The 479312-nt window shown below is 38.5% G+C and overlaps 1 protein-coding gene across 19 annotated transcripts; it reads right to left on the minus strand.

Moving 5' to 3' along the window:
• Window positions 1-10105: 10105 nt before the first annotated feature.
• Dgki (diacylglycerol kinase iota) lies at window positions 10106-470635 on the minus strand. 19 transcript variants are annotated; one of them, XR_015449207.1, is made up of 36 exons: window positions 470498-470635; window positions 311519-311627; window positions 296802-296897; window positions 277465-277539; window positions 276085-276141; window positions 264082-264147; window positions 247246-247317; window positions 243689-243805; window positions 230889-231011; window positions 230555-230629; window positions 229925-230023; window positions 220594-220676; window positions 218477-218537; window positions 183450-183563; window positions 181974-182111; window positions 178504-178582; window positions 165391-165446; window positions 164401-164463; window positions 162154-162227; window positions 160527-160638; window positions 145775-145974; window positions 140346-140408; window positions 118068-118168; window positions 96642-96721; window positions 94483-94527; window positions 79780-79849; window positions 77295-77335; window positions 76713-76876; window positions 76035-76162; window positions 73808-73930; window positions 53182-53207; window positions 29934-29971; window positions 26410-26530; window positions 17427-17463; window positions 15790-15889; window positions 10106-11778 (listed from the first exon to the last, which is right to left on the minus strand). XR_015449207.1 is itself a non-coding variant. In XM_087206294.1 (35 exons), the coding sequence occupies exons 3-35, from the start codon at window positions 296886-296888 to the stop codon at window positions 11662-11664; spliced, it is 2838 nt and encodes a 945-aa protein (XP_087062420.1). In that variant the 5' UTR covers window positions 296889-296897; window positions 311519-311627; window positions 470498-470634; the 3' UTR covers window positions 10106-11661. The 19 variants fall into 19 exon arrangements, 14 of the variants coding, with proteins under 14 accessions (XP_087062420.1, XP_087062419.1, XP_087062422.1 ...); XM_087206294.1 differs by lacking the exon at window positions 76713-76876 and having other exon boundaries at window positions 229925-230020; window positions 470498-470634; XM_087206293.1 differs by lacking the exon at window positions 76713-76876 and having other exon boundaries at window positions 470498-470634.
• Window positions 470636-479312: the final 8677 nt, after the last annotated feature.

A 479312-nucleotide genomic window follows, 5' to 3' on the forward strand; every position in this document is an offset into this window, starting at 1 on the left:
CTTTCCCTGTTGCTCTTTTCCTCCTTCTGAGACTCCCATAGCATAAGTTTTTGGTATGTTGGATGGTGTCTCACAGGCACTTAAGGTCCTTCTTCATTTTTCTTCTTTTTTCCTTTTTGTTCTTCAAACTGGGTAGTTATTTCATGCTCAATTTTGCTGATTTTTTTCCTCTGTGTGCTCAAATCTACCATTGCCTTTCTCTAGTGAATTTTTCATTTCAGCTACTCTACTTTTCTGTCCAAAATTTCCACTTCCACTTTAGAATTGCTTTCTCTTTTGTTTTTTTGACATTTCCTAATTGTTCATATGCTGTTTTCCAGATTTTCTTGAGTTCTCATTGAACATACATAAGATAATAGAGTTAATAGTGTTAGCTAGGAAATTTTAATTCTAAAGCCTGAGATTCTTCAGACGAGAACTGGCACGTTCAGGGTGGTATGGCCGAAGATGCCTGGGATTCTTCAGAGATAGCTTTGGTCGAATTCTTTTTTGCCCCCTGTGAATGAGTCATTTTTAAAATGCTTACAATTTTGTTGTTGAGAACTGGACATTTTTAGTTATATAATATGGTAACTCTGGAAATCAGATTTTCTCAGGGACTACTTTTGTTGTAGTAGTCTTTTTAATGGTGAATTTGCCAAACTAACTTTGTAGTCTGTATCCCTTGTATGTGGTCACTTACAATTCACTGCCCATTACTCCTGAAGGTCACTGTCCTGTGACCCAACAGAGATTCCTACCAATGCCAAAGTTCAGTAGCATCTCCCTTCACCAAACACTCCCTTGGTTTCTGTGTCTGATTAGGTTGCAGAGTTCTGAAGTAGTTGATTCAGGTCATTTTTTTCCTTACAGGCTAATTATTGTTTTAGCAGAGGGACCAAATTCCAACCTTAGAACTCCTTCCTCTACCATCTTCAATGAAGACACCTGGCAGCAGTCAGTGTTTTGTTTTGTCTGTCTCAGCACTCACTGAATGCTGTGGCTGAATTATGTTGGGAGCCGGTTTTTAAATAATGGCACCTCCTGGCCTTTCCATCTGTCAGTTATATAGCACCATGCCAACTCATGGACAGCATAAGAATCTTACAGTTACATACTTCCATTTCTCCCTTTAATACTTTTAAGCTATTGTTATCATTTACTTGTAAATTCCACAAAATATTGTCTATTTTTTGTTTAGTCATTTATCTTTTATGTATATTTCACTGCTAAGAAAATATCATATATATTGACCCAAATACAAGTCCAGTCTCCTCATTCATGTGTATAGACAGAGATCTTCATCTGAAGGAATTCCTTTAACATTTTTTATAGTGCAGATTAGTTGTTAATTTTTCTAGCTTTTATATCAGTAAAATTGTTCATTTTGCATTTAATTTTCTAGATATTTCTGCTACTAAAGAATTGTAATTTAATAGTTATTTTATTCTCTCAGCACCTTAAAGATATTGCTCCCTTATCTTCTTGCTTGTATTATTTCTCGATCAGCTCTGTCTCTTCAACTAAGAATATCTGCCAGGACCTGTCTGAATTAGTCCTGCTGGAATTACTGTCTGAGAAGTCAGAAATCTGTAAAATGGGGGTAATTATAGGGTTTATCTCATTTGATCCTCATTTATTAGGGATCAGTGTCTTCTAGATAGATAGCAGAGATAGACAGATAGATACATACATAGGTACATACATAGACATAGATACATACATAGATACATGGACAGACAGACAGACAGACAGATAGGGAGGGGCAGGAGGATAAATCTTACGTCATTAGTCCACTTTGGAAACAGAAGTTTATCTAAAATATTTCTGCTTTATTGGAGACCTTGTTTAGTCCCTGTCGGCCCTAATAGCGAACTCTCTTTGCTCCTATTTTGAATAGCTAATGTAACTATAGTTAAGGATAGTATTCACATCCATATCTAGCAGACACAGAAGAATAAAAACAAATTAATTATATTTCATTTTATTCTGTACATTTCCACACAATTCACAATACAGAAAAAGTGTCCAAAAAGTAACTGTAACTAGTCAATTTTCAGAGATTAGCTCAGTCTCCCAAATTAGTTCCATTGAAAATCTGTATAGAGCAACACAGTGATCAAGATTCTTTATATAAATAGGAAATGCAAGAAAACTAGGGAAAAATACTTTATGACTTTGTTACAAAAAACTTCATTCTTCCCTTTCCCTTCCCACCCTTCCCACCCACCCTCCCTCCACTTCATATTATCTGGATCCCATTTTACCTGGAAATAAAACTTCCTCTCTCTACTGTCACGGCTGCTACTGTTTTAGAGATTCCACCTGCCAGTTGGCAGCTTTGCAAAAGCATATGGCTCTGGAATGTGATAGGGCAGACTCAGAATCAGGAAAAAGCCCTTTATAATGGCACTGCAACTCTCTTTTCAGATGTGGGCTTTGTAAGTGACCTCTCCACAGCAAACTGTACTCTGGATGTCTAGGAGCTTTTTCCCACTCAGGAAGCACATACATCATTCTGATGGAAGTGAGATTTCCCTACAGTCCTCACAGAAATGGGTTTTTCTCACTTTCAATCAGCTGTGGTGCATATAATATATTCATGGTTGCCCAATCAACCATTGACAATTTTCAAAAACAGCCAAACTAACACTTATAGATGCTAACTTGAAGCTTACTTCTCAATGATGCTTTACAGAATATTCTACTGCATCAGAATATTTTGACTGTGAAAGTTCTGTCTCATTTGTCAGGGCAGTAAGAACCTCCCTTTTCCCAACCCACAATCAGGATGTTAGCAGGCATCCAAATTTTACTTGCACTGGAAATGATGTATGCATGTGGTTAGTGCCTCAATCCAACCATGGAGGGGCGGAGACAGTGGCAAATGAAAAGTGTTATTGTTAATTAAACCCAAAAGGCCAGGAACCATCTGAATTCATACACAATGAGCAAAAAGTATCAAGGCTGGAAGGCATCTCAGATGTGATAAGTCTCTACAATGTTTCTGTGAATTACTTATAAAATCTGAAACAAAAAGTAGAGTAAACTGACTTAGGGCTGTTATTTTTGTTGTTGTTCTTGTTTTTTACAAGACCATTTGCAAGCATCTCTTATGTCTCTGTAATTTTTTTTTAAATCATTATATTTCAACTCCAAAATAACAAAGTCATGATCTCTGAATTTTAAATAAGAAAATATATTTAGAGTTGTGGGAAAACTCCTTATATTGTCCTTATTCTTCTCAAATTTTATCTTGGACCAGCACAAGTTTGTGGACAGGTCTAACCTGCTCTGAGTTATTGGGGAAACTCTCAAAACACAGCTCAGTTCTTGAGAAGCCTTGTTAGAAAGTTTCTCCATTTGCTGATTCTGCTCCCTGTAGTTCCACACAAAATCTCATTTTTTCTAAGTTGCACAAATTAAAATTTTTCAACTAATGCTCTTTAAAGCCACGCTCAGTAAGTTTATTTGCTTTCTATGAATTTGATTTTCATGGGAACCAATGTTTACTTAGGATATATATCATTTGTGAGTTGCCAGGTGAAACTGTGTTAATACTGGAGTAATATTATTGTATTTATCTTGAGAATATTTTCTCTTTCCCTCATAACTCCTTTTCTTTCCTAAGCCAGAAGCAAGAAATGAGGTGAGGGAGAAGGGGAAGTGAAGTGGGACACGTTCTCTGAGTAGGAATCTCGAGATGGAACCATTATCTAGAGTAACTTCTCCATCCATTCAACTCAAAACCGAGGAATGAGGATAAGCAATTCAAACTGTAATCCTCTTACAAAGAAATATTATGCAAATGTCAGCTTAGTCATATGAACCGAAGTCTTATTTAATGATGAAAAGATGTAGAAAGTGTCTTCCTGCCTCTTTATTACCAGAACATAGAGAAATCCTCAGTCCTTTCTTCTGCTCCCAATCATAACTTTAGACCCCAACCAAGTGGACTCTAAGTAGAGAAGGGAACACCAGATGCTTTGTTTTCACCTTACTTACTGACTTTTTACATTTTTTGCCTCAGTAGAAACATACCTTTTTCAGATTTGAGGACAGGCTAGCAATTGGCAAAATGTGCATGTGTGCACATGTGTGTCTGTGTGTGTGTGTGCAAGTGTGTGTTTGTATAAACAAAGAAAATTTTAAGATCATGATCCCTGCCTTTAAATAATCCAGGTTATATTTCCAATGACTGTTTCTATAAAATGCTTTCATTGCCATCTGTTTGGCAGGAACCTGGGAGCAAACGGGATCTGAGGTCAGCTTTAGTTGAAGAGCACAAAAATAAACCTGGGATATTATAGAATGTTTTTAGTCCAAAATCCTTCACAATTAAAGATTTGCTTTTACATGTTCCTTGAGTTGGCTATTCAATAATTACTTAACTAGTAGAAAAAACTAGCAGTGGTAAACTTACCCTTTTTGAGGAAGGCCAATAAATTTTTCTTGATGCAATCTTTAGGAAAAAATAAATTCTTATGTAATAATGTAGATTCTCTTACCTACTTTTCATGTCTGTTCTTCTTTTCTGTCATTTTGTTTTGTTTTTTTGGTACCAGGGATCAAACTCAGGTCCTTGTGCTTGCGCAGCAGGCAGCAAAACCACTGAGCTAAATCCCCTGCCCTATTTTCTGTCATTTTTAATTGCACAAATCATCTGCCCTATATAACTTGAATCTAACAGTGCTATTTAATCTGCCTTCTCCAGTCTTACAAAGTTGTCTTTTTTCCACATCAAACACCTCTTCTACATGTTCACCAATCTACCATAGAAAACCTGATAAAATATGAGATATAGATTGGGAGAATATTGTTCTTTTAACCTCAAATGCAACATCATTTCCCATAGGTGATTTAGAGCTATATGTATGTAACTGTATGATACACTTCCCTTGTGTATCCAGCCAGGGACAGTAATACTGTGGAATGGCAGGATCTCCTCAACATCTTCTGGTGCAACATTCTGAAATAGCATCATTCCAATATTTTTCCAAGGAGGGAAAACAGTACTCATACTTTTTAAATGTTGAGAGTGACAAATTATGCAGAAGAGACACTAAAACCTTTGTTAATTTCTTCTCATGAAATCCACAATGGTGTCCAAACCCTTGGCCTTTCTGCCCTTGAAGTATATCTAAGTTGGTAAGCTTCTCTCTGAAAATAAAAACTCCAGGTTTTTTTTTTTAATTTCATGTTCACCCTCAGTTCTAAACAAATATTGCTGTGGGCTGATATTTCTTTTCATGGGGAAATCATTTTATTATGGAAATCTGAACCAGTGATGTAAAATATCATTAAAAGCAATGGTGGAAAATTATTTACCTAGAATACATCTATTTTATGCATTTTGGTCTGTAATTTCTTTTTTTTTTTTTTGTACCGGGGATTGAACTTGGGACCTTGTGCTCGCAAGGCAGGCGGCAGAACCACTGAGCTAAATCCCTGGCCCTGGTCTGTAATTTCTAACAACCTCAGTTTTAGCTGCAGTCTTATCCCCTGCTATGTGACTCTGTGCAAGTTGAATTCAGGGCTCTGAGATTCAGTTAATTCATTTAGAAGGCATTATCTGCAGTATGCACTTTATGAGGTTGTATCAAAGCTCAAAAATGTAAAAAATGCCTTGAAATACCAATTAAAATTATAGAGATTGTTAATAAACAGCATAGATTTTAGTTGCTTAAGCTATTTTATATTGAAAGCTATATGCATGTTTCACCAACGGACTGAGAAACAAGATAGTTTCTATAGTTGCTGCTACCAAAGGCTTCCATTTCAGATGTCATTTAGCTCTAGATGTTGGAACTTTTGAAGCTGGGAGAAAGACTGATACAGCATTTTGCTACTTCCATGGTTAGGTATTTCCTTGTATTACCACGCTGGTAGCAGAAGCCAGAGCATTTGCCATGATTGCTCTTCATGTACATAGCTTGGTTTCTAAAGATCTTTATCTTTTATGCAGAAATTTCTTCTGTGATTATATTAGACTATACAGAACTCTAGTAAATAGCAAATCATAGCACTTTTTCATATTGGACAGATTTCTAATAGGATTTTACTTGAGAATGCCTATGAACATTCATCAAAATCCATAATGCTTCCAGAAGTATTTTGAATTAAGTTAACCTTCTAGTATGTTTTCTTTTTGCTACCTTCTCAATTCATGCTTAGGTGGTTTTAAAATTATTAAATGATAAGCAAAGGCATTTTCCTCTAAGATTTTACAGCTTCTCATGTATAAAATAATGTTCTAAAGATTTTTTTTAAATCAAAATTTTTATGAATTTCTAAAATGAAATCCTGCAATTCAACAAAGGAATTTTAAAAATAAACTTTACAGGAAATAACATCTAATTTCAGCCCCCTGAGATCACAGGTCCGTACAATAAAAGCACACTAAAAATGGTCTCATATCCTCTGCTTACATGCCCCCATGAGCTCAAAATTATGACACTGTAAGGAGGCCCACTGCACTCTTTGACAATTTATACTTCATTTTTATATTTAATCCAAACCCACTGCAAATTCTGCTTATTATTCCTAGTTTTGTCCTTGAGATCTGTGATAAATGAGTCTTAGAACTTACTCTAGCAGTGCTTCAAAGTCTCATCTTAAAGTCTTAGTTTCAAATACATTCTTAAGGACATTACCAATACTAACAAAACCTAAATGCAAAATATTGTTGTTTCTTGACATGTTGAAATTGTTTTCATAGAACTAAAATACTGTTGACCAATGAGTGACAAATACAACAACACCTTAGTTGTACTTCCAGTGGATGTTGAAGTTCTCATGCACAGACCTTGTCTCACTGGAATTCGACATGCTTCCTTGATGGCTACTTTGGTGAAATCAAGAATTTTATCTATTGCATTCATTGTTATATCCTTAGCATACTCTGTATCAGAGTAATAAATATTTTATTAAAAATGATTAAATACATGCAAATATGATCAATTCATGAACATATGATTGCATGCACAATGACTGCAGGCATGTATAAAAAGACTCTGAAATTTATCAAGACATCTCCCAATTTAAAATTTCTAGTATAAAATATCTGTTTTCATAACCTAATAATTATATTTTTCTGCTTTCTTTTTGGGACCACTTTAACGAATCTCAATGTCATGGGAGAGTAAGTTGTCCAGGTTACTACTAGTCCTTGCATCTTTTTTGTTGTTGTCATTTCTCATTAAACTGTGGAGAGATGGTCTAAAATTCACAGAAGCCCCCAGGGTATAGCACATATAGAAGCAGTCCTCCAGGTAATGTCAAGAGGGCATACTGCTTATTTACCTGATGTGGAAACATCAGCCATGATGGTGACCTCTCATGTGACTAGAACAGAAATGTGCTAACCCTCCTAGATTACTTCTCAGAATCAAGCTTGTCCTTAACCCATAAGATGACCAAATCAGTGGCTAAGCACTTGCCTTTTGGGCAACATGGACACTTGCTCCAGGGAGAAATGTCATTGTGATTCATTTTGATTATAATATCCAAGGGAGATCTTGGCAGTTGTAAGACACAATTACTAACAGTATTAGCAGGATTCATCCAGGAACAAGACTGTCACTGTGACTAGAAAAGTGCAACAAGAGATGAGTAATGGCTACCCAGACTCCAGACCCTATCCATGTGACACCCCTTCCCTACAGTAGCTTGTCCTCATCAGTTATCATTAGACAAACTACTGAGTGTGGTCTGAGAGTCACAGAGGAAAGAACTCTCCTTTCTCTACTCATCCAAAAGCAGGATGGGCCAGTCTTACAGCAAAGGTAGGTTTCATGCTTCATGGAAAGGAACATACACAACATGAACTCTTGGTCATGGATTTTATGACACAGGCTATAACAAATGTGCAATGGCATCAATGCAGAGATAAAATGAAATTCAGTGATGGTGGGATCAAAAATCAAATGAAAATTCTGTTACCTTACCTAGTTTTGCTGGTGTTACTATACATACATAGATGATTAGCATGCTTTTAAAAGTTTTACTCTTTTTTAAACCTATGCAGAATGTATGTAGTATATATACACATATATGTATACAAATAAACATGTTTCTATATATGAATGTGTGTGAACATGTATGTATACATCTACATGCACATATGTGTATGAATGGTGTATTTCTAACACAACTTACAAACAACCATGTTTATCTGTGTTAATAGCATTTATCTCTAGGGACTGCGAAAAGACACCAGACCAAAGAGATGCCATGCTGTCGCATGTGGTACTCATCTGTGGTATTAGAACCTTTTGTAAAAGGCCTGTGCTTGTTTCATAACTAAAAAAAGTCTAAATATTGTTAGTAAATTGACAACATAAAGAAATGAAATGGCTGCCCCACATTTTCTAAGGTAATGAAGACTCTAGCAAATAAGGAGATTCTTCAGGGGAAAGGTCTATTTCTATGGCCAGATGAAAATGAAGTACCTGTTGAATATCACATAACACAGACAGATCTGCACAAGAGCCACTGGGGACAGAGGTGGAGCAGCAGAGCATCTCAGGTTTTTCAGCAGTTGTTACAGATTCCATAGCTTGCTTTTGTCAGCCTCAATCTGTTTCAGAACTTGTCCTGGTTTTCGGTCATCATCTCTATAAAGGTAACCAGAAGTCTCAAAGTAAAATTCCCAGTCATGTTTAGTTCCTTCTTGGCTTATTAATCTTCTCCTGTTCTTTATTGAGTCCTGAAATGCGATAAATCCACAGTGATTGTCTTCTATTTCATTAATGGTGTAATAGCAGAATATAAGCTTGCAAATATAGAAAGTTATCTTTTAATAACTCTTCAGCTTCCATCCCTGTATTAGCCTGATCCAAAAGTGGAATCTCCAAAGCAGGCAGTGCTACAGCAGGAAGGACCATGCACAGGCAGGAGTACCAGCAAGGCTGCTGCTTCCGGCTGCACTGTCCCAGCTGGCTTTGTAAAAATGACTTTTCTACAGGTACGTATGTCTGTGCCTGTTAAAGTTATGTGAGTTTTTGACCAGGACCAGATCATTGGCTTCTATACCTCTTGATAGCCTACCAAAGGGGATACAATCTACCTAAACTGAAATGGAAACTCCTGGACCTATGATCTTGGCTCTTTCTAAAGCCCAGTACTGTCACACATAGCAACCAATTAAAAATGCTACAGGAGGTGGATTTAATGCTGAGGACATTAAATGTGAGGCTGCTCTGTGCTCTTTCCTTCCTTCCTTCCTTCCTTCCTTTCTTCCTTCCATTCTGGAAAGCCTAAATCCTGCAGGTGCTTGCTATTCCAAGGAGATAGATCATGTGTTGTTTTCCATGAATAATCCAGAGGCTCTAATTCCTCTATTCCCTTTTCTTGAACCATTTTCAGATGCACCAGGACTGTTTCAGTAGTTATACACTGGCACACATGCACCTCTCCTCTAAAATTTCCCTCCGGTTACCATGAAGCATTCAGAGAGAAATGCGACATGGTCATTAGTGAAACCAGAGTCCCTTGTCCCAGCAGTGGGAATGAGTAACTGGCTGCTAAGCCAAATGTTTGGCTCAATCCAGAGGCTAAGAGGCACCATTCAAAGCCAGATTCCAGTCTGCTCTAAGGATTATATTACATTCCTGTCATCACAATATTTCCTTGACAGTTCCACCAACTAAAAAACTCCTAGCAGAATCCCAGTGATTAAATTTTCCTGGACTATATATTCTCTCAGCTTCTGGAAACAATCTACTGTAGTCCCTCATTCCCCCACTGTAAAATCTAAAAAAGAGTTCCAGTCCTGTAACTGATATATGGCAACAGATGACTCATAACCAGCTCCTTCTCCCACAGCTGGAAATGATGCCAACAATTTGGGTTTGAAGTGACTATGGAGAGACTGTCGTAATAAAACCCCAACCCCTGAAAGGCTGTTCTGACTTAACATAGTGTATCATATCTGCACTTTCAAAATGATGATGTACTGCCGACATGTGATTCAGATAAACAATGTGTCACTACTGGGCCTTTAAAATAAATGTAGAGAAATTATCATTTATGATCACATGCAGAAAAAATAAGGAAATGATTTTGCTGTGTCCAAGAGCAAAATGGAAGGAAGCTCAGGAGACATCAGATTTAGCCAAAAAACAAAACCCTTGAAAACTCACTTTTATTTTTGTTTTATACTGAATCAACATTTGGACAAAAAGAATATTTTTCCTCTTGATATTTTAGTTATCACCAAGTCCCATCTGATCCATGGCATGATTAGACAGGGCAATTCCACTACCAGACAAGAGATTGCTGGTTAGACTTTTATAGTGGTTTGTAGTAAGAAATTTCTGATCGGGAAAAACAAAGTCAAGAAAGGAATATATTAGACTAGCCCATATATGGAAAATGGAATTATCAGACATGACCCCAGAAACTGAAAAGCAATAGGTACAGCATTCATTAGAAAGATCCAGGCATCCTGCAAATCTGGCAGTAGGATTCATTAAATGAGACTTGGTCCTCGGGGCAAACAATCTTTGAAATAATGAAAAACCAAAAATCTGAACGAAGACCCACAATGAGACCCTCTCTGCATGATAACCAAGAGACTATGGTTATTAACCTCTGTGTAAAATTCCAGTGACTGCTTCTTGCACAAGTGTATTATCTTAACATATGCTGTTACTTTTGCTTTTGCTTTTATTTTTTTTCCAAGTTGATCAGGTTTCTTTCTATTATAATTCAACAAGACTAGATGTAAACCTCATCAGATTGCTTCACTTCCTGTATCCACAGTTCCCAGACAAGCTTCTGTCCTATAATTTAAACAAGACTTAAAATTGAGTGGACTAGCTATGGGCTTTTGTCTAATCCTTTGCTCATCTCTATTGCACCAAAAGGCAAAGATGGCTACACATAGGCAGTACGGAGCTGTACAAACAGCCCAAGCTGAACCGGACCTGCATGGCTCGCGGCAATGGCCCAGGCAGCCGAGGGGTAACCCGACCTTGGGTAACCTCTCTGAGGTACCTCCAAGTACAGACAGCTCCCATGCCACCTCGCATGACCTCAGAGATAGAACGCACAAGTTGACATTAGCCATGAGGCACTTCCCAGCTCTTCCATAATGAAACGGGGTGGGTGGGGGGGGACAGGACATGCGAAGAGTCACTGAGTGGTCTTGGTCTATTTAGTCTTGGAAATGGTTTTACAGTTGTATTTCTGCAGGACATCCAGAGGGTTTTAAAAGACTGTCAGACAATCTTGTGGTCTTCAAAGACTGAATGTAAAGAGAAGAGATAATATAATAAATTTTAGGCTGATGAGTAATTACAGTAGAATTGTGTGATAAAGGAGAAAGATGGATGTGTAGGGGGAGGGGGGAACAGTGTCATTTATACAAACATCCTTTGAATCTTTAAAATAAATTATACCGGAGAACACAAAAGTTCATGCTACTTGCTGGAAGCAATAAGGATCAAATTTTGTGGAACTCGTACTCCACAAATCTCCAGGTAGCCTGCCTCCTTCTCAATGAGCTATCATGTTCTGTTGTACATCCTGGTAGCCCTTAAAAACTGGTGGCATGGTCTCAGAGATTCTTGCAGGAGAGAGACATATGGATTCCATCAGCTTCATCCTCGAGAGCTGCCCAGTGGCCGGGAGGACGCAGGTCATATGCTTGCTCACGTTTGCTCTGATCATCTACCATGGTCACACAGCAGTCTCCAGGTCCTCATGGCCGATGACCTTATAGTTCTGGCGGCTTTCTAGGTAAGCAGCCAAATCTGGGTCCCCAGCCTGCTGTGCTCTGTCTTGCGGTGTCTTACCCTGATTGTAACAGTGACAAGGAAAGAAACACACATATTTGGAGTGAGATATTATACATGCAACTCCTATTCTCACAAAAACAGAGGTACCCAAAGACTCTCACTAATAAGGGTCCCCCACATTTGATGTCCTAGAATTTACAAGATATTTTCAAATCTATTTTATTTTTATAATAAGCATTATAGCAAACATATAAGATTGGTGAGTTAAAGAGTATCATGGGGTTTACATCTCTTGAAACAGAAGTGCACAGAATCTCAAATGTGGCACCGAGTTTTAGAACCCAGATCCTTTTTAGAAGAAAGGGAGAGAGAAAAGAACGGATTAAAAAACAGGGATACAGGCATTCAGATTTCTAGGTTAGGATTCTATCATACTAAACTCTGAGAAACGATCAGCAGAAAGTGAGGAAGGGTTAGTCACGAGTAATCTGAAAAGTTTCCTTTGCTGGTTTCAAAGTCTTCTATTATATTCTCCCCAATTTATCACTAACTACATGAATCTTTAAAAACTGAATTTTTAAATACAATGTAATGGATATTGATTAAGGAAATCTTAGGAAAGCAGAAAACCACAAACAAGAAAATAAAAATCGCCAATCATCCCAGTAAACTATGAAAACCACCATTAACCTTCCACTTAGTAACTATTTTTATATTTTTATCTCTATAGATAATTATTTTTGTAAAATGAAACCGTACCTTGTTTACATATTGTTATATGACCTTCTCCACTTAATATATTATAATTTTGTCATTAAATTGTGTACATCAACATTTTATATTATTATATAATTTCTTATAGCCTACTATAATTCCTTTTGCACATTTGTACCTACAAACACACATACATCTTTAATATACATTTAATATGTTCAAAATGAGACCAGTGAATAGAATTCAGCAGTAATGGAAGGGAGAATGTGTATTCTTATTTATTTTTCTTTTTTAAATTTTATTTTAGCTCATCCCCCACCCTGCAATCCCCCTCCCCCACCATGTACAAAAGCTTTGTTTCCATTGAGAATGTCTATTCTTTTAAATGCTTGCAGGTATTACTTAACATCCCTTGAAACTTTCAATTTGTATTCAGAGATAGAGTTTCATATATATTACATATATTATGTTCTAAGGTATGATCATTATACCAAACGAACAGCCTCATGTACACATGGGTTTTACAAAAATTATCAGTGACTTCCTAGTTCCTTTCTCGGGTATCCCAGTGGATGCTGTTGACCTCAAATGTTCAACCATCTCCAAGAAGCCTACTCGGTATCTGAGGTGGAGGGAAAAAGGAAAGTAACAATGGCTCTGGACTATTCCTAAATTTTGACTTATGTAGTCAGGACTTAAAATTTAACCACTGGCTTAAAGCTCCTACAATAATTTTTATCTAACTTTTTTACAGTTTTGATAGTCTCTTGTCTTTACTGCAATGATAATGAGGCTAATAGTCCTAGCTTCAAACTATTCAGAGAGGTAGTCTTCGGTGGGCCTGAGTTAATTTTTAAGAAATTCTTCTCTAATAAGAGAAATTTCCTAAGATATTGCTTCTATCCAAAAAAATTCCAAGAGAGAATCTAGGAGTAAGTATTACGTTCACCTTTAGCTTAGCATTAAGTTACAGAATGGTAACATTAAAGGACCTTTAAACAAAAATGAGGCATAGCTATATTACTTCATATGGAAAGATTTTTAGAACATCATACTGATTGAAAACTTATGTTATAAATAGCATATAAACTACAACTTCACCTGGTTTTTCAAAAATAGAAATCTCTACATGTGAAGCATGATCATTAAAAAAATGTTTAATAGTATTTAGGTCTAGACTGTAAGATTTCCAGATGTTTTTGCTTTTTGGTGTGTGTTTTTCTATATTGCTGGCTTTTTCTGTGAGAATACATTACATGCGTAGCCACAAAATAATAAAGTAATTTGGAATTTGAAAAAAGTACACACATACGAGAAACAAAATAGAAATCTCAAAGAACCTTGAGTCCATTTATTTGATTCTATTTGATTCAGAGACCAAGAAGAAGAGGTGAATTGCTCACCAGCCACTTTATCGCTCCTTCCACTGCCTGTGTTCCTTTCCTTTCTCCTCACTGTCTGAGCTGAATGGTGGAACAGCCTTTGGTGGGAATAGGGCAGCTGTTGTGCTGTGCACTCAGCAGCTCCAGCCAGGCCCCACCTGCCCACCATGGTCTGGACTGATCCTGCCTACGACATGTGTGCTTCTCAATTATGTTCAACAACCAAGTGTCTGAATGCAGTAACATACCTAGCTAGCTAGCCAGGAGAGTGGCAGACCAGGACACAGCTCAAATGTGTCTGACAGGCCTAGGAAGGAATAGTAGCTTCCAGAGAGCAGAGAACTCCTGCATTACAACTGGCTCTGGAAGGACAGAAAGGTCTCCTTTACAATGTGTGCTACAAGTTCAAGAGTTTCAATGTACAAAACTGCACACAGGCAGAGACTTGTCACTTAAATAAGTCTAATGGAACTTAAGTCATTGATTAGGCTTCTAAGTTATATGCTGATGGGTCATGGCCACAGCCATTGGTTCTAAACCTGTTACTCAGAGCCTGTTTCATGACAGATCCATCTACACATTAAAATTCTTCTCTGCAAGTCTCTATGGCTGAGCAAGTGGTTGGCTCTTGAAGCCTACCCAGGGTGCTTTAAAATTTTTAGAGCTTATCAAATCCTCTAAAGGGTTGATCATCTGTATAAAATCCCCATCTTCTGTCTGCCTGTCTTTCTGTCTGTCTGCCTGCCTCTCTCTCTCACTCTCAAGAGCTCAGTCCTAGGTCAACTCTACTACACTCCAGCTCCTGCTTTATTTGTCAACCCTTTCTCTTGGGTGTTCTCTGTAAATTGAACTAACCCCCTATGTAGCCCAATCCCAGCTCTCCTTACACTATTCAGTTGATGCCATACCTCTACCAATGGGTACTTTCTGGTCAAGACTGGCATGTGTGTCACACTAACATCTTCTGTCCTCACTACCCTCTTAAGACATCCACATAATAGGGGCCGGGGATTTAGCTCAGTGGTTCTGCCCACTGCCCCACAAGGACCCGAGTTTGATCCCCGGTACCAAAAAAAAAAAAAGACATCCACATACTTTGGATCCTGATTTATGTAACTTTTGCTGTAAAGAAAGTCACCACATTTCAAGCCACAGGCCCTAAGTATCACTGTGTGGCAACAAAACCCATTATGCAAACCACACATGAAAACCAACTTGTTTCTTTGTTGTCACAATATACCCTACTGGGGCAATGGGGGATTCTGTCATCAAAGGAGACCAGTCACTCTGCTCTACTGGGCTGAATGTTAAAAGAGCAAGGCCTAGTGCAAATTCAACCTTCTTCAGGTTTCAGTTCTTGCCTAGTCAGTGACAGTAATTCCCATCCTGTGGGATTTCTAGGGTTAATTTTTCACAACTAATTCAAGAAAAAAAATGGGGGGAAAAACCTTTTAAAAATAAAAGATAAATACAGACCTATGTAACTACAGCAAATTTAAGATCACAACCATCTTGAAGTCAAGGCCCACCATTTGAGAAGTGAAATTACTCTGGCATTTGTATATGGAGCCTCATTAAACTATAGATTTCTAAAGCACACTGGATTCAGGACTGAAAGAGGAATCCCAAAGGGACTTCTCAGTCACAAGCCAATGTCGTTCAACATGGTTCAGGCACCTCTCGAGGGCTCCGGATCTCACATCCACATGCATCAGACAACCCCGAGGTCCCAAGGCCCCAAGTGCAGGACTTTATAAAGTGCCATAGGCAAGTGCTCTATGTGCTTCCCTTTGTGCTTACACGTTTAAATTGCAGTTTCTCTAAATGAAGCACCCTATTTTTTCCTCCTTTTTCCAGGGCCCCAGGCACTTCCATGAGCACAGAAAGGACGCCTGTGCTGTGGGCACAAGCGAAGGCAGTGGGGCCTGCAATCTTGCCTGGGGGAGGATGCTTGTGCTCGCCCAGCCAGTTACCTTGGAGTCTGTCTTTCTCAGAGATGCTCCCGCATCCACCAGAAGCTGGCACACGGCCCGGTTCCGCTGGCAGGCAGCCTTGTGCAGCGCCGTCTCACCCCTAAATCAAAGACGAGATGAGAAACCATTCATAGAGGGTATGGGGACGGGCGTGGGGGTGGAAGCAGCAGGGGCGGCGAGGGGACCCATCCTGCCCTGCTTCAAGCTGGGTGCTCAGCCACTTCAGCTGGAGGCAGCTGAGGCCAAGGCTGCAGGGAACATTCTGGGGAGACTGGCAAGGGAGATTCCAAAAATACTTTCAGTTATTCATCAACAAACCAGCCTCAGTATAGGTTGACTAAGCCTAAAGATGTTTCTTTTAAACTACTATTGTTTAAATTAGGATAAACTGAAGGGTGCCATGGAACAGCAATCACATCAAACACTGAAGTGATTCTCTTCGTGCATCACTTTGTGCAAAGCATGAAGACCACTCAGCATAGTCCATAGGTCCACTGCCCCCTCACACACCTCACAGTACCCGGTGGACACCACCTGGCTTTCAGAGGAATTTCTGCTGGGAACCTAACTGCAAAGAAGGAGGCCAACACTCTCTGAGGAGTCTAGGAGGGGGCGCCCACAGGAAACTGGGGGCTCAGGGAGACTCTTCCAGAGCTCAGGGCACGCGTCCACCCAGTGGGCAGCAGGACAGAGGCCAGCCCCTCCCAGTGGGAAGGAGGTGAGGGGGAATATGTGTTTCCCTCTCTCTGACAAGCAGTCTACTGAGGGGAATATTCCCATTCCCAAAGTAAAAATAAATGTAACATTAAAGTGTTTCATGAAAAATCAAATGTAACCCTTGAAGGGGAACTGGGTAAGTGATGAAACTACTTGCACCTGTGGAAGATTCTCTATGTGGAACAGCTCTACAGAGTGAGCGAAGGCCAGTGTGCCCGCGGGTCCTCTGTCCTGCCTATTCCTCCTTCTGCTCACTGCCTATTAGCTGTTCATCAGCTTATTCCTCTGAGCCCCAAGTATTGTTTTACCCCTTTTTGACTTTCCTTGAAATTCTCTAGTGGTTCCTACATGGCTGTCAGGGTTAATTGTTTGACCTTCCCTTGTTTCTGCTGGTGGTGAGGTAGCTATGTGGTTGACAGAGGAATAAGAAAGTTAAAATTGAACATCATCAACTTAGGGACCATCCCAGGGCTGAAGACCCTTTGAGCACCATGTTGTCCAGTGGTGACATATACAGTATCTCCTCCGTTTCTGAGTGACACACAAGCTGTGCCACTAAGAGCAAAGGATGCCTCAACCCCAGATGAGAAAGAATAAATGTGGTGGGTATACGTAAAGGGAAATGTATTTCTTTAAAATTCTCAGCAGTCCAAGATGCACCTGTGTAAAAAGATCTTGCTGACAGGAAGTCTAAATCATAACTACCATTGACCATACATAAAATCATTGTGAGACTTGTCATCAGTCTTTATCATGCAATTTGTCATTCAGCAGATTAGGCCTGCAGAGCTATAAATACAGTTGAAAGTGGACTTTTTAATCAATAATATTACAATTACTTGATAAGCTGTGTAGACTAGATCCTTCTTGAATGTTCTGAGGGAAATATTCTAGGCTATGTAATGAAAGGCAACACTCACGTTTCGCTGTCTGCCATATCCAATAACTCAGAAGGTCCTAAGCAAGAAAAAAGTAAGATACCCATCAAAAATAAGCTCCAAAATGAACCATTAACAGAAAATCTACAGTCACAGAATTAATATACCTTAGTTTTAAAAGAGTATCTTGTGATAGGGATAATAAGACAAAAAGAAAATAAAAAAGGATTCCTCGGGCCGGGGATTTAGCTCAGTGGTTTCACCGCCTGCTACGAAGGCGCAAAGACCCGAGTTCGATCCCCGGTACCAAAAAAAACAAAAAACAAAAAAGGATTCCTCTACCTATGGATCACCTATTGTCCAATCTCTATGAGGCAGTATATACAGAATGGGAGATCCAAAAGGCGATCTGTTCTCTGCTGTTAAGAAGCTTTCAATCACTGAAGAAATAAACTTAATTTGGATGGAATAATTGAAAAATAATTAAATGGCTTACTAGAGAGACCAAAGCCAAGTGGATGGGATTCAGGAGCCATTTCTTATTCTTCAGCTGCTTGTTGTAGGGTTGGGATTTTCTACAGCATAATGGGAGAACCACAGAGCACAGGACATGTCACCCTGTTCCGTACTTTATTTCATAAGTAAGGCTGGGGATTTAGCTCAGTGGTGCCACCACTTGCCTCACAAGGTGCTAAATTCAATCCCCGGTACCAAAAGAAAAAAGAATAGCTATTTTGTAAGTACAGTTAAGTTAAAATTTCCCTTCTAATACCAGGAAGAAATGTTATGTAACAACATAGTTTTCCCCTTCTTGATGTTTTGTTTACTAATTCATTCATTCATTCTGGAAACACTGCATAGAATGTCCTCTTCCACCTTCAGACCACTGTTCCCTCCCTTCCCTGTAAGTTCTTACCTCTTTCAGGCTGAGACCATTTCCCCCCACAAAGTCTCCTATGGCCCTACTCTGGATTTTGCATTAAACACCCTGCCTGCATGACTTTTTATGTACTGACTCTATTTTTCATCCCTGAATGGGTTATATAATTATCTAAATTGGTACCATCCAGATTACTAAACATGACACTTCTCAAACTATTTTAAAAGTACCTGTTGACTTCTTTATCTCTACATCTAGATACTAGTAAACCTCTGGATGTTTTGGTTTTTGCTCTGCCCCACTTTTTTTCCCTGGCACCTAGCATAGAGCCTGGTGCCAGGCAAGTGCTTTACTATTTGGTTAAATGAATGAAAGAATAAATGTGCGTGGAAGTGCCAGATTTGATTGTAGGCAATAAGCATCTTTGTCTTTAGAAATATGATCTTTAAGATTTGCTGTCTGTATTAGTGGAGATCATTACTACTGAAAATTAACTTACTGTGCATAATGCAAGAAGAAGGCAAAGAAACTCTCTAACCACAAATGTCATTGCCTAAGGAGATGAGTGTGATGTTACGAGACCTTCAACCTCCTCCTGGTCATCCAGAAGCTAAACTGTCTTCCCTTGCTGTCTTCGCCTTGTTTTCACATCTACTGTTCATTTGGGCCAGAAGAATCTTCTCTTGCAATACCATCCCCTCTGTCTCTATCTCTGTCTCTGACTCTGTCTCCCTCCTTCCCCCCTTCTCTCATTATCACTCTCAATCTATCCTCCTATTTGACAAATAGAATTCCTAATCAGCCTCTGCCTGGAATGTTGTTAGCACACAGAAACTGTTCCTAAGAAAATGTCTTACATTGCCTAGATTTCCAAGTTTCCATATCCCATTTCTGCTGCTTATTCCCAAGTATCTAATGAAGTTCCCAGTCTTTCCCTTGGAACTATCCTTCCTTTGTTGCCAAGATTCCATTTCATTTCTTCACATACCTAAAGTGGTAACAATTTATCAGGTATTTTTCAGTCTTCCTCAGCTCTAAGAGTTTGGTCTCCGACTCCCAGAACAACCTTCACTTTCCTAAGCACACACTTAAATCCATTCTTCAAAGACCAGATGATGACAATGTCATTTGAAAAGATCATCTTTGACAGAAGGAATTGATCCCTTTTCAGAACTCCTATGATGTTTGGTTCTACCCTGAATTATGGATTTGCTTTTCAAGCATATCTCATCTCCTTAAATTACTGTAAACCTCTTGAGCATCCTTTAACATATATCTTCTAGTAAAGATTTAACTTGGTCTTGTTCCTCAGTTCTGTGACCCTAAACACAAATTACCATCCTCTTCCCACCATGTGCACACACAACACCAAAGTACACAGCAGCATGTGGCAGTAGTTCAGAGTGAGGTTTATGGAGATGAGCCCCACTGAGCCCCATTGAGTTCAAAATCCTAGTTCTACCACTTGTTGGATCTTGGGCAAGTTCATTTCATTGCTCAGACCCCTGGTTGTTTTATTGTAAAGTTGGATTAGTAATATTTATTTCACAGGGTTGTTGTGTTGTTTTAATAGACAATACCTATAATGTGGTCACAGCAGTGTCTACATCCTATAAGCACTGCTTCAAGTTTGGAGAGGAATGGTGTATTATTATCTGCACAATTCAGCCACTCACACTAAGTCAGAACCCTGTAGTCAGTTAGTGAAGGACAAGGATGTAGAAGGGCCACTGTAGTCCACCTACACTGGAAGCTGCCTCAGGTGCACTCAATTGCTGCCTCAGGTGCGCGTCCTGAGACCAAGCACTCCAGGCCTGCCCACTTGCTGACAGAGCACCCTCAGCAGGATCAGCAGCAGAAGGCTCACAGTGCCTACTGGTCCTTCTGAAGAGCTCTTGTCACTGTCAGTGAACATGTAAGCTATTCATGTTGGAAGAGATTCCATGGACAGGAGAGCCAAGCCTTGCGGCAGCTGTGCCCAGATCATGGCTGGTGACCACACAGCTAGGCAGACATCAGAGACTTTGTTTCAACCTTTTCTTTATTCCAAACTGTCACTGGGTGCTCTCTGAGCTGCCTCCTTGGTGGGTCCATTGACCTCTGGGGTTCATGCTTCTATGCACTTCAGGGGCCCTGGCATTTTAACTGAGTTAAAAGAGCAATAGCTTCATGGTTTGGGAACAGGAACAAGGAAAAGAAAGCACCTTGTTCCTCACAGTGTCTGATCAGAATTATGACAACTGCAGCCACCTCAGAGTCAGTATGATCTGGGCACACTTGTGCCACCCACAGTTCCCCCTACTCTCCCCTCATCCTCTGCAGCTGGCAGAGCTAAGAGGAGCAGGCAGTGACACTAGAGCAAGATACTGTGCTCTAATAGCTACAGAAGTTCCACTTAAGGGCTTGGGGAATGTCTGGGACTACTGATTTGATTAATCCCAACATTGCTTTTCCTCTCATCAGCACAGACAATCTGGAAATAGAACAGTGTGAGCAGGGGCGAGGCAAGGGTCAAAGAAGAGAGAAAGGTGGTGGACGGCATAGTCCAGATAGGAGTGGGGGGCTGCTCCTGACAGCACAGGCATATTTCTCATTGTTTTAAAAGCTTGCTTCCAAAGGCCCGCGCTTGTATCATGGTAGTCAGATGGGGGTTGTAGCAGAAGGCACAGGGGAAGTGGATGCTGGTGTGTCCTAGTACAATGCTGTGGGTCCTTCCTGCATTCCTCTGCACTGCTCTGCCCAGAGCTGGGCTTCAGCAGCAGCCTGGGCTAATTAGTGAGCTTGCCATAAGATCTGGGGGTGGTGGAACATGTCCAGGGAGACAAAAATTACTGACAAAGGCTATAAAAGTTCTCTAGAACATAAAATGTATAAAAAATAGCACCTGATACTTTTAGAAAGTTAATTTGAGTCTCACCTATAACGGAAAGGAGAATAAAGAAGAAATACAAGAAAAAAATAAAGAAGACCGAATTCTTCAATGGATATCAACAGGTACTACTTTGGTTTGTATTTTACATATACCTATATTCTAATTGTGGATATTATGCCATCTTCTCTAAGGAACTTGGAGGAATATCATTGAATTGCTGGCAGAGAACCACGTTTGTTGCCTGATTATACAAGGAAATCTTGGCTCTCTGTCTCCAAGGGTTTGCTAAAATGTTCACATTCCATCCCACAGGTGCCTGCAACTGACCTATGCCAGGAAACAACTGTAAAAATCTCCATCAGGGCTGTGGGGACAACTTTCCCCTTGAAATTCTCAGTGTTCTTGCAGAACCCTGCCAGGTGTCCCCAGATCCTAGCATTGACACAGGTAGATATACTTTGCCTTGTGGTTAGTTTTCCATGTTACAATTAGGAACATGAAGAGCAGAATCTGTATCATATCTATATGTAGGAGTTTGGGCAAGTAATCAAATTTTACCATCTGTCCAATGTAAATAAGAGAATTTACAGTGCAGAGTTTGTAAAAACTAAACGTGCTAATATACTTAACATCTAGAGTAACAAATGTTAGCTGTAATGATTTCTGTAACTTGTTTTTCTTGATATTGCCTAGAATAGAATGACATTTTTAAAATGAATTAACAAGAGTGACATTTTAAAAAACATTTTGGATCACGGCCAAATCATATTTTTCTTAGAGCAATATCCATAATTGAAAGACATGGATTCAAAGGACTCGAATACCAGAAATGGTCTGAAAATCAAGGGAAAGAAAAGTGTATTAAGTGACATATGCATCAGTATTCAGGCGAAGTCCAGGGAACCTGGGAGACAAATCTCACAGATCGTACAAAATGAGAGCATGAACACTGCAGTAGGACTCAAGCTTTAGAAAGTGCAGGTCTGGGCCCAGGCCTTAGCCCACAGACTCTTCCCTCAGCTCCCTCAGCCCTTGCAGATACAGCCTCATCGTCCACACTGTATTCTTACTGCCTGTGATCTGTGTAACATGCATCCTGTAATGTGCTCCTCACGCCAGTGTGTCCAAGGCTTCTTTGCTGTTCACTTTACCTCCCCATGGCCTCTCACTCTGGGACCTCATTTCCCATTAGTCTCCCTGACGCTGCCAACAGACCATTCCAAATCCTCCTCTGCTGCAAGACAAAGGCGGCACAGATGTGGGGAGAGCTGGCACTGGGAATCCTAATGGCACTGTCATCCTGTCCCAGCGGGACAACAGCAGTCAGTTCTCTCTGGGACTGCAGGCAGCAAGGGGGGAGGTGTTAAAAAAAAAAAGAAAAGAAAGGCTGAAGACAAAAAAAAATAGAGGGCAGGCAAAATAACCTATTGAAATCCAAAAGGAAATGCATGAGTGAGATTTCTATCTGGAAAACCAGTAGGGGGCAATGGGGTAGGCCTGGGGAGAATAAAAACAAAAGAGCAAAATGTGCAGGGTGGTGAAGGAACAAAACAACACAAAAGTCTCTCAGAGGGGTAAACTAGTGGGGGGGGGGTAAAAATGATGGTTGAAAGGAGCTGAAAAGCAGGAGCCACTGTGGGGGAGTCTCAGCTGGAATTCTCTGCATCCTCAGCCTCTGCCCGGTCTCTGGAATTGTTCCCTCTCTTCCTCTGTCTTTCTCTTTTCAGCCTTCTAAAGGCCCAGATTCCAGGGTTTCACAAAGGAGAGCAGCATGCTGTATGTATGAGAGAAGCAGTCCCCAGGGCGGCTTTCAGGGCTTTTCAGAACACACTGCACACCTCTCATCCCCAGCCCACTGCTGGCTTCAAGGAGCCCTCAGAGGCAAAACACACTGCTCATCACTGTCTGGAGGATGACTCAGGGTCGCTCTTCTTCCTCTTGATTGTGGTCCACACTCCTCACCCTAGTCAGGAAAAGGCCTAGAAGCCAGGGCAGAGGCACTCAGAGGAGAAATGGTGCAGAGTGCATATACCCGCTGAAGGCCACACAGAACATCAGGTATGCATCCAGAAAGAAGCCACTGGTTCCTCAGCGTCACTGTTGTTAAAGCCGTCTTTATAATGAGGTGTTTGAGCAGCTTTCGGGATGTATGGTATCTGAACCCATGGGAAAGATGTGAACCAAATTGTAAAATTAGAAAAAGAGAGATTTGCAGCACTCAATGATTAGGAGGAGTACATTCTTGCTTTTTTGAATAGCATAAAACATCATTGATTTAGTCTTTTGTTTATATGAATTCAAGCTGATCAGACTTTCCTACTTTAAATCTGATGCTTATTTATAACCATATCACCATAATCTGGTTTACCTCCCTTGATCCCAGCCATCCTGAGGCCTCTCTGGAAAGGACACGTATCTGTTGGTGGTTGTTCAGCACGTGGAACTTCCAGAGTTGACTGAGCACTGTCACTGAGTGCTAAGTTAGGAAAGACTGTTCCAATCAGCAGAGACCACGTTATGAGGGTGATTACAAAGAAGAGAAAGGGTAATTTTTTCCATTTACTTGTTCCTGACTTCAAAAACACTAATTTAAGGAGGTTCTATAATTTAAAGGTGGTGAATGGTTCTGCAAAGATAATTTTCAGTTTCAAAAGGCACAGGTTAATATAAATTGCACCACCAACTAAGATATTAAAAGCAAACAAACAGTTGAGCTGAGGTGCTCAGCTCTTCAAGTGAGTTTGGCTGTGTGGAAAGATTTTGCATCCGCATTCCTGAATAAGCAAAAATGATGAGATGGATGATAAAAATAAAATTGACAATGCCTATAAAAACTAATTTCAGTAAAGATTGACTGTATTGTAGCTTCCATTATTCCATTGTGGTAGTAAAAGTTAAAAATTGCCACCCATCAAAAAATGCTCTGATCTCGAGGCTGTGGACCATGATAAGATTTTATTTTCAATCAGAAGAAATGGATTAATCTCACTGTTCTCACAATCTTTCTCTCAGACATCTACTGGCCAAGTAGAGATTCTGATGAGACAGTGACAGTTAAGGACATTTTGTGAGACTTTGGGAACCATGTGCCAGTGTGTTAAGTGACAGTAACTGGGGATCTACAGCATTTTCTTATGAGTATAAATATCAAACCAATGAATTTACAAAATCTAACAAAAACACTGGAAAGATACACACCTTCCTGAAAAAAGGAAAGGATTCCTTTGTGTCCTATGGTTTTGGCAGAGAGAGATGAATTATGATTCACCCTTTGCAAAAACAAAAACCAAACTCTGCAGATCAATAAAAAAAAGCTCATCTCCTATTGGAATGGCAGGCTTTGATCAAAGCTCTTGACTAACATGCCAGATGGATTCGATGCAAGACAAATTATGTGTGTACTGATCTACATTTGGGGTGAGACATTCCAAGCTCTGTGAGTTTAGATTAAACGCACTTCTAGAATCCTTACTACTTGAGGCAGAGAACAAAAAAGCAATAAGGAAAGTGATAAGCCCTGGTGTTTTAGGAATATTATCCCAGACATCATCATTCAAATCCCTTGGGAAACTCAGCCAAGGAAGTGTTCTGCTTTTGCTTTTGTTTTTAGTATAAGTATGTCTCAAACATTGGACATGATATCCTTGTGCTTAAAGAATATTTTTTCTCTTTTACTTTATTTGCTAAATCTGGAAACCCCTGGAAAGGCAGAACGCCAAGGCACTCTACGTAAGTCAGACGATCCAGACACTGAGGGTCAGGAATAGAGAGTAAGAGAGAGGAGAGATTATGCATAACTGCAAATTATGTGGCAGTCTTTCCATCAAGTGGAGGAGTCTACCTCCCAATCACTTCAGTCTGGGTTGGCCTTGTGACTTGTTTTAGCCAACAGAACGCAGTGAAGATGATGCATAGCTTTCCTGGACAGCTTTGGTATATGTGGCGACTTCCGTTCTCAGCCCTCCACACACACACACACACACACACACACACACACACACACACACACAACAACAACAACAACAACAACAACAACAAACCCTAAATAACCATTCTATGAAGATGCCTGAGATAAAAAACCAAATATAGAGAAAGGTGCAGGTGTCCTGATCCTTCCAATAACCAGCTGAGAACCCCAAAGTGTTTGAGAGAATCAATCTTAAATACATACATCTTGGTCAAAACAGAGACAAACTGAAGTGTCATGGCTACTACAGAAAAGATCCTAGAACTGCAGGTGAAATTTCGCTTATTCGAAAAAAGTAAAGAGCAAGGAAAACCGATGCCTGGGTTATGTTGTCACTCAAATAGATAGCAAGGATATCACCTTACTCCAGAAAGGGCACTAAATGACTTACAGTTTGTGAATAAACATTTGCTCTCATTGGGTAACTGGCAAACTAATGAGGACTGAAAGTGACCAAGAAGATGGCAATAGAAGAACTAATGTGCTTACAATCTGCAGAGTGAAGTTGGGTTCAGCGTGAACAGACTCAAGTCTCCCAGGAGCTCCATGTCTGGGTCCAGCAGATACACCCTTCTGCTCTTCTGCCCTTAAAACAGCGAAGGCAGCAGACACCACTGACCCCTTCGCCTGTTTTTTACTCCTAGAAACACTCTAAACTTGAGAATCCAAAGGTAATATGGAAGATTTGGTCTCTGTCACATTGCTTGCGGTGCTAATGGACTTTTAGAAGCAGATGCTATAGCACTTGTGTGCTTGCTACATCCAAACAAATGATCTAACCTTAAATGAGAAAGGAAGTTAGGGAACATTCTGGGAGGTGAGTGTGGCCTCTTACACAAGACAAAATAGCACCAGACATTTTCACAGAGAATCAAGTATGACTTGAGTGGAACAGATGAATGACAATCAAACAGCAAAACAAAGATAAGAAAGATGGAGGGAAAAACATACTCATATATCCTCAAAATGATCAACTATGAATATGGAATACATATACCAAAAAAAAACTACAAAAATAAAGCACATTTTTAAGGCTGAATTTGATTTTGTTTTATGTTTTAAATTAATTAACCCCCAATTGCCTGTATGAAGCAGATCATAAACATGTGTTCTATTAACTGCTTGGGTAAGATGTCACACTGTCAATGGTCTGCAAACCCAGCTGCTTCAAATAACCAGGGGGTGTAAGCTAAAAATAAGTGAGTATTCCTGCCATTCTGAAGAGAGCCTGCATGCATGTCAACTTGGACAATGTCATTTATTTCATGAATAAGTGGCCATGGGTAAGTCCACTGTGCCTACTCACCGTGGTCAAGGATATATTTCACAATCTCCCCGTTGCCGGTTTTAGCTGCGTAGTGAAGGAGTGAACAGTGGTCTGGTCCCTGAATTAGCAGACTGCCGCCATTTTTATAGCTTTCTATTAGCTGAAAGAGACACATACAGAAAGATGTTCAGGCAGAATCCAGAACAAAGGTTACAGCTACTGGGTCATAAAATAAGAGTAATGTAACAAACCACAAATGTTTCCATCCTGGAGGACAGGGACACAAGTCAAAGAGATGAAGTACCATTCCTGAACCGCACTATAACTCACAGAGATGGTCAGTGTCCCACCTAGCTCCGGAGAGGGTTTGTGGGTAGTAAATGGCCTGAGGAACTTGGAAACATGCTGGATTGCTTTTTTTTTTTCTCTCTGAGCACTGGTCTCTACCCCAAGGGACAGAGAGGCAGAGAAGGGAACAAAGAACTTTCCTAGGTTGGCTCTGGACTCTCCAATGAGGGAATAATTATGGCTGTGGGCAGGAAGACTTTGTCTGGTGGCTAAGCTGCTTTCCTGGGTTCTTTAGTTGTTCTTTGATCTCTAACGAACCTAACTACCAAATTTAAGAGCTGTTTCTCATTTTTCTGCACACAAGAATGTACACACGCACACAGCCCATTCTTCATCCATCCATTTCTATATCCTGGCCTGATGTCTTCCATAAATCATCCGAACACTCCCAACTAAGCTAGAGATGATGTGCAGGATGGGAAACAACATGATAGAGAGAATGTAGTTGTTCTGTTTGAGAAAAAAGAGAGGGGAAAAGAGCAGAAGTTGGCAGCTTGAGAGCAAGGTGGCTAAATGAGGATGCAGCCTGGAGCTCATGAAATACTAAACACTGTAGAAAGTGTAAAAGGGTCCCCATTCTTTATACTGTGGTATATTAAGACAAGAAAAGGCTTCGTGAAGCTTCTAAATGGTAGTGCAAGGACAAATAAAAGTCAAATAACATAGCAGGCCGTACGCAAAAGTAATGCAGAAATAGAGATAGATATGGCTCGATCTCAGTCACAGGCTCAAAGCCTCCTAGTCAGCAGGGAAGAAGAGGTGTATGCAATCACGGTCATACACAGGGGCGCTGTGAGGTTATCAGAGGGGCGCAAGGCAGGCAGGAAGCCAGCCATGGAAAGACATGGAAGACTGCCTGGAGATAGATCAAGAAGAGGAGCTGAATGGAGGTGAGGAGCTTGTGAGGATTTTTATTCCTAAGCTGTGGGCAAGATGACAGGAAGAAGTAGCTAACAGTCTTTCACAAAGATACAAAGGAGAATCCTGTACCGTTCAAGTGCATGGTCCGGCCTGATTCTCTTTCTCTAAGGGCAGGTCCATGAAGGATGGGAGCACAGACCAAGACAGGCCCAGTCAGGGTCAGCTGCCTTGGCCCTGGCTTTCTGTGGGGTTTTCAGCTGCTGTGAATACGAAGTTAGTCCATGGCGCCTATGCAGCTAGGCAGCCCACCTGCACAGGGCCGGGCGTTGTGCCAGCCGCACAGTGGGTGGTCCCAGGGTCTGATCTTCTCTCGTCTCTGGTTCTATGCATTCCCTCACTCTGTCTCTGTCTCTGTCTCTTTCTGTCTCGCTCTCTCTCCTCCCTCCCCCTTTCTCTCTCTCTCTTTCTCTCTCCCTATCACACACACAATCTCTTTAACACTTACTGTACTATGCTTCATACACAGGAGAGAAATGAAAGAAGATAGAAAAGATGAGAAGGGGGTAAAGATACTTAGGAAAAGACAAACAAATGGAAGAAAGGGAAGAGTCTGAAAAAGAAAAACTCTCCCCCCTATATTTCATCTCTCAGTAAATAAAGAGTTACTAAGTCGCTTCTTAGACATTTAAGACATAATTATAGGATAGAATGTAATAAAACAACCAGCTGGATATAATAACTTCCCATATTTCAAATAACTGTATGTTAAGTGTAAGAAAAGTATGGTGACACAGTCATGGACCCTGCAGACTGGCTGCCTACATTAAAGAGAGATAGGAAATAAAATCCAAAGGTTTCAAGTGGCCAGTGCTTTGCAGCATTTTCTGTCTTTACTGTTCTCAAGGGGCAGTGGTGAGCCTTGCCCATGTCTGTACTTCCATAGCCCCAACTCAAGCCTTTCAGAACAGCACGGTGTTGCTCCTCACTGCTGGGAAACAGCAGAGCTGAGGGAACGCTTTCCTGTTCTGGATGACAGTTCTCAGTGACACCGATGCAAGCTGATCAGCATGTTTGCCACCTTCTCCATATCTACTTTCCACCCATTTAAAATATAGCACAAGGGCCAGGGATTTAGTTCAGTGGTTTTGCCGCCTGCTGCACAAGTGCAAGGACCCAAGTTCGATCTCCGGTACCAAAACCAAAACAAAAACAACAAAAAAAGAAACAGTCACGTAAAATACAGCCCAGGTACTCCCTGTTTTATCCAAGTTATGAGCTTTAAAAAAGATGATGGTATTTCTTGGCTTTCTTCTAAGGCTTTTGGTGTTTCAGTCTGTATCGTTACCTCGTTGCATATGCTGATGGGTAACACACACCCTGAGGGACCTACCTGCCACTATCAAAGGGCAGATGGAGGCCACTAAGGTCATAAGGTCACTAAGGACAGATGGAGTCTTGAGATCCCATGCCTGAAAATGATATGGGCTCAGGCAGACATTTTGGAAGACTCAGACTATTTTATAGACACATATTCTTACCCCAACCATGTTTAGTTATAATACATAGATTAACACTGTAATATAATAGCCAACGTTTTAAGCCTCTTCCATGTATTGAAACAATTTTGACAGCTTTAATGTATGATTACACTAAAACCTTATGACAAATCAGAGAAAAGAGGTAATATTATTATTAATATCCCCTTTTAGAGATGAAGAAACTGAGGCACAGAGAGAATTCACTAATTAGATGAAATCGTACATAGCATGAATGGCAGAGCCAAGATCTGAATCAGGCAGTCTGATTTCAGAATTTACATTCACTCTCAAGACAATCATGAGCATCTCCCTCAACTAAATTAACCAGAAAATATAAGCAAAAATTTAAATGTTCCAAGTGAACCAAATAGTCTTCTTTTGGATTACAACACTTAAATAACGGAAGTTGTGAGCTCTGGCCTGGAGTATGGATTTCTGGGTATGGGTCAGGTAACTCTTACAGGTGCATTCATTCCAATACCTGTCAAAAAATCTTTAAATTCTTTAGGTATCAGCTCCTAGACAGCAGGAATTCTGGGCACTGGGAATCCTGGGAATATGTGCTCCATTTTAACCAAGCCAGGCAAATCCAGAGCATTCTTCCACAAGCCCTCTGCTGTTAGGAAATGCAGAGATGCTATGAGAGCTCCCCTTACTCCCTCTAATCACTTCTCATAACAGCATCCTTCCTCCTACTCAGCCAGTGCAGAAGGGGAAAAGATAAGTGATATATGGGATCTTGAACATTTGGTGAGGCGTGATGTTGATTTAAAGTTCCTAAAGAATCACCAAAGTTTTGGTAGGAGAATATCTTACCTTCATAAGATCACCAGCTATTACTGCCTGCAAAATTGCTGTGAAAGACAAAAGAGAGATGTCCCATTAGTAGAAGACCCTCTCATTATAATGTTACAAAAGGCTGGATCCAAATTTTGCAGTTGTAGTCTATGTTTACGAAAGAAGGGGAGGGGAGGCATGCTAAAGGTTGAATCTTGGTTAAACAGACGAAAGTCCCTCTTTAGTCATTCTCTACCCAGACACCAACCCAGTAAATCATGCTAAGCCTTTCTGAGATCAATACATCCCCGCCCCTCAGCCTGGTACAGGAAAGGTAACAGGAAATTTTGAGTCACACAAATTAGATTCAATTCTTAGCTCTGACACTTAAAAGCTATGGAACATTAGGTAAATCATCTGACTCCTTGAGCCTCAGTTTCCAAAACTGTAAAACAGAAAGTCTAAACCTTATAGAGTGGCCAATAGTATTCTTGAACTACAATGAATGTCCCTAAGCCAGCCGCTGATGCAACATGATGGTGGCTGCTCTTTTCTTTCCAGTTCCTTCTACTTTCTTGGCGTTTAAGAAATCACCACTCTTTTTTACTGTGTTTTGCAATGATAAATAAATAACCACTGCTATGGATATTAAAAGGACTAGAGACAACAAAGAGGAAATAAGTCTATTTTAATTGTGTTCTAGAGAGAATAACCATGTGTTTCGTATTCAGTTCATAGATAACTGCTACTGAAGGACGCCTGAATGCCTTAGATATCTTAAACTATGTGTGATATGTTCCCTTGTGGGGACAGAAGTGTCTAATGACTTATGCAAGTCATATGGGTGTAGAAGAAAAATAAGAAAATATGACTGACAAAGGGGACAAGTGTATGCATGACTGATGATGATTATGGATGCTAAAGAGAACTATCTATCAGAGTGAAAGTGGTTCTTTTAGAAAAATAAGTGTCTCAATTTTGAAACTACTCATGAATGGGTTTTCAGGTTTTAAATACACACAATTTTAGAAGAAAAATAATGTAAATGTATTTCACAAAGTGAAATTTTATTCTTCTTGTTTGGATCACTTCTCATGTAGAGTTACCCTAAAGCATAGCAGCACGTATCAAAGTACACAGAATCCCCAGCTGTTACTGAACACAGTCCTGAGGCTTTTCTCTTGAACACTAGAGTTCTACATAAGCACATGCAAAGGGTGATGGCTGGGTAAATTGCTCAGAGGCACAGGACTGAGCCCTCAGACAAAGCAGGCACTCTGAGAAGCTATGGTGATTAGGAAGGCTACCTGAATATGGAAGAGAGGAGGATGCAGGAAGAAGAACAGATAAAAATGGAGAACAGGAAAGGGAGGAGGAAAGGTTCCTCTCCACAGGAAGATATAAGGATTACAGTGTTCATTCTTTTCATCTCCCTGTGAATCCTAGTACAGTGTTTTGGATAGTGCAAAAGCAAACCAAGGAGTTGTAGAGTTGGCTGAAAAGAAAGAAAAGAGAAAAGAAACTAGAAGGGAAAATGGATGTGAATAACAGAAAGGGAATTAATAAGATGTTATGCATCAAAAGAACCTGAGAAAATACTGTGTTTCAGTCTTTGTTTTGCATGCAAAGATCCTGAGTTTAGAGTGAAGTGACTCTCCCAGAGGACAGAGCCAGCAGTGGCCCTGTCACACTGCAAAGCAGGTCCCTGTGTCTAGCCCAGCTTTGTCCAGTGCTGCCACGTGTCCAGTGTGCAGAGTTTCACTAGGCTTGGTGAGGCCTGCAGAAAGTGGCAGACAACACTGTTGTCAGGTTTGCAATGCAATAAAAGTGATATACGGGGGTCTAATTCTAACTCTGTAATTTATTGGGCAAATAACTTAAGAAGTTACTTCGTGTTTTTAGTCAGTTTCTCACTAGCAAATGAGAATAACTGCCTTACTGCTTATCTCTGTAGTGAGGATCAAAGATTAAAAAGTGCTTTATAAATGAATACATTCCAGAAACAGAAAGAATAGTTTTCAGTACCACCACGACTACATATAAGTACATGAAAAAGGCATATGGATGCTTCAGAAAGACCAAGAAGGGTGAACTTGGCATCTGAAGTTGGATAGATGTATCTCTGTTAACTTAGATCCTATTCGATGGAAGCCACAGCCAAAGGAGCCCAGGGATGATGTTTAACTTCATGACATACATACTACATGAGAGCACAGGGAAGGAAAGCCTGGGGAAAGCATTAGCAACCATAGATCCAGGGGAATACATTAGCTTGTTTTCTGATACTACAGGGCTTTCTCTTGCTTCAGTAGAATAGCCAGATTATGAAAGAAATAAGGTTAGGAAATTTGCATCTGAGAACATTTAATGCAAAGCCTGCAACTCATATCTAGAAATTCAAAACCATACCATAGCCTGCTTTCAAGACCATACTGAAACTCTTCTCCGAATTTAAAAGCTCAAATTAAAGAGGGAGCAAGAGAGAAGGAAATGAGAGGGAAAAGAAAAGAAAAAATGAATGAATGAATTTAAAGTACTTGTGTAATAAACTTTGGTGCATATAAACAATGAATCAAGAGGATGAAAGAATTTTCCAGGATGAAGTCTACTAAGAATCTCAATCCATCAGTCAATAAGAGAGGCTGAGTTACAACTTAATGGCTAGAGATGCAATTCAGAGAAGGCTTCTTAGAGGAGGTGAAGTTGAAGCCAGCATATTCATGAGAAATGAAATTAATTGGCAGAACAGCTTTGGAAATCCTTACAAGATGAAGGAAATCTTTGAACAAAGAAAGGGAAGTGAAAAGTCATTGTGCCTGTGAGAGCCTGCAAAAAGCTCTATATTGTCACATCACGTGGCAGGTGGAGAGCAGTCGAGGTGGAAGCCACTGAGGATGTAAAAGCAGATCACAGGAGCACGTAAGTGTCCTTCTACAGGCCAGTTCTCTTCTGCTCCTCCCCTTCTGAAAATACATTAATGACCTGGGGGTTTCTTGCCCCCAGACTGCCCACAGTAGAGACTCTTTCAATTTCTGTATCATTCACAAGCATTGTTATTTATCTTTGTTGGTTTCCAAGGGCCTCCCAGCTTAAAGTCCCCATGAATAGGTAGAGGATCATATAACAGAATCATAACCACAAATAATTTCCATTGCACTGAATATGAAAAGCATGAATATTTATTTTTAAGTCAAGCAATACACCCAAGGGTAGCTATTATGCAAACATTATTAGGAACAAAGCTTACTTCTTTCTCTTGATTAATGCCCTTCTCTATGAACACCGTTGCTTAAGATTTCTTCTGCATAAAGAAAGCCTGAATTTATTAGTATACAACTTCAGATAATAACCTTAGGAAAGATCAAGTTTTAAAACAAAAATAATGAGATGTTATGATTATAGTGTTATTCTTTATTTCTTGATCTTGGAGTGTTCCTATTTGTCTTTTTCAAAACTCTTTCACAGTAACAAAAATATCCTTCGAAATTCCAGAATCAAGGGAAGTAAAATGTCAATGGGACATAAAGGTTACTGAGTGGATGAATAAATTTCCTAGAAAATTATCTCACATAAACATATTCAGTAGAACAGGAATATTACAGGGGTAGAGAACTAAGAAAATAATCAATTTTTAGACATTAGGAGTTGAATGATTAGCTCACATGAAATTATTTTTCCTTCAGGGCTATTTCTGCAACTAAACTGGTGTCCAGTGCACATCCCAAGACAGAAGGCTGGAACTGGTAGGAAGAAATTCCTTGTCTTCCTTCTCAAAGTCCTTCCTAGTTTGGCCTGGATACGTAAAAGTTTCAATGTGCTCAGACCTCGAGCATGGAAGGAACTGATGGCTTCTACCATTCAGAATCAGGAAGGGGCAAAGACTGGCTATATTTGAATGTGTGGTTCCCTCAAAAATTCTTGCTGGAAATAAATCCCCTTTGTATGGGTGCTATTGGAGGTGGAGGCTTTGGGGATGAGATTAAGTTATGAGAGATCCACCCTGGTGAAAGAGATTAATGCCCTTTAATATGGCACTATATCTTACTTTCTTCATTTTAAAGTCATAAGCAATGCTTCTATGGCATTAAAACTGTCTCTGAAAAATGGAAAGAGTGCGGGGTTATCAATATAACTGAAAATGTTTCCTTGGTATGACACATGTATTTTTGTAATTGGTTTGCCTTAGTGTGCTTTACTTCAATAAAATATCAGTATAATAAATTAAAATAAATAAACAGATAAACATTTAAAAGATGAAAGAGGTCCCAGAGACCTGCTGGGCCCTTCCATCCTTTCCAGCACATGAGATCCCAGCACTTCTCTCTCTTTCCTTTCCACCCTGGGAGAATACAGTGAGACGGTGCCAACGTGGAAGAAAAGAGCACAACTTTCCTAGATGCTGAATCTGCTGGCATTTTAACCTTAAACTTCCCAACATTCATACAAGGTATGATCTATGGTATTTTGTAAGAGAAGCAGAAACAAACCAACAGCTCTACTTGTTCCCCTCAGTTCAAGCCCTGCTCAAGGTAGTAGTACTACAGCAGTGTACAGAACACATTTTATTCTCTCTTAGAGCCTACATTTTAGTAAAAAAGTACAAAACATGATATGACATAACCAAGAAAAGACATACTGTAATTGAGTTGGCATTCAGATTGCCTAGGTTTATGTCCTTAGAACATCATTAGCTAGCTAACACTCTGGGCAAGTTAGTTTACCAAGCTTCAGTTCTCTTTGGAAAGATGAAGAGTAAAAAACTGTGCTTCTGAGGACTTGCTTTATAAAGTCAAAAAACAAAGTACTCGATCACTACTGTGGTCATCCGTGTGGAGCACCATGTACACCATGTAATACTGATGACTTTAATCCAGTAGACAGAAAAACAACTATATTAGACTAAGGACAGTTAGAGAGCTAGAATTTGACTACTTCTGAAGGGAGAGTTTAAGGTTGTGATCCTTGGTTTGCAGAGTACAATATTTAATAATGAAAAGTACACAGAATTTAGCAAAGCTACATATATACCCTCTTTGCGATTCTCATCAAATCAACTGAAATAAGTACATTATGATATATAAATTAGACTCAAACCCCTCGGTACTTACATCAATTTTTAAAAGTAATCATTTGTGCATAGTTATTTAGCAGTTTTGAAATTATATACTTTTACTAAATTAATTGTTACTTGCCCTTTGATAGCAGTCTTTAAAAGCTTTTTAAAAACTGTACAAAAAAAATTGAAAGCAAAAACAAAACTACCAGCCACACAATGGCTTGGGGACGACTAGTTAACAAATTAGTTGATTTATTGAGAATCATAAACATATTTGGGTTTGGAAATTTTTGCATACTTTTACTCAATATTTTTGCATGGAGGCTAAAAATCACAACTTTAAACTATCTACTTAGTAGTAGTTATAGTCTACAATCTAGACCTATCTTTCGCCTGAGTCTAACTCTCTCATTTCATTGATGTGAAAATGGGGTCTTGGGATATGAATTGATTTTGCCAAGGTCACAGAGGTATTTAAGCAATGAACTGAAGAGAGACATAAGACTTTTGTTTCCTTTATTTACCATTCTCCACTCCAAAGGTCAAGTTCCTTCCACCATGACATGCTCTTTATCCTTTAGTTTGCTTGAAGCAGTTCAGCCACAAATTAAAACAATTCCACAAAAGAGTTACTTGAGAGAACAACATGCAAGGTCAAGTCAACTTATGGCTTTAAGTATCAATTCTGTTTAAGCCAGTGGGGACCTTGGCTAATCAGCACATGCACAGCAATGCTATGCCCACAGTTCACTTCAGTTGAGCATCACCAGGTTCCACAGATTTTCCTTTCATTCCATCAAGCTTACTCCTGGCTTGGACACCAAACAGCTTGTACCATCATCCGCCTGAAAGCCCACTTCTCTGAGATTCATTTTTCTGTATAGCTTTTCCTGTATTTACCTTATCAGAAACACTCTGTCCAATTTTTCTATTTTGTGAGCATCCAGCCATGGTACAAGAGCAACAAACTGTGAAGGCTTACCTCACAAAAATGGAATTTAGTATAATTGTCAAACATAGGGAAGGTAATCTAACACTAATTTAATGGTATGGATAGCCACTGTGAAGTATGCTAATAAGGTATAAATGGGAAGAAGCAGCTCAAGGAAATGACTGTAATTAATATTATTTTACACAGACATGCTGAACAAGTCCAAGATGAGGTGAGAAAAAAGGAGAAATTAGATACTTCTAAAGACCTCTGCATTTTAATCTAGGCCTAGAGGAGTTTTTGACAATCAGGGATAAGATATGTGACAAGTTATTTCTTATAATAACAGCTAAAATGCTGAGCATTTTTAGAAATAATCTAGTGGAACAGATTCATGACTTTTCTTTTGACATGCAAGTCTATCATTTTTCTATTATTGCATAGCAACCCATCTCAAAACATAGTGGCTTAAAATATGACATTTATTTATTTTGTGCAAACATCTTCATTTTGGGCAGGGTTCTGAGTGACCGTCAGCTCCACTGAGAGCTGAAAGACCTACTTTCAGTGTGACCAAATGCAGGGCTGGTAAATGGGTACAGCTGGGATTCTGAGTTCTCCCATGAGCTGCTCTGGCTTCTTCCATCTGGAAACTGGTGAGTTCCTAAAGGAGCCATCCCAGGAGAGCCTGTTGAGGTCCCTGAAAATCACAAAGTGTCCTTTGTGCTGAAGTCCCAGGTTTGTCCATATTCAGGACAATGACTCCATATCTCAATAGGAAGAGTGTCAAGTTCTCACCTTAAGACTATCAGGTAGGAAAGAGATACTGCATGACTGTTTCTGCAAACTACAAACTGTCACATCATACTTGAGTTGTGAAGTGCTGTGAGTCAGAGGATCAGGGCTGATTTTCAGGTGATGTTGGGAAATTCCCCAACCAACAGCCTTTGTTAGCTGCATCAGTTATGGGAATGCATTATACATACCATGTCATTTGTTTTGTGACATGTTTATCTCTGCAGAAAAATAAAAGAGACTGAGAACTGCTTATTTGAAGGAATAATTTTTTGGAGCCAAAAGAAGAAAGGCAGGTATATAATGTGACAGTTTGTACTTTTCAAAAATAATCAATGTCTCCCTTCCTACACATTCTTACAGTGTGACTTTGTCCAGTAAGGTGTGTCCTGTCTCCTGAATATGGGCAAAACTGGGACTTCAGGAGGAAGGGCATTTTGTGATTTTCATGGCAAGTGAGAGACTTCCACAGGGAATTCCAGCTGTACCCATTTACCAGCTCTGCGTTTGGTCACACTGAAAGTGGGTCTTTCAGCTCTCAGTGGACTTAACAGAGTTACTCAGGACCCTGCCCAAAATGAAGATGTTTGAGCAAAATAAATAAATGACATGTTTTAAGGCACTGTGTTTTGGCTTCAAAACACAGAGCTTGATATGCAATAATAGAAAAATGACAGATTTGTGTGTTATGATAAGAGTAATCATGAATTTGCTCTATTAGATTATTTTTTAAATCCTCAGCATTTTAGCTGTTATTATAAGAAATAATTTATTATGTATCTTATCCCTGATTGTCAAAAACTCCTCCAGGCCTAGATTAAAATGCAGAGGTCTTTACAAGTATCTAATTTCTCCCTTTTCTCACCTCATCTTGGGCTTGTTCAGCATGTCTGTGTAAAATAATATTAATTAGTCATTTCTTTGAGCTGCTTCTTCCCATTTATGCCTGATTAGCATACTTCACAGTGGCTATCCATACCATTAAATTAGTGTTAGATTACCTTCCCTATGTTTGACAATTATACTAAATTCCATTTTTGTGAGGTAAGCCTTCACAGTTTGTTGCTCTTGTACCATGGCTGGATGCTCACAAAATAGAAAAATTGGACAGAGTGTTTCTGATAAGGTAAATACAGGAAAAGCTATACAGAAAAATGAATCTCAGAGAAGTGGGCTTTCAGGCGGATGATGGTACAAGCTGTTTGGTGTCCAAGCCAGGAGTAAGCTTGATGGAATGAAAGGAAAATCTGTGGAACCTGGTGATGCTCAACTGAAGTGAACTGTGGGCGTAGCATTGCTGTGCATGTGCTGATTAGCCAAGCTGGCACAAAAAGAATTTGGACTCAAAATCAGATATAAACTTTTGCCTCTTTGTGTGCGTCATTTAGTCACCAAACTCTCTGGGGAGATTATTTGTTAGAATTTGTAGAATTCTATTGGTAGAATTGAAACTCGTAATTAAGGTGAATTCTGACCTCAGTCTTTTCTTAGTAATCAGACACAAAAGTAAAGATTCACATGACTCCCTCCCTACTTTCCTCTTTCAACAAAAATACCACTCTTTGAACTTTAGGCCTGTGCTCTTCATGTGCCACCCATCACCCTCTGCTCCACGCAGAACAATGGAGTGCAAGGAGCAGAGCATACATCTTCCACTGTGGATCATCTATCAGTGCTGGGACTGGTCCATATGTGGCATCCAAAAGTCACTAAATATTACAATGGTCTTATGTTCAGACAACACCTGTGCCAAATCCATTTTAGAGTGTGCAATTGTACATGGGAGATAAAAATAGGTTTGTTTTTCTCGAAAGACAGAGTTAACCCCCAAATTCAATTAGTTTCTGCTAATTGCATGCATGAATGTAGATGGGTTCTTTCCATCTGCTGTAGCAATCCTTTTGAAGCTCCTATTAGCATGGAAGAGGTTTTTCTGTTTGGATAAAAAACAAACAGCCCCTCTCTAGTGTTGCTTCCTGGCAGAAAACCTCCCCCTTACTGCCAGAGGACCAGAAAGTGGGCCCTTCAGGAGCAGTTGGTTCCACTTCTTTTATTCACCACTGGAATTGGTAATAAACACTACAGGGACCAGATGTCTCTCCAAGGCATTCCATTAATTTATTTGTTGTTTTGAGATTGTTAGTTGTTTCACATGTCCAAGTTGTATCTCTATAATTAAACCACAAGCATGGGTACCATGTTGACTTTTTGTTAAATTTCTTTTTTCTTATTTTACAAATTCTAATGTTTCTTTGAAAACTTATGATGCAGAAAATTAATAAGGACCAAATAAAGACTTGGTCTTATTCCCTGGTGAGTGACCTAGTTATTTCAATAGTCCTCAAACTTGAGATTGAGGAGACATTGTAGAGGGTAAAAACAATCACTTTACTGATACCTGCTACGTCAATTTCTGGAGTTTCCAATATTTTCAAATCTCTTTGGAAACCCAATAGTATCTATTAGTTACAGCAAAATACCACTACAAGACCATGAACATTTATATTTTGAGCCAGACCAGATCCTTGTATTAAGTAATGATCCACGCCACTTCCTTAGAGCACTAGAGGTAAGCCCTGCACCAGGGCAATTAATTTGCTTTGAGTGCTGGATTAGCAAAAGGAAGTTCACAGGTTAAGGGGGAATGGGCCCCATCATTCAATATTACTTCCAGCTACCTGTGTAATGAAAGTATATGCCAACTGTCGCAGAGTTATCAGCAGAGGTTCTTGAAAATATCTTCTTGGCAAATTCTACAAGTCAGTATGAATGATTTTGCCAATAAAAAAAAATTAATATCATTTTCTCTAAATGTAGTGAGCAACACATTATGTACATAGCACTATCATCTAAGGTAATATCCAACTGTTCCTTTAAAACTAGGAAAAGCAAATTCATTTCTACCATCAATATTACAGAGTCCCATTATTTTTGTTCAGTAAATATTAAGCTCACACAAACAGGGAGGATTTTTCTTATTGGTAAAAGTTGTTAATCTGATTACACCTTACAAAATCCAGGAACCCAAAGTACACAATACCACTTCTTTCCCTTCTTAACATCCGAATGAAATAATGCATATTAAAATGCTTTGCATATTGCAAACTGATTTACAAATGTGAGAGATTAAAAAAGAATTCTAGCAATCCCTCACTTTATACCCAAAATGTTGAGAAAATTAAACATAGATTGACTAACTTGGTTTATTTTTGCTTTCTTAGCATTTAGATGATAAAGCTAAGAACCTGAGAGGGTAAGAGAAGTGAAAGGACTGTAAGTAAGGTGCTTAGTAGCCTCACAGATGACAGGAGAGTGTCATGTAGAGGAGGAGGAGCTGATGGCCTGTAGCTCCTGCCAACTTTTACAAATAAAATAACTAAGAGATACCATCAGGGCTTCGGCTCCATCCCTTCACTCAACATCATACTGGTATTTCTCCTGTGATCAGTCTCCTTGAATTCACTTGATGTATTTTAGCAGTGTCCTTCAGGACCTCTAAAGAAGAGCTCAAGTTGAAAAAGTGGACACATAATTCATCCAGTAATAGCTGTAAGCAGATCTGATGTGGCCTGAAAGTGATGGATGGCTACTGGCTTTAAGCAAACTTCAAGGCTGAGTGAAAAACATGTTTAAGGCCAGAATGCAAGTACAGAAGACTGTATTCTAGAGCTCAAGAAGATTATAGGTTTATGGGTCATCTGGTCATGGGGGTGCACTTTAAGTACCTTATCAGTGCCCAACAGAAACCAATCACTCTAATGTAGGGTCTCTTTAACCAAGAAGAATAAAGTTAGTTAAAATATCCCTCATTGGAAAAGAGGTAAACCCAACAAGGAATACCTATAGCAAAGGTCACTGTCAAGGACACAACCCAGCAAAATACTGTACACATATAGCAAAAATATTCAATTATAAAAAAGAATTTTTAGAGTGTACCCTCACTTATGTAGCATATTTATTTGAAATTTTTATTTGAAAAATGAGAAAAATAAGCCAACATCATGCTAAGTTGATTAACCAGCATCATGGCTTAGAAGCAAGAATGATAATGTGAATGGTCAGTTCTGAGCATGTTCAATAGATAAAATACTAAATAGATTGGCTTTAGTGAGTCAATAAGTCTTTAATGATACTTATGAGAGATCCAATTTTACTATCCAACTGCTATGAAAATGAATGAAGACTAAAGCTTCACTCTTCGTATAAATTCATACACTCTAAGAAGGAAAAGAATAACTAGAAAGCTAACACCTATGTACCTGCATAACCAAATGTAGCAATAGAAATAGAGGGTGATATACAGAATGGTTTCCTGGGAAAATTGTAATAAGAAATTGTCCAAAAAGGGAAGATCTACACTGGCAGAAAAGCTGGGAGGGTTTTTCTGGAGAGATGAGCAATCAGCCTCAAAGTCTGGAGGAAGAACTGAAACACAGCTTTACTTGAAAATCCAGATGCCTGAGATGAGAGGAGGGAGGAAGAGATGAACCAGGAACAGAATGACCACCACCTTCTAAGATTCACTGAATGATAGCAGGCCAGAGATTGTCCTACCACCTAACATCAATGAAAAGTACTCCAAGACTTCATTTTTCAGAATATATTCTTGGCCAAGGCTCCACCCTACCTTCAAAGACAAAATAATTAAGTATATAGCAGGGAGATTGCTGGCAAATCAGATGCTAAAGAAGAGCATGATTTGATAGGCCATGCTTTCTGAGAATGAGAAGACACTGACAGGGTAGGTTAAGGAAGTTACAATGTCTGGACAGCTAGAGAGGCACACAGTCAGTGAAAGAAACAAACAGTTCACAGAGACAGTAATAATTTAATTGACTTTGGTTTGGTCTTGTAAAATATCACCCTACTTTAAAAAAAAGGTTGAAATAACTGCCTTCATCTGCTAGGATGATAGAGGGAATGGAACTTTCATCAGACGACAAAAACTGAGTGGATTCTGGGTGATTATAGATTCCCTTTTTAATAAGCAGCAGGGCCCTGCTTTGTCAGGAGAAAAGCTGAAAGCTACATAATTAAATTGCACTGTGTTTTGTTACCTTGTTAAGGACGGCTACCAGTGTGGAAGCCACCTGCAGCACTTACATACTGACAAAGTTGATCTCTCTTCTCAGAAAGAAGATCCATGGCAAGGTGGGGTGATGGCAGCACCATTTGTCATCACAAGTGGGAACAATGGGCTGGCACTGTTATGCAGAAATCCCCCCTCAGAGTGCAGTGCACAGGTGTCTCCAAGATACTTCTTCAAAATCTCAGGTGACATTTTTGGTTTTCCCTCATGTGTTTCACTGCTTGATATGGTTTTTTGGCTCAAAGGCCCAGAAGTCTACAGAGCTTATGAGGACCTCAAGTGCAGCCTGTTCCACAGAGAAGCCAAGGAAGCTACCCAGCCTGTAGGGAGCAGAGCCAGATGGGGAGCTGGTTCTTTCTTGTCCAAATCACTGCTCTTGTCAAGGCCAGCCCTGCCACCCATGCTCAAGTAACAGACCTTTGCTCAGAATGACAGAAGTTGTCTTTTGCCTAATGGACCGTCACCGGAATGCAATATCTAGTCCTGGTAAACCTAGAAAACAATAGGCTTTACTAATCTCAAAAGCCCATGTAAACAGGTTATATGAGCTCTGTTTGAAGAAAAGCATATTCCAATTTGGCTATTCGATATTGATGGTTTCTCTGGCTCTTTCTTTGCACCTTTCTTTTGATAATGTTTGCAAGCATTCTGTGTGGTAGGAAGGAACCACATGCTTTACCTACATTACCTAACTTACTCCTCATGATAAGCCTGCTGAATACATATTATTATTGTCATCACCATTTCCAAAATGAAGAAAGTCACATAGCTAACATGGGAGAAAGTCATGGGAGATAATTACTAAGAAGCTTGTGTCTCTAGTGGAACACTAAACCGCCTCCCTTGCTGGCTATAGTGAGTGTCAGACAGTGCTGTGTATGTGGTGACTCCAGGTCCTTCTGTCCCAACATTTCCCTGGTCTGCCCAGAGGGATGCAGTTTTAGTGGTCTCCATAAACTATTGTTTTCTGGCTCTGATAATCAAAGGCATAAAAAATCAAATTGCCCATCTGGGGAAAGCACAGGCCATACTAGAAGTTATGCTGGGGAAGGGAGGTCACATGATGCTAAAAAAAAGTCACAACCTAAAATTTAGGGCACCCAAATGGACCCAGAAAATGAAGACTGACACAAGAAGGCCAATGGAATGATTTTGTAGGAAGGGGATTCTGATGTATGTTTGCACAGCTCTAGCCAGGACAGCCCCGGGCTAAGTAGCTGTGAGAGATAGCCTAGGCAAAAACCACAACGAAACCAACCCAAACCACCGAAGGAATGCTTCCAAGAACATACAGGTTTAAGCAACATATCTATGACAAACCTGGAAATCATGTAAGCTCATCATTTAAGAAAACCAGCCACCAGCCAGTTGTTTTTTTTTTTTTTTGCAAGTAGAAGCTAACAAAGTAAAAAATAAGCTGTAGGTAGAGTAGTCTGAGAAAAAATTTTTCTGAATAATAGGATTTTAGTCAAATAAAAAACAGGTAAATGTAATAATAATTATCCTCTTATGAAGGTCAGATTACAGTAACTCTGTACCCACCAAGCCTCTTGTTACTCTGGGTGTTGATATAATCCAAGTCATATACTTTGATGCAGCAGAAATCTTAAAATAAGCACAGTAACCTTTAAAAGGTAACTACAATTAGAGTCTTCACTTCTTCTGTCATAAGTGAGTACACAGAGACAAATAGGGATTTCTCATTTGCTTTTTAGACACTTATCGTTAACACTGCATTGCCTTATCTTTGGGAATAAAATCTGCGATGGCTTTGTCTGTTGCCAGACACATATCCTTTTGTGATACACTCTGATATTTCCATTTAAATATAAACCAGAAGGTTAACTTTCTTCTTTCAAAATTCTCTCCTATTTTACTGTTACTTTCTTATTTTTCAATACTTTCACTACCTTCATTTAAATATTCTCTAAGCCCAAAGGAAATCTAAAGCAATGCGGTGGGTAAATCTTAGTAAAGAGTATTCTCCTCCCACAGCCACACTTAATCAGCTTTTGAAAGATAATTAGATAATTGTTACCAACAAACCCTTCCAAGGAAACTAAAAGGATCAAAAGGACTATATGATTACAGTCCATAATGAGAGAGGAGTTAAGGTCAGGATACATATAAAATAATATAAATAGGTTTTGGAATGCCTAGTGGGGGGTTCTATTGTTTTGTTCACTTGTTTTATATTTTAATCATTAGTAGATAATCTATTTTGTTAGGATTTGTCAAAGAAGACAAAGCAAAGACAAACATGCTGTTTTTTAAAATTCCTTTTCATTCATACATTCAGTCAGACAGAAGCAATCAGTAAAAGGCCATCTTTTCAGCACACTAGTAACCGAATCCTTTGGAAAAAGACCAGGGCTGACCTATCTTCTACTGCAAGGAACGTTAATGAGGTGCATTTGGATCCAGTGGTGTGCACTGGAAGCTTCTGTTTGCCAACACCACATAGCATAGCAGATTCAGCAGTGAAACTTGCATAGAGAGGATCAGTTCTGTGCCAGGGCATAGCATAGAGTAGGGCAATGTCTCTATTCATTGGATTTATAGTCAAATAGGGAGGGCAATACCACCCAGAAGAAAATAATAGAGTTGTCAGGAAAATTCATCATTGTTTGTCCTTAAACTCTACAGAGGTGGTTCCAAGACACTGGAATGAATGAGCACAGAGGATGGGCCTGAATAAAGGACAATGAAGACAGTCTCTCAGAGGATGGTAGGAGGTGATATAAATGGTGCAGCTGAGTGAATATGGGGAGATGGAGTTTGGAGAGGGGCCTGTAAGAAGGAAAGTCAAAATAAGTCACTAAAGCAACACAAACTAAATGACAGTGTGGATAATCCTCAAAAGCAAGCACTAAAAAGTCTGAATCTGAGGCCGGGAAATTAGCTCAGCAGTTTCACCACCTGCCTTGCAAACACAAGGTCCTGAATTAGATTCCCCGTACCAAAAGAAAAAAAAAAGTTTGAATCTAATTAGAAAGCCAACGGCTGATGTCATGTAAGGAACTAGATATGGGGCAAAAAATAAATACTCCAGTAACTTCACATTAGATGGCCCACCGTCATAGCAAAGCAACACACTGTGATTTCTTCCCAGCAAAGCAATGAAAGATTCACAAATGTTTCCATCTGCATTACCAGCCAGGCTTACTCATCACATTTTGCATATGAACAGCCCATAGGAAAAGGAGAAACAACTTTCTCAGTCTACTTCACCTTTCTGATTGTAGGAATTGTCTCCCTAGTAGTGATATTTCCTTAAGGAAATGACTCCCTTTCAATAACTCTAGTTTTTAAAGAAAGAGAGATAGTGGAAGAAAATGAGATCCCTGTTTCCTTGATTAGGAAGTATGGGGGTAGGAGAAGTGAATTAGAAATCTATCTTTGGATTATTCTTCAGTGTCAAGGGTACTATTCACTTATATGAAAAAATTCGTATCTTTAATGATCAATTTTACCCAATAAAAATTCATATAATTATCTACTCAATGAACAGAATCATATTTACATGAGCTCAAAGCTGAAGCGGTGCTACTGAGAAAATACAGAGAATGATTCAGAATGGAATCTGAATCCAGATCACCAGAGTTTGCACCCTTATTCTAACCCTTACAAACTATGCATGTGGTTTGGAAAAAATCACTCGGTAGGGTTGTGCCTTAGTTTCCTCATCTCCAAAACAGGGAAAATAGCTGGATTTAGCTGGATTGTGGATTCGATTAGCCTGAAACACGTTCCCGGGTGTACTTCGGTAGGTCACAGAGGTGTGATCTTGGCACTGAATCTGATCCCTGGCCCCTTTCTCTCCAGGCACTTTTCCTCTGCTCTGCTTCCAGCTGCCATGTGGTGAGTGCCCTTCCTCCGCCTCACCCCTCCACCACGGGGTTCCTGTCTTGGAGTCAGTTAATCATGGACTGAGCTTTCTGAAACCATGAGCCAAAATAAGCCTCTACTCCTTTGAATTACAGGTGTTAGGCATTTTGTCCCAGTAACAGGAAAGTTGACTAATACAGTAGTACATACAAGATATTTCAGAAAGAGTTAACTGGAGTGTTGTACAAAGCCTCCTAGAGACTAGACAAAGAGGAAACTTCCCAATTCATTTAATGAAGCTAAAAATATTACACATGCTCTCTAAAAGAGAAAAGAAAAATAAAGGCCAGCCACATTCATATAAACATGTAAACAAAATATTAGCAAACTAAATCTGTATAAGTATTTAAACAAAATATTAGTAAACTAAATCTATCACTACATAAAAGAAGTTAAAAAAAGAACCAACTTGAATTCAATTCATGAATGTGATGGTGGTTTCCATTAGAAAATTGATTAATAAAATGTATTATATTCACAGATGAAAAAGAAAAAACAAGTTGTCACCCCAAAAGATAAAGAAAAGGATACTCAATAAAATTTGACATTTGTCACATTTAATGGATTTGAATGAAGGGAAAGATACTTTTAAAACATCTACAAATATCCTACCAGTACCAGCACCAAGACCACCCAGCAGTGAACTTCAATTTAATGGTGACTCATGAATGACATTCATTATGGATCAGGAGTACATCAGTGACGCTGTCTACATTTACTTCTATTCACCACTGAACTGTAGGTTCTACCAGCACAGTAAGGACAAGAAAAATATGTATCAAGTACGATGACTGGAGAGATAAATAAACCAAAATTATCTGTATTGGTAGATAATATTGCCTATATAGAATTTCTACAAAAAGAGCTTTCAGATAAAATTTATGCATTTAAAGGTTAGTAGGAATCATGATACAGAAAAAAGTTTTTAAAAGTCAATTACAGGGCTGGGGATCTAGCTCAGTGGCCCTGCGACTCTCGCAGGCACAAGGTCCTGAGTTCGATCCCTGGTACAAAAAAAAAAGTCAATTACATTGCAACATGTCAGCAAAGATCACTTATAAAATGTAATTTTTAAAATACAACATATGAAATGTCACTAAAAATATACACTCTCTAGGAATTCAACAAAAGGTGATCAATCTGTTCAAGAAGAAAATTATAAAATTCTATCGATAACATTATAAAAAAGACTATTAAATATAAAGACATAATTGGTAATAGAGTCATCAGAAAAATATTAATTCTTTTTATGGAGATTTATAAACTAAGCAATTTCCACAAAAATTTAACACAACTTAATAAGCTGAATCTAAAACATATCAAATTTTATTTTACTTTATTTATTTTATTTTATTTATTTATTTATTTTTGGTACCGGGGATTGAACTCAGGACCTTCCACTTCCAAGACAGGCAGCAGAACCACTGAGCTAAATCCCTGGCCCTAAAACATATCAAATTTTAAAAGCTCAAGTATTACCAAGACTCTCATAAAGATTAGATTTCAGAATATATCTCTATTTAAGATAATCAGGATTTATGTGAAAGAGTCATTAAATACTGTGTTATTGGCACAAAAATAGACATATGAATTAATAAACAGAAGAGAACCTAGACTCACATATATGGAAATACAGAATGGTCTTTGAGATTTAGTGAAAGAAACAAATGATAATGAGATAGGTATTTATGTATTTGAAAAAAAAAATTGGACCATCACTTCTCCCCAAGTCACAAAATCAATTCTAATATACTAAATAAGAAAAGCAAGTCTAAGCCAGGCATGGCGGCACACACCTGCAAGCCCAACACTCTGGGATGCTAAGGCAGCAGGACAGCAGGTTTGAGCCCAGCCTCGGCAAATTAGCAACTTAACGTGATCTTGCTTCAAAATAAAAAATAAAGGACTGGGGGTGTAGGTGTAGCTCATTGTGGAGGTCCTTGGCTCAGTCCCCAGCACTGCTGCTGCGAAAAACACAGCTATAAAAGTTTTAGAATATAATGTAGGGTAATATTTGTATGCATTTCTTACAAAAAGATTTCTTTTAAAATGTACCAAAGGTATAAACAATAAAAACATCAATAATATTATTACACTGGTATAAAGAATACCTGTTCATCAGACTAAAAACTAAAAGGAGCTGAAAAATTAAGTCGTAAACTGGAGAAAATTTGCAATACATAGTGCCACAAAAAAAAAACTTGTAACACATTAAAAATATGTTTATGGGATCATTAGGAAAAAGACAACTCCAAGGGAGACAATGGGAAAAATGAATAAAGAAGTATCTCATAGGTGAGTCAACAGAAATGGTCTATAAATGCATGAAAAGATGCTTCATCCAGTGTACAAACATAGAATGCAAGTTAAAATCACAATGAGATACCACTCACATTCCCACAAGACTGGCAGGCACTTTTACATTTTTTTAATAGTAAATTTTACATTTTTTAATAGCAATTAACACTTTTACATTGTTTAGCAAGGCTAAAATATGAATCAACAGGAACCCGTACTCACTCTAGTTGGGAATATATGTTAGAACGACCACTTTGGAAAAACATTTTATCATTACCTGATAAATTGAATATATGTCTAATCTACCATCTAAGTCACTCCCAGGTTTAAACACCAGAGGAATCTTGCACAAGGACACCAAGAGAATCTCCATAGTGGTATTATTTGCAACAGCCAAAAAACAAAAAGAAACTTTTAAAAACACATAGTTTATATAAACATTCAATGGCAGCAGATTAAATATGTGAACTGCTATGTATTCATACAGTGGAATATTATAAAACATAAATTAATAAAATAGACATTCATCAAGGATGAATAATAAAAGGGATTATTTTGAATAAGAGAAACGAATCAAAGAAGAATATACAACCTGATTTAGTCTGTAAAAGTTTGAACTACGCAGAACTCATACACACAGTCCATATACCCACACAGATGTATATATGTGTATGCATCTGTAATCACATATAGATTCAAATGTGGAGTATGCATACTGGTAGTAAAATGATACAAAGAAGGACATGAGCAATGTGAACACAGGACAGAAATGGTTTCTGAAGGAAAGGGAAGAGAAAAGCACTCAGAAAAACAAACATGAAGCTCCCGAGGTATTGCAAATGGTTTTTTTTCTTAGTCCAGGGAACAGATTACAATCATTCCTTTTGGGTTTCAAACTGAGCAGATACATTTTATACATTTTGTGAATACTACTTATTTCAGTAAATATAAATATTTACATGAGAGATAAATGAACCCACAAGAGACACTGTTTGATGCCTCTAAGATTTGTGGGCCACCCCAAGATGTGCTCCATCACACAGCCTCCTGCCAAGTACAGCCTCCTCTGTTCCTGAACACAGTCTCATCCTTGCTTGCACACTTGACGCTTGTGATTGCAGGTTATTTCCAAACGCTCACATGGCCATTCTTGTCTGTTACATGACTGCTACAGCAAGTAGCCTACCACAGAGTGCGACGGACGGCTGTGATGGTCTAGAAGGAAGGAGAGGAGAGGGCTGCCTGCCTCAGATGTTCTGGGGGAATCTAGCAGATTGGTGGCACTTCCTTTCAAGAGTGGATTACCCCTTTCATTTTGTAAGGGAGCAGACATTAGCTGGAAGATGACCTTCCCTCAGTGTGCTGGCCTAGCTGGCAGCTGCAAAAATGGTATTCTAAGAGGCCCATGAAATAAGCAGGCTAACACGACAAGCTGAGAACTCAGTGCAGGAGAAGCCACTGGGCATAGGAGGTGGCTCCAGGAGCAATTTAAATGATGAAGTGGTAGACACTAAGTGCAGAAGAAACTCAGAGGATGGAGCAATCAATCACTGCCAAGCTTATCTTCTGCCAAGACTGGAACTCCAGCTTCCAGATGTACCATTAAAATGTAACGTTCCCACTGGGGCTGAGCATGGCAGGTTTCCCTAAGCTTCAGTTTCACTCAGTTAACTAATTATGAGAAAATGTGACACTGGTATTTACTTTTTCTAAGGGGACAGATCATTCCCAGCAGGAGGGAGACATTGTAATTTTTTTTCTGTTTTGTTTTGTCATTAAAAAGAAATTATACAGCAGTAAATAAACTCTTGTTAGGGGGAAGAAACACTTTTTTCCTTGATAATTCTATCAAAATTCACCTGAATGCTGACAATCATTTCTTTGGTTTCCGAGGGACAAGGTGGGCAAAAGAACAAGTATTTGGATGCTAGAGCTAGGCTTGAAAATTAACTGAACCACTTACTAGCTATGTGACCCTGGCAAGTTATTTAAGTCCTATGAGCTTGTTTTCCCAGCTGTAGAATTGAGGATGATACATCTCTTGTACAATGTAGTTGGTTAAAGATGAAATGAAGTAATACAGTTGATACACTTTAGCACAGTGTCTCTATAAGTACTCAATAAATTCTAGGTATTATTCTCAATGACCCTGATACTCTAGTCTATAAAAAGAAACAGTTTATACAGGCCATTTATACATTGGATCACCAATTCCATGTGACCATGCATCCAATCATGAATTGGACCTTTACTTTGGCACTACAAACCCAACTGTGTACTACACATTCTACTCCTGCTCACTCCAGTGAGAAGTTAATATTTAATGAGAAGGCAAAAGAAAACAGCTCTCCCCTGGACATTCCCCATTTTTTTAGCTTTTCAAATAAAATATACAATGTTGAGCAAAAGTTATCAGTAAATCTATGCTTCTCCCACTGCCTGGATGTAAAAGAGTGATAACATTATGTCTGAAGTGTGCTGAGCAATTTAGAAGGTAATTTCACGGATGATTTCCTATTTGTACACATAACAATCTATGTGGATGCAGAGCAGATATGATTAGCCCCATTTTACAGATAAAGGAAAAAAAATCAAGAACAAGAGAGGGTGAATGACAGAGCCACTGTATTCTATGAAGAGCATCTGTTAAGAATGAAAAAATGACATGGTTATTGGACTTTTCAAAATTAGATTTTTCCCAAGAATGAATTCTGTTTCACAGATGGCCAAAGGGACTAGTCATTAAAGAGAGAAGCAGGATTGTTGGTGGAAAGTGAACAAAACAGAAAACCAAGAGGCATAGGGTTTTATGTTCCAATTTCACAATCCATTTGTCCAATGTGCCTCAAAGTTTTTACAATAAATATGAAGAATTTGATTTGCCTTTCTTACAAGAGTATTGGAATGTGTACAAATGTGCAAAAGTGTGCGAGATTGATGGTATGACACTGAAGAGGTCTTCTACAAGACATAGTAAATAAAAGCTCCCAAAATGTGTAAACATAAGGAAATATATATTGAGTGCTAGAGACAAAATCTCTGTTATAAGGGCTGGGGATTTAGCTCAGTGGTTTTGCTGCCTGCTGCGCAAGCGCAAGGACCTGAGTTCAATCCCCGGTACCAAAAAAAAAAAAGTCAAAATCTCTGTTATAAAAGAAAGGATAAGAATGTTTTTCTAAGGACATATGGGATAGAAGATTATAAACAATTAGGTTACGTTACATAAATCTATATTACACATTTGAACTATATTTTGAAATTGCAGAAGCAACCTAAGAGTCACAGACATATAATACTTTCTCTGAAGTCACAAAAATATAGTGGCCTTCTAATTTGGGTACTATTTCTTCAACTAACCACAAATAAGAGCTGTTAAAATAATCAATTCTTAAGTGCTCTTACTGATAAGCAAGTCTTTCTGGTAGTAGTCACCTTCCAACCCTCCAAAGACCCTGACATATGTTCAATAGTATCTCATAACCACTAAACAAGCCCTAGTGGACTAGAGAATTGAAATTAAGAATTTCCTTCTCCTCCTTTTTTGAGTGGACCATAAGTTCTTACAGATAGGAGGACAAAAGCAATCAAAGGTCACTAAAGGCAAAACTAGTTTAAAATAAAATCACAAGTTTCTAGTTTATCGCTTTGGAAACGGAAGCCCAAGAACCTATAAATATGCAATCAAAAACCTATTCATACCAGCCACAATCAGAAAAATAACAACGCATGATAATGGGCTACCATTAGGTGGTTGATTACCTAATTCTGACTTAATGGGCCTGAACATCATTTTCCTGTGATTCTTCATAAAGCATAATGCAACTTCATTATACTATCGGGACAGATTTCATGATGTGGCAGCAAGAGAGGTGCCTCAAACTCCTGGCACATTTCCTTAATTAATTCATATCATAAATATTTTTGAATGTTTGCTAAGTGTTAACTATATTAAAGAACTCATAATCTAATAGGGGCGCTAGCTAAACAAAGCATCAAATTTGAGTGCTAAACCCTGGATTGGAGAAACATATCTGGCACAATAAGTGGATCAGAAAATGTTCACAGAGTAAGTATGAGGGAAGGTAGGCAGAAATTGTCTATACGGCAAAAGCAGTTTCTTGCCAGAGAGACAGTATGGACAAAACAGGGTAACACAAGAAATATGGTGAGTTCCTGAAATTAGATGTCATCTCATATGGCTGGTGTATGGATCAATCAAAGAAGAGTAAACAACGGCAAAAGAAAAAATGAGCAGTAGAGGAAGACAAATATTCCATCATTTAGGGCACACTAGTCCACATTAAAACACAATATGGAGGGCCGGGAATTTAGCTCAGTGGTGTCGTCGCCTGCCTTGCAAGTGCAAGGACCTGAGTTTGATGCCTGGTACCAAAAAAAAACAAAACAAAACACAATATGGAAAAGCTGACCGATTACCAGTCTGTTGGAAAGATTTCATCCCCTGGGCAATGGGAGCATCTACTATGATCATTTAGTGCTGTGTACAGTGGACTAGAAGAAGGAGACCTACAAGGATGGATACCAGTTTTGAGACAAGGAAATGCACAAGAAAGACATAAAGAAGCCCCCAAATAAAGCTACATATACTGTAGATATTTGTAAAACATAATTACCTAACATAATTGGCCATTGTAGCCACTTGATAAACATTTTGATTGACTGACTGAATAAGTGAATAATTCTAAAGCTTAGAAGAAATGCAGTTCAATACTTTATCCTTTGAGTGACATAGCCATCTCTTAAAATACAAACAGTTCACCTCAACTAGGTAACTGCTCTTGTTAACTTACTAATTAGCTTCATTTCAGACTTTGCAAATGGCTGCACTAAGACAGAGTCCCAATGTCCAATATAGAAGGGACTTTTGTCTACTATAAACCTCCATTTAAACGATATAAATACGACACAGAGATGATGAATGACTAGCTCAAATCACAAGAAGTTCTGGTGATGGGACAGAAATCAGGCAGACTACGTTAAACCTCACAGTAATTGCCAACCAAGTGGTTTTAACAGATTTGAAAATATCCAAGATAGCAAATTCAGCTAGAGTGGATTAAGTCTTTAAATGTGTTTGATATTTCACACTAAAAAAAAATTACAAGGCCTACATCTTAGAGACACTTTCTTAAATAATACTTCACTCTGACAATGAAATGCAAGGAACAGGGCTCAATTTTTAATTAGTATAAATAAGGTAGATTCTTACCATGATCTTCTGAAGAGACTGGTGACCTAAAAAAAGAAAATAAGCATGATAAATACTTTGTATATGATAACAAAATAACCACAAATAATTTCATAAAAATTATATTCACAAAATTCACTTAAATAGAAACAATATAGTAGGCAGTGTAATTAGTGCATACACTAGTTATCTGGTATATTCCAATCAGTAACTTCCAAATCTTACCTGGATTGTTTGGGTATTGAGTATTGGGTAAATGTCACGTCCATGTGTGGTGTCACAGAACTGCAGTAAACTTAGTTAAGTCTAAACTTATCACAGAAAAAGATAACTCATAGAAATACAGTAATGGGTGAAATCCCGTGATTTTTGCCTGAGACCTCCCGAGTGAGACCTCCCGAGAAAAATATCAAGGGCATAAATAGCTATGGACACTAGCTTGAATGTTTATAGATAAAAAGAGATCTGTTTGAACAGTAAAACACTTGATAGAAATAAAGAAATGGCATACAATTTGATGTTTAAGTGAGGTTGAGCTTAACCCTCTGTGTGCCAGCCTTCCGGTCTCTAAACCTATGAGCACCAGGATGAGGCAAGAGAACAACTATTATTAGGATCTCACAAACCTTCATTAAGCCAATAATTTTTGCATAGCCTTTGTGGGTCCAGATCTTATTATGGTAGTCAGATACAAAGCGAAGCATTACGTCAAACAGAAAAACCTTTCTTTCCCCTAGTTGACTCAAAATTGAGATCCACTGGGCAACGCAGATGAATTGACCTCTTGTCTGAATTGAGAGGCTTTTTTGGTGAGTAAACACTAAAGTATAAAGACATAGTAGAAATGGAAAGAAAATCTTAAACCTTCATTAGTGACAAAGTATGAATCATTTCAACCTCATGGGTCTCTTCAAGTAGACTTTTGCATGTGAAAACTACAGAGGGTCTCAAAACATGGTGGAATGAAAATTGGCATTTGGGTGATGGGAAATGGTGAGCACGAACCTGCCGCAATCACTACATCATGGCTGCCTGAGAAAAACTACTTGGCCTCCCCAAGTAGAGCTGGCAAATGCAGCCCTTTGAGTTCCCTTATTCTGTATTGTTTGCACATTGGTCTTACTAGGGTGTAACCCCTTGTAACATGGAACAGTGTTTTTTTAGAATAAGTAGGCCTTTAATTTAAGCTTATCGAATGCATCTAATTTTAGCACCACCATGCTAATATTCAGATTTAGACACATTCTAGAGCTCCTCAAAAAGTCATCATGTTACCTTCCAATGAGCAAGACAGTTTTGCAGCTCCTAGGTCAGCTGTGAGCAAAAGGATGTCAAAAAGGAGGCTGAAGCTCCACTAGCTCTAATGTGGGGAATCTCAATGTCGAAGGGCCTCACCGTAACACTCCACAACAGAGACACATATAATCTATTTCAATGACTTAGAAAAATAAAGTGTGTTGAATGGAAGATGAGATGGGAGTATATGGTGAATCTAAAAGAAACATATTTAAAATAAGATGAATTAACATCTTAAGCTTCCTAGGGCCTAAAAGTATCAGCAATGGAAAATCACCATTCTGGGCATTTTCAAAGAAGTAAGCAAAAATGTGTCATGGATTATTTACAAATAACTTCTCACAGAGCTAGCTAGAGGAACAAAAAAATCTCCATGCCAATGGACAAATAAATGTGTCAGGCAGAGAGCTTGTGAAGCAGGGTCTTTCCTGTCTTTCTGAAAAAGCAAAGAACTAATATTAAACCTGAAAAAATCCAGATGGCTCCATTAAAGTCTCAAGGGGACGCATTCTGTACTGTGTCCAGGCAGCAGGGAAGAACTATCAATTTCAGAATGTTTTGTAAGGATTAGTCTTGTTGAGTTTCTGTGCTGAGTGTCTCCTACATGCCTGGACTTGTGGAATTCTAAGACATATGGAGTATTTCAATCCTCACCCAGTATTTCATCTTTCACTGCAACAAGTCACTAAATTACACCACTGAGACATGCACATCATCCATTACTGCTGGAAATGAGCAGAAAAAGTTTTATAGAACTTAGCTCAGGAGAGGAAATATCCTGAAATCAGCAGTATAAGTAGTTATTTTTAAAACACAGGTCAAATCTCAGGAACAGATCACCATCCTCAACCTGACATTGGGGCATGCAGAAAAGCTCACTGAGAAGGCGGGGGGTGGGGGGGGACAAGAAAAGAAGGGATTAAAAAAAAGCTTTTGTAAATAAGGGGGGTGGAGGGATTGAAGGAATGGGGGAATGGGAGGGGATTGGGAGAAAAAGAGGACTCAAGATATAACATATACAAGTATTAATCTCTTTGATGCATGTGATTGTTATGTGTATTTAAATTGTACCAATAAAATTTATTTTTTAAGAAGAAAAGCTCACTGCCTATTCTTCCCACTATACCTGAAAAACACATGGTTTTGTCTCAGATTAGGGATTTTTGTTCCATGTATACTTTATCTTGAAGTTAATATCTGCCCTCACAATGTAAACTAGTGCTAGCATTCAGATAACTCCATAACCTACATCTCTACTGTTTGCTTCTTTCCTGCTTACTAGTCCTTTATTATGATCTATTAAATATTAGTGCTTTTGCTGTTTCATTTCTTTTGGTATTTTTTTTACAATTTTACTTCACTCAGACTCAATAAAAGAAAAAAATTCAGGCCTTGCATTTAAAATCTTTCTTCTACTTTATTAAACCTAAATAATTATTATTCATGTATGAATGTTTTATTTCCTACTGATTCAGTTAATTACTTGAGATTCTTAAGTGCTAAGCCCTATGCCAAGGGAAGAAGATATGAAGTACAAGTTCAAAGAACTCATAATGTAGTAAAGAAAAATAACTAATCAAATGGTTGTAATATAGTAAGGAAATACAATGATCAAAATATTTATGAGGAATTAGCACAAAGGAGAGAAAGATCAATTCTGTTTCAAAGAGTGGTGGAAGAAGTCAAAAAGCAAGATTCACATGAACTGGGCTTTAAAGAATAAATAGAAGCTTATTAGGTAGGTAAGAGAAGAGTCCTAGGCAGAATCAACAGCCACATGAAAAGGAGTACAGATATGAAATCTCACAATATGTTATCAGATTGACAAGAAAGCTGGTATTCTTAACATGTAAAGGAATAATAAAACTGAAAAGAAAGGTATAGAGGCCATCTCATATGGGGCTTGTGAGACCTTTTTGAGATGACTGTAATTTACTATCTAAGCTAAATGGAACATGCATTTGAAAGTTACATATTCTGGTTTGTACTTTTGAATGAGCAGGCTGCAGGAAATGAACATCAAAAGACAAATTGAAAGGTAGAAGACAAGTTAAAGACTATTATTGCACAGCTTCTATGTTAATAAGGCAGAATAAAAATTTCTCTGCTCTTCGATTCTCTTTGAAACCGATGAAAAATAACAGGGAGGATGAAAACCAGTGAAGGAAACACCATTTGACTAAACTAGATGTTTCTGAACTTAAACCATTACCTATGAATAAGAGCTACCAAGTACAAAATTTGGTACAAAAAATTGGACCAAGTTTCAGGGGAACAGGAAGTTTCAAACTTACTTGGCTAAAGAGACATGGGCTACATCATATGCCACAGAACTATGGCAGAAAGCCCTCTACTGTGAAACAGAATATCCTGTTAGAGAAAAGTCGGATCAAACCCCAGTGGAGAGTACTGTTAAGAGAGGTTAAGGGGGCCGGGGATTTAGCTCAGTGGTTCCGCTGCCTGCCTGGTAGGCGCAAGGTCCTGAGTTTGATCCCCAGTACCAAAAAAAAAAAAAAAGAAAGAAAAAGAAAGAGGTTAAGGACGATCAGCCCAAAGTCAAACTTGCAGCGACTCACCAACCCACTAACCCCAATTATCCATCCCAAACTGAAGCTCCAGAAAGAACTCACCCAAGGAAAATATGAATACCTGAAAAGAACCATCATAATATATAGCAAAAGTGCTACAAGAAGAAAGCCAAAATGTAAGCATAACACAGTAAAAAGATGATAGTATGAAGAGGATAAGAACTGTTAATAAATCTCCATGAAATTTAGAAATTGAGAAAGGAAAGGAAAGGAGGACAGAAGAGGAAAGGAAATAGAACTTTTGTGAACCACAAACTTGAAGAAGAAATGCAATGATCAAGAAATAATTATAACACTACAGGAACTGAGGAGAGCACAGTGTGTCCAGTCATGGAACTAGAATGTTACAGAAAAGTTTTGAGAATTTTCCCCACTCTATCATTGTGTGCGTAGAAAAGAAGATTAAGTGGAAATAAGTAGCTACAAATATATCTGGATGAAAATGCTCATGAAAGAAATAAAAGAAGACACAATAAATAGAAAAACACCTTATGTTCATGAATTTAAAGAATCAATTTTATTAAAATGTCCACACTCTCTAAAATGATCTAATGATTCAAAATAGCAAGGAGACTCTTCATAGAAACAGGTAAAACAATCCTAAAATTCATAGAGAAACACAAAAGATCTCACACAGCCAAGGTAGTCTTCAGCAAAATGAATAAAGCTTCAGAAGCATCATATTACTTGACTTCAAAATACACTACAAAGTGCAAGTAAGCAAAAGTGCATGGTAGTGGTATAAAAATAGAAACAAACTCAGAAGTGGAACAGAATAAAGAATACAGAAATAAATCTACAGTTTCAGCTCACTAATTTTCAGTAAAGGTACTGAGAACACACAATGGGAAAGGATACTCTTCAATAAGTGGTGCATATGAAAGGATGAAATAGGAATTTTATCTGACATCATGTTCAACCTTAGGACATCATGATCCACCTTAGGATCCCATAAAAGTGTACAATTTCTATGGGTCAAATAAACATTTTAAAAGTCAACTAAAATGGATCAAATACCTGAAAACTAGGAAAGTAGTAGAAGAAAGTATTGCTGAAAAGCTCCATGACATTGTTCTGAGCAATTATTTTTTGATATTACCTCAAAAGCACAGGCAACAAATGCAAAAATAGACAAATGTGATTATATTAAACTAAAAAGTTTCTGCACTACAAGGATAACAGTAATCAGAGTGAAGAGACAACATACAGAATAGGAGGAAAAATTTACAAACTACTATCTGAGAAGGAGTTAATATTCAAATAAAAAAAAGGACTTTATTAGCAAAAATCCAATCACCTGACTAAAAAAATAGGTAAAAATCTGAATGCACATTTTCCAAAAGAAGACATACAAATTACCAACAAGCACATGAAGAAATGCTTAGCATCATCAATCCATAGGGAAACCTAAAAAAATTCACACTAGACTAGCACTTCAGTTCTGTTAGAATAGCTATTACCAAAACACAAATGAGAACAAACATTGGAAAGGATGTGGAGAAAAGTGATCTTTTACATATTGTTGGTTCAAATGTAAATTAGTATAGTCAGTATGGAGATGCTTCAAATATTAAAAATGAAACTAATACACTATCCAGCAATTCCACTACAGTATTGGGTATTTATCCAGTAGTGTTGGGTTTTGCTTTTTTTTGTACGGGGATCGAACTCAGGAACTTGCACTTGGGAGGCAGGCGGTGGCACCACTGAGCTAAATCCCTGGAATCCAGTAGTGTTGGAATCATTATGTCAAAGAGACATCTTCATTTCCATTTTTGCTATAGCACTACTTACAATAGCCAAGATATAGAATCAATCTAAGTATCCATCAGTAGAGAAATGGATAAAGAAAATGTATATACACTATTCAGTCATAAAAAGAAAGAAATCCTGCCATTTGTGACAATATGGATTAACCTGGAGGACATTATGTTATTTGAAATAAGCCAAGAACAGAAAGACAAACATCCTATGATCTCACTCATATGTGAATTCTACAAAAGTTGATCACATGAAAACAGACAGCAGAATGGAAATTATCAGAGGCTTGGATGGTTGAGGGAGAAGGGAGGTTGGAGAAATGTTGGTCAAAGAATACAAAATTATAATTAAATAAAAATAAGTTCACGAGATCCATTGTATAGCATGGTAAATGTAGTTAATGACAAAATACTGTTTTCTTGAAATATGCTAAGAGTGTACATATTGTGTTCTCACATAAAAAAAAAGATAACTATGTAGAGTAATGCATAAGTAATTCACTAGATTTAACCATTCATGTTATATAATTGAAGACATCATGTTGTATATGATAAATTTTACTTAAAAATTGACTTTAAAAATTAAGTTAATAAAAATAGTTGACCAAGAAATAACTCATTCATTTATACATCTATTCAGTTATGTGCTTTGAGAACATCTTTTTGCTTTTTCTACTTTGGATTACTCCTGTGTGAGTCTGGGTTGGAAGATTTGCTGATGAAAGCTCCCTTCCCACTGATAACCCTGCTTTGTGGAATATCTATATGTTTCTCTCCTTTTAAGTGAAGACAACACTTCTCAAACTGAAGTACCCACAGAAACTTGGACAGAAGACAATCTCTGGGAAAACAAAACATTATTTTACATAGCATCATATAATTAAACTAGTAAAAATTAAATTTATTTATATTGAAACTAGCATAATATTACAGATTAAAGAGGAAATACCACCTAAATTCTTAAAATAATTAACTTCAAATTTTAAAAAAATTCTGCTTTTGAAGTTGTTAGTTTCAGGGAGTATCTCTATGTGCCTAAGGGAGTGAGTTTGTTCTCAGGAATAGAGTTTCCATGAAAAAGTGTCATCATATGAAATTATTCAAGTAAATACAGTTATAACATCTTGGAATGAATCATTGCATTAAATTAACATGTGCAGATATCATCAGTCTGAGAGACTGAGACACAGACACAGGTTAGCTAGTAGCTTCTCCATTAGATGGGGCTCTATTTCACTCTAACATCACTAAGACCCAAGAAGCTCACAGATAATTCTTTAGATTGTCTTCCACCTACGAATTTCCATTCAAAGCCTCTTACCTTTCAAGTTGACTAGCTACAATGCCAAAAACACTGAAAATATTGCTCAGTTTTCTGCCAGTAAAGCAGCAATACATAAAGAGGAAAAGAGCATTGTATTTGTGAAGGCAAAAATCTTCAAAAACTATTGCAAATCTTGTGATGTTTCATTGTTTTTTTCAATAAAGTTGGAACTGAAATAATAGGCATTATGACAATTTAAGCCTTTACAATGTGGTATAATGTTTTGCAGTAAGTTTTGGATACATGCATTTCTGATAAACTGGTGAAATGTTCTACATTTGTAAGTTTGTATAATGCAACATTTTTTCTATTTGAATAATATTGGCCTAAATCTGCTTTTTTGAGAAAAAAAGCTCTATACATTATTTTGCTTTTCTTTTCATTTCATGTCTTTAATTCAATAGCATACATATTCATGGCAATCTATTTGGTCCTTCCTTAAAATGTCTACATCATTTTCTTTCTTGGAGATGGATAGGATTATCCATGGATTATCCATTTTAAAGTCTTTCCTAAAGACATAGGATATATTGGCTGAATATTAGGGACCCATCCACAGTGCATATTACTTTTTGAAGAGAATCATCCACAAGCAAATGTCTACCTCCTTTCCCAATATTCCCAACATATATACCCTCTACTGAGCAAGTGCCATCCCCTGGTGGGGAATCAGCCAAGGGTTGGGGTCATCACATGGGAGTGAGTTTAAAATAAACATGCAGGATGGGTATTAAGGACAGAGAGTGAGAGACAAGAATGGAAATTCATATTCTGAAAATACTCAACAGAAGACCCCAGGGAACTCTTAGAGTGTGGTCTAGAGGCGTGCTCTATTCAACAATGGACTATTTCTCTCTGACAACAGATTGTGGATGGGGTAGGAGAATTGAGATACTCGTACTAATTCACAGACATGACCAGAAGAATAAGGCTCCTTTATTCCTGGTTACCATCATGGAATTCTAACAGAATACTAAAGAGGGATGCTAGGATGAGCCACAGGCTGTGCTACCTCTATCTGTTACACCCAGTGAGACAGAACCAACCAGAAACCGATATTAAATCCACACAGGAGTTTATTACCGGCGGGGACCGGAGCAGAGCATCGCACTCAAGCCCCGACTCGGGGGGAGACAAACATATCTTATACACCTTTGAGGCCAACAGTTTCTAGGCCGCCCTATGGAATAGAACTAGTAAAGCAATCAAAAGGTACAGAAGCAGGACGTCCTGCTGTTAGAACGTTTGTAAAACAATAGTTGATTGATTGACTTTCTAAGGGGAGGAGGCTTTTAAACTTCCTCCTTCTGAGTTCAACTAAAGGACAGGCAGGTGGGTCAAGCAGCAATATGGAGTCTGTCTTGCTAACTAGGGTCCTTCACTATCCTCCGCTCATCACACTAAAAGTAAACAATTACATTTACTGTTTTCATCCTAAAATCTAGAAAGTAAAGAGGAAAGGTAGATAACATAAAAAAGAAAATGAATGAAATACAAACCCTCACAGTGAAACCAATCCTGTGCGTGTTTTTTGTTAATTTTCCTCTTTTATGCCAGTCTTTCCTCTTTACCTCTCAGATTTTGTGGTGAGCACCACAGAAACATGGCACTTTCTATTAGCACACAGTGACCGCCCATCCTATTCAAGAGCAGAACCCACTGGGATCTGGCTTTATATCAACTGTGAATGTTCTTTCTCTCTCCCTTCTGCCATTTTTATTTTATATATTTTTCCCTCTCTAAACCACACCTCTGAGAGTTCCCTGGGGTCTTCTAATCTAGAGTTTTCACACTCTGGTGAATTCCAGGCTTCTCATAGTAAAACAACTGCCCCTTCACGTGCTAACACTCTTGCTTCTTATGGTGAACACCCAGGAACACTCAGGCCTGGTCACCCTGCTTCTAGCCTAGGACTTTCTGTTGGTTCCCTGTGAACTCCCTGAGAAGTCCCAAGTGAAAATCTATTTCCCAGTGGGCACTCCTTCCAAACACATTTCCAGAATCCTAATTACTGCTATAGAAATACTTATTTTTCTTTTGTTCTACCCTGAAGGAGTAACGCTCCACAAATTCAGTCTGGGCCCAGAAACTTCTGAGGGACAAGATTCTTCATTGAAATCAAGTAAGTCCTGGGCGATTTACTGTGCTTGGGAAGCAAGAATGTAGATGTGATCTACACAAGCTTTCCTTGCTCTCGCTTCACTCAAGGGTGTGCACTATTTACCCCTAGGCCTCTGCGTCATTCTGAGAGCTGGAAGGAGAAATTGCAAGACCTTGGATCTAAGTGACATCCTGGCCACCTTCACTCTGATCCTAAACCATATCTAATTAGATAAAACAGAACCAGAATTCCCTTGGCACTGAGACTCTGCATCCACTAAATAATCCCCTCTTTCTTTGTTTTTGTTGCCTCTAATTGTGAATATTTCTCTTAAGACAATGAACAAAGCACCTACAGTGAAAGAGCAGGGGAGAAAGAGTGAGCGAGATGAAAGTTACACCAGCCACACAGAGTGGCATTGAAATGAGAGAAAGACAAACACGCTCTCTATTCACGTGGTCGCCAATCCATTCAGGCCTGGCCAAACAGCCTCAAAGGTAACATTCACCACCAATAGCAGGGAGAGGAGGGGCAGGGGTGAGCTGGAAGGAAAGAGGCAGAGATGGGCATTTGGGAGGAGGTAGGGAAATAAATGTCAGGATATATATAAGAAGGGCTGCTTGGTGAGCCCTTCATTTGAGAGCAATTTCTATTGATTCGCTTCCTTCTCATTTTTTTCTAGTCTTTAAGACTCCCCTGACTAAATGCATACACTAATAACCCTCATGTGAGTTGTGCTTGAAATATATTATTTTTTAAACAGACTCTTGTATTTAGGTATATTTGGCTTTCAGATCATAGCACTGCTTTATCACTAGCTTGTACAATCTGATTTCTCACAAATACTCTTCTTATTCAGCTTGCTGAGAGGCCCCTAAAAGTTTCTTTGAGTTTGGAACTTTACTGCCACCTACTGTTAATTCCGACACACTCCAACAAAATGAGGAGAAAGGAATTTCTTTGAAATCTCATGAGATGAAGAGGAATGGGAAAAAGTGAGCAGTGGACACAGAAATGAAATAGACAAAAGAAAGAGACGGAGTTGAAGAAACTAATACTTAACCAGCTTATTCAATATGAAAATCTGGCTCAATGATGCCACACATTAGTATTTTGAAGATGGAATAAAAGAAGCTTTCAGCATAGCGCAGTTACAGCTAATAAAAGATGTTAGGCTCCACTTTGGAAATCAGCCTTTGCAATATATTTGCCAGTCTGCTTTCTAAAGGGGGACTAAAGGAAGAGAAAAGGCATATTCTTCTAAAATCTCACCGCAGTGGGATTTTCCCACAGTGGGAACACCTTTTGAAAAACTGAGTGCCTGGCTTTACCCTAGGGACTTGGGGTGATCTGACCAAAAGCTCCCACTGATATATAATCCATTTAAATTTTATGAATGCACATTCTTTTCTAAGCAAGAAGCTCTGGATGGTGAAGAAAAGTCGTTTGAGTGCAGCATGCAGGGATAGCATGTGAAGCTTCTAAGAAAGCCCATCTCACATAGGACCCAGGACACACAGTATGTGCTTTGGGGTGCCATGGTAATTGAGAAAGGGCTCACTCACACTGGATTATTTTCTGAAATCCAAATAAGAAAGCAGAATCCAGTTTTAGAAAATGAAAGAAAAACTACGGAGAACTGAATGGTGCTTGGGCTTTCCTCCTAAACATAACTGCAATGTTGCAGAAGTTTTCTTGTTGGCATCTCCTCTCTCCTTGTCCACTTCTCAGGAGAGAGCACTCATGTTCAAGGCACTGGGGAGAGAAACAAGATCTAAAAAGTCTCCATCTTCTCTCAGCTTTTCTGTGTTCAAGGGAAGGAGAGCTTCTCGGTAATATATCACAACCTATCATAAACAGTGAAGTAAGTCTGTGAGAAAAGAAGGAAATGAACACACACACACACACACACACACACAAATCACAGTGGCATTGAGGACAAGCAATAAAAGTATTTTCACAAATGCCATCTCTGAGATGAACTCCACTAATTTAGTGTTTGAATATTAAGCACTGCTGTGAGCTTAACTCTATTTGGCAGATGTAGGAGACATTTAACTTATCACCCCCCTTTTTGGGGAATTTTAAGGTAGTTACAGAGTGACACTGACATCAAACAGAGAACTAGAAAAAACTAAGACAGTGTTATTGTTGCTGTTATGTGCAGCGATTAGCACAAGATCCACAAAAGTTAGAAAAAAGAAAATTGTGGTTTTCATCTTCCCGGTTTGTAAATAAGTAGTTTCTGCATATTGTAGAGACATAGTTTGTCCTTGCCTCCTCAGAGATGTGGGTTTAGGGGTCCTAGAGGTACTTCAAAAGAAGTTCCACACTATACAGCCCCTCTACCTCCACTTACAGTGGCAGTTTGGGCTCACAGCCTCAACCCCATGCCTGTATGTTCTAGGTGATGACTGGGCCAAGGTCTCTGATTGTCAGAATCAAAACCAAATCCTTATCACCAACCCTGTAGGCGTGGCCTACATGTCTTCCTGTTGCCCGCACCTCTATAGAGGCTCAGAGACTTGACAGTGCTCTGAGGAAGAACAAGCTGATGGTTGACTTCACCTTGGCTATTTGCCCCCTTTATAAAAGGAGGAAACATCATTGTTAGAAGCCTTGGAAAATGTGCCCACTTTTCTGATAGCATGGGCATTTCCCCAGAATGCTCTTGCAATTATTACTCTGACTAAATTTTAACCTCTGCTTAGAGGGAGGTCCTAGAGGAGAAGAGCACCATCATGTTATAGAGCTAATATCCCTTGCATCGATGCCCACTTGTTATAGCTTGGATATCATCCATCCTCCCCTGTATCCCAAGTCATTTATCAAACTGATGAGAGTCAGTACCAAACTGTAACCAGTACAGCCTTCAGGAAGAACTAGTGATTGCATTAGGGAAAGGGGGACCAACTGAACAAAAGTGGATGACATAGGGACTCTGTCAGCAGCACAGAGCTGCCCACAGGACATGAGACAGGCTGTGCGCACTGTCACCACTTCCAGCACAGCCTCTGCACACAGCCACTTTCATACTGGCCTATCAGCACTCTGACTTCAAAGTGCAGAGGGACATGGAGTCATCATGTTCCCAGTTTTAGATGATGCTGAAGTGGCTTTGTCATGAAAAGCTCTGTTACCTTCTTACAAGCTTTCTTTCCTTAATGCCCTAAACAAAATGTGTTGTTAGAAGGAGAAAGAAATCTTTGTTTTGCTTTTAAAGGAAATTCTGTTCATTCCCTGAGAATCTCTGTATTCCCAGCTGGCTTGGTAACCCAAGGAGAGGCAAGTTTTCTGAACATTTTCACCCTGTTTTTCCTTTTGTTCTGGCTCTGCCTTGGCCCCCTTTGTTGGAAATCCCTGGGAAGTTCCAAATTCTATGCCATGTAGAAATTTTTGATAGTTTATGATTTGCCCCATGCCAAATCATCTCCTTGTCCATTAAAGAACATCCAAACCCCTCCAACTGCACTGAGGCAACTAAAAGGATCGAGGGGTGCCACATGGAAGCACTGCACAGCACAGGCTTCTTGACAGGACCCTTCCTGGCCTCCCTACCTGACCACAGAGCTCAGCAATGGTGCCTGAAACGTTCTGTACCCACCAGAATTACTGTCTACTTCCACACTTATGAAATACCAGCATTTCCTCAAATCAAGGATTCAAGTGCCTCTTTATTATCACAACATATGATCTCGTTGAGTCAAATACATCATACTAAAGAATGAAATATAAAAATGAATACCACAACCTAACAAAAATACTGAACATTTTACATATTGCTATATGATTAGTACCGAGTTCACTGTAGCAATATAAATAGACACCTATCTATTATGGTTTGGTAGAGAAGCTTTTTACCAATAGCCAACATTCATCTAATCATCCAGAAAGCTTAGAGTGCCAGTTCTAGCAAGAGCAGTGCACTGTGCTGTAGGGACAGAGTGAGCAGTGTGGTTTGGCTATGCCAGGAGCTCACATACTTTAAAGAAGGTTCAACCAATTTTCCTTCACTATCCCAATATCCCTCATGTGCAAGTAGATAAGTTGCCAAGTTTTATATAAAAAAGAGGCACTAATCAGTAATAATATTTCCTGGTGTTGTAATCATTGGTAAAACTTGGAACTCATAAAAATAGAAGGCCAGAATTTGCTGGCATCATTTTAAATAAAATGCATGTTTAATATTAAAGTGTATTAATCCTAGCAAGTATTTTTTTTTCTTTCAATGTCAGTCAAAATAAGATCTGATGCATAGGGAATTATATTCTGCCTGTTCCACTAACTGATCTTGGAAATGAAAATGTGAATACACTTTCCCAAGTGGCTCAGGGTCTCCATATTCATGACTGTCTGAAGAGCAATTACAAAAAGCACAGAGCAAGATATTTTACTGTTTTTGCACAGAGACAGAGAATTATTGTGTGATTGGCTAAATAGAAGGAGTAACAACTTGAGGTAAGAAAAAGAAAAGAAGTAGAAAAAGGAAGATGTATGTTGGCTATCCTGCATTTTTTTCATCTGGACTGATATCCAGGGTGAGCAAGATTTAGACCAGTCAAAGGTAAGCAGGGATGGGACCCAACTATCTTGGTGAAACAGATGCCGGGGGACTATCTCTGTTCTGATAGCACTGATTTCATCTCTAAGACATACGCCAGCAAAAACTGCATCCCACTAAGAAGATTAATTCTGTCTCTCTTATCTGATTGTGATGCTCAGAGGGTACTTCCACAACCCAAAGCATCACCCAATCATCTGTCTTCCTGTGGAGAACATGGAGCTTTGACAATAAGCACAATTACCCTTTTTATTAGGGTCAGGTCATAACCTAATGTTCCCAGAAGAAATTAGGAAAGGAAAACAGTTGAGGACTGGAGGGGAATGAAGCTATTTCTACACACTCAGCCAGAGTTTTCAGAAAAGGGGGTTTTGCAAGGCTGCCTTCTTGATCCAGTGATGAAGAATTGTAGACTGCTTTAAAAAGACCAAGTTTTCAATTTAAAGTATTATTAAGAGTTTTAGATATCCCCAAACAATTTGTCAGTCATACGCATTTTGTTAAGCACACTTCAGGTAGAGTGATACTAAATGACCATTCAGTATTTTCAACTGTCTGAGGGATAGTTCTGGTTATATAATGAGGAAACTAGATACTTCTTTGCTCCTATATTATTTAATAAAATACGCATAGAACCCTTAAAAAGCCTGTTTTTTTTTCTTTGAGGCCATTTTCATTAATTCTTTAAATACTCATCCTTTTCATATAAAAATTAAAAAGTGAATTCTAAAGAAAATAGTAACTTCTATTTTCTTTTGTTTCCAGAATACTCTTTGCATATATCCATTATAGCACTTATCAGTGGGAACTTCAATAATTAGTTTACATAAAATTTTTTCTTTCAATGAGCTCTTCTGCAGAGGACCATAATATTAATTATGCCCAAAGCAGGCTGTGAGAAATTAACCTCACAATTGGTTTGTTGAGGTCAGAGTAACTTGCACCCACATTCCGTTCCCACAACTAAAACCTTACTATAAGGACAGTGTTCTAATTACAACCTATATTTTGTCTACCTAATTTGAGAATGCTTTGTCTTGTCCTTTACCAGTCTTGTTTACATTAATTTCCACAGAAACTGCACGTAGCTTGCCTTTAACCAATTGATTACCAATAAAAGTCAGTACCTGGGACTGGGCAGCACCTTTGTTGCTTGTACTGGCATTGGTGGTCGTGGCACTCCACTTTCACGCTCCTAGTTCTGTCACTTAGTGTATTTATTTCTCAGGCCTGCGTTGTGTACTGGGCAGGGTACTGGAACCTAACTGCAGGGGTTTCTGGTACTCTTCAAGGGCCACAAATGATTTATTTAAATTTATATCTTCAGTAACTAGCTATAGACGCTGAGATGCCCAATACTAATTTGGTCAGTGAATGATTGAATAAACTGACTAGTTGATTTTGTTTTTTAAATTCAAATAAACACATAAATCAGACTTAATTCATGATCATTCAATCTTGGCAAATATTATCTATTGTTTGAGAAAGAAAGACTCTACCAATCATAAGAAGCCAATAGCCCTGCTCAGCTGGCCAGATAACAGACACCTGCATAGTAACAGATGACTGGATTGAATGTCTAACCGAGGTCTTTCACTACACATGTCCCCAGTGTCTTAGTCCAGTGGCAAAATATTCCATTGTCACTTATGTGATAATCCTTCATTTTAGTTCTTTCAGGCTTAGGACTTAAGGTGACTGAGAAAAACTGTGCCTCTTTCCATTAATAAACCACAATTGGAATATGCCAACAAGAATTGGAATACCTTCCAGTCCCTTTACCTGTCTGCCCTTGACTCATCTGACTCACAGGTGAGTGTCCCTTTTCTTTTCTTTCTTTTTTTTTTTTTTTTTTTTTTGGTACTGGGGATCGAACTCTGGACCTTGTGCTTTCCAGGCAGGCAGCGGAACCACTGAGCTAAATCCCCAGCCCCTGTGCCCCTTTCTTAAAGAGCATTAGGAATACAGCACAGCTTTCATGCAGTGCTTATTTTCTTATCTCATAGCCCTAAAGTTACAAAAGACCATAACGTTCTTCCCTGGGACACAAACAGATTCTGTCTGCTATAATTTGGGTTCCCTCCTTGTCAGTTATCTGCCAAAATGAAATGCAATCCTGTCACAAATAGTGTTGGTGCAGTTAATATAAGAACATGTTTCCAGAATCATAGTATTTTAAAAAGAATTTTATTAGATACTGAACACATTTTTAAAAATTTAAATTCATTATGGTCCAGTAAAATGACAGTCAACCATCTCTCATTAATTCATTTCAAAGCTAGTTCTTAAAAGATTGTCCTAAACTGGGCAAGATAGTGCATACCTGAAATGCTACCACTCTGGGAGACTTAGGCAGGAGGACTGAAAGTTTGAGCCCGGCCTGGGCATTTAGTGAGACTCCATCGTAAAATAAAAAATAAAAAAGGGCTGAGGATAGAGCTTAGTGTGAAGGCCTCGGGCTCGATCCCCAGTACAGACGAAAAAGTCCTTTACTAAATTCCCAGGGTCTGAAGATGCTAGATGTGCTTTACAACAGTCTTTGATCATAGTCCCTCCTGGAGGACCTGTGCGTAACTGGATATGTACCTACCTTCCTTTAAAATTATAATGGTTCTAAATAGACACGACAGAAATGCAATTAGTACAGTAATGACAGAAATATAGTTCATCCACATTACTCATCCTGTTGGTTCCTTCTTTCTCACTCAGGGTTGGGTGCATTTAAGAAACCAACTGTTAAAACTAGGAGAAGCCCTAGGAGGGAGGCCCAGGGGATTGGGTTTGTCAGCACATGGACAGCAAAGGGCCTTAGAGTGGCTGCTGTTCCCTAGAGGAAGAACGGAACAGGAAAAGGACTGTGTCTTCCTTGCTGCTTTCCATGCTATGTTGAAAAAAATAAGTCTTGGACTTTTATTCCCTTATTTATCTTTCAAAAGAATCATATTTTTTAAATTCCTGGTTATTTATTTTGTTTTCCTCTTTGACATTGATTTCACTCTATTATTTTCCCTCATTTCTTTATTCTTTACTCTGAGACTTCTCTATCAAACTGAATGCTTTGCTTACTTGCATACAATAAATTTTCCTTGATGAGTGAACGTAGACTCATAAATTGTTCTATGAATGATATTTTAACCATATCCTGAAAACTCCAATAATACTTTCAGTTCTAAGATTTTTAAAGTTTCCCTTTTGATTTCTTCTTAGTAGGTTAATTAGTACTGCCAGCAAGATGTTGCAATTAAATCTTTCCTATCTCATAGTTCATTGAGGTTTTAAAGCTGAAAGTAACAAATGCCAATTGTGTTTAATAATTCTTCAGGCTCTTTTCATGTACTGATTCTTTTTTTCTTAATTTGGTTTTTGAGACAGGGTTTTGCTATGTAGCTGAGGTTGACTACATAGCCCCAGCAGGCCTCAAACAAGCAGTAATCTTCCTGCCTCAGCCTTCCAATCACAGGTACACTGTGATAACAGGTGAGTGCTACCACACCTACTGCTCATGTGTTGATTGGTAAATATTCCTGCTCGAAAAACTTCTACACCAAATAAAATTATTCAAAGCCTGCATATATCAATATGAATGCATTTTAAGAAATATAATACCAAATGAAATGCCAATCTCCTATATATATAGAGTGACTCAAGTGATGAAAAAGTCATACAGAGTAAATCATAAAACAATACTACATATTTTTATACCACTCTCTATTGTTTATGGTTTGAAAGAGTGACTTAATCCAAGTAGAGCGAAATAATAACATAAATCTGAGTGGTTGATATATGAGTGTCTCCTGCATAATTTTTGTACTTATTTAGATTAGAACATATTTAATATATATTTAATAATTATAAAATAGAAGTCTAACATTATTTTGTGTTTCAATGTCTCTTCTTCAATTTCTTTTCTTTTTTTTTTTATATTTTTGGTACGGGGGAGCGACTCAGGACCCCGCGCTTGCAAGGCAGGCTGCGGAACTACTGAGCTAAATCCCTGGCCCTCAATTTCTTTTTAAAAGTGAAACAATTTCTTTAAGATTAGTTCTCCAGGGCCAGGGATTTAGCTCAGTGGCACCGTGCCTGCCTTGCAAGCTCAAGGTCCTGAATTCAATCCCGGGTACCGCAAAAAAAAAAAAAAAAAAAAAAAAAAAGAGTAGTTCTCCATTATCATTTGAGCAAGTTCACAACTGCATACTTAAGGTACATATACAGTAGTACTTCCATAGTACTGAAATTTGCACTTTACAAATCTCAAAAGGATGCCGGGGATTTAGCTCAGTGGTTTTGCTGCCTGCTGTGCAAGCACAAGGACCGGAGTTCGATCCTCAGTTCAAAAAACAAACAAAAAAAAAACAATGTCGAAACGAAACAAAAACCAAAACGAGTCTTCCAGGGGCTCTGGGAATCTGGCGCTCCGGGAGTGCTGACTTTGCCTGTTCCCTTGGGGAAGACAGCACAGCACGCTGGCAGAGGATAAAGTCATCCTTCGAGCTGACTTCAGCTCCAAGCACACCTGCTATCCAGTCATCTAAATAAACACTTCACTCTCTGTTAAGAAATGATTAACTTTAAAAGCTGTTGAGGGCCGGGGATTTGGCTCAGTGGTTTCGCCGCCTGCTGCGCAAGCGCAAGCACTTGAGTTCCCTCCCGGGTACCGAAAAAAAAAAAAAAGCTGTTGAAAGAACTAAAGATAATTCATTAAGGTTCAAAGAAAGTCGGAATTGTTCCACCAAGAGTAGCTACATTAGGTATTTCCAGAACTCCAACTGTACCTATTTGTGGCAGAGATGACCTCTGGATGAAATAAAAAGATGCTCCTCCTAAGGAATTAAGGAAAGTTGTAGTAGTAGTAGTAGTAGTAATAATAATAATAACAACAGCAATAACCAACCCTAAGTTCAGGTAAGGCACTTAATTTAGTTTTTGCACATCTTTTTTTTGTTGTTTTTAAAGTGACTTAAAGCAATCTTTTCTTTGTGCAAGAGCCTTCAGGGAGTCAAGGCTGAGACAGAGCCTAGTGGGGTGACTTGTCTCTGTTCTCAAGAGTCTGAGGTTCAGCCAGAAGACTCAAAGGCTGAGGGAGGGGTTCAAGAGTCAAATATTTTAGTGTATTTTATCCAGAAAAACTGATAGCTACCAACTGAAGATCAATCAAAATTAGGAGGAATCCCTAAAAGAACAACACAGTGGACTCTCTGTATCCAGAGATCCATGGACTCAACCAAGTGAAGATCAAAGATATTCTTGAAAAATGTGTCTGTACTGAGTGTATGCAGATCTTTTTGTCAGTATTCCCTAAACAATGTAGTACAATAAATGTATATAGTATTTACATTGCATTAGGTAATGTAAGTGATCTGTGCAAATACTGAACCATTTGATATGAGGAATCTGAATATCCACAGATTTTGGTATTTGCAGTGGGCCCTGGAATCACAATTCCCACAGATACTGAGGGATGATCTCATAACCTAAATAAAAATAAGAGTTGATTTAGACCCTGGGTTTTAAGAACTTGGCTATTATATAAAATGTACATTTATTTGTGATTCTTGAGAAGAATATTTACCACCCTACAATCACTTTATATATCATGACATACATCAATATGTTTTATGCAGAAAAACCAGTGCATAGAAAACTTAATTGCAACAAAATTCCACTTTTTGAAAACTGCCTGTATACTAAATCACTCAGCTGGTCTGTGTAGGCTTAATTTCTATTTCTGCAGCTAATTAAAACTCTAATTTTCCAATAAGTCTGGCCACAGATAGATGACCACTTTTTTAGCCATTCATGGGTGGCTGACTCATCTGGTTTACAAGCTCAAATTCTGTATAAAAAGGAAATGGAAAAGCACTCTGAATTGCAAGCAATCAAAACACTACCAGAAACTAACACAGTTTAATTAAAAAAGAAAATCCATCATAATTCATTTCTTTCCGTTCCCCTCTTCACATAAAAAATTAAGAGGTAAGACAGAGAAGTAATTAAAATGAAGTCTCCTTTTGCCCTCAAAGAACCTTTGCCAACGAAATGATTAGCTTCAAATTTCTCATGTCTCTCCCTTTGTTGTAACAGATTGCTTCCGGTCTTCCTTTAGAAACAATGCACTATTTTGCTTATTCAGTTAACTCTGGGCTTCCAAGCATTTCAATAATCTTGCTACTCTGTCCAAAGGTAAGACTGTGTGTTATCAGACCATTGTCACTATTTCGTTGCAACCCTGGATAGGACTGGAAACTAGCCTAATTTCATGAACTGCAGTGAATATATGTAACTTCTGAGATAGGGTGATTGGCTGATATTAAAAAGGGGTGCAAAGGAGCACGTCTGTGACCACTGGCTGCACCCTAGAGCGTGCTCTCACAATGAGGGATGGCAGAGGAGGGATTCATGGCAAACAAGGTACCAATGATGTTCCAAATCTCCACCCTGCATCCTACTTTCCAACCACGATCACACCTAAGAAGAAAATACCTCCATTATTCTGACCTATGAGCCAATTCTATATTGGTTTATTCATAGAGATTGCAACCACACACAAGCAGAACTTATTTTGACCAAAAAGCTGCTCGGTAATATTACACAGAACACATATACAGAAGCTCAGGACTGGATACAAGGGAAATAGCAAGTCAAAATGGCCATACAATTGAAAACCTGTATCACTTCCAAAATTCTCATAATTATTCTCATGCATGTCTTCTTGACATAACAAGCAAGGACATCTGATAAATATGGAACTCTAGTAAAAAAAAAAAGAGTATTGCTGAAGTTCAAACTATTTATAGATTCATGTGCAAAGTCTCAAGGTAGCTCAGGGGACGATGAAGCTGCATCAGGAACCTGGGGCAGATAAAAGTGAGCAAGGAGAACAGAATGTCAAACCAGAGTGACACAAACATGAGACAACCTGAGGACCCTGAAGAGAGTCTTTCCTGTCAGTGAACAGCTCATGGTACAAATCCTCCCCCAGCAATCACAATGGCACAGAGGAAATAGCCAGAGACTCACTGTAGCACACGGGAATGGCTGAGATCTTTCCTATCTTCGTCATCATAGTGGGGAGTTATCATTCCCAGGCCACTATCACTCAGCATGCGTTTCCGCAGGGCAGGATTCCACCAGTCTGACAGCCTGAAAGAAGGAAGGCCGCAGACAGTTAAGTGTTCATAGCAGGCACATGATGAGTCCTGTTCTTCCTCAGCTTGAGCCTTTTCTCTAGATGTGAGAAGTGAAATTCATCTTCACTGGGGATTGACTTCACATTTACTATGTCATTAAATTTTCTCAAAGTCATGATCTAAGTGTATGATTTTTCCCTTTTCACAGATGGGGAAACTGAATGACATGAACAAGAAGCAATGAACTCAGGTACAGAAATGAAGATTAGAAAACAGTTTTTATGCTTCCCTGTTCTCAATTTATTTCCAATGGGAGCAAGTAATGAGGAAAAAGAAAGGGCCGGTTTCACATTCCAGTGGAGCTTGGAGCTACTTTACGTTTGGAGTGAGCTGGGCTATCATAGGTCTAACCAAGGACAAAGCCGTGTCTTTGTTTCATCATTTGGTGTGGAGAAAATGAGAGTGCAGAGCCCAAGGCCACCTTAACAGGATGGCTTCACTCTTCATCAGGACTAGGGTGAGAATCCAGTTTGGAACCCAGTGGACACCTGAATGCCAGCACCTGTCACTTCCGCAGCAGGATGCAGTGCTGCACCAGCCTCCCCACAGCTGAGGAGGTTGAGGCAAAGCCAAGGTCTGTTAAAGTGGACTGGGACTCCCGAAGTTCTTATGCCCGTCAGCCTTTCTCTCACACCACACAGTTCTGATGTCACTGGTTTCCCAGACACAGCTCTGTATGTCTCCCACGCTGCCTCTTCTGCCAGCTCTGACTTTCCCATCCACTCAGCACATAACCTAGATATAAGGCTGCCTGGCTGGAGTGGGAGATACTCAAAAATAGCAGCAATGGACAAACACTGAAAAGTGAATGACATGAAGGGGGCAAACAGGGATAAGGTTTAACTCAGGTGAACATGCCTGCTTATCCTGTGTGAGTCCACGATCCGCGCGTGCTGGGTGGGTGTCTGTGTGCCCTTTCTAGGGCAATTCTTACTTCACTATTCACCCCTCATATTTCAGGAAAGCCTTTGAAATTCATCAGACTTCACGAAGGCAGAGATTTTTGTCTGTTTTTATTTTTTATTTTATTTTATTATTATTTTTTTTTTTTTGGTACCGGGGATTGAACTCAGGACCTTGTGCTTGCAAGGCAGGCACCTGAACCACTAAGCTAAATCCCCGGCCCTTGTCTGTTTTTATTTTTGCACTGTTGTTTTTCCAATACACAAAAACTCTAAATACATTTTTGAATTTTCAAGCAATTCTGCAAGAATCTAGAAATACTAATAATATTTCAGTGGTACAGGATGGTGGGTAAATGCCTGGGCTCTGGCATCAGAAATATCATGTTTTTTCATTTATTTCTATGCAATATTAGGCAAGTCATGTAACATTTGAAGCCTCAATGTTCTTACCTGTGGATTTAAAATAATTGTAGAACAAAATTTCCAAGGTAACTGTGAAATGACTACGACAATGAATTTAATAACGTACTACTTAAGTGTCCACCAAGCACCAGAAACTATTTTAGGTGCTTCACCTATAACAAACAATTCATTGCCTCTTCAAACAATTCTCTGAGTATTATTATTATTGTATTTCTCAGGTGAAAAACCAAGCCCAGAACACTTAAAATAATTAAATCTATGAAGTGGCAAAAGGAATACAAGAGTGGCCTGTACATGGCTCTTAATAAGAGCTTGACATGGTGTAGTTGCTGCTGTACGCTCTGTCCGGCTCAGGCACTGTGCAATACTGAGGAGGAAGAGAAGGCGGGAGAGAGTAACTGTCAAACCGCCTGTGTCCATTCCGCATTTGGATAACAGATAAGACAATATGTATGCACAAAAGCAAATACTCATTTTGGGGGTTTGGTAGGAAATGTTGGTGTAGTGGGTAAAAGAAGGTCAAACATGATACCAGTCTGATTTGGAATGAGCTTTTCTATACATAGCCACTCACAGGCAACCTAACAACAGATCTAGCTGTACCTCAGTTGAAAGAGCCACAAGAAACACTTTGCTGCTATTAGAATGTCAAAGCCAAAGCCAAAGCAGATGCAGAGGTCACCTGTGGCCAGCCTGCTGCCAGTACCAACCAAAGAGAAGCACACTCACCCAGAGGCCTGCTCCACCACCAGGTCAGGCATGCCTGGAGGTGTCCCTGCCTGCTGCGACACCACCATATCTGGGTCGAGAATAAAAATCTCATCTTGGGAAATCTCCATCACAAAGTGCAAATGTTCCTGAGGAAGAAAAGTGAGTCTGTCAGATGACTGACAGGATGCTCAAATCCATCATCCAAAGGATAAATAAACAGAGCATTCTTGGTCTTGAAGTACAGTGAAATTCTGTGACATATCACAGGGTCACACTGTTTTCTTTGAAGCCTGAGCAGTTGATATCCCACCCTGAAGCAACACTGCAGAGCAATGGGGAGAGTTGGATTTTCTTCAGGATTTCCACTTGATTGGAATTCTGTTAGGAGTAACTGGAAATGATCTCACCTCTTCCTCTTCCCAAACACTATCCAAAGAAGTGACTCCCAGCCAGGGATGATGGCATGTGCCTGTAATCCTAGCACGCTGGGAAGCTGAGACAGGAGGATCACAAGTTTGAGCCCAGCCTGGGCAGCTTAGTGACTTCAGAAGACTCTGCTTTAAAAACTAAAAATGGTTGGGAATGTAGTTCAGTGTGAAGGTCCTGGGTTAAAATACCAAGTACCACAGGACAAAGGAAGGAGGAGGAGAAGGAAGAGGAGCAACAGGAGAAGGAGAGGAGAAGGAGACAACTCACCTGCCTCTAGGTCCAGTGTGAGTGTATGGCAGCTTGGACTTGAGCACTCTAAGTAGATGCTCAAAGCTGAGTGGCTTGGTGGATGATTGATTTTTTTCGTTGGGTTTAATACTGTATTTTACCACTTTTCCCAGAAGAATTTCCAAGTGGGAAAACTTGTTAACCTTGAGCAAAAGCATTTTGTTTCTCATTACTGAAGTCTAGGGTTGATGAACTGAAACTAAAAAACCTACATAAATACCTAGGGGGTCTCAAACTAGCTATCCAGAAATGAGCTTAAAAGATGGAAAATTTGGTGTGGCAGAAGTAAAAGTACACACGTGTATGAAATATGAAGTGCTGGCTAGTGGTTGTGTTTACAAGTCAAGGTATTACCTGTAATCATTTGCAAAGTCAAGCCCTGCCATTAAGTCCACAGACCATAAAGCACAGGAAGATACAAAGGTTCATGGCTTGGATTATGAATGCCGTTCCAAAATGTGTTAAGTGTTTTTGTGAGAAAAATGTATGAAATTAGCTATTAAATACAGTAATTTGACCTAGGAATTTTTCACTTTCCTAAGCAGGCTGAAGAAAACTTACCTGAGATCTGTCTATTCGATAAAAGCGATCTGCAGAAGTTGCTAGGGGAAAAAAAAATGCACGTGGTGTTTAGAGTCCTCTGTGATCTGTCACAAGTTTACAGCCCCCCCTTCCACTATGCCAATAAAACCCACATATTCTGGTCATACAAGACAACCAGCTAGTTCCTGAATCTACTGAGAGAAACTTGGTACTTCCGTGCAGCTATCCTAATGTGTAGGAAGGCCACCACATCTGTTGACTGGATTTTACTAGGCTTTTAAGAACCAATTCAAATGCTTCCACCTCTGTGCTAATCCCCTCCCCCAGAACGTATTCCTCCTACTTCCATGCAAATTTATATTTTGTTTAAACTTCTTTCAGAGACTGTCTTCACAGAAAACGAGACAGAGCTCTGACTCATTAGAGAAGAGTCATTAAAGGACTGACTCTTTAAAAGACTGATTCTTTTTTTTTTTTTTTTTTACATCACCAGGAATTTTTAAGACCTAAACAGAATTGGCACTCAATATTTTATTAAGTTAAGAAAGGTATGGAAAAAACCTGTAGTTAAACCGACTTCCAGGGAAATGACTTTCATTTTGCAAAACAGCTCGAAGCTATAGGCCAGGGGCCAAATCTGGACTTAAAGGATCATTTCACTTTCATACTGCATCCCTAGATGCATGTCTGAGGGAATCCAAAATATAAAAGAAAAAAAATATTATATAAGCATTCCCTAAAAGAGATTAGAGTTGCATCTGTGGTTTGAAAATAAATTCTGAAGTACAAATTTTAGGTGTCCAGAAATTGTTATTATTTATAATATAAAAAAGAATTATGTTGCTCACAACTTAAATCGCACAGAGCCCAAATATAACAGGTAGAATTTTTATCAAAAAATAGCACAAGAGAGAAAAACTCAAAATGCAAATTATCCTTTAAAAATCATAAATGCTTAAAGAGTGGCTTTTCTCCAAAGAAAACCCAGCCAAGAAACAACATAGTGAGAGTCCTTGCTTCTTAAAACGTATGACTAAAGTAAAATCTGTCCCAGAAGGACTTTGTACTTTGTTCTTTTCAACCATGACTTTAGCCAAGATTTTGTGGATTAACCATTAAAAGGTATTTAGTGAAGCCTTCCATAGAGTTATGGTTTATATCCAGATGTTCTATGAGAACGTTATGCTCTCATAGGTGATGCCTTTGGAAGGTGATTGTTTTCTGAAGGCATAATAGCTGAAGTTAAGAGGTGGAGGCTGGTAGGAAGAGGAGGGTCTGGAGGCATGGCTTGGAAGGGTTATTGTCCTCTTAGGCGCCTGCCTTCAAGCCCTCTGCTTTCTGTCTATCAGTCCCCTCTGCCATGCCATTGTGCCTTGGAGCATGCTGACCATCCAAGGACTGAAACTTCTAAAATGTTGAGTTGAAATAAACTGTTTCTCTTTCTACTTGTGGGTGTCAGGGACTGTGTCTCCCAATGAGAAAGTGACTAAAACATAATGAAGGCCATTATCCATAGTAGTAGTTTTATCCAAGACCACATATAGAGGATAATAACATATAAATATTTTCATAATTTTCTTAAATAGATGATTTTCCTTTGTGCACTCAAGAATAAGAAATCATTGTGATCCTCTTTGCTGTGCAGGAAGGAAATCTTCAAAGCAGTTGCTGAGCCAATAATGAAAACTTGTATTCTGATATTTGTGGGATACAAAAATCTTTTATCATGGATATACAAGTGCTCATCTTTATAACCATCTGCAACTCACATGAGCTATGATACTTATGCCCACACATATCTCCTCTCAGATATACATACACATAAACAAAACAGCTCTACAATGAAAACCATGTTTGCACACAGACAACATAGAGATCGGGTGGAGTCGATACACTAGGTGGTATGTGAGCAAGAATGCATAGAGATGAGAATGTGCTATGGTATGGATACAGTAATTAGATAGAAAATCAGGAGTAGGCAGCATCCAGGAGTGTGAAGAGATGCTTGAGATGGCAAATGGACTCATTAAGCAATCATAAAATAACTAACTCATTATGTATGCAATACTTTATGTTCTGTAGAGCAGATTTGAATGCAACTGAAATTTTTTATCCTTTTTACAAAAATGTATACATTATACTGAAATGACAGTCTCACAAAAATAAAGTTCCATGACATGCAAATAACACAGGAATTAGTACCCATTTGTGCTTATAGACTTTCTCTACTTGCACTTGACAGATTGAGAAAAAGGAGAATGATGAAAGGAAAACATCAGTGTGAGCAGTTTGAATTGAGTTCAGGCAGAGTTAACCAACGTGCTTTGAGGGAAAGGACTTCAAGAACGGTAACTGCAACATCAGCAAGTCTACATGCCTTGAGATGCAAATTCTGATCAGGTGTTGTTACAGGAAGGCTTTGGGAATAGTAGACACACTCTACTGATCCATCCCATACCCCGATACTTCCCAGCCTTCCTCTTGGAAATACAGAAACACTCACCATCTAGGAAGCACCATCGGGGAGACAGCCTCTGAGCTGAGAGAGCCCTGGGGAAGGAGGTTTCATGGTCCTGGAAAGAGACAGGCACATGTTCTTGAGTCTCCATGTGAATGGCCCATGGGGTTTCCCTCCCTCCTGTCTTCCACACCGACTTCTAAGAGTAAGCATCTTTGCCTGAACAAAGAACTGGTGAAAAGACCACAGCACAATGCTCCTTCTCTTATTTGACCACAAGGCCACTTGATATAAGCAACATCATTCTTTGTGGTAGGCTTAGGCAAAAATAATTCTGTCCTCTCCAAAGCTAATCATATTATTTAGTCCAGAGATGAGCCTCCTTCTTTCTAACTTTATTTCTGTAGTGTTACTGAAAGCTATTCCTCAACTTTTAAACTCTCTTTGACTGCTTCCATCTCTCTAAAAGATAAATTACCTTTGACTTATCCTATTACATCTCCAGATAATTTCCTTAATCTCTCCTTCATTGTTCAGCCAAAGTCTTGGAGCATGCACTCATCTCCAGCTTCTAGGTACCCACTTCACAGCCTCTACTTCTAGAAAACTGGCTTCTACAAATCTTTCAAGAGATCACCAGAACAAGCTTCTTTCCCTGACTTCATCTTACTCTCACTCCCCAAATTTACATGGTGTCTTTGAAGTTTTTACTTCTTATAAGAATGAAGGCTATACAGGCATAAGAACAGATAAGGAACTAGCAGGCTGAAAATTTAAGGATTATATCCCTGTGGTTTCGAGGTTTCAAAAGCTGAAAACTTCTACTAAGTGAGCTCACCAATAATAACTGGTGGAGGAAAGTGCTTCTGAGTTTATGACACATGATCTGGAGGGTTTCAGACCTGCTCATAGTAAAACTAAAATAACCATAACCAACAGAAATAGTCTAAGAGAGGGTGTCCAGGTCTCTGGAGGAGGGTACTGGGAGCCTGAACCTTATCCAAGACTTCAGACATTGAGATATAAGGAAAATCCTGGAGAGCAGCTATGCTGCCAGCAAGATGGATGCAGGAGCAGCTGATCCTCAAGCCTATGCTCATCTCAGTAGTTCTCCAAGGGTGCATCCTGAACAGCAGCATCAACTAGGAACTTGTTGGAAATACAAGTTCCCAGGCTCAGCCTTAGGTCTACAGAAACCCTGGGATGGAGCCCACAAATCTGGTTTAACAAGCATTTCAGATGAATCTGATGGCTAAAAAACCATGGGCTTAAAATTATAAAGACAAAAGGAATATATCTTATTAGGAATATTGGGTATGACAAGTTTTTAATATAAATGGGTTCTGCGCATTAAACAACTGAGAGGAAAAACTGGCCTCACTCAGGCCTGACACCAAAATTTGTATTTATGGATATGTAATTGAGATAGCTAAGGATACAGAAGTAGATGTTCTTCTCTTTTGGCTGTGTCAAACTGCTGGTAGAGCTAATAAAATCTTGACATGTGCCTAATGTTTATGAGAATTCTGTTTAACATTTTGAGAATTCTGTTTTGACACATGTGATATCTTGTTTTAAGAGAATTTAAGGTTCTTAATGCAGTTTTATAAAATGTGTGAAGCTACTAACATCTCTGAGTTTGGTGAGAAATGTAATTATGGACCAGTAAATATGAAATTGATCTGAAATGTTTAGTGGCAAATGTTAAAGCTAAATAAAGATATTAAATAAATTTGTAAATAAAGATATTAAACAGTAACATAATTGTCTTTTCAAACAGTAAAGATGCTTAAATACCAAGGACACTTTCTGAATTTTGATGTGGAAAATCAGAAACACCATGAAGTCATACCCTAATTTCTCTAAGTAAAAATTAACTGAAATTATACACAAACATTTGATTTATCACTTTCAAAATGTAAGACTATATAATGTTATCACTAGGATATTCAAGTTAAATAAAATTGGATATTATTTAATCTAATTTAATAAAAAGTAGATTGATATACTGCCTCATCTACATGACTAGTATAATTCTGTATCTTTTTAGGTGCAGGTTCTGAATGACTGCTGAGTTTTATGCATGTGCCTGACTTCATTTATTTTGCTTATTTTGTTCACTTAATTATTCTATTTAATTCCAGATAAAAATTTTCTTTATCCATTCATGTTTCCTTTGGGTATTACTGCACTGAACATGAGTAATTTTAAGGTGGTCATGGATGTAGTCTATGGTTTAGAAAGACATTTTTCTTCTTTTTTTTTGGTACCGGGGATCGAACTTGGGTCCTTGCGCTTGTGTAGCAGGCAGTGAAACCACTGACCTAAATCCCCGGTCCGAGATTTTTCTTTAAGTGTCCTCTAAAAGTTTTTTCTTTAAGCATGGTTTCTTGACATTCATCTGTTTAGCAGAAAAGGATGGCCCGTGTCTGCATCCCACTATCGTACTATTCAACAGTTGCTCGTCAATTAGTGTTTTAAAATTAAGAATTAAGATCTTTTCTCCATTTACACTGGTTAGGAAGCAGAGAGTTTTAAGAAATCCTCAAAATGAAGATCAACTGAAAATAGGGGAATGGGGAAAAAAATAACCAAGATATATTGTGTACAGGTACAAATTCCCAATGATAAATGTGATCATATGGTATATCTAAAATGTACCAATAAACTTAATAAATAAAAAGATAATGTATTAAATATAGCAAGTAACATTCCAAGAAATCTAGGGCTATTAGAATCAAAGAATTACTCAAAATTCCAATAGTATTTATATGCTGATACACAAAGTATTTGATACAATACAGCTCCATGTCCTTCAAGAGATTTTGTCTGAAGAGAATGGTATCACTTTACTTGAAGAAAACACATTGGTTGCCATACAGATCTTCCAAATACTTTCATGGGTCTTTGAATAGGTTTAACAGTCCTTGAATCCTGAAATTTTATGCTAAATAGTTGTCTATATGTACATGCATTTTCCAGGAACCCTGCTTTCTGTAGATTATTCAAGTGATCTGAAAGTCACAATAAAAGGTTAAAAAGCTACTAATTTAAATAATCCAAAGTTTAGGTCAAAAGAAATTCAACAAAATAAGAAAATTAAGATCAGTAAAATGCCTTAACAATATCTGAGGACTCACAAGAATAGGAATCACTGTTTCAAAGCAGCTGGTGATTGCAATACCAGATAGAAGCTTTTGGGCTTGTGCCATTCTTTTGGAAATGGGGCAAGTGAGTCAATTTCTGCATTATAAGGACTTAATAAACTTTTTGTTTATTTCCATCTAGATCCCTCCCAAACAATTGTTTTCAGAACCTTATGTTCCACTTATGTTCATTTTCTTTAACAGACAAAAGAAGGTATTCTTGTTGATCACTAGATGTTCTTACTACTTGAAATTATACAGCATTTCATTAATTAAAAGTGCCAAAATATAATTTAAAAAGTCAATTTTACTGAAAATAAAACTGGATTCCTTTCTGGTCAACTGAAGATTAAACTTTAATTTTGGAGGTTGTTAGAGAAGCACAAGTAGAGATTTAACTTCTCTGAAATACTACCCTGAAATAGGTTTGTGTCCTTTCCCCCTTTCTTGAAGCTCTTTCTATCCTGTTTGTTCAGAAAACATGAGCTCCTAGGAGGACAGATATTAACATAATGAGGTCTTATGTTAAAATTTATTTGAATTCCAAAGAAAAATGTAATATCTGGGTAGATTCATAATGCAATTAAATTGCTTATTTAAAAATTTTACATATGTAAAAGGTTACATAAAGCCATTGAAGTCTCAATAAAATTTTGTCCTTGGATCTAATTTATACTCACATATGCAGATGAAAATACCTCACCTGTGTTGGGACAACAAAAAGTTGGAGATTTTCATGAAATCAGTGTGAAAATGATGTTCCAGCGTAGTAAATTGACAAAATGTAAAACATACCCACAAAATACACTAATCAATCTATATGACAAAATGAAACAATAAGGAAATCCAGCGACTCTACACATCTGTGTGCCAGGTCTAAATGACCGGAAGGAGAAGAGGAAAGGAGGAGCAAGAAGCAAGAGGTGGAGCATCTGGTGGTGGCTGAAGTGGTTGTTGTTATGATTATTGGATTTCATTTGAGTTGAAAAAACTGAGAAAAACTTAGAGTGAAGAAGTCTGCTTTGGAAAACTAAAATTTTTGTAGGATGGGATCAACATCATCATACAGAATTAGGGTGACAAAAAATATTTCCATTTTGGGGGTGTTGAAATATCCTAAGGAAGACAGACTCATCAATAAGGGAGAGATTTTATATGATCCAGCCTCAATTAAGGAGCAAGGCCAGAAGCAATGAAATATAATCTCTAAGAGAACCAGCTTGGATGGTCATGACAATCTTATCCCATTTCACCAGCAGTAGCTGTGAGGATTCAGGGAAGTTTCTTGTCTAATCTCACACTCTGAAAGCTTCATTTGTAAAATGCCTGTAACACTATCTACTGTGAAGGGTTCTTTTGAGAGATAAATAAAATGGCATCTAAAATGCTTAATTTATCGGCTTTTACTTGCAAATATAGATATTCTAGACAAGTAATGATGGGGTAGCTGAAATGAAATTATGTTACCTAAAACAATCTGACTCTTAGTCACATGAGCAGCTCATGGGACACAGGCCACATTCCAGACCAGATCCTAGTTTAGATGGTGCACCCGGCACAGCAGTTTTATCCACAACCACACTGGACTCAGATTCTGGGTTTCAGAGAAAAGAAAAAAAAAAAAAAAAAAAAAAGGCCAAATTTGTATGAGTGGACACAAAAAAAGAATGACATTAAACAAAGGCTGAAATCATGACATTTTTCAGTTTGGTGCTTCTAGGGCTTGTCTTAATCAGCAACCCAATGGTTCTTTTCACAATATTAGAAGATATATAATTGTCATCAATTCAGAGTATTGTCTTCAAGGCTGAATATCTTCTAACATCAACAGTAGTATTTTTCAGAACAGTTTCTTTTCCTGCTCTCTCTAGTCCCCATTCAATAGTAATTGTGCTTACTTGGTATTTTCTTAGTTTCACCAAAATTAACTTTTTCACATGCTGATCTACCTGTTCAGTTATAAATTCTACAAAGCAATAAACTTTTGATTCCTGTGTTATAACTGTGATCCTTTTCTCCAATGCATGTAATGAAGCTTAGAGCATGTGGTTTAACGATTACAAAGAATGAAGCTTGGAAGTTGGTGGTCCCTGCACCAAGAACCAGCCCGCTGTTCTCTACTGTCCTTTCTGGAACCAGTTTGGGAGTTACTGGATGCCTAATTTACCAAATTCCAACTCCTTTTCTCAAGGGATGGCTGTTTTAATTATGGCTTTATTTTATTTCTGGCTATTGTTAAAGGTCACTCATTTGGAGGGAAGGATTTTGAGTTAGCTGCCAAAAGAATCAGAGTCTGAAAATGAAGACACCAGAAGAGAACAGAGACACTAATTATTTCAAAGCACAAGGACAGTTCAGTTCACATCCAAGAAAGCCTTTTCCTATTGAAATCTGAAGCTATGACCTCTGGCCTGGGGGAACATATTCCAAGCAGATGGTTCCCACGTGCCAACAGGTACCACCCTGAATCTTCCAGGCCAGTTACGCAGAGGCCAGCTGCCATGATGTCAAGTAAAGCAATAGCTGTTGACTTGATCTTCTTCGCTTCTTCCTTCTCCTCTTATCTTCCATCTACAGCTTCTACCATGACTGATATCCATTGTTTGGCATTGAAAAATATGAAATAACCTAGAAAAATAATCACAGTGACTGGTGTAAATTTTCTCCCTGTTCCTCCTTTTACAGCATGCTCATTTTTCTCTTGGAGGATGCTGCATAAACATGGCTCTCCTGGTTCCATCGTGGTTATACACTAAATAAAATTTAGTCTATTTTTTTACATTATTTCATCTAATAAACACTTTATTTTGGGGAAAATTTTCTTTAGTAATATATGTTACTATCAGAATTCGCAATTTGAATATTTAAGTCTCACCATACCATCTCACCTACATTTAGGGTTCTAGACAAATTTCTAGACTCAGCTCAAGCAAAAGTAGGAAGAAAGCAAAAGCTAAACCAATCTGATGGCTGTGAAGACTTTTCTACTGTAGTGTCGGGAGCAATGCTACATAATTTTAGGGTAAAATCATTTGGTTAGCCTAGTTCTCCTGCCTACAGCCCAGCTATGGAATTCCTAGACATAACTCCATTTTGGCCTCTGCTCACAACTGAGACCTCAATGATCCAGTGACGCTGTGATTCTCCAGGACAAGAAACATCCTGGGAGCTGAAAACATCCTGGGAGGAACACACATCTACTCAGTTCCTCCTTGTTCTTGGATTGTTACATCTTGTTTAGGAGGATGTACTGAACTCTCTGCAAGTCATGTGTTACATTTGTTTCTCCCCACACACTGAATAAAAGGTGTGGTAAACTGGGAGCTTTCGTCTTTGCCGCCCAGAGCAGCACTGATCAGACCCAAAGCTCAGCTTCTTCTCAGTGTCATTTTTCTACCTTTCCTGCAATTCGCCTTGTGCTGCCTTGGCTCACAGGAGACTAGGACTTACTGCAGAGGTTCTAGTAATGTCCCCTTTCCCTGTTCCCTACACTGTAGTATTCAAGGACATTCCATATTTCAACTTTCACTAGCTACCAAACTAATCTTCCTGTTTCTTATGAGACAGTTCATTCCCAGTAACTATGTTTCTTCACCTTCAAATTCTGCAACCATGCTGTCTACTCACCTCCTACCCTCATGTACTATGCTGATTGAGAATCCCAAAGAAATACAGTAATCTATGGGAACAGTAGGGAACCATGCCCAGAGAACTGAAATTAAATGTATTGAAAAAATTCTAATTTTGGGATTTAGATAAGTGTGTTACATGTGCTATGATCACAACTCTAATCTCTTTACAAACACGGCCAATCTTAAAAGGTATTTAGCATGAGACATGGTTATAATCACTGTTACAATTTTACTTTAAAGTCTGCATTTTGATGTTTATTGCAATATTTTGTAAAAAAAAAAAAAAACCAATGTCAAAATATGTGTATAATCTAATTGCCTATCCCGAGAAATACGGTAAAATGTAATCACGAAATTAAATGGCAGTCTTTAAACGATTGAGTTAATTTCACTTTTTAGTAAAGCATAATGTCCATGGTATATTACTGTAATATATATGTATACACTCAAGTATATAAAAATATAGATTTTATTTTTTAAAAACTTCATATGTGTATTCATGTGTGTGTGTGTGTGTGTGTGTGTGTAGAAAGGTACGAAAGGTGCCACCTCAAGGTCTATATAGGATGAGAAATTAAAAACCAAGAAGCTAGCATTTGTACAATTTGAAAACTAAGGCAAGCTAAGATATAAAACCTGGCAGACTTCACAGGACATATCACTTAAGAAAGCTAAAATAAATCTCATTGATATCAAAAGCACATTGAATGAGCTGAAAATGGAGCAGAAATGAGAGAAGTGGACTGTAATGAAGGAACTGACTATTGAAAACCATGGTCCTGAACTTTTTTTATATTGGATGTTCTTAACTAATGATGACCACATTAGGGGCCTACACTTGGTATACAGTATCCAAGTAATTTCTGCATCCTGTCTAGCTATACTCATTTCTCTTCTATTAAAAAAAGAGAGAGAGAAGCACCATGTAAGTGAGTGGGTGATGTTAGTGGAGAGGTAATACTGAATTGCTGCAATTTTTGTCTAAAACAACCCTCCACTATTAGCCCACTGTGGGTGGTTCACCTCCATCCGGTAAATTTCACTGTGACCTCACTGACAGGTAGAGTAGGTGGTCCTGGCATTAAGGAACCCTTGATTTAGGAGCATCCTGCAAGAGGGTAATCAGTAATGCAATATGGATCATAAATGAGACCTGAGAGACAAAAAAAGAAGCAAGAGAAACAAAAACACAAAAGCTCTTCCCAGGGGATGAGCATCACTTCCCAGGGCAGATTTAATTTACAGAAGGTTGAGTTCTGCAGTGTTTTCATCACTAAATGAGAACACAAATGAAAGGTCAAAAATATGCTGAATTTGTGAATTCTGTACATTAAAATAAATGTACAGTGACCTATATTCTGATAGAGCCAAAATTACAAGCTTAAAAGCATCTGGCTGTAGATAAGAAATGTGATTGTGTGGATGCAGTGATATTACAGAAGATGCTCACATAATTATCTGAGCGATGCCTCTAACCATCACATCCACAGCTTTCAGTAATTTAGGGCCTCCAGTCCCTCAGTCCTTCCAAATTGCATAATCAAATCAAAGATTCATCAAAGGGATAAGAGACTTGACTTCTTCATCTTTTTCCTTTTCTTCATGTAAATGGTCTGATTTTCATGACTGCAAATGACATTGCTCTATAATGTAGGTCAAATGACAGAACCTTAGATCTGCCATGCTCCTATTCTAAATATAGTAATCTTCTACAATTAATGTTCTTTAAATGTGTGATATTAACAAAAACTGGTCATTTCAAAACTCCCTGATATGTGAATTTTCGCATTTGATGTATGCTAATGGAAAATCTCTTTCTCACACTAAAAATATGGCTATGTGCACAAAAGCAAATCTGATATTTTTAATATATAGGCACTGTATAGTTATACATATATATGCAAACCTGATAGTTCTTATGTCTATGTATGCTAGTTCACACATATATTGTATATTTCTCATGTGTATGAATATATATAGTTCTCATATATATTTTTTTCTAAAAGCCATTGGCAAGAATTATAAATAAGGCAATCATTCTGAACCACTATTTGGCATGTATATGGTGAATTTGTCTTTAATTTACATTGAATTACTCATGGCTGATGCACACATAATTTGATGAAGGCACAGCAACCTCATAACATACTCTAGTAGGTTATCCAATTAAGCAATATTCACCTAGCATTTAACTATTCCTTCAATGTGAACTTCTTTTTCTTTCATAAAATTTGGAAAATATATAAGCAAAGGCAAAATGAAGCTATTTGGGCTGGGTATCTCTGCATAATTTAGTAACATCCACTTACCTTTTAAATTCCTCTCTTGATTATCCATCCAAATTTCTCATCTGTCTACCTCAACATCTCTGACACCTACCAATGTATTCATTCATTTTTTTTATCACTAAGTTGCTAACAAATATGTGCTCATGTGTCTCTCTCCAACCACAGCCCCAAATAATACCATCTTTATTGTGATTTCTAAACCCTTTCGCTTCAAACCTATGTTACTATGCACAACTCTACAGTAGTAAGAGACAGACATGGGACAGCCACTCTTAGAGCCAGCTCTGAAAGATAAAGAAATGGCAATGGTGGTAGAAGATGGAAATGGGAGACATTCTGAGAAAAGTTCTTTTAAGAGTTCTTTTAGTGGGGAAAGTCCTCCATTAACAACAACTCTGTGTGTACTCTCTGCGTGCACCTGTGTGCATGTGTCCACATTCATGTACATTAATAGTATAATTAAAAGGAGTTGTCTTTACTTGAAACTCTCGAAAGACTTGGCCTTGCAAAGCTCTTACTTTGTCCTCATTTGACCTCTGCTAACTTCAAACCAATCCAAAGGAAAAATATTATCCAAGTTCCTGTTTGGCCCCCTGCTTTTCTCTAGGCTGAAGTAATTTCCAGGAATACTCATTCAAACTAGTTTTACCTTATCAATTGAAGGATTATTCTATAACCCAAAAAGCAAATGAAGAGGAGAGAGATGAATAAGGACAAACAGCATCAAGAGAAGAGAAGCAAATCCACTATTTGTAGGAAAATGCTATTTGCCTAGAACTAAACAGTGTTAATGGAATACAACACAGAGTACTCACTCTTTCATCTTTGCCATTATGGTTCAGATCTAGAATTTCTTCTGTGTGTTCAGAGTGTGGCTTTTGGAAGGTCACTGGATTATGGGGGTGCTGTACTCATCAGTAGATTGATCCAGGGATGAGTTCAGAGCTAAATGTACTGTTAAGAGGTGGGGGCTGATTGGAGGTGGATCACTAGGGATATGGCCTGGAAGGGTATATTTTCCTCCCTGGCCCCTCCCTTCTCTCTTTGTTTCCTGGATGCCACAAAGTGGGCAGCTTTCCCCCACAGCAAGTCCTTTTACCATGCTGTTACTGCAATTGAGACTTCTAACCATGGACTGAAACTTTGGAAAATATAAGCCAAAATAAACCACTTTTACTTTATTATGAGTGTCAGGTATTGTGTGTCAGCAACAAGAAAAGTGACTAAGACATGAACAAATGGAGAAACTTAAGGTGTCTACAAAAAACCCCCACAAAACACTAATTGCTCCTGGCTCTCTTTTTCTACCCTATCACAACCACAGATGCTTCTTTCTGTTTTCCTTCACTACTCTTCCTCTTCCCTCTTCTTCCATTTTCTTCTTATAGGGCTGTGGTGACAAACCTATGGTACACGTATCATTTGTTTTTCTTTTAAGACAAAAGATACTCATGTATGAGTTTTTTTTACAAACTAAAACCTTGGCATTCAGGTTTAATTGCAGCGTCAACACTTTGTGATGAATAAGTGAGTTAGGGTTTGCAATTTGTGCACTCATCTATAAAAGGTTTGCCATCACTGATCTGGGGCTTATGTTTGTCTATGGAGTACAGTTTTATATTGAACACTATCAGAGTGACTCAGTGTTTCTCCAGCAATATAATTGACATTCGGGTTGACAACAACAACTCTTTGTTGTGGGTCCACCCTACACATGGAATGATATACAGCAGCATCATTGGCATCTGGTCCAGATTCCAAGAAGTGTCTCCAGACATTGCCAAACGTTCCCTATAGGGAGCAAACACACTGGAATGGTTGAATTTGTCTCTATTCCCTAAGTAATGTATGTCTTGAGGTTAAGAAGATAGATGATTTCTAGAGAGAGAGCGGAGTAAGAATTCTCTCATGGTAGATGTCTCAGGAAGCATTTTTATCAAATAGGTGCAATCAATTCTATTATGAATTCCAATTTTTGGCAACCTCAAGAATACCCTAAATCTTTACACAATATATTTTTCTTGATATTATATTGGTTATAGATTGCATAGATGATATTGAGATGGAGGGGCCTTTGTATTTTGACCTAAGAAATGGTATAGGAAGAAACTGTCAGCAGGCCTCAAATACCCTACACATTCTTGCTATAACACATACTGCATTATTAGGCTAATCCCAAGTGTCATCTTTGAGCCTCAGTGCTTTGTTAGCAGCTCACTATTAATTTGGAAAAAAAAAAAAACTAAAACAAGGAAATGTGTAACTGGTGAGCGACTGCCATGTTGCCCACTAATAAGGTGTCTTGGGCACGTGCATACCGATATAATTGCTGTTTTTCTCTTGAGTTTTTCCTAGTCTTAGAAAACAGTCCGCTAAAATTCCAGGTGCAGATTACTGACCTGACAAGAATTTCTCAGATTTTTAAATATACTGGTACTTATTCATGCTTTACACAGTTAATTCTCCAAGAATTTTTAATATTATCTCATGCATAAATTCGTTAATAAACATAAAAGGCATTTTTGTCCTTGCTTCTTAAAGGTGTTTCTTCTACATTGCCTCTAACCTACCCTAAGACTGTTAGAGTCTGGCACTAACAGGTTCTACATTAAAAAACAAAAAATATGGTGTAAAGTTTCTTGCCAGTTGGTCTAACTACTCTTTATGTAAAAATTAATGGCACCGTGTATTTGCATCTGCATCTTTAGAAAAAAATTCTAGAAAACATTCCCATCAGGTCAGCCGCTCCACAGCATTTGGTACAAATATTGCTCCTTGTTTTATCAGGAATTTTACTCTTGCTGGCAGGATGCCACCTTCTCTTTGGTCTCTGACTTTGCCACTGCTTGTCTTACCTTCCTTGGGTCTTGACCTCCTGAACCTATACTCTTCATGACTGCTGAATATGTACAGATACGATAACACTGTTCTTCCTCTTCATCTACACTCTCTCTCTCAAGTCATCGCTTCTAGGCTCTTCCTTCTGAGCACTATCCATTTGCTCATGACTCTCACGTTTCTATCTCTGGACCTGAGCTTTAATATCTTTTCCCGGAGCTTTAATATTCATGTATCCAACTTTCTACTCACCAGCCCCTTGGATCTAAAAGGTGTATCAAAATTAGTGTGGCTGAGAACAGAAGTCTTTATTCACCATTTCTCTGACTCATTCCTCCCTTAGGATCTCAATCAAATGTGAAAGCTTCCCTCCCCCAGCTCCTTGCCTCCACCATCTCTCCTTTGTTGCACTCAGAAAGCTCCTCAACATGCTGTCCCTGAACTTCGGCCATGTTAATTCTAACATAATCTCTCTTCTGGTTAAACTTCCTGTCTAAGGAGCAAATCCTGGGCTTCTTGATGCTTTGGCATCTCTTGATACAGAAACGTCCTGCTTTCAAGAGCTCTACTTCCCCCTCTCATCATCGTGTGGAGGGTGGAGAGAGTGACATTTCTGGTACTCCTCCTTGATCACTACTTCAGTTATCCTTCGTGCTTAGTGCACAGAGCTTTTTAATGTGACATTCACAACACAGCAGTCTTGTCACTAGGGTTTGACTTGACTGCAAGAAAAAAAAAATGAAGCAAGATAGTGATATAGTCAGAAAAATATCATTAATTCTTCTGCATGTTTATATTACCAAACAATAAATGAAACAAATGTTCGTGTCACATTCTAGAGTCTCATTCATCTCCCAATCTCAGTGGGTATTTATGAACGTGGCAATAAAAATACAGTAAAAGCATCCAGGATTAAAATTCAAACACCAAAACAACATTATAGCAGACAGTAAATGAATGTATGAGCATCACAAAAATAGTTAGGGCAAATGCTTAAAATACTGTGGTGGAGCTGTAAATGTTCAAAATGTACACGAATAGAAAGTACAAACCTTTAAAAAAAAAACCATAAAATCTTATAAGTGGCAGTGCCACATGTTAGATAGCAGTTCCAGCCGTAAAAAGCATTATGCCTTTTAAAAAGCAATTACACCTACACAATGGCTCTAGGTAAATATACTAATAAATAATCCAAGGAATGATGTGTTCTATCTGAAGAATAAGGTATAAATTTGCCTTTTAATGGTTGATGAAGTAAACTCTCCAGAAGTTTTTTTTAATCAAAATAAAATTACACTAAGTTATTTCGCATTCTTTCAAAACCATCCAAATGAAAAAAAAAAGCATTCTAGAACTGTGGGATATACTGTTTAAGAAGTAAACACACACAAATGTGAGAAGGCCAAGGTCATTTCTGTCATTGAGCCTCCATTTAAATGAGCTATGGTGGATGAGGGTACAGGGTGTCTATTGGCAAGGAATGAATTTGGATGAGGGTAGAGGGTGTCTAATGGCAGGGAATGAATCTACCTGGATAGCTACATAAAATTTCCCTTCTTTAAACTGTTGCTGTTGTTGCTGTTTTTAAAGAAGAAAGATAAAGTAGAAATTTCAGGTATCAGAAAAACAGATACCAAAACCCAAAGTGAGGAGCTAAACCAGGACATAAAGGTTCATTGATAAAGACAGTCACATGCCACATAATGATAATCAACAAGGGCCAACGTATAAGAGAGTGGTCCCAAGGACTGTGTCTCCTAGTGATACTAACATCATAGCCCTTTTAGTCTGTGTAAGTACACTCTACGACGTTCACACCACAACTAAATTGCCTAATGATGTATATCTCAGAATACATCCTGGTTGGTAAGTGACCTGTAATTGTATGGAAATTGCTCTCCCATACAAAGGTATAAAATGACCAAGAAAGATTTTTTTGTAGAAATTGTTGGCACGCGGCTTTTCTAAAAGGGAAGGATCAGCGGCCACTCAGAGAAAAGGACTTGCATGTAGAGGTCCTTTGCTCTTTGGGGTGACACTGTGCACTGTGTCTGGATCGTGCCTGAGGAATCTAATGCATAAGAGGCTGGCTTTAGGGTCTGTCCAGCACAGGAGGGACAGGGAAGCTGGGGTTAAATTGCATTTCAAAGTTGGTTTGGGCAAAAGACAATTGGATTTTCTGAAAGATTTGATGTGGGTCAGATAAAAGAGAGAGGCAGACTGGGTTTATTAGCCCCCACCCAAAAGGCCAGCCAGGGCCAATCTGATTGCATGTTAAAACTTTTGCTGACTATGGAAAACAGAGAATTCTCTCCTGGATAAGAAGAGAAGTCATCTTGGACCATGAAAACATCTAGTCCAGAGGTGAAATTGACAGAAAAAGGAAACAAAGCCAAAAGATCAGCAGAAAAATGGAGCATGAACCATGATTACATGGTACATGAAATCCACTCTTGATCTGCACTTTCTGTGTATGGGCCCCGAGAAATCATTTCTCTGCTAAGCTAGCTTGAGTGGAGCTTTCTGGTATTTGTCGCTGAAATAACTTTTTCATATGATCTGAGGGAAAATTTGTAGTTCAAATTTGTGCTAGATTAAGATGGCCCAAGAAAAGGAAAAAGAATAAGAGTAACAAATATTATTTCTCCCAGATCATTTGAAAAGGATTATAAAATGAAGTGCTTTCAGTGACAAACACCAGAAAACTTCACAACTTTACTAGGTTCTTAGAGTAAAGCCATTCCTAGAGAAGATACAGACTCTAAATAAAAATGAGACATAAATGGAAAGATGGAGTTCTCTTGGCTGGAAGGTAAGAAAGAAGGAGAGTCAATTATATGTTACCTGGTAATGAACTCTCTGGGAACCAGAAGAAACTGACTGCAAGTCCTAATAAAAAAATGAAAAAAAAATCCAAACCTTAAAATTAGTTTGAACAAACTGCCCAACAATTTAATGAACGGATTTAATGTCACTGTGCTCATCTCCAAAGTGCCTAAGCCACCCAAATTTATCAAGGTTAAACAAGGAATGTAATACAATAAATAATAAAAATATATCAAGTTGAATCGAAGAGAGACTAGAGGTAAGTGAGGTATTAGAATTTCAAGGGTAGAGTAGGCCAAAGGCAAAGGGCAGATAATTTTGTTATAATAAATGAGGACCATATATAATTTGTATCTCTCTTTTTTTTTTTGGCTTATAAAGAAGTCTTCTGAAATCCCTTTAAAACTCTGGGGAAAGCTTCTTTATTTGTCATGGTATTTCTCTTTATACTGATAAGTTGCTTGGCACACTTGGATTTCCATAAACCTCAAAGAGAAAATCGCTGACCTCCTCCATAACATTATCACAACGTGCAAATTAACAGGCTTGAAATGAGTAAGGCTTTACTGGCAGATTCTGAAAGCCTGGCTTCTTTTATAAAGTTTCTTTGTAACTGGGTTGTTACCACTGCCATGTCCCCAGGCTTCCTTGCTAATGAGTGTAGTGCTTCTACTTACAGATGTCAACGATTCTGTGTATCTCTGTCCTCATGCTTGCTTCCCACAGCACTTCATCATTTCACCCTCTCTGCCCAAGGCAGTTTTAAAACTTTTCCTCTTTATTTGTTGAGTTCGCTTTTTTTTCCCCTTTTTCTTTTTTGGAGAATTTTACTTGTAGTTGACTACTATCAACTCACTTATCACGTATTTTACTATTGAGAAGTCTTGTTAACAAAGTTGTTTGAGGGTTAAATTTTATAGCAAGAAAAGTAAGGCTTGGTACCAATCATAAGTCATTTTTCTATTGCAGGTTTCACTGAGTGACATTCCACAATAAAATATGAACATTACTTTGAAAATTGAGATGTCATCAATTCTGGGAATATAAATTTGGACATGAATCACAGGCTAAAAATTTTACAAATTTTAACTGGTTTATGTGGTCACACTTGGTCAAAATTGCTAAATGAACCAGCAGCAATATAAAATTTGTTGTCTCCGGCTCTCATCCACATCAGTATTTAAAATTTTTCATCTCTCCCTAAATTTCTGCATTCATAATTCCACCTCTACCTTTATCATTGATAAAGAGAAAAATTAATAATTTTTACATGACTATATTCTTCCCATCTGAATTTATTTCCACCAAGAGAAATAAAATCTAATATCCACAAGCAAGTGGCTTACAACTTGGAGGAGTTTTAAATATTACATATATACTTTATTACACTTATTTGTGTATAATGGGGCAAAGCCACTTATCTAGGGGCATCCATCAGAATCACCCAACTGTTTGAAGATAAATATGTTCCAGCCCCACCTGAGAAAGGTGACTGTCATAAATGTCTTTCATAAAGAAATAATAATAAAAAAATAGCTATTTATGGTTTTGCTGTTTACAGAATGACAACAGTAAATTCTCCACCTCAAAACATTTCAAAAACAATCAATGATGATTTTAATGATGAATTTTGGTCTCCTAGATTTGCTGGTGCACATTAGATACATGGGAATGTAATATATAGGATCTCTTCCTTTCTATTTTCATATGGCAAGACAAGATTGGATCAGGAAAAAAAAACAATGGATTATTCTCTTGTGTTCTGACAAATTTTCATGAAATATAAAAGACTCTCCTATAGAAGTTTCATTTTTAAAAACATCTAGCTGTTTCTGACTGACATCTGTGCCAGGTATAAACTTAAAGTAACTGCAAATGTCTGTTTTCTTTCATTATTTATCAGTACTGTTTGAAATTCTGTATAGCTCAAAAAGTAAAGGTATGTAACCTGGCAAGAAGACAGAAGTTCTAAGCTGTAGTTACAATCCTTTCCCATTTCACCCACTGAGGAAGGAAAAGCAGAGGTGAGGGAGACAGGCAGTGTATGCTTTGAGGACAAGGCTGCCACATTTCCATTTCCTTCCCAACTGTGTCATTCCTGAAATATACATATGGCTAGTAATTGTTCATATAAATGGAAAGCAGAGAAAAATAAACAATGGGCTAAGTAAACTCACCTCCTGTAGGCGGTCTATGTACATACGGCAAGTCTCCAAATCACAGTCTCCACGGACAACTAGAATACCCAGAGGAATGGCTAAGGGTGAAGGAAAAAAGAAAAATCTAACATAACATATTTGATTTTTCTAGATTGGCATAAATGTGTTTCTCATGGTTAAAAAAATAAAGAGTATAAATATTACAGGATTTGGAGATGTTTCCATACCTAAGCATAAGTACCAGCTCCCTACACCGGCCTTTATGATTTCTTCTTGTTTGCAGTGGTCATGAAGTTCCTTCTCAGGATCCATGTTGTCCCTTACTGTCTGGCCTACATCTCATTTTATCTCTGTGGCTCTGCTATGAAGTGTAATACCACACTAACAATGGATTGGCCAAACCACAAGGCTGCTTACTTCCAGCTGAAAATATATGCCTGCATTTGCAATATACAACATAAGGACACAGCCCCAGAGAGAAATTAAACATTCATGATTCTGGACATTCACCCCTTTCCCTGCTGAATGAACAGGGCTTAATCTTCTGTCAGTTTGGAACAATTCCCTATTTATGAGCTATTTAAGGCACTGTTGCTACCTGGTGGCCAACAACCAGAATTAAATGCACAAAATCTGAAGGAAAAGAAGGAGAAAGAGAAGTAGAGGCAAAAAAGAAAAATAAGAAGAAAAAGGATAAGAAGGAGGAAGGGAAGGAGAACTCTATTGGCACAAGATGTAATAGCAAGAATCAATAAATGAGATCAAATCACAATAAAAAGTTTTTGCGTAGCAAAGGGAACCACTAAGAGAATGATGAGATAGGCCACAGAATAGGTGAAAGTCTCTGTGAACTTCCAATAGGCCTTCCGACCACTGAAGCTAGACAATGACCAGAGGTTAATTTCCACTCTCTTGTAAGCCTTCATCCAAAAGTGAATGCATCATCTGGGGTTTTTTCACACAGAGAGGTTTAGATTTGCAACTCAGTTTTTCCAAATGACCCAATCTTTGGTTTAGAGATGTATACACTAATAGTAAATATATAACTGTCAAGCAAATAGCAAACACCTAAAGTAGTATAGTAGTATAGTAAAGTAGTATAGTAGAAGACTGAAGGGAGGCATTTGTTCTGTGTCTTATTCTAAGTGACAGGTACATGCATGTCTGTTTTACTATTTTAAACCTATGGATTTTATATACACATTGTGGTGGTTAATTATACATATCAATGTAATTGGCCAAAGGATGCCCAGATAGGTGGCAGCAAATTATTTCTGGTTGTGAGGGTGTTTGGAAAAAAGATGTATCAGTGGGCTGCCTAAACATGATCCACCCTTGCCAATGCAGGCAGGTAGCATCCAATCCACTGAGGACCTGGACAGAAGAAAAGGAGGGGAGGATATTCTCTCCTCCAGCTGAGACCTCCATCTTGTCTTGCTTTTGGGTATCTCAGCTCTTGCTTTTCTGGCCTGTGGACTCTAGAATTTAAATCAGTGACAACCCTGACCCTAACCTGTTCTCAAACCCTCAGCCTCAGACTAGAATAGTTTATAGGTCTTGGACCTGGCCTGATGGACACTGCAGGTTCCTCAGCTTGCAGATAATGTATTGTTGAAGTTAGGTTCCATAACACATAAACCCATCCCTGCACCAGATCTCCTCTATGTATCTGCATGTTCTAATAGTTCTGTTTCTCCAGTGAACTTTGATTCATATAACATACGCCAGGACCTGGGAAGAAGGCAATCATCTGAAAACCCTCAAGTGAACCATCAAGAAGATGATGAAGATTTGACAAATTCAGGTACAGAAATAGGAGATAAGTTATAGTATTAGGTGGTGATTCTCTGTCCTGAAGAAATTATACTACCAATTACTTATTTCCAGCCAACACATGAGTCCTGCCCTGGCTCTCCTCTAAGGCTTCACCTTGATCTCTGTTAACTCCTTTCCCTTATTTCTGTTTGTTTAAATGTGTTATAATCCAGAATGTGATTAATGGATTGAGAAATCCATTATACATTTCACATGGGCGTGCTCTGAATTTTATGTTTGAAATAAAATGCCAACAGGTCAGGCTAATTGTGTATTCTATCCTGGAATGTATGCTTGAATCATTATGCAAATTTACACCAAATAGCACATAAATTAAAGATAGTCATCTTCAGCAAATTGAAAACCTTCTAACAGCCAACCCACAGTTAATAGTTTTTTCTTTGGAAGAAATTTTTAGAGTGTATATGTACTAAAAGAAAAACACATCAAAGTATGATTTAAAATATATATATTTTACTAAAAACCTAAGCAGAATCAGGGAACAGACCACGTTTAGGTACCCTACTTGTAGAACCAAATTGCTTAAAACATTAAAAACCAAAATTGTTAAAGTCTGTCATGCAAGATATCTATAGTTTTAAGAAAATATAAAAAATATTTTTTAAAGATCAAGAAGTAGGATGCAAAAGAAAGTCAAATAGTTTCCTCAAGTGATTCAGTCATTCAAATTAGGAAAGACAAAAGACCACTGTGGGTCACCTTGGAAGGTAGATTTTCATCAGGCACAAGTTAGCTGAAGTGCAGTGAGGCCAGTAAAAATCTACAGTGACTTTGATCCCAGTATCCAAAAAAAAAAAAAAAAAAAAAAAAACACGCTACAGTGGGTGAGGACCTGAGGTTAATGCTCATGTAAACTTGTGAGTCACCACATGCTGGGCTAACCTAGGAGCACAGCTGCTCTGAGCACAGGCCTGGGGTTCAGAGCAGTACCACCAAGAGGAGAAGTAATTTATTTCCTTATATGTGGAAATCATAGTCCACCCACGGAAGAGCCGGTCAGATTTTCTCTATATATGTGCCTGGGAACAAGAGCTGATCCATGCAACAGTAAAGATATGTACTCTTGAGTCTGTGTAACACGATATAATGTGACTTACATGAATTCAGGCAAGGATGGAATAACCAGGAAAATGATTATATGATATGAAGAAAGAAGAGAAGAAAGAAGAATAAGAGAAACAAGAAAAAGGGGGAGAAGGAAGAAGCGCAGTGGGGAGAAGTAGAAAGGAGGGCAAGGAGGAAGGGAAAGAGAAGAACATCACTTACACTAACAGGAAAACAGTGCCAGTTTTATTGTTATTTAATCTTTAACACATCCTGAGAGATAGATGTCATTATTTCTATTTTTAGAATGAGGAAACTGAGTCTCAGAAAATTTAGATGACCTGCTTTGAATCTTGCAACTAAAAATAGAACAACTAGGTTTCCATTCTAGATTGCTCTTACTCAAAACCCCTATCCTGAACTATCCCATTGTCCATTGACTTGAGCCTCACAGAAGGACAGAGTCCTTACAGCTTTTGACACTGAGCTCAAAAAAATGAAAGCAGAAATAGCTAACAGGCTGGACAAAGAGAGGATGGACTCACAAGTCTCACACGCAGAGCCTTACAAGAGAAAGGCTGTTAACAAGTGGAAAGCAGGGCCAAGCTCCACCATCCCAAGCCTGGACCAAGGAGCAGGACATGGCACACAGCAATTATGAGAAAACGATATATTTTCATGAACAGATACGACAGGAATGGGGTTGATTTCAAAGGCTCCCCTCTCTCTTCTTTCCAATAGGCCAGCATCTAGGCAGTCACAGACCATAAGCCAAGCTTTTTGAACAGTAGCGTGACTTGCTATGTAACATTTGCTGCAATTTAGGGGTCACAGAATTGAAGTGAATGCTCCTCACTTCATAAAGAAATGCACCTGTAATTTGTGAGCAGATGTTAATCATTTTGGGGATTGTGGAGAGGACAAGAGTACATCAAACTTTAATCAAAATTGTGATGGAAAATCACATGCCCTGTTTTGAAAATAAAATACTTATAGTAGAATTTCCAATATTGAGCTAAACAGTTGATTGACAGTTGACATAAACCAAATAAAAAACAAGCCCAACACCCTCCTTAGAGATGTGACAAGTATATTCTGACAGATGAGCAAGACAGTTAATAGGGTTTTTTGATAGAATGTTTACTAAACATTAGTTTCCAGTCTGTCTAGTATTTGACATTATCAATTAGGTAGCATTGCTACAATAGGTATCCTCATACCATTTATTTTAACGTTTAATTATCCTTGGTAACAGTATTCAGAAAAATCTTAAGTATAAATACTTTTCTATTATCATTTTTTATACTTAAATTCTTTTATTGGTACATTTTAGGTAAACAACACATTTACATTTCTCATTGGGAATTGTACCTTTACGTGATACATCTTGGTTCTTATTTTTTCCCCATTCCCTGTTCTCCCTTCATCCCCTCCACCCTTCCCTATTTACAAAGACTTTGTTTCCATTTTTTCCATTTCTTATCATTTTTCCTTTCCCTTCTTTCCTTTCCCCTGCCCCTCCCACTACCCCTACCCCTTTGGACCTTTTCTTCCTATTTTACATTATCGATTATTCATTCTAATCACTGGTACATTTTAGGTATACAATATAATGACATTTATCATTGGAAATTTGCACCTTTCCATAATCTCCCTTGGTTCTTATTTTTCACCCTTGCCCAGCCCTCCCTTCAACCCCTCCATTCCTCCCTATTTACAAAGATTTTGTTCCTATTTTTCCATTTTCTCATATTAATCCCATTCCCTTCTATCCTTTCCCCTACCCCTCCCACTTCCTTCCCCTTTGCCCCTTTTCTTCCTATTTCACATTATCTATTATACCTTTTAGTCCTTATTTACACTTTCAGTTTCTCACACCAGAGAAACTATTTAGTATTTATACATGTGTGTCCTATTTATTTCACTTAAGATTACCGAATCAATGTGCATCCATTTAGCTATAAATGTCTCTAATGTCTCATTTTTCATGGCTGAGTAGTACTCCATTTTATTTAAAAAAATCACATTTTCTTTATCCAATCTCCAGTTGATGGGCATTTGGGCTGTTTCCAAGTTGTAGCTATTACAACTTGCTGCTATGAACATGGGTGCACATATATCACTGTGGTATGATTCTTTTAATACTTTGGGGAAGATCCCCAGCAGGAGAATAGCAGGGTCAAATGGGACTTCCAGTCCTAGTTCTTTGAGGTATCTCCATACTGATTTCCACAGTGGTTGTACCAGTCTACACTCCCACCAGCAGTGGAGCAGGGTTCCTCTTTCCACACAGCCCCTCCAGCATTTGTTATTGGTTGATTTCATGATAGCAGCCATTCTTTCTGGAATGAGGTGGAATTTCAGCATTGTTTTCATTTGCATCTCTCGAATGATCAGTGATTTTGAACATTTTTTCATGTATTTATTTGCTAATTTGGGAGGTCTGATCTTTTTAAGTTCTTTATAGATTCGAGATAGTAGACCTTTGTCTGAGGAAAAGCAAGTGAAGATTTTTTCCCACATTGTGGGTTGTCTCTTCACACTGCTGGTTTTGATTGCTCGATGAGCAGTGTAGCATGAAGGGTATACATGTTGAGAGACATCACAGAATCATTGTCAAAACTAAGTTAATGCCTGTAAAGCACATACTAAAAGTAAATCCACTGTATGGTCACTCATCTTAGCCTTATTAAACTCATTACTTTTCCCCTATAAATTCTATTATCAACATGTACTGGCCATTCATAAACCCTCATTCTTGCTGACCATATGCAAGAACTTTTACAGAAGATAAAATGTTGTGCCAAAGCCTCAAAAGCCCAAATCCTAAACTAAAGCCAGTAAGAGAATCCAGTAAACTTTCAAGGACAGGAGGGGTATCACAGATCACAGCCAGCTGCTCAGCAAAGGCCCTCAGAGCCCAAGCAAGAAAGAGCTGCTGTTGACACCAAGCCCACATGAAATGGATAATGGGATTTATAAAAGGGAGAAAACTCCCAGCAGTTAATTCATTCTCAGCAAGGTACTGCAATACATTCAACATGGTACCACTATGGAAACAAAGGGCTGAGAGCTCAGCATGTTAAAAAAAAAAAAAGGAAAGGATTTAACTGTGTGATACTTTTGCTATTACAGTGCAATTTCTGTTAAAAAAAAAGGATTGCAGCTAAATGGAGCCATCCACTTATTCAAAGTACAAACAAAACTATCTTCAATGGGATCATTAAAAAAAAGGTGTGATACCTCAAGAAAAGCTTCTCAGAAACTTCATGGGTTTGCAAATATTAGGTTTAAGGTCTAAATATACAGATAAAAATATTAGATTTGCAGAAATTTTGTCAAGGCTTAAAAAGGTTTTGCTTTCTGAAGAGAACAATAAATATAATCACAGATAAAAAATAAAATAGGAAAGGACATTGAATAATATTTAAGACATCAATAATATAGACAATAATCTTAGAATCAATGTATTTTATGTTAGCACTATGCAGATATACATGTTTTAAAACTTGACATTTCCTTAAGGAACAATTTTAGATTTACTGACCGAGTTTGTGTTACATGCTTGTCATCTTTTTAACAACCTACATGGAATATTAAGAAATGAATGGTGGGTCAGGATGATGACAATTCCCTACAAAATAACATATGTGAAAATCTAGGTAACTTGGGTTTGATGATGACATTTTAGCTACAACACCAAAAGCATGATCCATGAAAGAAGAAAATGATCAATAAAACTCCATTAAAATTAAAACATCTGCTCTGCAAAAGACACCAGTAGGAAAACAGACAAGACACAGATTGGGAGAAATTCTTTAGACAATATGAAAAAGGAGTAGAATCCAAAGAATAAATAGCATTCTTAAAACTCAGGAATAAGAGAGCCAATTTAAAGCAGGCAAAAGATATCAATAATCGTGTGATCAAAAAAGATACATAAGAAAGATAACAAAAAGGGTCCTCCTCATATTTTCATTAGAGAACTGAAAATTTAAATAACAATAACATGACACTACACACATATATGAATGGCTAAAGTCACAAAACTAACAGCACCAAGTGCTGGTGAGGATATGAAGTGACTGGAGTGCTTATTCATTACCGGTGGGAATACAAAAGCAGACAGTCACTTTAGAAGGCAGCATGGCACTTTCTTCCAAAACTAAATATACTTTCACCACACAATGAAGCATCACATTCCTTGGTATTTCCCAGCTGAATTGAGAGTTGTGCTCATACAAAAATCTGCACATGAATATTTATAAAATCTTTTTTTAATTAATTGCCAAAACTTGAGTGCAACTAAAGATATCCTTTCCTATGTGAGTGGATAAATAAGCAGCGATGCATTCATATAATGGAAGAGTACTGCATAAGGGAAGAATAGGCAGATGGGGGCTGACATTTTTAATCTCTAGTTTTCAAGGCTGATTATTTTCCAACTAGGTCATATTTTTTGCAAAACATGGTAAAAAGAAATGAGCTATCAAGCAACAAAAAGACATGCTAGAAGTTTAAATGCATATTACTAAGTAAAAGACACCAGTCTGAAAAGGGTACATACTGTAGGCTTTGATTCCAACTATATAACATTCTAGAAAAAGCAAAAATATGGTAACAATACAGATAGTTGCCAGGGACTGGAGAGAAAGAGATAAAAAGGTACAGCACAGCATATTTTTAGAGCCGTGAAACTATTCTGTTTGATGAATTATACATATATACTATAAAACACAAGAGTGAATCCTGATGTATACTACGGAATTTAGTTAATAGGTAATGTATTAATATTGACTCATCAGTTATAACAAATGTATCACGTTTACAAAAAATGTTAACAATAGGGGAATTCTGAATGCATGGGGTTGGGGTGAAGGGATACATGGAACTCTCTGCACTTTTCATTTTTTTATGTAAACTTAAACTACTCTAAAAAATAAGATGTGTGAATTATTTAAAAGACCAGAAAAATCACGCGAAAGAAAAAAATGTTCTGAATCTGCTATAGGCAGATACTTTGGTAATAGCAGACAATACTGACAGGTAGCTTTCACTCTACTGAAGAAGTCAACAGGAGAGGCAAATAAGGAACTAAAAGTAAAAATCAAGGAAGGAGGTGAGACTAGAGGAGGGAAAGAAAGCCCTAAAAGAGGAAGAAGGACAGAGAGCTAGTGGAATCTTTCTATTTTGAAATGAGCCAAGTTATGAGGGATAAAATTCTTACTGAGTGGCTGATAATAATTAGAATCAGTCGGCAACATTTCAGTTCACTTTTCCCACCCATGGGCCACAGGTACATTTTACAACTTGTCATCATTAACTGCCCACTGCTCAACTAAGCCAGCAAGGAGCAGCTATTAAGCAGATTAGCATACAAAAGGAGACACAATACATACCCACGTTACAACTTTATGCCTTGCCTTGCCATGCCTGAGGTCTCGCAAACATTTTATAGCCCCTGAGTCTTGCCTTTAAAGACAATTCTAGAGTTTAGATTTCCTAGCTTGTGCTAAACCAGCTTTTGTGCATACTTAATTAAAATGTCACCCACAAAATAAAACGAAACTGTGTAATTTTCATTGCATTCTACTAGAAGATTTCTGAGATGTGCTTTCTAGAAATGAGGCGGTCCTCTGAAAATAGGGGTTTCAAATTATATAAAATTCTTTTTACTACAATAGTTTAGTCCCGAGAAAGTAAACCAAGAAACATACAATTCACTTTGCTTTTATCCTCTTAACACTTATTGCAGTTATGATCTTGAATAACAACCCATTTTTCATTTTCATTTAATTTGGCAAATATGTACACAAGAGGTTGAATAAAAATATTTTTCAAGTCTATAATTAATCACTTTAGCAAACAGGTTTTAAGGACCTTCTGGTTCCAAGATCAAGTCTAGTGCAGGAGGTGGATACATAATACAGAGTAGGACACAGCCGCTGAGGACAGGAGAGTGCCTAAACATCCTATTAATGGTATTTTTGCCACAGTGATCCTGGATGAATGTTGGATGAACAAGTACTAAGTATATTCAGGATCAGAAGACCTATACACTCCCAGACAGACTTCCATGAGGAGTTGTCTCTCAAGTGACAAAATTAAGGAAGTTTGACAAGGGGAATGAGAGTGCGCAAAAGAAATTGTCTGTCTTATATCATCTTTGGATTATGAGAAACCAAGGCATGAAAAGAAGCACACATTCAGGAATCAGGAAAGCTAGATAGGTACATGGTAAAGTGGAATGTGGATGAGGCCAGAAAGTTGATTTTTTAAAATACAGTACTAAGCTGAAATGTTATTCTCAAAAAATGGAGAGATACCAAAATGTCTTCCAAGGGAGGATGAAGGTGCAGAGGTGTACTGGCCATGACAGCATTACTGTTCCCCTCAGCTAAGCTTCAGAGAGGTCCTAACTATAGGCAGGACCATTTACTTCAGCAAACTTTCAAATTCTTTCTCTGCCCCTTTGAGATGTAAATCTTTCCATGCGTCTTGCCAGCTTTGTAATCCCATCCATTAAAACTGGGCAAGATAATCTGAACATTCCTGAACACTTATGAAATGAAGACATTCCTTGAGAAATTTATAAATCATTTTGAAGTGTAAATATGATGAAAGATAGAGCCCTATCTTCCAGTCTCTGTGGTAGGGTAGGACCCTAACTAGTTACTGATAATGAGAGTCAGCTAATAACCACAGAATGCCTAATCACATCAAACACTTCCTGCTACATCCTGCAGTACTCTCCCACTAGCACCTCCTCCCAATGATTAAAACATTTTCCACCTCTGGGCCGGGGATTTAGCTCAGTGGTTCTAGCACCTGCCTTGCAAGCGCAAGGTCCTGAGTTCGATCCCCAGTACCAAAAAAAAAAAAACCTGCTATGAAAAAATTTTCCACCTCTTTCCTGACAGATTTTTAGAAAAATCATTGGTCGTAATATGAAAGACAGTTTGGCAGAAGATAAGGTGATCAGCAGGAGGATGAGTTAGGAAGCTAATGAAGTAAATAAGATGAACAATGGGGAAATCCAGACTAAAAGAATGGAAAAAAGAAGGGTAAATAGGACAGGGAGATTAAGACAGAAGAATCAATTCCTCCAGTTAAATGGTGAGAGGACAAAGGAGCCAGGCTAACTTGCAGATGTTCTGCATGGCCATGAGAGTTACATTTTTCTGGCACACTTGTATACCACCCTGGTGGGCTTGTGGCTTGCTGTGCTAGAGACAGCACAAGATAGCAGAGAGAGAAGGACCGTGAAAATAATCAAGAGTAAGTGGACACTGCAACGATGAATGACGGGGACCACTTATAAATACTTTCAAGCCCGGTTCTATAACACCTAAGGCCCTAGAAAAAGGTCCTTAAATCAGAATGTGTTACAGACGCAATTGGGGAAAAGTATTCTGATGGCTGGAGAATAAAGAGCAAAAGGAGGAGAGATGAGAACACTATACCTCCCCAGATACCTGTCTAAATCCCAGACTGCAGCACCTCAGGAGTTAGTCAGAGATAGATCTTTTTCTTTTTCTCTTTCCAAATCATGCAGCACATGATAAATGGAAAAGCAGAAATGAGAAAGAAAAGCCTAGCAGAAAGAAGACATTACAGCCTCATCTTCTGGACAAAGATGAAAGGAGTCAGCTGGAGAATCGCAAGCCAATCACGGGTAGTGTTTACAATTACATCTGTGTTACTTTTTCCTACTTCTGATGACTGTGACTCATATATTACCAGTGGTGACCTTAAAACAAAATGACTTATTCCTTAGAATTCGTACCCAGTGAAATGTGACAGGAGCTTTTCTCTGTAAGGTCCTAAAATGCATTTGACAATGGGTGTCAGAAAACTATGTAAAGTTTTCTAAGTATACTCATCAGGAAATTAGTATTTGCTAAATTCTTACATGCAGAAAAGAGCTATTATTGATATGTCCTGCCAGCCCTCAATTATTTGGGAGGGAGATGACAAATACTTAACTGTGACATCAGAATCTTGGCTGCACAGCCTGGCCACCCAAACAAATGTGAAAATAAAGATCAAATATGAAAGTCCCCAAAACAATGATTCGCAACCACATCCGAAACTTAAATATGTAAAATAATAATTACAGACACAGGAACCCAAAATTCTTTCACAATTTCAACATCACCCTGCCTATTACTGTTGGTGAGGGCCAAGGTTACCACCAAATAGATACTGGGGATATAGTCACTCAGCTCTGAATTTCTAAATTGGTTGGATGCATGTGGAGATTTAATAACAGCAAGAGTTCCTAAAGTCACCACAAGGGTTCCAAATATCTTTCTGGAAGCAAAAAAGTGAACAAATTGTACATAGGGAGCTGCCCTGTGAAGTCGTGGAATAGGGCAGTCTCAAGCAAACCCCTTCCTGTCAGCTGACATCCTAGGGAAATCTCCCATTCTGGTTCTTGGTGAACTGGGAGAGCGGCAGTAAATTCAGGGAAATCAGGAGCTACTAAGAAAGGGTGCTCCTAAGGACTGTGAACTATGAAACGGGCATGCTCTTCCTCACATACCCGGCCCACTGCACTGGAGTTCTTCCTAATCTACAAATATTTGGTTTCCAGACTAGCTCATGCTTCTGCCTTGATTCTGTTCAGTTCAATATCATTACCAATAAATTGGATAAATACAGACAAATATCCATTTTCTTGAGTACCAAACTGTGAGGTTACCTCTACTGACTACAGGTTTAGGCTAGAAATAATAGTTTGAATTTTAGATTGCTTTGCAAAGAGAAACCTAACTGGCATCTGAACTTCATCCCTGACTTGTCATCTTGGCAAGACAACAAGCAAATGGATGGCTGGATATTTACTTCAGTGCTTCTGCCACCTGCCTTGCAAGCACAAGGACCTGAGTTTGATCCCTGGTATCAAAGAAACAAAAAACAAAAAACAAGCAAATGGAATAGGTTGGTATTAAGCAGTAAGAGTTGGCCATCCTTAGCTGGCATGGCAGTGCATGCCTGTAATCTCAGCTACTGAGGTGACTGAAGCAGGAGGATTGCATGTATGAGGCCACTTTAGGCAGCCAAGTGACTTAGTGAGACCCTGTATCAAAATTAAAAATAACAGAGCCAGGGATTTAGCTCAGTCGCATTGCACCTGCCTCACAAGCTCAAGGTCCTGAGTTCAATCCCTGGTACCAAAAAAAATTAAAATAAAGATAATAAAGTAACATAGACTGGTGATGCAGCTCAGTGGTAGTGTTGTCTAGCATTGGGTACAATGCCTAGGATGGAGGGAAAAAAAAGGCTTGGCTGTTACATTACATAAGATAAATGAACAAAATGGAAAAATATCAGTTTGAGTAGAGATTTAGGGATGTACCTGCGACTGACTGCTCTCATTATCAAAGACCGTTTTAACAGTGGAGGACCAAATATCATTATCCACATTTTGGGCCCACTGCCTTCCCTGAGACTTAGCATTAGTAACTTCTTATACAACAACACAGCACGGCTCTGGAAGCATATCTTCCTTTCTTATAGAAAAAGAAAGGCTTTGGATCATAAACACAAGTAGATAACAAAGGAATTTTTATTTATAACAACACCTTTGAGGCCAATATTCCCTTGGAATCAGAGTTTTTTGAAATCAGAAAGATGGAGAGTATGTTTATTCACAAACCAAGACCTGCCACCAGGAATGGCAGGCAAGGTTCCATGTTTAGGCAAAGCCAATGAATTTGGTGATACATTTCTAAAGTGCTGGTTGTGGATTGAATTTAATGTGTCTCCCAAAGACCTGCGTTGAAGGCTAGATCCTCTATGCAGTCATGTTCAAAGGTGGGGCCTAGAGAGGTGATGGAATCATGAGGACCTCAATTCATGAATGGATAACCCATCCATGAGTTCACAACTGAGTGAGCTACTAGGAGGTGGAGCCCAGAGAAGTGATGGAATTCTGAAGACCTCTTTTCATCAATGGATAACCATTGATGAGCTCATAGCTGAGTGAGCTTCTAGGAGTCGGGGCTTAGTTGGAGGAAGTAGGTCATTGGGAATATGGCGGCTTTGAAGAGTATATCTCTTTTGGGGCTTTTTCCCTCCCACTGTGCTTCCTGGATACCATGAAATAAGCAGTTTTCCTCCACTACGCCATTCTACCGCAATGCTTCTACCTTAGAGCCAGCATACCATGAGCTGAAACCATGAACCAAAATGAAACTTCCTACTTCAAGCTGTGTGTGTCAGATATTTTGTCTTCAAATGGACTATTTCAAACTTTCTCATCTCTTCCTGAACACTGATGCCCTCCCTTCCCTACTTTCACCCAGTAGGCTTACTTCTTGTTTTACTGAAAAAATAGAAGTAGCACTCCTCCCTCTGCTATTCCTCTCTGCTCTTGGAGCACCTGCCCCATCTGTCCCCATACCCTCCACTGCTCACACATCCCATCTCCTCCCATCCAAGGGCACAGCCCCAACCACTATCCTCTTTCTCCTGAATCGTGTTCTTCCTTTCCAGTGGATTGGTCTCACCATCATTATTACCTGTTGTACTCGTTTGAAAACCATTAAAAAACCCTCCCATAACTACTTTCTTTTCTAGCTACTATCCCATTTTCTCTTCTTTTATAGCTAAATACCTCAAAAGAGCAAACTATGTTGAATTACTTCCTTTGCTTTCACTTGTACTTAAAATCACCTCTATTCACTTTCACCTTTTTCAATCCAGGACCTCTTGTGAGGTTACTAAGAACCATCCTCCCATCCAAGTCTAATTACCAGTATTTAGCATGCAATTATTCAGCCTCTCTGGAACATCTGACAGTTGTGTTCTTCCTTTCTATGAGACAGTTTTCTTCTCCTGGCTTCTCAGGAACAAGATCTCTTGCTGTCATCCCAGCTCACCAGATACCTCTTCTTGATCTCCTTGCTGGATCCTCTTTGTCTCCCCTACTTCTGCTGATCAAGTTGCTGAGGCCAGAACTTCAGAGGCAACCTTGATGCAGCTTTCATTCTCAGTACAGTTAATCTGTCATCTCATCCCACCAGCACTGGCTCCCGAGTGTATCCAGAAGTCACCTGCTTCTCTCTAACTTTACTACTTTATTTCATTCTCTTGCTCTTATTAGCTCTCACCTGAAATACCTCATCAGCCTTGTGTCTGTTGCCCTGTTTCCATTCTTACAACCTGACAGTTCTCCACTCAGCAGCAGCCAGATTTATCAGAATAAATCCAGGTGTGTTCCAATTCTTCCCTAATTGGTGGGACACCTCTGATCACACTTTCTCTACATCCTTCAAGCCTTTTCCATGTGTTGAGACTTTCCTACAAATTCAAAATTATCTCCATCATTCTCCACCCAACTAACCAGGTTCCAGCCCCATGGACTTCCTTGCTGTTCTCTAAACATACCATGAATACTTGTACCACTGAGGCGGCACCTTCCATGTCCTTTGCCTGGGATTACTCCTTCCCTGGGAACCCATCTGTACTTAGGTTCTTTGGTTTCAAGTCTCTGCTTAAATATCTCCTACTAGGAAAGGCAGTCCCTGCTCACCTTATCAAAACCAGGATACTCTGTCCTTCTGCTTTGTTTTTCTTTACATTATATTATTATAAAAGATTGCCCAATATAATACAGTATTCATTCATCATCTGTTTCTCTTATTGGACTATAAAATGTAGGAGGCTGATCACTTTTTCCACAGCCTCATCTCTTAAAATAGTACTGGAAATATGAGAACCAGCCAATAAACATATGCTGAATTTATGAACAGGAGATTTATTTGGGGATGGGAGATTCAAAAACAGAAAGTTTTCCAACAAACTAGTTTGGTAAAATAAGATAAAAGTCAGTTTAAGTGTAAAAAAACATTTGAATGGTATTGTGAATGAATGATTGACATACAAAGTTTTATTTATGTTATGATATATATTTTACACAAGAGAACAACACTACTTGGAGGAAGCAGACAGCATAGTCATTAAGTAAGTATTCAGAATGTTGGCCTCTTCAAACTTTTCTTAAATTTTCTGTGTCTCGGTCACATTATATGTGAAACACAGACAGCAATACTACACAACATACAGGGATGATGGGAGAATGAAATTACATTATACCCATAGAAAAGTAATTCAACTTTCTAGCTCATAGGAACATCATAACATGTGTTGGCTATTATTACTATTAACATTATATTAGAATGATAAAGATAGAGATAATAGACGGGAAAGGACTATGAAAGAAACTAAGCATAAAACTCTGGCTAAATATCATTTTCTAAAAACAGAAATAAATACAAACACATAGGAAAGGGCAAAAAATACATGACATACAAGGGACAAACTGGTATCATTTACCTCCACAGACAGATTTCAAATTGGAAAGCTTACCTCCTTCAAAGGGAGGCCTAAACTCTACTAAACAGCTCTGTTGTCAACTTGTTAAATGAGAGGGAAAGATTCAATTTCAGATGAAGCAATTGATAGAAAAGCAATCAGTTCTTTTAGCAAACTATTGAAACAAAATGCACTTACATGATTTTTTAATGCTCACACTAGTTAAGAGTGTACTGGAGCTTTGAAAACTTTTCTAACAAAACATGTCAGGAAAAATTTAAATCCTACATAATTTCTACAAGGTTAAATATTTATTATAATATGATATGTTTTAAAGAAATACTCAATAGCAGATAAGGAAAATGAAGCCTCCAGAGGACAAATGAACTGCTCAAGTTTGCACAGCTAGTTAGTAGGCAGACAGGCTTTCCACGTTCATGCCTGCAACTGTGCATGTATGTATGTGTATTATCTCCTCCTTGCATTATTTAAATAATGTTTGCTGAGGAATTAAGTACATGATATTTCTGTAGCTCTGTCACAGTCCTTTTTACATGAGAAAAAAAGCTCCAGAAATTTAGAAGCCAGTTCCGTGTTTTTTTTTTCTTCAACGAGCGCTTGTTTATAGTAAGAACTAAATACAGATATATGTGCTTTGAATAAATTAGATTTCACTGTAAGGTGTTCTGATTTCATTTTTCAAATCTCTAGCATCTGGCATAGCAACTGGCATTTAACTGATGCAATTGTGTAGCTGTTAAAATTAGTAACACATGATGATTGAATGGCTCCATCAGTTTTGGATATTTATTGACAACTGAAGTCAAATATGGAAACTTGGAACAGTGAAAACTCTAGTGACCTTTTCCCACTCTCTTGCTTGTTTTAGTACTAGAGTTGAACCCAGGGCCCTCACACTGAGCTATATCCTCAGCCCTTCCTTTTCTTTTTTTTTTTTTCTTTGACACAGGATCTTACTAAGTCACTGAGTTGCCTAGGGTGGACTTGAACTTGCAACCTTCCTGCTTCAATCTCCAAGAGTGCTGAGATTACATGCCACCACATCTAACTTTTCTCCCCTTTCAAAAGTGGTTTTGACTTAGTGACTTGTAAAAAATTTGAGTAGGGAAGGGAAAAATAGTAACTTAAAAAATAGTTAACTTAAGAAGTAGCAACTTTATAGTGGCAAATACCATTTTAACCAAATGATCAGGTTAACATCACCAGGGATGTCATAAATTATCAGGTGAGTCCTGATATAATGGATCAAGAAGTGTTGTCCACTTCTGCAATATTCTTTCCAAGCAGACACAATACCAACCTAATTATGAGTAGAACAACAAACAAAGCTAGATTAGATGATATTCTACCAGACAGCTGTGCAATACTCCTTAAGACCATCCACTGTCAGAGACCATAGGAGACAGGGGAGAGACAGGCCAACTTAATGGAATAGGGTGTGCGAGGCTGTATGGTGGAGTAGAAAGTCCAACAGTTTATAGTAATGTAGCAATATGTTTCCTTGACAACTGTACCACAGTAATATAAAGTCCAATCCCTGTAACATTTTTGTAACAGTTTTATAAATCTAAAATTACTGCAAAATAAAAAGTTTACATAAAAAACTCAGTGATAAGTATCAATGGATCCACTTGGAAGAATGTACCAAAAAAGGAAATTGTAAATATCTGTCCAGTTCATCAAATATGGGGACAAGTGTATATGAGTCATACATGTAAGTATCTTGTCATCACAGCAGTCTTTTATACTAGTAGACATAATAAAAGCACATTCATTACATTTCGTCCCATAATCTTTCTACGATACTATAATTCCAGATTCAAAAAAATGTGAAAGGTACACTTTTCTCTTGTCATTACTCCCTAAAAATATAGTACAGCAATTATCTACCTAATATTTACATTCTTGTATGTGTCATAAGTAATCTAGAGATTATTTAAAGAATATGGATGTACAGAGGTTATAGGCAAATACTAACCTGTTTTATATAAAACTTCAACCATCCATAAATTTTGGTATCCACAAGGGGTCCTAGAACCAACCTGCTGCAGGACGACTGTGTTTATTAGCGCTTTCAATTCTGTTTTTGCAAGTGAGAAAGTGAGTTGGAGGGTGGTGATGTGCACAGTTGGAAGGAGGTCAGCCCCTGCTCTGGACCTGGCTCTATGAACCTGCACACTGATAGGAGATGCGACAGCAGAGCTGTTTAATGGCTGCAGCCACAAAAATCATAGGTGCCACTTTTCGAGAGTGTGGCAATGAGCCAGGCTTAGCACCAGGGGTTTCATACACAAGATTACATTTAACCCTCAGCACGCTATGAGGTTGCAATTATATTCTCATTTAGAGATGAGAGATTCTATCATCAGAGAAATTAAATTACTTAATAAGATTGCAACTCATATTCAAACCAAAACTTTTCTGACTTTTTTACTAAATCACTTACCAGGGAAATTCCATTAGTGAAAATGCCTGAATGCTGTATCTAATTAGAGTATAATCCTAATGTCATGAGAATCAACCAATATATTCAGCGTGTATACCCTACATATTTCACACCTCCAGATAATATCCATTATACTGAGAGGTGTGTAAAAGTGCTGTTGAGCATTATCTTTATAGACTTACTAGATTATAACTTTTTATTTGCCTCAAAACTGATTTTAGCTGTTAAGGTTATAGACCCTAGACACTTGTGAATTGTCATAGCAATTCAAAAATACAGAGTTAGCTTACATTAAAAGTAAAGCTTCACTAGTATGCAAGGGATAGAGTTAAGTTTTGGCCAATATCAAGTTATTCTAGATATAAAACTATATATCATGTCAATGAATTTCTTTCAGAGATAGAAATATAACAGATTATCTTTGCCCAGTCTATATGACTTCGTGCATCATTAATGATCCATTTATACATCTCATTCAGTTGATGGCAGTGATTTTCTGCTGTCATTATTATAGATTGGGTTTAAAATATTTTTAATATGCTCATTTCTCTTCACATTCTCTCTTTAGTTGGATAGACATTCCTTTATTACAAACTGTAACCATTAACTTGAGGGCTGATAAATCATAAACAGTGTGTGCCTTAGTCATTTCCCATTGCTGAGACACAATACCTGACACACACAACTTAAAGCAGTACATTTGGCTCACAGTTTATTTGGTTCACAGTTTCAGTCCATGGTCAGCAGTCTCCAAGACAGAAACATGATGGCAGAGGAGCATGGCGGAGGAAAGGGTGCTCAACTCATGGTTCCCAGAAAGCAGAGACAAGGAAGGAGCCAGGGATAAGTCTTGCCCCAAGTAATCCAAATCAAATAAGGCCTCACTTCATAACAGCAAGCCAGCTAAGAACTCAACAGTGGACTAATCCACTAATGAGTACTGTACCCCCGATCCAATCACCTTCCAGACACATGTTTGGGGATATGTTTAGATCAAAACACAACAATGAGAGAGACAGCATGTTTTAAGAAAGTCTGAAATCTACCAACAAGAGTTAGGGGAGAGATTTTCAAGGACTCATTCTCCCTTTGCTGTTACTTTAGGGGGAAATGTTTTCTAAATGGAAGGGAGATGGGAAATATCTGACATAGAATAGTCATCTTCATGCTGAAATTAGCAAAGCAATTAAAGGGGCTGCCATCCTGCATTATCAGGGAGCCTTGCATTACAGATAGAAGCAGAGCTTTGGTAGACAATAAACATTCAAGCTTGTAATCTAATATGAGCAATGACCCAGACACATGGGCAAGAATCTATTAAATGCTGATAGCAAACAGCCACGTGCTGCCTGAGTAAATCATTTGCTTGTGCCATCATGAAAAGAAACTAATTTTTTAAACCTATTAACACACTACTGTTCTGGTTCACAGTTTGTTGGCTATAAATGGATTGAGAGAGCTCCTTCTCTTTCTTCTCCTGGGATGTGTTCTGAGAATTGAGTTCAATTAATGCTTCTGAAATAGCATCTATTTTGGCATACATATCACACATGAACTTGTACTTCTTTTGTTTTTGTCTTTGTATTCAGTTTGAGTTCTGTGAGCCCTCCCATGAGTTTGTAGTCAGTTGCAAGTTGGAATCATGGAAAAGAACAAAGTAAGAGTAAGCTGTAACTTCAAAGGACAAACTTTCCCAAACAACTACAAGTTAGAGGCATCACTGTCATGACTGAGGTGGCAACTCTTTCTTCCAACTCATATGTTGTCTTCTTTAAACTCAGATCTTCAGAATAACTCCTTTATTTCTCCCTTTTGAGAGTTCATTCTTTTGGACTCCAAAGACACTGCTGAATTTGTTGGACCTATGTTTATGCCAAATACTTGTGGCCAATTTAAGAAGTTTCTCCACATAGAAGTTTTATCATATAAAATATGATAAGCAAAGCACCTGCCAGGAAATGTCATCTTTCTGTAAAAGCTCAAATCACAATTACCTCTGGCAATGGTGCACAGAGAATGCCACAGAAAAGATAGAACAGATCATTGAAAGCCACAGATAAGCCACAATTCTCATTTCAGCCCCAAATTTTAAACGCATCCACAGACCCCACGGACTTTCTACAGAGTTCATGGTAAACTGCAAAATATGACTTGAGATCAATTATCTTTTATTATTTTGAAAAATTTTTACGCTACTTATTTGGAAATTTGAAATGAAGAACATAAAACATTGTTCTAATTCATAGCTTCTAAAAGTCAATTGAATGTACACTGTAGCTACACTTCTATCTCAATTATATATATGTATACATATATGTACACATACACGTCTATGTATATATACATATACATTATATATATACTCATCACTCAAATTAGATTTTGCGCTAATCTGTCACTATCTCATTTACATGGAAAATACAGTGGTGTTAACAGAAGGAAGAAATTCAGAGATTGAGCAAATTATGCCTCCTTCAGCCCCACTTTCCTACCAAAGGAAATGAGACTGAAGGACAGAAGTGAAGGCCAAGAAGAAACCAAAGGCACTGATGCTTAAAGAAAACAATCAAAAAGGTTCAGTAAGCTGAAGCAGGTGAAGAACTGAGACAGAAAAGATTTCACACAGAACTTTCTAGCAAGCTCTCTAAGTGGCCCACCACGGAAAAGGATGCTTGCTCACTCCAGACTGAGAATTCCCTGCACCCTTCCTGAGACTGTCCTAAGTTCAGGATTTCTATCCACTAAAGCCCTCTGTAGATCACAGATTCAGGAATTTGAACCCAGAAGTCACTCTCCCTGGGTCATTTCTCCTCCTCTATTCCTGCCAATTTAACTGTTGCCTCTTCTACTTTTCTACTTGTATCCACATTTGGAGACTGGTCAGAGCTCTGGTTAACAAATCTTCATTCTATACAAAACTCCTTTCTTCCAAGTGTCACCCTTGCCTTTCCTCTTGGACACTGGTCTCCCTTATCTTCTCTGGTCTTAACTGCACTTAGCTACTGGCCCTCTCAGTTAAGAAGAACCCAGAAATTTAACATCTAGAATTCCTTCTGGTCTACTTTACCCAATAACTTCATACATCATGATTTAGAAATGGATTTGAAATGGTGACCAGAATGTTTAAAATGTCTACTAAATATTGACTGATGAAGTAAACTAATAATTAGCTATGTGTTCAAAGGGATATACAGAAAATATAAGCATAAGAAGTAATTCATATGTGGACTCAACTTAAAATTTCAGAAACAGTGGTCCCTCATTTTGAATGAATCACTCTATGATCATAACATCCCATATCCTGTGGGCTTTTCTTTCACATAAGCATAACAGCATAAGAAATCAAAGTGGTAGGTATGCCTTCATGGATAACTGTGCTGCACCTACAAAAGGATGAGGGAAGTATTTGATTATGCAGGCTCTAGGAAGAGTCTTGTGTTATCTGAAAAGTTTTTGAGTCTTACCAAACCATGCAGTATCACCAACTTTTTGCTCTTCTCATTTTAGGCAAAGCTGAGACTAAAGTTGTGACTAAGCCCAGAGCTCCTTACTGGGCTCCCACAGCAGAATGATTAGACTTTGGGGCTTTCTGTTTCCAGTTATATTTTCCTCAGCCCATACATTATCACTAGGCACTCACGTTACCACGTTTCTCCTCACTTCTCCAACCATATTTTCAGAAACAAGAGCTAGTGAATCTACACATGAAACCAAGGTGAATCAAGAAGCTGAAAACAGGAGAATCACATGAAATCCATTAGACACTTGCAACTTACAAGCTTCCCGGAGTTTCTCTTTTTCATAGTGGAATCCTTCATAGTCTTGTAAACTGATTTTGTTCACGCGGATCCTCAGACGATCTGGGACAGACTGGGGACTGCAAAACAAGAACCAGTGGTCAGATACAAATGAGAGAGTAGTACTGAGGGTCATGCACCTGGAGGGAGGAGGGGCAAGGCCGTCTCTTCTGGCTTAAGAGAAGGAATTCACCTTCAAACTAGAATTGTGGGTTGTATACCAGAATACAGCAATTATCTGGAGGAAACTTCTCCAGAAAATGAATGCCTCTGGAATTTAGGTAAGAACTAAAATGCATAAATATGCATAAAGACTTTTAAAACCACTCTTATATAATATTTGCTATTAATTTATTAAAATTCTTAGCAAGATTATGTGCTTTATTACATTACTAGATACAGCTAAACTGAAACAGCAAGCAGAATGGAGCTATAAAGAGCTATAGGCAAAGAGGCCTATAAGAGTCAAACCTGTTCTACTATGACCTGACCCCCCCAAAGAGACAGAAGAACACTATTTAATAGTGCAGGGCCGGGGATTTAGCTCAGTGGTTCTGCTGCCTGCCTTGCAAGCACAAGGTCCCGAGTTCGATCCTCAGTACCAAAAAAAAAAAATACTATTTAATAGTGCAGAATAAGTGTTCACAAAGCACAGGACTAAGATTAAATAGCTCTACTGAATAGTCTCTGAAAGCACCTCGCAATCAAAGCCTGATACATTAAATACTTCCTGGGAGCATGCCTCTGAGCACCCCTAAAATAGAAAAAAGTTCCATAAGTACAGAATATTTTCATTAGGAAGAGAATAAAGTATATAACTCATTATGAAATAATTGAATCCAAACTGGTTCAGGACACATACTAAACAAAGGCAGTAGTGCCATATTTTCTGAAGCACTCTGCTCACACTCAGAATGTCCACACTAGGTTTCTTGGATTTTCCTTATGTTACATCTTCAAAGTAATTAGATCTTGGATATAAGTTGAGTAAAATAACTTGGAAAAGTTAATTTTCATCACTTCCACTCTGGAACAGCACATTTTTTAACACAGTGCTGCAGCACAATGGCCACTTATCCATGAATACCAACTTATACCAAAGTTTGACTCATTGAGATAAGTTTCTCAAACAGGGGATTACTGCTCATTCTATATAGAATGGGGATAAAAGTCACCATTTACTAAAACAGAAAGAATACCATTACTCTCCATTTCTATAAAGGGAGAAAAGGAAATGAAAGAAGAGGAGGAAAGGAGAAAAGAAAAGCAGAGAGGAGAGGAAAGATGGAAAGAAGGAAAGGAAGGAGAAAAAAGAAAAGAATGAATGGAAGGAAGAAATAATACTTTAAAAATAACCCAGGTCACTTCTCTCTGCCACCTCAAACACACACACACACACACACACACACACACACACACACACATACACAAGCTGTTTTAAAATGTACATAGAGGGCTGGGGATTTAGCTCAGTGGTTTCGCCACCTGCTGCACAAGAGCAAGGACCCGAGTTCCATCCCCGGTACCAAAAAATAAAAAAAAAAAAAAAGAAAAAGAAAATGTACATAGAAAGGGGCCAAGGATTTAGCTCAGTGGTTCAGCTGCTTGCCTTGCAAGTGCAAGGACCCGAGTTCAATCCCTAGTACGAAAAAAAAAAAAAAGTGTACGTAGAAATGCACAGATTCTAAAGAAAGGTAGTGGACACGTGAAAATGTCTGAGGGTCACTGGATAAAAACAAAGCTAATGTAGGAACCACGAAGATGGTTTCCATGGGGAAAGCTGAGGAGACAGACTCAGTAGCTGTACTGCTCCATTCTTCAGAGTGTGTGTGCTAGGTGTCTAGTTTGTACCACCATTGTGCTGGACACCAAAGAGGCAATGTGGAATAAAGCTGATATGAGCATTTAAGTGGTGGTCAGAGATCAAGTTGAACATAATAATCTTTTTTCCAGATTACTAGAACAGATCTTAAGTATCTTAAGTATGCATAAGATCTTAAATATGCATATCCACAACATCATTTTACATGTAAGTCAAGTGAGGCTCAGAAAGGTAAAGTAATTTTAAGGTCACATAGCTACTAAGTGGCAAAACTAGGAGCAAAGCTTTGTTCTCCTCAGCCATCAGTTTCATGTCCTTTCTTTTATGCAATTCTTCTAAAATAGACTCAACCACCCTTCTCAATGGATAAATACCAAGAACTCTATGGATATGATGACAAAGTCATAAAATCAGGATTAGCACAATCAGATGATCTCTATGTAGAGCTATGACTCTTTACCAATAAACAATAGGCAAGGAGCTAGTTAAGTAAACTGTGTTATATTCTAATAAAAGAACAGGTGGTAGATATTAAAGAATGGGTAGATCTATATATACTTAGAGGGAAGTCTGGCAACAACAACAAAGTGAAAAAAAGGTTCATGGAAAATTATATACATCATAAGTTCCTTCATGTAAATTGTGGAATTTAGGAGTTTATGTATTCAAAAAGAGAGTATGGAGAAATGTTCAATAAGTGGTTATCTCTACACAGTAGGATTACAAAATTGAACATCTTCATTTGTAGATAAATAACCTAGTTGCAGTATTTTAAAAGCATGTTAATCTATAAATAAATGATAAGCCCAGATAAGGGTAAAACTAAGAATTATTGCAAAGAGTGCTAGATATTAAATACAGGTAAATAGATAGAAAAGAATGTAGACTATTAACAGAGTGACCATACAATGTTCATACCAAGTACTTATCTAAAAATTAAGGGAGTCTGATCTTTTAATTTCCAAGTCCATCTAAATTATCTACAAGATTAACTACCAAATATTTTTCTACAAACATGACAGGTAAGAGAGAAACTGTAACCATACAATGTGGTGGGCTTTCCTGTTCAGTAATGGAATAAAGAGGAGTTCAGGGATTGAATGAACTTGACCTAAACAAGAGATAACAGTAACTCTAGTGTTGCCCTGTGGGATGGAAGTATCAAGACTAAGACCACACTGCAGCAGCAGTTGCCAGTGGAAAACAGCATTCAAGAAAGGACCAATGACCAGTCCCTGCTCTCTACCTCCACATCTTTGTTGAATTTGAACCAACCCATGTGAACCACCTTTCTCAAAATCCATCAGTAGCTCCTCCTGTCCAAACACTTCTCTCTGCCATGTTTTCATCTATCCCCCAGATTCCAGCCCATACAATGCTGCCTCCTCAACCACTGGCTTCCCACCAATCTCCCTGACTGTTGGGCACACACTATGGACATGTAATGGGAGTTATCATTTGAACAGAATTGTTTAGAGCCAAAATTAATTCGCATATTAATTCATTTCATCTCCAGAATGACCAGCTAGGCAAGAGAAAAGAAATACTCTTAACTAATCACCACTCAACACCTTCCTGCTTTCTGTTCCCTCTTCTCTCAATCTACAACATATCCAGCTTTCCCAACAGCAGCAGTTTTCTTAAATCCAGTCTCCCGACTCAAATTCTGAGTGTTTTGCTTCCTATCAAACTCTTCCCTAGGTGAGATTCTCCACCAAATTTTAGGGTGTCAGACCATGAAATCCATGGTGGATATCCCCTGTGAATCATTTTTGACTCTGGGGTAAACAGTAAGTATAGGAAGGAACACACCAAAGTGGTTAAGAGACCAGGCTCCAAACAGATTGAATGGATTTGAAGTAAAATTCTTCCAACTACTTGTTAATCAGAAAATTCTGTGTGGTAGTTTCCTCATAAATAAAATACAAATGATAATAGTACATATCTACTTCACAGGGATAAGTATTAAATTAATCTGTACATATCAGGTGCTTTAAAAATGAGCCTGGTACATTACTAAGTGCTCAGTAGATATTATCTAGTATCATTACAATAAGTGTTCTGAAATTTTTCTCTTGGATAATACTCTGCGTAACACTAGCATCTGCTGTTGCCAAATATTAGAAGAAGTTGAGAGCACATATGAAAATTTCCATAGGCATTTCTGACAAGGGTTTTGGGGGAAAATTGTCTAGTTTGGCTAGTGTCATGATGTTTCACACTCCCGGATCTTCTCCCATCTGGTATTTTACACAGCCAACTAACAACAAGAACACAGACAGCTAGAACACAGGGCAGAAAAAGTGCATAGAGGCTAAATGAAGGCCAAGGAATTCAATTTTGTCCCCTTATGTCAAAATATATTAGTGTCCCATTAATGGCTGACTGAAGGTAGAGGATGACAAAGCTTTTCTTTGGAGTCTGGGAAATAGCACTACCATTAGTTTTCTAAAATTACATTTTTCCAGGGAAGTTAGTAGAGCATAGAAGAGAATAACAACTTGGGTAAAAATAATATGCCTCCTTCCAACATGTACCACAAGTTACTAGCACACTGATTCAGGCACCATATCAAAGGCTCTAATCCTGACTTTCCTGGAACCACTCAAGTTTCCTACAAGGGATTCAGCAATCTGTGAACTCACTAATTTTCTCTGCAACATCAACACTGAGCTCCTTATGCATAAAGGAAGTTCACAGTTCTGGATTTCATACTCAAATGTTCCTCATAATAACTTTCTTAACAGCCTTAATAACATCCTCTCATCATATCTCTCACGTGGGCTTCCAGCTACCTCTAGACCACAGCTTTCATTACCTGCATCACACACCCCTGTTACCCTGAGATGCTGGAAGAGAAGTGGAGGGCCATCCCACTGCAAAAACTCCCTGAACACTCACTGGCATTTAATTTACACCTGATTCTTGCTACTCTTTGCTCTTCCAAAGATGTTACTCATTGTTCCTGTGTAGAATTCAATCCATCAGAATCAAATTCCTCCCTGTACTCTCAAAACTCTGCATCTTTGATGTCTGAAGAAGCACAGTTTCATTCAGCTTGGCAGAAGCATCCTCTTAACCAACGTCCTGTCCAGGTCTAATCTCCCCATGGCTGGAGCACAGGAGGTAGGTGCTTTGGTTCCCTGGGGTCACTTTCATAATACTGATACCATATGGCTACTTCTTGTCACTAAAAATATGAATCACATGGGAATGGCACCCTTTAATATCAAGGCAATACAGCACATTGAGGAAGAAAAATATAGTCAGAAGGATCTTAGTTCCAATCTATACTCTACCATTTAATTTACATTTGAAATTTAGAAAACTAAAGTCACCTTTTTAAGCCACTTTGTGATCTGAAAATGGAACATAGCACTGAGTCAGAAAATGCACATAAGGCAACACATTATCAGTAAATAGTAAGCCTTCAAGAATATATTGTGCTAAGGACTAAAATGGGGCAAAGAGGAAGGAAGTGGGAGGGATAGGGGAAAGGATAGAAGGGAATGGGATTAATATGAGAAAATGGAAAAATAGGAACAAAATCTCTGCATATAGGGAGGAATGGAGGGGTTAAAGGGAGGGCTGGGCAAGAGTGAAAAATAAGAACCAAGAGAGATTATGGAAAGGTGCAAATTTCCAATGATGAATGTCATTATATTGTATACCTAAAATGTACCAAGGATTAGAATGAATAATCGATAATGCAAAATAGGAAGAGAAGGTCCAAAGGGGTAGGGGTAGTGGGAGGGGCAGGGAAAAGGAAAGAAGGGAAAGGAAAAAATGATGAGAAATGGAAAAAATGGAAATAAAGTCTTTGTAAATAGGGAAGGGTGGAGGGGGTGAAGGGAGGGCTAGGAATGGGGAAAAAATAAGAACCAAGATGCATTATGTAAAGGTACAATTCCCAATGAGAAATGTAATTGTGTTGTATACCTACAATGTACCAATAAAAGAATTTAACAACAACAACAAAAAAGAATATATTGTGCTGCTATTATTAACACTAATACTTCTACAATTCATTTCACTTTATTTTTTGTGTATTTATTGGTCATGCAATGCCAGGGATCAAACTCAGGGTCTCAATCACATTGGGCAAGTGTTCTACCACTGGCCTACATACACAGCCTTTTAAAAAAAATTTGGTCCTAGATAATAACACCACACCTGGAGCCAGAGTTGCAACTCTGATTACTACATGTTAAACCTTTAAATGTTGAGACTGTTGAAATGGGTAAGAAGACAAGATTCAGAGTAATGTAGCCACCTTATCTGTTGAATAAGAATGCAATTGGAGATTGTGAATATCAGTGAGATATTTTACTTAAGGATATTAAGAATATAAACCCTAATTCACGTTAGGGTGAAAACTCTTAAAGTTATCTGCCTTTCATACCTTGTGAATATCCTATTTTCATTCACGTATTTGCGATGGTTCAGTGTATGTAAGACATGCCCCCTCATAATACTCATTATGTAGATGTCTTGAATTTTATGAAGAACTACTATTGAACTAGGCATTTGTTACTTATATAAATAGAGTTGGTTTTCTTTTGCAAGGCAGAAATGCCTATGCCTTTTCATCTTTAAGACTGATTTAATACCAATAAGAAACTGCCAGCAATTCCTTACATAATGCAAATGTGGTTCTACTTGAAAATAATCTAGAAATAGTAAGATATCTTTCTAACGTTTAGGAGAATTCATTTGAACTGATCTCTATGTTGTGAATGGACTGTCACTGAAATAGTGATTGCTAAGTGTGAATTGCAGCAAGAAAGTCTATCTGTTCCTCTTTGCAACTCCAGAATAGCACCTGGCCCATGTTGTTTGCAGTCAGTGGTCCTGAACAAATGAAGAAATGGGATCCATGGAGTCAGATTCCTCAGGACTGCATCTGTCTCTAAAGCTCCGGCATAGTTTGGCCTTGGTCCTTCACTGAGCTGCTTTCCAGCGGCTTTTTTCTGTGAGCCACAGACAAAAGTCTGATTTGGTGTTGAATTTCTCTTTTCTCTGTATCTGTCCATGCTGGATTACCTTCTTACTATCTTACATTTTATCTCTAGTAAAAACCACACAAAAAAGACAGTAAAAAGCACATAAATAGTAGATGCCCTTACCAAAAAGGGTAAGAATCCACTTCAGGACTACATGTTTTTCAAGGAGGCAACAATGAATTCAAAGCACCTACACCACATCTATAATTCAGCTACCAAGCTGGTTCTTATTTAAGTAGAAGTACAATCAATAGCTTTCTTCAATGACTTCTTGAAATGGCTTAAATTTACCCTGCAACGTATTTTTAACTGCCACTGTCAATAACCTGTACAAAAACACAGGTACAAATGCTCTCTTTACAATAAAACCAAACTGAAGGCTTCAGAAAGGAGATTTAAAATGAGTTTTTGACACCTGCCAAATTCAGACAGAACACTCATAACTCAGTTGTCTTCTACCTGGAGTAGAGAACAATGCCTCAGGAATCTAAAACAAATTGTATAGAGTTGGGTTTTTTTTAATCTCAGTAAGAGTAAACCAAAATCACATTAAGCAGTACCTAGTCAGGTGGTCTCACTGCCCATGTTTTCCTGGAAAAATCATTAAAGGTCATTAATTTTTTAATACAAATTGAGGAAGTTCTAAGTGTCTAAGACTAGTGTTTGTGAGATGGACACCATGCTATACTATGGCTTAAAAATTATTTCAGACAGCTATTCCTCGAAATTTTCTTGTAATATCATGGGAGCATTATGAGGTTGTGAGGGATCTTACTTCTATGTAATTCAGTATCTGCTATTCAATTTTGTTCTATATTTTCTATGATTGGATCTTCAAATGACTACACAGTCTCTGCCTGACCCTCATCTACCAGTAAAACACAAGATGGAGGTAGCCTAGTTTTTGTTCAGACTTCACCAGTATTTAAAGATTCTCACCAGAGTCTAAATCTCCCTTTCCATAGTTTCTATTATTGGCCTTCTATCACCATTTTGGCAGGTATTGGGTTTTAATAATGAGGCACACGGAATAATAGCAAAAAAGTATAAACTTTAAGTACAAAAGCCAGACACAAGTCAAATTAATATTTGCTGACTTAATGGCTAAAGGGTTAGACATAGAGCATAATTACCAAATGTGAAGGAACTTAAATGACACTAGCAGGAATGAAATTTACTCTACATTTTCAGGAGATCTTCAAATATATATTGTATTTAACAATTTCATGCTTCCATGGAAAGTTTTAGTAAATTTCTATGCTTTTGAAATGTGTGATAAGTGAATATGCTGTACAGTGAAATTACTGCATGGTTATTACAGACTGTCTTTTCTGCTCAGCATCAAGTTCCTGACATTTAAAGGGGAAGCCAAGGCCGGGCCAAGCAGTGGCTAGCCTCAGTGGCATCTCAGAGTAGCTCAATACATAGACAGGTTTCATCATTCCTACTCTGAAGGATGAGCAGTGAGACAACAACCAAGATCAGTATTTCAAATCCTCTTGACCAGCTGTTTTCCACAGCAGTGAATGTCACTGCTGTTACTGATTCAGGCAATTCTGATACATTTATGTAGAGCCACCCCCACACAGGCATGTGCCAAAGCTACTGGCTTCAAGAGTCAGATTTATTTTTAAACCACTGAACAACTGATTGCCACAGACTAAAATTTCAGTTTCCTCTCCATAGGATGACACCATATCTTCACTTCTTCCTTTTCTTTACTCGTACATATTCAGATCACTCCTCAGTTCTCACTTTAATTCCCTAAAGCAGCAGAAGCAACAGCACACAGTATGGTTAACTCTCTGCTCCCTGAAACTCTTTCCTCACAGATTTCTGTTCAAAACACTTGTTTCCCAGCTAGGGTTCCAGTAGCTCCTTACTTCCCTCTGCACTTCACCCTCCTCTAAATATCTTTTGAGTGTTTGGGCTCCCTTTCTAATTCTTCCAAAGACCAAGTGACTTTAATCCAACACCCGGACTATAGCTGCCTACATCCAGTCACACTGCACACTGTTTGCCATGTAAATGTGATCATGACAAGATGATCCCCCAAAGAAATCATGGACTCTTTGAGGACAGATGTCCAACTATACCTATGTCTGCATCTACCACAAGGTATTTTATATACAAAGCTTTCAATATGTTAATGAACTATTCACCATAAGGACTTCCTAATACTGCAGTGGAAAATTAAAGTTCTTGACAAATAACTCCATTCCTCAACAGAACTACTCATATGTGACATATAAGGTACACCCATGTCCAGAATGAGGACCACCCAACAGAATTTGGGTCATAGGAAAACTTGATTCTAATGCTAAAACCAAGAAATAATGATAATGCTCATGTGTCATATTGTTGTTGTGCTACTTTCACAGATGGAGTTGATTCTTATCTTTCCTGTTTCACACAAATGGAGAATTTCTACCTGTGATTAGATAATATCTGCATTTACTACAGATTGAATGCAGGACCTTCACACTGCGCTACATCTAATGTATCTTTACTTTTATTTTATCTTTATTTTTATCTTTATTTTATCTTTTCATCTTTATTTTCAAACAGGGTCTCAATAAGTTGCTAAACTGCTCAGGCTAGGCTCAATCTTGTGATCCTCCTGCCCCAGCCTCCCAGAGTGCTGGGATTACAGGAGTGTGTCACCACGTCCAATTATCAGTCACACAAAAATGGAGTGTCCTGCCCCTTCTGTCTTTTGAGTTAGCACCCAGAAAGGACAAACTTTTAAAAAAGTCTTTAAGTTCCCATTTGCATGCATTTTATACTCTTTCTTGATTAAAGAGCATAAAAATTGGTCAAATATCATGATGAAAGGCAAAGAAGAAGCAAATACACAGAAAATGAGGACAGATAGAAATTAGAGGATTATATAGTAGAATTCCGCAAATCCAAATTGTGGCAATAAAGAGCAGTTAAAAGTAGTTGAAATGGACACCATTCCAGCTATGTCTATTACCACATCAGGACAAAATCACTTGCACACTTAGGAATAAATATATGGCATGAAGTTTCCTCATTATTAAAAATAACTAAAGTGTCTATCATGAAATCCCAATACAAGGTGCTTTTAGACCCCAGCCTGCAGTGGCCTGAGGAATTCTTCTGCTGCTCTGATTGCAGAAAGCACTATCTCCAATGGTGTTGCAGCTTGGGCCCCTGAGACATACTAGGACAATGTGACTCTGAAGCCATAAAAGTGGTTTTTAGATCTCACATGTTCAGAAGGACATTTTTCTGCTTTGGGTTTCAATTTCTATTTATCAAAGAGACTTATTTGCTATTTAAAGTGCTGAAAATCTTCACTTGGGACAATAATCATAAACTGTTTTATTATCTTGTTCTTATTTGCAACTGAAAAATTGACTTTCATTACTAGAAAGGAGTATGGAGGAAGGACTATGATTTTTTTTTTCATTTTTCTATTAGTATATTTGTGTAGTACATAATGTTCACATTCCTTGTGCGGAGTTGGTGCAAGTATATAACACATCTTAACTCCCTTGTCATCCCCTTTCCCTCTCCTCCTGCTCTCTTTTCCTCCATCTGTTGATCCTCTTCCGTTTTGAGAAAGATCTACCTCTCTATTTCCTATTATCAATCTTTCATCCTGCTTTTTGTGTATACTTTAGGTTTCTCATATAAGAGAAAATATGCAATATTAAGTGTGTTGTCTGGTTTCTTTTGCTTAACATTATGGTCTCATGGTTCATCCGTTTTCCTACAAATGACTCAAGTTTGTCTTTCTTTATGACAAAGTAGTACTCCATTGTGTATAAATGTGACATTTTCTTTATCTGTTCATCTGTTAATGGACATATAGGCTATGTCAAGATTTAGCTATTATGAACTGTGTTGCAAAAAAAACATGGGTATGCAGAGCTCACTGTTACATGATGTCTATGATTTTTATAGTTTAAAATGTCATTTTACAGAAAACTTAAGTCTTTCGTATATCTCGAGAAGAACACTGGAATAAACTGAGAGCTACTGATGCACACATTCACCTTAATACCTGAAAGCACTTTGAGTGGTGGTATCCGAGAGTCTGGCCATGTGTCACACTGAAACAATATTTTTACCAAGGAGAAAAAAAAAAGACACAAAAAGTAATTTTTAAATTGCAGTAATTATTTCATATACAAAAGAACAGAAAAAAATGAAAAATTTAGACTTATTTTAAGTGAAAATAAACAAACCAATAGCCAAAATACATGAAGCAATAATGGAGTAGAAATACATATGTGCTTGTTATGGTTTAAATCTAGATGTCCCCTAAGCCTGGTGTGCTCACAGGTGGTGTCTTTGGAAGGTGAGCTATGGGAGCTCAGTTGCTGACTTGCTGTTAGGAGATGGGGCCTGGATAGAGGCATCTCAGCGAGGCAGGGGGTGGCCTGAGGGTTCTATCTCCTTTCCCAGTTCCCTGCTTCTTTCTCTGCTTCCTGGTCACCATGAGGTGAGCCCGTTTTCCTCCACCCGGACCCTCTGACATGGGCTCTGCATTGGAACCAGCCCTCCGTGAACTGAAACTGTGAACCAAAATAAACCTCTCCTTCTTTAAGTTACAGGTGCTGGGTGTTGTATCTCAGAGGTTAGGCAGTGACTAAGACAAAGGTTATTGCTGTGTTGTACAAGTTGTTGGCACCCTGAAGGTTTATGTATCAGTTTTGTCCTCAGCATGGCTGTATTGGGCACTGGGACTATTATGATGTGAGGCTTAGTGGGAGGTCCTTAGGTCTACAGAGGTGCTGCTCTTAGAAGGGACTCAGGACCCCAGTCACCTCAGCTTCCTGTGTGGCGATGAGAACTGTCACGCCCTCACACACTCCCACCCTGCTATGTGCCATGAGGTCATGCAGACAGGGGTGGGGAGGCTTGCCAAAGCCTATGCCTTGCTACTTGCATTTTCCAAAACTCTGAGCTAAATAAACCTGTTTTCTTTATAAAGTTAGCTTGACGCTAGAAGTTTGCTGTGGTAATGAAAACTGGATTAATACAACTATCTCAAAGGTAGGAAGTAATATAATCTAATTAGGTTGGAAAAGGATGGATGGAGTGCATGAGTAGTAATATGTCTTCCTACTGCACAGCTACTCTGCACATAGTGAGGAAGTAGATCTGTATGCCTAGGAAGCAGACTCAGTCAGAAGATTCCATGTTTTCTTCTCTTTAGTCAAAAAATAAGTACAGAGCTGACAATAAATAGAATTATGTATGAAGTATTTCCTTAAATGGTTTTAATTTTATACATAAAATATTTTATAGAAGTATTCATATGCTTTCCTAAAATCTGGATATTAGAAAAAGAATATTTGCAAAATTGCTTTTTCTTAGCTAGATGATAATGTTTCACTTTGTTTGTTTAGACTCATTTCTTTTCTCCAAGTTGACAACTGCTTTGCCAAGGTCCTGAATACACAGAAATGAGCTGCACTGAGTCTGGAGAGACAACTGGACTCAGGACGCTATTCACTGTACAGCTGGACGAATCCAAGTACCCATGAGCAGCACAGGCGTGTTCCCAACAGCCCATGTTTCCACAGCAGAAATCCAGGAAGAACGAACGACCTGGCTGTCCTTCCTGACTTAGCCAAATGAGGCACCTGGGTGGAAGGATCTCATCACCCTCTCTGATTCCTGATCATTTATAAACTTGGTTTTTGGAACCATTCTTCTTTTCCATGTAAAAGTGAACAGAATAAAGATACATTTCTACAACAGAACTTCTAAAAATCACACAGTGATTTTACAAATACAGCCACTAATTAACAAGCATACTTTCTGCAAAATGCGATAGTAAATGTGAGGAAAACAAGTTCCTTAGCATATACTTTAGGGGCTGATAATAAGTTATTGGGATGATGAAGAAGAAACAAATGCGAAATAACTAGTTAGATTATTTTGGTGCCACCAATATTAAAAAGAAAAGAATGAAAGGGGGAAAAAGAAGGATTTTACTGGTAAGGTCACAATAAAGAGTGAGGATCATTGGGGCACTTATATCTGTCTCATTTCTTTCACTTGCCACATTAAAGTAGATCAAATCTCCATCAAGGTCAGGAATCTAATGTATTCATAAGAGAAGGCCCTTTCCTGAAGGAAGCATATATAACTGATCTACTTTACCTGAACCATAAAGTACCATTAAGACAAAAGATATATTTAAGTTCCAATTAGAGGATATAAACCATCTCTTGAGAGCAGTGAAGTCTAAGTGGTGAATTTTTAACAAGTAAGCAAAACCACAGCACTCCCTAACATAAAGACTTGGCCTTTGTATTCTATTTGTAATTCTCTCAACAGCATTTCTATTTTAGTCAAATAGAATTTGCTGAATTCATTTTTAGAATTTCACTTTCTGATATAAAATTTGATGAGTTCTAGGGATTAATCAAATGTAGCATCAACAAGTCTTTTCTTTTTATGCCTTCTGAAATGTACTCTCTTTTCATTTCATGTGTCTCTAGGTGTTATGACAGACCAGGAGAACTCATGAGTCAGTATAATTAAATTGAAACTCTCCCACAAATGAAATGCACCTCGCAGTTCATTACGACCTGAGTGAAGTAATCCAATATAAACACACTCTTGAAACACTCAAAGCAAACATCTAGCTTTCTTTGTTATTGGTATGTTCTTCTCACTCTGTGTCAGAAGACAATATCAGTTATTATTACAGTACTGGAACAAAATAGAAATGTTTCTTTTCTCTTCCCAAATGCAGTAAATCTATTCGTAACAATGTGAAGCTTTTTCTCTCCTGGGTAGAGTCCACTTTTAAATAAATCTTTCATTTGAATAAAATTACTCCTGTCCTTTTCCATGTGAGGTCTGTATTATTTCTGTCCTTGCTTTTATTATGATAATGCTTTAGGAATTCAGATTTGAACTACAATTTAAATTACATATTTTTTCAACTACCTTATTTTATAGAAAACATATTTGGGGCCAGAGATGTTAGCAAGCTTACTGTACCCTAGATAAATTACTACTAGAAATATGCTATTAATAAAAGGGAAAATTTCCGGGCCAGGGATTTAGCTCAGTGGTTTCACCGCCTGCTGCGCAAACGCAAGAACCCGAGTTTGATCCCCGGTACCAAAAAAAAAGGAAAATTTCCTTCAGCTTGTTTTATGCTCTTAATAATTTTTAATAATTTCTCAATATAATAATATATACAAAGTTCATCCTTCAAATAGCTGGCGAAACACAAAAAGAAAGATAATTAAAAGTCACTTAACTTCACTTAGTATGACTCTATTATGGGTTGACTCTTATTCTCCCCAAGTTGGGACACTGAAGTCTTAACCCCAGATATTTCAGACTGACTGTGTTTGGAGAGAAGGTCTCTAACGAGGGAATTAAGTTAAAGTGAGATCAGTAGGGCGGGTCCGAATGCAGCAAGACTGCTGTCCTTATGGGTTACAGACTTGTGCCATGGGAAGACCTCATGACAATACACACAGAAGGAAGGTGCTGTCTGCCAGCCACTGAGGGAGGCTCCAGAAGCCAGTCTTGACACCTTGGCCTCAGACTGTCCCAGCCTTCAGAATGGCAAGAAAATGAACTTCTGCTGTTTAAATTCCCTGATCTGCTCTGCTTTTTTGTGGCATCCCTGGCAAACTCAGAGAGATGCTATTTAAAAGATGCACTAACAGAATGAAGTTTGTTTTAATTCTGCAATTAGTGCTTATAAAAAGATATATAATGAAAGAATGAAAGGAATCTAATTTTTCCCTGTCCAAAATTCCAAACTGCCTTAGAAATGTGTGCCAGCTTGATACTCCTGCTGTGCCTATTCAGACCTTAATTTCCACTTCTCCTTCCAAATGTCATGTTATTTAGAAAAATCTGAACAATGGCTTTTGTATTTATTGGATTCATGTTATTTCTAAGGTCACATTATTTTTATTTTTAATTTATTTTTTAAATGTATACATTTTCACCTGCTTTTTCCAGTCTACCCGGAACATGGATTAGAGTAGAATCATGAAAACTCTCTGCCTCCCCAGAGTTGGCCTCCTGCAATGGGGCCCTTATGCCCTGCCAAAATAAAAGTGTTACGTATTCACTTCGCTTTTGAAGTGACCTTTTACTCTAAGAAAAGTGCTGAATAGTAAGACTGTTTCTACACCTACGCATACATGAATAATTCAGCTCTAAAAATAAATTTTAAAAGCCACACAATATAATTTTAAGGTCTGAGGGAGTCCTTAATGTATATGCTCTTATGTAAGTGTATCAGATGCTGGGCTATGCAGACATGCTAAAGGAGCACAGGAGCTCCCCTCTGCTGTGGGTATGAGCACGACCGCCCCTTCCCACGTTCTGTGTCCAACGCAGTTACTAACAATTCTAAGAGTTTCCAAATTCTTCAACTGTGCTGGAATTTATTTTAAACTAGGTGTCATTTTGAATTTTTTCTTATAATAACATTTGTTCCACAAACCTGTAACACCAAAGATTCACACATTTGAAATGGTCAAAATTGAATTCTAAGTTATTCAAATCCATATTTTCTTTAAAAACTTAATAGTATGATTTGACTAAAATGTATAAATCGTATATATACAGACACACACTCATAGAAAAATTGTCAGAGTTTATATGGACAGTAGAGTTCAATGCTTTAAATGTTTTTTTTCAAAACAGCCCTGGATTTTAATCTTAACTTTTCCAATGTACAGCATATTAGCAAGTAAATTTCCTACTATTTCTTGTTCTCTGTTTTCTCATTTATGGATTGTTTACTAACAGATAGTATTTGTTAACTAACATACTTCTTAGGGTGTTACATTAAGCACACTCCAGATGCATAGCAGAGTCTAGGTGCGTATTATCTCTCTGATTAAACATAAAATTCACTTGGGTTCTTGCAGACAGCAGGATAAGCATGACCTACACTTTCCAAGGCAGCACACGGTCTGCCTCCTGCTCAGCACCTTGGACCAAGGATGACCCTGTCATGTCCCAAGGCAAGTCTTGCCTACTTCAACTTAGATCCCTTTGGGGCAAATTTTCATAGGATTTTAGGGTCACACCCTGAATTGCACCATAAGAGAATTTCCGAGTTGATGGGAATCCCAAGGATTGACTGCACTTTTGGAAAATACCTTTAAAACTGAAATACAAAAGTAACACATGGTCAACACAGAAGGATGCCACCATGGGGAAGGAGAGGTACAGAATAAGGAGGTGACCTTGCCAAAGACCTATGTGCCACTCCTGTTGTCCTTTGTCAATGGCACTAGACCTCTCTGTGGGATGAAGTGCAAGCAGAGCAAGTGAGCTCTTTGGGAAACTCACAGCTTACAGACAGAGGAAAGCTGTGATCTAAATTGCAGCCTGGGCTCTAGTCTGGAAACTCAGGAGAAGAAGCTCAAGCAACTTTTCATTTCTTTCCTTTGGAATTTTCCATTCAGTGTGTCCATTTGGTGGAACCACAGAGAAGAGTGACAAAAGAGGAGAACAGTGAAAGATGACATTTATGGTCTGACTCATGGTCAAGAAACTTAGCCAGTGGGAAGCAATATCACTAGGCAGATACACAGAAAGCGTGGGATCAGGAAGAAGAGTGGAAGGAAGAAGAGAAGATGGCCCGAGCAGAGCAGATGCTTTTGCTCAGGTTTAGAAAGCAAATAGCTTTGCTTTCCACAACTCTTACGCCTCACTCTCTGAGCCTGACTCAATTCTCTGACCATAGCAATTCTTTTCTGCTCTTTTAAAAATATTAACCCTTTTTGCTTTTCCCCCTTTACAGGAGTTCATTAAAATCAATCAGAAAATACAGAAAGTCGAGAAAAATATCTATAATCCTACCACTCAGAAATAATCACCCAAGGATACAATAATCATAAAAGCATGAACACCTAATGATGGTATTTTGGAGTATTTAGCCCTTCTGATACCCTCAAAATTGGTTTTTAGAACCAAAAAGTGTGACATAGAAATTGTAATCCATAAATCAGAATTTGGATGGATTTCTGCCCCTGGCATGAAGCACACTTCCAGAAGCTTAGCCAGTCAGTGAGTGCCACTCACTCTTAGATTCTGCCTCACACACCAGTAACTTGATTCACTGACTCAAACCATGCCTGGTAGGTCATCTAGGCTACTTTAGAGGTAAGCCTCATAGTTTACAAAGGCATACTTGTAAAGTATCTACTTTGACAATAGTTTTCTGTTTCCTGATAGAGTACAGGGTGTGGTAGAGTGGGGTTTATGAAAAGAAAAAAATATTCTGCATAATGCATATCAAATCCCATCTTCTAAATAAATGGACAGGATTAAACAAGATAAACAGATCTTTCATAACACGTTGCTTGAGCTTAAGAACATGTTGGAACAAAAGTTTTGATGTAACTAGTTGAAGAAAATAATTAGAGAATTTTAGAAAACACTTCGAAGGATCTACTAGTTTACTTCCTTTCCCAGAGGCAAAATCAAACCACCTATGGCCAGTTTGTTTTCTTCAGTGATGAATATTGAAGGTTCTAAGTTCTGTATTTGTGATTTTTCAAAATTAAAATTCTTAAACTCAACCCCAAACAAAAGCTTAAAAAATTGGTGTACCAAAAACATTTCCCATTCTCTTAGTAAAACTCCTTTCTTTTTGAAAAGAAAATCAATTTAATTTCAGCCTGTACCCAGAAGCTTTCATAATGCTGAATCATATGCAGCCTGTGTTCAGATATGACAGCATAAACTTTCCTCATGGGTCTGTGTCTAACCCTGCCTTCCACAAGGTAACAAGCAAACCTACACAACTTAACATTGGGATGTTTCCTGTTTATGTTTATATGGTAACAGCTGTGCAAGATGGCATATTACATTTAACATATGCTGGTGATAATTCAGAATACACTGGTATGTGCAGAGTTATTTGCTGAATTTTGCTATGGCATTCACTGAGTAGCTGCAGTGGGTAAGAATATAAAGCTGGTAAGGACATACCTACACAGAACAATGGCCCAGAAGAGTCCAAAAATGTGTCCACGTGTGTGTGTGTGTGTGTGTAACTGTGTGTGTGTGTGTGTGCGTGCGCGCACACATCCAGTTGACTTTGGACAAAGTCATAGAGGCAACTAACTCAATGGCAAAAGATAATCTTTTCAATAAATAATGTTGGAACAAATGGGCACCAATATGCAAAATATTAACCTAAACAGCATATCTTATACAAAAGTTAACTCAAAATAGATCATATACATAAATTAAAAAATGGAAAACCAAAACTAATAGGACAAAGACAGAAGAAAATATCCATGACCTGAGATTAGACAAAGAGTATCTAAACACAACTTCAAAAACAGAGTTCTATAAAGAAAAAAATGATCATTGAGATGTCAATAAAAATTTTTGCAAAGATACTGTCAAGAGAAAGAAAAGATGAGAGATATACTAAGAAGCATATTTAAAAGGACCTGAATTCAGAATATATGACATATTAAACTCAACAGGAAAACTACAAAGAGCCCAATGTAAAAATGAGACAGATGTGAACCTCTGCTTCACCAAAGACTATCTAATGAGTGCCATGTAACCACCTGAAAAAATGTTCAAAACCTCTAGCCATTGGGAAAGGCAAATGAAACCCATCATGTGATACAACTATACTCCTTTTACATGTAGCATTAAAAATGCTGAGAGTGCCAAGTGCTAACATGAATTCAGAGCAACCAGAATTAACATACATTGCTGATGGAAATGCAAAATGGTAAAACTACTCTCTGGAAAATAGTTTTTCCATTTCTTTTTAAGCAAAATATATACTTACCTGTAGACCAGCAACCACATTCCTAGCTGTTTAACCTAGAGAAATGAAAACTTCTGTTTACACAAAAACTTGTCCATCAATGTTCATAGCAGCTTTACTCACAGTCACCTCAAACTGGAAATAATCCAGATCTTTCAGCAGAATGGATAAGCACAATGACACATCCATATGCTGGAATGAGCTGGAATTCAGCTCAGCATTACAAAGCAGCACATGACTGATACTTGTATGGGTAAAAACTTGGATAAATTTTCAACCAGCTAAAATTGGTTACCATATTGTATGATTTTACTTATGAGGTATTATCAAGAATTAGAAAACTAGGGGGATTTAGCTCAGTGGTGCAGCCACCTGCCTCACAAGCACAAGGTCCTGAGTTCGATCGCCGGTACCACAAAAAAAAAAAAAAAAAAGAGAATTAGAAAACTATAGTGAGTAGTGCTTTGTAAGAAGTTAGAAGGTGAGAAGATGTGATTATAATGGGGTAGACTATAAGGCAGCATTTAGGGGTGACAGACTGATCTATACCCTGACTATGGTGGTGGTTATATGAATCTGTATGTGCCTGAAAACTCATGAAACTGTGCTAGCAGGGATGCAAAGGTAGAAAAGTCAACGCTACTGTACACTAATTTTAACTATTAATAATAAAATCAAATTTAATGGATGTACAATAAAACATCTTTCACATGGAAGTACAATGAGAATCTTTCTTTGGATGCCTGTTTTACATTGCATAATAATTATATTGTACGTGACTCAGGCCTGTTTCTGATCAGCTTAGCTTTATGATCTCTGTATCTTCAGTATCCTACGGAACATCTGGCATCTGAAGTATGCATTTAATGTTTGTTAAAAGATTTTTTAAATGAATTAAGTATAAATGGAATACATAATTTCATTCAGATGAGAAAAAAGCAGGAAGGAAATGGAATCAAATGAAAGGTGCCTACAAAAGGGCAAAACAGCTTCTTAAGAAACATTTTACAGTTTTATTCTTTTTGGCAAATAGTAATACTTTTTTGCTAAATAGTAGCTAGTATTTAGAGCATTTAATATAATTATGCATAATGTACAAAATGTAGTATGTGTCTATGTCATTTCAACCCAGAAGAGATTATTATGAAACCACTGAATTATAAAACATTTAATTTATTAACCTACATTATAGAAGATTTGGGATAAATATTCTTTTCTTAGTTTTGTCCTATTTATTAAATCAGGCTATTAAATAACTTGGGATTAAAATTCATCAATTTATAGGGAGTAATATTAAAACAAAAATTTCAGAATTGTTTTTATAAAGCATGTACACAGACATTAACATACACTGCAGTTCTTAACAAGCCAGATACTGCACTGTCACTACCTGCTTGCATCCTTCCTGCAAAAAGTTATCAAAACACTAGAGAGAAAAGATTCCTTCAAGTCTGGTACAGTGGCACACACCTATAATCCCAGCACTATAGGAGGCTGAAGCAAGAGGATCACAAGTTTGAGCCTGAGCAATTTAGGGAGACCCTGGCTCAAAATAAAAACCGTTCAGGGGATGTAGTTCAGTGCAAGGACCTTGGGCTCAATCCCCACTACAAAAAAAGGAAAAAAAAAAAGAAAAGATTACTTTGAGCTGTTTTAAAGAGGTTACATTTGCTTCTGGAACATCAGAAAGAGAAGCCTCTCTGAAAGAAGAGACCATCCATAAAAAAAAAAGTGTTGTTCTGAGCAGAGAATGGCTGATCTGAGAGCCCCCCTAACTCCCTGCAAAACACTCAGCCATCTCAGTTCATGATATTTGACTTTCACAATGACCATTACAAGGTTAACGTGAGATTTTTAATCATTTCGAAAAAGAGCAAATAGCAGTGTGAGAGTGGGTCAAAGCTAAGTTATCACTGCCATGAGATAAAAAGACAACACACATTGTTGTACTTGGCCTTTCCTCCAAGTACATATCTTGCTCTATTTGATAAGGTTCTGTTTTGCTGATTTTTAAAATAATACCTAGATTCGATAAATGTTTATTCCTTAAGGATTTTATCACTCACATATAAAGTTTGTAATATCCAATATGTAGTATGTGTCACATGTAGATATGGAATATTTTATTTTACGATTAATATTCAACTTTTGAAGTAGCCACAACTTAGTATCTGCTACACTATGGACACAAACATAAAAATTTACATTACTGTAGTACACACATCCCTCAAATAAGAAATGAACACCCCCATTTAAGATACCAAATGAAAATGTAAAAGCAAAAAGCACAAAACAGTGTTTGACACTGGGCAAGAGCACAGTAAATATTTTTACACAAATATAATTTTAACAAATGAATAAACAGATGAGTATCCATAAGACTATGGTTGAAAATAAGATTGTACAACTAAACTTTAGGAACTGTTTTGCCCTACCATTACACATTAGATAGTATATAACCATATATAGACCTGTATTTTTCTATTGATTTATTCTATCAACTGTTGTTTGGTTTCAAAACACTTTTTGAACAGGGAAAGAAAAGCAAAAATTCATAAGACAATGCCAATCATCTCAAATAGCCCAAATCAGGCGTGCGATATATACAGCTAGGGAGCAAATGTAATTAATTAACACCAAATTAAACCTTAAGAATTATAATAGATTCATGAATAGTGAACTCAAGGTAGGGTGCAATTAATTCTGATGGCAAGAATTCAAGAAATAATTCTTAGAAAAGGTAATCATGCACCTGGGCCTTGAGAAATCCTGGGCAGAGGATCCTGGTAGATGCAAGACAACATGCTATACATCATTAAGAGCTTGAATTTTGAAACCAAACAGCCTGAGTTTGAATACTGGCTTATGACTTACTAGCTATGACCTTGAGAAAGTTATTTAACCTTCTGTACATCAGCTTCTTCATATATACAATAGAGATATATTACATATGGCATATGGCATACTGTGTTAACATATGTAAAGCACCTGTAACAGCACCTGAAATATAATAAGTGATAGGTAAGTATATACTAAATGAACAAAAGAAAGGGCAAGACAGAAGGAATAGTACCCCCAAAAAATCCTTAAGTGTTCACTTAATTTCACCAGAAAGAAATAGTTGTACCCTGGAATGTTAAGCGCAAACTACCACATATGCATAAAAATACAACTTGCTAATGAGGTGGCAGTTTGGGATCATTGATCTGTTATGACATCTATGGATTCTCAACCCATAAATATGCCCAAACATACCCTCAATACTCCACATATAACTTTTGGGTCTGTCCATAAATTAAGGATTGTAGGCACTTGCTCAAACCCATCCTTGAGTCTCAGGTAATGGACTGGTCTAGTGGTATTGTCACCTTACCAACAGAAGCAATGCTTCACAAGGAATGTTATACAGCCCCATGCAATCACGGGCTCTAAAGTATCTAATTAAAAAATTAAACCCTAACTTCTAGAAGATGGAGACATGTGGAACATGAATTTCATGGCTCCCTTTCAAACTAAAGAAGGGAGCAAGAAAGCAATTGTGGTTAGGAGGCCTTCTTATCTGAGTAGCAGACCTGTGGAGGAAAGGATGCCATAGGTGTCTAACCCTGAGGAGAAGAGGTTGGGGTCAAAATGTAAAAATGGAACGGCGCTGTACTCACATGGTGAAGGAGCCGGGGGGAGCAGACACACGCCGCAGGTCCGCAGCTTGCACCTGATGGATGCTAGAGGCAGCAGGGAAATGAGCAGCGAAGACAGAGTCAGCAGGACAGCGTGGACAGACAAGGAACAGGCCGGGGAGAGAAAGAGAGACACACAAAGTTTAAACAGAAATTAAATGAGCGTGTCACCAACAGTGAATGAAAGAAAAAGGAAAATCAAGCTAGCCATGGAAATAATCCAGAAAAGCCGGTGATACGGTAGTAATGAAGCCGACAGGACACATGGAAGGAGCTGGTTCCAGGCAAGCCACGGACCACAGCACAGGGCCAGCACAGGAGGGCAGGCTGCGGCATGGAGTGATGATCATGGCACCCCTGCTTCAGGTCATCTGAGACACCATGGGGAGGAGGCACATACCCACCTCAGCAGTGCCAGTTGGCATGGTAAATTCGCCCTTGAGGACATCAGTTAGTGTGATCGGTTCAGCCGATCATGATTCCCCGCTCTGTGAGAACGCTAGCTCCCCAAAGACAAACTCTCCTTCAACGTCCTTCATTTAAACAGCACAGGCTTTTGAAGAGCTCCAGACATGGTATCAAGAAAGCCTAACTTCATCACTGTGACGCTGTAATTCCACCCACATCTGGATACAAACCTGAAACCATAGACTCCTCTCTTTTCTCCTTTCTTTGGTAAAGGAGAGTGTCTACAGTGGCTATTAGAAGAGACAAAGTATAAAATTTAAGAAACTAACCCCAAGTGCCCCTTCTACATTATCATTCTCTCTGCTTTCCTATTTAAATATTTTTAATATAGCTACAAGAGGCACAGCTCTCAGGATCTCTCTGGTCTGCTGGGCACATCCCTGCTCCTAGAAGGTCCCCCATGAGTTAACTCTAGTTCTGTCCATAGTATCTTCAAAGTAGTATTAGTTCCAACCAATAATACTTCAGCAGACCAGGATGATGGAATCCAGCTGCCCAGTTCAAGATTTGCTAACTAGAAACCTGCATTTGAATAAAATGATAATCTCTCACAATGTAGCCTTAATTACTAGTGAATTTAACAGTAGTAGCTGAAGATCTCCTTGTACACCATTAATTTTCAGCTTCTGATCCCCTTCAATGGTACCTTACAAATAGAGAATAAAAGCAAATGTATCTGGCTACCATGTTACAGGAAGATGAGTATGAATATAGGTAACTCTACTGCTTTTTTAGGGGAGGATATGTACTGCAGTTCATGCTCTGTGTAGATTCATGTCATGATAAAATGGTACACACTCCTATCAAAATGGGGGGGCGGGTAGTGAACTCAGTGGGGCCCAGTCTTTTAGTTGGCATTGTAGTATTAAGAAATGATATTATTATAAGTCAAGAAGTCTTTTTTCAGAAAAATTTTTTTTGTACAAATGAAGATCTAGTGGCATCATGAAGCCTACTATTTAACAATTTCTCATGGGAATTCCTTCCCATTTCTACACACATTATATCATAAAATTATTCACTATGTACCTGTGGCTTATAATAAAATGCAATTGAAACATTCTATATTATATTTATATTTGTGACATTTTAGGTTTCTATTGTTTTAATAATTTCTGAGAAATATAGCAGACATGGCCTCATAACTGTGATCCATCTGTGACTTTTTTTTGGTACCGGGGAGGGAACTCAGGACCTTGCCCTTAAGAAGCAGGCAGTGGCACCACTGAGCTACCTCTGCGGCCGCATGTGTGAGTGACTGACTCGATATGTAACCATGTCACAGAAACTATGACAGGCATTAGGAGCCCTAAGATGAAAACCCTTGGTCCTCCTCATAGAACAGAGGAGAGACAAGTCACCCAAAGATTACACTGTTTTAGTAACAGTGTGTTGGAAGTATCCAAGAACACCTATGAGGAGCACCAGGAAGTGCATCCAACAGGAAGGACTAGACAGCAGAGGGCACCAAGGGAAGGAGATGTTTCAGTGGAGTCCTGAACTGTGAGAGAGAGCAGTTGTAAAAGTGGCAAGGATGCCTCGGCAAGAGGAGCTGCCACAGGTAAAGCATTCTGATGTAGGGGACAGGCTACTGCTCTAGGAACGAAAATTACTCTGGGTCACAGGGAGAGGAGGACAAAGAAGGCAGTGATCAAAAAGTCTGTGAAGCTAAGGGAAATAGGATTTCCACTTTTAGAAAGACCATTCTTCTTGGTTTACTGGACAACATAGATGTTGAAAAGGACAGCAATGAGGGATGGGCAAGGAAATGAATTATGAGACTATTTTAACCATGCTACTGAGGGAACTCATGGGGCCTCTGAACTAAGTGTGTTTTACTGGCAAAGAGAACAGATGATGTGAGAGTTAAAGATCTGGGAGGTAAACAGAAGGCAGATTTTTCTTTTAAATGTAAAAGCTAGTCTGCTGGATGTGCAAAGGTGGGGTGACAAAGTGCCTCCAGGGGTCAGGGCCATGGTGAATGAGTGCATGGTAGATCTGTTCACCAAACTGAGTGGCACAGGCTTATGTGGATGAAAAAGAAGAAAGACAGCAGCAACAGAGCTAATGACCCCAGTGCTTAGCAAAAAATTTGAGGTTGCTACAAGACAGTAAAGAATCATACCAACTATGATATTCAGGTATGAGTCTTGAATTTTTAGAAAAAATCCCAGCTAAAGTCACAGATCTGAGATGCAAGTTCCAGAGACAGGGCAGATGTATGAGGAACCCCAGTGTTTAAGTGGAGGAGTTGTTTAGAAGGCCACAGCACAGAAATGTCAAGGGTTCCCAGGTAACACGCTGTGCCAGAGAAGCCTGATCCCTGAGATGAGTTCAATAGATAGCCTTTACTGGGCGTATCCACACATACAAACTTTATTTTGGATAAAATAGTAAAAATATTTTAAACCAGTTCCCTTTTCCTCTGGTAAGAATGAATTAAAACAGGCAAATGAAAAAGAATAAATGATTTTAGTAAAACAGAAAAAAAAGGAGGAAGAGAAAAAAGGGGCAGTGGGGAAAAAGTAAGAAATAGAGGAAAGTAACTAAGCAGGAGGAAAAGAGGGCACAAGAGAAAGGAATGAAATGTCTTTCTTCATCAGATGGAATAGTGAAGCTCAGAACCATGGGCAAGGGGGAGAAAAGCTTGGAGTGCCCAGGAGTAGAAGAACAGGCCTTAAAAGCAAGGTTGACTTAACCTTGAAACTCTACTTGGAAATCCAGTGGAAGAAGTTAGTTTCCAAGACAAGGACTTCTAATGAAAAGAAAACAATATAATTGCAGAGGATGAAGAAGATTAAGGTGAGACAAGTCAAGGTTTAGTGAGCAAGTGTTATATGGTAACTAGGTGTTTGCTTTCTATTGAAAATGAGCTATTTGTATTGATTTTCTTAAGATTATAGTGTTGAATAATAATTTTTCATATATAGTCATAAAATAATTTTAAATTTTAAATATATATATATTTCTTGAAGAAATGCTATTATTCTCATTTCACATTGGTCTTTCTTATGGTCTCTGGTTGCTTTGATGGAGACACCACTGCCCCTTGGTGGGAAGCACCTGCTTTTCTTGAGTTGAGGCTGCTACTTGAACATCTGCACTGCTAAGTATAATAATCTCACATGTTATATGTGCCAGAAGAACAAAAAGAAAAACACCTATATGTATTTTGAGGGGTACTGGGGATGGAATCCAGGGCCCTCATAGGCACTACAATCCCCAGCTCTTTCTTAACTTTTATTTTGTCAGGGACTTCCTAAATTATCCAGGCTGCACTTAAACTTGCAATCCTCCTGCCTCAGGTTCCCATACTGCTGGGATTACAGGCATGCACCACATACTTGGCTAATGTCTATTTATCTTTATAGGTGCCAAAGGTCCAAATGAAATCTAAACAATATGGTTACTGAGCAAATACAAATTCTTTCTTAACACAAGCGTTAGAGTTGTTCGAAAAACAATTCCATGTCTGAGACGGTTATTAGACATAAAGGCAGTACATATAAGACCGTAAGTGGTTTGTTTATAGATTTAAAAACTTCTAGCCTTGTCATAGCTTCTTAGCAGGCTACCTACAAATGAACCAAGCATATTTCTGACAAACCAGTGGTTTGTGGCTTAACTGTGACATTCCCAGGGGAAATCTGGTGAGCCATGGACAACTATTACCACATACTTTTTTAAATATAAACTCACCAGTTACATATTCTGCCTAAAAGAAGGACAAGGCAAAGACAATGGAAAGCATCAGGAACAAGCCAGAAATTTCACTGGCTGCAAAACATAAATAAAGCAAGAAATATAATTAAACAGCAGCTCTGGAAAACATTCTGGGCAATGTTGCAGAGAGAGAAGGGAAAAGGGGATCTCTCACCTCAGACTAAGATTTAGACGCAGATGCCAAAATCTGAAACACTTAGTGAGCACTGTCTGGTGCTATTCCTTAACATCTGCCACTGCTGAAGGAGGTGACAGGAGCTGGGGCACCTATGTCACTGGTTATTCTAGGAATTTCTGGAGATTGATTCCATGAACATGTGGCAAAGCATGTCCCTGCTTTAAAGGCACCAAAAAAAAAAAAAAAAAAAAAGCCAGCCATTCAATATCAATAGGTAACCATGCATCCTGGGCCACATCTTTGAGGGTCCCTCACTGTGACAGAGAATGACCCAAGGCTAATCTCTGAAATGGCCTTAGGCATATGGGCAAGATATGCAGAAGACTCAGAAAGGACACCCGAAGTTCCCTCCTTTGTCCATCCCTGTTTCCAACCCAAACAACTTAATCAGCCATTGTAGTACTAGCTTCACTGTAAAATGAATGGAAATTCTAATTTACCTAGTCATTACTGCCTTACCTCAAATCAGTTTATCAAAACATCTCACATCAGGGAGAGTCCAAGAGGGAAACCAAGTACTTAGAAACAGCTGATCGGATTAGATGTGGACAACAGAAAGGCAAAATTGAGCACAGGACTTCAAAATGCAAACAACAGGAAGGGCCACTCTCTAATGGGCCAGCTGGGCCAGGCTCCTGCTACCGGAGAAATCAATGCTTTCCAAGAGACTTCAGTAGAGATCAGGCTAACTACATACCTCCCCAAACTGAACCAAAACAGGACACATTCTGTGCATACATCGTGTGACCCTAGAATCACTCCTATAATGGTGTTTTGCTAATCTGAGTACATACAGATCAAGTGGTCAGTGAAGAATCATTCATCTCAAATAACGGTAATAATTTTTGAAAGAAAGGTCAAATGAATGTACAATAAACATAAGGAAAAGATCCCTGTTAGCATGAGAGAGACCAAGGAACTGTGGAGTTTCCTGGACTTTTTCTCCCTTCCCAACACAGTGAGGTCCCCAGACCATGCACATGCTCTGCAATCTGCTCCGCAAGGTCTTGTGTCACCCCAGGTAGGCAAGGAGCAGACTCACTCATTGAGTAAAGGCATGGACGTTCTCCTCTTGCTCTTCTGTACCATGTTGGCTTGATTCCTCAAGGAGATCCGAATCATAGCTGGGGCCAACCTACATGGCTCCCCGTCCACTTGCATGGGGATGGACTTGTAAGTCAAAAGCATGACTTCCCGACACTGGTGTAGCCTTTCTCCGTGGCCCCCAACTTGCAGAGCAGCCTGTTGAAACAAGATGAAAGGGAGCCATGAGCTAGGTATTGCTACTTAAGAATACTAGAACCCCAAGTCCGTGGTACATAGCCAAAAGGCCTTTGATACATACAGTCAAATTCATTGGGCATTAGTATAAAGAGAAACCTGGGTAAACTATTACTACAAATAAACTAAACATTCAACACTTTTGATGAGCTTTATCATGAATTCCCATAGACAGATATTTTTCATTTTATGCATTTTAAATCTAAATTTAATTCTGCTAATTTAACATGAAAATTTCCTTTTGTGTTATCTATTCCCACTAAATAATCACAGTACCACAAAAGACTAAAAGAGGATAATGCACATGGTTCCCCAATTTCTAAACTCTACTTACCTAATTTTTAGTAAGCAGTTCATCCTTGAATTTTCACCCTCAAGCACACTTACCCTTCTCACCTAAAATGTCTTCAAGCTATTTCTAACCTGTACAAACTAAATAAAATAAAAACTAATACCAACTACTCAGTTAAAATCATTCTGGGAAGTAAAATCACTTAAAGAATTAAAATCAAACACTGTGAAGGTTCAGCTCACTGTGGGAGTCACAGAATGGAGATTCAAGTCAATGTTAAAAGTCTGTTTCTAAGAACAACAAATTTATACCTTCTCCAACTTTGCAAAATAGTTCACAAAACATCATTTACATTTTTATGGATAAATGAAAGCCATACATTTTACATATATACAGGACACACTGTATTACTCAGTTTAAAGAATATTTTTATACATATGTGTGAACCTTTATACCGATCAAGCTTTAAAAAATATATAACAACCAAGAGGTTTGCACTGTCCCTCTGGAACTTATTATAGTCCTATTACCAACTGAAGGTTAACCGTTATTGACTTCTGTCACCATAGATTAATTTTACCTCCACTTGAATGTCATATAAAAGAAATCATATATGCAGAAGTACTCTTGCATCTGACATCTTTTGCTCATCATTACAGCAAATTATATTTATGCAGTCTTCACCAGTAGGTGGGTATTTTATTATTTCTGGTTTGGGGCTATTCACATAAACTTTCTTGTACACATGTGGATACATGTTTTCTTAGGTACAGACAAATGAGTAGTACTTCTATAACAGTTTATGAGTATATTTAACTATAGAAGACACTGGAATATCATTGTTCAATCTATTCATAATGAAGTAAATTTTTAAATGTAGCTAAACACTAACTAGCACAAAATTTAAACTGTTTACTCTTATGAAAGGAAAACATTATCAGCTTGTTGTCAGGTTTATTCTTTATGAATGGAGGGGAAAAATAAACCTTGTTAATTCAGATTTGTGAAGTCAATTTCCATTTATTTGGCAGCCAGATCTTTGGCTTTATCTGATGTTTTGAACTACTTTGCATTCATTTGCAAAATGGTAAATTGATTATAAATACAAAGAGAAAAGAAAAACAAAGGGACAAAAAGAAAATAAGGAAAACATAATAATTGAAACATGAAGAGTGTATTAAGCCCTTTTGATGTTATACTGTGTTGAATGATTTTGCACACTTTTATTTTTCAGTTAGTAGGAAACCCAAAAAGGAGAGAAAATGCAATGAACAGTTCCTAAAATTCTTTTTGATCCTGCATCTTATTCTCTACTATTCAGTTAAAAGCACTAAATTATTCATTTTGGTTACTCTGGATTTAAACCACTATCATCTCTAAAACTTTTCCAACATAACTCCCTTGCCCTCAATTACCTTCAAGCTCAGTATTTACAAGGGAAAAAACTGTATGCTTCATCCATTAGAGGAAACACCATTCTATTCATTTCTCCCTGTCTGGAGTAGGCCTAATGACAGATAAAATGTAAAACCTGACAGTTAAGAACTTACTACTTTTGAGTTTAACAGGACTGGCCATTGCTTAAATGTTTTCCAATTCCTTAATATCAGGAGGTTTGCACAGTACTCTAGAGTATGTATAAGCCCTCTTCTCACCTCAAAAGAAAAACAATAGCATATACAGGTTGAGTATCTCTTATACAAAATGCTTGGGCCTAGCAATGTTTGAGATATGAAAAAAAAAAATCAAACTTTAGAACATTTGGACCTATGTAATGAGATATCTTGGAAATGGGATTTAACCGTATAATGAAATTCATTTATACACCTTGTAAACATAGCTTGCAGGTTATTTTAGATGACATTTTTAATGTACCTGTGTTTTGATTGTGACCTATTACATGAGGTCAAATGTAGAAATTTGGTGCTCAAAATGTTTTGGATTTGGAAGTTTGCATTTCAAACTTCAGACTTTCAAATTAGGGATGTTCATGTGTTTTACAAACAGATGGAGCTAAACAGCCATCAGTAGCAGACCCCTGGTATTGGATAATCAATCCAAGATCATTGTGCAAGCGCAAGAGGAACTGCAATTAGCCTTTCAGAGTAAAGACATGTGTAAGATAGTCAGAACAGCTACAAAAAATCACTTTGCGGACAGGTTTAGAGTATAAGCAATTCTTAAATACTTACTAGCAATATTTATTTTTCAACCCTTAATTGATCTAGGCTTCACATCCTCTAAGGTACAGGCCCTAAGAGCTCACTCTCATGATTTTCTAGAATGAACTGTTTACCAGTAATAATACTTTGATTAAGAACAGATATTCAATTATCTATTTAACCTAATGTGTTACTCTTGCGAAAACTTCAGAAACTGCCTTTCAAATATGACTTCAGAGGAAGACTGTAGTGACAGGCCCTGAAATAAATGCATCTCTTGTCATTTTGGGCACTAGCACCATAACAACTTTGTTATGCAGGGAGTATCTGTTTTTCCACTATTGGAAATGTTTTTCTCCATCTCCCCTCAAACTTCATACTTTTTCCACTTGCTATCAGATGATAAGGATGTGCAACCTTGGTTGGGAAACAAGAGCAAATCCTCCCCCTTCCCTGCCTCCCCTGGCTGTCATCCCTCCTGCTCAGTCTCATTCCTGGACCAGAATGCCCAAGGCAGAAGCCATGCAGAGTAGAGAGAGAAGCTCAACAACATTAAGATCTGCTTGCTTTCTGAAGACCACCAGAATAAACATCTTATGAGAATAAATAACACATTTTTTTATTTTCTTTAAAATTTTATCTAAATAAGGCTATAATTTTATTGCATTAGATAAAAAACATATAATGTAAATTATATTAGTTATAATTTCATTATATCTAAGGACACACTTGCGATTATTTTCTTTATATCTAAAGATGTCATAGGGGGTTGCAAAAATCAAAAAAGAATGTTACGAAGATAATAAATTGGAAAACCTAGATAAAAAGAAATTTCTGAAAAAAATAACCTTCCAATATTTGTTATAATATAAAAATTGAATAAATTAAAACTTAAAAATTGAAATATTTCTCAAAATTTATTCCTCATTTCACAATGCCCAAACCCATGGAAATGCCAAAGAAAGATAATGTCTCATTAATATAAGGTTTTTTTTTTTAAAGAAAACATGATGCTACTGAGCTTTGTGACTGAGCTAACAAAACCAGATGTAAGCAGAAGATAAAATTTTAGCCTTAATTACATTTATAATCCTACATGCAAAACCCCTTTTGATAAAGCTAATTTCTTCCAGTGATCTATTTCATAGAAACTAAATTGTTACCTATTATGGCTAAGGATTATATATAGTTCAACACCAAATAATACATCATTTTAATTGTACCATACTAAAGGATTAAATGAGAAAAACCACATTATTATTTCAGAGATACAGAAAAAATTAAGCTCAATGTCTTTGAGGATATAAAGTTCTTAGAAAGTTAGGAATAGAAAGTATTTTCTTAAACTGAAAAGAATCATCTACCAACATAGCTGATAAAAGCATTATTCATTATAAAGGAAATTTGGAAACACAACTTTCAAGAAACAAAGTTATCCATTAGCAACAAATTATCAACACAATATTAGAGGCCTGAATAAAAAACTAAATAAAGGAAATAAATTAGATGTTAAAAGGCTAAGAAGAGAAACATTGCAAACTTGCTAATATTTCCACTGATATAATCCTATACCTGGAAATTCCAGGAAATCTCACCAGCGAAATATTAAAATTCTCCCTCCTTTCTCCTTGCCCCTCCCTCTCTCCTTATACACAGCTGTTGGTTCTGTTTCTTGGGAGAACCTTCCTTGACTAATACACTGTGAAACTAATTCTGTAATTAATTTTGAAGAATAAAGTTCCACAATAATTGAAGACAATTTGAAAGAGGAAAGGGAACATAGATAGTAAACTATCTACTTTTACATTCTAAAATTTAAAAGATTTTGAAGATACATTAATTAAAGCAGAGGTCTTTACACATTAAAAGAGAAGGCCAAAGGAAATGAAGAGAGACAAAACACAATAGACTCATATATGTGAGGGCACAAATGATGTTGATGTGGCATTATAAATTATTGAGGAAATGATAGGTAATATAGCCAATGATATTGGGACTATTTCCCACCGTGTAGAGAAAAATAAAGTCAGTATTCTCTACCATGCAATGAAAAAAGAGTAAAAGATAAAAATAGAACTATGTCCATTTCTTCATCTATAAACTGAAAATAATAGTAGCAGCTGTCCCATAGTGCCACTATGAGAATTAAATAAGTCAGTATACACAAAGCAGCCAGAACATTGGCTGCCACATAGTATGAGTCCACTGTTATCACTAGATATTCTTATGCATGCTCTCTCATTGGTGTTTTCACTGTGGTCACAGGTCTACACAATTTAAGGAACAGTTATATAAATACATACAGCTATTGCTTCCATACTTTTTTTTTATTCTTCCAATAACAAAATGAAAAATATGCAGAAAAAATTAGCATATTGAAAAAGAGACGAGAGCAAGTATTTCTTCCCATCTACGGTAGTTCAGATCCTGAGGTTCCCCAAAAGTTCATGTATTCAAGACCAAGTCTCCAGCAATGACGCTAAGGGAAGTTGGAAGGAACTTTGAAAGGTCAACCTCTTCTCACTTGGATTATTTATATACATGTATCTATTTCACATTTGTTCAATGAAGGAAAATTTTAGTCATTACCAACAAGAGTTAAAGACAGGCAACAAAAACAAAACAAAAAGCCATAAAAGAAGACTGCTCAGTAGCAGAGACATAAGTGAGCCCATTAGCCTGGTTCCATTCGGGGAAAAAATGCATCTCCACATTTTAATGCTAGTCAAACAACCATTCCTCTCAAATGTACAATATCTTGAAAGACTTAGAGTAGTGACAGAATCAAAAATATGTCCCGGAGCAAGGAGACACAATAGATGTGTACAAATCTGGGAATAAACATAACCTATTGATAATTTTTTAAAACTTTACTATTAATATTTGCCCCATATAGGGTTTTTTAAAGCAAGAAGCAGAGAACTGAATAAAATGTGATGCTAAAATACTACATATTAGGTAACAATAGAATATTTTGACTGCACTCAATGAATCATCTACACAGCACATAATCAATAGGACTAGACATACAAAGAAAAAATGTAATCCATAATATGGGCGGAAGTGAAATTATCATAAGATGGAGTTAAGAACAAATTGGACACTGTAAAGAAAAGGTCACTGATGGGGCCAGGGATTTAGCTCAGTGGTTTCGCTGCTGGCTGTGCAAGCGCAAGAACCCAAGTTTGATCCCCGGTACCAAAAAAAAAAAAAAGAAAGAAAAGGTCACTGAAGATGGAGACAGATCAATAGAAATTATTGATCTTAAAAACAGAGCCAGAAACCCCTTATTTTTATCCAGTGGTCTTTTGCTATCTAAAATCATGCAGAAAAGGAGAAAAGGAAAAGGAGAACAGAGTAGAAAATACATGGAGAAAAATATCTCAAACTTCTGATAAAAATGAACCTTCAGGGCCAAGATGAATGAGTTTAAAACATGAAAAATATAAAGAAAACTGAAGTGGAGGAGAGAATAATGGTCACCAACACAATCACCAGAAAGTGCCAAGGTTCTAATTCCGAGAAGCTAGAAGGTCTCAAAGGGCAAAGGGTCATTTCTGGTTTGTTTAAAGTAGGGGTATGGAATTAGGGAAATGATCTTGAGCTATCCAAGCAGGCCCACAATGTATTCAAGAGGGAAAGAATGAGGTAAGCGAGAGGAGAAGACAATGTGAGAAAACAGTTTAGACCAATACAGGACATACACCAAAGAATGATGCCAGTCCCTAGAAGCTGAAACAGACCAGGACATGGATTTTCCCATACAATGTCCAGAAGTAGCACAGCACTAACATCTTGTTCTAGACTTACGAACTCCCTAAATATAAAACAATAAACTTATGTTACATTTATTAAACTTCAGTTTGTGGTAATTTGCTTGCAGCAGCAATAGCAAAGAAATACTACAATCATAAAGAATTTTTTTTTAAACTAAAGCAAAAGAGAAAATTTCAAAAACAGAGAAAAATAAAGACACATTTTATCCAGGAGAATAATGGTACAAGTGACAGCTGGCTTTTCAATCCTATAATCTGGAGGTTAGAAAAAAATGAAATAATATTAAATGCTGAACCGACCTAACTAGCAAACTCATCAGTTCAGAATTCTATAGTCATGCAAATAAAATTTAAAAAACCAAGGTTAAATAAAGACATTTTGAGAAAAATAAAATTTGCAACTATTTGTTGCCAGCAAACCTTCATTGGTAAGAAATGCTAGAGGAAGATCTGGGGATTTAGCTCAGTGGCGCCATGCCTGCCTGGCAAACCCAAGGTCCTGAGTTAGATTACTGGTACTGGAAAAAAAAAAAAAAAGAAATGCTAGAGGAAACCCTTCAAACTTAAGCAAAATGATACCACATGGAAACTTGGATTAACAGAAAAGAATGAAGAATTCTGGAAATGGTGAACGCGTGCCTAACAAAGGAGTATCCATTTTTTTCATCTTTTAAGTTTTTTAAAAGACAACTTAAAAGCAAACATATTGAGTTATAGTGTTTATGTGGGTCATGTTCTATCCTTCCTCAAGTAAATAGTTCATTAGAAAGCTATGTAAATATATATAAGAAAAATAATATAAGTCCTCACAAATTCTTTCAGAAAATAAAATATCATTTCTGATAGGTCTCCCACCACCTCAGCAGCTATTATGTATGGTAGCTGCCCTCTTCCTATTGTGCCTTGTCCCCTCCCCTGTGTGACATCATGCCAAGATGGTTGCTCCCACCAAAGAACAAACCCTTCTTCCCAGCATGCCCCTGTTCCCGCCTAGAGAGTAACCTAATACTCGCTCACCTCCTACCACCTAGTGACATCACCAGCTCCTCCATTCCCTAGTCACTACCTCACTTAACCCCACCTCAGCCCCTACAAACCCCACCCCAGTCTCTATAAAAGACTCTCCCTGCCCCGGCCATATTGCTTTTGTCTCTCCTTTGTTCAGAGACAGCCCAGCAGATCTATTCCCCTAATAAAGTCTTGTTGTGGCCTGGTCTGGTCTTGGTCTTCGGCCCTTTTACCTGACAATTTCCTCTACAGAAATACTACCGAACAAAAGTGAATTTAGGAAAGTATACACACATCAGTTATTTCTCTATAGTAAGAACAATATTTAAATATGAGGTTAAATTACTAATTCAAATAGCATCAAAAAGCATAAAATACTTAGTAGAAATGAATTTAACAAAATATATAAAAAAACTGTAAAACCATACTGAAGCTACAAAACATTTTCAAGCAAAATTTAATACCAAAATAAATGGAGAAATATAACATTCATAGAATAGAATGCTCAATATTGGTAACATCTACTTCTCCCCAAATTTACCTAAAAATTCAATGCAAACCCAATTAAAATTACAACAGTTTTTTTGGTACACATTAGCAAGCATATTACAAAAATCTATATGCAAATTCAGAAGACCTAGAATAATCAAAACATTCCTAGAAAAAAATAAGCAGGGCATGGTAGTGGCAAGCCTATAATCCTGGAATTCTAACAGGCTTAGGAAGGAGGATCACAAGTACAAGCCCCACCTGGGAAACTTAGTAATTTCGTGGAGAGCCTATCTCAAAAGAAAATATAAAAAAGAGATAGGTATATAGTTCAGAGTGAAGGCCCTGTGTTGAACTCCAGTACGCCCTGCAACATGAAATGATTCATATGACCAGATTGAAGATTTACTATAAATCCACAGTAATTAGGACAATGTGGTATTGGCATGAAGATAAACCAGTGGAAGAGAAAAGTGTTCATAAAATATCTGCATGAAATCAAAGAGCAAAGTTCCAGGGCAATTCTACAGACAGGGAAAATTTATTCAATAAATAATGCTGGGAAAAACTTGGGTAAATATATTTTTAAAAAGTGAATGAGAAGCTACCTTACACAAACACAAAAATTAATTTGAGCCAAATCATGCATAAAAGCTAAAACTATAAATTCTCCAGAAAAAAACCCCACAGAATGCCTTCCCAATCTTTTTTAAGTAATCAAAGATTTCTTAAATATCCATAACACAAATTAAGTCTACTTCGTAAAACTGGAATTTATTAAAATGTATATTCATCAAAAGAAACACAAAAGGAAAGCTCAAATTGAGAGAACATATCTGCACTCAAAAAAATCTGTGAAAAGATGTGAATCCAGAATATACCTCTTGTAACTCTGTTAAAATGCAAAAAACACACAGATTCTCTTTTTAAAAGGCATAAAAGGTAACAATAAAGATAAATGTGTCCTTAGTCTCATTTTTTATGTTTTAGTAGGACATAACAATTTGTTCCAGTTTTAATGACTTTACAAAACATCCATAAATCCTTATTTCTTTCTTGGGATAAGTGTCATATGATAATAGCATTTATATCTATCCTTAACACAGTTTCGCCACCTCTAGGGTATTCAATTTAAATCACTTCTCATTCAGGTGCTCTGTACATTGCTGTTGGTAAGTAAACAGTGCAAAATTTCTAGAAAGGAGTTTTATCATTTTTATTAAGAGGTTTTAAAATGCTTATGTCATTGAATCAGTAATTTCTTTCCTGAGGATTTGTCATAAGAAAATAATTTGAGATGTGTAGAGAGGTTTAAAAACAATTATGCTAAATATAGGATTATTTATAACACTAAATATCAGAAATTTAAAAGTTTCATAAAGGAATGATTATTATATAAATGGAATATACTGATGCAGTGAAATGTTAGATAACCATTTGTAGTATGAATTTTACTTATAATATGACTTCATATATAGTTTAAAACATAAAAATAAAGCAGGTATTTATGAGTTATATGATTACAGCTGATATATTTACTTATTATACATGTATGTATCATCAAAATAAATAAACATTTAATGTTACTTTTTTCCTAAAAAGTTACAAAATTTTATATTGAGTGATAAGAATAAAACAACCCTGGGAATTTCTTCACATGTTGTAATTTTTTTCTCATTAAAGAACTTTTGTTTTGCTAATTCATAAATTTAAAAGAATTTACACATTTTAATTTCAATTAACAAAAGGATGAATGTGCTTTCTTTAAAGTTTACAAGACTGGAATCCTTGGATTTCATTCTGAATAGGAAATTAGGCTCCCACTTCCTCAATCTGAATAATGCTTTGAACTTTCTTGAAAAGTTTTAAATTACTTAGAAACAGACTCAACATGAAAGAACCTTCACAACTATAATGGCAGAAAATTGAGGCAGAAATAAATACAAATTACAGTGCCTGATTATGGCCTGTGTAAAATCCAAAAAGGTAATCAGGGCACCCCGCACACAGTGAAGAATCATCTTAATTAGGTGGAATGCATTTCAGCTGATATAATGAAGACGTCTGCTTTGAAGTTTGCAATTACAAGATAAACTGTCTAACAGAAATAGCCTTTTTTCCTATTTCAGTAATTCTATTTAAAATCCCTCTCTAAGAGCCACTATGGATTTTCTGTTCTTTGCATTTTACTTAAATTATAAGCAATGTACAAACATTTTTATTAGCTTATTCCATGAACTTAAAACTGTATAGTCTTTAATTATTTCAGACATGTCAATTTCTAAGAAAAATAATTTGTTTCTAGAAGGCTTGACCTACTACTTATGTTTTTAAATTATATGGCAGCTATTTTTAATTCAGAAAAACATACACACTCCAGTAACTATATCCTTCTGTTTAGATAATCATCTTAAGCAGATGCTTGATTTTCACATAATTTACCTTCTTAGAAACATAATAGTTTCAAGAAATGTAAAATTAAAGGAGCAAAAATAAGATTCTTTCATTCTAAAAAATGCATAGCCATACTACAATCTGAGTAAGAAAGTTAGATACATATGAAAATTTAAAAATATATACTATTATTATTTAAAGACCATAAGCTATTCAAAATTATGCAGCTTAAATTACATTGAAGTCTGATTTTCTGAGACAGGATTTTCTATCATGAAAGCAATCTGGAGTCATTAAAATTTGAGATTCTATCATACATTTAATTTTACCTCATGTGCACATGTTATATTATTCATATTATGCAAAGAGAAAAATATAATTGGTATAATTTTGGTATTCCATTTTATCACCAACTCCCATTCACTATTATTTCTCTTTTTCCTACTAATGATAGAATGAGCCAGAGAAGGATTTAATAGGCCTCTCAGAACTATCTCCCCAAACTAGATACACCTCCTGAGCTCTAAACATGTATTCAAATTCCCCATTTCTACTTTTCCTCAGATGGCTTACAGAGATATCAAGTTTAAGATACATAAAACAGAGTTCATTTCTTTGGCGCTATTATCTTTTACATTTTTTTAAATCGTTTAATGCATCCATCCCTCGCCTCCCAAGATTGTTTACTCTTCTTCTCCTTTCCCCTCACAGTGAGTAGCTATGTCCCAATATCTTTCTTGAATTCACCAGTCTCCTCCTTCTTTGAGATTCCGAGTCTTCTCATTTTTTCACGCGGACACCAGTACCATGTTGATTTGTCTAGCATCCTTCTGAGATTCTGACACAGACATGTAGGCAATCTTGCTAAACATGAGTCTGATCACAGATCCCCACCATCTGCAACCGCCTCATCAGTAGTTTTAAAGGGGTTTCTTTCTGCCTTTTCTCCACATGTGCCTTTATTCCCTGCACAAATGATCACTCAGAGCCACCACTAGCAGGTCTCCTAACAGATACACTCGAAGCCTGTTCCTCTGATGGGAATGACCACTGGGCCACTTCACTCCTCCAGACTCCTGCTTCTTCAGCAATCTTTGCTGATTGCCCATTTCATAAGCATTCTTCTGCTCTCAGTTCTCCTTCCTATTCTCACACATACCTTTGTCCTAGAATTTACTATCTCAGCTTCTTTACTGTGAGGGCCTCTTTACTTCTTGATGTCTGCCCCTCAACTCCAGGTTGGGAGCACTCTGAGAACAGGACTTTTCTTTTGGCTACTTTTTTTTTTAACCTAGAAGCATGTCATTTATGGATTCAGCAAGTATTTGTGGACTCAATAAATATTTATAACTGACAATGAATGAAAGAAAGCAGAGACATGGAAGCATTTCTTTGAATTTTCAAAATTCCTGTTCATTAGAGACCATCACTGTTGCCCAAGTTTCCCATACACTGCATGGCCTTTTATGACCTAGCCCACAGGCTCCATAGTATTACTTCCATTGATCTTGATTTTTCCAACCAGACTCAAGAAGAAGAGCCATACACCTAAATCCTTGATAAGTTTCCAATATATGAAGGCCATTTTAAAACCAGTTATCATCAAAGAATGCTAGTGAACCAACTCATTATTTTGAAAATATAAAAGAAAGTATTCCTTAAATACACACTCAAAAATATTTATGGGTAGGGCCAGGGATTTGGCTCAGTGGCACTGTGCCTGCCCCGCAAGGGCAAGGTTCTGAGTTCGATCCCCAACACCAAAAAAAAGCAAAGAAAGAAAAAAAATTTTATGAGTAAAGTAAAATAATGTTTTGGATTTGCTCCACAATGAAATAAGAAAAGATGTCACAGGTAGGGACAAATATAAGGTTTTTTTCATGAGAATCATTTTGATAGTAATGATACTTGTAGGCTCATTATACTATTTTGTCTAATTTTATATTAAAATCTCAATAAAAATATTTACTTAAGAAACATTGTGCTAACTCTTTTGTACTAAATAAAGTAAAATCTCCAGATAAATTCTACAATGCAGCCTACAGTCTGGCCCTTACCCAGTAACTCAGCACCACCTGGAACAAACCTACTTTTCACCTACATCTATCCTGCATAAAACTACACAGGACATGGTTCCCACAGAGGGCTGAGATTTCACAGAGTATTTACAAGTTGTAAGGCTCCATTTTTTCCAGAACGTCATGTCTCACTCTTCTGGCAAAATTGATTTAGTCTGTCGTATTTATGAACTGCCCACTGTACACCTCAGGCTCCCTGCTCTGTCCCAGTTGATGATGTTCACCATTTGCCATTCCCCATGGTCCTTCCAACCCTCCCTCATCCACTTTCTTCCCTACAAGGCAGACTTGCTTGGACTGCATCGGTGACTCTCGGTAAGACTTCTCCAGAGGCAGACAGCAGCAGAAGATCTGGAGGGTAAGGAGACTGTATTTATATCCTTGTTCTCGTCCTGCCTGGTTAGCATAGAATGGGAGTTTCCTCTCAGCAGATATTACTCCTACTGGATGGCACTTTCTGAGAAGTTGCCTTTCTGTTATAGGTGACCACTTCTTTGTCCTTGCATCAACAGCTCAGGAATTGCTGTTTCTTATAAACCTAGTATACCGTGTAGGAGTTCCTCCATTAAAGTCCCTTTTGTTTTCTATTCCTGTCTGCCCCCTCTGTCCTTTTCAGATATTATTTATACACTTGTTGACAAGACCACCTTAACCAAAAAAGACTAGACAACGAACTTGACCTAGATATAGACAGACCAAGAAGTCAGAGAAAATGAAAAGTTGAAAACAGAAAGCATGTGCAATGGCACTGGAGTATAAGCAAAGGATGATCAAAGCTATGCTTGATTGTGAGCTACTTGAGCAAGAAAGCAAAAATGCAAGTGGGAAAGGCTGGAGAACCAGAGAGAAATTGATTTTATAGGCCAAATAAGGATTTTGATTCTAAGAGCAAGCAAATGGCAAGTGTCTGATTTTCCCTTGGCTTCCAGTTCCACAAAAGGGATCATCATCCCTGAGACAATTCCTGACAGCCTTCTGCCACACAGCCGGGACTAGGGAGCCTTGGTAGATCATAACCACTCAAGCAATGTGTGCTGGAATAAATGCATGAATAAAACACGCAAGGACACTTTTGGGGCTTTTCTATTATATACTAGCATGGTTTTGTCAGTTTAATAATTCTTCCTTCTACACATCATTTCTGAACTTAATCCTGTTGGCTCTTTGCTGTCTTCCCTGCCATGTGCATAAAGAGCAAGAGCAGTATATGAGCTCCGACACTGAGAGCAAGTCAATTCCAGAGAGTAAGTCAATTCCAGTCTTCCACTCCCAACAACCACTTCATCCTAGGGATGGTAGTAAATTTAACAAGGAACATCACCAATTCAAGTGACAGAGATTCCTGCCACAATCATCTTGGGTTATTCTACTAAACTTTACTAATTTGAGGTGATTGGGGAAGAGTCATTTGTAATTGACCAGATGAGTAAAATGAGACCTATTTGGATTTATTTCGAATACTTTTGTTTTTGCTGTAATGCATATAGTACAAAGCAAGTGCTAACCAAGGATTACTAATAAGCTCTGTATTGATTTGCTTTACTAACTGATACTGTTACCTGATTTATATAAGATAAAATAAAAAGTATACTTTTGAATTAGTCCCCTCCTCACTTAATAATAAGTGGGAATGCATGGCTAAAACCTGCTTGAAAATACATTTATATTATAAATTTATTTTGATATAAGAAAATAAAATTAAAATACATGGTATTCCCAATACTGGTAACTAAATGTTCAGTAAGGTTACAATAATGTTTCTATATATGGATATTTTATGATAATGGATATTATCTCCATCATAAGGAAGCAAGATGAAGTTGAATGCAGTTAACCAATTTTATTTTTACCTAATTACTGCATTCAAGATCGCAGTAAACCAAAAAAGTATCAAATGCTGTTGTATCTGTGGCATCATGCTTTTTTTAAATTAGCATGAAAACTTTTTATTTTGGTAGAAAATTAATCAGGAAAATTTTCAAATGCTACTCATTTAGTTTTTTATTTTTTTAATTTTTTATTTTTTTTTTTGGTACCGGGGATCGAACTTGGGTCCTTGCACTTGTGAAGCAGGCAGCAAAACCACTGAGCTAAATCCCAGGCCCTACTCATTTATTTTTGAAGTTCAAACAAATACATCAGTTTTCACAGTGACAGGATGACTTTGTTCATGTTTTCCCACAGAAACTCTACCTGTATAAAGTTTATAAATTGATAAAGCAGGAGAAAAAACTTATACCAAAATCTGCTGGAGTAAACTCTAATTGTGACTCACATACATATTTTGTTTTTAATGAATAGTAATACTTCTTACCAGAGAGGCCATCGTGAATCCAATGACTTCAATGTAGCCATCATCATGACGCTGAGGTTCAAAGTCATGGTGATCTCCCGGGTTTCCCCATGGCATTGTGCCAGCACAATATCTGCAAGGCAAAGTTAAAAATACAAGGAAACAGACTCCATTCTTCTCATGATTATCATTAGGAATCAACTGATACTTAAGTAAATTTATATCTGTGTCAAAACCTCATATGGTATCCCATACTTACGACAGTTTTAATGATTTTATCAGCTTAAAAATAAATTTAAAGAAAAATAATTCATAGTTAGACCTGGTGTTTATTAAATACAAGAATTATTTTCTGCTTTTGATATATGCTTTTCAACAGAAAAGAAAATGAACTTTTCCTTTCCAAAATATCAACCTGTGAAAATGGGAAAACCATCCTGTGGTACCAAATTTCCCCTAATTCATTATTTGTCAATATTTTTCACTGTAGAATTCACTTATGCCTGTCTTCTATGATATAGATGGCATCAAAATTCCATCTGTAAGAAAGACACATTCATGCTAGTGTGAAAGAGATAAACCAGATGGGTAACATTTACTACCATACACACAACTAAGGCAAGTATCCATAGGACAGGTAAAAGGAAGAAGAAAGGAGTGAAGAAGGGGTGGAAAGGATAGGAAATGATAAAAGGAAGGGTATTTAATGGAAATCAGAAAAGTAGAGGGAGGAGAATACAAAAGGAAGGAGGGGGAAATAAGAAAAAGAAAAAGAAAAGGGAGAAGAGAAAGAAAAAAAAGTAAAAACCCTAAATGCCAATGTTTTGTGTGAATCTAGGCCATCCACTGAAACTAAACTGAAAATAACTCTGGAATAACACTCTAACTGACTATACTGAGCCATGCCAAGAGTACTCGGGAGGCTATGATATGTTCTCCTATACATAAATTTACACAGGACTCTTTACTTCGATGAAACTCAGTTTAAGAAGAGTTTATTTGCATATTTTGTGTCTACATTGTTTATTGGGTAAGTAACAAGGATTATATAGATCCATTCCTTCCAAAAGCTTGGCTTCCCTGTCTAGAATCTAGTTTTATGCCACCAAAGTAATATGCTTATTTTGAGAGTAGTTAATCTTAACATTCCTTTATCCTGAAAAATATAATAGTACTAAAAAGAGTTGATATCCTGGCTACAATATGCTGATCTAATTGATTCTATTTTTTTCAAAGCAATCATCTGCCAATGAGATCCAAAGGGCAAGATGGTTTTCTAACAGCTTTGGAGAAACTGCTAATAGGCATTTACTTATCCATATCTATCATTCTTGGAGGCAGAGGAGTGAGGTGAAGAAGGGCAGATATTGAGAACTAAATGAAAATATTCCTATCGAGAGAGGAGAATGGGTTTCTTAAGGCTGGGTGAGTCCACAGCATGAACTACATACCACACACAGAATTGCCGACAACAGTGAGCACTCAATAAACCAAGGAGGAGAAGAAACATTCAGAACTGAACACCTCTACCAAGCCACGAAGAGAAATGATTTTCATTGGTTACACCTGAAACATTGCTGTTTGGAAAGCAGATAAGCTCAAGTCAGAGTTCACATCAAACCACAGGAACAATATGAACAGAGCTTACCTGGGTATATTTAAAAATACTATACACTGGAACTTCAGTTCCTGAATCTTTGGGGTGAGATCTGTTCCATCACACTGCAACAATGAGAGCAGAAAGGCAGGATTTCTGAGGTAGTCACAAGTCTTAATCAGTAATCAAAGACAGCCAGGTTAGACAATAGAATACACTGTGCCCTCCTTCCATGTGCTCCTTTAATCTGCTTCGGTGAGTGCCAGTTCACATGACTGCAAGCATGCTGATACCTGAACTAGACCCAGCTCTCAATGCCTTAACTTAAACAATTTTTGCTCTGTTCTGGCAATCAAAGGAAATACTACCATTTTTTTTTTTTTTTTTTTTTTTTTTGGTACCGGGGATCGAACTCAGGTCCTTGCGCTTGTGCAGCAGGCGGCGAAACCACTGAGCTAAATCCCCAGCCCGGAAATACTATCATTTTTAACCTTGTATTATTATTAGGTATTTAGATGTATCATAGTAATACTAAAACACACTTAAAAGAATGAAGCTTCAGTAGCATTTGCCATCACAACTGTCTAATTTAAACAAGTCATGAAGTTTTCTTTGCTTCTTTGAAATAAATTTTATTTTGAAATATTAATCATAATGTTTTGAATACTTTCTAAACAGTATATGTACAGGCAGTTTTAGAAAAGGTATTTATTAGAAAATAGTATCATCTTAACAATCTTATTTTTCCCACAGAGTGATGTTGATGCTTTATACGTAAGTAGTTAATGATGTCTCATAAATGTAAAATGTGTGTGTAAGTATAGACCAAGAAAACACAAGACAACAGCAAGTGATGTGTTCTTAGAAACTTAAGCTTTTACAGACTTGGATTGGACTTCTGAGATGAAACTGTTTTCCTGGAGTTTGGACATGACCCCGGTCTGAAAGGCCCCTGCCAGTATGGGCTCAGTATCTTTGGTTGCAACTTCCTGGACCAATGAGTGCTTTCCCAACAGTGGCATCCTCTGACTCATCAAAGAAAAGCCTTCTATTCCCTTTCTCCTTTCCCACTGGCACCAAATGTCAAAAGAGGAAAACTCTAGCCAGACTATGGTCATCTCAATCTCAAAGGTACAAAGCCTGCTTTTCCATCTGCTTTCTCACACCATGGTCCCAGAAGTTCTTCGTTACTTTTCCTTTGGAAAAGGGAGTAAAACATTCCCCTAACTCCCTACAAATTTCTAAACATGTCTTTAGCTGGAGTTTCAATCTAAGTATAAATGACTGTGAAAGTTAAGGTTGTTTCTAGGTACCCCACACTCTTTTCTCAGATAATCTTAGTACAGTCTATTTTTCATGAGCATCCTCAAAAATTGTTTCCAGAAAATCTTACAGCTCTAAATAAAGTATTTTCCAATATAAGATAGAAAGGAGTCAAATTCCAGATAGTCATTGAAGGTATTTTCAGATACTATCAACTACCAAGAAAACATAAAATGTTCCAATTTATTTAAGGACTTGAAATGACTTCGTCAATGACTATACCAATGAAGCAAACATTTAGACATTTTAAATGATTAAAGTTGAGGGTTGGAAGCAACTACAATCTCAAAAAGCTAGAATATGATACAATAATTGCAAGCAATGTTGTTGCATTACAGAAAAATGCCATAATAAAAAATGACTATTTAGAATAAAATTCATTTTTTAAATTTTCTATTCTTTCCTCCTGAGAAATAAATCAGTGATTCTGGGAACTCACCAAATAATATAAAGATATGCACCTTACAATACATAGTGCTTTACAAAGTTTTTAAAAACTAATATTGCATTAAACTGCACTATTCTTTAGAGTAGCAGTTTTCAATGTTGTTCCCTTCAATCACACACAAAGTAAAACATTTGTATGCAAAACACATTCCTGTGCATAAACTCACTATTGATAAATCAAATAACAAGAAAAATACAAAGAGTAAAGCAAAGAGTACTATATGCAGGATTTTTATATTGTTTTGCATTTTCTTGGTCTAATATACACATACACACATTTTACATTTATATGACTGGACAGTGAGTTTCTTCAGCAGTAAAACTAGTCTTTCTATGTAATTTTATATACAGCCAAGACAGTGGCAACATGACAAATACTCAGGAATATTGGTTGAATGAATCATACTAAATGTCCTCTAAACCATAGGTAGCCCAGTGATTAATCTATATATATATTAGTACCTGGGAGCTTATTTTTGTGATATTAATATTTACATGCAAATGAAATGAATTATGTCCAATACTTACAACAACTTTAACATGTTTGGCTAGATCTCTAGAACTTCTCTGTAGGAAATCAGAAAAAGCTGCCTATACCACAGGAAATAAGAGAAAAGACATTCCGAATTACATGGGTTTACCAAATCCTTGCTTCCAAATTACAGCTAGTTCTAAGTTTTGTAAAAATGTACAATCAAGTGTTCCATTTTCTGAATCCAAAATAAAGCAGGGCAGTGGCTGTCAAAATGGAACTATTTCTTTGTTTTCAAATTATAATGGACAGCAAAATTTAAGATTACAGAAAAAGAGTGCAGATGTGGATAATCCCAAGGATCAGTCTGACAATTCATTCTGATGGTCACTTTCTATGCCCATTAGGTGCTAAAACAGTCCTTAACTTTCCACTAAAATTGTCCTGCTTTATGTCGTTTTATTTTTCTCCATCTAACCTTTGGCATTAATTTAAATTGTACTTTTTTTGGTACCAGGGATGGAATTAAATTATACTTTTAATCAATACTTAAAGCCTTTTTCACCCATATCTGCCAGTAGAGATGTCTCTGAGGAAGAAAAAAAGATGCTCTCTTCCATCTCATTCGTCCTTCCATGAAAAATTTCCCATGTTCTGCCAGTTTCCCATCTGAATGTCAATTTGGATATGCTCTGGTGAGAACTACATTCTAATCTAACACTGTCCATATGTTTTTTCAGTCTACCCAATGTCCCCACCCCCCACACTGGCTTTGATTTTTTTTTTCACAACATTTTTGGAATGTCATTACTCTTGTAAAACGTGGAATCTGGGCTTTAAAATTCAAAGATGATAAACATCAACTCCCTTTCTAACTACTAATTTAAAACACATTATTTTTATTCTTAAATGAAGACATTAAACAACATTTAAACATAAATATAAATGTGTGGTGTATGTTACTATTTTTATTTACAGTATCAATTACTCATGGAATTGGTACTAAATAACATATAATAATTATAAAACAAAATATATGTACTTACCCCAGCATAGAACATTTTATTTCGAAAACGACTATTGAATTTCTCTGGATTTGCTTCTGTGAAAGAGGAGAAGAAGTTTTGTTCTAGAGATGTCTTTAAAGATTAGCTCATTGTATCCCCACCCATCTACCATACAGATCTAGCAGATCCAACAGTGTTGTTATCATCTTTCCTTACACTATAGGCCAGTTGCTACCAGTACAGCTATCCAGTGCTATAACACCTCAGCTCTAAACTGCCAGAACTGGATGTAACTGGGAGCTTATTAGAAATATGAATCACTAAGCTTCACCTAAATCCACTGAACTTGAAAGCTTGAATGAGGGTCTACGAAGGGCAGTGTCATGAGCTCTCTGGGCCATTCTTATTAAAGGTCAGATTTATTGAAATTTGAGCCACTCTGGACTGTTTTTAAAACAGAGGAAAGAGTTGGAGGTGTGATTATTTCCAATGACCCTAGGGCATGCAGCTCCAAATGTAACTGGATACAGGAACTTTGGATGAAAATTAATGAAGAATTTGATTTAACATTTTGAAAAAACTCAGAGTTACCATCTGCTCTCCTGGTTATGATATGCCTTGGAAGAAATCATTTGTTTTTGTTTTGCTGGAGAAAACACACACACACACACACACACACACACACACACACAGATGGTCTGCCAAATGGACTTGGCATATTATAGGGAAGGTTGTGGCTGAAATATGATTTGATTTTCAATTTGGTCTTATTTGTTACATAAATTAAAGACCCCCCAAAATGAAATAGGAGTCTGTATCAGAGAATTTTTACATAAATTAAAGGAATTATATAATCCTTAAATGAAGTATTTCTTCACAAGTTACTTTCCAAGACATTCCAAAAGAACTTACTGTCTAAGTTTGACTTTCTGCTCTTTCATTTCATATACTCAATTCCTTCTTAGTCTAAGCCTTTCTCTCAGTCATTTCTGTACATGGTTGACTACACTGCTTACACTCATAAAGTCCAAACCCCGACTGTGAATGATAATCCCCAAAAGTTGTCTAGATGAAGAAAGGTAGCAAAGACTTCACTCAATAAGACATGGCCCAGCAAAACATACAGGACCTCAGGAAATAATCCTGGACAAATGATTACTAGATCATTTTAATGATTATTAGAGCATAATAACAACACATGACCTAGAAATTAGGTAAATATTACAAACTAAAAATAAGTAAAGGGGAAACTGGGAAGACTGGCTCTTGAGAGCTATCTTCATCTATAAATAGTTTTTATATCTCAAAGCTTTCCTCAACTCTATACTACCACAATAAGTGCTCTAACTCTAGAAACAAAATAAAATAAAAGGCTACTGTACACAGTATAGTAAACAGAAGAATGACATTAACTGCTCCTGCCCTTCTTGGCCTCAGTGCTGACCATTTTTACAATTTGGGATTTCATGAGGATGAATGTAGCTGGTAAAATGATATGCTGTTTTTCACCTTTTTAGGATCAGATTTGGCTGGGTTCCATTTTCACTTTTAGTTCCACTAACTTTCTTGCTTTAGGAACCCAGAAGTAAAACGAGAATCCTTTTTTGTTATGCAATTTATCATAAGACCACAGGCTGTAATTTAAAAATAAAAACAAGATGCTCCTGGGGCAGGGAGGGTTGGCTGGTCCCTGCACCCAGAGGGAGGCTCTCACACTGCCATCCTGGGCTCCTGGGGCAGAGAGGGTGAGCCGGTCCTAGCACCCAGAAGGAAGCTCCCCCCACTGCCATCTCACACTCCTAGGGCAAAGAGGGTGAGCAGGTCCCAGCACCTAGAGGGAAGCTCCCCTGCCGCCATCCCACACTCCTAAGGCAGAGAAGGTGAGCCACATGGGTGCCAGAAGCACCCCCCCCCCAAGGAAATGAGAAGACACGTAAACAAGCCTCAAAAACAGACTTCCAGATCACCTACAGCAACCCTACAGGGAAACGAGATGGAACACTCTGATATTTAACCACCTGGACTCTGAACTGGCAACAAAAGAGGATCTGGGAAAAATGAAATCAGAAATAATTTCTCACATAACAGCAAAGATTGTGCTCATCATGCAAGACATGATTAATAAATCTAGAGAGGACACAGATTAAAAAAATAGAGGATATGAGGAACATGATGGAATTCCAACATAGGAAACAAATGAAATCCATAAAACAGATACAAACAGATTTCCAGGAGATTAAAAACTCCACTGAAAGTCTGTGCAGCAGAATGAACCAATGTGAGGATAGAATTTCACATATAGAAGATAAGATTGCAATTAGTGAGGAGGAAAAGAAAAATTGCTTTAAAATTGTAAGGGAACATGAGAAATCAATCCAGCAGCTGCTAGATGATGCAAAGAAGAATAACATAAGGCTGATTGGAGTCAATGAAGAAACAGGAGAGAGTGCAGATGACATAAAAAACTGTTCACAGAAGTGATGGCAGAAAAATTCCCAAGGAGGGGAAAAGAATTTGACATACACATAAGTGAGGCATATAGGACTCCAACTAGCCTTGATCAAAAAAAATCTACACATAGGCATATAATAGTTAGGATTCCAGAAATCCAACAGAAGAACAAAATTCTACAAGCAGTGAGAGAAGAGAAACAAATCACATACAAAGGAAAGCCCATCAGAATCACAGCAGACTTCTCAGTGCAAACCCTCAAGGCAAGAAGAGCTTGGAGTGATGTATTTCAAGCCCTAAAGGAAAACAGCCTCCAACCCAGAAACGATCTTTCAAAATTGATGGAGAAATAAGATGCTTTCATGATAAAGAGCACCTCAGGAACTTCATGAATACCAAACTGGCAATTCCAAAATTTTTAGACAATACCCTAGGAAAAGACAGTGAGGATCACAACCCCAGGAAGCCCAGCAGAATGAATCCATTGGGCATGACAAAATAAATGCAAAGAGGGAGAATCCAACAAAAAGAAAAAGTCATGACAAATCTTTTAAAACTTTTGACTTCATCTCCCTAATGAGGTTATAACACAATCTTGTTATTGTGCTGATTAGTATTTTTTGGATTCTAGAGTTGCACACCTTTCCTTGTGCTATACTGGCTATTTATCATCTTCTCATGTCTACATTTTAATTGGGTTGTCTATTAATGAGCTCTAAGAATTCTTTATATATTCTGGTCATAGGTTATATGCATTATAAATATGGTCTGTTTAAGGACTACTTTTCATTTTAATGATGTCATTTAAAGTTCTAAATTTTGATGGAATCTCATTTATCAATTTTTTTCTTTTGTACATAATGTCTTTTGTATCCTAGGTAGTTCTTGCCCACCCTAAATTCATAAACATTTTCCCTTTTAATTTCTTCTTAAAGTTTTATACTTCTAGGCTTTCATATTTAGGTTCCTAGATCCCTTCAAGTTATTTTCATGTGTGGAAAGAAATGGTTGAGGTTAATTTTTTATATATGGATACCAGGTGTTCTAGTGCCATTTGCTGAAAACACTATCTCTTCCTCAGCTCTTGAATTGAGTTTATATTCTATAAAATGCTAATGTTAAACAATCTTTCAAAACTCAGTGGACCATATATGTGTGGTTCTCTTTCTAGATTCTGTTTTATTCCAATGATCTACATGTCTTTCCTTACACCAACACTGCCTTGATTATTGTAGCTTTAGAAGAAGTCTTAAAATTAGGTACTAAATGTCTTCCAACACTGTTTTTTTTCTTTGTCTTTTTACTTTTCTAGGTCCTTTGTACTCCTACATAACTTTTAAATTTCAATATCCAATTCTTCATTTATAGCAAGTATAATACACCTGAATTTTTATATATACCTTGTGTTTTCTAATCCTGCTAAACTCAAATATAAATTCTAGGGGTCCTAGAGATTTCTTAGTATTTTCTCTGTAAATGATCATTTCATCTACATATAAAGATTTTACTTCTACCTTGCCAATCCTATCCTAATTGTGTCATTTTATTGCCAGACTATTTTGGTGGGGCCTGGGTTTCAAAGTTTAATGGACAGATAAAGAGTAAGCCTATCTGCCCTTGTTCCCCACTTTAGGGAGAAAGCATTGTATCTTCTCCATTCATATAAGGCGTTCTCACTGGAAGTATGCAGTACATGTCTTTAATCTGTTGAGAAGGTTCTGTTCTACTTCTATCTCTTGATAGCTTTTACCACGAACAGCTGTAGAATTTAGTGCAATACTTTTTCTCCAATTAGTGACAGGACCATATGGCTTTTCCTTTCCTCTGTTAAAATGATGACTTTTGGGGGTGGATCTTCCAATGCTGAACCAACACTGCCATCCCTATAATAAAACCACTTTCTACATACTGCCAGATCTGACTTCTAATAATTTGTTTTGTTAGACAAATTTCTATCTATGTTCATACTTTTTTCTTCTATTATCTTTATCCAGTTTTAGGATTAGCACACTGTTGAGTTCCTAAAATGTGGGGAGAAGTGTTCCTTGTTTTTTCTGCTTTAATTGTTTGATATAATTTATCAGTTAAAATGTATATGAGCCTGCTGTTGTCATATAGGTAGGTTTTCAAACTAGGAATACACTTTCTTTAATAGGTGCTATTCAAATTTTATATTTCCTCCAGAGTTAGTATCATTAATTTGTCTTCCAAGGCACTTCTTAGAAGTTGTCAAATTTATTTCAAAACAGATTTTTGTAATATGCTTTCTGTATCCTTTTAGGAGCAGAGGAAGTGGGAGAGGTAGGGGAAAGGAAAAAAGGGAAAAGAAAAAATATGGGAAAAGGAAAAAAATGGAAACAAAATCTTTGCAAATAGGGAAGGGTGGAGGGGGTGAAGGGAGGGCAGGGGAAGGGGAAAAAAATAAGAGCCAAGATACTCATGTAATGGTACAAGATCCCAATGATGAATGTAACTGTATTTTATACCTAAAATGTACCAATAAACTTAATGGAAAAATAAATAAATAAATAAATAAATAAAAACAATCAGAACCAGCTATGAAGTAAGTTTTTGAGCAACGGCAAATAAAAGCCAAAATTTGGCATAGAACTTTTTCAGAGGATTTATGTCCACAATTATTAACTGAATCATAGATCAACTATTAATATTTGCATATTTTATAATTTATGATTTGGAAAACATTAACATCACTATGAAGTTTTCCTGTAAGACCTGAAAAACTGAGAACTCCGTTTAAGAAATAGTTTTTTCTCTCAAAAGAGAGTACTTCCTCTAAGATCCCTCAAAAATTAAAATAAATTTAAGAAAAAAACTGCATTTTTGGTAATTTCATTCATGCATCTGACAAAAATAGTCACCTCTGATGTCATTTACCTGAATAAATTTCAATTAAACAAGTAAACTTTTAAAAACAAATCTATCGAAACACCTTCTATTCAAAGAGATGTCAGAAAGATGTAAAAGAGGTAGGGTAGTTGCACATAAGCTTTGGCCTGAATAGAAAGACTATGAGGGAAATCCTGTTAGTTTCAGGATAAGAAACTTATCTATTATACCAATGAATCCTAGATTGATCTTGCCTTGGCAACTGGATCTTTTCTCTATTTTTATACCTATCCTATTCCAAGAACAAAATCAGAGTAAGAAAAAGTCAGCTGAACCTAAGGGAGATGTCTCTGCTCAGAGACAGAGCTTGACCATTTCATGCAGAGGCCAGGACATCAGAAAGCCAAAGGCCACCTGCATACAGCAATACCCAGTCATTCCCATTGGCTATGCAAACCAAGGGATTGGATGGTTGATTGTGCTGGTTGATTGTGCCTATGTGTATAAGAGTTAATGTGTCCTTAAGGAAGACAAGAGTGTGTAACTCAACTACACTGGGAAAGAGCAAGGACAAAGAATTTGGGAAGTCAGTGAGAGAGTTTAAAGGCTTGAACTCCTTCAAGAAGTGTGACTGTTAGTTGATATGAGGTAAACACAAATAGCCACTTTCAAAAACAGCTAAAAATATTCAACACATCAACATATCTCAAGACTTGATGATGGAAGTAGCCAAGATTTATTGTTCTTATTCCTATTCCTGGCCCATTCTCCTCATCCACAAAAGCAGAGTATGGATGGCAAGATGCACACATACGCTGTGTTTGTCTATCCCACCATTTTGCCGACAATCTGACTGGGAACCAATAATAATTTCATTAGTTTCTAATTCCTCCCATAACAAATCACTATAAACTTGCTAACTTAAAACAACACTTATTCATTTTCTTTAAGTCCTCTAGGGCAGCATACTCAACTATCTCTCCTGGGACCTCTTCTTAGGGTCTTAACAAAGCCCAAATTGTGGCACCATACTGCTGGACCCTTATGAAAGTCTCCAGGAAAGACTCACTTCCAAGCTTGTCCAGGTTGTTGGCAGATCATGTGCCCTTGAGGGTGCAGAAGTAAAGTACCCTCTCTTTGCTGGCTGTTGGCTAGGGTTCCTCATCAGTTTGTGAGGCCATCTGCATTCTTCCATCACCCAGCAAAGGCATGTCAACTCCCAGCACTCTGACAATGACTTCCCTTCTGCCTTCCACTTCTGCTTTAAAGGGCTCACCTTGGGCCTCCCAGATAGTCCAGGATTCTCTTCCTGTCTTACAATCAGCTGATATGTTAACTTTAATTACATCTACAAAGACCTTTATTACATAAGGCAACATAACCACAGGCACAATGACGTGATAATTGTTATGGCCAAAATTCTACCTGCTGCTATCTATCCTCTGGTCTCTGTGATTCATGTCACCCCCATATGAAAATATATTCACTCTGTCCATGGTCCCCAAAGGTCTCATCTCCTTATAGCATCAACTCAAAATCCAAAAATCTCATCTAAATCTCATTAGCTCAAACTTCATAAATCTTATTATCTAAATCAGCTAAATGACTTGGCTGCGGATGTAATCCACTTACTATGACAATGGAACTCTCAGTATAATCCATTCAATTGATTAAATATATTAACCCCATCCTCATTTATAGCCCAATAGCATGATACAGGTCATAAGAATGGGGATCATAGCTAGGCATGATGGTGCACATCTGTGATCTCTGCATTCTAGGAGGCTGAGGCAGAAGGACTGCAAATGCAAGCCCAGGCTTAGCAATTTAGCTACGTAGAAAGACCATATTTCAAAATAAAAAATAAAAATGGGGGTAGGGATATGGCTCAATGTGAAGGCCCTGGGTGTAATCCCCAGTACTAAAGAAAAAAAAAGAATGGATTCCTAAAACTCTGCTTTTGCCTATGAATTCTCTTGCAGATTTAGCTTTAAGTCCCTTTCAAATATTTATTTCAGCCCAGCTGTCATCCTCTAGGTCTTAGGAGGATCTAAGAAAAATGACTTATTCATTCCCTCTTCCTGTCAAACTAAGTTCTTATTCCTCTTTGCCCTTGATTGGCCTTGTTAAACGTCCCTATAGACAGTTTTATTTGAGCAAATCTTATAGCTTTCCTAACAAATATGTCTTAAAAAAAAGCAGGAAGTACAAGCTATGTAAATCACAATCATACAGTTTCTGTGTAAGCCACCAAAAGCATATTCAAAGACAATGAGCATTGCAAAAGTGTTCAAAGACTGTTTAGCTATCAACACAATTTCCCTTATGTTTCTCTACCAAGTCTGCACACCTCATCTTTTACAGTTATTCCCCTAGGAAAGAATACTTCTATGGAATCCAGGGGATCATTAGCATGCTACACTCTTGCCATAGGTCTCCACCCATCATCAAGTTTTTCAAAAGCTCAAATAATACAAGGCCAAGAAAAAGTATTCATGAATCATGTATAAGTTCATCTCCTTCAATATTTAGTATTTTATTAATTTACAATGCAATTATTATAAGTTAAGGTCAACATCTGGAAATTCTCAGTATATGAACATGTGAAGCCTAGTGATCAAAATTTATGGCTGAAATCTCTCAGGTAAAACAAAACAAAACAAAACACTGTTCCCTAGAATAACATGTATAGATGGAGGCAGAAAACATGGACATGCAGAAGCATGTCCAAATGCTGCTCTTTAGTGCTGCCCATGGAAATTCAATATTATATATATATTTTTAAAACCCAGTAAATGGAACAAAAGATAAGCAATCCTATGTTTTTCATTTTTTAAGTCAAAAATCCAAATTATATCAAAATAGAGAAGTAGCTGAAAAGTCAGCATGTTTATTTCTAATTCTGAAAATACACAATGTAAAATTATTAATAATAACAAATGAATGCTTATAACCTTAGGTTCTATTACATAAATATAAAATGTATAAGGTTGCTTTAAAATGTGTAAGGACTGGTTAAAAACTGCTGAATAGAGCCCTGTGACAAGCTTCAACTAATTGTAGCCCAAACTGCTTTTGATGAGATACTAAAAGGTAAAACTACCTCCCGGCTAAAGGTGAGTGAAAATATGACAGTGAACCCAGACAACATGATCACATACAGCATGATCGTATGTACTCCCAAGTTCTTAGAATTGATTATTCTTGTCACCTATATGCACATATTTGTCATCTATATGCTGACAAGCAAGACCCCTAACTAACAATTCACACTAGAGTATTTACACTTGCAATTGTTAAAAATATGCAAATACATACATATAAAGTCAGGATGCACAGCTCTATCACACATCCCCTTTACTCTACCTAAGGCATATTAAGGAGACATTTGCAAATCCAAGTGCAACACTATGTTTATAAAAATCAATATGCAATTTGAACCTCATTTATCTCACACATCTTCCATATTCCATCCATCGGCTACTCACTCAATTTAAGACTTCAGTTATGCATATGCTTACATTGTCACCTTCAATTCAAATTGCATATATTAAAACAATCTTTCCTTGTTTCCAACATCATCTATTTAGGACAAATTGTTTTTCCAAACACTATCATCATTTTCTAAAACCACAGCAAAATCTTTCATTGCTTATTAAGTGCTCGTCTAACCCATCCTTTGACAACTTCATTTGTCCCTCTGTACTTTTCTTTCCTATGAGAAATTTTCGTACTCATTTTACTTCTTGTCCCTACCAAACTCCTCCCTTTATCTCCCTGCCATGTTACCCCTATACTGTTGGGATATTTCCCCCAGGCTCTTTCACTGCCACCAGTCCTGCTTAACTCCGATCATTTACTGCTATGCAATTAATCTTGCCTTCACTGTACATCACCTCCTGCTGCTGTTTATCTTTGATCAGTAAGTCTACTCTGCAATTAAACTTCCACTATTGCATCAGACACTTACGGACACAGCCCTTGGGCTGGGAGCTTGTAATGTAAAAATAAATAAGACAATCTTTGGCCATCATGGACTTAACAGTGAGGGAGACAGGTTTGAAAGTGAAAAGTGAAACATCCTTGTACATACGGTATGAAAGATAGCTATAGAAGATGAAGTGCTAAAATGATCAGAACAGTGTTCTACAGGGAGCCACACCTAAATCTTGCATGACGAGTAGGTGACACACAGAAATTCAAGGTGAAAAGAAGGTTGCAGAGAACCACACACAGTGAGAATTCCTCACTTAAGCAACCTGCTTAAGCTTCAGTGCCCAGACAAGAGACTTGTAGTATGGCTGTCACAGTGATGGCAAGGATGAAATTTCGCAAACCACTGCAAATAACTTTTTAACTAAATCTGTCAGTTTTCTATGACATGAGTCATGAAACATTTATAATCATTTGAAATGTGCTGATCTGCATGTCTTTGTATATTCAGTGAAAATAGTAAATACTAAATCAAATTTAAATATTATTGCCTCCTCTGGAGCCATGATTATATTTCCTTGACCTTGTAGCATAAGGTTCAAGGGCTCTGAATAATAATTTCAATGGGTCAGTAAAATAGAGGCATTCGATCTTCGACTTAAAAATTTGATGTGTTTAATATCCATGTCCAAAAAGTGACAATCTCATTCATAGCACTGGCAAAGTGAGACCTAACGTTGTCACTGATAACCATAATCATTGTTAACAGGACTAAATGTTAATAGACTGGAATATTTTCATTATACTCCCTCAAGCCCTGTGATAATGTAAAAATACTGAAAGTACTGGGCACTATTCCATGTGACAATTAGATGACCAATCTGACTACATTTCCAAATTCTGTTTCAAATTATTGTACTTTCTCATACATAAGGATAACAATTCAATCACAGATGTTTCACCATTTTGAGAAACATAAGCATTTCTGTTTCCAACCAAGTGAAATATTCTCCCTTTCTCATCAAATATAAAAGAAACCCAAATTGTAAAATGTTTGTCTTCTTTATATATGATATATCAAACAAATTGCTACAATCGTCCTTACCTCCTGCTTGATTTTCTACTGGTAGTTTTAAAAGCATTTGCACAGTAATGGCACTAATAAGCTCTTTTGAAATAAATGCCACTTTAATTGATCTTTCTTAAGAAATACAATATAAGTTGTTAGGCAAGGAGCTGTCTATATGATGGGTATTTTCCCATCTATGCCAAAAATTCCTTCTACAGATAGTTTTTTTAAAATTTTGCCTTCATAAGATTTATGCTTATTGTCCATTACTTGTACATAGATTGGCATAATTTCAAATACTGAATTTTTTGACTAACATCTAACTCTATCCAAGCTCATATTTTCACAATGGCTATCATGAGACTTTGACTCACCCTCTAGGTATCTGATAGCAAATTATACAAGCCTTGTTAAGAAGCCTCAAATTGCAAATGACTGTGAGAGAGAAAGTTTGAAGCCTCAACTATGAGTGATCTTGGTTTCAGCACAGTCACTATCTACCAACAAAAATTAGCCTGCCCCACCTCTATTGGAAATATGGTCTTACTTATTTTTGCTTTTCTTCTCCAACTTAGCTTAAGATTTCTTGGCTGACCAGAGAAAAACATGGGGAAAATCTAAATGAACAGAAATCAGTTTTTAAAAATAGCTTGATTAATACTTTTCATGTAGAAATAATTATTTTTATTTAATATAAAAAGAATAGACAAATAGATACTGAGATGTGTACAGCCCAGTAGTATCAACAAAATTTAGTTCAAATAACTATGGATATTTTTTTCATGATCTCTAGCTCTCCTTCACGAATGAAGCTAATTACTCTCAACTAACAAAATTCTCCCTTAGCAGATACTTATGGCTGGTTTTCTTCAAAGGCTTTGGCTTACACACAGGAAAAATGTTTTCAATTGTATGTCATATCACATTAAAACACATGAAGACTCAGCATTAAACTATTCAGAGATTAATACTTGATATACTTAAATCAATTATTTTATAATCACACTCACATAAAACTGTGTACATATATAAACATACACAACAATAGTGGCATATTCTACTCTAAAATTAAGTAATATCATAGCTTAAAAGAAAAGGAAAAAGATCACTTTCCCCAAAAGAATTCCCTTCCAAACCTGGCCCACCTTGGTGTCTCTCCTTGCTTTCCGTCACTCTGATGAAATTCTATCACATACAAGGAAGCATATCATCCGGATAACTTTCAGAATAATTATTGGATGAGCTCATCGTGGGCCACTTACTCATTTAGGCTAATTTTCATGCCAGGATGCCTACTTTGGAAAACTCATGTAGTAGTGGTAATTGTGCTACTGCACAGTATTAAGGAACCTGGAGATTGTATTAAGAAGGTCAGAAAATTCAGAGTCTCTTAAATAATGTCTGGGGAAGGGGAGTCAGGAAGAGGTAAGAAAAGAAAAGAGAATCACCCATTTACTCCCCTAACTACCTATAGGAAGAACAAAGGGTCATAAATATTGGCATTAATGTAGGTCTCTTTGACTATGATCTCTAAGATTTGTCTATGACAGGCATGTGGAATGGGCATGGTGTTTCTGATTTGGGATATTTGCCAGTCTTTTATTAACCATCCATTCTGTGGTTTTCCCACTAATCAGAGAGGAAGACCAAACTATGGTTGTGTTTGGCAGAAACTGGACCTCCACAGAGACTGTCATTTCAAATCTTCACTAAAACTCAGAAGGCCAAAGTCTACCAGAATTGCTGAATTCAGGAAAGTCCTTCATACATTTGTACTTCAGTTACATTTTGTAATCTAACAGTATAACTCCTACAGTTCCTCTGGGGACTGCTAGTACATAAGAGCCACATCACAATTTTTTCTGTCGTATTACCAGAATCTGACACTTTTTCAAATTCTATATTTTAAAACAACTTGAGCTTTTCTGAACCTGTACAAAAAGAATAAGGTGCCTCCTCACTTATGATTTTCATTGCCCATGTTTCTTAATAACCTACATCCTAGCATTATTTTGATTACATATAAATACATTCACAAGGAAGTAGGTACCGAAACAGCTATAGATAACAGGAATAAACAGATATGTGGTATAGTGATACTAACAGGAAGGGTGTAAGAGAAGGAGAGACTGAGGTAAATCAAGAAACAGATTGATGGAGGCTACCAAGCCAAAATCAAAATCCTACATTTTCTCAGTTCTGAATGACATAAGAAAATTTGAAGAAAATATTTTACAACTTATTATTTCATCTGATTTCTCTTACCAAATTGTTTTGCTTCATTCAGTCCGGTCCCCATTTCTTTCTAAATTACCATTCACACCTCTGACTATTCTGGTGGGGTTCCCAGTACTTTTCTATCTAATTCAATCATCATCATACCCTTTTCTTTCATTTTAAACTATCCATAGCCCTCTGTTATTCTAACAAGCTGATTTCTTCTCTGCTCTTGCCACCATGTATGCATGGCTCTGGTTATGAAGCATTGAATTTTAACCATTGGTGGCTTGTGAAGCAATTGAGTATCCTAATGACTCTAGTGAAAGAGGTTCTTTATCTTACTGGTTCACTCCAAAAATTTCCAGTCAAACTAGAAAAGTAACAGTTCTGAGACCTGGAATATACCTCTGACCCTGTCCTTCCCTATCTGGAGATCCTGAAGAACTAGGTCTCAGGGCCCCATCTGTAGTCAGTTTCCATCTGGCCCAGCTCCTAGGGTCATGACGAAGGTAACATGGAACAAGACTGAGGCACACCACAAACACACAAGCAATATGCAAACGAAAGGGAACATGCAAAACACCTGCTGGAAACTGCCTCCCTGGGAGATGGAAATGGGACGGTGTCCTCACCTCTGGATTCATGGAACTCCAGTGTGACATGAGCATCGAATCCAAGGCTGAAGTAATTATTGAAAACATTCAGAGGGAGCTGCAATGATAAACAGAGGCAAAGGTAAAGCTGTGTGTAGCAAGGTAGGAAGAGAAAAATAAAAGCTGATGCCAGCTACCTATCTCTGGGGCGGTGCCAGAGACAGGTCAGTCACAGCTCAGAGCAGAAGGGTTTGTAAGCAGAAGGAACATGTTTCTTGAATTAATTCATCAGCAAAAGCTCAGATCAAGTAATTATTGCAAGAATTATGAAGAGTATAGGAAATAAGGTCTATAGATATAAATTAATAAATAACCACTCTTGTACATGCTGTAATAATAGAAACTTGTTATGCTGAGGAGTGTATATTTGTAATAGTGATGAGAATGATTCACTAAATGAACTTAACAAATTCAATTGTAAGAATCATGTCTAATTGACCAAAGTGGATATACTTTGTTCAAGACTTTGTTTAACAAATGAATATTATAACTCAAAATAAATAATTTTTAATTTGTTACTTATCTATTTTAAAAATTAATTATATTGGTATATTTTAGGTATACAATATAATGACATTCATCATTGGAAATTTGCACCTTTACATAATCCATCTTGGTTCTTATTTTTTCTCCATTCCCCTGTCCTCCCTTCAACCACTCCACCTCTCCTGACCTAAAAAGACTTCGTTTCCATTTTTTCATTTTCTCATATTAATTTCATTCCCTTCTTTCCTTTCCCCTACTCCTCCCACTTCCCCTTCCCCTTTGCCCCCTGTCTTCCTGTTTCACATTATCTATTATACCTTTTAGTCCTTATTTAACTTTCAGTTTCTCACACTAGATATCATCTATTTTTTAAATGAAGTTTTTGATGAAATTCAGAAAAGAAATAAGGCAGTGAGAACCATGAAGCTAATGATGATTTAGATAGAAAAGAAAATTATATATATATATATACATACATATATATATATACACACACATCAGTAGTATTCAGATTCCCATTTGTCAAAACTATATCTTTGATACTACCATAAAATCTGCAAATAGCCACAAAGATACACACAGAAGCTTAAACTATCTTTTTCGTAGTTAATTGGATCCATGGCTGTTCCTGCTATAAGATAGTAAGGGACAGAACTAGACAGCCTCAAGTCCCCCATTAAACTTGCAAAATGGACATGATTCTAAAGCTTCAGTTCTATGTCACAACAATTAGAAAAGTATGTGGAAATTCGAGGAGGGAATGGGTGGTTTCCTCACTTCTCCTTCTGCAACTCAGAGTAGAAGACAAACATCAAATAAAGAATGGTAATGTTTACAAAAAAGTACCAAGTTTATGTCCCAAACTAACTGCACCTCTATCAGAAGAGTTTGAACTTTCACAATTTCAAAAGTAAGTTTATCAGAGTTTCACATGTCCTTGATTGATAAGATTTTGCTTGACTAGAGGGAGAACGTTGTCTCATTAAGAGAAAAATGAAATAAGAACAAGAGCAACAGAAAGATCATGCAGAAGGAAAGAAACTGGCTTGCCTTGATCTCTAATAGAAGTGAGGAGAGGCCCTGTATGGAAGCCCCTCTGTCCCAGCCTGTAACGATTCAGAGGTTAAATCAGCCCTTTGAAAGGGTTTCAGCCAACTGGGGAGAAAGGGAGAGAAACTAAACATATAGAACTATGCCAAAATCACATCTGACTCTCCTGGCTTCATAGTTGAAGATCTCCAGTTCCTGCATTAAAATACCAGTCCTTAGTAAAGACAGTGGGTGATTCTGCCAAAACTACAGGCATGTTTTCTTTGTCTACCATTTACGTTCTTCTGGCTACAATTCTAACCCATGTCTTAGCATCCACTGATAGCTAAGGAAAACATCTGGTCACCATCTCTTAAATAATACCGCAATTTAGACTGTTTTCATGTTATTCGTATTTTACAGGGAAATGTAAAATTGCCTACACATCTCCCCAAAAAACCATTTCCAAAGCCCTTTAATTATCTGGATTGATAGCCCCTGGCTGCATTAAGAAGTATTTCTATTTCTTAAGCTGTTGAGAAGAGAATTAAATAAGGATTTCTATTATAGGCCAAACCAAGTTTAGTAAGAAAAGGACCCTAAAATTTCCATGTGGTACTCTTTTTTTCTACTTCAGCTGTTTTCTATCCAATTTCTACAAGTTCAACCAAACACATTAACTAAAAGTATCTCATCCTTTGTTGTTAAACAGTATTGTTACATTAAGAATTCAACTTCAACTGGACAATTGGGATACTTACTGAAAACTATTCATTTCAGGATCACAATTTAAGTGAAAAACAACAAAGACAAGATAAAAACAAATGGCTTGGCCAAGAAACTTGAGCTTCTATACAATTGGTCAGGAATAAACAGGCCTTGGTTTGGTCTAAAATAACATGGAGTTCAATCAATTTTTAGGCTGGAACATACTCTTTTTTGAGGTAGTGAAGATTGATACAGACCTTCATCCTAAGCTACATCTCCACTGCCTTTTAAATTTGTTTTTAATTTTGACAGGGTTTTGCTAGTTGCCCAGGCTGAACTGAGCTCAAAACTTGTAATTTTCCTGCCTCATCCTCCATGAAATTTTGGTCACAATCAATGGCATGGTTCAACATAGCAAAGACGTTGCTCAACATACAGACACCTGGGCCTTATTCTTGCATTTACTTAATGAGAAAGTCTGGAGAGTGAGCTTTAAATCTGCATTCTAACAAGCATATCTGTAGATTTTTATACATACAAATGTCTGAAAACATCATAGAAGAAAAGTAAACCATAATATGAAGAAAATGTACTCAGCACCCTATTAAATTTATCAGAAATTGAGGCCAGAACTTAGAATCAAATGTGCATTTACAATATGACTTTTGGTTTGGTTTGGTTTGATTTGGGGTGGAGTCGGGTGGGGTGAAATAAAAGCTCAGTCACTAGAAGGAAATACTAAAGAAAACATTTATTTAGACATCTTAGACTCTGAACCAGGTAATGAAACTGACTTGGATAAAGCCTCGTGTGCTTAAACAGTATTTGATAACAGCCCAGAAATCTCAGCATCTTTCTGCTGGATGATCATGTATCCAAATCTTCTGAGCACATATATTTTGCATTTTCTCATAGGTTCCTTACAATTAACTTGAAAAAATTTTTTAAATGGATACATACCTTTCTAATGTGGAAGCTGAAGACAGAGAACAGCTCTTTGAGTGCTAGAGCTAAGTACAAAATCTGAGTCTGTAAAAATCTATGGGGCAGGATCAATAAGTGGTGTTATTATCTCACATTCTAAGGATGGGAGGCATGAACTCAAAGAGCTTTCTCATTATCTTTTGGGGAGGAACCAGCGAGCAACTCTAGAAGCAGACATGCATTTCCTGGGGCTCAGGAAGATGCTTCAGAGCTCTATCCTTAGGAAGAAAGACCTTTCTAACCTTACATACGCCATCTTCAAGTTCTTCCGGAGGCAAATCTGGGTTTCTTTCCACATGGAGATTCCAGCGATCAAGTTGTACAATTGTCCCATCTTCTACTTGGCATAGAATCTTAGAAACAGGTTCATCAGTGTAGCCCTGGCAACAAAATCAGAAAACATACCCATTGCTGTCAGGAGTACAAAGAGTAACCAATGGTAGAAGAGCCTTTCTGTGATTAATTCTGCTTATTTTGTAATTAGAAAGGCTAGAGGGGATGAATTGCTTTTCTTGAGTCACATATTCAAAACACTAGCTCTGGGTGGTTTGAGCTGAGGGATAATTTTTGCCAGCACTGGAAAGAACCAATAACTACCAATAAGCATTGCAGGTCATGCTGGATGGCTATTTTTATTGCAGTAAAAAATGGGACTCCTCATACCTCTCACTGGAGGAATTTGAGTGATAAATGGAACACATGTATGTGGAAAATGGAAAATCAAGTGAGGCAGGATCGGATCAGCAGCTTTCTCCTATTAACATTCCATCTCACTCACTCTTCCCTAACCTTATCTTAGGACACCATCCCTCCATGACCTGAGCCAGGTCAGACTGAGGACCAGCCCTGTTAGAGAGCTACTTATTCCTTGAGGATCCACTACTGGCAGCATGATTATTAAGGTCTGTCCAGCTGTTGATCTGGAGGTGAGAAATTAGCACTGATAATACCTTAGTTATTTCACATACATATATTAGTTTATATTCTGCCTTCCTAATACAAAACAAATCAAAAACCTGTGAAAGGTGAATTCATCCAAAGGCCAGATTAATACCTACTAGATATCTGAAGAAAAGTTTCATGAGAGAGATCCCAGCCCAGGCAATGTTCTATCCTTAGCAGATAGAAAGGGGATAATTCTGTATATGTTAGTGTCTCGTACATTCTTACCATCTTAGTCCTATAAAATGAGTAAGTGAATGGCTAGTTACAGGCGAGGTGCATCTCCCACGCTTGCCTGCAGTTGGTGCCACAGTGGGAAGGACAGTCAGATACCTGAATAGCCAAAACTATGATAACACTGATCAGAAAAGCCCAACATCTCAAAAAATGTCATAATTTTCAGTTGGAAATCTAAACCAGATGGGCTATTCTGCCCAGAGATGGAGATCAGGATGAATTCACACTTGTAAGATTATTTTACATGAAGTCTTGGAACCAACCCATCCACTGTTTTCTGGTGGTTGATGCCTTGAAGTCCCAGCTCTGTGCACTAACCACATGATTTTCTTATACAAGGCTTTCTCCGTCTCCCAGTGTTTTTACTGAAAAAGCAACCCAATAAAATTAAGGTTCCTGGGCCCTTTGATTCCCATTTCTAACTTATTCCTTGGACAATGGCAGCAGACTGCTTCCATGGGGCTGTTCAGGAGCACATCCAACACCTGGACAGTGTTTGTTCCTCCATAGCAGGGCCAGCCTCTGGGAGGAGTTCTTACCCCTCCCCAGTTGAGAGTCCGAGCCAGGTCATTCCCTGTCCCCAGAGGAAGAACCCCCACAGGAGGCTGGGGGCTCAGCTGCAGTTCATCCAGGATGGAAAGAATCCAGCCCACCTATTGAAATATCAGGGACCAGAAGAGGGGAAAGAAAGAAAAATTACAAAGAAGGCAACTTGAGAGGAAGAGACTGTAATGAGATAAACAAAAATTTCATTTTTCTTTAAAGCATACATATTAATCCAATAGGTAGAAGACTGAAAGGGGAACTCTCACAGGCACTTTCAAAATGGCAAGTTTCTTATTGGGAAAAAGACCATGTTGTGCATGCTTGATCCTATAAGCAAAACTAGACCCATTTATCTGCATGTTTAGTTAGAAATATACCTTAAAGTTTAGGAGAATTTAAGATTTAAGGAGGCAATATAATAAGGGACGGGAGAGAATAAAAGACTCAGAATTAACCTGAATTTTAATTCTGGCTCATATGGGTTGCATAAACTTGATTAAATTATTTTAAATCACTAAGACTTTTTTGCCTGATTTTCAAATGGGATAATAATACCTACTTCTGGGTTTATTTACAGATCAAACTGAAATGTATATAAAATAAAGTCCTGTTAACATGGTCCATGGCCCATAAGCCTCGATTGTACCATCTTGGAAATTAGTAGTGATTTTCTGAGTATGCCTATATTCTTTTTAACGCAACATTATAAGAACATAATTATGGATGTATCTAGTATCTATGATACATTTAGGCAGAAAATACATACTTACATGGTAGAGTCAGATATCCCATTTAATTTTTTTCTAAGATAAATAATACTTTGGGCACAGTCTTATTGTAACTATATAGAAAAATTACTCAAAACCTAGAAATAGCATATTTTTACCATGTCTTCCAAGTATAGTGTTTCATAGGCCTACCTAAGAATTTTATAATTATAGGTTAATAGTAGAAATGCAAATGTCAAGAAGAAAAGATTACTCTGAAAAAAAGAGAATGAAGAAGACCTCTAAAAAAGTGGAAATATATCCTCTGTTCCTGGATAGGGACAATCAAATATTGTTACTGAGATCCCATCTTACTCCATAAAGAATGGCTATCAGCAAGAACTCAAAGAGCAACAAATGCTGGCAAGATTTGGGGGAAAAGGGAACCCTGATACATTGTTGATTGGAATGTGAACAAGTAAAAAACTATGGAAATCATTATGGAGATTCTTCAAAAAACTCAAAATAGAAGTTCGATTCAACCCAGCTATACCTCTTCCTCTTCCAGGTATTTTCCTGAAAGAATTAAAAACATCTTATTACAGTGATATATGCAAACCTATGATTATAGCAGCACAATTCACAATAGCTAAATCTTGGAAGTGGTTTATATACCCATCAACACATTTATTGATTGAGAAAATGTGCTATATATACATGATGAAGTACTGGTAAGCCATAAAGAAGGATAAGGACAATGGATACATCTTGAGACTATAATGCTAAGTGAAATAAATCAGACACAGAATATTAAATATTGCATGGTTTCTCTTATAGGAGAAACCTAAAGTATAAATAATTTTTAAAATAAGAAAAAAAGACAGATGATAAGACACAGGAAGATAGATTGTGAAGATGAAAAGAGATCTGGGGATGAAGGGACATAAGAGGGAGATTACTCTGAAAAGAAGAGATTGAAGGAGACATCTAAAAATGGAAAGATAGGAAAGTGGAAGAAGTAAAAAGGATCAAAATTTGATGTTTATATGTATGCTGTATATCACAAACACATACCAATAGAAAACAGATTACATTAAAAGTTATAATTTTAATCCTCTATTGGACATTAACCAATTTTGTCTCATGTTTATAAAAGTACTCTGATGAGAGGAGGCTTCCAGGTGGAAGTGCTTGAGCTCCCAGTGCAGTGGAGGCTTCCAGATCAACGTGCCACAGCTCCTGGTGCAGAGTAGGAGGCCTCCAGGCCAACCTACCACTACCCTCAGCACAGAGGAGGCTTCCAGGTAAATGTGCTACAGCTTCCACCGCAGAGGAGGATTCCAGGTCAATGTGCCACAGCTCCCAGAGCAGAGTAGGAGGCTTCCAGGCCAAACTACCACTGCTCCCAGCACAGAGAAGGTGAGCTGCAAGCACCCCAACCCACCCACGCTTGTCAAAATGAGAAGACACGCAAACAAGCCTCAGAACCAGACTTCCAGATCACCTACAGCAACACCAAAGGCAAACGAGATGGAACAATCTGATACTCAACCACCTGGACTCCCTGAACTAGCAACAAAAGAGGATCTGGAAAAAATGAAATCAGAAATAATTTTGCACATAACAGCAGAGATGGTGCCCATAGTGCAAGACATGATTAATAAATCTAGAGGGGACACATATAAAAAAAAATAGAGGAGCTGAGGAACATGATGGAATCTCAACATAGGAAACAAATGGAATCCATAAAACACATGCAAACTGATTTCCAGGAGATTAAAAACTCCATTGAGAATCTATGCAAGAGAATGAGGCAATGTGAGGACAGAATTTCAGATATAGAAAATTAGATTGCAATTAGTGACCAGGAAAAGAAAAATTGCTTTAAAATTGTAAGGGACCATGAAAAAATCAATCCAGCAGCTGCTAGACAATGCAAAGAAGAATAACATAAGACTGATTGGAGTCAATGAAGAAACAGGAAAGAGTGCAGATGACATAAAAAAACTGTTCACAGAAGTGATGGCAGAAAACTTCCCAAGCAGAGGAAAAGAACTTGACATACAGACAAGTGAGGCATATAGGACTCCAACTAGCCTTGATCAAAAAAAAATCTACACATAGGCATATAATTGTTAAGATTCCAGAAACCCAACAGAAGAACAAAGTTCTACAAGCAGTTAGAGAAAAGAAACAAATCACATACAAAGGAAAGTCCATCAGAATCACAGCAGACTTCTCAATGCAAACCCTCAAGGCAAGAAGAGCTTGGAGTGAAGTATTGCAAGCCCTAAAGGAAAACAGCTTCCAACCCAGATTGATGTACCCTGCAAAACTGCTTCTCGGCCTTTTGGCTAAGATCAAGTGATGTAACCTGCAAAACTATCTTTCAAAATTGATGGGGAAATACCACATACTCTCTCATAGAACATGTTTAAGAAAGTACAAAGGAAGTGAAGTTATCCCCTGTATGTTATTAGACCATAGTGCAATGAAATTGGAGATCAATAGCTAAAGAAACTGCAAAAATTTCATAAACACATGGAAATTGAACAGAACACTTCTGAATAACCAGTGGGTTACAGAGGAAATTAAAGAATAAATCAGACAGTTCCTTCAATTAAAGAACAAAGACAATGCAACATATTGGAATCTATGGGACACAATGAAAGCAATCTTATGAGGGAAATTCATAGCAGTGAATACACACATTAGGAAAACAGAGCAAGCCCAATTAAACAACCTGATGCTGAACCTCAAGCTTCTAGAAAGAGAAGGGCAGGACAAACCCAAAGCTCATACAAGGGAGGAAATTATAAAAATCAGAGGAGAAATCAATGCAATGGAGACTAAGAGAATGATACAAAAAATCAATGAAGCCAAGAGTTGGTTCTTCAAAAGAATGAACAAAATTGGCAAACCCTTAGCCAACCTTATCAGAAAAAAAGAAAGAAAAAGCCCAAATCCATGCAATTAGGAATGAAAAGATGAAATTACAATGGGCCCAGGAGAAGTCCAGAGGATCATCAATACCTCATTCGAGAAACTATACACCAAAAAGAGGGAAAACATGGAAGAAATGGACAGATTTGTAGACATCTATGAATTACCAAAGTTGAATGAAGAAGACCTAAAAAATCTAAATAACCCAATATCAATCAATGAAATTGAAAACATAATCAAAATCTTATCAACTAAGAAAAGCCTGGGTCCTGATGGCTTCACTGCCAAATTCTACAAGACATTTAGAGAGGAACTACTGCTACTACTGTTTAAACTCTTCAATGATATTGAAAGGGAAGCAATACTCCTGAATTCATTCCTGGAAGCAAGCATCACCTTGATCCCCAAAGCAGAGAAAGACCCAACTGAAAAAGAGAACTATAGGCCAATATCACTAATGAACAAAGATGCAAAAAATCCTCAATAAGATACTGGAAAATAGACTGCAAAAGATCATCAAGAAGATCATACACTCTGATCAAGTGGGATTCATCTTTGGCATGCAGGGATGGTTCAATATATGCAAATCAATCAATGTAATACACTATATCAATAAAACCAAGGACAAAAACCATGTGATCATCTCAATAGATGCAGAAAAAGCATTTGACAAAATCCAACATGCATTTATGATGAAAACCCTACAAAAAATTGGAATAGATAATCTCTACCTCAATCAGATAAAAGCCATCTATGAAAAACCAACAGCCAATATCATACTAAATGGTCAAAAACTAAAATCCTTCACACTAAAATCAGGAGCAAGACAAGAATGCCCACTATCACTACTCCTGTTCAATATTGTTCTGGAAACATTAGCCACAGCAATTAGAAAAGAGAAAGAAGTAAAAGGAATAAAGATAGAAAAGGAAGATGTTAAACTGTCATTATTTGCTGACAATATGATACTTTACATAGAAGACCCCAAAGCTCCGCCAAAAGACTTCTAGACTGAATTGACAGATTCAGTAGAGTAGCTGGATACAAGATCAACACACAAAAATCAATAGCTTTTCTGTACACGAACAACAGACTCACTGAGAGAAATAAGACAAACAATTCCTTTCACAATAGCATCCAAAAAACTGAAATACCTAGGAATCAATTTAAGGAAAGTAATCAAAGACCTCTTTTCCAAAAACTATGGCACACTGAAAAGAGAGATTGAAGATGATATCAGAAAATGGAAAGACATCCCCTGCTCCCGGATAGGAAGGATTAATATAGTGAAAATGGCCATACTTCCAAAACTGCTATAAAGATTCAGTGCAATCCCAATTGCAATCCCATCAGCATACTTCACAGATGTTGAGAAAACAATCCAAAAATGTATTTGGAACAAGAAGAGACCCAGAATAGCAAAAGCAATTCTAGGTAACAGAGACATGGCAGGGTGTATTTCAACCCGAACTTGAAACTATACTACAAAGCTACTGTGATAAAAAAAAAACCAGCATGGTACTGGCAAAGAAACAGACCTGAGGACCAGTAGAACAGATTAGAAGATGCCAAAACAACTCCAGAGACACTCAGCCACCTCATCTTTGACAAAGGAGGCAAACACCCTCACTGGAGGAAAGATAGTCTCTTTAATAAATGCTGCTGGAAAAATTGGGTTTCACCTTGCCAAAGATTAAAATTAGACCTATGTCTCTCACCATGCACTAAACTAAAATCAAAATGGATTAAAGATCTAAATATTAAAACAGAAACACTAAACCTGCTGGAAGAGAGTTTAGGAAGAACTCTTGTCTTCTTCTTGAAGACATTGGTGTAGGAAAACATTTTATGAACAAAACCTTAATTGCCCATGGACTAGCACAAACAATCAACAAGTGGGATCTCTTCTTACTAAAAACTTCTGCACAGCAAGAGACACCACCAATGGTGTGAAGAGACAACCCACAATGTGGGAAAAAGTTTTCACCAGCTGTCCCTTAGACAAAGGTTACTATTTCGAATCTATAAAGAAATTTTTAAAATCTGACCTTCCAAATTTAAAGACCCAATCCAAAAATGGGCATCTGAAATGAACAGACATTTCTCAGACAAAGAAGTACAAATAGCAAATAAACATATGAAAATATGTTCAACATCATTGGTCAATTGAGAGATGCAAATGAAAACAATGCTGAAATTACACCTCATTACAGAAAGAATGGCTGCTATCAAGAAATCAACCAATAACAAATGCTAGTGGGGCTGTGGGGAAAGAGGAACACTGCTTCACTGCTGGTGGGAGTGTAGACTGGTGCAACCACTGTGGAAATCAGTATGGAGATACCTCAAAGAACTAGGACTGGAAGTTCCACTTGACTCAGTTATTCCCTTGCTGGGTATCTTCCCCAAAGAATTAAAAGAATCATACCACAGTGATATATGTGCACCCATGTTCATGGAAGCACAATTTGTAATAGCTAAATCATGGAAACAGCCCAAATGCCCATCAACTGGAGACTGGATAAAGAAAATGTGGGGTTTTTTTTATAAAATGGAGTATTACTCAGTCATAAAAAATGAGAAATTAGAGACATTTATTGCTAAATGGATGCACATTGAAGCAATACTCTTAAGTGAAATAAATAGGACACACATGTAAATATGAATAGTTTCTCTAGTGTGAGAAACTGAAAGTGTAAATAAGGACTGAAAGATATAATAGATAATGCAAAATAGGAAGAAAAGGGGCAAAGGGTAAAGGGGAAGTGGGAGGAGTAGGAGAAAGGAAAGAAAGGAATGAAATTGATATGAGAAAATGGAAAAATGGAAACAAAGTCTTTGTAAATAGGGAAGGAGGGCAGGGGAAGGGGGGGAAAATAAGAACCAAGACGGATTATGTAAAGGTGCAAATTTCCAATGATGAATGTCATTATATTGTATACCTAAAATGTACCAATAAAATAAAAATTTAAAAAAAATACTCTGATAAAAGCTACATAAGTCTTTTTCTTCTACTTTTCTCTGAAAAAAATCATCTTTAACATCCTCCTTGTTCCCTCATTTATGATCCAAGAAAAATTTTAATTTGTATTCATTTCACATTTGTATTACAATCATGCTTTTTTAAATAATACATTACTAGCACATTTAATGAGCACTGTTACATGTAAAACACAAGACTAAGCAATTGAAATACAAATAAATGGACTAAAAATAATGTAAAATGGCTGTTCTCAAAGAGTTTACAATAATAAAAAGATGACATTCTTGATTGCTTTTTAGGCACTATGCCTGAGCAAAGTCCTTTCAATGAATTATCCAGTTAAACTTCAAAATAACTACTAGATAACTGTAATTTTTCATTTCCACTTTATAGATAAGCAAATTGAGACTTGAAAGGATAAGTGATCTCTTACCATTGCACGGTTTATCAGCAGAACTGGCATTCAAAATTATGTGTGACCAACTCTTAACCACTCCAGTGTAGGAAGCCCTTAAGTAAACACCTGAATCCAGTTCTGGATATGGCCTAATGATCCTGGAGGCAGTGATACATAATTTTGGCATCTTTGAAGCTGGAGAAATCTTAGAAGTTGCTGAATCAAATTCAGTTAGTTTACAGAGTTATTTATCCAGTTGCAGAGAGATCATGTAATTTTCTCAACTCTATTTAAGTGGCAGAGTCAAGTGGTCTCACTCCTCTGACTTCCATTAAAATATTTCCTCCTCCACAGTGACTCCCTCCTACAGCTTTCCCACCTACAAATGAAGTTTAAGGTTGTGTTCACCTTCTGATACCACACAAAATAAGGTACTCTAAAAGTCTAGATCTATAAAAATGTCAACAAGTCCACTCATTCTCCCAAACTAAGCATTTTCTCCTACAGAAAAGGTTAGATTTTGACCCAGGGCTTCTTTAGCTCTTCTTTTATACACAGCACGAATCAAGCTTGCTATTGAGGAAAAGGAAACAATGTCATATGCTAAATTAGTTCAGACAACTGTGCTAAATATTGTTTCTGTGCTGCAAGAAGTACAACCTAAACACAAGGAAAGTAGAGAGGTTTAATAAACTACAAGAAGGAATTACAGAACCTTAAAAGGATGCAAACACTCAGAAAGCCCAACAATCTAGGATCACAGATGGCAGATGCAAACATCCATGAGTAGAACCAGACTCACAAATAGGAAATTAAATTTAGCAGAAATATAATTCAACGTCCTGTCCAGAGAAGGAAAAGGGAGGCCTTCTCCTTAAAATTTCTCTGTGAGTTGATCACTCAACCTATCACTTTTGATTTGCACTCACAAGTTGTCCCATTTTACTTTAGGGAGATTTAAATTAGAAATGTTTCATTTTATATTTAGTAGAAATATGTCTCTTTCTTCGTAAAGATACCGTATTATTGTGTGTCTCCACTTTCAACACCCCATTTCACTCTAGACATAGCAATGATGAAGGACAGGGAGAGGAGGGGAGGGGATGGAGGGAAAGGGAAGGGAAGGAAAAAGAAAAAACATTTTTAAATGAAGGAGGAGAGAGAGGACATACCTTTTTGTGCCAGAAACAAAACACTAAGTGGCAAAGCTGGGATAAAGGCTTGGAGCAGCCTGGTTCCTGGTTTGGGAAGGAGCAGAGGAAGACAGGAAGTTTGGTTTCCATCTGACAGTGAGGAGTAAAAGTCCACCCTCTGCTGGCAGGAGGCTGTGCAATACAATGTCCCTCTGGACAGGAAGAAGAGATGTGGGACAGGGATGTGAATAAGTGAAGTAGGAAATGGGACATGGCTTAGGCTGGCTGGAAGAAGAGTGGGATCCCAGGGTCTATGCAGCTCTCAGGACCCCATATGCAGAATTTCTTGTGGCTTCCCACCAGATGTGGATCCCATAAAAGATGAGAACACTAGAAACACTATCCTGACTCTTTCACAGTGGCCACCCTAGGTCTTCTAGACCCGGCGTGCACTTTTATTTTTCTTATTCTCTTTCCTCTTTTCTTCAGCCCAAGTTTGTTCTGCAGAACCAGTTGCTCCCTTACTTTTCAAATAAACTCTTGGCACCGTTTTTGGCTTGTCTTGTTCAATTCTTTGATCGAGGTGAGAAGCACCTGGAATACATGTAACTGGTGAGCCATTTCTAAAGGAACTACCCAATAACATAACCACTGTCTACAGCCACAGTTCCAGGAAAGCAGAGACCTGCTATGGCTGGAAAAAAACCCAAGATAGCCTCTCTCTGGTAAATGACTTCTCACAGGATTCTCACAGGATTGAGACTGTGAAGTAAGGGCTAAAGCACAAGGCCTGAGTAAACTAAGGCAAGGTGAGATGTGCCTCGTGGGAAATTAAAGTGCAGAAGACAAAGACCTGATGGAATTTGCTGGAGGCAGGAGGAAGCCAAGCAGCAGCAGCAAACACCAACACACCTGCAGTTTTGCAGTTCTCTGCCCTTCTGTGCGCATTATACAAGCTTTTAGATTCAGGCACTTCCTTGGTGTGTCTGTCCCCTCGTCCAATGACAGCTTTCCTTGGTTCTTTGTAATAAACCACACCATGCCTGTCCCTCACTACCTACTGTTGCATCCTTCTTTGCAAGAAGGCAGAAGAACAAGAATGCAGAAGGAGAGCTGGTTAGAAGATCTGTGACCTTCCTCATTCCTCACATCTGCCCATGGTGGGAGCCTTGACCATCTACAGGAAGCCCAACTCTGATCTGAAAGTTGTAGAAACAACTCCAAACTACCAGAAAGTGGTAGTAAAACAATAGAGACAGAAAAGTAGAAGTCAAAACACTCCCTCTGAAGATGAGCCAACAAAGAAAGATTTTAAGTTCCATCAGTAACGCTAACACTAAAATAGATGGCAAAGTAAGAGGATTCATTTATGGATTATGAAACACAAATAATTTCCAAGTGACTTTGCAAAAGCACCCTGTAACTTATGCAAGTTGATGGTGTGTCTCCTGACAGTCCTCTGGTGGGTATCATTGCTCTGTCCTCATTCAGGCTCTCTGATCCTGTTTGTTTTCTCAGAGAAGGCTGTCAGGAGCTCTGGTGACACTGCACTAGGGTTCTACCAGCCCTCAGGACCTGTGGACTTCTCACCCTCTCCTCTCCTCTGACAATGCAGAACAGGGAAAAGTATAATTGACTTGAATATAAAGATGTTGCTGCTTTACAAATTGGATAAATATAGATTCTATCACCTTTTCACAGTAGCCAAGTGATCAAATAATCAATTTCTCCCTGAGTACAAGCAGATAAGCTTGTATTTCATCATAACATCATTACATCAAATGCCTCTTGTCTTTCAGAGCACAGTTGATTTAGTTTTGCTCTGTTTTCATCTTGAAATTTTCTTATGCACAACCAAAGTGAGGCAGATAGTCCTCTGGCTCAGGTGGGTCTTCATCTTTTCTTTGCCTTCTGTGAATAATTCTTCTTTTCCAATGACTACCATTCTGCAGCCAAGGTCCTCAGAAAGCCATATAATGCAGGGGTGAAGGGCCCAGAACAAGTGAGCCCACAGGGATGGAGCCTGGTGCTGCTGTATGGGTCAGCTTTCCTGCTGCTGGTATAAAATATCTTAAAGGAGGAGAGGATTATTTTTTGTTCATGGTTGCAGAGGACTCAGTCCAGGCAGGACCATCATAGTGGAGAGGCATGGGGGAACAATGGTGCTTGGCCCATCATGGCTGGGAAGCAGAGTGCGGGAGAGGAGCACCAGAGAGGAAGAGGTCAGGGACCAGTGATAGATCCCACAGTCACGCCCCCATGACTCACCCAGACACATCTAGAAGTGCGCTTCACTAATCCTCTAGGTAACTGCCAAGCCCATCACGCTGACAATTAAACCTAACTATCACACCCAGCTCTATCACACATTGACTGTGTAAGCTTAAGCGAGTCACTTAACATGTTTGTTTCTCATCTGTAACACAAAGAAGATAACAGTACTTGCATGTTAGTGTTATTTTTCCAATTAAATAATGTGTAGACATTGCTCTGCATGTATCTGATAGTAGGAAATTTTAATTAAAATCAACTACTATGATTCAACTATATTATTCTTCCTTTTTCCTCATTTCATCAATTAAGACCATCTCCTAGAAACAAAACGCCCTTTTCCCATAGCTCCATTTATAAAAAACCCTAAGTTTGCAAAGCACTCCCACCTTTGGCTGCCATCAAATGAAGAAGCCTTTCTCATGGAGACTATAAAGAACATTAAAAACCAAGTTGCCCTGTCATAAAATTAGGTTATTAAAAAAGCACAGATACAAGTACCCCTACAATAGCAAGTGAAGAAAAAGGATATTGAGTAATAACCTATATCTTTGTCCTTATAAGAACAAAATTACACAAAATATATTATGGCCCAAAGCTGTTACAGGAAGCTCTGACATTACAGCAATCAGAAGTTTGTTCAGTTGGAAGTCCTAGAACTGCAGAGCAAGTTTGTGGGCTGTATGCCAGAGCTGTACCACCCCCAAACTATCTCCACCAGCTCACCCAGCACTCTTCCAATTAAATTATTTAATTCTTTGCAACACCCAGTGCTTGGCATATTTTCCACCAGAACTGCAGAAAGTTATCCTGATTGGGCCAAATCATGTTCCAGCCTGCAGAGTTGTTTCCTTCCTTGGTTAGGAAAAGCAAGGCTGATAGATTTAGAACACCAGGGCCTCCACCTCCTCGCTGAGCAGCTATGGAGCAGCAGCAGCTGGTCAATGCTGCCACCACCTGTCCGTTGTCAGGTGTAGCTGTCACTGAATGATTTCCAGCAATGTTTTCCACTTTCAGTTACTAACAGGAGACATGGCTGAGGGACGCAGGTGACCATCACTGACATTTTTTCTAAAAGAACAAGTCCACACTGTAGAACAGTATAGGTGGCAGAAAATGTACAGAGAACTCAAAGGAGGGTGGTGACAACATTTCAACTCAAAAAAAAAACCAAAACACAGCCCTGGACCTTTTCTCATATGTACACAGTCAGCCCTCTGTATCCAGAGCTGCTGCATCAGAGGACTCTACAAACTGTGGATTAAAAAATTTGGGAAAAACAGTCGAGTCTGTACTGAACATGCACAGATTTTCTTCTTGTCATTGTTCCCTAGATAATACAACTATTTATAGAACATAGATATCAGATTAGGTATTAAATAGGTATGATAAAAATGCAGGGAATGTTAAAAATTTTTTAAATTTTATTATAATAAAAGATATACTGTTATGAACTCCTCTCAAAATACTCTCCTTCATTTCAAGCACACTTATCCTATCATTCTTGCTACTTTCTGAAGCAGTTGTGGAAGATCTCTTTCATAAATGTCTTTAGTTGTGCATTTGTGGCTGCCTCGATGTTCTGAATCAATTCAAAACATTTACATTTAATGGTTGTCTTTACTTTGGGGAAGAGCCAGAAGTTACATGGCGCCAGATCTAGGGCGTAAGGTAGATGAGGACACATTGTAATGTTTTCACCAGCCTACCTTTCCATGGGGTGACAGTAGCAACACTCCACTTCAGAAAGTGGCAGGAACAGTGGAATGAGAGTGTTTAAAGTGAGGAAGAATATTTTGATTGGGATCAATGGCAATATGTCTTTACTGTAATATTTTAAATTTAAATATTCTGCATATATTTCAGTCACACCTCATAAATAGTCTATAGATGATGTCAAGTATACAAGAGGATGTGCATTAAATTCCTTGTAAACAGTGTGCCATTTTATATGAGGAACTTGAGCATATGTGGAGTTTAGTATCCAAGGGGGGGAGGCACCTCAAAACTGAGAAAGAGGACTAAACTATCATTCTTCCTTTTGATATTTTCATTTATGAACTTAATGATTTACAAAGTTACCGTGTGTTTAACAAAATGTATTTAAAAATTAACCCACAAGAAATCAAGACAAAAGTCGAAGTATAGGCTTTTTTTCTTTTTGAAGTAGAATGTATATTTAGGACCTCCATTTGCTCATCACAGTGAGTGCCCACTGAGGGCATAACACGGGCTTTACTGGTGAGAGAGAATGGGATACAAGTAGGCTGAGCTTCAGGGAGGAAAGAGGCTTGGAAAAATCCACTTGTTCCTGTCAATTAAAAGAAAATATCAATGTCTTCCTTGCCTTGGCTGTGGCAAGTCAGGAGAGCACCTGCCGTTTAAGATGTTTCCTAACCTAGGGCAGCCAAATGAACAAGAAATAAGCATGCAGGCATGGTTAAAGTCAATTCTTTCCAGATTTTTAATATGACATTAATATGACTAAAAGTGGACTTTCTGATCCAGCCCAGTTCATCAAAGTTAGAATCCAGACAGATAGGGACCATGGATTAAACCCTAAGAACCCACAGGAGAGTATGTGGGCCTCAAGTGTCTTTATTGTCAAGCAGGGTGACAGGCATGGAGGACTGGATAGGTACAGCTAAGACCAAAAAATTGGGAAAATACAAATTAGCCTCTTGGCTAAAGAGTAACTATTTCTGCTTTATAAGCATGGAAATTTGAGATCATTTGTGGTCAGCTGAATTTTACCTTAGCCTAGTGTTCAAAAAGGGGCCCAGACCATCTGATACCTGTGACTTCAACCACCTCAGAAGTGCACAAACCCGGGACAGAGACTAGGCCTGTGTTCCCCAACAGAGCAGCTGCTGGCCAAGTGCGGAGACTGAGCCCTCGACAGTGAACAATTCAGACTGGATGTGCTGTTTAAAGATGACAGAACACAAAATATTTCACCAATCACTTTTACAGATTGCAGGATGACATGATAGTTGAGATAAGTAACAGAGTATATTTTACCTATACTCATTTTTTATTTTTTGCTTTTCTAAAGTGCCTTTTAGAATACTGAAGATTATCAGTGTGGTTCACATTGTAGTTCTCTTGAACACCACTGGTATAGGCTATTATAACTACAGCTCTGAAGAACTTTACAGACCCAAATGTATCCCTTTACAGATACAGAGAGTCACAAAAATGTCACAGAAATGGTGGCACTGCCACCTCTTCACGTCCACCTCCAAATGCATTTTTGCGAGACAGATCATTCTCCTTTCTTATATTTTTAATAACATATGGTTTAAAGTAACTAATAGGGAAGCCTAGGAACTTTGTTCCAAAATAGTACGAATTTTCAGTACATTAAATAATACTTTGTTTGCAAAATAATGCAGAAAAGGAATATTCCCTTATCCTAATCAGTCAAAAATATTACATCTGTGCTCCCTCCTTGAGTCTTGTCGCCACACTGGCAGGATGCTGACAGGTCCTACATTGATAGATGCACTCACTGACTAAAGGCTAAACACCTTATGTAAAATATATACCTGACACTCTCATGATCTATGCTCCACTTGCCTAAAGCCAGCAGTTTTTCATCATAAATCCACCAGGTTGCCTTCTTTATATAGACTCTGCCTCCACTCAGAATGAAAAGCTTCACATCCCAAACTAAAAAAATAAAAAAATACCAACCACATACCATGATAAACATTGCACAAACCCCGTATGTTTTTTTTTCACAAAACACCCTATTTTAACATGGTAAAATAAAGTAAAACCTGGGTTCCCATAAGGTACAAGATAAAGCTTTGGTTCTAGGTAACCGACCAGCAGATATTACCATTAACAAAAACCATTAGTTCAGAAGTCTGTAAATGTGCTGCTTTTTTCTTAGGCATGCCTACTGCAAGTGACTGTTAACATTCAAGTGTAAGTAACTAGTGGACTCATGAGTTACATGGGAGGATATGAAAACTGAAATTAGGAATGAGGGTAAAGTCCATGAGAAGAAAAGGCACCTACCTAGAACATCATAAAGATATTTAACTTTGGGCAATATCTATTAATTGTGCTATATTTAATAAGAAGGTGCTAGAAAAGTCTGGCTAAGAAAAGTAGGAGAACCAAAGTAGTATATGTGTTATGGAGGAGGATAACAATTTGCACATATTCAACACTGTGATTAGATCTGGCTATTAGAAGTTCATTAGGATTGCACAAAATCTCAGTCACCATTCTGGCTTTTTTCCCAGACACTCTACTGAGACTGCTTTCTTGAAAACACCAGTTACTTCCAAGTCTCCAAATGTATGTTATTTCTTCAGTCTCGCCTTAAAAATAACCACTGCCTAGCTCTTGGATCTCCTTTGTCAGTTTGTTTTCTTGACAGAAGAGACTCCTAGTTGTCCTTCTATTCCTCTATCTTTTCATTTTCTTTCAGACATGGGCACAAACTCTAATTATGTTTCATGAGTATTTGGACTTGGCTCTTTCATTTATGCTTTGAAACCCCATGTTATCAAACACATCTAATTGGAGAGATTGTCTCCACGGCACTTCCTACACTTATGTGCAAAGTAGAGGAAAGAAAAGAGCAAAAAGGCTAACAAAGGAGAGGACTAATGGGAGGGTCAGAAGAGATGAGCAGATTTGGCAGGTGAAGCACCCAAAGAAAATGATGATGTCTACAAGGTAGGGATATGTATCTGAGTTAAGAAAAAAATAACAATTATGAATTCAGGACATCCAGGAAATCCTCAGCTTGTCACTGTCACCCTTTACGTCCAATCACATTTGCATATGGCTCCCCATTCCTCAGCAAACCCAAGCATAAAAACAACTGGTTTTCTCTGAGCCTTTGGGTCATTAACCTGAACCCTGTTCTGTCACATACAACAATAAATCAGTTATGCTTTTCTCTTGTTAACTTGTCTCTTGTTGTAGGAGTGTTAGCCATGACCCACTGACGGGATGAAAGGGAGCATACCATTTCTGCACCTTCATAAGCATATGCTTTAACATAGCCACCTACAGTACTGTATGTAGCCAGCTGGAATTTAATTGGCATGGTGAGGTAAAAAGAAAATCAGTTAAACAAAGATAAATAGGTTTTTCTTCTATGAGTAAGACTTTATAATGAACATTTCATATACTATATACAGATATGTATATTCATATACTATATACACATTCATATATACATATACATATACTATATACATATAATAATTTGTATAATGAACTTCCCAGAGTAATAAACACTGTTTTCTCAACTGAAAAATGATTTTTCTCCTCAAAACTACCTTGAGAGACCACTCAATTCACTGTCCTTCATTCCAGTTGCATTTATTAGTATTTAATGTGTATATGATACTGTATTAAGTGCTTTTGTGCTAGGAGAAAAAAATTAGTGAAGATATTTTGTTGCTATCTTTGAGAAGCATTCTAATTATAGAGATTCATTTAAAAAAGTAAAGATAGGTTGTCATACAATTTTCTAGATCCCAAAAAATAAGACTCCAAATCCAGAAGAAAAAGGCATGGGACAACACATCTGTCATGATTCTCAGCTCTTTACCTTTGCTAAGTATATCAACAAATGTAGAGACCAAATGGAGAAATGACTGAGGTACAATAAATAGGTAATGTTGTGGTTTGTATCTGGATATGCCCCCAAAGCCTCATGAACTCACAGGCAAGTTTTTTGGAAGTAGCTGTGTCTAAAGTGTGTGAATATGGATTATGGGAGTGTGATAACTGGATAGTCCACTAACTGGATTAACATGGTTCTGTATGTTGCTTGATGGATTTACTGAAAACAGAAGACCCACTCTGGGCGTAAATGGCACCAACGAATAGCCTTGTAGCCTGCATGGAATATAAAGGGAAAGGGAAAGCTTGTTACTAGCTGCTTTCTCCCTATCCTCCCATGGACTATTTCTCCTCTGCCACGCCCTTCTGCCATGCTGCCCTGCCTTGAAGCCAGCTGACTACGGACTGAAACCTCTACAAAATGTGAGCTAAAATAAACCTTTCCTCCTTTAACTTGTGGGTGTTGAGTATTTTGTCCCAGCAATGAGGAAGTAACTAACAGAGAAAATGTGTACAAGATAGTTGACTTTAACCCATTTCCACATTTTCTTCAAAAATGAGTACAGATGGGACCAACTAATAACATCCAAGGCAAACAATATTGGTCAATATTTTGAATTTGATTACCACTAAAAGAATGCAATAATTCAAGTGTATCACATGTTTTTTCTTACTAAATATGACCTATTATTATGAGTAAAAGGAAAGAGAAACAGAAAGATGGAAGCTGGGTAAAATCCTCCAGCAATCATGAGTTTGAACAGCAGCTATTCATGTATCACATTACCTTCATGAGATTTAAGAATTCAGATGTGATCACAGTACCTGGTTTTAGTATAATAAAAAGAAAAAAGTATTAAAGAAGGCAGGAGGCAAAAACTTGCCTGCATCATCCCTCCCCCAACTTCAAGTACCATGGAGAGAGATGGCTCCCTCTTGGGATAAAAAGATGGAATTAAATTCTGGCCTTAGGTTTGAAACCACATGCCAGACACACCACAGTGAATCTGATGCTAGTCAGAGCCACTAGAACTGTGTCAGCCAAGTGGCCAACTCTGCTATCTAACCTCAGGTACCAGAGGGTAAAGGAGGACCTACATTCCTGCAAGGCATAAAAGCTAGTACAGGACTGTCTTGGAGCTCAGGGCTAGGCCTGCTATGGTGAGATCCAGCACCAGGCATAATCCTGTGTTATTGTAGGACAGATGTGTTTCAGCCTACATCACCACTCAATATGGTGTGGGTCTGGATCCACCCTGAGACTTGTAACTAGGAGACTTTGGCATTACCATTAGTCAAGGAAGCCAAGGTACTGCCTTCATCAACACTACCTTAATGTTGGGCAGCACAGTGTGGAACAAGAGAGGGTTTGCTGAGGATAAGAAAGGGTATTTAGGTCAGAACTTTACCTTGGAATTAATTATCAGGCTGGTAAAACTTAACACTAGGTAAATCTTAATAATCTCTATCCCTGAGACAGTGCTGGCAGACAGTCTTTGAACAGCCTTAGTGCCAACAGAGACATACAGCTCCAGTCCGTCAGACTTCTATTTAGGCCAGCATCACCCTTGGCTAGTGGCAGTGGTCTTGGACCCCAAGTCCACCTCACTAACAAGGAGTTAATACCAGTATGAGCTTTGGTGCTACCCTAGTGCTGTGTCTTCATGTACTGTGGGCTCAGGGTATGAAACACCTTTGTGGCATTAGTGGCAACAGGGACAGCATAAGAGCCTGGATCTGGGCTTTCCCAGCCATAGATCAGTGACTGTGAAAAAATGTACAAGCCTACCCATTCACCAGTGAATGAGCTGAGGAAGAGGATAGATTATGCTTTTTAGGTTGTCCCTCAATTTAAATCCAACACACCAACTGTAGGTTTAAAACAAACATGGGCTTGGACTGCCCTCCAGTGTTGAAAGAGTGACAATACACTAACAGCAGACTGGAAGTTACCTTGTACTTAGGGAACCATCTAGTACTGAAATAGCAGAAGAGATTATAGACTCAGAGAAAATAAGCAGCCTGCTTAAAATTTCTGGGAAAACAGGCAAAAATAAAGTAAGATTATTAACAGGCAAAAACAAAGATAACATGCCACAACAAGCATTAAGAGCTTGTGGGAAATGATGAACTCACCTAATAACACTCATAATAAGGCACCACAAACTGATCAGATAGTATCCAGTATGGTCAAACTTTCAGATAGAAAATTTAAAACATCTGTTTGAAGGAACCTAAAAGAGCTTCAAGAAAAGATAGAGAAACCTTTAATACTAACACAGAAAACCTAACATAAATGGGAGCAATTAAAAACTAAGCAAAAATCCTTAGACTGAAAAATTCAGATTCATCTCAACAAGCAGATTCAACTCAACCAAGTCTATCCCAAGACACATTTCAACCAAGCTGCCAAAAGTGAAAGACAAAAAGTTTCTTAAGTCAAAAAAGAGAAAAAGCGCAACATAAGGTGTGCCCCAATGCTCCTGACACACGTCTCAGCAAAAACCTTAGGCTAGAAGACAATAGCATGAGATTTTCCCAGTAGTGAAGGAACAAAAACTTTCCAGCCAAGAATATAGTACACAGCAAAGCTATCCTTTAGAAATGGAGAGAGATAAAGACATTCCCAGCCAAATAAAAGCTGAGAAGATGTATGTGCAATAGATCTGTCCTATAAGAAATGCCAAAGATAGTTCTTTAAACTGGAAGAAAATGATATTAATGAAGAAGTAGAAGAAGAAAGTATTAAAAGGAGCAGATGGTGAGGTCCTGGGCTGAGTGGAGCTGGGCTCCCTCTTGCCTGTGCCCACGTCCCACCCCTCAGTGACCAGCGAGTGCACGATGAGGACCTAGGCCATGTGGAGCCTGCTTCTTCCAGCCAGCGCCCGCACGCCACCCCCCAGCACCCAGCTTAGCCACATGGTTGCCTGCAGCAGCCCCCACACCTCACCGGTACCTGGTTCCACACTACAGAGGCACAGGGGGTCATAAAGGCCATTGTCCTGAGCTCCAGAAGATAGAGCAGAAGTGAACAACAGAAAGAGGGCCTCTCTCAGGCTCCTTGAGGAAATTTGAAGCCCACTGGAAAAGTGAAGAGAATCTCTGCAAAAAAGGCACACAAGACCACAGTGCTTGCTAAGTTGGAGGGATCATCACCTCCCATCGGAACCCAGGCTATCCTCAGGAGAGGGGCAGCTGGAACCTGCAGTAGAACCTTGCAGAGTTCAACCCTGCAGGAGGACAGGGAGCTCAACTTGGGACTTAGAGCCAGAAATCTGCCTGAATCTCACAGGTCTGCTAATGGCTTGCTAAGACTCATTGACTTACATCTGCACACTGCTGCCAATGACAGCAGAGACTTCCCTGAAGGAGGCTGTTCATTTTTATTTTTTATTTGTTATTTTCAAAATTATTACTTTTTTGCTCTTATTTTTAACTTTTAATTATTATATTTTTCTACTCTTTTCAAATTTTTCTTTTTTCTTTTTTTTCAAGTGCTTATTTATTTAGTTTTATTAACACTGGTTCTTTCCCAGATTTGAAAGAATCGTCGTCACTGAAAAATCTTCAAAACATAAATAAATTTGGGATCATGACACATCAACATGACTCACTGGATCATGTTTAGAGATTGATTGTAATTATTACAAGGTTATCCAATCATGTAGTTTAGAAACTGGATATACATGCTCCCGTAGAAGGTCTGGGAGTAATTATGTAGATACACAGTATTTTGGGAGAAGAGAAATTAGATACTAATGGCCATGAGTATATTCTTTAGTTGAACTGCTTTTTAGCTAAGTTAGGATGCTTATGCATTATTTTGTCATTTGAACAACCTTTTGAACTAGCTGCTATTACAAGATACAATCAGCAATTTTTTACACATATTTGTATGTATACAGACATTTATTCCAATGAAAAAATACTTAGATATAAAATTGTAGGATCATATTGTTGGTGTATGACTGACTTAGACATTGTTAGAATATCTTTTCTAGCAGTTGTTGGTACATTTTAGGTTAAAACACAGTTACATTCATCATTGGGATCTTGTACCATTACATGAGTATCTTGGTTCTTATTTTTTTCCCCTTCCCCTGCCCTCCCTTCACCCCTTCAATCCTTCCCTATTTGCAAAGGCTTTGTTTCCATTTTTTTTTCCTTTTCTCATATTTTTTCTTTTCACTTCTTTCCTTTCCCCTACCCCTCCCACTTCCCCTGCTCCTTTAGACCTTTTCTTCCTATTACACAATATCAATTATACATTTTTAAATTACAATATTAAGATCTAGGAGACATTACCACAGATTTTACAGAATTTAAAAGGGTATAGAAAGCATATTACAAAAATTTTTTTGAAATAAATTTGACAACTTCTAAGAAGTACCTTGGAAGAAAAATTTATGAAGCTAACTCTGGAAGAAATATAAAATTTGAATAGCATCTATTAAAGAAAGTATATTCCTAGCTAGAAAACCTACCTATACAACAACAGGCTCATGTACATTTTAACTGATAAATTATATAAAACATTTAAAGCAGAAAAAAGAAGGAACAATTCTCCCCACATTTTAGGAAATCAACATTGTGCTAATCCTAAAACTGGATAAAGATAATAGAAGAAAAAAGTATGAACATAGAAATGTATTGAACAAAACAAATTATTAGAAGTCAGATATGGCAGTATGTACAAAATGGTTTTATTATAGGGATGGCAGTGTTGGTTCAGCATTGGAAGATCCACCCCCAAAAGTCATCATTTTAACAGAGGAAAAGAAAAAGCTATATGATCCTGTCACTAGTTGGAGAAAAAGTATTGGACTAAATTCTATAGCTGTTCATGGTAAAAGCTATCAGGAGACTAGAAGTAGAACAGAACCTTCTCAACAGATTAAAGACATGTACTGCATACTTCCAGTGAGAACGCCTTATATGAATGGAGAAGATACAATGCTTTCTCCCTAAGGTGGGGAACAAGGGCAGATATGCCTACTCTTCATCTGTCCATTAAATGTTGAAACATAGGCCTAAACCAAAATAGTCTGGCAATAAAATGACACAATAAGGATAGGATTGGCAAGGTAGAAAAGCAAAATCTTTATATGTAGATGAAATGATCATCTACAGAGAAAATACTAAGAAATCTCTAGGACCCCTAGAATTTATATTTGAGTTTAGCAGGATTAGAAAACACAAGGTATATATAAAAATTCAGGTGTATTATACTTGCTATAAATGAAGAATTGGATATTGAAATTTAAAAGTTATGTAGGAGTACAAAGGACCTAGAAAAGTAAAAAGAAAAAGAAAAAAAACAGTGCTGGAAGACATTTAGTACCTAATTTTAAGACTTCTTCTAAAGCTACAGTAATCAAGGCAGTGTTGGTATAAGGAAAGACATGTAGATCATTGGAATAAAACAGAGAATCTAGAAATAGAACCACACATATATGGTCCACTGAGTTTTGAAAGATTATTTAACATTAACATTTTATAGAATATAAACTCAATTCAAGAGCAGAGGAAAAGATAGTGTTTTCAGCAAATAGCACTAGAACACCCGGTATCTGTATATAAAAAAACAACCTCAAGCATTTATTTCCATACATAAAAATAACTTGAAAGGATCTAGGAACATAAATATGAAAGACTAAAACTATAAAACTTTAAGAAGAAATTAAAAAGGAAAATGTTTATGAATTTAGGGTAGGCAAGAACTTCCCAGGATACAAAAAACATGATGTATAAATGAAAAAAATTGATAAATGAGATGCCATCAAAATTTAAAACTTTAAATGATATCGTTAAAATGAAAAGTAGTCCTTAAACAGACCATATTTCTAATGCATATAACCTATGATCAGAATATATAAAGACTCTTACAACTTAGTAATAAACAACCCAATTAAAAAGTAGACACAAGAAGATGTACAACACAAGGAAAGGTGTGCAACACTAGAATCAGAAAAATACTAATTAGTACAATAACAAGATTGATTTATACACTCATTAGAGAGATGAAGTTAAAAGTTTTAAAAGATTTGTCATGACTTTTTCTTTTTGTTGGATTCTCCCACTTAGCGTTTAATTTGTCATGCCCAACGGATTCATTCTGCTGGGCTTCCTGGGGTTATGATCCTCATTGCCTTTTCCTAAGATAGTGTCTAAATTTTTTGGAGTGCTGGTTTGGTATTCATGAAATTCCTAAGGTGCTTTTTATAATAAAAGTTTCTTATTTCTCCATCAATTTTGAAAGATAGTTTTGCAGGGTACATCAATCTGGGTTGGAGGCTGTTTTCCTTTAGGGCTTGAAATACGTCACTCCAAACTCTTCTTGCCTTGAGGGTTTGTATTGAGAAGTGTGCTGGGATTCTGATGGGCTTTCCTTTGTATGTGATTTCTTTCTTTTCTCTCACTGCTTGTAGAATTTTGTTCTTCTGTTGGGTTTCTGGAATCCTAACTACTATATGCCCATGTATAGATTTTTTTTTTTGATCAAGGCTAGTTGGAGTTCTATATTATGCCTCACTTATCTGTATGTCAAGTTGTTTTCCCCTGCTTGGGAAGTTTTCTGTCATCATTTCTGTGAACAGATTTATTTTGTCATCTACACTCTCTTCTTTTTCTTCATTGACTCCAATCAGTCTTATGTTATTCTTCTTTGCATTGTTCAGCGGCTGCTGGACTGATTTCTTGTGGTCCCTTACAATTTCAAAGCAATTTTTCTTTTCCTGGTCACTAATTGCAATCTTGTCTTCTATATCTGAAATTCTGTCTTCACATTGGCTCATTCTGCTCCATAGACTTTCAATAGAGTTTTTAATCTCCTGGAAATCTGTCTGTATCTGTTTTATGGATTCCGTTTGTTTCCTATGTTGGGATTCCATCATGTTCCTCAGATCCTCTATTTTTTTTTATCTGTGTCCTCTCTAGATTTATTAATCATGTCTTGCACTATGGGCACAATCTCTGCTGTTATTTGAGAAATTATTTTTTATTTCATTTTTTCCAGGGAGTCCAGGTGGTTGAGTATCAGATTGTTCCATCTTGTTTCCCTTTGGGATTGCTGTAGGTGATCTGGAAGTCTGTTTTGGGGGCTTGTTTACATGTCTTCTCATTTCCATGGGGTGGGGGGTGCTGCTGGCACCCGCATGGCTCACCTCCTCTGACTTGGAAGTGGTGGAATGGCAGCCCAGGAGCCTCCTCCTTGGCGCTGGGATTGGTTCACCTCCTCTGCCGTGGGAGAGGTGGAATCTTTTCTTTTTTTTCTTTTCTCTTTTCTCTTTCTCTCTCTCTCATTCTCTCCCTGCCCCACATTGTTCTTCATCACCCTTTTTGTTCCTGTTCTGGCTCTAATTCAGATTTCTTCTTTACTTTTCTTTTCTTCTCTTTTTCCTTTTCTCAATTGTCATTAGTTTTAAAGGAAAGTAAATACAGTTTGTAGCCTCCCTATTGCTGTTAGGCTGTTCTGTTCTCATCTTTGTTCTTTCATTCTGTCTTTTCCTCTTGTCTTCAACAGTGCCCTAGAGTTTGCATGATCCTCCTGTGTCCTCTGGTCTCACTGCTAACATTTCCCTATCCTTCTACCTATCTATCTCTCACTCCCCAGCTCCTTCTAACGCCCCACCCCAAAGTTGCTATATTGAAGAGTTTTTTCACTATAAATATATGTTGGGCTGGTCCTCAATTTTGATTTAATTCACATAGTTAAAGGTGACAGATTAATAGCTACTACAAATTGTCATTTTCTAAGCTGTGCTTGATGCTATGGTGTCGCTGATTTTACCACTTGGGCTAAGGTGTTGTGATTGATCTAATCATTTGTCCTTCCCAGTATAATGAAAATGAGATAGCCTCAGAATCATTAGAGACCCAAAACCTAATGACCAGAAATATCTGGAGTACACCTCTGAGAAACAATCATTCCATGAAGGTTCTAAATACAAGAAACAAAGATACTTAAAATAAGCAATTTGAAAGTATCAATCCAGGAATAAAACCAAAGACAGTACCAAAAACAAAAATGAGAAGACATTTAAGCAAGGTGCAAACCCAGACTTCTGCCCCACCAAAGGCAAATTCTGGGGGAAACAAGGTGGAAAAGTCTGATAATCAACCACCTGGCACCCTGAACTGATAGCACAGGAAGTAAGAAAACAGATGAATGAGGCTCTAGAAAAATTCAAAACAGAAATAATTTCCCAGATAACTACAGAGATGGTGAGCACAGTGAAAGACATTATTAGAGGCTCTAGAAGAGAAACAGATAAAAAAACAAAATAGATGAGCTCAGAACCATGCTGAAAGCCATGAATCTCCAGCATATGAAAGAAATGGAAACCATGATCACCCAAATTAGGAAAGAAATTGAATCCATGAAACAGATTCAAACAGATATCCAGGAGTTTAATATCTCCACTGAAAGTATTCAGAGCAGATGGAGTGAATTTGAAGATAGAATATCAGATATAGAAGACAGGATTGCAGTTAGTGACCATGGAAACAGAGATTTCTTAAAAATAATAAGGGATCCTGAGAAATCAATCCAGCAGCTGCTAGATGATGCAAAGAAGAATAACATAAGACTGATAGGAGTCCATGAAAAAGCAAGAGAAAATACAAATGACATAAAAAAACTGTCCACAGAAGTAACACTAGAAAACTTCCAAGACGGAGGTAGAGAATTGGACATACAGATCAGTGAAGCATATAGAACTCCAACTAGCCATGATCAAAAAAAAATGTACACCTAGACAAATAATAGTCAAGATCCCAGAAACCCAACAGAAGAAAAAAATCCTACAAGCAGTCAAAGAAACAAATCACATGCAAAGGAAACCCCATCAGAATCACAGTACACTTCTCAAAGCAAACCCTCAAGTCAAGAAGAGCCTGGAGTGAAGTATTTCAAGCCCTAAAAGAAAATAACTTCCAGCCTAGACTGTTGTATCCTGCAAAATTATCTTTCAAAATTGATGGGAAAATTAGATACTTCCAAGAAAAAAACACCTGAGAAATTTCATGAACATCAAACCTGCACTCCAAACAATCCTAAACAATATCCTAGAAAAAGACAATGAAGGTCACAACTCCATGAGGCCCAACAGAGTGAAGCCACCAGACAAGGCAAGGAACTAAAGGAAAAGGGGGAAAAATTAAAAATAAAAGAGCCAACAACAGTAAAACATCATGACAAGGATGAGGCAATATCTATCAATTATAACCATCAATGTTAATACTCTCAATTCACCAATCAAAAGAAACAGATTGGCAGAATGGATTAAGAACCAAAATCCAACAATATGCTGTATACAAGAAACACACCTAAATCAAAAAGAAATTCATAGACTGAAAGTAAAAGGATGCAAAACAGTTCTCTATGTGAAAGGAACCTGGAGAAAAGCAAGGTAGCAATATTATTTGCAGACAAAATAGATTTCAAACCAAAACTAATTAAGAGAGACAAAGATGGTCACTACATCCTTGTGAAGGGAACAATCCAAGAGGAAGAGATGACAATCATAAATATATATGTACCAAATACGAATGCCCCCACCTATACAAAACAAATATTAATGGACATGAAAAACCAAATAAGCACTAATACAACTGTAGTGGGGGACCTCAATACCCCACTCTCACAAATAGATCATCTAGACAAAAAATTCAACAACGAAATTCTAGAACTCAACCAAGCTATTGAACAAATGGACTTAATAGATGTTTACAGAGTGTTCCACCCCACAAAATCAGAATATACATTCTTTTCTGCTGCACACAGGTGATTCCCCAAAAGAGACCACATGCTAGCTCATAGAACATGTTTAAGTAAATGCACAAGAACTGAAGTTACCCCCTGTATATTATCAGACCATATTTCAATAAAATTGGAGATCAATTGCATAAGAAACTGCAAAACTCCCACAAACACATGGAAATTGAATAACACTCTCCTCAACAACCAATGAGTCACAGAGAAAATTAAAGAAGAAATTACACAATTTCTACAAGTAAATGATAATGAGAGTAAAACATACAGGAATTTATGGGACACAATGAAAGCACTTCCATGAGGGAAATTCATAGCAGTGAATGCCCATATTAGGAAAACCGAGAGAGCTCAAATAAACAACCTAGTGCTGAACCTCAAGCTCCTAGAAAAAGAAGAGCATGACAAACTCAAAGCTCATATAAGAGGGGAAATTATAAAGATCAGAGCAGAAAAAAAAAAAAGATCAGAGCAGAAATCAATGCAATGGAGACTAAGAGAATGATACAAAAAAATCAATGAATCAAAGAGTTGGTTTTTCAAAAGAATAAATAAAATTGATAAATCTTTAGCCAACCTTATCAAAAAGAAGGAAAGAAAAGTCTCAGATCCATGCAATTAAGAATGAAAAGTTGAAGTCACAACAGATCCAACAGAAATCCAGAGGATCATCAATACCTACTTCAAAAAACTGTACACTAATAAAATGGAAAACAGAAGAAATGGACACATTCCTAGGTACATACAAACTGCCAAAGTTAAATGAAAAAGATATAAAAATTCTAAACACCCCAATTACAATGAATGAAATTGAAAATGTAATTAAAAACTTACCAACAAAGAAAATCCCAGAACCTGATGGCTTCACTGCTGAATTCTACAAGAGATTTAGAGAAGAACTATCGACATTACTCTTTAAACTCATCAAGGAAATTGAAAGGGAAGCAATACTTCCAAATTCATTCCTGGAAGCAAGTGCTACTTTGATTCCAAAACCAGGAAAAGACCCAACCCAATAAAGAGAACTACAGGCCAATCTCCCTACTCAACAAGATACTGGCAAACGGAATACAGAGGGTCATCAAGAAGATCATGCACCCTGACCAAGTCGCATTTATCCCAGTGATGCAAGGATGGTTCCACATACGTAAATCAATAAATGCAATACACTATATTAGCAGAGCCAAGGACAAAACCATAGGATCATCTCAATAGATGCAGAAAAAGCATTCAACAAAATCCAACATGCATTCACGATAAAAACCCTACATAAAATTGGAATGGAAGGTTTTTATCTGATTAAGGCTATCTATGAAAAACCAACAGCCAACATCATACTAAATGATCAAAAACTGAAAACTTTCCTGCTAAAATCAGGAACAAGACTAGGATGCCCACTATCACCACTACTGTTCAATATAGTTCTGCAAACATTAGCCACAGCAATTAGAAAAGAGAAAGAAGTAAAAGGAATAAAGATAGAAAAGGAAGATGTTAAACTATCATTATTTGCTGACAATATGAAACTTTACATAGAAGACCCAAAAAACTTCACCAAAAGACTTCTAGACTGAATTGACAGATTCAGTAGAGTAGCTGGATACAAGGTCAACACTCAAAAAACAATAGCCTTCTTATACACAAATAACAGACTCACTGAGAGAGAAATTAGTGAAAGATTTCCTTTTACAATAGCATCCAAAAAAATTAAATATCTAGGAATCAATCTAACAAAGGAAGCAAAAGACCTCTATACTGAAAACTACAGCACTCTGAAAAAAGAGATTGAAGAGGATATAAGAAAATGGAATGACATCCATTGTTCCTGGGTAGGAAGAACGAATATAGTGAAAATGGCTATACTTCCAAAACTGCTATATAGATTTAATGCAATGCCAATTGCAATTCCAACAATATATTTCAGAGAACTAGAGAAAACAATCCAAAAATTCATTGGGAACAAGAAGAGACCTAGAATAGCAAAAGCAATTCTAGGCAAACAGAGACATGGCAGGGGGTATCACAATCCCCAACTTGAAACTATACTACAAAGCTACTGTGAAAAAAACACCATGGTACTTGCAAAGAAACAGACCCTAGAATCACTGGAATAGACTAGAAGATGCAGAAACAACTCCAGACATACTCAGCCACCTCATGTTTGACAAAGGAGCCAACCACCCTCACTGGAGGAAAGATAGCCTGTTTAATAAATGGTGTTGGGAAAACCGGAATTCAACCTGTCAGAGATTAAAAATAGACCCATATCTACCACCATGCACTAAACTAAGATCAAAGTGGATTAAAGATCTAAATATTAAAACAGAACCACTAAACTTGCTAGAAGGTAAGTTGGGTAGAACTCCTGAAGACATTGGCATAGGAAAAGACTTTATAAACAAAACCTCAGTAGCATAGGAACCAGCAAAAATAATCAACAACTGGGATCTCATCTTATTACAAGCTTCTGCACTGCAAGGGAAACCACCAACAGATCTAAGAGACAACCTACAATGTGGGAAAAAATTTTTACCAGCTGTTCCTTAGACTAAGGAGTACTATCCAGAATATATAAAGAACTTAAAAAATCACACACACCCCAAATTTAAAGACCAAATTCAAAAATGGGCATCTGAAATGAACACACATTTCTCAAAGAAGTAAAAGCAGCAAATAAACATATGAAAAAAGGTTCAACATCACTGGTCATTCGAGAGATGCAGATGAAAACAAAACTGAGATTCCACCTCACCCTAGAAAGAATAGCTGCTATCAAGAAATCAACCAATAACAAATGTTGGCAGGGTTGTGGGGAGAAAGGAACCCTCCTGAATGTTGGTGGGAGTGCAGACTGGTGCAAGCACTGTGGAAATCAGTATGGAGATGCCTCAAAGAACTAGGACTAGAGGTCCCATTTTACCCAGCTATTCCTCTGCAGGGTATCTTCCCAAAAGAATTAAAAGAATCATACCACACCGATATATGTGCACCCATGTTTACAGTGGCACAGTTCGTAATAGCTAAAGCTTGGAAACAGCCCACGTGCCCATCAACTGGAGACTGGATAAAGAAGATGTGATTTTTTTTTAATCGAATGGAGTACTACTCAGCCATAAAGAATGAGAAACTAGAGACATTTATAGCTAAATGGATGCATACTGAGGCCATACTTTTAAGTGAAATAAATAGGACGGACATGTGTAAATACTGAATAGCTTCTCTGTTGTGAGAAACTGAAAGTGTAAATAAGGATTAAAATGATTAAAATGAATAATTGATAATTTGAAATAGGAAGAAAAGGTCCAAATGGGTAGGGGAAGTGGGAGGGGAAGGAGAAGGGGAAGGAGAAAGGAAAGAAGGGAAAGGAAAAATTATGAGAAAAGGAAAAAATGGAAACAATGTCTTTGTAAATAGGAAAGGGTGGAGGGGAGTGAAGGGAGGACAGGGGATAAAAAATAAGAACCAAGACACATCATGTACAGGTACAAGCACCCAATGATGAATGTAAATGTATTGTATACCAAAAATGTACCAATAAAGGAATTTAAGGAAAAGAAAAAGAAAGTATTTAAAAACATAAAACCTCATAGATTAAAAAGTAACTATACAAACAAATTTAGAATGCTCTACTACTATGGTGAATAAACCATTTGTATCCTTATTATAGAACAATTACAAAATAATTCAAAATAATAAAAACTACATTAACATATTCAGATATAGGTAATACAGAAAGATGAAAAACAGGACACCAAAAATTCAAAATATGTGGAGTGCAACTGTGAAGATTTTTATTAGTATATTTTTCTCTGTTTCTGTTTAAGTTGTTACCATATCAAAATATCATTTTAGAACTAAAAGATATTTTTATAAGCCTCACAGTAGGCACAATATCTATACCTAGTTCACAAATATCTATAAAAATATAAGTGAGGAATCAAAATTTACTACAAGACTAAGTCATTTGGGCATAAAAGAAATACGTAAGAAAGAAAGAAATTGTAATAAAATTAGAAAACAACTTACAAAATGGTTCCCTTAAGATATACCTGTCAATAATTACTTTAAATGTAAATGAATTCAATTCTCTAATTAAAAGACATAGAGTGAGTTAACAGATGAAAAAATCGAGATCCAACTACATGTTACTTACAAGGAACTTACTCCATCTCTAAGAACATGCACAGTCTGAAAGTAAAGGAATCCAAAAGAAAGGAGTAGCTATGCTTTTGCTATAGAAAATAGTCTTTAAGTCAAAAAAAGAAACAAAATCATTGTATAGTGATATAGGCATAATTCAGCAAGAAGAAATAACAATTCTAAATATATATATACATATATATACTCAAGGTTGGAGTATCCAAATATATGAAGCAAATATTAGGAAATTGAAGGGCAAATAGAGTCCAAAATAATAATAGTAAGAAAGCTTTAACTTCATACAGTCAGGAACAGACAGACAGAAAAACAACAAAGAAAAAGAGTCAGCCAGGCATAGTGGTTCACACCTGTGACTCCAGCACTGAGGAAGGAGGATGAGGTAGGAGGGTTGTCATGAGTTTGAGGTCAGTCTGAGCTACATAGTGAATTCAAGCCCAGCCTAAAATACATAATGAGACCCTGTCTCAAAATAAAACAAAAAACACACGAACAAAGCACAGTCAAGTTGCACCCTAGAGCAAATGGACCTAACAGACATCTACAGAACATGTTATCCAAGCCTACAGAAAATGCATTCTTCTTATCAGAACGAGACATTCTCCAGGATAGAGCATATGACAGCTGAAAAACCAGTCTAAAAAAATCTTAAAGAAATGCATCATCACAAATCTCTATAGAGCATGTGACAGCCAAAAAACAAGTCTCAACAAATTTGAAAGAAATGCATCATCCGGAATCTCTTTTCTGACAATAGAGCAATAAAACTAGAAATCAAAAGTGAAATATTGTAGAATAGAAATAAACTGATTCTTAATGACCAATAAAGGAAGAAATTGAGAAGGAAATTAAAGATTTCTCCAAGTAAATAAAAACAGATACACAGCATGCCTAAACCTAGGGATACAGCAAAAGATTACTGAAGAAAATTTACAGCACTCAACATCTACATTTTTTAAAAAGCAGAAAGATCTCGATCTACTGCTGCATCTCAAGGGACTTGAAAAACAAGAGCAAAGCAAACTCAAAATTAGAAGGAAAGAAATAATGAAGATCATAGCAGAAATAAATGAGAGCAACAACAAAAAATACAAAACACCAGTGAAACAAAAAGCTTGTTTTTGAAAAGATAAACAAAATGAACAAATTGTTAGCTAGGCTATGGGGAAGAAGACTCAAGAAAATGACAGATGAAAAGGGGGATATGATAACTGACACTACAGAAATACAAAGGATCATTAATGACTATTATGAACAAATGTATACCAATAAAGTTGACAGCTTAGATAAAATGGACAAGTTCTTGGATACATACACCCTACCGAAACTGAAGAAATAGAAAAATGGATCGGATCATTAACAAGTAATGATACTGAATCAGAACTCAAAAAGTTTCCCATCAAAGAAAACCCCAGACCTGATGCTTCCACTGCTGAAGTCTATCAAAGATTTAAAGATGAAGTGACACTAATTCTTAAATCACTCCTAAAAATGGAAGAGGCCAATATCCTTCCCAGCTCAATCTATGAGGCCGGTATTAGCCCAATGCCAAAACCATACAAGGACACAACAAATAAAGAAAGCTGGAGGCCAATATTTTTGATGAACATAAATGCAAAATTACTGAGTGCAACGCTAGCCAACTGTATACAATAGCACATTAAAAGATTGTTCTCCGTGATGAAGTGGGATTCACCCAGGGATACAAGGATGTTTCAACATATCCAAATAAAAACATGTGGCATTCCACATCAACAAAATGAGGGACAAATACCACATGATCATCTCAATAAATACTGAAAAGAGATCTGATAAAATTCAACACCCCACACCTCTCTTGCAACAAGGAAGTTGTCCAAAGCAGCAAGGGTAAGAGGTGAGAAGGAAGGGAAGAAGAAATAAAAAGGATAAAGATATGCCATGTACAGGAACCTAATAACCCCAATTGATATAAACACTGTAAGCCATAATATGAGCTAAGACTAATAATATCAACAAGTATTAAAAAAGGGTTAGAGAATAAGGGAACCAGAAGAGGAAGGGTTAGGGAAGGGGAAAGAGATTTTTTAAAAAGGAAACAAGCTGTAATATGTACACGTATTCACTCCAAGATATAAACTGCATGAACTGTAAACATGTACGAATAAAATATAAATTTAGGGCCAGGGATTTAGCTCAGTGGTGCCGCCACCTGTCTCTCAAGCACAAGGTCCTGAGTTCAATCCCCGGTACCATAATTAATTAATTAATTAATTAAAATAAAAAATAAATTTTAAAAATTCAACACCCCTTCATGATAAAATGGTAAACAAATTAGATAGAGAAGAAATGTACCTAAACATAATAAGGGCTATTTATGACAAGCCAACCACTAACATTATACCAAGTAGAAAAAAGCTCAAGGCCTTCACTCTCAGATCTAGAACCAGACAAAGAAGGCCAAGTCCATTCAATATAATACTGAGAGCCATAGCCACAGCAAGTACGAAAGAGAAAGAAATGAAGGGCATCCAGTGACGAGAGAGGGAGACCTGTGGTCACTGTATGTATATGACATCATAATACATATACAAAATCCAAAAGATTCCACCAAAAATTCTTAAAACTAATAATCAAATTTAGCAAAGTTTCAGGATACAAACATTAACATACAAAAATCAGTAACATTGCTGTCTATCAATACTTAATTATCTGAAACAGAAATTAAGAAAATAATTACATGTATAATAGCTGCAAAGAAAACAAAATGCCTAAGAATAAATTCAACCAAAAAGGTGACATCTCTACAAGGAAAACTATAAAACACTGACAAAAGGAATTGAAGGGGACACAAAAATACATGGAAAGACATGTTGTTTTCATGTATTGCAAGACTCAATATTCTTAAAATAGCTGTACTACCCAAATCAATCTACAGATGCAATGCAATCTTATCAAAATCCCAATACATTCTCCACAGAACTAGAAAAAAAATCCTAAAATTTGAATGGAACCAGAAAAAAAAGTACAAATAGTCAAAGACATCTTGAGCAAAAAGAATGGTGAACCATTATATTACTTGAATCCATAATATGCTACAAATCAGTCATTATCAAAACAGCATAGTACTGGCATACAAACAGAATCATACCCCAACAGAACAGAACAGAGTCTAGACGTAAACCTACCTACACAACTATAACCAAATAATCTTCCAAAAATGTTCTAGGAACAATGCACTGGAGAAAGTATTGCCCCTTCAGTAAATGGTGCTGAGGAAACTGAGTATCCATGTACAGGAGAGTGAAAGGAGACCCCTATCTATTACAAAAATTCACCTCTAAGTGGACAAAAGACTTAAATGTAAGAATTTAAACTATGAAATTACTAGAAGAAAACATAGGGGAAAATGTTTGGGACAAGAGAAGGGTAAGGATTTTTTAGAAAAAACTCCAAAAGTACAGGAAACAAAAGTAAAAGCAGACCAACAACTCTACATAAAACCAAAAAGCTTCTGCAAAGCAATGAACCAATCATCAAAGTAAAGAGACATCCTATAGGGTAAAAGAAAATGTGTGAACTATACATCTAACCAAGGGTTACTAATCACAATATACAAGGGACTAAAAAAAATGGAATGTGAAAAGCAACCCAAATAAAAAGTGGGCAATGGGCATAAACAGAAATGTCTCAAAAGAAGGCATACAAAAGCCCACTATGTATTTTTTTTTTGTACCGGATATCGAACTCGAGACATGTGCTTGTGAGGCAGGTGGCAGAAGCACTGAGCTAAATCCCCGGCACCTACTGTGTATTTTTAAAAAATGCTCATCATAATTAATCATCAAGGACATGCAAATAAAGCCCAAAATAAGATAGCACATCACCCCAGTAAGAATGGCTATTGTCAAAAAAGACCAAAGATAACAAGGCTGCTGAGGGTGCAGAAAATAATTGTAGCATACCATTGGTTGAAATGTAAATTATTATAGCTGACAAAGAGTATAGACATTCCTCAAAAAAATTTAAAACCATTACATGATCCAGCAATCCCACTGCTAGGTATGCATTGAAAAGAAATGAAATCACCATGGCCAAGAATGCACCATCTGCATCCCTATGTTCACTGCAACACTACTCAAAATAGCCAAGAGACTGAAGCAAACAAAGTGTCCATCAACTGATGAAAGGATTAAGAAAATAAGGAAAATATACACAATGGAATACTATTTGAACATAAAAAAAAAATGTAACCGTCATTTGCAGCAACACAGATGGAACTGGAGATCATTACATTAAGTGAAATAAGCCAGGCACTTAGCAAAGTAGAAAATGATCTCACTCATAGGTGAAATCAAGTCAGTTGATTTCACAGAATCTGAAAGTAGAATAGTGACTACCAGAGACTGGGGAGAGTAGGAGAGAGAGAAGGAGAGAAGTGCGGTTGATCAATCAGTGTTAAGTTACAGTTAGATGGGAGTAAGGGGCACTTGTGGGGGCTTTACAGCAGGGAGACTATAAATAAGAAATGCTAAGCATGCAAAGATAGTGTTTATTTTAAAAAGCTACAAGAAAAAATTTTGAATGTTTTCACCATAAAGAAATGACATTTAAAGCAATAAATATGTTTAACCTGATTTCAACATTACACAATGTGTACATGCATCAAAACGCTACATGATACTCAAATACTATGCATAATTTTTATGATTTTATATATCAGTTTAAAAATAAATTTAACAAATAAATAATAAGTATTAAAAAATGGAAATGTCAGTTTACATATTTAAAAGAATTTAGCCATATATACCCTTCATTTCTATGAATACATCTCTGCCTTGTGGAACAGAAAAGGATATACTATACAGTAGTTGAAGGAGAGAAGCACATTTTAGAAAGGTCAAGTACATATACACATGGCTAATAAAGTGCCTTCTAAGCCTTAGGGGCTATGAGTCATAGAGAACAGTCATTCATTTTAGGGGAGTGGAAAGACTGAGGATGAAAAACAATACCATCACAAGAAAACAAGAAAAACAGCAGAAATCAGGGAAAGAATTGGATTCTCTTTCAAAAACCTACCGTTCCATCCCCACCACAGGCCAGAATTCTCAGGTTTGGTACTTTCCTATACAACTCAAGTCTGTAGAAGAAATAGGAGACAAAATAAACAAGAAAATATATTATTGCCTGTGGCCGAGAGATAACACAGGACAAAATGAGTGAAGTGGAATCCACTGGAGAAAAGACACAATAGTGAGGCTAATGATACCATGAAAACAAGTACCCAAGGGAGGACTGACTAACAAGTGGATTAGACCCAGGCAGAAAACTTTAATTTTAAATGGTTGATGATGGAATGATTTGGTGACATCTGAGAGTTTAATTTCTCATTTTTCCCATTATTGTGTCAATACATTTATTTTTCTTTTTACTTTGTTTTTATTTCCCTTCTTTTTCTTTTCCCATTTCCCCCTCTCCTTTCTTAAAGAAAATCATCTTTAATTAGTAATTAATAGTCCTCTTTATATCTTAGTCCTCCTCTTTATAACTTATTAGCTTTTCCTGGATCTATTTTTCAAACCTATACTTCCCACTCTTAATTCCAAGACTTTTTTTAAAAAGAAAGATGGACAGGATTCCCCGCTCTCATTATTACTACCACACCCAGAAGTCACCTTCACAGTCTTGCTTACACTGCCAGTCAAAAGTGGGAAGATTCTGTGTTTTCTTTTTTTTCTTTATCATTTTATTGGTACATTTTAGGTATACAATATAATGACATTCATCATTGGAGATATGCACCTTTACATACTCTCTTGGTTCTTATTTTTTCCCCATTCCCCTGCCCTCCCTTCTACTCCTCCAGCCTCCCTATTTACAAGGATTTTGTTTCCATTTTTTCATTTTCTCATATTAATTCCATTGCCTTCTTTCCTTTCTCCTACCGCTCCTTCTTTCCCTCTGTGTTTTCTTTTTAATTTTGAATTTGTCTACTTGTGGTTTATCATTTAATCTTTCTTCTTGGCTTTCAAGAAGATGCAGGAATGTTGCTCTTAATCTTTTACTTACGTGGAGCTGTTAATGGCTCTACTCTAAAAAAAGTTGTTAATTTAAATCTAATAACATTTCTCTGAAAATATTTCCTGGCCCACTATGCACTCTATGGTGACCTATGAAACATCTAACATCTCACTTAAGTGATGAAATCTTTGAAAAAGTTAACATTCAATAGGGCATAAGCCAGGACAGCAGGTTAACCTTAACACAAGAAAAAAATATAGAAGTTTTACAACAAACTCTGTGGCAAAAAAATTCATAGACTATGAGAACCATAGTAAATTAAACTTTCATAATTCATGTTCTTCTGTATGCTTGAAATCTATAATTCTTCATTTTATGCAGGAACACTATTTCTGAAGAAGCCACCTCCAAATTAACATTTCTTTGTCTCTGATATTGCTACTTAGCAAAAAAATAAATAAAAATAACAGGTATCCCTTATATTCTGTTTATCAAATAACATCAGAGCCACCTAAGTAGGTGGATTTAGTATAGAGATAGAGAACAGTGAAAAATGTCCTTGCTCTTCCCCACTATGTAAGGCCACCTCCATCTAGACTTAATTTTCAAAACATCTAACATAATCAGAGAACGGGATTTCTGAGAAGCTCAGAAGGACGGAGCAGGAATGAAAATGCCTCTCCCACACTAATGTGGAGTACAATAAATTAATCAATATTTCTCTCTTTCTCTCTCTCATGCATACACATACACACATGCACACACACAAATGTTCATAAATGAACATGGCTGTGGTGCTTCCCAGAGTTAGACCTACATTCCCTTCGACATTCACCTCCACAGTGGTATGTGTGCTAATAAAAAATAAAGTCTTTCTGAAGTTACAGACTCGAGGTGCATAATCTACAGGTGCACATACACAAATAGCAAACACACTACAGGTGCTCACTGAGTCAATAATTGAAAAGATAAATGTGGAAGCAAATTAATCCAATGGCCAATAAGAGGGAACATCAGATCACGTTTTAAAGGAAAGAAATTACATATCAGAGAGGAAATAAGAGATAGTCACAAAATATTTCACAAGATAATCTGATAATGGAGCTTGATCCCAAATCAGAAAGTTCTCACTTGCCTAAAAACATGTGGACTATATACGGAATTTCCAGACTTACGCATCTTTTGGCCCTTCCTGAGAAAGATCAAAGACTTGTCGTGGATTCAGGTACCACATGAACATCTGAAGGACTTTGGTTCCCTGTAAAGGAAAAATTTGACAATAATAGGAGAAATTTCCCAATATTAAAAAGTAAAACTAAATCATTTACTGTAACACAGTAGTTACAAATGATATATAAAAGTAGTTAAAATCAAGAATTAAAATCATTTTGTCTTGGCTTTACGTAGGTTGAATGTCCAGGTGGGATATTTGTGTAACCATGTAACTCTGGACAAGTTTCTCAATTTCATTAAATTCAGTATCCTTCTTTTTATTATGGAGATAAGATGCCTAGTTCACAAACATGATGTAGAGATTAAAAGTAATAATGTTTGAGGAGCACATTATAATGTTTGACATACAATATATGCTTCATGAATAGCATTTATTGATGGATTAATTTTTACCATCATTACTTAATGTATGAAAATCCATGTGGGGAAATTATTAACCTATGCACTTTAACATTAATTTTTAACTTATTGTGCAGATCATTATTGTCCCTGCCTAATATGATACATGTGCAGTATTGGCTAAGTATGATTTTGTTAAAATAATTTTTCTAACTGAAGCAAAAGTATAACTAGAGTATATAGATTTTTTTTATATTAAAGTTTTACAAGTTATATAAAATTTACCTACTTAGTAACATAAGAGTTTACTTTGACATTTTTCAGTCTCCATGTCTATGTAAGTTTAAAGCAAACCTTTCTGTCTCACATAAGCATGTTTCTGGAGTGTTTTAAGGTAACCATGACATTTATAGAGATGGACATGATGACAAACTTGATCATTCCTTAAAATATATAGAACAAAAAGAAATTATTGAAGGATCTTTTCATTAATCAGCACCAATAAAGCTTTAAAATTGAGTAAAATGCCTCAGTTTTATCAACTACGCCAAATAATATGTGATCAATTAGGCAGAATTTGTTCCTTAAAATATTATTCCTTTAGTAGATATCATGATTGCTTTTCCCGCAAGTGTTTCTGTTTGTATTGCTAACATGCTGTACTTAAAGGCCATTCCAGTATAGTAGAAATAGCTTGAGTTCTGAGTCAGGACTAACTTGGGTGTTCTAACTGGGTAATCATGAGCACTTATCATCTTGCAGAAATGCAGTCCATAAACCAGGAAGGGTGCCTACCTTCCAGGGTGATTATGTGAAGTAAATGAATCAGCAATAGTTACATATCCAGCACAGTATGTTGCACTAAGTAGGCCTTTGTAAATGTTAGTCCTTTTTCTCTCTCTTTTTTTAATCTATTCATTAAATTACACTTGATGGTGTGAGGGCTAAAGTGTAATTCGTGATTATCACATTGTGATGCCAGCTGTTACAGAGGCCAACGCAAGTCTTTTGTTCCAAATCTCATCCAGACCTGTAATTTAAAAGTTCTGCCATATCATGTGCTTGTTTAATTTTAGGAATAGCATTCCATCCTTAATTATTACAACTAATCCTTCAGTTTCACCAAGCGACACATTTTGCTTTCTATCATATACAAACATAGATTTAGAGACATAATACTAACTAAATACTGGGTCATTTTCTTTCTTCACATGCTGGGCCTTGCTATCAACTGTGTTCAGGATTATTTCAATCTTTTTTTTTTGTTAAGTTGCTAACATAAGAATCATGTTAATGACCAACCAGTTTATAGAACATTTTCAACTGACTTGCTAGAAAATTAATTTTTTAGTTTTAGATTCCTGGAGCAGTGTGAACTGTTGATGTTAATTATGCCTTTCACCTTTGCTGTGGTACAGTGCACATTTCAATTTCAGCATCTCCTATTTTCCATACAATATGAGGTAATTAACACTTTTCAAAAAACAAAAATCAATGCAGGGTTATTTTTCTTAAAATGTCTCTAAAAGATATGAGTAGCTGCACAGTTTTGGTTTTGCCCGTTTTCAGTTGGCGTTAGTTGGAACACCTAATGATCTCAGTGCATCCTGTCAGAAAGGGTCCCATGCACGCACCACTGCAGGCTGCTGGGATGCCGCCCCTAGACTCATGCCTCAATAACCTGTGCAGCCATGCAGGGCTACCCTGCCACAGCTAACATTAAGGCAGGGAAGAATTACTTCTTTTAAAAAGTAATTTTCTTTTGAAAATGTTATTCATTGGGAAAAATAAGTGGTTGAATGAAAGCATTTTTTAAATGATCAATTCTACCAGGTGGAGAAAAAAAGGTCTAACTCAAACATTTAAGCGAGCTTCATTAAATTCTCTGAGACTTTGAGGATAAGCTACTTTATAGCTTTAATTGAGGTAATTTATTAAACAGAACTGAATGGTCTGACAGGTGCTAATTCACTGGGAAGAGTAATTTGCTTCTTTCTCAATGGCAGGATTAAAACCACTCATTTACACAACTGTCACTACCAAGTCTCAAGCACTCTCTATGTTGTCATATACTATGTATCAAACATCAAAGCTGTAAATTTTGTGCTTTTTTTTTTTGAAATAAGGTCTTGCTGGGTAGCTCAGGCTGGCCTCTAACTCATGGCAATCTTCCCACCTCAACCTCCTGAGTGCTACCACACCTGGTTCAAAAGCTACAGCTTTGATATAAGAGTCTGATTGCCTCTAAATTGAAAAAAAAAAACTTACATGTAAGTTTCAACACATTCTATATATACCTCCCTGCCCGTGAAGCTTTTTAAAATATTATGCAATTGGACATTCTTAAAGAGTGAAAAAATATTCTTTCCAGCTCTGGCTGGCTATTGGAGATGGGGTGCTACTGGTAAATGCAATTCCCCCAAAGAGCCAGATTGTTATGGAGGGAAGTGAACAAGATCCATTCATTCTCCTACTGTATGCCTGGTGGTTTTAAGAGAGGTGATTGGAGAAATGAACCAGACAGAGATCATCGTCCTCTTAGAAGGAAGTTCTATGAGTCATTCATAAAGGAAAATATGAGAATAGACACTGGGATCATGGAGAAGCAAAGAAGAACAGGTCAGCTCAAACCATACATTGATCTTTATCAAAGCCCTCCTGGACCATTTTCCTATACCACTAAGTTCATGTGTAAGCATTACTTAGATCATGGAAGATCTGCCCAGACATGAAGAAAGCTTGAGGAAAATAAAAGCTAGTGGGGAAAAAAGCTTAAGTAATTATTTTATAAGGCTACACACAATGACAAAACAACCCATCATGTATTTATTCATTAATGATGTTTTAGGTTCCAACTTGGTGTCCATACATTTAGGGTCTCAGAACTAGGGACCAATAGCAAATTAACTAATTCACTGAAGATAGAAAATGCTATGGCAGAGATGCCTAGTGAGAGGCTTGTGTGTGCCCTGAGGACATATTGTCTAAGCACAAGTTTGGAGAGGAGAACAAGGCACACTTGGAATAATACCTGCATTGTGTCTTTTTTTTTTTTTTCAGTACTAGGTGTTGAACCCAGGTTCTCCTCATCTAAGCTACATTGCCAGTACTTTTTAAATTTTTATTTTAAGACAGGATCTTGCTAAATCAATAATTTTCCCACACTGGGCTAGAATTTGTGATCCTCCTGCCTCAGTTTCCCAGAGTGTTGGAATGATAGACATGCATCACCACGCTTACTGCCTGCCTTGTATCTTAAAGATAAGTAGAGTTGAACGTCTTTCTCCACAGGGAGTAGAGGAAGAAATTCCAGAGCAAAGGCACAAGGTACATGAAAGTGTGAAAGTGTGATGAATTGTTAGCCAGAGAGTGTGTGGGACACAGCAGCAGAAGTGAGCTGTAGATGAAAACATCTATGCTGTACAACTTACGCTTTATTTTCTAGGAAACAAAATGTCACTGAAATGTTTTAATCAGGAGACTCAGACTGACTTTTTCTTTTTTCTTTTTTTCCTGTGCAGGGGATTGAACCCAATGTCTCCTGTCTGCTAAGCAGGCACTCTATCACTAAGCTACATCCTCAGCCTTTTTATTTTTTAATTTTGAAACAGGTCTCTCACTAACTTGCCCAGGATGGGCTGAAACTCCCAATTCTCCTGCCTCTGCCTCCTAAGTAGCTGGCATTACAGGCATGAAGCGCTGCACTTGGCTCAGATTGACCTTTTTGTGCACCACTATCCCAGATATAAGGGTCCCAGACCTATAAAAGGAAGTAGAAGGTTTGGTTTGTGTCTTAGCTGCCTCCAAGCTCCCACCAATACTATAATTTATTAAAAAAACAACTATACAGCACAAAATCGTGATTTGGTTGTTTTAATCTCATCTGTTGAACCTAATTTAACCAGAGAGTCTTGAGATTGGATTTTGTCATGTGCTTTCATCTGGTTACTGCTCCTTTGTCCTTTTTTCAGCCTACTCTAAAAATGAGAAGCCTAAAATTTTATCTAAATAACGGTCATTTTATCTATCCCCAGTTGAAAAATCTCCAGCATTGCAGGAAATAACTTCTCCATTGCATTTGTTTGTTCAACATTAAAAACAGTTTGAGGTCTCAAATTTCTCATTTGAAGTTATCTACATTTTATCTGCCCCTTCTCCCCATGTGGTGTGACTGACTCCTCCTTAGGAGCCTGACTCTGAGGAAGCCTGCTTACAGATCGCAGGTGGTGTGAGCCCTGCCAGTACAAGTCAGTGCCCTGGGTGGACACCCCCACCTCCAGGATGCCCCGCTGATCAGAACTGGGGTACTTGGATCCAGGGACCTACCTCACACTGACCCTGTGTCCCAGAGCTCCACACTGCACAGCAACAGGAGCCAGGACCCAGCTAGTGATCCTAACATCTGCTTATCCCTCCATCCATCATCCAAGTCATCTGGAAGATGAAGGCTGAGAGAACAGGAGAGAGGGACTATGCAAAGCAGGGAAACAGAGCAATCAGAAGAGTCTCCTGACTCAGAAAGATGCTAGTGGGTTAGGAGCACCAAAAGAAATAGTTATGAAACGAAAGCAGACAGAAGCATGAGGGGCGGTATTTCTCCAGTCATTGAAAGTCTGCATACAGTGAAGGAAGTTGGTTTGGGATAAACAATGTCTTCCACCTATGACCTCTTCTCCGCAGGGGTTGTTCAAAGCTGATATTTTAGTCCCTGATGCTAATGTTCATTTCCTCAAATAATCAGATCCCAGCAACAGCAGCACTATCAGTGGCTCAACCTCTACAAAACACCAGTGTCATCTCTACTGTGACAGTGCAGGAAAAACAGAGATAATTACTGGGAAGTTTAAAGAAAGGATTATAAAGAACACATTTAATTTATTTATTTATTTATTTATTTATTTATTTATTTATTTGGTACCGGGGATCAAACTGAGGACCTTGAACTTGAAAGGCAGGCGCAGTGCCACTGAGCTAAATCCTTGGACTCAAGAACATATTTTTTAAAGAAAGACATAGTAGTTTGTCTCAATACATTCCTTTGTAAAGTTGAAAATTTTCCTTAACACGCTTAAAATAGTGTAGTAGGAGAAAAGCCACAGATTTTTTTTCCTGCCAGTAGATGGCAATATTGTCTATTAATTACTTTGTGGAAGACTAAAGACAAGTTGGGTTTTTTTGTTTGTTTGTTTGTTTTTTGGTACCAGAGATCGAACTCGGGTCCTTGCACTTGCGAGGCAGGCGGCGGAACCACTGAGCTAAATCCCCGGCCCTAAAGACAAGTTTTTTAAGAAGAGTTTGGAAAAAAAAAAGTTGGAAGCCTAAATTTCAGAGAGGGGACTAAATAGAAGTGTTTTATATCTGAAAGCAAATAAGTAGAATAAGTAAATCGTTAAAAGACAAAAATCAGGATTTAAGCCAAAAAATTTTCTTCTCTATTCTCTATTATTACAGGAAGACCTTGCCAATCAGAGAACGGTCTGTCCTCCAAGGAAATAGTAGTACCTGGGAACCTTTAGAAATGCAAGATTCCAGCATGATGGTGATACAGTCAAAATGATGGCGCTGAGGAAGTCACTCCCTTCCACCCACCAAGTTTAAGCAGCACCCTAGGACCACTCCTCCTCCCATTGTCCTAGGAGAGGAAGAGACTCACATAACAAACCTTCAGATAATCACTTATTCTCTAGGCTAGAGTTGTATCTCCTGGCCTGACCTTCAGTCACCTACACTGTACTCCAAATTTATTTAGGGTTCATGAATAGGCACTACATCTCATGCGTGTAATTAAGGTCAGAGGGAATTGTGGCACAGGCTTGCATGTTGAGAGCCTGAGATGACTCAGCTCCCCATCAGTCATTGCTGTCAAGCACACCTAAAGACTCAGGGGAGGCATCTATGTTCAGGTGCATGTTCTTTAAATTCCAAAGCCTAATTATCTGGAGGCTACTGCTGTGCGCTATGTTCTGTGTGCAGTACTTTTGCCTTTCTGTCACCCCAGAACCACTTTTCTGTTTGTGTTGTATTTCTGTCAGCACAGACTTGCTCTGAGTACAACCTCCTGTGATCTTCAATAAAAGTAGCTGCTTTCCACTTGCCATAGAGTGTGCTTGCAGGTCATTGCTGATCATACACAAGAGCCTGCATTACACTTGCTGAATCCATTCCATGGCAACAATGATACATACTAACCTGTGCAACTTAGGAACTTAGGGAGATTGTCTCAAAAAATAATAATAATAAATGGACTGGGGATATAGCTCAGTGAGAAGGCCTTGAGTTCAATCCCCGATACCACAAAAAAGGAAGAAAAGAGAAAGGAAGCAAAAGAAGGAAAGAGAAAGAGAGAGAAAGACCGACTGTGAGAGATTCTAACCCGGAGACTTAAAGTCACCTTGACTTACTGAGGCAGAATCTCCACTTTTTTTTTTGGTACCAGGGATCAAACTCGGGACCTTACACTTGCAAGGCAGGTGGCAGAACCACTGAGCCAAATCCCCAGCCTTTAGAATCTCCATTTTAATGGAATCCATAAGAACAATTTTTTCACATTAAATTTAATAATTTTACTTTTCTGTTCAAAAACCAAAAAAATATAAAATGTAAAATATTTTAAGCAGCAAAAAACCTAAATTGCATTGCATAAATCCAGAATCCTTTGCCAAGTTTTTAAGAGACTTTTCTATAGGATGATTCTAATCTTCACTTAATTACATTGTCAATAACTTCCATATGGATCTTCTACTCACCACATCATCTTTGAAATGACTTTTTTACATCTGTACTTCTATTTACATTGATTATTGTACAATTATTTAATTTGTGCCAAAGATTCAAAAGTATAGTCCCTGGTATTATGAAATTGATATCTTGACAGTACAGAAACAGAGAGTACTTTTGTTGCAGTTCACATAGTATAAGTGTGTCCCAAGGAATATTGGAGTATAGGGATAAGGGTGATTTGTTTTGAGGAGTGGTTCAGAAAGGCACTATTGATCTAGAAGGATGAGCAGAAATATTCCACCACAGAGAGAAGGAGAAGGGTTAGAGTTATGGTTTGGGTTAAGGTTAGGATGAAGGTTAGTGTTTGGATTAAGATTAGAGTTTGGGTCAGGATTAGGGTTAGGGTTAGGGTTAGTGTTAGGGTTAGGCTATGATTAGGGTTAAGGTCCAGTCTTCCCTCCCACATGTAACTTAGTAGTGTCCTTCTTACTTTCAGCCACTTCCATGCCACAATTTCTTTGTCACTGAAAGTCACAGCTTGTGTTTGAAACTGGAGGGCACTTGCAGTCTGATCCAGTCAATTTAGAATTCATACACAGTGAATGTCATTTGAATGATGTTTCACCATTTGCTTTTTGTTTGCCTGACAAACACAATGTTCTTACAAAATTCACTTAAGCTTCCTTAACCTGTCTTCTATTTAGTGAAATAGAAAGCAACATTAGATATCTCTGAAGTCCTTGTCATTAATAATTTACAGAGACTGGAATAGGAGCTAACTAGATCTTAACTGGATTGTTAACTCCCTGAAGGTAAAGATAATTTACAAGCTTCTGTGTGCCTTAAGAAAAAAGCTTAGAATGATTTAATAAGTGCATTTGTACTGCCATGATAAAATAAGTTTGACACTAATTAGAATGCAGTGCTCAGGTGCCCAAAGTCAGAGCCAATTACATTCACTCTGCTCTCTTCTATGGTTTGCAACCGTATCCCTAAGTCTTGATAGGCTATAAGGAGACCAGTCCAGGAGTGGGGATTGTTTACGGCAAATTGAACCTCACTCCTAAGAAACCCACTCCTAGATCCTCTTCTGTTGATAGTTGTAGAACCACCATCATTACAATAATGAAGACCATTATTTGGCAACTCAGAACTGCAGGATATTAAAAATAAATAGTTTGCAAAAATTTTCTTTCCTTATTCTCTAAAGTGCTGATACTTATTTTTAACCTAGCGAGTTATGAATTTTGAAGAAAGAGAAGAAAAAGGGAATATTTCCTTAAAATCATACGCTCTTTTAAAAGGAGTTTTGTTGTAATTAATACATTCTGTAATATGTCCATTATCTTTAATAATAATAACATCATTTGGACTATTGGGTCAATCTTCATTCTGCCTCCCTTTATGGAGTAATTGAGAGTTTCAAATCTCCAGCTTTTTATTGTGAAACTTCAAAGAATCTTGACACAAAATGTAAAATGTACACTTAATGGACAAAGAATCTATACATGTATTCTTCCTATATATCCCCAGAGTCACATGAAAATAACAGAAAGCCAAAGCCTCAGAAGAGTACTGATAAGAAGCCTCAGAGTAGGAAGAGAATTGGATGGAGAAACAAAGACCTGGATTCAAGTACAAGTTCTGTTCTTCCAAGACTGTTGTCACTTTAGCCACATCATTAAACTGACTTTGGTAATGTTATCTGTTTATTCTCAAACAAGAAAATATTAACTATACTAAAGGATTGGGGAAGGGACCAAATGAAGTCTTTAGAAACAGATATTTTCTACAGCCTTGGTAGTATTTGTTAATGTTCTCTCCCTTTTATCTGAGGACAAGGACTAAGTTACAGTAAACAGAAGTAAAGATAAGATGGTAAATGGCTTTCTAATGGTAAGAAATGAGAATCTATGAAACATAGTAACTAAGAGAAATTCTGGAATAACCTTTCTTGAATACCTGTTAAGGAAATTGAGGTTTCAGCAGGGAGGCTTCTGGAGGGCCTCTGCTGCAGTTGTTTACAGAGGTAGAGGGATGAATCAAAACCTCTAGGCCTTGCCCAGCCCAATAGAGCAACAGTAACCTTCTCCTGAGAAACTATTTGTCTGCCAATGCTGAGGGTCTTAGTGGTGCTATATTCATTGGTGCTGTGAATTGTGGTTTCAAGAAATCATCAAATGGTTTAAGTTGAACTTGTGACAAATGACTCACCTGGTTGCCTCCACTCTTAGGGTTCACAAATACAAGCAAGGGTTTCATGAGAGGTGAAGAGATGGGCTTTATCACAAAAGGACGGCCTTTGTTTTCCTGCTGGGAGAAACAAGCAGTGCTGTGAGAACACACATCTACAGTGTGAAGGCAACCTCAAAGCAAGGGGCTGAGAATCCACCACTATCACCACCACCCCAAAAACTCTCCATCTTATTTGACAAGATCTACCCTTTAGGGATCATCCACATCTAGGTGGAAAAAGTATCTCAAACTGTCATTTTCCATAGAGAATTCAACCATGCTTTTGAGTTTCCTCTGCATACTTTAAGAATCCTGGAAATGTTAGCTGTCTTGTCTTCACCTTCCTCCTTTTCCTTCTCAGCATCTATCTGATGACATTTCCAGGCAAATGCACATGCTCTGACTCTGAGGTGGCAGAAGGTTAGGTTTGTTTGTTTATGTATTTATTTGAGATAGAAAATATTCCACTACAGTTAGAGTACAGTGAATGAGAAAAGGGAGCAAAGCGTGATGGGAAATACAAAATCACACTTGGACCATAAAACTGAGATATTTTCAGTGATAGAAAGGAAGTTGTACTTCCTAGGGTCATAACCTGGAAGCACTTACTTCAGTTCCCCTTTTACTAGCTTTTCTTTTAAAACTTGTTCTCTTCTTCTTCCGATTTGAAGCCTTCAGGGAGTTCTGTAGGGGAAGAAGGAAACATTGAGCTTGGAGGCGACAGCCCAGGTGTGTCCATGCAGAGCCATGTGGAGGGGATGGCAGCACATGCTGTAGACTGCATGCTTCTCATGCTTTGACACTTCCAAGCCACTGCTCATGGGTAAGCCACAGACAGAAACCAGTCGAGTGCTTCAGAGTGAGCAACTGACCCCACCACACGGAGGGCAGGGAGTTAGGGCCCAGAGGCTCTCGTGGACTAACATAACAACACACGTTATACCTGCCAACCCTCCCAGTAAAAATGGAAGAATCCCAAATTCTCTGAGGGGCTCCAGTCTCCCGCCCAACCAGGTCCGTCTCCCGCCCAACCAAGTTCAAGTTCATCTCCTGGTATGGAGATCACCTATGTGGAAATGTAAAAGAGGAGGCCATTTTTCATGTTTTTTTTCTTTTGTTTGCTTACATTTTTTTAATGGTCTTTCCTAGTAATTGCCATAACACGACTCTTGACTGAAGTGGAAAGCCACAATCCAACTATCCTATCAACACTGAGGTCAAGCTCACCTTAAGGGACTTAGAGCAGTGGGTTGGCAATCACTGCTTTGTCTCTCTCCATCTAACGGCCCATTAGTTCAAATCTTCCCTCCCCTAATAACTTTGATTTTTCCTTCTCATAGAGGTCCCTCAAACTTGTCATAAAGTGACCCTTAAATTTATTTTTCCTTTCTAAGAATTTTATGGGCCACAAGCATGTAACTACTACCATTAACCATTTACTCTTAATATTTGACACAGATACTTAGCAAAGAACCTTTTAGAGAACAGTCACAGCTTGCTCGTTGAAGACAAGGCAAAATCAAACTTAATTAGCAGAGTCAAAACTTAATTAGACTGCAGTTTCACAAAGGCACGATATTACTGACCATATTATAGATGTTTGACCAACTGCTGAAAGCCTGAAATGCAGAATTCTTAACTTAGAAACTTACATATATATACATACTTGTTTGAGCAATTAAGTTTTCAAAACAGCTTGAAGAAATTTAAGTATTGCCTTTTCCACTTTTTGAAGTATTTGTTTTCTTAAAGCATTCAAAATAAACTTTAGCTTATATATATTAACACATCAAAGTTAAAACGATTCAAACTACTTAGCATTTATTTTACTTTTATTTTCATTTAGGGAAGAAGGTCAATTTGTGGCCTCTGTTTACCAAGGGTGAGGGAAACTTTCAGAAACCACCATATGCCCCCAAATTTTCCTCCCCAATCAGATTAGAAGAAAGTGTCTAAGGGATCTCAGAGTCTCAGCAGCAAAGATTCAGAAGCTCAAGGATGCTCTAGACGTCTAGCAATTAGTCATACTCACTGTAGAAAACATGTTCCATGAAATCTGATCCCCAGGTTTCTAAATTTCTAGCTAAATGGGTCTCTCATGCTAATGTCTCTTTGGCATTATGAAAGTGTGCATTGTATTTTGATGAATTTCAATTGCGTAAAAGGTGGGAAAAATTATCTAGAGTCTTTAAAAATGTAATCAGCTCCATGTCCCAAGAAGGCTGGAAAATGTTAGGCTGGCAGAATAAGGGGCACTGCAAGTTTTAAAAATGCTCATTCTGGGCACCATCAAAGCGTCTTTTTTAACCTGTTTCAAATGAAGCCCAAGTAAGGATACTTTTTTAAAGCTCTCCAGATGATTCTATTATATAGCCAGGCCTGAGAACTTCTGTTTGAAGCAAAAGAGAGCAAAGTGAGGGGATATCCACACCGTGTTAAAGCAAAAGACAAACAGGAGGGAGTATGAGTCTGGTAGATTTGGTTTGAATCCTGCATCTCCCTGTTACCAGATCTGTGACCTTGGCCAAGTCAGTTAAGCTTTAGAAACCACAGTTTCCTCATTTTAAAATGAACTGATAGTACCTACCTCGCAGGACAGTGGTGAAGTTTAAGGAGAAAAGGTATGTGAAGCAGTGAGCTTGGTATCCATCCCTTGATACACACTTCAATAAAGGTTAGTTGCCTTGTTCACGGCACCTAGCACAAATGTTTGGCACAGGGTAGGCATTCTATCATTGTCACAACAAGGAATAAATATTATATCTTGCAGCACTTACTGAGCCTCTCCTGATCCCCAGAAGGGAACACTTGCCTCCTAACTTCTTTGTAGTTTTAGCTCTTTGGCTGCCCAGAGCAACACAGGATGCCAAGGGCAGGACACCACTTTGGACCTTGCTCTTTGAGAGGACTCAACAGGTAAATTCTGAGAGATAGTTCTATTGGATCAGGCCAAGACCTTAAACAAGCTTTTTAAACTTGTCTGACCCTAAATTCAGAGTATTTCAGGTGACTGTGATGATCAATAGGTTTGTGGAATACAGAGTTAGAAAAAATACATCAAAATAAGCACTGACATCTGAAAACAGGACAGGCAAGGACGTCAACTCTCATAGGGTACAGACACACAAAACACCCCTTTTAACATAGATGTAGCAAATCCAAATGGCTCTCAGCCCTGCCCAGACAAGTGCATCAGAGGCCTTCTTCACAGGACCAGAAGAGGAAAAAACCAAGCTCAGTGGTTGACCTACACTACCTGGGCACAGCTAGTGAGCTCTCAGTTAGCTTACAGCCCCTTCGTGGCCAAACAGCAACAGTAAGAGTTACGGAAGTTCTCAGCTCACCTCGAAATTCCCAAGGCTTCCTTCCATTTATGTGTGAATATTTACTTCTTTCTAAATATATTACTTCTCATAGAAGGTAGCATAATTCAATAAGAGATGGATGTGAAAGCAGATTTGAGATGTGTTTTGGCCATGAAAAGAGAAGTCACCCACTCAGGCTAATTGACAGTATCCTTAATCTGCCTGGGTCAGTACTCCTGAAAAGTTTAGCAAAATAACATGCTTTTCAAGACTATAAAAATGATGTCATGTGAGAAGTTATTGTGAAGATTTGTTGGCCACAGGGGAAAGAAAGCTTTAATACTTGCCCTGTGTTCCTATGTAACAAAGCCTGTCTGTTACATCAAGGGGAGCTAGCTGAATGGCACAAAAGGTTCCCTCTGCAAGATCAACACTATCCAAACAGTGGTTTTTGCATGTTTCTGATTCCACCTGAAGTCATTCCACACACATTCTGTGCCTGCTCTTTCGTTAAGACAGAAAGAGAGAAAGAAAGAAAGAAAGAAAGAAAGAAAGAAAGAAAGAAAGAAAGAAGGAAGGAAAGGAAGGAAGGAAGGAAGGAAGGAAGGAAGGAAGGAAGGAAGGAAGGAAGGAAGAAAGGAGAAAGAAAGAAAGACTTTTTGTTTCCTTGGACCAAGTATCAGGGCAATCTTACTTTGCCACAAAAGTAATCCTATTAAAAAATCCCTGTCCATTCTGACTCCTTCCTGCACTGTGAATGAATCACTCAGTTGTGAATGAGACTTTAGTTCTTATTACTCTTGAGGGATTTTTCCAGGTTATGGGATCACAAATGACTGGTTGTAATAATATCTAAAAAAGAGACATATCACTTCATCATCCCAAAGGAAGTCTTTCCCTACTATAAACTGCACAAAGCTCTGACAGGTCATAGAAGGGAAAGGCATGTCTTTTTCTCTCCAAGAGCATTTTTCCAGTCTCCTCAAACTGCACAACTGGAACAAAGATTATTGTGAGGCAAGAAAAAGAATAAAGAACCACCACTACCCCCCGCAAAAAAGCTCAGGCTTTCAAGAGCCCCAAAGAGGCATATTTGGCTAGATCATAAGAAGTACTAACTGACCTTTAGAATTAAATATAGGAACTGCTGGACCAATTTTGAGAGAGAGTGTCATCTACTGCATAAAATTAGCTATTTCATTTCACAGGTCCCTAGCATTTTAAGATTATCCAATCATAAAGGATTTAAACAGTCACATCTAGGAAGGAATAAATACTGCATTGCTTATAAGAAAGATCTTAGAAACGATATACATATCCATCAGTAGGGAGATGGATACATAAACAAATACATCCATAGTATGGGTTATATGCAGTAGTTTAAAATGTGGTTTAAGTATCTATGTACTAACATAGACTTTCCTCCAGTTCATCTTACACTAGCCAAGGAAAGTCATAAAGCATTCTGGGTATAATGCTGTTGTGTAGTAAAACTACACACACCTATACTCACAATGATTCTGCATCTTTCCTATGGGTGCATTTCCATGCATGTAAATTCAGATTTAAAAATTCTATTTGGAAATATAAAAGAGGAAATTGAGGACTTGCTTATGATTTTAAATATGAGTGAAAGCAGACTTTTTTATCTGAAAAGTTTATTTTTCTACAGGGAAAATACTTATGTATTCTTCATTAAAAACTAAACAGTAACTGCAAGACTGAGTACTATCATTCTTTCAAAGAAGCCATATACTTTGTGATAGTTCCTGTGTGATCAGGGTTTTGTTCATAAAGTCCTTGCTTATGCCAATGTCTTCAAGAGTTCTACCTATTCTATGTTCCAGCAGATTAAGTGTTTCTGTTTTAATATTTATATCTTTCATCCACTTCGATTTTAGTTTAGTGCATGGTGAAAAATATATGTCCAATTTCAATCTTTGGCATATGGAAAGCCAGTTTTTTCAGCACCATTTATTAAAGGGGCTATCTGTCTTCCAGTGAATGTGTTTGGCTCCTTTGTCAAAGATAAGGTGGCTGAGTATGCCTGTTCCATTGATTCCCAGGTCCTTTTTTTTTTTTTTTTTTTTTTTGCCAGTACCATGCTGTTTTTATCACAGTAGCTTTGTAGTATAATTTCAAGTCAGGGGCTGTGATGCCCCATCTTGCCTTTGTTGTCCAGAATAGCCTTTGCTATTCTAGGTCTCTTCTGGTTCCAAATGAATTTTAGGATTTTTTTTCTAATTCTGTGAGATACACTGTTGGAACTTTCATTGGAATTGCATTAAATCTGTATAAAAATTTTGGAAGTATGGCCATTTTCACTATATTGGTTCTTCCTACCCAAGAACAAAGAATATCTTTCCATTTTCTAACATCCTCTCTGATCCCTTTTTCAGAGTACTATAGTTTTCCATGTAAAGGTCTTGTACTTCCTTCATTAGACTAATTACTACATATTTCACTTCTTTGGATGAATTTGTGAAAAGTATCACTAATTACTCTCTTAGTGAATTTGTTATTTGTGTACAGAAATGCCATTGATCTCATCTTATTAAAAAGCTTTTGTACAGCAAGAGAAGCCACCAAGAGTGAAGAGAAACCCACAGTGTGGGGGGAAAAATGCCAGCTATTCTTCAGACAAAGGACAACTATCTAGAATATATGAAGAACTAAAAAAAAAAATCAGGCCCTCCAAATTTAAAGACCCAATCCAAAAATGGACATGTGATGTGAACAGTCACTTCTCAGATGACAAAGTAGAAACCACAAATAAATACATGAAAAAATGTTCAACAACACTGGTCATTTGAGAGATGCAAATTAAAACAACACTGAGATTCCATCTCACTCCAGCAAGCATGACTTTTATCAAGAAATCCACCAATAACAAATGCTGGTGGGGTTTTGGGGAAAAAGGAATCCTTCTCCACTGTTTGTAGGAGTGTACAGTGGTGAAAACACTGTCAAAATCAGTATGGAGAGTCCTCAAAAAACTAAAACTGGAGGTTCCATTTGACCCAGCAATTCCCCTTCTTGGTATCATCTCGAAAGAATTAAAAGCATCATACCACAGGGATATATGCACACCCATGTTTATAGAGGCACAATTTGTAATAGCTAAATCTTGGAAACAGCCCAAATGCCCATGAATGGGTAAAGAAGATGTGTTTTTTTTTTAATATAATGGAGTACTACTCTGTCATAAAGAAGGGTGAGCTTGGGACATTTACAGCTAAATGGATGCACCTGGAGACCATACTCTCAAGTGAAATAAATCATACACATGTGTTTAAACACCGTATTGTCTCCCTGGTATAAGAAACTGAAAGTGGAAATAAGAGGACTGAAATGTATAACAGACATTGGGAAATGGGAAGAAAATGTTTAAATGGAAAGAGGAACAAGGGAGGGGGCAGGGGAAAGGAAGGAAAGGATAAGAAAAACGTGAAAATAGAAGAAAAAAATGAAAACAAAGCTTTTGTATATAGGGAGGGAAGGGGGCACTGAGGGGGGGAGAGGAAAAAAGAAGAGGCAGGATATATCATGTACAGGTACAAATCCCCTATGATGAGCGCTACCATTATGTGTATCTATACTGTACCAATAAATGTTTTGCTTCACACAAAGAAAAATAAACTTTTGACATTTAAGAAAAAACAAAGAAGCTATATTGATCCAACTCAGTCCTCTGAAGTCCCAGTGGGCTCTATTCATGAAAAAGGATGAGGATCTATCGTATATTCTTTCGTGAAGACTGTGAAAACTCTTGGAGATTAAAGGGAAAGTTATAAAACAGTGACATTTTGGAAAAGTCAAGTGCAAAATATTTTCTTAAAAAGTATCTTGTCTCTGGATGGACAATAATTTCAAAGAAACTTTCTCAACCTTCTTCTACAATTTGATCTTGGAAAAACTTCACACGATGCAGGTCTCACTCCATCAGCTCCAAGCATGTGCACTGATATTTGAACATCTTTAACATCGTTTATCCAACTAAAAGACTGTGCTCTAATATTTCCAGCCCAGAGAAGAAGCACTGACATCTGCAACTTTAAATATAACTTGAAATGCAAATATTTTAACAGATTCAGGCCTTATTCTAAAAATGTGATTTTCATTTGAATTCCTTAAAATCATTCTCTTTTAACTTCTAGTAAATTCTTCCCCTCTCTAAGTGATTTGGTGATAAAACTCAACAAACCATTCAGGCAGCTCCCATCTCCCTCACAGCCAGCCCTTCATATAGCTTCCAACTCTACAGCTGCTCAAGAAGTCTCTACCCTCTCAGAGCCAGCTATGTTTTAACAACAGTACACATTTGCGGTTTCAGTCATTTGTGTAATATCTTGGAATGTAACCCCTGTGAATAAGAGGAGGACTACTGTATAATCAAAATTATTTTCTTTACTTCTCTTCTCTGGGGTCATTTGTTTACACACAAACATCCAAATATTGATGATTTTATTTGATGACTCATCTTAACTGTTCTCAATATATTCCATCTCTTTACACATTTTTGAAGGCCAAGCATGAATAGAATATTTGCCATTTGCTTACCTTGATATTTATGGCTGAAGCTGCTCACTCCTGCTTCACATTTCCACTGCACTTCTACATCTTAGGCAACACAGTCTCCACCTTGGCCACATAGCTCCTTACTGACCATGGCTGAACCAACATGTTCCAATCCTATGTATATCTTTCCAGATACACACTAATCAAAATGATAACCCTTCTGAGACAGCAAGCAGCAAGCATTCTATTATTAAAAGATGGCTGAATTCCTCTTCCAGAACCCATAGAATCTCCCCAATGATTGAGATAGTTTCTTTTATGTTCCCGAAGGGAGTAAGTATATTCTTTGTGGAAATAGATCACATCTGATTCATATTTGAGCCTCATACTGCATTAGCAGTACCTTTTAATGTGGCTAATCAAACAAATATTTATTTAATTCAATTAAGAACATTTTCCTTATTTATTTCTGAAGCCATGTGATAGAGTATAACCATATATAAATATAGATGTGTAATATATATGTAAAACATCAAAGTTTGAAAACATTTTGCTCTGCTGCTCTCTATCAAATTTCTAAATCCTCTTTTTAAATATACTTCCAAATATCTCAAATGAATTATCTGATATGACTGCCTCCAAGGCATTGCTAATGACTTGCAACCTGTGGTCCACATTTGACACACTATAGTTTTGATTATCAAACATGATCTTATCCCTATCCCAAAGACTTCATTCCATCCCTATTATTTTTTAATAACTATATAATTCAACATTCATGGCCACCCTATTTTTCTTCCCATTTTTAATAATAAAACTATCTATCATAGTTCCAATTTTTCAAGATTCTCTTCTTTTATTTTATGCATGTAGATGAGGATTCAATATTCTTCCATCCTTCACTCAATAAATTAAAAGGCCTTGACTCTTTCCATAGCATTGGCAACATGCTAGGAAACAATTCCACTGCAGTGTAAAACACAACAGTTACAGTACCTCAAAGCACTCTGGGAACACAGCAAATCTCAGGCCACACCCCTTACTCTCCTGTCTTTATACCTTCTCCACTGAAATCTCATCCTCTTACCATCCTCTTTCAATTCAATACTAATGGCTCAGAGATCAATAACTTCTGTACAGACCTACATACAGACCTGTGTCCAATATTTTTATTCACTGTGGTGTGAAAGTGTGATCAAAATATATACAATGAATGTTTACATTAAAAATGTATTACAGAAAAGTAAAAGACAAATTGAGTACAGGGTGTCAAACTGAAGACAGACAAGGTGTGATCAAAACATACAGTTAATTTATAAATTTTAAAAATTATTTCAGTAAAGAGACACTTTGCCATTAATTCCCGTCAAAATACTCCCCATTTGGATCAAATTTATCCAATCATTCTTGCCACTTTCTGAAACAATTCTGGAAGCCTTCTTTTGTAAATTTCTTCAAACCACATAATGGAAAATATGGTGAATGCTGCTGCTAAGTGACAGCAGCAGAAAAGCAGACTTATGGAAACATTAATTTCTGTATGTCCTCATCTACCTTATTCATTGAATCTGGTATCATGTGACTTCTGGCTCTTCCACAAAGTCAAAATGATCCTGAAAGGTAAACATTTTGAAACAACTTAGGATATCCAGGCAGCTACAATGGCACAACTTAAAGGCACTCACAAAAGAGGACTTCCAGAACTGCTTCAGAAAGTGATAAGAGCCCAGAGATTTAGCTCAGTGGTTTCGCTGCCTGCTGCGCAAGTGCAAGGACCCGAGTTCGATCCCTGGTACCAAAAAAAAAACAAAATCAGAAAGTGATAAGAATGATACATGTGTTTATAATGGGAAGAGGCGTATTTTGAAGGAATTAATGACAAAGTATCATTTATTGAAAAATTTTTTAAATTTTAAACATTCACTGTACATTTTGATTACACATCCTATGTCTTCACTTTAATACCCTGTACTCCTCAAAGTCAACAGAAACTAATAATAAGAGGTAACCTTTATTGAGTATTTAAAATGAACCAGGTGCTGTTCTATGTGCATTATGAATTAGGTACTAGTATTATTTACATTTTGAGTGCAATAAACTAAAACAGAAGGACTTAAGTTGTTCAGTGTTACATAAATTAGTAACAAGGTTACTGGCAGAGCAAGGTTAAGGACCTAGGCAGTGGTGGCCTCCAAAGCTAGAGCTCTTACACACTTACACCATCCTCTCCCCAACTCATCACATACCAGCTTTTCAGTAGAATATAGTTCACTGATTAACTTGCATAACAGCTTTGGAGCCCACAGCAAGAAAGATCATCAAAATATTTAAAAATATTTGATTCAGTAATCTAGTGAGGCAGTATGGAATATCATTAATAACCTGATTTCCAAAATCACTAGTCCTAGTTTCCAACCTATCTCAAACTATTTCATAAGTATATGGTCCTGGGTAACGTATTTGACTTCTCTGTGCCTCACTTCCTTAGCCATAGAATTGAAATAATAGGATACCTGCTTATAGGGTACTATGATGATAAGTATTTTCTGATGCATTTGATAAATGTTAGCTTTCATTCTCCTTATTTTTATAATCTGAATCACAAAAGGAAAAAGTGAATTTTGAATAACAAATCTGAACTCTTGCTTTCAGACTGTAAACTGTAAATACCATCTCCTATTAAAAATAACCAAGATTCTTTAGAGACATTGATGATTCCAGATATGGACATGAAATGCCTAAGATGATTACGGGCATGATGTCAGTCATAAAACCAAAGAAGCTACCGAAACCTCTCCAATTCATGGTAGGAGACAGAAGCCACCAGGAAGAGGATACAACTGACCAAAGATGAAGGAAACCGAATATAAGAAGAATAATGACAATAGATTGAAATACATTGTGTGTGTGTGTGCATGCATGTGTATTCGTCTACATAAGAACTGTGTAAGTCTATAATGATACTCTGTAAAAACAGCCACAACAATTCTTAAATATTGCTAAGGCATCAACATATTATTATGAAAATTAACCACTAAAGGTGATTGCTCAAACATTTGCCATGTATTTGTTAGTAACAAGGGAAAGACCTCTTTATAGAAAAATCATCACTAAAGAAGGAGAAAAAGAATAAATACTGGAAAACAACCCTTTGGTTACTATTATGAAATAACAGATTTTGGAAGCAATTCTTAATGGATAACAAAATAGGTGAAAGGCTATGACAGATGGATTAGGATGATAGTTCCCAATCCTACTGATTAATTATGACATCACTAATAGTGAAATACCTCAATATTATGTTCCTTTGATAGGAACATATAAATACACAGCACTGCCTATGCATTCCTTTTACCAAAGTTGAACCTGAATGTGAGTCACTGTATAAATATTAGTTTACATGAAATATCAATAATAAGGAAAATCATTTTAAAACATGATATTCCTGCAATCAGACAAAAATCAAAATATAGCAAGTTCTACAGCAGAAATGACCCCAATTGTTCAACATGTATATGACATGAGAAATTGGAGAAGGTATTATAAATTTAAAAGAGACTTAAGGTATAGTCAACAAAAGGCAGTTTGAGACTTTGGATTTTGATTTGAAAAAGTTAACTGTAAGAAAGATATCAATCAGCAAAATTTTAAAGAATAATGCATTTCGATGGGTGAAGCAAAGGTATATTATTATCTTCTTAAAATATATTTTAGAGAAGTGAAATATTTATAGATTAAATTACATGCTAGGATCTGCTTCAAAATACTCTTGCAAAAGAAAACAAAGTGAGGGGAGTTCTTTCTCCAGGAAGAGAAGGTACATGGGTAAGGCTAGGAGGAAAATGAATGTGGTTATGAAAAGGTCCTGGTGAGGGAGGGGTCTTGGTGGGGAGGAAGCTGTCCACCACCCTGGTAATGATATCGTACTGCCAGATCTAATTATGAAGGGACACTGTATCAAGGGTACAAAGGATTTTTCTAAACTATTTCTTACAGATGCGCATGAATCTCAAAACAAAGTTCAATCAAAAGAAAGAGAAAATATGGTGTGGCAGAAAATAAATGAAACAAGAATGGCAGAAAAACTGATTGTTACAGAAGAATTTAACAGAATGTTTTTCATTTCATTGAAAATTTCCACAACAAAAAAGTTTTTCTTTTAATTTTAGGAAAGTAAACTACATTTCTCTGCCGAGTGGACTCATCTTCTAATTTTTCCTAACTGTGCTATTTCAAGTCTTTCAAAACTCCATACCACTAAGTCATCCCCCACACTTACTAGTTTTTCATCTACAATACTATTTTTCCTTTTACTCCTTTGCATGTACAGAAACCCTCTCCCCAGAATAAAGTCCTTGCACATCACAATCGCTCCACAGTCAGTCCTCAGCAGCCTCCTACTCTTCTCCTAGAAGCATCTCTTCATGCCTTTTATTTCAGCCAACTAATCTCACTGGCTCATTTATGCAATTTTGGACACAGTGCTTTTGCTTAGGCTCCTATCTTACCTGCTACTCTTTCCTTTCTTCAATGACCTAAATTCCACCCATCTTTTTAAAAAACAAATAAAATCCACCTCCTCCTGAAGCTCCCCCAACACTTAAGATAACTCCAGAGTTCTTCAGAGCAAGAATCCTGTATTGTATCACAATATCTAGAAGATTTTCTGATACACTGTAAGTTTTCAACAAATAGGTGTTTATTTAACTGAATGAATATATGATATGAAGCCTCAAAGAGGTCACTAAATCACACAAAAAATGAAAACGAAGTAGATATGTTAAAGAGATGTAAAAATAAAAATTGGAATTCATCACACTTGAATATCAGACAGCAGTATGTATATATAATTGGCTTGGGCAACTTATTTAACATATCCTGGCATTTGATTCCAAAATGTAAAGTGAAGGACTTGACTCCCCACTTCTAACATGCAGATATTGCACTTGCTTCCGGAAAAACTCTCCCAGTGGCTTCCACAGATTATAACTTGGGAAAGATATTCCTAAACATTACTCATCAACAGAGGGTAAACTTTACATGAAACACAAGCAAAACAGTACCCCTGATTCATTAGTTTTTAAATAAAACAGAGTCAATGAAAATAAGTTGCATGATGACTTTGGAGATCACAGGAAGTGGGGCCACCACATCTTCTAACGATACCGTATTACATTCCTTAGGGCTTCCTGCATCCCAGGGGAAATGCAGTCTCTCTGCTTGTAGCACTAAAAGTCTGCCATCCCTTAGTTTGGGCCTCACTGTCTGGAATGTATCATGTCAGGAAGAAACATTTTCTGTTGAAGAGGATGACCTTGTCTAGAAACCAACATGGTTCCCAGCACAACAAAGCCGAAACTCATCAGGACTGAAAGAACACTGACAAGAATACACAACGAAAGTAGATGCTATGAGAACAAATTCTACTTTGCCTTAAGCAAAGAGTGTTTTTCTCCAGGCAAGCCTTTTGTGTGTAAGAAGGTCATGCCTCACAGTCTGCCTTTCAGGGCCCAAATGGTAGAAGTCTAGAAGCTGGCACAGGCACCCCTCAACAGATTCCCTGGGAATGCCTAGGCTGGAAGAGAAGAGAGTTGCAGAAGATTCAGCGGTACCCTCCACTGGCACTCAGTGAAATTCAGGCGAGCTGCTGTCAAAGAGAATATCATTAGCACATGATGAGGAGGAGACATTCTTGCTCAGGAACTCTGCCTTCATGAGGGTGGGGCTGCTGGTCCCTTAAGAGAGCCCAAAGAAGTCAAGTAATGGGTCAATGCAATGAAACTGGAAGCAAACATGGGACCTACAGGATGAGTGAACAGAGGTTGCAGGAATCCAGAATCTAGTCAAGGGGAGAAAAGCAAGTAGCAACAGTTGATTTTTCTCTGCACTGGCCCCACAGCATGAAAGTCCTGGGAGTTACCTGAGGTTTCTTCACCTTAATGATCCACGTGGGTGGGACAATAACAGCAGCATGGGCCCCCAGGGAGCAGGGTTCCTCAATGTGATGCAGCATGAAGCAGGTCACCTTATTGTGAAACTGAAGAGAAAAACAGGCTAAGAAGCAATTCTGGCCAGAAATGGAGTGAGAAGGAGCAAGTTCACACTTAAGTCTGTGCATGCACAAACACACACATACATACGCTACAGACACATGATCCTCGTCACCGTCCAACTAGCCCCAGGAACCTAGAGACCAGATTCCCAATTCATTCCAGCATAAGTACTTACCACAGTGGTTAATAAGAAATCAACTTAGCAGGACAAGGCCTGTCAAAACTTTCTAACCTTTTAGTAGGATATTTACATAAAGGTGTTAGAGTCTTAGAAGGTTCTAGTAATCCTAACTTTGTACTCAAATGTTTCCCTTGACCTAACGCTGGTCAGAGACTCTGATGATTAAGAATAATGTGGAGGAAAAAAATAAAGAAAAGCAGAAAGACAATGCCTGCTCTCTGCCTGTCCTTTTTCTGTCAGAGATGTAAATACTCCCAGCCTCTTTCCAGTTTAGAGTTGCCAGGAAAGAGACAGGATGTCTCTTCTGGAACTCATTAATCCCTGAGGTAACAAAATACAAGGAGATTGCTTCTGTGGGTTCCTCTTGACCCCTTAAAAGTACAGTGGCCCTATTATACTTGGCAAACCTAAAGTACTTTTTGTTTTTGAAAGGAAGGAAGTAAATGTAGACCAGTGATCATAACAATACCTCAGTATGAGGGGCTTAACTGTACACCCCAGCTGCAAAACTTGAACTGGTGACTGTAGGCCAATCACATTTTCAATCTTCTTTTGATTATAAAGGGATAGTGATGTGCAGTAACATTTATTTTCTAATAAACATAAAATCAACATTATGCAATAATTAGGGGACGTAAATTTTAATCACAATGATTTTTTTAAAAATTAAACACCAGTTTCTGTTTGAATTATACTTATGCCAAATAATTTATCATTTTAATTGAAACAATTTTTTGAAATGAATAGATGCAATTTATTATGCACTCAATTCCTTCCTTCATTCCTTCCTTCCCTTTCCTTCTTTCCTTCCTTCCTTCCCTTTTTTTCTCAGTGCCGGGGATCAAACTCAAGACCTTAAGCTTGCTAGGCAGGGATGGCACCACTGAGCTAAATTCCCAAACTAGAACAATTTAAGAATGAAAGAGATCACTGATAATAATAATATTGGAGCAACAGACAATAATTAGGGCTATCTCAGGAAAACTTGCAAATATGGCCACTCTAATTTTATTGCAAAACATCAGAGAGACTTTGTTTTCATTTCTGCATATCTTCAAGATCTGCTGTGATCCAGTGGCTAATTACTAATCAGCCAATTAAATTAAAAAACTAAGTGATAAAATAATTAATAACCCTCCCTGCTACCAGCTATTTGTGATCTGCAAACAATTAAGTATACCAGAGAAAATTTCAATGCATTCTTTACATTTTTTTAGAAGTTGAAATAAACCCTCAAATACATGACCACTGTATTTCTAAAATAGTAAGGATCTCTGAGATTGCCTTAGTTGGTTCTCTCAACTTATAGTTGGACTAATCTATGGACTAAGAGGTAAATTCAAGACTGTTATGTTTTAAATGATGGCAGCAGGACCTAAGTACAGTAAATCCAACTCTCAGCCCAAGGTTCATTGCCCTCTACCACAGAGGGTCACTTACTGGTTTGTTTGACATCAAATATCTTAGGAGGGATTACCAACACTGTAAAATATACAATTTATTTTGCACTGTAATTTGAGTCAAAATATTTTGTATTTATAATCCTTGCAAAATCACCCTCTATAATGTGGAAAGCTGAGAAATACAAAGATACATGGAACTGACCAATGGCCAAGTTCAGTCTTTATAGATTCAGTTGGACTACAAATTAATGAAGAGAACACACATGTTTACCTTAAAGTGAGGCTGTTTCCATAGTAACAGATCCTGGATAAACCATCTCATCCCAGCTTGATAGCTACACACAGGAGGAGACACAGCCTATCTGAGCACACCTGGCCATGATGTTGTCCCCTAAGTGGGGTCTTGCCAGATCTTGGATAGCATTAGGGACCCCAGACACCCGATAAGCTCCTTCTTCCACAAATGGAAATACTGTCATCAAGACAGAGATCACTAAAGCTCAGAATATGCTCTTGAACACAAAAAGGTCATGTATATGACAAGGAACTGAAAGGAGAAGGAAATATCAAGAACACAAAATGTGCCAGGATGGTGACACAGCAATCACAAAGCTTCATAGTGACAGAAGGTTCTTCTGACATGTGAGGTCAGCCAAAGAAAATTATGCTAGCAAGATTATTACAATGGAATTGCCATAATGCAAATGGTTTTGATGACCAAAAGTATCATCTTCCAATATTTCAAATTAGATGTTGCTGGCCTGTAAAGCAAGTTCAATCTGATTTTTGTGGAAGGATGAGGTTACCCACAAATCCTTAATCTAGCAAAAACACTACAGCCGTTTGTCTTCAGGTCCTCTATGCAAGGAAGGAGTGATATGTCCCAAGTCACATGATCATTCAAAAGAGGTTGGCAAACATTTTCTATAAAGACCTCATAGTAATTATTTTAAGCTTGTGTGTCCATTCGTCTATGTTTCAATCACCCAACTCACCCAATGCAGCAAGAAAGTAGCCATAGACAATCCATAAATGCAAAAACAACCACAGATAATACATGAATGATTTAGGCATGGCTGTGTTCCAATAACATTTTATTTATAAAAATAAGTCACAGCTATATTTGTGCCTGCGGGACATCATTAACCAAAACTACATGTCAATTAGTATAAGGACAACTGCACCACCACACAAACCTAGAGATGAAACAACCAGCATTCACTCTTCATATTTAGCCCCATAAAGCCACTCAAACCAGGCCTAATTGCACATGCCTATAATTCAGCACTCAGGAGGCTAAAGCAGGAGGATTACCACAAGTTCAAGGCCAGGCTAGGTTACATAGTGAATTCAAGCCTGGACTCAATTGCATAGAGAGACCCTGACTCAAACAAACAAAAAAAGTCACTCACATAAAGACCAGAAGACCCAGGATGCCTAGCCACCTGTGCTAGAGAGATCTCTCATGGTGCCTACTGCATTGTCCCTAAAGTTGCCCCTTCCCACCACCAGGGGAGCTCTCAACAGTTTAGTGGAGAGGAAATAAGAGTGTAGGAGTAAGAAGCCCTCGATTCAGTCCCAGAGGAGGATTTTCTAGTCTTTGATACTAGACTTTAATATATTCAAAAAGAAGGGATGAGTATATTTCTAGAATTTTTCCCAGATCATATATGCTAATGTTCTATAGCTTTACTATCTTTCTTCCGCAAAGAGCCTAGCTGAGAAAAGGAATAGATTCAATTAATGTAACTTTCTATTCGCAGACAGGAACTCAAGCATTGACATAAGTCTGTTCTGATCTCACGTGAGCCCACATTGTTTTATTTCATCCCAAACTTACCGCCTGCTTGCACCAGGAACAGCTGATAGCCACAATCTCTTTACTGTGGAAGGAGAACTTTTGCTGGAAGCCCTGGGATATTAGGACAAGAGACAGAAAATTTTAAAACCACCTCAATCACAGCAATCATTTGCCCCCCACCACAGAAGTTCAATAAAATGAATTGTCACCCATCACTGTGGTAACCAGAACTTCAAGAACCACATTCAGATCTGTGCTCTCCACCTTCTGCCGTGTGATGATTTTTACTTCTGAACCATCCAGAATGTGAGAGGAGGCACTGGTATTTCCTATGCCACTAACTTCTCTAAGAAAGCCACACAAAAAAACCTTTCTTAAATATATATATATATATATATATATATATATGAGATAGTTTTTAATACAAAGGAAATGTCGCCCTTGGTTCTATATAATTGCCATGTATTTCAGAGGCTCTATACAACTTCAGTATCTGAGAACTCAGAAAGAGAGAAATTGAGTATCAGAGAGACAGTACCTAGAAGTCAGGATCTGGGAGATGTCCGAGTGTAGTGGGAAATTTGGCTTTCATCATCCCTTGGGGATGTCTGCTCTCAAAACAAGCATCTTTTAGTTCTTATTCTTCAACAGCAAGCAGCAATGAGAGCAACAGAATGGCAGAACCAGTCCTCTTAGATGAACAAACAGAATGACTCTTCCATCACGAATGGAAGAGGTGCTTTTAGCTGCTGTGGTCCCTAAATAATTACCAAACAGAAGTATACAGTAATGCTCAAAGATTTTCTTCCTGAACCTCAGCCATTTCTCTCCACCTGTAAAATCTAAACCCAATCAAATGCAGTGACGAAAAGTCTTAAAATAGGGCTTAGATAAGGTGGTCAAAAGAAAACAGAAAGGTGTGAACTGGATAAATAAGTCTTGCTTAATGCTTATAGATAACTTTAAGTTAAAAGTCAATTAATACATTATGAAAAGAAGCCCCAGTAACACTGACAGCATCCATAATCCCCACATGTCCACAGCACTTGGCATGCTATTTGGGATCACTCCTCTTTGAAACTCCCTGCTCCCTTATTTTCCCAACACTCACCCTAGTTCTCTTGTAATCACTCAGTCTGTTGCATGTGGACATCAGCCTAGAATTGGGTCCAGTCATCTATGCCCTACCATTCATCCTCTAGTCCTTCTATTTTGTTCTGGCCTTAAATAATCACTTCCATGAACAAGACTTCTTGATATCAGAGTCTCTTGAACACATGCCTCTCCTGCAAGTGATGAACATCACTATGCCTCCTTTTGTCCATGCACCTTCTCCCAACCAGAGGATTGCTTCTGAGACACACACTGGCTGAGGTGCTAGGTAGTTTTGATGTCCATGTGTTTGCTACTGCTCTTGCCTAAACACCATTCCATCAATTTATACACCAGATGGCTGCATGTCAAATAAAAGCCAAGGAGAGATGGCTTTTTATTGGCTGGGTGATCTTAGGCCAATCACTTCATTCTTCTAACTTCTCCCTTCATTTGAAAATGGGAATAATGATAGAAACCTCTCCTACACTACTAGGTTCTTATACTCATCAAATGCAGCAATGTATTCAAGGAGTCTATGACATCACGTTTTAAGTAAACAGAAAAGAGTACTTTTATTGGTAAGACCTATCAACAGGAACTTCACCTTGCTGAGAAAGACTGGTGTCAAATGTGGTCTTAGAGGCACTCTATTTAATGCTATAGGGGGAATGTATTCAGCTGCGCCATCCAATAAATATTGGCCTACAGGCTTCATGGAGGAAACAGATGCAATCCACTGTGGCACTGACAGCCAGACTGATACCAGAAACAAACAACAAGGCCAATCACAACTAGGGCACCGGGCATGGTGCTTATGCAGGATTGTGGCAGGTCCCTTGGAAACAGGCCTGCTGGTAATCAGCTCTGTGCTTTGTTTTAGATTCTAGTCTGGCAGAATCACAGCAACCATGGCTTCAGGGCTATTATCTAATAGAGAGACATAAATAGACCCACCCTGGAGCCCTCATGCACCAAGTTCCCACAGACCACCTGCCATGGGCAGGTTTTGGCCAGGCTCGCACGGAGCAGAAAAAAAAAACAGACCCCTAATCATACATGTTTAAATGCTGGCCCCAATCTGCTATTATGGTACCAACAGATGCCCCCACTGAATATCAAATGATGTGATTTTTAAGGGCTATTTTGTTCAGCATTATCAAAGAGGAAAACAGGGATGTTAGGCCAGATGCTTGGATTTAACTGACTTCAGAATTTAAAATATCAATGACTCTGAGTGACAAGGTCACTTTTTTTGGTTCTTTGGATTTATTTTTCATTGAGCCTTTGGAAAACAGTTTAAACAAGATTTGTTCTGAGCAGCTAGAGCTCTGCTGCCTCTCTTTCTTCTGTAATCTAGGGCATGTACCAAGTGGACTCAGCTTTACAGCCCTGGCTGAAACCAGAGACAAGGACAGTATATGAAATGACCAAAATCAGTTCATTGTTTTTGTATTTTACTGGGACTCGAGGTGGGGAATCTCTTGATCACAGGCTAATTCCCTGTCTGAATTAGGTCTACCCAACAGAAGAGTTGATATTCACTTGGCTAGAAATTTTAAACAAATAAGCCTTTCTATATCTATCAGTGCAACCAAAGATCACAAAGGGTTGCAAAGAGAAAATCCAAGGAAATTATAAAATAAGACTCATCAATTTTCCTCCATTAATATTGATCTAAAAAAATAACTTCAAGCATTTTAGCTCAAATGCTCCCTATGATTTTTTCAAATATATATATATATGTATACTCTTATATGTTTTATATTTCACGTCTAATGTTTATCATAAGTTGAGATTTAAAGTTCATAATTTCTGGCAAAATAAGATTGAAGTTGTTAAAAAAAAAGATTGAAGTTGTAAAGTAAAATTGTTATATCACTCTTAATTGTATTTCATGGAATATAAATACGATAGTGACTTGGTACACGCTAATGTAAAGGGAAATTTTTCCACTTTGAGCAAGACTTTGCTAGAAGATCTCAAACTGGTTGCACTCCTTCAAGGCAACAGCTGAAGCTGGTAGGTAGCTGAAGCTGGTAGGTAAACAAGACTTTCTAGTTACCTGGGTAAGCACCCATATCAACCTAATTGAAAATTCTTTTATGACCAATTTTTTGAAAGCTTTAGAGTTAACCGATTATAGACTGATTGTGGACTAATTTTGCCTTAGCCAGAGTGCAAGCTTCAATCCTTAATTAGCAAAGCCATCAGGAACTAATCCCTTTCTTCCAATTTTAGTATATGTGCTACCAAAGTGAGTACCCCTTTCTTAATATATATAAATATTTAATTTTTTCCTTTAGCAAACTATTCAGTCCAGTTTTTCATTGACATTTGCACCCTTACCTGGCACCGTGAATCCATGGTAATCAGGATAGTATGATAGTATGCCTTTTTCTTCATTTTGAAGCAGTGTAAAAAACTGTTAGTTTAATATTCCAGTCTTGGGAAGACTATGGTTTATTCATAGAAAAAAAACTAATTTACCCAAAATTTCTAAATTTTCTATGCTGAGTTTGTGGATCTTAAACTAAATTTGTTATAAACATTTAAGATTTTCAAAATGTAAACACATGAATTAATCTAAATTGGATTATAATAGTCTTCAAATTGAATCATAGTAAACAATGTTCTCATACTCCTGACAGCACTTCACATTATATGAATTTACAATTACTTTATCAGAATTATCTTTGAAAAATTGAAATTCATGTCTACTCGGTTTAATCGTAGTATACTTTTTGGTGCTAATTAAAGACTCCGCAATTTGGGAGTGCTCATATTGTCCATACAGATCCATGATGGCCAACCTATGTATGGTAGGAGAGCTGCAGCAGGCTGCTTGTTATCACTGAAAGCTCTAAAAGGTTCACCATTACTGATACAGACTCTCAATCCTGGTGTATCACTGACTAACACCTATAGAATGACAAGCTCTTCCTCAATAGAGCATCCTGAGTTGTTGATATTTACAATATGTTACTCAGAGCTGATCAGTCTTATCATTCTTAGATAGTTTTTACTTTTTCCACTCATCTAGCTGAAGGTCCTGCTACAAACCAGCGATCATAAATTGAGTTCTCTGGAGGAAAAAGTAAAATATTACAGCACAAGATTCTCACTACAAATTCACACTGTTACCACAAAAGTGTCAGACCATATGAAGAGACTAAGAAGTGATTTCCAGGTCGTTTTCATTTCAGAAACAGATGAGTTCATGCAAGCAGACAGCTTAACCTCAGACCTTAGAACTAAGATAGACACTTCCAACAATAGCTATGATTTATATTTTATTTTACATGTTAACTATTTTTAGTCACATTATTTATATTTCATATTTTTATAACTATCCTGATTTTTAAGACATTTTAACAAAAATATATTATACAGAGAGTGTTCCTTGGTTCATGAACACTTTTGTTTGCAAACAATTTGATTTGCAAAAGGAAATGTTTGGCAAAATTTTGTTTTTGTTCGCAAACTCTGTACTGGGTGACAAACACAACCACAGCCATCTTTCCCACACAAACACAAACTTGGCTATCTTTTCCAACACTGTAGAATAAATTAAGTTCATGAACAAAGGCACCACTGTATTCAACAGTGACAAAACTGTATGTGAAACTTTTAGCTATTTGGTTTATATCACAATCCTAGAACACCTGAGAGGTTTCTTAGATGAAAGTATTTTCTTAATGGTGCAACTAGGTATAATTATGATAATGCTGATCCATGAGAATTTAATTTCCATATCTGATTAACTCATAATTAATAGCCTTGCAGATTTAAATTATCATCATATGCGAATGATATTCACTACACAGGTTGTTGGTTTTTTTATTATTATTGGTACATTTTGGGTATACAATTCGATGACATTCATCATTGGGATCTTGTACCTTTACATGACTTAAATCTTGTACCAAGATTGGTTCTTATTTTTTCCCCATTCCCTTACCCTCCCTTTAACCCCTCCACCCCTCCCTATTTGCAAAGACTTTGTTTCCATTTTTTCCTTTTCTCATATTTTTTTCTTTCCCTTCTTTCCTTTTCCCTACCCCTCCCAGTTCCCTTAGGGAAAAAGACTAATTAAAATATGTAGCTTAATTTTCCTTTTTTTTTTTGGTACTGAGCATCAAACTGAAAACCTTGCATTTGCCAAGTGCCACTGAGCTACATCCTCGGCCCAGCTTAATTTTTTTAAAGATAGGATTAACGTTAACATAGTTACAAATTACAAATCATGACAGCTTTTAGTGATGCCATATACTGCATGATCTTACTGACTGGATGACATCATGGGAAGTAACAGACCATACCTTACCGTTCACTAATAGACTGAAGGAAATGTCCTTCTGCTGGTAGAGCTAACTACAATTTTTTTGTGTGCAAACCTGGACTATTTTGCTACATAGCTTGCAGATACCTGAGAAAGTCACAAAGTTTGCCAAAACTGCTAAAATTCTGTTCCTCTGGGGTTCATGAATTCATGTCAAGGTAATATCATGATGTAATGCACGTCTTAGAGAGAGAAAAGTCTGATGTCTACAGTTTTGACTTTGCTTTGGGGTTTTACTACATCTACTCTTTCCAGTAGGATCTCAGATGACCTAGTAATCCTTTTACACTAATGTACCCAGCCAGGGAAGGTACAAAGGATGCTAAGAGAGGGAAAGAACAACATCCCAAAGACCTAGCTGTGGCTCTAACCAATTTGTATTAGTAGGAGTGAGGGTGTGTGGGGAGCTGGGCCCAAAGGCTGTAGGATGGATGGGGCAGCATGCAAAGATGGGTAAAGGGAGTTTCTTGGTGTCGGATTATCTGTAACAGATAAGTTAGACCCAAGTATTATAAGTTATGAATCTATTAAATATAAAGATTAGGTTTTAACCACCTATCAGTTTACCCGGAGCATCACTTGGGCAGCACATACTGACTATTCCAAGCGTCGCTCGGGCAGGTGTCATTCCATCCAATACATTCTTGTACTGAATAAATTTGATAAAATTGTCATTTTCACATTTCCTGTTATGTTGTCATATAAAAATAATGAAAAATATGCAGGTTTTGGTCATCTGGTATTTAAATAATTAGACTGGTAAGTGGTTAACAGCTAAATTGGTAACAAATGACATATCAACAACCCCAGAAAATGATGCTAACACTAAGATAGCTTTTGAAAACTTGAAAAAAGGAATGATCTATGTTATATGAGGTAGAAATGGCTGAGTTGATTGACAGAATAAAAATCTGAAATTTTCACAGAAATAGGCATGTTGGACTTGCCATTCTAGGTAGAGCAAAAAGGCCCATCAGTTAACTATAAAGTTCAGGAGGCATAAAGGACACTGCACTTATGAAAGTAACAAGAAATATGCTGGGAAGAAGGGCACTATCACTGTGAAAAGTCTCAGAGGCTGCTGTCCTCTGTAGGTTAGCCCTTAAGGTAGCAAGTATCTTACAGAGTAAGAAGTCTGATAGCAACTTGAATTAAAGAGTTCCAAAACAATAGGAACCAGGTAGCTGCTCTTCAGAGCAAGGTTGATAGCCTCATCATAAGATGATAGTACAGCCAGGCATGGTTGGCACATGCCTGTAATTCCAACAGATTGGGAGGTGGAGGCAGGAGGATCACAAATCTAATTCTAGCCTGGGCAATTTAGCAAAACCCTAAGTGAAGGCTCCAGGATTCCATCTCCAGTACCACAGAAAGAAAGGAAGTGAAAGGAAGGAAGGAGGGACAAAAGAAGGAAGGCAGGAAAAGAAAGGAAAAAAGAAAAGAAAGTAAAGGAAAAAGAAAAAGAAAGAATGAAAGAAAGAGAAAGGAAGGAAGGGAAGGGGAAGGGAAGGAAAGGGAAAGGAAAGGAAAGGAAAGGAAAGGAAAGGAAAGGAAAGGAAAGGAAAGGAAAGGAAAGGAAAGGAAAGGAAAGGAAAGGAAAGGAAAATATTGTAATCATTGTGCTTGACTTACAGAGAGAGCTATGGAAGTGGTTAATACAGTATGACATCTGAAGAAGCAACATGGATTTTTAGGTAAAGGGGATATTGTTCAATCAACGCAATCAAAATAAATCAAGAATGAATGATCAAGAGACATGAGAGATCATGCTCCAAAATAGAGTCATAACCTGTTGTTCTGTTTCTGTTCAGTTTTCTAAGTATAACCACTGATTTGAAGGAGAAGGCAAGAACCTGGGAAAACTAATCCTGCAGTGTTATAGCAAGGGTCCGTGGTGACATTCCCATGTCTCCAAAACAAGGACCCACAGCCATTGATTTCAGTAGCTGAACACTAAATAGAGAGAAAAATGTTCAAATATTTTGAAGACTACTGGGCAAGGGTTAAGTTGACATGTCTACCCCAGGTGTGAGTAGCACCATGGTACCTTACAGTAAGAATATTAAAAAATTTCAATCCTAGATTATGGCTGTTTCACAGAATCCAGTGGCTCTATAATCCTGTCAATAATGGAATTTAAATAGGCATACTTTGTAATAACACTGGTTTGGGGGCCTATAGTCTAAGAGCTAGTAGAGCATACAGGGCCAAATGAACCCACAAACCACACCCTCCCATATCTAAATCAAATTTTTAAAAATTCAAATAAAGCAAATTCAATGTCATATTCTCAAAAGTAAGAAGTATTAGATGACTTCAAACTAATAATTTTAAAGTTGTGACAAGGACCTTATGTTTATGTTTTCTTAAAATTCCCTAAGTGCCACCCTTATAAACTAAAGGAGGTAGAGGCAGAGGTGGTAAGCCCTAACACATCCCCATTTAGTGCACCAGCTGAGGTTCTATCAAACCAGAAAGATACTGAAGAATGATGCTGGCCCATCACAGACTTGACTGGATGTACTCTTCATATGGCCACTGTGCCAAATTTGGACTCTTTCAGCTTTAAGTGTAGGGCACGTGGCCAATGATTTGGCCAAGGACAATAAGACCTATGTGAATTCACTTGCAGGGCTAAATGTACTTTCATAGACTTTTTCCAGGACTGTGAATTTTTCTGAATACAGTACTATCCAAATGTAATCCAGAGGGACTTGAACCATATGAACATTTTACAGAACCACACTTGGCACACTGACATCATGTCAAAGGGAAGGAGAAAGAAGAGACAGACACATTAGGAGTCTCAGTGAGACAGGAGGTGAGGAGATTTACCCTGTGAATAATGAGAGAGGTCTCACATGTTAGTGACCCTCCATAGTCTAGGGCATTCCTCAATCTAAAGAACAAATACTGCATTTTACAACTCTGACCACTAAGAGTGAAGCACACTTGTAGGTGTCTTTGGTTTCAGATTCCACACTTAGGAATGTTGCTGTGATTCATTTAATGACTGATATTAAAGCCAGCCAGCTTAGAGTGGGGCACAGGAGAGGAAGTAGCTCTGTAGCAGGTCTTCTCAGCAACCAAAGCTGCTCTATTGTCCCATGCTCCTGGAGGGACAGAGAAAGAGAAAAGATAGCTGTGGTGATTATGACCAGCACTAATAGAATCACAGGACAGGCCCCAGGATTCTGAGACAATCCTGCACTTTCCTCAGCAGAGAACTGTATACCATTCATAATCGTCTCATGGAGCATCATTACGCTCTGGTGGAGGGATATATGGCCTCAAATCACCAGGTGTCATGAGCTGGGTTTTGCCTGATCACTAAGTCACAGGCTGGATAAGCCCAGCCTCAATTTATTGACACATTGATACCATCTGGGATCTGGCATGAGAAGTACCAGGATGCACAAGTAAGTATTCAGAAGCTCCATACCATCTACTATGATACTACTAGGTCTCTCACTCAACTCACCCCTATGGAAACATGGGGGTCTTCAATAACCATCTGAAAGAGAAGGCAGAGCTGATATTGAGCCTGGATGGGTCAACTTGGTATATAAGTCGAGTCCAAAAGTAGACTCTTGCTGCACTAAAGCCTACTCAGGAGTGGACTCTAGAGACACAAGTGAGAAGAAATCCTCTTTATGGATACAGCTTAAGGTGGAGCAACTGGTCATCTACCTTGTGTGAAAAGATAGGCAGAAGTCTGATATAAAAATATATAATGGCACAGCCAGTGGTGAATGGCTCAGCTTATTGGTCAGAGACCTAGAAGGCAACAGGAAGTCTGAAGAAAAGATGTGTTGATGAACTTGTGTACAAAGAGCAAAGATTTCTGTATTGTATGTTAATGCCCACCAGAGAGTATTCACCTTATAAGCATTAAAAACTTAGACGTAACAGGCACAACACTGTGTTATGAGCTGTCCTATTGGGAAAACGGGTTCCTAGATGGAGAACTCATGGTAGCAGTGAGGGATGGCATGTTTGGGTTGAAAAGCATAGGCTTCCTCACATCAAAACTGAACTAGCTACTGCCAGTACTCAATGAATGTCTAACCTACCAACAAAAGACACCAAAGTAAGCAGCCAATATGGCACAATTCCTCTAAAGGAGCAACCAGGTACTTCATGGAGAAATGATAATATCAAACCTCTTCCACTCGGGAGGGGACAGGAACTCACCTTGACTGGAATTGACCTATAAACACAGTGTTTGATTCACCAACACAGAATCCTGCACAACATCATATCAGATCAAGGAAACCATTGTGTGGCAATGGAGGAGCAAAAGTGTCTATATGTGACATACAACGGCCCTATCACATCTCACACCACCCAGCTGCTGCGGGCCTGACAGAGAGATGCAATGGTCTTTTGAAGGTACATATAGGCTTGTGCTCTGAAAAGATGCTCTACAAGTTTCATCCTCCAGACCCAGTATAGTCACTAAGTCCATCATAATTTTAGGGTGCTGTGTTTCCATAGCAAAACACAGGGTTGCAGAAAACGAGGATTGGAAGTAGAGTGGCCTTGTCCACTTGGGGGAATTTGCGATTTGTATCCCTACCACTCTGAGCCCTGAGGATCTGAATACCAAATGGAGAACATCTTCAGAATGGGATATACCTGGAATCTCCTAAACTTTACCAGTGTGAGCAGTTATTTAGGGATTTTTGTGTCACGAGATTAGCAGGCATAGGAGAGGATTAGCAGGCATAGGAAAGAGTCACCATACTGGTGGGGAGTAATCCACCCTGATCAACAGGTGAAGGTATAGCTGGAAGAATATATCTGGTACCCAAGTGATCCACTGGGGCATCCTTTGTAACTCTTCAATTTTTTAAAAAATTAATTTTATTGGTGCATTTTATTGGTACATTTTAGGTATACAATTCATTTACATTTATCATTGGGTGTTTGTATCTGTACATGATGTATCTTGGTTCTTATTTTTTTCCCCATTACCTGTGCACCCTTCACCCCCTCCGCACTTCCCTATTTACATAGATTTCATTTCCTTTTTTTTTTTCTTTTCTCATAGTTTTTCCTTTCCCCTTCCCCTCCCTTCACTCCTTCATCTTCTTTAATTTTTTTAATGATATAGACAAGTGAAGCAATCAAGACCAAGTAAGGGTCATAGACTGCTCAAGGGTAAGAGTCCTGGCAACCCTATCAGTAGGTCACCTAGACCAGAAGTGCTAGTTGAGAGGCAGGTGAATCCAGAATATCACCTCCCACAGCAGGACTTGACTAGTAAACACCAAAATAGAATGCTGTGTTACAATAATTGCTTTTAAACAGCTGAAGCTGACAAATAATTAAGTGATTATACCTGTATTGCTAAACTGTGATAGCTAATTGTGGTGTCAATTTGAATATGAAATGCCTAGCCCTAGTGGATTAGTTCTGGGTGGGTCAGGATGATTGATTTACTGAAGAGGGAAAACATACCATAGGTGGGAGTGGCACCAACCAGTAGGCTTGTAGCCTGAAAGAAATAAAAAGGGAAAGAAGACTTCACCAGACTAATTGCAGAGCCCTTTCTGACCAACTGTTAACCAAGTCAGAAGTACTTTTAGGCTTATTTGACTTGTTTAACCATCTGTGGGTGACCTTTTGGGTTAGCTCTGCCCTACAGAGACTGAAAGCTCCTTTTATTAATCAGAAGAACCTTGACTTTTGCTTCTCAGATTACCACTCAGCATGGATTTTCCTCTCTAGAGTATAAAACTAAGCATTGTTTTGCTTATCACTGTAGTGATCCACTTTAAAAATACATAAAGCTATTTTATGAAGGTAATATTGACATATGGAAAGCTGTCCATTTTTAATTTGTACAGGATGACTTTGTGCACAGGCATATACCTATGAAACCAGCTCCAAACTCTATGCCAAAAACATATTAAATCTTCTCTAAAAATTTCTTCCCACCAATTTTTTTCAGCAATAAGAACACAATATAAGATCTATTCTCTTGGCAAATTTCTACATAACATAGTATTGTCAACTCTAGGCACTATGCCCTATGCTAGGTCTTGGGCCTATTCCTCTTGTAGAACTGAACCACTGTATCCTTGATTAACATCTCCCTGCAACTCCCTCCCTGGATGAACCTGGAATACCTTAAACTGAGTGAAATAAATCAGACACAACAGGGGAAAGTTTACATGATCCCATTTCTATGAGGAACCTAAAAAGGACAAAGAGGAGGAGGATGGTTTCCCTGTCCGCTTTCTTGATAATCAGCCAAAGACAGAAAGAAAAGCCAGGGTTCAGTGGTTGTGTTGGTAGGGGCACCCTACAGAGGCTTGGATTCCATACCACTGTTCTGTTATTCACTGTAAACCTCCTCCATGGTTGTTCCAAGGTTAATGGAAGATGATGTCTCCATTACAGCTGGACAAACATACAGATAAATCACTCAACCTGTTTGACGAATGGTGGATCCTCTCCCTTGACCTTCCATTCCTTGTTCCTAAGCTTGAAAGTCCCTTGAAAGTTGATCCCGAGGGTCCCTTGAAAGCTGCCCATTTTCAGGTGAGTACAGAATGGTTCTTTTAGTTGATATGGAATATTCCCCAACGCCCCAGGTCAGTATTTGCCATCGCAGTGATACCTCAGTTGTTGAATTCAATTTGTTCCAATTCATAAAGTTTGAGAACTAAATGTATTTTTCCAATGAAAAATAATGGAAAACCAAATAATTGGTTCTCAGGTCCCCAAATTACATAAGCACCATATGTTGTATGAATAAGAGGGGCACTTAGACTGACGAAGTGTCACCCTTTTGCCCTGCAGTGAGACGCAATGCATGACTCACTCTCAGCCCGTATAGGCTTTTAAAATTGGATTTTCAGTTTGACTATTGAGCAAAGTTACAAACACCAAGCAGATTTTTTTTTTAGTTTTGCTGTTTGAATAGTGGAAGGTTCTAGCTTGGAGTCATTCTACAACCAAGGTATCACTGTATTTTTAGGCTCTACAATCCCTTTCATTATCTCTATAATTTCTCAACATGGCCACCATGTAAAATTGATAATCATTTTGTCATTATAAAAAGACAACTATGTATACTTCTTTTAGATGTGTATATTTTACTGATTGCACCTTAGTTCATTTTAAACTAACTTTTAGTAGTATCTATCATAATAAAAGAGTAATGTTGACATTTTCCCACTTAATACATGCTACATGTAGCTAAAGTTAATTAAATATGACAGTACATATAATTCATGAATAAATAATTCATAATGATATGTCATGTTTGGTTAAGGAAATGAAAGGCATCAAACAATATAGGTCAATGTTTATGTTATTGATTAAAAACTTCAAGATTTGATTATTTAAATTTTGAGATGTGAGTTTCAAAGTTATCTGGGGGCCAGGGAGTTAGCTCAGTGGTTCCACAGTCTGCCTCACAAGCGCAAGGTCCAGAGTTCAATCCCTAGTACCCCCCTCAAAAAAAAAGTTATCTGGTTTACTGTATAATGTTTACATATATTTGTACATGGAAAAAAATAAACTTCCAAGTTGTGATTTACAAACATACTTCTACAATTTCCAAACTCCTAGGTTTGGATGCTTGATTCTCTGAAACAATGAAAAATCAAATTATTATCAATAATTAAAATTAAATCAATAATATTATTATATTTTTTCTTTGTATATTGATGTTTTAAAGTTATTATAGGCATTTCAGTGTTGAGTCAATTTTGACTGAATGAATGCAATAAGTAGATTTGGTAAGAATGACTTACAGACAAATTTGCAGAATAATTATGCATTCTATCTTCAACCACTGAATGGATTTAAATTTGCATTAGATGGTATGTGATAGATGGATCCATCTGCCTCTCTAGTCCACTCTTTATCTTCTTCTACCCTATGTCCTGCTGCAAAAAGTTGGCTTTTGTAGATTGCTTCAGCAGATTTTTTTTTTTTTTTTGGTACTGGGGATCGAACTCAGGACCTTGCTCTTGCGAGTCAGGCTGCAGAACCACTGAGCTAGATCCCCAGCCCAGCATCAGCAGAATTCCTGGAGCTTGGGTTCTACTGAGTTTGGCCACTAGAGGTAGAAGGCAAAACCAGCCATATATCCACTGACTGAGCTCCTCAGACTCTTGAAACCTTGTGACTAAAGGCCACAGCTTCTGGGAAGGGTCCATGCACATCCTGGCACTTCAGACTTGGCCTGACCATAGCCCTTGCCAGTACTAACCTTTAGTCACACATTTTAAATATTCACTTTATTAAAGTCTCATCAAATTACATAACTCACGTGTGAGTTTTTCATCTCTTTCCTGCCTCAAGTCTGGCTCTTTCACAAGACAGGACCATGAATGACAACAATGTAATACTATGTAATAGCCATAAATTTGGCAGCCTGAGGTGTTCAGATAATGTTAAATGAACAGAAAAATTGAACATCTCTCATGTGACAGTCACTAGACACCACATGCATTTAGATAAACACATGCAAGGCTCAAGAGAAAATCACTGGAAATATTTATTATATTGTTAAATTAAAAAGTAGATATTGAAACCACACACTAACTATAAGCATTCCGAAAAAGCTCCAAAGTTTACAAACCACTAGTAAAGGAAAAAGTTTTTCTAAGAGAAGTGGCTATTTTTCATCCCATCCCAATTAATTAATTATGGTATAACATATGTGTTAGAGAGGTTGGGTGGATTTAAAAGCCTTGGGAGTATGTGAGAATGTGCAACTCTACAGATGAAAATTACATATAGCACCAAAGTTTGAAGTGAATTTTCAGTCACCTAATATGTAAACAGAAACAGAACCTTCAGTTTTCCTCCAGGACAAGGTAGAAGCTGGGTGCAAAGGATCCCTACAAGGACACATGGGTGTAAGACCATCCTGTCCCTTAACTGCTTGAGTCTAAGAATTCATGAGTAGCTGGAGTATAAACACAAAAGATGAACAGAATAGTATTTTACTGTGGGAACTGTATGTAAAGAGCTGGAACATCTCCACTGACAACTGTCATGAGCAGAAAGTTGTGGGAACCCAAGATGGCTGCCTCAGCACACTAGAGGAAAGGAGACAGGACCACAGCAACACAAGGTGTAAGGAGTCCCAGGTTTCCCATCCAGGTAACCATGCAAGCATAAGGAAGTGCAAAATGACACCAGAGAATACTTGTCACAAAATATATTAGGTTTATTGATTTTTTTAAAAACCCATTCCTGGGCTGGGGATTTAGCTCAGTGGTTCCACCGCCTGCCTCCCAAGCACAAGATCCCAAGTTCGATCCCTGATACCAAAAAAAAAAACAATCATTCCTCCAAATCCACTATGGCTTGAATTGGTAAAATGGTTCCAGGTACTAAGCTCTCTAGTGAAGATCTTTTTCCAAAAAGAAGAATATATTCATCCAGATCCTTCCTACAGCCCACAACACTGACTCCAAACTTGGTTGTGCCTGCCTGTCTCTCTTACATACATATATGTTCCTCTCTCTAGATAGATGGATAGACAAACTGACAGATATTCTACTATTAAAAACGCATGAGAAAACCCATAAACCTGAAGGCAGCACCACAGAGGAAGACATGGATGGACTAACCAGGAAGGTCACATGACAGTAGAACACCAACCTTCCCAGGAGTGTAAAATGGCTAATAAAAATCTTCCCACCCCTCTTCTTCCTCCTTGTCTTCTTCCTCTTACCTCATCATCTGTTCAACCTATTTTGCCCATCTAAAATGGAATCAACTATGACCCACTGGGTTGAAATGGAGGAGATAATACTAGTTACAATGGAGGGCTATGCCCTGGAGCCTTGTGCCGGAAAACTTTTTTTATATTAGTAAATGTTTACAAAACACAATGAATACATCCACTGTGGGGAGCTAGTACATATACACATCTCATTCTTTTTATTTGCCTTTTCTCTCCCCTCCTTTCCCTCTCCTTTCATTCCTAGATATCTTTCCTGTCTGCAAAAGGTCCACCTCTCTGTTTCTTATCTCTATCTTTTATTTTTCTCTATAAATTATTTATACTTTGAGTTCTTCATATGAGAGAAACCATGTGATATTTAAACTTGTGTGTCTTATTTATTTCACATAGCACTATGGTCTACAGATGCATCCATTTCCTACAAATGAGTCAAATTTATTTTTCTTTATGGCTGAGTAGGACTCCAGTGAATATGAACACCACACTTTCTTTATTCATTCATCTGTTGATGGACAAATAGGCCGTTTCCAAGATTCAGCTATTCTGAGTTGTGCTACAGAAGAATGTGATAACTAATCATTACAGCATGGTATTTTCTTCCCAGGAACAAGGCAAACAGCAAAATCAATGAAATGTTTCCAATTCTCTCTCACCACCCACAACCCTACCCCAGGTTGCCAAAATTTCTTTGCATCCCTCCATTATTATTATTATTTTTTTTTTTGGTACCAGGGATTGAACTCGGGTCCTTGCGCTTGTGCAGCAGGTGGTGAAACCACTGAGCTAAATCTCTGGCCCTAATAATTGTTTGATGAGGAATATATTCACCCAAATTATCTTGCTCTCTGCTTAATTAAAACCTCCCTTTATTGATGGCCATTAGCTCATTATTTTAAAAAATAATTAATAGTATGATTCATCACCAGTTTAATCTTCCTAGAAAACCTTAAAATTCTTAAAAGTCGATTTTTGGGATTTAGCTCAGTGGTTCCACCGCCAGCCTCGAAACCGCAAGGTCCTGAGTTCAAAAAAACCCGGAACAAAACCCCGGAACAAAAAAAAAGAGTTGATCTTTGTACACTGGGGAAAGTTATGATCTAAATCAATAACACAAAAAATGCAGAGAGTTTAAATCTTAAAGTCATACCACCCCGACCCATGCCCCCTCACTTTTCCAAGAGACACTGCATCCTGAGGGATATTCAATCAAAGGAAGAAAGGAAACTGACACACAGGGTCACGCATGAAGAAGGCATCTCTGCCCAGAAACTGGAAAGGTTCTGACAGAGTAATGTATGTATGTCCAGGTTCTGACTGTGTTGTCCTCCTCTGAACAGTTCTGCTATTATGCTATCAGAGTGTATGCTGACAATTCTGTATCAGCAAAAGTAACATTGCTCCATAGCATTGTGACTGATCAAATATGCTCGATGGGCCAGTGGTCCTCTAGGGGGAGTTGAACAAAGTAGGAAGACGTATATATCAAAAATCAACAATCAATAAAATTTACTGTAAGACTGTCCATCAAAAAGTTCTAATTCCTTTAAGACAACTGCCCCTTGCAATGAATTTGAAAACAATCAAAACACTTCTTAAGAAAAGGAAATTTGGAGAAATAATGCCTTTCAGAAAAGAAATGATGCACAGAACACTGGGCTTGGGGACAGGAATCCTCTACCTCGGTGTCCACTTCCTGCAGGGCCATGGGTGGCTGGGCCCTTACCTTACCACACTGCTTACATTTTCCCTCCTGCCGGCGCCTGTGCACCCAGTGATGACGCACAAAATTCTGTGGGAAAACAAAGTTAAAGGAAAACTTTTTAATTTGCAAACCTCAATGCTTATGTTTTAATGTTTTAAGATTATAGATTTATATAAACCATAATTTATGCCCAAATAAGCACAAGAGCAAAAATGTGTATTTATGACTTGTTTAACAATAAGTATGAATTCACTCATGTAAAATAAGTTAACTCTCTCTCCTCAGAGAACTTCCATAACTATAGATTCTATTTATTATACCCTTCCTCCCTGTCTTCCTAGCGGAAAGGGGCCATACCAGCTTGCGTACTCTACTGTCTAATCAGTCAAACTCTGCAGATTTGTGAATAGCTAAAGGACTTTGGGCTGGGAGGTACCTAAAGCAGATAAAAGAAATACTCAGAGAGAAATTAAACAGTGAAGGAGAGAAGCTGGAACAGTAACATTCAATTCAACTTAACAGACATGTATTTAATACTTTTCATGGCAGGCAGGTACTATTCTAAACATTCTAACTAGATGGAATTTAAATTCTCAGAAAAAGTAGATCTTTTGCAAGACACTGATTTGAAAATATATTACTAGATAAAGTGAAGGAAGAGAAAACCAAAGAAAAGAGACGTCAAAGGCAAGAGATGTGGGCACATGGATGATGACTCAGCAATGATATCACGTTGGATCCCCAGGCACCTTGAACTATCAGCTCCTTTCCTTTCAAGTAATCACTCCTTGGACAGAGAGGCAAGCAACTCCATCACTGCTAGCTCTTAGGGCACCTTAGAAGAAAGAGTGTTATTCTAGGACAAATGATGCAGGCAAACCTAATACCTTAGCACCTAAAGTACACCTGAAGTATAACCTATTCTTTTCTCTTGCCTTTTTCTGAGATCACACACTTTACTTAATACTAACATGCTTATTGTAGGATCCAGTCATAGTCCATATTTTCTCATCAGAAGGCCCCTAATATATTTTTAGTCATTCAACTAATATTTACTAAATGCTTACTACATGCTTGGCACTGTTTAAGGTCAGTGTGGAGTAAAGAAAAAAATGTTAAATCCAGGCATAAAAATCAGAATGACAAGAATACTTCCAACAAGCATTAGGATTTTTAATGCCAAAATGCAACCATTTTTCTTAGTAACATCAAGTCAACTTATACTAAAACTAAAGAAAAACCCTAGAGGGAAAATGGTCTCTTGACTATAGTGAGACATAAAGAAGCATAATGGTCCCACAAATTAGTCTGATTTTCATCTTGCTTTTCCTACTGTCAACGAAACAAAGACAATTTTATCTGTTCTAAGAAAGAAGTTAATAATAACAGTACTTCCTGATTACTGACTGGGTCCAATGCACTTGTAAGTGTATTTTATGCCTAATAATTCTTATAATCTTATGAGAATTTCAGTGACTAGAGGTGCTGTTCAGTAGGAATATATTAATGAAGTCTCAGAAGTTCTTCAAGTATTGAACTATTTATAGACTGCTTGGTAAACTACAGTGTAGTGCTCCCTTCCCATTCTTCCTCTGCTGCCATACCAACCTCTACTGCACCCCTCAATGCTGGAGGCCATGTCCACCTCCTCATTATTAAACAATGAGAATGTACATTTCTGACACATCAGGTCCCCAGGATCCCAGCCCAGTGAGCTCACTGTCGCCTGGCCAGGGCCACTGATTCCCTCAAGCACCTTGGAAGACTGGGCTAGGCCCAACTGGAGTGCTTGTCTGTGTAAATTTACATGTCCACCTGGGAGGTTCCTGGTTCCAATGTTGCTGCGGCTTTCTAGACAGTGGCCACCATCCCAGGAACCTGCTCAGTTGTCAGCATCAGCCCAGTTTGGATGTAAGAACTCTGTTGAGGGTGAAATGCAAAACCTTCCACTCCTTCATTACTGCTGAGCCCTCCAACCTCCTACAGTAATAAGAAAAGGACTTTACTCAGTGCTTACTTAAAAATTAGGATGGGGAGAATAGGAGCAAACTGCCAACTGTAGGGCAGCATAATTCACATTAATGTAAGGCATCTCAGCCAGATGTGGTGGGACATTCCTGTAATTCCAGCACTCTGGGAGGCTGAGGTAGGAGGATTGAAGGTTTGAGCCCAGCCTGGTAGTGACTTAGTGAGACTCTGTCTCAAAATTACTCAAAAGAAAGTATTATAGGGTAGCTCCTCAGAAAGTTTGACTCTAGCTATCATTATCATCCTCATTTAACAGATGAGGGGACCAAAGCACAGAATGTCACTTAAAAGCAGTGACGCATACTCCTTCAGCTGTGTCTCTCCTCTGCTCTGCTCTGAAAGATCACACTCAAGCTACTACTTCAACAAGACACACCACAAAGGATTCCTGTGACAGTCAGGAGTGGAAATATTGAGTATGTAAGAATGTCAGACAGTAATTAGAAGGGAAAGAAAAATTTAGTACACTTCCTCTTAGTTTAGAAGAAACTCAGGTGAATGAACAGTATCATTGAAGGAAAAACTCTGTACTTATTGGGGCTATAAATCACCTAGCGAATACCAACTTAAGACGGGAAATGCTGAAGAATTGGATGTGATTACCTGTGAGAAATCATGCCTGGCTCCTGGGGTCATTTAGGTAGTGACAGATCTACTCAAAAGATTAAGCCAACCATTTTCACGAATCAACAATTATATGGAAGTTAAATGACTGAATTAATCATTTGTACTGTGACATATATCATTTGGCAAGCAGATTTACAATACGATATAATTTAGCTTACTTGGGAAATAGAAAATATTTTAAAATTTTATTTAAGTATTTATATATATAATTACTAGTCATTAAATATATTTAATGTTATTCTTCCTGGAAAGTAAATAGGAGACCGAGAAAACTAAGACACAGATAAAGAAACTGGCATGAAAATTACTACTATTGAAGAAAGTTAGTGATTTAGTAAACTGAGTATATAATCTATAATCTATAGTTTTAGGTTTAAGATGTCAAGCATAGTTCTATTCAGAATTTTTCTTCGGCCTAATATAAATTTATTTTACTGTGCTTTAAACATAATTTGATCATGCAATGTGTATATGCATCAATTGCCCAAGATGATTGTAATGATTACATATTATAAACATATTTTAATAAAAAGAAAGACAATAAGCCTAAACACATAGTTTGAACAAAGTAAACATGCAAAAAATGCATGTTGGACTGAATTGAATTCTCAGTCTTATTCCTTTGACAATTAAATCATGGTGTTACCATTTGAGGAAGGAAGGATCATCAATTACCTTCATCAATAAACAAAAGAAAGATATTACAATAGATTGCTGTTATTTTGTAATCCTTATTCATTAACACTTTAATTTTCACAGTTTTCTTTTTATCATTATTCATAGCTCTTAATTTACTGGACTGAAATTAGATTCTTCACACTTCTTTGGGCCATTTTTCATAGCTCCTAAAATGTTGGACTGAAATTAGGTTTTTCACATTGTTATTTTGACCATTATTCATTGTTCCTAAATTGATGAACTAATAGATTTGGGAAAATCACACTGCAAATGTGAGTACTGATACACACTTGTTAAGACAGCAAAGTGGGGTTTCTAACACCATAATGTCTTTTCATTGCTCATCAATAATTTCTGAGGGCCGGGGATTTAGCTCAGTGGTTTTGACACCTGCTACATAAGCTCAAGGACCCAAGTTCGATCCCTGGTACCAAAATAATAATAATAATAATAATAATTTCTGAATTATTCATATTCTAGTAGGGAAAAGACTATTTCTTTTGGGTTTTAAAAATTGGTGATATATTATTTCAGGGCTTATACTCAGTATTCTTAATATAAATACATAGTATAAGGGCTCAGTTATATTCAAATACCCAATTCAATTCAAAATGTTATTCATAGAATTTTGAAAAGTTCGTAGAAATAGTAACCCAATCTATGTAGCTTATGACTAAGAAAAGTGAGTTCCAGAGAGACTCAACTTAGATGAAGTATTTGTTAAACAAGCATTTGCTAAAAAGTTGCCATGTCCAAGTCCCAGGCAGTGGTGAGGCACAGTGATCAGCAATCCTTGCTCTTGAGACTACGACCACCTCATGATACAGAGGCAGAGGCGGAGTGTGAATCCAGGTCAAGCTAATTCTGTTTTTTTAATGGACTTTATTGGTACATTTTAGGTATACAATATATTGGCATTCATCATTGGAAATTTACACCTTTACATAGTCTCTCTTGGGTCTTATTTTTCCCCATCCCCCTGCCCTCCCTTCAACCCCTCCATCCCTCCCTATTCACAGACTTGATTTCCATTTTTTCATTTTCACAAATTAATTCCATTCCCTTCTTTCCTTCGCCCCACCCCTCTCACTTCCCCCTCGCCCCTTTTGACATTACCTATTACACCTTTTAGTCCTTATTCGCACTTGCAGTTTCTCACACTAGAGAAACTATTCAGTATTTACACATGTAAATTTATTTCACTTAAGCATATTTCACTGTTTATTTCACTTAAGAGTATCGCCTCAATGTGCATCCACTTAGTTATACCCGACTCTAATTTCTCGTTTTTTATGGCTGAGTAGTAGTACATTTTATTTACAAAAAACACACACACACATTTTCTTATCCAGTCTCCAGTTGATGGGCATTTGGGCTGTTTCCAAGCTTTAGCTATTACAAACTGTGCTGCTATGAACATGGGTGCACATATATCACTGTGGTATGATTCTTTTAATTCTTTGGGGAAGATCCCCAGCAGGGGAATAGCTGGGTCAAATGGGACTTCCAGTCCCAGTTCTTTGAGGTATCTCCATACTGATTTCCACAGTGCTTGCACCAGTCTACACTCCCACCAGCAGGGGAGCAGGGTTCCTCTTTCCTCACAGCCCCACCAGCATTTGTTATTGGTTGATTTCATGAGAGCAGCCATTCTTTCTGGGGTGAGGTGGAATCTCAGCCTTGTTTTCATCTGCATCTCTCGAATGACCAGTGACGTTGAACAGTTTTTCATATGTTTATTTGTTATTTCTACTTCTTTGCCTGAGAAATGTCTGTTCATTTCAGATGCCCATTTTTGGATTGGGTCTTTAAATTTGGGAGGTCTGATTTTTTAAAGTTCTTTATAGATTCAAGACAGTAGACCTTTGTCTGAGGAAGAGCAGGTGAACATTTTTTCCCACAATTGTAGGTTGTCTCTTCACGCTGTTAGTGGTTTCTCTTGCTGTGCAGAAGCTTTTTAATAAGAAGAGATGCCACTTGCTGATTGTTTGTGCTAGTTCACGAGCAACTGAGGTTTTGTTCATAAAATATTTTCCTACACCAATGTCTTCAAGAGTTCCACCTAAATTCTATTCCAGCCGGTTCAGCATTTCTGTTTTAATATTTAGATCTTTAATGCATTTTTATTTTAATTTAGTGGACGGTGACTTATACAGGTCTAGTTTTAATCTTTGGCAAGTTGAAACCCAATTTTTCCAGCACCATTTATTAAAGAGGCTACCTTTCCTCCAGTGAGGGTGTTTGGCTTCCTTGTCAAAGATTAGGTGGCTCAGTGTGTCTGGAGTTGTTTCTGCATCTTCTAATCTGTTCCACTGGTCCTCAGGTCTGTTTCTTTGCCAGTACCATGCTGTTTTTATCACAGTAACTTTGTAGTATAGTTTCAAGTTGGGGGTTGTGATATCCCCTGCCATGTCTCTCTTGCCTAGAAATGCTTTTGCTATTCTAGGTCTCTTCTTGTTCCAAATGAATTTTTGGATTGTTTTCTCAAGGTCCATGAAGTATGCTGCTGGGATTTCAATTGGGATTGCATTGAATCTATATAGCAGTTTTGGAAGTATGGCCATTTTCACTATGTCGATTCTTCCTAGCCAGAATCAAGGGATGTCTTTCCTTTTTCTGATATTGTCTTCAATCTCTTTTCAGGGTGCTATAGTTTTCAGAGAAGAGGTCTTTGATTTCTTTTGTTAGGTTGATTCCTAGGTATTTCAGTTTCTTGGATGCTATTGTGAACAGAATTGTTAGCCCTATCTCTCTCTCAGTGAGTCTGTTATTCATGGAGAGGAAAGCTATTGATTTTTGTGTGTTGACCTTGTATCCAACTACTTTACTGAATTTGGTTATTAAGTCTAGAAGACTTTTGGTGCAGTTCTTGGGGTCTTCTATATGGAGTATCATGACATCTGCAAATAATGACAATTTGACTTCTTCATTTCCTATCTTTATTCCTTGTATTTCTTTCTTTTGTCTAATTGCTATGGCTAATGTTTCCAAAACGATATTGAACAGGAGTGGTGACAGTGGACATCCTTGTCTTGTTCCTGATTTTAGTGTGAAGGATTTCAGTTTTTGACCATTTAGTATGATATCAGCTGTTGGTTTTTCATAGATGGCTTTTATCAGATTGAGGTAGAGACTGTCTATTGCAATTTTTTGTAGAGTTTTTATCACAAATGTGTGTTGGATTTTGTCAAATGTTTTTTCTGCATCTATTGAGATGATCATATGGGTTTTGTCCTTGGCTGTATTGATATAGTGTATTACATTGATTGATTTGTGTATGTTGAACCATCCCTTCATCCCTGGGATGAATCCCATTTGGTCAGGGTGTATGATCTTCTTAATGATCTTCTGCATTCTATTTGTAAGTGTCTTAGTAAGGACTTTTGCATCTATGTTCATTAGTGAGATTGGCCTATAGTTCACTTTTTCGGTTGGGTCTTTCTCTGCTTTGGGGATCAAGGTGATGCTTCCTTCCAGGAAATGAATTCGGGAGTATTGCTTCCCTTTCAATTTCATTGAAGAGTTCAAACGGTAGTGGAAGTAGTTCCTCTCTAAATGTCTTATAGAATTCGGCAGTGAAGCCATCAGGACCCGGACTTTTCTTAGTTGGTAAGCTTTTAATTATGTCTTCAATTTCATTGATATTGGGTTGTTTAGAATTTTTAGGTCTTCTTCGTTCAACTTTGGTAATTCATATGTATCTAGGAATCTGTCCATTTCTTCTGTGTTCTTCCTCTTATTGGGGTAAAGATTCTTGTTGTAGGAATTGATGATCCTCTGGACTTCTGCTGGGTCTGTTGTAATTTCATCATTTTCATTCCTAATTACATGGATTTGGGCTTTTTCTTTCTTTTTTCTGATAAGGTTGGCTAAGGGTTTGTCAATTTTGTTTATTCTTTTGAAGAACCAACTCTTAGCTTCATTGATTTTTTGCATTGTTCTCTTAGTCTCCATTGCATTGATTTCTGCTCTGATCTTTATAATTTCCTCCCTTGTATGAGCTTTGGGGTTGTCCTGCTCTTCTTTTTCTAGAAGCTTGAGGTTCAGCATCAGGTTGTTTAATTGGGCTCACTCTGTTTTCCTAATATGAGTATTCACTGCTATGAATTTCCCTCGTAAGACTGCTTTCATTGTGTCCCATAGATTCCAATATGTTGTATTGTCATTGTCCTTTAATTGTAGGAACTGTCTGATTTCTTCTTTAATTTCCTCTGTAACCCATTGGTTATTCAGAAGGGTGTCATTCAGTTTCCAAGTGTTTATGAAATTTTTCCAGTTTCTTTTGCTATGGATCTCCAATTTCATTGCACTATGGTCTGATAATATACAGGGGATAACTTCAATTCCTTTGCACTTACTTAAACATATTCTATGAATGACTGTGTGGTCTATTTTGGAGAATTACCCGTGTGCAGCTGAAAAGAATGTGTATTCTGATTTTGTGGGGTGGAACACTCTGTAAACATCTGTTTACATTTTCTGTTTTCATTTGTTCAAGAGTTTGATTGAGTTCTAGTATTTTGTTGCTTGTTTTTTGTCTAGTTGATCTATCTATTTGTGACAGTGGAGTATTGAGGTCCTGCACTACTATTGTATTAGTGTTTATATGATTTTTCATGTCCTTTAGTATTTGTGTTATACAGTTGGGTGCACTAGTGTTTGTGTATAGATATTTATGATTGTCATCTCTTTCTGTTGGATTGCTCCCTTTACAAGGGTGTAGTGTCCTTTGTCTCTCTTAATCAGTGTTGGTTTGAAATCCACTTCATCTGCTAAGAGGATAGCTACTCTTGCTTTTTGGCGGGTTCCTGTCGCATGGAGTATTGTTTTCTACCCTTTAACTTTCAGTCTATGAGTTTATTTTTTAATTAAGTGTGTTTCTTGTATGCAGCATATTGTTGGATCTTTCTCTTTGACACATTCTGCCAGTCTATTTCTTTTGATTGGTGAATTGAGACCATTAACATTGACAATTATAACTGATATGTACTGACTTATCATTGTCATGGCTTTTTTTTTTTGATTCTCCCCCTTCACTTTAATTTCTTATTTATTTATTTATTTATGGGGGGGTACCAGGGATCAAACTAGGAACCTTGTGCTTGCAAGGCAGGCACTGGAAAAACTGAGCTAAATCCCCGCCCCCTGATTTAATTTCTTGTCATGTCCGATGGATTCATTCTGCTGGGCTTCCTGGGGTTGTGATCCTCACTGTCATTTCCTAGGATATTGTCTAAAATTTTTTGGTGTGTTGGTTTGGTATTCATGAGGTTCCTAAGGTGCTCTTTGTCATGAAAGTATCTTATTTCTCCATCAATTTTGAAAGATAGTTTTGCAGGGTACATCAATCTGGGTTGGAGGATGTTTTCCTTTAGGGCTTGAAATGCATCACTCCAAGCTCTTCTTGCCTTGAGGGTTTGGGTTGTGAAGTCCGCTGCAATTCTGATGGGCTTTCCTTTGTGTGTGATTTATTTCTTTTCTCTAACTGCTTGTAGAATTTTGTTCTTCTGTTGGGTTTCTTGAATCTTAGCTATTATATGCCTATGTGTAGATTTTTTTTTTTTTTGATCAAGGCTACTAGGAGTCCTATATGCCTCACTTCTCTGTATGTCAAGTTCTTTTCCCCTCCTTGGGAAGTTTTCTGCCATCACTTCTGTGAACAGTTTTTTGGATGTCATCTGCACTGTCTCCTGTTTCTTCACTGACTCCAAACAACCTTATGTTATTTTTCTTTGCATCATCTAGCAGCTGCTGGATTGATTTCTCGTGGTCCCTTACTATTTTAAAGAAAGTTTTCTTTGCATGGTCACTAATTGCAATCTTATCTTCTATATCTAAAATTCTGTCCTCACATTGGTTCATTCTGCTGTGTAAACTTTCAATGGAGTTTTTAATCTCCTGGAAATCTGTTTGCATCTGTTTTATGGATTCCGTTTGTTTCCTTTGTTGAGATTCCATCATGTTCCTCAGCGCCTCTATTTTTTTTATCTGTGTCCTCTCTACATTTATTAATCATGTCTTGCACTGTGGGCACAATCTCTGCTGTTATCTGACAAATTATTTCTGATTTCATTTTTTCCAGATCCTCTTTTGTTGCCAGTTCAGGGAGTCCAGGTGGTTGAGTATCAGATTGTTTCATCTTGTTTCCCTTTGGGGTTCCTGTAGGTGATCTGGAAGTCTGGATTTTAGATTTGTTTACATGTCTTCTCGTTTCAGTGGGGGGTGTTCTGCTGGCGCCCATGCAGCTCACCTCCTCCTCAGCATTGGTAATGTAGCCCAGAAGGCTCCTTCTTGGCCCTAGAGGCGGTTCTGCTCCTCAATGCTTGGGGCAGTGGTACAGCGGCCCAGAAGGTTCATCTCCTCCTTGGCGCTCCAGGTCAAGCTAATTCTAAATTGAATGTTCCATCATTTATACTGAGTAATCTATTGAAATTTCTTAATTAAGAATCTCAAATCAATCACCATCAGTCATTAGTTTCATCTTCAAAATGTCCTCTTAGACCAAGAGTGCTCAAGCATTTTAGAAGAAATGCAGCCTCTTATGAATGCATTCAGGCAGTAGATACTCATTGACCACACACTCTTCATTCTGGCACAATTAGACTGGAGCAAATATTCCATGAGGAATCTCCCAAGATTTACACTAAAGGAGGAAGACATTGTTAGACAGGTAAACAGTAATATTCATGAATAATCACAGCATACACGGTGATCTGAAGGGGGTAGCAAAAGGTGCTTCAATGAAGAGTAACAGGCTATGTATTTACAGGTAGTCACTAAGGAAGAGGTCTGCAACAGACTGATGTTTGTGATGCCCACAACTCATTTGTGAAAAACTAATCCACAATGTGGTGGCATTAGTATGTGGGACTTCCAGAGGCAATTAGGTAATGAGGGTGGAGCCCTCATGAATGGGACTAGTGCCTTACAAAAGGGACTCAAGAGATCTCTTGCCTTCCTTTATCCAAGAGAATAGAAGTGTGCAACCTGGAAGAGGCTCCTCACCAGAACGAAAGCATGCTGGCCCCCTGATCTTGGACTTCTCAAAATCCAGAACTGTGAAAAACAAATTTCTCTTGTTTATAAGACACTTTGACTAGGGTATTTTGATATGGAAACATGGACTAAGACAACCTCTGAGGGGATGATATTTGAGCTATAGCATGATTATAAGAAACACTCATGCAATGAAAATTTCAATATAGCAATGAAATCCACAAATATGCAAAAGTGGGGAAGATCTTGGGATCTTCCCATGGAACTGAATGATCCTATTAGAGCTAGATAGAGCAAGAGAGTTTGGCAGCAGCCAGACTACACTGGTCTTTCCTAACAAGACAAAGGGTCTAGTTGTGCTCTCAGTGTTATGGAATTCATTGGATACTTTCAAGCTGGAAAATTATGTAACCTAATTTTCATCTAAAAGATAAAACCCTTAAATCATGGGTAACTTGGAGGGAGAAACTGAAAAATCATGGAGAAGCTACTGCAGTGATCAAAGGTGCAAAATCACAGTACCAAGTTTAAGTTGCTGATGGTAGAAACTGAGATAAATGGATGAATTATGGAAACATTTCATAAATAAAACTGACTGGACTGACAAATGAACTGGAGGTACAGAGAACATGAGAGCAAAAATCAGTATGATCATCAGCTGTTCCAATTGAGAAGTTCATTTTTTATGAGGTCCAAAAGCATGGGAAAAAGTAGTTTTATGGTGGTAGAGTTTCATTTTTTATGCATTTTGAGATGGCTATGATACATTCAAAGGATGTGTCAAATGGAACCTCAAGAAATGTAGGCTGGAAATGTAAAGTTAGGAGATGTCAGCTCTTTGAACAAGAATGGGCAGAGAAAAAAGAACACACACAAGCACAGAGGCCCAGCAGGTTAAGCAGAGGTTGAGGGATGAGCCGTGAGAGCGAGCAGGAAGGGCTTTCCAATGAAGAAGAAAAGTAAGAGAGAATGATGCTAGGAGTCAAGAGAAGAGAGCATTTCAAGAAAAATGGGATATTAATATTTTGAATATTTCTGAACCTAAGACAAGAAAGATATCTGATCGGTTTGGCATGAGGGACATCACCTGTACACTAACTAAGCAATTTCAGTGAACAGGTAGAGTAGAAACCAGCTCAAAACAGTTTAAAAGGACTAGAAGATAACATGCTAAAAATAATTTAAATCAATAACACTTCCTGGAAGCCTGGCAGTGAACACAAAACTGAGAATCTGAGCAACAGTTAAGCACAGTTTATTTTTTTAACATAGATACTATTACAGCATGCTTATGCTGTTGTATATAATCTAGATGGGGTGGGGTGGGAGTATTTGAAAACACAGAAAAAGAAAGAATATCAAGTTGTTAGTAATAAGACAAGAGTAGATCTTCAGAACTCACATGGAAGGACTAGTTTCAGGGAAAAGAATCAAAACATCTGAGGGAACGCTGTTTGATTTATTCAGTAAGAACTTGGCTCCCAACACAATTATTCCATGAGCAGAACAGAATGTCATGTGCACACACTGCAGACACTTGGAGATTGTATTGACTGATATCTCAACAGGAAACTGATTTGGAATGGAGGGACACAGAATGCATTTCTCAAGCCCTAGTAAATAGTGAATTATCTATGAGCCCACTGAATCCACAGCAATCCAAGGCAGTAACTGAAAGAGCCCTGAAGTACTCACTTCTCTTGGTGATCTCGAGCCCCCTTCCCGAAATGTTGGTTTACATCTGAAATTAATCTGTCGTATAAAAAGAAAGATACATTACATTAGGGGTAACCATCAGACTAGATTGAATTACCTGAAAAAAATCCATAGAAACAGATATTGAGCTATTATTCCCAAAGAATAAAGAACAAAGCTTAACACCACTCTTAGTCTTTTGAAATCACCACATGAGAGAGTCCACAGATATGTCAAGTGATTTCATACCTAAATCCAAGTCCCTTCATTCTTAGTGATGAAATCAAAGTATCTGTAAATACTAATGCTCTCAGACTGATATTTGGAGAAACTGAGGTAAGAAAGAATCAGAAAAAAATACATAGCAGCTGAAACCATCCATTTGGGTTTCAGATTTTAAAAGAAAATATAAATTTGAGAAAATTTAAGTATTATGAGAATTATTCAGATTATCCAAAATTATTCTTTATTAAAGATTCAGCCCTGCCATGTGAAAAGGAAGACCTCTTGGTTGGTAATCTGCATCTTCTTTAGTGCTGGATAAAATGCAACAAGTGTCGAATGAGAGAGATGAGTGAATGGGATTGTGATAAAAAAACATTAAGGTCAATGTGAGTAGCCACTGTCACAAGATACCAGTGAACAACAGCTGCAATATGTCAGGGAAACTACATAGGTGGGAAACTAAACTAACAGTCATGGAACCAAAATGTTTCAATACATTCACTCAAGGCAGCTCAAGAGCCTAGACAGTGCACAGAGAATTGTATGTGGAACTGAAGTAAGAAGTGTGAGACAGAGTACAGCAGGCTATGTAAGGGAGTCTTGCCCTTGCCCTAAATAATAAAGAAATGGACTGTGTAGAACCCGTGTCTTCAGGGGGAATGCACCCCGAGGATGTCACTTCCAACCCAGCCACACATTCGTGCTGCACAAGCACAGACACTGGGTACAATCTATAGAAGAGATCGAGGGTTGCTTTCAGGTTCTGCTCTCTCCCTTGAAGCCACTTAAAGAAGAACTGAACTCATAAAGAGAAGCATATGTAAACTACAATCTTAAGATCACAGTTGATGGAATTGTTTTCTCAAAGAAACATTTTGTTCAAAAACAGATTATATAGGAAGAAAATTAGTGCAACCATGCTCTTCCCTCCAGTTTTATCATTTTACTCAAGAGTCAACAGTAAATGATATCAAGTAATGCTTCAGGAAACAACAGAATGAATGACCCTTAGATACTGTCTTTTAATTATTAATCTGGTAATTGTATTTCACTTCCAGGTTTTTAAAAAGGGCACTGTTTTCAAAAAGTTGGAAATGTAATTGAAGATCAAACACTTGCAATGAATATAAGTAGCAGCAGGCGGCGCTCTCTTACCTTTTCTAGCTGCTCGATGCAGGCAGTGTGGACCACGATTTTACAGACTGCACACTTCCTCCTGAGAGCGGATTTCTACAATGTTCAAGTCAAAATATAAGAAAGAAATGTTAATACTTTGTTCTGAAGACATCCCTAGTAGTAAAAGGAACATACAGAAATAAAGCAAGCATTGCAATTATTTCTATTACTAAACAAATGCAAAACTTCATTTTAAACATTAAATAATGTGACAAACTTCACCAATCATCTCAACTCACCAACTAGCTCCACATCCACAAAATTTCCAGTGGCCTAGGATCATCTCTCCCACTATAACAATAGTTATAGCTTCTACATACTGGGCACACAATATAAACTAAACTCCTTATTGTGCTACCATACTCCTAAGTTACGACATAACAATGGAGTCATTGTTATCCTCTTTTTTCACATATTTTATGTTTTCAATCAAGTATTTAACATGCCAACATCCTTAATTTAGGTCTGCCTTCAAATCAAGCATCTCTTTTCTGCTGCCAGAGTTTGCATTTCAAGAGGTATGGGAACATACATAACTAGAAGGACAAGAAACAGTAGCAGAAGTAGTAATAGAAGCAGCAATAATAATAGAATTCTACTCTGCAAATTCAGGACATGAATGGCATGTCCTGGTGCTTTCCTGCTTCCTATGGATATGCTGGTTGGATCACTGCCTTTGTACCACTTGCAGAAAATGCATAGAGTATTTGAGTCTTGTTGTTCATCAGAGTTACAGTGGTGCTAAGGGAACTGGAGTTGATTCTAGTCCACTTCTCACCAGCTGCAACAGCCCTGGTAGATTTCACTAAACACAAGCAAAGCAAGGTATCCAAGGTGGGTAGTCACGTGTGGGCTAGGACTTCATGGTGCCTGAAAAGCTTCTTTCCTTATCAGTAACTCCTACCTCTGTCTAGCTTGGTACTCACCATGGTGCTCTGCATGCAGTGGAGCCTCAGAGATTCTGGAGACTTCTGGGAACTAGTTGAGGACACAGCATGGAACACTGTGCAAGCTCAGAAGCCTGTGCATGCTTGGAAACCGGAACAGCTCCTCTGTGCTTTGTGTTCCTTACCAGAATTCTGAGTCAAAATCTCTTTTGAACAAGGTATCTGGGCCACATGAGTTTGGGAGGCACCGAGTTAAGATATACCATCTCTTAGCTTTCTAAGATGACATGCAACTATGCTAGCATCATTCATCAGGAATAATTCAAGTGCAACATTCTATGATGACAACATATGACATAAAGGGCCGTAAGTGATAAAACTAATTTTAATTGCATAATATTGAATTTTAGAAGACCCTCTTAAAATATATTGCAAGTTTCTATGACTCTTTAGGCAGAATATACAGACCATAATCTGAATTTTCCTTCATAAACCCTGCACAATGCATCGTTCTACAAAGACCAATCCTTTTGGTGTTCCTGTCTTTCTGATTGAAGCTCCTTTCAAATCATTGTTCCTGTCTTTTGTTCTCTCCAGTTTCCTAAATGACAGTTTCTATACAGCTTTTAGTCTGAAAATCAGATAATTAAGGTTTATAATAACATGCAAAATTAAGCGAATAAGTTCTGAATGAAGGCCTGAGGTCTTTTCCATTATAATTACGAACTTGGATTTTAGTTCTTCAATTGATGGGAACTGTTTCAGTGGGCTCATAGTCTTTACTGTTGTCCTCTTGGTTTATGAGTAAGTTTGAATGGGTGAAAGTTATTTGAAATAGCTGGATAATAAGCTTTTAGGCAGAAACTCTTCAAAACATAATAGTTTTGTGCTTGGTTATGTAACAATTTTTATTTTGAAAATTTAAGGCAAATACAGGAAACATAGTATGCAAGTGCAAGGATCTAGATCTTCTAAGCCCTGGGAAATATTTCCTTTTTCCTAAATAACTATTTTGTAATTCACTATGAAATGTTGTGAGTTAAAGTCATTAACAAATCTTCAATAGGTTAGTTATTACTCTTCAAGCACAAAGACATAATTTTTAAAAGAAACATTATCTGGGACACTAAACATGTTTTAAAAATCAAAATTATAAAAATGTATCAATGGGCTTTCATCAATGAGTTTATTTGGACTTGTTACTTTAAATGTCAAGGAGAATCACCTTAGTGCCTTAATAAGCGTTCCCTGATTTTATCCGTGCTGATATTTAAAGAAACCCATTCACGTCTGTGGGGGGCAGCACCTTCCAAAAGACTAGGCCAATGTGAGACAAAATACTGATCACATCCTCTCCCACTCTGATCTAAGAAATACATGACCGGCACCTCCTTAAGTGGGTGTGATCTACAGCTATGCAAGGTAGAAGAGAAAACACACTCAAGGTTGTGTTTGGCTCTGAATTATTCCTCGTATGCAGGCACCAGAGGCAGTGCTCACCCAACTGCAGCCCTGAGGAGCACAGAAGTGAAATCGCACAGCCTCAGGCACTGGGGCTGGGGCCTGCAGGGACAGAAAGACCGGAGGTGAGCACAAGTAGACAGCACCCAGCTGGCTGATACTGCGTTTTCTACCTATCTCACCCATTTGGCCACACTCCTCGTCTGCTGGTTCCTGATCTATATGTGGCACCAAAAAAACTATCTTTTATTCCTTTGAAAGCTAGATGTGGTTTATGCTATTGCAGTGCATATCAGGTGGCAGTTATTAGAGTTTGATAGAAAAAGAAAAGAGAGAGAAGAAAGGAAGGGAGAGGAAGAATAAAGATGAAAAGAAGGGAGAGAAGGGAGGGGAGATGAAATAGGACGAGGAAGAGTAGAAGAGAGGAGAGGAGGGCAGGTGGGAGAGGAGAGACAGGGAGGGCAGGAATACTTTAGGGACTTAGGCAACCTAGTTTCATAGGCCGATAATTTTTGAGAAGATTAGAGCCTTTCTGCTGCTCAGGATAACCACAGTGTTTTTATCACCCCACCAGCCTGAAGTCTGAGCCCTGAGAATCAGGTGCCACAAGGCTAGCTGTCCCTTCCCAATAAGGCCCACAAGGGTGAGTTACTGCCCCGCGCCATCCAGCTGTGGTCTTAAGAATCTGCTTGCCTTTCTCCACCTTCCCGGGCTCCGTCACTAGACATCAGAAGTAGGGAAGGGAGCAGAAATGGGGCCTGCCTGACAAACTTTGCTTGGTTTCCTGCCTCAGGAGCACTCAGAGGCCAGAGCCTTCCACCTGCCCCAAAATAAAGAGTGAAGTGTAGACTTGGAAATCTCACTGCAGACAGAAATCACTGCTTCCACAGGCTTCTGCAGGTGAAGAGGCCGCGGTGAGCACTGGACAGAGGGCCCATGGAGCAGACCCAACACCCGAAGTGGGCGGAGCCAGAGAGGCACTCACTCCGAGGAAGGAAGGCTAGGATGGACGCCAGCAAGAGGGAGGCTGAGCCGCTGGCCGAGCGGTCAGGCTCACCTTCCAGCCACCAAAGCCTCCTCTCCCCATGACGTTTCAGCCCTCAGCCTCAGGCCAAGAGAGGTCCAGCCACAGCACTGCAGAGAAAGAGGGTAGCAGGAAGGAGCCAGCAGCCCAGGTAGGGCTGGCTCCTCTTCTTCCTCCCTGCAAGTGAAACTGAGCAAATGCTTAGTACAGCACCTGGGAGGAAACTTCCAGAGCCTTTAGAATGTCAGGAACTTGGTGTCCTTTCCAGGAGGACTGCCTCTGCGGGCAGCATATACAAGAACAGTGCTGCTGTATAACCCAAGGTAAATGAAAACAAGGGTTCTTTGATTTATTTAAAACCTGATTAGAAGAAGTGACAAGCATACTTGGCAAGTCCTGCTTCTCTGGGGAGCCTGGCATCCAATCAGTAAATTGGTATTAGAAAAAATGAGGAATGGCATGATCTAAAAAGCTCCATCCGTATGATTACAGAGCCGAAGTCCAGCCTCCTGTCACTCATGTTGGCTCCTCTTCCCTGGACAGATCTCGGGACATTTCGGACACATCAGGAGGGCATCCACTGAAGTTCCAGCACACCTTGTGAGAGATCCTCAGGAGATCACAAAGTCTGTGACAACAGGATCTCGTGCTCTCTGACCAAGGAGCAAAGATGCACATGTCCAGAGAACTCTGTGACCCCATGGGAACTCGGTGCTCCTGTAGCAGACCGGCTCGGTGCTGGAGGGTCCCAGTCCTCCGCCTGAGTAGCACTGGCCCATGCCGGAGACGCAGCTTTCATTCATCAACACCATGTGTCTGCACAGAGGACCTGGGGAGTGCTGAGTCCCCGTGAAACAGCCCTCCACCACTGACACCTAGATAATAAGCAATGTTCAAGGTGCCTCAGAATATCTGGAACCAAAAGCAGCTCAAAGGCAGCTGCAAGTGAGTGCACCAAAATACTCACTTCATGCTCCCATAACGCCATCACACATGAACCAGTATGTGCAGCTTATCTGCAATCGTGATGGTGTGAGATATCTTGTACATGAACTTCCCATGTGGCAAGAGCAACCTGCTAAACACTGACTTTTCCAAACATATTTATGAAAATAAGCCAACAGATCATTCTAACCATCACTATGTGCTTAAGACAATGTGAAGGCTATGCAAGACATAAAAAGAAGCTTCTGACCTTCTGGACAACTGGAGGAGGCAAGAGGGACTTGAGAGAAAGGTCTTTTAACAGGAGAGAGCCACACATGGCCAAATGCTGAAGGAACAGCTCAGAAAATAAAAGCCAGGATTTAGAGAGTAAGATTGCAGAAGCTAAGTCAGTAAGAACTTAAAAGAAAAATCAAATTCTTGAACTTCATCCTGAAAGATATATACAGTTGTTGGATGTGATGATGCATGCCTATAATTCAAGTTACTCCAAAGACTGAGACAGGGAAATCATAAGATCAAGGCCAGCCTAGACAGCTTAGGGAGACCTTGTCTCAAAATAAAACTCTTTTTTTGGTACCGGGGATCGAACTCAGATCCTTGCACTTGCAAGGCAGGTGGCAGAACCACTGAGCTAAATCCCCGGCCCAAAATAAAACATTTTTAAAAGAATCAGGGATATGGCTTAGTGGTACAGCACTTGTCCAGCATGTACAAAGCCCCGTATTCAATCCCCAAAACCTCAAAAAATGTATACATTTGAAAAATCAAAGACATTCTAGCAAGGAGAAGATTCAGAATGTCATTCTTTAGTGAGCACTGATATCTTCTTCTAAAAGGAATCGAGACTGGCTTTGGCATATCTGTGGCAGGCACAGTTTCTGGGTCCACAGGTGTCCATTTGCATGAGCTGCTGGCTACAAGGTATGGTGGTTGAGTGTGGAGATCTGATCATGTGCAGGTGCACTGGGTATCGCAGGTGCAATGTGCCCCACAGATGCGAGAAGTGGCTACACTGGCTGTGTACGGAAGCTAAAGAGCTGAGTCACAAGGCTGCATCAGAACTGGCAAAGCACAACTATCCCCAAGAGGCCTATGGGCTAAAAACCACAGAGTTACAAAAAGTCAGAGATTCTCCTGTGTTTTATAACACTGCTATAATCCAACACCAAGAACACTGTGTGACACAGACATTTTGGTAAGAAGGTGGAGGGGAGAAAGGAGGAAAGGCTGGCAGAGTATGGCTTTCTCTCCATTTATGTGCTCAAACCAGCTCCAGTCCGGAGAAGTAGTGGTTGTGGAGACACTGGAAGTCAAAACCCCATTAGGACACAGGAGTTCTCATAATGCGCAATCCCAAAGGAAATGGGGATGAGACTCCTGATACTGTTTGAGAATTAAACTCTCCAGACAATAGGGGAAAAATAGTGTGGTGTTATCACTGCAGATGAACAACTGTTTCTAGGAGCATAAATAAGATGTCATCTGGGTTTGCCCAGATCACCTGGTAGGAAGGCTGTTTTGCAGATGCTGAGGGCTTACCTAAAGGGGTAGAGTTAAGAACATGATGACTGTGTTATTGCTATTCCTCATGTATCTGCAGGCTAATTAAAACTTGAGAGGTTTACTTAGCAGTTGTGGAATGAGGGAAAGCAGCTGGAACTGGTGAAGCCACCCTCCCCCCAGCAGAAGAAACTGGAGAGCTGATGCAGATGGTGTTAAAAAGCAGACCAGAATAGGGCTCTTAAAGGCCCTAAATGTAAACTAAGGCAAGTTTTGATAAAACAGGTAATAAGGGACCAAAATAGCCATTTAGTTGAGTAGCAGTGTGCAGCACCACCTCTAAGCAGAGGGACAAAGATGAGACAAAGTGAGATGAGTAATTTATTAATTCAGCCAACCAATAAATACTGAGTATCTACTACACAGCAGGCACTGTCCCCAGCACTGGGCACAGAGCAGTAAACAAAGCAGTAAATTGTTTTTAATCTCATGGAGCATATATTCTCCTGTGAGAGACAGACAATAAATAAAACAGGTAAGCATATACATAATACACTGGTAAGAGTAAGTTCTACCAAGAAAATTAAGGGAGAATGGTATAAGGAGATCAGGACTAGAGGAAAGTTGGCCCAGAAAACCTGCACTGAAAAGGTACATTCTGACCAACAACCAAGGCAAGCAAGGGACTTCACTGGGTAGATAACTGGAGTAAAAGCATTTCAGGCTTATGGATCAGCATGTGGGAAGCCCAGGGACATGACACTGGGATGTCTGAAGAGTAGTTGGGGTGCCAGTATCAAGGAGTGGAGTACCCCAGTAGGAATGAAGCCAGACAATAATAGCAAGCTAGATTTCATGGAGTCTTGCAAGTTGAGATGTTGGCTTTGTTTCTGAAAGAGAATACATCTTGAAAGACCATAGTGATAATTCATATAGTAGCTGATCTGATTCAGACTTGAACTGGAACGATAAGATTACAACAGTAAAGAAAGGCAGAGATAAAAGAGTAACCATGTTAATCAGCTTTCCACCACTGTGACAAAATACATGAAATAACTGACTTCGCAAGGGAAAAGATTTATTTTGGCTCATGGCTTCAGAGGTTTCAGTCCATAGTCACCTGGCCCTGTTACTTTGGGCTACAGCGGCACAGCACATCATGGTGTCAGTGCACAGCCCAGGAGATCTGTTCACCTCATAGTGGCAGGGAAGCAAAAAGAGAAGATAGGAAGATGCCCAGGTCCCAAAATCCCCATCAAGGGCAATGACCTAACTTATTCTCACTAGGTGCCAACTTCTAAAAGTTCCCTTGTCTCCCAACCCCACCATGGGCTGGGGAGCAGGCCTTCAACCCATGGCTGGGGTCATCTCAGATCCAACTACAGCAATGACTAAAAGCACATGTCTCCACTAAGATTAACATGAGTTTGCCACCCTCAGGCGTATGTCTTTCAGTAAAATAATCAATAGTCAAAGGTGGCCTCAATGCTATACTTTTGTTAGCTTTGTTGCAGGCATATGCCTGGCTGGCTGCAGATACACCAATCTCCTATGGGTTATGGCTGGAATTGCCTCTAAGTACTGCAATAAATGCCATATAATATGCTCTTACAACAGTGTATTTTGTTCAGTTCTAAAAAACACATCTGCTGAAGCGCTCAGCATGTGAAGTGTTTGTGTTCCTAGACACCTCTCCTGAGTAATCTCAGATACATACATAAATCTTGAAGCTAAGCTAGGACCCCACCCGAATTGATGCACAGAAGGGTCACCACCACAGCTTCTTGAGACACACAAAGAGAAGGGAAAATGTGCCTTCCAGGTATTGTCTGAACACAAATGAGAAACCTTATATTTCCCCAAAGGCCAGTATATTTTACATTTTTCATCTGAAGAGAAAAAATACCTATCTTAAAGCAAAATGAGTAGAGGACTTTGTGAGCTGAACATAAGAATTAGAAAGATACATGAAAACCTTTTCCCTTCCTGACAAGTAGCCAAATGTGGCTCACCTGGGAAACAATTTGTTAGGGACCACATGGGTAAAATAATATTGACTCAAAACTAGAGTTGATTATAAAGGAAGATATCTCATCATGGATTGAGCATAAATTAGCGCGATGAAAAAATATGATCAGAGCAGCACAGGAGTCTAAGTAGGGTGAAAGGTACGAGTCTATATTGCAATAATTTATACTTACATTAAAATTTATACTAATTACACTCTTTAAGAAAAGTTTAACAGTGACATGCTCATGAATTTAATTGTTTTATGTAATGAGGAAAAATCAAGTCACACTCATGGATCGCAGAGTGACATTTTGGTCAACAATGAACCACATACATATATGCTGTGATGTCCCGTACAGCCATGGTGTGTAAAAGGCTATACCTTTGTACAATATTGAAATCATCTACTGACACATTTATCGTCAGCTATTTCCGCCATTATGTGGTGTGTGACTGTACAAGGTTTCTTTGAGGGGCTTCAGCAGAAAGCTAAGACATGAATCTTAGAAGTCTTTATCTTAGAACTCCAGTGAGTAACTACTGCACACCCCAGCCAACTTTTAGATGTCTACATAAAATTCAGTTATAGTTATTGAGACATAAAATAAATACATTTTGCAGAAGTATGGTAAATGGCTTGACAAATTTGTATGAGTTGACACAATTGAATGAAATGATACTAACACAGTGATGGACTCAGATATGGATGAATGGTATTGTGACCATTAATCTTGCTCATCAATTTGATTGGATTAAGAGAGGCCAAGAGAGGTGACTGGATGGTGAAGGTGCTAACCTCATAAATGGTTTAACTCACTGATGAGTTAATAGCTGAATGAGCTATTCTACTAGGAGGTAGAGTATAGTTAGATAAAGTAGGTCTCTAGTGAAGTGACTTTGAAAAGTATACCTTTCCTTGAGCAGTTTCCTTTTCTCTGTCTGCTTCCTGGCTGCCATGAAGAGAGCAGCTTTCTTCCACTATACCCTTCCAGGCCATGATGTTTCTACCTTACCAAAAGCCTAAAGCAATGGAGCTAGCCGACTGGGAATCAAAACCTCTAGCACCATGAGCCAAAATAAGTCTTTTTTTCTTTAAACTGTTTAAGTCAGGTGTTTGTCACAGAAATGAAAAGCTAGTACAGGTATGATACTTAGTGTAGCCCTTCACTGAGTGGCCCTGGAGGGGCCTGGAGGGCTGTATTCCTCAGAAATTACTTCTGCCTCCTCTTGCATGGTCACAGTGCATTCAAAGGGATTTCAGCCTAATGAACTCAAAGGAATCTTCAAAAATCCATAATTCTATTTATGGCTCTCATTTTACCCAGACACTTTATATTTTCATAACTATTATTATTGACTATCTCACTATTTTGTTCTCTCAGCTCTTATTTCTCTCCACCCTCTTTGGCTTGCTTGTCTTTTATGTCTTTTTCTTTTCCACAGTTACTTCTCTATGCTTTTCAGCTTTGGGGTCAGTAGGTATTACATTACACAACTATGGCCAGCCACTAGTTTTAACTTCTATCATATGCAATCTACCTGTCTCTGGATCTTTCCAGTTGCTTTGTTGTTTGGGGTTTTTTTGCTGCGGGGGGGGGGGGGGGTTCCTCGTTTTTTTATTTTTGAGACAGGATCATGCTATGTAGCCCAGGCTGGGCTTGAACTCACCGCAATCCTTCTTCCACAGCCTCCTGAGTGCTGAGATTTCAGGTGTGCGCCATCACATACCTGGTTGCTTTTGTGGCTGTTCTCTGTAAGATTTTTAAGCTGTCTTCAAAGTTTGATTTGTATCAGTGGATCAAAACTGCCATCAATCTTACAATGGATTAATTCAATTACTAGCATACAAAAAATGTATGCCCTTTAATCCTTGCAGAAATGATGGTACTATTTGTGCCATCTTATTAGTATCATGAATCCTGATATGTTCTCATTATCAGTTTACTTTGTAGAAATGAATTGAATTGTTTTTGTAAAGTTCATAGTTAAATATATTCTAACCAAAAGAGGCATTTGCTTTCAGATAGAAGGTTAATCTATTTAAAAAGCTCTGTCAAGCTGTGGTAAATAAACCATTTCCCACATCCCATGCAATTGGTGACCTAATTAAGACAGGGTCTCCTCTTCAGTTTAGCCCAAGAAGATCAACATTTCAATCCTGGTTCATCCTGCACTGTATTTCCAGTAAGTTATGTTGTTTTCACACACACACACACACACACACACACACACACACACACACCCCTACCTACCTACCTACCCCATTTTAATGAACCCATCATTACCATAGAGAGAGGTTTACTAGGAGGCTGGCAGATGGACGCATTATGCACACTGTAAACAGAGCCACTTCAGCCTGACGAAGTACCATTTCTCCGCTTTACAGGTAATGGAACTCAGACCCTGTGAGATGGAGCAATTTGCCCAAGGAAGCCTATCTAAGAATGGAACTGAGGTCCATTGTCCCTTACCTCTTTCTACTTCTCTCTTACTTTCTTTGCTAGTGGTGGATTAGGGGCCAAGACTAATGAGATGTGACGTTGGACACAAATGCTTTATTTGGTCTGTTTTCATGAAATCCCCCTACGCATGGACTAATAACAACCATACCATGACCACCAGGGTAAAGATGTACGAAGCAGTCTCTGTACCCCATGTGAATCAAACCAAATGGGTTTCAGAAGGCTTCACCCGCTACAACAGTCTGCCAGTAGTGAGGGTGAAATCTTCCTCTCAAAAACCTTGAAAATAAATTAGGAATCCAAGTATTCTGACTATATTTACATGGCAGGGTAGACCCACTAAGAAGCACATGAGTGTGGATGTATCTCTCAACAGTACCACCACTGAATTCATTCATTCTTTACTGACAACTCATAGAGAAATTATTCAGTGAGGCCACTTGTTCTCAGTGCTGAGAATTTGAGACTACAAAATAGGCAATGTCTCCATGCTAAATGGAGGTTATAGTCTAGTGGTTGAGACAGTCATGTAAATAAGGAAGTGTTTTTTAAGTGATAGACAATAATGTGCTATAAAAGATGGAGATAAGGGGTCAGGAGCAGAGTCAAGGACAGCCTGACCTTGGTAGGGCTTGTTGCTTTACTTCCCAAGGCCTCACATCAATTTTCCTCAATGAGAAGAGAGACTTCACGGGTGTTTCTAAAATTCTCCAAACCTAGGACTCAGTTCTCTTTTGGGATTCAGTGTCTTGGAACTATTTTCATTCAAAGAAGAATGATTATAGTGGTTAACATGTATTTATTTAAGATTGGCCATGCTGCTGTTATATATACATTATCTCATTTAACTGTCAAAGCTATAATATTACCCACAATTTACAGATGTAAAACTTAGGCTTAAAGAGATTAAGACAATAATCAAAGTTACCCAATGCAAAACCTGGAAATCTCAGAGCCTGGATTCAAGCCAGGTCATTTGATCCCAAAGCCCACACCCTTCATCAGGGCCAATCCCTTCTTAAATGACAATATCTAGGCAAGCTTTTCATTTCTTGATGTTTTCAAGTCACTTCCTTCTGAAATATGTACCTGTCTGGTCTACAAGGCAGGAGACAACAGTAAAAGATTCCTAAAACAACAGACAATGCCAACTTTAGAAGCCAGTAGTACCTGTAGTTACCTGCTAACTCAAATAATGCTTTCCTATGACTCAGCACCCTTGAATAATAAGAACATCACTTAAACTGCTGCTCTGGGTCCTGGTGCTGGGAAACGCAGGAAGAAGGGAAAGTAGTTCTATGCACCTGGGCATCGCCTAGGTGACATGCAAACTCTATGCTCACTCAGATGCAAATCATCTTTATTATCAACTGACAGGACCACATAATATTAAACATTAACAGAACTGCTTTATACAAACACATGCCCACTCACAAACACAAGAGTGTGTCCTCAATCTGAAGTTGTCATTTCGGAAGAGATGACAATTACTACCAGATGCTCGAACACTTAAGAATGAAACACACATTTTTGATTCAGTTTAATATAATGCAAAAAAGCTTAATATAAATCCAAAAGACCTGCACAAAGATGTAAAAAAAAGTTGGAAAGCTATGAAACATGATTAAGCCTTTGTGACTTTCTTCCCTTTACCTTTAGGCGGACATGAAGTGTCTGCTCTGACCATCCACAGCATCATTGCTATGGATCAGAGACGAGCAAGAGTCCCAAGAAAATTGCAAAGCATTGTATGAGTATTTCACAAATAGTTTGCCATGAGATGAGAATGGGTGTTCTGTGGGGAAAAGTCCCCTTCCTGGGAAAATCAGTAGGAAACTCATATACCTATATCCTTTGAGTGTCACAAAATCTTTTTGCATATTAAAGGTGTTCAATGTTTTCTAAAATTATGGTCACAAGTCCTTTTCAGTGAATAACACCCCATATTATTTTTATATAAATTTAGTGTTCTCCAAAATATAATTTGGGGGAAAATGGGCTATGCAAACAGAGAATGGTACTATGGATCCAGGTCACCTAGGAGTGACAAAATCTTAAAGACCCCTGGGCTTCATATCCAGTATAGCCTATCACTATCTCTACTGTATGAAGAGGGCAGAACTGTATATTTTCCTTTGATAAACACAGCATTCTAACCAAGTAACAATGGCTAACACTTTCCAAAGGGTCCTGCACCCTATTCTAAGTGTGTGCATAGATGATCTCATGGAAAAGTCCAACCACTGGGCCAGAAGGCAACGTCACTTCACCTGCGGAAGACTCCCCTCCCTTCCTCCACCCATACCCACTGACTAGGAAGTCAGTATCACAAAGTCTGTCCATGAAAATTCTTTGTGTAAACTATTGTTGTTGATGGCAATACTTCTCCTGAGTCATCTTGACTCATTAGCTCCTTAATATCCTCGTGGTGAGAGAGGCCTCTCTGGCAGACAGTGGCTTTGGCAGCTCCCTGGATGTCTTCAGGCTGGCACCCAAACAACTCAGAAAGCTGGCTCTGTCTCCTGGGCTTTACTGCCACATATGCAGTTCCCTCTGACAGCCCGCACTCAGCTTAGCCAAGCTGCCATCTGGGGTGTAGATCACCAATCTCCCATGCCGGACAACAGCACGTGAGGCTCCCAGAACAGGATCACATGCCAGTTGATCTTTTACATTCTGAGTTCAGTTCTGGTGTTCTGTGGTGTGCACCTGCTATACCCAAATACACAGATGGGCAGTGAGTCCCCACCCATGCATACTGGGCTCTGTCTCTCTCTTCTTGTTTCCTACAACACAAGATGAACAGGAACCAGCATTTGCACATGCTGCTGCCTCATCCTCCAATATTCCTCAGATAAAACAGACAGGGTGGAACCAGGCCCAGCATCATTTTCATATGTAAACAGCATAAAGATGATAATCTCCTTCAAATCAAGCACAGAGCTACTGCCCTGCACTTTCCTTCCCAGGTTCTTCCAGGAAGCTAAGACCACAGGCAGCATTCCTGTGTGCAGATGCTGTGATATCCATCCCTGTGAGCAACAGTGAGGTTTCCCATCCACCAGAAGAAGACAGCCTGTGAGATGCTTCCCAGAATGCATTACTTTGAATTGTCCATCTCAGTTGGTCGAACCTATGACCCAGAGTGGCTATGGATATTAAAGAGAGGAAGAAAATGACAGGCAGAAGTGGAAGCGTTTTAGTGTTGGGGATGGGTGAAATCATCCCAAACATGAGGCCTTATTAAAACCACAGCCCAACCCAACTGCTAAACAGCTTAATGACATTGAACTGTAAGTGGAAAGAGAAGGAGGGAAACTATGAGCATGTGCTAATTAATTTATCCCTCTACTAATTCTAAAAGTAGATCTAACTATCACTATTTTACAGAGGAACCCAAGACTTAGAAAAGCAAAGTCTCACTTGATTTTTATCCAGAACTTTTCATCTCTAGATCTGGAGGGTTCCCACTCTCTACTCTGCCAAGACCCATATCACATGGCCTCTGCAATGCAATTCATTTACTTTCTCAGTAAAACTATACTTGTCAAACTTCAAGTAACATTGGAAGACACCTTAGAACTCAAGTCAGGTGTTTTAAAGTCAGGAGGGACTAGTCGTTTCTGCTAAATATTACAAAGAAAAGATTGAACCAAAATGCATAAACAAAACAATAACAAAAAGAAAACAGTACCTGTTAGCCTATCCACAATAAAAGGTGACATAAGCACATTTAGAAATAGAGAAACTATATCTGTTAATAGTGTTCTGAAGTCTGAAAGCTTCTTTTTTCCTCTCAAGTAACCTAGTCTCTCTCACTCATCTAACCGGCTACCTACTCTTTCCCTGCAGCTTTCAGCTGCTGACACTTACTTGCCTATCTGCCCATTTGCCCAGAAACCATAGCCTAAGACTGTTTCAGAGGCACCTCTGTGGGCATGCGCCTGTGAACCTGCAGGATCGTGGAGGTGTTTGTTGGGCCACGTAAGGCAACTCACCTCAGAGAGTCTCTCAGAGCTGCCCTCACAGAGCACAACAGGCTAGATGGCTTAAAACAACAGAAATGTACTCTCTCACAGGCCAGGAGGCTAGTATTCCAAAATTTAGGTCTCAACACAGTTTATTCTGAGGGCTGTGAGAAAGAAGCTTCCATGCCACAGGGAGCTTCCATGAGGACAGCCAGTCATTCTGGCCATCCTTTGGCTTGCAGATGCAGCTCTCCCAGGTCCATCCCACAGTCCCGGCACCCTAAGTCAGCATATCTTTTTGAAGTGCACAATTCAATCTGTAACTGCTACTTTCTGCCAGATGCAAAGCCCAGGCCACCTCTCTGGTCCTGACACTCTTTATGACCTTGATCGGCTCTCTACCTTCACAGTGAACAGAATTTCAGTACAGATATCTTGTTATTTTCTGAGATATATCCATGCCCATTCTACTCACTCACCAGCAATTCTGACACAGGTTCTAGGCAAATCCAGCCTAGGAGCCAATACTTTAAAAATAAAACCAAAAAGCAAAATATGAATAATGATCATTCAGAAATGAAAATCACTGAGGTTGATCTGAATAACAATATTTTAAATCTGGAAACCAAAGCCTATAGCGGTGAAATAATATGTCCAAAGATCACTTGGAACATAAATAGAACAATGGGTTTAAATATTTTATTTGTAGCTTAAAATTGAACGGCAATATTGTCAAGAAAGAATGCACACGTAGTTTATGCATTATATTCTCATTTCTTTTGAGGCACCACTTTTGAAGACTGCCTACCTGTCGTCACTACCACAAGCAGGTACTACCTGCAGGCCTCGGAGAAAACTACAGGCAGCACACATTGCGCAGGAGAAAGTCCACCACCAAAAATGGAGCTTTCACTCCTTACCACATTTTAGCAAAGCAATGTCACAGGGAGTTGAGAGAAGGAAGAGATTAGTGTGGGTTGAAATAGACAGATCTGGCTTCACAAAAATGGTTTTCAAAGATGTCTAAGATCTACGTAACTAGAGTTGGGGAAGGAGAACATCTAAAGTAGGGAGAATAACATAAGGAAACTCAGAAGCAGGAGCAAGTCTAGTGGAAGGGAAACACACTCATGAACCGGGCATAAGCACCAAAGAGCACATTTCAGGGAAGGATGGAGAAGATGGAAAGGGATGGGGGGATCTCTTTGTTTTCAGAACCGTGGAACATGGTATAAATGTCTGTGTGCTTACGAAGTTATCATATAATATTGTCTAAACAAGACAGTTTAGAGGGTGACAATAACTGCTGATAATAATGCTGCAGTATCCGGGGGACACCAAAGTTACAGCATAGATATTGAGATGGTTGCCACGACTTATGGGAACATTGGAGCATTTGCTGAAAACCAAAGCGGTCCCATGAAGCTAGGGCTTCTTGGTGCCATATGGATTAATATTTGGGGGAGGTTAGTGGCAGGGATTGAAAGCAAGGAAGTGACTTCAGTAGGACAGTTTGCGCCAAAGCCTCAGCAGTGAACCACATGATCTTTAAAACTTTTCCTCTTCTTTGGTTCTCTGGTAGCAAAATTAAATAGCATAGAATATCTGTGAGCAGATATTTAATGGGATTAAATTTATTCTCAAATCAGTAAAAGTTCTCAAATTAGTTTGGAAAGGAGAAATGGATGCAAAAATAATGAAACAAGTAAAAAGATCAATTTCTCAACTTGATTACAGATTAAAAAAAACTGAAATAAAACCCCACTGAGGACCATTCTTGTTTGGTGACATTTATTTTGTTATACATTTCTTCATATATAACATTCTTATTCTGTAAGAGTGTGTGGGCTGAGGACTCAGCAGCGGGGACCTTCAGAGAGTGCTGAGACTGACAGCTAGTTGACTTTGACAAACACCCTTTAAGTGGGCTCTCTGATAGAAACCATGCTGTGATGATGGGGCACACAGAGATGTTCAGCCAAGTACCTGCACCCAGAGGAACTCAGCCCTACACAAATAATCCACAGGGCACATGCCATTGCACAGCTGTTTTTACCCTAGGCAGAGACCTTCCTACATGCATCTGCAGACACACACACCACACAAATCTGAGTCATGGAGCCTAAGGAGGCAGAGCCTGGCAGCATGGGCAGTGAGGAAACGGACTTTGATTGAACTCTTGCCCAAAGCAGATACACATCCTCCTCTCCAGCATCCCTGGAATATGGCCATCCAAGTTATCCATGAGCACATCCTTTGAGCCCATCTCTTCAGGTATTTTATTTCTTTGTTGGACAACTCTGTGTTAAAGTATTTATACTGCAGTATTTCTCAAAGTTAGGTTTGTGGGCCACCTACACCAGAACATTTTATGTGCTTGTTAAAATCATAGATTTCCAAGCCCAATTGTATATGCGACTAAATCAGCATTTGGAGCAAGGAGGGAAACAATTAATTTGCATTGTTCATGGGTGTCTTGGGTGATGCTTATGTACAGAGAGTGAGATCCACTGTTACAGTCAGTGACTTCTAGACCCGTGACTTGGTTCCATCCACCTAAACACAGCGCACTAGTTCTCTCTTTTTTACAGCACCTCTTCAAATACTTGAAGACTTCGTTTGACCCTCCCTCCTTTGGACTCATTTATAACCCATGTGAATCAATTTTCCTTCACAACAAGGCTCCACACCCCAAACCACCTTGGGCATGTTCTTCTGGATCCTCTGACACTTGTCAGTGTCTCTCCCAAAACTTGACGCCCCAAGACAACACATATGCAATGTGAGGCAGGGAGAGAGAGTGGGTGGATTTCTAATGCCTTTACCACACGCTGCAAATTTTATCAGGCACGTTCACTGACTCTCTTGCCAGGTGATCATGAGACTCCCTTTGTCAGCCTAAACTAAGCAGCAGGAAACACGGCCACTTCAGGAAAGTCAGTCATTCAAATTACCTGTGACACTGACGTCTCAGCGTTGTTTTAATTTGGCTGGCCCCTGTTTCTATCTCCACCTCTAGATTGGCAGTTAGTAGGCCTTCTGTGAACTGTCCATTCTCGTTCACTCCTGGTTGTTTCTTTTAATTTATTACACCTGTTATTGGGCTGAAATAGCCCTTTCTAGATATCATCTCATCAAATCCTCAAAACAGCATTTTCTCACTTGACAGATGAACAGACTGAGCCTTGAGGAATTTATAATGATGAGAAAACACAAGGAGGTGCTCCACTTCCTCACTGACCTACTCCCATGATTAATCAACATCTTCTGGAGAAAAGATCATATCAATAGGATCAAGTAGATGCAGTGAAATTATGAGGAAGGCCCGAGGACATGAAATTCCCATACTCCAGAGTTCCCTAATACTCCTGCCTGAAATGCCCTTTACTTTGTCTGTTGCTTCTCATGGTCTTCAGGGTTGGTCACCAAATAACAATCAATCAGTGGGTAGCAGTGCCATTTAGTGATACGAGGTATAAGGAAGATATATGTATCTATTCATTTATTTGTTAAGAGAAGTGACATGTGCCTGTCCCAAAAGAGCATCAGAAAAAGATTAAAAGGAGCAGTTTGGAGATAAAGCAGTACTCTGTAACAAATTAGTTAGCAGCATGATCAGTATAAGGTACACACGCAAGTTAGACTGCCTTTCATTTTGTTCCACTTTATATTATCTGATATCTCAAGACCAGTGTTTACCCAATTAACCAAGACCCTAGTGTTAATTCATTATTTATAGTATTTTAGTCCAAACAACTGAGCTTCTTGTGGATTTAGTTAATTTAATCAAATTCTATGCAATTACACACTAATTAAAAATACATATGCTTAAAGTTAAAATGCTGATATCTAAATCAATTGAGTTTACAAGATTAGAAGAAATGCAAAGGACTAATTACAGACCTGAATTGGAAGTAAAACTAAAACTAATTTAATCAGATTCTCTTTTTTATATAGAAGGTAGCCAAGGCCCAAAGGTCACAAATTCTCAGTGTCACACAGTAACACTGAGATGCAAATCCAGGTTTCCTAACTCCAAATCCATAGCCCTTCATCTGGACCCTTCCCTTGAGCTTTCCCAACTTCACTCAAACTCTGGTCTCCAAAAAACCTCAACATCTTCTCAAACAACACCTATATTTAAGGATCAAAACTGGTAAAACTATATAAAAGGTCTTGGTTCTGGGTCTTTGCCTTTTCAAGTAGCCAATAAAACTCCTTGGGGACTACATATACTCTTCTCTAAGCTTTTGACAATTTATTCCTTACTAATTATTAACAGAAACCAAATTTTCCTTAATAACATAATAAACACTCCAAGAAATCTTTTAAAGTATTATGTAAATATGATGCCCATTTCCTCAAATACATAAGAACAAAAACATTTTTCTTTATTCTTTACCATTCTAAGTTCCCTTATTACACTGTGTTTTTAGACAAATCCTTTTAAATCAAGCAAAAATGTGAAGCTCATTTACTCAACATTATAGGTTTAGCTCCTCCATCATTTACTGCATAGCCACCAGGCTTTCTTTACAGAACCTGAAAAGAATTTTAAACCTTCAAGAGATTGCTCTAAATTAGAGAACGAAATGAATTTTAGCAAGCAAAGGATATTCTAACTGATACAACTTTTGCTTGATTATGTGTACATCCTCCAGAGCATAGTCTAGATTATCTGCTAACCTACACTGACCTCAGCAGAGCTCTTTCCACCTTTACTCACTAGTCACAACCCCACAGGACCACTGCTCCCTTGCTCCCCACCCAACCGTCAGCGATGCTCTCTCATTCACATTCACCCTCTCCTCAACCCCCAAACCTACCCTGGGCATTATCTTGAAGCAGCACCCTGAGTCCACTAAAATTGATAACATGGAAGCCATGTTTACTTCAAAATCCTCTGTAAACCTTGGAAGCATCCAGGAAGCTTTCCATCCCATAAGGACAGGCTCTTGCACACCCCTCTTAGGAAATTCAGGCATGTGACCCCTCTGCCCTCAGAGGGAGGCTGTCCTCCCAGAAAGCCAGAGAGAGAGCCTGGGGCCACACTCACTGCAAATCGGACTTGGCAGTTCTCCTCTCCCAGGTAGCAGAGGTCGCCTGAGACGTTGGTCTCCAGCCACAGGTGCTCCCCGTTCATGGCGTTCTCCTGCAAGGAAAAGATCCACCCACTTCAGTGCTCTCTTCAGGGATAAAGGGGGTGCAAGACAGGTAGTGATCCAAGGACTTCAAACATTTCTTACTGAACCCCTCAAAGTACCACTGGACTTGACCCTACTGAATTCGACAAATGGAAAGAAATGTTGGGAAAACTTGGAGCTATAACTAAAACAGACATGAAGTCTAGGGTACTTTATCTATGGATGCAGTCATTATTAAAACATATATTTAACAAATGAGGGAAACAAAGATTATAAATAGTTCCATGTAAAGTCTTATTTATCGCGACCCAACTCTGCAAATTCCATGAAAACTGAGATAAAATTCTATTAAAATTTGACTTAACTTAGCAAATTAGCTAAAAAGGAGGACAGTAGAGTTAAAGTACTTTAAGTAAGACTGTTTGAAAACACATTTACTTATATCAAAAAACAACAAATCACACTTTCAAGGACAGAAGCTTCTTAAAACTTAAGTTAAAACTCTAGTACTCAAACCATAATAAATGTCTACTAATTCAAACATTTTATTAAGTTAAAAAGGCCTTCCACTCATTTTAAACTTTTTTAACTGAGTAATTTTACTGCTTCTAAAAATATCCAGTTCTGATGGTGAGGGAGCTGCTATGATGTATGATAAATGAGCAACAATTTTACTTTCCAATTTATGTGCAGTGTGTGATTGTGCCGAGCAGGTGAATGCTTGTCCTCCTTTAAACTATGATGAAGGGAATCCCATCTTCCTTAAGATACACTATCATCGAAAGGATGACTTTACATCATTGATTGTCTATCTTGTTTATGTGCTAAAAAAAGGCTCTGAGATATTAGGTAAAATATTGTTTTAGACTGACCATAAAGGAATAAGACAAAGTCTACAGGTCTTCCAGGGGTATTCCTCTTATTTTTATCTTATGTATCAGAAATATATGGGCCTGTAGCTATTTTTTACAGAAGATGTTATGGACTGAATTATGGCTCCCTCAAAATCCACATGTTGGAACTTAACTCCCAACATGATGGTGCTAGGAGGTAGGGTCTTTGGGAAGTAACTGGGTTATGAAGATGGACCCTTCATAAGAAAATTAGTGCTCTTATAAGAAGGGGCACAATAGAGATCTCCCTCCCCCCCTCTCTTATGCGATGAACTCAGGAAAAGCCATATAAGCACAGGGCAAGAAAGTGGCTGGATGTAAACTGGTAGAGGCCCTCACCAGGAACTGAATCTGCCAGAGCCTTCACCTGCGCCTCTCAGCCTTCAGGAGCACAGGAAGAGAGACAGAGAGAGAGAGAGAGAGAAAGAGAGAGAGAGAGAAAGAGAGAGCCTTTTGTTTAAGCCATCCAGTCTATTGCATTTTGTTTTAGGACCTTGAGTAGAATAATATAAAGATGAGTTCAGTCAAAAGTTTTACAGAATAACCAAGCAATTTAGAAATCCATCTTACATGTGAGCCATTCTTTTATAAGTCACACCTAACGTGTCCACACAATAGCCCTCTGGATCCTAAAGCTCACCACAGAGAAGCAGAAATACAAAGCAAATCATGCTTTTTGGGGGTAAAAAGCAATTCTCATCCATTTTTAAAAATAAAAGCATTTTTTTCAGCTTCAGGGATAAAACGTTTTTCTTTAAGAGGATATAGTCTCAAGCATTTTCAGGCAAGAAAACCCAAAGGCTTTATCATGGCCTGTGATCTGGCTTCCTGCCATCCAAAGCAGGTGATGTCAGTTCTACAGCAGAAAAAATGATGACTGCAAGGGTGGGAAAAGTGATGAGTTGTGCAAATGTGAAGGCCCAAAGTGGTCAATCTAGCCTGAGACTTGGGGGCAGCAGGACTGCTAAGATTAGCTTGACTCACTCTTAGGTGGGAACCTGACTTAAAAGAGACAGATCTTTGGAAGGAAAAATGGGAGGAGGGGAGAGATGGAAGCTTTATTGTGTGCTGCCCCTGTGGTCTTAGCACACTGGTTCTCAAATCTGGCTGCATACTGTAATGACCTGGTAAATGTTTAAAACAGTTGGTCCTTTCCAGAGAGTGTGTGTCAATGGATCCTACGCAACAGATTATCCAGTTTCCAAGGTAATTCTAATGTTCTACATTCTGGAACTCATTAATCCAATACATCCTACCTCTTTAAGATTTTCAGGTAACAGATTCTAGAAGTTGTCTGTGAGTGAAGATCTGTTATACTTGATACTTCCCTATCCTATACAATCACAGGAAAATGAGAAGGTGGGAGAGGAAAAGAGATGAGACAAGAGGTAGCCCAGTGGGATTTTTAAGGAAAGACACATTATACATGCTTAAAAGAGAATGGCTATAAGAAGTAAGACAATACACAAAACAGAAAAAAGTTACCATCAAGAAGTGCAAATATGGACAATGGTCATATGGAAAACTGTATGATATAAAGTCATGAATAAAAATGAAATTCGGGCCCGGGATTTAGCTCAGCGGTTTCACCGCCTGCTGTGCAAGTGCAAGGACCTGAGTTCAATCCCCGGTACCAAAAATAAATAAATATGCAATTCAAAATTGACTGTATATTATGACCACCACTCTACATAAAAATAAGGGCTGAAGAAAACCAGTGTATATGTGAGTCATTTGATTTCTTGACCCACACATCTATTTCTACTTATTGTTCCCCATTACTAGGAAAGTTTAACAAATAATTTTTCTTATTTTCTGCCTCTACTTCCTTTCCAATCCATTGGGCTTTTTCCAGCTTTGATCTTTGGTTTTTGTCGGAACATATTTGTAGTATATAATGATTACATTTCCATTGTTTCTTGAACTCAATTCCATCAAGCTTTCTTCCTTCACCTTCTATTATAACTGCTCTTCTTAAGATCACCAGTAACTTCATATGGCTGAATCCAGTGGCTGTTTCTCAGTCTCCATCATGATTAACAGCTGAGACAGAGATGATCCATCCTTTCTTCTAGGGACACTTTTTTCTACTTGTTTTCCATTTCTCGTTCCTCCATGACCACCCTTTTTCATTCTTCTTTGTTGGTTCTTTCCTATATTCCTCAGCTCTAGATACTGGAGTCTTCTACAGCTCAGCACTCACATCTTTACTCTTCTCCATCTACATTCAGCTCTTAAGGTTACTGCATTCAGTTCTCGCAGTTTGAGATCTCAAGTAGTTATTGCTTCCCAAATTATTCATTCAGTAGAAACCTCTTCTTTGAACTTCAGACTCACAAAAAACTGCCCTCTCAGAATCTCCACTGAAAGACCTAATGAACATCTCAAAATTCCACACTCTCAAAAAACCTATTGATCCCTTCTTGATTTGCTCTTACTTTAATCTTCTCCCTGAATTTTCAGTAAAGGGCATTTTCATTCTTACTGCATAAGCTAAAAATTTTGGAGTCATTCTAGATACAGTATCTCTCTTTCTCACACCTTCTTTAGCGGAGCTACTTATCATAGTTTCAAACTGTATTTAAAACATTTTTTAATCACTACTCACCACTTCTGCTGTTACTGATAGCTCTGGCTTGGAATATTCCGGCACACCCACACCCACATTGGTGTCTCTGCTTTACTCTTGACTCCTCATGGTCTGTTTTCCAAACAGCAAGCAAAGTAATTGAAGTGTAAATCTGATCAAATCACTTCTGCTCAAAGCTCTTCATTAGCTACCTTTAGGTAGCTAAGGAAAGACCCATGTTATTTCTCACTCCACTTTGAGTATCCTTGGGTATCACTCTGACTTCTTTTCCTACCTCTCTGCTCTCTCACTTCTTGTTCCTTTTACTTCATCTTCACATTTCTCCAAGGCTGACTTACAATCACAAGTGTCTCCTTGCTCCTTCTCAAGCAGGCTAAGGAATTTCTCACCTCAAGTCCAATAAATTTGAAGCTCCGTTGCCTAAAGCTTGCTTGCATCTGATGTCAGTATTGCATATTCCTTACTTAATTCAAATCACTGTTCAAATCTTTGTGCATCAAAGATGTTCACTGTGTATTCTGTTTCTGTATCTAAACTGCCTTTCCTCCACTACGATTTTGTATGGTTAATTTCTATTCATATTTTGGTCACCAAATCAAAAATATCCTCACTGATCCTAAAATCTAAGTCAAGTTATTTTGTTAGTTTCTGTCATAAAGCCATCTTCTTTTACCATCATTTACCTTGGCCAGAAATTATTTATGCATTAGCATGATTATTTAATGTTTTCTTTTATATGAGAGTCTACAAAACTTGAAAACATTAAATGTCCAGGAACTAATTTAGTGCCTGGCAACAGTAGATGCTTTAAAAAATTTGGAAACTAAACAAAAATGAAATATTAAAGTCACTGAATAAATTAATGAGTGCACATTCCTATTATGTCCAACTCCAAAGAATGGGATGAAATAATTATTTTAAATGCACATTATTTTGGAGTCATGAGTTATAAGATGTAAATATGAATGCCTTATAAGTAGAGAAATGGGAATCTTTTAAAATCAGGAAAAGAAGCAGGGTACTTTAAAACTGGAATACAAGAAAAAGATAAAAGTGTGCCTTCTACTTACAGCATTTTTGGATGCCCTGTCCTTTTCTTGCTTATCTGTACTACCTGATACTTAATGAAGTACATAGTAAAGAAGTAAACTTATTTTTAAAAAAGTCTGGCCTTTGACTTCAGCTCCAAAAAAGTAATCTGTCCTGCCCAGTAACAGTATTTTACTTATCTGGGGATATGGCCAAGATAGTATCATCCTGACCTCCAGACGAACTAGAGGTTAAGGTCAAACACCAACGCTTCAATGAGCTTCCCTGGTCAGCAACTTGCCATGTATGTCCTTTCATATGATTGCTAGCAGAGTTAGCTAGCTGTCCCCAACTTCACTGGTTGAGTGTAACAGCTTTAGAGAGTTGTATGTGTCTGTCTAGTATATCCTCAACCTAAGTATGATCTTAGAAATCCTCAAACTTCAAGTTGACGTCAGAAGTGAGGGTGGTTTTAGGGACTCTTGAGTTATGTATGAAGGTATTTAGCCTGAGTGGTGTTACCCTAAATAGACAAATGAACTATTTCAGTTTTCTCATTACATTTTTCATGACTCCTTCTCTAGCTCCATGGGAATGAATATGAACTGTGGGCTAAAACAGACACACTCCTAATAACTGACTTAGAGCCTTTCTTATTTCCTAACCTCAGTTTTACTCATCAGTCAAATTATAAAAATAGTGGTTTCTCCCTCCCAAAATCAAATGATATTTAAATACAGAAATGCAAACTGCCCAATGCTGTGCATACCAAAGTTAATAGATTTTCATTATAATTTTTATTGTTGTTGCTGTTACTTTCCAGTTTTCTTTCTGGCCCCTAACCTATAGGTGTTGATTGTCCAAGTTCCTCTCCTTGGTCTTTGTGGGCAACACTTCACCAAAATAATTTTTCTCTTCTTTCTGGACATACTGGTAGATCATAATTTCCAGCCTCCCTTGCAGATGTGGCCGTGTGCCCAAATTCTCACCAAGAGAACATGAGCAGAAGTTCCAGACTTAGTGCATTAAGTCTTCCCATAAGCATTTCCCCAAGCCTTTATATGCCACAATGGTTCAGTGGGCAGGCAGTTAGCCCTTGGGCAGATTTTGGAAGCCTTCTGGTGAAATGTTAGAGCATCCATCAGCAGATGTACTTTTTTTTTTTTGGTACCGGGGATCGAACTCGGATCCTTGGGCTTGTGAAGCAGGCACTGGAACCACTGAGCTAAATCCCCGGCAGCAGATGTACTTTAATAGCTATGTGAGAATGGGCCTTCCCCCACAACACCTGGAATAGCCCTAGTCTATAACATGGGTGAGAAACAAAATTCTATTTCATTGGGCCATTATATATTTGAGTTTTATTTACAACAACCTAGGTTACCTCAACTAATACAGGCCTCTTGTCTTTGCTTTTATTTTTGTCTAGGTTTCCTTTCATTATCTGCCTCTGGCCCAAGTTACTTACTGTGCACTGGGCAGTGAGTCTAATGTCTTGAGTACAGATTTCTTTTCTGAACTCTAACTCTTAAACCCACTCTGATTTCTGACTTATTTTATACTGGTGACAATTAATTCCCCAAAAACACAGGTCTGTGTGTGGCTCTTTCTTGCTCCAAATAATTTTCTATTACTTATAAAATAAAATCAAAATCCAAAAAATCTAGCATCCAAATCCATTAAAAGTGCCAGTCAGTGTATCCTTAACTTAACTCATTTACCTTTACATATCTTTCTCTCTTATTACTCTCTTTTAAGCAAACACCCCCCCCCATATTTTGGTGATCCTGAGGACTGAACCCAGGGCCTTTGCACTGATCTGCATCCCCAGCTCTTTTTTTATTTTTTATTTTGAGATAGGGTTTCGACAAGTCACTACACTGCCCAGGCTGGTCTCAAACTCATGATCCTCTTGCCCCAGCCTCCTACGTGGCTGGGATTACAGGTGTGTGCCACGTTGCCTGGCTTCCTCCACCCCTTTGGATACCACATTTTTATTGATTTTTAAGCCCTGCCCCAAACATCTTTTTTACTTTTCTACATATCTACCTTGAAATGCCAACTCAAATATTACGTAACTCAAAAATTCTCCATTGTATGATATTAAAAAATACTCTCCCATTTCTAAATGAAAATAACATTTCTTCTGAACTTGTGAGTGCTTAAACAAGTCTCTATAGATATGCATATATTTAGACAGATTTACATCAAAAAATCTATTTACCTATGAGTAGAGATTAACCTAGACAGAAACAAATATAGATTTATAGGTTTAGATATGATTCCTTGCCCCAGTTCTACTGAAATCCTAGTACTGGTCATATGTAAAAAAGATAAAAGTAGAGGAGTGTTAGAGACAGAATGATGTATCAAGAATGCACTTACACCAGAAGCAAATAATCTATACAAAATAAATACACTCACTTAAAAAAAGGGTTGAAACAATAAGTTATACATACATATCCTATGTAAATGTCCGTACAAAATCAGAAAGGAAAAAGTACAGATTGTTTGTCCCTGAGAATCTTCGAAATGTCTTGGATGGTTTAGAATTGTTCTGTACAATGGACATATGGCTACCCTGTTCTTGAAATGTGCTTAGTGTTAATTGAAATGTGCTGTCAGCATAAAATTCAGAGCAGAGTTTGAATACTTAGTGTAAAAGAAATCTAAAACACCTCACTAGTAATTTTCGTATTGATTTTATGTTGAGCCAACAATATTTGGGATATATTTGGTTAAACAAAATATAGTATTAAAATTAATTTACCTATTTCTATGTAACTTTTAAATATAGTATCCTAGAAAGTTCATATTTAATTTACAGTTCACATCTATTTCTACTAAAGAGTGTTAAATATTGCTTGGGTAATGAGAGATCAGACTAGCCACTTCTCACAAACTCGTACAGCTACAAGATTCTATGGTTACTCCCAGAAGCCAATTATGATTTGATTAAAAATTCTCCCAACTTCAGAAAATAGAGAAATAGTGAGAGTCTGTGGCTGACAGAGGGTCTTACCCATCATAGACACAGCTCATCCAGGCCAGAGTCTTCACTGATTTATACTGGGTATTTCCTCGTGCAGTCTGATACCTCGGTTAATTGATTTAAGGTTTTGAAACAGGGATGGAGCTGAGGAGAGACGTGAGGTAGGAGGGGCTAATCACAGTGACGCCTTGCCCTGAGGAAGAGCCATATAGCCTGAGCTTGGAAAGAAGATTCAAGTTTCCCCAGACTCTTGCATGAAATAGGGTTGAAATGAGAACACAGGACCGGACCGAGCGCATGCGCATGTGCACGCAAACACATATACACATACAGGCATGCTTCGATGCACTCATGTGCACACCCCTGCCACCTCCTAGAGTTTCATTCAGGTTTCTAAAGATAAAATGACCTAGTTTCTTAACCCAGTTTAGATCAGTCCCACGTGAAGACTCTGGTTCCCTAATCTTGTCCCTGAACCAAACTGTGAGGCAATGTACCAACTGTTAGGTTTCTGTCTGCCTAGGAGAAAGTGCTTCTTTTCTTAGCACTGTTCACAAAAGGAAAGGAAAGGGGGTCTGGATTAGGGAATCCGGTTTTGTGCTGAGGCTCTGTTTTACATGGTCGTCAGGATAGGAGGATGTGATCAGTGAAGGGAGGAAAATGAACTGAAATCAAGGCTGTTGGGTTTTAAACCAGCATGCCCTTTAGAAAGATTTTAGTGGCTCTTCTGTCTATTGTCCTGGGCATTTAGACAGTGCAATGGATAAAAACAAATTATAAAACAATGGAGACAGCACAGAGGCCCAACTCATGTACTTTCTGCTACAATACTGAAAACAGAAGAGATTTCTACGTGCAAATTAAGTCTCCAGTACAGGAGAGGCACATGACATTTAAGAGAAGACACACATTATCTGTGGAACAGACACACTTCTAAATGGGCTAACTCACTCTAAAATGGGAACTTGGAATCCAGCCCAGGAGATGATTATTTTTCCTTTTTGAGCCTTGCTTCCTCCCTTTCTAGCAATTTAGCTTAATTTATTTTCTCCAAAACTGGCTTTGCTGCATGCATCCCACGGTGTCAGGGGGAACAGCCTCTGTGTTGTCACCGGGAAGGTGAAGAGAGGACACTATTAGGAGGAACGAAGAACTCAAACAACTGTGTGTGTTTATTATCTAACACAATGCTCTGTATTAAGAAGAAATTTAAAAAGAGTTACCTGGCATTAAAATAGCATAGACCAATTTTCAAGTAGGCATTAGAGTTGTGTTTATTAAGCCTTTCAGGAACTGGAGATTATCTGAGTGCCAGTCAATGTCCCCTCCTCACTGATTGAGGAGAAAAGCTGTAATCAATTCATGCCCTGACATCAGTAACCATGCAGCTATTAAGCCTGTGATTCTGTGCTCTCCACTGTGAGGAGAAAACAACGAAAAGATACTGGCTCTCTCTTCAAGCAGCCTGCAGTGTAACTGCAGTCCTTGAGTAAGTAAAATGAAAAATACTATAGATTGTAAGGTTTTTAAGACAATGAACTATACATGAGCTGTTTCGGAGGAGTCAAAGCAGAGTGAATGAAATAAGCAGAACTGGTTGATTAAAAGATGAGCATGGCTTGACAGAGAGCAAGAGAAGAAATGTGTATAGGAAAGAGCAATTCCACACTGTGCTAAGCCCATTGTCCACTGTTGTCCTTAGAAGAACAGTCAGGTACCATAGTGGAGGCTGACTCAGACACTTTTCATGCATCACCATCAAGAGTTCTATCTCTGACATAAACGGGAGGAAGCCCATACCCCGGCAGTGAGAGTCTATACTACCCAAGGCTCATAAAGGAAAGGAGGCTGTGGGCATGAGGCAGAGAATCCTGCAAGTCATAATAAAACATGTGAAAGAAGCACAGGAGAGAAAGTAGTGCAGTTTGAAGAGTATGCTAAAATGAAGAGAGAGGGTGTGTTTATCAGTAAGGAGGGAAACGCAGACATAGAAATAGAGCTTACAGGAGACTGTTGTGCTCATGTACTCGAACCATAAAGACTGACTGTGACAATAGTATACTCCTGGCCAAACTGTTCGGGGGACGACAGTGGCAGCTCACTAAATCACTGCTCACTTGTGTCTTTGGAAACCACTTCTCAAACCCTCTGCAAAAGAGACATTGAGGAAAGAACTGTTTCCCTTCAGAAGACTTTGGCATACACACTAGGTTCAGAATAGGGCCCTTTCCACAAAAAGTAGAAACAGAGCGTGGTGGGATATCCCCATAATCCCACCACTCTGGGAGGCTGAGGCAGGAGGATCACAAGTTTGAGGCCACCCGGGCAACTTAGAAACTTAGCAAGACACTGTCTCAAAATGAAAATAAAAAAAGGGCTGGGTTCATAGCTCAGTGCAAGGTCCCCAGCATTGGGGGAAAAAATCTTGGCAACTACAGTCCTAGTTCCAGTTTGATCCTGATGTATCTTGGTCATGAACAGCTTTGGTATCTGTTTTCTTACTGTTGCAGTGAGGCAAGTAGAGGTGACAAAGCCAAAGGGTCACCATATTAAAGGCCTTTGAGATGTCTCCCATCCCCCTGAGCCAAAGGATTGTGGAGCAAAGGGAATTTGGATCCAAGAGTCAAGAGGAACAGGAAGAGGAAAAAGGAACTCCCATCTGTCCTGGTGCCCGAGTGTGCCACTGTGCTCAAGACCCTCAGAGATAGCACTTCACATACTTTACCTCACCCAAGGTAAGTAACTGGGGCTTCTATTTTTGTTTTATTTTAAATTTTTATTGTTATTTGCAGTGCTGAATATCAAATCCAGGCCTTGTGTATGCTAGGCAAGCACTCTACCACTGAGCTATCCACCACAGTCCATTTATTTTCATTTGCTTTTAATTCTTGCCATCCTCCTTCTTATTTGATAGACTCCTAAGAAGTTCAAAGCCTTGTCAGCCCTCCTAATAGTACTACTGAATAAGTAAAGATTGCTCATTTTAAGACATGGAGTCCAGAAGAGAAGGCTGGTGATGGGAGAAAAGTTGTCTCACTGCATTTCCATAGGAAATCACACCAGGGTGCGGAGTAAAAGAAATGAGCGAGTCCAAAGACTCTTCGAGCACTTTAAACAAAGGAGAGAAATTCGATTGTTGTCCTTGAATGGAAGAGCAAACTAACATGATATAAATGAAATTGTTGAAAAGTACATTCAGTAATAACAGCCAAAATGTTTAAAGCAAAAGCAATAAAAAGACACTGAAATATTTTTAACAATCTGCTTCTTCCTCTTTTGAAGCAAGTGTTTTTTGTGACCATAATAAAGAAGTGTAATACTGATTCTGGCTTGGCTTCTGTTTGCTAACATCATTATTAGTCCACAAATATGGTGTTTTCATAGCAACATCTCCTAAATCCCTACACATCAGATCTCTAACAAAGCCCTGAGATGGAGCACCCTAGGGCTTTCCATTTTTTCTCCACTGTTAAATATTCCCCTGGTGTTTCCTGCCATGCTGTAATCTCAACAGGCCACCATCCAGGATGCCTACAATCAAAGAGGAGGGGAGGAGAGGGAGAAAGACCACTACACTCAAACCCAGGTTTGGTTCCTATTTGCTTCCCTATTTTGTATTGCAGCCTACCACCACAAGCCAAAAATACAATTTGATAAATATTAGAACACATATCTCTCTACCAGAATCAGAAAATAACACCTTCTATCCAAATGCAGCTTCAAACAGGACACTTACTGAAAGGATTTGCTGTAACTGTTTCTGACATCAAGTGGGGACAGAGTGTCTTTTCTCATATTCCAGAGATCCCCGTTGGCCCCTCTGTTCTAGCCATTACCACCCCATACTCTGACTGTTGACTTATTTTCTTTCCACTGAAGCCTAAGCTCTCTGAAGGTAGAATTCATATCTTCTTCACCTCATGATCCCCAGGCACCCACATACATTCTACTACAAAGCAGGAACTCAATAAATGTTGATGAATTAATAGATCTGTCACCTACTTTAGATCTAAATAAATAAAACTACAGATTGGCACAGTTTACAAAAATATCTTCACACTTAAACTGCCATACTATGATCCTAAAAACACTCAAGATTACCTCAAAGGAGAGGCCACAATTGTGCCCACTTACAAAGGAGCAAGGGGAGGCTAAGCGACATCAAAGGACTTGGTTAACTTCAAGCAAGGGGCAGAGAAAGGGTACAATGAATGTCCCTAACCTAATGATGTAAACTCTCTTTAGAACATCACCTCTCAAATAGGATCCTGCTGCTTTACATCAGAAGATTGTTTGGAACATCAGGAATATTAAACTGATTTTTGTGAGTGTTTCATTCATAACACACTTATCCCTGGTTCGTGCACATCCCTCTTCAATTTTATTTAGCTGGTTTTTTATACCATTAATTCCTTTTAATTATATAGACATTTGTGTAAGTATACTCTTTCATGTATAATGGGTAAAATATACTGTTTACCACATGTAGTCTATATTCTGTTCTGTTGTAAGTATATCTTATACTCTGTTCTAGCTACCCTAAAATAAAGGGAAGCTCAGGAAAGGAATATTCTTCCCGGATACCTCTTCCACATGCTCAGTTGGTATCTAAGGAGTCTCAGTATAATATCATCTCCATCAAGCAAGAAGTTACACTTCAATTACATCTAGTCATTTGCCAGATACTTCATAAATGAAAGCAGCAGTTATACTTCTTGTTCAGAATGGTATGTGTTCAGAATGTGTTCAGAATGGTATGTGTTCAGAATGTAAAAAAGAATGGCAAGTGTGTTATGGGGGACAGGAAAATGTTAGAAAGGAGGTTAAATCACAGCATCTATTCTTCGAAAATGCACCTACACTCGATTAATTTTCAACCAATATGCTAAGAACATACATTAGAGAAGTGACAGTCTTTTCAATAAATGGTGCTGGGAAAATTGGATATCTACAAGCAGAATAGAATGACTCCTATTTCTCACCAGTTACAAAATCAACTCTAAATGCACTAAAGACTTAAGATACAAAACTACTAGAAGAAAACATAAAGAAATATAGGGAAAACATAAGAAAACATAGGTAAAGTACTTCAGCACACTGAACTTGGCAAGGAGTTTCTGGCAAAGACCTCAAAAGGACAGAAAATAAAAGCCAAAATACACCAGTTGGCTTATATAAAACTAAAAAGCTTCTGCACAGCAAAAGAACAACAGAGTGAAGGGACAACCTATAGAATGAGAGAAAATATTTTCACACTATACAAATAACAAGAGGTTAATATTCAGAATGTTTAAAGAACTAAAAAAGAAAATACCATAAAAATATCAAATAATTTGATTTTTAAATGGATAATAGGCCTACATATTAAACAATCAACATATACAAAAATGATAAAAATTAATAATCATCAGGGATATATAAATCAAAACCACAATAAAATATCACCCTTCTTGTTCCCCAGTAAAAATGGATTTTATCAAAAAGACAAAGCACAACAAGTTCTACCAAGGATGTGGAGAAAAAAGGAAAACTTGCAACACGTTGGTGGAAATATAAACTACCATGGCCATTATGCTATTGGTGAACTGTAGATGTTCCTCAAAAAAATTAAAAACAGAATGTCATATGGTCAGCACATGTATCAGAGGATATGAAATCTGTATGTCAGAGACATCTGCATTACTATGCTCATTGCAGCACTATTCACAACAGTCAAGGAATGTCAACAGCCCAAGTATGCACTCACAGATGAATGGATAATGAAAATATGGTCCATGTATATTATGGAATACTGTTTAGCCATCAAAAGTATGACATCCTATCATTTGCAACAACATAGTTGGAACTTAAGGTCATTATTGTCAAGAGAAATAAGCCAGGCACAGAATGACAATGACTACACGATCTCACATAGATGTGGAATCCAAAAGAGATGATCTCATAGAAGTTGAGCTTAGAATGGTGGTTTCTAGAGGCTTTGGAGAATATGGGGGTAAGAGAAATGGCAAAAAATTGGCCAATGGGTATTAAGTGATAGGTAAATAAGGCTAAAACATTCTTATGTGCTGTTTCACAACAGTGTGATCATAAGCGATGATATACTTTACATTTCAGAAAGCTAGAAGAAAGGCTTTTGAATATTTTTACCATAAATGGTAAATATTTAAGTATTTGTCCTGGTTTAATCATTATATAATAAATATATGTATCAAAACATCACATGAAACCTCATAAATATGTATGATTTTTATCAGTTAAAAATAAACTTAAATTTTAAAAAAACTCTCCCTTCCCCCACTCCACCATTCTCTTCTATAAAACAGGAAAAGATCATGGATTATCTTGTCCATTCAAGCTTAACTAAAAACACTGAACAAGGTTCATCATTAAGATAGAATGGCAGAACTTCAGAGCAGCCATCCTCTACTGGATATAGCTCCTTACTTGCATCAGGAAGGGACCCAACTTTTCCGTCCATGGTTACAGACATCATCAACAAAGAACTTGACTACCAAAGACTCCCAATGAGCATATTCTAACTGATTTCACATTTGAGCCTGCAGTCTTCAAATTAAGTCAATTGGTTTTGTGGGTGTGTTCTGGTTAAAATATCAACATCAACTAATATTACCAACCTGCTGCTGCAAGCTCCACCTGCCTTCAGGTTGGGGAAAAAGTAAAACCAAGAGGGGAACATGAAGTGCCTAGAATGTAAAGTGAGATAATCTTCTGTCAGAACAAAAGATACCCTGAAGAGCCAGTTTGACATAAGAAAGGAAGTTTGATGAAAACAAACTAAGATGCCATGATGTTGCTATTCATCATTTCATCACCAGCTTGGTAGAAACCAATAATCTTTGTGCAGAAGGCACTTTTTATTTCACACATGGAAGGCCAGGGAATAACTTTTCAAATGCTTAGTGAACTTCTTATTTTAATCTTGAACACATCTATCTTCAGTAAAGGAGCTGTGTCCCTAGGAGTTTGGAAGTGGATCTGTGGCTTACATATCTAGAGACATTGTCCAGTCATTCTTTCTTGTAGCTATAGAAATCCTGAGAATGAGAAGAAGAAAAGCACAACATGCAACTGGAATTATGAGGACATGTAAAAGCTGACACCTACACTCCAGTCCAGAGTCGCTCTGGGCTCCTTTGCTGGACCATTTGCCACAGGAAGGCTGAGGGGATGTGCAGGAGCCAGATGCTGGAGGCCTGCCCGGGAGATTGCTTTCCTGCAGCAGAAGAAAAAAACACACAAAGAAAAAACAACATCAGAATCTCGTACAGAGCTTAGAATTTCCCATGGGATAGAAACAATGCCCAAATTAGCCCTCCACACCTGGAACCCTTTACAACTGCACTGAAAAACACCTCTCTAACCATATCAAGGGCAGGTCCCAAAAAACAGGGAGCTTGAAAAGGCCACCATGGGGAAATGCTGCTTTAGAACTAAAAGCTAACATGTAAGTCCTTAATCAGGGCAGAAGGCTCTCTATAGAAAAAAAGTTAAAGAGTTCGAGATATTGCAATGCTTGGATAATTTGCAAGTTACTGGGGAAAAGCAAGGAAAGTGGGCTCACGAGGTCTTCTCCTGAAATACCTTCTCTGTCCAAGGCTGATCACAGCTGAAAGTCCCTTCTTACTCCCTCTTCTCTTCAGAACATTCTTCTTTACCCTGCATAGGACAAACTAAGCTTGGGGTTCTAAATTCAAAGAGGCTGACTTCCATCTGCCAAGAAACTATAAATGTTAAGAAAAAAAAAAGCCAACATCTTTACCAAGGCCCACAATAATGAAAACACACACACACACACACACACACACACACACACACGAGTCTAGGTTTGTTTAGTGGGATGTAACAGAATCAGGCCAAAAAGGAGAGAATGAATCGGGAGGTTTGAGAAAGTCATCTCCAACTATGGCCTGCAAAGATAAGAAATAAGAGGAGCTGATTTAGGGAAACAAATACTGCCACTATTCTGCTAAAAGAAAAAAAGAGGAAAATATCAAGGAGAGAACAAGAACAACAAGGAAAGGGAAGAGAGCAGAGATCACCCAGAGAGATCTGTGGGGTTCTCAGGAATCACAGAAGTTTAATTTCTGAATAGTCCCATCAAAAATGTGAGAGAGGGCCTGGAATTTAGCTCAGTGGTTTCGCCACCTGCTGCACAGGTGCAAGGACCTGAGTTCGATCCCTGGTACCAAAAAAAAAATGTGAGAGAAGGGTCTTAAGCTGAGTCTGAGCACATACTTGAACAAAGAATAGCTCCTAGGAAGGGAGAACACCTTCCCCTTTTTGGTGGTATCTAAGTGTGATCTGAGAAGCAACTGAATTACAATCAGGTAGGTCTTGGGCTGTAGCAGCTCTGAGCCCTGAATGAGACTGAGGGTGAGGCACAGCAATCTGCAGTCACACACATTCTCAAAAGGTTTCCTTCTGCGTCCTGAAATAAAATTCTATTGTCAGTCACCAGCTAAGAGTCATAGTATAACTCATCAGAACTTGGAGGCTCTGACAATCAAAACCTTATTATTCTACCTGATTAGGACCACCAAGAGGGAAATCATTCAAATAATCAAACTGGGATGCAAAGGTTCTATGTGCTAAGGGAGAGCAATGTGACTTTCAGAGATACGGAAACATTTAACCCTTAATAAAAATCACTGTCAAATCATACTCTTTTCTAGCCTGTGAATAGAAACAATTAAGTAAGGTCTATAGTCCTCATGTGGATACAAACTTAAGTTGGTTTTACATGATGTTAACAGAAGGAAACTATATATCTATGACACAATAAACATTAGGAGAAAAAATGAGTAAGAAACATCAAAGTGGCTACCAATCTGTAAATGAGTCTCATAAAAGTACAATATATAAGAAAGAAAAAAGCAAACTATGTAGGTATCACAGGAGAGTGAGAAGTAGCTTACAGCTTCAGCTTTCCATTTTCTACACCATCACGGAAGGAAAAATCCCTTTCCCAATAATTCATGCATGACTATATATTTTCATCCCAAATAAGAAAGTAATGTTATTACAGCTCAGAGCTCAAATAAAATTAGTGTACGCTACTTTTCTATTTAAATTTATCTTGGTTGTGGAAGATGACATTTAAGAGTTTGGCAGAACTTGGTATGTGGTTGGAAGGGTGAAGAGAGCAGAGGTTTTATGCTACAATTTGATCCAATAAGAAAAAAGTCAATGGTATTTCAACTTCTCATTCATTCCTCCTGGTCAGGATTCTCCCAAATCCACAGTCAGCAAAACTACAAAATGCTAACGATTCTTTCTATTAATTTCACAACACTTTGTAGAGAATGGCTGCAATTGTTAAAGCATCTTTGAAAAGAACTGTGATAATAACCGTGAAATAGATATGAAAAGACAATATTCTATAATGCAGCTTTGAGAGCATAAAGTGACAGTTAATGTCAATTATCTGACATGAAAGACCTCTAACATATTTAAAGTAGAAAAACCATCATACATTTTAAATAGCATTCTATTATTTCCCTCACTTCATTCAATAAGACTATAAACTCCTAAAGGACAGGGCTCAATTCTTCTACTAATCTTGTTACATTCTGGCCCAAGGGTAGTCACAGCATATATTCAATAAATGCTTTCTGAGTTAATGAATGAACTTGACCAAGAAGCTAAGCAAAACAGCTTGCTGATTAGATCAAGGATTGAGAAATCTGATTAGGATGATTTGAACTATATTCCAGGCCTTACATTTCAGTGATATTCTTTCCTGAGAGGGTCAGAAATCCTCCAAAGAAGCTTTTTAGAAATAAATGCAAATTAGGTCGAATCCAATGTTAAGAAGCCCAGGAAACATCAAAAATAGCTTTGTGTGATCAACATTAAAGTGGAATCCCATTGCTACTACATTTGTAAAGGGGATAAGATAGCATTAATATCTCCCCAATGTATTTATTAAAAAACACACACAGCATATAATCTTCATAACTAGAAATTTTTTAAACTGCATGGGAAGAAGTGTAAGAGATTATTTAGCCAGTGTACCCTCTTTCTTTTATTTTGTTCTGTTCTACTGACTCTAGCTTTATATGGTTCCGATGTTCAATCCATCCCCACCTTGCCAATTCCCTCTACACATGAGGGAGCCTACACCTGAGAACAGAATGAGGACCCTGTTGCTGAGTGGACCAAAGTGGTTTTTTATTTTTATTTTTTTGGTACCCAGGATCAAACTTGGGCCCTTGAGCTTGTGAGGCAGGTGCCGGAACTGCTGAGCTAAATTCCAGGCGTTGCTTGCTGAGTGGAAAAGCAATGAAGAATCAGGAAGCCCCTTGGCCAGATGAGGACAGCTCCAAAAGATTGACACATCAATACTGACAAACTCGTCTCAGTAGAAGTCAACTGCCTAAAATTTTATGATGGTGTCTTGGTTTAATTCTCCAAGTGCCTCAAGAGACATCTCAAGCCCTGTGTATGCATCAGGTGTTTGTCCCATACAATATAGGCACTAACTGCTTAGCTTCAAATCAGCCATAACACTTCCTGGCTAACCTGGACAAGCTGCCCAAAATGCAAAGCATAGTCCACACACAACAAAAAATTGTCCCAAGACCCAGCAGAATTCCAAATATTCACCAGAGATCTACTTAGGGGAATAAACTCAACTATATGCGACACTAATCTTACTCCATATAACATATGAATTCAAGATGATTTTTACCAGTTTTAATGTGCACTGACATTTTCAAGAATGTAATTATTAAAACAAAAGTTGTACTGAGTTTTCTAAGAGGTGTTAAATTAGTCAGAAAAATCACTTTTGGTATTGAATCTTCAACACAGTATATTTGTATTACCCTGGATTTTTATTTTCACGGTGATTCTCCAACAGTGTTTGGAGAACCTTCACTCATGGTGCAGCTTGAGAATTGGCCCACTGGGATCTCTTCTTATTAAAAAGATTCTTCACAGGAAGAAAAAACACCATCACCATGAAGAGACAACCCACAGTTACCAGTTGTTTCGCAGAGAATTGGCCCAGTTAAAACTCTTCCAGAGGGCTGCAGTGGATACAGCCCAGTGTTAGAGTGCTTAGCTTTTCAAGACCTGAATGGATCCCCAGTACCAAACAAACAAATAATGCTTCCCAAGCATTTCATTTCTATTTATTTATTTATTCTTATTTATTTTGCAGTATTACAGATTGAACCCAGGGCCTCATGTAAACTGGGCAAGCACTCTAGCACTGAGCTACAACCCCATCCCTTCCTTATTTTTGATTTGGAAACAGGATCTTGCTAAATTGCCCAGGGTAGCCTAGAACTTAAATCCTTCTGTCTCAGCCTCCTAGGTAGCTGGGATCACAGATGTGTAGTACCATGCCTAGCTCTTTCAGATATTTCTAATATGTATCCTGAGCTGAGAACCACTGTTACACAAAGATGTGCAAGCCTCTGACTACTTCATCAGATCTGCTAAAGTGACTAAGCCCAGGTATTTACATATCAACATCTTTTCATGCATTCAACAATGTATCGAATGAATGTCTATTTTATGCCAAGCACTGTTCTAGATGTGTAGATACATGAATGAGTAAAATAGGCACAAACCACTGACTTTGAGAAGCTTACATTCTAGCAGAAACACATTTTTGTCAGGCAAAGAACCACATTACATATTTTATATATCCCTTACAGTAATAAGATAATTTTATTATTCCTATTTGTAATAAATTTTAAAGATAATGGCACAAAGAGTTAAGGTACATTTCCAAGGTCAGACCCCCAGGAAGCAGTCCAAGTCAATTTTAACCCAGGCAATTAATGCCGAGAGTACGCACATCTAGCCATACACAACCTCACACTTTTGTGAAATGCTGACAGCACACACATACATAGCAAATGGGGAATACCGTACAACTGGCCTCTTACATACTAAATTGCTGTTTGTCTTAATTATGAATATCCTATCTCCACAATAAGAATGTGAGCTTCGACTAGAGACAGGTGATGTTTAATCAGCATTAGAATTCAGAGGGTAAGAAGAGAACTTACCTTACCAGTTAATTGCTGTGCTGTCAAGACACTTGACCTCTTTCACCCTAACTTCCCTATCTGTAAAATAAAACAATAATGCCCAACTCAGAGAGTAGTGGAATTTTTTAAAAGTGTGTGTAATAGGCTTGGACACAGTAAATACAATAAATGATGGCTTCTATAAGTAGTATTAGTATTAGTATTACACATATCAGCACCTCACACAGCATCTTGCTAATGCTGGGTACCAGATAAATCTATGAACAAATATGTGCTTTTTTTTGCTTTCAAATATTCAAAGTTCCCTGAACACTATGCCCATTCAATAAACATTTGACAAGTTTGTACCATATTAGGCAGTTCCAAGAGGCTATTCAAATGGAAAATTCTAGACAGAGAAAAACTTCATGGTTGCCTAAGAAATTATTCTTCTGCCCCAACTTGCCTACATTACTAATGCAAAACAGAAAGTACCATTCCCCTCCTCAGTCAAATGTACCTGCATATCAGAAATAAACATCCAATCCCAATGTCATCGGAATTAATTATATGCATGTAAATGAGTGTAAGGCCACAAAGACTTACTTGTTTGTTTAATCTATAAGAGTGGACTAGTTGCTAAATGTGTTTCAAAACTGTCAAACTCTTCTGTTAGACAAGATTTATTCTCCAAGTATAATTGCCATAACCACATCCATAAAACAATGCTTGTATGGGACTGGTGTGAGATATGGCAATAAACCTCATTTTAAAACAAAGTCATATTTCTTAACTAAGATTCTCTCAGAAATGAATGGTATTCTTCTCTTTAAGGTATCATTTGAGAGAAAAAGTAACCCTTGTGAGTATAAAATAAGTTATCACAGGTTATGGATTGGTTTCCTCTCAAAATTCATGTCTTAGAAACTTTAATCCTTCCTACCTCAGCATATAATGTCATTTGAGAGTCTTTACAGAGGTAATGAAGTTAGAATAAGGCCATTAGGATGGTGACCAGTGATATCAATATGACTGGTGTCTTCCTAAAAAGCGGAAGTTTGGACTCAGACATACACATGAGGAGAAAGCCATATGAAGTTGAAGGCAGAGATAGAGGTGCTGCCCCTACCTCCCAAGGAATGCCAGCAAATCAGCAGCAGCTGGTGAGGTGCACAGAACAGATTCTCCCTCACAGCCTTCCCAAGGAACCAGCCTTGCCAACACACTGGACTAAGACTTACAGTCTCCAAAAATGTGAGACCATAAATCTCTGCTGGTTACGGCACTCAGTGTGTGGCACTTGGTAATGGCAGCCCTAGCAAATACACACACTTCAAAAACTATATGCAAAGTTTGGATTTAGTATGATGTGGTTTGGCTAACTTCAAAATGTTGACTTCTTTTTTTCAGTTGCCCCTTGGAACTTTGGGTACCATCCTCCCATAATGCTATTCTTCAGAAACCAATAGTACTTAAACATATTCTGATTTAAAAAAGGATGTTAGAAGCATCATTCATGTATAAATACAGGGGAAAGTGGACAAACTTATTTAACTCATTAATGAAGTAAACAGCAAAAAAGAAAAATGCACATCTAAAATACACATAAGAAGCTGAAATTTATGATAGGAAAGAAATGCTTTAAAAGACTAGTAAACCAGAAGTAAGAATAATTTGTTTTCTACATGTTAACAAGATCTTAGCCTCCATGGCATTAACTTCTCTTTTACTCTGTAAAACCATAACTCAGGCTAAATTCTAACCTTAAAGGAATATAAACACTCTCTCTTGTCGCAACCCCGCTGCAGACAGGCAGGTCTGCCCACGCCCTACCGAGGTCCTGAGTCACACGGAAGACACCGAATCACCCCGCTGCAGACAGGCAGCCACCTGATTCCACACTACAAAGACGCAGAGGACACCAGACCACCAGACCAAGGTACTGAGTCCTGCTGTTCCCAGCCCAGAGATAGGGGCTTCTAAGCCACCATCCCACTGCTCCTGGTCCAGAGGAAGGGGCTTCCCAGCAAGCATCCCTCCCACTGCTGCCAGCCCACAGGAAAGGGCTTTGGGGTCACCATCCCTACCACTGCTCCTGGCCCCTGTTCCACCTCACCCAGCTCAGAGGAGGTAATCCGTGCAGGTGCTAACAGTTCCCTCGCCACAGTCGAAATGAGAAAACACATAAATAAGTCTCAAAACCAGACTTCCAGATCACCTACAGCAACCCCAAAGGGAAATGAGTTGGAACACTCTGACACTCAACCACCTGGACCCACTGAACTGGCAACAAAAGGGGATCTGGAAAAAATGAAATCAGAAATCATTTCTCAGATAACAGGAGAAATTGTTCCCCTAGTGCAAGACATGATTAATAGATCTAGAGAGGAGCTCAGGAATATGATGGAATCCCAACATAAGAAACAAATGGAATCCATAAAACAGATGCAAATAGATTTCCAGGACATGAAAAACTCCATTGAAAGTCTACACAGCAGAATGAGCCAATGTGAGGACAGAATTTCAGATACAGAAGATAAGATTGCAATTAGTGACCAGGAAAAGAAAAATTGCTTCAAAATTATAAGGGACCATGAGAAATCAATCCAGCAGCTGCTAGATGATGCAAAGAAGAATAAGGTAAGACTGATTGGAGTCAATGAAGAAACAGGAGAGAGTGGAGATGACATAAAAAAATCTCTTCACAGAAATAATGGCACAAAACTTCCCAAGCAGGGAAAAAGAGCTTGACATACAGATAAGTGAGGCATATAGGACTCCAAATAGCCTTGATCAAAAAAAATCTACACATAGGCATATAATTGTTAAGATTCCAGAAACACCACAGAAGAACAAAGTTCTCCAAGCAGTGAGAGAAAAGAAACAAATCACATACAAAGGAAAGCCCATCAGAATCACAGCAGACTTCTCAACACAAACCATCAAGGCAAGAAGAGCTTGGAGCGACATATTCCAAGCCCTAAAAGAAAACAGCCTCCAACCCAGATTGATGTACACTGAAAAACTATCTTTCAAAATGGATGGAGAAATAAGATACTTTCATGACAAAGAGCATATTAGGAACTTTGTGAATACCAAACCAGCACTCCAAAGAATTTTATACAATATCCTAGGAACAGACATTGAGGATCACAACCCCAGGAAGCAAAGCAGAATGAACCCATTTGGCATGACAAGAAATTAAATGTAAAGGGGGAGAACCCAACAAAAAGAAAAAGTCATGGCAATGACAAGTCAGTATGTTTCAGTTATAACCATCAATGTTAATAGTCTCAATTCACCAATCAAAAGAAATGGACTGGCAGAATGGGTCAAGAAGCAAAATCCAACAATATGCTGCATACAAGAAACACACTTCATTCAAAAGGAAACTCATAGATTGAAAGTTAAAGGGTGGAAAACAATACTCCATGTGACAGGAACCCCCAAAAAAGCAGGAGTAGTTATCCTCTTGGCAGATCAAGTAAATTTCAAACCAACACTGATTAGGAGAGATGAAGAAGGACACTACATCCTTGTAAAGGGAAGAATCCAAGAGGAAGAGATGACAATCATAAATATCTATGCACCAAACACTAGGGCACCCAACTATATAAAACAAATACTAACGGACATGAAAAGTCATATGTGCACTAATACAATTGTAGTGGGGGACCTCAACACCCGACTGTCACAAATAGATAGATCAACTACACTAAAAATAAGTAATGAAATACTAGAACTCCATCGAACTCTTGAACAAATGAACTTAACAGATGTTTACAGAGTCTTCCACCCCACAAAATCAGAATACACATTCTTCTCAGCTGCACATGGGTCATTCTCCAAAATAGACCAACCACATGCTCACACATAGAACATGTTTAAGTAAGTGCAAAGGAATTGAAGTTATCACCTGTATATTATCAGACTATAGTGCGATGAAATTGGAGATCCACAGCAAAAGAAACTAAAAAAATTTCATAAACACATGGAAATTGAACAACACACTTCTGAATAACCAATGGGTCACAGAGGAAATTAGAAAAGAAATCAGAGAGTTCCTTCCATTAAATGACAATGACAATACAACATATCAGAATCTATGGGACACAATGAAAGCAGTCTTACGAGAGAAATTCATAGCAGTGAATATGCATATTAGGAAAACAGAATGAGCCCAATTGAACAACCTGATGCTGAACCTCAAGCTTCTAGAAAAAGAAGAGCAGGACAAACCCAGAGCTCATACAAGGGAGGAAATTATAAAGATCAGAGGAGAAATCAATGCAATGGAGACTAAGAGAATGATACAAAAAAATCAATGAAGCCAAGAGATGGTTCTTCGAAAGAATCAACAAAATTGACAAACCTTTAGCCAACCTTGTCAGGAAAAGGAAAGAAAAGGCCCAAATCCATGCAATTAGGAATGAAAAGGGTGAAATGACAACAGACCCAGCAGAAATCCAGAGGATCATCAATACCTACTTCCAGAACCTATACACCAATAAGATGGACAACACAGAAGAAATGGACAGATTCCTAGGTACATATGAATTACCAAAGTTGAATGAAGAAGACCTAAAAATTCTGAACAACCCAATATCAACCAATGAAATTGAAAATGTAATTAAAAACTTACCAACTAAGAAAAGCTCAGGCCCTGATGGCTTCACTGCTGAATTCTACAAGACATTTAGAGAGGAACTGCTGCCACTACTGGTTAAACTCTTCAATGAAATTGAAAGGGAAACAGTACTCCCAAATTCATTCCTGGAAGCAAGCATCACCTTGATCCCCAAAGCAGAGAAAGACCCAACTGAAAAAGAGAGCTATAGGTCAATCTCACTAATGAACATAGATGCAAAAATCCTTAATAAGATAATGGCAAACAATGCAGAAGATCATCAAGAAGATCATACACCCTGATCAAGTGGGATTCATCCCAGGGATGCAGGGATGGTTCAATATATGCAAATCAATCAATGTAATACACTATATCAATAGAGCCAAGGACAAAAACCATATGATTATCTCCATCGATGCAGAAAAAGCATTTGACAAAATCCAACATGCATTTATGATAAAAACCCTACAAAAAATTGAAATAGATGGTCTCTACCTCAAACTGATAGAAGCCATCTATGAAAAACCAACAGCCAATATCATACTAAATGGTCAAAAACTGAAATCCTTCACACTAAAATCAGGAACAAGACAAGGATGTCCGCTATCACCACTCTTGTTCAATATAGTTCTGGAAACATTAGCCATGGCAATTAGACAAGAGAAAGAAATAAAAGGAATAAAGATAGAAAATGAAGAAGTCAAATTGTCATTATTTGCAGATGACAGGATACTCTATATAGAAGACCCCAAGAACTCCACCAAAAGTCTTCTAGACTTAATAAACAAATTCAGTCAAGTAGTTGGTTACAAGGTCAACACACAAAAATCAATAGCCTTCCTCTACACTAATGACAGACTCACTGAGAGAGAAATAGGGCAAATAATTCCTTTCAAATAACATCCAAAAAACTGAAATACCTAGGAATCATCCTAACAAAAGAAATCAAAGACCTCTTCTCTGAAAACTATGGCACCCTGAAAAGAGAGATTGAAGATGATATCAGAAAATGGACAGATATCCCCTGCTCCTGGGTAGGAAGGATTAATATAGTGAAAATGGCCATACTTCCAAAACTGCTATATAGATTCAATGCAATTCCAATTGAGATCCCAGCAGCATATTTCATAGACCTTGAGAAAACAATCCAAAAATTCACTTGGAACAAGAAGAGACCCAGAATAGCAAAAGCAATTCTAGGTAACAGAGACATAGCAGGGGGTATCACAATCCCCAACCTGCAACTCTACTACAAAGCTACTGTGATAAAAACACCATGGTACTGGCAAAGAAACAGACTTGAGGACCAATGGAACAGATTAGAAGATGTAGAAACAATGCCAGACACACTCAGCCATGTCATCTTCGATAAAGGGGCCAAACACCCTCACTGGAGGAAAGATAGCCTCTTTAATAAATGGTGCTGGAAAAATTGGGTTTCAACTTGCCAAAGATTAAAACTAGACCTGTATCTCTCACCATGCACTAAACTAAAATCAAAATGGATTAAAGATCTAAATATTAAAATAGAAACTCTGAACCAGCTGGAACAGAGGTTAGGTAGAACCCTTGAAGACATTGGTGGAGGAAAAGATTTTATGAAGAAAACCTCAGTTGCCCGTGAACTAGCACAAACAATCAACAAATGGGATCTCTTCTTATTAAAAGGCTTCCGCACAGCAAGAGAAACCAACAGCAGTGTGAAGAGACAACCCACAATGTGCCAAAAAATCTTCACCTGCTCTTCCTCAGACAAAGGCCTACTATCTCGAATCTGTAAAGAACTTAAAAAGATCAGACCTCCCAAATTTAAAGACCCAATCCCAAAATGGGCATCTGAAATGAACAGACATTTCTCAGACAAAGAAGTAGAAATAGCAAATAAATACATGAAAAAATGTTCAACATCACTGGTTATTCGAGAGATGCAAATGAAAACAACACTGAGATTCCACTTCACTCCAGAAAGAATGGCTGCTATCATGAAATCAACCAATAACAAATGCTGGCGGGGCTGTGGGGAAAGAGGAACCCTGCTCCACTGCTGGTGGGAGTGTAGACTGGTGCAAGCACTGTGGAAATCAGTATGGAGATACCTCAAAGAACTAGGACTGGAAGTCCCATTTGACCCTGCTCTTCCACTGCTGGGGATCTTCCCCAAAGAATTAAAAGAATCATACCACAGTGATATATGTGCGCCCATATTCATAGCAGCACAGTTTGTAATAGCTACAACTTGGAAACAGCCCAAATGCCCATCAACTGAAGACTGGATAAAGAAAATGTGGGGTTTTTTTAATAAAATGGAGTACTACTCAGCCATCAAAAATGAGAAATTAGAGACATTTATAGCTAAGTGGATGCACATTGAGGCCATACTTTTAAGTGAAATATATAGGACACACATGTGTAAATACCAAATAGTTTCTCTGGTGTGAGAAACTGAAAGTGTAAATAAGGACTAAATAAATAATAGGTAATGTGAAATAGGAAGAAAAGGGGCAAAGGGGAAGGAAGTGGGAGGGCTAGGGGAAAGGATAGAAGGGAATGGGATTAATATGAGAAAATGGAAAAATAGGAACAAAATCTTTGTAAATAGGGAGGACTGGAGGGGTTGAAGGGAGGGCTGGACAAGGGTGAAAAATAAGAACCAAGAGAGACTATGTAAAGGTGCAAATTTCCAATGATGAATGTCATTATATTGTATACCTAAAATGTACCAATGATTAGAATGAATAATTGATAATGTAAAATAGGAAGAAAAGGTCCAAAGGGGCAGGGGTAGTGGGAGGAACAGGGGAAAGGAAAGAAGGGAAAGGAAAAATGATGAGAAATGGAAAAAATGGAAATAAAGTCTTTGTAAATAGGGAAGGGTGGAGGGCGTGAAGGGAGGGCTAGGAATGGGGAAAAAATAAGAACCAAGATGCATTATGTAAAGGTACAATTCCCAATGAGAAATGTAATTGTGTTGTATACCTACAATGTACCAATAAAAGAATTTAATACATAAAAAAAGGAATATAAACTGTCTGTGCCTCTATCAGTTTTGGATTAATAATAAAATATACAGAGATATCAAAATTACTGTACCCAAGTGTCAGATGAGAGTCAACTACTAAATAACAAGGTTCTGTTTTTAATGGAACAGGCTAATTAGAATATTCTGTAGTAAAATAACATTTAGAAAATCCAACAATAACCATTTTTCCTGTGTCAAAATTAGAGATAATTTTATTCTCATTAAGTATGGTTCAAACTATGACTTAAAATGTCTTGTGTAGCCCTCTCTCCCTCTCTCTCTCTCTCTCTCTCTCTCTCTCTCTCTCTCTCTACACACACACACACACACACACACACACACACAATATTTTGGATAAGCTTTTGAAAACAATTCTCTTCCCTTCCAAAGAACAATGATAGCAATTTATTGGGCACCTAAGGATGTGTTGGATATTCTTTTAACTGTCTTTCCTTAGGCTGGAAACAGATTTGGGGACAGAAATTTTCAGATTTACTGAAGAATGATGTCAAGGAGTAAGGGAAGCAAGATTGGCAAAGATCAAAATTGAACTGATGCAGTTGTAATGGCGGTCTCTGGTGACCTCACAAAAAGTGCTGGAGCTGGAATGGCCCTTCAGCATTGTCCCAATTTGTGGCAAACATGCAAGACTTTGAACCTCAATGTCAACCAGTTCTGAGATCTGGGAAACCCCTGGGGAAAGATAAACCAGTGGCAAAAGACTTCCTTATGCCAGGAGTAATACCTGGGAAGGGACTCAGCTCTGGGCCATCAGCAGCTAACATCTGTGGCAATCAAGAAAATGACTACCTTGGTCCTGAGAGGTATGTGGGGACATCCAACCACAAAACACCTCTAATGCTGATGGTGAGCTCAAAAGATGGATCATTTTGCAGACAGGATGACTGGCACTAGTTGTATGGCTAATCAGCGATAAAGCCAAAACTGGAGCCAAGATGTCTGGCTCCAAAGACTCCATCACCCTATATTCCCTCTGAAAGGAAGAGAGAAGAAAGCCAGAGCTACAGAAAAGGGGGTGAGAGAAGGAGTCACAAGATAAGGGAATGAAATGGGTTAAGTGAGCAGTTAAATGCTGTCTTAGTCCACTCAGGCAGCTACAACAAAATACCATCAAGTGAGGAGCTTACTAACAATGGAAGGTTTTTGCTCACAATTTTGGAGTCTGAGATCAAGTCCAAGATCAAGGCACCAGCAGATTCAGAGTCTGCTGAGGACCTGCTTCCTGCTTCATAGAAAATGACTTCTCACTTAACTCCCACATGGTAGAAGAGGCAAACAAACTCCCTTGGAATGGCCACTATTAATATGGGCATTGATTAGACCTCCACCCTCTGGATCTAATCACTTCCCAAAGGCCCCACTTTCTAAACCCACCCCCTTGGGAATTAGGATTTTGATATATGAATTTGGGGGAGGACCATAAACATTCAGAGCATAATAAATTCCCTGGTGTAGGTTAGATGAAGGACATCTTAGGAGCACAGTCTGATTCTGAATTGGAAATTGCATTGCTGTGATGGAAATGCCTCTCTTGCCTCCCTTCTATTTCCCACCTACACTTATATCTTTGGGAAAGTGCACTCCTTGCCTTAAAGGCAGTGAAGTTTTATGAATGTGGGAATTGAAGAAGGGGCTGAATGTTATATGTAGGTCAATAAACACAGAATTGACTTTGCCAAGTGAGATAGAGCGATAATCCAGAATTGAACAAATTTAGGGAAAGCATTAGCCTGGCAACAGAAATAACCTTAAGAACATAAGCCCTCTGGGACATCACAGAGATTCTCGGGGAAAGGACTGAGATTCATAGGGCTCTTCCCAGTGAAACTATCAACAGGAAAAGTTTATTTTTAGAATTCCCTTTCCCATCTTTATATTAGCACATTGGTTCCTACCTCCTTCAATTTTCATCACTGTAACACCTATCTTATCACAATCATGATCCTGCTCAACTGACAGTATTGTGAATAGAAAATCCAACACAGTTTTGCCAGCTGAGAGCAGTTTGGGGCATGTCTCATAAGGGTGTCTGCATTCCCAGAAAGGGCTCATCAAAATGGAAAACCCTACGTGACCCAAAGGATTGGAGTCAAATGACATCCAAAGTAATTAAAATCATTTTCCTAACCCACAATCCAGAATAGTTTAAATACAGATGGGGAGGTCTGTGGTTAGAGGCAGAGATTTACCCACTTTGTGAGGTAACCCTAGTCCCGGCGGCGGGGCTGACAGAGAGACTCCAGAGCTACCTACATTTTGAGGAGCCACTGCCAATTTGTATGGGTGAGGGTAGGGTCCTAGCAGAAAACAGTATCTATGACAGAGGACTCACATGAAGACACTTTAGTGAAGGAACTGATTAAAAGTAGGATAATGGGACAAACCCAGACTCAACTCTCAGAGTAACGCCAAGGACACCAAGAGCATAGAGTGCTATAGAAAGAGAAATGTTAAGACACCCAGAGGCTGGAGAGCAAGTACTGTAAATGGCTACTGTGGTGCAGTGAACCTGAGTTAGTACAAGATCAATTGAAATCTCAGCCCTCTCTTTGGAAAACAGGGAATCGAGGCTCCTCAATCTCTTCTCCCTTTTTTTTATTCTTCTAATGACATTTGCAACTACTAAATTCTACTTTACGTCAAATGTCCTATTATAAACAAAATTTCATGAGCTATGAAAAGAAACAAGAAAGTCTAAATGTGAAAAGAGGCAGTCAAGGGCCAGGGATCTAGCTCAGTGGTTCCGCCGCCTGCTTCGCAAGCGCAAGGATCTGAGTTCGATCCCCGGCACCAAAAAAAAAAAAAACAGAACAAGAGGCAGTCAATAGAAACTGTTTTGGGGAATACCAGTGTATGGCTTGTGTGTAGATGTCCCCCCAAAGCCTCATGCTTTCTCAGACATGGCTGAATCTAGAGTGTGTGACTGACTCACGGTGGGGCTAGGCCCGAGGGCACCAGGAATGAGGGTGTGGGTGCTAACTGCCCTAAGTAGTTTGAGTAAGCCTAACAGGGGCAGAAAGACGCTGTTAAGGTCCCTTGTTGCTTTTGCTACCTTGTGCACACTATGAACTGTTTCTCCTCTGCAAAGCTCCTCTGCCATGTGCCACTCTGTCTTGATGCCAGCCAATTATGGACTGAAACCTCTACAAGCTGTGACCTAAATAAACCCTTTCCTCTTTTAACTTGGGTTATTGGGTATTTTGTCTCAGCAATGAGAGAAAAGTAACTAAGACAACCAGACATTTAAAAATCAAATCACCTATATTAAAATGGTTTAAGGAACTTAATGAAGCCATGTTTAAAGAACTTACAACCACTTGGAGAACTGTGACTTACTAAATATAGAGTACCAATAAAATGAAAATATTTTAAAAGAACCAAAGAAAAATTCAAGAATTGAAAACATGGTCATGAAAGTAAAAATACACCATAGGTGCTTAACACCAGATTAAGCTAATAGTTGACTGAATCAAATCGATAAACTGGAAGATAGAGAAATTGAAATTTGCCTGTTTCAAGAACAGAAAGAAAGATATATGGGTCTAGGTTTAAGCTTTGACATGTGGAAAGCCAGTTTTCCCACCACCATTTGTAAAAGAGGCTATCTTTTTTCCAGGTGTTTGGCCCCTTTGTTAGAGATAAGGTGCTGAGCGTGTTTGGAGTTTTTTCTGAGTCTTCTAATTGTTCCATTGATCCATGGGTCTGTTGTTTCACTACTACCATGCTGTTTTTATCATAGTAGTTTTGTAGTATAACCTCAAGTCAGGGATTGTGATGCCCCCTGCTTTGCCTTTACCGCCAAAAATTGCTTTTGCTATTCTATTTCTCTTCTGGTTCCAAATGAATTTTAGGGTTGTTTTCTCTAGTTCTGTGAGATATTCTATTGGTATTTTGATCTGCATTGCATTAAATCTGTATAAAAGTTTTGGAAGTGTGGCCATTTTCACTAAATTGGTTCTGCCTATTCAAGAACAAAGAATATCCTTTTGTGTTCTAGTATCCTCTTCAATCTCCCTTTTCAGAGCACTGTAGTTTTCAAGGTAAAGGTCTTTCATTTCCGTCATTAGTCTGACTCCCAAGTATATCATTTTTTTGAATGCTATTGTAAAAGGTGTTGTTTCCCTAATTTCTCTCTCAGTGAATTTGTTACTTGTGTACAGGAATGCTACTGACTTTTTAGTGCTGACATTGAATGCAGCTACACTACTGAATTTGCTCTTTAAATCTAGAAGACTATGGTGGAGTTTGGGGGGTCTTCTATGTGCAGTATCATGTTATCTGCAAATAATGATAATTTAACTTCTTCTTTTCCTATCTTATTCCTTTTATTTCTTTCTCTTGTCTAATTTCTGTGGTTAATGTTTCCAGAACTATATTTAATAAGAGTGATAATAGTTGACATCCTTATCTTGTTCTTAAACTTAGAGTGACACATGGCAATTTTTGTCTATTTAGTATGAAGTTGGCTGTTGATTTTGTACAGAAGTTTTTAAAAATCTCATTAAGAGTAACTAAAATCGAGGTCAGCCAGGGATTTAGCTCAGTGGTTCCGCCTCCTGCCTCGCAAGCGCAAGGTCCGGAGTACGATCCCCGGTACCAAAAAAAACCAAAACAAAAACAAAGAGTAAATAAAATCACTGGTCATTGGACAGATGGAGATGAAAACAACACTGAGATTTTACCTCACTCTAGAAAGAATGGCTGCTATCAAGAATTCAGCCAATAACAAATGCTGGCAGGGTTGTGGGGAAAAAGGAATCCTTCTCTATTGTTGGTGGGAATGCAGACTGGTGCAACCACTGTGGAAATTAATATGGAGATACCTAGAAAAACAAGGCTTAGAGGTTCCTTTTGACCCAGCTACGTATCTACCCAAAAGAATTAAAAGAATCATACCACAGTGATATATGTACACCCACATTATAGTGGCACAGTTTGTAATAGCTAAAACTTGGAAACAGCCCAACTGCCCATCAACTGGAGACTGGATAAAGAATTGTGCGGGTATTTTTAATATAAAATGGAGTACTGCTCAGCCATAAAGAATGAGAAAATACAGACATTCATAGCTAAATGGATTCACACTAAGGCTATACTTTTTTTTTTTTCAAATTTAAATTCTTTTACTGGTACATTTTAGGTATACAACACATTTACATTTCTCGTTGGGAACTCGTACCTTTACATAATGCATCCTGGATCTTATTTTTCCCCATTCCTAGCCCTCCCTTCACCGGCTGCACCCTTCCCTATTTACAAAAACTTTGTTTCCATTTTTTCCACTTCTCATAATTTTTCCTTTCCCCTGCCCCTCCCACTACCCCTACCCCTTTGGACCTTTTCTTCCTATGTTGCATTGTCAATTATTCATTCTAATCATTGGTACATTTTAGGTATACAATATAATGACATTCATCAGTGGAAATTTGCACCGTTACATAGTCTCTCTTGGTTCTTATTTTTCACCCTTCCCCTGCCCTCCTTTCAACCCCTCCATCTCTCCCTATTTACAAAGACTTTCTTTCCATTTTCCATTTTCTCATATTAATTCCATTCCCTTCTTTCTTTTCCCATACCCTTCCCACTTCCCCTTTGCCTTTGCCCCTTTTCTTCCTATTTCACATTATCTATTATACCTTTTAGTCCTTATTTACACTTTCAGTTTCTCATACTAGAGAAACTATTTGGTATTTATACATGTGTGTCCTATTTATTTCACTTAAGAGTACCGCCTCAATGTGCATCCCTTTAGCTATAAATGTCTCTAATTTCTCATTTTTGATGGCTGAGTAGTACTCCATTTTCTAAAAAACCCCACATTTTCTTTTTGCAGTATCCAGTTGATGGGCATTTGGGCTGCTTTCAAGTTTTGGCTATTACAAATCGTGCTGCTATGAACATGGATGCACATATATCACTGTGGTATGATTCTTTTAATTCTTTGGGGAAGATACCCAGCAGGTGAATAGCAGGGTCAAATGGGACTTCCAGTCCTAGTTTTTTGAGGTATCTCCATACTGATTTCCATAGTGGTTGCACCAGTCTACACTCCCACCAGCAGTGGAGCAGGGTTCCTCTTTCCCCACAGCCTGCCAGCATTTGTTATTGGATGATTTCATGATAGCAGCCACTCTTTCTGGAGTGAGGTGGAATCTCAATGATGTTTTCATTTGCATCTCTCGAATAACCAGTGATGTTGAACATTTTTTCATGTATTTATTTGCTATTTCTACTTCTTTGTCTGAAAAATGTCTGTTCATTTCAGATGCCCATTTTGGGATTGGGTCTTTAAATTTGGGAGGTCTGATCTTTTTAAGTTCTTTATAGATTCGAGATAGTAGACTTTTGTCTGAGGAACAGCAGTGAAGATTTTTTGGCACATTGTGGGTTGTCTCTTCACACTGCTGGTGGTTTCTCTTGCCATGCAGAATATTTTTAATAAGAAGAGATCCAACTTGTTGATTGTTTGTGCTAGTTCATGGGCAACTGAGGTTTTCTTCATAAAGTCTTTTCCTACTCCAATGTCTTCAAGAGTTCCAAATAACCTCTGTTCCAGCCGGTTCAGCATTTCTGTTTTAATATTTAGATCTTTAATCCATTTCGATTTTAATTTAGTGCATGGAGGGAGATATAGGTCTAGTTTTAATCTTTGGCAAGTTGATACCCAATTTTTCCAGCACTATTTATTAAAGAGGCCATCTTTCCTCCAGTGAGGGTGTTTGGCTCCTTTGTCGAAGATGAGATGGCTGAGTGTGTCTGTCTCTGTTACCTAGAATTACTTTTGCTATTCTGGGGCTCTTCTTGTTCCAAATGAAGTTTTGGACTGTTTTCTCAAGGTCTGTGAAGTATGCTGCTGGGATCTCAATTAGAATTGCACTGAATCTATACAGCAGTATTGGGACTATTGCCATTTTCACTATATTGGTCCTTCCTACCCAGGAGCAGGGGATGTCTGTCCATTTTCTGAAATCATCTTCAATATCTCTTTTCAGAGTGCTACAGTATTCAGAGAAGAGGTCTTTGATTTCCTTCATTTGGTTGATTCCTAGGTGTTTCAGTTTTTTGGATGCTACTGTAAAAGGAATTATTTGCTCTATTTCTCTCAGTGAGTCTGTTATTTGTGCAGAGGAAAGCTATTGATTTTTGTGTGTTGACCTTGTATCCAGCTACTTTACTGAATTTAGTTATTAAGTCTGCAGACTTTTAGTGGAGTTCCTGGGGTCTTCTATATAGAATATCATGTCATCTGCAAATAATGACAATTTGACTTCTTCATTTTCTATCTTTATTCCTTTTATTTCTTTCTCTTGTCTAATTGCCATGGTTAATGTTTCCAGAACTATATTGAACAAGAGTAGTGATAGTGGACATCCTTGTCTTGTTCCTGATTTTAGTGTGAAGGATTTCAGTTTTTGACCATTTAGTATGATATTGGCTGTTGGTTTTTCATAGATGGCTTCTATCAGTTTGAGGTAGAGACCATCTATTCCAATTTTTTGTAGGGTTTTTATCATAAATGCATGTTGGATTTTGTCAAATGCTTTTTCTGTGTCTATGGCGATAATCATATGGTTTTTGTCCTTGGTTTTATTGATATAGTGTATTACATTGATTGATTTGCATATGTTGAACCATCCCTCTATCACTGGGATGAGTCCCACTCGATCAGGGTGTATGATCTTCTTGATGATCTTCTGCATTCTATTTGCCAGTATCTTATTAAGGATTTTTGCATATGTTCATTAGTGATATTGACCTATAGCTCTCTTTTTCAGTTGGGTCTTTCTCTGCTTTGGGGATGAAAGTAATGGATGCTTGCTTCCAGGAATGAATTTGGGGGTACTGCTTCTCTTTCAATTTCATTGAAGAGTTTAAACAGTAGTGGCAGTAGTTCCTCTCTCAATGTCTTGTAGAATTCAGCAGTGAAGCCATCAGGACCTGGGCTTTTCTTAGTTGATAAGTTTTTAATTACATTTTCAATTTCATTGGTTGATACTGGGTTGTTTAGAATTGTTAGGTCTTCTTCGTTCAACTTTGGTAATTCATATGTATCTAGGAATCTGTCCACTTCTGTGTTTTCCGTCTTATTGGTGTATAGGTTCTGGAAGTAGGTATTGATGATCCTCTGGATTTCTGCTGGGTCTGTTGTCATTTCACCCTTTTCATTCCTAATTGCATGAATTTGGGCTTTTTCTTTCCTTTTTCTGATAAGGTTGGCTAAGGGTTTGTCAATTTTGCTGATTCTTTCGAAGAACCAACACTTGGCTTCATTGATTTTTTTGTATCATTCTCTTAGTCTCCATTGCATTGATTTCCCCTCTGATCTTTAAAATTTCCTCCTTGTATGAGCTTTCAGTTTATCCTGCTCTTCTTTTTCTAGAAGCTTGAGATTCAGCATCAGGTTGTTTAGTTGGGCTCGTGCTGTTTTCCTAATATGAGTATTTAGTGCTATGAATTTCTCTCGTAAGACTGCTTTCATTATGTCCCATAGATTCCAATGTGTTGTATTGTCATTGTCATTTAATTGTAGGGACTGTCTGATTTCTTCAATTTCCTCTGTGACCTACTGGTTATTCAGAAGTGTGTCATTCAGTTTCCACATGTTTATGAAATTTTTCCAGTTTCTTTTGCTATAGATCTCCAGTTTCATCACACTATGGTCTGATAATATACAGGGGATAACTTCAATTCCTTTGCATTTACTTAAACATGTTCTATGAATGACTATGTGGTCTATTTTGGAGAATGACCCATGAGCAGCTGAGAAGAATGTATATTCTGATTTTGTGGGATGGAACACTCTGTAAACATTTGTTAAGTTCATTTGTGCAAGAGTTCGATTGAGTTCTAGTATTTCGTTACTTATTTTTTGTCTAGTTGATCTATCTATTTGGGACAGAGGGGTATTGAGGTCCCCCACTACAATTGTATTAGTGTATATATGACTTTTCATGTCCGTTAGTATTTGTTTTATATAGTTGGGTGCCCTAGTGTTTGGTGCATAGATATTTATGATTGTCATCTCTTCCTCTTGGATTCTTCCCTTTATAAGGATGTAGTGTCCTTCTTCATCTCTCTTAATCAGTGTTGGTTTGAAATCTACTTGATCTGCAAAGAGAATAGCTACTTTTGCTTTTTTTCAGGTTCCCGTCACATGGAGTATTGTTTTCCACCCTTCAACTTTCAGTCTATGAGTTTCCTTTTGAATGAAGTGTGTTTCTTGTATGCAGCATATTGTTGGATCTTGCTTCTTGACCCATTCTGCCAGTCTCTTTCTTTTGACTGGTGAATTGAGACCATTAACATTGATGGTTATAACTGATACACATTAACTTATCATTGCCATGACTTTTTCTTTTTGTTGGGTTCTCCTCCTTTACATTTAATTTCTTGTCACTCCAGATGGGTTCATTCTGCTTTGCTTCCTGGGGTTGTGATCCTCATTGTTAGTTCCTAGGATATTGTCTAAAATTTTTGGTGTGCTGGTTTGGTATTCATGAAGTTCCTAAGGTGCTCTTTGTCATGAAAATATCTTATTTCTCCATCCATTTTGAAAGATAGTTTTGCAGGGTACATCAATCTGGGTTGGAGGCTGTTTTCCTTTAGGGCTTGGAATATGTCACTCCAAGCTCTTCTTGCCTTGATGGTTTGTGTTGAGAAGTCTGCTGTGATTCTGATGGGCTTTCCTTTGTATGTGATTTATTTCTTTTCTCTAACTGCTTGTAGAATTTTGTTCTTCTGTTGAGTTTCTGGAGTCTTAACAATTATGTGCCTATATGTAGATGTTGTTTTTTTGATCAAGGCTATTTGGACTCCTATATGCCTCACTTATCTGTATGTCAAGTTCTTTTCCCCTGCTTGGGAAGTTTTCTGTCATCACTTCTGTGAAGAGATTTTTTTTATGTCATCTGCACAGTCTCCTGTTTCTTCTTTGACTCAAATCAGTCTTATGTTACTCTTCTTTGCATCATCTAGCAGCTGCTGGATTGATTTCTCATGGTCCCTTATAATTTTGAAGCAATTTTTCTTTTCCTGTTCACTAATTGCAATCTTATCTTCTATATCTGTAATTCTGTCCTCACATTGGTTTATTCTGCTGTGTAGACTTTTGATGGAGTTTTTAATCTCCTGGAAATCTGTTTGCATCTATTTTATGGATTCCATTTGTTTACTATGTTGGGATTCCATCATGTTCCTCAGATCCTCTGTTTTTTTATCTGTGTCCTCTCTAGATTTATTAATCATGTCTTGCACTATGGGCACAATCTCTGCTCTTGTGTGAGAAATTATTTCTGATTTCATTTTTTCCAGATCCTCTTTTGCTGCCAGTTCAGTGAGTCCAAGTGGTTGAGAATCAGATTGTTCCATCTAGTTTCCCTTTGGGGTTGTTTTAGGTGATCTGAAAGTCTGTTTTTGAGACTTGTTTAAGTGTCTTCTGATTTCCGCGGTGGTGGGGGTGCTTCTGGTGCCCACGCGGCTCACCTTCTCTGCCCTAGGAGAGTGGAATGGTGGCAGGGGAGCCTCTTACTGGGTGTTGGGATTGGCTCACCTTCTCTGCCCTAAGAGAGTGGAATGGCAGCCTCCTCGCAACAGCTATCTGACCTTAACTACTAGAAGCTCTTTAAACACAAAATGTGGGACACTTAGTGTGTCTATGGTCATTAGCTTTGAAACTTGGCTGTAATTTCAAGTAAGAAAAGAGATTAATTATTAGCTACATTTAACAAAAATAAAATGGGTTTCAAAATCAAACTTTTAGGCATTCAATATTTTTATTCAGTGCTTACTGTATTCCAGGCTCAATTTCTGATTCCACAGAAGTAAACAAAAAATACACGGTCCTTCTTCTTGTTGATCTTATCATCCCCAGAAAGAAAGCAAACAATAAATAAGTAAACAAACACATGAGTCACTGCTAATAGATATAACTCTATGAAGGGAGCAATAGGGATAACTGGTAGAGAATGGAAACTATGCTGGTCGGGTAGGCTACCAGGAGGAGGTCACACAAATGATCTAAAATAACTGGGAGTGGAAACCTACCTCACTTATAAAATATATGATCTATCTATTGCTTAGTTTGAATGTTCTCATCTGTAGAAAAGAAAAAATAATCTATATTACATGGAGTTGTTGCAAAGGTACAATTAAATAAGAATATTAAGTTCCCCTTTTAGCTCTTCTTTTCTTAGACTAGAGCAAAAGGTTTGAAAAAGAGCATCTGTTACAACTAAATAGAGGAACACCATTGAAAATACAGACTGAATAACAACAAAAAAACAGATCCAACACTTACTTCACTCTGAGCAAGTCACTTAACTGCCCTAAGCCTTCAATTCTTTAACTGTAAAAAAGAGTATCTTAGAGGAAATATGAGACTATAAATTATCTTGTATAATAAAAAATATTCCTTTGTAAAGCTACAGCATATTTGATGTGAGAAAATAAGGAACATACAAGCAGAGGTGGGCTTATGATGAAACTAATGACTTTTAAGCTTTAATGTTTCTCACTTTGGTGACTCACCATGAATCCTAGAAGCCACAGAATTTTGCATGTAGGAGGGAGACAGAGAACACATAGTTAGGAAGGTTTCATCTCTAAGCATTTCTATACTTAGAAAAAAAGGGGCTAAGACTCCAAAAGTCCTCTCACCTTAAGCACTACAAGAGAAATGTCAGTCTTCAATATTAGCCCTAAGTGATGGGGAATAAAAACCTTTCCCAAGATGTTTGTTATATGCTAGCCTTTATTTACATGAATTTGTTCCCTGTGTTGTCCAAAATACTTCAATCCAAATATATAGGATAATCTAGTTATTGGTTGACAAGTTTCCCTGAGTGCCTAAAAAGCAACTACAAACCCTCTCTAGAAAAAAAAAACAATTTCAACCCAGTCTGTAAAGAATTAAAAAAAAAAAAATACCACAACACATAAAATCTCCATCAAAAATCACAAACACAGGAAGATAAGAAAAGAACTAATGTGTGCTAGCCAGCCAAAGCTGTAGAAAACTGAAATTATCATAAATGGAATATAAAGTAAAATTTAGTGTCTTTAAAGGAATAAAAGATGGGGTTAAAACAAAGACAAAAGAACAAATTGATATAAATAAAATATTTTTAAATAAAAAATATACTTAAAACTAATGTGTCTATTAGAGCTGCAAAAAGAGGAGGGAATTGGACAGAGATAACACTTAAAGACAGATTAGAAAGTCATTAATACACAAATAAAAGCAATGCAGCATTCACAGGGTGGAAGACAGTACTCTGAAGATGTCAGTTCTCCCCTGAATGATTTATAGATTCATACAATCTCAATCAGAATGCCCAGAGAATTTTGGGTGAGCTTGACAAGCTAATTCTAGAACTTAAATAGAAGAGCAAACAGGAGCAGCCACAGTTCCTAAAGAAGTTGGCTGCAGGGTTAGCATTAACAGATACCAAGACTCATACAGCATTTGCAATTAACACACCATCGTACTGAGACAGGGATGAACAAACCAAGCAATGAAACACAAAAGAAACTCAGAAACAGACCAAACCATATATAGAAACTTGATTTAAGACAGAACAATGAGAAAAGATGCACTTTTCAATATGTGTTTCCATAATAATTACCTTTTCTTATGGAAAAAATGAAATCATACCTTCACCTCAAAGCACATATAAAATTGATCCCAGATAGAGTAAAGCTGAAAATACAAAGCTATGCAATTTTTATAGGCTACTATAAGATAGTAAAGATAGTATCTCTGTTTTAAAAAAATCACAGTGGAAGAAACATTTAATAAAGAAATACAACAGACAAAAATCCTCAAATTCTACAAGGAAAAACTTTAAATCTTCAATTAAATTAAGTAATTCTGTTCACAAAATACACTATGAGGAGAATAAAAACATAAGTTACAAAATAAAAGAAGATTTTTTTCTACAAATATAATAGAGAAAAGATTAGAAGATATCAATAAAATAAATACCCACACAAAGGGAATGTGGCAAAAAATTTAGTGGGTAATTTACTGAAAAAGCAACCCAGGGCCAGGGATTTAGCTGCCTCTCCTCGCAAGCGCAAGGTCCTGAGTTTGATCCCGGGCACCAAAAAAAAAGAAGAAGAAAGAAAGAAAAAGCAATGCAAATGGCAAACATGAAAGAAGAAAAACAAGCAACAAAAAACTGTATGTGGTGGACAGGTCTGCAATTCCAGCTCTTAAGAAGCTGAGGCAAGAAGATTGCTACAAGTTCAAGGCCAGCCTGGGATACATAGTGAGTGAGTGAGTTCAAGGTCAGCCTGAATTACATAGTGAAACCCTGTCTCCAAAAAAAGGAAAGGGCTGGGGATTTAGCTCAGGGGCACTGTGCTTGCCTTGAAGCAGAAGGTTCTGAGTTCAATCCCCAGTACCACAAAAAGAAAAAGAAGAAGGAAAAAAGTGAAAACATGATGCTCAAGTTCATCAGAGAAATGAAGATTCATCTCACCATTCCCCTCTCTCCTTATTTTCCTCTATCCCTTTCCAACATCCTTCTTCCTGGACCTTCAAATTCAAGACTGGGAAAAACTTCAGAGTGTGATGATATAACCTTTTGGAAAGATGTAGAACTTACGTAATGTTACATGGAGTGCATTATGGCAGGATCACCCTGGAAAGCAACCTAGTGTTACATGGAAACAAAGAGCACCTGGTGCAGGATTGCCAATTGCACACCGAAGTACAAATCTCAGCAAACATCTGGAATGTACACACAAGATGATAACAATATCCTATCCGCACTTTTCATTATAGACAAATATGAAAGCAGCTCAAATGTCCAATGACAGCAGAATGTATAATCTCTGCAGTATAGTCAAACGTATGGAGTAACACTCCATAGCAGTAATGATGACTAAGTTACAGTCCCACAGAAAAGAACAGATAAAACTCAAGGACACAGTGGTAATTGAAATTGCAGAATAGATAGTTGTATTTTGTTTAAATAACATTTAAAAATACAAATGGGGCACTTGTGTATATCCTTGAGAGGCAGCATGTCAGGAACCCTAAGAGCATAGTTGGCAGTCAGACTTCCAGAGTTGAAGGTCTACTTACTACACCTACTAACTATGTGATTCAAGAGTTATTTAACCTTGTTTTCCTCATCCATAAAGTAAAGATGCTAACTGACCTATTTCTTAACATTGTTTGGGGGTTAGCTGCCATATATGGCACTTATACATGTCTGGCACATATAAATCACTACATAAAAGTCTTGGGCTGCTGGCACCATTAAAGATATAAATGTTTAGTGAAATAATAATGAAAAGGCAGAGAACAATAATTAAAATTTCAGACTTATTAGGGGAGGTTAAGGGATACATGAAATAAGAAACACAGCAGATCTTAGAGGCTATGGCAATACTGTTCTTTGCTATACAAGTAAAATGGGTGGTGAATACTCAGATATTTGTTGTGCTATTGTTCTTCACAAGTCACAAGTATGTTATAAATATTTACAGTACTTGTATTCTGTTATATGTTCTCTTCTCTCAATGAATATCTTAAGCCTTATAAAATTAGAAACAGATCAAAGATACAAGTTACTGCTGTTCACTCAAGGTGGTCACCCTAGAAAACACACCCTGAATTTCTCTCAATAGTACTTTACTGAGATTCCAGTATTTTGTTAACATTGAGATATCTTTTTTGAAAGCACATCTGAGCTTGCAGTCACTCTTTTCAACATTCTGAATGCTGACATTCTTCATCCTTTGAGGAAAGATTTTATTCTATTCAGACAGCAACAAGTTATTAGAACACAGGTTTGATGGACGAGATGAGTGATTTGGCTCTAAGGTAGATCACTGAGAAGATGCTGTTTCATAAAACAGTTTCTCAAAGTAATTTCAAAGAATAATAGGCTTTCAGGGCTTCAAAGTAACCAAATCCAACCTTCCACACAACGTAGAAGAGCCCTGACAAATGGTCAGCCAGCTCTGCAGCTGGGAATCTCTAAGACAAACACCCTGGAGCACAGCAGGGAGGATGAGCCCTGTGACTTGACCTTTCAGCTAACTGCCACAGCCTCTAGTTTATAATCTTTATATTGGTTAACATGTGAGCATGATTCCCCTTTCTATCATTGTGTGTATTAACTCTTTTCCAGAGGAGAATAAGCACAAGATGATGAGCTCATAAGCACTCATTTATGATGCACTGAAAGTAGTTAATAGGACATGACTGAGTACAGAATCTTTACTCAAATAGATATTTTCTTCCAACTTTGAATTAATATTTGTGAGGGTGGGGAAAGATGAGATTTAACCACCGGTGACTTGGTCTAATTTTAATCTATCTACACTCTGACCAAAGGATAATCATGAAAACTTACCAGATGTGTTGCTGATATCTAGATATAAGTTATGTATTGAATTTTTCAAATCTATTACTATAGTAACCACATTTAATAAATGAAATGAAGCAAGTTACATATATTTCCTTTAGGGAACTCACAGTTGTTCATTATAACACTATCTCCTTTTCTAAGCCTACATAAAACGTCACTTTAAGTAGCTTTATGGGGATCTGTTAGAGGCTGTCATTAAACTTACTAAAGTTCACTTTTTTTTTTTTTTTGGTTCCGGGGATTGAACTCGGGTCCTTGTGCTTGCATAGGAGGCAGCAAAACCACGGAGCTAAATCCCTGGCCCCAAGTTCACCTTTTCTATGGGAATATTTTCTTACCATCAATGTTCTGCAAATTCCCTATTTCAATAATTCCCAGATAAGCAAGGTCCATGGTCCTATGGTAAAATTCCCAAGATCTCTCGCTATCTGTGGTATAAGTTATATGAATTTGAAAACCTTCACTCTTCGAAGCAAGTAGGTTCTTTTCAATTGTGCCCTTTCTGATCTCTGGATTCTTTCCTAAATATATTGATACTTTTTCCTAAATATATTGATATTTAGTCCTTTCTTCCAACTTTCAGATAATTCTTCTTAATGGAATTACCTAAAGCAGTATTAGGTGAAAATTCATGTCCTTAACAGATTTCAACTCCTAGTATTACTTTTCCTTAGGGTTCATTACAGGGTCCGATAGTGTGAAAGATGCCCACCTCGCACTTGTCTTCTTTTCATCCCTATTTTCAATAACACAGACTCTCCTAGCGCAATGTTCACCTTAAGAACTGTGACTGCCCAAAGTTTTCGCTATTTAATTTCTCTTCTATTTCTTTACACACTTACTTTTAGACACTTGCCATAACTAATGGACAAGAACATATTTAGCAGAGAAAGAGGGATGGGGAAGTACATAGGGCAAGAGAAACAGCAGGGAGAGAGGAGAGATGGCATTGGGTATCCGAGTTTCATGGTATATTTGGGGTCCTCAGATTGAATATGCAAGCGAGGAGGCAGCTAGCACCTTACACTTACCGCTTAAGTTGATCCTAAACAAAATATCTTCTTGTTCCCATTTATTTCACTACCCCCTAACCGTAGCAATGAGATATTTCATTGAAATTAAATGATATCTACAAAACTGTTCAGAAATGCAGTAACTCCCTGTTCTTTCCATCATTAAATCCATCATCTTCAACCCCTACTGTGAGTCCCCTACCCACCACATCCCACAATCAACTGTGCAAAGGGCTCCCTTGTGAATCCACACGTACCATCTTCCCATCAGCTAAGGAAACTGCTCATTTCTACGCCTGCACAAGTACTAATCCTTCCACCAGAAATGGCTTTGCCCTTATTCTCCACCTGTTCATACTGTTATCTTCCATTCCTCCTTCCTTATCCGAAAGCAGAAATAAAAATAGCTACCATGAAAACTAAAACTGAGCTTTCTCTGTGATTTCATGTAATATAATCACCCCTTTCTGTTCACTACATTGCTCTCTTCCACATTCTGCTTTTCATTGGAAAGCAGGCAGAGGAGAGCCCAGAGTGGAGTGGTTTTAAGGATTCTGATTTAAATAGTATGGGTAGGGCCCAGGCTTTAATATTTGGAAAACCTCCCTAGGGGCTTGGAATGAGCAGCCAGGCCTAAAACTACTGTAGGGTGGATACTTCTCTGTCCAGCTGTGCTCAGCCATCAGCCAACCTTTGGAAACATTTTCATAATTAGGAGTCATGTGCAACCTACCAAATTAAAAGTTTTGAAGCCCAGGATTTGTATTATTGCAACAACTCCTGCCAAACAACATGGAGGAAGGCTGGCCCACATAGTATATCGGTCTGATGGCAGAGCAGGGGGCAAGGTAATGAGTTTCACTGCCCTCTTGGCCGTCCATGTTGAACGTCCTTCAAAGTCTAGGAACACTGTCCCTTTTAGTATCTAAAACATCATTTGAGTACCATATAGTGATCTCTAGGGTCAGTGTTAAAGCCCCAGCTTCATTTAGGGAGTTACTTGATAAAAGCCCAAACGGACAAGCAAATGTGGGCATACACAACAGTGCCCCTTCTGCAAAGGAGGAAAAAAGGGTATTGAGGCAAAGCCACAAGGAGCCACGTGTCACTCAGAAATACTCTGTGTTCCCTGAAGATTAAACTTATTACTAAGATACCACCCAAATTTATACCAGTGGTACCATTAGTCTTCAGTAGCACAGAAAAGAGAGTAAATTTTGTCTAGAGGAGGGAAGAGGAAAGCCTCCATGGAGTAGAGTACATGGGCTCAGCCTCAAAAGAATTTTATCAGGGGGAATAAATACATTCAAAACTTGCTATGTAGAGAGGAGTGCCCAGCAAGGGCCTAAGTTTGTGATACAGAATCTCTTAAGCTACTTACAAAAAGTCACTTGTTTTTGCTAAAACGTAGGAGAGTGAAGGAAAGAAGCAAAGAGTGAAGCTGGATTATTGAGGGTAGAATATGAACCTTGAATGATTAGTAAAGAGGTAACAAACAAGGGGACCCAACTTTTGTAGGAAGACCTCATTAACACTCTGACCTCTGAAAAGTCATTCTTCTTCACAGCTTTACCACCAGCACAGTGGCACATTCAATGACACAGGGAACAATGGGATGTTCTTGCAAGTGTCGTGTAATTCTGCAACATCACTGGATAATCGGAATCTTTGTGAAAAAGTTCACTATCGGAATAAAAATGGCAAGAAAGGCCTTTGAATGACTGCAACATTTCCTAAGAAAAGCTTGTCGACTCTCCAAGCTCATGATCAATCCCTCCAGGTATCCCTGACTATTATCAGATACAGTTGCTATAACAACCTGCCACTTACTTTCACTTTACACCAGTCAGCCGAAGGGGGTTGGATCCAGAAGAGGTTTAACTCAACAAAAGGCAAAAGATGCCAGTGGAGGGAAACACAGCAGGGAGATAATTAAAAATGAAATTGCTACTCTCTTAGTGATTTTTAAAAGCAAATAATAGTGTAGACTCAAACACATGCAATGTGTGTTGTAGCACTGAAAGATATACCAAGAATGAACATTTCACCACTGACCATGAAAGGGTCTCTTGCGTCCCAAGTTGTAGCTGTATCTTAATCTCTCTCTTTTCAAACACCTTCCATTCCAGTTCCCAAAGAGCAGGATGGGTGCCTCCCAATCTCTCCTTGTATCTAAACAGTCCTCGGCACCATCACTGACCTGATCCCTTCTACCTCCCTCTAAGAAAAACCAAGCACTACTGTCTCTACTTCCCAGCTAACCCAGATTTCCCACCAATATTGTCTTCACTCCACTCCTGCCTGCCTCTTTCAGAACTTATATTAACATCCTTTTGCTCATTATTGACCTTACTCTTTCCTTCCAGACTGGCTGTTACCTTTTCTCTATGGAACTGGTCTTACTCTCTTTGGACTATAAGGTCAGGTTAATGTCCTGATGCTCCTTGTTGGATTGTAGTGTCTGGGACTGTACCTTATTTGGAATCACAGTGATGAGCCGATAGCAGGTGACCAATAACATCCGTTAATAGGAACACAACTGCATGAAAAAACGTTGTCCTGTACACACACAAAAAAGGCCAAAAAGGTTGCTTTTTTTCTATTGGTGGCCTAGAGCCTGTGGAATGTGGGAGGCTCTATTATTTAATCATGAGTAGAAATGGCTCAGATATACTCTTTTTGGCTGTCAAGAAGGGGGAAAAAAGAGGAAAGACTGTAATTTTTATACTTCTGTGATTTAAAAACTAAAACTCTAAAATGAGTAGTTGGTATTCTGGTTACAGGGAATAGTTCTCAGGAAAATGAAAAATGAAATAAAATCAAAGGGCAGACAAGCACATTTTGAGAGACAGCATTTGTAAGGTGCGGTAAGGCTTCTCTGCAAAACATAAAGATTTGTCTCAGTTGGCTTAGTTACCACCAAATGTGTGTATCACTCAGCAACAGTTCCACTGTGTGGATGCATGTATGTTATGCAGTCATAGAGAAATATTTCATTTTTATTTTTATTTAGATATTTGGAAGTGTTAAGTCAAACTGTCACAAAAATTAATGAAAGGAGAAACTTAAGTGTGTTAGGGATGAGGCATGGAGATGGGAAAGATGAAATACTAACAAAGGCATGTAGATAGCAAGGCGCTCGTGCTCCATTTTCTCACTGAAGTAGGAGACAGAACAAAGGCCAGTAGAAAACAGAAAGCTGTGGGGCAAGAGGCGAGAAACCAGACATAGCAAGGGTGACTGTGCCAAAATATCAGAAAGCTAAAAGATAAAGGTCACTCTGTCCCCTCCATGACCCCTAGGCATACTCAAACGTAAAAGTAGGTGATCCTGGCCTGCATCCAACCTCATTTGTATTGTGATCTTGACTCTCAGTGGGTGATGGATGCCAGACACTTGCTGTAAAAACTTTGTACGGTTAGAAGCCTCCTCTTCCCAAAAGATGGGCCCAGTTGATTATCCCATTATGCCATGATTCTAGTCAATGCCCAGCTATAGATCCTTCTATAATCCCAGGACCTCAGGAGACCCAGTACTTGCCCCTACTCACTGGCCCTGTGTAACCTTGTAGAGTGCACCTGCACTTCTTTTGCTTACTCTTGTAATTCCTTTTTAAATAAATCTTACTCGTGTTACTCTTTCTGCATGTCCTGCTCATTTCTTTACTTCAGATTCCAAGAACCTAGAAACAATGCCCCAAACCTTCCTCCCATCCAACAACACTATTAAGGCTTTCTCATAAAGCCCACTGCCAAATGGCTATTCCTGGCTGAAAAATACTTTAGCACATATTTATCACAGTTTCACAGACACTATCACTAATTGATTTAAACTTCCTATTAGAATTCTTGTTGCGAATTACACAATCCACTCAGTGGGAGGAGCTGTCATGAGCCCTGTTCTTTTCTAGCAGGGCAGGAGTGGCCCTTGGAGGCTGCTTTCTCAGAGTGTGCTTAGAGACATCCCACCTAGAGTGGGGAGGGATGACTCACTGCAATGGTGCTGCCCACTCACAGCATCTCAGTAGAGTGAACACAAGAACCAACTGGCCTGGATGATGTTTATAGAATCCTGAGGATGACAGTAGTGAGCCCTAGAACATCTACTTTCCATCAGACAGTAGATGAGGCATATTTTTAAAAATCAAACACTAGGTACAGTATTATTATTATCACTATTACTGGGTCAACTTGCAGATGTGGAGCATAGCATCCATGGAGGCTAGGCAACTTCCCCAAATGTGAATAAAGGATGGACTTGGGATCTAACACACTGGTAGCCATGTGGAAAAGAGATCCCCACTCTGCCATGAGGTATGATGTGTGTGTCAGCAGAAATGACTGAAAGAAGAGCGCCAGGCAGGAAGGAAGGGCCATTATTACTCAAAACTGGCAGCACTGAAGGATTCTCTCTGATTCAGCTCTTTCTCTGCAGGACACAAAGGCTCTGCCCAACACAGCTCCACACTCACTGCTACCTCCTCAAAAGGACTTGGGAGTCACTGAGGGAGACAATTCTCTGGCAGATAAGGAGAAGAAAGCCCAAGACATTCAGGGAGGACTATGGAAAACATAGGAAAGTCATGGCTCTGGAAGAGTCACAGACCAATGGTCTCAAGGGCTGCAGTTGAGCAACAAGGAGAAGAGAACCTTTTGTTGGAGGCACAAGGAACTTCCAGAGAGTACAGACCTGGACTGGGCTGTGGGAGGCTAAGATCAGAAAGCAAGGAGAAGTATTCTTTAACTGGAATTTGCATTTACTTTGTCATTCCTTGCATCCAAGACTTATATTTAATATTCCATATAATGCCCATAGTGAATTTTATTATTGCCACCCAAAATTTTCCAATTGCAAGCTCACTTAGAACTCAGGAAAATCCTGAAAAAGAGCCACTAAGCTGGTCCTGAAGCATCGCTGTGGATGTACAGGTAAGCAAAAGCTGGTAAATCCTTCCCCTTCCCAAAAGACTAATTATTCACAGCACATGAACAAGAAAAAGGCCGGATGGCCGGCTCTGATCTAATACTTTATTCTTCTTGCTAATACTATGCAGCCATTTCTCAGAAGATTCTCACATGCCCCGGTGAACACAGCAAATCCTCAGGGTCACACTAGCAGCTCTGACACCTACATGCAGGACACTGAGCCTCTTCCACACTTTAAGCAAGGAACATTATCTTAGAACCAGAAGTGCAATCTAAAATTCATTAACCTTAAGGTTTTCCACAAACTTGAGTTCTTAAAAGTAATTTACAAAGTGGAACTTTTGGTAAAATTATTATATAGCTAAAGTTTCTGTAGTGGGATTTCTAAATTTTGCTCTTTCTATTCTTGCAAACTTGATCCTCTATGTGTACATTTATCCCTAAAGGGCAATTAATTAAATTTGCATGTTATCATAAACATTTTATATGTAAAACTTTTATTATAATTTGTTTAGCCTGTACTTAATAAGACTCACATATCTGGTCCCTCCAACACACACTCTTTGAAATCCCACACTTACTATCTAATATTTACCTTTGGCCTGGGATTAATTATTATGGTTTAAATTTTTATTATTTCAGAGTTATCTAAATAGAAAGGTGGCTATAAATTAGTATGTTTGCTTTATTCTTGTTTGCGTAATCATTTAACTCTGACTACATTATCAAGTCTATATTTTTGAATCATTATTTTAATGATTAATTCATGCAGATTTTTAAAAATGTCCTTAATACCACTCTCTTCTAATTATTTACCCTAAAGGCAGCCCATTACAGTTTTATATGTCTTTCCAGAACTATTACACATTTCCAAGTAAATAAATGTGTTCACAAACAGAATTTGTATAATAAATCATAGCATACTTTTTTTGGTACCTGGGATCGAACTCAGGACCTTGTGCTTGTGAGACAGGCACCACTGAGCTAAATCCCTGGCCCAATAGCATACATTTTTTGCTTAACAATATATTTTGGCACTCTTTATGAGTTCATAAAGACTCACATCCTACTTCTAAATTGTTGTATTATTGTCTTTTAATTAAAAAATTATTAGAACATATTTGCAGTGCATAATGATTACATTCCTTGTGTGGAGTTGATACATGTATATAACACATCTTAATCCCTTTCTTCATCTCCTTTTTCTACTCCCCTCCTCCCATTTTTGACCCCTTTTCCATTTGAGAAAAACCTAGCTCTCTACTTTCTATTATCTTTTATTTTGTTCTTTATTTATAATTCGGGTCTCATATATAAGAGAAGTATGTTATGGCCGGGGATTTAGCTCAGTGGTTTGGGGGCCTGCCCTCCAAGCACAAGGTCCTGAGTTCGATCCCTGGTACCAAAAATAAAAAAGAGAAGTATTTTATATTTAAGCTTGTGTGTCTGATTTATTTCACCTAACATTATGGACTAAGAGTGCATCTACTTTCCTACCAATGACTCAAGTTTACCTTTCTTTATGGCAGAGTAGTACTCTATTGTGTGTAAACACTGTATTTTCTTTATCCATTTATCAGTTGATGGACATATATTGCTTGGACTTACTATAATTTAGTAATTAACACCATTTGCACAAAATTCAGGAAGATTTCCACCTTATGTTCTCTGAAAACTAACCCCTAGCACTGGGCAAGGCCCTGACCCTATACTTCTAATCCTAGTGCAAACAATCCTGTAATGAGTAAGTACCCTTATAAATAGACCTTATGTGCATGTACCAGTAATTACTCTAGCTATACAATAAAACCCTAAAAACGAATTGATCAATTCATTGGTCCTTCTAAATAACATCATCGTCTACCTCCTTTCTAAGCCAGGCACCTAGGAGCTGCCTCAGTATCTATGGGATGTGATCAAAATATACTTAAATGTTTAAATTAAAAAATTTATTACAGTAAAAGACATTGTCATTAATCTCCCTTAAAATACTCCCCCTTACTTTGAACACATTTGTAACATCATTTTTGCCACTTTCTGAACAGTTCCTGAAGTCCTCTTTCACGACTGTCTTTACAAGATACGATAAAAAATATGGTGATTAGTGCTGTCACGTGGCATCCAACAGAAACGTGGGCTCATAAAAACATTATGTTGTTTCTTCATCTACTTTATTCTACTTTCATCTACCTTATTCTGGCACCATATGACATCTGGCTCTTCCCCAAAGCCAAAATGATCATGAAAGGTAAATGTTTAGAATTGATTCAAGACACGGAGTCAGCCATGGGAGTGCACTTAAAGATACCTGTGAACAGCTTCAAAAGTGACAAAAATGATGGGATAAGTGTGTTCAAAGTGAGGGGGAGTATTTTGAGGGGAAGTAATGACAATGTATCTTTAACTGAAATAATTTTTTTAAAATGTAAACATTAGCCACATTTCCCAGTCACATGTCATGTATACTTCCTCTACCTCATTCCAATCACTGGGTCCTGCTGATTCACCTCAAATCTATCCTACTTCTCCATCACCCCCACCACAACTCTAGACCCGGTCACCATGACCCTTCTGGACCACTGCAAGACTTTCCTAATTGCCCTCACTGTTTTCTACCTGACTGTTTCCCAGCCATCTTCCCAATCCATAAGTCATCAAACGAGTGTGACCACTTAAAAGTAGACACCTATGCACCTAATATCCCTGTTTTTAAAACTATCTAATATTTCCCTTGGTCTAAGGTAAGTCCAAGTTCCTTAGCACAGCCCACCAGCCCTCTGACCTCTGGCCTGTGCTGAATAGTGAGGTTTGTCTCTTACCCTCTGGCACACCCTCTCTCTGCTCTGGCCACACTAAACCTCTGTCATTGCCATGTAACTCCTTATGATCTGGCCCTTCATGCAGATGGTTCCATTTACACAAAGCACTAACTCCCACCTGACTTCAACACTTCATCTAGCCAGCTACTCTTCCATTCTCAGTTCTCAGCTTAAATGTATGGCATAGTGAGTGGTTAAGAGACCAGGCTTTGGGACCCAACTCATGGTTCTGATTCTATCATTTACTAGCCGCATAGCCTTAGATATGTGAACATCACAGGTTTGTTAAAATTAGATCTGATGGTACATATAAGAGCTCAGCTTCTGCTTGGTGTGATTACTCATATACATCTTCCGTGGAAAGGCCTTACTGGAGTCCTTAGCATTAGGCTTCTTTGCCATAGTAACTCTGCCACAATGAGTAGGACTAAAGAAGAGACAGGGATGCCCTGGTGATTAACACACTAATGTGACTTTACCCTCTCACATAATCATTCATCCCCTTAGTCCTCCTATGTCTATTTGCACAGACTGTAGCAGGCACCGTGCAAGACTCTTGAGATGGCTGAGCAGGTTTGCTCCCAATCCCAAAGCTTCTGAAATAAGAAATCACACAAATCAAAGGCAAACTCCATTGGGTATTGATTTTGCCATTCAGTCAGCTAATTTTACAAAGCTAATAGTTCTACCTTGTGTGTAGGTATCTTCTAGATGCCAGGCATTGAACAGAAAAGTCCAGTGGAATTCTGCCACACAGAGGACACAAATGACAAACAAACACTTTTAATCTAGAGTGAAATCATGAAAGCAGCAAGGAAGAACAAGAGCAAGAGCAGAGTAAGGGCTGCTATTTTTGATAAGGTGTTAAAATCTCCCACAGAAGAGATGGAACCTGAGCAGACCCTTAATGAAGTGAGAGAGATCAGTTGACAAAGGCGAAAGAGAGTTCCAGGCAAAGGGAATTTCAAGTGCAAAAAGCAAAGGTAGGTGGTGTGGAGTTCAAGAGAGAGGCAAGAGCTAGAGGTATACACTCCAGTGTCCTCAGCATATAAACAGTATTTAAAGTTATAGGGCCAGATGAAACCTCAGTGAGGAGTACTGGGAACAAAGAGGAAAAGAAATATTCCACCGATACTGCACCCTAGGGCTCTCTGACCACTAGAAGCTGGGAATGTAAGACCGTTCTACCAAAAGAAATTGAAACAGAGCAGCCAGTGGTGGAGGAAGAAATCCAGAGTGAAAACGGACATATCTATATATAGGGGTAAGAAGGAGATGGAGGTTGATAAGGTATGAAAAAGATTCCTAAGGAAACTCATCCCACGTTTTCTATGGATATTGCACCCCTTCCACTCTTTAGCACCTCTCCCTCCCAATTCTCTCCCCCTACCCCTTCTGTTTCTTTCCTTCTTCCATTTTGAGTATCAAAAAATACTGAACCTAGAGGAGAGGGAATAAATCCATGAAAACATGGTCTTCTTGTTTTTTGTTCTTTGTCTATAGCTCATGACATTTGAAATATATTCTTCTAGGCAGAGATATCCATGGAACCACATTGGAAAATAGTCAAAATAACCAAATTTTCTCTAATACAATCAAGCTTTCCCCAATTCACTATATTTCCAGGCCTCTAATATCTTCTTTTTAGTTTTCATTATGAGATCACTATGCCCCTAAGGTGACTTGGACATTAAAGCCTTGGAGCTTGCTAGGAAACTTCTTCCCAGCTTAGACAATTTAGCAGAAGCATTTAGACTTCAAATATACTTTGAAACTTTTGTATACTTTGTATACTTTGCAACTTTAAAATTATTGTATATTTAAAACAACTTCTGTGATTTTTCACATTATGAAACATAAATAAATTTAATTAACTTTAGAAAACTTGAAGTGAAGGTAATCTAACTTTACTTTCTCTTCCTATACCTTTATTTGCTGACTTCTGACAACAGTCTATATTTCATTTCAAACATAAACTTACATTTAAAGTAAGCCAAAAGAAAACAAAATTGTAATTTTGGAATATTTGGACAAAGAAATATTTTTATCTCCTTGTCCCCATTTATACAAGGACAAAGGAGCACATGGAAGAAGTAGAGGATGAACTCAAATGACTAAAACCAAAATGTTTATAAATTCATGAAAATTTGAAAATGTACATAAAACATTTGACTGATTTAAAAATGACTGATTTTTTAAAAAAAATCTCCTAGATGCTCATTGTTATATTAACAGCTTTGAGATTTAGTAGTAAATTAATTCATCAATCATGAGGAAAAGTCCATGTAGTTTTTCATAGCAAAAATTTCAAACAGAAAATTTTGTTTGCAGTCAGAACTGGGAGTGTAGGGAACTATCTTACTATGATTATGCTCTTCTCTGCCAACCTCTTTCAAGTGCTCATAACACAATCAATCAGAGGAAAATTAAGAAAGCAGAACAAAGAATCCAGAAATGGATTGAGGATCATCATCACAAGATTATGCAAAACTTTGTGAACAAAATTACATGAATAAACAATTTACAAATGTCTGGAGTAAAGAACAAAGAAAAAATGTTGAACTGACTCAAAATTGCCTAGTGAAAAATGTCAAAAATTATTGAACATGTTTTTTTGGGGAATGCCTGGTCAAAAACATGCTATTAATATAATGTTTCCCTTAAAATGGTACTTTGGGTGAAAACCTAAAGCAAAATTATGGCAAGTCACAATGTGTTGCAAAACAGTGACAATATCAAAGTTTATCCCCACCTGGGAAGAGCCACCAGCTCAAAGTCCTTCTGGCAAAAGTCACAAAAGTCTCAATCAGCCTTTAACCCACAGGATCAGAAGTCAGAACTAGTCAGCACAATAAGAATCCTTCTTAGAGCCCAGAGTGCAGGACAAATCCCAAATGCCAGTTTATGAATTTCTACAGAGAAATGATCCTCACTGGGGCTTCAATTTTGAATCTGCAGAAGAAGCTGTACTTTCTCACCTCCTCTTGCCAGCATTACTCCATTCTCTTCCTATGTAGAAAGCCAAATGAAAGCAGTAAGCAATGAAGAGTGGAAGGCAGCAGATATCAGGGCAAGCATCCGGCTCACAGAGCCTGGACTTTCTCACCCGCTGCATCCCCTGGTCCCTGCCAGTGCACCCCAAATATCCCTCGGCCACCTCTGACCAAGGTTCCTTCTTGTCTAATCCATGCTCAGATGGTTATCACCAAGCTGTGTCCCACTATCTTCTCCTAGTTGCCATGACTAATCAACTTCATTGTTCATTGGCATAGTCTTTCATTAGATGTATTAATATTTTTAATCCTGTTAAAGTTGAATCTGTCTGCCAGGGAAGCCAGTCTGTATGGTTATGGTGACTTTGTTCATTTTTCTGTAATGAATGATTTTGAAATTTAATTCCAGGAAGAATAATCTTGTTCCCAAGATTATCAAGATAATCTCACATCCTTTGAAGGTCTTGGAGGTTAGCCTGTGGCTCCTAAGATTAACAGTGATCTCATTGGTCTAGTTAGTTCATTTTGTCCAAATTAATTCTAGCACAGAGAAAATAAAAGATTAAAAAAATTATGGCTGTTTGTAAGAAATTGCAATCACTGAAAGAATAGGATGGTTTAGATCACTGCCAAATTGTTTTCATTTTGCTAATTAAGCCATTTTAAAGAAAAAAATGTCATCTACCGATACAAGGTCAATATATTTAGCACAAATAGGAGAAAAGGCTATCTCAGGATACAATGGTGCTTTGATAGGACCCCTAGTTTTCTTTGTACCATGAGCACCTGTTCCAGGATGGCCTGGCAGGTGCTGGCTGGCAGACCAGTACTTGGGAATTCACACTGGTTGGCACTAACACTAAAGTAGTTACTCCTAAAATTCAGACCCAGATACTACTCCAAATAAGGACATCTGCCTTGTGCACAGGTTTCCTAACAAAAAGGGTTCCAAGGACTTTTCTGTATACAAGAAATAAATGTGACAATCTTCAAAAGCTAGTATGATCCTTTGATTTGGGAAGACATTTACAAAAATAATACAGGCTATTTCAGTAAGATACCTTCTTCTCCCTTTGGGAGCTGAGCATCTGAAAAGAACAGTCCTTCCTTTCATGCATGGATCCACTATAATCTGACCTCTGCCCTCTCATGTCACAAACTTGAGTCCCAACAAGGCCATCATTAACCTTCTAAAAGCTAAATTCAATGTACATGTTTCAGTTTTTCTAGGATTAAAATTTGTGCTGGCTGCTTTCTTATTCTTGAAATGTTCTTAGCTTCCAAGTCCTGATTATCTCCTGGGTCTCTGCTAACATTTTAAAGTACTTCTTCATCTTCTTAACAGCTTTATGTCCACAGCTTAAGGCAGGGCTGAAAAAGAGGATTCATCTTGCTTACTTACAATGATCAAATGCAGTGGCTCTGGAAACACTGTGTGAGAGACTTCTAAAGGAAAGAGTGCTGTGGTTGATACATAGTGTTCTCCACAAGCATGGAAGGAAGCATGGGGCAGAATGCATGCCAAATTTTCTTTTCACTATATATAATGCTAAATATCACTACTCTCCAGAGATGTATCCTCTACCTCTTCTCTGAGCTTCTAAAACCACACACACACTGACTCCCACGCTTTTGCTTTAAACCAGAAGCTTCCTACAGGAGACTGCCTTTTGCTGTATCCCACCCCAACCTCAACATGTCTAGAAATGCCACTGTTTCCTCTCAGAACTTGTTGGTCTTCCAGAATTTTGTATTTTGGTTCATGGGACCATAGCTCACTTCTCACCAAATCCAATGTGGCAGTCATTCATGACTCCTTCTTTCTCTCCCTCTTCATCCTAATCAGCCTCTGAGTCTTTCTGTAAAATCAGCCAATTTTACAGTCTAGGTCCTCTCTTCTCCCTACACTACTTTGCTTTGGTTCCTGATCAGTAATTACCTGGATTTTTTTGTTGGCTCTCTAACAGATCTCCACTTCATCTCCATCTTTTGCAAAATATGAACATCTTTGTCTGCTTTAAACTCCTTCAAGTTCTCCTTTACTTTTTTTTTTTTTTTTTTTTGGTGGTACCAGGGGATCGAACTCAGGACCTTAAAAGGCAGGGACGGTGCCACTGAGCTAAATCCCCAGCCCTCCCCCTTCACATTTTTTAAACCATTTTTTTGAAAAGTTTCTGAGGTTTAATTGACACAAAAAGCCACATATATTTAAAATATACACTTTGATGCATATATATATATATATATATATATATATATATATACACAGAACTATGACCATGATGAAGATATGGGCATATCTAACATCCCCTCAAAATGTTCTGCATCTGTTTGCTACATAAGGTGTACATGCTCTAAAATTCGCTTGGGTTAAAGATTCATTCTAAAACTTCAATGGTAGTTTGGGCAAGACACTAAAGCTCCCTATGTCTCAATTTCCTCATTAAAACAAAATGTGGACAGTACATTGTTTATCTCACACAAGTCTGGTGAGAATAATGCAGGTATAAAGTCTCAGAAAGGGGCCGGGGATTTAGCTCAGTGGATTTCGCTGCCTGCTGCGCAAGTGCAAGGACTTGAGTTCGATTCCCAGTACTAATAAATAAATAAATAAAATCTCAGAAAACTCAGAGCAGCCTCCAGTGGCTTCCTGTTTAGATGAAAAGGCAAAACCCACAGCATGGCTATAAGCAAAGGCTCTCTACAAGCCTGTTCTACCTCCACCACACTGGCATCCTTGCTATTCCTTGTACTTACCAAGCACTTCCTTAGTCTCAGACCCTTACAATTGCCCTACACTGTTTAAGACATTGTTCCCAAACTTGCCAGCCTTGTCCCCATGCTAATATTGTATCTATTCACAGTGCCAGGCTTTCCTGAAGATTTTACAAGAAACATTTACCCTTTTCCCAGCCATCTGCCATTCACTCTGCTTCACTCTGTTTTTTAAAGGGCTCGGTATCCCCTAAGTTGCTATCTATTTGCCTATGTATTATTTGTCTGCTACCACTTAAACATAAGCTCCATGAGAACAAGGACTTTGTCTATTTTATCCTTGTTTCCTCTGCACTTGAAGGACAGTATAGGTACTAAAACTCTTTGTTGAATTAAGAGTTCTTGGTTCCCAACAAATGGCAGCTACTGTCATTAGCATGACAGTCATCACCAGCATCATTATATCCTCCACACCGCAATGCCTAGTAAACATCCAACCTTAAGAGAAACCATAAAACAAACATTTATTTTCCTCCTCAAATCAAGACCCTATCTGTATTCTGATGGCAAGACTGTTATCTTGACTTATATTTCTCCTTGCAGTGTTGCCTTGCCTTGCCTAACCTTGATTTCTGGAGCTTGCTGATCCCCAAAATGTTTGATTTCTCAACTTCCTAAATCTGGTCCCATTACAGGGTGAACATAACCACAGACTTTCTGTTTGGAGCTTGGTGAAATCCATCCTCAATAATCTGATGGAATTAATCCCAGAGCTTCAGGTCTCCCAAATAAAAACCCACATCCATATCTATACCCTGCATGGTCAAGATTCCTCTATAATTGCTCAGCTCTTATACGGCTGAGAACCTCTAAAGGAATATATGCATGTTTATGCAGCAAAGTTTAATTCATATCAATGCATCTATGTCTTAGTAAAACTTTCCACCTTCCAATAATACTGTAAAATTCATTCACTCATAGTCCTTGAGAAAACCTGTAATTCTGTCATCTGTAACATCGACTTATTTTCCTATGTAGCAATTACTATGCTGATACCAGTTATGTAAAATACTAGCTTGTAGACCAAATAGGAATTGAGTTTCATAGTGGTATGTATAATCACTTTTCAATAGATATTTGTAAGTATATATTCTGTATACCATTTCTACCAAAGAACCCTATAGGTGTTCAATGAAGATGTATTGAATTGGGTTTGCCCATGTGGCAAAATCTGTCTCAAAGGGCTCTAGTACATAATCCAGGGGCATTTTAAACCTTGACTGATTTGCAATGCCTGAGTATTTTGCATAAAACATATTTGCTAGAGTAAAATAATCAAATCAGAGTCTCTAACAATTACCCTACAAGAGTGTTCAACATTGTCTAAGTCTTGTGGATGCCTTCTCCATAGCAACCTTAGTGCCTATAGCCCTAACTACCTAAAACCACTAATTTCTTTCCATAGCTAAATATACGTAAGTCTTAAACATTCTTCTGGAAATAGAGAGGCACCAGTTTGAATGATGCAAACTGTTCAAGTCATCCCTGCCCACTGTGCCTACTATAATATTTGTTCCAAACCTTCCTAAGTACCACGCCTTTGCCTATTGGTAAAGTTTCAGACATTGCTCCTAAGTGAAGATAGACATGAAAAGTATCCTTCTTCGCGTCCACCAGCCCACATCATTTATGATTTAACAGCTGTATCTCCAAGTGGCCTCCCTCAACCCTGTATTAAATATCCACAACACACACACACTCCCTGTCTCCCGGTGTTCATGCTATTGTGGAATTCCTTCTCTTTAGTTCTAGCTGGACTTACTAGCTCTCATACTGCTGACTCTGCTCCAAACAGAATGCAGCAGATTTTTTAAAGACTAATTTTCATTTTGCATGTTTTTTGGTACATATCTTGGATTACTTCCCCTGGGAAGAACAAGCTGCCACCTTATGACGTAGTTCTGTGGAGAGGCTACTATGTCAAGGCACCTATGCCCACCCTACCACCTTGAAAGCAGATTCTCTAGACCCAGGTGCATTTTGAGATGACTGCAGCTGTAGCCAACAGCTTCAGTGCAATCTCATGAGGATCTTGAGCCAGGGCTCTGCAGTCCATTCACACCTGAATTCTTCACCCACAGAACTGTGAGATAGTCAGTGCAGTCTCTAGCCACTTAGTTTTGGGGAAATTTCCTACACAACACTAGATAACTAACTCACAAGGAGAGACCTAGTGGCCATTCTCTAGATTGTTAGAATTCCAGACTTCTAGACCCCAAGACCTTTAGAGTGCCTTGTGTTATCAATAAGTATTTGTTTATTATTCTCCTTTTTTTGCACATCAGCAATAATCTTTTCCAGGTGCCTTCCTATATAATTTCTTCTCCCCAGCGTGGATCCTTTCTCATTTCGCATCATACTATGTTAATATCCTGCCGTTGGTCTCCCTCTCTCCACTCTAGCTTCTGCCTCTGAAACTGTCCTTTAGACTACAACTACAGTTATCCATAGGGAAAATACATCTGGCCCATTTAAAACCCCAACGATGTCCCTGGTTGCCTAAAATATATTCCAATCTCCTTGGCATTGTATTTTAGGACTTCTATCTCTATTTTCAAAGTTGTCTTCTGCTCCTCCCTGCCTTATACTTTCTGCTTCGGTGGTATCACACTATTTTGCTTTACAAACCATCGGTTATTTTTGCTTTTTCTCTTGTTTTGCTTATCCTATGTTTTTACTTGAAAACCCTCTCTGTACACGGTTAAATCTTACTTATCTTGCAGGACTCAGATCAGGAATTATTCTTCATGTCCAGCCAAACAGCTCTTTCCTACCCCTAGGGCCCTGAACCGTGTCCCAGCAGTTGCCTCCATAGTCACAGCACATCTGAAGCAGATAATGAGGCAGACAGCTTTCTCCTCTAAAAATAAAAAATAACTAATTTACATACAATAAAGTTTTCTTGGTGATGCAAAGATATCATTTGAAGTATTGAACTGTCCATTAAAGAGCAAGCTAATTTTATGGGATTAGGAAATAACTATGTAAAAAAAAAAAAAAACAGTTACTTTAAGAAAGTGAACCTGACTGCATAAGAAGCTCAGAAGAATTCTGGGAACAAAGGAAGCAAACTCTCAGTCTTCTAAATTTAAAGACACCACTTAGGGCATTCCAGAGTGGGCCCATCCAAGACCCAGAAACAGAGAAGGAAAACAATTCCCAAGAAAGTCACTAGAAACAGGAGTCGAGGCGGAGCATCTGTGTTGGGGGCAACACACTCTCAGCGACACTGAGTGTTCATCTGGACTCTGCCGCCCTACCCAGAGACGGTGGAACAGAGCAGAGTAGCTGATAAGGACAGAAGCACTGTGGCCTGAGCACTGCACACGAGGCCCCATCCACAGCCCATATGTATACAAAGGGGCCCCAGAACAGTGAACAGGTGTTTGTCTCATTTCTCCACAAAGATGTCTCCTCCCCTCCTTGCCTCAGCTCATTTTAACTTCTTCTAAGAAAAACCAAAGGAAAAATTCAGAGATGTCATTCATTTGTCTCTAATCTTTTCATAAATGTCTGGAAAGATTTTGTAGCCTGACCAGTATGAAGGCTACCAATATAAAAAAACTATTTCCAACATTTAAAAGATAATATACAGAATCCTGATGTATACAAAAAAATGTTTACATCAGGAAAAGAAAAACTTGTATAAATATCTTAATACTAAATTTACTGAAACATTATGAGATTAATACTAGTTACCTTTCATCTCTACAATTACAAGAAGTGCTCAAAGAGGTGGCCATTAGCTTCCAGATATTTATTAGTGGGGCAAACTGCTGAAGTGTGTATACATTTTCTTGGTGGACTCTTATTTAGCAAGGAATTCCCATCATCCTAGGTCTGCCTATGCAACAGTGTATTGTAAAGGTAAGGCAGGGTTTTGGAAAATGCATTTTAGACCTGGATCAACCTCTTGCTAGTTGTGTAGCAGTAGACAAGTAATTTAGTCCCTCTGTGGCTTATTTTACAATAGCAAAATGAGATTAATAGTAGTTCTTACCTCCTCAAGTTGTTGTGAAGAATAAATGAAAGAATACATTGAAGTGCCTAGCAATCAATACATTCAACTTCTAAAATAAAGTTTCATGAGAAAGCATTTAAATCTTGCTTATATAAGAACGTCAAATAACAATCCCGCAAATTGCATCCTACTTGTCCTAAGCAAAACAAACATCTAGGAAAAATACTGGAAGCACAGGGCACTTGAAATTGACCATCTGGGATCTTCTGCATGTTACAAAAATAGAATAATTCAATCAGAAACCCCTAGCTTCCAAGAGACCTGGAAGAGTATGAGGAGGAAATAGATTTTGTCAATCAAGACCATGTTTCAGGGCCTCAACATTTGATACAGAACTGATTAAATTAATCAGAGTTCTTATGGATCACAAAAATAGATAGCAATCCATCCACTTTTTCTAATATCTGTTCTCATATCATTAGTGATAGTTTGGTTTTTTTTTATCTCTTATAAGTCAGGTTGAGACAGAAGCTGGAGCAATCTTGGAACCAACTCCTAAAAATCAAAGCTAGTAGATTTTGAAAAGTTGGACTAAAACCTATAGGTACTAACCACAATTGGATGACATGAAACCTGATAGTGTTTAAATCCCCAAAAGACTTAGGTCCCACATGGGGCCTGTGTCAACAAACCAAATGGGGTTAATTTTACTTGAAAATATTCAGATGTGCCTCAGTTTAAGAAAAAAAAACATAGCAAAACTGTACAAGCACATTTTCAAAGCAGAGATATTAGATGATAATTATTTGCATTAGGAAAGATTCTTTCACAGGAAATATTCATGGAAGCATTTCTTTCAACAGAAAAGGTCCTTGCAAAATAAAGAAACCCTATTTGCAGAAACTGAGTCTGCATTCTATTGACAATATAAAAGCATATCTGTATCAGTGCATTTAAGGAATTAATAGAAAGAACTAAAATGTTAGTATCATAAAATATGAATGCAAGAAAAAACCTTTAAGTTCATGAGGTTAATTATTTCATTTTATGAAAAGAGATAAGTCAATGAGTATCTCTGGTAGACTTGGCACCGGAACCCAAAATTCCTCATTTAGTCCCCTGGTCACTAGAGACCACCCCAAACCACATGCCCTAGTTCCTAACACCTTATGTGGCTCTTGTATGTTAAAATGCTTCTAAATTTTAATTCAATTTTTAGGAAGCTAAGAGCCAATGTCTCCTATAGATAATTCTCTTTATTAAAAGCAGATCAGTTTGGAGTTAAATGAAGGGTGGCAGAATAGAAATGCTATACCGAATGAAGAAGAGCCATGGTCACTAGAGACTTAATTTCATACATAACACAATGCTCAATCTGAGGCATCACCATGCTTGAGCTATGAAGACATGGGACCATTCATTAAGTCAACAATATTTTCTGTTTATCTATGCATCCCAAGCTCTGTATAAAACACCAGGGATAAAAGAAACAGTCCTTCTGCCTATCAACAATAACAACCAACTTTTTTTTTGGTACCGGGGATCAAACTTGGGACCTTACGCTTGCGAGGCAGGCGGCAGAACCACTGAGCTAAATCCTCGGCCCACAACCAACATCTTTAAGGGCCTCCACGTTCTAGAAACACTGCTTAGCTATGTAAATGGATTAATTCTTTTAATATATCCAATTAGTCTGATTAATACAGCTATTTAATGTAACCAGTACACAAGCCTATAAAATATGTTCTAGCCAGATGCAGTGGTACACATCCATAACTTCAAGACTGTAGGAAGATGAGACAGGAGGTTTGCAAGTTCTAGTCCAGTGTCAGCAACTTAATGACTTAATGAGACTCTATATCAAAAAAAAAAAAAAAAAAAAAAAAAAGGTCTAGGAATGATCATTGTGAAAGTCTTGGGTTTAATCCTGAGGGAAAGAGAGAGGGGCGGGGGTAAGAAAGAAAGAAATTAAGAAAAGATGGAAGGAAGATGTGCTATGTTTATTACCATTTAATAGATGCAAGATGAAGTACAAAGATATTAAGTAATTTAAGTAATTAAGTGTTTTATAGCTGCTAAGTGACAAAATTGGAATTTTAAATCAAACCTCAAAGCCCAGATCTTTCACTACTGTGCTACGCCAATTCTGATCTTCTGGAAGACATATATCCAATGCATACCTACAAATAATACTTAAATTCCAATTGTAATGAATTATACAAAGGAGCACTTTTGGCTACTTGAACAGCATTTACAAGAAGGACTTGTCACTATAAAATAGGACTATTTTCACTACTAAATAATTATTCATTATTTCCCAATGGTGTAGTGATATTTACCTTTCAATATCAAATGCTATATTAAAAAGCATCTGTAGCAATCTGGTGGTTAATAAAAGGTCTCTTTATAAGCTTTAGGCATTAACCAGGACACCAGCCTGACTTTGTCCATTCAAATTCTAGCCACCAGAGGATATTTCCTCTGTATTTTTCTGTGCTTAGAAAATCATTCTTCAAACTAGCCACCCCTGTGTCATGTGAACACTTACTTTTAATACACAGAGAAGGTGGGTGTTTTTCCTCCTTTCCTTTTCATATTCCATTCAATGCCTACTCATCTTCAAGTTTGGCAGACTTTTATTAACTCTCTCTTTTTTGCTACAAATTTTAAAATACCATCATCAGTCAAACCACCACATGCAGGTCTAGTTTCATCCTAATTATTCATGCCCATAACCTTAAAAAAGAAAACACAGGTTCACCATCATCCCTCAGATCTGATTGGTTTGCCGTAAATGAAGGCAATTAGTAGACATATGGACAGTCTCATCTACCTAATGGAAAACTCACCTGGTAGTGTTTCCCATCCAAATCTGTTTTAAATGAACCACAAAAACCATGCAGAGCCACTTCATACAGTGCAGTTTGTGGATCACAAACAGAGGAATCAGGAACTGAAATGCAGCTCACGCACAGCTCTCTAAGTCACCAGAAAGGAGGGTGCGGTGGTTTGAAAGTGTTTCCAAAGTTCACCTGTTGGAAACTCAGTTTGCAATATAGGCAGCACTGTGGAGAGGGGGGACATTAAAAAGGTACTTAAGGTGGAGCCCTAGTGACTAATGTCATTAATGATTAATGTCATTGTCACAGAGTGGCTTTGTTATAAAAGCAACTTCAGCCCTGCTTTGCACTCATTTGCTCTGTCATTTTCTGTGATGGGATGACACACAGCAGCAAAGAACTCACTAAGTGCCAGCACTTTGATATTAGACTTTCCAACCTTCAAAACTGTAAGAAATTAATTTATTTTCTTTAAAACTTGCCCACTTATATTGGTCGGTTTTGCATTGCTGTGACCAAATACCTGCCATACACAATTTAAAGAAGGAAAGGTTTATCTAAGCTTACCATTTTAGATGTTTCAGTCCATGGTTGGCTGGCTCCAAGACAGAAACATCATGGTGGAAGGAAGTGGTGGAAGAAAGCTGCTCAACTCTTGGCAACCAGAAAGTAAAGAGAGCAAGGAAAAGTCAGAGAGAAGAGTGAGCTGAGGACGAAATATACCCTTCAAAGGCAAGCCCCCAGGGACCTACATCCTCCAATTCCTAATAGCCCATTCAGCTATGACTCATCAACAAATTAATACATTAATGAGACTACTACATCAAGATCCAGTTGCCTTTCTAGGCTCCACCTCTAAAAACTGCTGCCTGGGAGCAAAGTGCTCAATAAATGAGTCTTTATGGAACACTTCATGTTTAACCATAACACCAGTCTATGGTATTCTGTTATGGCAATCCAAAACTAACACAAAATCCATCTCTTCCTTTGAGGGAGGGGGGGTCTCAGTTTACCAAGGCATGTGCTTGCTAAGGGCTGTATTCTCCTCAGGCACCTTTTTAAGTATTCAAATCAGGTATTCTTTAGACTAGCTAGGGCACTGTAACTATTTGTTAACTATGAAAGTCACCCCTTTCTGGATCGCATTTTCCACATCTTTAAAATGAAAAGTCAAACAAAATGAAGCCTAAGCCTCTCCTATTTAGAGAAAACTCTAAATAAGAAAAGCTTAGGCTCTTCTGGCTTTCTCAAAATTGCAGTGTAATCTGCTTAGAAAATTTGGCTAGGCCTGGAGGTCCGGGAGTATCCCTTGGGACTCAGGCAGGGCCTCTCTGGGAACTCCAGCCCCAGTTTGCTCATTTCCCACAGGCTGCTTGAATACCTCGCCCCTTCCAATGGGAGAACAGAAACCATCACTTCACATACAAGGTGATCAGGATGGCCAATGATAGAGCAGCTATGAAAAGGTTTGGCAGAAGAAAAAGGTGCTACACAAGTGTGTACACTAGGTCCTCACAGCAGCTTTTATTCCTCAGACTGTCCTGAGAGAGTTATTTTTGTCCACATGTCTCCTGATTCCCTCCTGTTTTTCCTATTTGTCAACAGAGCACATGAGAGTGACCATCTGCCTTCCAGGCTATTTTTGCCATTTGCAGATTCAATTGGCAGTTAAGAGAAGCCTGAAACTAACGTCTCTCTCTGCTCAGTGAGGACTACACCAAGTCGAATTATTCCTTCCACAGTTGCCCAGTGATTCTCCCATAACTCCAAGGAGAAGCATTTGACTGTAACAAAGAATCTCAATCAGTGCTCATCTTGGAGTACAAATGAAAAGCAAGCTCGAGCAGCATTTCAAAGCAAGTCAAAGCCAGGTGTTTCCCCTCCATCAACCTATACAGCAGGATCCAGAAATTTAGTTTCAGAAAAAGTGAAGCACAGATTCTGTTAGTGGACCCTGAAGAACACACTGCAGAAATCTACATTCTCAAGAAATAAATTGAAAATATTTTGGTTTGTTAATTTTAAATGAAAGACCAGCTTCCTCTCTCATTCTGGATTGTATTCATACCATTCTTGGCAAAAAAGAGACTGAATCAGGATTTCTTAACATGAATTCAAGCTGTCACAGGTGAGCACTTTCCCCAGCAAGATACTTGATGTCAGGCCCATAAGAAACTCCCTGGGGCTGGCACCCTGACTGCCCATGGCTCCACTTTGGTCCCTAACAAAGCAGGTCCGCAATGGCAGGTGTACAGGGTGCAGTTGGCAAGCTGTCTCCAGGGAATTTCCACAATCACTCCTGCCTATCTCACAAATAGAAAATCAGAGAATGTCTCACTGCAAGAAATGGAGACTAGAAGTTATTCAGATACATCCAGTACTTCTACCCAACCTCCTCCCAACACACACATAGACACGCATGTGGGTGCACACACACACACACACACACACACACAGCCAGGAGCAGGCTTGTTTTATCAGTCTGTTCAAAAGTTGTGCAAATATTTAATCAAGGAAACATCTCTGGAAAGCATCTATGAATTATTAGTGAAAATACTTAGACTATGACTCTAATTTTAAATAATCTTCCAACATAAACTAACTCCATGAAGAATGAGGCTGTTCCCATAAAAAACTGACAGTACCCTGCGTACCCTGTTTTTAGGGCAGCTAAAGGATCAGAAGTAAAATGAGCTTTTGAAGTGACTCTGGATCAAACCCTAGTTCTGTAACACTGAATAAGTGGGCAAATGGGCTTCAATTTTCTCAACTATAAAAGAGAAGTTAATAAATCTTCACTGGGGGGGGGTCATTTTGAGAGTTAGAAAAACACAATTGTCCTCCAATATCTGCAGGAGGATGATTCTAGCACCCACTTGGGTTAAAGATCCCCCAGATGCTCAATTTCCTTATATAAAATGGCACTGTGTATGCATATAATCCATGCACACCTCCCATATACTATAAATCATCTCTAGATTACTATAAACCCAATATAATGTAAGTACTATGTAATTAGTTGTACTATATTGTTCAAGAAATAATGTCAAGAAAAAGTGCATATGTTCAGTACAGATGCACTCTTTACAATTTTTTTGATCTGTGGTTGGCTGAATCCATGGATGTAGAACCCACAGCTACAGAGGCCAGACTGCACACTTGTCTCAGAGTGAGACATCGTCATTGCCGAGAGTCATTTGGTTCTCTTTTCTTGCCTTTCCACCCAACCAGAAATGCTGAAAAAAGCAAAGTGGTCCAGCAGGTGCTATGCTGTGCAAGGTTTTGCTGGAAAGACTTTTTATTTTAATTAGTAGACGATAAATGTGCTAAACCTGGACATGCTGTTCTGTATATAAACATCAGAGCTAGTATTCATCCCAACACAGTTTCACAAATGCCTCTTTACAGAAACCTGACATCTGAGATACTTGGAGAAAATGCAGAGGGGCAAGGGAAGCACAGAGGTTTGGACTAGGGTATATGAGAAACATTACCTACACTGGAGAAAGAATGTCAATCCCACAAGGTTCCTTCTGTCTTACCCCACCTGCTGATTCTCAGTATATCGTGTCCCTTTGTACGTTGACTCCTTCCTGTGCGGATCAGGGAGATATTGTGGTTTCTGCCAAAAGATTTTATCAGAATGCATGATGCCTTGTTCCAAGAGGCGTTTGTGTCTGAATAAGACTAAACAACAGACAGATGCAAAATCAGCACAGAAATCTGTTTGCCAAACATGACCACCTGTATCCAAATTTCTATTTTAACCACTGAGAATGAGGCTCCATCCTGGGCCTAGAGGGAGAAACTAGTTGAAATAACTACCTCAACAAATTCAGCTGCTCATTCCAATTTCAGGAATTCACAAAAGCAAGTGATTTGGAAAAACACCATTAAGAGTTAACATGAATATAAGCTCTTGATTCTAGCAAAGCTGCAAAGCGCAGGGGCTGCTATCTATTCACAAAGCTCTATGTTTGTGACCAAAAACACAGTGCATAAATGTAATCTTGATTCTTTTAAAGATTCCTGTCAAAAATCTTTATATATACCTCATGGGTGGCCAGAGAAGATTTATCCACGATCAGCAAGTATTTAGTGGCCCTACGTCCCTCTCGCCAAACCAGTACTAATTGAAAACTCGAATATCTACTCTTCAATAATGATCTCCCACAAATAGTTCCTGAGTTGAGTCAGATTTATAGTGTACCTCCTTCCAAGGAGGCAAAGAGACAAACTCATGCTGTTCTCATATGCCACAGGCATTTCTTTGGCTCCAAGATTGTTCCCTAACTGATGACTGCCATCCCCACCCGCCTCACCCACCTACTGCCATTCCAATTCTGTCAGCTCTGGCACCAGTGGGTGAGCTATTGCATCCAAAAGGGAAAGAAGAATTAGAACTTTCAAATCCTTTCTAGTTTGGGCACCCCCTGCCATGGGAGCAGCACCAGAAAATATCAGAGTTGCCCTGGGCAGAAATAGCGCCATCTTGACAGCAGTGCCAGGGATCCACTTTGGGATCCACGGCCACAGCCGGGATGGGAGCTGGCATCACTTCCACTCTCCCCCATGGACACACAGGGCTTCCCACACAGACCATGTGGACCCTAAGAGCACATTTCCAAGGCAGAGGCATGTTCAGACCTACATGATAAGACTGAATACCCCAACCACAAACATGCACTCACTAGAACAAATGCCTAAGAGTATGAATAGCCTAGATTTTACTCAGTGTGACAGCAAGAAAGACAGTAAGTCAGGAAAAATTGAAGCTGGAAAGGAAAAAATTAAGTGTGTGAGTGAGTAAAACAGGAGAGATCCCAGCAGTCGCAGCAGGAGCAACATTTTGTAGATAATAGTTAACTACATAAAATAAAATATGGAAAGGTAAAGAATTGGAAAATCTAAGGCTGTTTCATTACAATCAAAATAACTAATGTAAGGGAGTTCTGGTAGGAAACGCCTTTAGATTGTGAAGCTGTGAAAACATCTATCTGTGGGTTTCTATTTCATAAAGTACAATTTTTCTGTGTGGGAGTAGAAGTAGCCTGTGTAATGGAAAGGATTACTTCGGTCAGCCTTTTCTGCATGTGGATGGAAGATAGTACATACTCCCCTATTTTCCTCAGGAAACCTGAATCCAAAGAAGAAACCAGTCTCAATGCTTAAAACCAACATAAGAAGTTATCTATTTAAAATGGAGACTGGCTATATTACCAAACCGGGTATGCAGAAGCAGCTTTTGGCTTTATATTGCTGTTGTGTTGCAGTTTGATTTAGGGTCACGCCTCCTTGGCATTCTGGATTGTTTCTGAGATACTGTGTTTGAGGTGCCCAGGCACTTGCTTTTGGGAGGTGGAGGCTGAGCCTGGACTCTCAGAAGAAAGTCAAAGCCCTATCTTCCCTCTCAACTACTGGAAGAAAGAGCACAAAAGGTGACCTAGTCTTGACAGGGCTCAAATAATCCAGATCCGGAGTAATGTACTGGCAAGTAGTGCATTATATTTTCAGGGACTCGGGCCAACTCACACTGAAATCTCTGCTGGGGCAAAATGAATTTCTTACTGGGAAGAAGTAATCCTGGAGGTTTTTTTAAAATGCCTGGAAACAGGGCAAACCACTTGGATCCAGGCTCTGAGGCATGTAGAGGCTTGAATGATCCCTTGGTGAGGAGGAGATGTAGCTGAGCCAGAGCAAGCAATGAAGGAGACTCTGTAGTTGGGTTCACATCTGAGGGTCTGGGAGTCTAAACAAGTCTAGGAACAATGCTAAATGATTCCGTAAGTTTAGCTTGCTTTTTCCTCAATAATTCAGTATGTTCTTATGAACTAGATCTCCCAGTGGTCGTCCTGAAGGGAGCTAGGAAGAACACCAGATAGGGCATTTGGCAGTGGCCACCCATGAAAGAAGGGACGGGGCACCCCAGAAAGAGCCTCTTTAAAGCCCAGAAGTCAATCGACAGACAGGATGACAGAACCAAAGTAGAGAAACTAAACATCTCTTCAGAGCTATTCCAGAGGCAGGACCCTGGGAATTTCTCAAAACCATCAAGAGATGTTTGGGAGAAATTTTATTTCTAGCAGTTTGGCTAGGGGACTTGTAATAATTTAGGGTTAAAAATGCAAGCATAATCCTGTATTTTTATCAAAGGCTGGTAAAGCTTTGTATTATATCAGTGCTTGTTGAAGTTACTATTATTAACCTCTGTTGCTAAAACTACTGGTGCTTACCCATTTGTGGGTCTCTTCTCCCTAAGCATACAAAAATTTGATGCACAGCCCCTGTACTTGTGTGTGCATAAATATAGACAATGAAATGTGCAAAGATTTCTAACGTGGAACTTCAACGTCAAGGCAGTGGGTGTTAGTGTTCATTGCCAAGATTTCTTTTACTTTGCTACAAAGACATTTAAGGTCACATGTTGAGGTAGGATGGCAGCATCATAGAAAGAAGGTACCCAAGGCCTCCACCACCAACCCACCATCCAGATTTGATTAAGGTTTTGCATGAGCAAGCAACACTCTTCTGTTGTGCTAAACCAATTAGATCCCAGAGTTTATTTGTTGTGGCAACATACTGTAGCTAGCTTGTCCTGGGAAATGCAAACACATTGTATAGACAAAGAAAAGGGCTTACACAATGTAAGACATTTGCCCAAGGTCACATAATCTAGTACTGTGGGAGAAAAGATTGAAGTTCAAGCTCTTCTGACTCTAGTAACTAAGAATGCTACCTATAGTAACACACCTTATTGTTACTGTCACCACTGAACATCAACTCTGTATCTAAGTGTTGATCCTTTTTCCAATGATGAACCAAGGCCTAAAAGGAAATTTTTCCTAGTCAGTGAGTTGAAATATAAATAAAACGTTTTAAATCACTTCACATATAATGCTATTTTCATTGTATTATCTTCTGATCCCTCTAAGAACTTCTGAATCTATATCATCCATGGTTGAAGTAAAACAGGAGGAACATAAAACCAAAATAAAAACTATCATTTAAAGTTGTAAATGTAATCATGTTTATATAACATCCAGGCAATGCACAGTCATGGGTCACATAAAGACATTTTGGTTAGTAACAGACTACATATGTGATGGTAGCTACTCCATATAGGTATGTAGTAAGTTCTGCCTTCCAGATTTGTGGAAAGTACACTCTAAGACATCCACACAATGAAATCTCCTACTGTCTCATTTCTCAGAACATAGCCCAGTCATTAAACAATGCATCACTATCCAGAAAGGAAAAGACTTGAAATACACAAAATGTTCAGCTATCCATTCCACAAATGTTTATTGTCTACTACATGCCAATCACTTTTTGTCATTAGACACAAAGCATAAAATAGACAGTATCACTGCCCTCACAGACTTCTTACATCCTAGGGTTATTTTTTGGGAAAGAGGGAGCCAAAGGGGACTTTAATATTCTTCTCTATTTTTTGTATTGTCTATTTTTTATGCTTTATATGCTATCAGAAATTCATCTTAAACACACTATTTCTGGCTTATCTCACCAAGAAAATCTTGATCCCATTATTCTTAACATCTTTAGAAAAATATTAGTCATGATTGAGAGAGGATGTATAAAGACACCAGGTAATGGCAGGAATTTATAACTGGAATTATTATTCACCTTTTCATGATTTTTAAGTTACTGGTTTCTTCTTCCAATAAAATTACCTAAGAGATAATGATAAAAACTGAGTTGGATGACAAGATAATTTAGTACCATGCCTTGTAAACAATAACAGCAACCAGTGATTATATTTTTTGAACCAAATGCTCATGTGCAGGTTATGACTACCAGATTATCTATGGAGAGAACAGAATGCAATGTTTGAAATTGGAATGAATGGTTGTCACATTCACTGAATGATCATCAAATATTTAAAATTTAATCACCTTTTCTTTCAAACTTTAGCTTGAAATCTTCAAGCTTTAGCTTTCTATTATCAATAGACTGGCAAAACCAGATTCTTCATTTCACTTAAGATGAACTCAAACAGTTCCTCCACCATCTGCTTTTCCAAAACATAAAACAGCTGCTATTTCTGTTTCCAAAATCTGATAAAGACTCCAAGAGGAGAAAGCTGAAAGAGGTGAGGACTAGGGGAGATCTCAGCCCTCTCCTAGGCTGTTCTTGCAGACATAGATGACGTTAAAGTCCACACTGGTGCCTGGACCCACAAATTCTCCAAGCAAACCACTGGTAATCTCAGGCCACAAGTACCAGTGAGTGGCCACTTCCCAGTGGGCTTGTGTTTGCTATCCAGGCTCTACAGAATTCTTATTTCTTTTTCCCTGTCTCGCTCAAACTTCTTTTTGGCTACCTAAGAAATCCTGGCTGTTTTCACTACCTTAGCTGAAGACAGCAGATAATCAGCGGTAGGCGGAGAATGTGGAAATGGAGGGAGTGGGAAGACTCTAGAAATGGGAAACTTTATAGACTGGATGTTGGAGTCTAAAAGGGTATTAAAGATTAATCCAAATTCATAGCTTTGCTGATGAGAAATTGGGGCCCAAGGTTAGCTAAATTCCACCCTAATTGTTCATCTGCTAATGTCAGATCTGTAAGAGCTGTAAGAGATGGGCTCTACATCATTATGTCCTCTTCTGGAATTGGGCCCACTGAAAACACTTTTACATGTGGGAATTAATATGCAGTGAATAAAAGTCACCACAGAACTGCAAGTGGTGTGCCCCAAGTCCTGCTTCCAGACATAGGTAACGATGGAGCTGTGCCCTTAGTTACAGGAGTTAGAAGAAGCTTAAGAACATCATTCCTCACCCTACCAATGGGCCATTTTTCCATCTACCCACTGTCACCCACCTCCCTCCAAATATCAAAACAAAACAAAAACCTCTACTGTGAACATTCTAGGTATCAGTCAGTATCTGTATCCAGCAGAACGCCTACCCCCAGTTAGCAGTCTAACAAGACAGTGTAGAGAAGACTCAGTCCTAAGCCACTCTATCTATACTTTACTATCACCGCTGTGACCTAGGGGCCTGCAGGGAACCAGGGAAGGACTGATCTGCTAACAAAGGTCTTTATGGTCACAAAAGATTTCATGCTGAGAAGTCTGACAAGACACCCTCCACACACAGAGAATCTGATGTGAAAATTAGAAAAGTATGTGGAATTTGGTGAATTTGGTGAAACCAGGACCTTAGAAGTCCTGGTTTCCAGAGACAATCTTATGCAACTCACTAGATCTCTTGACCCAAGTTTCTTTCAGCTGTAAAATGAGCAGGGTATTAATAGACGATCTGTAAAAAGTCACTTCTAGTTCCTGGCTAATTTTGGTCCTAATCATATTTTTATACCTATATAAAGCCTGAAATGAAGCATCTTCGAGTCTGTTACAAGTCTGAGTAGCATGCCAAGTAACTTATTAAAGCTCATCTGTCTTTTCTTTTGAAAAAATAAGCCTCTTCCTACTACAGAAGCAATGATCTACTTCAATGGACATCTGGAAGCTATGGATAAAGATCACCTTCAGTTACAAGGATTCAGCACTCAGTTTCTTAATTTCTATTTTAAAGTTTCAGCTCACTAGGGTAGGCACTAGACATCATTTTACTTCCTTTGAATTCTGCAATTTTCTATAACCATTATCAGGTACCCTCACTATTTTAGCAGATTTCTATTGGGCAGGTAACACTCTGGAATAGGATTATATTCCATTCGCCAGAGTATCTTTCATAGTATCTGAGAGTCTACTTTGCACTTGGAGGGGCCTGGTAAATACCTGTTGGGTATCTTTTCATATATTTGTATCATACATGTTTCTATGGGTGTTTCAAGTGTATCATAGGTCTTGCTTTTCTGATTTGTTTGGAACCTCCTGAGTTCAGATAATGATTCTTTCCACCACTAAAGACACTGTATTCCATGTTGATTTAGCCCTTTTGGCAGTATTTAAAGGAAAAATGTAAGTTAAATCAGAGGCTGCCAATGTATGTCTGGTAAGGTTCAAATAACTAAATATTATAAATCATGAAGTCTGTATCACCATTAGTTAACTCTACAGTGGAAACACAGAGACAACCACACACAATAAACAAATAGCTAAGCCAGTCTGCATTCCAATAAAACTTTATTTACACAAACAGGCAGTGGAACAGATTGCTCTATGGTCTTTGGTTTTCCAAACTCTTCATTAAACATTGAAACAAAAAAGCAAGCATAAGAACAATTTCTTATCATTTTTGTTGGTGACAATGAGAAACATTTGGTCCTATGCAGACTCAAGGAGCAAATTAAAAAAAAATAATAATATAACAATGAAAAGCCAAAGTAACCTTGTTTGGCTTATATGTCCAGTTGCCAGCCCGTCATAACACTTTATTTAATGCAATGCACTTATGGCTGTGTATTTAAATGCATAACTACATATAATCTGTCACTATGCTCCAGAATCAAATTCTGCTACAATGAACATAAAACAAATACTCTAGCTAGTTCCAAAATTTATTCTAAGAAGAAAATATTTCTCTCTGGATGATAAAAGCTGGGAGGAATAGAGGAAAAGGTGGCAAATAATGATGAAGAATTGTCGCTGGTGAACTCCTGTGGCTCAGGAATACCTCAGTCAATGATCCAAAAAGCAGAAGCAAATCTGGCCCCACAGTCCCCAAGAAGGCATTATGATCTTAGATCACAAGCATCTGTCTTTAAAGATGACCTAATATTTATAAACTACATATTTTTGTTATACCTTAGAACAAAAAGTAAAGGATCCCTTTTTACTCACCTGCCCTCTGAGGAATTTGGCACTGGCACCGTGCCCCTGTTTTGGGTCCTGCGGCTTGTGCAGAAAAGATCTACACCCCCCCCTCATCCTTCCTGGACAGCCAGAAGCACTAACAAATGCACACATGTGTTACTTGTGCACGAAACACACACATACATAACACCGCCTGAAAGCTGGCTGCTCTGTGCTCCAGGTAATCATCTCATCTCCTCCCCATGAGGTCCCTAAATAATAAAGCACATTCAACTTGAGTGGTCTGACTAGCAAGAATGAGAGAAAGGAAAGGACAGGTGGCTCTGGCAAAAGATAACAAAGGTTGCAAACAGATCCCCAGGAACCTGGAGGCAGTTAAATGGCACCAGGATCCTCCAGGATGCAGACATTCTCTGGCGCTAGACACCATTCTAGAAAGCGGATAAGCTGGGCAGATGGCACCAGCCTCCCAGCAGAAGCCCGGCAAGAGTCAGCCAGGGCCTCCACAGAGTCAGGAACCTTGCAAGGAGTCCAAGATCTTTCAGGACAATGCCGTTCCGTCCCCAAGGAATCAGCTGCATAGAGCTCCCAGAAACAGTTGAGCCCTTTACTGCCAAAGGGTCAGAGAAGGAGCAGCTGGTGGGAAGTGGGAAGAGTTCGAAACTGAGCGGTTTGTAAAGGCTGAGGCCATTCACTCCTGGCAAGGCAGACAGAATGCTTAATTGATTTACTTCCCCTTTTCTTTGACTTAAATTCAATATTCCTCTCTCTCTTCAGACTAAAAGCCCATGGTGGACAGAGGAAGTGGCCAGGAATGGTGATACCATTACTGCAAGGCTGCTATAAAACACAGAGGTCCCCTCTACAACCCTAATCATGAGTAATTCAATTCCAGGAATCTGGACAAAAAGGACATCAGCACTGTTATATCAACTCTGAAAGCAAATCCACCAGCTCCACCCTGCAGCCCCAAATTAATGGTGGATAAGGGAGAAGAGGAAACAAGGGCACTAAAAAGGGACAATCAGTGTTTCTGCTACAACAATTAGGAGGAGGAAGAATAAGAGGAGGAGCAACAACAACAAACTAGTCTAGTATGCAGAGAACCCAGGGGACTCTGGGGAAGGTGAGGCCACTCTGGAGCTGGGACAGGTATGGTGGTGCTGCTGCTGCCAGTAAGACCCTCCCTGATGGAGTGGGGATGGCAAGCAGTGGGGTGGGGTCCCAGAGACTCCTGCCTTTTTCCCCATCTTCCAGCAGCTACATCACAGTCCCTCTCCGAGGAAATGAGGATGGTGTCCAGCTCTAAGCACATCTACCCCTACCCCCAGTATCCCTTGGCACGGACCTCACTGTTCCATCCTCCTGAGATAATGACAAAAGTGACCTCCTATGGGAAAAGATCACCTTCTTTAGGTTCTGATCCTTGGAGTTTTCAAATGGGCTTTAAAGTCCCAAGGAGACACTGGTGGGAAGGGCAGAGCTGGAGAGGCAGAGGCAGCTCAGAATTCCCCACTGACCTGTGTGCAGTCACTCACCATCTTAGCCCTGCAAGGAAGGTCTCCTCTACTCTTTTCATCGGGAGCTGTCCCCATGTGACCTCTACCATCCCCATATACCTCTCACCTCAGGGCACCTGCCTCAAATAACTCTCCCTGTGTTGTCATTCACCTTATGGATAATTGATAGCATGTCTAGCTGATGCTAAGAAAAAAACAAGGTGGTTAGGCGTTTAGGTACTATAAATAGACCCAGGACATGACCAGCATTTGCCAACTTTTAAGTGCAGAATGGCAGAGGCAGAAACAGAAATGAAGGTAGCAGCTTCCCCCGGGTCCATGGGAGAGCTGGTTTCCCAAGCCTGTGCCAGGCGCTTCTATAAAGAGGTGAAGCCTCAGAAGACACACTGCTCCATTTGGGATCAAAATTTAAAATATCACCCATGCCAGAATTTTTAGTCTTACTTGACAGATGCAGTATAGCAACTCAAACAACACATACTTTAAAATGTTTCACCTAATTCCTCCAATTAAGTATTTTTCTCTATAGGTTTTAGGTACTATATTTCTTCATTTTTGCTCTCGGGCATTTCTAAATTTCTATACACATTCTCTCACACAGTTAAATGTATTAAACATGTCATCCTTACCTACATGGAGTATAAATTAGGAACATGGTTAGACCATGCAAGTACAAAGAGGAAGAATAAAATGAGGTCTCCAGGCTTTTATCACATTAATTCTTTTCTTACCAGTATCAAAAAGAAGGAGGGAGAGGAGGAGGAGGAGGAGGAGGAGAGGGGAGAGAAAAAAAAATACAAATGGAAACGTTATAAAAATCAAAGACCTCCCTCAAGACTTCCCACTAAGAGTTTACTAAATAAAGCAGCCACAGCAAAGGTTAGATTAAGGGTGCACCTTCACACCCAACCCTAATTTTCAAGTATAACATTAAGATGATTGCCTTTAGTTTGTGGGCAGAGAAAAGGGGGAAGGAACAGAGGAAAGTGAAATTTTTTGGCTTAAAAATTACTCCTCTGACTAGATTTAGATCTTTTGCTTGGTTACTCACATACGGAGCAAACTGGAATCAAATCGACCAGAACTATCTTAAGTTGGAAAGCACTAAATTGCCAAACAAACCGTAAGTCTAGTGTGAAAAATTCTGTAGCTAATCATCCCCTAAGATAATTCCAACTTCCCCCAAATCTCCACCAACAGTGGAGCTAAGAAAGTTGTGCAGGCCATGGGAAGGGCAATGTCTCCTACACTCTCTTCGGACATGACCCAGAGGATAACAGAGAAGGAAGAGGGTGGACTGAAACTATAGGAAGGTACACAATCAATTCTATTCACTGTACAAATCATTATATCTCAGGGTCCCAGAAACTGGATAGAGTCTAAGTGTTGGGGTCTGCAAACAAAGCAGCAAACTAGAAAATCCTGGAAATGTAAAGGAAAAGGCATGAGTCCGGGTTCAGTTCCTAAATAGGTGAGTGCACAAGTCCTGGAACCTTTGTGGGAGGAGACCAGTCTTGATGGCTCTCAGAAGAGGGATATCTGGAGCCCAGCATGGCACAGTTAATCAAAATAAACAGTTCTCCCTTTCCCAGTCATCAGCAATAACTGACATGAAGGAATCTGAGCTGAGGATGTGGTGGGAGCCACTAGTACACATATATCACCAATAAACCTGCTTCCTGCAGAGGCCTTAATAACTGAGCGATAGGAGAGCTTCCCTTGTTCGCACACGGTGCATCTCATCAATAATCCAGACAGGAGATAATATGCCAAAACCTGCTGTGCCCTCCCAGCCGAGCAGGAGTTTGCAAGTTCCTGGTTATCGTTCTCTGAGTTCACGCCTGGGAAGTGATAGAAACACACCCTTGGCTGACAGTCCTTTTCTGATTCATTTGTAAGCTACACTAATAATCCCATGATGCAAACAGAGGGAGAAAAAAATTATTCAGGGACTGTCAGAAATGTTATTTTTGCAAGACATAAGGGAATGATTATAATGATTTATTAAAATCTTACAATGTGAGAAAGTAAGATCGGCAAACAAAATCCAATTAAGGAATTCACCAAATAAAAGGGAATTGAACTCCTCCAGCCTGGGGTTGACAAAGAAACCATTCAGGAAAGAGCTTTATATGCTAAACTTAGCAGGGTAAACCTAGTTATTTTCCATGCTGTGCTGTTCTTAAAAGAGCTATTTAACTTCATCCATCTCTAAGATCTAAAAGACTAAGTATTTAGACTTGCAGGGCTTAAAAAAAATGAATTCCAATTTAAAATGAACTTGCCTTAGAGCCTATATCATGTGGATCTGAGTTGATTAATACGGTGCTCATAAAGCTAACTCCTCAATGTATTTTTCTTCCCACTCCTTCCCAAAGCCCCTTTTAACCACACAAAAGGCCCTAAAACCTGCCCTCACTTTAGGTTTCTACTTCTCCCACCCAGATGTATTTCTCTCCCTTCTATCCCTTTTGTAGTCATTAATTATTTCTTCGAAATCCCCCCAAAAAACATTCTCCTGTACATAATGGCATCACAAACACAGAGGAATGGAAGCTGTCCTTGGTTCTCCAAGCTACCCTTTCCCCAGGTCCCCATAGTACAGTCTGCTCCAGGGAACATTGTGATTGCTTTTTCACTCTCTCTGCTCCAAGGAAAGCTCATCCAAAGACACCAGGGCCACCGCAGGGCCAGAACTTCGGACACTTTCTCAGGCTTGCTGCACTGCTCCACAAAGCCCTTTCTCCTCTTCACCACACTCCCTGTTTTGACCTGTGCACACAGCTCACTCCCGTTTTCCCATTCCCTCTCCTTCCCAGTCATCTCATTTTCCTGTTCCTTTCCTGGTGGGTTTGGCTGGGATTCTGGATTCAGACCTCCATTCTTCTCCACATGATTTCCCCAGAGCCATCCACTCTCATGCACTAGCGTCTCCCAGACAGTAAGGAGTCCCAACCTCTTCTGTCTCAGATCTCTGTCCTGACCAGCTAGAAGTGAACAGTCACTTTCCAATGTCTAAAACCATACCCATTATCTGTCCCTCAACAGATCAGTCCAGGCAGAGCCAGGAAACCAGCTCAAGGCTCTGCTCTGCTCTGCTCCATTCCTCCTGTGCCATCAGTCCCTGAAGCCAAACAGATTTCTTGCCTCTCTGCAGTGCCTGCTCACCTGCTCACCTGGACCTTCCTGTCTCCAGTGAGGCTAGACATGTCGGTTACACCTTAAAGATTAGCTAACAGTTCTGCACCAACTATGTAGTAACTCCCAGACACCTGAAATGTGCCTATTCCACATGTCCCTTTTCCCTGCTAGCTATACTAAATTATTTACAGTTTCCCATATGCATAAAGCTATTTCACAGCTTCCTTCTTATTCTTGTATGGGAGAACGGCAGGCCTTTCTCTTCCCCTTTGACTGGGTGACCCTTTAAGATGCATTTCCATTGCCATTTTTTCTGTGAAGCCTTCTGTACTGGACGGAATGCCTGTGTCCCCTCAAAGCTCGCATGTAGCAGTCCTAAACCCCAATGTGGCTATCTCTGCATGTGGGACCCAAGGAAGTAAATGAGCTAGATGAAGTCATAAGGGTGGGGCTCTGATCTAATACGATTAGGGTCTTCATGAGAAGAGATCGTGTGTGTTTCTCCCTCCCTCGGCCCCCGTATCCCTCCCACTGTCCCTATTATGGTTTGTATCTATATATATTCCCCCCAAAAGACTCATATACTCACAGGCAGGGCTTTCAGGGTGGAGACTTGGACAATGGGGGCACTATAGCTCAATGTGATGTTAGGAAGTGGGGCCTGGTCAGAAAAGGGGGTGATCACTGAGAGTGTGACATGGTAAGGTGTATCTTCCTCCCCAGTTCCTGAGTTCCTGCTTCCCTTCTCCCACGCCTTCCTGCCTTGGAAGCAGCTGATCATGAACTGAAACCTCTACAAGCCATGAGCCAAAATAAACCTTGCCTCCTTTAAGCTGTGTGTCAGATATCTTGCCCCAGCAACAAGAAAAGTAACTAAGACCAACCTGCTTATTCCCTCTCTCTCTCTCTCCCTCCCTCCCTTCTCCTGTCCTCTCCCCCACTCCACTCCCAGTACCAAGAACAGGTCAGCTCACCTCACCTGAGTGCACATGGAACAGGTGACCCTCTGCTAACCAAGAAAAGGCCTCCCCAGAGGACCCTGTCAAAACTTTGGTTGTGACTTCTATCCTCCAGAATTGCAATATTTTGTTATGACAGCCCTAGCTGACTAATATGCCCTTTTTAGCCCCCTTCCCCCTCACCTGGGGGAACATTGATCAGCTCTTCTTATAACTTGTACAAATATCCATCTAACAGAGCACCCAGCAACCTGTAACATAAATACATATGTATATGATATGCTCGCTCCCTAACTGTAAACACCTTGAGGGTAGAAACAATGTCTTATCCATTTTTGTGATCTTTCCTTTGGTCTAACGTGGTATGTGCCCATAGTAAATGATCAATAAATGTTTGTGAAATGAGTTCATTAAGTAGTAAATAAAATGGACAAAGTTGAGTCTCTTGTTTGGTCCTGAGGCTATACAAGGGTATTCATTTGCACGGTTTTGTGTGTGTATGTGCATAAGACCAAGGTGGGCAGTGAGTAAATCAATGTGATTCAATTGCATTGAAGAACCTTCTCTCCACTCTCCCTCCATATCCTCCTGAATCTTCCTAAAGCAAGTCCCACACAAAGGGATTGCTTCATGTCATTTTATATTCATACCTTTGTCTTTCTTTTCTTTTCCCTTCCTTTGAGGCACTTAGTTGGTGATCTCCACGGCAAACCCTGATGGGTGCTTATATCAAAGAAAATTAAAGTCACTGGGTTTGGAAATCTCTTAACAAATGAAAGCCCCATGCAGAGCCCATCACCTAGGGTGCCAGGAACTCTCCATCACCAGTGGACAAATCTACACATCCACAGACTAAAATGTAGCCAAGAAGAATAAGATGACTACATCAACCTGGCAGAAGTAGATTTTTCAAAACAAAAAGAAAGAAAAACTCATATCAGGCTTATAACAAAATTATAGAATTCTGCCTACTCTTTCCAACTTTGAGACAGCTCTGCTCTGCACTCAGGGAAAATCAGATCTCTTTATGTTTTCTCTTTGCACAGATATTTATGACAGTTTGGAACAAAGTGCTCAGTCCTGTATCTCTTATTTTAACTTTCTTTGTGAAAAAAAAAAACTTGTTTTCCCAACAGCTTGGGCTACACATGCTTATTTGGAGAGAAAGAGATTTGAAAATTGATATGAATCCCCTTCCAAAGCCACTCACTACCTCCTCCCCAATCAAAATTGCAAAATCTGAGACACCTGGGCCCATAGCTGTAGTGTGGTTCTAGAAGCCCCAGGGGAGCCATGGGCTCCCATCACCCAAAGCATCTCTCTGTTCACAGAGGGCCCACTGTGGTGGCAGCTCCACTATTCATTTCTGCAGGGAAAATCTGGAAGGGTCCCAGTTTGGCTGGATAGGGAACAGAATGTCAAAGCCACATTTACAAAGTTCTTTACATTAGGCTGAAAAAACAGTCCATGTCCTTCTCCAACAGTGCTGGAGCTATTTTGGGAGAGATCACGCTGGGTGTGATGAGGAGATACGTAAGCCAAAAGCACCATTTGGTTGTCATCGACCAGTGTCCTACAGTTCCATTCAGTGCTTTGATCTTACTCAGAAAGGAACAACTGTATTCATCTATTTTTAAAGTATCTGCATTTTGTATTGATAGATCCTTAAGCAGCTATAGAAGTGGTTGGCAATATAGCAAGGGCAAAACTTCTAAGAAATTCTTAACTAATTCCAGGCCTAGGCTGGGAAAAGAAGCTACATTAATACAAGACAGACAGACAGACACACAGAGAGAGAGAGAGAGAGAGAGAGAGAGAGAGACTGACTTTGAACAGTACTCTCAGGAAAGGAGTTTTGACAGGCTCATGTCTCACTGTCCAGGAGTGAAAAGTGTAATACCCTGAAAAATAAAAATAAAAAGGAGTGTTATTTGTGGCAACTTTGCTACCGCAGTGTAAATGATAAACAGATAGACGTGAATGCTGGAGGTCTCGGAGGCAGACTGAAGCTGTGAACCCTGAATGCTCCCAATCCTCCCGAGTCCCTCTCCACTCTAAGCCCTTTGCTATCTCAGGCTCCTCGCTCTTCTCAGCCAGCTGGACCTCTCTTACCTAGCAATCTCTCCTTTTCTCCCTCTCTCCTTTCTTTCCCTCTCAGTCACTGTGGGTGGCTATGGTGATTTCTGTAACAGCCAAGAGCCCTAAGGGAAGACATGGCATTTTCCAAAACTGTGGGCTTATACCCAGCTAACACGCTCCACCTCCCTCCCTCCACCTCAAACCCGAGGCTTTGCCAGTAACCTGTTGTCATGGTTACTTAATATTTATCTGTTTTGCAAGCTAGCTTCACTCTAACCCACCTCCTGCTTGCCCCCACCTCTGTAGCCTTCACTGTGTCCCTCCATCCCCCTGCCCATCTCCTTAACTTTCTGACGGATAAAGTGAAAGTACACAAGCATTGTTTCCTTCCCTTCCCATCAGTCTACCTGATTTTATCAGGCGGCTTTGTGTTCCTGAATGGAAAAGTACTACTCATCACAGAAACAACCAGTGGCTGGAAACAAAGTTTTTCACAGGCTCTAGAAATGGAAGAGCAAAGACAAAAGGGAGAAGAAGAGGGGCGAGCCCAAGAGAGCTTTCTTGGTTGGGAAAAAGAAGATGATGGCTAAAGTTAGCTGATGGTATAAGTTCTTTGGATCCCACTCTGCCAAATGAGTGACCCTCAGAACAGAACCTGGTATCCTACTTCAAAGGCAACTCTTTGCCTTCCTGTGTCCTCACAACACATCCCTCCTACCTTCCAGTCTGGAAGGATGGCATTCCCTTTTCTTGTCCAGGGGAACTCCCTTTAGGCTGCCCTAGATTCTACTACCTCATGACTTCTTAGAGGTCTTAACTCCAACATTCCCTCCATCCCTTGACTTGCAAACCAGTTTCTCTCTAGTTAATCTTTCCCCTGAGCATATAAATGCAATTTTCTATCTTAAAGCAACATCCCTTTTAACTCACATTACCCTCTAGTTACTGCCTACTCATCTTCCCTTGTGGAAAGTGATCTCCTCTTCTTGTCTTTAGTTCCTCTTTTTGCATCCAGCCCACTGCAAAACGCTGTCCTCCGATACCAGAGCAGAGCCAAAATTAAAAAGAACTTTCCTGTTATTGAATTCATTGGATCCTTTTTAGCCATGTACTTCTTAACAAGTGGCTGTGGTGGTGAACAGAGAGGACATCAAAGTCCTTTTACTTATTCTGACCTTGAATCATGACTCTAGCATTGATCAGCAGCATGACTTTAGGCAAGCTATTTAACCTCTGCTTCCTCAGTTTTTCCATATTTCACTGAGGTGATAACTACCTACCTCAATTGGTTATTGTGATGATTTGTGGGGGCAATACACATGAAACAGTCAAAACAGGGCTCACTCACATAAAGAACTCAAAACTGATTAGATTATTACCATTATCCAAACACATCAGCAGCTGTCAATGTTTCTGCTCATTCTTTTTATGTTACCTCTACCACATTCTCATTGTTCTTCTTCTCCTATGATTTTTCTTCCTCTATGATTATCTCATCAGCTTTCTTTCAGAATTCAACAAAGTTCTCTGGGCCTTCTGCTCTTCTCAATCTGAACATTCTCCCTTAACAATCTCAGTTATACTCAAGGCTTTAACTACCACAGTAGTTGAGAGACCAACAAATCTCTCTCCTAGACTCTAGACCTGGATATCTGTCTATTGGATATCTCCACCTGGATGTCCTCTAGGTAGCTTAAACTCAACTTGACAAAAGCAGAAATCTCTCTCAAGGAAAGGCACCAGCTAGTAGGCCAAACCTGAAAACTGAGACCATCAACCACTTTCACATCCCTCATCCTCTACACTCAGGTAAAGACTAAATCCTATTCATTCAACTTCAGCTTTTCCCAAGCCAATTCAAGCTGTCTATGATGACTGTCCCTAGACATTCATTATTTCTGACCTAGTTTATCAAAAGTTTGTATCTCTCTCAAATCATTCACTACCTCACAACCAGAACAGCCCAGTTTAGTGCCAATATGATCACTTCCTTCTCAGTATTACATCTTCAAACCTCCCCATGGTCTATAACAGAATTTCAGAGAGAGAGGGAGAGAGAGGGAGGGAAGGAGGGAGAGAGAGAAAGAGAGAGAGAGAGAAAGAGAGAGAGAGGGGGGCAGGGGCACTAGGATTCATAGGGCGCAGCCTAAAACAATTGAAATCAGATTCACCAATGTAGTGGACTGAGAAATATTTTTAAGAAATGTCAAATGAGTCTAATAATCAGATAAGTATGAAAAATGCTGTTCTCTAAGTGTGCCCCTTGTGTTATAACTGTTCCTCTTCAGGATATTTCTACAGCCTCTCTCCTGTTCCACAATCTAGCAGCAGGAAACCCTAAAGTGAGAGAGTTGTGTGACACCTCTCTCTGTTCCAACTCTCTGCCACTCATGACCAGGGCAGTTTGGTTCCCCATGTTGTCTCACTCCCAGGTCCCACTGCTCCTGGGCACTACATCATCACACATGGTTCTTTCTTGAATGGGTGGCATTCTAAACCCAAACCCATCACAGCTAACTCTTCCTCAGTCTTCAAGATTGTTCCAATATGGCCTTCTCTGGTGGCCTGGCTTGGGTCAATAGCTCCCTCCAGTGCCCCACCCACCCAATCCCTCTGGACACTCATTTTCCCTGTGATACAGCATCCTGGGCTTACTTCCACCACAGCATTGTTACAGACTACTCTCTGTCTGTCTGTCTCTTTTTCCCTGAGATGATACTATTATCTCCTAATCCCACTGCCCAGCTCAGACAAATAGAGGATGTAATACTGTGGAAAGAATAACAAAAAACCCTCACACTAGGATTTAGCTCTATTGTCCTTACCATTCATCCCTATTCACAACCTTCCGGCCTCATTTGAAGTATTCTCTACTCCTCTCAACTTTATTTCACCTACAATTTTGATTTCCATGTTCTCTTTATCCTTATCTAAGTTGCTGTTTTAAACAGGGGCTCAGAGTACAAAATCCACTTGATAAATCTCTCTGCGTAGGGACTAGTTTATTCAACTGGTAAGGGCAAGAAAGTTTTATACTTTTATAAGCACCACAATCAACACTGTCAAAGATCTCATGCCTGCGAGGCACTGATGAAGTTGTGCAAAGCAGGGTGATGCTATCTGACTGTGCTTTCTTATAGTTCATATAAATCTTTCACCAGAAGCTTTGGATATAAAATGCATGGACAAAGACATTGTCAAACATCTTGCAGAGCCCCAGCTATACCATATCTACTGAATTTCCTCCACTTATGACTTTGCAACTTTAAATTTCCTGAAAAGAAGTCATGCAACATCAGCTAAACATTCCCAATTTGCATTTCAGAACCATTCATCTCCTATCCAAGGACTCACACACTCTGTTTCACAACCTCTTCAAGAACATTTTGTGAAAATGGTATGATAGGTTCTGTCACCTTAGTTTGTGAAAGCTATAGACTAGCCTTCTCATTTTTTAAAAACTAAACAATGCTTGCTTGTCTCAGCTTTCCAGCTCCTGTCCCATTTATTATCCATGATTCTCCGAAGGTTCTCCATAGTAATTCAATAGCTTCTCTCTGTTGCCTGGAATGTAATTCATCCTAGCTAAATCACGTATTTCAGGTTGGTGTCTGCTTACACCTTCCTCATCCAGGATAAATTTCAGAAAGAGGAACAGGGTGGTTAGCTTTGCCCGTGGGCTGTTGGAAGTTGGGAGTGCATCTTAAGTCCTACAGTTTCCCGTAAAGCCTTATATGGTTTTATCATCTATGAATTTTTTCCAAGAGTGGTACTTAGTGGTCCCCCACCCCAGTACACACAGCTTTTAGAGTCAGAAAGATCAAAATAAGAGTCCTAGCTTCGTCAGCCACTGGTGTTCCACTCTGGGTAAGACTGTGCCCCTCAATTTCTTCATTTTCACATAAAGAGAGCAATTATGCTATCATTTGGGATAGCACTAAATATAGTAAGTACAAAGGAAGCATAGAGCCTATAAATGCATGCCTATAAATGCACTCACTATTGAAACTGCCACTACCCTTTTCCTCACACATTGTAACTTTTACCTTGTTATTTCCTGATCTGAAATGGTTCAGAATAATGTCAGGGATCAAATGGCAGGGAGAATTAAACAAATCAAGCACATTGCTAAAGGACTTCCCTCAAGAAACAATAAAACTACTGATCCATAAATCTTACTCTGCTTATACACCTGGTGTGAGCCTCACCCCAAATACTGAAAGCGTAAAGAAGGCCCTTTGCATGGCTGGAGAGGAAGTGTGCTCTGCAGAAAATTAATCAAGAAAAGCTCAACCTAGAAGAGCCTTAGATATTGATGGAAGTAGACCTGTTAGGATCAGAGCTTGCTAAGAGCTCCCAGATACACCCTAGCAACAAGGAGCTGAAAGAGCAGGTGAACTGTGTATAGTTTTCTGACTCAGCAGTAAATGGTGCTGTTCCAAGGATCCTGTTTCCTTAGATATGGATCACCTCCATTGCACACTGCCAAAACACCAATGTACTGTATCTGATAGCATTCTAGGGTGCATCCTTGATGGAGACGTTCAGATTTTACTTGGCCTCCAGTTCATTCAGTGACTTTGCTTCCTACTCGAGTGTTTCAACACAGCAGTAGCTGAAGTGTGCATTAGCTCTTCCTGCAATGGGCTCGACTCCACTTGGCCAGTGAAAGTGTGCAGTCCAGGAAGGGGTATCAGTCCTCACAGCAGGAAACCTCACAGCACTGTCGAGACAGAGTCCTTCCACATATCTGTGGAGTATGAGGCAAATTCAAGTTCCAAGGAAAAAGTAATATAGCCCCTCTTTTTTTTAGTCTTCTGAAATAGTAACTATATTCTAATTAGTGTGGGAGTTTTGATTTGGGTTTCACTGCAGATTGCTTTCTCTTCAGTAAATTTAACCTTTTCTCTAATTTTCTTCCATGAACCTTTCCTGTCTCCCAGGAAAAATTCTATTTGGTACCGAGGATCGAACTTGGGACCTTGTACTTGTGAGGCAGGCACCGGAACCACTGAGCTAAATCCCTGGCCTGAAAAATTCTATTTGAACAGAGAATTCTCTAGAGAGCAGAGAATTCTTCTCGATGGTCATTTGGTAAACGGAATGTCAGGTCCACCATTATCCACTCTTGCTGCACTACCTCTTTCCAATGAGACCACAGAAACCAAGAGACGAGTAATGGTTTAGGATCTTCTCACTGTGAAGCCATGGCTTCCAAAAATCTCATCGACCCCAAGGTTCCCTGCCTGCTGCTAGAGTCCAGCATGGCTTTATGACTAATGGTTAGTAGAGGAGAAGTCTGGAGGGAGTGATGGCTCCTGGCTGACCTGCTAGAGTTCACCTTTCTCCCAGGCAAGACAGAGGTACCTGCCCATCAAACTCTTAGCTCAACCAGTGTGCAAACTTAGCTCAACCAGTTTACTTGTCTACCCCAGACCCCAGTAAGTTCTCCATTTTTTTCCCCATTAACTTTATTGGTACATTTTAGGTATAAAATACACTTACATTCATCATTGGGATCTTGTACCATTACATGAGTCTCTTGGTTCTTATTTTTTTCCCCTTCCCTTGCCCTCCCTTCACCCCCTCCACTCTTCCCTATTTGCAAAGACTTTGTATCCATTTTTTTCCTCTTCTCATATTATTTCCTTTCCCTTTTTTCCCTTCCCCTCCCCTTCCCAATTCCCCTGCTCTTTTAGACCATTTCTTCCTGTTACACAATATCAGGTATACATTTTTTAAATTACAATATTAAGATCTAGGAGACATTACCACAGATTTTACAGAATTTAAAAGGATATAGAAAGCATATTACAAAAATCTTTTTTGAAATAAATTTGACAACTTCAAAGAAGTAACTTGGAAGACAAATTAATGAAACTAACTCTGGAGGAAATATAAAATTTGAATAGCACCTATTAAAGAAAGTATATTCCTAGCTTGAAAACCTACCTATATGACAACAGCAGGCTCATAAACATTTTAACTGATCAATTATATCAAACATTTAAAGCAGAAAAAAGAAGGAACACTTCTCCCCTCATTTTAGGAACTCAACATTGTGCTAATCCTAAAACTGGATAAAGATAATAGAAGAAAAACGTATGAGCATAGATAGAAATTTGTTTAACAAAACAAAACTCTTAGAAGTCAGATCTGGCAGTATGTAGAAAGTGGTTTTGTTATAGGGATGGCAGTGTTGGTTCAGCATTGGAAGATCCACCCCCAAAAGTCATCATTTTAACAGAGGAAAGGAGAAAGCCATATGATCCTGTCACTAGTTGGAGAAAGAGTATTGGATTAAATTCTACAGCTGTTCATGATAAAAGCTATCAGGAGACTAGAAGTAGAACAGAATCTTCTCAACAGATCAAAGACATGTACTCCATACTTCCAACAAAAACTCCTTCTACGAATGGAGACGATACAATGTTTTCTCCCTAAAGTGGGGAACAAGGGCATATATGCCTACTCTTCAACTGTCCATTAGACTTTGAAACATAGGTCTAAACCAAAATAGTCTGGCAATAAAATGACACATCTAGGATAGGATTGCCACAGCAGAAGTAAAATCTTTATATGTAGATGAAATGACCATCTACAGGGAAAATACTAAGAAATCTCTAGGAGCCCCTAGAACTTGTGCTTGAATTTAGCAGGATTAGAAAACACAAGGTATATATAAAAATTCAAGTCTGTGTATACTTGCTATAAATGAAGAACTGGATATTGAAATTTAAAAGTTATGTAGGAGTACAAAGGACCCAGAAAAGCCAAAAACAAAAACAAAAACAAAAACAGTGTTGGAAGACGTTTAGCACCCAATTTTAAGACTTCTTCTAAAGCTACAGTAATCAAGGCAGTGTTGGTGTAAGGAAAGACATATAGATCATTGGAATAAAACAGAGAATCTAGAAATAGAACCACACATAGATGGTCCACTGAGTTTTGAAAGATTATTTAACATTAGCATTTTATAGAATATAAACTCGATTCAAGAGCCGAGGAAGAGAGAGTGTCTTCAGCAAATGGCACTAGAACACCTGGTATCTGTACATAAAAAATTAACCTCAACCCTTTATTTCCATACATGAAAATAACTTGAAGGGATCTATGAACCTGAATAAGAAAGGCTAAAAGTATAAAACTTTAAGAAGAAATTATAAGGGCAAATATTTATGAATTCAGGGTAGGCAAGAACTACCTAGGATACAAAAACCATGATGTATAAAAGGAAAAAAATTGATGAGATTCCATCAAAATTTAGAACTTTAAATGACATCATTAAAATGAAAAGTAGTCCTTAAACAGACCATATTTACAATGCATATAACCTATGACCAGAATATATAAAGAACTCTTAGAGCTCATTAATAGACAACCCAATTAAAAAGTAGACATAAGAAGATGATAAATAGCCAGTACAGCACAAGGAATGGTGTGCAATTCTAGAATCAGAAAAATACTAATCAGTACAATAATAAGATTGAATTATACACTCATTAGGGAGATGAAGTCAAAAGTTTGAAAAGCCTTGTCATGACTTTTTCTTTTTGTTGGATTCTCTCCCTTTGCATTTAATTTGTCACGCCCAATGGATTCATTCTGCTGGGTTTCCTGGGTTGTGATCCTCATTGTCTTTTCCTAGGGTATTGTCTAAAATTTTGTGGAGTGCCGGTTTGGTATTCATGAAGTTCCTGAGGTGCTCTTTATCATGAAAGCATCTTATTTCTCCACCAATTTTGAAAGATAGTTTTGCAGGGTACATCAATCTGGGTTGGAGGTTGTTTGCCTTTAGGGCTTGAAATACATCACTCTAAGCTCTTCTTGCCTTGAGGGTTTGCATTGAGAAGTCTGCTGTGATTCTGATGGGCTTTTCTTTGTATGTGATTTGTTTCTTTTCTCTCACTGCTTGGAGAATTTTATTCTTCTGTTGGATTTCTGGAATCCTAACTATTATATGCCTATGTGTAGATTTTTTTTGATTAAGTTTAGCTGGAGTCCTATATGCCTCACTTATCTGTATGTCAAGTTCTTTTCCCCTCCTTGGGAAGTTTTCTGCCATCACTTCTGTGAACAGTTTTTTCTGTCATCTGTACTCTCTCCTCTTTCTTCATTGACTCCAATCAGTCTTATGTTATTTTTCTTCCATCATCTAGCAGCTGCTGGATTGATTTCTCATGTTCCCTTACAATTTTAAAGCAATTTTTCTTTTCCTCCTCACTAATTGCAATCTTATCTTCTATATGTGAAATTCTATCCTCACATTGGTTCATTCTGCTGTGCAGACTTTTGATGGAGTTTTTAATCTCTTGGAAATCTGTTTGTATCTGTTTTATGGATTCCATTTGTTTCCTATGTTGGGATTTCATCATGTTCCTCAGATCCTCTATTTTTTAATGTGTCCTCTCTAGATTTATTACTCATGTCTTGCACCATGAGCAAAATCTTTGCTGTTATCTGAGTAATTATTTCTGATTTCATTTTTCCCAAATCCTCTTTTGTTGCCAGTTCAGAGAATCCAGGTGGTTGAGTATCAGAGTGTTCCATCTCGTTTCCCTTTAGGGTTGCTGTAGGTGATCTGGAAGTCTGTTTTTGAGGCTTGTTTATATGTCTTCTCATTTCCACGGGGCGGGGGGTGCTTCTGGCACCCACGCAGCTCACCTTCTGTGCCCTAGGAGCTTGGGATGGCAGCAGGGGAGCTTCCTTCCAGGTGCTGGGACCGGCTGAGCTTCACTGCCCTAGGAGCCTGGGATGGAGGCGGGGGAGCTTCCTTCCGGGTGCTGGGACCGGCTGAGCTTCACTCAAGTTCTCCATTCTTGACCTGAAATAACTTTCAGTGTCTGTCATAAAAGCATCCTGTAATGCCTCTAACCAGCCCCAATAAGGGCCTGAAAACCAGAGCCCTAAATGAGTGATGGTTTATCCACCTGCTTTGGCCTTTTTGCAGTTTTCATATCACTACAACATTTTAAGATAAAGGTGCTAAGGTTTGGCTTCTGGGTCAGTGGGATCAGCTGCCATCACAAACCCACGTACATATTAAACAAATACTTAATCTATATATTTGGGTGAATAGTGTCACTCCAGAGCAGACTGTGTTTCTTTTTTTTGTTTTTTTTTTTTGTACCGGGGATCAAACTCGGGACCTTGCACTTGCAAAGCAGGAGGCAGAACCATGGAGCTAAATCCCGGGCCCCCAGACTGTGTTTCTTAAAATGCTCTACCCCACCCCAACTCCTTACAACCAGGGTAGCAGTGTTTTTACCAAGCTCCCAGAGCATACCAAAATTACTGTTTCAGATGAACAGTTCTGAATTTGTTATTAGTTTTTTCATTGAGATGGAACTCTTATGGGTAAGAAGGGGTCAGAGTTCCCTTTATTATTGTCTTTTTACCAACAATTCACATCTAAAAGAATTTGGAAAGGTTAGGATGGTTTCCATTTAACTTGTTCCATACACTGCCTCCAACATCGTATCTTTTGTAGCAATACTTAAGAAAGATCTTAAAGTTCACATAGTTCATTTCTACCCAAGCAGAAATGCTAGACCATAACAGGAATTTATCCAAGCCTCGCTTAAACGCCTCCCAGGGAAAGTCTTTGTCACTCCAAGAGGCAGGTTTCCTCTACAAAGTGTTGATTTGCAAGATTACTTTCCTCCAGGTTTCCTGGGCTGCCTGAAATAGTCCCACTTTGCACACGTGAGCCAGATATATTTAACAAGCCCCTTTGCTATGGTTTGAATTCCACCCCTGCCAAACTGATGTTGAAATTTAATCCCCATATGACAGTTAGGCTGGACTGTCAACTTGATTGGCTTGGGGAGCTGCCCAGAGGATTAGTGAAGAATAATTCTGAGTTTGTCAGGATGGGTCATGGAGGCATGAACTTGGGTATTACTTCAGGGCCCTGGCCCATTCCTCTCTGGCACTGTCTACCTCCTCTGCTTTCTGGCCACTATGAACTAAGCATCTTTGCTTCACCAAGCTCTTCCACCATAATGTTTCTATCTTGAAGCCAACCAACCACGGACTGAACTTCTGAAACTATGAACCTCTTCTCCTTTACACTGTGCTTGTCAGGCATTTAGCACCAGCAATGGGAAAGCTGGCTAATGTATACCATTTTGAGGTATTACGAGATGAGAAGCAGGTGAAACCTTTAAGAGGTGACTGGGTCATGAGGGCTCTGCCTTCATGAATGGATTGATTGATTCATGGATTAATAGGTTTATCTCTAATGGGTATCTTTTATAAGAAAAACTGTTATTCTTTATAGGTTACCTTCCCTCAGATATTCTGTTATAGCAGCAGACTGACATACCTTCCTTTCATGCACAATGTACTGTTTATGAAGATAGCATATACAGTAAGTTGATCATATTATTTACCTAGAGCATGGCTAAATCTTCAAATGATTTATCCTGAGAAATAAAAATGTCCTCAAACTCATCCCACCTCCTACCTCTCCAGTCTCTCCAAATAGCCCTTCTTGACATGTAGCTACTACCACCAGCACACAGAAAGCTCCATTCTCCCCATTTTAAGCAAGAGGCTACTAGGACTCAGGGAGTAATAACTTGCCTGAAATTTTGCAGCAAATCAGAAGACAGTTGTATGTTCCACCTAAAAATACTTAGTTCCTTCCATAGTTTCCCCTGGGACATGCTTCAGACCCCAGACCCCTTGCTGATTGCCTTTCTCTGGTAACTCTTCTTTGCTCTAACTAATAAAAGGCTTGCAGGCAAACATAAGGCTCCAGGTGTGGTCTAACCATCAAAGTGAAGGAGGAATGTCACTTCCTGGAATCAATACATTATGGTTCCGTTAATGCAGCTTTTTAGTTGCCTCATCAAATTTAGTGGTTTATATTGAGCTTTTAGTCACAGAAAACCTCGATATCTTTCTCTACCAGAACTACTGCCAGTAGATTTTTTTTCTCCCATCATTACCATTGATTTTAACTCCAAAATAAGATTTTACATTTATCTCTTTGAAATGTCATCTTGTTATTTTTAACCCAACATTCCAGCACATTCACCTCATTTTGAGGCATATTTTTGTCATTGATTACACTGGTCTTTCATTCCAGCTTGAATCTGCTACAAATTTGATGAGCCTACTTCCTCTGTGTTCTTCAAACTTGCTGGCAAAATTACAGACCAGAGCAAGTCCAAGAGCTGGGAATCTCACCATAATTTCCCTAGGGTGTCCCTTATTTTGTCTGTGCCATCAGTCTTCCAATGTACCTTCCTGCACAACCATTTCCTTGTTGAAATTTAAAACCATTGCCACCATTAGCTCTTTCCAATAATCTGTGAATGTGAATCTGAGAGTCTTCCTGGAGATGAGGTGGTTGAACCCCATTCCATTCACTGAACAGTCCAGCCAAGTTTCACTCTGGTTCCTGGGTGACTCTAAGGATGGGTAGAGCTTGATCCACAAGCTCCCAGTAAGGGTGGTAAGTCCCCAAACCACCCAATCTTCAACTGGCTAGGGAGAGAGAGGAGACACTTCATGCGGAGTTTCACTCCCAAAGCCTTCACCACATTCCTAAGAGAAATTATGCACATACATTAAGCTGGTGACCAACATCTGAATCAGTGGATTGGGCCAGAAGACAGGTAAGTTTTCAGAAAATACTTCTAAAAGGCAAAGTCCCAGGGAACCCAAGAGGAACATAAAATTCAGATATGATTCTTAAGTATCAGACCTAGATCCTAAAACCCTACTTTCAGTCCCTTTCATTTATAGATAAAGATGGAAAGAGAAAAGAGCTAAGAAGAACAAAAAGAAACATACACATCAGGAGAGCTCAGAAAAGATGGTAAGTGAATCCACCATGTTCTTCTAAGACAATTATTATGGAGTTTCCCAGCCTAACAGGAAAATGAATGCAGACTGCATACTTTCTATGGTGATGTAATCAGACTTTTGTTACATATGGCATCTTACCATGGTGTTTATCTCTGCTTCCTTCCTCAACTCCAATGTAATGAAAGTAATTAAGCTGTGAAAAGTAAAATTACACAAGGAAAAAAGAGAAAAGGATAGGTGATAACAATAGAAAAGAAGTCATAAGATCTTCTAGAAGATGGAAATTGTATGAAGAAGTCAGTCACTACTGTCCTATTAAACTAAAAAAAGCTAAATTATTCAAAAGGCAAAGCCAAGAAAAGGCCATTTGCACTAAGACCCTCAGAAAGGATGAGTTTCTCCAAGAGCCAGGGCCTTCAGACAGGGCAAGGGAAGCCTCCTTATTCCCTCCTTCCCACTCAGCATGCAGACATGTCTCTCAGCAGAGCAGGACGGGAAACATTTTCTTTCTAGAAAAATTACAACAGCAGTCTTCAGGAATGAGGGTCACAAACTAGAAAGGAGGTGATGGACTCCAGAGAAGTCTGCAAAGGGGGAAATGAGTGCCCCAAATGGGGCTCCCACAGCACATACGCAGGTGCAAGTCTAGAAGATTCCATTCTGGAGAATTCAGATCCGCTCACAGCAAAGCTTCCAGCTGAGGACATCTGAGGACCCTCCAACTGACCAGACTGGGAGATCCTACATGACTCTGCACTACCTGATAAGTCAGGACCACCTGGAGAGCACGCCTGCCAGCTCTAAGCCTTGATCCTACATGTGACCTGAGATTGTGAGTCTCCTGACACTGGACAAAAGCCACTATTATGCAAGACAGGACCAAAATAGACAACTGGGGAGAAGGAACTAAAAAACAAAGAATCCTGCCAAAAATAAGAAACAGTTCTTCAAATTGAAAAAATATCACAGGATAAAGAGTCAACAGAAGAGTTGAAAGAGAAAATTCAGGCAGTCTCCCCAAAAGTAAGCCAAAAGGTAGTAAAGAGATAAAGATAAGAAAATTAGAGGATGAATTCAGGACATATAACTTCCAGCTAACAGGAATTCAAAAAGAAAAGGGAAGGTAAGAGGAGGGGAGGAGGGGGGGGGGGAGGGAAAGGAATACGTGGTTCCACTATAAATAGAATGTATACAATCATAAGAATTTAAAAAGTGTCTTGGTTGAAAGTGAACTCTAGAGTCAGATTTTCTTCAGACTGACACCACCAAAAACTCCTAAATGACTTTGGAAAAATTATTTAACCTTTTGGCAGGTTCCTTTGTTCACATCCATGAAATGCAAAACAAAATAATAGTACCTGCTTTATACCATTATTATAAAGATAACTTAATACATACCTAAACTCTTCAGCAATATCTTTCACCTAAAGTACCCAATAAATGTCAGCTATTAATTTTTTAAATGTTATGTAAATTCCAATACAAATAATCTGATCACTAATTTAACCCAAAGTTTCATGTAAATCTATGAGGAAGAAGAATTATGTTAGGTAAGCACAAGGATATTAGTTTAAAATCTCAACCATGAATAGAAATAAGATAGTACATAAGGTCTACAGTTAGCAAATGAAGTGACTGTAAAACAAGCATAGTATTTAGAAATGTAGAGATAAATAAACACCAGGATGAAGAGCTAGAGAAACAGGAAGCTCTGCCAAGGAGAATGAGACACAAAAGCAAGAAAGGGATGGACATATTTAGCTTGTTTTTTATTACTGTACAAAAACACACGTGTATTTAAATAACCTTATCACACAGAGCTGAAACCCAGAGGGATGACAATAGATGACTCGCAACAAGCAGCTTCTACAAAAGCTAAGCTGTGACTCAGAGCAAAACATATCCTTTCCAGCTGCTTCAAAACAAACACAAAGTCAGCAAAGGGTGTATTTCCAGGGGAAAAGGAGGCAGATGGCCCAACTGTGTGTAAGGCCCTGGGCACAACAATGCTGTGCCTTATAGCATGAGGTGCCCTGAATTTTTATCCCTCCTTCCCCCCTGGAGGACTCTGGTACCTTCGAGTTCTTGTCTTCTATCTTCCCACCCAAGCCTTTCTCAGCCCATCTCCCTCCCAGTAAGGGACAAACAAAATTGCTGCAGCTTGACTGAATGCTGCTGAATTGTGTTCTGAAGTCCTCCGAGTTTTCTATTAAATGATCCAAGTGCTGGCTTCATCAGAGAAACTAACTCTTGCAGAAAAAGTACTGCTTTTATGAGATGAAATGTCACCACTCTGTATTGTATCTGAGATGCACTGCAAGAGTCATTGTTGGGGGTACTAGTAGATGAAAGTGCCAGTCACGACAGATTTTTGAAGAAGGCAGAAAGAAAGTCAATTTTTTCATCCTCTCCAAAAAAAATGGAAAATGGATCAGGAAATTCTCAGAAAAGATAGCATGTATGCATGGGAATTTGGCATTCCAATTATGGAGTCCTACTAAATGATGAAAAATCATTCTTTCTGGTTCTGCTACTTACAAGGGAGAAATAGCAAATGAAAGAGAAGACAAAGTGCATGAAATGTCACCAATTCTGAAGGAGAATACAGCTGTGGCAGCTAAGGGAAATTTTCTGTAACAAAATTTTGACCTCAATTGTATCTGAAAATTTGAAACTAAAATGAAAACTACCTGAGCCAAAGAAATATGTTTAAAATGACCTGGTATCAATCAGTCGGGGAAGATAAACTAGTGGCACTGATTGATCATAAATATTAGTTTCATAAAAACTAATAAACTGTATCCAAGTAAATTTTAAGAAAATGTTAAGGATTTTCAAGTTATTTAAAATTCAAATATAATCTTGAAGTGGACCCTAAAAATACAGTATAGTTACCTTCTTCACCTGTGGTGGGGTAAGACAAATTTTCGATAAATAAGTAAACTTGAATCTGTGTGATCATCAGCCTCCATTTGGGTATAATTCTGCTTTTTATTCCCAGTCTGAGTTTGTTTATCTTTGCAATTGTAGTCATTCATTTTTGCACAAATCAAATACTTTCTTAAACCTCTAAAGAAATGTTTACCTACTAGTTAGAAGAAATAAGATCCATGAAATAAGAAATAAGATCATACATATTCCAGCTAGTTTTAGTGATGTGGAAATCACACCCTTGAAATTAAATAAGCCAAAAAGTATTTTTGTACAAATTTAAGTGAAATTTTCCTCAAATAAGACCGAGGAGACTGGGGATTTAGCTTAGTGGTTCCACCGCCTGCCTCACAAGCACAAGGACCCGAGTTCAATTCTCAGTACTGAAAAAAAAAAAAAAAAAAAGACTGAGGAATTGTTATATCCCCACAGAAATGTGCATCTTTATTTCAGCAGTGTTTTAATGGTATATTTCAAGGATGTATTAAAATCTGTATGATTTGGTGGAGTCCGGTGATCTGCACAGTGACAGGGCAGAGCCCCATTAACCCCTTAACAATCTGATAGACTGACTGAATGTGTGTAGCAGCCCGAGTGACAAGATGTTTGGCTTCCCTCCAACCCAGATTCAGGAGCACCTTCTAAGAAAACAAAACTCTTCTTGAGTGCTTTAACATCATTGAAAGGTCATGAGTACCTCCAGGTGTGGACCCAGGAACAAGCAGCTGTGAACTTCTAGAAATAAACAGTGTCCTGATTCTTACACAACCTTGTTTGGATCTATGAGTTAGGGCTGCTTTACACTACTGTGCACTTAAGGCCAGAGAGAAAGTAGGAAGATAGAACTCATAACCAGTTTTACACTTCTCTCTTTGCAGAGTCCTCCCATTTCAGAGTCTTGCATGTTGGGGAAACTCAAATAACAATAAAATCCCATCTACTCTTTTTCCACTAAATCTGAAATTGTGATAGGGAATTTTGTTGACATATATAAAAATAGAATTTTAAAATGAAAGTATGTTCCACCTGTCCTTTAGCCTTGGACAACCAACACAATGCCTGGCATGAGGCTTCCAAGAGAAGTCACTTAAACCAACCACGCCTACTTAAAGGAGGTATCCAAAAACAAAAATCACAGCAATACAAACATCTGTGTGGAAAAAAGAAAGCATGTAGAGTGGTTTATAATGAACAATCCAAGCCCCGAGAAATGGTTACTGATCCTCTATGCCAGAGGCAACCATTCAACCAAGACAATTTGTTTTTCAGGTTTCATCACATCTATTGCTAATGCAAAAAAAGAGAAAAAGATGAAAAAGGATGCCAGCTTCAAATTATTCACATCTCTTTACTTATATAGGGTCAAAATATTTGAAAACATTGTCAGCAATAATTCCAAGTTGTTGTAATCATACACTTCACAAATACATATTGTTAGCTTTGAGAGGGGTGGTATTTCCATTTCCATATTTTCATTAGCGGTCATAAGCTTTCCCCCCCACACACACTTCGGATAAAGGAGGCATAAATCAACATGACCCTAGAATTAGTGGGGACAGAGCACATTAAAAGGAGACAAGAAAGGTGGAAAGAGAAAGGATAAGTCAGGATCACAAAGCAAGAAGCTGCTCTGTGAGTTAAGGTAGCAGGAAGTGATCACCAGATGCAGGTCTCCTCCCTCTTCTTCAGCAAGTGCCAGATGGACAGGATGGGATCCCCACCAATCACATCAAACCACAGGTTATTTCTACAGACTGTGCACTGAAGCAGCGTTGTGTTCCAGGGAGCAGTCCTCTTATTTTGAGCCAGTAAAATAATCTGCAAAAATCCCTTAGAATTCTTCATAATAGGATTTATTTTATCTAGCAAAAAAAAGTGCATGAAATGATATCATATTTATAGCACATAATAGTGGGGCAAATTCTGCAAAGACAGGACAATTGGGAGATCCTCACATGGGTCAGAGTGAATAAGTATGATTGAATGGGAAGATGTTACTATGCTCTTTGCTAGGAAAATAGATTACTGCCACTGAGAAAGTCAGACCTGGAAGGGATGCTCTGATGCCTGGGAAAAGCCAGAACATGTAAACAGAGACCCTGAAAGAAATTCTCATGATCCACAGATCTAAGGGGGACACAGAATTGATCAAGTAGGCAGGCCAAGAAAAGGTGAGAGACTTCAGAAAAATTCTGTTGCCAGGATCTATATTTATATACCACATTTAGATACATAAGTAGAAGACAACATTCTACTTAAAATGGAGGAAGAACCGAGGGTAAGGAAGAAAAACAAATAATAAGCAACCCCCCCAAAAAAATATGGCAATAGAAACCAAAAGTTTCAAATGCTTACTATGGACAGAGGTTTTTCAAATCACTCTGAACTCACCCTCACCACAATACTAACCTGAAGACATTATTTTCATTTTATACCTAGGGAACTAATGCTCACAAAGGCCGTGTAGCCTGCTGAAGGCCACAGAAGTCAGGAAGTGACTCAAGTCCAGGACTGTGTGCCTCTGTGCCCATTTTCTTTTCTATCATGACCAGGGGGGAGCCTAGAAAGGAGAAAAATCATAACTCTAAGTGCATAGATGTTGCTTATGCACCACTTCTTGCTTGTTTATAAACAAGCAAGCAAGTCTGCCTCAATGAGACTTTACCAAACTGTTTTTAATCACTTAAACTTATTTTCATAACTGAGTGACCAATTTTAACTAGTGTTTCAAAATAGTACTATGTTCTAGTTAAATAGTCCTTGAAATCTAACTAAAATTTTATTTCCAAACAATGGACTTTAAAGAGTGATTTAATAAAAAGAGCTTGTCTCTGTGTAAGCTGCCCACTAGGATCAAGGCCGGGCACATGGGGTCTCCAGAGCCTATAGGGGGCACCACCCTAGTAATTAGGGGTAACACAAGCCACTCACCCCAACAGAGACCCTGGAGAGTAGCAACCCCATACAGCACAATGAGCAAATGAATTTCCTCAAGAGAGAGGGAAAAGTTATCTGTATTTTTAAAAAAATACAAATTCCACATTTTACATAAATGAAATAGTAGAATGCCCATAGCACTGCAGAAAGGACCCTATTTGAGCTGCGTCTAAACTCTCTAACAAATTCAGTACTGAATCAAAAAGAAGTTACGGTCATTATCTGAACAACATAAAGAATATTTTTGCTCCGGCCGGGGATTTAGCTCAGTGATTTTGCCGCCTGCTGCGCAAGAGGAAGGATCTGAGTTCGATCCCCGACACCAAAAAAAAAAAAGAAGAATTTTGCTGGTGAAAAAAAGGAACTCGTGTGAGCTCCAGCTTTCCAAACTGTTTTCTTTTTTAAGTCAAACTGACATAGGCCAATGGAAGGGAGATGTCCTCAGAAAATTACATGTTCATGAAAACAGTAAAACCAGAAGCTTCTGAGCAATTTCTACTATCTCGAATCTCCAATTCTGACGTTTTTTTCTTGTTGCAAATAAAATTAGAATATCCTCATTATGTGTATGAGTAAAATTAAGTTGCATCTACTCCTCTAATGTTCAGGCACATTTATCATTGCCCTCTCCCATGCCCAGCACACACAGATAATTAAAAAAATTTTGAACTCAACCTTCGCCCCATCCAGGGGTGTTTTTCTTTCCAGCGCTCCCACATGTCAAGCCGACAGTAGCAGCTGAGGGCTCAGAGACCTCCTTACCAAGTGGCCTGTCCTCCAGAAAGACCACCCGATCTCAAGCACACAGGGCCACCAGGAGTGACAGCAACTGCCTTGGCCTGGTCCCCTGCTTGGAACAATCTCCTCTCCTTTCCCTGATTCCCATGCTGTGGTCCTATATGAAACAAAGGTGGGCTGGGCTTAGAGAGAATGGGAAGAACAGGCAAGAGTCAAGGTTTCTGTGACCTCATGGTGCTGTTATTAGTGGCTGCTATTTCTGAAATGACATGAAAATCATTTCCATCAGTGTCCACAAGCTATATTCAAGTATTTCCATTCAGCAGTTTTTCCAGGCAGGTTTCCTCACATGACTTCTTTTTAACACTCTGAGCTGACTCAGACTCACAGGCAGAAACTCTCTGACTCATTTTTCTTTTCTATTTTGTTAACCCCTTGATTCCTAAAAATGTTTGTTCCATTAAGCATTAGATCTTCTCCTCTGAGAAAAAGGGAACCAGTTTGGAGATTAAGTATAGCAGTGTTGATCTTTATATCTCAGAAAAATGCAAAGTATCCTTGGGAGGACAATAAGGAAACAGCAACAGCACTACAGGTTTTCTTGAGGTTTGACAAACACCCCTTATTTTTTTCCCCCATTAAGTTTATTGGTACATTTTAGGTATAAAATACAGTTACATTCATCATTGGGGTCTTGTACCATTACATGAGTATCTTGGTTCTTATTTTTCTCCCCATTCCCCTGATCTCCCTTCACCCCCTCCACCCTTCCCTATTTGCAAAGACTTTGTATCCATTTTTTTCCTTTTCTCATATTTTTTCTTTTCCCTTCTTTCCTTTCCCCTACCCCTCCCACTTCCCCTGCTCCTTTAGACTTTTTCTTCCTGTTACACAATATCAGTTATACATTTTTTAAAATACAATATTAAGATCTAGGAGACATTACCACAGATTTTACAGAATTTAAAAGGATATAGAAAGCATATTACAAAAATCTTTTTTGAAATAAATTGGACAACTTCTAAGAAGTGCCTTGGAAGACAAATTAATGAAACTAACTCTGGAGGAAATAGAAAATTTGAATAGCACCTATTAAAGAAAGTATATTCCTAGCTTGAAAACCTACCTATGCAACAACAGCAGGCTCATATACATTTTAACTGATAAATTATATCAAACAATTAAAGCAGAAAAAAGAAGGAACACTTCTCTCCTCATTTTAGGAACTCAACATTGTGCTAATCCTAAAGCTGGATAAAGATAATAGAAGAAAAAAGTATGAACATAGATAGAAATTTGTTTAACACAACAAACTATTAGAAGTCAGAGACAGACACCCCTTATTGCAGGCAAGCAAACACTGACTCTCCTCTGCTCTGCCAGCCTCTCCTCTTGTCCTTCACTTTACACCCAGGTCCCCCCCGCCCGCCGCATTCCCCAATCCTACCTCCCTGGCTGTGTCTCTCATTGGGGGAACATGAGAATATGTGCTCATGTTGCCCCATTTTTAAATGATCTGTAGAATTAATTTAGTGTCCACACATGCTTGCATTTGAGTTTCTATTTCCATGTTGTAATAAAGATTTATGTTAGTATGCATACACATATGATGTGTACAGTACTTTTTCCCCATTTTTATTAATATATGTTTGCAATATATAACAGATACATGAATCATGGGGAATTGGTACATATATTATCACATCTTGATATTTTTACTTTCCCTCCTCTCCTCTCCCTCCCATCTCCTCCCATCTCCAGATCCCCTTTCCATTGTAAGTGGACAAATTGCTGATCAACATGTATGAGATGTGATAAAAAAGTGAATGTTTGCATTTTTAAAAAGTGATTACAGTAAATGACACATTGCCATTGACCTCCCTTGAAATACTGCCCTCCCTTCCCACATACTTATTCCACAGTTCTTACCACTTCCTAAAGCTGTTCTGGAAGTCTCTTTTCATGAATGTCTAGTTGTACACTTTAAAATAAAAATTCCTCACCTGTAAATCTATCCTACAACAATATTCACTGAGACACATAAAAAATGCAAGAGGATGTTTGGGCACCTTTATTTATGATGGCAAAACACCAGAAACACTTAAACAGTAGGAAAATTGATAGATTATTTTACGTAAGGGATGCTATCCTGTCATTAGGAACAATCAAATAAATCTATTATATTCTTATATAGAAATAAAAGGCATCAACCAATGATGTATTCTTAAGTGAAAGAATCAAAAAGCAGTGCAATATATAGATCTGGTGCTTACTAATGCAATGAGTGAATCATTGGAATAGATTGATGTGTTTTTCTGTTTCAAATCATGGTTGATATGGAGCCATCAATTAGCTATCAAAAAAAAGACTATACATGGGCTGGGGATTTAGCTCAGTGGTTTTGCCATCTGCTGCGCAAGAGGAAGGACCCAAGTTCAATCCCCGGTACCAAAAAAAAAAACCAAAGACTATACCAACTAAAAATGAATAAGAACTTCCAAATTATTAGAATGATTTGATGAGCAACTTATCTTTAATGCTGATAATTTGATAGGAAGTTAAATATATTTTAGTTTACTTAGATAATAGGAGAGAATAGGAGAGAACATACTTCTAAGTGCTAAGTTACATATTTATTTATATTTCCATACTAGTGGTCAAACATTATCATGGTCACCTTGCTATACACTTTGTATGTGTCTTCATTCATAGATGCTTAGGAAAAATACAGAAAAATATACAACATAGAAAATGGTTAAAAGTGATCACCTATAGGGATGGGAAGTGTACTTGGGATTTCTTTTTTCTTTTTTTGCTTTATATTACATTTTACATAAGAATAATGCATTTATTATTTTTGTAACTAAAAGTTAAAGAGTACACCCCCCCAACACACACACACACACACACACACACACACACACACACATAAACATGCATTCAACTGTGATAGTCCAGAGGAACTCAGTGGAATTGGTAAATTATCATAGTCTTAATAAACTGATAACAGGAAAAGCCCTTGACTATGTTTGGTGAGCCAGATTTTCTGTGAAAGATTCAAAGCAAAATGGGATGAACATAGGAACTCAATGTTTTACAAATCAGTCTAAGAAGAGAAAAACACAAGAGAAAAAAGAGAGTAACAAAATAACCATCAATTACAAGGAAAGGTATCTAAAATAACTGGAAGAACCATTCACTTAGTTGATGTGTGGGAAGGTAATATGGAATTCTATAGTATCAATTTTAAAAAGTGTTTTCTGCTCACTGATTTCACTGATAATGAATTACACAGAAAGAGTGAGAGAAATTGTGCTTTTATCAAGAAAGGATCCATTTACAAAGTAGTCAATGCCCATATGACTGTGTAGCCTATAGGAAAAAAGAAGAAGGAAGGGAGGGAAGAAAGAAGGACGAAGAAAGGAAAGTTGACACATCCAGCGAATGGGAAAGGATTTCAGTTCCCGAGGTCTTGCAGCAGGCACAGCTGTGGTCTGCCTCCCTCAGTGTTCTTCCATCTCATATTACTGACCACATAAAGCTTCAAGAGATGCCTAATTCCTGAAATTATAATCAACCTTTTCCTTTGTGTCCATAAAACTTCAAATCAGATCTCAACAGGTGAAATATTTGCATTTTTAACTCTTTGGTCATTTATTTTATACTTCTTTCCACTTATAGATGTCTTTATTCTCTTGATGATCTGGTACATTTTCTGATTTTTTTTTTTTGAAAGGCTTTCCTCTGGATAACTGGGACATTTCTGTAGTTATGAGTTGATCTTGTTAATTGTGTAATTGTATATAAATACCTAGTTCCATGAGTGAAAGGAATGAGGGAAACTATTTGGGAATATAAAACACCTATATAAAATATAAACTATTTGGGAATATAAAGCTTGCAAGACAACCATAATCTTAAGTCCGTGTGCCACCCTCCTTCCTTCCTTCAACAAGAAGACTAGGTGATGAGAGGAGCAACCACAGGTAGGAAGTCAGAGACCCCTTCTCAGGGAGCTCACAACTTTGATAGCTGGGGTGAAAAAAAAGAGTAGCTCAAAATTAAACACAAGTCAACAAATGTGTGTGATCCTGCAAAATAATGGGAACAATGTGAAAACAAGCAAGTCTGAGAAACTGCAGTTTGGGGAAATTTTCAACAATTAGTGAATGCTTTGAGCTGGCTGTTGCAGGACTGTCAGGTTAGCCGGGCTACAAAGAAGTTACAGCATCTCAGCCAGGGGTCATCATACAGGCAAAGAAGGAAGATTTGCAGGACAACAATCATAAAACTGGGACCAAAAAAATAAAACTTCTCAAAACTACTTTCACTGGAAAGTGACCAAGGTCAGGCAGAAACTGGAGCAGAGATTGTCATTAAAGGGCACACTGCAGAGCTCAGCATGGTGGGACATGCCTGTCATTCCAGCACTCAGGAAGCTGGAGGGCGATAGGGAGCTCAGGGTCAGCCTAGACTATATACTGAGGCCCTTTCTCAAAAAAAAAGAAGTTTGTAAATTTCAATCTGAGCTTACTCCTAATCCACATTTACCTGGGTGCTGTGGGAAGCTTCTGTTTCCTTAATTGATTGAGATGTCAAGAGATTTTAGGGAAGGCAGAAATGCAGAAAGTTAGGAGGAAAATGTGGGAAGAAAAGCCACAAAGGGAAATCCTTCCCTCAAGTCTCTGCTAAGCAATAAACTATGCATTCAAATTTGGAGTCAGTGCAATTCCAATCATGGATCTAATTGAGAAAGGTAAAACCTAAAATTTTTAGAAGAAACCATAGAAGAATATTTTTGTTGCCTAGATTAGTAACAATTTCCCAGACAAGATAGAGAAAGCAATATCATAAAAATAAAATTCAAATTTTTGTTTATTAAAAACCAACACTGGGGCCAGGGATTTAGCTCAGTGGTTCCACTGCCTGCCTTGCAAGCACAAGGTCCCGAGTTTGATCCCGGTATCAAAAAAAAAGAAAAGAAAAGAAAAGAAAATTAACAAGCATAACACAGATTGGAAGAAAATATTCACTAAACACATATCACGTAGAGGATTTATATCTAGAATTTTCTCATTGAGAAACTAATTAAATCTTTTTAGACAATAAAAAACAGTCAAAAACAAGCTTGAATAAACATTTTACCAAAGAAATTATATGAATATCCAATGAGAAATAGTGTTGTGGTTTTTTTTTTTTTTGGTACTGGGGTACTAGTGTTTTAAAATAGGGAGATGCAAAACAAAATCATAATAAGATATCATTATGCACCCATTAAAATGGCTAGATTTAAAGACTGACAATACAAATGTCAGTGAGGATGCGGAACAATAAAAACTCTCACTCCTTGACAGTAAAATGGTACTTTTGAAAAGTTCTAGCAGTTCCTTTAAAAAGAAAGCATACATCTATCCTTTAAGCCCAAAATACCACGACTGGGTAGTTAGCCAAGAAAAATGAGCATATATGCACACAGAAATACTTGAAGAGTGTTTAGATCAGGTTTACTCACAATAAACAAAAATTAAGACAATAAAATGCCCATCAGCAGAAGAATCACAAGCAACTTGAAGCTTCTTCATTTAATGGAATATGTAATACTCAGCAAGAATAAGCTATAAGCTACAAATATAGAAAACATGGGTGAAACTCAGAATATTATGTTAAGGGAAAGAAATTAAGCACAAGGAGAATACACATTATTTGATTCCCTTTATGTGAAATTCTAGAACAAGCAAAACTAATCTAATATGGAAAAAGAATAATGGCTGCCTCTAAATTTCAGGGAACTGAACTGAGAATGATCTATGAAAAGAACAAGGAACTGTCTGGGGAAACTGGCCTTGTAGGAGTATGGGTTTTAGTCTAAAGACTGCATTTGGGATGCACATATTGAAAGCACACTTGTAATGGGGGACCTCAATATCCCACTGTCACAAATAGAGCAACTAGACAAAAAATCAAAAAAGAAATAACAGAACTGACTGAACCAAACCTGTGAGCAAATGAATTTAGTAGATGTCTACAGAGTGTTCCACCCCACATCAGAATACACATTCTTCCGAGCTGACCATGAGAAGTTCTCCAAAATAGCCCACATACTAGCTCCTAGAACATGCTTAAGTAAATGCAAAGCAACTGAAATTATCCCGTGCATATTATCATCCATACTGCAATGAAGTTGGAAATCAATGGCAAACAAAACTACAAAAACTACATAAACATGGAAATGAAATAACAACCTGCTGAACAACCAATGGGTCCGAAATGAAATCAAAGAAGAAATTAGACAGTTTCTACAATTAAATGATAATGCCAACAAAACATACCAGAACTTACGGGATGCAATGAAAGCAGTCCTATGAGGGAAATTCATAGTGGTGAGCTCTCACATCAGGAAAACAGAACAAGCGCAAATAAACAACCTAATGTTGAACCTCAAATTTCTAGAAAAAGAAGAGAAAGTCAAGCCCAAAGCTCATACAGAGAAAAAATTATAAAGATCGGAGCAGAAATTTATGCAATTGAGATGAAGAAAACAATACAAAGAATCAATGAATCAAAGAGTTCTTCAATTGACAAACCCCTAGCCAACCTTATAAAGAAAAAAAGAAAGAAAATACTCAAATCCATGCAATTAAGAATGAAAAGGGTGAAATCACAACAGATCATGCAGAAATCCAGAAGATCATTGAGAACCTGTATGCAAATAAGATGAAAAGCACACAAGAAATGGACAGATTCCTAGATACATATGAATTACCAAAGCTGAATCAAGGAGATATAAAAATTCCAAATAACTCAATATCAGTCAGTGAAAGTGAAGATGTAATTTAAAACCTATCAATAAAGAAAAGTTCAGGTCCTAATGGATTTACTGCTGAATTACACAAAAAATTTAGAGAAGATTTAGAAAATTTAGAAAATGCCACTACTCCTCAAACTCTCTAAAGAAATTAAAAGGGAAACAATACTCCCAGTCATTCCTGGAAGCAAATAATACTCTGACACCAAAGCCAGAGGAACATCCAACCAAAAAGAGAACTACAGCCAAACTCATTAATGAACATAGACACAAAAATCCTCAATAAGATACTGGCAAACAGAATGCAGCAAATCATCAAGAAGATTATACACTATGACCAACCAGAATTCATTCCAGGGATTTAAGGATGGCTCAACATATGCAAATCGATAAATGAAATACACTATATCAATAGAGCCAAGGACAAAAATCACATGATCATCTCAATAGATACAGAAAAACCATTTGACAAAGTCCAACACCCACTCATGATAAAAACTGGACTTGGAAAATTGGAATAAATGGTCATCTCAATCTGATACAGGCCTTCTATGACAAACCATAAGCTAACGTCATACTAAATGGGAAAAAACTGAACGCTTACACTATAAAATCAGGAACAAGACAAAGATGCCTACTATCACCAGTCCTGTTCAATATAGTTCTAGAAACATTATCCAGAGTAATTAGACAATTGAAAAAATTAAAAGGAATAAAGGCAAGAAAGGAAAAAGCTAAATTATCATTATTTGCACATGACATTATACTCTACATAGAAGACCCCAAAAACTCCACCAAAAGACTTCTAGATTTGATAACCAAATTCAGTCTCATAGCTGTATACAAGGTCAACACTCAAAAATCAATACCATTCTTATACACAAATAACAAACTCACTGAGAGAGAAATTGGGGAAACAATATCTTTCACTATAGCATTGAAAAAAATGAAATACTAAGGAGCCAATCTAATAAAGGAAGTAAAAAATCTTCCTTTACATTGAAAACTACAGTACTCTGAAAAAGGAGAGAGAAAAGGATATCAGAAAATGGAAATATATCCCCTAATCTTGGGTAGGAAGAATGAATATAATGAAAATGGCCATACTCCCAAAATTGTTATAAAGATTTAATGCAATTCTGATCAAAATTCCAAGAGTATATTTCACAGAACTAGAAAAAACAATCCTAAAATTTATCTGGAATCAGGAGAGACCTAGAAAACCAAAAACAACTCTGGGCAACAAAGGCAAGGCAGGAGGCATCACAATCCCTGACTTGAAATCTTGAAATTATACTACAAATCTACTTTGATAAAAATAGCCTGGTACTGAAAGAAAAAAAAACAGACCCAAGGATCAATGGAACAGATTAGAAGATGCAGAAACATCTCTAAACACATTCAGCCACCTTGTTTTTGATGAAGTGGCCAAATACCTTCACTGGAAGAAAGACAGCCTCTTTAATAAATGGTGCTGGGAAAACTGGCTTTCCACATGCTGAAGACTAAAACTAGACCCATATTTCTCACCATGCACTAAACTAAAATCAAGATGGATCACAGATCTAAACATTAAAACAGAAACACTAACTCTTCTGGAAGAGAGAATAGGTAGAACTCTTGAAGATATAGGTGCAGGCAAAGACTTTATAAAAGCATACATCTAAGATTTTAGCATTTTGATGTTTACACTATGGCTTCGGTCCCTTCCAAAATTCAGTTTAAAATTCAGTTGCCACTGTAACAGTACTGCGTTAGTTACTTTCCTCTCAACACAAAATACTCAACACCCAAAGTTAAAGGGGAAAGTGTTTATTTAGCTCACAGTTTGTAGGGGTTTCAGTCCCTAATTGGCTGGCTCCAAGGCAGAGTGGCACATGGCAGAGGGGCATTGCAGATGAGAAAGAGTTCATGGCACTTTCAGGGTAGCAAAAGCAAAGAGAGAACATTAACAACATCTTTCTTCCCCTTTTATCTTCTCCAGACTACTGCAATTAGAGTGGTGCCATGCCCTTAATCCCAACATCACACTCTAGATTAAGCCACCTCTATAAAAACCACCTATGACTGCATGAGGCTTTGGGAGGACATCTGGACCCAAAGCATAACAAGTACTAAAAGGTAGGACCTTTGAGATGTGTTGAGGACATGAGGGCTTCTCTCCTATGTGGGGCAGAGGATTCCTGTCATTGTAAAAGGATGAGTTTGGGCTCCTATAGTTGCTTTTCCCTTCTGCCTCCTGCTACATGATAAGACAGCAAGAAGACCCTCACCAGATGTTAATACCTTGACCTCCCAGCCCACAGAACTATGAGAAAATAAATTTCTGTTGTTTATAACTTAGCCAGTCTATGGTATTTTGTTATAGCAACATAAAACGGAGTAGGCCAACTGATAAATGTTATGTAAAGCCTATAAAATCATCACTACTAAAGAGCAGAGAATGGTAAGTGGGAGAAGGCATTATGTTGAAACTCAAAAGTAGGTGATTACTGCCTAGAGGCTCATTTTGTTTCCTTTTTATATGTTTGAGACATTTTTGCTTTAACTGCAGTGATTCAGTGAGAGATGAAAAAGGCCTGACTTCAGAAAGTAGCAGTGACAATACACAAGATGAACAGCACATGAATGCCACCTAGGAGGTGACCTGTGACCGATAACCAATGAGAGGTCTGGGAAGAGGGGAAACTCATGAATCCCAAGTTGTCCATAATAGAACTGGATCTCCACACCACTGGTTTCCATATTCTTTATGCTTAAAAACATTGCTTTAAAAGGTGACCACAGAAGTCACCAGGGTGGTAACAGAGTATGATACACAGACCTTAGGAATCCAGAGATGACTCCAAGGCTTCTGATTTAAGCAGCCAGAGGGAGTTTCTGGGGCCATTTATTAAGACTAAAGAGAAATTAAATGAAGATGAATGGGTATTTGGGATGTAGAATGTAGTTTAGTGTAATGATGTAAGCTTGCAATATAGTACTTTGATCAGAGAATTCCATCAGGCTGTCAGATATGTGAGTCTTCTCACAAAATGGTCAGGGCTATGAAGACAGATCCAGGAGTCTGGCATAGAAGAAAGCAATCAAAGAGCTCAGCTGGTAAACAAACGTTCCTCTATCAGAACCTGAGAGGGGAGGAGTCTGCAAGAAAAGTATGCACACAACACCCACAAAAATTTTCTGACTCCTCCCTTAACCATTCACTCAATCCTATCCATCCCTAGGAGTAGCCAATCCTGAATCCATGCAACACATTCTTTCCTCAAGCAGATGGAAACATTTAAAAGAAATGAAGGTAGAAAAATTACATTATGTTACAAGATGTTTCTGTGAATATTCTCTGGGGAGGACTGAGAAACAATGGATAACTCCTTTTTAGAAAAGCTAGGCCACTTGCAAAACTGACCAAAGGAGGGATCAGTAAACTGTTTCCAAGATTTATAGTTTCTTAACCACATGGAAAGTAAAACAGGATTAAGAACTGGACATAATTTCAGTGAATTGAAAACTACTAAAAATCTACCAACACAGAAAAGCCCAGGTCCTGATGGCTTCACTGCTGAATTCTATAAGACATTTAAAGAAGAACTATTGCCACTATTCTTTAAACTCTTCAATGAAAATGAAAGGGTAGCAATAAAATTCATTCCTGGAAGCAAGTGTTACTGTGATTTCAAAAGCAGAGAAAGACCCAACAAAAAAAGAAAACTACAGGCCAATCTCCCTAATGAACACAGATGCAAAAATCCTCAATAAGATACTGGCAAACAGAATACAGAGGGTCATCAAGAAGATCCTACACCCTGACCAAGTCAGATTTATCCCACAGATGCAAGGATGGTTCAACATACGCAAATCAATAAAAGTAATACATTGTATTAACAGAGCCAAGGACAAAAACCATATATGATCATCTCAATAGATGCAGAAAAAGTATTCAACAAAATTCAACACCCATTCTTGATAAAAACCCTACAGAAAATTGGAATAGATGGTCTTCATCTCAACCTGATAAAGGTTATCTATGAAAAACCAACACCCAACATCATACTAAATGGTCAAAAAATGAAAACCTTCATGTTAAAATCAGGAACAAGAAAAGGATGTCCACTATCACCACTCCTGTTCATTATAGTTCTAGAAACATTAGCCACAACAATTAGACAAGAAAAAGGAATAAAAAGAATAAAGATAGGGAAGGAAGAAGTTAAACAGTAATTATTGGCTGAAAATATGATACTCTACATAGAAGAGTCAAAAAAGTCTGCCAAAAGACTTCTAGACTTAATTGGTAGATTCAGTACAATTGCTGGATATAAGGTGAACACTCAAAAATCAACAGCCTTCTTGTACACAAATAACAGAATCACTGAGAGAGAAATTAGTGAAACAATCTCTTTCACAATAGCATCCAAAAAAATAAGATATCTAGGAATCAATCTAACAAAGGAAGCAAAAGACCTTTACACTGAAAACTACAGCACTCAGAAAAAAAAGATCAAAGAGGATATAAGAAAATGGAAGGACATCCCCTGTTCCTAGGTAGGAAAAACCAATATAGTGAAAATGGCCATACTTCCAAATCTGCTTTATCGATTCAATGCAATCCTGATTGAAAACCCAACATTATATTTCACAGAACTAAAGAAACCAATCCAAAAATACATTTTAAACTAGAAGAGACCTAGAATAGCAAAAGTAATTCCAGGCAACAGAGACATGGCAAGGGGTATCACAATCCCCAACTTGAAACTATACAAAGCCACTATGACTACAAACAGCATGGTACTAGCGAAGAAATAGAACCAAGCCCCCAGCGCCAAGGAGCAGAGCTGCCCCCAGAACAGAGGAGGTGAACTTTCCAGGCTGCTGTACCACTGCCCCCAGTGCCGAGGAGGTGAGCTGCGGGTGTGCGGGTGACAGCAGAACACATAATTCCCCCCAGCCCCCTCACCCCCATTTAACTGAGAAGAAATATAAACAAGTCTCAGAACCAGACTTCCAGATCACCTAAAGCAACCCCAAAAGGAAAATAGATGGAACAATCTGATACTCAACCACCTGGACTCCATGAACTGGCAATGAAAGAGGATCTGGAAAAAATGAAATCAGAAATCATTTCTCAGATAACAGCAGAGACTGTGCCCATAGTGCAAAACATGACTAATAAATCTACAGAGGACACAGATAAAAAAATGGAGGAGCTGAGGAACATGATGGAATCCCAACATAGGAAACAAATGGAATCCATAAAACAGATGCAAACAGATTTCCAGGAGATTAAAAACTCCATTGAAAAGTTTACATAGCAGAATGAGGCAATGTGAGGACAGAATTTCAGATATAGAAGATAAGGTTGCAATTGGTGACCAGGAAAAGAAAAATTTCTTTAGAATAGTAAGAGACATGAGAAATCAATCCAGCAGATGCCAGACAATGGAAAGAAAAGTAACATAAGATTGATCAGAGTCAATGAAGAAAACAGGAGAGAGTGCAGATGACGTGAAAAAAAATTTTCACAGAAGTGATGGCAGACAACTTCCCAGGCCGGGGAAAAGAACCTGACATACAGAAAAGTGAGGCATATAGGACTCCAAATAGCCTTGATCAAAAAAAAGTACACATAATTGTTAAGATTCTAGAAACCTAACAAAAGAACAAAATTCTACAAGGAGTTAGAGAAAAGAAACAAATCACAAACAAAGGAAGGCCCATCAGAATCACAGCAGACTTCTCAATGCAAATCCTCAAGGCAAGAAGAGCTTGGAGTGATATATTTCAAGTCCTAAAGAAAAACAGCCTCCAACCCAGATTGGTGTACCCTGCAAAACTATCTTTCAAAATTGATGGAAAAATTACATACTTTATGACAAAGACCACCTTAGGAATGTCAAGAATACCAAACCAGCACTCCAAAAAATTTTAGACAGTATTCTAGGAAAAGACAATGAGGATCACAACCCCAGGAAGCCCACCACAATGAATCCATGAGGCACGAAAAGAAATGAAATGCAAAGAGGGAGAATCCAACAAAAAGAAAAAGACATGACAATGATAAGTCAGTACGTATCAGTTATAACAATCAATGTTAATGATCACAATTCAACAATCAAAAGATACAGACTGGCAGAATGGGTCAAGAAGCAAGATCCAACAATACGCTGCATACAAGAAACACAATTCATAAAGAAACTCATAGACTGAAAGGTAAAGGGTGGAAAACAATATTTCATGTGACAGGAACCTGAAAAAAAACCATAGTAGCTATCCTCTCTGCAGATCTAGTGGATTTCAAACCAACTCTGATTAAGAGAGACAAAGAAGGACACTACATCCTTATAAAGGGAACACTCTGAGAGGAAGAGATGACAATCATAAACATATATGCAACAAACAAGAGTGCACCCAACTATATAAAATAAATACTAAAAAACATGAAAAATCAAAATAAGCACTAATACAACAGGAGTGGGGGACCTCAATACCCCATTGTCACAATTAAATCAACTAGACAAAAAATAAGCAGAAAAATACTAGAACTCAATCAACCTCTTCAACAAATGAACTTAACAGATTTATACAGAGTGTTCCACCCCACAAAATCAGAATAAACATTCTTTTCAGCTTCACATGGGTCGTTCTTCAAAATAGACCATATACTCACTCAAAGAACATGTGTAACTAAGTGCAAAGGAATTGAAGTTATCCCCTGTATATTATTAGACCACAGTGCGATGAAATTGGAGATCAATAGTAAGAGAAACTGCTAGAATTTCATAAAAACATGGAAAATGAACAACACACTTCTGAATAACCAATGGGTCACAGAGGAAATTAAAGAAGAAATCACACAGTTCCTACAATTAAATGACAAGGCCAATACAACATATCGGAATCTATGGGAAACAATGAGCGCAGTCTTAAGAGGGAAATTCATGGTAGTGAATACTCATATTAGGAAAACAGAGCGAGCCCAATTAAACAACCTGATGCTGAACCTCAAGCTTCTAGAAAAAGAAGAGCAGGACAACCCCAAAGCTCATACAAGGGAGGAAATTATAAAGATCAGAGGAGAAATCAATGCAATGGAGACTAAGAGAACAATGCAAAAAATCAATGAAGCCAAGAGTTGGTTCTTCGAAAGAATCAACAAATTGACCAACCCTTAGCCAACCCTATCAGAAAAAGGAAAGAAAAGGCCCAAATCTATGCAATTAGGAATGAAAAGGATGAAATTACACTGGATCCATCAGAAATTCAGAGGATCATCAGTACTTACTTGGAGAACTTATATGCTGATAGGATGAAAAACACAGAAGAAATGGACAGACTCGTAGATACATATGAATTACCAAAGTTGACGAAGAAGAACTAAAAATTCTAAACAAACTAATATCAACCAGTGAAATTGAAAATGTAATTAAAAACTTATCAACTAAGAAAACCCAGATCCTGATGGCTTCACCACTGAATTCTACAAGACATTTAGAGGGGAACTATTGCCTCTACTGTTTAAACTCTTCAATGAAATTAAAAGGGAAGCAATACCCCCAAATTCCTTCCTGAAGCAAGCATCACCTTGAACCCCAAAGCAGAGAAAGACCCAAATCAAAAAGAGAACTATAGGCCAATCTCACTAATGAACATAGATGCAAAAATCCTTAATAAGATACTGGCAAACAGAATGCAGAAGATCATCAAGAAGATCATACACCCTGATCAAGTGGGATTCATCCCAGGGATGTAGGGATGCTTCAATATACGAAAATCAATTAATGTAATACACTATATCAATAGAGCCAAGGACAAAAACCATATGATTATCTCCATAGATGCAGAAAAAGCATTTGACAAAATCCAACATGCATTTATGATAAAAACCCTACAAAAAATTGGAATAGATGGTCTCTACTTCAAACTGATAGAAGCCATCTATGAAAAACCAACAGCCAATATCATACTAAATGGTCAAAAACTGAAATCCTTCACACTAAAATCAGGAACAAGACAAGGATGTCCACTGTCACTACTCTTGTTCAATATAGTTCTGGAAATATTAGCCATGGCAATTAGACAAGAGAAAGAAATAAAAGGAATAAAGATAGGAAATGAAGAAGTCAAACTGTCATTATTTGCAGATGACATGATACTCTATATAGAAGACCCCAAGAACTCCACCAAAAGTCTTCTAGACTTAATAACCAAATTCAGTCAAGTAGCTGGTTACAAGGTCAACACACAAAACTCAATAGCTTTCCTCTACACCAATGACAGACTCACTGAGAGAGAAATAGGACAAATAATTCCTTTCACAATAGCATCCAAAAAACTGAAATACCTAGGAATCATCCTAAGGAAAGAAATCAAAGACCTCTTCTCTGAAAACTACAGTGCTCTGAAAAGAGACATTGAAGATGATATCAGAAAATGGACAGACACCCTCTGCTCCTGGGTAGGAAGGATTAATATAGTGAAAATGGCCATACTTCCAAAACTGCTATATGGATTCAATGCAATTCCAATTGAGATCCCAGCGGCATACTTCATGGACCTTTAGAAAACAATCCAAAAATTCATTTGGAACAAGAAGAGGCCCAGAATAACAAATGCAATTCTAGGTAACAGAGACATGGCAGGGGGTATCAAAATCCCCAACCTGCAACTCTACTACAAAGCTACTGTGATAAAAACAGCATGTTACTGGCAAAGAAACAGACCTGAGGACCACTAGAACAGATTAGAAGATGCAGAAACAATGCCGGACACACTCAGCCATCTCATCTTCGATAAAGGAGCCAAACACCCTCACTGGAGGAAAGATAGCCTTTTTAATAAATGGTGCTGGAAAAATTGGGTTTCAACTTGCCAAAGATTAAAACTAGACCTATATCTCTCGCCATGCAATAAACTAAAATCAAAATGGGTTAAAGATCTAAATATTAAAATAGAAACGCTGAACCAGTTGCAACAGTGGTTAGGTAGAACTCTTGAAGACATCGGTGTAGGAAAAGATTTTATGAACAAAGCCTCAGTTGCCCATGAACTAGCACAAACAATCAACAAGTGGGATCTCTTCTTATTAAAAAGCTTCTGCACAGCAAGAGAAACCACCAGCAGTGTGAAGAGACAACCCACAATCTGGGAAAAAATCTTCACCTTCTTTTCCTCAGACAAAGGTCTACCATCTCGAATCTATAAAGAACTTAAAAAGATCAGACCTTTCACATTTAAAGAACCAATCCAAAAATGGGCATCTGAAATGAACAGAAATTTCTCAAGCAAAGAAGTAGAAATAGCAAATACATACATGAAAAAATGTTCAACATCACTGGTCATTCAAGAGATGCAAATGAAAACAATGCCAAGATTGCACCTCACTCCAGAAAGAATGGCTGCTATCATGAAATCAACCAATAACAAATGCTGGCAGGGCTGGGGGAAAAGAGCAACCCTGCTCCACTGCTGGTGGGAGTGTAGACTGGTGCAACCACTGTGGACATCAGTATGGAGATACCTCAAAGAACTAGGACTGGAAGTCCCATTTGACCCCGGTATTCCATTGCTGGGGATCTTCCCCCCAAAATTAAAAGAATCATGAGGATTTAGCTCAGTGGCTCTGCTGTTTGCCTTGCAAGCACAAGGTTCCGAGTTCAATCCCCAGTACCAAAAAAAACAAAAAGAATTACAAGTATCATACCACAGTGATATATGTGCACCCATGTTCATAGCAGCACAGTTTGTGGTAGCTAAAACTTGAAAACAGCCCAAATGCCCATCAACTGGATACTGCATAAAGAAAATGTGTTTTTTTAATAAAATGGAGTACTACTCAGCCATCAAAAATGAGAAATTAGAGACATTTACAGCTAAGTGGATGCACATTGAGGCGATACTCTTAAATGAAATAAATAGGACACACATGTATAAATACCGAATAGTTTCTCTGGGGTGAGAAACTGAAAGTGTAAATAAGGACTAAAATATATAACAGGTAATATGAAATAGGAAGAAAGGGGGCAAAGGGGAAGGAAGTGGGAGGGGTAGGGGAAAGGAAAGAAGGGAATGGGATTAATATGAGAAAATGGAAAAATAGGAACAAAATCTTTGTAAATAGGGAGGAATGGAGGGGATGAAGGGAAGGCTGAGCAAGGGTGAAATATAAGAACCAAGAGAGATTATGTAAAGGTGCAAATTTCCAATAATGAATGTCATTATATTGTATACCTAAAATGTACCAATGATTAGAATGAATAATCGATAATGCAAAATAGGAAGAAAAGATCCAAAGGGGTAAGGGTTGTGGGAGGAGCAGGGGAAAGGAAAGAAGGGAAAGGAAAAATGATAAGAAATGGAAAAAATGGAAATAAAGTATTTGTAAATAGGGAAAGGTGGAGGGGGTGAAGGGAGGGCTAGGAATATGGAAAAAATAAGAACCAAGATGCATCATGTAAAGGTACAAGTTCCCAATGAGAAATGTAATTGTGTTGTATACCTAAAATGTACCAATAAAAGAATTTAAGAAAAATATAAAAAGAAAATGTGTTTTTTTCATAAAATGGAGTAATACTCTGCCATAAAAAAATGAGAAATTTATAGCTAAATGAATGCACATTGAGGCAATACTCAAGTGAAATAAATAGGTCACACATGTGTAAATACCTACTAGTTTCTCTAGCGTGATAAACTGAAAGCGTAAATAAAGACTAAAAGGTATAATACATAATGTGAAATAGGAAGAAAAGGGGCAAAGGGGAAGGGCAAATGGGAAGGGTAGGGGAAAGGAAAGAAGGGAATGGAATTAATATGAGAAAATTAAAAAATGGAAACAAAGTCTTTGTAAATAGGGAGGGATGGAGGGTTTGAAGGGAGGGTAGGGGAATGGGAAAAAAATAAGAACCAAGAGAGATTATGTAAAGGTGCAAATTTCCAATGATGAATATCATTATGTTGTATACCTAAAATGTACCAATAAAATTAATTTTAGAAAAACAAACAGACCTGAGGATCAGTGTAATAGATTAGAAGATGCAGAAACAACTCCAGACATACTCAGCCACCTTATCTTTGACAAAGGAGCCAACCACCCTCACTGGAGGAAAGATAGCCTCTTTAATAAATGGTGTTGGAAAAACTGGATTTCAACTTGCCAAAGATTAAAACTAGACCCTATCTTTTACCATACACTAAACTAAAATTGAAGAGGATTAAAGATCTAAATATTAAAACGGAAACACTAAACTTGCTGGAATTTAAGTTAGGTAGAACTCTCGAAGACATTGGCATAGGAAAAGACTTTATGAACAAAACCTCAGTAACACATGAACTAGCTCAAAGAATCAACAACTGGGATCTCATCTTATTAAAAAGCTTCTGCACTTCAAGAGAAACCACCAACAGAGCTAAGAGACAACCTTCAATTTGGGAAAAAAATTTTATCAGCTGTTCCTCAGACAAAAGGCTACTATCTAGAATATAGAACTTTAAAAAAATCAGATCCCCCCAAATTTAAAGACCCAATTCAGAAATGGACATCTCAAATGAACAGACATTTCTGACAAAGAAGTAAAAGCAGCAAGTAAACATGAAAAACTGTTTAACATCACTGATCATTCGAAAGATGCAGACGAAAACAACCCTGAGATTCTACCTCACCCCAGAAAGAATGGCTGCTATCAAGAAATCAACCAATAACAAATGCTGGTGGGGTTGTGGAGAAAAAAGGAACCCTTCTCCATTGTGGGTGGGAGTGTAGACTGGTGCGACCACTGTAGAAATCAGTATGGAGATATCTCAAACAAGTAGGATTAGAGGTCCCATTTGATCCAGCTATTCCCCTGCTAGGTATATTCCCAGAGGAATTAAAAGAATCATACCACAGCAATATATGTCCACCCATGTTTATGGCAGCACAGTCTGTAATAGCTAAAACTTGGAAACAGCCCAATTGCCCATCAACTGGAGACTGGATAAAGAAGATGTGTTGTTTTTTTTTTTATAAAATGGAGTATTACTCAGCCTTAAAGAATGAGAAACTAGAGGCATTTATAGCTAAATGGATGCACATTGAGGCCATACTCTTAAGTAAAATAAATAGGACACACATGTGTAAATACCGAATAGTTTCTCTGGTGTGAAAAACTAAACGTGTAAATAAGGTTAAAAATGTATAATTGATAATGTGAAACAGGAAGAAAAAGTCTAAAGGGGTAGGGGAAATGAAAGAAGGGAAAAAAAATACAAAAAAAGGAAAAACATGGAAACAAATTCTTTGTCAATAGGGAAGGGTGGAAGATTGAACCCCTAGCCAGGAAGCAAAAAATCAACAACAACCCTAGAATACAGAGCCCAGATAAGGACGTGCAGCAATGAAACTCCCTTGTGGTTTTGGTGGGAATTCAAAATGCTGTATTTTGGAAAACAGTGTGGCAGTTTCTTAAAATGTTAAAAGTACAGGTACCATGTGGCCCAGCAACCCCTCCTAGATATTTATGCAAGAGAAATGAAAGTCTGTGTTCACACAAAATTATAAATAAATGTGATAACAGCTTTTACTAGAAGTGACAGCTCCCACATCTTTCCACCAGTGACAGAAAAACACACTATGTTCTACGGGACATCTGTACACAGTAACAAAATACTACTCAGCAAGGAAAAGGAGCAGACTGCGTGCATAACGATTTCAGTGATTCTCAAGGGCATCACGCCAATGAACCTAAAAAGCTGCCCAATTGTATGATCCCACTTATATGTTTTGTTTTGTTTTGAAACAAAGTCTCACTACATAGTCCAGGATGGCATTTGTGTCTGGTTCACAATGAAAATCAGTAGTAGAAATGGGTTTGTTGGCTTCTTTGAGGGTAGATCTAGAAGAGGTGGCTGAATTTCCAGAAGTTTAAAAAGCAAGGATAGATAGTATGCGTCTGAATGAGGTGTGAGCTATCTACTAGAGACAACCGTCTTGAGATTGTCTTAGGAAGCATTACCAGGGGCCTGAGGGTTGAGAAAAGTGTAGCTAGGATAGCGCTGTGTCGCCCATGTCTCAGAGAACTACACATAAAAGACTTTTAACAATCCAGGAAGAGGAGGATCGCAAAGAATTCAGAAAAACTACCAAGAGAAGTCAACTTAGCTATCTGCCGGGCTCAGAGAACACTGACGCTAGATTAACAATTCATCAGCAGTTAATAAGAACTTCAATGTTTGCCTTACATTGCCTCCAACGTACCCCTTTCCCTTCCCTTTATTTCCACCCCATCTCACACACCACCTACTGAAATATCTTTCTAAACCACAACACTTAAGTTGCTCCTTGTCTGAACTTTTCAGACCCTCTCAATGGCTACAGTCCAGCCTCCCAGGCATGTCTTCTCTTGATGGGTCTAGCCTGTGTCTTCAGATGGCTCCACCCCTCATCCACGTCTTACAGTTCTTTGGCATGTATCCATGCGCTCTCTTGCCTCTATGTCTTCGCTAGACAGATTGCTTAGAATGCCACTCCCACACCCATACCACATTCAGCCCCACACACTTACACCCTTCCCAAGCACACACCCCCTAACCATAAAATACCCATCTGGCTTCAAATCAGCCCAAATGTCACCTCTTTGTAAAGTCTTTGCTATACTCTCCAAGCTGCAGTTAAGTGGCTTAAGTGCTTGTGTTTTTATTTATTAAACTTGATTTGAACCATCTCTGTATTTAACCATGTGTACTTCCCTGTGCTGCCCAACAAAACAGAACAATGGTCTACTATAAAAACCCTTCTTTTAATTTTTTAAAATTTTTGTATACCCCCCTATTCTTGGTATTGCACATGTGCTCGATTCCTATCTCTTTAACTGAATTAAAGTGAAATGGATTAATGACTCCAAGGTATTTGCAATTTAAGAGGAAAAATGAGAATAAGGAGTCTATCTTTTTCATCTCTAGCATTAAGTAGACCTGAATGAAAGTTAGGAAATAAATTAATCATTAAATGAATAAAACAACAGGCAAAAACCAGAATATGCCCACACAAAGGGTGGTTAAAGCACTACAGAAAAGTAATAGAGAGAGTCGTGACACCCTTTTTTGTTGTTGTTGATGTTTCTCATTCCAATACCCTAGGCTGCAAAGTTTAAAATAAATGAATGCAAAAGGGTTCGAAGTGGGAGAGGTTTTCTTTAAAAACTAAAATAAAAATAAAAAGACTACCACCTACTACCCATGCTGCCCTCCCACTGGAATGACTATAGTTTTAGCATCAGTAATGGGATTGTTGCAGTTTTAAGAATGTTGCCATAGTAACCTCAGCCCTTCCCCTAATATAAGATAAAATTTAGCAAAAGGAATAACAAACTCCCATAGAAACATTATCAGACCTTTCCATATAAATAGACTGGATAATTAAATGTTTCAATACAGAATATTTAGAGAGCTATGAAAAAAAATCCAACAAAGTTTATTTTTAAATGAAGTGGGGAAAAATTCAAAACATCAGCTGGAACACTTGGCTGCCTGCATGGTTTGTAGGAGTCAGTTTCCAAACCTGCCTGGACAAGAACCAGAGTGAGAATGGAAAGGCACAGCTCTGGATCTTAATGCACAAGCTTCATTCTTACCAGGAACACTCAGTTCTTATTCTAAGGAATTCTTCCAACAGACAGTATAAAAAAAAAAGAACTCTCCCCTTTTAGATTCCCCCAAATACAATGAAGGACACCTGGAAAATATCAGCTGTTGCAGACCTATTACAATTCCCTAGATAACCCCATATTTTCACTACATGCATGCTCCCTGTTCTTTTCAAAATTCTTTAAGTAACTTGTGAATCTACAGCAAGAGTTCACAATCTTAGTCTGTAAGGGCCAGACGGTAAATATTTTAGGCTTTTCAGCCACACAGTCTCTGTCCCAACTACTACCCTCTGCCACTGTAGCATGAAAACAGCCACAGACAATACATCAATGAATAAGCACAGCTATGCCCTAATAAAGTTTTATTCATAAAATCAGCCAGCTTGATCTGGCCTATGGGCCAAAGTTTGTTGACTGACAGTTTCTACACATCACAGGAAACCCTGGAACCACCACCTTTAGCCCAAGAAGAAAGTCAGTCCCATAACAGAATGCAGCGTGATCCTAAGGCTGACTCCGGAAATGAGTTAACTCTTAAGATTGACTCTGGAAATGACTGCAATAATCTATGGTGGGAGACTATGAAGTCTCCTCCTATAAGAACTTGAAAAATCAAATAGACAATTGTCTATTATAATAGGGCAGGAACAATACCCTCTACATGCACCTGGATGCTGCTCTGCTTTAAATGGATAAAAAGCTCAGATGCCTGACATGGGGCCCCATGATGCAACTCAATTCAATAAAGCAAATTATTTTCTGAAGCCTTGAGCAATTTCAAGCAATTTGCAAACCTGGATGATTTTCTGAAGTTCCTTTAAGTTCTAGAAAGAGATTTGGATGCAGTTGGTAAAACAGAGCAGGACACAGGAGACAGAGGGCATAAGAATCCCAGCTCGCTGCACTGGCTTTACCAAACTAAGTGGGCATGAGGATTGAATAAGATAACCTATAAAGCACTTGCTACAAAACAAGGACACAATTAATATTGGTTGGAATCCCTTCAAGGGATCAAGCAACTCCAGCCTATGGCTTAGTGGTTCTACCTGCTCTGTCAAACAGGCGTGCTTAGGTCAATGCTGCTCCAGTACAAAGAATTTGTTTTCCTCCTGGTAAACTGCTGTAAAAGGAGCTATGAGCAATTCTTAAGCAACTCATTAGCAAGGAAACCAGTCCAAGTCAGCAAGGGCTGTGACGGGCACCTCAACCCGACAGTGTCTCTGTTCAGCACTCACAAACTCCCACTCGCCTGTCTGTGCCCCCCCACCCAGCACACACCGGTCTACTTTTGACTACTCTCCTGACCCTTTCTACTGCTGTCCCTATGTGTCCTCCTTCATCTTTCTCAACTGGCCACCAGTGTATTTATTCAGTGGTTATAATTCCCTTCCAATGACCGAAATTAGCTGCTCTTTCTTAAGTGTTCCTGATTGATCTCTTTGGTGAGTCAGTGGCCCTGATATAGAAAGACTCTCCACCTCTGTTCAAAATCTTTGCAGCAGATCTCCAAAAGATTCATTATTAAGCACTAAAGAAAAGATCTGTTTAATGGCAAAAGCCAAGCTGACTTTAAATAAAAGGACCCAAAGAAATCAGAAAGCTGGACTTCTGGTTTCCACAGATTTTTCTGGGTGGGGTGAAGGTAAATGCCTTAATATTTAGAAGTCCTTAAATTTGAAAATCTGCTGCAGTTGACTGTGGAAACCTTTTTTTCTTCTGTTCCAGAGATGCTTGGGAAATGAACAAAAAGAACTTTTAAGATACAAAACTATTTTAATTTGACTCTCCAACTTGCTGTCACATGGTATGAGGGGTGGAAAAAGTTCCTGACTTTTGCTCCAAAGAATATTTTATTTTAATGGCTGGAGAAGAAATAGAAGTAAAACATGAACCACTCAATTCTTGCCCTTTCATTTCAATTATACTGTCAAATCATAGTGCAACATTTAGGGACGGGTTTAGGCACAAACGTGCAGTTAAATGTATTCCAGCCACATAAAAAAACCAATTTAGCCCCAATTCATTAAGTTCATTGTATCAAACATTTTAGTGGCCATTCAGAGAGGACAGACTAAAAGGGTTGAATTGAATATGGTAGAGCAAAAAAGAGTATCTTTCTCACTGCTAGTACTGCTTTGAGGCATCAACTGCAGGTCTAGAATACACTGTTTAGCAATTAACACAAATATTTACTGAACTTCTGTTGTGAAATACATAGAAGGACAGCTGGCTTCCAGGAATCATGAATATTGAAATAGGAATCTCTTAGAATGGAAGTGGAAAAAGAGAGAAAGAAAAAGATTAAGAGGGAAGAAAGGAAGGTGGGTGGTAAAAGGGTTTGGAGAGCAGAAGATGAGAGATTAATATGTGCTTTCCTCGATTCCTTCATTGGGGGAAGTCTATGTATAGTAAAATCAACCAAGAAATATAATTCTATTTAAAATCAGTGTACTTACTTCCTACTTTGAGATATATTTCATTTCCTATCCATCAAACATTTATTAAACAGCTATCACAAATAAGCAATGAGTTGAGTGCTGATTTTGAGGAATAAAATGCTACTTGATAGAACCAAGAGGCCCTTCCTGCCAGGAAACAAGAGCTAGTCACTAATATTTACTGGGTGCTTGCCACATGCCAGGCACTTACTAGGCAACTAGCAAGACTTAGTTCATTTAATTATCACCTTTATGATACTGGTAAATAACAGCTCTTATTACTCCTATTGTATCAGATAGTTTCTCTCTTTTTCTTTTCTTCTTTCTCTTTAATGTAAAAACCAACTTGTTTGATAAGATGTTTTGCTTTAAAATGCTACGAACTTCCAGTGGCAACTGTTCTCTGTTCTGCAATGGCTTTGGTCTACATGTATGTGCCTTCATCCAAAAATTATGAAAACAATTCTTGTTGGTCTCCCCAACTCCATTCTCTTCCCTTCCAACCTTCTGGGCATTTTACTGTGTTTTGATTGCTTGCAAACACCATTTTTATTTTATTCCTCTTTTTTTAAGAACTTTCAAAGTAGGAAAGGTTGAAATATGCTACATTATGTTCCCATTATCACTAAATAAACCCCCACCTTCAATTAAGTTAATGTTTCTAATATCCCACTTGCAAAGATTTATAGAGCAATTCCAGTTGATGAGGATCCATCTATGAGAAGGTCATAATCTATGCCCTCTAATATTTTAATTTGGAAATCTACTGCAAGGTAAATAATCCCCACCGCTGTAGGTTGGCCCATAATTCTTTCATCTGTCTGACACACATTCACCTCTTCCCCTTCCTTTCCTCAAAGCAGAACTCAAGTAATGCTTCTTTGAACCATCCCATCACACACAGATTTTCACAGAATATTCTTGAAGTTCAATTCTTTATCCTTACTATAAAGAACTACAAGAACACCAAGATTGATGTCCTCCAAAATTTTAAGGAAACAGATACTGCACTTCTGAAATTTAAGTTGATAGTCAATACTAAATAAATGAAGCTAGCAACTTTCAAAAATTCTCCTAAGACAAATGCATAAAGATGTAAATATGCTTTAGGCATGTCATTAACAATGTACACTTAAATGACTTTTCAAATTATGTGTTCTAATTTGCTAGCTCTGGAGTGGAACCTGAGGTTCTACATATCTAATATATTTTCAGGTTATATTGATGCTGTATTCTCTAAGTCACGCTTCAGTAGCAAATTTATAACACGTACGAATCTCAAGAATCCCCAGACAACAGCTCAATACTGACCAGTCAGTCCAAAGCCCCACTGCCCAATTCTGCTCTGCTGGCTTTATCAAGGCTCTAAGCTGAGACATTCACTTAGCCTTCATTGTCAAATAAATGCCCTTAAATTAGGTACAACTTTCCCCTGGAGACAGATATAAATCTTCCCAGAGAGAAGGCATGCAGCAGACTCACTCATCCAGCTGTATCATTTTAGCACACCCACTTCCATTTTTTGCTTCTGTATTCACTAAACAATTTTCTAGTCTAAAATTTGAATGTCAAAAACAGTCACAAAAACCATCAAAATCAACATTTTCAGAACTCTAGAAACTAACCAATGGATTGTAGGAAAAATGGTTCATTCTCTAGAAGAACAAGTAGCTCTGTGGCATTGAAACCTGCTCTACTTTACCTACTTCTTCCTAGCTCTACAATAGGCTCCAAAACTGGTAGCTTTAGAAATAGGGTAGCTGTGAAAACTAGGGCCCAGCAGCTATTGGAAATGCAGAACAGGTTTGGATCTCCCCACAAAGCCCATCCTCAGATAATCATTGCTAACTTACAGCTCTGGCAACTCCCTGGGAAAGTCTCATTCACAGGGCTTAAGATATCTTTCTTTGACCTAACTCAGCTATTATTCAATGAGGGACTTCCTATTTCCATGGAGTTTTTCCAAAAGAAATAGAAATGATCTAACTACATATCTGCCTGAGGTGAAGATATCAGTTGGGGCAAGCAAGAAACTGACAAAAAAATTATAACCTAGGGAAGGAGGTGTACATAGGAGGCTTTAGAAAGCTCTGCCATATTTTTGGTAATCTAGAAAGCCATGTCTATGTGCAAGGTCATGCATATTTCCCATAAGGATCTAAAAAGGCCCTAAACTCTCACATTTGGCTGACCAAGCAGAAGTAGTATCTAAGGCAGAGTTGTCAACTGATGGAGCATTAAAGGCAAACCGCAATCCACACACAGAAAAGGGATGGGAGACTGACTGAAGGAATTTAAAGAAGTGTCTGCCCAATCATTAGCTGACCAATGAGCAAACCAGAGATGACAAAAAGAATATACACTTTGCAGAATTTAAAAACAATAGTGTTAACAACACTACTATTACTATAAGCAGCAATAACAGTAAACCTGGTGATGGGGATCTGATGCTTTATTACTTTAAAAGTCCAGTTTTTGACAACAAAAATGAGACACACAATGAAACAGGAAAGTGTGCTCCATATTGTATGGTAAAAGGAACAACAGAAATTCTCCCTGAGAAAACCCAACAGGTTGGATTTTTCCATTTTAAATGAGTTCTTTAAAGAACCAAAGAATTATAAAATATATGAGAATAATGTCTCATCAAATAACTTCAACAGAGAAGGGATGTTTTTAAAGAGCCATATAGAAACTCTAGAGGCCAAAATATAGTAATGTAAATAAAATACTCATTGAAGGAGATCAACAACACAATTGAGCAGAGAGAAGAAAGAATTAAATTTGAAGATTGGTCAATTGAAATTATCTGGTTTGAGAAACAAAGAGGGGAAAAAAAGAAGAAATATAAACAAATCCTCAGGGACCTGTGGGGCATGAACAAGCATTCTAACACACACATAAGGAGAATTCCAGAAGAAGAGAGAAGAGAGTAAAGGCCAAGAGAGTATTTGAGAATAATGGCTGAAAACTTCCCAACTGATGAAAAGTATTGGTTTACACACCTAAGAAACTCAATGAATTCCAAGTAGGATAAACTTCTGTATCACAAGTACACTGTCAAAAGCCAAAACAAATAGAATCTTGAAATCAGCAAGATAAAAATAAGACTCATCAAATGCAAGGGATCCTCATTAACACTGAGAGGTAACTGCTCATGAAATATGAACAGAAAGAAAAAAGACTGCCAACAAGAATTCCAAATCTAGAAAAACTAGTCTTTAAACTTATCTCTCCAGGGATCACAGCTGGTTCAAGAGACACTAATAAACTTTTAAATATCGCTACCTATATCAGGTGCACCAATATTTAATCCATCAGTTTGGTTATAAAAAGTGTTTCTTAAGGGTGTGTGACATTCAATAGTAAATTGTATCTGAGAGATATCTTGACCTACCAAGTTAGAATTCTGGTTTTTTTGTTTTGCTCATACCACTGAAAATGGCTGGGAAAATTATAATCCAATAGATGTTGATGAACTTCAGGAAATGTTACAGAGTCCCATGACCAGCAGGACAGAGCTGAATGTGAAAATGAATGTGATCTAGAAATTTGTAACATAGTTAGTGTCAGAACAAATAAAAAGTCATTCAAAAATCTCTACAGGTGTTCATAAGCCTTTACATCCAAAGAGTCAGCAATTTCAAACACAAATTGAAGGAAATCCTAACAATGACACTGATGCAGCTCCCTTGACACACAGCAAAAAAAAAAAAGATACTAGGTGCTATGGACTGACAAAATATTTTTTCAAGTTTTGTGAGATTTATGCTTTGAGCATAACAATATTGTTTGTGTATCAGTTATAAATATTTTGCAAAGCCAACTAATAAAGATTCTGATTAATGTTACAGATACTTTGCTGGTATTTTCAGCAATATTCATGTTTCCATTATTTAAAAAGAAAAATATTTATTCTTTATATTTTTACATTTCTTTGTTTAATAACTTTTAGATGTAACTGAAAATAAATAAAATTGTGTATTTTATTAAACAAATATAATAAATACAAATTTGCAATTCTTTAAATTTTTTTTGCACTTCAGCACATATAGTAATTAATGTTTCTCTCTCAGATACACACAAGCTACACTGTAATTTTAACCCTTCACGGGGTTAATGAGAAATTAAGACATTCCCAGACATCTAAACTCTTGGAGAAAACATCACAACTAAATGTGTCCTACAAGAAATACTATAAGCATTTCTCCTGGATGAAACAAAAGAACATTTTAGTAACTTGAAGACAAAACAGCAACAACTGCTAGTGAAGGTAACCGCATAGGTAAATAGAAAAGACAGTATTTATGTATTTTTGTTTGTAACTTTTTTATCAGATTTAAGTAGAAACTATGAAAACTAATAATTATAAAATGTTTATGTTCTTATAATGTATAAAGAGATAATTGTTATAACAATAAAAGCACAAAAGAGAGGAAACAGATATAATGAGCAAAGTTTTTGTACACTACTAACATTAAAGTGATATTAATCTGAACTAGATTGCTTCAAAAAGTGTAATCTTCGGAGAAATCACTAATAAAATAAATCAAAAATACATAATTAAAAAGCGGGTAAAATGAAATGGTATAGTAGGAAATACATATTTAAGAACAAAGAAGGCAATAATTGAGAAACAAAGGTGAATATAAAGACCTCAAATTAATAATCTTCCCTAATACCTTAAGAAACTAGAAAAAATGTAAAACTAAATACAAAGGAGAAGGAAGGAAATCTTAAAATTTAGAGCAGTAATACATGAAATACAGAATAGGCCAACAATAAAGAAAAACTGCAAAACTGAAAGTTGATTTTTTGAGAATATTAATGAAATTGAAAAATCCTCACTAGGCTGGCCAAGAAAGAAGAAAAATTCAAATTGCTCAAAGCAGGGACATCACTACTCACCTCACAGAAGTATAAGGGAATTCTAAAGTAACTGCCAGTAAGATAGCCTAGATGAAGTCTTTAAAATCCTAAAAAGAGACCAACTTCTGAGCCCAACTCATGAAAAAATAGAACATTTCAATAGACTTTAACAAGAAGTTGAATTTGAAAATTTAAAACTTCCCACAAGACAACAAACAAAAAACCCTAAGCCAGATGGCTTCAGTGGGTGAATTTGACCAAACATTAAAAACAGAATTAATGCCAATCCTTCAAAGACACTTGTGAAAACTAGAAGAGAAACACCACCTCACCTAATCTATTTGACCAGTACTCCCATAATACCCCCAAAAATGTCATCACAAGAAAAGACAATAACAGATCAATATCCTTTATTAACAGAGACACAAAACTTTTCAACAAAGAACTAGCAAGCCCAACTCAGCAACTTATAAAACGCTTATATCCACAATCAAGAGGGATTTATCTTAGGAGAGTAAGGTCGGGTTAACACATTGAAATCTATCAACGTACTATTCCATGTTGACAGACTAAGGGGCAAAACCCTCAGGGTCACCTTGATAGGCACAAAACAGGTGCTTTTAAAAACCCAACATCTATTAATCTTGAAAAACAAAACACTCAACAAATCAAAAATATAAAAGATATCTGTTAAAAAAAACCACAGTAACATATTTGATGGTGAAAGACTGACCACTTTCCCTCTTATATTCGGAAAAAGACAAGAATATTGTCTCTCACCATTTCTATTAAAAAATGCACAAGTATATCCAAACAGTTGAATATTTTCCAGTGGTTCAAAGGAAGGAAGTTTTGATGCATGCAACAATACAGCTGAACTTTGGAAATATTATGCCATCTGAGCGAAGCTGGTCACCAAGGATCTCATATTATCTTATCCCATTCATTTGAAATCTCCAGAACTGCAAATCCCCAAAGACAAAGAAGATCAGTGTTGGTCAGGGGCTGCAAGGAACAGAAAATGAAGAGTGACTACCACTAGATACAGACTTTCTTTGGGAGGATGATTAAAATATTCCAAAAACATATAGCAGTGATGATTGGCCCACTTTGTGAATACATTAAAATCTAATGAACTGTGCATTTTGAAAGGATGAATTTTATGCCACGTAAACTGTATCTCTAAAAGGATATTATTTTTAAAAAATCAGTTCAATGCCTCATTTAAGAACATACTGAATTGCTATTCTGTCTAAAATCTATTTCTTAAAAAGTAATTATTTTGACATTATTATTCATCAGTTTTTGGCTAGACTGGCTAAGAAGTCAATCACCTACTTTCCTAAAGAAAGGAGATAAAAATTCTTTTATGAACTTTTAAACATTAAAGCAAGAATGTGCAGACAGCTGATCTGAAATAGTAAGCCACACCCATCAGTCAGCCAAAGGTACACTTGAATGAAAGAATGATTCCTGAGAAATCAGTTACAATGCATCCCATACAATATAGATATTGTTTGCTGGTGTATGTGTGCTGATGAATCATCAGTTTTTAAATTCACTGTGATTATGAACTATATATTTTAATTGTTTTAAAATTTCCCTCTGTTTGATTGACTCAATGTTAACTTTAGATACTTAGTAGCATTTTAAATCACCTGACTCAATTTTTTCTGTGTGTTTCTCTCCAGATAATTGTCATGAAAATGTTGGAGGAAAGCCAGCTTCTGTAGCAAAGGGTGCTGGCTACCCACATGCAGAAGATAGAAGACAGACCTATATCTCTCACCATATACTAAACTAAAAATGGATCAAAGATCCAAATATTAAAACAAAAATGATCTGCTAAAAGATAAAATAGGTAAAACTCTTGAAGTTATAGGGATAGAGAAGGTCTTTATACACAGAAATCCAATGGCACAGAAAATAACAGCAAGAATCCAAAAAATGGAATCATATCAAATTAAAAAGTTTCTACACAGCAAAAGAAATGAAAAATCAGAGTGAAGAGGAACCTACAAAATGGGGGGAAAACCTTGCCAGCTACACCTCAGACACTAATATCTACACCTCAAAGCATTAATATCTAGAATAAAAAAAGAGCTCAAAAAATTAGACCTCCTGAAGCAAAAGATCCAATCAAAAAATGGGCAACTGGAATTTATGGACACTTCTCAGAAGAAAAAATACAAATGGCCAATAAATACATGAAAAAAAAATGTTCAACATCACTAGCCATTAGAAAAATTCAAAATAAAACAACACTGAAATTTCATCTTACTCCAGAAAGAATGACTATCATCAAGAAATCAGACAATAACAAAATGCTAGTGTGGCTGTAGTATAAAACAAACCCTTCTACATTGTTGGTGGGTAGGTAAACTAGTATAATCGTTATGAAAATCAGTGTGGAGATTTCTCAAATACTAAAAATAGAAATTCCCTTTCTAGGTATCTTCCCCAAAAAGTTAAAGACATCATATTACAGTGATATATGTGTATCAGTGTTTATAGCAGCATAATCCAAATTAGCTCTATAATAGCCTATATGTCCATCAACAGATGAATGGATAAAGAAAATGTATCTACACAAAATGGAATACTACTTGGTTATAAAGAAGAATAAATTTGAGATATTAGTAGAGAAATGGATACACTTTTAAACCATCATGTTAAGGGAAATAAATCAGACACATAAGTTTAAATACTGTACAGTTTATATCAACTGAGTAATCTAAAGTATAAATAAATTAAAAAGCAACATAAAAGACTGATAAAAGGAAACAGGGAGATAGATCTTATGCAAATGGAAGGGGACCAAAGACTGAAAGGAAGGGGGAGAGACAGGAAGGGGATGTAAAAAGATTTAAGATATGTCATTTACATGTACCAGCTAGCCGCAATGAATGTAACCAGGGAAAACATGAAAATTATAATAACAATAGAAAGGGATCTAGAGATAGAGGAGGGAGCTGGGTGAGGAGGGGAAAAGGAATAAAAAGCATGGTAATAATGATAGGATAAATGTGTTCAGAGCAAGAGAAAGTACGTAGAAAGGGATTTATAACAATATATCTTTTACCTTAATAATTTTTTAATTTAAAAAGGAATAAAGCAGGAAGAAAATACCAGAGGAAGCAAGGACATAAGGTATGATTTTCAGCAGTTCCAGGACCTTTAAGGGAAATGAGAAATCTCAAGTGCCCAGGGGATTTGAGAACACCAGTTTTCCCACTGTAGGAAAGTGTCAAGGTTGGGCGTAACATCATTGCTCAACAGAATTGGCAAATATCTGCTACATGCCAGAAACACACTGACGTGACAGACTAGCCAAGTGGCTTCCCACTGGCTTCAGGAAAGGAATGGAACTGTTTGATGTTCATTTTTAACAGACATTGACAAGGCTGGCAGAGCAGAAATTCAGCTCATTGAACCCTTATTAATATTCAAGTCTTATTTCTGGGTTCTATACTCTTTGATATTTGTACCATTTTAAAATCCTCTTTAAAATCCATCCAATGCTCATGACACCTAATCAAGTATCTGATAGTTGACCCCCAAAAACTATATATTCTGTGAAGTTTGGTAATTAACCAATCCATCATAGTCTAACTGAGGAATTCTATAGAATTTGGAGCAAAGAGTATCTGCCTTACCTTAGACAAATTCTTCAAGGGCTTTATCCCACAGTGATTGTTCCTCAGCAGCAATCTGAGTGCTGATGCCCTTTCTGTAGTACATAAGGGTCAGCGCCCTTTGCAACCCTTCGTTTTGCCAAGTGTTTCATGCTACACTATCTAATGAAATCTTGTACTTCTCTTTCTAGCTTCTATCTACCTCCTAACTAGTGATTTATCACTTCTACTTCAGGTGTTCAAGAAACTTTTGATGAACTATGAGTCATGGCTCCAGAAGAGAAGAGAAGGGAGTACTAGCTGATGTGTAAAGCTAGGAAATCAAATCCCACTCCACCTCGACTATGCCCAGCTAACACCCTACTTTCCTCTCTATGCACTTTTACATTGATTCTCTCTGTTCAAATGGAGATATCTTTTGTGATTTCCTTAACCTTCAAATACAGTTTTGGTATTGTTTTCAACATACAACAAAGAAGGCAAAAATAAATGAAAGAAGGGATAGAAAAAAGGGAAAGGAAAGGAAAAGAAAGATAAACAGATGATGGATCAATGATGAGAAAATGAAGAGCACCATTCCTCCTCAGATTCACTTGAACATTTCTATTTTCTTGCTCTCTGGAGTTGGAAATGACATCAGCTCTTCTAAATCTCATGAGTTGCTAGAAAGAAAAAAAATCAAAGTTTTGAAAAGAAGCAAGAGGAATGGATTCTATAAAGGTAAAGAACAAAGTCCACTACATAATTATTGTTACGTATGGGGTGAAAATTTCAAAAACAAAAGCAGTAATGACCAAAGCACAGCCAACTACATGTAGAACCAGAAAGTAGGAGACCCTCCAGGTTTTAACCATGGGATCTTTGACAAATTCAGCTTTTCCATCTTGGCTCCAGGTCTTCATTTCACTCTTCATGTTTGGAGAACAATGCTGACTGGCACTGCAGTGACAGCACTGTCACGATCTCTGTCACCTACTGCACACCTGACTGCGGTCCTCACAGCTGATCCTAACAGCAGTGTTATGGCTTATATCTAGAGGTCCCCCAAGGCCTCGTGCACTCACAGGTGGAGCTTTTGGGAGCGATTGGATCACGGATGTGTGGTGCTGGATTGGTCCATTGATTGGTTTAGAGTACTTCTGGGTGTAGATGATGAATTTACTGAAGAGGGAAGACCCACCCTGGGTGTGGATGGCACCAACCACTAGCCTTGTGGCCTGCATGAAATAAAAAGGGAAAGAAGAAGGAAGTCATGCTGCTTCCTGCCTGCCATGCCATGAGCTCTTTCTCCTCGGCCATGCTGTCCTGCCTTGGAGCTAGTCATCTATGGACTGAAATCTCTACAATATGTGATCCAAACTAAACCTCTCCTCCTTTAACTTTTGGATGTTGGGTATTTTGTCCTAGCAATGAGAAAGTAACTAAGACATGCAGGGCAGAGGTCATTCCTTTCTGTGATGTGTATTAATCCAAACCCTGAAAGAAGAGTGGAGTGTGTCTATGTATATAGGCTTGCACCCCCTCGGCAGTAAGGTGGGGAGAGGCGATCTGCAAGGCTCTGGTAGAAGTCACGTGGGTCTGGAGAATGGCGTCCAGAATTGCAGGCTCAGTTATCTCTAGGTTACAGCTCTAGCTTCAGGATTTTCTCCCAGCATTTCATGGAAATTTTGTGCAAGAATGCCCTTCTGGAAAGAGCCCTTTCTTTTGCTGCTGTAAATGTATTATGTCTCTCCCATTAGCTGTTATCACATCTGAAACTATAATCCTCTACTTTTGACACCTTAGTCATTGCCAGGTAGCCAAGTGTGATGCCATGGCTTTAGGAGGGTGTGAAACTTGTCCATTAATTTGTACAAGTCTTGCCTAATAAGGAGATATTCTCCCTCAAGAGAAGGGCAAAGGTGGTTTGTGGAGACAGGTACATTTTCCAGAGTAAATTTCATATTAGCACCACATTATAGAGGTGCCTCTCTCTCCTACCCACCTCCTCCTCTAATTCCCTCCCTAGCTGGGAAGCAGTTCATCCCTAATTCAGAGCAAGTCTGAAGCCTGGCCATTCTACTATATTCTGACCTTTATTTAATTGAGTCTTATTTAACTAATATCTACTGACACTCATTAGTGCAACTTGTGAAGTACTGTGCCAAGTGCTACTAAGGATGAAAACAGATGACAAAAATAACCTCATGAAAAGTATACCCTAGGAGGTATAGTAGCATAAGTGTAAAATAATGAATACAAAGCAAAGCAAAATCAGTGTCACTAGGCAAACACCATAAATGGGAATCCCAGAAAAGGTGGGCTGGTCACCTGCATAAAGAAAGGGTCAGCCAAGGCACTGTGGAGGAATAAGTGGGCATTTAGAGGTTTCTGTGTTTGAACAGACAAGAAAGAGGGGTCCAGGCTGAGAAGAAAGAGTGAGACAAACAGGAAAACTCAGGGCCTACTATGGAGAGCATAATGGCTGATTGCCACAATGAAGACTGAGGCGAGGTGGAAAACAGGACTGTGATCATCTCTCCGGGGTCTTATGTCCCAAGATAGAGTTTATACAAATTCCAGAGTCAGAGAGGCAAATTACAGAGAGTCAAATAAGGTTTTCATACAAAACTGGAGCTGTATTTTATGTATTTTAATATTGGCGAGTATATAAAATAGGTCCTCCTAGGAATCCTGTTCATTGATTGCAATGTTTTTCAAGAGCTGTGTTTATGATTTATATCACAAGAAGGTTAATTGTACAATATTTTATTTCTTTTTGGCATTATTTTTGCTATGTTTTCTACCAACTAAGGTAATTCAACATTCCTTGTTTTCTTTGGTATGGGGGATCGAACACAGGTCTTTGTGCTTTCGAGGCAGGTGGCAGAACCACTGAGCTAAATCCCAAGATCAACATTCATTTTTATAAATAGGTGTGTTGATTGTACACAGATTTAACATATAGCACCATTTTGAAGTCTCTTGTAAATTTTTCCTGAGCCAAATGTACCCCCAGGTCCCCTCTTACTAGAAATTTCTTTTAAAAAATGAAACGTCCCCTTCAGGAGCTTCAATTAGAATACAAATACTTCTCCAAAACACAACATTTTATTCCATATCAAGTATCTTGGAGAAATGAACAAGGATTATATGTATGTTAGGGAAAAACAAGGGCATGAGGGCTAAATATACCCTACCAGGTCTGGGTCCAAAAACCTGTCCTCCCTTTTACTCACTGGATGATCTTAGCTATGTGAGGAAGACTGAGCATGTGTTTTTCATCTTCTGAAACAAGCTAATAATCATGCTCCCTTTGCTCAGTAACACCTTTGAGGCTCAACTGAAACAAATCTTTTCTAAGGTGACAAACAGCAAGTACCTAATACAGTACAGTCCGTGCTTTGTGAAGCACTCAACAGTAAGCACTTAATTCAGCTTTTCGCCACATCTCCAGTATCCCACAAAATGCCTGGTATATGCTAAGTGCTTTGTGTCTGAGTTTGATATTGTTAAAGAGGAAACAGTGAAGTATTGAACTTGAACTTCCATCTTTGCTCCACTGGCTACTGGCAATGTGTGTCTGGGCAGTTATTTAACCTCTCTGAGCATCAATTTTGCCCTCAGAAAAAAAATTTTTTAAATGACCACTTTATAGATATTGTGAAAGAGCCTGTAAGAAAAGTAATCAGTGTTCTAGGCGTATGAACCTATGTTGATTTTCTGTACTTTGGTAAGAATTTATTATAGCTCTTCCCTATTTCCTCTCTGCAAGAAAAGTCCTCCCTCTTTCTATCCTTTTAATGAGTCTGTTTGGCTCCCTGTGCAGGCATTTAACAAACTGAACAACACCAGGTACTATAAACTATCTATAAGAACAAAAACAGTAAAGTTTTGATTCTTTGAAGAAAAATGAAAAGCTTTAAACTTTCTTGGTGTCTGTATGCTGGGTGTGCAGCAGTGACACATGCTGGGAGGAGGGACACAGGGACTTTTGACAAAACACTTATGTGGGCACAGGAGAGGAGAAGAAAGAAGCCCACAGTAAAAATATTACTACAAGGTTTGCCTACTCACAAGAAGAAATGGGAAGTGCTGTTCATCCTTTATGAATAGAGAAAAAATTCTATCTGTCTAATCTTACTTTGTAGGTTTATGGGGCTGAAAGGAGTATGCTTTCTAAATCCTCACCCAGGGTTCCTGTGTTCAACTTAAATTACTCATTTTTCTAAGAGTGTGCTTTCAGCTGTGTTTCCACCAACTCATTCTCAGAAAGAATAAGGTAAGAAAAAACCCAGAAGCAGCTGGGCTGCATATTACCTACTTGTTTATACACCCCTGTCATTAAAAACGGCAGGTTGACACACACGGGTAACTTCACTATTGTAGTGATGTTTATTGAGTGCTATTTTGCCAAGACGCTTTAAACAGATAATTTTACTGTGTGCCTTTCCCTCGCTTTATTTATGTTTTTTAACATAATAGACACTGGTAAATCCATTTCTTTGTCTTTCAGCTGTGCTTAGGGGAAGCTAAAGCTGAGTCAGATTGGGTCTGACATCTCTACTGAACAGGACTGCATTCTCCTACCTGCCTGACAGTCACAGTGCCTATGCCAGTGAGGAAGGAGTGGAGAGAAATCACCTACCAGCCCATATAGGGGCTTAGAAGCTGGGGGTAACAGATTCTTGGCCAGAGAGGAGCCAACTGAAAGTCACCATGAATTGTTCAGGCAAACTACCGGCTTGAGGGCTTCCTGAACAAGAATCTCAGGAGAAGCAGCCATAATATCCCCAGCAAATGTGACAAAATAATTGTGACAATACAGTATTGTCTCTACTAGAAACAATGGAAAAAACCATGTTTTTCAAGGCCAAACAAGGACAGAGCAAAAGCATGTAACCAGGCAGATGATGATGAAAACCTGTTGTCACTTTTCTGAGCTCAAAAAGAGACATGATTCACATCTGTGCTTGTTCCCGTCTCAGGCATCTCTCCTCTGAAGCTGCTCCTTGTAACATTAATGCCAATGGTGCACAGAAACTCTTAGAATTTTATAACTGGAAATACCTTACGAGTTCAGGAAGATTCGTGCTTTGACTTTCAAGATAAAGAAATAGAAATTCAGAAAGGTGAAGGAACTTATTTGGCTTCAAGCAGGTCAGCAAAGACTAAGCCAGTGAGATCTGGGGCTCTACATTGGGATGCTCCAACAAAGCATGAGAAGATAAGTTGTCTGATGCCAAATGATAATACACACAGCTGAGTTATGCTGGATATAAGCTGGTTTCAGTTGATTAAGAGTGAAGCACAAGGTATTTCATTTCCTCCCCTTGACTTCATCTACTATGAACCATTTGTGAACAAAAACAGTGTTCAACCTCCCTTTTCTCTGCCCATCCTTCTTTAGCATTCTGATTGACCAGAGATGAAGGTCCCCATCTGAAGAAGTGGTGAGGGGATGGCTTTGAAAACAGGAAATGAGAACAACAGAGATGATGACAGCAGCTTTCATTGATAGTGAGTGTGTGCCAATTGGGCTGCAGCTTGCGTTCTGTTCTTAGAATAGCCTTGAAAGCCAGGCATCACTGCCTTCCATGTTATAAATCAAGAAACTGGTCCAACAGACTTAGACAGCCAGCCCAACGTTAGACAACAGCTTCAGCGGCAGAGTCAGAATTTGAATCCAGGTGTAGCTGACTCCGAAGTCAATGCTCTTCTAGGCTGGGAAGAACGGAAATTCTGTGTTTGCATCAGAGCTCAGGACTAAGATTACAAACAGAGAGAGTTTGTTGTCTACCATCACCTCACCGAACATGCTACCATCCAGGCCAGTGATTCACTGCAGCCGGGAAATGCAATAATTGTATTAAATGCTTAAAGGGCTCTTTGGCCACCCCATATAAGAAACATCACCACTAGCCTAAATGGCAGAGGGTCCAGGGAGAGCAGAAGGACCAGGATCATCCAGGTGCCTGCCAGCTGACCCTATGAACCCCAGGGATAAGAAGCTGATACAGTATAAGGCACAAGCTTGAGAACAAGCCAAATCTCTACACCTGGAGTCACTATAACAGCTTACTATATGTATTTATTGTAAATTTACTATATAGGTTATAGATTTTTTTCCACTTAATGAAGAGTTGTACTTCACTTTTGATTCAAAATACTACACATATATAATACTTAGAGAAAGTATATTGATTCCCAAATACTGGCTTTCAAATAAAGGACTATTTATAAAATTTCAAAAACTTTCACCTGAGCAAGACTTGTTTTCTTTGAAGTTTTGACAAAAAGCTACTAGGAATCAATAACATTTCTAAATGAATTTTTATTTTGTTATACCAGCATCTACATACATTTGGAGCAAAGAAATATGACATCAGTGCCTGAACTGAGCAGTTTCTGCAGTTTTCAGAGGACACTGGAGGTGCATATTGATTTATGAGCCCCAAAGATTAATCCAATAGCTCACAGCAGAACCTAAAACAGGAACCATAACTAAAGTCAAGCTACCAAGCAGCCCCTGAGCCAGAGCTTCTCAAACTTTCAGGAACTCACAAATCATCTAGGGACAAATGTTAAAATGCAAATCCTAATTCAGCAGATCAAGGGCCATGTCTATGATTCTGCATTTCCAGCAGGCCACAGGTGTTGCTACTGCTGCTGCTGCTGCTGCTGTGCAACAACACACTGAACACTAACCCAGAAGCTGCAGGATTCTTCACTGTTAGGGTTTATATCTGGAAGTGTCCCCAAAGCTTCATATGCTCATAGGTGGGACTTCAGGGAGGTGACTGGATTGTGGAAGCCCTATAGTTAAATGTGCTGTTAGGAAGTAGGCTCTGGTCAGAAGAGGCAGGCTCCCAGGCCAGGAAGGTCCATCTTCCTCCCCTGTCCCCCTTCTCCTTCTGCTTCCTGGATGCCATGAGATAAGCACCTTTTCCTCCACCATGCCCCTCTGCCATGGTTTTTCTTCTTGGGAGCCAGAAACCATGGAATAAAATGTGAGCCATAAAGAGCCTCCTTCTTAAGTTTTGGGTGTCAGGTGTTGGATCGCAGTGATGAGACACCTGTCCTCTCCATCACGGTTCCCTGCTCACCAAGTTATACACCCCCTTTGTCACCATTTGTTCAGAGGGATGAATACAAGTGTGTTCACGTGTGTGTGTATGTATATGTCTCCCAAAATGGTAAACCTCATCTCTTGGGCCTCACCGGTTCTCCTTTCATTTCCATTGGCTTACAAACCCATTAAACTTTCAGGTACTATTACCTCATTGCTACTTTACGAGTGTGTTGGTTTGGAGGATTTCTTTTTTTGGGGTACCGGGGATTGAACTTGGGTCCTTGCGCTTGCAGGGCAGATGGCAGAAACACCTAGCTAAATCCCTGGCCCTGGAGGATTTTAACTGTAATCAATCTCCTTGAGTACAAAGACCAGGCAGTATTTATTCTCCACAACAATAAATATTTGCTCAATAAATACTCGCTAGTAACTGAAAGTGTAAATAAGGATCAAAATGTATAATAGATAATGTGAAATAGGAAGAAAAGGTGCAAAGGGGAAGGGGAAATGGGAGGGGTAGGGAAAAGGTGGAGGGGTTGGAGGGAGGGTAGGGGGCTGGGGAAAAATAAGAATCAAGATGTATTATGTAAAGGTACACATCTCCAATGATGAATGCCATTATATTGTATACCTAAAATGTACCAATAAAATTAATTTAAAAATGAATAAATATTCACTATTGTATAAATTATCAGATAGGAAATACATGCATCTTGGTATAGATATTACTGTACACATAATTCAGTATGCAAATGAAAGAATTAATTCATAATGTTTTGACTTCATAAAAATGGTAGGTGCCATTCCTAAGAGCTGGGCACCACGCCGAGTGCCTTCTGTGAGTCCTCTTCTGTAAGTACCACCAGGACCCAAGGAGATGAGACTCCCAAACTCAACTACCCTGTAGTGCTGCATCAAACACATACGAAGCTTCTCATTTAGTGCCTACCAGATACCAAGCCCCAGTGAAAATCTAGTAGGAGATCACAGAACCAGGCAACTGCCTGCTCTCCGAGCAGCTGCAGGCACAAAAAGTGACTTGACAAAGGCAACAGCGTAGGTCACTGAAAAGTGCTTCGGGAGGTGAGACACAGCATCTGGAAGGGCTGAGAGAGGCCTAAGAACTGACATTTACACTAAGACTTAAAATAAACATGGGAGGAACCCGAGCACAGCAAGGGAGAAGGGTGTAAAAAGGAAGGAGAAAGCATGTGCAGAGCACTGGCGTGTAAAAGAGCATGACGAGGTTGCTGAGCTCAGAAGTGTGTCCTGGTTGGAACCCACATTACACATGGGGCACAGTGGGAGATCAGAGTGCAGGGCAGTGGTTTTCTCTATGGAGATGGGGGTGGCCACATAAGGAAGACAGCCTGGCACTGCTCCACCCCAGGAATGAGCAGTGATTCCCTTTGCCCACCTCCCAAAGGCTACCTTGTGGACAGGACAGGTGGGCATGGAGAGTTTACCAAGCTCTTTCATGGATTCAAGTACCACCAATCTGGATGAGAATCATAGCTGCAAAAGGTACAATGAGCTTAGGATTTGGGTCTTTGTCCCCTACACAGCAGCAGCAGCAAGAGAACTTTATAAACAGGGAAATGACAGAATTGGATCTATTTTTAAAACACTCCAAGTATGGATTGGAGTGAAGAAAAACTGGAGACAGGAGAACATGAGGCTGCAGAAATAGCAATAATAAAGATAATGATAGCTGATACTTATTGCTATCCTGGGCACCGTTCTAACGTAACAGCCTAATCAACAGATTTGAGAGCCTGAGTGGCAGCAATAATGGGAAGAATGGAAAGAAGGAAACGACCAGAGAGAACCCCAACAAGGCAGACGTGTGCCTAGTGTTTCAAAGACTGGTGCTTGTCACTGACTATCAGCCTGAAGACTCATGTCTTAATCTCTGTCCTTTTCTCTCAGCACTGAATAATCAGAAAATCAACACCTTAGGCATGGTCTGATAAGAATAAGTTTGAGATGGATTGTCTCTCCAGGGTCAGGAAAGTTTTAGTTTATGAAAACTGTGTAATTTTTTTTAAAAAAGGTGGAAATTTTCTCTATAGCCAGCAGCAGGATGACCGTAAAATGATGCAGGAGGAGCAGCTTCCCTGTCTTCCTAGACAAGAATCCAGCTATTTCCTTGCTGAGCTCCAAAAGTGGAGAGCTGGGGGTGCCCTGAACTCATCTCCTAAAGAGGCCACTGGAGCTTCAGATAGCCTAAGGCAGGGACCTTTCTCTCTTCAGGGGAGCCCTGAAAATGAAAAATATTATGACTTGGAGTTGGATAAAGTAAAGGAATAATTGTCAACAGTAAGTTCAGGGAGAGTCAAAATACTTCTGTAATGCTAATGGCAAGTTCCCTTCAAATCAATGGATTTCTGTCCATATTCATTCATCACTCATTTATTGAGTGGTACTATGTGCCAGGCAAAACATTAAGGGCTAAGACAAAGAAGTACAGGGAAAGAAATAAAGCAACAGAACACCAGAGGATGGAAGCTACTGTGCAAGTTTCATTGCCCCAAGACATCTATGATTAAGCTCTTACATTTTCTCAGACTCCTAGACAGACTTTATGGTTACAATGAAATAGAGGAAAGTGCCACCGAGGTTACATCTTGGCTGCTCACTGAAAGTACATGTCCCTCTTTACAGGTCATTCCATTAGTCAGGGTAGAGTGGGTTATGTAGCTGGAACATAAGAAATATCTCATTTGCTAAAATAACAACCATTTGTTTGTGGCCAGCACTGCTCCTCTATGAAGGATTGGCCAGGGCTCTCTGGGGGTGTGATGATAATCAAGCACGCTTAACTGTGGAAAAAGGAAGAGACTCCAGAGGGGCTCACTCCGGCAAATCAACATTCTACCCTACACGTAGCACCCATCACTTCCAGTCACAACTTCCTCTCCAGAATGTGTTCCACAGCCCTACTCAAATATCAGCGGCCAGGAAGTCCAACCTATCATGCTCCCAGAGTGGGAAGAGCAGGAATAGTTGGAGACAATTAACCAACAATGACCACAGGTGTTGGCAGGGCTGGCTCTGTTTTAACTGATCATAAGCCAAGAGATTAAGCTTGTGCATGAAGTTGGACCAAACAGCTAATGTGTTTGTTGTCAGTAGAGAAACCAAAGTTGTTCTGCAAGCAATGATGTGCCATTGGGAGATGCAATGATAAATAGGGGGAAGGATCTGTGATAACGCATGAAACTGAGCTTAAAGTAATTCAACAGTGACAGCCTTGAGCTACTTCTTAACCATTGCTGTCAGGAGGCTATTTAACAGCATTACACAGGAAAAGTCATGGGGTTTCACAAATGCGGAGATCCTAAGCTCCACTATGACCAAGAGCTGGGAGAAATGATTTAATACACACACACACACACACACACACACACACACACACACACACACCCATAATCATAGCAGCAAAAGCCAATGTCCTCAAAGAGAATTTTGGGGGAGCAGAAGAAAACAACCACAAAATGCTCTTAGAAAGAAAAGAAATACTTTGAATGTTTTTCAAAGGCTATCAAAAAGAACTGAAATCTGTCATAGAAATCCCTTGAAGGGCTGTGGAGCACCATCCCAGCTAACAGGACTTGCAGGACAAGAGTGCTAAAAGCGTCCAGTTGGGCCCAACACTGTCCCCAGGTCACACTGGGAAAAAGTAACTAAGCTCTGATTCCAAGGTGAGGAAGCACCAGAGCCTGCCTTCCTCATGCCCTGCCTGTCCTATACCCGTGAGCTTAATGCCTATGCCCAGAGAATCTCCACTTGATCCACCGTCTCACTTTCCAAGGTTTCAGTTACCAACGGTCAACCACAGGTCAAAAATATTAAATGGAACATTCTAGAAATAAACACTCCATACGTTTTAAATCATGTACCATTCTAAGTATAGTGATGAAATCTCACACCTTCTTGCCCTGACCTGAATCATCCTTTTACCCAACACATCCACCCTGGATGCTACTTCTGATTTGTCACTTGGTGCCCATCTTGGCTATCACATCAATAGTTGGGGGATCAAAGTGCTGTATTCAAGTAAACCTTATTTTACTTAATAATAACCCTAAAATGGTAATGTAGCAAAGCAAAGGAAGCCCAGAGAACAAATTAATGGAAACACAGACTGACTCCAGCACTGGAATGTTGGGGGGGACCTCTGTAGATTCAGAACTATCTGTGGTTTCAGGCAGCCACTGGGAGTATTGGATCAAACTCCTTGTAGATAAGGGGGACTGCTATATCTAAAAAGGAATCTTCATACTTTCTATTGCCCTGGGCAAAGTTAGCTAGGTAGCACCTCTTGAAGTATGTGTCAAGGCTTGATTTGTTGCATATTTACTTTGACTTAGCAGTTGTCATCTTCAGTTGGCAGATGGAAATTCTGAACTTAGAAGTTGAATATCTTGCTCAAAGTCTTGTACGTCATAAGCAGTACATCCCAGAGAGGTCGCTCACTTCCCATTCCCCTAGGCTTCTACTTCAGAAGAGAAACAGTCTATCTATGCAAAGAAAGTCATTTATAATGATGATTAATCCACAGGCCTGGGTGTGAGCCTAGCTCTACATCTTTGAGCTACGGCTACCTCAACTGTAATAACCATGTAGTTTTTAAGAGGCATAAATAAGATAACATATTGTGCTTAGAACATGCCTGCCACATAGTAAGTGCTCAATAAATGTTAGCTAGTATCCTTACCATGCAGCTTCTGCATCCTGTAAAGCTGAGAGGCATTTAACTGATTACCCCAACCTCTTATGCAGTTTCACATATATATCTCCCAGAAGTCTTAATGGACAGTAAAGTGCCAGTGCAGAATGACTGACAAAGAAACCGTGCTATTTAAGAAGCAAATCCAAGGTCACTACTCTGACATACTTGCATCATCACCATAACTAAAATTTGATATCTGAATGTGCAAAAGACACCAACCCAGCATGTATTAGTTAATTAATCTTCACAATAACCCTGTATGGCAGATTCTATGCAAATCCTCATTTTATAGATCAGAACATCGAAGCTGAGATATTTTAAATGACTTGTCCAAATCCATAGACCTAGGAAGTCATAGAGTTAAGTTTTAAATGCAGGAAGATTGACCATAAAGCCTGTGCTATACCCATTTTTTGAAGCTGTGTTGCCGCTGTAACATTAATTAGTTGTATAGTGATATTGGAGGCAATAACAATATAGGACGTGATATGTGTTAAATGGAAGACTGCAGCCTCCATAGTCATTGATAACTTAAAGTACAGAAAGCATAAGTCAGGGAAATAGTAGGAATAGTCACAAAACCAACAAAGCAGAGCCTCAAACCATGCCACTGTGAAAATATGCCAAGCACAAACAGACTTGCAATCAGAAAGAAGGCAGCTCCTTGTGTGAAACCAAGGAAACAAACCAGTGTCAGTCCCAAAAGAAGGCTCCATCCACAGGAAGAGCCACTACAGTCCTCATCAGTTACTGTGCTGGTGTTCAGCAGCAATGCTAAGACAAAGTGAAGAGCGCGAGTTATTCTCAGGGGCATTCCTTGGGAAAGAAAAGAAGAGCTACATGTGGGCCAGGTTAGAGAAGGGGCTGAAAACCAATTCTTGACTTGGTCTGCACTTTTTACTTGGCCTTGGCAAAGGGAGAGTCTTCTTTGCATGTGTCAGAGGAGCAGATGCAGGTCAGAGGAAAGAATGAGAAGTGACCATGATCATCAAGCAGACAGCACTGCAGGGCTGAGGGTGCAGACACTTTGTGAACTGGCTCCTTTGGTGTTCAATGTGTTGGCACTGACTTCACAGGAGCTTAAAACAAAAAAACTCCCACCCACTCAACTTCATCCTCCACATTGGAGGGTTGCTTCCAAGGGCCTGTAGTCCGGAACTCTCCAGTTCCTGACCTCTTTGCAGGGATGGCTGAAAGTCCATAGTTGTAAATTTCAAACTCTTCAAGAGCCCAAGCATGAGAAAAATGGAAAACAGCATTTTGGGGGCAAGATTCTAACCTACTCAAATGTAATAATTTGCCTCCAAATTGAATCTGAGGATTTCAAGCTGTATTTAGCATTGGCAAAATGCAACTTCCTGCTTCAAGATATCTAATAACTTTAATAGTTATTGAGAGAAATGTGGGCAAATGTGACTAATATATGGGTCTAATTTCCTTGAATTAACCTCAGAAGTGAAAGCCAAAGGGAAAACATGTTCATAATGCAGCAAAATGGATTTTGACTAAAAACAAAAATAGTGCCGGATATATTATCAAACCTCAAAAAGCAGCTTTCCTGCCTCTATTGATCGATGGTTGTCCCTTTCTACTCTCCTTTTCCAAAGAGTCTCCAAGGTGAAGCAAAGAGGAGATGTGGAAGTACAATGAAAGATGGGGCAGAGAGCAAGGAGGAAGCCACCAGTGAGGAATGATGACCGACCCCCATTCATAAAGCCTTCTTGAATAGCTGAGCTCTCAGTTTTGGAGTTGAGAAAAACTCCTCAGCACCAGAAAGGAACATTGTCAAGTGTTCTCCCAAGTAAGGGAAATGCCAAAAAGTGTTCAAATTCCACCACCAACTCCATTTCTTTTAGGAATAAGTCTCTTGTACAGTTGAGCGTTTGACAGCTTCTAGTTTCTCTGACTGCTCCAAGGAAGCTGATACAGAAACTGAGGTCCAGAATAAGACTAACAAATGTCTCAGACTCTATAAATATTATTAAATATTATATGCCTCCCTAGAGAACAAGAGAGGAATTTGAGCCTACAAATATTACAGAGGTGGACAAACTATGTAGGTACATGAAGTACATTTAAAAATAAAAATGATATATTTGCTTTATCTCAAATAGGTACATAAACTGAAAGAAAACACACTCTTGGGCCTTGGACTACTGAAGTAATCTCCAGATTTGGACAATGAAAGATTATGGTTTTCTTTGGTTAACTTGAATCCTGTGGCCAACATGAAAATATCAATAATTACCTTAAAGATCTGCTCTGTTTTTGCTTCCTAGTACAAAAAAAGTAATACCCAAGAACACTGGCCTTTGGCTCAAAAAATAGAATTATTGGTTTTAATATTACTTTTACCAGGTAATTATAGAATTTGGATTCCTTCCCTGAATTGCTCAAAAAGTCACCCCCTCTTTCTCCCTGGAGTAGCTATGGAAAAGAAGACCATCATGTGTTCACTGAGAGCAACCAGAATGTCAGACCCTCATCCCTGCCATATGTGGAGCCAGCCCATCCAATCTGTCTCAGGAAATCATCTTATTTGAGCTATACAGCCAGTTTCTGCACATCCCTTTGGGACTGATCTAGTTGGTCTATTTCAAAAATTAGCTGAATGGTTTTGCTTAAGAAGGTGGAGTTGTCTATTTTGAAAAAGAAAGCAAGCAACAAAAAGTTAAAATTGGTCTAAAACTTTCTTCTTTTGATGTAGATAAGAAATACATTGCCTAATAAAATGGTATATTCACTCTTTAACTCACATATTCATTACGATCTAACTGTGTATTAAAATCCTACTTGATATCCACCACTGATGTCTTTACAGAGACATGGATACGAGAAAAGATGAAGATGAAATCCTAAAGACACTTAAGGGCTCATACAGCACTCATAATTCTAAACAACATCTAATTCTTCTATGGTACCACTTATCACACTGAAAATACTAAAACCAAGAGAGGAAATTAATGATACAAGAGAGAGGAAAGACTTCAGAGAAAAGCTCATGTCCAACACAGATCTTGAAATGTTATTCTACTGATCCTTCTGCTTCCATTAGGGGCTCCATCTTGCAGGCCCTTATAGCTGGCTGTGACTTCAGAGTATTCCTTACATTCCTTTTTCCTTCTCACCCTACAGATTATACCTAAAAAATCACATCCACTCTTGTGATTTTAGTCCCCACTACAATAGCCACACATTCAGCCCAGAGCAATTTTCTAAAAAAATCAAAATGCCTTTCCTGTTGATCTCCTTCATCCTGATGGCTCAAGCAGCCTTTAATGAAACATGATCTACCTTTAGTTCACTATTCTTCTCCACCCTGTGCAGCTCATATTCCCTACTTTGATATCTGAGGTGTTTGCTCCACCACACAATAGATTTAAAACAGAGAAGTAGTCCTTGACTGTCCCTTCATTATCACTTTGTCTAAATCTGTAAGCCCTTTCAGTTTTAAATTCTAACATTGCTCCATACCCCCATCTCCCAGCTCAGCCATGTCCATTTTCTCTCATCTTGACTAGCAACAGTCTCTCTTTATTGATTGCTGTGCACTCATTTGAATAATCTAGAAGAAAAGTGAATCTGAAAACAGCTCTCCCTTCTCTACAACTTCTCACTGGCTTTCCATACTAGCCATAAAATGGTAACAAGCCCTGAGCTTTCAGGACCAATCACTGCCCTGAGCATTTACTTTAGGGCCCTGGTATTCTCCATATAAGATCTCTTCATTTGCATGGTTTTCTCACGAGAACTTTCCAAGCTTTAAATCCCAACCTATCTCTTTCACAATATCAGTTTGGCTCAAGTCTTCATTTTCAGACCCTGGTGAACCTGGAACTCAGATTGGAAGTCTCTTTCCTGTATCCTCCACTGCCAGACCTCAATCACAGCCAGTCCTGTTTTAGCTGCCCCTTCTGAAAAGACTGAGTGCCAAGCCCCCACAATGCAGATAAAAACATCAAGAGCCTGCTGCCTTTCTGGTCTCAGGCTTAATGTGGTCCACTATAATATTCTACCATCTATGTCCACCTGTTGGTCTAGTTGGAACTAGATTTGGCTGGATGTAAAGTACACCTGAGTAGTCTCCAAGCTCTTAATATTCCAGTACCTCCGGCTCCCACCAAAAAGTTTCCTCTCCATCCCACACCTTCCAGCTTAATAGTGCCTTGGAGTAGCAGGCAACACAACTGCATGTGAAGAAGCTGATCACTCAGAGCCAACTTGCTGTGCCCCATCAGTCCCAGTGACCTCTCTCACAAATTGAGAAATGTGCTAGTGACCCAAAGACTCTCCCTCCTTTTCTCTATATGGTATGTTTTTGTCAGGACTTGATGAACTCCATCCTGTAGTCCTACCATTGGGAGAAGGAAAGAAGGTAGTGAAGGAAACAAGGCAGCCATCTTTCTTGTCTCCACTAACCTGACTTTGTAAGAGCACTACTCCAAGGCACCATTGTTACCGTTGGAATAAAATGGCCCATCTGTGTGGTCAAAGTTCTGAGAACTCCAGAGCCTTTGGGACAGAAAGTTCGGAAGTGTGAGTGACGAGTAGGCATGTGGTAATGAGAAGGAGGAGCTCTAACACCCAGCCACAGAGACTCTGCCCAAGCACCACCCTGGGCCAAGTTGTCACCCTACTCTCTCTGCAGTTCATTTCTGAGGTTGAAGATGCCAGCAAAGACTTTCCATTGGCCCATGTCAAGATTGTTGCTCAGCATTATGCCACAATTTAAGAAACAATATTCTGAACCCAGGTTTGACTTGGGGGCTAGGGCTTGTCATATCTGTCATTTAACCAAAGGACTCCCCTGGAGTAAGAGCATTAGCTCTGACTCTTAACAGGACCCCCTCACCACTATGGCATGCTCCAGACCCTGGAGGCACCAATCTTTGCATTTCGAGATTTTTCTCTGTCCACCAAATACTCACACACACACACTTATTTGTATCTGATTGCCTCATACAACTCGTAATTGTCTGGAGATGGATTGTTGGAAACTCTTCAAATCCAATTCACAAGACCTCTAACCAGCCACTTCCCATGGACTCTCAGACCAACAACCACAAGGAGTATGTGTGAATATACAAAGATCACCCAAGGTGTTATATACCTCTTATGTTTTGCCACTTGTTAGATGTATAATCTTGGGAAATTATTAAACCTCTCTTTCACAGTTTGTTCATATGGCAGAAGAATAATCACACTGCCTACCCCTTGGAGTTGTTTTAAGAGATTAAACAACTTAATACACATAAAATGCTTAGAACAGTATCAGCAGTAAAAATAAATGTTAAGTATTATTATTATTCCAGCACTACAGAATCTACATCAACTTGCTTCATTGTTCCATGCAGAACTCCTACATGTCAAACTTTTCCACTCATTTGCCTATGAGTCCCACACTATTGGAGGTTCTAGGGGAACAGCTATGAACAAGTAAAAAATGTCATTACACTTATATTTTAGAGGGAAAAGACAGACAAAAAAGTAAACAAACATATGATATTAGATGGTATCAAAAAGCATGAAAACAGTAAAACATGGTTATGTAACAGAGAGTGACAGAGAAGATAAATTTTTCTGAGTTGAGAGCGAACAAGGTGACCACTGAAGAAGCGACTTTTGAGTTAGACTTCAGTCACATAAGCCACACCTGCAAAGTTGTGAGGAAGGACTACTCAACCTAGGCATTATAGAGATTTAGGGACAGCCAGTTTTTCACTGTGAGCCACTGTACTGTCCCAGTCTGGTTTTTCTTAATGCCCTGACCTCTACCCACCAGATGCCAGTAGCATCCAGGAGTTGTGCCAAAATCTCCCTCATAACACTGAAAGGGCAATTTAAGTGATCATATTGTTACCATTCTGGTTTCATTTCTTGACCCAATTTTATCATTCTATATTCCTGGGTCACCAATTTGCTTTTCATTGTCTCTACAGCCATGCCTTTGCTCAAGCTGTTTGACCTCTCAACCTTTGTGGAAGACTCCTCTCATCCTACATCAGCTGAACTATTCCTCTTCACCTTTCAGTATTCAAAGTGTCTCACTATTTACCATCATTTGTATTTGGTGCCTAAAGCACACATAGTAGGTACTTAATACATGTTGAATGAGGGCCGGGGATTTAGCTCAGTGGTTCTGCCACCTGCCTCGCAAGCTCAAAGACCTGAGTTCAATCCTCGGTACCAAAAACCAACCAAACAAACAATAAATGTTGAATGAATTAATCACTATGCCCTCAAGGATTCTGTAATCCTTTAGAAGCCACAAAACATACAGGCACAACCCTAAAATTATAGTAAAAGTGATAAGTGACATAAGATAAATAACATAATAGTGCTACCGGGGATCATATTCAGAAAAAATACTTTCTAATGAGTATTTCACTCATTTGCATAAAACAAAATAAATACTGTGTGCTGTAGAACTGCAACTCCCCTTGCCCCAGTAGAGTCCTATAGTCATTGACTGTGATAATAATGTTACTAGTAGTCAGGAAACATCTCACAGGCTGAATGTGAGGATGTACCTACTGGCCATTGCTCCTACTGGGAAATCAATCTGCAGGTAGCAGTGGGTTTTTTCAATGATAAGAGTCCCAAGGAGGACTCTAGCTATGTGTCTGAGCCAGCAGTGCCAAAAGTCCCTTCCCATGCCTTCAGTATCACAGCTACTAAGTTTTATTCCTTGATATATGCATCCCAGGCTCTCTAGTCCTGGTAGGAATGGTGTCAGATACTACAAACTCATGAAATTATCAGCTAGCCAAAAACCAGGACTCGTGTCCACTCATTTCCAATTGTTCTGCATTTTGAATATTCTCCTTGGCATCCCCCATGTTTGGCTCCCATGCCATCAATGACATTGTCCCAGAGCATGAGAGCTTTACAGAAACTGTTTACCCTTAGATTATGAAGAAGAGCTAATGGGAGAATATTTTGAGAGGATGCAAGCTAAAACTCTAGGACAAACATGAAGAGCATACTTCCCTACTCAAAAGCAATCAGACAACTCAGAGATTGGGAGCTGCTCTGGAGTTGGGCCAAAGTGTTCACTGTGTGGTTCCAGAATAGTCCCTGGGGATTAAAGTTCAAAAAGAAAAACTAACACTTAGGAGTCCAGGGGTGTGTCACCAACCACACAAGTGCACTCAAAATGGTCTGGCTGGAACATTCAGCTAAGGCTTTAGTGTGATACCACTTGTTGCACATTTTCTTATCTCCCCATCCCAAATCCAACCTGATTCCTACTCCAAAGATAAATCAAAACTCAGTGGGGAAAAAAGCACAAATGTATTGTACAAAAACAGATGCATAAGTAAATTTTACTTCCATGCTTGTTGATAGTTCATAATATAATTAGAAGTAATTATAAATTTTAAAATAATATTTCCCCTTCAAATGCACTAAACAACACTAAAGTCATTATCAAATAAATCTCCAGAAAACCCTTCCAGCTGCATAGGGGTGAAAATTTCTATTTTACAATTGGCAATCCTGAATCCTGAATCCTCAGGTGCTTTAGTCATGGTCAAAAGTGTGATCGAATGCTGAAAGAAGGCTTGGGTATTTAAACTCCAGCTGAACTCAGAATTCTGTGCTCCACTCCCCTCTTGATGTTACCTCTTAATATAGCTACTGGGTACAGCCCACAGTTAAACACCTACTCACAGACGTTACACCAGATTACACTCCTCAACGAAGCTATGTTCCCAGACCCACATCTTTGTACCCACACAGAGAATCCAAGAATTTCAGGCTACAAGAGCTCTTCAAGATCATCTAGCCCAGCCTCCTCATTTAGCCAGTTATCACACTTCTCACAATCCACTCCAGCTCTCCATCACTAATAAGGTGATATGCAGAGTTGTAGTGCAGTGAGCACCCAACACCCAACCCAGTGCATTTCTCACCACGGAAAAATCTATGTTGCTCATATATCTGTCTTATTCTGATTGAAGGTGAGTTCTTTTCAGATATGGACTGAATTTCATTCATTCTTGTCATCTTTGTACCTAGCCTGACATCTCAGTACATTCTTGAAAATGTTAGAGGAAAAGAGATAAAAAGAAATAAAGAAAAGATGGAGGGTGCTACAGCCATAGAAGTTAAGAGATTTGCTCAAGATCACCAAATTACCACATCCAGGAGTCCCCACCCACCATGCTTTGTCAGACCAGGAGCCATACAACAGCTGATACATCACCTATTAGATAGGCCCCACCCACCTCTCTATCTTCCTGCCACCAGCACAGGGTTTCTGGCTGCTCCTAACCACAGCGCTTGTGGGAACAGTTGCAAGTGAAAACAACTGCAAGAGAGCTGAACCTTCCAGAACTACCAAAGAGCAGCCAATAAGGGTACTCAGGTGAACACTTAATGAGGGAGAATCACTCCCATGAAAAGCAAATACTTAAGGGAAGTGGACATGCTCCTTTACCTCAACCGTTACTGTAACCACTTTTCCATCCGCAAGCCCTCAACCTCTGAACCTTCAAGCACCCTAATCCCAAGCACAGTATCTCTGGGGGCTATATATCTTCCTGGCTGTCTCTCAAATGTTTGGGAAAGACCCATGACTGATCATAGCCTGTCCTACTTGCAAGAAAAGCCAGCCAGGAAAACCAGCCAAGTGATTAGCCAGCTGGCAGCAGCTCCAGGGGTGGGGCTGTGTGAGCCCAGACCAGCCTCCCAGCATGCATGGGCCTCCCCAGCCAGGAATCAGGCTTTGGCAAAGAATGAGGAATCACCATCTTCAGCCTGCAGCCAACCTTCTCTGGAAGTGTCCTCACAATCCACACTTTTTCTGGGGTCTGGGCTCTCCCTAGCTGCTGACAATTTGCACCTCATTAGCAAGAGCCTTTCCCCAGTGACAGTCCCTCAGAAATCCCAGACTGAGCACTTCATTGGTGCTAAATGAACTGTGGCTGTTAGGGGAAAAGGCATCTGAGCTGTTAGGAGAAGGACAAGTTCCCAGGGCTTCTCAGAAAACCAGAAAACCACAGGCTACTAGGAAGAGCTTGGCTCCCAGCAGAAACCAATGGCTCAAAGTTAGTGGTTCTGAGCATTAAAAGGATATGGTGAGACTAGGTGATTGCAGCAGAGTAAATGGTGAGCTGAATGAATGCCACTGAACTGGGTCAGAATCCACTGGAAGTCACAGGCAGTATGTCTTCCCCCTCATCACAGAGAAAGTTCAGAAAGATGAAAAAACCATGAAACTCTTAAAAGTCATTTAAAAGTAAAACACACTAAAAAATCATTGTCTGTTCAAAATCCCTATGCAAGTATGTGAAATTTTCTATTGTTCTTGCTGAGGAAAGAAAGAGCCAAGCTCTCAGTTTATGATGGTGAGCTGGACACATATCTTTATCCCAACCCTCTCCAAAAACTCCCACCAAAATGAGTGGCAAGGAAATAAAAGACATAATATCACAAGAACAAGGATAACATGAGAGAGGATGGTAAAAGATATCACAACAAAATACCTGGAAGCTGGACAGAGAAAACTGGAAGTTATGTGTGTGAAGGAGAAAGAAGCAAAGCAGAAGGAGATGGGATTCACACCATGGAATTCTAGAAAAGTTCAGGAATTGGAGGCAGTAGATATGGCTGAAAGTGAGCATGAAGAAAGGTCCAGAAATAGGAGGAATTCTTTAGAGAGCATTTAGGCCCCCATTCTGAGCAGTCTGCACTACTCCTATCACACATAACATGGAGACTGAAGATTTAGTCTCTAAAAGATCTAAACCAGAGAGAAAATGGCAAACACTAGCAATGAGTGGGTTTGACTGTGAGACCCTCTACTAAAAGCATAGAGATCAAATGAAAGTCTACATATTAAATAATAAAAAATGTTGCCTCAGAGGAAACATAGTGAGCTGTAAACCTCTGAAAGGTAAGTGGAGGATTCTTCTCTGTGAGCAAAATGAACCTCTCCTCCTTTCAGTTTCGAGTGTTGGGTATTTTGTCCCAGAGATGAGAAAGTAACTAAGATGAAAATGAAACCCAAAAGTTTATTAATCTTTATATCTGCAGTTGCACATTGTCCAAAATGATCTGTACCATTAGTAAACCTATTTTCTAGAGATGTCATTGAGAAATTTAATTGCCCTGAGGAGTTCAGAAAGCCTTTACATTATTCCAAGGCAGAAGGCATCCCTGACACAGCATGCAGGCGAAAGCCACACCTTGCAATTTACAACACAGATACATTCCATCCAATTCCAACAACCATGGAGGGCAACAGACATCATCAGCCTTATTTTTCAGATAAGGACACTGGGGTAACCAAGTGCAATCCAAAGATGCAAACCCCACTTACACACAGTATCCCCACAATAAAACACATACATGCTCCACATAAGTAGCAATATTCTGTAAATGAATAGACCATATTTTGTTTTCTAAGTGTGTTTTCTAAGTGTGTTTATGCCTTTGTCCATAAAGAGTAGTGAAGGGAAGTCGATGTTAAATGTTGACTACCAGAAGGCTGGGGTTTAGCTCAGTGGTTCCGTCGCCTGCCTCGCAAAGGAAAGGTCCCAAGTTCCATCCCCAGTACCAAAAAAACAGAAATGTTGACTAACAGGAAAGACAACTGTGGATCCTATTTGTTTCCCTTAAAATAAAACTGGCTTCATTGAGTAAAACAGAAAAAATATGCAATTTTGCATCTTAAAGCTTAGTACTGTTAAATAACATTGTGACATTCCTTGATCATCTCTACATTATTAACTGAATGTGACTGAAAAATATTTTTACTTCTTAATCCTGAAATTAGTTTGCAGGCTATGTACACAGGCCAGGCAGGTGACACATGCCTTTGGATCCAAGACAGCTCATCACTCTGGGTGGCCTTACACCAAGATTCCATTTCTGCATGTTAATATTACTTTGATCTCAAAGTTGCTCCCCCTTCTATCCTATTTTTCTCTATTTTCCATTTATATGAAGAAAAATGATGATTTTCTAAAATGCAGGGTGTGAGCCAGCTCTCAGGCATGTCGATGTGATGTACATAATGCAGAGAATAAGCTGGGCGGCATCCTAATCCTTCCAGAACAGGCATGAAAGCCAGCAGACAGAATTGGTCACACAGACTTTCCTCCAGTGTTGCACTCCATTTACTGAAGATTAGGTTGGAAAAGAGTGTGCGATTTTCAGTTGAAAGCAAAGCTTTCTTTACTGCAAAATTATCTGTATTTCTATTAACTGGCCCAGTCAATCTCTGTTCACATAACAGTGTTAGACAGTAACACTTCCCTTCGACAGGAAACACATATATATAAGCTGCTCAACTATGATTTTCTAATCAATTCAGAACACACATTTCTCCCATTAATTTGTTCAGTAATTTCTGGGTATTAGAATCTGGGACTGGGAGTAAAACCTATACAGTTTATTTTTTAAAACCCAATGATGTAATTTGGGGAGTTTTCCCAAGTAGTTTATCTAGAGAGAAAATCCTCACCTCAGCAGCAAACCATGTTCCCAAATTTTCTGTGTATTTACTTGTTTAGAACTTAAGAGAATGTTATTTGGCTAAAATATGAATGAATGATATCTAATCTAAACACCATTTCTCACAGCACTTGCTACTTAAAAAAGACTGAGCACTTCTCCCTGCTGAATGTCTCCTGAATTCACAACTGAGTTTGGAGAGCCATCCCATTGCTCATGGCTCCAGAGGCATGAGTAAAGCTCACCTCTCTTAGCAGCTATGGCCACCATAGAGAGAATGAAGATACCCTTCCCTCTTCATAGTCAGGGAGGAGAGGGAGGCTCTTTTCTACCTGGAGTGGCTGGATGATCACTTCTGCAGTAATGGCTTTTGCAGCAATAGTTCCAGAAGGAGGGGAACCAGCTGTGACTTTACGGAGAACAAGGACTTCCCCCCATTTGAGTAGGGAATATCCCCTCTCCACTCAGGACCCTCCAATGGCTCCCTATTAAGTACAAACTCCAAATTCTTCTGATGGCATTCAAGGTCTGCCATAATGAGCATTTAACGTACCTTCTCTGCCTTATCTTCTGCTTTGTATCATTATCCTCAAAACACAATTATTCCACAATTCACATTGCTGCACAAATAGTGTCACACATTTCCATCACCATGCCATTCCTCATATGATTCCTACTGCCTGGATGTTAATCATACTGTCCCTTCTTCTGTCCCTGTCTCCTCCTGCTGAAATCCTACCAAGTCTTCAAAGTCATTGCTTTAAGAAATCCTCTGTCAAACACAACTAAACCCTCTCTCCTTCACAGCCCAAGCAGACCATGTGATCACTCTTCCTCCTATGTAAACTTTGTTTGGTCTACTGATGTCTAAGAAGTACAAAATAGATATAACTCCTAGCAGAGGTTCTTTATGTGTGGATTTCTAGGTTAAAAAGTTCAAATGCTCTATTTTCAAGAATTTTCTAAAGAGATTAGAACCCAATGGACTGTGTTCCAAAATTCTGTTTCCGGTTTGGTATTTAGAACCTAGAGTAGGCTTTCTCCATTGAATCAATGATAAAAGTTAGTCATTCAGTTCTCTTCTCTACCTAGCTATCTCTTCCTCCTTCAAGGCACATTTAATCCTCACCTGCTCCCGATCGGACATGGGTACCCTTCGTCTGAGTTGCCCATGTTCTCTCCTGAATATCCTCTTTGTATTTATCCCCCTGTAGTACAACAGGTCAATTTCTTAACTTTCTTCCATACTGAACTATAAAGTCTTGAAAACAGAGTTTTTAATTTCTTTCTTATTTCTAGCATTTAGCATAGTGTTTGATACCCAGTGGCTACTCGATACATTTTAAATTTACTTCCCTAGTAAGTTATATGCAACATAAAAGTACTTTAAGGTAGAAATCATATACTATTCAAATTTGGAATGTTCACTAAGGGCTTAAATAGTGTTTTTCACAAATAACAAACTAGTCCTCGGCAACTATTCTTGTAAAACAGGTAAGCTTTTATCTAGGGGGTTGCTCATGTTATAAGACATAGGTGAGAAAAGCTCAATGTTCTCCTGGTGATCTTTTTATTTTAAGTACTTTTTCTTCCCAGTTTTCAACACTGACACTTCAAAGGAAGCACTCAGTACATGGAGGCACCTGAGAGGCCACTGAGATTCCTGTATTTCATTTCTCATCTTCTAAAGCTCCTCGCCTTTTCCCATTTCTCATCATCCTCACAAATTATCTCACTCCCTTTAGCAGAGGATGCAAGTTACTCAGGTTATTTTTAGAACAGCATGTGTGCAGTATTGGCAGTTCAAAGCACCAGAGACAATCCACACAAACACATGAGGATTCTCCTGGGGCTTTTGCTCTGTCCTTGAAGCTCTTTTTGTAGTATCCTCAGGTCTTTTCTCCAGGCACTGGATGAGCCACATTAAAGGTTTAAATTCATGTGTTTACTTTCATACCTCCCTGATGCATTTAGAATAAATATTTATTGAATGTGATAGAGCCTAACGTTAAGAATAAAACTAGGAGTATAAAAAGCAATTTCTGTGATATACATAAGCAAAGGCTGTAAGTTCACATTTGAGGTCTATCCATCCCCCTACTCTGCACCCCGCTAACTTGGACCATGCCCTTGCATGCAATCTACTGAGGAAGAAGCTGTCACCCTCTTCCTTCCTTTGTTCTAATGTTATGTGACCCATGACAGCCAGCTATTTTTAGAGGCAAACTTCGCATCCCACCTAGAAGCTACGGAATGTCTTCTCTTCTGCCTAGAGCTCTATATGTTTGACAATGTAGAGGAAAAGTGCAGTTTACAAAGAAAAAAGAAGATAGACACCCCCTCTCCATCCTCAGCCTTAAGAAGCTCCCTCAATCCTGCTGTGAAGACAGAAAGAGCACATGGCAGGAAGCATGATGGGGAACACTAAGAGTGACTTTCCCTCAACTGCTCATCTAAAATACTCTTTCCTTTCTAAACTCCTACAATATGGCCTCTTGGATAGGGACCTAGAGTTCTGAATCCAAGAACTATATCATTCAAGGACCTCATTCGAGGATGGTCATCTAGAGGTCTCTGCAATTTTGATAAATTAGTATCTTGACACATCCTTCAAAGCAGCGATAATAAGCTAAACTTTCTGCATTGATAAAAATGTTCCATATTTGTGCTGCCTGCGATGACAGCTACTAGCTGCATGTGCTATTAAGCACATAACAGTGTGACTATTAAACACAGTTAGTGTGCCTGAAGAACTAGATTTTTATATTTATTTAAGTGGCTTTGATGGGTGCAGAGGTCTACTGCACTGGACAGCACAGCCCTGGTACCTGAACTAGTAAAATGCTGTCATCTGACAAACTAAGTTATCTTCTTAACCACAAAGGGCAGGTTTAGCCAAATAACTAATGGGCTGCTTTATCAGCTCTGTGTCAACCAAGGCCTCTCAGATGAGGAACTAAAGCCAGTCTTAGAAGAGTTGAACACAGGCATTCTAAACCAGCAATAAGGCCAAGGAGAGGGCAAGGCAGGCATAAATCTGAGAAGTAGAGATAAGAGTAATTAGTAATCAAGAGAGAACTTGTCCTTTTTAATTAAGAGGCAACAAACAGGAAGGAGGGATAGATGGGCAATAACAGAGAGGTATGGCTCTTGAACATTATAGAAAAGTTTGGTGTCTGCAATAAATATGAAACATGCCAAGTAAACATTTAGCCAAACTGAAATGACAAATCTTAAGTAAAATTGCTGCAACCTAAGCAAAACTTCGGAAATGCCATCAGTAATTTGTTGAAGTAGCACTCTGGCAATTTGGGTTTTGGAATGAGTTTCACAGCAACTGGCCTGCATCCATTCTATACCACACACACAACTAGTGGACACAGCAAAGGAACTGAGTCCTTGGGACAATGCTGAAAGCAGGTAGGCTGTGTTGCCACTAGAAGACCCAGAGGAGGAAGAAGTGTTCACCGTAGGGAATCCAGGGTCCTATGTGCTCAGTCCTGGCTCAAGGCCAGCTGAACTCTGCAGTAAGGGGAGGACTTTTACAAATTTGTTCACCCAAACTCAGGACTTGTTTCTAATTTGAACTCTATGTGCTGGTGGTAGCCTTAGTTAGACCACATTTTTAGTTTAGTGGTCCATTTTTATGAAGAAAGGCATGGATAAATCAGGGAGGGCCAGAAAAGTGCAGGTGATTTAAAAGTCACCTTTCAATAAGGATAAGAATGAAAGTAGAGATGGTTCAATCTAAAGAGAAGAGGTTAAGGAGACATGTGCTGTCTGACTTTAAATAAAGATCCATCATATAGGAAAGGGGAGAAGCGTTATCTGGAATGTTCTCCAGAAGTAAGTATGTAATACCAGTAGGTAAAGACTGACAAAGTCAGTTTGGGACACAACATGGGAGCAGTAGAGCATAATGAGAGTGAACGTGGGCCATCTGTGGCTGTGGCCATCAATCATTAGCTTTTTGACTGGAAGCAAAGTATTTCTCCTCTGGAAGGTGTAGTTTCCTAAAAAAAAAAAAAAGAGAGAGAGAGATAGCTCAGAGAATTTTTGATAATTAAATAAGAAAACAAAAGGAAGCAAAAATTACCCAATTCATACTAAATATTCACTAAATGATAATTTTATTTTTCCTCTAATAAAAACCCTCTAACAAGAAGAACTGATCAATGGTAGAGTATCTCCTAGAGCAGCTCTCTGGCACTGAGAGCATTCACCAGGAGAAGCTGTTGGCAGATACATCAAAGACATTTTTTTCAGTTAAATTTTATTTTTAGTTGCAACCAAAAGAAACCACTCCTGGTTAATTTAAGCCTAAAGGAAATTTACTGGGAAGATGTTGGGTTGTTCACAATTCAACAGAAAAATTGGTGATCCATTCTGGGAATAAAGGCAGGCACCAGAGCAGCAGAAACTGTCCTACCAGAGCACTCTAATGGTTATCAGTGAACAGGCAGTCCTTTTGCCAGTAAGAGAAGTGTCCCGGGCAAAAAGTACCTGGGTTTGCAAGTCTAGAACACACACTGGCCATAAAAGGGTGTCAGGGTAGTGAGAGGAAGCCTCCTCCCCCATCTAACCCCTCAACAGCTTCCAAAGAGCTCCCTGGTTTCTGTGGTGAAGGCTCAGATACTTTGATGCTCCGTCCCACCGGCTGCACATGACAGCATAGAGGTGCTCCCAAAAGGAAAACCAGAGTTTTGTATTTACACTGGGACACAGCACAGGGTAATGCTTACATGCACACAAGCTGGAATGTTCTGGGATTCCCATCCTGATTCTCTTTCAGGCTAGCTGATGTGCTATTTCAGTCTGTTTTCTCTTCTGTAAAGCTATGGATGGTAAAAGTATCTACCTCATAAAACTGCTCTAAGAATCAACTGAACCCATACTTGCAAAGCAGCACAGTTCCTGGCACATAGTAGGACCTCAATAAATGCTAGTACTAGTGGCACAAATAATGCTGATGTGAGTCACAGAGCACCTCCCAGATACACTTTTCCTTTTTTCAGGACACTGAGGGCCTTGCTCATCTCTGCTTCCATGCCAGGGAGTCATTGATTTTAATCCTCTCCTTCTTAGCCCATCCTGACTTAATTTCCCCATGTAAATAATGGGTTCTGATAATACCAGAGGTTCTGCACAAAAGCTATTTTGAGCCACTGTAAAAAGTGCACAATGAAATGTATGAAAGGCATTAACTGCTGCAGAAACGCTAAAAAGACTATATTAATGAGTCCAATTGCACTGCGGGGATAACGATTCACCATTTGCACATTCAGCCACGTATTTCTTCTTCTGAACATTACTTGAGTTCCTGGAAGAGGTACTTTGCCTTAAAAGGAGGGGGACCTTACTGGAAGTTAAAGACCAGCTTCCAAGCATCCTAGCTGCTCCCGGAAAAAGACATTTTTTCACAAATGGCTTGAGACAGGTGCGGGCGGCGGGGCGGGGGGGGGGGGGGTCGTTCGCAGACAGCAACAAAGTTTACTCTCATAACAGCTGCCCTGAAGCAGTTTTCTGTAGAAAATACATTCATCTAGACACACATTCATCTGCCAACAGTTTGGCGAGTCACGACAGAGATGGTGGGACAGTCTAAGAGGTAGGTCCAAGGGCTTCTACACACGATCTGCAGCCTTCAGAAGTGATGAGAATGCAGTCAAAACATGCCCCCTGAAAACACTGCATTTTGATATCTCCCTTTCAAACACAGGTCTACCAGGACATTGAATACAGGTCTACATCTATACTCATACTCTTCTTTCTGGCAAAACAGAACTCCATGACTTATGTTAGCCTTGTACAGTATTTTTCTTTTAATTTTCATTTTAAAGGCCCTTCAGTTGCCAGCAAAATCTCAATACAATGAAACTTGGCCACAATTCAACTCTGTGGATGCAACACAATTTTGTTCTATACCAAATTACTTCAAACAACTTAGAATTCTAAATTCTCCAGAGCATTCCATGGACATGGTATCAGTGAATGCCAAACATGGCCTCCAAACATACCTGTTTGTCAGCTGTACCCTCTGGAGACGCTTCCAAATCCTTAAACCTGGGGGTAGCCTGAGCTTGCCGACCCCTGTACACCGCATAGAGAACACGGAAGTCTGGTTATTAGATGATTGGCTGTATTGAATTTTCTCCACGTATTCAACAAATATGTTGAGGCAGCTATTTCTTCTCCTAAAATCAGTGAACCGCAGGAACACGTGCTCTATGGAGACCTGAAACGCAGTTGCTATAAAAATGAAATGCTATTCTTGGAATACCTATGTCATTACTTGAACTGAATCTCCTTTACAGTGAAATGGCTGCTGCTTAGCAACTAATGCAAAGAAGAGCCTGAACATATCTCTTCCCCTGCTTTTTTCTTTTCCCAAGTAAGAGGAGTATTAAATGCAGACCATCGTGCTGTATGGTTTCATGACTTCACATACATGGGAAGGGTGTGAGGTTAATAACGAGGTCATCCTCCTTGTCAGTGCCACATGGATTCAGTGTGCCAGCTGGTGATTGACTACAACTTTGCCTATTATGATTAACAGGAGAGATAAATTCAGGTAAATAAAATTAACGCGAGAGAAATGCTCCCATCTTCCTATAGGTGGATGTGTGGAAACAGTGCCCCAAAGTGAAAATACAGGGGACATCAGATCCAATACCCACCCTAAGCCTAAAGGCACCCTTCGCTGGCACATGGCCTTGGGGAAGTCATTTGGCTTCTGCAAGTGTTTTCTTCAGTGTACAATGGCTACAAAAACAACATGGGGTTGCCTAAGATTGTTTTGAGGGTAAAATTAGATCACTTATGTGAAAGCAGCTTATAAATGGTAAGCCTTAAAATACCATGCACATTTATTTTTATTATTATTAAGTACCTAAATTTAGCCAGTTTTAACAGCTTAAGAAATCTCCAGAAATTGGTCTTTTTTTTAAAAAATCCCTTAGATTTTGTTATAAGTAATTCTTTACGGCTCACAGAAAAGCTGCTGTTTTAATCTTTAAATAGCTTTGACGTTTATTTCTGAACTACATATTTATTTTCCTATGAAATTCTTAAGGTTTTCTTCAAATGTGAAAGAATGACTCAGGTTTTTGAAATGTGCTCTTGGAACTTTCTAGGGGTCCATAGCTGCACACACAAAAATATAAATGCTGAGGACATTGTTATGGAAAAGCAGATATTGCAAATGCTTACAGCTTGAACAAGTCCACTAATTAAAAGTAAAAGACTCAACTCACCAAGGGATATTTTCTTAATCAAATGCTACTGAGCTGACTATGCCATTTCAGCCACATAAAGTATGCATACATTTGGTCCTAACTTTGATATAGGACCCCAATCCATATACAAACATTCATCTCTTTTCAAATTTCTACTAATTATAAGTCACAAAGTTTTGTCCAGGAGGTAGAATTTAAAGGCAGCAGTGCCAGTCTATAATCCTTGCGATCAGTTTCTGGCCCCAAGAAACGATTTATTTCCCAATCTGACACAATGGAAAATTCATACAGTTTTAACAGAACAACGGCGGGAAGCTCAACATTGGTTCTCTAAAACTGACAACACAAGTAGTTATTCAGACCTCGTCTTACACTTGGGCAAGAAAGAAGTGTGCTTTTGCCAATCCAGGTCCATCAAGGCTTTCTTCTATTGAGGTCTGGCTGGGCCCACTAATATAAAATGTATGGATCTTTCTTCTCAAAGATTTTGGTCTAATAAGCATCTAGATTGTGAAAATATGACTATTTCCACACAGAAAATGGGAAAAAGTTAAGGAAGGACCAGAGTGAAAAGTTGCATTAGGGAAGCACCATGAGATAAGTAATTTGCAAATATAGATACATAGCTCAGTCTGCCACCTAACTAGCTGTGTGACTCCAGGCAAGGTGCTTAAACTGTAAGCCTCAATGTCCTTATCTCTAAAATAGAAACAGTAATAGCCCCTGTGTAATTGAGAGTTCAATGAAAAACAGTGTTAAAATGTTTAACATCTCTGGGCAGACAGCATGCATGTGATAAAATCAATAACTTGTAATGATTAATATTCACAAGTAGGGAGGTCAGTAGTTAATACTTGCAGCCAGTATTTGAACCAAGAAAAGCTTTTTTGTTTCACTGAGCTGCACTTTGTGGAAAGTCTGGAAGTTCACGGGCTGCCTTTGCTACCTCAGGGAATAATGTTCTACCAGAGGCCCCTTGGAAGGCTAAGTGCCATGAAGCCTGTGGCTTCCTGGGCCATGGGGAGAAAAGGTGAGTAGACTGATATTCTGCACAGAATGCCTGTATTCCCACCCCAAATTTATACCCTGAAATCCTAACCCCCAAGTTGATGGTAGTAGGAGGTGGGGCGCCTCTGAGAGGTGATTAAGTCTTGACAAGTGTCACCCTTATCAAGGAGATCAGTACCCTTCCAAGAAGAGACACAGAGCTCTTTCTAGTAATCTGTAGCATTCTCTGCTATGTGAGGACACAGCAAGGTGGCAGCCATTTACAACCAGAAGAGAGGCCTCTCCATAACCTGACCATTCCAGTGCCCAGGTCTTAGAACTCGAAACTCCAGCCAGAACTGTGAGAAATTATTGCCTGCTGTTTACAAGCCACCAGGTTCACAGTACTTTGTCACAGCAACCTGACCTGACGGGACAGCTGAGAAGGCCACACAAGCCTGGTTGTTCACTTTGTCAGGTAAGATCCAGCTCTAACTCCTCTGGGGCTCACAGTTTTGTGCCTCCTGACTAACTTTAAATGCTAAGGACAGTGCTTCAACTACAGAGAAAGAGAACTCTGCCACTGTTCAGTTTTTGCATTGAGAGGGAGCCAATTAGAAAGAAAGAATCTGTTTTAAATTAGGCTCTTCCCTCAAAAACCTCTACAGAGGGAATGCTCTCTGTCTGAGAGGGATTGGCTCAAACCCTGTCACATACAATGATGCAATCACAGTCTATGTAGCCTAATGAATGTTCTGGATATTTGACTCTATGTGTTGCACAGTACCTTTTTCCAAATGCTTCCACACAAATTTATATAAAGTTCTTTTATCTTTAAACAAATTACTAATCTTGTAAAAATAAAAATTAATTTTTCCATAGAAGCCTGACATCTTGTTCATATACAAAGGAGGGACACATTTTTAAATATACTTTAGCCCTCTCAAGATTATTTTCTGGCTATTTCCTAAAAATCGACATGATACATAAAAGTGACCAAACTGCCTTATTGTTGCCTTTTGGGGGGTGGGGGGAGGAAAAACCCATGGGATTTACAGCCCTCAGAATTTATTTCGTAATTCTGAGCCAGTTTTACTTATTCAATATTTTAAAGCCATTTACAGTTTTAAAAATAAATTCTGCCATTTGGCCTCATTGAGCTAACTGACAGAACATCCCAGAAGGCTGAACTTCTCATTTCTGAAATAATACAGGGGAGGTAGCATCTGGGAAGCTTTTGTCTCCGACTGCCAGGACAGGCCTGTTCCTACAATGCGGATGCCACTGGGATGGAGGAGAGGTAACCTCTGTCCAGGATCACAGATGACAGCGACTCTATTTGTAGCACCTGTCTTTATCTGCTCATCTCCTGCTGACACTGAGCAGCCCTGCCGCCCCTCATCCCACCCTCCACATCCATCCAGCTTCCTGTTCTCAGGTGACCAGTAGGGCATCTGGGCAGCTGCCTGGCTCTCCACACACTGACTGTGTTTGTGGTCTCTGCCTTCTGCCTTATCTGCTTCAATTTCCAAAGCCTTCAGAGGCAGCTTCTTCCTCTTTCCGTCATCCCCTCCTGCAAGCTAGCTATGTTTGAATAAGTTACAAAAGTTCATATTCTCTACATCCACAGATACCTAAACCTGTAAATTGAATTTCTTCAATGTAAGCCCATCTTATTTTAATGTTGCCTGAATAGTTTTACCATCCACTGCTGATATTTGACTTGGGTTCAATATTTTGAACAATAGTAAACAAACCTTCTCCTTATCTGGACTTACATACAGATAATAAAACTTTAATGAACACACGATGGCATTTACTTTGTGAGAGCCAGCATTACAAGTATCTACTCCTTTAAACTTCAAATAATCCCGCAGGGTGTATATGACTATAGTCACCATTTTACAGATGGGGAAAGGAAGGTGTCCACTTTACGAAGGACACACATCCAGCAGAGGTAGATTCAAGCCTAGTTTACAGGATACCAGAGTCAGAGCTCTTAACCAGTACTCTACTGTTTTGCATATAATGGAAAGATTAGAATAATGAGATTTGAATATTGTTAGTAGAATTATTACTATTTTAAACTTTGAATGTTTCCCTCTAGATACAATAAAAGCCAGACTCTTGATGTAGTTTAAACTAGAATTGGTTCTTCACCAGAAAATTATTTGTGATTCTAAAAATCTAAAGGCAAATAACCATTTGAGCAAAACGCATGAAGGTTAGATCCAAAAAAAACTAGAAATCCTTGTCAAAGAGCTGCTGCCTTTGCAAAAAAAAAAAAAAAAAAAGGTTTGCTCCATTCAAAAGCTCACAAAACTCAAGCTGTAAGAAAGCAACATGAAAATTCATCTGCAAAGACTCCTTCCTGTCTTCTCCCGGCCATAGCCCCAACCCTGATTTCAGCACACCTGATGATTTAATTATCTCTAAAATAACCCAAGCAGTGTTCATGCCACCTGTTTTCAAACACTGTGGATGTTGAGAAACTCACCATTCATTCTTCAAGGGCTTTGTAGGTTATGTGAATAAAAGTAGCTGTCACTTTTTTTTTTAAAGACTTTGTTATATTAAGTGAGTAAAAAACAAAACAAAAATTTAGAGTCACCAAATGGACTAAAGCATTTTTTTCAAGTAATTCATCCATCCAAGTTAATCAAATGGGTTGGAAGGAGGGACCAACTGGAGCCACACACAGCAGTAACACTGGGCTGGCTGGACCAAAGTCCGGACAACCCCAGGAATACAGGGTCATCTTGTCTCTGCATGGCTAAGTTCTGATTACAGGAGAAACATCAACCAAAACTTCCCTGAGGAGAAAATCAATGCTGCCCCTTGGACAGGGCTGAGACAGACAGAAAGAGAACCAGAGAGCCAATTAGTGCTCCTCAGAAGGCAAATTAAGGCCTTTTCTTTGACAAGCTGCAAATAGATGGTTAAGCAAGAGCTTCTGCCGCCCTTCTCCAGCCTCCAACAGCTGGCTAAGTGGCCGGTGCAGGTACTCAAATAGGAAGCTGTAAACAGAAACAGTCCCGGGCTGCTAGACAGAGTGTAAATGAGACAAAAACAGATATTTCTTTTAAGAGAAAAGAAAAGTCACAATTGAGATGGACTCCACAAGAACAAGAGTGTATTTAAAGATGTCAATGCCATGCATTCACTCAGCAAATATTTATCCAAAACCTACTGAGCAAGAAGAACAGGATTGAGAGATTCAAATGTTAAGGCGCAGTTCCTGTCTTCCAAGGAGCTACCAACTCAGGGCAGGGAAGAACAATGACCAAAGTTACCTCTGTACAGGGTATTGTGCTGAGTTCCTTATAGAAAGTAGCTTAATGAATGATTGTAACAATCTTCAAGGCAGATGTTGCTGCTATTTCACCTTAGAGATGAATATGCTGAGCGTCAAAGGGGTTGTATACATTGCCCCAGATCATGTGGGATTTGCCAGCTTTGAACTCTAGTCTAATCCCCACAACAGAAAATGGCAACTCGGTCCTAACAAAGTTGCTCAGTGGCATCACATGAGACTAGGGGAGGACAATGACATGTCACAGGAAGTGAATCCTTTGGAGCTTCTACCTAGCAAGGAGCTAGCTGCCTGGCAAATAAGCCAGAGATGCCCTCTGCATGTCTCAGGGGCCAACAGATATAACTTGGGGTTTTATTTCTTTAAACTTCTACATTATGGTGGTCTCCTATGCCTTGCAATAGGTTCCTACCAGCTGAAAAATTAGAAATGGGTCCAATTTTATAGCTATTTGGGGAAAATTCAATTTTAAAGGTGAAAAAAAGCCTAAAGGGTTAGATTTGGCTTTGCTTATGACCCGCCTTCCTATAATTCACCATAAGAAAAGCTCACATGCCACCATTCATTTGCAGTAACTACTGTTCTAAAAACTACAATTACAGGGTCTGAGAAGAAAAATTAGTCTCCATAGGACCAATGTTACCACTACAAACCTTTGTAAGAGAGCAGACATCACAGCTCTAAGTGCAAGTGATAATTTCTCCAGATGCCCCTGGTCTCTCAATGTACAAAGCTCCAAGCATACTTTGGGGAGTTATAGGACATGTGTATCCCAGATCCCAGCCCAGAAGAACAGAGAGGGGCAGCCAGGTTGACTCTCACTGGGAGTCCTCATTTTCCCAGACTAGAAAGGGAAATGTTGGAAAGAGCCAGTTCTAGTTTAATTTAATTTGGCCCCATGAGGCAATGCTGTTGTTGTCACAACAGAACTGAATGCCAACAAAGGTCTCTTCACTTCTTCATCATGAGGTCCAGGGCTCTGACTCCCGTGCAAAACCCAAGTCTCGACAGGACCAGACCAGAGCAGAGTTTGGACAGTGATGAAGTTAAAATCGTAGCCCGGGTGTCCTAACTGAGGGAGTGGACACTTTGTACCTAAGTAATTATTGAGGAAGGAAGCTTTAAATTAAAACCAAATTTGTTGTCTGATCCTGAAGTCTCTAACTATCTAATGAACGTGTGAAGCATAGATAAAAACAAAATAAAATTGATTTACAAAGATGGATGCTGTATATTCAGGAAAAAAATACACTGGACTTGAACTCACTATGTAGCACAAGCTGGCCTGTGATCCTCCTGCCACAGCCTCTCCAGTGCTGGGATTACAGGCATGCGCCACTGTGTCCAGTTCTCATGGCATTTACATAGTATCAGGAAATATAAGTAATCTAGGGATGACTTAAAGCTTGAGGGAGGATGTGCTTATGTTATATGCAAACACTACACCATTTGTATAAAAGACTTGAACATCAGCAGATTTTGATAGCTGCAGGGTGTTCTGGACCCATCTCTCCTGGACACGGAGGGATGACTGCACTACTTTCTAATCATCAATTTACAAAGAATTAAAGACCCTTTTCTAGCCAGGTGGCTAATCTAAGAAGTTTAATATTCCTTACTATTATTTCTGTGTAATACCAAAAATGTCCTTTAGGAAAGATCAAAGCCATGAGCAGTGGTGCATGCCTGCAATCTCAGCACTCAGGAGGCTGAGGCAGGGGAATCACTGAGAGTTCTACATAGTGAGTTCAAGGCCTGAATTACATAGTGAGATGCTGTCTCAAAAGAATAAATAAATAAAAAGATTAGGAATTACCATCCCAGTTTGTAAGTGGAAAAAGTGAAGCAGGAACGTCAATATCTCACATCAAATGGTTACTACACAGGCCTCCTTACAGGCAAAATCATACTTCACCAGTCACTGTGAGCTGCTGGAGAATAAACACACGAAGCAGCTCTTCACTGGAGCTAGGTTCCCCTAAACAACACCTGTAGAAAATTCTTAAGGGCACATAAATCTCTAAAACAGTCGTCTTCACAGAGATGTCAGGTATCACAGGTGGTTTTGTTCTCAGAAGCAAAACCAATCTATTTGCTGATGATCATGGACTTATATTCACTTTTCTTCCCTAAAGTCATATAACCAAAGGGCTGCAGTCCAAAGAATGAAGTATACAAGAGATCATATAGATGATAATGAGCCATGGTACCATGTGAATAAAGTGAAAGAATGGCTCACACTGCACACACACACAGGTGCAAGTGGGGAGAATCAGAACCTAAAATAAAGGAGGAAGCAGCACATTGTGATCTGAAGAGAAAGCCCATTAGGGTCAGATGTGTGTTTAAATTCTGTGCCCTGCCCAAGGTCTCTGCCTCAGGTTCATTTTCTATCAAACAGGACTAATCATAATGACATCACAGGGCTATCACAAAGATCAAATAAGATGGGATATACAATAATACTTAGCACAGTGCCCACACATGGAAGACGAGAAACATCAACTAGCTCCTTTTTCCCTTCTCCTGTGTGTTTCTGAAAGGTCTTTTCTTCAATTTCACAGACATAATGGGAATTCCTATAGCAGTTTTTAAAAAAGTTTCTACACATTATATAGTCATTTATACATACGTATCTGTTGCTGCACCATAATTTTCAAAGAAAAAAGAAGTAGTAATTTTAGGAGAAAAGTACCAGCTCACTTGCACTGCCTTCTAAAGCCTTCAGCTTTATAATCTACAGAGCCTATTTGCTCTAGGGGTGCAGATTCTGAAATAAAGGAAAATTTCTCTTGGGAAAATGGCTCCCAAAAAAGCCAACAAAGGAAAGATAATGAGGGGAAACCTAGGGGTATATAAGGGAGTTTATTTTACTTAATAAAGTAAAAGTTAAGCAAAATGAATAATCTGCCTCCAGAAATGGTTATTTAAAGGCTTTCTGTAAAGGGCACTGGTTCCTAAAAAGACAGGAGTCACTGCATATGCCCACCCACTCTTCATTTATTTTTAAACCCTAGCTTATATGTTCCTTAGCAACAGGAGGAGCAGATAAGACCCCCCTGCATACACACACACACACACACTCCCTTTCTCCCAAAGCCCCCTTCTTCTTCCCCATCAAATTTCATTCTGCAAATATCCATGATCTTCCAAAGATATTTTTTAACTACCTTCAAATCTCCATTCCCACCTCAGATGATCCCCTTTACACAAGCAGCCGTACCTCCTACTCTAGCTGAACACTTCTGTATAGACCATTCTGTCTACACAGGCCTTCCTGACTCAGTGCCATTAACTCCCACCAGCCTCTGTCCTCAGCTGCCCCAGAAGCGAGGCGGTGTGGTCTCCACTGAGTAGCCAACACTCAACTTCAGCCCAAGTTGCTCTTTCCTTAAGATCTGTCCTGAGTCCCCAGCATGACTGCCATGTCTGGCTGCATCCCACTGAGTCGAGTGCAAACAGCCACCATGGCAGGCAGGCAGGCCATTCACCAAAACATAAACAAATAAATACAGGGGTGAAAACACAGAGGTTACTGGGACAAACATGTGCCAGACAAAATCTCCCACCTCCTCCCGTCTTTGGAATTGCCTGGCCCAGTTTGCCTGGAAAGGGGTTTATGAGCTCAAAGATCCATTATTTATCCTCTAGGGGAAAATAGGACACAATCCTTTGACATTAGTGTGTTTAAGCATCACCTGAGGAGCCTGATAAAAACTCCCACCCACTGAGAATTTGATGCCTGTAAGTCTGAGGTAGCAGGTACCTTAACCACCACCTGAGAGGATGTGGATGTAGGTGTTTTACTGAATCAGGGACTGTGAGAGTTTACATAGAAGGAAATGATATCCAAGAAGCAGAATTCACCCTTATGGATTTTAAGGTGGATGTAGTATTCTTTCTTCTTCTCTAGAAAAACACTGCCAGTGACCCTCTCTAGGTGTGTACGCACTCACACATGCCTGTGAAAGCACATAACCCAGAAAGCCACAGCCCCACACAATACACATTTCCAGGAGAGAGGCTCAGAGGATGACCCCTGCCAAGGGACAAACTGAAATGATTTCCCTTGCAAACTTTGGCTTTGCATCCCTACCCAATGAGGAATCTGATGAATACCAAAGACACAAGAGCCTCTTCACTCAGAAACCCAGGAGCCCAGACTCAACGATGTGCCTCACATCATCCCACCCCCAAGCCCCCAAGACAAAGCTCCTCAATTAGGCTGAATGTAGTTCCTGCTCCCCTAAGGGCCAGCCCATCGCAACTAGGAAGTAGAACTGCCTGTGTCCTAGCATATCTCCCTGGAGATGCCCACTCCCTACCACCTGCCTATTTTTGGAAACCGAAAATATAAAAAGAAAGATCCACTTGGATATGATCTGAATGAGTAACTAAGAGAACAACTCAGGTGGGAAATTCCCTCATCGAACAGTGAACAAAATGCTCGAAAGGAATGCAAGAAGAAACAACTCGCCAGGAAGACCATTTAGGAATCAGAAGCCAACACTGAGATGCAGAGCTCGTGGCCTGGCTCATGCTGGGGCCTCCGGTCCAGACAATGCCTGTGGGGATCCCAGTGATTCACACACCTGCCCCCACCAATACAGCACACCCTCACAAGCCCACACGCCTCTGTCATCTGCCTTTGCTTACATAACAGCACATGGTGTGACAGGCATAACACTTTAGATGGCTTTCTTCAAGGGACTGCTAACTCAGAAGGAGCAAGGTTCCAAGAATGCTTTCACTGACCCACCTTTCAAGCAACACTCGGAGCTCCAGTGAGTGAAAATCTTTGTAAACCTAGGCTTGCTTATCACCTGAAGTTTTTAAATTAACAACCAGGAAGGCGACTCTCGGCATCTTTCTTGTTGCCTGAGGATGGGGGTAGGACACAGGGAACCTACTGAATTTTGAGGATTTCTCATATTTGGATCCTGATATGATCTAGGATTATCTTTTATCCTAACTTGGTGGCCATTTACCTCACATTGTCCTTGTCTCACAAATATATCCATCCTCAGGTGCAAGTATGGTCCTTTCCCACCCTCACCCCTGATCATGAGCAGGCACCCCACATCATCCTCTGAGAACACCGGAGAGAGCAGGAGAGAGCACGTGTGTGTAACCTGAACACCCAGTGGCGTATTTACAGGCAGGGCCATGTCCAACTCTTCCTTAATGGGGGATTTCCATGCAGGTCCAGCCTCCACAGGGATTTTGCTCCAGGATAAGCTGTTCTTTCCTGCCTCTCAGAGTGATCGGAGGTATTAAGTTGGTGCTAAAGGTTCACACAGTAAAATGGGAAAGGTAGGGGGAGTGGCTAAAATAAAAGGGGCAACTTTGACGACTTTTCTCAAGAAAATTAGACATCTTTAGGTCTGTTTTCCTTGCCATATACATACGCATTTTTGCTATTTTCTCACTCAGGGAGCCAGTCTCCTCTACTGTTACAAATCCATCCACCCTTAGGTGTTCAGAGGGGATCCAGGGACGTGTAGCCTTCTTCCACTCCAGATGGATGGGGTGAGAGAACAACACAGAAGGAAGGAAAGAGAGGGAGACAGGGACAGTGAGACAAAAAGAGGAGAGAGAGAGAGGAACGGGCAGCCTCGGGGAGGTACCCAACTCTAGCAAGCACCTCTTGGAGAGACAGCGGGTCCCCGCCCTGGGTGGCACCTGTCTCCGCACCTGGCTTCCGCGCCTACCTGTAAGAGACCTGCTTCCGGAAAGTTAAGTTCCTCAGCTTCTCCTCCAGCGCCTCGTCCTTCTCCCTCGGGCCGGCGGCCGCGGGCTCCTCCAGGGCGGCCGCCCCCGCCGCTGCCCCTGCGCCCCGCGGGTCCACGCCGCCCTCGGCGCCCAGGCAGCAGCTCCCGGCGCCGCCCGTCGCGCCTGGGTCCTCCCCCGCCGCCGCGGAGCTGGTGTTCATGGCGAGCGAGCCCGGGCGGCCACGCGGGGAGCCGGGGCGAGGCACAGGCGGCCGGGAGCGCGGGCTGGTCCGCGATGGCAGCGCCTTCCTGCAGCATCCATCCGCGGCCACACCGCGCCGGGCATTGTGGGAAACTCCGCGCTCCGCCCCCTCCCGACCAATCACAGGCCGTCTCCCCCCCCCCCCGTTCCCGCCGCGGCCCCTCCCCTGGCCTCTCCCCAAACCCGGAGCAAAGGCCAAGCTGAACCTGCGCTCTGCGAGGGGCGGCGAGCTGCCGCGGGCGGAGACCCAGCAGAGGGGAGGGACGCGGGGGCTAGAGCGGCTGGCCGTCTGGGAAGCAGCGCGCCCAGACTAGAGCGCTCCAGGGCGGACCCGGGAGGAGTTCGCGCCCACGCGGCTCCGTGAGCTCCAGCCCGATGCCCCGGGCAGCATTGTCTCCCTCGCTCTTCTCGGGGTGCAGGGCTGGGGCCAGGCAGACGCTGCCAGAGGTGCGAAAGCTTTGGGGGTTGTAACCAGACCGCGGTCGGCGGCAACCTTGGAGAGAATTCGTTCGCAGGGGAAAGGGGATCAAGTTTAGGCGTCTGCTGCTTCTCTGCAGAAGAGTGACACTGCTTCATTTCCCTAATGCCTCTTGCCCGGTGCCTTCCAAACGCAGAGCGGGCACTCGCTAAACAGTTGTTAATTTGATTGAATCGGATCACAGGGTCCTCGGTGAAGCGGAAAGGCGCACAGCATCCAGGAGCAGAAGTCACGGCGCCAGCCTGGCTCGCTGATGCGTTGGGCCAGTAGGGGAGGAGGGGCGCGCCACAGAGGGGCTGCCAGGCCCTTGAGACCACAGCCGAAAGCAACCCGAGCTGCAATCTGTCCAGAATCTAACTGTACGCCCAACCCCACGGTTTTGTTTCTGGGATTACGAAAACTGAGCAATGTGCTGCAAAATGTTTAAAACAGATCTTTTTCTAAATTAAGTTTCCACCCAAGAAATATCTGCTGTCACCAAACAAGTGAAAAATCTATACTCCGAAGTAGGTGCTCATGACCAAACTATATTCGTATAGTATTTATGTGGTGGTAAAAGAACCTGACCACTGAAGTTTCAGGTTGGCTGCTGTACAACCCGGAATAAATTAGTGGATTTCTTTTCTTCTACTTTCTCATGACAAAAATTAGGAAATTGAGCGAGATACCTCAAACTTCTTCCTACTCTCCCTTTCTGAAATTCTCCTCGAAGGCACATCATCCTAAAACAAAGGTAAGGGCATTTCTGGGTAGGTGTGAGGCAAGGTAATAAAAATAAAAACAGCTAGCAGTTAGGAAGCCCTTGATTTACACACCCACCTCTTTCCCTTTTCACAGTCCCCTCAAGTGTGAGTAACTTGCTGAGGCATGGGCAACCCCAAGGAGGCAAAACCAGGAACCACACCAAGGTCACTTGGTGATCCTTCTTTGTACTCCCCGGGGTGCAATGCACCCCGACTTCAGAAGGGACCCTTAGCTACTTTGACAGCAAGCACCACAAGCATCCAGTGTAGCCTCAAGGCCAGCAAGTGCCATTCCAACCTTCTCCAAGCCAACATATATTGACTGTCACCTTTCCACTTTGAAATATTCCAATTGCATCATATTGTTATTAAAATTAAAATACCTTCTTAATTGATTTGTCAAGGCCCTACGACCCTGGTGGGGCTGACTTCACTTCCCCTTCCTACAGTTAAGACCGTGCAACTCTGGGCTGTCCAATATGCAATCTCACTTCCTCTCCTGTTTCTCCAGTCCCGTCTTAACTTCTGTGGATCTGCTCTCTTCTTCCTTGCTTCTCCAGAGTTGCAGATTGTCAAGTTTAGTTTAAACTTATAGAAAAATGAAAGTACAGCGGTAGCCTGTGAAATCAGAACCGAGAAAAGTCTTTCAGGTTCTGCCTACAGGGTTTTTCCTATGGGCAATCTCTAAATTAGATTTAACTAAAAATAGAATTATTATATTCCAGGAGGGAATAGGTCTTTTAGATCACCCAGTCTAGGCTCCCATGCATGGATGAAACTCCCACAGCATTCCTTCATAGGATTGATTTCAACCTTGGACAACTGAGGCTCCAAAGGAGTCAGTGCTCTCTGAGACAACCCCTCCATTTTCAGTAGGCTCTGTTGTTACGCTGTCCGCTGTCCACATTTTTCATCCTTATTCTTCACTCTAACTGCTGATACTCATGTACAAATAATGTGATCTCCCATGTTTCTGTACTTTACAGCTGACCTGGGGCCAAATGGAAGGAATTAACATTTATTTCATTAAAGTTATTCTTGTTTTGTTCTGACATCAATTACTCATGCAAATGTCTTTGGATCTGAAGTCTACCATTCATTGCATTCATTGTCCTGATTGTTTACTTATCAAAAGCTAGTTCAGAGCCTGGGATTTAGCTTAGTGGTGCCGCCGCCTGCCTTGCAAGTGCAAGGTCCTGAGTTTGATCCCCTATACCAAATGTGAAATATACTCAATGATGTCACTGAAAAATTTCATCTTGAAAAGGATAAGGTTGTGATCAGAATGTGCAATGTATCCCTAGGTATCTCGATACAAGTTGACAGTCATTTGTTTCCCAGGCAGCTACTAAATGTCCACACATACACACTGTGGTAGACACTAGAAGGAAATACAAATAAATAACTTGTTTTCTTGGTGTTAAATATTCTCCATTAATCAGTAACTTTTGTATATACTTATTTTATTTTTATTTTTTAAATTTTATTTATTTATTTCCCCATTAACTTTATTGGTACGTTTTAGGTATAAAATACAGTTACATTCATCATTGGGATCTTGTATCATTACATGAGTCTCTTGGTTCTTATTTTTTTTCCCCTTCCCTTGCCCTCCCTTCACCCCCTCCACCCTTCCCTATTTGCAAAGACCTTGTTTCCATTTCTTTCCTCTTCTCTTTTTTTTTCTTTCCCTTTTTTCCCTTCCCCTACTCCTCCCAATTACCCCACTCTTTTAGACCTTTTCTTCCTGTTACACAATATCAGTTATACATTTTTTAAATTACAATATTAAGATCTAGGAGACATTATACCACAGATTTTACAGAATTTAAAAGGATACAGAAAGTATATTACAAAAATCTTTTTTGAAATAAATTTGACAACTTCAAAGAAGTAACTTGGAAGACAAATTAATGAAACTAACTCTGGAGGAAATATAAAATTTGAATAGCACCTATTAAAGAAAGTATATTCCTAGCTTGAAAACCTACCTATATGACAACAGCAGGCTCATAAACATTTTAACTGATAAATTATATCAAACATTTAAAGCAGAAAAAAGAAGGAACACTTCTCCCCTCATTTTAGGAACTCAACATTGTGCTAATCCTAAAACTGGATAAAGATAATAGAAGAAAAACGTATGAGCATAGATAGAAATTTGTTTAACAAAACAAACTCTTAGAAGTCAGATCTGGCAGGATGTAGAAAGTGGTTTTGTTATAGGGATGGCAGTGTTGGTTCAGCATTGGAAGATCCACCCCCAAAAGTCATCATTTTAACAGAGGAAAGGAGAAAGCCATATGATCCTGTCACTAGTTGGAGAAAAAGTATTGGACTAAATTCTACAGCTGTTCATGGTAAAAGCTATCTGGAGACTAGAAGTAGAACAGAACCTTCTCAAAAGATTAAAGACATGTACTCCATAGTTGCAGTGAAAATGCCTTACATGAATGGAGAAGATACAATGCTTTCTCCTTAAGGTGGGGAACAAGGGCAAATAGGCTTACTCTTTATCTGTTCATTAAACTTTGAAATCTAGCCCCCACCAAAATAGTCTGGCAATAAAATGACACAACTAGGATAGTATTGCCAAGGCAGAAGCAAAATCTTTATATGTAGATGAAATGATCATCTACAGAGAAAATACTAAGAAATCTCTAGGAGCCCCTAGAACTTGTGCTTGAATTTAGCAGGATTAGAAAACACAAGGTATATATAAAAATTCAGGTTTGTATATATAAATGAAGAATTGAATATTGAAATTTAAAAGTTATGTAGGAGTACAAAGGACCTAGAAAAGTTAAAAACAAAAACAAAAACAGCTTTGGAAGACATTTAGTACCTAATTTTAAGACTTCTTCTAAAGCTACAGTAATCAAGGCAGTGTTGGTGTAAGGAAAGACATATAGATCATTGGAATAAAACAGAGAATCTAGAAATAGAACCACACATATATGGTCCACTGAGTTTTGAAAGATTATTTAACATTAGCATTTTAAAGAATATAAACTCAATTCAAGAGCTGAGGAAGAGACAGTGTTTTCAGCAAATGGCACTAGTACGCATGGTATCTGTATATAAAAAATTAACCTCAACCCTTTTTTTCCATACCTGAAAATAACTTGAAGGGATCTATGAACCTAAATAGGAAAGCCTAAAAGTATGAAACTTTAAGAAGAAATTATAAGGGAAAATATTTATGAATTCAGGGTAGGCAAGAACTACCTAAGATACGAAAGACATGATGTATAAAAGAAAAAAATTGATAAATGAGATTCCATCGATATTTAGAACTTTAAATGACATCATTAAAATGAAAAGTAGTCCTTAAACAGACCATATTTACAATGCATATAACCTATGACCAGAATATATAAAGAACTCCTACAGCTCATTAATAGACAACCCAATTAAAATGTAGACATAAGAAGATGATAAATAGCCAGTATAGCACAAGGAATGGTATGCAACTCTAAAATCAGAAAAATACTAATCAATACAATAATAAGATTGAATTATACACTCATTAGGGAGATGAAGTTCAAAGTTTCAAAAGCCTTGTCATGACTTTTTCTTTTTGTTGGATTCTCCCGCTTTGCGTTTCTTTTTGTCATGCCCAATGGATTCATTCTGCTGGGTTTCCTGGGTTGTGATCCTCATTGTCTTTTCCTAGGGTAATGTCTAAAATTTTTTAGAGTGCCAGTTTGGTATTCATGAAGTTCCTGAAGTGCTCTTTATCTGAAAGTATCTTATTTCTCCATCAATTTTGCAAGATAGTTTTGCAGGGTACATCAATCTGGGTTGGAGGCTGTTTTCCTTTAGGGCTTGAAATACATCACTCCAAGCTCTTCTTGCCTTGAGGGTTTGCATTGAGAAGTCGGCTGTGATTCTGATGGGCTTTCCTTTGTATGTGATTTGTTTCTTTTCTCCCACTTCTTTTAGAACTTTGTTCTTCTGTTGGATTTCTGGAATCCCAACTATTATATGCCTATGTGTAGATTGTTTTTGATTAAGGCTAGCTGGAGTCCTATAGGCCTCACTTATCTGTATGTCAAGTTCTTTTCCCTTCCTTGGGAAGTTTTCTGCCATCACTTCTGTGAACAGTTTTTTATGTCATCTGCACTCTCTCCTCTTTCTTCATTGACTCCAATCAGTCTTATGTTATGCTTCTTTGCATCATCTAGCAGCTGCTGGATTGATTTCTCATGTTCCCTTACAATTTTAAAGCAATTTTTCTTTTCCTCCTCACTAATTGCAATCTTATCTTCTATATGTGAAATTCTATCCTCACATTGGTTCATTCTGCTGTGCAGACTTTTGATGGAGTTTTTAATCTCTTGGAAATCTGTTTGTATCTGTTTTATGGATCCCATTTGTTTTCTATGTTGGGATTCCATCATGTTCCTCAGATCCTCTATTTTTTTATGTGTCCTCTCTAGATTTATTAATCATGTCTTGCACCATGAGCACAATCTTTGCTGTTATGTGAGAAATTATTTCTGATTTCATTTTTCCCAGATCCTCTTTTGTTGGGAGTTCAGAGAGTCCAGGTGGTTGAGTATCAGATTGTTCCATCTCGTTTCCCTTTGGGGTTGCTGTAGGTGATCTGGAAGTCTATTTTTGAGGCTTGTTTATGTGTTTTCTCATTTCCACACGGGGAGGTGGTGCTTCTGGCGCCCATGCAGCTCACTTTCTCTGACCTAGGAGCTTGGGATGGCACAGGAGAGCTTCCTTCCAGGTGCTGGGACTGGCTCAGCTTCTCTGCCCTAGGAGCCTGGGATGGAGGTGGGGAGCTTCCTTCTGGGTGCTGGAACCAGCTGAGCTTCTCTACCCTAGGAGCCTGGGATGGCAGCGGGGGAGCTTCCTTCCGGGTTCTGGGACCAGCTGAGCTTCTCTGCCCTAGGAGCCTAGGATGGAGGTGGAGAGCTTGCTTCCGGGTGCTGGGACCAGCTCCTCCATGTATACTTATTGAAATCTGTAGTTCTTGTGAACACACATTTCTCTATTTGTGTACAAAGTTTGGTGTGAGACTATGTTCAATATTCTATTATGCTGCATGTCCCTAAATTACCAGGCAAAATAACCTTATCAAAGTAAATGAGGCCAATCTATTGTGACTTTTTAACCCATCCTAATTTTATAGTGATCATATGTTGACCTTTTCAACATATTAAAAAAATTTCTTGAGCCTCTTCTACACGAACATTAAGCTAATGCTCAGGATTCAAAGCTGAATACAGTTCTACAGCTTCTCTGAAGGAGTTTGCCACTTAATTGTAATAAATAAAAATCATTTCCTTCTTTTTTCATTTGAAGTAATGAAAGTCTTATAAGAAGCACCATGATCTTTTTAGACACAGAAATGTACAGGATAAAATGCTCTCTGTCCCAAACTACCATGAAGTCAACTGTGACTACATGACCTGATTCTGAACATTGAGCTCAAAGCCAAATAATCAGATGAGGCTTCTGGGGAAGTATTTGATTAGTATATAAAGATAATATGCCCCTTCAGTCCTCTGTTCCTCTTCTTTCTTCATCCTTAGAGAACCAGTTCAGTACCTAGAGGTGCAATAGCCATCTTGTAACCATAAGGACAAAACTATGTACTAAGGATGGAAGAATCAGAAGATGTAATGGGTCCTGGGCCTTGGAGACTTTCATGAGCATTTGCTAACCCAGAACAGCTCATTTGTCTACAACTAGACTTTATTATGTTAGACAATTAAACTATATTTTGTTTAAATCACTATAGATTTATTTTTATTTGCTTACAGCCAAAAGTATTCTTGTTAATGAACAAATAAATTTAGCGAAATATTGAATATATTGATTGAAGTATTATTCACAATAACCTATATCAAATGGAGTAGCTGGTATGTCTTTCCACAAAGATGTACTTTTGTGGATAATTTCCAAAGTTCTCTATAAAATTAGCAAAATTATTCTTCAAGCAAATTTTCCCACTCTAGAAATGCATTTTTTTAAAAAATCTTAAGAAGATTCTAAGTAAAGGAAAATATTTGTTATTCAATTACTTTCTAATGATAAGCAAAACAAAATGACCTAAGAGGTTAATAATAAGAAAATAATTTAGTTTTTCCATGTCCACTGAAGAAGTAGGATAAAGACCTCCACAATGGTAGTTACAAGTCCGTGTAGAAATGACACAAATAATTGATGAGGTGTCAAATGAAAATACTAGCATATAAAATTGAACAACTCCATTATTAAAATATAAAATAAAAATATGTGTATAAAATATGGGTAAAGACAACGAATACACAAATAATAAAAGAATTGATTTTAGGTATTACTTTTTCAAAATTTTTTGTAGTGTTATCATATCATTACTGTAAGATATTTTAAGAGATAAATATCATTTTAATAAATACTGTGTTCTTTCAAAACTATCTTCTTTGTGTCTCAACCAGGGACAGAGTGGTTTGGAACTACTGGTCATATAAAGAGAGCTAGGTGTTCAATTTAAACAAATGACATACAACATATCAACTAAATATAGGGGTAAATATTTAATATCAGGAAAACTCATAAAGATTAGATTGGTTCCTGTAGAGAATGAACATAAAATATAGAATCAAATGCATTAAAGAAATTTGTTTTAGATTTTCCTTGCCTGTCGTGGACAATGAATTTATTTGAATGATTAAGGTTGTCTTTTGCACAGATAAAAATGACATTAATAAGACATCTGAGCTGGAGAGGATCTTGGAGATCAGCTGTCATCATCCTTCATTTCATAAATTAAGAAACTGAGACCTAGAGGAGTTAAATGACTCACCTAAGTTCACAGAGATAGCTAATGAATAATGAGGAGTAGAGTTCAGGTCCCTTTTTTTTCCAGGCCTGGTGTTTAAATACAAGGTCTTCACACTGAGCTACATTCCCAGTCCTCTCCATCACTACCACCCCACGAACACCTTTCTTTTTATTTTTAAGTTTTGAGACAAGGTATCAGTAAGTTCCTAACTTGTCTATGCTGGAATGGAACTTGTGATCTTCCTGCCTCAGCCTCCCAGAGTATTGAGATTACAGACATGCACCATTAAGTCTGGCTCAGGTTGTCTTTAATGTTAATTTCTCTCCAGAATAAATATTCACTAAAAGAGCATTTATTAAGCAGCTACACTGTACTATTACACACTACACACCATATTAGGAACTCTGTTTAAAGATTTGCTGGGGACATATCCTACCCTTCAAGGATCAAGGTCTTTGGGATGAATAATATGACAATGATTATAAGACATATTGACATAAGTGCTCATGTTCTGGGTTCCAAGTGCCTTGGGCCATAAGTTTGGAGGC

This window comes from Heterocephalus glaber, unplaced genomic scaffold (assembly GCF_053883595.1).
Source record: "Heterocephalus glaber isolate CG9 unplaced genomic scaffold, H.glaber_assembly_v1.0 deba00000621, whole genome shotgun sequence".
NCBI lineage: Eukaryota > Metazoa > Chordata > Mammalia > Rodentia > Bathyergidae > Heterocephalus > Heterocephalus glaber.

What these genes read in the sequence shown, in the direction of transcription:
- Dgki (XM_087206293.1), bottom strand. Translation starts at nt 296,888, where the DNA reads ATGAACGGGGAGCACCTGTGGCTGGAGACCAACGTCTCAGGCGACCTC. An exon ending in GCATCGAGCAGCTAGAAAAG is followed by an intron (nt 276,142 to 277,464) that starts GTAAGAGAGCGC and finishes TTTATACGACAG; the next exon opens with ATTAATTTCAGATGTAAACC. An exon ending in TTTACTGGGAGGGTTGGCAG is followed by an intron (nt 230,630 to 230,888) that starts GTATAACGTGTG and finishes CTTCCCCTACAG; the next exon opens with AACTCCCTGAAGGCTTCAAA.